Genomic DNA, 576716 nt, shown 5'->3' with positions numbered 1-576716 from the left:
TTTTGAAATTGCCAAACTGAACAGCAATAGCCTGCATAAGGAAAGAACTCAGCCTGGTTTCATTAAAGGGAACCATTGACAGGAACAGCCTGTTGTTTTTCGAGAAGATACAGCGCGTCCCCGGCCCAAACATTTTGGGAATAATCAAGAAGGAAATGGGCAGAGGCAAACATGTGATGCTAACCGACTGGGCAAGAAAGAATAGAAACCTCCTAGATGAAATTGGTAGCTCAGAAGAAGAGCTGGTACGCAACCCATTTAAAGTAAAGTTGAAACTAAAACAATGGGACTGGATCCAAACTATGGAAATGGCATCAAAGAACAAATTGACTGCGCACCTACCTATAAACACTCAGAAAGTCAACCAATTCAGGAAATATTTGGAAGAATTCCCGAACAGAATCCTGCGCTCCACTTTCTGTCATGCCCGGGCAGAGCAAACTCAAGAAACATCTATTTGAGCCATCATTTACAGGACGCGTTTACACACGAGGAGGAAACAGGCACCAAATCTCTCATCGGATCCACTTGAGACCGAAGCCCCCTCCCACCCTTCACAAATCTTAATTTCAAAGCAAGACACAATTATCTCAACTAACAAACCACAAGACAGGTGGGTGAAAAAAAACTCGCTTCACAGGAAAATCGAAGACTTGGGATTTTATCTTCACTTTGTAAAAATTGTTAAAGAAACAATTAAATGCAAATAAAAAAAACAAAGAAAATGAGGCCTAATGTGTTTTTTTTGCCCAGTGTTTTGTAAATGTTCAAAAGAACTGAAATGTATATAACTTCTGAAGGCGAGCGTCCCCCAGATAGCACGATCCTCCCCACAATGAGAGACAATAATGGACTCTCCCAGGATGGGAATAAGGCCAGGACAAAGTGCGGGTGAGCTTAAATGGGAGTTTATCAATCAGAATAGGGCATGCAAAGAACTCTGCAAACTCCGAGAGCGCTCTGTCTGACAATAGCAAAGACAGGCGTATATATTTACAGAATGCGTCATAAGAACCTACATGCTATAGGGGGCACAAGTTAGTGGGGATTGGGTGACGACGACTAACTATAGGTGTTGCTGCGATGTGGTTTGCCGTGGCTGGAAGACGTCACTGGTTACCCTCGTGGGTTGGGCTGGGCCTGGCAGGTCAGCTGGGCTCATCCGGACGGTGTTGTTGTGCCAGCCGTGACCAGTGTCAGTGATGAATGTCTTTCCTGGCTTTCTGCCCTAGGGCCACGCACACCGCAGTCATTCAACATTGCAATATTATCTTCCCTGGTAAATCTTCGAATAGGTTATTCTACAGGTTAATGCAACACAGGAGGAATGCACCTAGAGTGGGGTCTTTTGGCGATACATCAATACATGGTTACCATCGTCCTGTTGACCGGGTATCATAGGTCGCGAGGTTGGGTCTCAGGGCATGGGACAGGCGGTCCGCGTTATCATGTCTTGTTAGAAGTCATTATGGATGTGTTCCTGTAGTGTTGCCATAATATTGGGTGTCCTAATTTTACAGGGGCCATTAACCTAAGGTGAGCCGGTGGGTCGTGGAGCCTAAGAAAGGGCGCCTTTGGATCTGTGTTTTTAGGCTGGGGTTTACTGCTGGGTTGTAAATAATTCAGGTGGCAGGCCGCGGCCTTGGGCGCTGCGGGGGAATGTGAATGTTTGAAGCGGCTCCAGCCGAATTGGGGGAGGTGGAGCAGAGCAGCACAGGCCTCTGCTTTTTCGTCTGGCAGGCTTCACTGGGGGGGGAAGGGGGAATGGCCTTGCATGTGCTCACAAAGGTATTTTCCTCGTGTGTTGCAGATTTAGGTGGAAGAGACATAAACATTCACATAATATACAATACTCATTGAGTCTTTTCAAAGCTCACATTTTTGACATTGTTAGTGCCTTCCATATGGCCAATTCGAACACATTACTTATACGCTAAGTATTTAACAACCACAACATTTTGTTACATGTCTATACGTGTGCGGTAAGTGAGGTAGTAGTAAGGTTGGTGGAGCGCGCAGGAACAGCCCGCCAATAAGACTAACGGCAGTGACATATGGTGAGCTTGGACATACATATGGTGCATTTTCATGCACCCCTTATGTGAGCTCCCAATAGGGTTGCATTTGTCTTCCCTTGCACTCTAGCAGCATTAGTTCAGTTATGGCATGGGACCCTGGGGTGCAGGCTTCTTGGTAAAACACAAAACATAAAAAAACCGGGACGCTTTTACTGTTTGCGCATAGCTACAGGGATATGGGTGCTTCATCCCTAATGTCATATAAGCACACATTCTGCCATTTTTATGGAGGTTACAGGTTTTTAGTCAGAGAGGTCGTGGAGAGAAAAGTTTCATCACAGGTGGTTTGCTCATTAGTATTTGGGGACTCTGCTTTTGTCAGGGGATCATTTTACAGTTCTTTTCCACCCAGGCCCTGCTGGCCGGGTCATACTGGAAACAGCAATACACTGCGGAAGGTGAAATGTTACAGTGTTGGTATCTAACACTAGCTCATGTCCGTCTGTTCGTGGGAACGGGCTCTCAGCGGATCTGCCAGAGAGCTGCGGCCACAGGGATAATTGAAACTCTCCAAGGGTGGGGGCCGTGCTGCGGCACACAGGGCTCAAACCATCTTTATTTCACAAAATGGTTTCCAGGGCCTAGCTAAATTCAGCAGGTTTGGTCAATGTCTTCAGCCTGTGGCCCACCCACCACCTGGGCCCTGGTGGCAGGGGGGACCCCTGACGAGCCATGGACTTCACCGGGGGAGAGGATGCAGGGGAAGGGGGTCTCTTGGACCAATCCTCCCATACATTTCCCCCCTTTCGTTACTTAAGTAACGAATACTTTAAATCCTCTAACCTCCTGCACTCTTCCTCGTCAGCTATAGCGTCATCCCATGCAGGGGTGCCTTTTATGGGCATCCATGCCCTGCACACCCCTCGCAGGCTTTCTCCTCTCCTAGCATATTCATCTGGGGTTCAGGTCAGGTATATACAACCGCTCTCACCTTCTAAGTCCACCCACACCTCCTCATACCATTCGAGTATACGGGGCTCTTTAATTGTAGTGTGCCATAACTTATCTACTATATCCTTGTCGTGGTACATGGGCACCATCTGGAATCTTGACGTGTAATCTGTTCCTGTTTGTACCTGTACTTCCTGCATAGTTTGTATCGTACCGCGGGCGTTGCCCATTGTCACCATCATCATTGCACCATTCGGTACTGCGTTAGCACAACATGGAAGACCTACCTGGCACAGGCAAAAAATAAAAAGGAGGAACACTACAGCCGGCATCAAAAATTTAACAGTCTTTCCCAGCCACGATGGAACCCAGGAGAAGATATTGTCGAACCATGTGCTTTCTTCTGCTCCACCTTCCATTTTCATTCTTTCTCCTAGGTTATGTACTGCTTCGATCACATGGGAGATGGAACCGTTATCTGCGTCTTCGGAAGGTACGAAAGTGCAGCAGGCACTTCCAATTTTTCGGCAAACACCTCCGTCCATTGCTGTCAACAGGTCCAAGACATACCTATTATGTCTCTTCTATCCATTGCAGTTTCTCTGGTGCCACACCTCGCAGTGCTTCAGCCTTGCACATTATCTCTTTGTCTTTCCACTTATTTTCTGAAAAAAGTGTCCCTTGTATTATAAAAAATGGCTCCTCCAAACATACCACTTCTACTGCCTTCGGATAACAGGTCTTTTCATTCTGCAGCATTTTAAAAGTCACCTCATGTGCCTGGAAGGTGTTCTTAATTCTGCACAACGTGAGATGAAGGAGACACTGGGCATCGACAATAGGCAACTCTTTGGGTAACAATACTTTGGGTGTACCTGAAGCATGGGGAATAAGGGAGCAGACATAACAGCTCTCATTTGTTGTTTGCTTAGCCGTTGCACTCATGTCCGCATACCATTTATTTGTCTGGTGGGGGTGTCGTGGGTCTTCCATTTTGTCCAATCCCAACCCATAATATTCATCATATTTCCTCCTCCCCGCCTCCCTTTTCCGTCTGTTATTTCTTTTTCTAAGGTATTTCCCAGCTTCATGGGCGATGGACAGTGTGGGCCCCCTTTTCTCCCTCTCGCCCCCCTTTGCCCAGTCATCATATAACGCTTCATATCTCACTGTCATTTTTTCATTCTCTTTCTTCCTATTATCTAGCAGTGTGTTTTCTGTTGCGGGAGTGGGCGCGCTGGTGGGGGTGTTGTATAAACATGATATAACAGAGGGGTTGCGATCATTTAAACTATGGGCATTGTAATTAGATACTTTTGGCGGGGAAGTTGTGTTGTTTCGCATTTTTTCCTGCAAGCTTTCATTTGGCGAGATAGCAACATTGGGTGGTGTTGTGTAATACCCCCATACCAGTTTAGATCCGCCCCATACCAAAAAATCACCTTCTTTAGTATTTACAATTGCTGTTTCATTTGTCACATTAATCCCGTTAATCCCTCCCCCCTCGTTCATCTCGATAGAGATGAACGCTATAAACCAATACTAACCAGGCCAAACAGTATTGTAAAAAATAATGTAATACATATAGACAATCCACACTCATACGAATATCTACATCTCTCAGCTAAAAATTCTCTATATCTAATAAATCTATCCGTTGCAGGCTGCCCGTTAGTTGCCATGGTAGTTCCTGTTTGAGATATAAAAGTGCATTAAGTGCATGTATGTAAACATTTTTGTTGGCACTACCAGTGCCAAGAGGTCATGGAAGGGAGATGGGGTTGGGTAGGGGAGGGTGGTTGGGATGTACAGAGAAGGGAGCAGACAATATACATATTCTTCACATTGTTATTTACACTTAAATCGTTTTTATTATTTCTTTTAATCATTCATCTTTATTGATAACCTGTAATATAATGTTTCTCGTGAACAATTTTATCTGTCAGTTACACTCATGCATTCACATGTTCACGTTCACTCATCATTTTCATTAGTATTGTTTGCTGTTGTCTGTGCCTCCTCATCCACCTCTTCCTGTACACTATTATATGCCTTTCGCACATCCGTCAAATGTATCCAGTATTTGAGCCCCTTAACTTTTACAGCTGTAGGGGTACAAAATACCACTTCATATGGTCTGTGGAACCGTGGGGCATTCCACCGGCGCCCAAGCTCCGGACATAAATGAACTCTCCTGGCATTAATTGTCCCCGTACTTCATGTTCTACATGGGATCCTGTTGTGTTTCCTTCTTCCCTTGTGAACGGTGGAGAGAGCTGCTTTGAGATTGCGCGCGCTGCCCTAGTTAGCTTCTTCAGATATTCTGTGAACTCATCTCTCAATATCGTGGCGCTTCTGTGTGCGTCTGATTGTTGGCGTAGTGGGGAATGTGCAGTGTGCATCCGTCTCCCTGTCACGATTTTGTGCGGGGACAAATGGTGGTCCGTGCTTGGCTGATTCCTCAGCTCAAACAGCGCAAGGGGCAAACAGTAGATCCAGTTTTTCTTTAATGAAAAACACAATTTTGACAGTCTCCCTTTTAACAGTTCGTTCATCTTTTCTACAACGCCATTACTTTGAGGATGATAAATTGAGCACAGTTTATGTTTTATTCCCAATAATGTGTTCACTTCTTTGAAGAGCTCGTTCACAAAGTGAGTGCCGTTGTCTGAGCGAATTACGTCGCAAATTCCCCAACGCGGGAACACTTCCCTTACTAGGAACTTTGCAGCGCTTTTAGCATCAGGTCGTGCACATGGGCCTGCTTCCACCCACCTTGAAAACGGGCATACAACCACTATCATGTAGCGTGCCCCATTACACCTTTCCCCCATATCCGCGTAGTCAATGTGCAGTTCTCTGAAGGGCTCTATCGGTTTTGGAATTGTTCCCCTGAGTGTACGTAGCGTCATTCCAGAGTTATATATCTGGCACGTTGTGCACTCCATTGTCAATCTGGATATGTGCTCCTGGAGACAGGGCACGAACCAGTCTTCTTGTATCTCTGCTGCAATGTGTTGTTTGGTGTTGTGTGCTGGAAAGTGTAATTGCTGAAATGCTATCTCTAATAGGTTGACCGGCATTACTACTTTCCCTGGGTTATTTTGTCGCCATAGTAAGTCTGTTGCCGATTGGCTGCACCCTCGTTTTTCCCACATCATCTTTTCATCACTACTTGCCCCTTCCTGCAGTTCTAGTATTTGTGATATGGGCATGGCATTGTATCCTTCTGGGAGCTCTTTGCTTGTCTTGTGCTGTAACATGTACTCACCTGTTTCATGTTTTTCAAAGTACGAGGGTTCCTTGGCAGCAGCGTCCGCTGCCGCGTTCCCCAAAGACACAACGTCTGTGTTGGACGTATGTGCTTGGCACTTCACTATTGCTACCACTGTTGGATCTTTCAGGGCCTCAATCAACTCCTTCAGTAGTTCTGCATGTTGCACTGGGGTCCCATCTGCTCTTCGAAACCCTCTCCGCCCCCATCTTGCTAGACCTCCATGTACTGTTGTCGTCATGTAAACTGAATCTGTATATATTGTTACTGCACAACCTTTAGCTGCATGTAATGCTTCCATTAGGGCAATAGGTTCAGCTGCTTGTGCTGAGAAATGTGATGGAAGGCGATACTGTACTAGTATCTCATACTCACTTCTTCTAACCTCACCACTGCCAATCCCACATGTTTCTCTCCTGTGTCCATGTCAATTGATGCTGACCCATCCACAAAGTACACCTCTCCCTCGCTCAGGGCATTCTCGCACACCACCGTGTCCTCCCCTGTTTCCCCTGTGTAAGTTGCACAATTGTGTTCTTGCATGTCCTCTAGTGTGCATGGTTCTGTGATGAACGTTGCCGGGTTTACTGTCCTGCACCGTACCACATGGATATTGGCGCTGGACAATATTATTTCATAGGCAGTTGCTCGCTGTGTGGTCAGTGTACTTTTTGATCTTTCAAGTATCGCAAATAATGAGTTTTCCACGAACAACGTGACAGGGCACCACATTACTATTGTGGTACTTTTCTCAATGGCGAACGCGGCGGCAGCGAGAGATTGCTTGCACTCGAAATGTCCTTGCATCACCGCATCCAATGTGCCACTATAGTAAGCCAATGGTTTGTGTCCTAGGGAAGTCTTTTGTGTCAGTACAGCTGTCATAAGGGTTCCCTTACAGTGTGAGAACAGGTAAAATTTGCGTTCATAATCAGGATTGGCGAGTACTGGAGCACTCGAAATCAACTCTTTTAGTGACTTAAATGAGTCGCTCATCTCTTCTGACCATTCTATTTTCCTGTTCTCTTGTTGGGCCTCCTTGAGTGCTTGCAGTAATGGTCTGGTGTAGGCTGCGTAATCTAATATCCATGCTCTACAGTAGTTACACATTCCCAAGAATGTCTGCATCTCCTTCACTGTTGTGGGTTCTCTCACTGACCTTATTGCTTCCACTCTGTCAGGGATGATTCTTTTTCTGTCCTTTGATATCAGTTGCCCCAGGTACAGTACCTCTTTCTGACAGTATTGTAGCTTTTCCTTGTCCACTTTGTACCCTTTATTCGCCAGCAGCGTCAGGAGTGTTACTGAGTCTTTTCTGCACGTTTCTTCATTCTGCGCGCAGACGAGCAAATCGTCTACGTACTGAATGATTGTGCTTTCAACTGATAGATTACCCAGGTCTTTGTGTAGTATGCGGTTGAATATGCTTGGGCTTTCACAGTATCCCTGTGGTAATCTGCAATGTTCGTATCTCTTTCCCCCTAATGTGAATGCTGTCAAGTATCTGCTTTCTTCTGCCAAGGGGATGGAGAAGAATGCATTTTTCAAATCGACCACTGTGAAATGTGATGCCGTTTTTGGGATGCTGCATAATATTGAAGCAGAGTTCGGGACCAGAGGGAACTCTTTCTGTATGACGTCATTTAGGGGGCGTAAATCCTGGATCATCCTCCATGCCCCTCCCTTTGCTTTTTTGATCGGGTAAATACATGTGTTACATGGGGAGTTTGAAGGCACTATTATCCCCTGGGCTAATCATGCACTTATTGTCTCTTTTATCCCTTCCTCAGCCTCACGGGACAATGGATATTGCTTCACTCGGGGCAGGATTGCCCCTTGTTTGAGATTTATTATCACTGGTGCTACTCCATGCAACAACCCTACATCATGGGGGCCTGTTGTCCACAAATTGGTTGGCACCAGTCGCATGTCATCGCCAAAAAACGACGGTGGCGTTCCCACCACTGCCATCAACTGGACGGGAATTTGTCTAGTCTGAATCAAAATGTCCCAGGGCATTGCTATTTCCATTATTATTTCACCATCATTTTCTGAATCAGAAAAGAGATCCTCATCAGATAAGTCCCGTAGGGCAATATTGGCATTGATGCATAGTACAGTGCGCCATTCACATCCATCTATGTCCATCCCAATTACTGCAATCCTTTTTGCTGATACCTGTACAGCATGCAAGTCTAAGGATACCACTGACCCTGGTGCTATGTCTGGGCGCACTATTGGGCGGAAGGCAAACTCTGCGGGTATTCTCCACTCTAACTTTTTTAGTTCAGGAACTACTTGGGCCAGTGTTTTTAATCCTTCAATGAACATTCTTTCGTCCACTGGCAGGCCACGTATTTCTGGTGCAGTTGTCCGAGCCTGTACTACCAGCATTACGCGTAATGGGCATATTCCTGGTGTCGAACACACTATTCCTCTTTCTGTGAATAATATGGTCATGTTAAGCTTGCTAAGAAGGTCCCTTCCGAGCAGGTTTATTGGCGATTGTTCATAATATAGTAAGGGTCTCTTTACCGTTTTACCCCCCACTGTCACATCCAAAGCTTCTGTGTAAGGAACTTCAATTACAGCCCCAGAGAACCCCTGCGTCTCTAACTTCCGGTTAGATAACGAAAACCGGCCCTCCCTAATACATGATTTCTCCGCTCCCGAATCCACCATGAATATGAACTGCTTGTCTCCTATCTGCGACCCTACCAATGGTTCCTCTGCTGCATCGTAGGTTGTAGATAGAACAGGACACGCAAGCGTTCTCTGTGGGCTGTCCTATGCTGGGTGTCTCATTGCTCCCCCCTGGTTGAACACACTCCCTGAAACTACTGATACACCACTATAGGGGGCTGGTGCTGGGGCTCCATTTGCTGTCGTTGCGAAAGGGTTGCCTGGGGTGTAGTGCATAGTGTCGTTGTTTTGTGGGTGATTCTGTGTTCTGTAGTGATGTCCCTGCCTTTGCTCTATGTACCCCTGCTCTGGTTCCCTTTGTTGTTGTCCCATTGGGAGACCATATGGGCTCCCCGGGTGAGGGTGGCCATAGTGTTCTACCTCTGGAAACCCGTTGTTTGTTCTACTCCTGCACTCTCTGGAAAAGTGCCCCCACCTCCCACAGTTCCAACAATTTCCCTTCGCACCTCTGGGACCTTGCCATCCGTTTCCTCCCATTCCCCGTACCCTTGTCCACCCCCTCTTTGACCCCTGTACCAACCTCGTCCCCCTCGAGGGGCCCACTCTTGCCACTGCGGACTTCCACTCTGCTCCTGTTCATTCCACTGCCGTTGCCCTGCTCCTGCCCAACTCGTTGCCATCCTTCCTTGTATTGCTACCAGCCCCTCCTCCTCCTCGTCTCCCTCCCTGCTGTGTGGGAGCGCGGCTACTGCTGCAGCGACCTTCACCAGCTTCGTTTGTACTAATTTTGCCTCGTCTGCCAATCTTTTCTGTGCTATCTCCTTTTCCCTCTCTTTTATTCGTTTACAGTGGTGAACTATTATGCTCTGTATTTCGGGCCATCCTTTTGCTTCAATACCTGCTATTTTGTCAAGTGCTTTTTGCACGTCTTTTGGGAGGCCCCTCTTTATTATGAAGTAGAATAATGATGTTGATTGGTACCAGGGCGTGCCTGTTTCTGCTCTCCACATCTCTTTGACCCAAAAAATGTAATCCATAGCATCTTCCCCGTCATTCATAGTACATTGCATTACTGACTGCAAATCTGGGGTATCTGGAAACGTCTCTCGTAAGGCGTCCCATACCCTGGCACGTACTGTGTTGAAAGAGGCGCCATCATGGCGATCGCAGTCTAAAGTTACTCCCGGGAAGCCAGCCTTTACCCATACTCTGTCAGCTTGATCCCCAACTGCTGATACTAGCAGACTCTTCACATCGCCTATTGCTAGAGGTACCCTGGCTGTGTGTTTCTCGAATGCATATATCCACTTGCTTGCCCCTCCTGATAGCGGGGGCAATAACCTTAACAAATTGGCCTTATCCATCTGAGCCCAGGGTATGTAATTCGGCCTCCCTCCTCCCCTGTGTATTAGTGGGAGTTGTAACCTCCCCTTTGTCGTTGTATCTGCACTCATCTTCATTCCGTTTTTTCCCAGTGGTGCCATTTTCCCCAACCTATTCCTTAGTCGTCCTGTCCACTCTTCGTCCATGGTTCTCCCTGAAGATGTGCCATCCAACCCCTCGCTTCCCCCTCCCATTGCCATGCTTAGCCTTTCACTTTCCTCTAAATCTTCTCCTATATCACACAGTAGCTCCTCTCTACCTCCTGTAGTCCTTATCTCATCATCAGTGCACCCCTCTCTTCCCTCTAGTTCAATTATTCGGATCGGTTCTTCTTGTATCCTAAACAATATCTCTCCTTTTTTCCACCCTTCTTCAATTGTTTTATTCTCACTCTGCGCTCTCTATGTGGGCTCTGACCTAGCAGTATTGATTGCAGTCCGTTCACATATGCTTTTTATTCTCGAGAGCTCATCTTTTGCTATAGAGAGCCTGGATTCCAGGTCTCCTGTTAATTTCTCTATGTTCACTATTGGTGTACTTACCTGGTCTCGCTCTCTATGACTCTCGTATGGTGGGGGTGCTGTTGGCCCTTGAGTGGTAGTGGTTGTTGTTGGGGGTACATATGTTGGGTCACTGTATCCCTCTGCGGGCACTGGCTTATTTAGTATTGGGTACAACCTAGTTATCTCTACCGGCGGCTCCCCTTCTGGCAACACCTTGTCATCTTTTGGTATCAGTAATGGATTGTCCGTGGTAGATGGCAGATCAGTACCTAATTCCCTTTTCTTAAGCGGGGGTATTTCTTCAAATAACCTCCATAGGTCTAATATTTCTCTCCTATTATGTAGCTGCTTCCCCTTGTATTTCAAACGAATGCATGTGGCTACCATATCTAGGACACTTTTGTCAAACGATCCCCCTTCGGGGCATATCTGAGGTAATCCTTCTCCCTTCAGCTCTGTGATCCACTGATCATGATATTTCTTAATACGTTCAGCGTACCCAGGTAGAATCTTATGCCCCCATACGCCGTGGTTACTCGATACCGACGTATGTCTGTATATATCTTAATAAAGATGTATCACCATATGAGTCTACGTATTTGTGTCTTACTGAGCGTGGGGACCTGCGTGTTTTTCCGCCACCTGTACAGTATGAGAATGGCTGCGCACAGCCTCTATTCTATACACGTTAGGGGGCGCATACAAGAGCAAACCATCAATAACTTCAGCAATTTTACCCAACAAATCAAAGAAATAAACACTCACTTTACCACATTACACTCTTCTTTGTGATATTTCTTCTGGTCACACTTACCATAACCATACCATAATTATGCATTTCTGACCACCTTTACACACTCATTATAACAAATATGTTCTGACACATACGATGCTTACACACCCATAGGCAACACTTTGTTCATAGCCCAGTTTGTCCTCCCTTTCCTCCCTTGCCAGCTGTCCCTTTCCGTCTTACTCTGATATGTATTTGTCTCCTAGTTTTGATATAAACTCGCCTTTCTACTTTGATTGTCTCTTTGTTCGTACTAACCCTGTTTATTTTCCCGTAAACCCAGAGAGAAGAATAGAAAAAATAGCAGTCACTAATGTATTCTCCGTGTCTTCCTTTACCAGACACCTTTATCTCATTTTCCACTTCTTCATATATTCCCAGTACTAGTCAAGATAGCACTATGCGGCGCCGCCTTCCACCCCCTCGCGGAGCTAGGTTCCCGTCTCTTTATCTCTTTTCACCTCTTAATCCTAATGGCCATATGCAAAGAAAAAAGCAAAGAAAGTTTAGAGTGGTCCTTAGTAGACCCAAAGTGTCCCCTTTCAACCAGCCTCGTTCCCTGTTCTATATTTCCTCCCCTACTCCCTTTATGGTCGCTCGCACTCAATACTCACGTGCCCGTCTTGAACCGAGAGTCTCAGAAACTGGCTCCGTCCAGGCAGTGTTGCCGTACGCTCAACGGTCAGCCCCGGCTCCGGCGAGCGGTACTCAAAGGGGATTTTTCAACCGGGATCCCGTACCCTCTCTCTGTTGAGTGCGCACTTCTGAGCGTACCGGTCGCCATTGGTGGGCAGCCTTCCGGAGCCGGCGCACTGTGCGTATCCCTTTTCGACCGGAGATTTTCGTGCCAAAGGGGACGGTGGGGATATATATATGTTAGCAGGAAAAATAATAATCACGCTTTCGGGGTCACCACTGAAGGCGAGCGTCCGCCAGATAGCACGATCCTCCCCACAATGAGAGACAATAATGGACTCTCCCAGGATGGGAATAAGGCCAGGACAAAGTGCGGGTGAGCTTAAATGGGAGTTTATCAATCAGAATAGGGCATGCAAAGAACTCTGCAAACTCCGAGAGCGCTCTGCCTGACAATAGCAAAGACAGGCGTATATATTTACAGAATGCGTCATAAGAACCTACATGCTATAGGGGGCACAAGTTAGTGGGGATTGGGTGACGACGACTAACTATAGGTGTTGCTGCGATGTGGTTTGCCGTGGCTGGAAGACGTCACTGGTTACCCTCGTGGGTTGGGCTGGGCCTGGCAGGTCAGCTGGGCTCATCCGGACGGTGTTGTTGTGCCAGCCGTGACCAGTGTCAGTGATGAATGTCTTTCCTGGCTTTCTGCCCTAGGGCCACGCACACCGCAGTCATTCAACATTGCAATATTATCTTCCCTGGTAAATCTTCCAATAGGTTATTCTACAGGTTAATGCAACACAGGAGGAATGCACCTAGAGTGGGGTCTTTTGGCGATACATCAATACATGGTTACCATCGTCCTGTTGACCGGGTATCATAGGTCGCGAGGTTGAGTCTCAGGGCATGGGACAGGCGGTCCGCCTTATCATGTCTTGTTAGAAGTCATTATGGATGTGTTCCTGTAGTGTTGCCATAATATTGGGTGTCCTAATTTTACAGGGGCAATTAACCTAAGGTGAGCCGGTGGGTCGTGGAGCCTAAGAAAGGGCGCCTTTGGATCTGTGTTTTTAGGCTGGGGTTTACTGCTGGGTTGTAAATAATTCAAGTGGCAGGCCGCGGCCTTGGGCGCTGCGGGGCAATGTGAATGTTTGAAGCGGCTCCAGCTGAATTGGGGGAGGTGGAGCAGAGCAGCACAGGCCTCTGCTTTTTCGTCTGGCAGGCTTCACTGGCGGGGGGGGGGATGGCCTTGCATGTGCTCACAAAGGTATTTTCCTCGTGTGTTGCAGATTTAGGTGGAAGAGACATAAACATTCACATAATATACAATACTCATTGAGTCTTTTCAAAGCTCACGTTTTTGACATTGTTAGTGCCTTCCATATGGCCAATTCGAACACATTACTTATACGCTAAGTATTTAACAACCACAACATTTTGTTACATGTCTATACATGTGCAGTAAGTGAGGTAGTAGTAAGGTTGGTGGAGCGCGCAGGAACAGCCCACCAATAAGACTGACGGCAGTGACATATGGTGAGCTTGGACATACATATGGTGCATTTTCATGCACCCCTTACGTGAGCTCCCAATAGGGTTGCATTTGTCTTCCCTTGCACTCTAGCAGCATTAGTTTAGTTATGGCATGGGACCTTGGGGTGCAGGCTTCTTGGTAAAACACAAAACATGAAAAAAAAACGGGACGCTTTTACTGTTTGCGCATAGCTACAGGGATGTGGGTGCTTCATCCCTAATGTCATATAAGGACACATTCTGCCATTTTTATGGAGATGGAGGTTACAGGTTTTTAGTCAGAGAGGTCGTGGAGAGAAAAGTTTCATCACAGGTGGTTTGCTCATTAGTATTTGGGGACTCTGCTTTTGTCAGGGGACCATTTTACAGTTCTTTTCCACCCAGGCCCTGCTGGCCGGGTCATACTGGAAACAGCGATACACTGCGGAAGGTGAAATGTTACAGTGTTGGTATCTAACACTAGCTCATGTCCGTCTGTTCGTGGGAACGGGCTCTCAGCGGATCTGCCAGAGAGCTGCAGCCACAGGGATAATTGAAACTCTCCAAGGGTGGGGGCCATGCTGCGGCGCACAGGGCTCAAACCATCTTTATTTCACAAAATGGTTTCCAGGGCCTAGCTAAATTCAGCAGGTTTGGTCAATGTCTTCAGTCTGTGGCCCACCCACCACCTGGGCCCTGGTGGCAGGGGGGACCCCTGACGAGCCATGGACTTCACCAGGGGAGAGGATGCAGGGGAGGGGGGTCTCTTGGACCAATCCTCCCATACACTTCCACAAAAAGATGTCTCTCAAGGCTAGGTATCTTTGCTCCAGAGGGATCTTCCTTTGCCCTGGGTTCTTCATTGCTTTCTTGGGTTCCAAATAATAGTTCTTGACGTTCCTTAGGTCAACAACAAAAGTTATATGTATGCAACTTCTCAAATATCTTGACTTTAAAGGATGGTTTTCTTTCCCCTGGGTTTCCATCACCATTAAGGGGACAACAACTTTGATTATATTCGAAAGGAATTTCTATTTTCAATAAATAGAAGTTCTTTAGAGGGTTTGATGCCAAAGGGTAGTTGATTCCCCCCTTCCCAAATCTTTGTTCTTCTTCACTTATATAATGCAGCCTCTGACTAGTTGATGTCACCTTCTCAAGACTTCCTTTCACTGTTCTTCACCTACCACCACAGATGCCTTTTAACTTTCATACAGTTACTATATCTAATATGTTCTTCTGTCAGAGATTGGGGCTCTTCATTCTTTTAAATCAATACAGCCTACTGACTATTTCTTGTATCTTATTAATTTCCAATTTGCCTGGTGTATTTCCCTACCAGGACTTCCTTTACACATTTGCAACTGCCTGGTGTACTCTCCTGCCAGGGATTTTTGAAAACACACACTTGTATTTGCCCGGTAAAATCTCCTGCAAGGGCTTTTTGTAAATTTGTACTTGGAACTGCCTGGTATACTCTCCTGCCAGGGAGTCTCCCAAATGCACAAACCTATAGGTGACTGGTGTACTCTCCTTTCAGGCCTTTTCATGTGTGAGCTCTTGCTCACTCTTCCACCTTTGATGGATATGCCCCTTAGCCTTCTTGGCTAATATACTTGTTTTCTTATATATGGGTTCTTTAGCGTCTCTCTCATATACTTACAATGTACATTGATAAACTTCAAAATCTCTCCTCTTAGAAAACTGCTCTTTCAGTCGTTCTTTCTCCAGTTTCATAAACTGTCCTTTATATTTATTTATTTGTTTTTTTTTAATAAAAGGTTTACTACCCGAGTTTGGTTTCTAAGCTCAGATTGAACCTCTGTTGCTCTGCGTGGTCTTGCTTCCAAGACCAGCCCATGCCCCTGTGCTATCCTCTGTTCAAATATATTAGCCTTCTTGGCTAATATATTCGGTTTCTTATATATAGATTCTTTAATGTCTCTCTCATATACTTACAACATACACTGACAAACATGAAAGTCTGTTTATTTATTTATGTATTTCACTCATAAAGCACACAAATAACCCGCTGGCATCCAGGCGCTGTTACAGATATACACATTTTGTTTATTCATTCAAGTTGCTATATTATGCATGAAATGCAGGTACACATGCCAGGAGAAAGGAGGAACAAGGAAAGAATGGAAGACAGTTTAGTCAAATAGCTGGGTTTGTAGTGCTCTACGGAATACCCAGTATGATTGTTCTGCTCTCAGCGAGGGGCGGGGGGGGGGGTTCCACTGTTTGACTGGTAGGTAGGGGAAGCTAGAGCTTCTATCTGTAGCTCATCTGACTTCAGGTAAAGGTAGGCGGTGAGCAGAGGAGGTCCTGGTTGGTCAGGTTGAATAGGTTTTAGAAATGTTCTGAGAGAGGTAGGGGGGCTGTATTGGAGAGGCACTAATGGGTGATGGACAAGGTTTTGAAGATTATGCATTCACAGATGGGCAGCCAGTGAGCAGCTCTTCTGGGTGTTGAGATTTGTTCTTTTTTAGGGATGTTGAGTAGTGCTCGGATGCATTATTTTGAATGACTTGTAGTTTGTGAAGGTATTCTAAAAGAGATGCCTGCGAAGAGGACATTACAGTAGTCGAGCCTCGAGCCAATGACTGCTTCAGCGATAGTTAGACAGCTGTCTTTGGATAGGAAAGGTCTTGAGGCGTATAGAAGGTTGGTAGTGTAGGCTGCCGAGGACTCAATAGCATTCACTTGGTGAGACATTGAGATGGTGGCGTCAAGGTAGACCGCAAGGGTCTTTACAGATGATGAGACGGGGACCCTGATGTTATCAATATGGAAGGCTGCGTATTGGTTGTTGAGGGTTTTTAGGACTGCTGGTGGTCCCGCTAGCAGGATTTCAGTTTTGTACCAGTTTAGGAACAGGTGGTTTGCCGTCATCCATGACTGAATCGTGGAATACGTGTTGTTGAGGGTATTGAAGTCAATTTCATAGTTGCCTGTGAGTGGGAGTACAATTTGGGTGTCGTCAGCATAGTTGGTGAGTCTAAGATATTGAAAAGGGGCCTAGTGAAGATCTTATATAGGATCAGTCATATGCATGAGCCCTGAGGTACCCCACGTGGATTGGGGATGGTGAGGCACTGGCATTCCCTGCAAATGCTCTCATGACTCTTCCTTCAAGAAAGGAAGCAATCCAGCAGTGACCTTAGGGGAGAAGTTTGCCGTGGTGATGAGGTTGTGACATAGGTTTTTGTGATCGACCAGGTCGAATGCAGCAAACAGATCTAGGACGAGGAGAAGTGCTGGCTTTCCCTTGTCCCTGATCTCGTCCAGCTGTTTTTTTTAAGTCCAGCAAGGCAGATTCCGTGCCATGGCCAGGGGGCGGAAGCTGGACTGCCGCATTCCAAGGATGTGGTAGGTTTCCAAGAACTACTGGACTTGCAGATAGGCTGCCCTATCTAGGATTTTTAACAGGAAGGGGATGGTTGTGATGGGTGTAAGAAACCTGAAGGTGTCTCACCCGCTAGTCCCCAGGGATCTGTCATCCAGGTGGCTAGGACACGGCCATCACTATTGGTTCCAGTTCCTCAGTTCCTGGGGGTGGACCAGGGCTGGAGGATCACCTGGATGGGGGGTACTTTGGGGAGTGGAAGTGGGACACAGAAGGGCGAGACGCGGTATCCCCTTCCTTATAACACCCTTTCCCCATCCTACCAGGTAGGATACCTGGAAACAAAATTCCCCCCCACGCCCCTTTGCAACACAAACACCTTCTCACAGGCAGGTCATTGTGAGCAACAACGGACTTACACCAGAGACGTATACCTGACATGACCCAACACAAGGGTCAGGCAGAGTCGGGCAATTACTGAAAATTACACACACCTGACTTCCATCACACTTCCCCAAACGGATAAAAGGTGGAGCACAAAAGCACACTCTGAGCAAGGTCAAACACACAAGGAAGCAGCTATTCCGCAACAGCAGTTTAAACTGAAGAGAAAGGCGGCAAGCACAGAGAGGATGACAAGGAGGGAATTGCCCATGCCCTTTTCAATCCAGAACCGCGACTTTCAAGAAGCCTCAAGGAAAAGAAACATAAGACCGGGAATTGTAGCTGACGAATGGTGTAGCGTGTGTCAAAGATACATAGTGCCCTCCTGCACTGATAGCCAGGGCAGGCAGAATCGATTGCCACTGTGGTACCATCCTTGACTCCAACAGCAAAACGCCAACGAGATCAGCACAGCCGGTGAGTTGGAAATACTGATAGCAGACCGGACTGTGTTGTGCTAAAGTTTGCAAGGGGCAACATTGTATGAAGAAAGAGAACTGCTATGCAATTGTCCTTTGTGAAGCCAGAAATAGCTACCAGATACAGAGTAGTCTGGCGCCACATGGGTGCTCATTTGAAGGGCTCTGTTTGGTGCCCCCTCCCCGAACGGGGAGGAATTATTGAACTTGGAAATTGAAGAGGTCCTGCAGTGGGTTACATTGAATCCCATTCACATTTGAAAGTCTTCGAGTGTTGTAAACTGAAATTGATCTGAGCCCGAAGAGGGAAGCCAGGGTGAACAACACCAAAGAAGATTGTTGTGGCAAATGTGAACCCGACTGAGGGATGCCTGTTAACTAGGGTGCACCGTAGCACACCTGAGAAGATTGTTGTGGCAAGTGTGAACCTGACTGAGGGATGCTTGCAAATTGAAGATTGGTCTGAATAGGACTGAGGGAGGCTAATGGTGAAAGAAGGATTGGAGCCCGGCTAAGTGGGATCCTGGGTGAAGAGTAAATCGCCCAACATGAATATTGAAAGGAACTTTTCTTGTTTATGAGACATCAGGTCTTCTAAGTCAAGAGACTTTGCACTAAAGAGACTTGGGCACAGAAGACCCTGTTGTTGGTGAAAGGAACTGTGACCTTATGCCGGAGAAGCCCAGGAGTGTGCTGTGCTCAAGAGACCCGCCGTGTCCCGTGCTAAAGACGTGCTGAAGGGAGGCCACATCTTGCACATCCTGATTTATCATTTTGTGAACACTTCTTTCTTTTCCTGAACATTATCCCACATTATTTTGTAGCATAGCGGTAAGGATTGGCAATAGGTTTTTTAGTCCTTTTTATTTGACTAGACTCCACTAGGACTGTATTATTATTATTTGATGGTCGTAGCTTGCTCCCGTCGTAGATTTAGGGTTAGATAGGTATTTTGCACACCCCTGATAAAAGTTCAATAAACACCCTTGTACTGTGATCACTTGTGTCTGTCTTACTTTGATACAATGCCTTCCTTACATGGGCCTGTAGTTGGTTGGAATGGTGGGGCCTAAGGATTTCTTTTTTTAGGAGGGGCTGTACCCTGGCTTCCTTGAGGCTGACCGGCATTGTGCTAATCGAGAAGGAGGTGTTTCTAAATAAGGTGATGACCAGTGTGAGCATTTCTGCGCAGTCCTTGAGAATGGATGCAGGACAAACATCTCCTTAACACCCAGAGGGCTTTAGACTTTTCATGATGGCTAGGACTTCTAGATCAGAGATTCCTTTGAAGTGAAACTGGGGGGTCAATAGGTTGGGGCAGTCTGGGGAGGTGGTGATGGCTGGCGCTGGGGTGTGTGGGTGTGTGGCAGTTAGCTTGATCACTTAGGATTTTTTTGTTCAAGGTGTCAATTTTATTGAGCATTACCATTTGAATGTTGGTGCACCAGGCTTTATCTTTGGTGAGGGTGGGGCTGGGGGAACGGAGGTCTCAATTGCCCTAAAGATGGCGAATATCTCTCTGGTGTCTGACTTAGCATTGGAAATTCTGGCATTGAAGGATGTGGATTCTGTTGCGATAATCGCTACCTCGTATAGCTTGGAGAAGTTCTGCCTGGCATTTCTTGTTGCACAATTCTAAGAGGTCAGGGGTAAACCAAGAGTTCGAGTGTCTGACAGGTTTGGATTTTCGCAGAGCTAATGGAGCAATGGTGTTCAATGCTGTTGAGAGGGTTGCAGCATATATGTCTCCTAGTGAGTTAGGGTCAATTGAGAATGGAGGCTTAAGGCTAGGCGTGTCCAGCCAAGGCAGGATGCTTTCTTTGGCAAGCTTCCAAGAACTGCGTGTGAGTGCTGGTGGTAGTGAAACGGCAGAGAGTTTGGGTCTCCTAGGGTGAGCGATGGAGAAATTGATGATGTGGTAGTTGGACCATGGGCAAGGATTGGTGGATCTAATCAAGACCGTGCAGTTAAGGTCGGTGATCCAGTCCAATGTGCGCCCCTTAGAGTGGGTAGGGTGATTGATACATTGCCTAAAGCCTAAGGTTTCAAGGACGTTTGTGAGTGAGGAGGCATGAAGGTCTTCTGGGTCATTGAGGCCCAGATTTAGGTCTACTAGGAGAATGATTTTGGAGGAGGCTTTGATGTTGTCTTGCAGGATATGGAGGAGGTTCTCCTCGAAGCTAAGTGTAGGGCCTGGAGGGTGGTTAATGACATGGCTAGATATTGTTTAGGTAGGCATAGGCTACAGCTTAAAGGAGAGAAAGTCTACGTTCTCTTCAAGGTTGGTGTTAACGTGTCTAATGGGAAGGGAGTCTTTGGCCACGAGGGCGACAGCACCTCCTATGGAGGTGAGCCTGTCATTCCGGTAGATAGTGTAGCCAGTGGGGATGGCTAGGGAAAGGGCTGATCCTGATGCTTCATGAAGCCAGGTTTCAGAGATGGCCAAGGAATCCAGGTTGTGAGTAGTGATGAGGTCATTGATCTCCAGGGTGTGAGGTGAAACGGATTGTGCGTTGATAAGGGCACAGAATAAGTATGACTCCTTAGTTAGAGAGCTGGTGTCTGACTCCTTGTGATTGGGCAGTTGTGTGGTGGCTGGTGGATCCCTGGTCAGAGGGAATGGTTGGTGATCTTGGAGAGATGCAGGAGGGAAGCTCAAGTTAGTCAGAGGATGGTGTGCTCCATGGATCAGAGCCAATGCTCAGGGAGACCTTGCTGTGTCTGAAAAGACCATTGCAGAGGCTTACATTTGCAGGAGCGTTTAGGTGGGTTCAAATGTTCAAGGGTGTGGTGTGAGGAATAGCAAGTGTGGGACCGTTGGCATTTATCTTAGCTGGTATGAAGTTACCTGGTAGTAAGGCATTGGCTGACCATTCAGTACTGACAGGCTTGCCACATCTAAGGTTTATTTTCATAGGTGAGGTACATAGGGCAGTGGAAGTGGGGCTGTGTACCTTTTGGGTGGATGTCATTTTAGCAGGTGGCTTAGTTGGCTTTGTGTGCATATGTGCTTGCAAGAGCTTAGTTGCAATGAGGGAGGTAACATCAGCATTGGGGGGGTCAACATCATCAACAACATCAGCAGTGGGGGGGTAAACATCACCAACAAGATTAGCAGGCGATTCAGCGTGCATACAAGTTTGCAAGAGCTTAGTTGGAATGAGGGGGGTAACATTAGCAGTGGGGGGTGAACATCATCAATATCAGCAGTGGCGGGCAACATCATCAACATCAGCAGTGGGGGGTCAACATCAACAACATCAACAGTAGGGGGTCAACATCACCAACAAGATTAGCATGCGATTCACCGTGCTGTAAGGAATTCATGGTGGCAACAGTAAAGACAAACACAAATGATCACAGTTCAAGGGTGTTTATTAAACTGTATAATGGGTAGGAAAAATGCCTAATCTAAACCTAAATCTAAGATGGGAGCAAGCTATGACCATCAAATAATAATAAGGCAGTCCTAGTGGCGTCTGGTCAAATAAAAAGGGCCTATTCTAAAGAAAAAGAAAACATTGCCAATCCTTTCAACTAAATTACAAATAGTGTGGAACAATGTTCTCCAAAAAGAAAGAAGTGTTCACCAAATGGTAAATCAGGATGGTATGACTGGGTCTCCCATCCCCACGTTTTTAGCATGGGACAAGGCAGGACATTTGAGCACAGCACACTCCTGGGCCTCGCCAGCACGAGGTTACAGTTCCTTTCAACGATGCCAGGAGACCTTCTGGGGTCAAGTCTCTTTTCTACAAAGTCTCTCGCCTTAGAAGGCCTGCTGGACCATAAACAATAAACAAACAAAAGTTCCTTCTGTAATCTTTCACGTTGGGCGATGGCTCTTCGTCCCTTGGATCCCCCTCAGCCGGGCTTTCATCCTTCTTGTAACGTTAGCTTTCTTCAATCGGGTTCACTACAGCCTTTCACTCAAAACGTATAATTCAAAAGTTTCAATGTCTTTTTAAACAATTATTCAATGTGGACATCCCTCAGCCGGGTTTACACTTGTCGCCACAATGTTCACGGGTATAGCACTGTCTACCCTCAATTCGTAGGCATCCCTCCGTCGGGTTCATATTTGCCAGTTTCACAAATCACTGCGTTCTTTCACTTTGAGTGTACAAGGGGTTTTGCTTGACCCTCGTAGGACCACTTTGACACTTCACGTCAGCCTCTCCTAAGTCCTCTCGATTCTCATAGTTTCAAAAAACACAAATCAACCCAAAAAGGCTCCAGTTAGAGTCCTTCGAATGAGCGCCTCGTGGCACCGGACCACTCTGCTTCTGGACCTTTTCTAGGGTTTCTTTAAAGTTCGAACATACAAGTTCTTTGTTTAACAATGTTGCCGTCTGCAACCTTTGGCCCAGGACAGTTTGGTTCACTATCAGTCTTCTCTGACTCACTATCTGTGCTGAACTGTTGGAGTTTCTTGTCTCAGGAGTCAAGGACGGAACCACAGCGGTAATCGCTTCTCCGGCCTTTGGCTATCAGCGTGGGAGGGCCCTGTGTGCCGTTGACACCTGTCACACCACCCGGCAGCTGGAATTCCCGGTCTTATGATTTCCCTCTCTGAGGCTTTGCAGGTCTGAGTTGAAAAGGGTAAAGGCAACTCCCTCCTCGCCGTCCCTCCAGGTCTCACAGCCTTTCTCCTCTGTTTAAACTGATAGTGCAGAATGACTGCTTCCTCGTGCGTTCAGCCTTTCTCAAAGTGTGCTCTCGTGCGCCGCCTTTTATCCATGTGGGGAAGGGAAAGGGCCGTTGGGTGTGTGTAGTTATTGTCAATTGCCTGTGTCACGGATGGCACTCTGTTAAGAGTGGCACAGGACACCCAGGAAGGGTTTGGGGTGGTTGTGCCGAAGTAAGGTGGACAGATAAGTACACACACAGCTGAAAGTAAGGAGAACGAAGAGTAGGCAAGTGTAGCAAGGAAATAAGGTACAACAGAATGGATTCCCTCTTGGGGTGTATGCAGATATAGGAAAAGAGCATTCCACGGACCTTAGGAAAAACTCTAGCCTTCTGCACAGTTTGCTATAACAGAGGCCCACGCTGTTTGCTCATGGCTTGGAACAACAGCTATGGGTGTCTGTAACGCAGAAACGAGACAAGGGAAGGGGCAGAGGTTGCCTGACGGAAACCAAACAGACAAGCTCTGTACAAAGGGGTCTACAAACAGAACAAGAGAAGACACTAACAGACAAATCCAGGAAAAAAGGAAGTCGATAAGCAAACTAGCAGAAGGAAATGAAGGGAACGCCGTATAACAGGATTGGATAGGGATAAGGAACAGAAGGTTGAAAACAAGGAAGACAGCAAGGGAGCAGCAGTCAGGAAACAGGGGGACTGCAATAACGGAAAGTAAATAATGTAGGTAAACTGTTGTGGATATCAGAGGACGGTAGGGTACAAGGTTGAAAGCTCAGAGGAGCAGGAAAGCAATGAGCAAGCCCAAAGGAGCAGGGCTGTAAGGAAGGGAGCCCAGAGGGAAAGGGCTTAGGGCAGCGGAGTAAAGCAGACTGCACGGCAAGGAGCCCAGAAGGGCCGGGCAGCAAGGAGTGAGCCCAGGGGAGCAGGGCCGCTGACTGTAGAAGGCTGCAGAGGACTGTAGAGGGCTGCTGAGCTGAGAACCCAGCGGACAAAGGCTGTAGGTAGCAAGCAGCGGAGCGTGATCGGCTGCAAGGTAGGAAGCCCCGAGGACAAGGGCTGTTGGCAGCGGAGAGAAGCAGGCTGCGCGGCAAGGAGCCAGAAGGACCGGGCAGCAAGGAGTAAGCCCAGAGGAGCAGGACCGCTGACTGTAGAAGGGTGCAAAGGACTGTAGAGGGCTGCTAGGCTGAGAACCCAACGGACAAAGGCTGTAGGTAGCAAGCAGCGGAGCGTGATTGGCTGCAAGGTAGAAAGCCCCGAACAAGGGCTATTGACAGCGGAGAGTGATCGGCTGCAAGGCAGAAGCCTGGAAGGGCAAAGGCGGAGGCTGGGAAGCAGCAGAGCGTGATCGGCTGCAAGGCAGGAGCCTGGAAGACAATGGAGGAAGGTAGCAGCGGAGCGTGATCGGCTGCAAGGCAGAAGCCCGGAAGGGCAAAGGCGGAGGCTGGGAAGCAGCAGAGCGTGATCGGCTGCAAAGCAGAGAGCCCGGCAGGGCACTGGATCCAAAGCAGGAGTAAGGAGGAACCGCATACAAAGATCCGTAGCTCGAAGCAAAAAGGTGCTGGAAGGACTCTTAATGCAAGAGACTGAGCTCCTGCAGGCAGCAGCTTTTATACCGCCCAGCCCAGCACAGAGGCAGGCTAATTGGTAGCACCTGGATCAGCACACCTGCATACAATCTGCCTCCTCTCTCTCTGTTCCTGAGCTGGTGGAAGCAGAGCTGATCCCTAGGGCTTCTGGGGATTGTAGTTCCGATGATGATGAATAGGAATGGCCAGGAAAAGATAGTTATAGCCAAGTGCATTGTGGTAAGTGTAGTTTGTTGGGAAAAATAGAAAAGCACAAAAGTCTCGCAAATGGGAAACAAGGTCCAAAAAGTGAACAACGGTTGATCCAAGAGTTCTCCGCAGAAAAATGAATAACAATTAGTCCATATTGATCGCCAATGTATGCGCCCATGGCGCAGGCATGACAGCCTGATTATGTCTGACCCTTACGTTGGGACATGTCAGGTAAACGGCTCTGGTGTAAATCCGTTGTCTGTCACAGTGTTGGAAAGTGTTCGTGTTGGAAAGGGGGGGTAGAGCTTCTGAATATCCTATGGGGTAGGATGGAGGAAAAGGTATTATAGGGAAGGGGGCAATCAAGTCTCACCTGTCGGTATCCCATTTCCACTCCCTGAGTACCCCCATCCAGTTGATCCTCCCACACTGGTCCACCCCCAGGATTTGGATCCAATAGTGATGGCCGTGCCCTGGCCACCTGGATGACAGATCCCCTGGGGCTAGCAAGTGAGACACCATCAGGTTTCTCACATACCCTTCCCCTGTGCGAGGTGGATATGTCTGTTCTTTGTCCAGGTTCCCCCTTGTTAAGGCATGGAAGAGAACAGGGACGAGAAATATTCCACTGATTGGGTTTGATCAGTGTAGGTAGAGGTGGAGTGGTATTACCGGTCTCTCTACAATAACCTATGAATTGGGTTTTAAGGGCTGTTTTGGATTTCATGGGCTCAGAGCTTTCCAAGTCCCATATTAAAGAGTTTTGGGAGTAGTAGTTCGCCTGCTAGGATGTCTGTGGTAGAAAATCTCAGAAGGAAGGTGGAGATTCCTATAAGAGAGTAGAGAAGATGGGGAAATCCCGCCCCAGAATAACTTCTTCAGGGAGCCCGGGAATTATGGCTGACGATATTTCACAGGATTGACCGCAGATTTCAATGTATACTGGTATTTTAGGGTATACTTCATTGTCTCCATGTACACATGTCACTCTAACTAGGGCCTTATTGTCTAGGTCTTTTGTTGTAACTAAATCGGCCCGTATAGTGGTTTGCTTACTACCTGAGTTGATCAAGGCCCATACTTGCCTGCCATTCACCCACGCCTTTTCATATGCCTCCAACCTCAGCTTCTGGGCCCAGAATTACCTCCACGTCCCTCTTCCTTGTCCCAGAGTTTATGGATGAGGCTCTTTGCCTCATAGGTAAGTACTGGGATGAGGAAAAGTGGGACTAGGAGTAATGATGATTACAGGTAGCTAAGTCAGGCATTACCTCCATGTACCTCTACCTCATCCCAGTACTTGTGTATAAGGCACTCTGCCTCTTACACAAGTGCTGTCTCATACACACTGGGATGAGGAAGAATAGGGCTAGGAGGAATGAGTAATCAAGGCATTAAAGACAAGTATTGGTGCAACACCATTGAGTTGACTGGGATTCAGCACTCCCTCCCCCCTCCCCCTGAAATTTTGGGCTATGATGACTCAACCTGGTCGACCTTCACAGCAGTTGCCAGACAGAACAGGACACAGTTAAATGGCACCTGGGTTTTGCTGTTAAAAAGAGCCCGGCAATTACTAACATAAAGCATTTCACTGTTAGTACCTGCATTCAAATGCCACATTTTTTAGGCAATTGAAATCGTGATGTGGGTTTAATACTTGCATGCCAGCGGAGTGATTGGAAGGGTAGGAAGGCAGCAGGACACCGCTCATTCTCACAGCAGTCCATAAGTGGGTGCTTTCAAACTTAAAGGAGAGAGTTAACTGCTTTTAACATTGAAGCTGCACTAGAATAGTCTCATTAAAATGCGTAAATAAATGAGATGCCTCAAACAAATTAAGTTTGCCCCTCGTCACCGCCCACGAAGTCAGCGCCTCTCCCAATATTTGAAGGGTTAGCCCCTCGAAATGTAGATTTGTTGAGCCCCTGAACGCAAGCACACACACCATTCACCATATGCACACACGCTCACCCAGCCATCCATATATTTAAGTGTGCATTCTTTCACCATACAGGGACACCCAAGCAGCTATCTATACATTTAAGTGTGCACCCTTTTACCATACAAGCACACCCAGGCAGCCACCCGTACATTAAAGTGTGCACCCTTTCACCATACACTCACACAGGCAGCCACCTATACATTTAATTGTGCAGCCTTTCACCATACACTCACACACACACACACGTCATGGGGTTGAGGGGAGCCCTAATACTTCCCGAAAAATTGGGCCTCATTACAACTATGCCGGTCTGGAAACAACGGTGCCGGTAATTTTACCGGCACCGTTGTTTCCAGACCGGCATATTACAGCTCTGCGGGCGGTTGCTATCCCACCCGGCAGGTTAGACCAGACCTGCCAGGCTGAACGACACCCACCCACAGAGTTTTCACGGAAGCACCGGCACCATAATTAACGGTGCCGGTGCTCCCGTGGACCCCATTCCCATAGAGTCCAATGGTTGCCGGCACCTGACCTCCCGGACCGACGGGCTTGTAATCTCCCTGTGTTCCCGGGAAGTCGGGCACCAGTAAATCATTACGGGTCTGGCGGCAACCTGCCGGTAGCACCGGCATGGTTACCACCAAACCCATAATGAGACCCATTGTTTCTTTTTGAAGTCACTCTGACTTCAAAAAGAAATTATTTCCGTTAAGGTCCGAACCATAACGGCAGTAATTTCTTTGGGAAGGCAGAGTGACTTCAAAAATAAACTATTTATTTTTTAAGTCACAGGGCTCCCCCGACCCCATGACATGGAGGCCTCCAGCCTAGGGTCAGCCATGCCATGGGGCGGGGGCGGAGCCCTCGGACTTCAAAAAGAACATTTCTTTTTGTAGTTACTGCCTTCATAAAGAAATGATTTCTGTTACAGAAATCATTTCTTTATGAATGCAGAGTAAATTGAAAAAGAAAAAAAAAAAAGAATTTGAAAAAAAAATATTTTTCTTTTTTTTTCTCCAGGGGGCCCCCTCACACAACATGTGCTGGCGGGGAACCCCGCACCGCGGGGGTTGCGGGGGCCCCCTGTTACGCCAGTGTCCTTTTTGACCGATCAAACTCAACAAGTCAAACTGGGGGCGTTCAGTTCTGACCCGCTACCAGTGAAATGTGGAGTGCCTCAGGGTTCTTCCCTCTCTCCACTGTTATTTAATATCTATATATGTCTCCTATTGGACATCTTTTCAGAGTTTAATCTGCATTATCACTCATATGCTGTTGATATGCAGATTTACGTCCGCTTAACAGAACCAGTGGAAGCTGTGGATAGAGTGGTAGCCTGTCCAAGTAAAATTGAAAATTGGATGTTGACTAACAAACTCCAACTTAATCCAGCAAAAACAGAGAATATCATCTTTGGCTCTAAATCAAAACATAGTAAAATCTCTTAGCATATGTCCTGTCCTGCACTTTTGGGGGTTCCCGCAACATTTGCATCTAAGGTAAAGAACCTTGGGTGCATCTGGCAAGAGAATCTTTGTAGTAATTTGCAGAAAAATGAAAAGGTAAAATCTGTGTATTATCACCTCAGATTGCTGAAACCCCTGCTGCCTCTTGTCTCAGAGAAAGATCGACCTTTGATTGTTGGCGCATTAGTAAACTCTAGACTAGACTATTGGAATGGTCTGTTAATTGGAATTCCAAAAGGCCAAATCCAGCGTCTGCAGGTTGCTCAAAATGCAGCCATCAGGCTGATCTATTCTTTACCCACACGCACACAGATTTCTCAGTTTCAGAGAAATCTTCACTGGTTACCAGTAAAGCAGAGAGAACTTTTTAAGGTCCTTTGTTTGGTCTTTAAGTGCCTGCGAGGAACTGCCCCCTCATATCTCTCATCAAAGATCACTGCTTACCATCCTGACCGTTGTTTACAGTCATCAGCGCAACATTTGTTGTTAGATCTACCATCCAGGTTAGTGTTCTGAGACAACGGACGCTTTTCATGTGTAGGACCTCACACCTGGAATTCCCTGCCATATGAACTGCGAAAAATTGAAACACTCAGGGAGTTTGGAAAAAAACTGAAAACCTTCCTTTTTGTATAACTGTCTATGATGGTTCTGGCTTCTCATCTCTTGTTTCTGCACTATTATATCACCTGCGTGCAGATGCGTTTTTTTTGCTTGGTTCCCTATGGTTATGTGCGCTATAAATATAGAAATCAAAGCAAATCAAATCAGATCAAGTTCCAGTGGGACCTGTTACACTTGTGGAGCCAGTGACAGCCAGGGGGAACCCACGTGTAAGGGTAAGACCTTGGAGGTCCACTCTGCAAGTCTGGCCTTCCCTCAGTATGAGGAAGAGGAGTTTACAGTGGTGTCTTCCCTTTAGATTGCTTCCCCTCAGGTGAAGAATTTGAAGATAGACTAGATTCTGTGAAATATAGTAGTGCTGGAGCTTCTGCTCCCATCCCAGAACTGTCCCTTAGTCATCTATTATCTGAGGATAGTGTTCAGGTAGAAGGTATAAGTACCTCTTCTTTTAGGACCACTGGGCCCAGTCTAACTGAAGTAGCTTCCTCCATGGTAAACTCACAGAGCCTTGCCAGAGGTCCTGTGGGGGATACTCAGTTGGCTGATCGGCCCTCTCTCAATGTTTCAGTAGAGCTGTGACTAGTGAACTGGTCAGGGCATCTGTCAATGTTAGGAGAGCTGTTCCTAGAAGATTTCTGGGTGAGATTAGTCTTCAAGACCTAGGTCCTGATAGACACTCACCAGACCCTTCAAGCACTTGGTCTCAGAATCAGGCTGCCTAAAGGGGAAACCCATGGCCAGAGGAGTAACAAAAAGAGGCAGATGGAAAGAGAATATTCCCCCTGTCGTACCCACAACATCTGTTGAGGTAGTTGGTAGAATCTGTATTCCTGTTTTGGAAGAAAGACTACCAGACAATCTTGTGTCCTATAGGGCTCCTGAACTACCTAGCATGCTGGTAGATGAGATCCCTAGGAGAGAGGTTAGTATGGGCCAACACAAAAAGAAACCATCCTTAATGGGCCTATGGAGACAGGCCTAATTCCAGTGGGAGGATTCCCCTCCAGTGAAGCAAAGGATACAAAAGGAAAGTGGGTTACTCGAAAGTAAGCCCACAGAGCCCACCAGAGAAAACCTTGAGAGGTTGGAGGTTTCTCAGGAGGTGAGGCCCTTCCTCCTACAGGTGGGGTGTGACATTCCCCTAGTGGTTCATCCTAGTATCAGGATACCACTAGAGAGGCGTAACACACTTTCTTGCAGGCCCATGATGGGGGTCCCAGAAGAAACCCACTGCAGGAGTTTTCCTCTCTGTCATCAGGTTGACAGAAGAGAGACATGTATTCAGATACTCCAGAGTTCACTTTTAGGAGTGGACTCCTTTGTACCAGAGGAAAGGCCTACTTTGTTTAGCCCTTTGACCCTGGAGACCTCAGGCAGTAAATTGAAAATGGTGGTTGCTGATCCAAACACCATATGCCTTAATGCCAACCCACAGAGGATGACTGCCAAGTCAGTTGTTAATGCCATACTGAATGGCAGGCCCAGAGGTAGCTCCTCTGCTTTGCTCAGTAGTGGTCAGACCCAGTGGAGGGAGAGTGAAGTGTCCTGTCAAGTGTCACTTAGCTGTCATCCACAGGAAGGTTGTCTGAGAGACAGATCTGTCAGATCTCTCATATGTTTGATGGCAGCCCTCAGTGAGCCCCAGACAATGAGGTGGGACCTTCTCCTGTCAAACATATTTAAATCCCTGAACACCTGTGAGTGGTCTGGGCCTTGCCATGTTTCACAACTTGGCAAGGGAAACTATTCAGAAGGCCTTGGTAGACCTGTCCAGGTTACCATAATGTTTCCTATGAATAGTGTGGAGAATATTATCTTGAGATATAGCATGGGAGCCCTGATTATGGCTATAGAGAGGGAGCCAGAGACATCTGTGTGTCTCCTTGCCCTGTGCCAAAGCAGCCCTTCGTATGGCTTCAGTGAGGATGACCTAGTGCCCCCTCAGCTGACCCCACATCAGCAAGGTGAGCTGGAGATTTTGCTGAGGCAACCTCCCCCCTTGTTGTCACTTCAACCCTCTATAACAGTTTGGTGTAAACCAGGGGTGTTGCTAGGTCCGGAAAGCTCAGGGGCTAAGCTATTTGTTGGGACTGGCAGGACTCAGGGCTAGCTTGCATTCTGGTTGTAGCACCTAAACTTCTATCCGGGGCTACAACCAAAAGACCCGGGGCTATAGCCCCCTCAACCCCCCCTTAGCAATGCCTCTGGTGTAAACCAGACTGTATTCTGAGAGTTGGTGGACCCATCAAGATTGGGTGTTGTGGTGGTTTCAGATCAAACAAGAAGTTCTGACAGTTGGTGGGAGATCCACCCTGTGTTGGAACAAGGAGTGTTTGAGAACTTAAGCTGTCCAGAGTCCAGTTCTGAAGATCTCGAGGGACATACAGGTAAAGCCAGTTTGGGATTCTGTATGGACACTAGAGCTTTGTATTCTGTCCCCAAGACAGAGACACACCCTTCACCAAGAGGCAACAACTTAGTGGACCAGCTCTGTACTGAAAAGTATAGTTGCGTCTATGATCTCTCTGCAGGGTATGGCAACGTATCCCTTGCAGTCTATGCTGAGGAGGAGACAGCAGTTTCGGCCTTTTCAGATCCTTACTTCAGTGTATGGACTTCTGGATTGGTAGCTGCAACTGACACCTGTCAAATGAGCTTAGCCCATGTTCTGAATGGGAAAATGGGTCTCAGCAATGCACGTCTGAATGACATAGCAGATTTAACCCCCACTTGCAAGGAACTGGGGATAACTCAAGAGACTGGGTGTCAGGACCTTCATCAGGCAAACTTGTTGAGAAAGACAACCAAGTGTCAAACTGAACAGGCGCCATAGGCCTTCCTCCAGCATGACGTTGGTGTATGTGGGGACAAGATGCAACCTCTTGTCAGTGGAGTACTTCATGTACAGAACTGGGAAACCCCCACTACGCGAGCCGAAGTGAGGACTTTCCTGGCACTCACTGGGAAACACAGGAGTAAAGTGGCAGGCTATAGCAGTATAGCTGCCCCTCTGACTGCGCTCAATGCTCATAGGGGACCTAAAGAGTTGTTATGGACCCTTGAGTGTGAGAAGGCCTTCACAGGCCTGAAAGAAACCTTAGGTCAGGCCCCTGGTTTACAGGCACCTGATTGGAAGAGACCTTTCTTTGTGCAGACGGATGGCTATGACACTGGGATAGTTGGAAACCTTTCACAGCTTGATAACAAAGGTGAGGAACAACCTATATGTCACATCAGCTACCAGTTTAGGTCTGGAGAACTCAGGTGGCACAAAGTGGAGAAAAGATGTTTATTCATTATATGGTGCCTTAGGAATTTGAGGTCCTACCACCAAGAGACTTACTGCACTCTGCATGCTCACCCTACGCCTTTGACGTGGTTGGTGGATATTAAGGGAGAGAATCCAAAGTGGCTCAGGTGGTTCATGTGTGGTTCATGCATCTGCAGGACTTGAACTTCACTATTGGGCATAGGCCAGATCCCAAATTTAGGAATGCTGATGGGCTGTCCAACATGGATAATTGACTGGAACAGAGGACCATCAAGGGGTGGATTAGTTCCCCCTGTCCCTTAATCCGGTTGGGGCATGCGTTAGGAAAGATTTCTCCTTACTGCACCTTTCCTTCCATCTTTATGGACCCCCAAACATGTTGCTTTTATTTTTTATGCTGACCTGCTCTTTTTGCAGTGTAGTGAAGCCTTAAGCTTCACTGCACTGGCTTTTGCTCATATGTTATGGGGAAGCTGACATGTCTTCATTGTTTCCCTTAGTGGATTTACTGTGTTGCTACTTGTGGTTACCTTTGTATCACTTGTGGTAACCTTTGTATCATTGTCCAATGCAGATTACACTACAGGGCAGTGAAGTATACTTTTTGTTTTGCCCTAGACTAACACTCAAAGGATTTTTGGTTATTCTACGTTTGCTAAATGGACAAGCTGGTGGCAGCAGGGACTTTTTCCAATTTTTTGGGACTTTTCGTTTTAGCCTTACCACATTTACTGCGGTTGGCTACTAACTGTGGACAGTGTCCAAACATGGCCGTGCCACATGGTTTTTCGCTTGTCCTTCGGCCATCTTGTTTGTTGCATTCTTCCTGGCCGGTGAGGCCAGGAAAATCATTATAAGGACTTCCAGTGCCCGGGAAAGCAGAAGCTTTTGGCAGGCTACTTGAGGACTGTGTGTGTTTGATGGTCAGTTGTTGGGTGGGGCTGTCTGGTCCCAAAACACAAACTGTTGTCAGTATGTCTGACTCATATGCATGAGCGTTAATGCCAGTGGTCCTGATTGGACCACTGCTGGGGTGTGTGTGTGGGCTAGTGCTACAATTGGCTAGTGGTAATTTCAGCTCTTACTTGGCTTTTAGGATAACAAAAGGACCCCTGCACCCATTCTTCAAACCTGAAGGAGCCAAGACTTCTATCCAGCTGTAAGACCTGCAAAGAAACCGGAGACCCGTCGGAAGGAGGCCTGTCTACCAACACCTGCTGCTGTCCTGGAGGAGCCCTGTCTTGCTGAAAATCTTTAGAAGTCCTGCGAAGGAGCTGCGACCCTTGGAGTGGAGGGAACATCCATTCCAGATGGCTGCACAGTGCCCTGCGAAGAAGAGCCATCGGAAGTGTCCCTGGGCCAACCAGTGGCTGACCAGCTCCTAGTTTGGGCTACCACACTGCAGACAATCGAGGCCTGGAATTGTGGGGATCCCCAGCTTGCCCTACAAGACTTAACTCTATGGAATCTCAGCATTCTAGCATCCAAGTCTGACCGCTGCAGTTGAGTCCCTTTGCATCGCCGTGCTGCGGTGGCCACCATCCGAAATTGCTTACCTGCATAGAGGCTAGTCCTGAGAGGGTTGCTGCATCATTTTCTACCAAGTTCTTCACTCAGGAGTACTTGCACCAGCCAAAGACACCAACCAAAGAGCTGCTAGAACCTGCAACCCGTGCGAATTGAGGGCTGAGGCGGATGGCGGGAAAAGCGAGTTGGGACCTTCTTCTATCGACCTACGAAGTCTTGGGAAGAATCAGAGTACAGGGGGTAAGTTACATTGGTTCTTATCTGCTCTGAGAAACCTGAAGATGTCTTACCTTCTAGTCCCTGGGCATCTGTCATCCAGATGGCCAGGACGCAGCCATTACTATTGGATCCAGTTTCTGGGGGTGGACCAGTGCGGGAGGATAACTTGGATGGGGGGGTCCTCGGGGAGTGGAAGTGGGACACTGATGTATGAGATGTGGTACCCTGTTCCCTATAACACCTTTTGCCTATTCTACCCCGTAGGATATTCAGAAGCTCTACCCCCCTTTTCCAACACAAACACTTTCCTACACCGTGACAGACAACGGACTAACACCAGAGCCGTTTACCTGACATGTCCCAACGCAAGGGTCAGGCAGAGCCAGGCAATTGACAATAACTACGCACACCTGACAGCCCTTTACCTTCTCCACAGGGATAAAAGGCTGTGCACGAGAGCACACTATGAGCAATGCCGAACGCACGTGCAAGAAGCCATTCTGGACCAGCAGTTTAAATGGAGGAGAAAGGCGACGAGATCTGGAGGGACGATGAGGCGGGAGTTGCCCTTGCCATTTTCAACTCAGACCTGCAAAGCCTTTGAGAGGGAAATCATAAGACCGGGAAGTCCAGCTGGCATGTGGTGTGACAGGTGTCAATGGCACACAGGGCCCTCCCGTGCTGACAGCCAAAACAGGGAGAAGTACTTACCAATGTGGTGCCGTCCTTGACTCCCGAGACAAGAAACTCCAAACGTTCAGCACAGCTGGTGTGTCGGAGAAGACTGATAGTGAACCGAACTGTGCTGGGCCCAAGTTTGCAGGACGCAACATAGTTAAACAAAGAACTTGTATGTTCGAACTTCAAAGAAACCCTAGAAAAGGTCCAGAAGCAGAGTGGTCCGGCGTCAAGGGGCGCTCATTCGAAGGACTCTGACTCGAGACTTTTTGGGTTGATTTGTATTTTGAAACTACAAGAATCGAGCGGCCTTTAGAGACTGACATTAGGTGTCAAAGTGGTCCTATGAGGGTCAAGCAAAACCCCTTCTACTGTCACAACCCCCATTCCTGGACCGCTGATGAGCAGTTCTGTTCCTCTGGAAACTCCAGTTCGGCGTTTGCAATGCTCCTGGCGGTTGCCATGGTGTTTGCATCTACGCTACAGCCTCAGGCGACATTCCGTTCCCTGTCAGCCATGCTTCTCTGTTGTTGCCATGGTAGCACGACGCTCAGCAAACCCTGCTCGCATTCGTCTACGTCATCTCCAGGTGCCCGATACTGCAGCATAAAGGAGTCCGAAATTATTCACGAGCGTTTCTGATTAGAGTAAGTTCTGCGCTACTATTCGTATAGTTGCTTCCTCCTTTGATCCTTGCCTTGCTAACAACCTCTCCCTGGAATCCTGACTTGCCTTTTGGATTACAACTGTATTACCTTGTTGCTGACCTCTGCCTGAAACCTTACCTTGCTTTTGGATCACAGTATTTTTGCTTGCTGCTTCCTACTTGTTTTGTCTAACATTTCGTGGGATTGATATATGATATGATATGATATGGCATTTATAACGTGCCTATACACAAGTGTTTTACCTCTGCAATCATTTCGCATTACAACATTGCTGGAGAACACCTTGGAATAATACCTCCCTATCTCCCTAACACAGAGCATTGAACTGTGGACGTCTTGCTGCGTCCATTGCTCCTACTAACCATATTAACCCCTCTCTCCTTTTCCCTTGCCTGCTCCCTAACACCAGTTTCCTGTTCTACTACTCCAATCCAGGAGATCCATCGAACATCAATCCTAAAGAGGTTTTTTGCCAGCTTTCCTGCATCTTCTATAAAGCTCAATTCCCAGTCTGTTCAGGTCAGTGTCAGTGTTAGTGTTTGTTTCCTCATTTTCTATGGTTTTTCATATTACGTTTTCAAATTCTAAAGCCTTCCTTCCTTTTTTGCAGCCTGGTGAATACCTAGTGGTATTTTTCCCTTCCATGTAAACCTCTGTCCTGGTGCAGCCACCTCTGCTCCTGCTTATCCTATACCACAACAGAACCCGGTCCCTGTCCTAATGTACACTCAGTTTCTGCTACCCCCCACCTGACAAATTTCAAGGGGAGCCAAAGACTTATCATACTTTTATTAATCAGTGCAAACTGTATTTTCTTTGTCGTTCTGCCTCATTTCCAGACTCTACCACCAAAGCAGCCTTTGTCCTTTGTTGCCTAGGTGGTAATGCTGCGGCCTGGCCTAACCCTTTGCTGGAATCCAACAGTTACATGTTATATGACTGTGATGCACTCATAAATGACATAAATCGTGTCTTTGATACACGTTGTAAAAATCAGGTCACCGATTTAGAGATTTTGGAGTTAAAACAAGGCACTGTGCCCTTACTCACCTATCTGGCGAAATCGAATCAGTTAGCTGCAGAAACAGGTTGGCCAGAAGAGAAGAATGCAGCTGTCTTCTACAAGGGGGTGTCAGATGAGTTAAAAGACGTAATCGCCACAGTTCCGGTGGTACCTTTATGTTTCCCAGAGCGCCTCAATCTGGTACTGCAGATGAATGCACGTAGGGTTGAGTGCAAAGGCGAAAAGAAATCTCCTCATGTTTCTCCTATGGCACCGGAATCTCCAAGCACTGCCTCCCTAGACAGTGAACCTATGCAAACCGGTGCTGTGCGTGGTGCATTGCAGGCGCAGAGAGGGAACAAAGACATTCTGCCAATCTGTGCATGTACTGTGGCTCTACCAAGCATTTTTTGCGTAACTGCCTAAAAAAGCCTCCACAGAAACCCGTTGTTTGCTCCCTCTCCCATTCCCATTCAGCTCTATAGGGGCTGAAATGGGAATGGGGAAGGTCCGGGTCCGGGTTCCCAGAGGGAGGAATTACCGGGCCCTCCGAACTCGGAATGGCCCGGTAATTCCTCATTCTGGGAACCCGGACCCGATTTTGGCAGCAGCCATGCCGCCAATAGCGGCATGGCTACCGCCAAAATCATAATGAGGCCCAAGGTCCTGAAAGATTATCTGGAGACCACCCTGGCTAATGGGTTTATTCGCCCTTCTAAGTATACTGCTGCCTCTCCATTATTCTTCGTCCCCAAGAAGGAAGTTGACCTGTATAGATTATAGAACCTTAAATGCCACCACAGTGAAGAACCTGCCACTGATTTCGGTCTTGTTGGATCAGTTAGGTTCCTCCACCATATTTACAAAATTAGACTTGAGGGGCGCCTATAATCTGGTACGGATAAAGAAGGGTGACAAGTGGAAGACCGCATTCAAGACCCGGTATGGGTTATACAAATACATTGTCATGCCCTTCGGTCTATGTAACACACCTGCCAATTTTCAGTTCATTATGAACAACGTATTTCAAGACATGATGGACAAGTACGTGGTTATCTATCAAGATGATATCCTGATTTATTTGAGTCCCATTGTATGACATGTTGAACATGTTTGTTCGGTACTACAGAGGCTGAGGGATCATCATTTGTACACCAAGTTTGGAAAAATGCGTATTCCATGCTACGGAAGTTGAGTTCTTGGGTTATAATATCGCTGATAAGGGAGTCAAGAGGAGCCAATCTAAAGTTAAGGCAGTTCTGGAGTAGCCTGTTCCTAGTTCGTTGAAAAACTTACTGTCCTTTCTTGACTTCGTGAACTTTTATAGAAGGTTCATTAATTCTTTCTCTGTGATCGTTACGCCCTTGACCAGTCTGACGAGTCCCAAGAATCCTTTTTGATGGAACCCTGCAGGCCAAGAAGTGTTTGAACTCCTTAAAACAGCATTTATCTCTGCCCCCGTCTTGCAGCACCCCAACCCTATGTTGCTGTTTATAGTAGTTGCGGTTGGTGCTGTTTCCTCCCAAACCTGTCCTGGTACCGGTAGGACACATCCAGTGGCTTTCTATTCACGTAAATTAACGGTTCCTGGACAGAATTATACTGTCACAGAATGCAAACTTCTGGCTGTTAAGGATGCGTTCTCTTGAGTGGTGACATCATCTGTTGGGAGCACGTCATAGAGTGACTTTTTTCACAGACCACAGGAATTTGGTTGCCTTGAAATCGGTGAGGTGTTCAACTGCTAGACAAGCACGGTGGCACTGTTTTTTCTCCCTATTCGATTTTGTGATCACATATAGCCCTGATGTTCTTCACGCCAAGGCTGATGCGCTTTCTCACCTTGGTGTGCAGGATTCTGCTCCGGGTTTCACATGCCCACTCTTACTTCCCCATCAAGTGGCTTGTGACTGTACCCCTCGTCTATTACTCAGGGAATTGATTCAATCCTGGGTTCTTGCTAACCCCAGAGCAGTGAACGACATCAACGCACACATCGTCAATGGACTGCCATATATTCAGGCCAAAATATACATCCCTGACGATAAAACACGTCTGGGTGCTATGCATTGGTGTCATGATTCGCTCATAGCAGTCCACCCCGGGAAGACTAAGATGCTGGAGCTATTGCGTAGATGGTCCTGGTGGCCTACCATGTCTTGTGATGTTGTCAACTACATTGCAACTTGTTCTGTCTGTGCTCAGTGTAAAAATCAGATGCACAAACCTATGGGTCTCCTACGCACGATGCCCATACCTCACAGGCCTTGGTACATGGTCTCTGTGGACTTCATTGTTGAGTTACCACCCGACCGAGGCCATGATATCATTTGGGTCGTAATCAATTGCTTCTCTAAAATGGCTATTTCCGTACCTTGAATTGGGGTGCCTTCAGCTCCTATGTTGGCAGATCTCTATTTGCGACAGGTTTTCCGTTTCTTTGGGCTAACTTCCATCATCATCTCTGATAGGGGTATGCAATTTATGTCACATTTCTGGTGGGCATTGACTTAATCCTTTGGCATCGAGGATCGGTATTCCAGTGCCTACGATGCACAAACGTATGAACAAACAGAGAGACTTAATGCGACCTTGGAGCAATATCTGCATTGCCTCTGTCTGCAGTACCAGGAAACCTGGTTGGATGTCCTTCCTATGGCTGACTTTGCCTATAACAACTCTCTCTATTCCTCTACTGGTTACTTTCCTTTCCACACTGTGGGCATCATTACGAGGCAGGCGCTCCCGTAATGAAGGGTGCCGGTACGGGACCGGCACCGTTCATTACGGGACGCCCTATTGCGAGGTTCCCTTGCGGGACCGGGTAAGGACGCCTGGTAAAACCAGGCATCCTTAGCGGGTCCCGCAAGGGAACCAAGGAGATAATAACGGGCCCGTTATTAATGGGCCCGTTATTAGCTCCATCCCCATTCCCATTGAGCCCTATGGGGGCTCTAATGGGAATGGGGATTGGTTTTGTGGATGAGGAACTACCGGGTCCTCCAAGGTTGGAATGACCTGGTAATTCCTCATTCACAGAACCTGGTACTGGAACCCGGTATGGAGGCAGCCATGCCCTTATTAAGGGCATGGCCACCTCCATACTCGTAATGAGGCCCTCTGTATGCTCAACATCCCTGTTCCATTCCTCTGGGTGGTTTTGTACCCTCTGATAACCCTGATGCTCGAGCCTCTGTTAGGGATATCGTAGCCATGCACGGTTCCGTCAAAGATCACCTGGACCAAGCTCAACACCGATCTAAGAGATACGCAGATCAACATCGTTCCCCTGCTCCCATCTGTCAAGCTGGTATGAAAGTCTGGTTATGGCCCAAAAACCTAAAAATCTGTGGTAAATGTAACCTCTCCTCTCAATACGTCGGTCCCTACGACATACTTCAGGTCATCAATCCCGTTGCACTACGCCTGCGACTTCCGGATGCTTGGCGAGTGCATCCTGTATTCCACGTTTCCTTTCTCAATCCATGCCTGCCCTCCACTCGCTTGCCCACTCACCCGCTTGCCCACTCACCCGCTTCCAATTATGGTAGACGGGGATGCTGAATACAAAGTCAAGACTATCTTGGGCATGAAGACATGGAGGGGTAAACGATATAATCTAGTGGATTGGAAAGGTTATGGCCCTCAGGAGCGGTCCTGGGAACAAAGTGAGAACATTCATGCTCCTGGTTTAATAGCTCATTTTCACGCTGCTAGAGGGGTGTCCTCTCCTTTGGGGGGAGGATACTGTCACAACCCCCGTTCCCAGACTGCTGATTAGCAATTCTGTTCCTCTGGAAACTCCAGTTCGGCATTGGCGGTTACCATGGTATTTGAATCAACGCTACGGCCTCAGTCAACGTTCCGTTCCCTGTCGGCCGTGCTTCTCTGTTGTTGCCATGGTAGCATGATGCTCAGCTAACGCTGCATGCACATGTCTACATCATATCCCCGGGCACCCGATACCACATCATAAAGGAGTTGGAAATCATTTGGTGAGTGCTTCTGATTAAAGTAAGTTCATTGCTACTATTCCTATAGTTGCTTCCTCCTTTGATCCTTGCCTTGCTTGCAACCTCTGCCTGGAATCCTGACTTGCCTTTTGGATTACGACTTTATTACCTTGTTGCCGACCTTCTGCCTGAAACCTTACTTTGCTTTTGGATCACAGTATTTCTGCTTGCTGCTTCCTACTTGTTTTGTCTAACGACATTTTGTGGGATTACTGTCTGTTTTCTCTTGCTGGTTTACCTCTGCAATCATTTTGCATTACAACATTGCTCAAGAACACCTTGGAATAATACCTCCCTACCTCCCTAACAGAGAGCATTCAACTGTGGACGCCTTGCTGTTTCCATTGCTCCTCTGTTTTCCCTTAGAGCACCCTCATTCCTGTTAAGGTGGGAGTCACGTGAAAGTTGCGTACCTGAATATCTGGTTGATCTCGACGGGGCAGCCAGACTGACAAGAAGAATTGGTGACACAAGAAACCAGCCTCTCCTCCACCCAGAATGGGTACTGGGTAAAAGATGGACCAATTCCCAACGTCACAAGCTGCTCTCTCCTGATTTCCGTGACGTCGGGACTGTGCAAGCACAGGCAGGAGAGGTTGAAGGAACAAGTCTTTGAAGTGATGAAGCTCCAGAGTCCAAGGATGGGAGAGGCGATTCCAAGAGATGACGCTAAAGCTGAAGTGCTCGAGAGTCCAAAGAAGACAAAGGCGTACTCCAGGAGAAGGCACTGGATGCTGTGGAGCTCAGGGGTCCGAAAAATGGACGGATATTCACCAGGGAGATGCTGAGTGCAGAGGAGCTCAAGAGTCCAAGGATGGCAGAGGCAAATACCAGGAGAAGGCGCTGGAAGAATGACCACAGAGCTCAGGCTGGCGCAAGGTTGGAAAAAAGGGGAAACAATCTAGGCAGGGAAACCTAGCCTGGCAAAGGGGAGAGGGAACCTGGGAGAATGGGAGAACTAACAAGGACCTGGCTGGGAGAGGAGAACAGGAAGGCAGGGAACCCCAGTGAAACTAAAGGGAACCAAGGGAAAATCCAGGGAAACCCGAGGGGAAACAGGAGGCAGGCTGGAGAGGACAAGGGAAGGAAATACCCCAGACTGCTGAGTAGAACAAAGCTGGCGCAGGAACAAAGGGGAGAGCGAGTAACACGATCAGGAACAGAACGCATTGAGACGCGATCTGCTCCCGATCCTCACTCTCCCTTTATGGGCCGCCGGCGCCCGCGAGGCCTGGAACGCAAGCTTGATTGTAGCCGGGCGCCGGCGGACCCAGAGCGAGGCTTAGGCAGCAAGCCGCTCCGATCCCGGGTGACCAATCCACGGCGCATGCGCGGAACCGTGACCGCGGTCTCCCGCGCATGCGCCGAGGAGCTGCAGTCCTGGTCCCCGAAGCTCTCCCTCCGGCGCCTCCCCAAGCACGAAAGCGCGAATAGAGGCGCCAGGAAGAGAAAGCGCGTGTGGCGAACCCCGGTCTCCCGGTAAGCGTGACACTATGCCCCCTCCCAGGAAGGCCCGGAGCCCCAGGTTTCCAAGGAAACCGACGATAGAATTCACGCACAAGACGTGGGGCGTGCACATGCCGGAAAGGTTCCCAAGTGCGATCACAGGCCGGGTACCCCTTCCAATCCACCAAAAAATGGAGCACCCCCCTGCGATAGCGGGCATCACATATCTCCTGAACCTCAAATTCGGGGACCCCCTGTACTAGAACAGGAGCCGGGCGAGTACTGGCACGACCATAGGGGTCAACAACATAGGGCTTCAAAAGGGAGACATGAAAAACAGGATGAATATGCCACGAACGGGGCAGCTGGAGACGAAAAGCCACAGAGGACAGGCGTTTGGTGATCCTAAATGGGCCAAAATACCGGGGAGCCAATTTAACGGGTAAGTTGCGAAGTGGCAGATTTCTAGAGGACAACCAAACCCTATCCCCAACCCGGAAATCAGGTTCCACTCTCCTCCTCCGGTCAGCCTGAGACTTCATATGGTTTTGGGCAGCCTCCAATGACTTGCGTGCCAACTCGTGCTGCTGTTGGATAGCCGAAATCAAGGCATCAGCGGAAGGAACCGTGCTGGACGGCACAGGATGGAAAGGTATCAATTTCGGATGCTGACCTGTCGAGCAATAGAAAGGACTGGTTCTGATGGAAGAATGGGTGGAATTGTTGTAGGACACCTCGGCCAGGTCCAGATATACCATCCAATTGGTCTGTGTGGCATTTGCAAAACTACGGAGGTATGCTTCCAGCGTCTGATTCGTTCTCTCCGTGAGACCATTGGACTGTGGATGATAACCAGAGCTCAGGGCTCTGCGGATACCAAGATGGCCACACACCTTGCTCCAGAAAGAAGAGAGGAACTGAGCACCACGATCAGAAATGATCTTCTCAGGAAGGCCATGTAACCGATAAACTTCATGCAAAAAGGCCGTAGCCATCTGGGCAGCAGTAGGTATCTTCTTGATAGGAATGAAATGGGCGTACTTTGTAAAACCGTCCACAACGACCATTATACAAGTGTACCCCTCCGAGGGAGGCAGATCAACAATGAAGTCAGTGGTGATGGTGTGCCAAGGATATGGCGGCAACTCCGTAGGTAAAAGTAACCCTAAAGGACGTTGTCTGGGAACCTTGGATTGAGCACAAACCGGACAGGTCTCCACATACTTTCGGACCTCACCAGCCCAGCCAGGCCACCAAAATTGTCGAGATAGCAGTTCTTGTGTTGCTCGAATCCCTCGATGGCCTCCAATGGGGGAATCATGGACGCCGTGCAATATGCCATCACAAATCTCCCCCTCAGGAATGTACAGTCTTCTCCGGAAGAATAGAAGGCCATGATGTTCGGATATTGAAGGCTGTTGAAGTAGAGTTGACCTCCTAGAATCTATCCGGGTGGCATCTGATATCGACTGCAAGAGTGGTGATAAGGTCGATAAAAAATGATGAAAAGAGATCAGTGGTTGAGCCAGACTGGAGTGACCCTCTTCCTTCTCCATCTCCAAAGACCGAGACAAGGCATCAGCCTTTAGGTTCGAAGATCCGGGGATATAAGTGATATGAAACACAAACGGAGAAAAGAAGAAGGCCCACCGGGCCTGTCGTGGTGTTCGACATTGCAAGGAACGCAAGTACTGCAGATTGCGGTGATCAGTACGGACCTCAATAGAGAAGCGGGCTCCCAGCAGGTGATGTCTCCATTCCTCAAACACGGTCTTAATAGCCAATAGTTCCTTCTCTATAACAGCATAGTTCTTCTCACTAGGGCTCAGCTTAAGAGAGAAGTAGGCCACTGGATGTTCAACCGAAGTAGCGGGATCCTTCTGCAAAAGAACAGCCCCTACAGCAAAGTCCAAAGCGTCCGCCTCGACAATGAATGGCAGTTCGTCCTGAGGATGACGTAGAATCGGAGCGGCCATAAAGGCTGACTTCAAGGTGTCAAATGCTTGCGTGGCATGAGAGTCCCACAGGTAAGCAATCTTGCTGCTAGTCAGTCTAGTGAGAGGTGCCGTGATCTGAGAGAAAAGAGGAATAAATTGCCTGTAAAAGTTGGCGAATCCCAAAAAGCGTTGTAAGGACCTTACATCATGAGGCTGTTTCCACTCTTGAATAGCCTGGACCTTCTTGGGATCCATCTCGATACCAGCTTGACTAATCACAAATCCCAGGAATTCTATCCTCGATTGATGAAAGGAACACTTCTCTGCCTTGGCGAACAGATGATTGAGAGATAAACGATGGAGGACCTCTCGTACATGGCTTATGTGTTCCTCCCTAGATCTGGAGAAGACTAGTATATCATCCAGATAGATCCAGACAGAGATTCCAATCAGGTCTCCGAAGATGTGATCCATGAGCCGTTGGAAAACCACAGGGGCATTGCACAGACCAAAAGGCATCACCCTGTATTCAAAGTGCCCAAAAGGTGTCTTGAATGTAGTCTTCCATTCATCGCCACTCTTGATGCGAACCAGATGATAGGCCCCTCGTAAGTCAAGCTTAGTAAAGATCCGGGCCCAGTGCAGGGTTTCTAGTATACTACGAATCAAAGGTAGTGGGTACAGGTCCTTAGTAGTAATATCGTTCAATTGCCGGTAATCAACACAAGGTCTCAAAGTGCCTTCCTTCTTCTTTTACGAAAAATAGGGGGAATCCTGCGGGTGATTTGGATGGTGTGATGTATCCCTTACTCAAACAGTCTGACAAGTAATCCTGTAGCACTCGTTTCTCTTCCTGAGTTAAAGCATACAGTCTACCATGGGGAATCTCAACACCAGGTGACAATTCTATGGCACAATCGAACGACCGATGAGGTGGCAGGGGTATGTTTCCTGGTTCAGCAAAGACCTGTTCAAAGTCGGCATATTGAGGAGGAATCTGAAAAGTAGAACAAAGACTGACCCCCTTGCCACGAAATTCCAGGGCCGTCGAAGAAACCTGAGTCTGGACTGGCAGGCTGCATTTCTGGGTGCAAGATGTGGAAGTGAAGGTCAAGGTGTGAGTCCTCCAATTGATGACTGGACTGTGATGCTGGAGCCAAGGTAACCCCAAGACTAACTTGTAGGTGGGAGACTTGATAACATCCAGAGCAAGCTCTTCCACATGATCAGCGATCCGAAGGGTTAACCCTACAGTGTGCAGACGAACCGGTCCTGAAGATAAAGGAGTACCGACGGTAACTTCCACAGGAAGGGCAGAGTGTCTGGGTAGAAGGGGAATCTTATTGATGTTTGCGAATGTTTCATCGATGTAATTGCCAGACGCCCCCTAAACAAACCAACAGCCCAAAAACCTCTAGAGTCCGACCAGGCAATTGGATATGGACCTTCAGAGTTAGTAAGATAGCTGGTTGCATGGGAAGAAGAATTGAACAAGAAGTGGAAAGGTCTGAAAAAGGGATGAGACCTGTCGTTGCCTCTCCTCCACACGACAGGTCCTCTAGTTTCCCGTCTTCTTCTTCTGAGGTCGTAAAGGACACGTTCCCAGGTAGTGCCCAGCAGCACCGCAGTAAAGACACAGGCGTAAAGTTCTTCTTTGCCTCCTTTCTTCATCAGATAAAGGCCCCCTCACAGCTCCCAACTGCATAGGTTCGGGTCCAGATTCCGCTGAACCAAGAGCTCCGGCGGGAAGGCTGGCCATTCTAGGACTGACTCTCTCAAACCGACGTCTCTCAGCCTTTCGTTCAGCTAATCTTTGATCAATTCGGAGCACCTGATTGATTAAGAGTTGGAGGGTCTCAGGTTCGGGGATGTGGAGCAACTCATCCTTGTATTCTTCCCTCAACCCCCGGCGGAACAGGGTCGTCTGCGTGATTTCAGGCCATTGTGAGTCTGTAGCCAGTAGGCGGAAGCGACTGATGTACGTTATTATGTCGGAACTTCCCTGCTTGATGTCCATCAACTGATTTTGCGCAGCGGCGGCCAGATTGGGTGTCTGAAAGACCTCCAGGAATGTCTTTTCAAAAGCAGCAAAATCATTCAATATGGGACTGTTAGTAGCCACAAAAGGTGTTGCCCAGGCGAGGGCATTCCCAGTTAAATTTCCCAAAATGTATCCGATCTTGGCTTTATCGTTATTGAAATAGGTCGACCTGAAGAGAAAATGGATTCGGCAGTGATTGCAAAATTCCGCCACTCGACGTGGGTCTCCATCAAACTTGATTGGGGCAGTATGAGCCAAAGAACTCTCAGCCTGCGGAGCACTCCCTGCCCCTTGAGTTACCATTTGACGTAAGACTTGGTTTTCCTGGTGTAAGGCAGTCATCTCTGCTCTGAGGGTTTGTAACTCATTCCGCAGGTCCTGTGTGTCTTCCATCTCCAAATCGGAAGGTAGGTGTCTCAATCTGTTAAGGTGGGAGTCACGTGAAAGTTGCGTACCTGAATATCTGGTTGATCTCCACGGGGCAGCCAGACTGACAAGAAGAATTGGTGACACAAGAAACCAGCCTCTCCTCCACCCAGAATGGGTACTGGGTAAAAGATGGACCAATTCCCAACGTCACAAGCTGCTCTCTCCTGATTTCCGTGACGTCGGGACTGTGCAAGCACAGGCAGGAGAGGTTGAAGGAACAAGTCTTTGAAGTGATGAAGCTCCAGAGTCCAAGGATGGGAGAGGCGATTCCAAGAGATGACGCTGAAGCTGAAGTGCTCGAGAGTCCAAAGAAGACAAAGGCGTACTCCAGGAGAAGGCACTGGATGCTGTGGAGCTCAGGGGTCCGAAAAATGGACGGATATTCACCAGGGAGATGCTGAGTGCAGAGGAGCTCAAGAGTACAAGGATGGCAGAGGCAAATACCAGGAGAAGGCGCTGGAAGAATGACCACAGAGCTCAGGCTGGCGCAAGGTTGGAAAAAAGGGGAAAAAATCTAGGCAGGGAAACCTAGCCTGGCAAAGGGGAGAGGGAACCTGGGAGAATGGGAGAACTAACAAGGACCTGGCTGGGAGAGGAGAACAGGAAGGCAGGGAACCCCAGTGAAACTAAAGGGAACCAAGGGAAAATCCAGGGAAACCCAAGGGGAAACAGGAGGCAGGCTGGAGAGGACAAGGGAAGGAAATACCCCAGACTGCTGAGTAGAACAAGGCTGGCGCAGGAACAAAGGGGAGAGCGAGTAACACGATCAGGAACAGAACGCGTTGAGACGCGATCTGCTCCCGATCCTCACTCTCCCTTTATGGGCCGCCGGCGCCCGCGAGGCCTGGAACGCAAGCTTGATTGTAGCCGGGCGCCGGCGGACCCAGAGCGAGGCTTGGGCAGCAAGCCGCTCCGATCCCGGGTGACCAATCCACGGCGCATGCGCGGAACCGTGACTGCGGTCTCCCGCGCATGTGCCGAGGAGCTGCAGTCCTGGTCCCCGAAGCTCTCCCTCCAGCGCCTCCCCAAGCACGAAAGCGCGAATAGAGGCGCCAGGAAGAGAAAGCGCGTGTGGCGAACCCCGGTCTCCCGGTAAGCGTGACAATTCCTTTCGGGTCTACAGTTCCCTACTAACCATATTAACCCCTCTCTCCTTTTCCCTTACCTGCGCCCTAACACCAGTTTCCTGTTCTACTACTCCAATCCAGGAAATCCATCGAACAACATCAATCCCAAAGAAGTTTTTTGCCACCGTTCCTGCATCTTCATTAAAGCTCAAGTCTGTTCAGGTCCGTGTTAGTTCTTCTTTCCTCATTTTACTTATGGTTTTTCACATAAAGTTTCGAATTCTAAAGCCTTCCCTCCTTTTTTGCAGCCTGGTGAATACCTGGTGGTATTTTTCCCTTCCATGTAAACCTCTGTCCTGCCCTTCTATTATTATAACGGATAGGCTGGTAGTTCACAGGGAAGGTCACCCTCTGAGAGGAGGCCCAAATTGGGCTAATCAATGGGCAACGTTTAAAAATCTTCACGCTTTCCCAAGATCTCCACTGCATTCCTGTTTTTATTTGTGAGTATCGGCCTCTGCAATATTTCGGGCTCACATGAGAATTCACAGCCGAGGAGATAGATCTGCCTCCTACTCTCTACTTGGAGAAGTGTCTGACCCTCAGAGAGTTGGAGGTGAATGAGCGGAGAGCTCGAGAAGGAATATGTTTTGGAAGAGAAATTTGGAGGTAGAGCGAACCCAGGCCCCAGAAAGCATTGTGGGCAATGCAGAGTGTCTTGAAGTAGATCATTGCAGCCATGGTGAGCCAATGAAGAGATTTCAGAGCTGGAGAGATACGATCCCTGGGCTTGAAGCTAAGGACAAGTCTCGTAGTCCTGTTCTGGATACGTTGGAAAGGTCGAAGAGTAGAGACAGGAATATAAGATAACATCCCTCTTCAGTTTTTAATTCAGTGGTATTCAAACTGTGGGTCGCTGCCCCGCAGGGGGCCGCAGCCGCATCCCTCGGGGGCCTTGAGAGGCAAGCATGAAATCTAAAAAAAAAAAGATTTTTAATGTTTTTTTTTTTAGATTGGAAGAAAAGTCAGGGGCGGCTCACATGGTCGGGCAGAAGCATGAAACTGTTTCATGCACTAATGAAAGTGGCCCTCAGTTGTAAATGGATATTCATTCCTTTAGTCACAGACTGTTTGAATAGTACCCAAGGGGGTGATTTGTGTTAAAGTGTACGTAAATTGTGATATTTAAAGAATATTTATTTGGCAACAATGGTCAAAATTACTAACTGCTCAATCGTCAAAATCTAACTGCATAGTGAAGTAACTCATCAAACTGGCCCACATTGGTCAAAAAGGTGGCCCATTTTAAATGGCCCACTTTAAATGGCCCACACTAGCAGTTTGTATTTTTGATACATGCATTGCCCTATTGCTCTATAGGCCAGTCCGAGCCTGGCGGATCATCCATAATGGCGAGGGGGCGCCCACCCACTGGCCCCCTCACCCATTATGGTGAAGCTAAGGTAAAATGAAACAATGAGCACTCCCTCAGCTGCTTTTTCCAGCTGAGGGAGTGCTCCTGGGCTGGCTGAACTGTCAAAGGGAAACACTGTTTCCCTTTAACAGTTCAGTTCACTGCCCCAGCCGCACATGCTCACTGAGCCATGCAAGGCTGGGACGTTTTGCTTCGCCAGCACTGCATAGCTCATTGGAAATGCTGGCTGGGGCACTGCATGTCTGTATGTGCGAGGGGGAGCTCCTGCGCCTCCTCGCACATATGGACAGAGCAGCCTGCAGCAGGACGTTTCAGCACCCACATGCAGGCCAATGCAGAAGGTACATTTATGTTCATTTTTTAACATTGAAAATTGGTGCAGAAAGTAGCGACGCAGGGGGCAAGAGGTGCCATGTAGTGGTTGAAGAGCCAGGGAGAGAGGTTAGACCCCTGGGGAACACCACAAGTAGAGAGAAAGATAGAAGAGGGGAAAGACCCCTGTTGGACCTGAGAGCGTCGGTCGGTGAGAAAGGAGGTGAGCCAGGCCAGTGCCTGATCAGTAATACCAAGGTTGCCCTGGAGACGATTGAGCAGGATGGCATGGTTGACTGTGTCAAAAGCAGAGGATAGATCAAGGAGAATGAGGACAGAAGGGAGATTAGAGTCAAGATTGGAGAGCAAGTCTTCACAGGTGTTCAGTAGAGCAGTTTCTGTGCTTCTGGCAGCTCTGAAGCCAGTCTGGTGGTCATGGAGGCAACCAACAGATTCGGTATGTGGATTAAGCTTGGAGATGGGCAGCTTTTCCAAGAGTTTGCCCAGGAAAGGAGTGATGGAGATTGGGCGATAGTTAGCTGGAGGTGAAGGATCGGCCGAGGGCTTCTTTAGAAGGGGTTGCACAAGAGAGTGCTTAAGGGGGAGGGTTAAGTTCCAGTGGCAAAGGAGTGATTGCAGAAATAAGCCAAGACTGGAACAAGGGTGTGAATGTGGTCCTTGAATGTTCTGGATGAGCAGGGGAGAACCTGCTTTGATGAGACTTTCATAGATCGGACTTGTCTAGAAACATTATCAAGGGTGAACAGGGGAAAGGAGGAGAAAGGAGGAGGAAAGACGACCTCAGACAGGCCAGGAGTGCTAGAGGAGGAGGAAGAGGAGGTAGAGGAAGAGAAGGAGGACAGGATGTCCTGAGTTTTAGTAGTAAAATCAGAGGCCAAAGTTCCATTACTTTAATCCTTGGCCATAGAGAGTCTTGGTTAGGGTTTAGTGAGTGGTCGAGCCAATCGATAGGATCGCCCTTACACTAATCCATGCAGGGGCAGCCAGACCTCTGCACCCAGAAGCGCTCTCATTTTGTGTCACTGTGTCAGTATTGGTCGCAATAGGGGGTGCAAGCTAATGTTTCTGGGTAGTTTCTTCAGCGGGACTGCTAAGATCTCCGATGGAGAGTACAGTGCCATCTTGGTGTGTCCATTGTATCAAGCCAGAGTTTGGCCCAGCATATTTGGGCCGATTGCTAGTAGGTGTGGCAGGCCTGCACAGACAGTCTGCTGTCACCATTCATAGCCTGAAGGACTTCCAATCGAAGCCGTGCTTTTTTGCCCCTACATAAAAATCTGGCTAGGCATGCGTCTAGGTCTTTATACATCTGGCGTGTTGGTGCACATGGGAGCATCATAGCCAAATAGATAAGTTTGGGAAGGGACATAATTTTGAACGCATTAATGTGGCCCATGAGTGATAGCGGTTGTGTATTCCATCTAGATAGATCAGATTTAATCTTTAGGAGGGCCGGGGGATAGTTTAATTCTGAGATTTTATCTAGAGAGGGGCTGATTAGTATCCCAAGATATTTAAGCTGGGTCCCATGGTATATCTGTTCTAGCGGCAGAATTTCTGACTTCGACCAGTTTACCCTATAGCCTGTCATGGGGCCGAAGTTGTGTAGTAGTTGTTGTAGCCGTGGGAGTGACATCTGACACCTGCTGACGTATACCAGGAGGTTGTCCGCATATAGCAATACACAGTGTTCTTCTCCCCCCAGTAGTATTCCCATCCATTCCGGATCAATGCAAAGCTTTTCTGCTAGAGGTTCAATTGAGAGTGCATACAAGAGTGGGGAGAGGGGGCAACCTTGCCTCGTACCGGAATATAGTTCAAATGGATCAGAGGTGATGCCATTGCTGGTCACTGAGGCTGTGGGGTTTGTGTAAAGTAGTTTGACTAGTCTTAGAAACACTGGAGGGAAGTCATACACTGCTAGAGCTCGGAGCATAAAGTCCCACCTGACTTTGTCGAATGCTTTCTCGGCACTGATCGTTAGGATTATGTCGCCTGGGTCTTTTTGTCCAGCTATGATGTGTAGCAAGCAGCCATCTGACATTATAGCCAGTTGTAGCAGCCGTCTGACATTATCTGTTGAGCGTCGGCCATGAATAAACCCAGTTTGATCTTTCTGAATGAGCTGTGGGAGGATCTTTTCTATACTGCGCTAGACATTTGGCCAGAATCTTGGCATCTGCGTTGATCAGAGAGATTGGGCGATACGATCTGCAGTCTTATGTTAGCCGTAGGCATTGATCATGGTAGATGACCATTATTATGGGCTTCTGTGAATACCGCCTCGAGAAGTGGGGCTAGTCGGTCGGACATTGCCTTGCAGAGGTCTACAGGAAGGCCATCCAGGCCGGATGCCTTGCCTCTCGATAGGGAGCCAATAGCCCAGGTTATTTCTGCAGCCGTGAGCGGGCTCCAGTTCAGCTATTTGGGTGAGATCAATTTTGTGTAGTCCGAGGCCTGCCAGGAAGGTATCAATCTGACTAGGAGATATCGGTTCCAGGTTAGTTTACAGTTCACCATATTATTCAGCAAACCATCTCTTTATGTCGGTCTCTATTGTGAGGAGGGTCCCGTGGTGATCCCGGATTCTGTGTATGCTCTGGGAGGCCTGTCTGGTACAGATCGCGAGGACCAACAGGTGGAGGGAGCGGTCCCATCTCGATAGTAGGCCTAAAACCAGCTGGAGACCAATTATTGAGCCCGTTGGGTGGGGATACGTTTGAGTTCCGCCCCGGAAATGAACAAGCTTTGTGTGTATAAGGGAACTATGTGTGTGCTTATGTATTGTCTCATTTCGTGCAATTTCGTTGCTAATCTGAGTTTCCTGTTCTCACTATTTCTTTAGCTTGTGGGCCCACCTGGATATACATTGCCCCCTAAGAAAGGGCTTAAAAGCATCCCAGCAAGTGTTAGCGAGATATCCCAGGGTCAAGTTGGTCTGCGCTTAAATTTAGTCACCACATTGGTCTTTTTTGTGGCGTTCACGGTAGTCCGATACAGAGAAGTGCAGGTGCGTGGTCGGATACTATCATAGGCAGTATTGTGTATTGTCGTACCAATGAGTGAACAGTCATGGGGCCCAACCATTAGTCAAGTCTGGAGTAGGACCCATGGTGATTTGAGTAAAAGGTGTATTCGTGGGTGTAGAGCATGCCATACATCCTCAAGTTTGAGGTCAGATATGAGGGTCTGTAAGGAGGTTCTTTTGCGTGAGGTTCATTGTTGCATCAGAGGCGCGCCCTGTCGATCCAACACTGGGTCGAGTTCTGTGTTCCAGTCGCCCCCTATGATGTTAAGGATCCCTTGAAGGTGTGCACATTTTACAAATGTATGCGTTAAAAAAGTAGGATGTATCCGTTGTGGGCGCATATATGTTTAGAAGTGTTATTGGTCGGCGATGTATAAGACCATGTAGAAGGACATATCTTCCCTCAGTGTCAGTAATCGTTTGAAGCGTATGAAATGGGATGTGTTTGTGTATCAAGATAGACATCCCTCATTTTCCACTGTGTGGAGAGTGTGCGGCTACTCCGATCCATCCACGGTAGAGTTTCCCCGATTCAAGCGTGTCGAGATGCATTTCTTGCAGGAATGCAATGTCACTCTGTAAGTCCCGCAGATGGTTAAGTACTCGACGTCCCTTGATAGTATGGCCAATCCCCTGAGCAGTAAGGGTCACCAGGGTAGTTCAATCACCATACCATTATCCAGGGGAGGCAAATGAGTAGGTCTTGGTACTTGATAGCGATATAGTAGTATAGCCTGCTTTATTGATCTTATATGACATACATATCCGTGTAACGAGTTCCCAAAAAATCAAACAGAACAAATAAACCTGGAACAGTGATGTAAAGATTGGAAAAACAAATCTTATCCGCATACAGTGTTGAGCAAGCCTATGCAGGTGGGGGTGTGGGAGGCAGGGAGGCCAGGCAGCGACCCTGTGAGGGGCTGTCGGCAGTTCGAACAAACAAGCAAACAAACAAATGGGGGCCTATGATGGCCCAGGGTGGCGAGCAATTCAGTGAAGTATCACCTGCATGGGTAGGTGCTGAAGCTGCCAGTGGCACATGTCTGTGATGTGGCATATTGATTAGTATGCCGGAGCTCTCAGCCTATATCAATGGAGGTCAAGATTGTCATTGTAGGAGCCATTATGGAGCAGAAGTCGTTAGTGAGGAAGCACAACAGGCTTGTGGGCTTCAAGTCGGAGGTTTCACATTTTTGCCACCAAGGACCCTCCGGTTGTCTCCCAGAGCGCTGTCTTTTTCCTTTCGGTCGCTGTTGTTGCCATTGCGTGGCTGGCTTGACCTGCGGTAGGAAAAGTTTGCATGCAGTACCCTCTGTGACCACTACACACAACTATGACTATGAGGTTACACAGAGGTCTTACAATTACAAGTATTAAAATAGACACTTACACTCAAGGTTTCTTGGTAAAACACTTATTCATTTATTACACAGTCAGTTAGAAAACATTCACTAAAAGGAGGCAATCCATATCACACAACAATATCCTACAATACCTCACACTAACCGGTTATGAAACATTTAAACTACTTTGAAGGAGGAGCAAAATGGCATTCAGAGTATTTGAAGTAGGAGCACAAAGGTTTGCTGTTCCTGAGCCTCAGTCGTGGGGACAAGAGGAAGACGTCGGGGGACTCCTGCACTGCATGGGGACTGGTCACAAAGCTGGCAAACTGGAAATTCTTTGGTTACGGTAGCTGTCTTCAAGCACAGAAACTGGTGTCCTTCTCCCTGGCTATTCGGTTTCCTGCAGCACTCTGAGGAAAATACAACCAGCTCTGAGAATGGTATCCAGGTCGCTTACGAGTTGGTTGGCCCCACCAACTCAAAGGAAGAAGTCATCCTTGAAGGGCTTCTCTATCGAGATGAACTTGGCAATTCGGACTTTCAGCAGGGTTTCACCGGGCAAACCAATGGTCCAGGAGTTGCAGCAGCAGTCCTCTTCCAACTCGTCTTCAGTTCTTTCGTTCCAGTGGTCGACTCTGCCTGCCACGCCAAGAGACTCGCCTTTTAAACAGTTTTCCCCCATTAATTCCAGCCTAGCTGCCACTCACCCAGCAGGGTGGCTGTCCTTGCCGGACAGTCAGCCAGCCAATCACGCCAGAGTGCATTTGGGTCTCCTAGCAGACTAAGCACAGGGAGTTTCGGGCACCTCCCTCACTTCCTGCCCACCCCAGACACTCAGGCGCCAGAGGCGGTCTTCAGTCCTGAAGCTCACCAAAGGTGTAGGAACAAAGGGACCAAACCTAGTTTGGCGCACAGAGACAAACTCTAGAAGGACCTTTCCAAAAAGAAATGGCGAAAAAAGAAGACCGGGACCTGTTTAAACAAAGGAGGCCTAGACGCCACCTTGAAAAACATGGCTCCCGCAATTTAACGCTACCGTTGTTCGCAGTCGGGAAAAATCATGGTAGTTCGTTATAAAACCACTGCCACCAGCCATTTCGATAAGAAAGGGTAGCATTTGACTGCTAAATGAGTTTCTAAACAGAAGGGATACTAGGTAACCCCTCCAGCACTCTATTGTAAGATAGTGTGTGCTGGGTCTAGGAATTTAAAAAGACTAGTAACTGGCCACCAGGGGGCACAGAGATTAACATGGTCTCTGTGTGAGCTCTGCCTTTGCGGCCCCAACAAGTGAACTGAGCCCCCACTTGGGACCCCCCCACGGACAGAAATCAGGTGGCAGAAGGGTAAAGGCCCCCCACACCCCACGAGAGAAAATCCGAAAGAAAATGGACCGGGGATCGATTAGAAAACATATCATAAAGATATGGCCCAACGGAATACGGAAGTGCGTCTGAACTCACGCACTCAGACCAGCAGGAGAGCAGCCCGCCCCTTAGGACCCGGAGCATTCAAATGGCCCAAAAAAAATAGAATCCTCGAGCACCTCTGCTGAACGCTGGATCTGGGAGCGAGGTGTTACCCCCCCTGCAGGACACCCAACTCGCGGACGCCAGAGCCCCGTGCGGGACTTCAGAGGAGCTGGCAAGGGACCCGGTCTTCCCAGGCGCGAACCAGAACCCGCCCCACACACCACAGGGGCGAACGGTAAGAGGTGCCTGAGGACTCCCCTCCCACCAGCTGAGGACTGGGCCCGGCATCCGACACCCCCATATGAAAGAGTATTGAGCGGAGCACGCTCGCGTAACACACGCAGTGCTCCGCTCGCAGGAGGAACTCAAGCGGCCATAAGTGAATAAAGCCTCCACTACCCGCATCGCTCCAGAGCCCCTCAAATCCACAGGGCTCCCACTTGAACAACCCCTGCGCCTACACCCAGATTAAGGCACAAGTAATAGTATAGAAGCGCTTCACCTGCAAAACTCCTCCGGCGGGGGACCAGCAGAAGGATTGTGACCATGTGCACCCAGGAGTAGCCCAGGACTTGCACGAGACTCCCAGGCAAAACTGTAACACTTCCCTCCCATCACAGCCTCCCGCCCCACCGCAGAGGAAACCCAGTGTGCCCTAGCAGAGCACCCCAAGCACAAGCCTATCCGAGGCAGATACTGCCCTGCAGACCTCCCTCGATTGGACTAGAACAACAGCAGGTACCCAAACAACGAATCGCCCCGACACTCCTGAGGGCACATAACAGACCACAGACATTCTCAAAAGACCACGGACACCATCAGAGTGGACCCAGAGAAACCCTAATGCCGCACCCCAGATCCTGAAATCATCCTTTCACGAATCCAAACAAAGCAAAGTAATAGCCTTGTGCCCGAAACTCCGCAGAGCAAACAACTCCAAGAACTCTCACAAAAACCCCAATGCTCTACCAAGACCAGCACACAGAGATTACATGAGCGTGAAACAGAAACTGGCCTTATTTGCATATGCATCCATACCTATACAAACAGACAGCCCCGACATGGAGACTGGGAACACCACAGGAAATGACCAAGCGGCCACAAAAAGCAACATCGCAGCCCTACTATGTGAAATCAAAAATATGGGGGCGAGCATAGGAAACAAGATAGACAAAATTACTCAAAGGCTGGATAATATGGAAGAAAGGTTAGAGGGTGTTGAGAACAATCAAGCATCCATAGACACTCTAGAAGCACAACTCGATCAAAGGATGACTGAACTAGAACAACAGAAGGAAGATTTCAAACTCAAGTTGGATGATTACGAAATACAGAAAGACGGAACAACATCCTCAGCTTTGGAATTCCAGAACGGGAGGGAGAATCCGAAGCCGACCTGAGGAAAATACTCCATGACATCATCAAACTCTTGGTCGCAGACGACGCCATTGAAGAACCCAAAACAGAACGAATTCAAAGGGCTGGCGGCCCGCCTGGCGGCCCAAGATCTGGCCTTGCCCGATTTCATCATTTCCAAGACAAAGCCAGGGTACTCGAGAAAGCAAGAAGGAGTGAGTCCATTGCTTTAGGAGGCGCTCGTATTTCAATATACCAAGATATCTCCTCCCTGACGCTTGCCCTCAGGCAGATGTGCGGACCCATCACAAAAAGACTGAAGGAAAAGGATATCCGATACAGGTGGGGCTACCCCTTCTCCCTCTCCTTTGAGTATGAAGGGACTAGGATCAGACTAATATCCGAAAAAGAAATCAAGACCTGCATTAACGACATATTTAGCCCACGAGAAGGAGAAGAAAACAACCAGGACGAAATAAGATGGGAAGAACGAGAATGGCGCATCCAAGGTCCAAGAAGAAAACGTGCAAAAGGCTCAAGGAAGTACCGGAGAGGGAACCTCTCCCCAGAGGGATACAACTGAACATTCACAAACTGGGTAAAAAGGAACTCAATCCTGTGTAGTTAGTGTTTTGAAAAGTGGGACTCTAACCTGAGACACCACTATGACCCTGATATAATCATTTGAGAGGGGGGGACACTGAGAGGGCTCAATCTAGACTGAGATGTTACATCAGATCAAGGGGCTGGAAAGAATGGCCCCCAAAGGTGGTTCGATGCAGACCTAGTGCATTCAACTGGGCCCAATCGAACACCATCAGTTGGGAAGGGAGGTCGGGTGGGGAGGGAGGGAGAGCAGGGCAAAAGAAGGGGTCGAAGCAGCAACATTAGTGATCCAAAACGTACAACGCAGTGTGGAACCTAGGGCAAAAATACAACAGCGGTCATGGCACAAAAGCCATTTCCTCATAAAATCAAAAAATGACACCGACAACTGAATCAAGAGGAAGGGATTCCCTGAGGTTGGTGACACATAATGTAAAGGAATTTAACTCTCCCACCAAAAGGTTGCTTGTCGCCAGAGAATTCCATAGATCCGAATTAGGCATCCTCTTACTTCAAGAGACAAAATACACCAAGGGGGAGGAAAGGCAAATCCTTGGGAAACGCAAGGGGAAGGAATTCTGGGGATCAGGGCCTCTCATAAGAGGAGGGGTTGGTATCCTCATCAGGAAGGGTATAGATTTCGTGGAAACCAAAACTTGGTCTGACATAGATGGACGAGCCCTGCTAGTAACAGGAAACATAGGCAAGTTGAACGTAACAATAGCAACGTTATACTCACCCAACACGGGACAAACAAGGTTCCTCACCAAAACCATCTCAAAGATACTATTAGAAGCTTCAGGCCACACCATTCTGGGAGGGGATTTCAACCAATGGTCTGACCCGGTGAAAGACAGAAAATCAGGTAACCCCAACATAAGTAATCAAGTCAGGGGAGACAGCACGAGCCTTGAGGAAGTGATGGAAACATATCAACTGGTAGATGTGTGGAGGGCCACGCACCCAAATGACCAGGGCTACACCTTCTTTTCTTCCCGCACAATACATATACCCGAATCGACTACATATACATATCCAAAGACCTAGCCAACACCAGGACATAACTCCAATCACATGGTCCGATCACGACATGGTGATAACAGATATACAGTGGGACAACCTACTGACGGGGAGGGGGGGATGGCGATGTAATGAAAGCCTGTGGAAAGACACAGTCTTCAAAACAGAGATGGAGACTGAAATCAATGAATTCCTCAAAATAAATAACACTGGGGAAGTACCAAAACAAATAGTCTGGGAGGCGGGGAAAGCCACATGGAGAGGGATCCTGATAAGGGAGGGATCGACCAAGAAGAGGGAACGCAAAATCATAGAACATAGACTACGAACTGAACTTTGCCAGCTTGAGGAAGACAGCAGAAGGGGTACGGGGTGTGACCAGATTAAGATCGGCAAAGTTAAAATGAAAAGGGAGGAACTGAAACTGCTGGAACACGAGCAGGTAGTGTGCAAACCTAGACTCCTGAAGCAAAAATTCTACGAAAAGGGAGACAAGGACGATGCACTACTTGCCGCCAGACTCCGAGAACAGAGAGCTGAACGAAAAAGTACCAGAGATCGTAGAAGACACCCCTCCCAAAACCAAGACTCCCACAACCAAACACTCCCCCTACTATCCCAGAAAGCTTCGAGAAATTTATCAGACCCTCTATACCTCAGAAACGAACCCTGACCAATCTGAGAGAGAGACTTACTTGTCCTCGATTAACATGCCCAAGATATCAAACCAGGACTCTGACCTTCTCGAATCCCCCATAACTGAACAAGAGGTCCAAGATGCAATAAAGAGGCTAACAATAGGCAAATCCCCAGGTGAAGATGGCTATACACCTGGATTCTACAAATCCTTTAGTACTCAACTGACACCTTTCATGGCTAAACTTTTTTATGAAATACTAGAGACAGGGAAAGCCCCAGCCTCCTTCACTCGTACGCTGATCACTGTAATTCCCAAAGAGGGGAGGGACCCTAAAAAATGTGGATCATATCGCCCCATCTCCCTACTCAATCATGATGCAAAGATCTGCACGAGAATCCTAGCCGCCAGTCCGGAGACGTTAATGCCACAAATTATACATCCCGATCAGGTCGAATTTATACTGGGAAGGCAAGGAGCAGACACAATGCGCAAAATACTTCACCTCATACACACATCCCATACAATGTCCAATGATCCAGCCCTCCTTTCGATAGATGTAGAAAAAGCTTTTGACGGTAGAATGGGGATTCCTGATGGCAATACTACGTAAAATAGGCATAGGCCCCAGGTTTAGAAAGGGAATACTTGCAGTATACACGACTCCCGAAGCATCCATATTCGTGAACGGTGAATATTCCAGATGGTTCACGCTAGAATGGGGGACCCGACAAGGATGCCCCCTCTCTGCAATTCTCTTTGTGCTCTCCCTCAAACCCCTAGCATTGACACTGAGGGCAGACCCCATGGTAGAAGGAATTTGCCTGGGAGCAATGGAATATAAGATGGCCCTCTATGCGGATGATGTACTCCTACACATCACCAACCCTATGACATCTATCCCTTGGCCCTTACCTTGCTATAAAAATATGGTCGATTCTCGGGATTCGAAATAAATTAAAAAAAGTCCACACTCTTCCCCCTACAGGGACAGACGGAAGAAAATGAAACCAAGTTTTCCCCACTAGGGCTTAGGATCGAGCACTCCAAATTGAAATACCTTGGCATACAGATTACCAAAGACTTAGCTGACTTTTCCAAAGCCAATTTCCCCCTACTCCTTCAATGTTTCCGTAATGACCTAACTAGATGGAACAAGTTAACGATATCCTGGCTCGGAATACTCAACGCTATAAAAATGGTCTGCCTCCCCCGATTCCTGTACCCCTTCCAAATGTTACCAATCAAGATACCAAACAGTTTCTTCTCCGAGACCAAGAACACCATTGTGAAATTTCTCTGACAGGGGAAGAAGGCAAGAATTTCCTATGACACCCTAACACTCCCCAAAGATAAGGGTGGGGTGGGTCTACCTGACCTCAAAAAATACTACAAAGCGGCCCAGCTGCGAGTCCTGATTCCCCACCTACGAACTACAAAGACCTGCAATGGGTCCACATGGACAACCACTATCTGTCCCCGGCTATGATCTCGGAGTGGCTTTGGGCCCCTAGAAAAAGGCTCTTGAACAGACTCAAAGACCATCCAATATTGAGCACCATATGGGATATCTGGAGGGAGGGCAAAGATATGCACAAAATCACCACATGGCCATCACCACTGAGTCACCTGTGGTCCCCCTTTATCAATAATCACATTCCCAACGTAGAAAGATACCAAACATGGTATGAAGCTGGACTAGAAAAGGTGGGGCAACTACGGAAAAAAGATTATTTTATCCCTCTCCCTGAACTCTGGGAGGCCCTGGGAATAGGCCCTGTCCACCTTCCAATACATACAAATAAAAGGCATCCTAACGAAAACAGTGTGGAAGGCAAAGCAGAACAGGGACCTCACCCCCTTCGAAAAGATACTTGACACTAAGACAGAAACAAAGGGACTGATATCAACGATGTACAAGGAACTAATTGCGACAGGGAAGGGGACAACAGAGCCCTTGCGAGTTAGATGGGAGAGAGATCTGGGGGAGCAGATTAGTCCGGATCTATGGGCAACGATATGCGCAGCCGCAACACAAATATCCATTTCCAACCAGTATAAGCTCCACCCAATTAAACTCTTACACAGGTGGCAATACAACCCCCTAAGGCTCTCCAAAATGTTCTAAACGGCGAACCCAAAATGTTGGAGGGAATGTGGGGAAAATGCTGACTATTGGCATATGTGGTGGGGTGCACCCGAGTGAGGATGTTCTGGGACGAAGTCCTGGGATGGATTAAAGACATAGATGGCATCTCCAGAGTGGCAGACCCCTACCTCACGCTGTTTGGCCTCGAGAATGAAGATGATGATTGGAACAGAGTCAGGGGCTTGGTATCTCAACTTTTATTGGCAGCCCGCGCAATACTAGTGATCAAATGGAAATCCAAATCACTCCCCAGCAAAAGCGAATGGATCAATGTTGCCACTAACATATGTGTAATGGAGCAAATAACGGCGACACTGCATAACAGATCAGCACAATAGGAAGCTTTATGGATGGACTTCACAAATAAGCACCTCTCAAGTGAACCACAGTCCCGAACAGACTAACCGCCCAAGAGCGCATAGAAAACAAATTGCCCCCATGATCATCATAACAAGATCAGAATTCATACACCCCTTTGGTAATCCCTATACTCAATACTACCCGAAAGCAATAACTCCCTATTGACACACGCTGCGATGACTCAGTAAATACCTGCTTGACCCATGGAGGGAGGGGGGAGGGAAGAAAGGAAGTCATATTGTAATACAGCACGGCAAGGCCAGAAACAAGTGCAAGATGTACGCAAAGGACATTACCTCAACTCCTGCCTCGTGCTCTATTTCAAAGTTTGTATTGTTTCTTATGTAATGTGAGTTACAATGAACAAAACTTAATAAAGTCAAATTTACAAAAAAATTAAAAGACTAGTAAAGTCAATTTAACTTTACTTTCTCTGGGAAACAGTAGTTTATCGCAGAGAAGGTATTTAAACCTTGGGACTGCCTAAAAGACTTCCCTGTGTCACTGCACGGAGGGTGCTGTGTGACACATGAAAAGATGATGCCCATGGAGTTGTCTAAAACTCCATAATCAAAAGAAACAAACATAGAAAACAAACAGAATTAAAAGTACAAAGTCCCAAAGGTCAGCAAAAGAGCTGGGGGTCTCTAAGGTAGAGAGGAATTAGCACATTTATGAGAATTCTTCCTAACAACCTTCATTTTCCATCTCAGTGGGGAAGTCGGTGGAGACTATGCTATGATGTTGAAGGAGGTTCCATGCCCCTTCTGGGTCTTCAAAGGGGTGCCATTGTGTGTCTAGTTGGATGCACCAGATGTCTGGGAATTTGTGGTCCGAGCCTTTCAGTGCCTCAAATAGGGGTTTGAACCTCCTTCATCGGGGAAACCACCACCAAGTAGTCGTTGAATATGCGGATGTCAGCCCGCTCTGCATGAATTGTGCCTGCAACCCGATAGGCTCGTAGAATGCCCACTTTATGTTGGAAATTGAAGAGGCACATAGTAATGGGGCATGGACGTTCTCCTGTGGCTGGTCTTGGGATGGGTTTTCCTGATCCTTGACTTTGGAGCCAATGCATTACACCTCCCTTATAAGTCCATCTAGTTCTGTAGAGGTCGCCTCGTTATTGTCCTCAAGCGCACTGATGCGTTGCTCATTCTCTGTAGTGCGGTCCGCTTGGGCATTTAGGCATGTTTGAACATCCTGTAGATCTCTTTTAATCTCTTTGACAGTACTATTTGTCTCTATGTTCTTCGGCCTATTACTCTAATTTCCATCAGATCGTTTGGAGTTAGGACTGGACCTCCATTTGGGGTTGACGACGTGCTGAGCTGCGCAGTGCTTCTTCTGTCGGGTACATATCTGTGTCCCCGTCAGTATTGCCCACCAATGCAGATTTTGCCTTCCCCAGCCGGTGAGGGATCGGTAGAGGTTTTGATGTGTAGTCCACATTGAGGGACTGCACTCTACAGAGCCCTATCTATTTCCATTTGATAGGGCTGGAAGACCTTTTACAAGGTATGTGCCACTCTGTAGGTTGCACAGTCAGTGTGGTGCATAAAGAATGTGGTGTTGATCCTTGTAGTGTCAGGTATGGGCACTTGCTCCGCTATTTGGGCTGACTAGGTGTTGGCTAAGCGCCTGTGTATCCAGGCATGGCAAGGCCCCTCTCCGGGTCTGGTCAGGGCCTTCTTCTTGAGTTCTTCCTCTTTACCCCTGGATATAGGTTGGGGCACTCATGCTGCACATCAGTGTCTGTGTACAGTGATGTAGTGCAGAACTGGGCTATTGATTGCGAAGGGTATGCCATCAGCAAGGCATAGTCTTAACGGCTCAAGTACGTTTTCCCTTAGAGGCCCGGTCTGGGAGTTGTAGCGTGTGGTACATATCGTTATGGCGGTATATGTATGTAAATTCGGATTCGCCCCTTACCTCTGGGCTGGATATGTTGTGGGCTCCGTTGTCAGCCAACGCGTGATGTCCTTTTTATTTTTTTTGACTGCGCCCCCCCCCCCCAGCAGGTTGGTCACGTCAGGTAGAGGTAGGCTTGAGTGTTTCGTGTTGGGGGACGCTGCAGAGTGGCCATCGCCTCCACTGGGTTCTTTGTGTGGCCTGACCCCGGGGCATGTGATTCACTCCTAGTAGGTGTGTTTCCGGTTTGGAACTGCACTGCGGTTCACGTGGGCGCCCCCCCGACCCCCAATCGGCTTTCTTACAGAGAGCATCAGGAACACGCCTATGAGCAGAGCAGAGCAGCCGTGAGCCGCAGGTGCAGGGTAAGTCTCCCATTCCTATGAAGCACCCAGTCTGCAGACATAGATCATGTCCGGCGCCATACTGTGATCGGGTGGTTCAGTCGGCTTCTCAGTGCGGAGCAACTCCTCTTCATAGTCGGGCCATCCAGCTCGTTAGTGCTTGATATTCAAGGTGGGTGAGCCGGTTATAGGGACACCACATCACTATGATAATGTAGATTGCCGCAGATTTCCAATCCATGCAGGTTGTGGTCTTTTTTTCATTAATTTGCTCGTCTTCACTGGAGCTCGATCACATAGCAGCCATCTTTTTCGGGCTCTCGAGTGCCCCGCCCCTGCAGTCCAATTTATAAAAGGGTTATGCAGAAATAACCAGGGAAACCCTAAATGATGGGATAATGGGCAGCTTTAATAAGATCAAACCAAGCCTCCTCTTTATGAGAGGCTAGGAATATCAGCAGGGGTGTGGTTTATTCCTTGATAGGGCCTGATGAAACGGTGGTACCATCCACAGGAATGATAGTAGTTCTGGTTCTGCAGGGAATAGAATGTTTTTATGTCCATTGATCGTCTAGAAATAAACCAGCTGCACCGCAATCTATTAAGGCTGAAATGTTTTCGGGAATGGACCTGGGTAAATGTAGGGTTACTCGGACCACAACCATTAATGATGTGTTGTGGGAACATAATGCACTTCCCAGACCCTTGTTCCGCTACAACCGGGAAGGAGCATTTCCCAAACATCGAGGAGGAGCTATGGGACAATCCTTCACTAAATGGTCTTTGGCTGCACAATACATACATAATTTTTGGTTAAGTTGTTGCGTCCGTTCTTCAGTGGTGAGAGGTCCTTTGATAGCTCCAACTTTCATGGGTTCATCTTCACTGTAATGTTTCGGGTTGCTACGGGGGGGCTCTCTGTGATGTTCTGGGGCGCTCTAACCTTCCTTTTCTCGGCTTTCTATCATTTCGGCTAGGTTGCCTGGGTGTGGCATGCAGAAAACCTCATCCTTAATGTCTTCATTAAGTCCACAAAGAAAGAGGGATATTAAGCCATCATCAGGCCACGCTGTATCATGGGCCATCTGTTTAAATTGCGTGATGTATGTTAAAGTGTACATGTTTCCTTGTTTGAAGTCCAACAAGTGTTCTTGGGTGGCGATGGTAATCTCCTGTCTACCAAACATAGCCTGTAGATTATTAGTTACCCAGGGAGTAGCCCAAACCAGAGCTCCTCCTGTGAGATTTGAAATCATGTGTCCGACCTTCTCTATATCAGAAGGGAAGTAAGCAGGTGTAAAGGCGAACTGGACTATATATGAATCCAAGAATTCTTTGCATTTCCTGGGATTACCATTATATTTGCCTCTCGGAAGAGTACCTAGGGGTTTCTCTACGGGGGTCTGGGGATGAGTAATCTTTTGTTCTAAGACTATGTTCTCAGCCTTTAAGGTTTGGACTTTGACAGTCAGGTGTTGCATGCCAGCAAGTAACTGCTGGATCAGCTGTTCCATTGTAAAAAATAGGCGTTGCTTTCTGTAATGACAACAAGCTTATCATCCCAGAATTACAATGAACTCTTACCTGAATAGCTGTCTTGGTCACGGATGCAGTTGGGGAGCCTTCCACACCCCACACCGATCTCTGGTGATCAAAAAACACAGAGCTGAGGAGGCCACCAGGGGACGCAGGCAAGATGGCTGCCTAAACTACATGCTCCCCACATGGCCCCGGGTAACTAGCGGAGACATGTGCACTAATGGACTGTGACCCCCGTCTAATAGTGAAATTCTCAAGGGGGACCCTTTGAAGAGTCTGGGGGCATTGGAGTGGCCTCCGGAGGTGCCCCTGTTTTTTTGTGCGAGCAGTCTGTGAGTCTCGGCCCTTCCCCTCCCCCAGGCGGCACTGTAGAGGACGCAGACCGAGGACCGCGGCGCGGCTGGCCGCTTTGGAGGGGGAGGAGCCAGGCGTTCCATCTGTGCGACACCCGCGCACATCAGAGGGGGCCCCCGACACATGGCGGTGGATCCGAGCCCCCCCCCCCCGGGGGTCTGCCAACGCTCTCCCCGCCCCCGCCTCTGGAGTGAAGCAGTGACTCAAGACCACAACGGGGGAGGCGGCTGGAGGAAGACTCGGCGCGGCCTGTTGTACGCCTCCGGTCCTGCATACGGGGAGCGCTGAGGGCAGTGTCCCTCTTGCTCCCCCACCCTCACCAGCACAGACACACGCCGGCCCGGGCCGAGACAGGAGTGCGCCCGGGCCCCCTCCCTGCATGCTGCATCTCCGCAACAACACTCTGGCAGCAGGGGCTCACTCCAGGCAACCCGCAGAGGAGTGACAGCTGAGGCTGAAGGTCTGTGGCTACATTGCAGTCTCTGGAGAGACCACCCTCCCCCCAGCGGTCCCATCAGCAAGCCCGGGCCGACGTGGGAGCTCACCCGGGCCTCTCACCTCTCCTCTCACCTGGACACCAGAGCGGGGCCCACGCAGGGGAATCCGCCCCATAAACGGGGTGACAGAAGATCTTCTACCCCAAGGCACAAAGCCACACCAGGCCCCCGAAACAAGGAGCCTTAACCACGTCACCCCGCTATACATCTGGAGAGCGGCCCTGACTGACCTCCCCTACAGCCTACTCCAGGTGAGCACACAGGGCACCGCTGGCTTAGCGGGCCCCCGCCTGAACTTGCGTACCCACCGGTACCTCACTGTAAGCAGCGACCAGCTTGTGGGGCAGCACAGGAGGCCCTACGGAAACATTGCCCCTCCTCACCACACTGAGGGGGCACAGGGTGGGAATACGGACCGGGCCGAACCAAGGAGGGGAATCTTCACTATCAAACTCTCTGGCACTAGCAAGGAACCACCCAGGCCCCTGAGTGGGGTACCAAAGAGGACACTAAAATACCCCCAGAGCGCCGACCCACAATCAGCACACTAGTGGGGGTGGACTTGGGTAGACCAGAGAGGTAGCTCGCAGAACGGAGCCAAAGCATTAACACACACCCCGAACACTGGAAGAAAACCCCAAAGATCTGCCCCACACAACGGCATAGACGTCCCAGGGCCCTGGAAGGACACCAGAGGGCACACCGTAAAGCCACAGCAACCCAGGACGACTGGAGTCTCATGAGTTGGAAAGAGACCCTGGCGAGATATCAGTTCACACCAGGGCACTTGAAGATGGAAACCGGTCCCCCCTCCACGCCAGCCCCAGACATGAATACTATCCAATGCAACATCCAGACGATCCTCAATGAAATCAGAGGTATGAGGACAGATGTGGGCGCCAAGCTGGCTGAACTCATGGCCCAGGTCTCCACACTAGAGGACCGGATGGAAGGGGTGGAGAACAACCAGACATCAACGGACCTCCTTGAAACACAGATGGAAGCAAGATTTAAGGAGCTGCAGCGCCGTGAATAGGATCTCCGGCTCAAGGTCGACGATATGGAAAATCGTGAAAGGAGAAATAACTTGAGGATTTTTGGCCTGGCGGAGACAGAGGGGGAGACCCAAATAGACCTGGAGGGTAAAGTTCAAGACATTATTAGGATCGTTCTAGGGTCGGACTCCAGAGAGACACTCCTGCTCGACAGGGTTCATCGGGCGGGCGGGGGCGGAAGGGGCCCACATTCAGTGCTGGCAAGATTCCACTACTACAGAGACAAAGCCAGGCTTTTGGAAAGGGCGAGGACCTTGAGAGACATTCAATATGGGAACTCCAGGGTGACAATTTATCAGGACCTCTCGGCCCTCACACTCCAGATGAGGAAAAAATGCGGATCCTTCACCAGATGGCTACTGGAGAAAGGGGTCTGCTATCGCTGGGGGCATCCATTCTACCTGGCTTTTGAATGGCAGGGTCAGAGATACCAGCTAGTCATGGAGGAGGACATTCAGAGAGCCACAGACGACTTGACAGGACACCATGCGGGAACATCCAGAGACCAGAACGGAGGCGACAGGGATCACAGCCGTGCCCCCCAGGGCCCGGATCTCACCAAGGGAAGCTTAAAGTGAAGGGCTCTCGGAAGTTCCAGAAAACCAGACATCCCCCAGTGGACCACGGGGGCCCCACGTGATCACACGGGAAGTGTTAAAGGTTTAAGCATCATACTGAGGTTCAGCATACAACCTTCAGGGGGTATTACTGACCAGTGGAATGCGTTTGTTATCTTATGTTTTTAGTGCAGTTGGCAGGTTTCTGTTCAAATGATATGAGTTAAAGTTGCAGTGTTGCCTGGCGAGAGGCCTTTTAGTGCTGTGTTGAATGGTTTTCAGTGCTTCGCCCTCGAGAAAAGGCAGGTGCTTGTGGTCCCACGCCGAGAGGCATTCGATATGGGGCCTCACGGCCATGTGGAGTGGATCATATATTATGGACACGGGGAGGGATATGGGGCAGAGGGACCTTTATTGGGACCCCGAGGCTGGCGGAGAGGGGGAAACACTCCTTAGTGCAGGGGTTGAAGGAACATCCTATACTATAGATTTTCCCAGGGCCAGGGTAGCAACCCGGGTGGTTCGTTGATTGTTCCATCCCCACCTGGGGTGACGGCAACGAATGCCTTGCAAAATGTGTAAGGGAGACAGAGGGGGCAGGGGTAGGGTAGTTTTTGATGGGGTTAAGGGAAAAGGGGAAAGCCAGTTCGAGCCATGGTTTTTTTGTTCCACAACGGGTTCTACATAGGAATTACACAAAGGGGTTTAAAGAGCACAGGACGAAAAATGACAATGATTGAGGGGAGAATAGGCACACTGAATGTTAAGGGCTTAAACTCCCAGAACAAGAGATCTCTTACAAGCAACATGTTTCCGCAAACAACAATTAATGGTCCTTTTCTTACAGGAAACACATTACAAACAGGGGAAGGAAGCGATGATAAAGGGGAAGGAAATTGGTAGTAACTATTGGGCCTCCCACAGAAGTACCAAAAAGGAGGGGGTGGGTATCCTTCTGGGCAAGGCGCTTCGCCTCACAGAAATAGAAACCTAGAGGGGTTTTGGGGGACGGTTCCTGGGCGTAAAGGGTACCTGCGAGGGGGAACACATCACTGTTATGCTCACCTGGCTCCCACAGGGGCGTCGATCGGACCCGGACAGCTGCGACCTCCTCCAACGTGAAGCGTAGTGCAGAGATGACAGACTGGACTGGACCGCCTAATCTCGTCTGCTTGACCCGTAGAAGTATTCTCCTGCAAGTGGAGAAAGGGATTTAGCCACCCGTGGATTCTAGTAATGGCACCCCACTGTTCTCCCCACTATCACCACCGATATTCACTTTCAATAAGCTCACCTTATGTTTTTAAATGATGAGCTCTCCATCCTGCGTGGAATGCAGGGGCGCGTAGATACCAGTTACTTCACTGGTTTGAAGGCGTTGGAAGAGTTCCGGATGAATATTGACTCCGAGGTTCCAGGCGAGAACCCGCAAGTATAAAGTTCAAAGAGTTCAATATGTCCGATGTTCACTCTTGTACATTCCTTTCTTGTGTTGCAGCTGGATCCAAGGGAAGATTGTCTTGTGGCAGCTGATGGTGTTCAGGTAAGAGTCTGTATTACCCAACACTGTCCGGTAAAAGATGCGTGTATTTAAATTGCTGGTTTCTCTCTCCTTACAGGTGCGGCGTAAGAAGTTGCGGTTTGTCACAGAATAATGCCTCCGGTTGTTAATCAGGTAAGTCTATGCTGGAGAGGTTGTATTTGTTGTCTCTCTCGGCTCACCTTATGTTTCTTTGTCCCCTAGATGGTGGAATTCGGCGAAGAAAATGATGGAGGCTGCGCCGGATCGAAAAATGCTGCGAGGACTGGTGAGTATGGCGCGGCGCTGCAGCTGGTGATGCGACGCGTGTAGAATAATGTCCTTTTCAAGTTCAAAGACGTGATGGATCCGGAATTCAGATAAGGATTGAAATAATATCTGTGTTCTAACCTTTCCTTCTTCTTTCTTCTATTGCTAGGAGCTCTGGATTCGAGACGGGCGTGGCTGAAGACTGGATGCTGACTGCAGGCACGGTGAGCGTTACGCTGCTGGATGCAGATAACGCGAAGCATGTGCTGCTGTTCGAGCGTGGTTTAAATAGCCTCCAAAGTAGTTCCAGGTAAGAAGTCCCTAGAACCACACCCGAGTAAAAAATAGTCCCTGTAGTAAAATAGTCCCATCCAGGCCTCACGTTGGCTTGGATTCATTTGCAGCATGGTCTGCATGAGGTAAGTAAAGTTTATGAGCCTGGTGCCTAAGGCCGGGGCTTCTGGGGTTTTATTAAATATCTGGATGCCTGCTCCCGGGGCTGATGGGCTTGATCCGGATGCCCGGGGGTAGGCATCATGACAATCACCGTAGCCACCCTATATGCACCTAACTCGGGCCAGCTACGATTCCTTACTCAAATCTTTAAGGTAATGGACGAATGGGCAGAGGGGGCCACGATACTTGGTGGGGATTTCAACCTCATAATGGATCCCCGCCTGGACTGGTGGTCGGCAAAGGGGGGAGCGCCCAAGGGAACCTCCAAGGACAACTTAGCCCTGCAGACCCTTCTGAGGGAACACTGCTGGGTGGACGTATGGCGCAGAGCATGCCCAGGCCAGGGTGGATATACCTTCTTCTCACCCCCACACTACACCTAAACAAGAATTGATCTCCTGTTATTTTCTGAGGAAGGGAGAGGGGAGGTTGAACAACCGAGGCAATAACGTGGTGGGCGCATGAATTACTGATAGCAAACTGGTCACTGCCCGTCTCCCCGAGATCATCGCGATGGCGGTGTAACGACACGCTCCTTAGAGACCCAATATTTCGGGAATTCATGAAGAAAGAAATGATAGCCTACTTCGAGACAAACTATAATGAGGAGATGGATATGGCCGTGGTGTAGGAGGCTGCGAAGGCCACCTTTACGGGCCTCCTGATAGCCGAAGGCTCAAGGCGTAAGCGCGAAAGGGGTCTAATTGAAAACAAGATCCGAACAGAACTGGGTGCCCTGCGAGCTAGGCTGGGTTTACCCGGGGAGGATCGAGAGACTCTCCTAGTCGAGATGCAGGGTAAAAGACAGGCGCTACACACGGTCCTCAAAGGGGAAGTCATCAAGAAAGTGAGATACACCAAACAAAGGTACTACGAACGGGGCGACAGGGGTGGGCCTTCTCAGAGACAAGGATGGTAGGTTCCGCAAAAGTCAAGAGGAAATAGCAGAGGGCTTCGCCGATTTTTGCAGCAAACTCTACTACAGACAGGAGGGGGAGTCAGTGGACGACATCCGGACCTACCTGGCCGAATAGCCCCTTCCCCGATTGACTGACTCTGAGCATGAGGTGGAAGGCGCCATTAAGAGGCTAAAGGCTGGGAAGGCCCCAGGGGGAGATGGCTACACGGCGGACTTCCACAAACAATGCCAATCTATTTTGGTGAAGCCGCTGGCCAAATTATTCAACCAAATCAGAAACAGGGACTCGATCCCACCGATGTTCCTACAGGCTCTAATCACCGTAATACCCAAAACAGGCAAGGACCAGGCAGAGTGCGGGTCGTATAGACCCATCTCACTCTTGAACTTAGATGCCAAGATCTTCGCCAGAATCCTGGCGACCAGATTAGAGGGTTGCCTCCACCGCTTAATACACCCCCACCAGGCGGGATTAATCCTAAATAGACAGGGCTCTGATAAAATGCGAAAAACCCTTCATGTGCTCAGCTCCAGTTCGGTTCGGGAGGAGGGTGCGCTCTTACTGGCCCTCGACGCAGAGAAGGCCTTCGACAGGGTCAGTTGGGCCTTCATGGTGGAGGTTTTCTCAGCTCTCGGGATGGGGCCGAGGTGGCTAGGTTGGATGTCGGCAGTATATTCCTCTCCCTTGGCTAGGGTGGTTGCAAATGGGACGGAATCGAGGATGTTCCCCTTGGAGCGAGGTACGCAGCAGGGATGCCCACTGTCCCCCTTAATATATGCACTGGTAATGGAACCTTGGGCAATCTCTGTTCGTAATGATGAGGCTATCAGAGGGGTACAAATAGGAGATACAAATGGCAAGATCTGCCTATTCGCGGATGATTCTCTACTCTACATTACAAGGCCATCCCAGACAGTCCCTAGGATCCTCCAGGGCCTGATGCGCTACAGGGAACTATTGTCATGATGCCTACCTCCAAGGAGCCAGGTCCGACCCAGCAACCCCAGAGGCAGGCATCATTTCCCCCAGGGGAGTGCCAGCGGGCCCAAGCTGGGGCCCTTTGGACGCAGTCCTGGCACCTTAGGCGCCAGGCTCATGTTGGACCTCTGTCCTGGCGCCTTAGGTGCCAGGCTCATAAAGCTAGACATGTGTTCAAGTGTTTTAATGTGCACTTACCTGATGCAGACCATGCTGCCACATCCAGGCCCTCTTGAGGCCTGAATAGGAACTACTTTTCCTGTGGGACTACTTTCCACCCGGGTGTGGTCGGGGAAGGATACATACCTGATCGGAGGAAGGATACACACTTGGAACTTCTTCCAAAGCTATTTAAACCACACCCGATCAGCAACTCACGCTTCGCGTTGTTCTGCTCCTCGCAGCTGGATGCTCACCGTGTCAGCTCCTGCATCTGGACTTCAGCCACGCCTGTCAGCATCCTGGGTCACCTGCAAAGGGAGACAAGAGACCTACCAGCTAATCTGCACCACGGAGACATCACCGACGATCCTGAAAGGGAAGACATCATTTTTAAAAGCATTTTGTTACGATCGCTGCAGCGCTGCATTTCACTCACCTTTCCTGGGTTCCTCCATCTTCAGCAGCGATCATCCGGATACACAGCCACTTCCCAGAGCCTAGAGAAAAAGACAAGAATAAGAGGTGAGAGAAGGAAGGGAATAGGAAAAGCTCAGTTTCCTTCTAAGACTTACCTGTTGGGTCATTCCCATTTCATTTCGGGTCTTGCTGCTTCCAAGCAGGACCCCGGCCCCTATGGGGAAAAAAGACAAAGACATTAGATGAGCGAATGCAAAAACATTACCTGAGCGCTCATCTAGGACTTACCAGATCTTTACTGGAACTGCACGTTTCACTTCGGGTCGGCGCCATATCTCCGGCATTCCGAACCCCGGCCCCTATGGGGAAAAGACATCAACATCAGCGCTTTGTTGCAAGAAGTCTCCAAAGGAATCTTCATTCATCACGTGAAAAAAGACAATGAACATTATTATTTAAAGCTTGAACTTTTGAACTTGCAACAGAACTTTTACAGCGCCTTACCAGTATAATCAAGCTTACCTGAACTCCCATCTAACCTCAATCCAGTGAAGTAACTGGGTTCAACGCGCCCCTGCGTCAGAAGCAGGATGGAGAGCTCGTCCTTTCAGACCCTAAGGTGAGACTTCACGGGGAATCGTGGAAGGGTATCGTGGAGGGTTGGAAGAGAGTGGGAGGCTTGAGCATAACTCAGTCAGTAGGTAATACTCCCTTTTCACGCACAGGGGAATATTCCTGCGAGCCGGAGAAGCCAGAGTAGAGGGCCCTTCCTGTCCATCTTCAGAGTCCTGCGCTTCACCATTGAAGAAGCATCAGCACTCGAAGCCAGACCTGCGCCTCTGTGGGAATCAGGTGAGCGTTACAACTATCAGGGTACAAGGTCAACCTCGGGAAGTCGGTAGCATTCATAGGGGGAGAGCTGGCAGACCCAGAGACAAATTATGTGAGAGGGCTCCCCTTCAGACTACAGGAGGACGGGTTCCGATACCTAGGGGTTCAAGTGACACGCGATCCTGATGGCCTATTCCCGGCTAACTTCCCCCCGCTTTGGTCTGAAATTAAAAAGGACATAGAGAGATGGGCAAGATCGGGTCTCTCCTGGATGGCGCGCCTCAACCTAGTAAAAATGGTGATTCTCCCCAAGTTTTTATTCCTCTTCCTAATGCTTCCCGTACAGGTCCCCAAGACATTCTTTACAGAAACAAAACGCGTCCTCCTGAACTTTCTCTGGTCCGGCAAAAAACACAGGATCTCCTATGAGGTACTAACCAGGCCAAAGGAAGACGGTGGGGTGGGATACCCGGACTTGGAGACATACTATAGGACCTCGCAGTTGAGGGTGCTGATTGACCACTTCACCCCAGGTACGGAAAAGCAATGGGTGGCCATGGACAACAAGGTCCTCGCACCTGTCACAGTAGAGGAATGGCTCTGGGTCCCAAGAAAGAACATCCCCAGAAGGGTCCTGAACCACCCAGTCCTGAAAGTGCTATGGTCCCTATGGAGGGAGGGAGGCTATTATCCTTGGCTCACAACCTGGCCCTCCCCACTGAGCTGCATCTGGACCCCCCCTTCATAGACAAGATAGCAGAGCCAACCGCGTTTCAAAAGTGGTTTGAAGCCGGTCTAAGCAGAACCGGCCACCTTTGGGTGGAGGGTCTCATTTCAACCCCTGAGAGACTTAGAGGAAGCTTTGGGAATAGGCAACCTGTCCCCATTCCGATACCTCCAGCTTAAGGGGGTCCTTACCGAACCATTGTGGGGGGACACCATCAGGAGAGACCTAACCGACTTTGAGAAACTCCTTATTTCCACCCGGGGCTCCAAGGGGGTGATATCTCGCCTCTACAAACTCTTTCTACTCTCTGCCCCGAGGGACCCGCCACCAGCACGCACACAATGGGGGAGGGACCTAGGGGAGGAGATAGATGACGAGAGGTGGTCTAAAATGTGCAGGCGGACCAATCGCTCCACGGCCTCGCTGCAATTTCGACACCAGGCTCTTAAGGTAATACATAGATAGCACTACGCCACACCCCGCAGAAGATTGCTAGAATGAGGGTGGGATACGACCCGCACTGCTGGAAGTGTAGGAAGGTAAGAGGGGACTACATCCATATGTGGTGGAGGTGCCCGGTGGTCCAAACATATTGGGGAGAGGTACTATCCTGGATCAAAGGGGTGGATGGAGTCGAAAGGTCCCTGTGCCCCTGGCTCTTCCTCTTTGGAATTGACATAGGGGATGATCACGAGGGAAATCAGAGTCACATGTTGCAGGTCATGCTGGTGGCGGCCAGGTGTTGTCTGGCACAGAAATGGAAAAGTCCTGGTATGCCGGGAGAAAAGATATGGGTCACGAAAGTACGGGCCATTTACGATATGGAGTTCCTCACTAATCAGATCGATGAGTCCAAATCAAATATCGAAGAACTATGGCGCCCCTTTTTTGAAAAATATGGACGCCTGGCCTAATGGGACAGAATTACACCGGGGGCTCCCCCTGCCCCCCAGACGGGAAAGGCTGCTGTCAACGGGACTAATTGAAAGTTTCCTAATGTTTGGCCCAAAACTCCAGTGTGCAAAGAGACAATTTGTATAAACACAGCTACGCTCTCCAGGAACTCGCTAGGTTGACTATGTATGAGAGCTCAAACTGGGGGTGGGTGGGGGTATGGACAGCAGGGATGTGTTATAATTGGTTCATGGAGATTCATGTTTAAATATGCTATGCAATGTTATAACGCAAAATATTAATAAAATATGATTAACAAAAAAAAAGAACACAGAGGTTGGCGTGGAATCTGAGAAACCCTCCTGGGGAAGAAAACCCAATGGGGAACCAGGTTCTGAACTTGCAAGTTGTCACCAATGTTGTAGGTAGGAGGTTGACAACTCAGTTTGGAAATATGGGTGTTAGACACAAAGGGGTAAGATCAGTGGTGTGCAAATAATCCCAGAAGAGAAGGCACAGTGAACAGGAATAAGTAATCTCAAATACGGTATAATGTCAACAAGGGCTGAAATAAACTCTCCGCCCTAAAGGCAGGAAACCCGGGTACACAAAGGGCATGATAGCAAAGGAGGTAGACACCTCAAGTGAGCTGAATATGGAATGCAAGTCCTGGGAGTAAAAGGGATTTGCACAGAAGAGCCTGGGGCAAAACAAACACAGCGCAAGCATTTATAAATGAAAACAAACGTTGCATGCGTGTTAAATTAAATGAAACACTGTGCGAGGCAAAGAATACTGAGCAAGTGTAAAAGACAAACAAACGCTGTGGAGGCGATCCTTATTGGGAGACGGAGCGAACAACAGGATTAAGTAGCACACAAGTCCATGAAATGGAAAGGCAGTAACTATAGGTCTTAGGAACGTGTTGCTCAAGAAGTAGAAATTCAGGCAAATGGTGTCCAGAATTCCCACGAAGAAGAGTCTCAAGAAGTAGGAAAGAATGAGGCAAGGGATGAAAGTCAATAATAGTGAGTAGTGCAGGGAAAACTCACAAAGGCAAGGAGTCAAGGTTGAAGCAATGCTCCAGACTGGTTCTTATCCAGCAGCTAATGGTACCGTGCAGATGGCTGCAAGCCATCTTAGAAACAACTAGACAGTTGCACCTATTTGAAAACATAAGAGCAATTTGGTGCCATTTTGGAGTGGAGATATCTAACTGCCAAGACTTTCCAGTTGTGCCAAAGTGACCGGGGTAGTGGCTCATGACACAGTTCCTGAAAACAGTATATGAATGTTTGCAATGGGTTTCAAAGGCAAACTAGGTTCGAAAGAAGAATATGTGGGATTGGGATAAGTGCCTTTCACAATTTTACATGGCTGGTTAGATTCTGAGAGTTGGCTTTTGGAATGTAACAACAGATTCTTACTATTCTCCATGGATGGAAGTGGGGAGATATTACAGTAGGCTATTCTGGCATGGGGAGTCTGAGATGTATCTTCAGAAAGGAAAGGGGAACCATGTCTCACACGATGATACTACCACCCTCTCCAAGAGGTAGTCTCCACCATGGGATCCTCCCCCATATAACTGGCCTAGGGTCAGGATCAGGTAGCGGCTGCCATCCCCTGGCCACATGGGAGGCGCTCGCCCGCCACGAAAGAAGTGATGAAACGCAAAGCGCTGGTGAGTGTCAGAGGACATGGGAAGATCAGAGCGCTCTCAGGACTGCTGGCAAGTGACAGTTACCAAACGGAATTAAAACTGCTAATTGAGAATATTGACTACTGAACTGAATGGAAAGTGCTATTTAAATAAGATTGCAGCATATTGAGCACTGAACATTTGGAGTTAAACAGACATACTAAATGTCAGACTGTATGTAAGCAACACTGTGGGCAAAACGAAAACATATGGAATATTGAACAATCAAGTATTCTTTTTTTTAATATATTTTTATTTTGAACAAGGCAGGATGGTAGCAATACAGAATTTTATTGCATCTTAATAACAACATATTTTATTACTCTCCCTCCCTCCCTGTGGTTGTCAGGCCGCCCAAGGCCGCTCCACCTACTCCTGTTCCTACAGGGCCCCTCCATCGTCCAGGATCCTCCGGGCCAGCTGGGGTTTATAAGTCAGAGCTGAGAAGTCTCGATCAAAGTCAAGGATTGGGCCCCAAATGTTCCGAAAGCGATGAAGAAGACCCGCCCTGGCTGCCATCACCTTTTCTGCAATTAGTACATCCCATATTTTTACCCACCAGAGGGGTAGGAGAGGACCCTCCACAGACAATCAAGTATTCTAACAATTAGTGTGAGAAAGGCCCATAAGCCTATGGCAAAACAAAAGACTAATGCAGAAGAGTGTTACATTAACAGAAGAGTGTTACAATAACCAAAGTGCATACAAGTATGAGAAGTCAGAAGCCTGAGTGTCATGATGCCTGCTCCCGGGGAGCCTGTTCAAGCCCGGCATCCCCGAAAGCGGACATCCAGTCCCCAAGGAAGGACCCAGCAACCCCATATAGGGGCCCTTTGGACAGTGTCCTGGCGCCTATGGCGCCAGGCTCATAAAAGACATCAGTCCTGGCGCCATAGGCGCCAGGCTCATTATGGGAATGCTTGGGTGCACTTACCTGATGCAGACCATGCTGCAGGATCCCGGCCTCCTTGAGGTCTGAAAGGAACTACTTTACCTGTGGGACTAATTTACCATCCGGGCGTGGTCGGGGAAGGATACATACCTGATTGGAGGAAGGATACATACCTGGAACTTCTTCCAAGGCTATTTTAACCCCACCCGAACAGCCACACGTGCTTCACGTTGTTCTGCATCTAGCAGCTGGACGCTCACTGTGTCTGCTCCTGCATCCTGACTTCTGCCACGCCTGCCAGCATCCTGGATCACCTGCAAAGGAAGAGAAGAAGAGAACAGAAGAAGGAAAAGTCCTTACCTGCTAATTCTGCATCCCGGAGACATCTCGCCGACAATCCTGAAAAGGAAGACTTTAATTTAAAAGCTCATCACATCGATCGCTGCAGCGCCGCATTCCACTCACCTTCACAGGGCGCCTCCATGTTCAGCAGCGATCATACGGATTCGCAGTCACGCCCCAGCGCCTAGGGAGAAAGACACCAGAACAAAAGGTGAGAGAGAGAAGGGAATAAGGAAAGCTAAATCACCATGTTAAGACTTACCTGTTGATTCATTCCCTCTTCATTTAGGGTCCGCGCCGCATCCTGGCATTTCCGGACCCCGGCCCCTAAGGGGAAAAAGAGACATCAGCGTTAATGAGCGAATGAAAAGACATTACCAAAAAACGCTCATTAAAGACTTACCTGATTTCTACAAGGATTTCACCTCTCATCGCGGGTCGGTGCCTGTTCTCCGGCATTCCGTACCCCGGCCCCTATGGGGAAAAAGGCACTAGCATTAGTACATTAATGCATGGACACAAGGGGAACCTCTTATCAAAAAACTTACCTGGAAGCCAAGCAAGTTTGGTTCTCACCAATCCGAAAATCCAGTGAAGTAACTGGATACCAACACGCCCCTGCATCAGAAGCAGGATGGGGAGCTCGTCCTTCCAGACCCTAAGGTGAGACGCTACGAGAAATCACAGAAGGGTTTCAAGGAGGGTGAGAGAGGAAAGTGGGAGGCCGATTGCATTACCCCGCAGACAGTTAATCCCCTATTTTCGCCTACAGAAGGATACTTCTGCGAGCCAGACAAGCCAGATTTGGGGGCCCGGTCGAGTCCGTCTTCCGAACCCTGCGCATCACCTTAGAAGAGGTCAAAGCAGCGCGAACCAGGCCAGCGCCTCCGTGGGAGTCAGGTGGGCATACCACTGAGACAGAAGAGCCTGATAAGGGGGCCAAACAAGGTTAAGAGAACTCATGGTTGCGTGACCTGTAATGGGTGGACTGTGTGGTCTGACAATTGAGGCTAAACCAGGGAGATCCCCACTGTGAAGATCACAGACATCACAGATCAAGTCAAGGAGAAGCTGAGAGTTCCTGGTTGTGTGGACCGTGTGGTCTGACAACTGCACCTAGACCAGAGAGCCCTAAATGATAACTAGTAAAGGACTTAGGAAATTATTCAAGAAGAACTGTGAAACAATTGGTAAAGCAAGTCAGAAAGCAGGTCAAGTAGACCTACTGTTTTCTTGTATTGAACATTAAGTGGATGAAAGCAATATAAGTGCTGCAGTGAAATCTTGGGGAAGGGGACCTCAAGACCTCCTTTTAATGTAAACTATACTGTATTGAACTTGGGGAAGGGAACCTCAAGATTTCACGGAACATTGTGAAGACAAGCAGCCATCGGAGTAATGTTGAACATGGGACAGGGAACATAAGAAGAACTCTGAGCTAAGAACAGCTGAAACTTTATTTTGTAACACAATTTTGTTGGCTAAAACCCCAGATCACGTTTTCTCTAGATGTGAGGCTAAGCATAGGTGTTTGACACAAACAGACCTTTGAATTGGACTTATAGACACAGACTTCCCTTAGTTTTATTTAGAGAGGAGACATCCATACCTTAGTTATGGGGCAAGTTAGGCCTTACACCATCCTGATATTGAAATAAAATATTCTTTGAAACTTGAAATCTGTTGTCTGTGTCATCTCTTGATACCATGCCTGTCTCACCTATGGTATTAGGAGTGGATGTAGCTCAACAGATGCAGATTGGGGGACCCTGAAATATGAAAGGCTAAGTGACAAAGCAGCATGTCCCACGGTAGCCCCAAAGGGCTCCATCAGATTTTATATTTGTGGTTGTAGGAAAGTAACCATTCTTCCCGGGCCAAGAAAGCTAATACCTACTGGCTTTGTGTTTATACCACCCCAGGAACCTATGTTCGACTAGCACTCAAGTCAGGACTCCCCTGGAGGTTTGGGATAGATGTCCTGGCTGGCGTCATTGACCCAGACTATCACGGAGACATAAAAGTATTATTGCAGAATTATGGGAAATATGCTTTTCAGGTCCAACAAGGGGGTACAGTTGCCCAAGGGATACTTGAGAGGTTAAGGTTTCCCAAAATTCAGGAAACAACTGAGAAAGAAGAGACTGATAGGGGTACTTTGGGTTTCAGAGAGATGGATGAAAAACCCACCCTAAAGCTAATGAGGAAAAACCTGACACCCTGCCTGATTTAGCCTTTGCCCAACAAGCCCCTATTAGTCGAAGCCTTTTTATAGATAAAACCTGAATCCGAGGATCGGGAAAAGACATACCTTTTTTCCTGAAAAATTGGTTGTTATATAGAGGTGACACGAACGCTGAAGGCTTGATATAAACACAATTGGTGGTCCCCAGAAGCCACAAGCAAGTGGTTCTTGAAATAGCCCACTCTTACCTAACAGGAGGACCTTTAGGACAAACCAAAACCCAGGCACACATAAGCAATAGATTCTACTGGCCAGGGAAAACCTTTGTCCAGGCCTCTGAGATCTGCCAGCGAGCTACTACTCACATACCACCACCAGCTCCATTAAACCCCTTACCCATTATTGAAATAACTTTTTCAAGCATTGGGATGGATATAATTGGTCCTCTTGAGACTTCTAAAATGGCTAATATAAAGAACCCATGGTGGCAACAGTAAAGACAGACACAAGTGATCACAGTTCAAGGGTGTTTATGCAGGTTGGAAAAACGCCTAATCTAAACCTAAATCTAAGATGGGAGCAAGCGTCGAATAAAAAGGGCCTGTACTAATAAACCTATTCCCAAAACTTACAGCTAATACAAAAAGGGTGTGGGATGGTTTTCAAGAAAAGAAAAAGTGTTCACAAATAATATGTCTGGATGCGTTAGCTTGGATCTCCCTTCCCCACGTTTTGAGTACAGGGTAAGATGGGATCTTGGAGCACAGTACACACTCGAGCTTTCCTAGCACAAGTCAACATTTCCACTTGCAGCTATCAGGACTGTTGATGGCCATGTCTCGTTTCTCTTGAAAGTCTCTTGCCTTCAAGGGCCTGACGTATTCAACAACAAAACAAAAGTTCCTTCAACAAAATGAAAGTTTGTTTCCTGATTTTTCTTTGGGTGAGGATTTTTCACCCCTGGGCTTCCCTCTTCCGGGTGCTGACCCCTCTTTACTTTTAGCCTCCCTCCCTGGTTCACTATGGCTTTTCCTTCACTCACAAATCTTAATGTCTTTTTAAACAATTCCAGAGGACATCCCTCGGCTGGGTTCACCTTTGTCAACACACTGTTTCTTGGGCCTTTAGGCTTTGCCCCTTGTCGACAGCATCCCTCTTCCGGGTTCACACTTCCCAACTTCACCTTCACATTCACTTTCAATGTTTACGGCATTCACTTCCGTTGCTTTCTCATGTGGCAGGATTCACTTCCCTTGCTTTCTTTACAGTTCGTAGATCAAAGGCTTTCGACTGTATAGGGATTTTGCTGGACCTCCTGTATGAGCACTTTGACCTATCTCTGTGGCTCTCCAACGGCCTTCTGGTTTCTGTAGCTTTACTCAGATGGGAATCGACCAGAGTTTCTCGGAGCAGCACCCACGTGGTACCGGTCCCCTTCTGCAGCAGGTCTCCCCTTTACAATTTTACAGTTCTTTGAACTTTCTCACTTTGCCATTTAGCGACTTTCATCCACCACACCCCGGTTCTTGTCGGCTCTCCCCCTGACTCACCAGCTGTGATGAACCACTTGGCTTTCCTCTTTACTGGAGTCAAGGCCGGTACCACGGAAGAAGGATTTTCCCTTGCTCCTGCTTATCGACATCGATACGCTCTGTGTACTGTCGACATCTGCTGCAGCACACTTGGGCTATTGTCCTAGGTCTTCCGTTTCTTTCAGTGAAGGGTTCACAGGGTTTTGTCAAAAAGGTGGTGTCTCTCCTTGTCAGCCTCTCGATATTTGCTGCCTTTCTCCTCCTCTTGAACTGCCGGATCTGGATAGCTGTCTCGTTGTGCGGTCTACCTTGCTCATACTGTGCTCTCTTGCTCCAACTTTTTATCCCTGTGGGGAACGAAAAGGGCCATCAGGTGTGTGTGATTCTGATCAATGCCCTGACTTTGCCTGACCCTTGTATTGGGACATGTCGGGTAAACAGCTCTGGTGTTAGTCTGTTCTCTGGTGTGTTGTGCGAAAGTGCTCATGTCGGAAAAGGGTGGGGCAGTGGTTTTGAATGTCCTAGGTGGTAGGATGGGGAAAAGGTGTTGAAAGAAGGGGGATACCGTGTCTCGCCCGTCGGTGTCCCACTCCCTGAGGACCCCCTTCCAGGTGATTCTCCCTCACTGGTACATTCCCAGGAACTGAATCCAATAGCGATGGCCGTGTCCTGGCCACCTGGATGACAGATCCCCGGGGACTAGATAGGGAGACACCTTCAGATTTCTCACAATAACAAATACGTTCTAGTAATAGATGACTATGGCACCCGGCACCCTGTGGCTTTTCTACTAAGAACTAATACAACACAGCAAATTTTAAAACATCTGCTTCCCTTCTTCTTCTGGGTTGATTTTCCAAGAGACATACTAACAGACCAAGGCTCTAATTTCATGAGTAAATGTATGGGAGAAGTTAAGGAATTATTGCATATAACCACATTGCGCAACTCTGTGTATCACTCCCAAACAGATGGTCTAGCAGAACTGTTTAATAAGACCCTTAAAACCATTATATGGAAACTAGTAGACCAGGATGGGAAGAATTGGGACCAAATGATTCTGTGGGCTCTATTAGCCGGTCAAGTGGCACAGCGAGTAGAGCGCTCGCTTTGACATCAGTGCAGAGCCTGCGAATGCAGGTTCGAATCTCGGCAGCGCCAAACTCAGCGTTTCATCCTTCCGAGGTCGATAAATGAGCACCACACACCGTGGGTAATAATAAGCAGCGCTCAGATACCTGAGGGTTCGTAGCGCTATATAAATGCCAAATTATTATTATTATTATTATTATTTGCAATTAGGAAAATACCTCAGGCCTCTACTGGATTTTCTCCATTTGCACTGCTTTATCAGAGGGAAGCTCGGGACGTCTTAGACATGCTGAGAGAAACCTGGGATGAAAGGGAAGAGGCTCCAATATCACTCTCAGAAATGGTGACCTGACTTAAAGAACACATGGCCACCGTCAGATCCTTGGTGCAGACTGATATGATTAAAGCCCAAGAGCAACAGAAAACCTCCTATAACTAAAAAGTTACATTGAGATTCTTTTCTATCAGGCAAAAGGTCTTAGTACGTTTACCTACGTCCAATAATACGTTGGTTTCTAAATGGCACGGGCCATATGAGGTAGTAGAGTAGAGAAGATGGGACCCTGTAATTCCAAAATCTCCCAACCTTACCGCGGCCTAAAAACATGTTTATCATATAAATTTAGTCAAAGAGTGGAAGGAAAACCCCTCTGAGGCCAATGCTACGATATTGTCCTGTTTAGTGCCGGAAGAAGTAGAGAATACTACCTTAATTCCTTCTGACCTCAGAAATAATCAGAAACAAGACCTTATTGACCTAGTGAGCTAATTTCAGGATTTACTTTGTGAAGAGCGGGGACGAGTGAAAGGTATATACCACCACATTCGCACTCATTCACGCAAGGTAGTACATTTAAAACAATATTGACTACCCGAGTCTCGAAAAGATATTATTAAAGAGATCGAAGAAATGCTCCAAGCTAATATCATAGAGCCTTCAAACAGTCCTTGGTCCTCCACCATTGTTTTGGTGGGAAAACCTGATGGTAGCTGGAGATTCTGCATAGATTTTAGGAGAGCGAATACGATCTCAGCATTTGACACTTACCCAATGCCAAATATTGACAATCTTATAGATAGATTGGGTAATGCTGTCTACTTGTCAACCCTAGTTCGCACCAAAGGGTATTGGCAGGTTCCACTATTTGTACCTAACAAAGAGAAAACTACCTTTTCCTCCCCCATAGGATGATTCCACTTTAAAGTCCTGCCCTTTGGATTACATGGTGCTTCTTTAATATTCCAGAGATTGATGGACCGAATTTTACAACCCTATCCAGACTTTTGTGGAGCATACATTGATGACATCGTAATCCACAATAGAACATTGGAAGACCACTTATACATCTATTTGAAGTCATAAGAGCTCTAAGGAAAGCCGGATTGACTGCCAACCAAAGGAGTGTAAACAAGCCCAGTCTGCTGTTAAATAGCTAAGGTTTTTTGTGGGTAATGGTAGCGTACAACCACAACAAGAAAAAGTAAGTGCTGTCCTTGAAACCCCTAAAGCAAAAACAAAAAAGGATTTACAAGCTTTTCTGGGGCTAATAGGATATTAACACAGGTTTATCCCAACATTTTCTGACAAGACCTCTAGGCTAACTGTCACGCCCCCATCCACGCTCCCCTCTGACACACCCCGAAACCCGACCCCCACCACCACAAAAACACGGCAGGCACATAAGGCACACCAGGTCCCCACACATGTCAGGACACGCTCTCACCTGCAGGCCTGCCGGCAAGGGGTTGGCCAGAAACGTCAACGCCGGCTTCTGCCTCGTTTCCTGTTCCGGCGTTGGCAGTTGCCGTGGAGACGCGCCACAGGCATCCTGCAACGTCTCCGTTGCCGACGCCTGGGGAGCCCTTCTCAGCCCGTTCGATCACGTGACGGGTGACGGGAATCACGGTCACGTGATCGCGGTTCAGCATTCGAAAGCGACGCGCTGACTGCCATTCAGCGCTTCACAGCTGATTCCTGTTTGGCGTTCTACGGACCACGGACTACGGACTAAACTTGCTACCTCGACCTCGGATTGATTTTGGATACTGATCTGGTTCTTCCCTTCATTATACTTTTGCCTGGAACTTTCTACCTCCTGAAATACGACCTCGGCTCCTCTCTCGGATTGGTTTGGATTCCCCTTTTGTACCTTTGCTGGAACTTGCTTTCTCCTGGATACGACCTCGGTTTTCCCATCGGACTGCTGTTGAATTTCCCCTTTGTTACAGCCTTTGACTCTGTTCTTTGGATCACATACCATTCAGGACTCCTCTACCTGATTGGCTCACATTTCAAGTTTCCTGCATCAGGTGGTGCCTACACCTTCTCAAGTGCCTTGCCAGGCTGCCACCCTGTCGTCAACCTCTGCCGGCTGCCTCAGACAACATTCCCCACACCAACATTGGGTTCCGACCAACTACTCAGGGTAAGCCCCCTTGTAGATTCATTAAGTATTCAGGTCTGGGTTTCTGTTTATTATCAAACCCACTTGTTTGCCTTACAGTGGTCGGAGGGGCATCTTCCGGCATTCCTGGTTCCGGCTGACGACATTCACCACCTGTGGCCTCAAGGATCGCTCGGGCAGTAACTCACTGTTTGCTCGAGTGGTACTTGGGGACGGAGGTATCATCGTCTACACGACCATCAAGTCTTGACACTTAAAGATAAATAAATAGCGCAGAGCCCCAAAGAGTCAAATGGGATGAGGAAGATGAAATCTGCTATAATACATTCAAACAAACCCTGTGTCAAAGCTAGGAGTAATACACACTTCCTATTACAAACACCACTCTAGTACTGCGATGAATAAGAGGGATCTGAAGACCTCCAATACTCAGGGTCAGTGATGTCCCATTGATTGGACTAAGTATGGTCAGGCAAGACAAGCCAACAACTCACACCTCAGGCCCCTTAATAGGGCTCAGGTGTATAAAAGGGGAAAGCCCAAACATGCAAGAGGAGAAGGAGAACAAGAACCGCTTTGTTGGGAAGAGACCGAGGAGTCTGAATGCTGGCATCGATCCTGGAGGAACTGCAGCTGGTGGCTGCAGGACCGTGCGCCTTTGAACTGGAAGGCGGGCAGCTGGGCTGCCAAACTGAAGAGCGAAGGAAAGAGAGACGGTGTCCATGCTGAGATCTCGAAGGCAGCAGGAGCTGCAAAGGCAACCAGGAGCAGGGAAGATGCGGTCTGCATCTATTGTGAAGTAAGAAGCTGAGAAGTGCAGTCGGGACGTGCCCAACGAATGTGACGGTCTGCTTCGCTGCTATGGAGAAGGTGAGCAAGAGCAACAGGAGCAGCCGCTGTGAAAATGCGAAGCGCCGGTGAGTGTCAAAGGACGCTGGGAGACTAGAGCACTCTCGGGACCGCAGGCAAGTGACGGTCCAAGTGAATGTGAACTTTATTGAATACCGAACTGAATGGAAAGTTCTATTTAAATAAGATCATAGTATTTTGAACACCAACTGAACATTTTGAATTAAACAGACATACTGAATGTCAGATTATATGTAAGCAACACTGTGGGCAAAATGAAAACACATGGAATATGAACAATCATTTAAATATTCTAACAATCAGTGTGAGAAAGGCCCATGAGTCTATGGCAAAACAAAAGACTGATGCAGAAGAGTGTTACATTAACAGAAAAGTGTTACAATAACCAAAGTGCATACAAGTGTTAGAAGTCAGAAGCCTGATGCAGAAAAGCCTAATGGGGGGCTAAGAGAACTCATGGTTGCGCGACCTGTAATGGATGGACCGTGTGGCCTGACAACGGCTCCTAGATCAGAGAGCCCTAAATGATAACCAACAAAGGACATTGGAAATGATTCATGAATAACTGTGAAACAATTGGTAAAGCAAGTCAGAAGGTGGGTCAAGTAGACCTACTGTTTTCTTGTATTGAACATTGAGCAGATGAAAGCAGTATAAGTGCTGCAGTGAAATCTTGGGGAAGGGAACCTCAAGACCTCTTTTTTGTATAAACTGTATTGCACTGGACTTGGGGAAGGAAACCTCAAGATTTGATGGAACATTGTGAAGACAAGCAGCCATCGGAGCAGTGTTGAACTTGGGACAGGGAATCCATGAAGAACTCTGAGCTAAGAACTGCTCAGACTTTGGGCCTCATCACGAGTTGGGCGGTAACGCCGGTGCTGTTAGCGCCGGCGTTAATAGCCCTACCGCCAAACCCCCCGGCTCTAATAGCGCAGGATCACGGGTTTGGCGGAACGGGTATTTCCCATTCCCCACTGAGCCCATTCGGGAATTCCCCATTTCCCATTGGGTTCAATGGGGAATTTTCGCGCTCTTACCGCAGGCGGATTTCCCGCCGGCGGTAATAGCGCGAAATTTCGGCGGATTTCCCCCCAGTTTAGAGCTGGGGAGAAATCGGCCAAACCCGTGATTTGGCAGACCCTTAAATCCGGCGGTAATAGTGCTACCGCCGGATATAAGGGTTACAGCCAAACTCGTGATGAGGCCCTTTATATTTTAGCAAACTGAAGAGCAGAGAACCTCCTGCACTCTGAATTGGGGAATTATAAAACAGTTTTTTCTGAAAGGAAAACCCAGAGGACATCATTTACAAAAATTATAAAAATTATTTATTTTTTAGAAGACACAAAACATTTTATTGACTTAATCATGAACAAATCATTGTACAGTTAATTCAATGCGGGCAAATGATAAAATTATAACTCATTCTCACATCTGGGCTGGGCAATATGCCCTAGTCCCAACACTCATATCCACATGCATTATTCACACTCATACATAACAACAATCACAATTACATAATAACAACTACAATTATAAAACATCACAATAACATAGACAATATTTACAAAGTGTTTGTTTGACTCTCTCCTAGAATGCATATGATTTCATTTATTGTAAAAAGGATGATCGCATTTCCAGGTGCTCAACCAGGACCGACCAGTTTCAAAGCAATAGGCACAATTAGACCACGTCTTCATCAGGCAACATATAGTATTCCTACAAGGGTTACACATACAAAATATTTCATTGACCCACATAAACATATCTTTCAAAAGACCACTTTTTCACATGGGTGTCATTTAACAACCTTTTAATTTAACATGTGCACAAGAACATATGGTGGATCCCAATAGTCCCTGGAAAACCTTTGTTCCACAAACACCAAACCATGAGTGACCCCACAACACCCGGGGACCCGACACCATACCGCTGTGTTGTTATAAAAATTGTTATACCATTATTTTGGCATCAGCCAAATTACCTAACATTGTGTATTGCCTAACCTATGTTCTTTAATATGGACAGGGAGACAATTATCACCTAAATGGATGATAAGGAAGAAGCATCACTACTAGCCCTTTCCAATATAATGCTATCCAACCAACCAAACAGTTTCTTTTTTTAAAAAAAAACCTGTCTTTATTAGCTTGACAACACAGAGAAGAAGCAACAACAGATCATGACATTACAGTGAAATGCACAAATGAAAGGGCTGAGACATTGGCCCGCATATACAATTAAATGACACCAACGGAAGGCCTCCAGGGCAGTCATGGGCCGGGAATAACACATCAACTTGGGCAGACAGGATAGGAGACGGGGGAGCGGAGGGAGCATCCTCTGGATTTGCATACATGGCATCCATGTAGGATTGAAACAAAGACCACACATTCCTGGGTCTAGAGTGCTGCGGCAGCTGACTTGACCAAGCCTCCTCAGTATCTGAGGCCCATGTTACAGATCTGAGCCATTGTGCGTGTGAGGGCGCCCCGGGGCGGAGCCAGCATAGCAGGATACATCGTGTAGCGAGTCTCTTGGAGTCACGCCCCAGATCAGGAAAGTTGTGAAACAGGCACTGTTGTGGTGAAGGGGTGACAGCGTGGTCTAGGATAACAGACATAGTCGAACAAACCGGTTGCCAGACATTTGGTCGAAAAAATTTGGTCGACTGGACAAATGGTCGAACCAATTTGGTCGAAAACCAAATGGTTGAATTTTTTACATTTTTTTTATTTTCACCCCTTTTTTTTTTTTGGGGGGGGGTCCCCCCCAACCCCCTTTTTTTCTAAAAAACCCTTTTTTTCCCTAAACGAAAACCAAAAAAATACATATATAAATAAAATAAAAAATTCTACCATTTGGTTTTCGACCAAATTACGTCGACCATTTGTCTTTCGACCAATTTACAGTCGACCACTTGTCTGGACAGCGAACAAACCGACTCCCAAAACTGAGTCAAGTGAGTGCAGGACCAGATCATATGTAAGTATGTGGCATCGTCAACACCGCATCTAGGGCAGTTGGAGGGATACAGTGGAGACATTCGGTGCAATCTAATCGGAGTATATTGGAACCTGTGTAGGATTTTGAATTGGATTCACTTAAATCGCGAGTTGAAGGATACCATACAGGTACGTGTACACATGTGCTTCCACAATTGGTCCGTCATTTCCACCCCCAGATCTTCTGCCCATCGGGTTTTCAGTTTATCAAATGAGGGAGTGGATTTATTTTGCAGCAGTGTATACAATCTGGAGACCTTCCCCTTAGAGGAGTCAGCGTCACATAGCTCGGCCATGATGGGATCATCAGGGGGTATTGTGGGAAACTCGGGGTATCTGTGTTTGAGAAGACGGTGGACACAGCTGTATTGTAGCCATGGAGCCAGCTCCCGCCGTAGAATCAATGGGAAATCTGGCCATTCAAGGAAATTACCTTGGGTGAAGGCATCCTGAATCGCCCCGCAGCCCGCTTCAGCCCAGCGACTCACCATGGGTGAGGGAATGTGCGGGAACCCCGGGAAAAAATCCAAAGGGGAAGATGACCATGAAAGGGATAAGGGGTATTAACCAGTTTCCAGATCTTGGCTATGGCGAGCGATGTGCTGTGCAAGAGATCGTGAGATTTACTCCCAGGGCGAAGAGGTGCTAGTATTAGGGATCGGACATCTTGTCGCCCTGCTCCCAGCTGTTCCAGTCTAATGTGTTGGGGCGGGGGGTTTGAGGCATCAAAGCAGTATGAAGCAAATTGGGCCTGGGCAACGATCCAGTATTTGGAAAAGTCAGGAGCAGCAAACCCACCACAGTCAATAGGAGCGGTCAATGTCCGAAGCTTAAGTCGGACCGCACCAGAGTGCCATAGGAATGAGTTTACAGTGCAGGTCAATGCCTGAAAGAAACCCTCTCCGGGCCACATGGGTATATTAGTAAACCGATACAATAACTGGGGGAGCACAACCATTTTCAGGATTCCAGTCCTGCCTGCTAGGGAGATTGGGAGTCTCGCCCAGCCCAAAGCCTTTTCTGCAAGCGAAGCTAAATAGTTTACACAATTTTCTCCATACAGGGTATCGTAGTTGCGCGCCACCACATCGCCCAAGTAGGTGAACCTCGATGGGGACCAGGCAAAACCCATTAAATCAGGAGGGGAAAGTGTAACTTCGGTCAAGGGGAACAAGGTGGATTTGGAGCAGTTCACCTTAAGGCCAGAGATATGACCAAAATATTGGACATCCGTAAGTATTGGCGCGAGGTTGGAAGCAGGGGAACGGATAAAGAGTAGGGCGTCGTCGGCATACAGAGAAACGATGTCTGATTGACCCACCGTGCGTACCAACCAAACAGTTTCTAAACCAACATACCAGTTGTGTTCCCTCTACTCACCAGAGACTTCCTACTGTTTGCCAGATTCTGCTGTACATAGCAGGTACATAGATTGCATCACTTTCACTACGACCGCGTGTAGCCAATCATAATTGGGCTCCAGAAGCACATCTTCTGTCAGTAAAAAATGAATGAAAAGCAATCAATAAACGTAAGTGTGCAGGTATGTGTTTAAGAAAAACGACCGTGTGAAACACCATGCATGTACCCGCAGCCCACGTGGTGTTAACAGTACTCTAAACATTTTTATTCAATCAGATCGGTCTACTGTGTCCAAACGGACATAGCCGTCAATGGTAAATGGGCCATATTTAGCAGGACATATTGTATTACCAGGCACTGCTTGGCAATTGGATATTTCAGCATTCCATTAACTTACCTGTTTTGATGTGTTTTGCTACATTTCAATGCATCCAGCATCTCCTAACAGCATGTACAGTGGCATCCACTATTATATCCTGCATTCAGGCTATTGGTTCTTTTATGCGCCTTGCAATCACATAATCTGAGTCGTACTATGTCATTTCGCCCCATACTCAAATTCATGGAAAGAGACCATGGAAAACTACTCATAGGTCCCAGGACACCCATAAGCATACAAAGCGAACCTTCACCTCAGTGTTGACAGTTTATAAGGGTGATTGGTAGTGTACTGCACAAGGAAGCCCTTATTTCAAATTTTAAACTGTATATATATATATATATATGTATGTCACTATTGGAGGGTCTCACCTGGGCTTCGACGTCGCTGGAGGATGCGTCAGATTCTGAAATATCTGCAGTGGTTTCTTCAAGAGTACCCTTCTTTTTCAAGAGATAGGGTCTGTTCTGTGAATTCACCACCTTTGTTGGACTAAGAAACAGTAGCAACAAGAATGTGTCCTCTCTGCGCAGCCCAGGAAGGGGAAAAAGCCCAAAGGCACAAAAAACCCTAGTCGGTTTTCCGGAGTGATGGGCGACTCCACGAGGTGATGAGATGGTCCTGGGTAAATCACGAGTTGACAAGAAGGAGAGAAGTCCAGGGCAGTAGAGTGTTTGCAAAGAGAATCCTTCTTCACAAAAGGTGGAGAAAAGATCAGTCTTGATGTCTTCAGGAGAAAACAGATGTGGCAAAATAGTGCGTCAAAAACTATTAGCAGGAATCTGTACCAAACTGGAGGAGAGAATGCTGGCGGTGGAGGAATGCGAGGAAGGACTCGCGGCCGGCAAGGCAAAAGTAACAGCAGACCAACAAATGGAATAACTGAGGAGCAACGAATACAAGGAATGACAATCAAGGAAGTGTCGGCCGAGACCGGCATGGGAGATAATAAGAGGCACAAGGCAAAAAGTAGTGTCAGGATTGCCTTGATTCTTGTCCACAGTGTGTAGACGAAGAATTCTACCCAACAATATAACCCTGTGCATGGATAGAAACCATATACCAAGGGATCTGTTATTTAGAAGAATGGATCCAAACGCGTGCAGCAGACCTCCTAGAACCGGAAAGGAAAAGGCACATTACAACACACTTTTCTTAGTCAATAACAAAGGAGTACACCCAAATGACACCAACCTGAACTGTGGTACAACGTAGCAATGGATAACACCACACTGGCTGGCAATACAGGATAGAAACAACAGGTGTAAAAGGAGATCTGAAGCATCAGTAGAATGACAAGGAATATATATGCAAGATGAGCTAATGTTGAGAAGGATCAAAAGAGTGAGAAAAGGAAGGTCCTGGAATCCTTACCGTGTATTGAGATGATACAGCATTTAAATAGAGGCAGCAAGGTTGAAACGCTACAAGTAAGGTCCGGAAGCATTAACAAAATGATAGGACTGTTCCCAACGAAACGCGAATGCCTAGAGGCCAGGAAGTTCCTTGTGGAACCCGACGAAACGAGAACGCTCCTAAATCACCCCTCAAGGTGCATAGGAAGTCTCTAGTCCGTACGTGGATGATAGAGAGTAAATAAGCTTCCGGATTTACGGGGTAGCGTGTGCAGCAGGTAAAGATTCAAATGAACTAGCAGTCCGTTGAACAATCCGAGTCGGCAACAGGAGAGGCAGTTCAATATCCCAACAACGAGACGCGAGAGCAGTCCATATTGAACTCCGGGTTGGCAATGGCAGTTTTCGTGGAATCCAGATTCAGAGAGAGTTCAGGAATACCAAGGCAGCAAGAGTAATTCTGAACAAGCAAGGAGTAGGATGACACAAAGTCCAAAAACAGCCAAAAGTCAGGAAACCAAGAAACACAGTAGCTCGAAAACACAGAATGTAAGACACTTCAGCCAAAATCAGAAGCGCACCCACCCCAGCTGATTCCACCAGCCTAGTCATATCGTCCTGGAGACCAAAACACTTTCTGTACCTCTGCCAGGCCTGAAACCAGACTGAGCGGGATCCTAAAGGTGTGAAGATTCAAGAAAGGTAGAGAGTAGAGGTGACACCAGGGATCAAGAAGCTTCATAAGAAAGGCGAGGAGCAAAATAGGGCGAAAGTTAGACAGAACAGAGGGCTCCAGTGATGGCTTTTTCAGGAGAGGAATAACTCTTGCAGCTTTAAGCTCCAGCGGCTCCAGTCCTGACTGGCAATAATCATTAATAGCTGCTGTGATCTCCGTAAGACTATCAGGGGAGATCTTTTCGATGATAATCAAAGGGACTATGTGTTACGCTCACCTGGTATCCACAGGGGCGCCACCCAGCCGGGTTACTCGCTGGTTTGCTTCTCAGCTTTGCACTGATGTGGTCTGCGGGGAAGGTTCTGCCTGAAAATACAGGAGGACTGTGTTCAAGACTGACCGACTGGGGTAAGTATCCTCCCTCCACCCCGTATGATTTCAGTCCCTCTGGCGCCCTCTCCTCACCTTGTGGTAGAATTAGGCGTGCTCTCCGTCCTGCCTTCATTGCAGGGGCACGTTGTATTTCATGGGCGAGTGCGACTCAGTTACTTCACTGACGCCGGCCCGTTTGATATTGTTCAGGTAGGTTTTATTGCTGTTCTTTAGTTTTGTTGCTATCCTGCATGCCTTTCTTTGTTTAAAATGTCTTTTTTCTCCGTTAGGTATGCAGAGCTTCAGCGCGGCGGACTGGCTTGGTTGAGCCCCGCTGGTAAATGATGGCGCATTAAGAGCGCTATGATGCGGTAAGTAAGCACTATGCGCAGCGCTGCAAAGTCTTGCCTTTGCTAACCTGTGTTTTCCTTCCTTGTAGGTCGTGGTGTTCTTCAGCACGAGTGGAATGTCCAGAGTGGTGCCAGCTGAGAGGCGACCAGCCAGGTAAGCCTTTTGAGCAGTTCGAAATTTGTAAATGTCTCTACTGCTTTCTTTAATGTTGCCTCTATCTTCCTCTTTCAGGTCGTTCTGTCCGGGAGGCGTGCAGATTTGAGGAAGCTGTTCTCAGTAGCTGCGAGTGTTTAAAGATGAAGACTGCAGGTAAGATGCTGCTGCTAATGATGTTCCTTTTGTCTCCTTGCAGGTTCTGCTTCTCCGAGGTTCGAGGGAATAGCTGGACACGGTGAGCGTCACGTTGCAAGCTGCAAAGTAACGCGAGGCGTTTTGTCTTGCTCGGGTGTGGTTTAAATAGCCCCAACAAAATAGTCCAGGTAAAGTAGTCCCTAGGCTACCACACCCAAAACACTAGATTGCATAGCTTGGTTCTTAGGAACCAAGCTATGTGGATACCTCCATGTTGGCTGACAAGGTTGCCAGTCATTTCGTCGAAAAAAATTTGTCGACAGGACATTTGGTCGAAACCATTTGGTCGAAAACCAAATGGTCGAATTTTTTATTTTTTTTATTTTCACTTTATTTTTTTTATTTTTTGGGGGGGTCCCCCCCAACCCCTTTTTTTCTAAAAAACCCTTTTTTCCCTAAACTACAACCTAAAAATATATATATATAAATAAAATAAAAAATTCGACCATTTGGTTTTCGACCAAATTACGTCGACCAAATGTCTTTCGACGAAATGTCCGGACACCGGCTGACAATACAAGAAAGTAGTTCCCAAGCACATTGTTTTTTCATGGTGTATGAGCCTGGCGCCATAGGCGCCAGGACTGGCCCCATGAGGGCTTTTGAAGAGAATGCCAGGCTCTAGACGCCCGAGTCCTGACTCCACCTGGCCAATGGGTTTGCCAGAGGGGGTTTTGGGCGAGGGTAGTGACAGCACTCCCCCCTAAGGCCCTGTCATGATGCCTACCCCCGGGCGTCCGTATCAAGCCCATCAGCCCCGGGAGCAGGCATCCAGACATTTACAAAAACCCCAGCAGCCCAAGCTAGGGGCTGTCTGGGTTCAGTCCTGGCGCAGTAGGCACCAGGCTCATAATAAAAATCAGACCTGGCGCCATAGGCGCCAGGCTGATAGACATTACTTACCTCATGCAGACCATGCTGCAAATAAATCCAAGCCAACGTGAGGCCTGGATGGGACTATTTTACTACAGAGACTATTTTCTACTCGGGTGTGGTCCTGGGGAACTTCTTTCCTGGGACTACTTTGGAGGCTATTTAAACCACGCCCGAACAGCAGCACATGCTTCGTGTTATTCTGCATCCAGCAGCGTGACTCTCACCGTGCCTGCAGCCAGCATCCAGTCTTCTGCCACGCCCGCGTGCCTGCAGCCAGCATCCAGTCATCTGCCACGCCCACCTCGAATCGGAGCTCCTAGAATAAAGAGAAAGAAAAGGACAAGGTTAGAAAACAAACTTATTTCAAATTCCTCACCTGATTCCGGATCCATTTCATCTCCCGACCTGGAAAGTACATCAGTCCTGCATGCGTCGCTTCACCAGCTCCAGCACGGCGCCATACTCACCAGTTCTCACAGCATCTTTCGATCCGGCACTGTCTCCATCATTTCTTCGCCGTACTCCAGCACCTAGGGGCCCAAGAATAACAAGGTGAGCCAAGGGAATCAACAAATACCTCTTACCACCATAGACTTACCTGATTTACCACCGGCGGTATTATTCTCCATATCTTCATATGCCGCAGCTGTAAAGAGGGAGAAAAACAACACGTTAACGCATGCAATAGTTACCGGACAGCGTTGGGTAACACAGACTCTTACCTGAACGCCAGCAGCAGCTACGAGACCTTCTTCTCATGAACTCAGTTGCAACTTGGAAGGAAGGGGACAAGAGTGAACATCGGGCACATTGAACTCTTTGAACTTGATACTTACCAATCCCGCCTGGGACTTCAGAGTCAATGCTTACCGGAACTCTCCCAACGCCTTCAAACCAGTGAAGTAACTGGTATCTACGCGCCCCTGCAAGACACGCAGGATGGAGAGCTCATCTTTTACAAACACAAGGTGAGGTTACTAAGGGGATATCGGAGGTGATTAGTGGGGGAGAGCGAGAACAGTTGGGAGGCCATCACTAAAACCCACAGGTGGCTAATCCCTGTCTCCACTTGCAGGAAAATACTTCTTCGGGTCCAGCAGACAAGACTAGGCGGGCCAGTCCAGACAGTCATCTCTGCACTACGCATCACGTTGACGGAGACAGCAGCTGTCTGGGTCCGATCGACACCCCTGTGGGGTCCAGGTGAGCGTAACAGGCCCCTCCCATGGTGTTCCTTCTGTCTGGCCTAGGTTTGGTTGGGAAGTTCCGATGGAATTTCCTGATTAGATGTGGTGCGTGGATATTCTCACTGGGCTCCCAGGATCTATCTTGTGGTCCAAATCCTTTCCAATCGACGAGATAATATAGCTTGGTCCTAGAGTATTTAGAGTCCAAGATATCTTTGACTTCGAATTCTGGTTCTCCGTCAACAAGTATGGGCTTAGGTGGTGTCCCAATCCATGTGCCGGGTTGCATTGGTTTCAGGAGGGACACATGGAATACCGGTTGGATGTGTAGATTAGGTGGTAAATCCAGTTTCACGGCTGCTGGGTTGATAATTGCCTTAATGGTATAGGGTCCTAAGAATCTGGGATGAAAGGTCCGGGTTCCCTTGATGGGTACGAATTTAGCGGCTAACCAAACTTTGTCTCCTACTTGATAATCAGGGGCCTTTTTCCGGTGTTGGTCGGCGAATCTCTTTTGTTTTTCTTTGGCATGAATAAGGTGTTCCTTTGCCCTTTTGAAAGCTTGAGTAATGGTTGTTGTAGAGTCTTTACCGCTGACATTTCCAAGCTGGCTGGAAGGTCTAGTTCAGAGGTACGTGGATGTCTGCCATAAAGGGTATATAAGGGCGTTTGTCCCGTGCTTGAATGCAAAGAATTGTTATATGCATATTCGGCTATCCATAGTAGGTCTTTCCAATTCCTTTGTTCGTGGTGCAGCATGCACCGTAAATATTGCTCGAGTGTCGGATTGGTTCTCTCGGTTTGGCCGTCCGTTTGGGGATGGTGACTGGTAGATAGCCGAACGTCGATCTGCGCCATTGCACAACATTTTTTCCAGAAGTTTGAAACAAACTGGCTGCCTCGATCAGAGACCAGAACCGAAGGGAAGCCATGTAGCTTAACCAAGCTCTCCAGGAACACTTTTGCTAAAGTGGCTGCATGTGGGAGGCCCTTGAGAGGAATAAAATGGGCCATCTTCGAGAATAAGTCCACAACTACAAGGATGGTGTTGAACCATTGGCTTGGAGGTAGATCAGTGATGAAGTCAAGGGAAAGAGTGTGCCATGGAACTGGTGGAATGTCCAATGGTTGTAGGAGACCAGATGGTTTTCGTTTCTGTGATTTATTTTGTGCGCAGACACCGCAGGACTGAATATACTGAATGATGTCCTTACGCCAGGTAGGCCACCAAAAGTTCTCTTTCACCTTAGCTAGGGTTTTGGCGATCCCAGGATGCCCTTCGATCAGTGAATCGTGATAGTTTGAAATAATATGCTGTTGTAATTCCTTCTTGGGTACATGTATGCGATCCCTAAAAAAGGGTAGATGGTCCTTGATGGTATATTGTTCTCCTTGAGTTTGCCATGCGAGGTAGGCATCAGGATTCATTGTCCGTTGGATTTCTTTTTGTAGTTCTGCTTGTGTTAAGGCTGTCGTGATACCCAAGAGTTTGTCTTCAGGTATAATAGGTACTGGGTCTGGAGTTGTATATACTATTTCATCTATGCCCATGTGAGATAAGGCATCCGCCTTTCCGTTTCTGACTCCTGGTCGAAATGTGATTACATAATCATATTCGGCGAAGGAAAGGGCCCACCGTAATTGGCGCGAGGACTGGGCCTTGGCTGTTTTGAGATATTGCAGGTTTAGGTGGTCTGTGATGACTGTAGTGGTGTGTCTGGCCCCCAGAAGGTAGTGCCTCCAGGATTTAAAGGTGGATTTGATAGCCAGGAGTTCCTTGTCCGTGACGGCATAATTAATCTCTGGAGGTGAGAACTTTTTCGACCAGAAGGCCACAGGATGTAGCTGGCCGGTTTCCGGGTCTCTCTGTCAAAGGGCAGCCCCCATTGCGAGACTGGACGCATCAGTTTCAACGACATAAGGGAGGTCTGGACGAGGATGTCGCATGATTGGAGTGGAGGTTAACCTTTGTTTAAGTTCCTGAAAGGCTTTTTCTGCTTCTTTGGTCCAAGCAAACTTTTTATTGTTTTTTCATAATAGTACTGTGATTGGGTGCACAACCTGAGAGAAGTCTGGGATGAACCGGCGGTAGAAGTTCGCAAAGCCCAGCATGCTTTGTACCCCTTTCAGAGACGTCAGTGAAGGCCATTTCAGAATGGCATCTACCTTGTGCACGTCCATTCTGATGCCTCCTGGAGTAAGGATAAAACCAAGAAATTCTACTTCGGTGACGTGAAAAAAGCATTTTTCAAGCTTTGCAAACAAGCGATGTTGACGGAGCTTGGTGAGGACTGAACGAACGTGCCTGACATGATCTTGTTCCGAGGCTGAGTATACTAAGATGTCGTCTATGTATACTAAGGCGCACACATCAATTAACTCCCTTAAGACGTCATTCATTAAATACTGGAATGCCGCAGGAGCATTGCATAACCCGAAGGGCATGACTTGATATTCAAACAAGCCGTACTTAGTACGGAAGGCGGTTTCACATTCATCTCCTTTTCTGACTCGGACCAGTTGGTATGCTCCTCGAAGGTCCAATTTGGTATAAATCTGGGCATCTTTAACTTGGTCTAGCATCTCAGGGATAAGTGGCAATGGGTAGCGGTTCTTCACGGTGATCTGGTTCAATGCGCGGTAGTCAATACAGGTTCTCAAGTCTCCTTCCTTTTTCGGTACGAAGAACAAAGGACTGGCTGCGGGGGACTTTGAAGGACGGATACATCCATTTGCAAGGTACTAGTCCAAATAGGATTTCAAATGAAGGTTTTCTGGTTCTGTGAGAGCGTAGATCCTGCCGCAAGGGATTTGTGCACCAGGAACAAAGTCGATCTGACAATCATAGGGCTTGTGTGGCGGCAATGTATTGGCTTGGTCCTTTCGGAAAACATCCTTGAAATCATGGTATTCACTTGGCAAGGTATTAGTTGCTCCCAGGGTTGATACTGTTGCTCCGGTAGTCATAGGGATACAGACGTCGGGGTTCTTCTCTTGGTAATAGCAGGCAGGGGAGCAGTCACTGGGGAAGGTTAATTTTGTCCCCGCCAGTCTATCAAAGGGTTGTGAGCAACCAACCCTGGCATCCCTAGTATTAGCCTGAACTGAGGTGCCTTGATGAGATCGAATGAAATAGACTCCCGATGTCCGTCCTGGCACAGCAAGGTTACCCTGGCTGTGCACTGGGTTACTGGTCCGGAAGCGATTTCTGTCCCATCCACGGTGGTTACCTTGTCCATATTTGGCTTAGAACACAAAGGAAGCCCCTTCTCTGCTGCCAGTTCTTGATCAATATAATTTCCAACTGCTCCGCTATCGATGTATGCTTCAACGGCATGCATTCTTGACGACTTGGTGGTTAATTAAGATCACTGGTATTGCAAAGTACAAGGTCAGCAACTCTTTCTTCTCACTCGGCAAACTGACCTCTACGTTTCTCGAACTTGGTAGTTTTCCGATTCCTTAGCTTCATCCTTCTCTGTGGCCCCGACTGTTCTTCTTGGGGGTTTTACTGGACAGTCCTTCAGGAAATGTCCTGGTTTCCCACAATACAAACAAAGCTGTTCTTGTCTTCTTTTGTCCCGCTCTTGTTTTGTTAATGGAGGCCGTATCCCTCCAATCTGCATGGGTTCTATAGCATTTTCAGGTACACAGGGTGTGTTTTCCCTTGGTCGAACATACACGGTCCGAGGGTCCATCTTAGACCGGTCTGCCTTTCGGTCCTGCAACCGATGGTCTAGCTGCATGACCAGATTTATGAATTCGGCACAGTCTCTGGGTGGATCAACCACCTGGGCTAAAACGTCCTTTAATTCGCCTCGTAAGCCTCGATGGAATAACGTGGTTCTTTTGTTTTCTGGCCACCTAGCTTCGGCAACCAGTCTGTTGAAGGTAGCAATGTATGTTAACAAGTCCTGATTCCCCTGTCGGAGGGACAAGAGTTCATTGTCTACTGCTTGTTCCTGGGTATGGCAAGCAAAAAGTTTTTTACATTTCTTTCTGGAACCCCACAAAGTCATGTAATAGAGGAGTGTCATGGGTTACCAACGGCACCGACCAATCTGCTGCACTACCACTCAGGTATGATAAGACAAAAGCTACCCGAGCTTGGTCGTTTGGAAATGCTCCATGCCTACAAAGAAAATGAAGGCAGCACTGATTGATGAATGCCGCATACTTCCGTGGGTCGCCTGAGAACCTTTCTGGTGGTGCCAGGGGCACTGTTCCAGGTAACGTGATCTGTACCGGAGTGGGTGGTATGGCGAGGTGTTGCATTGTTGGTTTGCTTCCAGGTAGAGGCGTCTGTCCTGCCTGTGATTGCAAGTATTGCCTGCTAATCTCTGCAGTGCATTCTTTGGTCACTATTAGGTCTCTCCGGAGGGCATTAGTCTCTTGTAGGGGTGTCACGTTATTGATTTATTGACGGTATGATAACCTTCCAATGAAAATTCGGTATACCGTGCTTATCGCAGTATAGCACACACATGCTTAAACATTTACTTACATTTTATATTGCTAGAAAAAGTCATCCAAATGTAGTTTGGTAGTCCAGTTTAACTGTCATATAAAATACAACCTTTGCAGAAGTTTATATACCTATTACAGGAGGACGAGGCTCTGCAGAACAATGCAGCGTGCACTAGTACCCATTACTGATGCACTTTCGTTGTGTGTGCCCTGTTCAGTGCTTGTTCAGTGATTTGCTGTGCTCCTTCAACAAAGGTTAACATATAATAAATGGCATATTTTCTCACAATGCTGTGCAGTGAGAGCACTCAATGGGATTACAGTACCTGTCTTATTTAGCCATTGTTAAGGGAGCTGATATGACTTAACCGACCCATCTTTAAATGTTTTTTGGGAGCCACAGTTTTGACATGCTCTCAAGGGTGTGTCAGTAAATTACAAGCAGCTTTTTTTCGTACTACATTCTTCCATACAGCTCTGACTGACACCCTATTGGTCTGAATCCACCAAGCTTAAAGTTGCAAAAATAAAGTTATCAGATAAACGCTATCCCACATCTTTTGCTAAGGCTGCCTTCATTTATTTGCGCATGTGTAAACTGTGCAGTACCCCGCTCTCACAGACCTGTACTCTTCTTATCAACCACCAATGCAACAAAAGTACTCTCTCTGCGAGGTTAAGTTCTGGCGTTTGGCAATGAGGCGTGTAATTCAATTTCAGACACTGGTGATAGCACTCTGAATCGGAGCTTTCTTCCTGGCAATCGCTCTATTATCTCGAAGTGGGTCAGTGTAGTGCACATGCAGAACCAGATCCATTGGTGCCAAATTTTGATTTTCACTATGGGAGCAGTAATCCCCCTGTCCTAAATACAAGCAAGAAAGCCAACAAATTGAGGTAGCCTGACCCCTACCCAGTGGTGTCACTAGGGTTAGTGTCATCCCCCCAGGGGTCACACCATGAGTTAATGCAATCTAGTGATGCCACTGAAGGTACTTGTTATATTATAAACAACTAAACCTGCAGGTTCTGCCTGGTTGTTTCCCTTCATCCCACATTTGCTTTTTATTTCATAGCATTTTCATGTTGCTTCTAAAACTATTGTATGCGTGCCAATGCATCTCATTTGTGTGTATTTTAAAACATCTTTTATTTCAACTGTTTAATTACTTGAAGACAAAATGAGCTCGTTCTTATTGTTATGCAGGCATAGCCGTTCGTGTGTATGTGTTTGTGTGAGCGACAGAATATTTATGCACTGTGCACTGTAAATGTGTGTCTGTGCTCAGTGTTAGGCACCATCGGAGAACAGCTGTAGGAGATTGGGCACTGGGCAGTGGGATTCTTTCTTCCAACCACCCCCCGGGGACCCGCGTCCCTACGCTGTGTCACTCTAGAATACATTTTCCTGGAAAGATAGCTCAGTGAATTGCATGCCCACTGCAGAGGCGCAATTGTAACATGGTCCCAAGAGTTTTGAATCCTATCAGTGCAGAATCTGCCTTTTTGTTCTTCAGTGGTCGTTGAAATGAGGACCCTTGAGTTAGGTTAGCCAAAGTGAAACAAAACACGTGTTTTAGCACCAAATTACTAGTTTGTGGCGTGTGACTAAATGTCCAATATTATAATCTGGCCCAAAAAAGCCCAGCGCTCCTCTGTAGAGCTGTAATGTATTGCTTTGGGGAACCCCTTCAGCACCGCAGCTCTGCGCATAGCAGCGATCATTCTCGGTTTCTCCCAGCACTCTTAACACGAAAGCCTTACATGGTCGAACAACAGAGAGGCCAAGCCATTTGCACAGGATCACACAATGTCGTTCAAGTGGGGAAGGCAGGATTAGGACCCGGATCTCATGGATCCACATTTGGTAACAATAACATAACCGCTAAAGCACACCTCTTCCTTATCACCTCTTGCATTATGCATATTTCAATTTAATAAAGACTTGCACCCAGTCAGTAAAGAAGGCTCTGGGGGCTATTCCATCTACCCCTGACACCAGCGTGAAAACGGAAAGAAAGAAAAAGATAGAGTTACTATATTTTAAGTGTGCTGGATAATAGTAACGCCTGTTATTTACAGCGCTACAAAGCCACAGTCTACTGTATAGGTGCTATGTGAAATACAAGGTATTATTGTAAATAAGGCAAACTTCGACCAAGATGAAATGGTCATAATAAAATAAGTGAGATTTTTAATATGAACAATGCTGCTTTATTTTCGATAAGCAACCACCTTGTTGAATTCATATATGAATTAAATGTTTTCAGTGGACTTTGTACACTTACTTGGAATAGGATTGGGGTATCTTTTCCTTCCACCTTTTAGTTGTCAAGTTTAAAATATAGTCCTTCTCGGGTCCTGAGCCTTCGGATCTGCCTGCTCAGGGATGCTGTTGTACTTCAGAACCGTCCTGCAGGAATCCCAGCCCACTTTCTCCAGGCAGCTTTCACTGGTGAATGGGGGCTGCTGGAAAAACTAACCCTTCAATGGGGGTCAAAGCGTTTGTGGGCTGCTGAAAGTGGAGTAGAAGCACACAAGGCTTTCGTCTTTGTGTTTAGATTTTTGTCCAAGCACTTTTTGCATCCGGTTTCAGCGTGCGCTTTGGTTTGTGCCATTTGTCATGCGAGCTGCTAGTGTTATCCCCAGCCTGTGTTGTGAATAACTAGTCTGTGGCTACTACCACCAGTCGTACTGCTGCAGTCCATTTTTCTCCCTCCCAGCCTGGCCAGGTGGGGGTGATCTTTCGAGTGCATAGTGCTAGAAAGTCTAGCTTTCATTGCCCTACCAGTCTGGAAAGTTGGAAACCTACAACAAGATGGCATTGGGGAATGGATGCAAGTACAGGGTGCTGCTTTACGTTGCTCCTGGAATTGGGCAGTTTCTTCCCTTTGTGTCAAAAAGGCAGTCTGAATAAAGATGCTTTTCTTTCAATTGAAGCCCCTAGAATCGGTTGCGATGGAGGTATTTTCGTTTATTTGGAAATTCTGGGTAGTGTTGGTCGGTGCTACCTACAACTAGGCTGGTTCAACCATGATGTGGCGCTTAATTTACCTGTACCTATTGCCCCTGGAATTGTTTATAAACCGCATGCACAAGGTGTCATGGCGTTAAATGGTGACTGGACATAGTGTGGTAAAGTGTTAATAAGGGTGAGCCAGCATGCACCCTTTTCTCATGAGCGGAACACGTGATGTGCAAAAAACCTGATAAGTGAGCAATGCTTAAAATGAGAAATACAGAAAAGGATTGGAAAATAAACCACATATTCATGCATGGTGTATTTAAATCAATCTTACTGGCTTATTCTGCAGCGTTGCCCTTTCCTTCTCTGTTCGTGAAGCTGCGCAGCCATGAAAGGAAACTTAGCAGCAGGGCTTGGCGCCGGTGAAGTGAAGATAAGAAGCCAGCAATAAAGCCATGGGGAAGTTAACTCTATGATTGAAATAGGAGATCACTTCCCCCATGGCTTATTGTTGCTTCTTCACTTCACCCCTTCGGCGCCAGCCCGGAACGATTTAGCAGCTCCTGCAAGTGTCAGTGCCAGGGTCACGGTGCAGGCAGCAGGGATGTTTATCCATTACCATCTAAATTGCACACGTCCTGCCCAGGGGCCAGGGGGGAGATAGGCAAACAGAGTGTGCTACAAAGATCAGAGCACTCCCCTGCTAGTTTTCCAAGTGAGCATTTTTTCCTTCAGTATTTTACACGCCGCACGTTGTTAGGAGACCTCAGGCACTTTTCAAACTGCCCATTGCATGCATGCTCTGCTCAGTGAGCCTCTCATGTTGCTGGCTGGTGGTCCGGACCTGCAGCTGTTATCTCGGACAGTTGGCGAAGTGTTAAACAGCAGCAACATTGGCTGTTTGTGTGAATTCCAATGCAGAGCCACTGCTTGCCACCACCTCCGTCTTCAGCGCAAGTCGTGCTACTGAAGCTGCCCAGGCACACAGCCTCCCAGCTTGGGTGCCATAAATCCCACTGAACGTGTTAAAGACTTTACTCTGTGCGCAGCCAATTGTGAACACAACTGCAAAATCAGGGGAAGGCTTCACAGCAGGCCCCACGGTAAACCGGTGTAGATCAGATAACGGTTATTAGTTGTAAATGAAATTTTTCACGGTATTTATACCGGTATACCGGTGTACCGTTACAACCCTAGTCTCTTGTCGGGCAGAATGAACCTCAGCACGAACCTCTCCTAGTAATTTGGCCAATTGGACCATTTCTGATGTCTCCATGGCGCCCAGGTGGATTTGTTATGGTAGGCTTCGCGTTCTGTTACACTCACCTGGTATCCACAGGGATGCCACCCAGCCGGGTTACTCGCTGGTATGCTTCTCAGCTTTGCCCTGATGTGGTCTGCGGGGAAGGTTCTGCCTGAAAATACAGGAGGACTGTTCAAGACTGACCAACTGGGGTAAGTATCCTCCCTCCACCCTGTATGATTTCAGTCCCTCTGGCACCCTCTCCTCACCTTGTGGTATAATTAGACGTGCTCTCCGTCCTGCCTTCTTTGCAGGGGCGCGTTGTCTTTCATGGGCGAGTGCAACCCAGTTACTTCACTGACGCCGGCCCGTTTGATATTGTTCATGTAGGTCTTATTGCTGTTCTTTAGTTTTGTTGCTATCCTGCATGCCTTTCTTTGTTTAAAATGTCTCTTTTTTCTCCGTTAGGTATGCAGAGGTTGAGCACGGCGAACCGGCTTGGGTGTGCCCTGCTGGTAAATGATAGCATTAAGAGCGCTATGATGCGTTAAGTAAGCGCTATGCGCAGCGCTGCGAAGTCTTGCCTTTGCTAACCTGTGTTTTCCTTCCTTGTAGGTCGCAGTGTTCTTCAGCGCGAGTGGAATGTCCAGAGTGGTGCCAGCCGAGAGGCGACCAGCCAGGTAAGCCTTTTCAGCAGTTCGTAATTTGTAAATGTCTCTACTGCTTTCTTTAATGTTGCCTCTATCTTCCTCTTTCAGGTCGTTCTGTACGTGAGGCATGCAGATTCGAGGAAGCTGTTCTCAGTAGCTGCGAGTGTTTAAAGATGAAGACTGCAGGTAAGATGCTGCTGCTAATGATGTTCCTTTTGTCTCCTTGCAGGTTCTGCTTCTCCGAGGTTCAAGGGAATAGCTGGACACGGTGAGCGTCACGTTGCAAGCTGCAAAGAAACGCGAAGCGTGTTGTCTTGCTCGGGTGTGGTTTAAATAGCCCCAACAAAATAGTCCAGGTAAAGTAGTCCCTAGGCTACCACACCCAAAACACTAGACCGCATAGCTTGGTTCTTAGGAACCAAGCTATGTGGATGCCTCCATGTTGGCTGGCAATACAAGAAAGTAGTTCCCAAGCACATTGTTTTTTCATTGTGTATGAGCCTGGCGCCATAGGTGCCAGGACTGGCCCCATGAGGGCTTTTGAAGAGGATGCCAGGCTCTAGAGGCCCGAGTCCTGACTCCACCTGGCCAATGGGTTTGCCAGAGGGGGTTTCGGGCGAGGGTCGTGGCACTACGTCTGACGGGGAGCACAACTTAATCTTTTGAATGGCAGCCAACACCCTCTCTTCTGAGAACCTCGGAAAAGACGACCATCTCACAGGATCAACAGGGTCCACAGATTGAGGAGAATTGTTCTCACTAATAGGAAGAGTGTTCACCAGAGTGGATATATTAGTGTGAATGGTCTCGATCTTGGCAACAACATATTGCGACAGGGCATCACACAATTCCTGAGTAGGAATGATATTAGGAGTAACTTTGGCAGATGAAGAAATGGATTTAACTGCAGAAAAAAGAGCCTTGGGTTGACATAAAGAAGATTCGATCTTCTTGGTTAAATACAGAGTTTTGGCCGCTTTAATGGCTAATGCATATGCTGCTGAGCAGACTTTATACTGTCCCTTAAGGGTAGGGTCATAGGCCTTGCGCCATTTGCGCTCGGCCTGTCTCAGCTTGAGTCTTGTGGTTAGAGTTCGGGAGAGGTAAGCAATAGGTTGTTCCAAGCCTCATGTTCCTGTTCAGTACTGCTCCTATTGCTCCAGCTGATACATCTGTCTCAACAGTAAAGGCCAGTTGTTGGTCTGGTTGTTGGAGGATGGGAGCCGAACAGAAGGCCGTCTTTAAGCCCTGGAAGGCGTCTTCGGCCCGGGTATTCCAAATAAACAGAGCATCCTTCTTGAGCAATGCGGTTATTGGGAGGACCTGGTCTGAGAAGTTGGCAATGAACTTCCTGTAAATTTTGCTAGCCCAAGAGAGGCTTGAATCTCCTTGACTGATGTAGGTGCGGGCCACTCCATGATGGAATATACCTTCTTGGGGTCCATGTCTACCCCATGGGAAGATAGTATAAAACCTAGATACGGTACTGAGGTGACTGCTATAAGGCATTTTTCTGGTTTGGCGAAAAAGGTTATGATGTCTCAATCATTCCAAGACTTCTGTGAGGTGTTAAAGGTGAAGGCTGTGGTGGTTGGTGAATACCAATATGTCATCCAGGTAAACTATGACATTCACAAACAGCAGATCAGCGAATAGACGGTCCATAAACCACTGAAACATGGCAGGCGCGTTTACCAGACCAAATGGCATCTTGCAATATTCAAACTGTCCGAAAGGTGCACATTCTACTACTACTACTACTACTACTGCCTTGAGAATGTCCTTAATCAGGGGCATGGGGTATCTGTCCCTCACTGTGACCTTGTTAAAACCACGGAAATCAATACATGGTCTGAGTTCCTGTGTACTATTTTGCTATAAAGAACAAAGATGCTCCAGCGGGGGATTTGGAAGGACGGATGAGACCGTTTTGGAGATTTTAGTCCAAGTATTCCCGTAGATCTCCTCGTTCCAGAATTGTCAATGAGAACATACGTCCAAAGGGAACAATTGCATTGGGTAAGATCTCTATTACACAATCTTCTGGACGGTGAGGTGGTAATTCTTTTGGAATACGGTCTTCAAAAACATCAGCATAGGTTTGAAAAATGGAGGTCAGACTGTTAACCCCAGGAGAAGTCTGTGAAGAATAGGACACCTTGCCACAGTCCACCAAGGATGCATGGATACGGTGTCTTTTACAGTATTCTGAACAGAATCGGAGAGTGTCGAGTGTCCAGTTAATGAGAGGATTGTGCTTACGCAGCCAAGGTGTTCCCAGTTCATAGGGAAATGTGCTGCTCGAATGACATCGAATACGATCGTCTCTTGATGATTATGAATGGAGACTTGTATAGAAGTAGTGTCTGGACGATGACACCAGATTACAGGGGGCAGCAGTCCACTCCTTTGATCTTCTGTTCTTCCTCTTTATAAATGAGACTGATACCCTCCTGCTTGGCCCAGTTGACATCAACAAAGTACCCCGCTGCGCCGCTATCGACTAAGGCAAGAACCGTTCTCTCTGGCTGTTTTTTCCACTGGAGTGTAATGCTTAACACCATCAAACGGGAGTCATCCTCTGTCCTTGTGGTACATTGGGAACCTTCATCCGGCTTCTCTTCCTTTCTGATCTTCTTTCAGAAATTCTGAAGTCGATTTGAAGAGCCAGGGAACACAAGCCGTCTAATGTAGAAAGTCGTAGTATGTGAGCCAACTCGTCTTTAAGCTCATCGTAGACTCCCCTCCGGAATACCGTGAACTGAACCGAATCTTGCCAAACCTACCTCGCTATCTAGCCGTTTAAAGGCTGAGATGTAAGTCAACAGGTCCATTGAGCCCTGTTTGATATCCAGTAGTGCTTCTCCGGCAGAGAAGCCAATCTCTTGTCTTTCAAAGGTTTGTCGGAAGAGAGTTATAAAAGCATTGTAATCCTGAAGTATGGGATTATCTGATGTAACTAATGGTGTAGCCCAGGCCAGTGCGTTTCCAACCATGTTGGAAATAAGAAACCCCACCTTGGTGCGGTCCGAGGCATAGGTGGGGGCCTGAATGTAAAATACATTAAACAGGCATCAATTAACTCTTTTACCCTCTTTGGGGATCCATCGAACTTCCCGGCTGCCAATTCTAAAGGGGGTAGATCAGACTGAAGGGCTTTTCGAGCAGTCACCATCTGTCGCAGAACTGTGTTTTCTGCCTCGAGCCCTTGCAACTCCATCGAAAGTCCTTGGATGGCATTGACCAGCTCTTGCACCTGTTCTGCGGTAGCCATATCTGGGCATTGCAATCTGTCACTATTGGAGATTCTCACCTGGGCTTCAACATCACAGTCGCTGGAGGATGCATCAGATTCTGAAATATCTGCAGTGGTTTCTTCAGGAGTACCCTTCTTTTTGAAGAGATAGGGTCTGTTCCGGGAAATCGCCACCTTTGTTGGACTGAGAAACAGTACCAACAAGAATGGCGTCTTCCCTGCGCAGCCCAGGAAGGGGAAAAAGTCCAAAGGCACAAAAAAACCCTAGCCGATATTCCAGAGTGAAGGGCCATCAAGAGGTGATGAAATGGTCCGGGGTAAATGACAAGTTGACAAGAAGGAGAGAAGTCCAGGGCAGTAGAGTGTTCTCAAAGAGAATCCTTCTCCACAAAAGGTGGAGAAAGGATCAGTCTTGATGTCTTCAGGAGAAAGCAGATGAGGCAAAATAGTGGAGAAAAAAATATTAGCAGGAATCTGTACCAAACTGGAGAAGGAGACAGGGAAGCATCGAAAGTGACCAAGGGAGAGTCCTGTGAGCAGAAGATAAGGGGGAGCCAGGGAAATCACCAGTCTTCAGTAAAGGTAAGAAAGCAAATGCAAAGTCAAGGGCAAGGAAAAGGGTAGCTGATAGAAGGATAGGAGCAGAAAAAGCAATCCGGCACAGTACACAATGAAACAGCCAGCACGGAGCGGTACTGGATGGAAGTACCCGCAGATAGCTGAAGCGCGTGCGGAATGAAAAAAGCAAACCAAGGTAGTACCCAACCACCCAAAAGAAAAGGAAAGAGAGAGAGTAAGTCGAGGCTGTGCGGGGATTTGGCTCAAGCCAAATTGAGAAAGAAATGAAAGAAGCACCAAACAATGGCAGGTAAGAAGAGAGTGCCAGAGGTGGAGGAACGCGAGGCGGGACTCGCGGCCGGCAAAGCGAAAGTAACAACAGCAGATCAACGAATACAAGGAATGACAGTCAAGGAAGTGTTGTTTCAACACTATGATCACTCGAGCCATAGACATCATTGCCCCACTCACCCACAGAAAAGCTAAACGCTCCAAACACGCCAATGCCTGGTTCACTCCTGACCTCCTCAAACTTCGATCCAAAAAAAGGGAAGCACTCTCTATTTGGAAAGCTAACCCCTGTGATTCCACTAAAAGAGTATTGATGATAGGTTATTTATAACATGCTTAATACCCAGAGATTTTCTCCATATTCAGGGAGTTAGAATCACCCACTCCTCCTCCCCAACTCATCGAAAAAGATCAAGCCTGGTGCAACATTATCAAAGATGCCATGTACAAAAAACTTGACCTACTACATAGCAAAATCCAAACTAGCCAGCAGGCACTTAACCATCAAGCACCCCTCTGAAAACCCTAACTCACCTCTATTCTCCTTCAGAGAAGTCACTGAGAATGAAGTCCTAGCACTTATGAAATCCATCAAACCATGTAATTGCAAAGGTGACACGTGTCCAGCCCCACTCATCAAAGAATGCACCTCCACCCTTACACCCTTCCTCACCGCCTTCATCAACGCCTCATTTTCTACCGGCATAGTCCCAGCATGTTTCAAGGAAGCATGAGTCCGCCCACTTCTAAAGAAAACCTCACTGACCCGTTCACACCAGGTAACAGCAGGCCAATCACCACGGTCCTCTTCCTCCTCAAGATAATTGACAAAGCAGCCTACCTGCAAGTCCAGCAATTCCTGGAAGCTAATAACCTACTCGGTCTCCGGCAATCAGGTTTCCGCACTGGTCACGGAACCAAAATAGCCCTACTTGACCTAAAAAAACAAATAGATGACATGAGAGACTCTGGTAAACCAGCCCTGTTACTCCTCCGGGACCTTTTGGTGGCTTTCGATCTCGCTGACCATGAAACCCTCTGCCAACACCTGTCAACCTCTGCACATTTCTCACCCAATGAGACATCATGGATCACCTAATTTCTCAAAGGCAAAATTATGAGAGTCTTTTCTGGCTTAGCCTCCACTCACCCCAGCACCATTCACTGTGGAGTTCCCCAGGGATCATCCATATCACCTACCCTCTACAACATTCTCACCAGGTCCTTATTCCGCATCCTTGACTCCCTAGACATCACGTATACTAACTAGGCTGATGATACACAGGTCCTCCTAAAACTTACAGGCAACTACGAAGCAGACTCCAAAACACTTAATGGCGTCTACACAGCCATCCAAACCTGGCTATGTCTCAATAGAGACAAAACAGAACTACTTATACTTGGTTCCATAGAAATTCAAAAAAAAACTGGACAACGAATACACTAACTTCACCATTGACAACATACCAAACCCAGTCTGCCAGTCCATTAAAACCTTGGCTGTTTACCTGGATTGAAACCTCTCCATGACTAAACAAGTCAACTCCATTGCCTCATCCTGTGCCTACTACTCCAAACTTATAACCGCCTCTAGGCCCTACCTAACTAGGGACAACTGCTTGACGATAGCCAGAGCTATAATAGGTTCCTGTCTAGACTATTGTAACGCCTTCCTGGCTAGTACTTCTAAAAGGAATATTGACAAACTACAAACTGTGCAAGACAATGCACTCCGTGCAGTGTTCAATATCCCCAGAAGAGACCACATCTCAGCCGCTCAGAAACAAGCACACTGGCTACCTGTAAAAGAACATGTTCTCTTTAAAATACTTTCCCTCACTCACATGTGCTACCACCATGCAGCACCCCAATACCTTTCTCAGAGAATTACTAGACCAACCACTGAAGGACCTATGAGAAACCCATACACTAACCTTCTTGTAGTACCCAAAGTCAATAGAGCAAGGGTATGAGGCTCAAGCTTCCCCTTCATAGAAGCATCCCAATGGAACACCCTTCCTCCCATGCTAAGAAATATCTCTTCACACATAGCCTTCTGGAAGGAAATCAAAACACACTTGTTTATCTGAAACCCCTAATACTTACTCACTCACTTCGTTCTCCAGGACTGTACTACGTACACGAACACTGAATGTTTATGTAGCATTATGTACCTTTGTCTCATCTCTAAATGTAACCTCATGTAACTCTCACAACATGGCTACGGCTAATGTAACCAGTAAGCAATGATGTGTTCATGTAACTAGGTTTTCCCTGATGTAACAGCGCCTCGATGCCTATGGGCTGCAAGTGTGCTATATACATTTAAATAATAATAAAATAAAATAAATAAATAAATGTATACACGATAAAGACTTTATTTTTTAACACTAATTTGTTGGCTAAAACCCTGCACCACATTTTCTCTAGATGTGAGGATACGCATCAGTTTTTGACACAGACAGACTTTTGATTTCAACGTATGGACACAGCCTTCCCTTAGTTTTCTTTAGACAGGAGAAATCCCTACCTTGGTTATAGGCAAGTTAGGCCTTACATCAGCATGACATTGAAATAGAATATCCTTATAAACTTAAAATCTGTTGTCTGTGTCACCCCTTCCCCTTTCTTTCCCTAATGTAACTAGCCCCTAGATACCTGAGGGTTTAGCACACTGCTACAAATGCAGAAATAATAAATAAAATAAAATAAGTCTCTTGATACTATGCCTGTCTCCCATATGGTATTAGAAGTGGGATACAGCTCAACCGGTACAGATTGGGGAAACCTGAAATATGAAAGACTAAGTGACAGAGCAGCAAGTCCCACGGTAGCCACAAACGGCTCCATCGGATTTTATATTTCTAGTAGTAGGAAAGAAACCATTCCTCCCGGGGAAAGAAGGCTGATGCCAAATGGCTTTGTGTTTATACCACCCCCAGGAACCTATGTACGACTGGCACGCAAGTCAGGACTCACTTGGAGGTTTAGGATAGATGTCCTGGCTTGTGTCATTAACCCAGACTATCAGGGAGACATAAAAGTATTATTGCAGAATCACGGGAAAGATGCTTTACATGTCTATCAATGGGATCAAATCGCCCAAGGGATACTTGAGAGGGTAAGATTTCCCAAAATTGAGGAAGCAACTGAGAAAGAAGAGACCGATAGGGGTACTTTGGGTTTCAGAGAGATGAATGAAAAACCCACCATTTCCCTACCCTTTAAATCTAATGAGGAAGAACCTGACACCCTTCCTGATTAAGCCGTTGCCCAGAGAAATGACCCTCTATTAGCCAAAGCCTTTTTACAGGTAAAACCTGAATCCGAGGCTTGGGAAAAGGCAGACCTTTTCTTCCTGAAACATGGGTTGTTATATAGAGGGGACACATGTGCTGAAGGCTTGATAAAAACACAATTGGCTGTCCCCAGGAACCACTAGCAAGTGGCTCTTGAAAGTGCCCAATCTCACCGAACTGGAGGATATTTAGGACAAACCAAATCCCAGGCACACATAAGCAAGACATTGTAGTGGCCAGGGATCCATGCAGACATTCAAACCTTTGTCCAGACCTGTGAGATATGCCAGCAAACTAGTACTCACATACCACCACCAGCTTCATTAAAACCCTCACCCATTATTGAAATTCCTTTTTCAAGGATCGGGATGGATATAATTGTTCCCCTCGAGCCTTCTAAAATGGGTAACAAATACGTTCTAGTAATAGTGGATTATGCCACCCGGTACTCTGAGGCTTTTCCCCTGAGAACGAATACAACGCAGCACATTTTAAAACATCTGCTTCCCTTCTTCTCCCGGGTTGATTTTCCAAGAGAAATACTAACAGACCAAGGCTCTAATTTCATAAGTAAACTTATGGGAGAAGTTAAGGAATTATAGCATATAACTACATTGCGCACCTCTGTGTACCACCCCCAAACAGATGGTTTCATAGGACGGTTTAATAAGACCCTTAAAACCATTCTATGGAAACTAGTAGACCAGGATGGGAGGAATTGGGACCAAATGATTCCTTGGGCTCTATTTGCAATTAGGAAAATAACTCAGGCCTCCATTGGGTTTTCTCCATTTGAACTGCTTTATGGGTGGGAACCTGGGGCATCTTAGAGATGTTGAGAGAAACCTGGGAGGAAAGAGAAGGGGCTCCAATACCACTCTCACAAACGGCGAACCAACTTAAAGAACACATGGCCACCGTTAGATCATTGGTGCAGACTCATATGATTAAAGCCTTAGAGCAACAGAAAACCTCCTATAACCAAAAAGTTCCATTGAAATCCTTTTCTATCGAGCAAAAGGTCTTAGTACTTTTACATGCATCTGATAATAAGTTGACTTCTAGGCTGAGGTGGCACTAGAGAACCCTACCATTATGGTGGCTCTTCCTTGAGCTCCCTGTTGGGCTCCCAAATCCTTCTAAAAATTGCATCTGAGGTGGTAAAGAAGATGTTTAACGGTGCCAGAGGTCTTCAGCACAGCCCTCAACACCAGCGTGGGAGAGAAAATGTTTGTGAGGCCTCCCAGGTACTGTAAGAACAGCTACGGTTCCGGGGCCAGCGGGCAGAGGTGTATCCAGTGAGGAAGCAACAGGCAGCGCAAGAGCGGTGGCCGAACCAGTGTATCAACGAGGAAGCCGGAGAGGCGGTCGTGAATCCCCAAAGCGTTGCAGAGCTGGGTGGACTGGGTTCTGGCCCCCGCATGACACGGAAAGTGGAATTACAGGCTTGGAAGCGTACACGATGAGCCAGTGGGTGCAGCAGCGGAGACGCCACCAAGGAGGCATGCCCCGTCGTGACACAGTAGAGGGCCCGAGGTGCATGGCAGGCCATTCTCAGGCCGGCACGAGGCGACTCCAGCAGCGTTAGGGAGCTTGCTCGGCAACTGGTGAGTGCAATATTAAAAAATTACAAATCATCCAAAATAATGCAATCAGAGCGGCTCTCAACATTCCTAGGAACCTTCACATTTCTGACTCTAGACGGAGTCTTCGTTGGCTCTCAGTCTCCCAAAGAGTCTCTCTTAAAGCACTTGCGCTCACACACAAAAGCTGCACCAACCAAGCCCCTAGTTACCTAGCCAGCAGATTTACAATACAGGCGGCTGCGAGACCACTCAGAAGTGCCCAAACCAATTGCCTTGACATCCCACGCTTCAACCTCCAAAGATCTGGTGGACGCAGCTTCCCAGTCCTAGCAGCCAAGCTATGGAACTCGTTACCTAATCCTCTTAGAGCTGAATCCTCCTTCCCAGCTTTCAATCGCAAAGCTAAAGCTTGGTTTTCTGCCCATGTCTCTGCCTTTTGTTATAACCTGCTATTGTACATTTGTATATTTCCTATATAACTTGTGTATTTCTGTATATTCAATTCAAATGTCTTGCCTGTACCATGCCTGAAACTAAGTGATGCGCCCGGATGCCGTTGGGCCTGGTGCGCTATATAAATAAAATAAATACAAAAATACAAATACACACTGCGAGACCTCCGAGAGAGGCCATTATAACAGACCAGAGTGGCCACCACCTCGGACCGCCACCATATGAGCTATCGAGCCGGTGAAGAGAGGGAGGCGGACAATGCGCAAAGAGGGGAACCTAGTGCCCCCTCGTAGCAAAGCAGACCTGGGACCTCCAACATAGAGAAAGGCTCCCTCCTGGAGACAGTGCGACACAGAGTGGCAGCAGTGAGGAGCCCACTCCATGCCCCCGACCTGTGGCGCCAGACATAGACAATTCACACAAAGAAGCAGACCAGCAGAGATAGAGGAACGTCATGGCCGATAGCACACACTGACCCAAAACCGACAACCTTGATCGCTCGTCGTGCTGCTGGACATGCCGAGTGATTGCAACATAGTGGGGGAAGGGCGCGGACCACCTCCCCATTGCAGCACCGGGCCGCCTTCCTGTCCAGACTGAAGTAAAGGCCCCGGGGCGTGTAACAGCAATGCCGAAACCCAGGGTCTGCATATGGATACCAGGTCCGAAAAATCAACAGAGAGAGTGAAGCCTTCGTCCCACATGTCCATCAACCCACGGGAAGACCCACCTGGTCACACCAATGGATCAAAGCCACCTTCCACCTCTTCAGTACCAGGCCTGGGGGCTGGAGGTAACTCAGAGCCCGGCCCCAGTATCCATCAAGGTACGGGCCATAAGTCTTCTGATACTACCAGCGGGTTTGTGATTAATGGAAAAACCTGCATGTTAATACACCACCTTAATATATCCTAGCAAAGAGGGTGTAGCCAGATTAGACACTGATCTAGGATGGTGTTACAACTGTAGAACCAGGGATCTGACACACTGCTCATTAGCCTGATGCGTGGCTGGGGAATGAAGGCAGTCAGGAGCCCCTCCAATAGACGTTAAAGGACCATGCATCCAGCCGTGATATCAAATATTCTTTGAAACCTAAAATCTGTTGTCTGTGTCAACCCTTCCCCTTTCCCTAATGTAACTAGCCCCTAGATACCCGAGGGTTTAGAGTGCTATTTCAAATACAAAAATAAATAATAAATAAAATAAATCTCTTGCTACCATGCCTGTCTCACATGTGGTGTTAGAAGTGGGATACAGCTCAACCGGCACAGATTGGGGGACCCTGAAATATGAAAGGCTAAGTGACAGAGCAGCAAGTCCCCCGGTAGCCACAAACAGCTCCATCGGATTTGATATTTCTAGTAGTAGGAAAGAAACCATTCCTCCCGGGGAAAGAAGGCTAATACCTAATGACTTTGTGTTTATATCACCCCTAGGCACATGTGTACGACTGGCACCCAAGTCAGGACTCACTTGGAGGTTTGGGATAGATATCCTGGCTGGCATCATTAACCCAGACTATCAGGGAGACATAAAAGTAGTATTGCAGAATCACGGTAAAGATGCTTTTCAGGTCCATCAATGGGATCAAATCGCCCAAGGATACTTGAGAGGGTAAGATTTCCCAAAATTGAGGAAGCAACTGAGAAAGAAGAGATCGATAGGGTACTTTGGGTTTCGGAGAGATGGATGAAAAACCCACCATTGCCCTACCCTTTAATCTAATGAGGAAGAACCTGACACCCTTCCTGATTTATCCTTTGCCCAGAGAAAAGACCCTCTATTAGCCAAAGCCTTTTTACAGGCAAAACCTGAATCCGAGGGTTGGGAAAGGGCAGACCCTTTTGATAAAAACACAATTGGTTGTCCCCAGGATCCCTAAGCAAGTGGCTCTTGAAATTGCCCACTCTCACCTAACTGGAAGACCTTTCGAACAAACCAAATCCCAGGCACACATAAACAATACATTGTAGTGGCCAGGGATCCATGCAGACATTCAAAACTTTGTCCAGGCCTGTGAGATCTGCCAGTGAACTAGTACTCACATACCACCACCAGCTTCATTAAAACCCTCACCCATTATTGAAATTCCTTTTTCAAGGATCGGGATGAATATAATTGGTCCCCTAGAGCCTTCTAAAATGGGTAACAAATATGTTCTAGTAATAGTGGAATATGCCACCCGGTATCCTGAGGCTTTTCCCCTGAGAACTAATACAACGCAGCACATTTTAAAACATCTGCTACCCTTCTTCTCCCGGGTTGATTTCGCAAGAGAAATACTAACAGACCAAGGCTTTGATTTCATAAGTAAACTTATGGCAGATGTTAATTATTGCATATAACTACATTGCGCACCTCTGTGTACCACCCACAAACAGATGATCTCATAGAACGGTTTAATAAGACTCTCCTTGGCCTCTATTTGCAATTATGAAAATACATCAGGCATCCACTGGGTTTTCTCCATTTGAACTGCTTTATGGGTGGGAACCTGGGGCGTCTTAGAGGTGCTGAGAGAAACCTGGGTGGAACGGGAAGGGGCTCCAATACCACTCTCACAAACGGCGAGCCGACTTAAAGAACACATGGCCACCTTTAGATCCTTGGTGCAGACTCATATGATTAAAGCCCAAGAGCAACAGAAAACCTCCTATAACCAAAAAGTTACATTGAGATCCTTTTCTATCGAGCAAAAGGTCTTAGTACTTTTACCTACGTCTGATAATAAGTTGATTTCTAGGCTGAGGTGGCACTAGAGAGCCCGAATGAGATGGCGGCTCTTCCTTGAACTCCGTGTAGAGCTCTCAAAATCCTCTAAAAATTTTGTCTGAGGCGGTGAAGAAGACGTTTTCTGGACAGCCCCCGACACCAGCATGGGAGAGAAACTGTTTGTTAGGTTCCCCAGGCACTGTAAGAACAGCTACGGTCCCAGGGCCAGCGGGCAGAGGTGTATCCAGTGAGGAAGCAACAGGCAGAGTGAAGCCTTCGCCCCACACATCCATCAACCCACGGGCTGGAGGCAACTCGGAGCCCGGCCCCAGTATCCATCAAGGTACGGGCCATAATTCTTCTGATACTACCGGCGGGTGTGTGATTAATGGAAAAACCTGCATGTTAATACACCACCTTAATATATCCTAGCAAAGAGGGTGTAACCAAAATCAGACACTGATCTAGGATGGTGTTACAACTGTAGAACCAGGGATCTGACACACTGCGCATTAGCCTGACGCGTGGCTGAGGAACGAAGGCAGTCAGGAGCCGCCCCCCCCAATAGATGTTAAAGCGCCACACATCCGGCCATGATCACAATTGGCGAAGGAGAGTTCAGCGAGACTGCCTGGACATCAAACACAGCAGGCCAACACACTGCAAAGCAACACGCAAAGGGAGCACCTGCTGTGCAGCTACAGCAGCACCGTATCAGCAGTTCCGGCCGACAGACACACACATCTGCTAACTCATCATACAGTTGAAGCCGGGAACCAGCTGGATCGCGCCCCCTGCCCCTAATGAGCATTAGGGTACAGGCCGTCGGGCACTCAGCACTGCAGCCAAGAGTGCGACTTATGGGGAATCTCAGTTGCCAATGTTATATTCCAGCACATTTTGAAAAAGCGAGTGGGCGGCTGCCAAGCTGAGCCCAAAAAGAAGCACCACCTGCCAAACATCCTCACTAACAGAGTACTTTAGGGGACTGGCAAAACGAAAGGACAGATATGAGCTTAGCACTCACAGTGGCAAGTATCGGCCTAGACAGCCTCCAGACGCTGTGTCACGGCGGAGAATGCCTCCAGAATTCCATCTTCCTAAGTGGGAAACCGGACACCACAACAGACTTCCCTCGTTGAGGGCTGACACCTTCCAGCCAGCAAAACCGACTACCACGTTCATAGCTGTGCATGTCTGCCCTCCACTGAGACAGCAGAGCCGTAAATGCTTGTTTGCACTATAAGAGAGGATAGGCCTCTCTGGCTTTTGTAGTCACCCCTGGTTAGATAATACTAGTGTTATGTTATATCTCCTCTCGATATTCTGAGGGTATTTTTTAGGATGGAAATCACTCCAATGTGCAACAAATAGGCAATAAGGGTACGTGTCACTGACCTTGTCTTCGGAATCTGCTTGAAGAAATAGAGAAGTTCACCTGATACACTCTCTCTATGCCAACTAGAGTAGCAACAAGAGAATGCGCCAGGGAAACCCTCCTGGGGTAAAAAACCCTGCGACGTTGGGGAGCGTAGATAATGTAGGCTGGAATAGTAGCTAGCGAGCGTGGTCTGATCCCTGATGGAGCTTGGAGTATCGAGCTATGTAGTCATCAAACCCACGGTGATGGTTCTAAAATTATATATACGAGAGGGGTTAGTATAAGAAAATATGGAAAGATCCCTTTTTCCCGTGGGTCAGAAACATACCTCTCCTTCTGATGACTGTGGTCAGGTTAAGGAGATAGGAGGCTGGCCTTTGATGAAGTGGTGATAGGTAAGTAGAGTAAAGGAAATAGAAACAGAGATTAAACAGGATGGCATAAGCTAAGGGAAAGTTTGTGGAAAAATCAGAATATTCACGTACCAGGTAAGATAGTCTTCAAAGACCTATCGAATGCGGGAGTTTCCGCGAAGGAATCAAAAGGACTGCTGGTTAATGAAGTCTGAAGTGCGTTCGTAACGCTTTCTTCCTGAAAAGGATATTTAGGATATTTAGTCTTGTTATTTCTAATGGCTAAACAGTTGACGTTAGGTAAACAAAGAGGAAAAGACGTACGTGAGTAGAATCCCGATCTGCTAATGCTCCGAAATTAGAGTCCGTTACAGAGCGTGCAAACGTGTCAGGCTGAAAGAGGAATTCTCTGAATGGAATAGAGAGACAGGCAAGCCTATTAGAAGGGGGTTTGAGTTGGAGTCAAGAAAGTTAAATAATTCTTAGACAAAGCGGTAACTTACGAAGTGCGGCCACTAAGCACAGTAGCAGCGCTTCCGGGTGTAGGGGAGGAGCTTCACACTTCTCAATCTGCCGAACTAGACCGACACCAGTAACGGGGGACGCCATCTTGAGAGAAGGTAAATGAACCGATGACAAATGCCGCCACCGGTGCCACAGGGACCATCTACGTAGACGCCTCGTAACAACTAGACTTGAGAGCGCTGACCGCTGATCATGGGGAAATCAAATAAAGCACAGCAGAAACTCAACTTTGAAAGTGGACCCTCCGCCAGAAAACCCAGATCACAGCCACAGGCGGAGTTCACCGAATCAATGGGAGAGGCTGGAGAGAGTGCTGCCCAAGCTCCAGAGTTAGACATCTGAGAGATCCTGTTAGACCTCAAGACAGGCATCAGAGGCATCGACTCTAAATTAGACTCATTGGGCCTCATTACGAGTATGGATGTTTTCGGTTTAGCGGTATGGCTACCCCCATACTGGGTACCGGGTCCAGGTTCCAGGAATGAGGAATTACCAGGCCATTCCGACCTTGGAGGGCCCGGTAATTCCCTTTCCCGGGACCCGGATCCGGTACTTCCCCATTCCCATTTGAGCCCACATAGGGCTCAATGGGAATGGGGAGGATGCTAACAACGGGCCCGTTAATGACGGGCCCGTTGTTAGTATCCTGGTCTGCTAGCGGGTCCCGCTAAGGACGCCTGGTTTTACCAGACGTCCTTTGCGGGGCCCGCAAGCAGACCTTGTAATGAGGCGGTATAGGGTTAACGGCACCGGCAGCTCTACCGGCGCTGTTAACCCTATACCACCTTCCTCGTAATGAGGCCCATTGTCCTCTAAAGTGGACCTGCTACAACGCCGGCTCGACAAACAATGCGACCGCCTACATGCAGTAGAGCAGAGAGTCTCTGACTTGAAGACAGGAATACTTCAATTGTTGCCAGGGTGTCATCACTCGAAGTTCAGATTAAAGCGGTCGCGGCTAAAAATGAAGATTTGGGGGGGAGAGCTTGCCGCAACAATGTTCTTCTAGTCGGCGTTAGAGAGCGACCAGGTCTTCCCAAAATGGAAGAATTCGTGGAGAGCATGTGCAAAGACCTGTTCGGAGGACCACACTATCTTCACTGTTTGTCGTTGAGAGAGCCCACCGCATAGCTGCATCCCGCCCGATACCAGGAGCAGCCCCCCTCCTGACCATTTCACAGCTCCTAAATTACAAAGACCGCAATAAGATCCTCCGACTGGCCGGAGAAAAGGGGGAAATTCAATATGATGGCGACAAAATTCAGATATACCCAGATTTCTCGATGGTGGTGCAAGGGTCGCAAAGGACTTTCGCAGGAGTGAAAAGACGCCTGAGAGACTGCAACATCCCATACTCCATGATATATCCAGCGAAGCTCCGGATACAACACTATGGGAGAACACTGATCTGCGGGTGTCCCCCCCAAGATGCCCAGAGACCCCCTAGAGATGACCGTGACCAGAGAGACCTGAACTGAGGTTGTATAACCTGGTATATAAGGGGAAGCAATGTTGCAAATGCTAATTAGACCATCCACACCTCAACCAAGCGTCTTAAACACCCCAGGCGCACAACTAAATCAGTCAATAAGGGAGCTTGCGGACTCGGCCGGGCACCAGCGCCCCGAGCTCTGCACTGTACAAAGGACATGGGTTAAGGGGGAGGGAATTGTTAACGGGAGGGTTGGGGGTTGCCCGTGGGGGAGGGAGGACAGGGGGAGCACAGGGAGGAGAGGGTGGGAAACAGAGGGTAGTAGAGGGGGAGTTTAGAGATAGTTATAGTAGTTGGGAGTCATCCGGTCCTCACCAGTTCAATCAACTGACTTATTCTATAAAACAAGCAGCACCCATCCACATAAAGAAAGTAAAGGTTGTGAAGATCAGGCTCGCACCAGCTAGTCATACTGAGGACTGATGGGGTTCAACGTAGCAACATGGAATATAAGAGGGGGGGAATAATCCCACTAAGATTCGGAGAATCTCTCAGCACCTTAAGAGACACCACATTGACGTGGCTCTAATCCAGGAAACACATCTCACTGCTTCCTCCGAGGGTAGGAGGGGCGCTAGTTGGGGATGTCATAGATACTTTTCCTCCTACTCCTCCTATGCCAGAGTAGTAGCAATTCTGATAAGCAAAGGGTGAAACTCCGGCTAATATCAGTGGCCAGAGATGACATTGGGAGGTGACTACTGGTGCACGGAAGAACTTGAGGGGTCGCAGGTAGTCCTGGTGAACTCATACGGCCCAAACACAGACAGCACAAATGCATTCGACTGGGTTATGACGCAACTAGCAAGGTTCCAAACAGCCACGATCATATGGGAGGGGATCTAAATACCACTCTGGACCCCCTGTGGGATAGGTTGGGAGCAACCCCAAGCGGGATGACCAAAGTAGACTACAAATATTGGAAATCTGCACAACATACAATCTCGTTGATGCATGGAAACAACGTCACTTAAAGGTCTGAGATCTTACATACCACTCCTGGGTCCACGGCTCAAGCTCCAGATTAGACTACCTATTAGTGTCCCGGGAAGGGGGTCTCCACTGGGGGAACTGTCGCATTCTCCCTAGAACGCTTTCCGATCATTCCCCAGTGCTGCTAATATGTTCACCAGAGTCGGGCAGGAGGGCGGTTACTCTTGGAGATTCAAGTCAGGTGCACTCCAGGACCTGGTATTCACCCAACAACAGCAGGAAGAAATCCAGTCTTTTCTCCTATACAACATGGGATCAGTTTCCTCGGGCAGAGTTTTATGGGAGACCCTCAAGTGCTGTCAGAGGGGTCTGCATGTCCAAAGAAAATGGCATCCTACGTGTCATTAGAAGGGAACTCAGTGACGGGTTAACCCAGATTAAAGCGTTAGAGGAGGAATATGCAGAAAAACACGAATATCAGACATTGGCTCGTCTTTGTGAGGAACTTGATAAATTCAGAAAGAACGCTGATCTAGAAATCCTTTTTTGTTGCCCGTGGGCATCAGGTGCGACAGTATGGTGAAGGCCAGAAACCAGGAGCGCTCCTGGCACGGCTGATATCCGCTGATAGACGCCCACCCTTTGTAGAATGTATACAGAACCCACAGGAGAAACTGGTTCACTCCAAAGAAGACATTGCAGAAGTATTCAGAGCCTTCTATCAGCTGTACAGCTCCAAATGCCCGAGAGACTCAGAGGCCCTACATGGCTACCTTGAGGAAACTTACGAGAATCTCTTAATAAACCGATCCCCCTTGACGAAATACTATCAACAGTCAAGGAAATCCCGGGGTCCAAATCACCAGGTCCTGACAGACTAACAGGGGAATTTTACAAGGCATTCGCCCCAGCTCTAGCACCACTACTCCTCCGCGTGTACAAGGAGGCGATTGAAAAGGGAGCTCTTCCACCAACGATGTGTGAAGCTAATGTGATATTACTACACAACCCTGGAAAACCTCCCGAGTATTGTGCCTCTCATATGCCAATTTCCTTAATAAAAGTCGACAATTGATTGATATTTTATTTTTTATTTATTTAATAAATATGTATTTATTTATTCTTTATTTATTTAGACAATAAGATCTTTGCCAAAATCCTGGCCAGAAGGTTACTCCCACTGATGCCCAGGCTGGTACTGGCGGATCAGGCAGGTTTCATGCCCGGACAGAACACCTTGTTTGGTCTCTGCCGTTTCTTTGGAATCATTGAGGCTCTGACCCCCTCGTCCCAGGCGGTCGCAGTCCTTTTAGGCACAGACAAGGCCTTCGACTCCGTCGAATGGCCATACCTCTATGCAGTACTATGAAAACTAGGGCTCGGAGCCTACTTTACCAAGCTGGATTATCTTCTGTACAAGAACCCTTCAGCAATAATTATAATAGGGAGGGTGCGATCAACACCATTAGTTATGAAAAGGGGGACCAGGCAGGGGTGTCCGTTGTCTGCAGTACTGTTCTTTCTCGCAATGTAACCGCTCGCTGCGGGTTTAAGAGAACGACAAATTGGGAGAGGTCTTAGCCTGGGTCCACACAAACTAATCATATCACTGCCGATGATGTGGCTCTCTTCATCAGCGATCCAGAAATTAACTTGTACCCAGTGATGCGAGAGGTTCTTAGGTTTGGAGTCTTCTTAGGCCTTAAAATTAAACACAGCAAGTCACGGCAGAAACCAGGGAATACAGAGACGAATTTAATCTTAGGTGAGAGTCCTCCGGCGTACGGTACCTAGGGGTGATCCTATCCCGATACCGCGATGAACTGTTTCGCGATAACTGTGGCAGGGCCATCGAAATGCTCCACGAAAAGATAGCAAGGTGACGACACCTTCCACTCGCGCTCCTAGTGTGCATATCTATTGTCAAAATGATCACATTACCCAAACCTCTGTATTTATTTGTTAACGTCCCCTTGTTGTTGACAGGAGGCTTCTTTCAGCGCTTGGGAGGCCTGATCTTAGACCTACTGTGGGCCGGGAAACCAGCAAGAGTTGCTTATACGTCGCTTGTACAACCAACAACAAAGGGCGGCTTAGCCTTACCAGATCTGGAACACTACTATTGGGCAGCACACGCCCAATTCTTAGGACATTGGTATGCCGTTAACTTTATACGACCACATGTCCAAATCGAACAAACCTTGATGACCCCCAGCTTGCTATGAGCAGTAATTTTCGGAGATCTCTGAGTCCCACTGCAAATGCTAAATGTAGTCCTGATCACATACAAGATATGGAGGAAGATGGCTGCGAAGGCTGGCATTACCAGCCAATACTCACCCTTACTACCAGCAAAATAAATCCCTGGGCTACCCATAACAAGTGAGCAGGTGTACATCTAATGGTCAGATAAGCTTAGAATAGAGACCTTGGGTGACTTGTTTGTAAACAGGGAGTTCATTACAATTCAACTAGCAAAAGAGCAAAGAGCTGATTCTGCCCTTGATATATTCCTGTATTTTCGGCTCCAAAACTGGTTTAAGTCCCTCATTCCCAGCACAAACACTAGTATGGCAGCTACCACATGGGGTGATTCAGACGCAAGGGTACGACCGGTTGATCTCACCGATCTATAACAATCTGATGAGGGATGGGACGGGAGGGATGGAAAACCTGAGGATAAGGTGGGAAATAACCTTAGGATAGCCCATAGCAGAAGAGGACTGCACCTACATACTAACGCAGACCCAGAACGTTTCCCTCAACTCTAGGTATAAACGTATCCATTTTAACTTTGTATAACTGGTATACCACACTCCAGCTAGACTACACAGGCACTTCCAGTCCATTCCAGAGGCATGCATTAGATGTGGCTACACCCCGGCAGGTTTCCTCCATTTAGCATGGGAGTGCCCAAGAGTCAGTCAAGTCTGGTTGGAGGTGCCGTCCAAAATCTCACAGATCATTGGGGAATCACTGGGGTTGAACCCGCTTATAGCACTAGTGGGATGTACAAAGCATCTACAGGCCGCCACAAGGCTACTTGCAGGACTGCTGCTAGTTCTGGCGCGCAGGAGGGTAGCTATGTCATGTGGGAGGGACTGTCCTCCCAATGCTCAATTATGGCTTCAAGATGTTGCTTACTGCCAAGACATGGAAACAGCATTCATCAGGACTCTCGTCTTTATTGTGCACCCTCCAGAGGTCTGGGGCCCTTATATTCCTTACATGGTGACTGTGGCAGACTGATAAAATGTTACGAAGCGGAGAATGTTAACCAATTCCTTACATGCTCGAGGCAGTGATACATATGTGCTGCTTGGAACTATGTATTTCTTTGGGGAAACAGGGTGTGGGAGGGACCGGACTCCATATTCTGTTGTATGTTGATGTCGACAAATTAAAAAATGAAGTATTAAAAAAAAATAAGTTGGTTTCTAAATGTCATGGGCCATTTCATGTAGTAGAACAGATGGGACCCTGTAATTCCAAGACCTCCCAACCTGACTGCTGCCTAAAAACACAAGTTTATCATATAAACTTACTCAAAAAGTGGAAGGAAACCCCATCTGAGGCCAATGCTACGATACTGTCCTGTTTAGTGCCGGAAGAAGTAGAGAATACAACCTTAATTCCTTCTAACCTCAGAAATGATCAGAAACAAGACCTTATTGACCTATTGAGCCAATTTCAGGATGTATTTGTGAGGAGCCGGGACGAGTGCAAGGTAAGTACCACGACATTCGCACTTCCCCAGGCAAGGTAGTATATTTAAAACCATATCGACTACCCAAGTCTCGAAAAGATATCGTGGGTCATTCCGACCCTGGCGGTAAGGGGTTAACGGCGCCGGTAAAGGTGCCAGAGCCGTCAACCCCTTACCGCCTCATTACTAGTTCTGCTCACGGGACCCGCTAAGGATGCCTGGTTTTACCAGGCGGCCTTAGCGGGTCCCGCGAGCAGCCCAGCATGCTAACAACGGGCCGTTGTTAGCATGCTCCCAATTCCCATTGAGCCCTATGGTGGCTCGAATGGGAATGGGGATGTACCGGGTCCTGGTTCCTTGAATGAGGATTATCGGGCCCTCCAAGGTCAGACTGGCCCGGTAATTCAACATTCAAGGAACCCGGACCCGGTAAGGGGTAGCCTTGCCGCTAATAGCGGCATGGTTACCTCCTACCTCGTAATGACCCCCATCATCATTAAAGAGATAGAACAAGCGCTCTTAACTAATATCATAGAGCCTTCAAGCAGTCCTTGGTCATCTCCCATTGTTTTGGTGGCAAAACCCGATGCTAGCTGGAGATTATGCATGGATTTTAGGAGGGTGAATATGATCTTAGCATTTGACGCTTACACAATACCACGTATTGACGATCTTATAGATATGTTGGGTAATGCTCTCTACATGTCAACCCTAGATCTCACCAAAGGGTATTGGCAGGTTCCACTACTTGGACCTGACAAAGAAAAAACTTCATTTTCCACCCCTATATGATTATTCCATTTTAAAGTCCTGCCCTTTGGATTACATGTTCTCCTGCAACATTCCAGAGACTGATGGACCACATTTTACAACCCTATTCATACTTTTGGGGAGAATACATTGATGACATCGTAATCCACAGTAGAACACTGGAAGACAACTTATACCATCTATATACAGTCATAAGAGCTCTAAGGAAAGCCAGATTGACTGCCAACCCAAATGTCATGATCTCTGCTTCCAAAAGGTCAGGGTTTTCCCAACTCCCTTGGAAGCAGATCCATAACCCAGGTTCCGAGTGCCAACCAGTCCCAATTGGGACCTTTTGGACCCAGTCCTGGCGCCAGTGGCACCAGGCTCAAAAATTTGCCCAGTCCCAGCGCTGGAAGCGCCGGGCTCATAATGCTTGGGTGGACTTACCTTCAGCAGACCATGCTGCTTACTTGCCTGCCAGTTGAGCCTCTGATCCTCTTCTGTTTGGAACTACTTTTCCTGTTGGGTGGGGCTGGAGCCACTCCCTAGATTCAGAACACTGGAACTCTTCTGGAAGGCAGGAACTCTTTTCTTACCAGGAACTCTTTTCTTACTTAGGCGTGGCTGTGGAAGGAGACACCTAAGCACTACAGGAGGCTATTTAAACCACACCCGGTGGATGAATCTTGCTTTGCGTTATTCTGCAACCTCTGCAGCAGAACGCTCATCGTGTCATCTGCATCCGGTCCTGGGCCTAAGGAAAAAGGCTTACCATCCTGAATCCAGTCTTCAGCAACACCTATAAAGACAAGAAAGAACAGGTTAGCATTCCGGCATCTGAAAGGCAAAGGCTTACCATCCTGAATCCAGTCTTCAGCAACACCTATAAAGACAAGAAAGAACAGGTTAGCATTCCGGCATCTGAAAGGCAAAGGCTTACCTACTCTTCGTGCGCTCCGGAGGTCTTCACACTGCATTCCGGCATCTGAAAGACAAAAGTTTACCAACTCTTCGCACGCTCCGGAGGCCTTCGGCGCTGCATCCCGCATCTGAAAGACAAAACAAGGTGCGTTTAAAGACATTGGGGAACTTTAATACTCACGTGCCATTACTCCTTTCCACATCTAATCCAGTGGGTATTCGGGCACCCTGCAGCCGCTCCGAACTCGTACCTGCAAAATAAAAAGACAGTTAGAGCGCATAGTGAAGCAGGCAACAAGCGCTTGCTTACGTGCTTCCAGGCGCTTCTATTCATCACACGGGCTCCATCTTCAACTCACTTCAGCCCGTCATCCGCCATCGCCGGAACCCTGCAAAACAAGAGACATCATTACTAAAGACTTTAAAGACATTTGAATGACTCGAAACTTACCGTTCGTGCAGTAAACGACGGACAGCAGTCCTCTGAAGTCAAGAGGCCTGCGCTACCTATCCAGTGAAGAAACTGGTTACAGCATCCTGCCCCGAGGCAGATGGAGAGCTCGGCATTCACTTACCTAAGGTGAGAGCGTTAACCTTTGGGGGTCTACAGGAGAGGAGAAGAGGAAAGAGATAGGGACACCCCAATAACCCCAGTTCATTAACCCCATATTTTCTATCTGCAGACATCTTACTCTACACGTCAGGCATACAGTGCACAGAGGTCCAGCCCAAAGAGCCAACCGGGTGCTACACATCACCTTTGAAGATACGGTAGTCGCCCAGTCAAGACCGGCGCCTCTGCGAGAATCAGGTGAGCGTTACAGAACGCAAAGCCTACCGCAAAACTCTCGCCCAGGCGCTATGGAAACCTCGGATACTGACCCCCTAGCCCGGTTACTTGGGGAACTAAGGGCAGAAGTGCATGCAGCTCGTCAGGAAACGAATGCTCTAAGAAGGGAACTAATTATTTCCAAGGAGAGAACAGACAATCTTGCTAGACAAGTGCTACAGTCACAAGCCGGACAGACCCCGTTACCCGCATCAGGGGCAAATCTTCCTTCAACATCCTCTATGAATCCAGTGCAGATCAACCTACCTGGGAATGTACCTCTGGCTCCGCCCGAACGATTTTCTGGTGACCCAAAGAGGTTTGCAGTATTTATCAATCAGTGCCGGTTGCACTTCTTATGCCGGCCAGCAGCCTTTCCAACTGATCAAGCAAAAGTAGCTTTTGTACTTTCGTACCTTAGTGGCAATGCGGCAGACTGGTCGATCCCTCTAGTTAATCAAGATGATCCGGTTCTCCATGATTTTCAAGCCTTTCAGCTTAGTATGGAAAAACTGTTCGCAAGACATTCACAGGGGCAGGCCTTGGACAATGAGCTTCTTTCGTTGCGACAGGGTAATCAAGACCTTTTGGCTTATATTGCATCTTTCAATAGACTAATAGTGGAAACTCAATGGCCTGAGGACAAAAGGATTACGCTGTTTTATAGAGGTCTACATGGAGAGCTCAAAGACGTTTTAGCCCAAGTAGTGAATCCCCCACAAGACTGTTCGGATTATATAGACTTGGTCGTTCAAATAGATCACAGGCTGCAGAACAGGAAGGCCGATCGTTCCAAGTTTGATGCTCGAGTATTTTCCAAACCGCCAACTCCTTCCAAAGGAGTAGACTCCGGGGAACCCATGCAAATAGGGGGTCTGAAAGGTCCTCTAACACAAAGGGAGCGGGAAAGGAGGAAACAGTTGCAATTATGCCTATATTGCGGAAACTCAGGGCACTTTCTTCGAGACTGTCCGGTGAAACCTGCCAAGAAGGCAGTAGGAGCTGCAGTTACCAAAGTTACAAACTCTGAGCAGGGAAACGACCTCGCCCGACAAGAATAGAGGTCCTCTTGCCGAGCGTGAAAACCAGTTCCGTGACCTCGCATTTCGTGATACCTATGGTCCTCATTAGCCCTGATAATCCGGATCGATTACATGCAATTGAAGCTTACGTCGACAGCGGTGCCATCGGCAATTATGTGGATCATGAAATGGTTTTGAGGATGAATCTAACTCTTTGTCCCAAGGCTGTAAAGGACGTCATTACTACGGTGGATGGTACGGAGATAGCCTCCGGGCCAGTAACGCATACCACTCAAGAGGTGACGCTAGTAAGTCAAGATGGACACCATGAGAAGATCGTGTTCGATGTGATCAAGGCCCCTCAGTTTCAGATTATTCTAGGAATACCTTGGTTAGAGAAACACAATCCTCTGATCGATTGGCGAGCAAGAACGGTCCAGTTTCCAGAATGTGTCTCTACTTGTCACCCTCCACCTGGTGTTGCACTGGCCGCAATTTCTTCAGAGACTCCCCAGTTACCTCCCGAATACCTAGAATACCAAGATGTTTTCCAGAAGGATCAGGCTAACTCTCTACCTCCTCATAGGTCTTATGACTGCCAGATAGACCTGATACCTGGATCTACTCCTCCTTGTAGTAGAATTTATGCCCTCACCGAGCCTGAGAACCTTCACCTTCGACAATACCTGGATCAATACCTGGCAAATGGGTTTATTCGTCCTTCCAAGTCCCCTGCTTCTTCAGCTTTGTTCTTCGTTCCAAAAAAGGAAGGAGACATTAGAACTTGTATCGATTATCGCTCCCTGAACCAGATCACCGTTAAGAATAGATATCCGTTACCTTTGATCCCTGAACTCCTGGACCAAGTCAGAAAAGCATGCATATATACAAAGCTGGATCTTAGAGGAGCTTACCACTTGGTACGAGTAAAAGAGGGCGATGAATGGAAGACGGCCTTCCGCACCAAGTATGGGCTATTTGAATATCAGGTCATGCCCTTCGGACTTTGCAATGCCCCGGCCGCCTTTCAATATTTTATGAACGATGTCCTCAGAGAGCTCATAGATGTATGTGTTGTTGTTTACATTGACGACATCCTCGTTTATTCTTCATCGGAATCCGAACATCGGAAACACGTGAAAATGGTCCTCGAAAGATTGCGTCAACACAAACTTTTCGCTAAGTTGGAAAAATGTGTTTTCAACGTGACTGAAGTTGAATTCTTGGGATTCATATTATCACCTGGCGGAGTGCGTATGGATTCAAAGAAGGTCGATGCAGTTCTCAAATGGCCATCACCATTCCCCGTAAAAGGTGTGCAAAGCATGTTAGGCTTCGCTAACTTTTACCGCAGGTTTATCCCCGAATTCTCTCGAATAGTCCAGCCCATCACTGCCTTGTTAAAGAAAAACAAACGTTTTGAATGGTCTACCGAGGCGGAACAAGCTTTCCAGGATTTGAAGACTAAATTTATCTCTGCACCAATCTTAAAACACCCTCGCCCCGAACTCCCCTACATCGTGGAAACTGATGCTTCAAGCCTTGCCATGGGGGCAGTTCTATCACAAAAGGACCCGGTAACCAATCAGTTGCATCCCGTGGCATTTTGGTCCCGCAAATTCTCGCCTCCTGAAATCAATTACACGATTACTGACAAGGAACTTCTGGCTATCAAGTCTGCCTTTAAGGCTTGGCGGCATTATCTGCTGGGGGCCCGACACACCGTTACTGTGATTACGGATCACCGAAACCTGCAATATTTGAAGACCGCAAAAGCCCAATACTCTAGACAACTCCGTTGGGCATTATTCTTTGCTGAGTTTGACTTCATAATTACCTATCGACCTGGTACAAAGAACGGTAAAGCCGATGCCCTTTCTCGGATGGGAGTGGAAGAACACTTGGTCAACCCTAAACCTGTACCAATCATTCCCGAACAAAGAATTCTGGGTGTAATCGCCACAGAATCCATAGAGGAAGTTAAGGATAAAGCCAGGCAACTTGTAACTCCAGCAGACATACAGAATTGGCATCTGCAGGGAAAGGACTTTGCAGTAAAGGACAACTTATTGTATTTCCAAGAACGATTATACCTACCCAGCACAGATTTACAGAAAAAAGTTATCTCTTGTTATCACGACTCTTTAATGGAAGGTCATCCCGGTATAGCCAAGACCTCAGAAAAGATCAAGCGCTACTTCTGGTGGCCGTCTTGGAAAAAAGATATCAGAGACTTTATAATGTCCTGTGGAGTATGCGCCCAAAACAAGAGTCAAAAGGAAAGACCAGCAGGCCTCTTACGCCCTATTGACATCCCACCTCGCCCTTGGCATACGCTTTCTATGGACTTCATCACCGATCTACCTCCATGCTCTGGATACAATACGATTCTAGTAATCGTGGACTTATTCTCCAAGATGGCGCATTTCATTCCGCTCAAAGGCTTGCCAACAGCAGCAACTCTGGCCCGAGACTTTCTCGAAAACATCGTCCGACTGCACGGTTTTCCTTCGGTTCTAATTTCGGATCGAGGTAGTCAATTTATTTCTCATTTTTGGCGAAGTTGCTGTCGGTCGGCTCAAATTGATGTGAGACTATCGACCAGTCACCACCCTCAGACCGACGGACAAACCGAGAGGACCAATCAAACTCTGGAACAGTATTTACGCTGCATGCTGCAACAAACTGAAAAAACTTGGAAAGATATCCTTTGGATAGCCGAGTATGCCTACAATAACTCTGTCCATTCGGGAACTGGGAAAACTCTGTTTTTTCTTTTGTACGACAGTCACCCTCGAACCTCGGAATTGGATCCCCTCCAAGATCTTGAAACACCAGCAGTAGACTACCTGCATTCTACAATCACCCAAGCCTTTAAGGAAGCTGTTTCTCACCTTCAAAGGGCTAAAGAACAATACAAGAAAGGAGCAGATCAACATCGGAAGGAAGCCCCTCACTATCAAGTAGGGGATCAAGTCTGGTTATCCACCAAATATCTATCTCTAAAAGGGCCACGCACATTCAACCCAAGATACCTTGGTCCCTATTCCATCACTACCATAGTAAACCCAGTAGCGGTCAAGTTGGACTTGCCCCCGCACATGAAGATACATCCGGTCTTCCACGTCTCTCTATTAAAACCCGTGCAACCTCAAACCCGACTAACCAAATCTCCAAAACCTATCCTAGTGGATGGAGAACTCGAGTTTGAAGTCAAAAGCATTCTGGACTCCAAGATCTCCAAATCTAAACTATTCTACCTAATTGACTGGAAAGGCTACGGCCCCCAAGAGAGATCCTGGGAACCTGCTGAATATGTCTCCGCTCCTCGCCTAATCAAAAGATTTCACCGAACATTTCCTGACAAGCCAAAACCCCCGGAGAAGCCCGGTTTGGGAGGGGCCTTGAGGGGGGGTACTGTCATGATCTCTGCTTCCAAAAGGTCAGGGTTTTCCCAACTCCCTTGGAAGCAGATCCATAACCCAGGTTCCGAGTGCCAACCAGTCCCAATTGGGACCTTTTGGACCCAGTCCTGGCGCCAGTGGCACCAGGCTCATAAATATGCCCAGTCCCAGCGCTGGAAGCGCCGGGCTCATAATGCTTGGGTGGACCTACCTTCAGCAGACCATGCTGCTTACTTGCCTGCCAGTTGAGCCTCTGATCCTCTTCTGTTTGGAACTACTTTTCCTGTTGGGTGGGGCTGGAGCCACTCCCTAGATTCAGAACACTGGAACTCTTCTGGAAGGCAGGAACTCTTTTCTTACCAGGAACTCTTTTCTTACTTAGGCGTGGCTGTGGAAGGAGACACCTAAGCACTACAGGAGGCTATTTAAACCACACCCGGTGGATGAATCTTGCTTTGCGTTATTCTGCAACCTCTGCAGCAGAACGCTCATCGTGTCTTCTGCATCCGGTCCTGGGCCTAAGGAAAAAGGCTTACCATCCTGAATCCAGTCTTCAGCAACACCTATAAAGACAAGAAAGAACAGGTTAGCATTCCGGCATCTGAAAGGCAAAGGCTTACCATCCTGAATCCAGTCTTCAGCAACACCTATAAAGACAAGAAAGAACAGGTTAGCATTCCGGCATCTGAAAGGCAAAGGCTTACCTACTCTTCGTGCGCTCCGGAGGTCTTCACACTGCATTCCGGCATCTGAAAGACAAAAGTTTACCAACTCTTCGCACGCTCCGGAGGCCTTCGGCGCTGCATCCCGCATCTGAAAGACAAAACAAGGTGCGTTTAAAGACATTGGGGAACTTTAATACTCACGTGCCATTACTCCTTTCCACATCTAATCCAGTGGGTATTCCGGCACCCTGCAGCCGCTCCGAACTCGTACCTGCAAAATAAAAAGACAGTTAGAGCGCATAGTGAAGCAGGCAACAAGCGCTTGCTTACGTGCTTCCAGGCGCTTCTATTCATCACACGGGCTCCATCTTCAACTCACTTCAGCCCGTCATCCGCCATCGCCGGAACCCTGCAAAACAAGAGACATCATTACTAAAGACTTTAAAGACATTTGAATGACTCAAAACTTACCGTTCGTGCAGTAAACGACGGACAGCAGTCCTCTGAAGTCAAGAGGCCTGCGCTACCTATCCAGTGAAGAAACTGGTTACAGCACCCTGCCCCGAGGCAGATGGAGAGCTCGGCATTCACTTACCTAAGGTGAGAGCGTTAACCTTTGGGGGTCTACAGGAGAGGAGAAGAGGAAAGAGATAGGGACACCCCAATAACCCCAGTTCATTAACCCCATATTTTCTATCTGCAGACATCTTACTCTACACGTCAGGCATACAGTGCACAGAGGTCCAGCCCAAAGGGCCAACCGGGTGCTACACATCACCTTTGAAGATACGGTAGTCGCCCAGTCAAGACCGGCGCCTCTGCGAGAATCAGGTGAGCGTTACACCAAATAAGTATAAACTAGTCCAGTCTGCTGTTAAATATCTCAGGGTTTTTGTGGGTAATGGTAGCATACAACCAGAAGAAGAAAAAGTAAAAGCTGTCCTTGAAAGCCCTACACCAAAAACAAAAAGGGATTTACAAGATTTTCTGGGGCTAATAGGATATTACTGCAGGTTTATCCCAACATTGTCTGACGAGACCACTAGACTTACAGATAAACTAAAAAGCACAGAGCCCCAAGGAGTCAAATGGGATGAGGAAGATGAATTCTGCTATAATACATTCAAACAAATCCTGTGTCAAAGCCCGATTTTCCAAAGAGTTCATTTTACAAATGGACGATTCCCTAACAGGACTAAGGGCCTTCTTACCACAAAATCATGATGGCCTGGAACATCTGATTCTGTCCATCAGTCGGATATTGTTCTCCAGGGAGTAAAATTACTCGGTTATCGAACTGGGAGCATTAGCCATAAAATGGGCAATATTACATCTTACGTACTACTTACTGGGGGGAAATTCAGACTTATTACAGACTACTCACCATTAGTCTGGATTAGCCAGAGAAAGGAGTCAAACCCTAGGGTTATGGGATGGTTTCTGGACCTACAACCATACTTCTTCTAAATTTGTCTTACCTCTAGAGATAATCTGTGTCTGCCACTCTAACGATGCGCAAGTGCGTTGAGTTTGGCTTTAGATATTCTGATGCGTTGCTATGGTTACTGTATTGTGTTGGTAGTTGGTTGCTCGTGGGGGCAGTCATCTTGGAATGGTCAGTAAGTGTATTAATTCATGATGATATACACAGAATAACAGTTATTGAAACAGTGTAGTTCCACTGTTAATGATTTCCTAGTTGGTCATTAGGATTTAAAAAGCTGCGTTAAAATTCCAGGATTCCGACCATTTATATCAGCAGTCTAATGTGGAGCACTTGTCAACTTACATGGAACCCATAATTATAGTGTTTATTCAAACCGAATTGGCAATGTGATGTTCACAGATGGGCACATGTGATAGGTATATCCTGCACAGTATTTTCTTGATCACCGTGATGATAATGTATATGCCGTATAGTCTGTCCTTTAAAGTGGAATAAATAATGTCACTTAAATCGCTACTCTGCTGGTTGATATTAATGATATACTGCTCATACCGGACCTCTTTGACAATACTACAATTGGGGAAACTACTGAGATGTTTTGAAAGTTCTTAGGCTAGGATACACATTGGTTGTGTCTGATATCTCATATTGATACAAGGTTCCATGTGAACCCTGTCTGTCCTGTGGACTAATATGACTGTATCGTATACTGTGTCAGTGTGGAAAATCATGTACCCCTGTATGCGGTTGTAGTTCACAGCTAAAATATCTTGTGCAAATGCTGTTGAAGTGATGGTCATACAGAATGTCTAAACAAACTGTCTTAATGTCACTAAACAATCAATTTAGTATTCACATTAAATTCATAGTTCCAAAAATCTCCATGGTTCGTATTCAATGTACATCTAATGATAATTCAATTAGGACAAACTGCTATGGTGTTCAAATGCATTTGTGACTTGAATACATCTAGGTGATGTTAAGTGTCTCCTTTTCTACTCAAAATTCCATGTTAGAAGAACGGTCTGTCGTGCAGACTGATCTGGCTGCATCAAGGGATGTATTTTCAAGAGAGACACTGTAACACTGTACAATAAACACAGGAAGTCAGTACACTGAGAGATCTCGATATCTCTTGTCCACTATTGATGTGATGGTGATGTTATAAAAAACAGCTTAGATCGAATTCTTCATTGATTCCACCTGGTGAGAGGGCATCCAGTCTTTCTATCCAGACGTCCTCTTTTTGAGCTCTGATTTTCTTAATGTCTGTGTTGTAGCCTCTACTTTGTACAGTATCAAGTACTAAAAATTATAATTGTGACGCTGCATATTATTTTTCTGTGAAATGTCTAGCCAACACTGATGTGAGATTTCTATTTCTAATACAAGATTTGTGTTCGTTAATCCATGATCTTATTGTCCTCAATGTTTCACCAACATAATAGATCCCACATGGACATCTGATCCCATATACGACATTTTCAGATAGACACGTGGCATGATGTTTGAGTTGTATTTTCTCACCAGTTCTTGGGTGTGAGACTGTTGTGTCCTTGATAATATTATTGCAGTTCCTGCAGTTTAGGCACGGAAAGGTCCCTGGGTACTTGTCTGCTTTCTTGTATGTTGTTCTGTCTCTAGTGGTAATTAACATGTTATGAAGGTCATTGCTTTTTTGGTTAGAAAATAATGGTGGACAGGAAAACAGATCCTTTGTTCTGCTGTCGCTGGTCAGAATGCTCCATCGATTAAGAATGCTTTGTTTGATTTACCGACTTTGGATCGAGTATGTGGTTACAAAAACCAAATCAGGGCTCTCTCGTTTTGGTGTATTCAGTAGCAGATTGTCACGTCTTTTGGTGCTAGTTTTGGATAGGGCTGTGTTGAGGTAATTTTCTGGATAACCCCTTTTGCGCAGTTTCTCTTGTAGTTTGGTTAGCTGTATCTCGCATTCTTCAGCATCACTTACGATTCTCTTTACTCTTAGCATTTGTCTGTAAGGTAAATTGCATAAGATGTTAGGGGGATGAAAACTCATTCAATGCAAAAGACTGTTCCTATCTGTTTCTTTTGTGTACAAGGTCGTGGTGATTTTTGGTCCTTTGATTACTGTTTGCACATCCAGATAGTGAACATGTGTGTCTCCAATGTCCATAGGGAATTGGATAAGGTTATCTATGCTGTTCAAATAACTCAGAAATTCTTCCAATTCTTTTCAACTACCACTCCACACTGCAAAAATGTCATCTATGTAACTGACCCATTTTTTTATGAGTTTGTTCCATCGTTGGTTCCCCAGTATATGTGTCATCTCAAATCGATACATGAAACTGTTGGTATACGTCGGTGCCATAGTGGCACCCATGGCTGTTCCGGACGTCTGTAAGTAGTATGTTAGATCATATTCGAAACATGAATTCAGAAAAATAAAATTAAGAAGTATCATCAGGAATTCTTTGCTGGCTCCAATTTCGTCTTCTTGTAACAACAACAATTCGACTGATTCCTGCCCAAGGTTGTGAGGAATACTCGTGTATAAGCTATTGACATCAACTGTGAAAAGAATGTCATCTTCTGCTAGCTCTATTTCATTAAGAATCTCGAGAAAATGTGTGGTATCTTTCACGTAGGTTGAGGTTTTCCGTAGAAGGGGTTGTAGGAAGTAGTGTATTTAAGTGACGAGTGGTTGTAATATACTTTCTGTTGCAGCAACAATGGGTCTGCCCGGTGGGTCATTTAGCCTTTCATGGATTAGGGATAACATATAAAGGTGTGGCCTCTTGGGATACGGTGCGAACAGGTAAGATTTGGTCTTCAAAGTGATCCGATCCATTTCTAATGCTGTGTTCAAGATGGTTTCTAGATCTTGTTTGATCTCCATAGTTGGGTCCTTTGGTAACTTGATATACGTGTTTTCGTCAGATAATTGGTGCATACATTCCCGATGGTAATCTGTATCCTAATAGCACCTCCCTTGGCAGCAGGTCTAATTGTTATAGTGTTATCTATAAACAATACTTTGATCTGCGAAAGCTCTCCTCGATTCAGGTTATACGTTTTGGGGTTCTTGAATTGTATGCTTTTTAAGTCATTAAGGACCATTTTATGAAAAATTTCAATAGATGGAACCTTTATCGGTGCTTTGAAGGTGCTTTTGGGCTTAAATTCTATGTATTCTTCAGGAACCTCATTTGATTCCATAGGTGTGAGTAACTCTGCAAAAAAGACTTTCAATTTAAATTTTCTTATCAGTTTGTAAACTTCCACTTTGGTGTTAAATCTGTTGCTACTGTAGGTCGGTACACATTTGAGCCCCTTTAGCCCTCATGAGTGACCAACTACCAACACAATACAGTAACCATAGCAATGCATCGGAGTATCTAAAGCCAAATCCAACGTGCTTGCGTGGCGTTCGAGTGGCAGACACAGATTATCTCTAGAGGTAAGACAAACGGCAGACCCACCTCCCATCCGCAAGTTTACCTTAATCTAATAGATGGCACAAAAGATTAATTCGATCAATTTTGCACTTCTAACAGAGATTTACAACGAGAGACAGCGGCTGTCCTAAGAAACAGAACGCTACGTTTTTAGCGCAATTTCTCTAACCGCATCGCAAATAGGTAAGCAACCACTGCATTAGGCAGAAATCTTTTGACACAGTTGGAGTTGTGCTGAAGAAGGACGTGACGTCCGAAATGCATAGACCCCAGTATTTATATGCATCTGTAGATTACCGATGACATTATCCTGTGAAACTAATTACAAATTAAAGTATTACACTTGTATTTCATTTAAAGCAACTTGAAACGTTATTACATACCACTTCACCTGAGGCCCCTTAATCCCTTAAATGCTAAGTACAAGGTATTTCGTCCTCAGCACTATGTTTGCGGTGCTGTGGACGAGATAGCTTGTCCTCAGCGTTGCTTACCTTTGGGGGGACAGATTGCATGGGGGTCGGGGAGTGGCCGGTATTTTGTGCTGCTTGGGCTTTTTCTTCCCAGTTTGCATGGGGGAGGGCCCATTGGAAAGGAAAGGGGACACTCTCCCCTTTCCAACAAGCCCTCCCACAAGCAGATTGCTAGTTGAGGATCATTCGATCCTCGACCAGCAATCCCCACTAGACCACCAGGACATTGATTTTGGGGGTAGGGATTCCCTCCACCAGGCCAAACAGCCCCACACCCCCACCAACAAAAAAAAAGGACACAATGGGCCTCATTACGAGAAGTGCGCTAAAAACGGGGTCATTACCGGCATGGAGGAAGTAGCGGGGTCCGTGCTCGTTTGACGCCGCTAATAGCGGCTGATTATGAGTGCGCAAGCACGTGCAAACCCCCATGCCGGTAATGGCCATACCGCCACGCAGCTAAAGGCTCTCCAACCCCCCGATAGCGGCATCACGGGACCCGCCGATACCGCCTCTGCCCAGGAGGAACCCCTTAATACCGACCCGGTAATAACACCATGTAAATACCGGGCTCGCAATACCGGACCCGGAAGTAACATCAATGCGTCGGAACGGGAAATGCGCCGGCGGCCATCTTCAAAAACACAATCCATTGCAATCCTCCCAAACCACCAGTGTTGCATAGGAGAGACCAGGGCCATTGAGAACAACATGTTTAAGGCAACCCAAAAAACCAACCCCCGCCTGCGCAAGAAGCGTTTCTCTGATGAGGAATTGAACATGTTGGCAGACACCCTTGCTGCCCATGCTGATGAGATCCACACCCATAACTCCAAAAGGGAGGCGCTGCAGAGGAAGAAGGAGCTATGGGAGGAGGTAGCCCGCAAGGCAGTCAGCCTGCCCACAGACAGTGAAAGACTGCAAAAAAAGGTGGGATGACCTCCGTCTCAGGGTAGGCAACATCCTGGCCAGCAATCGTCAGGAGGACATGGCCCGAGGCGGGGGTGCCCACTCCCCGGTCAAACTCTTGCGCTGGGAGGAGACATGCAGCGCTACCATCCAGATGGAGTCCATCGAGGGCTTCGGGGAGATGGAGACGGGTGCCGCAACATCTGGAGATGGAGGTGAGTGACCCCGAAAACCCCAGTAGAGCAAACCATGACGTAGCACAAGTGATGTGGAATAGAGCCTAGGCAAGGCAATCCATGTCCCATTACACACACATTAACATATCCATGTCGAAATGGAGGCCAGAACCCTGCCACACTGAAATGCATGCTGAGTGCTAATCCCATTACCAACATACAGCCAACACACAGGGACTATTCCCATGTCATACATCATACAAACCCCAATACAACGGCATGCCACCTGGCATGCAGCATTGCCGAATTGAGACGTCACAGCTAATGCCAAAATGCCCCCCCTTCAAACTACCCTATGTGACACACCTATAAGATATAAATGCATGAGAAATGAAAAAATCCACAGCACCATCTCATGCATCTTGCATGTAACACCATCACTGATGCCCTGCATCTCTTCTTCCCCCCGAGGCACCGATGGTGAAGATGGCAGTCAAGACCCAGCCACAAGGCCATCCACGTCCCGGGCCAAACCACCTGGCACTGACAAAACCACCTCCGGGGCAGCATCGCGGCCCACAGCACAAGCCAGGGTGAGTGCACAGGCCTTGCCAGCACATGAGGGCCCCACAGCTGCGGATGAGACTGCAAGCACAGAGCTGTCAACAACAGTGGAAAGGGAGGCCAGTGGCACCCATTCTGCTGCAACTAGTTCAGTGGGTGAGGCAGCAGCCACAGCCCCACTGAGTGATGTTGACATCGGAGCGGAGGAGTACATGGACCAAGAAGGCGCAATCCATGTGGCATGTCCACACACCCCAAGCCCCCCGTCCGCCCCCCAACACGCCACTCAGGCCTCACTCTCCAGCCCCAAGCTGGAATCTGCAGTTCTGCTGCACAGCCCCGAACTGAGTACCACCTCAGAGGCCAGCCCTGCAATGCCACGCCCTGCCGCAGCACCATCAACCTCTGCTGCTCCCACTGACTTGGAGGCACGGCTGTCCAGGGTGGAGGCAAGGCAGGAGAGCATGATAGACATAGTGTGCCAATATGTGGCTGACGGGGAGGAGACAAGGCGGGAGATCCATCAGGCCATTGCAGGGAACACTGCCGCAATCAATGCCTGTGCTGCAATGATCCGTGACAGTTTGGGGGAAGTCACGCAGGTCCTGACTGGCATATTGCAACACATGCAGCAACAACAACCTGCGCCAGCCATGCCAATCCCTTCGGCATCCACTCACATCCTCTGCACCCTCCAGCCCTGTGCGACTGACAAGGCGGAGTGCGAGGCAGTCCGAAATGCTTCCCCCGGACACAAAGAAGTCATGCATATAGTGTGGGACAACAATGGGAGTGAGGGAGGTGGTGTTGGTGGTGTATAGGGGAATAAGGGGGTGTTCATTAGGGGAATGGGGAGTTCATTGGGGGGAATGGGGAGTTCATTGGGGGGAATGGGGAGTTTTGGTGTGTTGGGGGAGGCATGAGGGGGGAGGGCATGTAAGTGGTGGAGGGATGAGGCACTTTTCTATAGTTTTCATTAATACTTCCGTTGTGTAAAAAATCATTTAATGCCTGGACATTGTTCATTTCATGGGTATTCATTTTATTCATGACAGTGCACAGTGCCCAACTCGCCACATACCCTGTGTGCATGTCCACATGGACCCAGTGCTCAGTGTAGCACTGACACATATCCATCAACGTCCCTGTGGTTCAGAGATATTCATCAATCAGTGATTGGCGTACAGCACGGCCATCTTGTGCATCACGTAATGGCAGGGGTGCTGCTTCTCCTCCATCTTCATCCTCATCATCCTCACCCGGCGCATGCATGTCAATGTCAGGTGGCAGTGGTACATTTCTCCGGATGCACATGTTGTGCAGCATGACACAGGCCATGGTGATCTTTGCCACCTTCTCAGGCCTATAAAGGAGTGCTCCACCAGACCTGCTTAGGCAGCAGAACCGCACCTTCAACAGGCCAAAGGTCTGCTCAATCACGACATGGGTACGGGTATGAACCCGATTGTACTCCTCTTCATGCCTATTACGCAGGTTCCGCACAGGGGTAAGTAGCCACAGCTTCACAGGATATCCTCCATCACCTGCATGGGACTACAAAGAGGTTTGTGAGAGTCATTCTGAGCTGCCACCTTCAGGATTCACAGCCATGGCTGCAGCTATTTGCTGTTGACATGCACATGTCCCTGTACGTATACACAAAGATTGTTTGGATGCATTGTGTACCGCAATATGGTCTGCTAGTCTGGATGGCGTTGTACAGATGATGCAGGGTGTTAACTTGCATGCTGATGCGGATTTACTGTGGATGCGGAACAATGTCTTACCTCCCATAACTGCAGTGTATGCTACTCTGTGCCTAATCACACTGGCGACATTGGCACTGTTGTAATCATGTTTAGTCATGCATCGCTTGACATACCCATGGTGGCCTGGTTGTGCGTCTTACATGTTGTCATTGATGTACGGCATTGGTCCAATGTGTGGCAGGGATGTGTCATGTTCGGGTTGGGAGGTTCAGGTCAGAAGTGTTTAGCTCTGAGTGCATTGTCCACTCACCCCCCATTCCCACCCAGGTGGAGTATGCATCCCCCCCATTCCCACCCAGGTGGAGTATGCATCCCCCCACATCACAACCCCGATGCACTGCCATGGGCCAGTCAGGCAACTCACCAAGAAGCCAGGCACGTCGTCCAGTATGTCGCTCTATGTGACGGGGTAGTGTGGAGTTACGCAGCACCATGGCATCATGTTTCGATCCGGGATATCGGGCACAACAATGTGTGATGATCTTGCTGGAGTCACATACCATCTGCACATTGATGGAGTGGTTTTGCTTGCGATTGCGGTACACCACCTCTATGGCATGAGGGACTACCAATTCGACATGGGTGCAGTCGAGGGCACCGACGCAATTGGGCATACCTGCCAGTGCATGGAAGCCTACTTTGGTGTCGGCAATCTCCTGGGCAGTCTGTGGTAGGGATATGTGGGTGCTAGCGTGCTTCAGGGGGGCATCTAGCACTTGGGTCAGCATGCGTGAAAAGAGTGGTTGTGATATACCATGCAGCTAACCCACTGTGTGCTGGTAGGTGCCTGGGGCCAGGAAGTAGAGCACAGACACCACCTTTAGTAGCGGGGGGATGGCAGTGCGTATTTCAATGAGGCTGATGATGTCGTCATGTATCATGTCCACCCTGGTGATGGTGGTGTCCCGGTTCAACCGGTTCAGGGTGTGGATCTGTTCAGGGGTTAGATTGAATGGACTGGGTCTGATGCGGGGGATTGGTGGCTGCCTACGAGGTACTACTGGCTGCACTGGTGGTAATTGCTGGGCCTGTCTCACCCTCCTTCTCCTCCTGCGTATCCTCTTTGCTGCCTGTTGTTGTGGCTGTAGTTGTTGTTGTAGTTGCTGTTGTTGCTGTAGTTGTAGCAGTACAGGCATCTCCTCCAGCCCCATGATTGCAACAGCTAGTGGTATCATTTTGGTGTGGGAAGGGGTGTGGTGTGTGGGTGTACTCCTTTTATACTGGGACAGCCTCCATTGACTCCACCTGTGGTGATTGTGTGCACCTGTAGCAGTTGCCCTCACTGCAGGTTGCTATTTACGGGTCGTCCGCGATGCCTGTATGGCCGCCGTCATGCAAGCCCTATTTCACACCTTCGGGATGCTGGTAAGTGCATGCCCGCATAACTTGTGATGTCCTCCTATAACCGGCATCCCAGTATTTCCTCCGCGAAGGGGCGCGTGTATGCGCACAATCCGGTATGAAGGGGCACGGTTCGGGCGGTGGCAGTATTGGCGGGTTGTCTGGTCGTAATGGCCCGGACCCATTAACAATGCCAGTAATACCATTCCGCCTTCCTATTTTCATTACCTCCATTCTCGTAATGAGGCCCAATGTTTTCCCTTCTTTGGGGGCAGACATGTGCTGTTTTGTACCCATTTGCCCCCAATGAAGGCAAAAAAAAAAGAAATTGCCACAAAGGCACACTTGGGGGGTGCCGGAAGGGGGACCACTAGGCCACCAGAGGTATGATCTTGGGGTGGGGGTGGGAGGCAGGCCAATCAGCCCCCACCCCAGAAAATGCTAACCAGATGTCATAATGATGTTTTGCCTTTTATGGGGGCAAATTGGTGCAGTTGTGCACCGATTTGCCTCCAAGGAAGGCAAAAAAACATTATACTCCACATATAGTGGAATGCATGAGGGTATCAGGGGGCTGGCCCCATGTCTGTGGCCTCCTTTAGGATTCCCCCCCCCCCCCAAGGATGAGCAAACCCTTACTGTTTCCCCTGTGGGCAAAATTGCATTCTGGCCCCATTTTGCAGTTCCTGGGAAGCAGCAAGGAACACTGGGCCACCAGCGATATGATCTTGTGGGGTGGGTTCCCCGGGGCCCCTCCAGGTCAATCTGCCCCCCCACCCTCACCCCCTAAAAATGCCAACAAGATTGCATAATATTATTTTGCCTTCTTTGGGGGCAAATTTGTGGTGTTTTGCACCAATTTGCCCCCAAGAAAGGCAAAACAATGTAGGGCAATTTTGCCAGACGAACACTTGGGGGCATCAGGGGGCTGGCCCTATAACTATGGGGCCGGCCTCCTCAGGAATCCCTCAATGGAGGGGCAAGTCCTTTCTGCTTCCCTGAGGGGGCACAATTGAGGGTGTGGTCCCATTTTGCCAACCCTGGGAAGCGGTAAGGAGCATTAAGCCACCGGGGCAACGATTTTGGGGTTAGGGGGATGTTTCACCCGTTGCCCGTCGCAGTACCCCCGGCCGTCCATGAACTCTGGCAGGCCCACATTAGAGTTTTTCCCTCCAAAGAGGGATGGGGACCCTGCGGGGCTCCCTGGGACCACCACTCGGCTGGGGAGCTGTCGACTCACATGCAAGGCAGTGTCATGCAGGGCGTCCCAGTTGCACTGCGTACCTGCTTTCATTTGTTGCTGCAGAGATGAAGCCAGTATGCCATGAGGTGATGTCGGAGAATCAGAAGACAATGTGAGGTGGGAATCCAACCCAATGGCACCCCAATGCACAAGGGCATGTTGGATCAGCTCCCCACGCCACAGGACAGAACTTCCCTGATTTTTTTAGCATAAGGACAGCGCAAGCACTGACAGGGAAGACAACACAGAGAACAGAGTCCAGGATGTGTACCAGCAGACAGGATGATGAAGGATCCAACTGGCAGCAATGCAGAGATGGAAGAGATGAAGACTGCGGTGACAAGGCGAAGGAGCAACCAGGCTGGCTACTGGAGGTGCAGGTCCAAGGCACAAGAAGCAGGACAAGGCAGGACAGGAGGGGGAGACCCCAAGCAATGAGGGCTGAGAGAACAAGGGAGAGAACAGGACAAGAGAAGGAGACAAAAGGGAGTACTGGAATCAAGGTAGCTCGAGCTGAAGGAAGGCAAGCTAGAATAGATTCCAGGACACAGACAAAAATTCTGCATTGAGACGCGCAGAGAAGTGTCTTCCTACTGCTAAAATAGGCAGGCAATGAGCTGAGAGCTGGGAGATGCTGGCAACTGAAGAGCATTGTGAAATGCGCATGCGCGAAGTGCCGAACACGATGTCTCGCACATGCACACAGCAGCCAAAATGGCAGCGCCCATCACCACCGCCGGCCGCATCGAGGACACCCAAGGCCATCTCCAGCATGGGTAGAGCCCACAGGAAGGCACCGGGGATTCTGTGACACGGCACCTGGTAAGTGGCATGACAGGCAGACGCACAAGGCCGGGGACAGCAGCCCCGGCCATCCTAGAGCTCTGGCTGGGCTGCATTTCAGCTTTTCCCTACCGGGAGAGATGGGGACCTTGCCGGGGCTCCCTGGAACCACCGCTGGGATTTGTGAAGGTCAACCCACATGCTAGTGTGAGAAACCAAAGGGTGACTCACTTGCTAGTCCCCAGGGATCTCTCTCTCTCAGGTGTTCATGGCACGCCCACCGCCTTTGGATCCAGACCCTGGGAGTGGACCAGTGCGGGAGGATCACCTGGGTGAGGGGTCTTCTGGGAGTGGGAGTGAGGCGCCGGATGGTGAGACGCGCTATCCCCTTCCCTGTAACACATTTACCCCATCCTGCCAGGTAAACAAGTTACTTACCCCTGGTAACGTTCTTTTGACTCGATATTCCTCGATATTCCTCCCATGTATTCCTCATCTTTGACACTTGTTGTCCAGCTTCAGCTGCTGTGGAAAAATAAATTTGGCAGAGGGCGCTGTGCATCGATGGCGTCGAGTCGATGTCCCTCAAAGGCCTCCATTGAGGATGATGTCATCAAAGGTATATATAGCAGTGCAGCGCCCGTTGGCCTCAGTTCTGTTTTTTTTCCTCTTCCAGCAGAGATACCCATAAACACAGGAGTGACCGTACTCAACCTTGATGGAACTGAAGCTGTAATAACACTGGAAATTCTACTAAGGGGGTAGGATGATCGGGTGATGAGGAATACGTGGAAGGAACAGCCAGTCGAAAGAACGTTACCAGGGGTAAGTAACTTGTTCTACGAATGGTTTGTGTCCTCCCACTTATTCCTCATCTTTGACAGACTCCCAAAGCAGTATTTGGTTTGGTGGAGGGAGTAGAATTATAATTCATGAATTTTCATGGACAGAGTGAAGGACTGTCTTGCCAAAAGTACCATCCTGACCAAGTGAACGTGTGGATGGAAGACCACGTTGCCGCTTAACAAATGTTTCTAATTGGTACGCCCCGTTGAAGGGCTGTAGATGTAGCCATGCACCTGGTGGAAGGAGCTCTTAAACCTTTAGGAGGGTCTTTTCCTGCCAGCCTGTAACATTCTGATATTGCTAAAATTATCCATCTCGATAAGGTCTGTTTGGTAACAGCATGACCCAGCTTGTGTCCTGTATAACCGAGGAAGAGTTGGTCATCAATTCGCAACTTCTTGAAATGTAAAAGCTTAACGCTCTCCTATGGCCTAGCCTATGTAGTCTTTCCTCCTCCTTACCAGGATGAGGTGGGGGATAGAAAGAAGCTAGAATCATTTTCTGACCTAAATGAAAATCAGAAATGATTTTGGGCAAAAAAGAGGTTTTGACCCTTAAAACAACCGTATCCTTGTGGAAGATGGTAAAGGGTGGCTTGGATGAAAGTGCCTGCAACTCGCTCACTCTACGGGCTAATGTCAGAACTAACAATAGGATGGTTTTGAAGGTTAATAACCTTGAAAGAAAAGTGTGCAGAGGTTCAAAGGGTGCACACATTAGGAATTTTAAAACCAGATTAAGGTCCCAAACCGGAACCTGGAAAGGTAATGGAGGGAACACATTAGTGAGCCCCTTTAGAAACTGAGTCACCAGTGGAATTTTAGAATAGGAACATTACTCCGATGAGCGCTTGGAAATGGACAGCGCCGCCAAGTAGCCTTTATTGGTACCAATCTGGAGCCCCAGATTAGCTGAGTATAGAAGTAAAGATAAAACATCCAGTGTTTTACATAGAAAGGGATCTACATTCTTTTACTTGCACCAGTTGCAGAATTTATTCCAACGGCAACGGTACAAACAGTTTTTTGCTAGCCTTTGGCCGAAAGCAACACCTCTATTACGTCATCCGGGAGGTCCCAATCCTTATATCTCAGCCTTTCAGAAACCAAGCGTGAAGGCTGAGAGTCTTGACCTCTGGATGGAGAACCCGACCCTCCTCTCGCAAGAGAAGGTCCTCTCTTTGTGGAAGACGCATAGGAGGATAGATGGACATGTCCAGAAGGTCCGGGTACAACGTCCTCCTAGCCAAATCTGGAGCAATTAGGATCATGTGTTTCCCGAACCTTCTCAACCTCCTGATTACATGAGGAATGACGGGGACTGGAGGAAACGCGTACAGGAGTGGAAACTTCCAGTCCACTACGAACGTGTCTCCTAGAGCTCCTTTTGGGGGAAATTCCCTGGAGCAATATATTTCGCACTTCTGGTTGACCTCGGTCACAAACAGATCTACCTGAGGGGTTCCCCAAAGGGTGAATATCTCTTGAAGAAGTTCCTGAGCTAGTTCCCACTCGTGGGAGACTGTGCTCTGGCTGCTCAGAGCGTCCGCCGCTGTGTTCTCCACTCCAGCTAGGTGAACTGCTGATAGGGAGATTCCTTCTTGAATTGCCCAATACCAGAGCTGCATTGCCTCTCTACACAGTGGTAGTGACTCTACACCTCCTCTCTTGTTGAGGTAGTACATGGCCACTGTGCTGTCCGTCATTATCAGGACATTATTTCCCCGTAAAGAGGACAGAAAGACCTTCAGCGCAAGTCTGATTGCCCTCATCTCCAAAAGATTGATATGTAGTTTGGACTCCGATGGAGACCAACGACCACTGACTGTCAGATCGTTGGCATGGGCTCCCCACCCCGTGAGTGAGGCATCCGTCACTACTGTAATCTACGGCCATGGCTGCCAAAAGGGTTCAGAAAATTGTCCTTGCAGGCCCACCACAGCTCGTGTGAGACCCTGGTTGAAATTTGAAGTCGGTTCAACATCTTTCCTGAGAACTGGGACAATTGCGTTCTTAGAGCCATTGAAGGCATCTCATTGTCAGGCAAGCCTCTGGCACCAGAAAAATGCAGGATTCCATGAGGCCGAGCAACCTCAGAAAATCGAGGGCTGGTAGAGTGTGGGCATTCTGAAATTTGGTCACCATCTAAAGAATATCTTGAGCACTCAACTCGGGTGGCAAGCTCTTTCCCAAGGATGCATCTAGCACAGCTCTGATGTAATGGAGCTTTTGGGAAGGTGTCATATGGGACTTCTTGTAACTGAGGGAGAAGCCCAGTCTGTGAAGCGAGTGGCAGGTGACGTTGAGATGATCCCAGGGTTGTTCGGGAGAACGCTCCCTGATCAGCCAATCATCCAGGTAGCGGTAGACGTGAATCCACCCTCTCCTGAGACTTGGTGCCACCACCGCCATCAGTTTGGTGAAAACCCCCGGGTGGAGGTCAGCCCGAATGGCAGAACTCGAAATTGATAATGAGAACCGCCAACTGCGAACCTTAGGTATTTTCTATGCTTGAGATGGATTGGCACATGAAAATAAGCATCCTGAAGGTCCAATGACACCAACCAATCCTGGAGCTGGAGGGCCTGAAGGATCTGAGAAAGTGTGACCATCTTGTACTTGTCCTTCCTGAGGAACTTGTTCAAGTATCTTAAGTACAAGATGGGTCTTAGCTCTCCATCCTTCTTGGATATCAAAAAATATGGGAAGTACCATCCCTTGTTCCTCTCCGCTACAGGCATTGGTTCTATGGCACCTTTCCCTTGCAGGGTTATAATTTCCTGCACAAGGAGCAGATCTGGAATCCTCAATGAACGGTTCCCCGGTGGATTGTTATGAGGTCTCTTTATAAAAGGACGGCAGTAACTGTGGGCTACGGTTTCCAGAGCCCAAGCATCCGAAGTAATGTCTCGCCATTGTTCCAGATGCTGAGACAGTCTGCCCCCCACTGGTGAACTTTGACTAAAGACCTCAGAGTGGTTTTGCAGTGGCTGATGCAGAGGCTGATGGTAAGGAGGCTGCTGCTTGAGCTGACTTTGCACCTCTAGCTCGTCCACCACAAGGACCTTATCTCTGGCCTCTTTGACTGGCCATTTCTCTTGCTCTTCCAACTGAGGAGTAGTAGCGAAAAGATCTACCCCTCCAAGGTTGCCGACTAGGACGAAAAGGCTAAGTTTGCCTAATAGCGGCGCCTAAAGATTTGGCTGCCGCCTTTGAGGTATGCAACTCCTCAAGGTTCTCGTCAGCCTTGGTGAGACCCATCAAAGGGCATGTTGAGAAGTCTAGATTGCACATCAGGTGCAAAACCTGACTTTCTCAACAACGCAAATCTGCGCATAACGGCACTTGTAGCCATGGTTCTGCTGATGCTATCCGCAGAATCCAAACCTGATTGAAGAGACTCGCACATGGCCTCCTTGCTGTCTCTAACAATAGCTGAGAAGCCGTCTCTTTCATCCCCTTCGGGAACGTGCTCTGCCGCCATAGAAATACAATCCCATAGAGTATACGAAAACTTTGCCAGGGCACAAGTGAAGTTGGCAGATTTTAGTGCCATGCTCCCTGCAGAAAATACCTTCCTCGGCCATCCATTTATGTATTTGTCATCCCTATCAGGAGGGATGGTAGGGTACGCTGCTTGTTTGGAAGTAGCAGTAGCTGCTGCCTGCACCACCAGACTGTCCGCAGTGGGGTGTTTTGACAGGTGGTCTGGGTCACTACTGGAAGGGCTGGGTCACTACTGGAAGGGCGGTATTTTTTGTCAAGTTCTTATCAACTGCCGGATTGGACTCCAGAGTCTCCCAGTTCCTAGCCACCCTTTTCTACAATGTCATATGGAAAGGCAAAATAGGATCATATTGTGGACCCTTGTCCAAAATGTCAGTGAGGTCGTCCTGCTCATAAAGCAATGGAGGCCTACTCCAACCCATGTATTCCACCACTTTCGGCATGAGCTGCCTGTAGGATGCATCTGCATGCTCCCTAGCCTCTGGCTTTCCAAATTCAAGTTCGGCCGAGGTATCTACCCCACTTGCTGTCTGCAAGTTGTCATACAGGTCCTCCATTCTGGACTCTTCAGAAAATAAACTCTCTGGTACATTGGGAGTACCATACTGTAAGCCAAATGGAGCTTCATCATCCTCAGACCACTCCTCTTCTTCAAAAATTGAAGTAAGAGATTTAAAGAAATCCTTTTTAGGTAGTGGAGCATATATTTTGTCTGGTTTTGTAATAATTGGCTTCGACGTCATCAAAGTCGTCAATGATTTCTTTATCAGCACTGATTTAGGAGGGGTGCTTGGCACTGACGGTACAGCTAGCAAATATGGTGCGGCTGGTGTCGAAGGCTTTGGTGTCGATGTCTCCAAACATCTGGTACTACCATGGGAGCAACCATGGCACCGTCCTACGCAAATGCTTTTTTGTATCAATTTGAAATCACCCATATTTTACAGACAGCACAGTGGAAGGATAAGCTAAAATTGTGGGTACGGTATATCGATGCCATTTTTGGTATATGGCAGGACACAAGAGAATGAATGAAGAGATGAATTTCTTTAATATATCAATAGTATTGACCATCGTATACAATTCACCTCTGAAATAGGAAACCCTGGGATACACTATCTCGACATTAACGTCAAAGTGCATAACCAACAGATAACAACATCCTTGTTTACCAAATCTACAGACAGAAATAACTTGCTACATTGGATGAGTTTTCATCTGCAAAACACTCTATGCAATTTACCTTATGGACAAATGCTCCGCCTTAAAAGGATTATTAGCGACCAGAGCGAATTCGAACAAGAGCTAGTCAAATTGAGCAAGAAATTGGAAGAACGAGGATATCCAGAGGAAGAAATAAAAACGGCAACAGAAAAAGTAGCAACCAAAACAAGAATCAGCACCCTCGCCCCCAAAGATAAGTCAACATCAACATCCCTGGTATATGTGTCTACATTTTCAACACAGAGCATGCAAATCAAGGGGTGCATTAACAGACACTGGCAAATCCTCACCAAAGATGAGAGAACTAAAGATCTGTTCACCGACCCACCAATATTTGCTTACCAAAGATCCAACAACCTGAGAGACCTGCTTGTGAACACACGTGATAACAAACCAAGAAGAAGCATCTCAACAAAGAGAACTGGCACTTATCCCTGGCTAAATTGCAGTAATTGCAATAACATAATAAAAGGAGGTATTGTGTTACATCCTTACACAGGAGAGAAAATCACAATAAGATGCCACGCCACCTGCAATACAGAGAACTGTGTATACTGTATACGCTGCCCTTGTGGGGTGTATTATGTGGGAGAAACAGGCCAGAAGCTGCAAATTCGTATTAATGAACATAAATCGTGTATACGAAATAAAAACACAAATTCAGCAGTGGCCAAGCACATTAATAAAAAAAAGCATAATATTTCACAAATCAAATTCCAGGTGCTAGAAGTCATTGAGAACACCACTACGGACACTAAGAAAAAAAGATAACAGCGAGAATCTTATTGGATTGACAGACTGGAAGCATTATCACTGCGAGGAATGAATGATGAGTTCGACCTTAACTGCTTTTTATAACACACCAGATTATCATTTTCTGTGTTATTTTTGAGTGTTAATGAACCCACAATGTACTGTTTGATTTTCTGGTTACTTTGTGCTATTTGTTGATTACTCCGTGTTATTTGCGGATTACTTCATTATGAAAAAGTTTTTCTTTCACACATACATGCATTATGCCTTGAGAATATTATCAGCCATGAGATGCCCATGTTTGATTCTTGTAAACATATAACACCCACTATGACACCACTTGGCAATAAGACACACACTGTTTTGTTTCATTTTTTATAATTTATCTATAATGTTATATTCCCGCAACATGTTCCAACTAACATGCCGCTCTTCTTCGAACATGAAGCATATAGCAATACAGCATTCCTCTAAATATGCAATTTGTGTTTAGGGTCTAGTTTTTCTTTTAGACTTCTACCATCATCAGAGGTTCATGAATAAGTATTCTTCATAATTTGCCCCCTTGTCAACATTGGAACTTTATTGTTCCACACACATATACATATGCGTGGCACTCACACGCAATCACTACACATATCATTTTACAGTTGAATTAAAAGTATCATCTTTAACAAGCAACACATCAATCTCACCCGCAATAAACCCATTTACTTCAATCTATCTTTAAGGAACCGTAATTAGATTGCTTTTAGCACAACCATCGGTACCTGCCCATACCAATATGGCTGGTACGCGACCAGGCAAATGGCCATTTTATGTATCAACGTTGCCACGGCAACACCTAACATGCACACAGCGACAGGAACTCAGTGTTAAGCCATCCGCCACTGGAGCATAAACCACATCAGCGCGGGATGCGCTCGAAAGGTAAGCGGTGAGAGCAGGCTAACTAAGTAATCACTCGTTTGTACACAGACAAGCGACCAGCAGATCAGTCTATCCGCGGCCATTGGAGATGCAGATTAACAAGCGTCATAATGTTTTTTCTTGCAGCGTTCTGTGAACGCACGCCGATTCAGAATGTTCACGCTGTACCTGAGCAGTGAAACCATCTGCCTCAGGTAAGTGTCACGACAGGGTGAAGGAGGGTGACTCACCAGGCACTATCTCACAAACTACAGATAGCACTAAGCACCTTCATCAACACAGTATTATACTACTTTGTATAACAAGGACTTGTCACACACACTAGCCATGGTATAACCAAAGGGAACTCACAATACTGATGTTTTAAAATCATGATATTTTGTTTAACAATAGCAAACCAATATGGAAAACGTGCAGCCTCTTTTGCAAAAGTCACTTACAGTCTGATATGTGTTCTCTCCTCTCTGTGTTATGTGTATGTCTGTCACCTGTGGGTACCGTGTTTTGCTAATTTTGTAACATATATGTACATACATTATGTTTAATGAATGCTCTAACAGTGAGATTATTCAGCAGTGAAACCTGGCTCTGAAGAAGGAAACATTTCCGAAATGCATTAGCCATAGGGTTTTCCATTTGCCAACACATCAGCATGAAACAATTTGGTGATGTTTAACCAGTTGTCATTATAAGCAACAGGAAAATCTTCATGAATAAATATATTTATGAGAAACAACTTTGAAACTAGACTTTATTGTTTCCAAAGACATAAGACAAGTGATTTAACCCCTAGTGGGAATTTTAGGTGTGCGGGCCACACCGTTGGCTAACAAGCCTAGGTCCTTTCTTTTTCATTTCATAACGTGTGCCCAGCACGGAGGCACTGTATAGTGGGCTGCACACTACTAAGCATCACTACACTAAAGTGAACATTAAGAAAAACCAATCCCATAAAGATAAGCGAAATGAGCTGTGCACCCTCTCCCATTCTTCAATTTTAGTAAATTGTATACTGTCATCGATACTATTGAGGTGACCACTAAACAGTTTGAATTTTCCTTTAGTTCCCTTCCATGGACCAAAGATATCTTCATTGTATCTGCCCCAGTAGCTGATGTAATTTTGCCAGATGGGGTGTCTCAGGATATGCTCCGTTTCAAATTTGTACATGAATGTGTTAGCATAACTTGGTGCCATGGTCACCCCCATAGATGTCCCTGAGACTTGTATGTAGTGCTGTAGTGCTGGGTCTTAAATCTCATGAAGTCGTCTGACTTCAAGAGTGCCCATTCAACCGCTTCCTGGCCCAAGTTGTAGGGTATTGAGGAATAATAGATATTGTAAGAAACTCATGGTGGCAACAGTAAAGACAGACACAAGTGATCACAGTTCAAGGGTGTTTATTAAACTGTATAAATGGGTGAGAAAAACGCCTAATCTAAACCTAAATCTAAGATGGGAGAAAGCTACGACCATCAAATAATAATAAAAAGGCAGTCCTAGTGGGGTCTTGTCAAATAAAAAGGGCCTATACTAAAATAAATACTATTGCCAATCCTTACTGCTAAGTTACAAAATAGTGTGGGATACTATTCACCAGAAAAGAAAGAAGTGTTCACAAAATGATGAGTTAGGATGGTATAACTGGGGTCTCCGTTCCCCATGTTTTTAGCATGGGGCAAGGCGAGATTCTCGAGCACAGCACAATCCTGGGCTTCTCCAGCACAAGCTTCCAGTTCATTTCCAAAATATCAGGGCGTTCTGTGGCCAAGTCTCTTTTACACAAAGTCTCTTGCCTCAGAGGACCTGATGTACTATAAACAACAACACAAAAGTTCCTTTCAGTTTTTCTTCATGTCAGGTGATTTTCCTTCACCCTTGGATCCTCCTCAACTGGGCACAGATCCTTTTGCAATGTTGGCCTCCCTCAGTAGGGTTCACTACGGCCTTTTGTTCCCAATATAATTACCTGTAGTATTCAAGACTCTCAATATCCTTTCAAATCAAATAACTGTTCACTGTGAACATCCCTCAGACGGGTTCACTGTCACACCTCGACCCCTTTCTACACAGCAGCCCCATTCTCCTTACTTCCAGGGAAGACGGTCGAAAGTGACATCTGGCATAACCATTGCTCTCTGCTGTGGTGTTCGGCATTCTACAGCGCTGTTTCTGTCACAGAGGCGACTGCCATGGAGGCTGGCTACTGCAGCACCATTCAGAACGGCCTCAGCCTACATTTCCCATAAAGCCTGAGTGATTCTGTAGTCCTTCACTCAATCATTTGAGCCTCGCGTCACTTGGCTCCACCTCTTCATTGATTTAAGCCACTGCAGCTTGAAGGGCGCTGCTTCTGTTTGAATTTATAGCCAGCTTTTGTAAGTTCAGTCTTCATCGCCATTTCCCTGAAGCTACTGTGTTTCAGATTCCAGTTCGTTCAACGTATCTGTGCTCATTCCTCAATTCGGTTTTATTCTGTGTACCAAACCTTCGCTGGAAAACGGACTGCCTGCCTGCTGATTTTGTTATATTCTTGCCCGCCCGTGTATCGACCTGATTACCTGTTCAACAGACTGCCTTGTTACTTTAGTTGTATCCTACGCACTTTCGTATGCATTTCCCAGTGTGTCAAACCACCTCCGGCTCGGTCGGAACACTGTATTACGGATTGACAGATTTCCCAACCATCAGGCGGACCGCTGCCTCTGAACACGTTCTACCATAGTAAAGGATTACAGCTCTTGGTAAGTCCTTCTCTATAAGTGTTCCAACGCTTTCTTGTTGCTTCTGAATTGAAACATACTGTTTATCATCCACTATTGGGACCTTCCTTCTTGGGTATTTTGTATTGGACCCTAAATCCTTTCTCATTTGGAAACCTTCCCTTGACTCCTCTAGTGCACGCAAGGACGCTTTGCTGTTTAGGGTCTCTAACTGGTATCTCCCTATACAAGTGCACATAAGAACGCTTTGCAGTAGTGCACCTACCCGTAACTAGTGCGTCCCTCGTGCCGCCCGAGTCTAGCCTCCTGACTAACATTCCCGTTTGTTATTTTGTACTGTCATGTTAAAATCCTGGAGTATAAGCTAACGTTAACCTCCTAGGGGTAAGACATTTATTGCGTCTCTGATTTATTAATCTATAGGGCCTCATTACACGGTAGGCGGAGAACCATGGCGCAATTAGCGCCATGGTTCATGCCGGTAAAATACCGGCACCGCCTTGGTGGAAAGGGGAATTACCGCCCCATTCCAAGGTTGGCGGGGCGGTAATTCCGCCTTCCACCATTGCCCTTCCCCATTCCCATTTTTGCCCCATAGGGCATAATGGGAAAGGGGAAGGTGCTAATTACGGCACCGCAAATTGCGGTACCGTAAATAGCTCCCTGGGTCCCTTTGCGGGTTGGTTTTTAACGCCTGCAAAAAGCAGGTGTTAAATTCCCCAACCCGCAAAGGGACCTCGTAGTAAGGCGGTAAGGATTTACCGGTACCGGTAAAATACCGGTAAACCCTTACCGCCTACCGTGTAATGAGGCCCATAGTCAGGATAAGTTCTAACTCCTTTTCTGCAATTGCAGGAAGATTCCAGTACGTGGTTGTTAATCAGGGGACTGAGTTGTTCAGGTACGTTCCTTGCTTGTTGTTAACTATTGGCAATGTTAATAGTGTCAACTGGTTAACCGTGTGTTTTTTCTTGCAGCTGCATTTTCGCTCATAGAGAGGAGGCTCGGTGGAGGCTCCAACCCGAGTTCTTCAATCAACCATCCAGTCACACTGTCCAGGTCTACTGTCTTGACTACTCCCGTCCGGTGAGTAACATTCACACTTATCAACACAATGTTTACGGGGTGTTATATTTTGCTCTCATTCGTGGGCATCCCTCAGCCGGGTTCACATTTGCCAGTTTAACACAGTTCACTTAGTTGTAATACCTTGCAGGTTTCACTTCCCTAAGCTTTTTCCAGCCCCCAGTCAGGCTTTCTCTTAAACCCTCAGTCAGGCTTCCTTTTAAGCCCCAGTCAGGCTTTCTCTTAGCATCCTTCCATCAGGTTCATCCTTGCCTTAGTTCGCAATTTCCCAGTTCATCAGAAAGTGGGGCTCCCTTCCCCAAGCTTTCTCTTGACTATGTGTCAAAGACTTTCAATCGTATAAGGGGTTTACACAACCCTTGTATGACCACTTTGACCTCTTGCGTCGGGCTCTCATAGGGCTTCCTGGTATCTGTAGTTTCAACAAAAAGGGAAACAGCCAGCAGAGTCTTTCAAATGAACACCTGTTTGTTTGTTTGTTTGTTTGTTTATTTGATATAGCGCAAAAACCAAACCCGAATGGGTAGCTGGGCGCAAACAGTACAAGATTGCTTAAGAACTTGGTTACAGGAGGAAAACACATTATACAGTTCACAGTTAAATCAAGAGAAGTATGGTTTATACAGTTCACGTTGGGTCAACGGTAGGTAAAGTGAGAGAGCAAGGGAAAGAGAGGAAAAAGGAAATAAGAAAAATAAAGAGGTGCGGAACTGCGGTTCAGTCAAGTTGGTCAGATGTCATTCATCTGGTTGCAGGCATCTAGTGTCTATGTGGGGAGGTCGAGTTAAGTGTCATTGGCACGGATCCAAGTGAGGACTTTACGTCTAAAGCTAGAGTAGGGTTGGTCCATTCTGAGATCCAAGGGGAGTTTGTTCCAGGTTTGCGCAGCTATGATAGGGAAACTAGAGCCGCCTGCTGTACTCTTTTTGAATCTAGGTATCATTAAGGTGGAGGCGTTGGTCATTCTAGTAGGGCGGTTAGAGGTTCTCTTGTGGATTCTGTTGGCCAGATAGGGGGGGGCAATGTTGTTGAGGCATTTGGATGTGAGGGAGAGTATTTTGAGGGTGATCCTGTCTTTGATTTTTAGCCAATGGATATTTTTCCTAAAGGTGGAGATGTGGGCTCTGTTAGGAATATTTAAAGCTGCTCTAATAGCGTTATTTTGGAGAGTTTGTAGTTTGTCAAGGATATACTTGTTGGAACCTGCATAAAGGGCATTACAGTAGTCCAACTTGGATATGATGAGAGCATTGGCTAATGTGATGCAGCTGGTCTCAGTTAGAAAAGGTCTACATGCTCGGATCAATTTGCAAGTATATGCCGTGGAGGATGCTAGCGAGTTCGTTTGCTTTTTGAAGGTGAGCGCTGAGTCAAGATAGACCCCGAGGGTTTTGACTGCAGGCATCACTTTAATGACGTTATTGTCAATGTTGAATGAGGCATAGTTAGGGTCAAGTTTTTTGATAGCCAACGCTGAGCCAATGATCAGTAGCTCCGTCTTGTCGTCGTTCAGGCAGAGGCCATGGGATGCCATCCAAGCCTGAATGAGGAGATATATCTTATTTACTAAGTCCGTGTCTTCCAAGAAGTTACCCGAAAGGGGGATTAGAATCTGAGTGTCATCTGCGTAATTAGTGTAGACAATACCCAGTCTGTCCAACTTGTCAAACAGGGGCTTAGTAAAGATGTTATACATCGTCGGAGAAACACATGATCCTTGGGGAACACCGCATGAAACTTGTATGGGGTCAGCGGCTGCTAAGGGTGAGAAGACTCTCATTGTCCGGTTTGCAAGGAAGGATTGTATCCACATTATGGCATCACTTGAGAAATGAGCGGCCGAACTTAGGTGATTGCATAAGACTGCATGATCTACCAAGTCGAAGGCCGCGGATAGGTCAAGGAGGAGTAGCATTGCAGTTTTACCATTGTCCTTCAGCTCGTCAATTTGGGTCTTGAGGTCAATCAAGGCTGTTTCAGTGCCGTGAAGGGGGCGGAAGCCAGATTGCCGTGATCCTAGTAAATTGTTAGTTTCTAAGTGGGCCTGGATTTGCAGGTATGCTGCTGTGTCTATGATTTTAAGTAAGAAAGGGACAGTAGTGATGGGTCTGTAGTTAGTTGGTATAGCAGGGTCAAGTGTTTGTTTTTTTAGCAAGGGAAGCACCCAGGATTGTTTGAGGTTGTTCGGTACTAGGTTAGACTTAAAGGATGCATTAATGATTTTTGAAATGAAGGGTGCAAGGTCTCGAGCTGCATCTTTTATAATTTGGGCCGGGCAGTTGTCACCTTTACAGTTGGAAGGTTTTAGAGATAGTATGATTTTTTCTGTCTCCAATATGGATATCTTTCTGAAGCTAAATAGGTGGGGGGTGTTAGATAGGTTTGGGAGGAGCTGAGGTTGCAAAATGGGTTCAGTTGGCAGGAGCAAGGAAGCTTTTTTGTTAGCAATTTTAGATTGGAGCGAGCTAATTTTGTCCGCCAGGGCATTTTGTATATTAGTGCACCAGGACTTGTTTTTAGGAGTGTTATCAGGTGAGGTTATGGGTGATTCCATATCACGGAGGATGGAAAATAGCTCCTTGGAGTCTGATTTAGCTTTAGAGATTCTGTCATTGAAGGTATTTCTTTTAGTGTGTATAATTTCCTTTTTGTATTGCTTGGCAAGGGTGGCTAATTTGGTTTTGTTCTCCTCGGTGGGTGAGTGTTGCCAGATAGACTGCAACTTTCTTTTTTGGATTCTAAGGTCTTTCAGGTGTGGCGTAAACCAATTGTTAAGGTGACAGAGTTGTTTGCTTTTGCGCAACTTGATAGGGGCGATTGAGTCTAGTACCTTGATCATGGAGCTGTTGTAAGCTTCTACAAGCGACGTAGGGTCTATAATGTTGTCTAAGTTATTAAGAGTAGGGAGAAGGTGGGGTAGGATTTGTTCTGATGTGATATCTTTTTTACTTCTGGTGGGAAGTGGCGGGGCCATGAGTATAGGTTTAGGTCGGATAAGGTCTAGTGTGGCATTGAATACAATTAAGTAGTGGTCAGTCCAGGATTGTGGTATTATGTTGGTAATATTAATGTTACAGTTCCGATCAGCAACCCAGTCAAGGGTTCTACCTTTGATATGGGTAGGGGAGGAGACTTTTTGAGATAGGGCGTAGTCATTCAGGAGTGAGGCGACAGATAGGGCATGTTTGTCATTGCTGTCATTAAAGCCCAGGTTAAAGTCTCCCAATAGTAGTATTTGGGCGTGGTCTTTAGTATTGTTGGTTATAATGCTGGTTATGTCGTCTTCAAAGGTTCCCAGTGGTCCAGGTGGTCTGTAGATAACATGCAGGGTGAGAGTCCGGTTACAAGAGAGGTGCAATTTGGCAGTAAGGAGTTCACAAGATGAGAATGTCAGGGTAGACGCAAGTTTGATGGGTAAGGTAGCTTTGTGAATGATGGCTAGGCCGCCTCCTTTAGTGTTGGGTCTATCGACTCTTAGTAGTTGGTAGCCATCAGGTATAGCTAGCATGATGGCGGGGCCAGCTGCATCATGGAGCCAAGTTTCGGTTATGACTAATAGGTCTAAGTTTTCATTGGTTAAGGTGTCCGAGATCTCGGTAGCATGGGCGACCAAGGATCTTGCATTAATGAGAGATCCAATTATTGATAGGGTACTATTAGGTTGAGTTGAGGAGGGTTGTTTTTTTTTGGTAGGGGCATCTCTTTGTATTGATGGCTGGTTAGTAGTTGTAGGAGCAGGGCGAGAGGTGGTGGGTTTGGGGTATTGCGAGCGTTTGTTTAATGGATTGATATAGCCTCTGTGGTTGTGGTAGGAAGATGGTTCATGAAGACAGGACAGTCTTGCCCTCAGTCTCATGTTTCTGTCCTTAGCAGGGTGTGAATCCGCGATTGCAAATGCCATGGTGGTAAGGAGGCTCAGAGCAATGTGTAAGGATTGGTGATAGGTGAATTTCATACTGGAAGTGGGCAGAGATGAGGGGTAGGCAAGTTCGGTTCGAGCTATGGATGTGGACTGGGTTACGTGCAAAGGCGTGTAGTTAGTGGAATGGTGCCAAAGAGGTCTAAGCGGTCTGTAAAGGGACCTGTATATTGGCTGTTTAAGTGAACTAGGCGAGAACCAGGCTAGGTTCTGTGTGGTCGAAACTGTGGCAAACTAGGCGAGTGTAGAAGACTGGCTAGGTAGTGTGTCTTCTAGGTATGTCAGGGCAGCTAGTAGCACAATGAGGTATATAGAGTGGCTGGGGCAGTGTTATACCTGATGACAGCCATGGGGCAGGGGCACAGGTCAGGGCGCAAATCTAGTGACAAAAATAAGGCACAGGTCAAATGTAGTCGATTGGCGACCATAAGGCACAGCACAAATTAGGCACGAATTAGGTAAAGTCTAGTGGCAGCCATAGGGCACAGTACTTAGAAGGCACAGGTCAAATGTGGTCGATTGGCGACCATAAGGCACAGCACAAATTAGGCACGAATTAGGTAAAGTCTAGTGGCAGCCATAGGGCACAGTACTTAAAAGGCACAGGTCAAATGTGGTCGATTGGCGACCATAAGGCACAGCACAAATTAGGCACGAATTAGGTAAAGTCTAGTGGCAGCCATAGGGCACAGTACTTAAAAGGCACAGGTCAAATGTGGTCGATTGGCGACCATAAGGCACAACACAAAATAAGGCGCAAATTGGGTAGAGACCTACGTCGTGCCGGACCACTATGAAACTGGTCTTTCCCTGCGCTTTCTTAAAAGTTCAGTAACATACAAGTTCTTTGTTCACAAGTTATTTCAACTCATATCATGTTGCTGTTTGCAAGCTTCGCTCAACACAGGTTTACTATCTGTTCTCCCCCCGACTCACCGGCTGTGCTGAACTCGTTGGCATATCTTGTCTCTGGAGTCAAGGACAGTACCACGGTAGCAAGCGCATCTCCCTTCCTTGGTTATCTGAGTGGGAGGGCCCCGTGCACCGTTGACATCTGTTATACCACACGTCAGCTGTAGTTGACGGTCTTATAATTCCTTTCACGGAGGATTCGCTGGTCTGGGTTGAAAAGGGCAAGGGCACTTCTCTCCTTATCATCGTTTCAGATTTCGCCACCTTTCTCCTCTGTTTGAACTGCCGTCCTGGAATAGCTGCTTCCTTGTGAGTTTTGCCTTTCTCAAAGTGTGCTCTCGGGCTCTGATTTTTATCCCTGTGGGGAAGAGAAAGGGCCGTCAGGTGTGTGTAGTTATTGCCCATTGCCTGATTCTGCCTGACCCTCATGTCTAGACATGTTAGGTAAACAGCTCTGGTGTTAGTCCATTGTCTTTCACGGTGTAAAAAAGTGTTTGTGTCAGAAAGGGGGGGGGGGGTTAGAGTTTCTACGTATCCTGCTAAGCAGGATGGGGTAAAGGTGTCATAAGAAATGATATCCCTCATCCTAGGGGTTTTGTAAGCTTGGAAGGGTGAGTTTGGTACGGTTTGTGAAATGAATGGGGGGGGGATTGTGGGGACGGTAGTGTTTTGTTAAAGTAGACTGGGAGTTCAGGAAATAATCAGAGGGACGTAGAGAAGAATGACTAGGAGTACTTGGGTAGGCAACAGGAAGACAGGGATTCTGGAAGATGTAGCTTACAGGGTTTGAGTTCCTAATAGGTTTACCAGATACAGAGGGATTGTTGGATTTGGGTAAGGGAGATTGGTTGGGTGGAAGGGAGGTAGATTAGGAGCCACCTACAAAAGCTTCAAGGACTTCATCCTCCTTGCCTTCTTCCCTGGTATGATACCGCGTCTCGCCTGTGGAATTACCCTGAGCATAACCCCAGGCTCCCCTACCCAGGTGATACTCCCTCGCTCGTCTATCCCCAGGGTTGGGATCTGAGAGCACCAGCCCTTCCCTGGCTACCTAAATAAGGGATTCTTGAGGTCTACTTGGTAGAATACCCTCAGGTTTTCACACTACGTGCGTCTGCAGTAAAGAGAATGCCTTAACTGTTAACATGAAGGCCATGCAATATATTGAGGAAGTGTGTGATGTCTCTGATGTATGTATCAGTGTTTTGTATGAGTGGTTGTATAAAGCAATCCAAGTATGTGCCGAGTAGCTGCAAGATGCCGTTGGTGTCTGAAACTATGGGTCGTCCGGGTGGATGGAGGGGACCTTGATGAATTTTGGGCAGAGAGTAAAATATCAGGGTTCTGGGGTGTACTGCAGACAGAGAATTTTGTGTTTTGTCAGATATCCATCCTCTTTCTCTCTGCCATGGTGAGAAGCTGAGAGGAAGCTGAGGACTATGGGGAGGGGGACAACCCCCCTGAGGATTGTGAAACCTTGTCAAACTTTTATTATTTATTTATTTGTGTACCTTTTGAGCTATGTGTTGGAACATTGGAATGCCAAGTGAAAAACGTTAACCCTTTGCATATTTTCTTTTTGTTTAACTTGTAAGGGTCAGAATAATATTTTGGACTCAGGACAGAGAACTCTGTATTTTTTGGAAATTCCGACACAGACATCCTTTAGTTTCATTGAGGCATGGAAAACACTCATAATGATAGGGTGAGATAGGTATTTTTCCAACCCTACTTTACTTTAATAGAAATCTATAGCAATCATCACAATGGCCCTCATTACAAGGTCGGCGGTAACCCGCCGGTGTTACCGGTAGCTTGCAGCTGACCATGTAACACTGCGCCCGTAGTACCGGCCTTGACTCCAGAGACGCCGAAAGCTGAGCTGTTCATCAAAGCCAGTGAGTCGAGGGGAGAATCGATAAGCACTGGGCTGTATTGCGTGAGAATGGCAAAGTGGCAAGTTTTGAACAAAGCTAATGAACTTTAAAGGAACTGTTGAAAGTGTGAGGGGGAGACCAGCTGCAGAGGGAAAATGGCACCATGTGAATCCTAACTCAAGAGACTCTGGTGGAGCCCCAGATTGAGAAACTACAGAAAACAGAAGGCCATACAAAGATTGCCAAAGGAATGCAAAGTGGTCATACATGAGGGTCGAGCAAAAGCCCTGTACATTCGAAAGACTTTGATTTGTGAATTGGCATGAAAGCAAGAGAAGTAAATCCCGAAACCTTTGAACTATATAAAAGTGAACATTAAAAGTAAAGAGGGGTCAGCCCAGAAGAGGGGGACCCAGGGGTGAAGCCATCACCCTATCTGAACAAGGGATTGTAATTGATGGGGGTCTGCCCAGAAGAGGGGGGCCCAGGGGTGAAGTTGTTACCCACTTTGAACTTTGAAATACAATTGAGAAGTGTCAGCCCAGAAGAGGGGGACCCAGGGGTGAACCCATCACCCAATGAATATTGGGAGCGAACTTTCATTTGTTGAAGGAACTTTTGTTTTGTTGGTTATCTGAACACACCAGGCCCCTAAGGCAAGAGAATCTGTCTGCCATTGGAACTGTTGTCTCATGCCAGAGAAACCCGAGACTATACTGTGCTCCACCAGCTCACATCCTACCCCGTGCTAAAGCATGGGGAAGAGAGACCCAAGCCACCGCATCCTGGCTTATTATTTGAGAACACTTCTTTCTTTTCTTGAAACTTAACCCCCACACCCTTTGTATTTAGTGTAAGGAATTGGCAATAGGACTTCTTAGCATAGGCCCTTTTATTTGACTTGACACCACTAGGACTGCCTTATTTTCATTTCATGATTGACACCTGTCCCCATCTTAGATATAGGCTTAGATTAGGCATTTTCCCAACCCGCATACAATTTTTTCATTGTTCAATTAACACCCTTGAACTGTGATCACTTGTATCTGTCTTGTGGCACCATGAGTTTCTCACATATGGTGTCAGCTGTGGGATCCAGCTCAATTGAAACAAATTGGGGAACCTTATAATTTCAAAAACGTAGCCGCCTCCAACCCTTCCATTGCCACCAAGAAATCAATAGCATTTGATATCTGTAGCAGTAGGGAAGCTACCATTCCCCTTGGGAAAAGAGGAATGATTCCTACAGATTTAGTTTTGATTTCCCCTCTGGGATGTTACATACGATTAGCCCTGAAATCTGGCTTAGCATGGAAGTTCGGGATAGACGTCTTAGCAGGCGTTATTGATCCTGACTTCCGAGGGGATGTGAAGGTTCTATTACGGAATCATGGCAAAGTCTTTTTTGAGGTACGTCGGGAGACCAAATCGCCCAGGGAATTTTGGAGAGAGCTCTTTTCCCTCAACTACAAGAAAGACAACCAGATGACACAGACAGAGGTAACTTAGGCTTTGGAGAAGCTGATAAATCCCTTACCATCAAAGAAAGGAAAGTAGAGGAACACCCATCTATCCCGACCTAGCCTTTGCACAGCGAAATGATCCAGCCCTCGCTGAAACTTTTCTACAAGCAATCCCAGAAGAAGAAGGCCTAGAGAAAGGAAGTCCCTTTTTCTTCATAAAACTAGGGTTACTTTACAGGAAGGAAACTTCCCCTGAGGGATTATATAAACTCAAGTAGTAATACCTAAAGGTCATTGAAAGGTTGTGCTAGAGATCGAACCTACCCATCTCACGGGAGGACCTTTGGGATGAACTAAAACACAGGTGCATATTAGTGGAACGTTTTATTGGCCGGGCATTCATGCTGACATCAAAACTTTCATACAAACTTGTGAGATATGTCAAAAGACAAACCCACACATTCCATTACCTGCCCCTTTGAACCCACCGGCAATTATAGAAGTCCCCTTCTCACTAATTGTCATGGATGTAATAGCACCACTGGAAACATCTAAATTGGCGAACAAGTATGTCCCGGTGATCGTGGATCATGCGACCCGATATCCCGAGGCATTCCCAATGCAAAATAATACACCACAGCAAATCTTAAAGCATCTTCTACCATATTTCTCCCGGGTTGGTTTTCCTAAGGAAATACTAACTCATCGGGTACAGTTTTATGAGTAACCTTATGGCCGAAGTCAAAGATCTACTCCACATTACCACCTTGCAAACTTCTATGTACCATCCCCAAACTGACGGTCTGGTAGAAAGATTTAATAAGACCTTAAAACTAATTCTATGGAAACTGGTAGATAAAGACGGGAAGGACTGGGACCGAAAGATCCCATGGGCCCTATTTGCAGTGAGGAAAGCCCCCCAAGCGTCCACCGGTTTCTCTCCCTTTGAGCTACTTTATGGAAATGAACTGGGAGATGTCCTAGACATGCTCTGGGAAACTTGGGAACAATGCAAGGAGGCCCCCCATTCCAAAATCTCAAACCGCCACTAGAATGCGAGAACATATGAAATTACTCCAGGACTTAGTTTGTACTCACTTGGGCAAGGCCCAAAACCAGCAAAAGGCCAGTTGACAAAAAGGTAAATTTAAGATCTTTTTCTATCGGACAGAAAGTACTAGTCCTTTTACTCACCTCAGAGAACAAACTGGTCTCCAAGTGGCGAAGACCCTATAAGATAAAATAAAGAAAGGGAACGTGCACATAAAAAGTAGTCCAACAAGACCGAAAAAAGAAAGTCCACACTTATATCATGTTAACTGTCTGAAAGGGAGGAAAGAAAACCCTTCACCCACCCATGCTAAAGTTTTAGCTTACCTGGTTCCCAAAGATATAGATACCTTTGACTTAATTCCACCCGAGTTATCTAGCCAACAATGAGAAGATCTGAAGGACGTAATAGTTTCCTTCCCTAATGTATTTTCAGAAAAACCAGGAAGAGTAAAAGGTACCTATCATTATATTTGAACACCTAAAGGAAAAGTAGTTCACCTAAAACCTTATTGTTTAGCAGAGGGATAAAAACAGATAGTGATTGAGGAAGTAAACAAAATGTTGAAGGCTAATATCATTGAATCTTCCTCAAGCCCATGGTCCTCTCCTATCGTGTTGGTCACTAAACCTGACCGGTCCTGGAGATTCTGCATTGACTTCCGTCAAGTCAATACCATATTGGACTTCGATGAATAGCCCATGCTAAGCATCGATGACCTAATTGATAAACTAGGGACAGCCACCTATCAACCCTAGATTTAACAAACAGATACTGGCAGGTTCCTGTATATGGGCCAGCTAAGGAAAAAAACTGCATTTTCAACACCCCTAGGGTTATTCCAGTTTAAAGTCCTCCCTTTCGGCCTACACAGTGCGCGAGCTACTTCCAACGTCTTATGGACAACATTCTACAACCCTGTTCTGACTTTTGCTGGGCTTACATTGATGAGTAAGACCTGGGAAGATCATCTTTTCCATCTTTATACCATCATGAAAGTCATTAGAAATGCTGGTCTAACTGCAAATTCAGCTAAATGCAGACTAGCCCAATCCGCTATAAAATATCTTGGCTTCTTCGCTGGGAATGGAACGGGACAGCCCCAACATGAAAAAGTGAAAGCCGTCTTGGACACTCCAACTCCCAAGACCAAAAGAGAGCTCAGAGCTTTCCTTGGGTTAATAGGCTATTACCATAGGTTTATCCCCAAATATTCTGAGAAAACAGCATGGTTAACAGATAAACTTAAAAATGCTGAACCCCAGAAACTTCAGTGGAGCGAGGATGACGAGGTATGCTATAACGTCTTGAAACAAACACTATGTCAAAACACAATCCTAAAGGTAGTCGACTTCTAAAGCAGTTTTTGTTACAGATGGATGCTTCGTTTACAGTGTTAGGAGCAGTTCTGTCCCAAGTCTGTGATGGATTAGAACACCCCATACTGTTAACCAGTCGCATGTTATCCCCAGTCAGTTGAAAAAAATTACTCTGTGGTAGAACTAGAGGCCCTAGCCATCAAGTGGGCCATTATCCATCTCTGGTACTATTTATTAGGAAGAAAGTTTACTTTAGTTATCGACCACTCACCCTTAGTTTCGATTAGCCAATGAAAAGAGTCCAACCCTCGGGTGATGCAATGGTTTCTAGACCTACAACCCTATTGTTTCACGGTGGAACACCAGGAAAGGAAAAGACCAGGAAAATGTGGATTTTCTTTCCCAGTTCCCCTGTGAAACAAATGTGGCTACAACGCATAGAGGAAGGGTATGTAAGAAACCTGAAGGTGTCTCTCTAGCTAGTCCCCCGGGATCTGTAATCCTGGTGGCCAGAACAGGACCATCGCTATTGGATCCAGTTCCTGGGGGTGGACCAGTGAGGGAGGATCACATGGATGGGGGGTCCTCGGGGACTGGGACACTGACGGGTGAGACGCGGTATCTTCCTTCCTTTGACACCTTTGCCCCAGTACCAATACCAGGGTCAGGCCGAGTCAGGAAATTGACTCCAATCATGCACACCTGATGGCCCTTTCCCTTCCCCACAGGGATACAAAGTGGAGCCTACGAGCACACAATGAGCAAGGCGAGAAAGGCAAATATGAAAGACTGTACGAGTTGGCTAAATGAAGGTGGCAGTTCCGACAAAGGAAAAAGGCAGCAGGAAGCAAGGAGAGAAAGAACCTTGCTCTTTTCATCGCAGACCTGCAGAACCTTTGTCGAAGGGAATCTAAGACCGCGGACAATAGCCCAAGTGTCATGGTGCAGGTGTGGACGGTACACAGGGCCAGCCTATGTTGATACGGTGGAGCAGAGGAAACGCCTGCGCATGTGGTACCGACCTTGACTCCAGAGAAGCCAAAAGCCCAGCGGTTTATCACAGCTGGAGAGTCAAGGGTAGAATCGATAAGCACTGGGCTGTGTTGCGTGACAATCACAAAGTAGCACCTTTTGAACAAAGCTAATGAACTTTAAAGGAACTGTTGAAAGTGTGAGGGGGAGACCAGCTGCAGAAGGAAAACAGTACTGTGTGAATGCTAACTCGAGAGACTCTGGTCGAGCCCCATATTGAGAAACTACAGAAACCAGAAGGCCATAGAAAGGCCGCCAAAGGAATGCAAAGTGGTCATAGGTGAGGGTCTAGCAAAAGCCCCATACAATCGAAAGACTTTGATTCTTGAATTGGCGTGAAAGCAAGGAAAGTAAATCCCGAAACCGTTGAACTCCTTCGGCTTCAAAGGCTCTGTCCTCTCCTGGCTCTACTCTTAACTCTCCAATCGATCCTTCACTGTCTCCTGGGGCGGCCGCACCTCCTCCAACTTCCCCCTGAACTACGGGGTCCCCCAGGGATCCGTACTTGGACCGTTTCTTTTCTCTCTCCATACCTCCCTTCTTGCCCCATCATCTCTTCTTTCGGCATCTCCCACCACTTTTACGCTGATGACACACAACTATTTCTCTCCTTCTCTTCCTTCACATCCGACATCCACCACACTCTTTCTTCCTGCCTTTCGGCCATAAAAAACTGGATGTCATCCCATTTTCTTTCCCTCTGTAACGCTCACCTGATTCCCACGGAGGCGCTGGTCTTGGCAGGAAGGTGTCTGTGACCCGAAAGGTGATGTGCAGGACTCGATTTGCTTCTGGGGCCGAACCTCTTCGCACTGTGTGTCGAACTCGAAGAGTGAGATTTCTGCAGGTGAAAGAATATGGGGGTTAATGATCTGGGTTGTTGAATGTCCCTCTCTCTCTCACTCTCTCTCTTCTTAGCTTCTCCGTAGAGCCCCCAGGTCAACGTGCTCACCTTAGATAGGTGAATGCTGGACTCTCCATCTGCGTCTGGTGCAGGGTGCCGTTGCCAGTTCCTTCACTGGTGAAACATAGGCCTCTTGACATCAGAGGATCGCTACCGTCGTTAACTGCACGAGCGGTGAGTTTCTGGACACCTTTTTAGTCCTTTTAGTCTTTAGGTGCGTGGGCACGTTAATATAGAACAGGACTCTGTATAATGCTTTTTCCTATTTGTCTTGCAGGGCTCTTGAGATAGGAGATGGTGTGAAGAGAGCCGAAGTTGGAGTCAGAGCCTTGGAATGAAGCGCTTGGAAATGCGTAAGTAAATGCAAGCGCTCTAACTGTCTCTTTTCCCTTGCAGCGTGAGTTCGTGCTGAAGAGATGCTGGAAAACGCCGGAGTATTTGCAGGCGTTCTACTGTGGCGAGCGCGATGGACGTGGGTAAATACCTGTCTAATGTCTCTTTGTTTGTCTTTCAGATGCTGGGTTGCAGCGTTGAAGAAATCCGGAATTCGCGGAGTGCCGGTAAGTAATAACAATGCTTTTGTCTTCACAGGCGGAGGTGCGGCGTGAAGAAATGTTCGCTGCCGATGGATCAGGTGAGGAAAGCGCTGCGTGTAAAGGTTGCAGTGCTAACCTGTTGTTTCTTGTCTTTGCAGGTGCTGCTGAATACTGGATACAGGAGTGGTAAGTATTGTTCTTGCAGGTTCAGGATCGGAAGGAAGAAAGGCTGGAACAGACTCGGTGAGCGTTCTGCTGCAGATGCAGAATAACGCGAAGCACGTTTGTTCAATCGGGTGTGGTTTAAATAGCCTTGGAGTGATGAGGCGTCTTCCTCCACGGCCCCGCCTAGGTAAGAAAAGAGTTCCAGTTCCAGAAGAGTTCCCGTGTTGTATCCAGGGAGTGGAGCTTGCCCCACCCAGGTAAGAAAGTAGTTCCTGTTCACAGAGGATTCCTATGTGGCTGGTAAGTAAGCAGCATGGTCTGCTGCAGGTAAGTCCACCCAAGCATCTTCATACATATTATGAGCCCGGCACTTCCAGTGCCGGGACAGATGGCTTTGATGAGCCTGGTGCCACCGGCGCCAGGACAAGGTCCAAAAGGTCCTAGTGGGGACCGGCTGGTGCCTAAGATAACGGTTAGGGGCCTGCTTCCAAGGACGTTGGGCTGTTCCTGACTCCTTGGAAGCAGTGATCATGACACCCTCAATACGGACAAGACCGAATTGCTTTTCTTCCCTCCTAACACTCTCTCCCCTTCCCCTCCTCCTTTGATCCACATTCCCCCTTCCAATCTCCCCATCTCGACCCATGCCCGCAATCTTGGCCTCCACATTGACTCCTCTCTCTCCTTCTCCAACCACATCTCTCTAACCTCTTGTGCCTGTCGGCACCACCTCTTTAACATCCGCAAGATCCGCTCCTCTCTCACCTTCCATGCTTCTAAACTCCTAATCTCCTCCCTTATTTTCTCCCGCCTCTTCTACTGCTCCTCTCTCCTCTTTGGACTCCCTATCTCTCACCTGACTCCCCTAAAATCCATCTACAATTCCTCTATCCGTACTCTATGTTTTCTTGGCCCTCGAGACTCTATTTCTACCTCACTCTCTCAACTCAGCTGGCTTCCCTTCGTCTCACAACTCAAATTTCAATTCCTCTGTCTTGTCTACAAATCTCTCCATGACCTCGCCCCCGCCTCTCTTTCTTCCCTCCTCTCATTTTACTCTCCCTCCTGCTCTCTCAGCTCAGCTGATCTCTACCTTCTCACTGTACCTCCAGCCCCATGTGCCTCCTCACGCATCCGCTCCGTACAACTCTTGGCCCCCCTCCACTGGAACTCCCTACCTCTCCCTATCTGCTCCACCCCTACCTACTCATCCTTCCGCTCCTCCCTGAAAGCCCTTCTTCTCCACTCCCCCCTGACTCGCCTTCCCTACCTCTCTCCCTCCTCATACCTCCTGTCCCCCCCCCTGCTGAACTCAAATTGTACACTGAAACCACCAGGGGACGTAGGAGGTCACCAGGGGGCTCCTCCTCTCCCCCCACTCCCGCCGACCTCAAATCAGACATTGTAACCCCCATCACCTACCTCCTATCCCCCCTGTCCCCCTCCTTTTAAGTAAATTGTTCTACATACTGTATCACTGGTTTGTTTCATGTTTGTAAACATGCTTCTTTCATTATTGTACCTTGTTGTTACACTGTAAAGCATAAACTGTATAAAAGTGAACATTAAAAGTACATTAAAAGTAAAGAGGGGTCAGCCCAGAAGAGAAGGACCCAGGGGTGAAGCCATCACCCTATCTGAACAAGGGATTATAATTGACGAGGGTCAGCCCAGAAGAGGGGAGACCCAGGGGTGAAGTTGTCACCCACTTTGAACTTTGAAATACAATTTAGAGGGGTCATCTCAGAAGAGGGGGACCCAGGGGTGAACCCATCACCCAATGAATATTGGTAACAAACTTTCATTTGTTGAAGGAACCTTTGTTTTGATGGTAATCTGAATACATCAGGCCCCGAAGGCAAGAGACTTTCTAAGGAGATGAGACTTGGCCATTGACAGACCTGAGACCTACCGTTTGACTTGTCGTCTCATGCCAGAGAAGCCCGAGACTGTCTGCCATTGGAACTGTCATCTTGTGCCAGAGAAACCTGAGACTGTACTGTGCTCCACCAGCTCCCATCCTAACCTGTGCTAAAACGTGGGGAAGAGAGACCCAAGCCACCATATCCTGACTCACTCTTTGAGAACACTTCTTTCTTTTCTTGAAACTTAACCCTCACACACTTTGTATTTAGTGTAAGGAATTGGCAATATGTTGTCTTAGCATAGGCCATTTCATTTGATGCGACACCACTAGGACTGCCTTTTTTCATTTGATGGTCGACACCTGTCCCTGTTTTAGGTATAGGCTTAGATTTTATAGTTTTTCTAACCTGTATACTATTTTTACATTTTTCAAAAAAGACCCTTGAACTGTGATCGCTTGTGTCTGTCTTACTTGTGTCACCATGAGTTTCTCACACTGCCCATTTCCGCAATGCCAGACCTACCACGCTCCAGATGCCTCGTTCTTCCCCCACCACCTTTCTTGACACTCCATGCTTTCAAGAGTCAAAGGCTTCCATTTGTAACCCAGGTGTAAATGCAGAATTTTGGAAGCTCTGGGTGAGGGTAAGGTGCTGAGGTATACCTCTCAACCTTTTTAATCTCCTGGGCGGGTGAAAAGAGACAAGTTTGTTTTGGGAGAGTGAGAGCCCGTTGAATAAATGGACGTGTAAGGAGCTTGGCGATGAGAGAACGGATTCCAGGGCGAGTGAGACCCGCCAAAACCATGTGAGTTGAGAGGCATGCGTAAGGTTAAATCTAGGAACCACCTTATTCCATGTCTTGAGGGTATAATTAGTGACAGGATTGATTCATAAGGAGTGTACTCTCTCGTTTATCCCTAGCCATGGTTGTGAACAGATCATAGTTTCCGAAATTGCTTATTCGGTGAGGAGCCATTGCCGCTCAGATTTCTCTCTCATCCATTCAACAATTATTACAAGTTGAGCTACCACATAGTATTTGTAGATATCTGCATAGCCCACCTCTCCTTGGATTCCAGATTGCATAAGCGCCTGCCTGTTCACTCTGGGCTTTGTCCCTTTCCAAATCAAGTGAAAAATACTGCTTTTTGTATGCCTCAATTAGTATTTGAATTGGTAAAGCATGAAATAAAGACGGCGAGGTACGACATTAATTTTAATGATAGCGGCGCCTTGAAACACCATTTGTTGTATAGGCGCCCTACACATATGCAACAGATAAATAAAAACCCAGCCTGGTAAGGACCTATCCCTTTCATTTATTTAGATCTGATGGCCTACTGCCCATCAGCTTGGGTTAATTTACTTTATATAAAGATATGTATTTGGGAATGCACTGCTTTTTGATTGAGACATGTTCTTCTATGCACCTTTAAAGCAACAATTTGGGTAATTCTAACTATGGAGCTTTTTAAGCCTAGTATAGGCAATGCTTATTTATTTTGTATGTATTATAGCATTTATAGGAATACCCAAGACCCTCAGGTTTCACGGCAACAGTTTCATTAAGTGCAAAATGAACATGTTATAAAGTGAAAGGCAACGCATAATAGTTACAACATGTGGAAGGGAATCGAAAGCATACTTTGGCAGAGCCACGCCTCATCGTACGGGGGATACTGCAGGAGTACAGGTAAGCATGTTACAGACAGGTAAGATAACAAATACAGTATGGGGCTGTGTGATTCAAAATTTGCAATAACTGGTAGGTTGACGAACCCAGCGCAAGGCTGATGGTGTCAAATCCAGTGGTTACAGGTAGGTTAAATGCTTTATAGTATAGGGATGAGAAAATGTAAAAGCAAGTGTAGATTAGATGCAAACACTGTGCAGGGCTGGAAAATCAAGAAGCAGCATTGGAATGGGTGCACAAATTGGGAAAGCTTCACCACATGGTGCACAAATTGGTAAAGCCTCACCTCATGGTGTGGAGGGCTACATCAAGTATGCAGGTATAAGTAGGTAAAATGCAACATTGGAATGCCTCACCTCATGGTGCAGGGGGCTACAACAAGTATGCAGTTATAAGTAGGTAAAAGGCAACGTTGGAAAGCATCCCCTTATGGTGCGGGTGACTACATAGAGAATGCAAGTACAAGTGGGTAAAATGCAACATTGGAATGCCTCACCTCAAGGTACAGGGGTTAAATCAAGTAAGCAGGTACAAGTAGGTAAGATGCAACATTGGAGCGGGTGCACAAATTGGGAAAGCCTCACCTCAAGTTGCAGGGGGGCTACATCAAGTATGCAGGTACAATGCAACATTGGAACGCCTCTCCACATGGTGAGGGGGCTACATCAAGTAGGCAGGTACAAGTAGGTAAAATGCAACATTGGAATGTCTCATGTGAGAAACCTACTGGACCTTGGGAAACCCTTATTTAGGTGGCCAGGTCAGGGCTAGAGCTCTCAAATCCCAGCCCTGGGGGTGGACGAGCAAGGGAGGATCACCTGGATGGGGGAACCAGGGGTTATGCTTGGGAGATTGCGCCAAGTGAGATGCGGTATTACATCAGAGAAACTGATGAGGAAGACGAAATCCCCAAAGCTTTTAGGGGGTGTATCAACTCGACCTCCCTTCTGTCCGATAAACTTCCTTTTCAAGATTCCATCATCCCCTCCGCCTCTGAGGAATCCATTACTCACCCCGCTGCATTCAGAAACCATCTTTCTCAGAATCCTCGCCTTTCTGTTCCCCATCAGAATACTCCCAGTCATTCTTCTTCCCGTTGCTCTGATTATTATTTTTCGCACTCCCAACCTGTTCAGATAGAATACAACCATTCCTACAAACCCCCTTGGTTATTTCCCGATCCCAACTATTCCTGTTTGTCCCGCAATCCCTACCAATCTCGTCTCTTTGAGTGTCACTTCCGTAATGCCCAATCGAAAGTGACCAACAATTACAGTTCCCAGAAACTCTCCAAAACCTGCCCTTCTGAAATCACCTACCCCCCTACAACGAAGATTATAATTACCTAGAACATCTCTTCCCCATCACGTCCCATAGGATAGTCTAGCACTTCAACCCTTTTCTTTTTAAATACAAACACTGTCTTTCCTCATGAAAGACTGTAGACTGATAAAACTGTTTATCTGACATGTCTCAACCCCAGTGTCAGGCAAAGTCAGGGAACTAACCTGAACCACACACACCTGACAGCCCTTTCCTTTCCCCCGAGAGATAAAAGGTGGAGTAAAAGAGCACATTACGAGCGATGTGAGCACCGCAGACAGCATGACGAGACGTCTAACCCGACACAGCAGTTCAAGTGAAGGAGAAAGGCGTCAGGAATTGAGAGTGTGGCGAGGAGAGAAGTGACCTTGTCCTTTTCATCCCAGGCCCGCAGAACCTTTGAGGAAGAAAGCCTAAAACCGCAAACAATAGTACGTGTGTCTTGCAGCAGATGTCAACAGTACACGGCAAGCCTATGGAGGAGCGAGGGATGCTCTCGTGCCCATGTACCGGCCATGAATCCAGAAAAGCCAAAAGGCCAAGCAGTTCATCAAAGCTGGTGAGTCAAGGGGAGAATCAATAAGAACTGGACTGTGTCGAGTGGGAGAATCGCAAAGTGGCAAGTTTAGACCAAGTTCAAAGGAACTGTGAATGAGCTGTAAACGTGTTAAGGGGAGACCAGCTTCAGAGGGAAATAGGCACCACATGAGTGCTAACTCAAGAGACTCTGGTTGATCCTCATCTGAGTGAAACTACAATTACCAGAAGGCCATAGAAGGGCCAGCGAAATAGGTCAAAGTGGTAACACAGAAGGTTGAGCTAAATCTCTGTACAATCGAAAGACTTTGATCTACAAGCACTGTGAAAGAAAGGGAAGTGAATCCCGCAAACATTCAACTGCTTAAAAAGAGAACATTGAAAGTAAAGAGGGGTCAGCGCCAAGAAGGAGGGGATCCAGGGGTGAGACACTATCACCCGGATCAAGAGCCACAGTAAACCCGGTGAAGGGAGGCTAAGATTCGGGAGTGGTCAGAGCCCGGAAGAGGGGGTGCAAGGGTGAAAAGTTGTCACCCCAAGATTGAGAAAAGTGAAAGCAAAGTTAAAAGACGGCAAGAGTGTACCCGAAGGAGGGATGCCAGAGAAGAAGGGTCCAAGCCTGGTAGAGGGAGATCCAGGGGTGAAGCTATCACCCGAGTACTAGCAGTCAAGAGTAGTCTGAGCCTGGCAGAGGGAGATGCAGGGGTGAAGCCATCACCCGAGTACCGCCAATCAAGAGGGGTCCGAGCCCAACGGAGGGAGATGCAGGGGTGAAGCTATCATCCAAACTTCAAGTAAGAAAATAACTGATATATAAATTGAGGAATACGATACGTAAAGGGTCAGCTCCCAGAAGAGGGGGACCCAGGGGTGAACCAACACCCTATCTGAACGGTGGATTACAATTGAGAAGGGTCAGCGCCCAGAAGAGGGGGGCCCAGGGGATAATCATTATAACCCAGTTAAACAAACTTTTGTTTTTGCTATTTGAACACGTCAGGCCCCGAAGGCAAGAGACTTTCAAAGGAATTGAGACTTGGCCATCGACGGTCCCGAGAACTGCCATTGAACTGTCGTCTTGTGCTGGAGAAGCCTGAGACAGTTTGTGCTCCAAACGTGGGGAAGGGAGGCCCAGGCTACCACATCTTGACATATTATTTGAGAACACTTCTTTCTTTTCTTGAAGCTATCCCACACCCTTTTTTGTAGTATTTGTTAGGCTTGGCAATAGGTTTCTTAGTATAGGTCCTTTTTATTTGACACAAAGCTAATAGGACTGCCTTAATTTTAATTTGATGGTCGACGCTTGCTCCCATCTTAGATTTAGGTTTAGAATAGGCATTGTTTCAACCTGCATACAGAATTCATTGTTCAATAAACACCCTTCAACTGTGAACACTTGTGTCTCTCTTACTTGTGCCACCATGAGTTCCTTACACTCACCTCATGATTCTGGGGGATACATTAAGTATGCATGTATAAGTAAGTAAGATGCAAGATAGGAGCAGGTGCACAAATTGGGAAAGCCTCACCACATGATGCGGGGGGGGGGTTACATTGGTTAGTCAAAACATTTGCTCACTTTACATTTAGTAGCCACACTATGGGAAATCCACACCCAGTGGGGCTGGGGGCTACTTCAGCTATGCAGAGGTTACAATTATAACAAAGGAGCGATGAGGGGAATAAAGCAGTTCCACGGGCATATCAGCTTGCAAAGTTAGGGTTACTGTGGTTGGGAGCAGGTTGGCAGAGTAGACAGTGTCACGTTGTGAACATCCAATACATCCATGTCTTTATGTAAAGGCAGGGCTAGGGTTGGGAACAGGGGGCGGTAAGTAACATAGGGAGGCTGGAAGCCTCGGGAGTTAGTTAAATAATGTTTATGTTGGGTACAAGTAACAGCTGTGTGAGCCTCTGTGTTTTGCATGCGCATGTAATTGATTGAGCCCTGCGGCACCCCGAGCGGCCTGACATTGGCGACGAAGAGTCTGAGCCCTACATCTCAGCGGGCCCATGAGCTGCCTGTGATATCCTCCTGTGCTCGCTGCAGGGGCCCCGAGGCAGTGAATCAAGGCCAATGGCTCTTTTCACCAAGGTGGTGGCGTTGAAAGGTGAGGAGCTGTAATTGGATAAAGTGAGGTATAAGCCCACCTACACCCCGGGCTGTGGCAGTGAGCAGCTGGAACTTCTGAATGATCGTGTGGCCACCCAGTGCATAACGGGTGCATGTCAGGCATGAGGTGCCATATAGAGCAGAGTTGGCTGTTTTCTGCCTGGACTCCCAAGCACACGTGTGTCTAGAGAGGCAGCCAGCAGGCCAGAAGAACGTCAGTGGTGCTACTGTACAGAGCTGTTGAAGAGTGTGTGCTACCAGGTTTAATGAGGTGAAGAAGGGGACACCACACTGCATAGAAGGATCCAAAGCATCGGCATTTCACAAAGGTATTCCTGGACAGTCAGTTTGCAGACCAGCCCTCGCCACAGGCATACATTTCAGAGTGGCAGCACCCTGTAGGAGAGTCACTGCATCCTGTAGAGACATTTCAGTGGGACGGTAGACAAGACCGCAGCGCTGCCAATATGTCAGATGGTGACATACCAGCCACAGTGCCTGCCCGCCGGCGGATGTGTTTCAGGTTGCGCAAGGGGATGCTTCTCCTTGTCAACTGCCTACCACGTTTGACCTCACAGATACCTGCAACCTCGGCTCACGATGGTTCTGCTGGGTGAAAGACTTCAAAGTATATGTTGGGGCGATGGGCCCCATGGACGATGAGCGCAAGAAGAATATATTGACCCTGGCGGTAGGGGCGTCGGTGGGAGACATTCTGTATGAACTGGTGGATTACGAGAAGGCCACTTTTCAGGAAATCCAAGCTGCACTCGCTACATGCTTCGCCCCCCACACCAATAAGGACTATGAGAGGAATATTTTCCATACCACCACGCAGGACAATTTTGTTATGCAACTGCGCATCAAACACTAAGCGCTACACTGCTATTCGAATGAGGAAGCTCTGTGCTCTCAAGTCACAGTGGGATGTGAATCTCCCGAATTAAAAAAGAAATTGCTCCAGAAACAATGAGATCCTGGCCATGGCATGGACTGACGCTGCCATTTCACAGAGGGTTGTCAGCTTGGGGAGAGGAAACAAACAGCAGTCTCTCAAGACTACACCAAGAGCAGCAACAAAACATGCTTTCAGTGCCGGTATGAGTTCCCACATGAGGGCACGTGCCCTGGATCAAAAGTGCACTGCCTGCGGAGTCGATGATCGCTTCAGGGCCATGTGTAGAAACGTACCCACACCAGCACCACAAGGCATCTCGCCTAGGAACAGCAGGGGCAATACAAAATATCGCCTCGATGACAGGAAGCCCGGTCGTGAGTACCGGAAATATCGCCCGGTTGAAGGAGAAGGTGACAGGCAGCAACCGCGACGATAGAAGAGGAACCGACAGAACGAGGCGGAATGTAAGATATGTAGCAGTAAGATCCCATTGAGGAAGTGAGTCCTCCTCCTCTCCGGATGATCAGCGGAAGAGGGGCTATTTGTGGACACTGGGCAACGAGATTGCTAAGGAACACAGCCCCACATTGTTTCTCCAAGTAAAGGACACCCCGAATGAATTCCTGATTGACACGGGCACAACAGCGAATATTGAGTGATGAAGCTTACAACCGGCTGCCGCACCTGCCAAGGGTAAGACCATCCACGGTGGACATATTCCCATACGGCTCCAACGCACCATTGCCGAGCAAAGGGATGTTCACAATAGTTTGCGCTCACAAATTTCACACTGCATGCATCCAGTTGCACATGCTCTCCACCGAACCCAACAGTGGGTGCATCTTGAGTTTCTGAACAGCCATTGACATGGGCCTTGTCCACATCTTGTACCGTATGATGGCCAACAAATAGCTGGCCCCAGATGGGGATGTTATGAAGGCATTCCCCAACCTTTTCAAAGGCCTTGGTAAATTACGAAACTGCAAAGTCTGACTCCACATCAACCCAACAGTCAAACCTGTCGCACAGCCGTATTGTGGCATTCCTATAAACACCCAGAAACAGGTGGATGTGGAAATCAGGTGCTTACTGGATCCCAACATCATTGAATCGGCGGTGGGGCCCACTCCTTGGGTCTCACCAATTTTGCCTGTCCTGAAGAAATCAACCGAAGGGTTCTTTCGCCTCTGTGTAAACATGCGCCGACCAAATGTAGCCATTCTGAGAGAACGCCACCAGGCCCCCAGAATCACAGACAGCCTCCTCAATGGGGCAAACTGTGTTTTCCCAAATGGACCTCAACAATGACTACAACCAGCTGGACCTTGCTCCAGAGTCACGTTACATTTCCACCTTTGTGACTCATATGGGGCTATGTCGCTACAAACGGCTAAGCTTCAGGATATCCTCGGCAGCAGAAATTTTCCAAGAGGAGATCCACCAAGTCATCAAACATATCCAGAGCTGCCTTAATTATAGCGACGACATATTGGTGTTTGGCAAGACCCCCCAGGAACATGATGACACACTGCACCGGGTTTGCATAGCGCTGGAAGCTGCCCAGGTGACCCTCAACAAGGATAAGTGTGAGTTTAGGAAACATACTTTACAATTCAAGATATGCGCTCAGGATCCAGACAAGGTGGCAGCCCTGAAGGGGGCCCCACGTCCAACAATGTATTGGGCCTGAGATCATGCTTAGGTCTTGTGAGTTATTGTTCCTGCTATCTGGAGAACTATGCCACTGTGGGTGCTCCACTCTGCAAGCTGACCAGAGACAACCAGGATTTCATCTGGTCCCCCGAGTGTGAAGCCAGCTTTGAGACCATTTGAACAAACATTGCTTCTGCCACCAACATAGCATATTTCAGTTCATCCAAAGAAACGTAAGTGACTGTCGACGCCAGCCCGGGGGGCCTGGGTGCAGTGTTGGCCCAATATGACCCTAAGAACGTGCACGTCAAAAAGGGTTGTGTCCTACGCCAGCCGCTACCCAATGACCACGGTACAGAAATACTTACAGGCTAAGGAGAGCCAGGCAGCATTTTCCTCTTTGGGAAGGGTTTCACAGTCGCCACGGACCATCAGGCCCTTCTTACTATCTATGGGAACTGTAGGGGAGACATGGTATCACAAGTATGACACAGACACAATACATGCAATTTGTAAAAACCTTTATTGAAGTTTCTGGGGCTGGAAAACTCATATTCTGCCCTACAATTACGATGGAAGTAGTATCGACCATCAAACGATAAACAAAACAGTCCTAGTAGAATCTGTGAAATCAAAATGGCCTATGCTAACAAAACCTAATGCCTGCCCTATCTCTTGTACAAAAAAAGTGCATAAAGGGGAAATGTATGCAAAGGAAAACTAATTGTTCAAATTAATAAAGGTAGCTGAATCAGCTCACCTCCCCACGTTAGACCTCAGGGAGTAAAGTGGTCCTTGTAGACAGGATGACACACTCTGGCTTAGGTTCCCAGTACAACAAACAGTACCAAAATATGGACAGAGGTACGCCTGCCCTTCCAAGTTTAAGTCTCTCTTTCCACTTCCAAATAATGTTTCAACAAAAAAGGTTCACGTAGGTCCCCCTGTCAGGCTTAGACCTCTTCAAAACACAGTTCACATTGGCCCCACTCTTCCGGGCTCAGACCTCGGCCGGTCCCCTTCTGTCGGGATCAGAACTTTCACAACAAAGTTCAACAATACTTGCAAGGGGGCTCCCTTTCCCACGCTTATTACGCTTCGGGTCTCTCTCAATCGGGCTCAGACCGCCTTTGGATTTATTTATTTAAATGTTTTATTCGTTTTAAAAGAAAATAGGAAAAAAAAAAAAATTCTATTTACAAAAACCTTTAACATTATTACATCCACGTAAAAACTAAAAACGTTGACATTGTTACATCCACTTAAGAACAAAGAAGAAGAAACAATAAAATAATAAAACATCCACTGTCTTTCCAAAGGCCAAAATAATCGACAAACCCAAACATTTTGGAGGATTAAAGATTATCCTCTTATCCCTCCATTTAGTTCTGTCTTCGTCCTTAAGACTCTATCAATGAATTTCAGAATTGCAATTATTAAACCAGTCTTTTCACCCATGATTTCTTTTTAAACGTATTTTATTGGCATTTGTATTGGATGCATACAAATACAAGAAAATTAACTAAAACAATAAACATAAACAACAACAGCCTTCATGCGAAACAGTTCCTCTTACTTAGGTGGGCATGGCTGCAAATAGGGGTTCCGATATCACGGGAAGTGGGAGGGATCTCGGTCAAGAAGATCACCATATCCAGGCGAGTGCGAGGTATCAGTTATGGCAAAGTAGTGGGGTTTATCAAGGGGGTTTATGGTCTGCACTGAAGTGTATATCTCTCAGGAGGGCCTTCCAAGAGTCTAGAGTGCCACTCGCAATGTCTCCGCTAGAGATGATTCCATCTTGCCAGGCTCTGGTTTCGGCTGCAGTCCATCTCTCTAGCTCTTTCATCCAGCGTTCATGTCTAGGGCCCCCTGGTGTCTTCCAGGCCATGGCTATAGTTCTTTTTGCAAGGATACATGCAATGTCCATCTACTTAACAACATGTTTGTATTTGCTTGGTCTGGGGTAGACCCCTAATAAGCATTCCCCGGGTGTCCATTCATATCTGCTTATCCCGGCATCAGTGCAGGTCAGGTCTGTTTAACTTTGGACCACAGCGCCATTGTCCTGGTGCAAGTCCAGAACATGTGGATCAGATCAGCTTTGTCGTTCCCACACCATGGGCAAGCTGGGGAGGCTTGTTTGTTGAAGGAGGCCACCCTGTGTGGGGTCATATACGTCCGATATAGGACTGTAACAGCCAGACTGCATCAGAGGCCATGGGATGCCATGCAAACACCAAATACCCAGAGGGGCCCGCGGGAAGCAGTGAGGCGGACACTGGAAAAACAAAACTCGAACCTGAAGGAACAAGCCGAAAGGACGAGGAGGAAGACACTGAAGGAAGCAGTCAATTGTGGTTAGAGGCAGACCTGGGTGCCATCCGCAAATTGTGTTATCTGAATATGGATAGCGGAAACCCTTACGCACGGCTGGTAGCGGGGTTGAGAAATGGCGAGGAACCTACGGGTAAGGAACGCGGTAACCACGACACAGGCGATAAGACGGATCAAGGGTCTGCCGGAGTGTGCCGCGTGTTCCGCAGTACGAACGACCAACGGGGAGAGGTTGTTGGGCCAAAACGGCACAAACGGGGAACGGAACAAAGAGAAGCAAAAGAACCGTATAACCTCACACTCGTAAAACAGAGACACGAGAACAAAAAGAAGGATATTAGAAAGTCTTTATCCTTACCAAAGCCAGGGTCTTCTGACTATAAAAATCCCAATCTTCACCTCGGGGCACATGACGGAGAGACATCATGGCGACTGGGAGCACGGAAGGAAGGGGGCGGGGCTTGGGAGGGTTTTTATATTCTCGGACAGAAGGAGAGTCCTGATTGGGGCAAGAGTGGCCAGCCCCTATATAAAGCAAAGAGAGACAAAGGACTAATGGGGAGTTCTCTTTCTCATTTCAGAATCGATTTGGAAGCGAGGAGTCCACAAGTCCATACCAGTGGGCTTACGATGACTAAACAGAGATTTCAGCTTTACACTCACAGAAACCCGATCAGAGTTATCTCGACTGGAAAGAGAACTGAGACTTGAATTAATATTTTTTCCTTTTCATTTTCTTAAATTAGTCAATAAAGACTGATTTTTGTTAAACTTATCTACCTGGTCTGAGTGGTCTGTCACAAGGACGTTTAGTTGTATCTGACCGAATCTGGAGTTTCTCAACACCTTCTTGGGGTATAGTAACGTTCTTTCCCATTCCTTGTCTGTAAGTGTAGTTTCGAGGTCCGTTTCCCATTTCGCCTTCAGTGTCGCACTTTTGGGGTTGGGTTTGTCGGTGAGCCTCTTATAGAGTCGAGAGACCGGTTTCCAGCCATCCGTAAGGTCGTGCATCTCCTGTAACAGTGGGTCTGGGGTGGGTTCCTCCGGCCAGCTGCACCAGATCTTCTTGGTGGTTTGTTTGAGCCGGTGATACCAGAGAAACTGGCCGCTTGATAGCCCTTCATTAGCCTGCAGTGACTCAAAATCCTTGAATTCGCCCTCCTCAAACATATCCCCCCATGTGTAAATTCCGGAGCCCTCCCACCTCCTAGCTGTGGAGAGATACGATTCTGTTCTGCACACGTCAACCAGAATGGGGTTGTCTGGAGAGTAAGGGTGTTTCACCTGCCTGATGTAGCAGGTTCTGGTCCAAATCTGCCTACCAAGTTCGATGATCAGGGGGGCAACTGGGGATTGTTGTAGAGGGTTCCAAAGCGTTTCCTTGGGGAATATTCTGGAGGGAGATTGTCGCAATAGTCCCAGCTCGGCTGATGGATCGTCCGAGAGCCACTTCGTCACGTGGCTAAGCTGTGCCGCAAGATAATACAACTGGAGGTCTGGGAGTTGTATTCCCCCTTCCTTGTATGGGAGGGATAGGGTAGCCAAAGTCAATTTATGCCTGGTAGGTCCCCATAGGAAGTCCTTGATAAGTGCCTCCAATTTCTTAAAGAAGGGCGGTCTGACGTAGTGGCATATGTTGACGAAGAAATACAGAAATCGGGGGAGGACTATCATCTTAACGATTTCTGCTCTGCCTACCATTGCAAGTGGGAGTCTAGACCAAAATTTCATGGATCTGCGAAGGCTGGTTATTGCTACTTCCGTGTTGTGCTCGTGTGTGAGCATCGGGGTGTGGCTCACATTAATTCCTAGGTACCGAAACGTGTCGAGTTGCCACTTTATCCCAATGTCCGGGAGATCAGTTTCTTCTAGGCCTCTCAGGCTAGCTAAGGGAAAGGCAGAGGATTTCAGTCTACTGAATTTGATCCCAGAGTATTTCGCATAGTTGTCTAGTACATCCAATGTGATTGGTGCGTTGATCTGGGGATCTTTCAAGTATAAAAGGACATCGTCCGCATATAGGGATATTATGTTATGTTCGTTGCCCACTTTGATGCCAGCGTCCAATAACTGTTTCCTAAAATATATGGCAATCGGCTCCCGGCCCAATATGTATAGCATGGGCGACAGTGGGCACCCTTGTCTGGTGCCCCTTTGTATTTTCCAGGATTCAGACACTGTTCTGCCGGTTTTAACTCTTGCCACAGGAGAATTATAGAGTACTGTGATCCATCTGACAAAGCCCTCGCCAAACCCGAACCCTCTCAGCACCTCGACGAGCCACTCCCAGAAGATAGAATCAAAGGCCTTGATGGCATTGAGTGATAGTACTGCTAGGTCTTCTTCATTCTCATAGGTTTCGGCCATAATGTGTTGAAGCCTTCTCAGGTTGGCTGTGGTATTACGTCCTGGAACAAAACCATTCTGGTCTTCGTGGATTAGGGACCCTACCACCCTAGCGAGTCTGCTGGCCAGTATAGTGGTGAGAATCTTGCTGTCATAATTTAACATGGCCAGAGGGCGATAAGAGTCACAGTCAGTGGGTGGTTTGTTTGGTTTGAGCATGGGAATAATTATTGTCTCTTTCATAGTGTTAGGTAAGACCCCGTTTTCGTAGGCCTCTAGGTAGACCTCGTGGAGGATTGGGGTGAGGGTGGATTTGTATGTTTTGTAAAATTCAGGCGGGAGGCTGTCACTTCCAGGAGCCTTACAGGTGGCCAGCGATCTGATTGCTCGTGTCACATCTTCTGCAGTGATTTCCATCACCAGTGCATCTCTCTGTTCGCTGGATATTTTGGGGAGGCCTATCTCATCCAGTGTTTCTTTAATTTCATCTCTGTCTATTTGTGCGTCATGGGAGTACAATCTGGAGTAGAATTTGGCAAACGCTTTATTAATTCCTAGTTGTGTCTTGTGACGTATCCCGTTTTCTTCCATTATCTCCGTTGGGAGGTGCCTGGGGCGTTCACGCTTACACAGCCAGGCCAGCAGTCTGCCGGGTTTGTCGGACTCCTTGTGAGACCTGGTAGTGTATGTTGCGAAGTCAAACTTCTCTAATCTGTCCCAGGAAGATTGGCATTTCTCGCGGGCTTCCTTCAACTTCATTTCGACCTCTGGAGTAATGGCTGAGGTGGATTCTAGACGGGAGATCTCTTCCTCTTGTGCTTCGAGTTCAGTCCTCAATTGCCTGCGAGTGCCTCCAGCTTTTGATATTATTTCTTCTCTAGCCACCACCTTCATGGCTTCCCACAATGTGCTCCAGGTAGATACTGAGCCTTTATTAATGTCAATGTATTCTTCTAGTTTTTCAGCGAGGTCCTCTCTGAACTCAGGGTTGGTGAGGGCCGCAGTAGGCATCCTCCACATGGGGATTGGCGGTCTAGGCCCCGTTAATTGCCATTGCATGATCAGTGGGGAGTGGTCTGAGATTGATCTTCCTAAATATGCTGTGGTTTCTGCCAATGGTATTTGTTCTCTGTCGATGAACAGATAATCGATTCTCGTGTGGATCTTGTGCGGGGCTGAATAGTAAGAATAGATCTTTTCAACAGGATGCTGTTCCCTCCAAATATCCACCAAGTCGAGTTGTTGCAGCGTATTGTCAGAGCGCATGTTGCGGGGTTACTTGGATGGGGGGGTTGTGCTGACCTATCCATAGAGCCATCAATGACACAGTTGAAGTCCCCCCCCCCATATAAAGGTCCTATTTCGGTGGTGTGCCATCCGTGAGCATATTGCTCTAAGGCAGTGGTCTTCAAACTTTTTTGGCTCGGGCACCCCCTGAGCCAAGTTTGGGCAGGCCGGGCCCCCCTAAAAGTGCCGGATGGACAGTATGTAGAAATCGCTAGGAACTTTTGCGTGCCGTCACCACACCCTACTCCCAGTACAGACCCTGGGCTCTCCCCCCACCATACTCCCACCACTATCCCAGTTCTGCTGCCCATCCTGCTCCCACCACAGTCCCATAACACAAGCATACACACATCCATACACATTTAAATAAAAAATAAATCGCCATAAACTTACCTTCTGCAGGGGCCTGCGCATGGTTGCTAAAATGCCCCGCTCCAGGTTGCTCTGCCCATATGTGCGAGGAGGCGCAGGAGCACCCCCTCGCACATACATACATGGAGTGCCCCAGCCAGCATTTCCAATGAGCTATGCAAGGCTGGCGAAGCAAAACACCCCCAACGTTGCATGGCTCAGTGATCATGTGCGGCTGGGGAAATGAACTGTCAAAGGCAAACAGTGTTTCCCTTTGACAGTTCAGCCAGCCCAGGAGCACTCCCTCAGCTGGAAAAAGCAGCCGAGGGAGTGCTCAGTGTTTCACTGGGCTGGCTCCTCGGTTCCTCCATAATGGGTGAGGTGGCCAGTGGGTGAACGCCCCCTCACCCATTAGGGATGAGTCGGCAGGCTTGGACTGGCCTATAGGGCAATAGGGCGATGACTGTACCAAAAATGCAAAATGCTAGTGTAGGTCAATCAAAATGGGCCACTTTTTTGGCCAGTGTGGGCCAGTTTGAAGAGTTGCTTCACTATGCAGCTAGTAGTTTTGACCATTGTTGCTGAATAAATATTCTTTAAATATCACAATTTGTTTACATTTGAATAAAAAACAACCCCTTGGGTACCATTCAAACAGTCTGTAACTAAAGGACTGAATATCTGTTTGCAACTGATGGCCATGTTTTCATTGGTGCCTAAGACCGTTTTATGGTCCAGTCTGACCATGTGAGCTGCCCCCTCCCATTTCCTCCAATCTAAAAAAAAAAAAAAATAATATTTTATATATATATATTTTTTTAAACATTTCATGCTGGGCTCTGGCGCCCCCTCCTAGGAGGCGGCCGCGCCCCCCCTGGGGGGTGCGCCCCACAGTTTGAAGACCTCTGCTCTAAGGTGTGATGGTATTCCATGTTGCGGGAAGTACGAATTGACTAAGCAAATTGGAGTTTGCTCGATAGTGCCCCACATTATTACATACCTTCCTTCTTTATCGGACTCGAATCCTTGCAATTGGAAAGGCACATTCGGGTTCACCCATGTGAACACCCCCTTGAGTATTTAGAGTAGGGGGATCCTCTCCCAGTCCCAGCCCATCGATCTGTTAATTTGGACATGGTGTCTTCCGTAAGATGCGTCTCTTGCAACATCGCAATCGAAACCTTTTTCCTGCGGAGATAGGACTGTATAGGGTTTCGTCTCAGGTATGAGATCATCCCTCTCACATTCCACGTCATCACTTTGAGTTGTGACGCCATCGGATCAATATCTCGAGCCCGGCTGGCAGCTCCTCCTCTGGAGCCTGTAGTAATGCCAATCAGAGGTTATGAGACTGTTGACGGGAGGAATCGGGTTCTTCGCCCCCCGATTTGTAGCATGCACCCATCCTGTGCTTCTTCAGCGGTAGTGGTATGAAGACTGTATAACTAACAAAACTGTTAACAAAACTCGAACTGGTGCGCCCAGCGACTACATCTTCATTGTGGTGCTCGGGTGCTCTCGAGCCGTCTAGACCCATCCGGGTATCGGGCGTGAGCTGGGTCGGGCAGGTGGCTAGCCCGACCCGGATTGTCTGTGGGGGATAGGGCTGGTGTCTGGCGGAGAGGCCGAACGAGGGCCGTTTCTATGTAGCTAACTGTTTGTTGGATTACCTTCTGTGGTCCGGTTGCTTGTGCTTGTTGTGGCCATTTATGGCAGCGTGTCATATGCCGACGGTCTGAGAGCCTCAATCTTCCATCTGGGGAGCATCTTTACCATCTGCAAGGTTGTTATCTTCCAGCCACATGTTGGCGGCCGTTGGGTTTTCTAGGAATATGGCACGCCCGTTGAAGATGACTTTCAAGCGTGATGGGTAGAGCAGCCTGTATTTCAGGTTTAGTTGTCAAAGTCTTGCTTTTACTGGGACGAAAGAGTTCCTCTCCCTCTGCACTTTCTAAGTGTAATCAGGGTAAATGGTTATTTTAGAGTCGCCACATTCGATGGGGCCTTCTTGCCTGGAGTGCCATAAGATAATTTCCCTATCCTGAAAGTTTAGAATTTTAGCAATTATTGGTCGTGGAAATGAGCCAGGTGGGGGCCGCTTCGGGAGGGACCTGTGGGCCCTTTCGACTGCGAAACCCTGCAACAGTTTCCCAGCCCCAATCTCCTGTTGTAGCAAGGATTCTACGTAGGCTGTAGTGTTTGGGCCTTCGTTTCCTTCTGGTACTCCTAGGATCCTAATGTTGCCCCGTCTAGCCCGACCTTCGGCCTCCTCGGACCTCTCCTCCAGGATAGCCACTTTCTTCTCTAGGTCTGCAACATTGGACTTCAAGGCTGCTGTGGCCCCAGCCGTTTCTTCTATTAAAGTGTCGGTGTTTGTCACCCTCTCAGTTAATTAGCGGGCGTCCTGACGCATGAGTTGAATGTCCATTTTAAATACGTCGATCTTAGAGTCTATGTGTGTCCTCAATGAAGCAATAGCCTCCAGTATTTGGGAGTGGTTATCTGTGGTTTCCCCCTCTTTCGTGTGGGTAATCTCTGGGGTACAAGAGCGAGCCTGTGTAGGGGTTTTTGACTTGGCGGATACAAATGAGTCCATGGTGGCTGCTTTCGCTTTGTTCCTGGCGGCCATATTGGAGTCTCAGTGATGCTGCCCCTGGGACACTTAAGACGAGTTACTGGTGGGGGTATCAGCAGTCTCCCCGTGTGTAGAGTAATGAATGATGTTCCCAAGGTGTCAAAAGTCAATGAATCCGAATCTGCAGGGGGTTAGGGGTGCCGCCGCTATATCTGTGATGTCGCCGTCGCTGCCCTTACCTCTGAACGTCCGACTCGCCGGGGCGGGGAGATCTGGGGGCGCCTTAGTCGCGCTCTTGCTGCTGGTTCTCGCTGTCCTGCGCCCCGGGGCAACGCTGGGGAGGAACCTCCGGTGGTCGTGTGCACCCTCAGCGAGCCGTCCTCAGCGACGGCTGAGCCCGCGTAGTGTACTACGGGAGCGGTGTACAGGTGCCGCTGTGGCGGGCCTCGCCCAGCGGTGAGAAGCAGGGTGAGGGCTCTCCCTTCCGATGTCCTGCATGCGATTGTGCTCCGTCGTGTTGTCTCTGCTCGATCTGGCCGCCTTAATCCCCGGATGCCGGCTTCCTTCTCGGAGTTTCCGCTAAGTGGCGCGGGTCGCCATCTTGGATGCGTATGGAAGCGTGGGAGGGAGTATGATTCGCGGACAATTTCGCCGACCAGAGGGTCCGATTTCCAGGCTGGTCAAGCAGATTGTGTCGGGGTCAGCTTCTCCCGCCTCTGCATCAGCTTTCCGTGGTCGTAGGCACTTCTTATGCCGGCAAAAAGGATCGAGAAACGGCGCCTCGGCCGGAGCTCGGCTATTCAGCCTCTGTACGCCATCGCCTCCAGCGTCTTTTCTCCCATGATAACCCAAGCCCACCACTCATTCAGGCTCAAAGTACTTTCACTCATGACATACTCTGCTAGATATAGTTGTCTAATATCTTTCAGTACATCACAGGCAATAACCCAATGGCATAAAGTCTCAACCACATCCTTCTCCTTACAGAAGCTACAGGAAATGTCTTCAATACCTGGCATCTTCCGTGCCGACAAGACTTCTCCAGTCACTACTCTATTAAGTCTGCATCTGAGAAGCATATCACGATAGTGCTGCGATGGAAATTTCTGTAGGTAGCTTGGGAGGGAATTTAGGACTTTTCTTTCTACCATTCTTAAACAACTCAATTTCATTTGACCACAATGCTCTAACGTGCTTATCCAGTCCTCGTCTTGCAATCTACGCTTGACTTTAGTAGGATTTACTGCCAGAACATTCAAGTTAATATCTTTGTGTTGTAAAATTCTTTTGATTTTTGTTTTCGACCGGATAATATACTTGTCATGTCCATTTTTAGTTGGATCAACGATGGCAAAAGGAATAATATCTGTTTCAGATCTGCACTTCCTATATAAAGCCAACGATTTCCATAGAACCATGGATTCCAGGGATTGCAGCTTTAATTCTTGCCTAATAACACATGTGGGCACAGCATTTGGAAGTAGCAGAATTGTAGGTCAAAACTGACCCTCTAATATTTCCCATATTTCCCAAGGTAGGTGTAATATAGTCTCGCAACCATAGGTTAGTACCTGTGCGATTTTCTGTTTATAAAAAGACAGAATGGGATCATTGTAAATCTCCCAAACTTCCTATGGAATATTCTTCAATTTGGATTTCAAATGAATTAAGTGTCTCTGATCACTGATACTTCTGTTTATAACAATTCCCAAATAGGTCATTGATTCTACCACTTCCAGGGCCTCAGCCTCCACTCTCCAGGTGAATTTCTCTACCTTCTTTTTGTGTGCAGATTTCATTACCAGGATCTTGGATTTTGTCACATTCATCTTCATGCCATTCTCCCTTAAATAAGTATTGAATGCATGAATTCTGCGTTGTAGACCAATAGCTGTTAAGTCTAAAAAGACTAGGTCATCCGCAAAAAGTATCCAAGGCACTGGTATGCCATTTATCTTCAGAGGGAAGGCGATCACCCCTCTCTGTGCATCCGCTAGATCAGCAATGTACAAACAAAATAAAAACTGAGCCAGGGCGCAACCTTGCTTCAAGCCTCGGTGGGTGAAGATTTTTTTAGACAGTTGTCCTTTGTCTGAAAGTCGAATCCTCATAGAGACTTAATTTGGCCCAAAGCTTCTCCCTTATGACTCCATCGAACACCTGTTCGAGATCAACAAATGCTAAATATAAGCTTGTGTCGGTTTCCAGGGCTCTATCTTTCAAAATGTTAATCATAAAAAGATTTAGAGTGGTACCCACCCTTTTGACAAAACCTGTTTGTCTCGGGTACAGGATACCACTTTTCTCAGCCCATTGTCTCAGATCCCTCAACAGGACAGTTGCGAATAGTTTCCCTATTGAGTCTAGGAGGGTGATAGCGCTGTAGTTTTTTGGAACCGCCCCATCTGCTTTTTTGTAAAATTGCCACTATATTTGCTTCCCTCCATGATGTTGGAATCTTTTTGTTTGTCATGATCTGTGCAAAGAGTACTGGCAGGAATTTGCTCCATTGTTTACCATTTTTCTTGAGCTCCCTGTTGGACAGGACATCCGGACCCTCAGCTCGGGATGAACTCAACTTTTGATCAATATTTCTACGTCTAGCTCATCAAATGCAAAAGCCCAATTCTGAGGCTATGGCTCTTCCACCTTACTTCCTGTCCAACCAGAATCTGTGAACAAAATTGTATAATGAGCTATCCAATCAGACTCAGGCACCATGCCAATGGTTGTGCTCAGCTTAAGGGAGCCATTGTTGGTAATTAGTTCCCATAGATTTCTAGTGCTCTTTGCAAACTACCCTTAGTCATTTTGGGCTCTCCTACTCCTGGTCCCAATGCTCTTTTGCACAAACTACCCTTAGTCATTTTGAGCTCTCATACTCCTGGTCCCAATGCACCAATTTCTATACTGCAGTTTTTTCTAGCCTGATTTTCTCTTTATATTGTGACTTATCACCTTCTTTGTTTAATTTCCGAACGGAATTCTGCAGCAATTTCCTCCTCTTTACCAGGGAGTGGTCGTACCAATGTTTCGGAACCACTTTTTTTTTAGTGGACTTCCCCCATCCCTGAGTATCAAATTCTTGAATGATCCCCTGATATTTCACACTGTTGGAGTCAGCTTGTGCAGAGTCCCTGTATCGACTTGCTAACAGCATCACATTGTACTGTTTTAATCTAAGGCAGTTTCCTCCCCTTTCTAATTCCACTTCACCCATTTTTAGCCTTTGTTCTTCCCCCACACCATTTCTAATGGAAATCGCCAACAAGTCGTGGTCACTTAATTACTGTGGCATAATTTGAAACATCTCCACATTCTCTCTAAGATTTTCCGAAGACGAAACAAAAGTCGATGCATGATCTCTGCTTGCCTCTTTTCCAAGTGCTCTTCCCAGGTATATCCCCCGCAGTTTGTCCATTTAGCATAAACATATTTCTTGCTATCATAGCATTCATCCACTCCTTTTCCCTTACATTCCATTCAGTTCTACACAGTGTATGACCCGTCTTACTTAATAATTTGATGTTTAAGTCACCACATAAGGATTTTTACATTTTCCCTCTACTCCATAATTTCATCCATTGCCTCACCAATATCTTCCACTAACTTGATTTCCTTACTCATATTCACTTGCCAGTATATGGTAATCATGAGTATCGGGCTAAGCCAGGTCTTTTGCTTCTGTTCTTATAACATGATCTGCACATAGGGATTAGGGCTTTTGATATTGATGATAATCCAACCAGAGTCGACTTTGACAAGCGTCTGGAGACCTGAATATGGTCGGCCAGTTGGCCCCTTAGGAGCAGGGTTTAAGAAGGCAGTATACCCATCACAGACCGGCACAGTCCTCAGCCAGGTTTCCTGGAAACATAATATATTAAACTTTTCCAATTCCAAAGATCTTTCCGTAAACAGGGACCGAAATCTATTTGTATTCCAGGATTCTATCCTTAGTGGTTCTTCCACCACCCTCAGTTGGATCTAATCTTCCTGACCACCATTCAGAGTATTGGCTATCCATCTCCACAAGTCTTTTTCCACCATTAGCCACTCTTTCTCAGATATTTCCAGGTCTCCCTTGTTTTTCTGATTGTCAATTGTGCATTTCCAGGATTTCTGATTTTCCTTTACGGGCAGGACAGTTGTCTCTCCTACCATACTTTGATTCTTTTGAGCAGATTCTACTTTAGTCTTCTTGAGATTCCCTCTGCATCCTTGCATCCCTCCAATTCTCTCTTATTCGCTCCTGTTAGTCACTGACTTCATAGCCCAGAGGGAGAAACGTGTCCTACAAGGACATAATTAAGTCCTTCTTGGCTTGTGCTACCAGGTGGAGGATGATCCAATCCGTTCTTTTGTCAAGAACAAATTCCAAGATGCTAATATCTCTCATTGTTATCTGATGATTTCCTCATCCACCTCAACTTCTACCAGCTTCTCTGACTTTTCAACCTACTCATCTTCCACAATCACCAGTTCTTTTCTAGGTCTTTTAGGGTCAGGGTTGTTATCACTTGCTGTGGAGAGCGCAAGTTTCGTAGAAAAGCTCTTGACCCATTTGATTTTCTCTTCGCGGAAGCTGGCCTATTCTTGGTTTTCTTCTTGTTTTGAATATTTTTCTTAGAGGTAGCGTGCGTATTCACTTTGCTGGATTTTCCTTCCATTACTTTGGGGGCCTTAACAGAGAGACGATATTACCTTCCTTTGGTAGCAACGGTGTCCTATGTTTTCCTAGTATCACCTGAGTTGGAACTTTTGGATCTGGTATCGCTTGCTCTACTCTTAGAGTATCTATTTCCATACTTTTCGATCTCTGTAGTGCTTTGATTTGGGCCCTCATCCATTCCCCATCAAGCAATAAAGCGTCCATCAAGGATGATTTATCCGTCGACTCTCTCCGAGCCAGATCACACAAGTGATTTTGCCAGTTATTAGAGGTTTCAGCCTCTTTATCCATCCTCACCTCCATCTTATTTGCCAGTACTTCCAAGCACACAAATTTAGTCGAAATTCCCTGAAAAAGAACAGATTGATGCTGGAGGTTAGTTGTTATATCCTCATAGAGTTTAGTAAAAGGCAAAAGTGATGTAGTGAGGGAAGCCATCATAAATTGTTGAAGACGTGCCCATTCCTCCGATTTCAAGGGGGGGTTTCTCTCCTCTTTTTTTTCCCTTACGCAATCACAACATTTGTGGGATACTCCTGATGATGATATGGATAAGTCTTGTGATGTTGGGATGTTATCTTCTTCAAAAACGGAATCTTTATCCAGCGCACCCTGGGAGCTATAGTTTCGGCCCCTTTCCTCTGCAGGAGCCTCTTCGAGATCCATTTCAGATGGCTTTATTGAGATCTGTAGCTGGTCTTTCTCGGGCTGACACATATTTCCAACCTTCTTATTATTTACCTAGAGGGTAGTATGTTTTTGATCAGTTCTACATTTCAGTTTTCCTTCATTCAAGCTTTGACTTCTCCTCTCTCTCCAACCTCCAATTCCGCCCTCAAATCCGCCAACTTCAATGATTCATCCAAAAAGCGCACTTGTTCAGTTATGCTGGTAAGACTCATGCATTTTTGATGCGCAATTTTGTGAGTGAGATCAGCAAGTTCATTTATCAAGTGCGCCGCCAGGCCTGCATTATGCCCCCTCACAACTGGACCTGACTCTTTGATTTAATTACCTGTAATATCATCTGGTGGTAATGTACCCTGATTCATCATCTTTATTACACCAGCTTTTAATTTCTTTCCCAAAATTATCACTTCCCCTTTTTCCCCAGGGTTTGCTCTTAAATTTGCCCCCATATTGGGAGTGGAGATTAACCATATCTCCCTCCACCATCGGGGCCTGAGGGCAGTTCTTTTCATTCATGAGAGGTACACTATCCATATTGTTTCCTTGCAGGGTTTGCAACACACCCATTTTTCCATTTCCCCCCAACGCCCGCTCACTTATAACCATATTTTTGGCAGGATTTTCTCTTTCATTGGAGTCATTGATATTGTTCCTTTCATTATTTTCCTCACTGTTTGCTGCATTAAGGTACGAGGCATCAACATCATTTATCTCTATACTGTTTCCCTGTGTATCATTTGAAAAATCGTATGTCGGGTTATCGGCCTCATTGGCTTTCCGTATCCCGCCTCCCAGCCTTACCTGTTGTTACACCATCCACTGGTCACCTTACCCGTGCAGCCACTAAGCCCTCCATCTCCGGTCCTGATCTGCCTTCACCTTCTAACCTCATGTCCTCACTCCCTCAAGCAGCACAGCAGCGGCTCTACAACAAGAACACACGAGGGCATCCAACGCGCTATGGTCATACTCACCCATTGCAACGTTGGCAGCTTCCCTGGCGTCTTGGAGATAGTCGACTGAGATGTCGGCCCTTTTCTTTGCTTCATCACGCCCCCAGGAAGACCCGGCAATGTTTTGAAAACTTGGGTCATGTGACAAGGAAACGTGCTACATCATCAGTCACGTGATGGGATCATGTGACACTCCTAGTCCCCTTCAAAACCGGAGAGGGAACGCTCATTCAGTGCTTCACATCTGACCCAATCAGGCACGTTTCGGCGTCTTCCTGTCTCCACATCTTGATTCTGGACTACGGACTGTTCTTCTTGGATTCCTCTGTCAAGCCCTTGGATACTGGTTTGCTCTGCTGTTTCAGGACCTTTGAATTGTGGGATTACCCCTTGTTTCGAGGAACTTGGCTGGCTTTTGACCTTGGAACTCTTAACGGACTGTTTTCGGATTTCCTCTTCTGTTACCTTTTGGAGTACCCTCTCCATACAGGTCTTGCAGTGCCAATTTCTACAGCAATCTACGCCTACCCGCTGCCGCTTGCTACACTCTGCAGCCACACGGAACACCTCCATTCTCATCTGTGCTCTTCCCGTCCCCAGACCCTAACTTGGTAAGCCCCTTGATATTTGTTACCTCGCTATTCAGTGTATTGTTTGCCATTGTACTGACCCATTGCTTGCTTTACAGCGGTTGAGGGGTCACCGGTGTTCCTGGTTCCTGGCGTTCTTCGGCACTCAAAAAACCTGTGGCCTCAAGGATCGCTCAGGAAGTTATTTGTATCTTTCTGAGTGGAACTTGTGGACAGAGGCCCCATAATCTTCACGACCATCAAGTCATAACAGACTGTGAAGCCGACAGGTCGTTCAGATTATGGAGGCATCGGCTGGGGACCCTGTGGCCGCTCTACTGCAAGCAGTTACTACCTTGAGGGCCGATATGGCCGCAGCCACCACGGCGTTACACCACTGCCTTGACTCCCTTCAGAGTGCTCGCCATCCCCTACCTCCTGATTCCGAATTTGGGGACCCCACACCTCCAACCCCTGGTCCTTCTGCCACCCCTTCCATCATCACACCAGTAATTGCTCCCACTCCTTTTCCTGTAGCACCCCCTGAGAGATTCCAGGGAGACCCCAGGAAATTCCATACATTTCTGAATCAATGTAAATTACATTTCCTTTGTAGACCTTCAGCGTCCCTGATGCACTTGCCAAGGCTGCGTTTTTGCTTTCCTATTTGTCTGGCGTCGCCGCCACATGGGCCAACCCATTACTTGAAAACGATCATCTAGCCCTTTATGACTTTGACCTGCTAGTGACTGAAATGTCTAAGGTTTTTGACACCAGACACAAAGCTCAATCCAGAGATTTGGAATTACTAGATCTCTCTCAGGGGAAAAGCACCCTTATAGAATACATAACACGATTCAACCAGTTAGCGGCAGAAACATACTGGCCCGAAAACAAGAAGACTGTAGTGTTTTACAGAGGTCTAAGTGGCTCCATTAAGGACGCTTTGGCAGTGGTGCCGTCGCTTCCGACTCAGTACTCTGATCTGGTTGACCTAACACTCCAGTTAGATGCTCGACGCACTGTACACAAGGCAGAAGTCAGATTCTCAGGTACACAGTTGTCGGTTCCTCCTGATGTAGCCAGCGAACCCATGCAAGTGGGTGGAATACGTAGCCCTATAACTATGACGGAACGAGAAAGGCGGAGAACCGACAACGCTTGCTTTTATTGTGGACTTAATGGACATTACGTCAAGAATTGTCCACGCCGCCCAAAGCAAAAGAATCCGGGTTTTCCGACTGCTCGTCCCTGAATATGAGGGCCAGGACGAGTTCTCCACAGTCCCCCTCGTTTTCTCCTCTGGCATTTGGGCCTATTAGACCAGTCACAGTCCACGCCTTATTAAAGCCTACTCCTGACACAATGCACCCCGTTCAGATTATCATTGATTCCGGGGCCACTGGCTGCTTTATCAACATACAAATGGCTTATGCCTTGAACCTTCCACTAGTTACCAAGGAGTTTCCCGAGCCTGTACAGGCTGTGGATGGGACTTCCCTTGCTTCTGGACCTATTCGACAACAGACTGCTCCCATGGAAGTAGTCATCCAGGAAACACATAGGGAAACACTTGCCTTTGACCTCATAACCACCCCTCAGTTTGGTATCATTCTCGGCATCCCTTGGTTAAAGAAATATAACCCGCTAATCAATTGGGGTACTAGCCAGGTCTGTTTTGAATCCGAAGTTTGTCAACATTTTTGTCTTATCGAGAGAGAGGAGGTAATCGATACACCTGCTGCAGCGTTGGGTGCAGTAGCACATCTCACCCTATCCGAGACTGATGAACACCACTCTTCCACTTCGCACATGGTTGGTGCTGTCTTTTCCAACATACCTCCAGCTTATCACTAGTTTTTGTCAGTCTTCGACAAGGGCACCACAGAGAGTTTACCTCCACACAGACCCTATGATTGCCCCATAGATCTGGTCCCTGACGCTCAGATCCCCAAGGGCCGAATCTATTCTTTATCACCAGTAGACGATAAAGCCTTGAAAGAATACTTGCAGGAGGCATTACGTTTCGGCCACATTCGGCCCTCCTCCTCGCCTGCTGCATGCCCTATCTTCTTCGTTCCAAAGAAAGAGGGGGATCTTCGCCCCTTTGTAGACTACAGACGTTTGAACGCCATCACTATCAAAGATAGATACCCCATACCTCTCATCTCACCACTCTTGGATAGATTAACACACGCCTCCATCTACACCAAATTAGATCTCCGGGGAGCATACAACTTGATACGTGTCCGCAAAGAGGATGAGTGGAAGACGGCGTTTTGCACCCGACAGGGTTTATTTGAATACATGGTGATTCCCTTCGGTTTGTGCAACGCCCCTGCCACCTTCCAGCGATTTATGAATGAGGTTTTTGGGGACATTCTGGACAATTATGTGGTGGTCTATTTGGACGACATTCTGATCTTTTCCTCCTCTTTAGACAAACACATCCTTCATGTCCAAGAAGTCCTATCCCGTTTGCGCAAGAATGCGCTATTTGCCAAGCCTGAGAAGTGCCAGTTTCATACCAAAGAAGTCGAATTTCTGGGTTTCCACCGGGTGGATTGACTATGAATCAGTCTAAAGTACGAACCGTTTTGGAATGGCCGGTCCCGGTAAACTTGAAGTCTTTACAGTCTTTCCTGGGCTTTGCCAATTTTTATCGGCGATTTATCCCTGGTTTTTCTACTAAAGTGGCACCATTAACTAAATTGACCAGTCCACGTGCCCCATTTATCTGGACCCCCGAACATCAGACCGCTTTTGAGTCCTTGAAATCTGCGTTTACCTCAGCTCCGGTCCTACAACACCCAGATCCGGAGTTGCCATTCGTTGTCGAGGCAGACGCATCATCCTTTGCTTTGGGAGCGGTATTGTCACAACCCTGCCCAACCTCTGGTCATTTACACCCTGTAGCATACCATTCACGCAAGTTTACATCTACTGAGTCCCATTATACAGTTACCGAAAAGGAACTCTTGGCGATTAAAGATCGGTATGGAGGCACCATTTCATGGGGGCCAAACACCAAGTCACGGTTTTCACTGATCATAGGAATTTGCAAGATCTTGCATCCCTGAAATGCGTCAACAGTCGTCAGGTGCGCTGGCACTTATTCTTCGCAGCCTATGACTTTGTTGTGAAACATCGTCCTGGTCTGTCTCATGGTAAAGCAGACGCTCTATCCCGCTCTCCTGGAGTGGTCGAGGGGTCACCGGTGTTCCTGGTTCCTGCCGTTCTTCGGCACTCAAAAAACCTGTGGCCTCAAGGATCGCTCAGGAAGTTATTTGTATCTTTCTGAGTGGAACTTGTGGACAGAGGCCCCATAATCTTCACGACCATCAAGTCATAACACCTGTAGACGTGTCTGTGTTCTGGTGAGACTTGGGACTTTCAGCATTTTCTCCCATGCTCTTCCCGCAAACTCCTGCAAACTCCACCCTGGCTCCAACTTTGCTCCGCTTCGCTTCCTGCAAGGATTTTATGAGCAAGAAGCGGGTCACCACAGCGGGCGAAGTGGAGAGCAGCAGGTCCTTAAAGTGGCAGCAGCAAATTATTTAGCACTAATTTCTCGGCTTCAAAGTAAAACCACAGAATCAGCAGAAGTAGTAAAGGGTGTAGCTCTTGCAAACTCCACCTTGGCTCCAATTTCAGGTCTCTCTCAATCGGGCTCAGACCGCCTTTGGATTTCGAAGACTTTCGAATGTGCGTGGGTTTCTTTATAGACCTCAGCAAGACCAATTCGACTCAACGTTCACTTTTCAGCTTCTTACTCTTCCTGTCTCTCTGGGTTAATTTTCCTTATTTTGCTTTTGCAGTTCATTCGCTTTTATTGCTACAAACAATGTACCTTAACAGAGACTTTCGAACGGGTTACTTCCTTTCGCCGGACCACTCTGTTACTCAGTATTGCTGAGTTCACAGTAGTCCTTACTTCAAATGTTCATTCACAGGTCTGCCTTTCTTTGCGTCTCGTCCCCACGTGTGCAGCCTTCACTTGCGATACAATGTTGCCACTTCAAACTTTCTTTAACACACATCGGTCTCTCAGGTCACTTGGTAACTCACCGGCTGTGTACGTTTCTCTCTGTCTTACGATTTCCCATTCACAAGTCAAGGTTAGTACCACAGGCTTGGCCTCCTCTCTCCAACTCTGCCGCTCACCCGGGAGGGTCACTGACGTCCTGAAACACAATGCAGTCTTTAATTGCGGGATCTGGCCTCCTCCACGTGTCTTTCGAGGCCTGTCGGAGGCAATGACCTCCAGTATGGAACTCTTGGGGTTTTCAACCCGCTGCTCTCGTCCCTTGGTCCATTGCTCTGCCCCAGTAGGTTAGCCTTTGCCCCGGAAGTCTGCACATACTCATATCCCGCCTTGCTCCTAGTATGTCTTTAGGTGTTGCCTTTTATCTGTGTGAAGAGAGCTAATTGGTATCAGGTGTATGCACTTGAGGTTAAGTGCCTGACTTCACCTGACCCAATTAATGGGACATGTCCAGTACGATGTATGAGAGTTAGTCTTGTTAATCTCAGTCACCCTCTTCATCGGCCCAGTGTTTGTGTAAAAAGGGGGGGGAATTGGGACCTTGGAATATCCTACAAAATAGGTCAGGGTTGATGAACAAAAAAGGGGGGAATAACGTGCCTCACCATCAGCTGCCTCACCCCCACTCCCTGAAGATTCCTCACCCAGGTGATCCTCCCGCACTGGTCAACCCCCAGGGTCTGGATCTAAAGACGATGACCGTGCCCTGGCCACCTGAGAGAGAGATCCCTGGGGATTAGTGGGTGAGACACCCTCTGGTTTCTCACAGAACCCAAAAGCCTGTATGCCACCATGCATTTCAAGATGGGGCCTCCGACTCCAGGACTAAAAATTCACCATCTGCCACAGACCGGTGAAAGACAAGAACCCGGCTGACTATCTTTCACGCCATTCTGCTGGGAGCCAATAACCCTAACACTCCATTGCAGACACCTATCTGCATTATGTCATTCACCAAATTAAGCCGTTCCCTGTGGCGTTGTCATGCGCCTGCAAGACTAGCGCGTGTGGAATTGGTGGAGATAGCCATTGATTTGGCACATCACGTTTTCCTGCACACCGCCTTCAGCGTTTGCCTTAGCCAGCCAGCACCTGGCGGCCGTTGCGCATTGCAACACATTCGGATCCCTCCTCTTTGGGCGAGACACTGTTTTCCGCTTTCGGAGATCCTACGAGCCCTGCACCTCCTGTTACTTTTTCTCTGCTCAACTTGAGCATTTTTGCATTGCTGTTCTCCGCGGCTCCCCCTGAAGTCCCCCTTGACTCTTGCTTGCTTCTGCTTCTGTGCTTCTCTTACCTTCCTCTTTTCTCCTGCACATTTCTGCCGTACGTGTCTTCTCTTTTCCATGCCCTCCTCTCCTGGCTCTCTCGGACTCGCTCTCTTCAAGCTCTAGCTATAATGCTATAATGTGAAGTTTTCTCACTCCGACACGCTCCCCGTGTCATTCCTCAACCGGCTCTCCCAAAAGCCCTGCACACTCGTTCACCTACCTGGATCTCTGTTTCTCGGACCACCTCGCAGTGACCATACCTGATCCTCACACCTGGAATCCCGGTTGGATACCTACTTTTGTGGACCCTGCAGCTACTGGAGAACTCGCCACACCGACCTTCTGCAATCTGCTGGACAAGAGTTTTTTTCTGCTAGCACTGGCTTTTTCCTTTTGCGGTTTCCTCAGGGAAGGGGCCACTAGCCCGCCCTTTGTCTCAAGGCAGACATAGTGGCTTCCCACCGGGGAAGACTATATCTCTTCCAAAAAAAGCAAAGCTTCAGAAGAGGGCGAGGCAAGAACCAACAAACAAGCTCCAGTGATACAGGTGAGGACGAGGGGGAGTTGACTGAATTGAGTGACAAACCATATGAACCTACCAATAGTGACAGTTTGCAACGCCAACAAGAAGTGCCAATGGCCACTGCGGAACAAATCCAAGAGCTAATCACTGCTGTGCAAGGACTCTCTCACGAAGTGCAAAACTTGAAAACGGAAAACACTGTGTTGCGACAACTTGTAACTGCTAGAGACCAACACGCAGCAGAACTACCCCTTATGGCTCTGGCTTCTGGGAAATTCGATGGCTCCACCAAGAGGCTAAAGGAATTTGTGGAGGCCTGTATGGCTCATTTTACTTTCAGGGCTCATACTTACTACTCTGACCATGCCCGAATTGGCTATATGGTCTCTAACATGACCGGCAATGCCTTGGCCTGGGCTACCCCAATAGTCACCGGTGCTAACCCGGTTCCGCAAGACTTTGGAGTGTTCCTGAATCTCCTCAAACAGACGTTCGAAATACTAGAGACCACATACGTCGCCTGCAAAGAGCTTTTGGATGTAAGGCAAGGTACCTCTGACCTGCTGACGTATATCACACACTTCCAAGAAACTGGCTTCAGACACTGGCTATCCTGAAGCAGCTCAGTATACCATATTTCGATGTGGACAAAGGGAAGACATAAAGGACGAGCTTGCCAGAACCACACAGCCTGCCTCGTTCTCAGATCTTCTATCAGCGGGTCTGCAGGGTAGAGGCCTGTCCTTGGTTACAGACCTGCCTACATCCTCCCCTTCACCTGTGCAATCAGGCAATAAGGAACCCATGCAGACAGGGGCGGCTCTGACCCAGTTGATCACTGAAGAACGCAAACGACGTAGAGACAACGGTCTTTGCGTGTACTGCGGATCAGACGTACATCTTCTCTGAGATTGTCCAGAGGTGCCTCCCCGCCGTCTTGGAAACGGATGACCTCGGAGCTAGGTGGGACGAGTTTTCGAGGTGCTGTGCCCAGTCTCTATGTTACGATGGCAGTCTCATCACCTACCACTACTGAAGACAATCGATTGATGGTTGTTGCCATCCAACTATCAATCCAGCTACGAACCATTGACTCTTTAGTCCCGATCGACTGCCGAGCGGGCGGAAATTTTGTGGATACCATCTCGGCCGAGAAGATGGGTCTTCAACGAGTTGAAAAAGAAGGTCAAAAGGTGGAAGGGGTCAATGGAAAGGCCCTCAGTTCCGGTCCTATAACCCACACCACAGAAGACCTTTCAGTTTCTATCCTCCAGCACAAGGAAACAATCAGTTTTGATATCATCCATGCTGCACATTTTACCGTCATTTTAGGAATCTCCTGGTTGCGCAGACACAACCCTTCCATAGACTGGACCAAGAACCAACTAGAGGTCACCTCTGCTCACTGTCGCCGTTCTTGCCTGCCAGAAGTCACCTACGAAGCCATCAAGGCAGTTACCACGTGTCTTCCTGATTCCCAGGGTATACATTGTGTGTCCACAGAGCTATCCCAATTCCAGGAAGTCTTTCAAGATAAAAATCCCCAAGACCTGCCACCACATAGACCGGAAGACTGCGGCATCGATCTCCTTCCAGAGGCACTCATACCGTTTGGAAGAATGTATTGTCATTGAAGGAGAAGAAGGCGCTACGGGAGTACTTGGACTTCAACCTCCAAAACGGTCTAATCCAACCATCTCGTCCATCAGCCGGGGCATTGTTGTTTTTTATACCCAAACGGGATTCCTCCGAGCTCAGGCCTTACATCGACTATCGGTGTCTCAACTGAGTCACCACACGAGACCAATATCCGATGCCTTTAATCAAGGATATATTAGAAGCTGTGCAGGGAGCGGTAATTTTTTCCAAACTCGACCTCAGGCGCGCCTACCACCTCATAGGAATTCGAGCAGGGGATGAATGGAAGACCGCATTTCAGACCATGTTTGGTCATTTTTCAACAGTTTATGGACTGTTTGTTTTGAGATCTACCATTCTATATACCACAATTGTCTACCTGGACGATATCCTGGTTTTCTCTTCAACTTCACCATAAACACCTTCAGGATGTGCTTCAACGACTTCAAGATCACTGCCTACTTGTCAAACCTGAGAAATGTCAGCTCCAAGTCACTTTGGTGCCTTATTTGGGTTTTATCCTATCATAACAGGGAGTGAAGACGGACCCAGCTATGGTGACAGCCATTCTGAAGTGGCCCTCTCCTGCATCAGTGAAAGACATCCAAAGATTTTTGGGATTAGCAAACTTTCCCTTCCATTTATTGTGGAATCGGACGCTTCTTCTACAGCCATCAGGGCAGCCTTGCTACAAGAAGTTGAAGAATATCCGGCAGCCTACCTCTCAAAAACACTCACACCCAGTGAAGCCAACTACTCTGTTATAGAGAAGGAGTTGTTAGCCATGAAAATAGCCTGTGAAGAATGGCAAAATGTACTCCTAGGTGGTAGTCACCCATTTCTGCTTTGCACCGACCATAAGAACCTGAAAGTCCTCCAACAAATGGAGAGTGTCAATTTACGGCAATCCAGATGGGCGCATTTTTTTGCACAAGATCACAATATGACTTTACCATCACATACCTACCTGGCAGCAAGAACATTCTGGCAGATGCCTTATCTCGCATTCCCATCCCTGGTCTCTGCTCTGAACACTGTCCCGAATACTTCTTTCCACGCAACCAATTTGTATTCCAGATTTCCACCTTTGCCCAAAAGGTCAGAGAAGCCACCAATTCGGAGGTCATTCTGCCAAGGATATCATCCAAAGACCAGGTGCTCAACAAGGAAGGATTAGTCTTTGTCAACCAATGGTTATTCTTTCCCAATGAGGAGTCTCGTCACCAGGCGTTGTCCTGGTGCCACAATAGTACCCTTGCAGGACGTTGAGGGGTGTCCAATATATTAGACCTCATTCGCAGGAGCTTCTGGTGGCCAGGTCTCGCTACTGAGGTCAAGAAGTACACTATAGCTTGCCCTACCTGTAACCGGAGCAAATACAGTACACACAGACCAGTGTGTCTGTTGGAACACGAACCTGTGCTTTCCTGTCCCTGGAGCCATATCACCACGGATTATGTTGTGGATCTCCCCCCTTCCAAAGGTTGTAGCTGTATCATGGTCACAGTAGACGATTCCCGAAGGTGGCTCACTTCTCTCCCCTGACAGGGGTGCCTTCGGCAGCTGGTATGGCGACTGTCTTCGCTAGAGACATCTTTCCCTGCCCGGGCTGCCCGTGAAGATAATTTCCGATTGAGATAGTCAATACACCTTCAGGTTCTGGAAAGCGTTCTGTGAGCGGCTTGGCATTGAGAGAGCCCTTTCGTCTGGTTTCCATCCCCAGACCAGCGGGCAGACGGAACTCAACGCCACCCTTGAACAGTACCTCCACTGCTTCACCAATTTCCAGCAGGACAACTGGGTATCTCTCCAGCCCACAGCAGAGGATTCCTACAACAATGCATCACACTCCGCAAAGGGCATCAGTCAGTTTTTCTGCAATTAAGGCCAACATCCACTCACCTTTTTTCCCAGGCATCTCTGCGCACGGACATACCTAGCTAACTCGGTTCTAGCAAACATAGCAGAGGCATATAAATTGGCTCACCAGAGCCTACAAGAAAGCAAGGTCTGTTGACAAGTACAAGCCGATAAACATCATCGGAAAACACTGGATTGGAAAGAGGGCTCCCAAGTCTGGTTGGCTACCAAGTACCTGCCCTGATGGGTATGCCCCTCTAAACTGTCACTACGGTATTTGGGCCCTTTTTCCATCATAGAAAGGATCAACCCTGTCACTTTCAAACTACGATTACCCCACAGTCTGCATCAAATCCATCAATTGTTCCATGCCTCTCTCCTCTGGGAGTATGTGGAAGACCCCTACAAACGTTCTTCACGGTCCCCATCGTGGAGATACCTGAAGATAAGAGACTTACGCTATCAAAGAGGACAAGTGGAATATTTGGTCCACTGGAAAGGCTATTGGACCTGTGAGGAAAGTGCAATTGCCAAATGGAAGGTAGGGGTGTGCCAGCCGCAGGAAATAATCATTGTGACGTCCCAGTTAGTTTGTGCGCGCATGCGCGAGCCCCGTTTTGGGCCCGCGCATGCGCAGGTTAAAATAAACTGCGTACCACGGTAGTTGCCGCCGGGACGCGTAACGAGCAAAAGCGCGTCCCGTGTCTCCTTCCATGTGTGTGTGTGCATGCCTGCTGTGAGTGCGTGTGGGCCACCCGAGGCACGGGTGGCCTCCCTCAACACAACAACTGGCGATGAGGTGGGATACCGCCGTAGCGCTCGCCTCATATACACGGCAGTGAAATAAATCAGCGACGCTACGTTGGATGGAAGCACGGACCCGGCGCGAACATTCCGGTAATGTCGAAAGGCAAGCACACAGCAGTAGCGGCCTGAAAGGGTGCTCGAGCGCTGCTGTTTAAGTGCAACCAAGCAATTTTTGGAACTTTTGGTCGCCCCAGAGCCCTGAGGACGACTTTTTTTTCAACACAGACACTCTGTTGAGGAGTGCTGTAAGACACGACAAGGTGGTGGATTAGCAAGCAGCAATCTGAGGTACGTGTGAAATCAAGCCCAGTCAGTTTTGCGGCCTCTGAGACATTAAGAGGTGCCTGTGCGACCTGTGAACATGGCAGAAAGTGATGACGAAGGAGGAACTGCGGCAGTAGTGACGAGAGCACAACAGGGGTCGTTGCTACCAATGCAAGAATTTGATGTATCAGGTCCCCCGTCGAAATTAGGTCCAAAGTGGTTGCTATGGATCAAGAAACTTGATATGTATTTCACAGCAACGGGGATAACTGACGATGATGCAAAAAGGGCAACCCTGTTGTATTCCGCAGGTCTGGACGCAATTCGCATATATGAATCTCTTAACCTGCAAGTAGTCACATATGATGCCGTCAAGGCTGCATTGGAGAATCACTTCATACCACTTTCCAATGTTGATTTCGAAAGATTCCTGTTCTGCTGGGAAAAACAGAAGGAAGAGGAATCCCTGGATCGATTTTGTGCTAGACTGCGGCTGATGGCCACCACGTGTCGATGGGACAATGAGGAGTTGATGATACATAATCAGGTTATCCAAGGGTGTAGATCTGGGAAACTACGGAGATAAATACTGAGAGAGCCAGGGTGGACTCTACAACAAATACTAGACAGTGGCAGAACGTATGAGCTGGCGGAAGCGAGAGGTGCCAAGATGGACGCCGCAGTGCGACCGGGCGCATCTGAGGATGCGTTTGCCATCGGCAAGCGAGCCGGATCGAAAGACAAGTGGGGCCAGAGAAGGGAAGGGACTCAAACACCACATGGGTCTAACTTGATTTGTCAAGACTGTGGGTATGATTTGCCTCATTCGGAGGAGTGTCCGGCAAAATCAAGATTGTGTGGCAGGTGCAATGGCCCGGGACACTATGCGAGAATGTGTCGTGCCCCTGCTCCCGTCTCTGTACAGAGAGGCCCGGCTAGAGTTCGGGGGTGCGGGTCAAGACGACAACGGAGCATCGCGGCCCTGGAGCAGGAAATGCAAAGACTACAGTTGGCCGAGGAGGAAGAGGAAGATGAGGACGAAGTGTTCTTCATTTCAAACATTGCCTCTGGAGTCAAGAGAAAGAGACAGCCCAAGTGTGTAGTGGACATACAAGGAGTACCGACACAAGTGCTGGCGGAAGAACACTATCAGAAAATTCCAGGCCCTCCCACACTGGACAGGTCAGCGGCAAAAATATTCACATTCAGCGGGGAAACTCTGCTGCCAATCAAGGGCGTGTTCATAACTCCTGTATCCAAGGGAGGAAAAACGATTAAGGCAAGATTTTTTGTCACGGATGTGAGTCCCCATTCGTTACTTAGCTGTGCAGCATCTGAAGCACTGAACCTGGTTCATTTCGCATATGAGGTTTATTTGACGGACATTGAATCACTGCTTGTCAAGTCTGGGGGCATTTTCGAAAGGGTCGGAAAGTTGAAGGCGCCCCCTGTGCGTCTGCACATTGACGATTCAATTAGGCCAACAGCCCTGAAGCATAGGCAGATCCCATTCCATCTAAGGGAGAAGGTGGAGGAGGAGCTGCGGTCGCTTGTCAACATGGACATCATTGAGAGGGTGGAAGGGCCTACGCCCTGGGTGTCACCAATAGTGGTCGCGCCCAAGCCGAAACAGCCTGGCGCGGTGAGAATCTGCGTAGATATGCGCCTCCCTAATGCCGCAACCAAAAGGGAAAGACACCTGACGCCAACCCTGGATGACATCGTAGCGGAGCTACAGGGGGCGAAAGTGTTCTCTAAGTTGGATCTGCGGGCTGGCTATCACCAGCTCGAGCTACACCCGGACTCGAGTTTCATCACCACATTTACGACGCACGAGGGTCTCTACCAGTTCAAACGCCCGAGTTTTGGCATTTCGTCGGCCGCCGAGGTGTTCCAAAACACCATCAGGGGAGCTTTTGCAGGCCTAAAAGGCGTGTTGAACATGAGTGACGATATTTTGGTGTTCGCCAACTCTGAAGCTGAACACATGAAAAGGCTCGAGGACACACTAAAGAGACTGCACGATCTGGGTCTCACTCTACTCCGTCAAAAGTGTGAATTCTTTAAAGACCGAATTGGATTCTCCGGATTCATCTTTCACGCCGCCGGCGTGTCGCCTGACCCGGCAAAGATTAGAGACATTCGGGAAGCCGCCGCACCACAGTCTCCCACGGAGGTAAGGAGTTTCCTGGGTATGGTGACGTTCTGCGGGCGCTTCATTAAGAGTTTGGCCTCGCTGGCGGAACCACTCAGGGCACTGACGCGAAATGATGCTGTATGGAAGTGGGAAGCCCGAGAACAGGAGGCATTTCAAGCTCTCAAAAATGCCCTGTCCGATGAAGACACGATGGCGTACTTCAATCCATCGGTGGAGTCTGAGATTGTAGTGGATGCCAGCCCTGTAGGGGTGGGGGCGGTGTTGCTAAAGCCTGACAAAAGGGGGGACATGCGGCCAATTGCAAACGCGAGTAAAGCCCTTTCCAGTACCGAGATGAGGCACTCGCAAATTGAGAGGGAGGCCCTGGCCATCCTGTGGGGCTGTCGCCACTTCCACCTCTACATCTTGGGCAAGCCTGTCGTGGTGGTGACAGACCACAAACCGCTATTGCCCATATTGGCGGGAGTTTCGTCAAAACCGCCACCAAGAATTGAGAGGTGGATGTTGGCCCTCATGGAATACGGTGTGCGGCTAATATACAGACTGGGAACCAACAACCCAGCGGACTATCTGTCGCGCCATCCCAACAAGGAGAATGCTGAATTGGAGAGCGGTGAAGAGGATTGCCAAGGTTTGCTCTGTCAGGTAGTGGAAGGAGCACTGCCAATGGCTCTCTCGAGACTGGCCATGGCGACGGAATCCTCCAACGATGAGGTCTTTGGCATTATCAAAGCCGCGGTGAAGAGCGGAGATTGGAGGGAAGTGCTGCGCAATAACTCACGGCGCCACGAGGAGGCACGGAGGGACCTGCAAGCGCTCTGGCGAGTTAGAGACGAGCTATCCGTCTCTGATGTTGGACTCCTCCTCAGAGGGCGACAAATTGTCATACCACAGGCGCTAAGGAAAAGGGTGTTGGAACTGGCGCACATTGGTCATCAAGGGGTCGTCAAGACCAAGGCGAGGTTGAGGCCCAAGGTCTGGTTTCCAGAGTTGGAGGGCGAGGTTGAAAATTTCGTGAGAAGATGCCTGTCCTGCCAAGCGGCAACCCCAGGAGACAAGGCCCCACCAATATGCTCGATGGAGCGCAGCACAAAGCCATGGGGGACTGTTCATGTGGACTTTGGCTCGACGGGTCGAGGCATGTACTTCCTGGTGGCCGTCGACCAGTGGTCGAGATACCCTGAGGTAGAGGTGGTGGAGTCGACTGCAACGGAGTTCACCACCAGAGCGTTGGACAAAATATTTGCAACGCATGGCTTCCCGGACATACTGTGTTCAGACAATGGACCCCCATTCACTGGCAGCCAGTTTGCCCAATTCCTCCGAGAAAGGGGGATACATCATCGCCGGGTGTTTCCACTATGGCCACGAGCTAATGGAGAGGCCGAAATAATGATGCGGACGCTCAACAAGGTACTGAGGATTTCAGCCAGTGGGGGTGAAGACCTGCTGACGAAGCTCGTGGAATTCCTGCGAGAATATCGAGCAACGCCCCACCAGTCCACTGGGGTTGCTCCCGCAGTGGCGCTGTTTGGGCGGTGCCCGAGGGGAATGCTACCGGAAGTGGAGGGCCGAGGGCCCGGGGTCATTGATGACAGGAAAGTTCAGGAGGAAAGGGAGTTGCGCAACAAGAAGGAAAGTGAGAGGAGGGGTTTGCGAGAAACGGAAATGCAGGTTGGAGATTCGGTGCTGGTTCGGAATCGGCACCCGGAAGGCAAACTGTCTCTACCTTTTGAACATCGCCCCTGGAAGGTAACGCATGTGAAAGGGACAATGGTGACGGCAGCGTGCGAGCGTGGCACCGCCACCCGCAACCGGTCCTTGTTCAAGAAAGTGGACACGCCGGATGAAGCCCAGACCCCGGGTGAGACTTTAAGTCCGGAAAGGAGCCCCAGAGCGCACGAGGACGTGCCAGCGAGCGAGTGCACTCCCGCTGGAGACTGTGACCGCCCCCCTGCCGACGGTCACGCCCCGGTATCCCGTCCGCCGGGATCGCAAGCCACCGGTTCGTCTCAAGGACTACGTCCTGGACTCAGGGGACTGAGCCCATCGCAAGAGAGGCCGTTCCAGTTTGGTGAGACAACGTATTCATGTTTACAAGTTCAGGGGAGCCTGCGCACCCCGAGTGTTATACTGTTTGTCGTTAAGGAAAAAAAGGGATGTGACGTCCCAGTTAGTTTGTGCGCACATGCGCGAGCCTCGTTTTGGGCCCGCGCATGCGCAGGTTAAAATAAACTGCGTACCATGGCAGTTGCCGCCGGGACGCGTAACGAGCAACAGCGCGTCCCGTGTCTCCTTCCATGTGTGTGTGTGCATGCCTGCTGTGAGTGCGTGTGGGCCACCCGAGGCACGGGTGGCCTCCCTCAACACAACAATCATCAGTGTACACAGGTCACGGACATACCTTAGAGCTTAGAGGGGGGGCCTTCCAGCCCAGACAGTCTTATTTTTCAAAGGACATTACTTACTTTCCTTCTAGGAATAAATACATTAGTATATGACAGATAAATATATATGCAGGTGACAATTGAAGATGGTACAGGTACATCTCTGAAGGTTCTTTAAAATAGGGTAACGCTGGCTCCTTAATACCATCTCTTTTAAAAGCATTGCCAAGTCCTAATCTGTAATGACTTACGGCTGGATTGAGTGGTTTTATTGGCTGGAGAAGGGTATCACCATTTTGCAACAACATTCCTTGTGTACATGCGCCCATGTATCTACGGTTTACTTAAATTGCTAACCTAAACCACGTTCAGGACCGGCACCAAACGTTTCCCCGCTGGCTTCCATGAGTATGTCATCCCCAAGACAGAGGCCATAGCTCTCAACTCACTTACTTTTGGCGGGTGTCACCCGCAAAAAGCATCCAGATACCTGCCAGCTCATCTGTTTCACTTGCCTCTTGGAGCCACAGACTCTGTTGCATATCACACAGGCTCAGTCTTACTAAATGAGCCAGCGCAACGCTCTGTGGGTACAGAAGAACGCCAAACGGAAATGTAGACAACAGCCACAGAGACTCAAGTTTACTGAGTCAGCACTGACAAGTTTCCACTTTCTATGTTGTGTTTATTTAGCCTCACGTGAGACAGTATGTTTTAGTTTATAAATACAATACGACATTAATTTTAACAAAAATGTCACCCTCCTTACAATCCCATACGCCCATTCACTTCAATGGGCTATCACCTCAACCCAAAATAAATCGGGCGTTTTCACCCGCCTTGATGTGAAAAAAGGTTGAGAGCTATGACAGAGGCTAGTGAACTCCTGACCTTGTTGAACGCTGAATCTGTTTAATGTGTTGAAAGCTGAGAGTGGACCCGCACAAGGATGACCTCATTGACAGTCACTAGTCCTCGGAAAAGTTTCCGACTGTACCCATTTCAACTCGGCGACAAGATGTATTTGCATTTGAAACTCACTGGGTGTTCTATATTATTACACCTGCCTTTTCTGTAAATATATATATATACTTGTGTAATATATATACAGGTTATAGTGCGCGAGATGACGAACGAAATAACATGTTTTTATAAACGGTGGAGATGGACACAGCAAAGCTCTGTAAAGATAGGGTTACGTTGACCCTCACCCTGACGCTCAAAGTGACTTCACAGGGCGCTGCAATAGCTGGGCTGTTACGCATGCGCAGAACGGGTGCGATGGCGCCGGCGGAAACACAAGAGCTACATTCGAGGGTAGGGGCGGGCAGCGCGTGCACCGCATAAGACTCCGCCTCACCCGGTGCGCGCGCAGTTAAGGAAATACTGACCGAATCCCCTCTCCCATTCAATGGCGTCTGCATTGGCACGCATCGCTTTTTATCCCTCGCTTCTCTATAATGTGCTGTTGGACAAGGTAACATGGCGGAAGTGGTACGACAGGATCGACCAGACCGTGTTATTGGGGGCGCTGCCCTTCCGGGGCATGAGTCGCCAGGTGAGGGCGATAAGCCAAATACGGAAGTTGTTGCCATAGGTTCCTGACAGCGGATGTAGGGGGTCAGAGGTTAAGGAGACCGGAAGTGAGTGCTTTTTAAAATGACAATACAAACTATGCTCAGGGATGAGAAAAATGGATTTCCTCACAACATAGAAGAGGAATAAAGGTAAAGTCTTGATTTTCCCGGAGGTTTTGTCGCCAACCACAAACCCCTGCAGGGCCCACACATACCCATTCTAGAAAATAAAGCATAGTGAAATTTGTAAAGTAACAGTAACATGTTAAAAACATAATACTTTTTGGCTAGGCTATTACATACTTTCCAACCCTACCGATTTAGTTGGTAGGATACCGCTGTTTAAGCAGTCCTACTGCCTACTGATTTATTGGCAAGAAATACCGATTTTGAAAAAAAACATTTTTTTCCTTATTTTCCCTTTTCACTAGCTCGGGGAGTCTTTCACGGGCTCCCCGGAGCTGGCGTTTCGGGAGAAGGTGCAGCATGCAGGCTTTTGATGTAAAAGGCACCCACGGTGGCGGGCTAAATGTAGCCCTGCGCCGCAGGTGCATTTGACAAAAGGCACCATTAGCCCCCCACTATGCCAGCTCGGGGGAGTCTTTCAAATGCTCCCAAGAGCTGGTGTAGCAGGAGAAGGCGTGGCATGCAGGCTTTTGATGTAAAAGGCACCCACGGCTGCGGGCTAAATGTGCCCCTCCGCCGCGGGTGCCTTTGACAAAAGGCACCATTATCCCCCCACCATGCCAGCTCGGGGGAGTCTTTCAAGGGCTCCCCCGAGTTGGCGTGGTGGCGCCTCATTCAATGACAATGGGCTGCTGACACGCCCTATTCCTATCATTACCTCCTCGCAATCCTATAGATTTTTGGTCACAGAATGTTGGCATGTATGCTATTACATGGCTGTCGGCTTTCTTTCACCCTAGCTTTTATTACATTTTGGAATATACTTTTGTGCTATTATAAATGATAATGGGGGGGCAGGGGATCCAATGGCTGTTTTATGTATGCCACTGATTTGGTTTTAATCGTGAGAACACCAGTGTGCCTCCAAAGATCCCTGTATGCCCTGCAAGCGTATTCTGCAGAAAACAATTTGGTCAATGCAGGCAAATCAAACATAATGGTTATAACTGTTAGCGTTCACTAATGCGCAAAAGAACTAGGAGTATAAATGGTATGTTGCAGATAAAATCCTCTCTAAAGTAGATATATACCGTTATCTGGCTTTAACTTCAACACTGATCCAAAAGATAATAAACATATTGTATCTCTCAGATTATTTGTGGTGTCTGAAGCCTCAGGGCTTGCTTATTTTGTGGACATTTTGAAAATGTACCATTTTGCCAGTGTACCATATTTTTTTAATGTAAAAGTTGTACCAATAGTAACTTACAGATCAGATATTTTTATGGCAAATGCCAATTTATATATAAATAAATAAACATTACCATACCAATTGGAACATTCTGAAAGGTCTTTATTGGAAAAAAGTATTGGGCATCCTGAAGAGTGCCCTGATTGAACTAATTCGATATGAATTGGGATTACTATCTTTGAAAGCAATGGTTTATTGGAAATGATTAGTGTCTCTTAGAAAGGTCTTGATGGCAGATCACTCCTCCATTTTTGTTATTCTAGGGAAGGCCTTGAGAATGGGTACAGACAAGATTTTATTGGAGTGGAAAAATGAATCCCTTCAGTTAATTACTGGAGACTCTTATTGTGAATCCACAGGAGTTGAAAATAAGGCTTTGGAGAAAAACCTGGAGAAAAACTAGAACAATGTATGGTATACAAAGCCTTTGCAAATTTTAGTAATTAAAGCAAGGGCTTTAATCAATTACCGACCTACCTATTAACATTTCTAGATCTGACACTAATGAGAGTTATGTTAACAATACATCTAAACCTTTTGCCTACGCGTGAGGTACAGGGATCGAGAGCTAAATAGAATACACAATTAAGATGCTGACGGTTTTGTAATAACTTGACCAAACTGGAAACAAGACATATTTTACTTGTTTGCAAGTCGTCTGAGAGAAGGGCCTTGGTATTTGATGGATTTTCTTTTTAAATCCATTACACAACGCTGACGCTTGAGACGTGGTTGGCGATGTTGTTTAGAGGGCAATATCGTCCCCTTTCAATAGCAGTGGCAACATTTCTGCAAAATATTTAAACTCCTGATTAATTGGGTTTTGTATAGTTTTTCTGAATTCTATAGAAATTATATATTTTTGATAATTTGATTTGAAAGATGGTTCTATACAATTGTTTTAGAAAGTGATTATTGAATTGTGTATTCATTAATTGTATAAACAACTATTGTGATATATAGCTAAACGTTTGCTTTGCAAGCTAAATAGCAATGAAATATGATTGGGGTTGAAATGTAAATATATTGTATGTATATATTTGAATAATGTATTTTATATATTTTGTATTAGGAACTTGTTTATATTGTGTGAAGTTTATATTTAACCCACTTTCACATGTTTAAAAAAGAGAAAGAAATGCACATTTTATTCACAGGGTCCGAGACCGGTCAGAGAGATGTCAAAATACAAACGCATGCAAAAATGTATACTTTCCTGCCTATTCATTTTTACAACACTTCCAGCATTGGCCTTAATGTGCTGTCCTATGTTTGGTTTGACTTGTTAACGAAGAAGCTTGAGGATGTGGTGATCTAAGGTGAAAAGAGTCAGTAAATGATGAGGATCCATGCAAATGAGATTATGGGGTGGAACATGAAATTCATTTAAATTCCCCAAAAATACTCAACAGCCTGAATGTGACAGTTTTTAATAAACATTCATCTAGCCACCAAAAAAACTGTTGCTCCCTGAATAGAAAACCGTATGTTTCTGTAGTCACGCAGTTCTTAGAAGTAGTTGTGATTCCGATAAAACCCACCAATCTATGTCGAGAGATATTTTAAAATTGAACTCGGGTTACTGCGCCTGCTTAAATCCTTGGGGTAAGATTCTGTTGGCTACTGTTTTAAAAATTACATGAACCATGGTCATGAAGGGTTAGATTAGTTATTTTAATCTTGATTACAGTAATCAAGATTAACATAACTAATCTAACCCTTCATGATCATTGTTCCTGTAATTTTTACAACAGTAGCCAACAGAATCTTACCAGCATTGGATAATCGTGCTGAGCGTGATCAGCTTCGCACCAAGTTGCCTTAATATGGAATAAATAGTGTTCCCTCAAGCTAACATACCAGTGGTATTAGCCTGGTGCGGCTACACCTCTTCAGGAGTTTGCTGGATCGATCTTGCTGGAGGAAATGTGGGGCTCAAGGGACATATCTACATATGTGGTGGGAGTGCCCCTTTGCTCGAACCTTTTGGGAGAAACCTGGTTCAGACTACTGATGGAGCCCGAGGCAACCTTATTGGGGGTCCCAGTTCCGGGGATGTACTTAAGGTCTGGGGTGACGGCCAAACTAATTACCGAGCTCCTCTTAGCTACAAGGATCACGATTGCCCGGGCTTGGAAATCTCCTAAAAGTCTGATGTTAATTCTGTGTTGGGTCAAAATCTGGGACCTACTGGTGGCAGATAAGGTCACAGTGGCCAAAGAAGGGGTGCTACACTGGTTCACAGACATTAGGTCCCCGATCCTGGAGTATGACCTGAACTTGCAGGTGCACAAGCCACATCTTGCAAGGGTATTCCTGTGCCTCGGTGGTCCTGGCAGGGCTCGGGAGGGGACAGGGATGGGGCTGGATATTGTGGGGTGGGTAGGGTGGGAATGGCCAAAGAATGTGCTGTATCGGGCATTAACCTATTTCGGAGTCCTATTGTTGGAATTTGCTGTGTGATTGCAACCAATTTTAAATAAAGTTGGTTAAAAAAAGTAGTTGTGATTGTCTCTTCTAACACTGTTTTTGACTTGACTTTAAACTGTAGATATGCATGTGTTTTCCCCAAAATACTTGCTTTAAAAGTAACAAGTAACTGCATCTGTGTACGATTGTACACTGCTGGCCTTGACTATATTGCTCTGTTTTTACAATTGGCTGATCATGTCACCCAAATTATAATCGAATAAGAGCAAGTTTTTAATAGATGGTTGATTTGTAACTTTGTGCTTGGATATCAAGTGATGCATTTGTCACATGGGGCAGGGGCAGGCTGTTTTCGTGGCTTGCAGCACCATCAGAGGGTCTGAGCCAGGGTTTTTTCTCAAAAAGCTTTCCAGTGTCAGAGGACAGATGAGATCAAGAACCCATGATGACCATGTGAAATTTATTTTACTCGTAGGGCAACAGAGCATACTTGGCCCTTGAACATGCAACTGAACGCTCATGCAAACAGCTGTTCTCTCTGTTGTACTCCAATGTTCCTGAACATTCAAATGAACGCACATGCGTGGGCTGATTGAAATGGAAGTCCTTTGTGTTGAGTGGCCAACTTTACAAAATGGTTTTCTGGGGTACTTTAAAGAGGCGCATCAGAAGCCGCCTGCAATGCATGCATTGTCATCTGTGCCCCTATTTATCCCATATCCACTTTTATGGTAATATTAGTGGCAAATGGCATTTCAAACACATACAAGACAAAATAATCTATGACCATTGCGCATATAAGCTGCTGACCTGTTTGTTTTCACCCCAAGGCTGATCTTGGGATTTCTGAGGCCCTGTACAGCAAAAGGCATGCAAATATCTGCATTTGCATAAGTATCGACAGATGTCACTGAAAAAGACATTACGAGGAGTGTTGGTCAGTCTTTGACACTCAATGGCATCATTGGAAGTTGGCATTACATGATGTTGTCACTAGAAAGCCAAGAGACTAATAAACTTGTGGTATGCGATATGTTACAACAATTGGGTAAAAGTAGAGAAGAGGAGGGCTCGCCCCTGGCTCCCCCTGATCCATCGGTAGAGCCTGGTTTGGCGCAAATAACCTGCCAGCCACCAGGAATGGAAGCACTCGGACCCGAGTCAAGAGGATGGGAGAGACCTGGGCCTACTGTCGCTGAATTCTGTGACTGAGGTATTGATGGTTAATTGGACAGGGTCGGAGGTAAGACTAGCAAGTCCTCTAGTCTTAACTCAGATCCCGTTCAATCAACCATCAATACCTCAGAGTTCATATGCTCATAGAATCTCCCGCTGGGTCCAGAAAGGAGCTATTAACCTCAGGGAATAACTCCACCATGGGAAACCCAGAGCCTTGATCGCTCCGCCTGGTACAGAAGGCCTTCTCGGAGGATGAGGAGGAGGAAAGGTCCTCCAGGGAGGACATAGAACAACCTAAGGCAGTTCTGCTTTAACAATAGCCTGAAGAAGAGGACCTGGGTGAAAGTGAAGACCAGAAAGAAAATGTGGGAAGTGGGGGCCTATTGAAGATCTATCCCCAATCTCCAGTCACCAGAAGTCGGACTGTCCCCCCATAGGAAAATCATACCCCAGAAGAAGGGTACGGGAAGAACTGCCAAAGGACACTCCCACCATCGACCACTAAATGCTTGCAGCGATCTAACGAAAAAGATCTTTCGAGTGCCATCTATATCCAGGGATATGTGGTCTGGGCCTCTTTGGACTCAGGCAGCACTCATAACACCATTCATCCTAACCATTATCCATGCATAGCTCTCGGGCAGGAAATCCCATAGCCACCTGTTGCATCCATGGGGACTGGTTAAACCCACAATATGACAAGGGCCCACATTTAAGTGGGTAGAAGATCTGGATTACCAAGGTCCTTGTAAACCCGAACCCCCCGCCCCCCCAAGAGAATCTGGTGTTGGGGTGTAAATTAGCTGGATTTAAGAGATGGATGTAATCCTTATGCCATCATAAACTAGATTAGGATATCATTTATACATCTCTGGTTGAAGCAAATGACTAAATGCCGTACAGGGTTCAAAATTGAGGGGAGCTGGGAGCTATTTAGCTTCTACTTGGTGCCTTGTAGAGCCTGGTTAGCATGCCACCAACAGCCACCAGGCGCTACTTTTGGCTCCACAGACCAACTGATGTTGAACAAACACACCTGTGTGAATTTAATTCTGTATGTTCGTGACTACTATATGACTTTTAAAGCTTTAAGGATAATACATAATGGACACAATTATATATGTGCATCTTATGTGGAAGTTAGATTTGGGTAATGCTTTAAACTGGCTCCTCCTTCCCCAGTGGTAGCTTCTGGTCACTGTTTAATGAAGGATACACAGGAACCACTTTTAACTCTTGCTTATCCAATGTTAGCTTCAAACTCGTATGCACATGGGGCCAAGGAACATATTTCTTATTAATGACCCAAAAGTTCCTCTCGGGCAGTTCCACAGGGTAGTCTGGAGCAGAAAAGTCTGGAGGGAGAGAAGGTCCCAAATAGCAACTGGGGAAACCTAAATGGCTTTCAGGTGGAGTGGGGAGGTGGACTCAGGGGACTCTTAAGAAAGGGTAGAGGTGTGTGACAGAGTGTAAACAATAGGCCAAACCCTCAATTTTTTGTTATGGGGGGGTCTGTGATGTAATAGGGCAACAACAATATTATGTATAGGAATAACTTACACCCAAAAACCATAAACCCATGACCCTGGTGTTTTTGTACCAACAAAAACGTTAACTTTTCTATTCAGTATATAGACACCTCCTTTGTGGAGGGTATTCTTTTCCTAAAAGCACATATTGCATAAAACATTTCTTTATAAAGTGCATCATCACATTTTGTCAATCACGGGTTAGTGTCAGGTACCCTCCTTTCTCTTGTACCAAAGGCTTTTTTTGTTAACCAAAACATTTATCACAGATATTCAGTTGATTCATGAACGTCTAGTATCAGAGAAACCATATACAGAAAAAGAAACCAATCCCAATGATTTTTTTTCTTCCCTCACCACCTAAGACCGTGTACTTCTATACTATCAATCTACTGATGTAGGTTCTTGTTAAGACAGAACCCTGTACTTTCTTCTTCAGCCTCTTAATCTCTGTGGGATTCTTAATGTCAACTATCCCTATGCCCTTTTAACTAAAGGATGTAAAAAATGATGATATGTCAACACTTTGCATTGTTTCGGCCCAGTACTTCGGGAATACCCCCATCCCGGGTTAGGTTTCCTCAAAACATTTCCATGCATCCTTCATCAGGACAAGAGTTTAATTCTTTCTCTGATCTTCAATGTTCTAACCCAAATGTCGCCCATCTTATCGAAAATAATAAACAAATAAAAAAGACCACAGGTTTAGAACCTAATCTAGTGTCCATTGACACTCTCTGTTTAACATCAAGCTAATCTGTCTTACTACTGACCTTATTCAGTAGGCTAAGAGAAAAGGAATTTCACTTGTTGGCCACTTTCATATTCAGCCTTCTCTTCCTACAATAAATCACAAAGGTAGTCAGTTGGGTTGATTCCCACCCATTGTGGTGAATGCATATATGTATAAGTGGTTCCTTCAGGATATGCTTAATTATTAACATGTTACAAATTATACCTCTGTCTTCTATGCGCTGTGCTCGCATATCTGATCACACTCTGGCGCTACCACATGATATCCCACAAAGTGTAAACTTGTAAAATTAAACGTGGCAATAGCTAAATTGCTAATCATGGGCTGCATGTACAGTAACTATACAGACTTGGTGTATTAGTTCCTATCATGCATTACAAATCAAAAATGAAAAGGAGTATAGCATTCTGCCTGTGCCCCGCCATCGTTCGTATGACGGAAACTTCAAATGCCTCGAGAGCGCAATCGTTTCACAGTTGTGCTGTATATTATGCTGCTGAGTGACAATTACGGCCGCAATAGACTTTCTTGCTTGCCGCATTATACGAGATGTCTAATGATATAAGGCCTGTTTGTCGTGCTACAGATGAAGAAATCCTTAGTCTCACTAGTCTACGGGTCCCATTCTGTGAACCCCTGTTCATGTCCGCTCGTTTCTTTTACCTAAATCGGTCCTTCGTGGTGCGTTATGCACGTATGGTGAACATAAACAAGGGACTAGTTCTACTTTACATCGGATCAATGTCTCAACGAGTGGCCATTGCTAGACCAGTCAATGTATTTGAAGCAACATGCTCAATCTGATTATTTTACTCATTCTGTATCTTCTTGTTGTTCTCCCCATACGTTATGGCCATTACTAGATCAGTCAGTAGCATTTAGTGCATTATGCTCAACGCCGTTGTCTTACTCACTGTACAATTATTTATGCGCCCTCCGTCTCGTACTACTTACCACACTTCTCATGGAGCAAATACTTATATATGACACCAACGTCATTCTTTCTAGACCACGGGTTAGTGTATATTGGTGCACAGGGACAATAATGAACACTGGAGTTTCTCATTTAATACCTATTTTAAGTCAAAAGTCTTCTTGTGTGATCTTGTGTATTGCACAATAGGGTGTTTCATTCAATTTTCTTTACATTGGTTTAACATGTGTGCTTCTCATCCTGTTCAAGGTTACACGATCAATGTTCTACGGTCAGTATTTCATTAGGAATCTCCCTTCCTCTTTCTAATGGTGGTTTATGTGCGCTGATGAATCATCATAGGCTAAGCTTCCGTTTTCACAGTAACATATTCCTTTTATCGCACGTATCATCTTGTGCTCATTCTTAAGGGGACACTTTTGAATGACCACATCTATGAAAATATTCATTTTACACAGCTACACGTGGCAGAAGGCAAAATAAAGGGTATGGTCAAAAATGTGGACAAAATGTGGAGGCTCTAGAACAAGGTTTAACCTTTTCCGATACCTCATATACTACAAGTTTAAGTGAGTCAGAACAGACCAGAGCCGATAATCCATCAACGTCAGGTTTACAGAACGAACCACCACAATGTTTTTTTCAGGGGGGCAAAGACACAGGAACAGGTGACCGAGACCCCAGGCGGAATACAGAGACTGCACACGTCAGTGGAGCGACCGACAAGAAGAGAATTGGTAGCCCCGATCTTCGATTTGACACAATATACCCTCACAGAAGTTGAGGTAAAGGTACTCTAAAGGGTTGAGCTATGTACCCATGAAAGAAGCTGATGATTTTTCAAAAAGAAGTTGAGCTGAGACGGTTTTTCAGGGTATTAAAACTAAAGTATTTCTTTCGTAACCAAGAAGAAAACACCAGAGATACCAATAGAAGTGTCACAGGACTTAAACCACCATCCACTTTTATGCCTCCCCCCCATCCTCCATCAGCCCAGAGATGAGTGTATTTGAGAATAACGTACTGAATGAAGTAAAGAACACATTAAGGGATCACAATTACACCAGAGAAAATTTAGGCAAAGAAGAGAGGGCAGCAATAAAACATCTAGACAAACATTCTGACTTCTTGATCAAACCACCGGATAAGGGAGGAGGAATAGTCCTTTCGGGAAAATCAGACTACCGGCGGGAAGCATTTTACTAGAAAATCGTGACCATTATAGACTCCTGGATATAGTTCCTACACCCATACTACAGGAAGGAATAAGTAACCTTACAGCACAAGCAGCAAGATAGGGATGGATTGACGAGGATGGGAAGAGGTTCCTGAACAAATCGCACCCTACTACTTCTGTGTTTTATATTCTTCCAAAGGTCCACAAAAATAGTGTGACCCCACACCCAGGGAGACCAATTGTTTCTGTGATAGGATCTGTCCTTGAACCACTATCTAAATATGCAGATTTCTTCCTACGCCATTTCATCATTGAAATGAAATCTTACATACAAGACACCACCAAAATGATCAACCTTCTGGCTGAGATGGAAATAACAGAAAACGATAACTTTGTGAGCTTCGACGTAGAAGCACTTTATACAAGCATACCCCAGGGAGCTAGTATAAACGTGATGAAAGAATATCTGGATAAAAGATCAGACCCAGAAGGGAGAGTACCAACACCTTTCATTCTCAAATGCATCCGTTTGGCCCTCACTGAAAATGGCTTCATTTTTTAAAACCAAATGGTCCAACAGATCCATGTGACAAATATGGGTGCCACTTTCGCACCAGACATTGCAAATGTGTACATGGACAGTTTTGAAACATGCTTCATATTCAATGAGACCAACCAATTTAAAAGGCTTCTAAGAAATTGGCATTGGTACATCGATGATGGACTGGAACCTTCGAACAACTGGAGCTGTTTAAAATTTGGCTCAACAATCAAGATCCATACATTAAATTCACAATGGTACATAATAGGAATGCTCTACCTTTCTTTGACATAACCATAAGAAAGAATACAGCAGGCAAATTAGAAACAACATTGTTCCGAAAACCGACAGACAAATACTTTGCTCCATTTTGAGAGCTACCATCCAGTTGATTTAAAAATCAACTTACTGTATGGGCAATTTGTACATATAAGGCGGAACTGTTCCACGTTAAAACAATATGAAGAACATGCAGAAGATCTTACTGAACGCCTGAAAGGGGCTACCCATGAAGGGCGGTCAAGAATGCAGGCAAAAGAGCGAGGAACACACCACGGGAGGTATGTCTTAAGAAACAAACCAAATCAACTCAGGATAGGTTAACTTGTGTAACGATATATAGTTCCATTAGTAACGCCATAAAGAAGAGCATCCTAAAGACTTGGCCCCTGGTGAATACACCAGATTTTAATCCTATTAAACCAAGGTTTGCTTTCAAGAAAACTAAGCATCTCAAACAAATGTTAGTTCATACTTTTGAATAACGCGCTCATAACAACGAGAAACAGACTAATCTATGGGGTCTACCACCAGTCGTGGGACATTACAAATGTGGAAAGTGGTCAGTATACGCGTTTGTTTGTTTGTTTTACTTATTTGTATAGCGCTCCAAACCCAGAGGTAGAAGGGCGCTTAAAGAAGACGGTTACATAGTGTGATATATACAATTACAATATACAACAATTTACAGAATTCACAAACATAATTAAGAGAAGGAGGTGTACACACATCTGGGGGGGGGTACGTGTTACTCTTTGTTCAGGAGCCAGCCGATAACATGTTTCCTGAAGATCTGGAAGGTCTAAATAGTTTTAATGTTGAGTGGTAAGGTGTTCCAGAGTTGGGAGGCAAGTACTGTAAAACTGGCCCCTCCAGCTCTTTTTAAGGAGAATCTAGGCACTGTCAAGCATTAAGTGTTGGAGGATCTAGTGGTTCTGGTGGCGGGTTTCAAAGTACATTTATCAGTGAGATATGGTGGGGCTAGGTGGTTTAATGCCTTGTAAGTGAGGCAAATGGTTTTCAAATCAATTTCTTTGTCGTATGGAGAGCCATTGGCACGATTTCCTAGCCGAGGAGATATGTTCTTGCCTGGGGATGTTAAGTGCTGCACATAGTGCGTTGTTTTGAAGTACCTGTAATTTGTTAATTATAGATTGGTTAGCACCTAGGTACAGGCTATTGCAGTAGTCCAATTTGGACTGTATGAGGGCTCTAGCAAGAGTGAGGCAACTATTAAATGATAGGAATGGTCTACTGGCCTTAATTGGCTTGGCGGAGGCAGAGGCGATCATGTTAGTTTGTTTGGTGAGGTTAGAGTTGGCAACAAGGTAAAAGCAGAGAGCTTTCACGCTTTTAGCAATAGGAATGGTGTGACCATCGATAATAATGTTGTTGTAATTAGGATTAAGTTTAGACAGGTTACTGGGAGAGGCGACTTAATAACAACATAAAAAATCGCCATCAAAAACATCAAGTGGGAGATCAAAGAATTCACGAATTTTAAGAGCCCATTACGTCTCCTGTAAAGGGAATTTCGAAGGAGGATATGTGAGCACAGGTACTGTCTGAAAAATAAAGTGGCAGATAAACCCCTGGTAGATCATTATATCATCAAAAAGCACAGCTAAACAGATCTTCAGTGGTTGGTGATAAAGACAGTAAAAGCCAGGAAAAGAGGGGGGCGACCGAGAAATGGCGTTAAGGAAGTTAGAGCAGAAATGGATACAGAAATTGGACAGTGTAAGAGACAGCCTCAATACCAGCATAGAATGGGGATTATTAATTTGAATAAACAAGAGGAAGCGAGAAACTGGGATGATGTATACAATTAGATATATCATTTAAACTGGCGACCCGGGTTGAAATTTGGGGAGATGCACGGGCCATGTTTTAGCCTGCTCCCTCTGTATTTCCCTCACCCGTAACAGTATAATTATAGATCAGGGTGCCCAACTATCACAGTCCACAGGGGTCCACCATTACAACTTTTGTTCACTCTTAAAAGTACACCAAAATTCAACATATAAATGTTAAACAAACATGTGGGGGATAGGTATATGTTCGGGTGCTCCTGTTGTTGTCATTGCCTTCTGCCACATGCAGCTGCGTAAAATAAATATTTTCTTAGATATGGTCATCCAAAAGTGTCACCTTAAGAATGAGCATGAGATGATACGTGTGATTAAAGGAATATGTTACTGTGAAAACGGAAGCTTAGCCTGTGATAAATGTCTGATGCTTCATCACCGCACATAAACCACCATCAGAAAGAGGAAGGGAGATTCCTAATGAAATAATACCGATCGTGTAACCTTGAACAGGATGAGAAGCACACAACGTAAAAGCAATGTAAAGGAAATTGAATGGAACACCCTATTGTGCAATACACAAGATAACATGAGAAGACTTTTGACCTAAAAATGGGTATTAAATGAGACACAAACTCCAGTGTTTATTATTGTCCCTGTGCGCCAATATACACTAGGTCTAGAAAGAATGACGTTGGTGTCATAAGTAGTCACTCCATGATAAGTGTGGTAGGTAGTACGAGACGTAGAACACGTAAATAATTATATAGTAGGTAAGACCGCAGCATTGAGTATAATGGACTAAATGCTACTGACTAATCTAGTAATGGCCATAACAGACAGGGAGAACAACAAGATAGAGAATGAGTAAGATAATCAGATTGAGCTTGTTGCTTCAAATGCAATTGACTGGTCTAGCAATGGCCCCTCATTGAGACATTGATTCGATGTAAAGTAGAACTAGTCACTTTTCTATGTTCACTCCCTCTTTCCCCACAGGCCATCCCCACCCTGTCTGGTCCCCCTGTGATGTTCCCTTGTGCCCTTCTCCCTTCTCGCACACAGGTGTTGCCTGTTTTGCTTGATTCTTCTACCCTGCTCCTCCTCGCACCCCCCAGCCTACTTCTGCAGGAGTCTGTCCTGATACATTCTGGTTTCACCGTCTTGTGGCAAATGCTGGATTTGACTTTTATGGACTTCATTGATTCACGGTGCTCATTCACGGTGCGTGAGCATGACAACTTTCTCAGCTCTCATGTTGGACTTCTTTGCATCGTGTACTCATGGTGGCCCTGAATCATGCTGTTCCCATCTTCATCTTGTATTCTGGCTTGCAACATTGTGTTACTACTGACTTCTGCAATTGTATTCACTCTCCCCTCTTGCTTCTCCACTCTTTTTGACTGCTTACACTCTGTTCTCTCCTGCTCCTCCCTTTCTTCCTTTTCCTGTCTCCTCACCTTACTTTGTTCTATGCACTTACTCTATCAGAATTGTCCCTGGACCTAGTATAATGGCAACCTTGTCTGTCACCCCCCACCCCAGCACTATCTGAAATGTTGTCAGGCCTAGTACAGTAAACACCGGTCTGTTTCCATTTCCTTCCCACTCTGCCCTCCCTTCATTCCTTATCTATGTTTTTGCTCTTGCACTATCTGAAATGTCGTCAGGCCGAGTACAATAGTTAATTTCACATCCTTACTGTTCATGGCCTGTAAGAATGTAATTGTATTTTCCCTTGTTCCCTCCCTTGCCTTGAAGCACTTTGAAACACATTGTGTATAGGCGCTATATAAATAGACTATCATATCATATCATAACGCATGACGAAGGACTGATTTATGTAAAAGAAACGAGTGGACATGGACACACCACCCGCGACAGGGGTAAACTGACCCGTAGACTAGTGAGACAGTAAGGATTTCTTCATCTGTAGCGTGACATAAAGTCCTTGTATCATTAGATATCTCGTATAATGCGGGGAGCAAGAAAGTCTATTGCGGTCGTAATTGTCACTCAGCGCTATAATATACAGCACACACTGTGAAATGAGTGCGCTCTCGAGGCAACCGATAAAAAATGCCAGCTCCGGTCCAGTTATTCATTCTAATTCCAAAGTTATTCATTCTAATTCCAAAGGAAGACATACCGCTTCTCTGCAACGGCAGCAGCCCCGGAGCCCCCACCAGAAAGACTGTCACAAGCATTACGTGTGAAAAGGCGGCAGGTCTAGACAGGGCAGTTAGTTTCCCGCTGCTAGGAAGGGCATGGAAAAGATGGACACAGGTAGTCTGGTATAAAAACCTTCAAGGAACAGAAGGAGCTAGAAGAGCTCAGGTGAGATCAAGTGGAGCGGAGGCAGACCGTGAAACCAGGCGGATTAAGGAGCATAATGTTGAAGAGATTGTTGTAGGTGTTGTGAATGAGTGAATGATTGCTGGAATGTGTGAGTGGTGTTGGAGGCAGAGTATAAGCGAGTTAGAGGAGTAACTGAGGTGGTGTAAGAGGTGAATAAAAGTGGGAGAAGAGTGGAGAGTGGAGTGGGAGGAGACGGGAAGACAGGAGATTTCATGACCATCGGAGGAACAGAAGGAGGGCGTAGAGAAGGGTAATGGAGGGAGTAGAGCGAGAAAGAGAGTGAGGAGAAGGAAACATCAGGGAAAGGGACACGAGCATAAACCCAGAATGAGAGGAACCTGGGATTGGAGAGGCACTAGATCATAAAGAACGTCTTGAACATTGTCCCGGAGACTTGGTAGGATAGGTTACCACCTAGAAGAACCCCAGAGGGAGTAAGATGGAAAAGGCTAAGAGCTCTGGGCCATCGTCATCATAGATGGTACTTTAGATGGGTGTTACTGATCTCTAGTGGACAACCTAGGATATAGGGCAGTGTAGGCTAGGGATATAGAAATCCTAGGGGAAATGAGAGGGGGCGTCCTTTACTGTGCCACTCAACTCTCTGTCAGTCCTTTACAGTCTAATACTGAATCATTGCAATATACAAAATAAAAACCCTTGAACCACGCTTTGAAGTTTGGGTACTTTCAAGGCCCTCTGTGATAACATATCCAAAATATGTGATTGATTCATGGCTAGATGTTCAATCATGATATTGTTATCATTTAATCTATCTCTGCATTCTTTGAGGTGCACATTGCTTCCCTTCAAAATAACAAAGTGTCATCTATGTGTCCCTTCCATAGCAGCACATTAGATTCCAACATCGACTCGTCGGGGGCCATTGCATGTTTGACCTCCTATTCTCCCATGAACAAATTCCCTAAATATGTTGCACAACAAGCAGCTGTGGAAAAACCTTTTGGTTAAAGTGAAACCTGTTGTTTTCAATTGCAAATTCCAGAAACTCTTCTATCATCTTGAAGTGTGAGTAAAAGGCTACTGATTAATTCCTAACCAAGTATTGGATCTGTATTCATGCTAGATTGTGTTTTGAAGTGTGTACAGCTGCTATGTCATATGTAAGTAGTGAATAGCCTTTCTGCCACGCTAATGTTTAAGATGATTAATTTTATCCATGAAATCCGTGATATAGGAGTGCATTTTGTAAACATATGGCCTCACTTGCATACTCTGTATACTAGACTTGATAGGTCTGACCTCAGGTCGTTCTCTCTATTACTTATGAATCTTTGGAAGAAACCATATGGTTGTGATTGTCAGATGTTTGACTGTCAGAAAACCCTTCTTAACTTTAAGTGGGCCTTAGTTGTACCATTTGTTAATTAAAATGTCTGCTTTCTTGGTCCCAACTGGTGGCATTGAAGAAGGTATAAAGGCCCATTACTCCTGGTGTGGCCCAAGCACGAGATCTATAAAGCTTTTATAACCTGCATCGAGGAGTCTCTCTTCATATGTCAAACCAAAAGTCAATGTAAATATTCTTTACTATAAAGGCAAATCACTTTATTATCGTATCATATTTCTTCTTCATGAGCAACGCCGTTTTGCCAGGATGGTTATATAACAGTTCATCAAAACGGATTAGTGGAATTGTCACTTCCTTTCCACCACAACCTTCTACAGCTTTGCAATACTTTAAATCACCTTCGTCCTGGTCCACTCGCTTGCCAGAACTAACACTAATTGTCCCTTTGCTGCTGTACTCGCCTGCCAGGACAAAAACTCCAACCACTACTATTTGTACTCTGTGGCAAGGCTTTTTCAAAACTTTACACACTTAAATCCTCAGTGGGGAAAGAGAAATCAACTACTGCTTCTTGATTCAATCTCTTGACTTTCAACACAATTGGTTCACAACTTATTTTACATATATATTGTACAAAAGGACAATGCCTATCTTATGGATCTGATTGCCTTAGGCAATGCAGATTATACTTCTATCTCCTGTGATCCTTTCTACAAAGAGGGCCTTTATCCTGCAATTTATGATTTCTTTTTATACCACCTCTTGACTGTTGGCAATCTAGGTAATAATATCCCCTTGTTGGATATCCCTCTTTAGACAAGTGCTATCCTTTTGCTCTTTTATTGTGTACTTTTGCCTTTGGTAATGTGGGTTACAGTATTCTCTTGTTCGACATCTCCCTTTTGGAAAGTTACATTTGCTTTGCTTGGCTATTGCCCCCTCTTGGCTTTGGCAATGTGGGTTACAATATTCTGCTGTTCACTTAGTTTAAAGGTTTGGTATTCAAAAGATGCACTTGTGCCCAGCTGTCTACTTTGGAGCGCACCAGAGTTGCCTCTAATAAGTCAACTCACCAGTAAATACTGGCGATTCCTTCGGACTCGCTGCTTCTGCTTCACCTGTCGTTTGACAGCTCTGGGTCACCTTCCTCTGCTCTTGCTGTTGGTCAATGGAACATCTGCTGCTCCACAGGCGCTTTGGTAAAAACATTTCATCGAAGCAAGATGCAGGACATGGAGAGCCTCTCTCCCCTTTGGGACAGCCTGCTTCCACAATGTTTCCCGCTGCATGCCCTCTGCATCTGCCTGTATCTCTGACCTTCACCACTTTCTCTGCATGGCATCCCGCTAATAGCAATGCGTCAGATCCAGCCTCTACTTCCTATTGCTGCTGCTCCGCTCCTGCTGTTCTCTACTGACCTGCACATGAAGGGCCTTTAAATGTTCAAAGGTCCTGCACAGGTGTCGGTTGTTACAACAGCTAGACAGCTCGTTACGGTTTAGCAACTCTGGATCACTCTACCTCGTCTCAGTACTAAGAACATTATGGGACTGGAAGTCCATAATGTTCTTAGTTTTTTTAAGATCATTTAATCTACTTTGTTTAAATGGTTTACATGATCTATTTTTAAGCGGAGGTTTTAAAGGAGGTTTTGTTTTTATAAAATCATAACTACTAAAAGTAGTTGCATTATCTCCCTGTCCTCTATGTACATCGTCCTTCTGTTTACAAAAAGGAATCTCATACTTTGACTTTGTACCTTGTGTAAGTCTGAGAGAGGAAGCCTTACTATGACAACATGCCATCAGATATTCATTAGGGAAACCTCGCGCTCAGAAGAGGATGAATACTGCGCCTCTCCTGACAGAGTCCTTACATTTCCTTGATGGCCTTCTCCTCCTATGTGATCCACACAGCTAATAGCACTCCCAGGGTTATGATCAGGTAGCGGTTGCCTCCCCCTGGCATTGGAGGAGACTTAAGGCTGGGATTCTGTGGTGCTTCTGCAGGATTCATCACAGTATGTAAAATTCACATGGTTGGTCTCAGGGAATTGGCTGTGGGTACTCCACGCTGCTTGTGGCTTTGGAATGTAGCATTCAAAACAGTCTACAACCCACACCAGTTTCTTTAGCCTGCAGATTGTCCAAGAAGAATGTTCTCTCAGCATTCCAAGGTTTATAATGCAATATGGCAATTTAAATATATTCTTCCTGTCCATTATCACTATATTGCTGTCCTTGCGGCTTGTTTGACATTTCAAGTTAGTAGGTGATATGAAGCCCTAATCAACCCCAAATTGATCTAATAGAGTGGTGTCCTCTGTTACTCTCTCATCTTCTAATGACTGTAATAGATGTATTCTTCAGGACATGCATAGTTGGTGCAAATGGTATATATGCATGATTTACTTCAATGTCATTGTGTCTTTGTCCCAAATGTATGTTTGAGCATCAGATTTCTAACAAACGGATATGTGTCAATGTAGGTGTTGCAGCATTGCACTCTTTGACGGGTCCAAATGTTTTTAGCACATTAAGTTCTGTAGGGTTCAATCTGTATTTTGATAGATTTAATACCAAATTCAGGTTTACATTCTCTTTAGGTCCTGTTGCTGGACCTTGTTGTGATACTGTATTCTTTTTCACTTGCTTCTTCCGTTACTTAATTTCCTTCTCTTCCCTCTTGATCTGAAGTTTCTTGTCTACTGTATACGGGCCCTAAAGAGTGACATTCTTGGCCATGACACCCTTGTTGCATTGTTTTTTCACTTGCCTACTTTCTGCTAAAGAAAAGTGTCCTCGCGGTTTTAGATGTTGTGGCATTTCCCTCTTCTGTTACTCATGTACCCTCCGACAGAGGATGATGGTGCTGTGCATTCTCTGGTGGGCTGTGTGATTGGGCAGGATTCCTTTTTCCTACTCTCCCAGTGTTTCACTTTTCCCACTATTAGTATTTACAGGTGTTCAGGCTTTTCCTCTTCCTTTTGTTTCTAGTAATCTCTTGATTGTTGTAATGCAGTCCAAGGGCTTAAAGACCCATCTTCCATTTTGGGGGTCAGCAGAACTGTCCTGGTGTCTGCACGGCCCCAAAGTCAAAGTCTGGCCCCTATCTGTAGCGCGACTGATAATTTTCTTTATCTTCAGGGAACTAGGCTTCGCAGGTTACCATGCCCCCTTTACCCTGAAACCATGATTAGCTTATCTCTAGTAATGCGAAAGACAAGGGTTGGCTCGCTGGTTGCTCGCATCACAGCTTGCATGAAATGAACAGTTAACCTTCCCTGCTGTCAACGTGATCCATAAACTACCAGCAGAGCTGAGAAATGGCATTGCTTGGTTCTGGCTGTTCGGAGGAAAATGTGGAAATGTCCCTGTCCCCCCTGTTGAAAACAAGCGCCAATTTGATTGGAACCTCTGGGTTTGCTTGGTCCGGTGGGGCTGATTTGTGGAAAGAACCTTTACCCTCATTCCAACGCAGGTTCTTCTGTCATATGAGATTAGGGAATCTACTTATAGCCTTCCCCGATCTACCAGCTCATGTTGGCTGTTTGCATTGCTTACATGTGTCCCTTGCTCCCAGTCCACCTGTTCCCCGCACTTGTCTGGCCACATGTGACTTTGTCTCAGAGATTAATCACTTTTTAGGATACAGTTGTTACGACGGAGAGTTTCACAGAAGTCGTTATGTGTTCCAAGGAAAGCAGTTTGAGTTCAGAATGCAGGGTTTTATAGGTCTTTTAGAACTTTAGAACTTTAGAAAATCTGAATTCTTTCCTACAGTACAAAATCAAATATAAAGTCAGCTGTCAAACTGTACAGAGATTGCATAAGATGTGGTTGAGCTTAGCTTGAACCCAATGCTTTTCTTTGAGCCAATGTTGTTCAATTCAACAAAGAAAATCAACTCATGTCTTAGTGAAAAAGAGCTGTCAAATCTGTGGTCCAGCTGTGAAAGTTTGGTGTGTGCAACGGCGTCCCCGGCAAAGGAAGACGATGCCACAAGGACCTTTGATTACTTTGTTGTAGCAAATAAGGAAGAACCTGATGCTGATCATCAGCGTAGCTGAACTTAGAGCCTTGATGGGCAAAGTGATAAAGGCATAGATTCAGCTGTTCAGAAGCTGGTAAGATGTATCTTGGACAGTCTTATATCTTGGACACTTTCTACTGCTAATGCATTGCAGGAGAATCGGGGTCACAAACACTAGGTGAGCTGTGCAGCATTACCAATTGCTATTCAATGGAATGCAGAGTTTTGAAAGTGAGTAACTTGACTGTGCCTATCGAGTCAACGGACAGGAGCAGCAAAGTGGTTCCCTCTAATCCTAGAGTGAGCTCTGGAGTGAACAGGTCCCAAAGTTACTTCCTGTCAAGAGAAGAAGCGTCTTCCATGTTTCTCTTCCAGCTGCTTTTTTTTACCATTCAAAAATTTGGCACCAACCCAACCAGGGATGGTCACCACAGTTGAGCCTTTGTGGGCTTCTTTCTGGGCAAACTTGTACCATGTGGATTCAGCAATGAATCCCAGATACCCATTCATACATCTTGCCAGATTGGGCCGTGGTTGCTCCGACAAAGCAACATTGGCTAGAACAGCTGTACGCTATGTAACGTGATCCCTGAAAGTGGAGAATGGCAGACCCCCAATGTCTAACCCCTCTGCCAAATCTTGGGTGTGTCTAGAGGTGTTAGCACGTCACAGCCCAGCATACCCCTGTTAACACTGGCATGTTATACTTGTGTGAACAAGCAAGCCATTCACCTCTGGCCTCCAAGCTGCTAGATCAGGGCAAGGATTCTGGCAGACCCAAAAGGTGGGGAGTTGAGACCCACTGGGCTGGAGAAGGAAGACCTACAAGGCTGCAGATAGGAAGGTCCAGAAACTAGGGGAGAAACACAGAATAGTGGTGGTTATGCGAAAAGTGCCCACAGGGGTGAAGAAGTTGGGAGAGTTGAACAAGACTAAGTGGTGTGAGGGAGGGGCCCAAAGCACAGAAGGAGAGGAGAATAAACAGCTATTGCAAGAAACTATTGATGAGGGATGGATAAGGAAAGAACAACCGATGAAGGAAAGTGAAGCAGTGTTGGTGGATGAATTATTGAAGGAGTGGAGAAACCTCGAGAAGGCAGGTGACAAATAAGTAAAGAGGGAACTTTGGGTATTGTGGCGGGTCAGAAGAAGGACGCAGACACTTTGATGACATTTCCAGAAAGGTTTATTAAATAAGAAGAAAAAAGGCCCATCCCTATCGCTGTGGGTACTCCCTGCCTATTTAAATAACTAACTGACCCTACCACTATTTAAATTAAGGTCAAGAGAATGACTCCCTTCCCCTGATGAGGCAGTGTTCTGCTTTTATTTGTTTCTCTTAATATACAATTTTGTCTATGGTAACTTCTTTCTAATGTCTTTGGGTTCACCCTTATCTTTAGAGATTGCTCTCCAAGTGTCTTTTCGTGAACTTTGTTTGATCTAGGCTCTGTGGTCTTACATTTATTCTGGGCTATCTTTTCCTAGACTGGGTACTGTTTTTGGGTGACTACTGTTCCCTCCTTTTACCCTTGGCCTTTCCTGTTTGTCTTTTATTGTCATCTTCTCATGACGGTACTTCATAGTGCTCTCTCTCTCTCTAACCGGCTCCCCTTGGAACCTCTTGGACACTAGGTATTTCTTCCCCCGTTTTGGGGTATAGTTAAGTGAGTTTTATTGATTCTTTTCTCACGGTTTCTTGTGACGGTCTTTCTCTGTTTATGACAGTTCATATCCCTCAGTTTATAATTTATGGTTTCATCCCCTTAAATTAGATGAGTCCCCTTCAGTTTGTAGCATTCTCTCTCCAATTTACTCCCTTTTGTAATCTAGAACGATGGAATATTCTCTCCTCTTCCCAGTACAGTCGTATCCACTTTTTATTAATCTCTTTCTTAGGTTTAGTTATAGTGTTCGTTTCAGTATCCTTACAGTTCAAGTTCATTAACTTTGCATTTCACATTTTTGTCAATTTCATTGGGACAAGTTTCTCCGATTTACATAACGAGTCCTACTTGTTATCCATGTTACCTCTTTTATCACCACTGTATCTCTGTGGCCACGCCACCAACAGGTCTCTCTCTCTCTGTCTCTCTGTCCCTCTCTCTCTTCCCCCCCCCAATTATTCTGGATTTATTGCTGTTATGCATCTCTTTTTAAAAAAAATAGGTTTTTAAAAAACATTTTTTAACCAACTTTATTTTCATTTTTATCGAAACAATAACTGGGCATTGGTTACAGCTTACATTATGAACATTACTACCCTCGTAACACCCTTGTTCCTTATCTTTAAGCCTTTGTATTATCTACAATGATTGTCTTCTTGAACTTACCCTTGTTACATTTTCTTTACGACCCACCCCCTTGTTATTTTTACCAAAAAAAAACAAAACCTCTCTTGGTTCGTGACCATATCCGTCCGTGAGCCAAGTTATCTGCTGTAATCCCGTCGGTCTCCCGTCTGATGTGAATGTTTCTGAGGATCCGTGGTTTGAAATAATGAGCCTCTCTTTCTCCCACATAGTCCTGGAGGGGTTCCCATATAGCCAAGAATTTCAAATAGCTCCCTGCCTTTGTGACGCAGATGTTTTCTATTGCCATGACTCCCCACACTTTAATCCACCACCACGGTGCTGTGGGGCCCTCCACTGTCTTCCACCGTTGGGCCACCTTCATTCTTGCTGCTGTCAAAAGGTGGGTTATGAGGACAGCTCTGTTTCCTGAGGCCGCATATTTCCCTTCCGCTACTGCACCTAGCAGCATTACTTTTGGCGACCATGGTAGGTCAGTGCCCGTTATGTCTCTGATGTGGCCCAGGATTTCTTGCCAATACACTTTCATCTTTGGGCATGACCACCACATGTGAAACATGTCTCCTCTTTCCCCACACTGTCGCCAACATTCCGGGGGATACGCGGGGATCATTTTGTGTAGCCTGTACGGGGGCATGTACCAGCGATAACAGAGTTTATATGCAGATTCTTTGATTGCTGTGGATTTGGATAGCTTATGTGCCGTACTCCAAATTTGACTCCATTCTTCCTCCGTGATCTCTTCCCCTGTGTCCCGCTCCCAGTCCTTCATGTATTGTAGGGTATCCTCTACTTGCGCCCTGTCGAGGAGTTTATATAGTCTGGTTATCCCTTTTGTGGGTATCCCCTCCCGTATTGTTAATTCAAGGCCCACTGGAGTTCTTAGCCCTGCCTTTTTAACCGCTGGATGTGAGATCCAATGGCGCAGTTGCATATATTTGAATCTGTGGTTTTCGCTGATACCGAATCTTTGTTTGCAATCTTCGAATGATAATGGGGCCCCGTCCTGGTACATGTCTTGTAAAGACAGTGTGGCTGCCTCATTCCATCCTACCCAGAATGTTTTATGGAGACCGGGTGAGAACTCTGTGTTATGTACTAAGGGGGATAGAGTACCCAGACCCTGTCTGACCTTGCTGCATCGGAGTGCTCTATCCCAGTTATGTAGGGTCGTCTTTGTGACCTCCAGTAGGGTGCCCCCCTTTTCTCGGGCGCTTGGTTTTAGGAATTGTGGCACTTTTAGTGGGATGTCTGTCGCTGTTTGTTCTATTTTCCCCCATCCTGGAAAAGGATCCTGGCCCGCCCATTTCAACATTGGTGTCAGTTGGGCAGCTAGTACATACCTCCTCACGTCTGGAACTCCCAGCCCTCCAAGAAGCATTGGTCGCATCAGGATCTTTCTTTGAATCCTCGGTTTCCTACTTCCCCATATGAATTTGAACACTGCCCTCTGAAGTTCTTTAATTAGCTTTGGGGGAATCTCCACCGGGATAGAGCTTACTACATACAGCAACCTGGGAAGCAAGGTCATTTTTGTCACCGCTATTCTTGCAAACCATGATAGTTCCTGAACATCCCACCTTTGCAAGTCCTCCTGGAGGCTCTTCCATAGGGATGTGATGTTGGCCTTGAATAAGTTCTTTACTTCTTTGGTGATTTGAATCCCTAGATACTCCAAGGACTGATTTTTCCAACTTTAGGGGGAAGCGTTCTTCAATGAGAGCCATGTCCTCCCTTTTTTCCGTGATGTTCAGCGCTTTGGATATTGAGTTTATTGTAAATCCTGATGTCTTTGCGAACCTCTGTAGTTCGTTGATAATTCTGGGTAGGGTGTGTATGGTATCGCCCATGTACAGCATGACATCATCTGCATAGAGCGCTATCTTATTTTGGGAGTCCCCGTTACATACTCATTTTAATACTTGGATCTTCCCTTATTCTAGTTGCAAATGGTTCCATTGCCATGGCAAATATGAGCGGGGATAGAGGGCATCCCTGTCGAGTACCTCTCCTAATGCTGATTCTTTCTGAGGTGTAGCCATTCACTATAAGTTGTGTGGAGGGGTGTTGGTAGTTTGCTAAAACCATCTTAATAAATGTTGGACCACAGCCAAACCCTTCCAGAACCAGTCTTGGGTACCCCCAATCTATGCTATCGAAAGCTCGCCTAGCATCTAACGCTGCGATCGAGAATTTTTGGTTTCATCTCGCCCTTCAATCGATGATGTCAATTACTCGCCTGACCTTATCCTGTGTGTGCCTCCCCCTCACAAAGCCTGCTTGATCCTCGTGTATTATTTCTGGCAGCACTGTCGCCAAACGATTTGCTAGTAATTTTGCATACAATTTTGCATCTGTGTTAAGGAGTGCTATGGGGCGGTAGCTAGTGCATTCTACTGGGTCTTTTCCTGGTTTTAAGGGTAATATCGTGGCCGAGTGTCCCATGTCCTTTGAGATTGACCCCTTGTCCCTGATAACATTGAAAATCCGGGTGAGGGGGGCAGGCAACTGTGTGTGGAATGTTTTGTAGTACCCGTTTCCTAACCCATCTGGGCCCGGTGCCTTCCCTCTGGGTAGGGCTGCTATCGCATCGCTCACCTCCTGCGCTGTGATTTGTTCTCCTAACATTGTTCTGTGTTCCGCGATCTGTGGCAATTGTATTGCAGACATATAGGATGTCTGTTCTGCTATGTTTAGATTATCATCAGTCTGCTGGTTCTTGTGAAAATGGACCATCTTTTCTAATTTCTCCACATCCCCTGTTTGCAATTCCCCCCTGCTATTTCTGAGCCGGGTGATGTTGTTGCGTGCCTTCTGTTTACGCAGTTTTGCTGCTAGAAATTTGTTTGCCTTCCCCCAAGTATATAGTATGATTGTTTAGTGTTCAGTAGTGCTTGCGCGGTTCTATCTGTAGTGTGATTTTCTAATTTGGCTCTAGCCTTCTTGAGTTCCCGCCAGGTTCTGGGTATCTGACGAGACTTATGGAGTTTTTCAGCCTCACCCACTTCTACCTCCAGTTTACGTGTTCTAAGGGATTTTCCTCTGTAATATTGCGTTGCTTGTGCAATAAATTCCCCTCTGACTACTGCTTTCCCAGCATCCCACACCACCCTCCAGTCAACTTCACCGTGATCATTTTCCCGGAAATAATTTTGGATGACTCCCTCCATGTTTGCCCTGAGTGTGATATCCCTTAAGATGGTTTCATTTAGCCTCCATTGTGGTTTGGGTCTGTTGGTGGTTCCCTCCAGTTCTATCTGGATCAAGACTGGAGCATGATCGGAGAGGTATTGGACTCCAATTTCTATCTTCTTGACGTAGGGGATTAATGTGGAGGAGACTAGTATCCTGTCTATATCCCCTATGTACTGCTGAGTACTGTGTGTATTCTCGGTTCTCCCCTTGAAAGAACCGCCACGTTTCTACCACTCCCAAGTCTCTGGGCCTGTCTGTTCCTCTGATCCGCTGCAGTCGGGGGGAGTGTTTTATCTAATATTGGGTCCATCACACAGTTTAAGTCCCCACTTATAATCACCTGGCCCTCACACCACCCTCCCACCTTCTGAAGCAATTTGGGGATGTACTGGTCTTGTTTCTCTTTGGGGACATAGACGGCTATAATTGTGTATATTTGGCCTTTAATTGTGCCCTTTATTGCCACATATCTACCATCTTCATCCTTTATCATTTGTTTATGGAAGCCCAGGTCTCTGCTGCATAGTATTGCCACCCCTTTCGTTTTGGTCCCACTAGAGGCAAAATATTGGAGAGGGTATGTTCTGCTTTGCATCCTTTTTTCATCTTTCTGAAGGAGGTGCGTCTCCTGTAGGATTGCCAGTGTCTCATGCATCGCCTCCAATCTACCCAGAATCGCCCTTCTTTTAGCTGGGGAGTTCAGCCCCTGTACATTAATTGAGACAATGTTCACTTCCTCCATTGCGCCCTGGGTTAATGTTGATTACAGTTCTCGCCCCTCGCTCCGTTTGCTGTGACTTTCGTCGGTCTGGTTTTGTTTCCATTTTACACCCTTGAGGTATTGGCTCTACTATCTTTGTGGTTTTTTGGTGCTTCACTCTCCCTTTTCTCGTTTCATTCCCACCCTCTTCCCATCCCCTCCCCCTCTCCATTTCTTGGCGTACATGAGGCCTGGGCTCTTGGAGAGCCCCCTGCTGATCGGAAACCGGCTTCGGGCCACTATATTTCCCCCCCAGTTCGCAAACAGTCAGGAATTACTCTTTACCTGACTCTGCTTCCAAGATGTGTGACCTCCTACCTCCGTGCAGACGCTTTCACACGTGTTGTGTGGTCTATTCCGGTGCGACTGGCCCATCAAGCATTGTCCTTGTTGTGGGCCTTGTTCGGCGGTGTAGTAATGCTAGTCCTTCAGCACAGTTCCCTATTCTCTTCTGTTTTCCTTCCCATGTGAATGATAGGCCAAACGGGTGTGTCCATCTGTATTGAATTTGCTGTGTTTGGAGGGCTTTCGTGACTGCCCGCATTTGCATTCTTTTGTGGAGAGTGACCAGCGCCAGGTCTTGATATAGCTGTATACGGGTGCCGTTAACCGTAAGGTCACTGTATGTTCTAGCTGCTCGTAGTATGTCTTCTTTCAGACAATATGATGACATTGCTATCAGGACATCCGTAGGTCTCGACCCTGGTTCGTTTCGTTTTGGGCCCACTCGATGTATTCTGTCGAATACAATTACCTCCGGTTGTGTGTCATTTAGCAGGTTGCTGAAGCAAAGTTGCATGGTGGCTTTTAAATCCTTGTCCAGCACCGATTCTACCAGACCTTTGACCCGAATATTGGATCTTCTTGAGCGATTTTCGAGATCCTCCGCCTGGAGTTCCAGATTGTTTGTCGCGTTTGCTAGCTGCTCCAGCAGCACACTGTGTTGATTGGTTTCCTCCGCAACGTTCGAGAGTCCGCCTTCGACTATGTCCACTCTTTCTCCTATCTCTGCCATATCTTTGTTGACCTCCTGGAGGGAGGATTTCAGTTCCTCCTTCAGTTGATCCATTTGGCTGTGGAAAGCCTGTGTCAGTCTGGCCTCCATTCCCTTTAAGCAATTCAAGAGTTCTTCATCTGATGCCATTGTGCTCGATGGTAGGTCTTCTGTTCGGGTGATCAGAATAGGTGGGGGGGGAGGTGATTCGACGTGTGTTTGGTGTCTCTGCCTCCAACACTTCTCTATTTGCCCTTCCTTTGCTCTTGCTGAGGTTCTTGCTCTTGATGGGCCAGATTTGGATTTAGTGCCTGGCATCTGGGTCGCTCTGGCCACTGTCGGCAAGTGTTGTTCTGTGGTGTAAGGTGTATGCAGCTATTGTTGCCAACCTACCTTTGCTTTGGTTTGAATGATCCGGCTGTCAGATGCCTGTTGTGGTTTCCGGGTCTGGTCCACTATTCTGGGGTGGTTTTCTTTACTTCTCGGGTCTGTTTGGGATGTAGGGCTTCATGTGCCTCTTTGAGTTGGAACTGGGTGTCCGGCGGCAGGACTGGTGATGTTTACGGTCTTGGGCGACCCCTTCAAACAGCTCGTGTGTTCCACGCTGTGTGGGCTCCAGAAATCGGCCGCTCTCCTAACTGGCTCTATGCTCCCGAGCCCCAGTTTTCAAGATGCAGGGAGGGGGGGATATCCCCTGTAGTGTCTGCTAATGCCCCCAGATCCGCGTTCCTTTCGTTGGAGGCCCCTGCTGGTTGTCTCAGGCCTGTGTTGTTTCTTGATTTCTCAAAGGGCTCCCTGCTGCCTCCCCTATCTTCCTCCAACCGGCTTTATAGCCTGCTCTGTCCTGCTCTTACCGTGCTGTTTCGTGAGCGCGGGGGGGGGGGCGGGTTCTGCAGTTCCTGTATCTCAGCCTCCGCGCTTTGCCGGATTCTGGCAGGGACAGTCCCGGATCCTTTCTCCAAAGGAGATCGTCTGTCCGTCGGGCTCTCCCGGCTGCCGCGGTGCAGGCCTCTTCTCACCTCTCCTTTTCTTCGGGGAGTCTCACCTTTGCGTTCCACCCGTGATGTGCTTCTCTGCCTCCGCCGTCGCTGGGGACTCTTCCTCCTTCAGAAACTCCACCTCACTGCATAGGTGCCGCAGGTGTATCGTCCTCGATTGCTGCTGGTGCTGTGGCTCTCCGTTTCCAGGACTAAGTGCACTCCCAGGCCTGGTGCGCCGCTCCCATGGCTAGTGAGAGGGCCCCGATCCTGGGCTGTCCTCTTCTCGCAGCCGGGCTCCTTCTCTAGTTCCTGGGATCCACGCCAATCGTCTCCGCTGTGTCGTGCAGAAGTGGCACCTCGCGATTGTGTGGTGCCCCTTGGGTAAGCCTGGGACCTCCATTCTTCCACCTCGCGGTCTCCAGTAGGGCCTATTCTCACTCTCCTTCAGATGCGCGCCAGATTTCCACAGGGGGCCCTGGGCTCTGCTGTACGTCAGAGACTTGCCTCATCTAGGAAACATCGGGCACCTGCATTCCGGAGCCCGGCGTGTCTCCAAATCGCTCGATTCCTCCAGCGCCGGTTCCCAGCTCGCCAAGGGGGGTCCCGGACTGCCGCGGTGCTACGTCTCCCTGCCTCTTCCACTTCTCTGCCTGTTCGCCCCGGTCCTCTCCCTCGGCACTGTCTCTACCTCAGCCTGGTGTCGCTGAGGACTCTATCTCCCTCCGACACTCTGCCTCGCTTGCAGCCACAGCTACCTTGTTCACGGCCGGCGCTGGTGCCTTGGCCCTCTGTTGCCTGGTTCACGCGAGTTCCCCTCTGGCCCGTCGTGCTGCTCCGACGGGTGTTAAGACGGATTTCTGAACTCTGTCCTGGTGGCACAGAAGTTCAGAAGGCCAACCTAATTACTTGGAACAGGGTAACCTCTGGACAAGCCAGACCAATCAAGGTAGCGATCGCGGCGGTCAAGACTAGGTCTCAAGAGGGGTGAGGGTGACTGAAAGCCCGCAATGAGCACACAAAGCAAGAGCGCTAACAAACTACTCCAAACAGTTGTTATATCAAAAATAGATACACATTTATTTTAAGGCCTTTAAAATAATGACCGTAGCGAGAAAATCACAATATCACAATATTAAACCAACACATACCATATCAACACAATATATATACAATTACACAGTCGCAAGCGTTTAAAGCACGAAATATGTAGTCCACCTGCCAGGGAAGGAAAACGGGCAGTGCGATAATGCTTTCGACTCAGTTCGCCTTCATAGGCACCTAACTAGATGGAAGTCCGAGCCCTGCGAAGAGTGGAGCCTTGTGCTCAAAGTACCTGCCACGCCGGTGCCGACGGGCACAAGGGGAAGCTCTTCGGAGGAAGTCAGGCGGTTCACGTTAGTGCACAGCAGAAGAAGAACAGGTTCCGCAACTCAAGCGCAGCCTCCACAGCGAGCAGAAGCAGAGCGCGAGCGCGGCAAAAGGGTGCTGTTTTTACACAGCAGGGAAAAGCAATGGGATACTGCAGGAGGGCGACCAGATCCTAGATATACTACTCACCGGTCCCCGAAGCAAGCAGACCCAGGCTTCTCCACGATAGTTTCAGCAGCTGGCAGGTTCAGAAGAGCAGGGAACGCTTTGTAGTTGTGTAGAGCAAAAAGACGTCCCAATCGACGAAACCGGCACAGTTTTGTTGCCGCACAGGACAACGGAGCGGCCGTGTGTATTCGAGCCAAATGAACCCTCCTCCCTTCAGACCTGGGGACGCCAAGCGTACGAAGCGTGGGAGAGGGACAAGGACTCGCAATACAACACAACCTGGCGGCGGTTGCAGGGCCAAACTCCTTTGTAAGCTGGTCAGTCAACTGGATGGCCCAGAGACGCTTCCGAAGGCTTACTTGGCAGGAGATGGTTGAAGATGCCGGGAATAGCTGTTCCTGCTATTCCAAAGGTCGAAGCACCAGTACAGGCCTTCTGGTTCGATCAAAGGAGGACAGGGGCTCTCCGGACGACAGCAGTGCAAAGGAGGATTCCTTCAGCGGGTCACCAGCGATTCCTCGGTCCAGCCTCGTAGTTGCAGGATACTTGGCTCCTGTATTCCTTCGTTCGTGAGAACTCAGGAGATCGACATGGTAGTGGTGTTTCCAGCCCCCTCTTATCCACGGTTCCCTTCGCGCCAAAACGGAGGGGAGCCAATGGGAGATCCGCTCATCAAAACACATACCATACGTGGACCAATCACGGACCACGGTGGTCCCAGGCATTCACACCACCCTAGACTCTCTGGCACCCAGGATGTGTATTGGGACCAGACATCCCAGCCCACACCCTGGAGGCACACAAACGACATGTAGAAGCCCGCGAAAGCAACCACGTTTCGCGGGAAAGTACATGCCCAAATAAGGAAGGGCCCGGGTCGCCGGACCTGGGGAAGGTGAAGGGAGCAAGACGGTCAGTGGACAAGACAAAGGAGCCTCGCGGCCTGGCCATTTTGGGAGCCAGGCCACCATTTTGGGTTCAGTGCAAAAACGTGCTCAGAACGCCAAAAGGAGCTCAAAATAAACAAAACGATCGCTGCCACCATTCCAGTCCCTGAATGACTTGCACCGATCAAATACCATCCTAAAAGAGGATCTAGGGCCTGTAGAAGGCTAGAGACCCAAGAGAGCTGTAACTTAGCTTACAGTGCCCTCTTGTGTCGTGTTGCACTAAAGCTGCGACACGATAAAAGAAACTACGGGAAACCACGTTCCCCGGTACTGACTGTCTTAAGGGCATGTCAGTTTCCCCGTAAGAAAGGAGCGAAAGCCCAGAGAAGTGCGGCAGAAGGCTGTACTTCTCTGGCAAAGTCAAGAACAAGGTTAAAAACAATAGCAAAAAGTTTAGGGGTTGCCACATGGAAGGAAAATTCCCTACAATTACGAAATCTTTCCTAACAACGGGCGAGAGGTCCTCAAGCGTGGGCTGTCTTCTTCCCACAGGCCGAGTTCTACCATTGGCGCCTGGGTCCCGCGCCGATCGCTGTGGCCGTGTCCTGGGGGGGGGTGGGACGGCACCTCCCGACTGTGTGTTGCCAATTGTTGGTTGTCTCTGCTCCGGAGCGCCGCACCTTCACTCTGCGGCCTCCAGCCAGGTAGGTCCACTCCCTCCGTCAAGCGCACGCTCGGTCTCCACGGGGACCCAGGGTTCCACTATACGCGGGACTACTCCATCAGTCCCAAAAAACCTCTGATATGCTTGATCCGGAACTTGCTGTGCTTTCAGACAGCTTGTTTTCGCGTGGCTGTGAGCTTGTAAGAGCTCCAATTTTCCCCTTTAATTGTTGCCTGCACGGAGGACCCGAGGTGCACGTCCTCACGGTCTGGCGGCCATCTTGGAATCGTTATGCATCTCTTATTGTCTCATGTATGCCACCGTGGGGAATGGCTTAGGGAATTCCTCAGAGTCTCTCCTGGCGAGGTCCCACTTGCTTCGACCCCTAGGGAGGTTATTGTGGAGCGGGCTCACCTCCCTAGCCTGAGCAAGTGAGGGGGGGGCTACTAAACGTTTAAGAGAGGGGGATACTGGAGCAAAACGGGGCGTCGAAAATTAAGATCCAGGAATTGGGCCATCTGCACGGTGGGGGTGCGCCCGTTTAGGCTTTTTTGACATTTTATGAAATAGAATGATGGTAGATCATCCTCCAGAAAATGTGTTGGGCTAATCCACACACATTTTCCTATGCTCACAGGACGAAAAACATACACCCATGTTCTATCGGTGGACAGAGCCTACAAGCGCAGCTCGCCCTATCATATTTAGTTTGGATATGACAGCAGGAGTACACAATGCCTCTCCAGAAGTGGGGAGGACCCAACCTTCCCCCTTCCATGGCCCGTCTGATTAACTAACAAAGGCTCAGTGGATCCGTGCTGCTCTTTTGTTGGTCTCTGCAGCTGGTGGCAGCGATTATCATACGTATACAGTGTATTTCAAATAGGTGCTCATGAGGCGTGATTGCACTGGCTAACAAAGGAGACAGGAAACCCCAACAACCTTTCATATGCAACCGTGTCAACCTGAAGCCAGCTCCTTAAACCTTGCACTTGCAAATTGCTGCTGCACTACCACTGTTTGTTGCCTTTATTATTTATTTATTCATTTATTTATTATTTATCTGTTTCTCCTCTGCTTCGCACTTTCCACTTCTCCCCCTTACATGCACTTTTCCCCTCCCCCTCGCACTTGCGCGTTCTCATTGTCACTGGGCCTAGTAAGATTGCTGTTTTGTTCTCCCCTGTTCCCCTCCCTTGCCTTGTCGCGCTCTGAAGCCATTGTGTACGAGCGCGATAGAAATAAAATATCAATATCAATTGTCCTGTCTGGGACTGCGTGTTTACAGTAGTCCACCCCGCAGGGGGACCCCATTCATAAGGTGCGAGAATGTGTTTTGCAGGAGCCAGAGAGTCTGGTCTTGCAGCAGCTTCAAGGGAGACCTGCCGCTTTAATCAATCGGGAACCACAGAGAGCTCCATTAACCAGAGAGACCCTTGATCCACAACAGACAGGAAGATGGGTAGGATTTAGTATCACATGTGTTCACCCCCTTTACCTTTTCTGTTGCAACGCACTCTGGTTATGACCTCATGCATACAGGAGATTGTCGGTGGGGACCCAGGATTGGCTCATTAAGGTAGGCTTAGCCTAAACTATTCCCTGTGGTCAGTCTAGCTTTAAATGAGGGCTAAGCACCTCTTTTGGCAGATCATTTGAAGCCTTCACCAGAAGCAGAGGGAGGAACTCCTCATTGGACCCTGGCTTAAAGTACAGTCCGTTTTATATCTTCTGGCCGTGAGGGAAGGCCAGGACCTCCAAAGAGATCCCTCCCCTAAACATCTCCCAGGGAACAGGGGGAGATACCGAATCCAGTAGACCCTCCAGCAGCTCCAGAACTGGTACGCAGTCAGCACACAGCGTGCGCTGCTAGGCTCTGCAGCAGGCTTCCTATTTGGGAAGTGCCAGAAGGCCGAAACCAAGAACAAGGCAGCTGCCTAACACAGTCCTCAGCTTAGGGCTGTCCGCCTTAAAGGACGACACACGCCCCATGAAGAAGCTGGGAGAAGTGCCTCAACAAGCATATCTATTGACGTCTGCCTTAAAGGACATTTCTGAGCCTGTCGAGTTCCTCGAGCTGCAACCAACTGCAACGCTGACCAGTGTTTCGCTGCAGTCGCTTAAAGACATCCGAGACGTCTCGAACAGTGCTTCAGAACCACCAACCAACATGAAGACAATGATTCCTGAGCTGCTGTGTAGGCCAGCCTGCAACTGTTCATCCAGTGTCACGTACCGAACTGTCTTGCCGCCTGATAACCGCAGCTGACTCCCATCTTGAACTGTATTACGGAAGCCTGCAAAGAGCACTGAAGCCGACTCTACCCTGTTGAGCACCAAGAACACCTACATCACAGTGTACACTGTGGTTCTGTACCTCTGGTCCTTCTCAGAAGCCCCCAAGAGACATTTTAAGACCCATTGCTCCCTTTGTGCTGAAGCCAAGTAACCGTGAACTTTTGCAGTTGTCTACCTTCCCGACCACCCTCCTGTCAGTATCCAGAGTGCATTCCTTTTTCCCTTTTTGAAACGGTCTGTCCTCTGCATTCCTTTACCAGGGGGTTAGGGGGGTTGTATTTCATAGTGTTGCTAGAACTGTCTGTTGTGGTATAAATAAAGTAGATATTTTTGATACAACCTTGACTGTACAGTCCCTTTTATCATTGGGCAATATTTGTATTTTTGCTGCGTTGTAACTAACCAACGATTCACAACTTTTCGGAGATAAGCCTGCTGTTCCATCCACGTTGCCAAAATTGGACAAGGATGTTAATAATTTGCTTGTGTTTCCAATCTGTTCAGATCTCTTCTGGTGTACTTGAGGTGTGGAGCTGATTGATGGTTTAGAAACCAATATTCACCCCTGGACCATTGGTGCCCCGGAAGTTGATTTGTCACAGTCCCTAAGATAAAGCGAGCATCCCAGTAGATGCATAATAAAGGGCAAGGATTTGTGGGGGTGAGGATGGGGAGGAGAGTGAGAGAGAGATTGTAGCCAAACCCTGACCGGAGCGGGAGGAAGTAGTGTAAACCCAGTCCCACTCAACGGCCTCACTACAGAATCCTTATGCAGTTTGAATTAAGGAGCTAACACCTGGGACTGAGAGCTAAGAAGAAAACCAAAAGAACTGTGAAAAATAGGGTGCGGAAGCCCCTTAAAACCCAGGACTGGGAGCTCACAAACAATGTGTAGATTTGCTGAGGGACATCCAGCCCCTGGTCTTGCAAAGTACTGTCCAAACCTTTGTTGGAACACTTTACTTTCACGACAGATGTTTTCTTTGGATATGCTTTCCCAGAGCACTACCTCTCTTTAAGGAAGTCATGGTATCAAAAGTATGACAAGAATCCAATTTTTGTATTGCCTAGCGCACACCTGGATTAAAGATATTTACAAAATTTGTAGAAAATTAGCAGGGTGCCGGGGAGAATAACAACCTTGACACTGGGTTGTTTTAACCTATGTAAAACCAACAGATTGTCCACAAGCTTGTGGAACTCTCCCGTCCCCTGCACACCCTTTTAAACTGTATAGACAGTCGACATTTTTACACAATGGTAGTAGTAAGTTTCTTTAAGAAAAGAGAAATTTGTGAGAAAAAACAATTTTCGACACTGTTAGTGTAAAACAGAGTGATGCAGACCATCGATTTTAATTTAGTTTTAAATATCTGTTATAGATATGAATTTCAATTCATTCATCATCCGGTCTTAGTGAACATGATAACATAAACTTATTCATTTTGAAGTCACATTCAATAATATAATTCAAGGGCATACAATGTGTTTATCACACTTTCTACAAAATTAACTTTTCACATGTAATATCCATAGGAAGTGATAATAAATGTTTTCTCGACGCGTTTCGGGGTGTCCCCGTCTTCAGGATTTGTTAGCCCTCTTCTTTACCGTTAATCTTTGGTTCGCCTACAATATATGATACAGTAATCAGATTTTTAGGTTCTCACTTATAACTGTCATTTAACTCTTGAGAAAAAAAACGTAAGTATACTCTTAAACCTCTCGGAATTCTTTGTGCACGGTAGTACTGTGCTAGTGTAGTGGCATGTAGCTTTTGCGCTATCTCCCTTCTGATGACCCTCTCCAATTGTGTAATGAGTTTCTCTGCACTAGTTGTTGTTGGTGTGATTGTTTCGATTTCCTTCAAAAGACTAAAATTCATGTGGCTTCCTCTTCATTAAATGCCAAGGTTGTGGCGTGTTTTTCTGTGATTGCATTAATCTTTGAGAAAGACATCCCTTAGGACAGGGAGGTGAGTTTTGATATTTCAATTGGGTGCTGCTATGGCTGTTGTGTCACTCCCTAAGAATTTTTAGGGGCAAAGAACAAGAATCCAATTTTTGTATTGCCTAGCGCACACCTGGATTGCCATTTTCTCACATAGCACATGTATGTGTTTTTACAGACACAAGCGGAGGATTCTCCCATTGCTGCATTATCTCCATCCCCGAAGACTCACACTTCGTACTACATCGACTTGTTCCAATGAAGAAGTAGCTTTTTACAAAAATACCGAAAGGTAATATTTTTACTCTCAGATAGACATGACTAGATTTTCCTTCACGAATTCAGATCTCTCTTTTAACTGAGCTTTTTCTACTGTTTTTCTATCACATCTACAGGTTGTATAGCAACTGAGATATTCAACAACTATTGGGTTGACATTACTGTTAATAATAAATCCAGTCAGGATATTCCACATTGGACATCCAGGTGATTATTGTAAAAAGTTTTTTTTCTCAAGAATTAAATGACAGTTATAAGTGAGAACCTAAAAATCTGATTACTGTATCATATATTGTAGGCGAACCAAAGATTAACGGTAAAGAAGAGGGCTAACAAATCCTGAAGAAGGGGACACCCCGAAACGCGTCGAGAAAACATTTATTATCATTTCCTATGGATATTACATGTGAAAAGTTAATTTTGTAGAAAGTGTGATAAACACATTGTATGCCCTTGAATTATATTATTGAATGTGACTTCAAAATGAATACGTTTATGTTATCATGTTCACTAAGACCGGATGATGAATGAATTGAAATTCATATCTATAACAGATATTTAAAACTAAATTAAAATCGATGGTCTCCATCACTCTGTTTTACACTAACAGTGTCAAATTGGTTTTTCTCACAAATTTCTCTTTTCTTAAAGAAACTTACTGCTACCATTGTGTAAAAATTTTGACTATCTATACAGTTTAAAAGGGTGTTCAGGGGACGGGAGAGTTCCACAAGCTTGTGGACAATCTATCAAAAGTACGACAGACACAATAAACTATATTTCAAGGGTGTTTATTGAACTTTGCATGGTTTGGAAAAAAACGCCTACCTAATTCTAACGATGGGAGCAAGCCACGACTATCAAATAAAAGAAAACGCTGTCCTAGTCAAGTCCAGTTAAATCAAAAATGGCCTATACTAAGAAACCTATTGCCAAACCCTACTCTAAAGAACAAAAGAGGTGTGGGATGTTGCAATGTGTAAAAAAATAGTGTGCAATAAACAAAAAGGTCCAGGTAAGGTGGTAGTTCGGGACTGCTGAACTGTAACTCTCCCTTCCCCATGTTTCAGCACGGGACACGGTGGAACAATTTAGCAGGTGGAGCACACTCTGACTTCTTTGTCACGAGAAGGCAGTCTTTAAGGCACACCAGCACCTTTCAGCATAGTGTCCTTTTTGTATCCTATAAACCTCTCTTTGTTGAAATGCCTTAGTTCAAATATAACAATTTAAACCATTTTACATTCTCTACCCTTGGTCTCCCTCAGCCGGGCTCAGACTTCTTTATCATTCTCTACCCTTGGTCTCCCTCAGCCGGGCTCAGACTTCTTTATCTTTCTTCTTCTCAATGGAATCCCCCTCTGCCGGGCTCAGACCATGTGTTTCAAAGAATGCTTCACACAACTTCATAAGGACAGACTCCCCTCGATCGGGCGCAAGCCTGCGTTCCTTTTTTGCCATGGTTATAAGTTCAAAGTGGGGTCGGGGGTAAGGTTCCCAGATAGCATATGGAATGGAAAGGAGTAATAGAAAAATAGGGAAGGGGACACCGCATCTCTCCATTGGGTGCCCCACTCCCCTGGTACCCCCTCATCCAGGTGATCCTCCAGCCCTGGTCCACCCCCAGGAACTGGATCCAAAAGCGATGGCCGCGTCCGGGCCACCTAGATGGCAGATCCCAATGGACTAGTCCGTGAGACACCCTATGGTTTCTCACACTCTGCCAGGACAAGAACCACCTTGACAGCTTTTAGTTTAATTAAGGCACTGCTTTTGACTAATTCTGTACATGTTCAGTAATAAAACCCTTTGTTAACCAGATTCCCTGGTCTGGTCTGTTTGCTGATCAATGCCCGATTGTGTGACAAAATATCGCAGAACACATGGGACGCATGCAAGGCCCTCGGCACTAGTCTTAGAAAGGAAGAAGTGTTTTCCACTAATTTGGAGCAGTCTCCGGTACCCGCCAACTTTCGTTCTCTGCTTATTCAAACAGAAACCCTTAACCTGCAAAGACAGAACCAGCATGTGGGGCTGGGCGCCACCAGGCATACTTTCGCCTCACTACTAGATGGGGGACCCGGGTTTTAAAGACTTTCCGCATTTGGAAACAATGGTGATGCACCTGAATCACAACCAATACTGTGACACCCAGGCAATGGCAATAATGCACATAAACTCCACTGCATTATTAGACAATATAAATAATGTGACATGGCCAATAGCCTGGCTGTGTGAAGAGAGGATGAGGACCTCTCTGTTGAGGGACCGGGGGGGCGGGGGCAGGTGGGTGTCCTAACAGGGAGCAATCCAGAGCCAGTCCTTCCCTTGAGGAGGATGGTGGCAGTTTATAGAGGGACCCAGATCCTATCCACCCCCACATTGTGGCAGCTTGCTGCTATGCAGTACACATTTGTCTCACACCATGCCACATATACTAAGTGCTGACCAGAATCTTTCTGTCTCCTGCCAAAACCACAAACCTACCATGAGCCAAGGAACCAACAGGGACTTTGCAATGGGGCCTCAACTCCTCATACGAACTGTACTTACCAGGGGGCAACCTGGAACCAAGCTCTCTAGCATGAACATGGACCCTGAATGTCTCAGTCTGCCATGAGTATTCTGTGATGGGCCTGCCTGGAGACAAAGGGCAGGGCTTATCCTGCCATTGAACATGTCTGCTGATTGTCACGCCCTGCATGGGAAATATTGGGATAGATTGTTTAAGTTAAGTAAACTGGTGGCAGGAGGGGGAACATAAAAAGGACAGGAAGCAGTTTTTGGTTGTTTGGGTGATGTCAGAATAGATGGAGGTGGTAGACCAGCGGGAGGAAGATGGGAGGAGCAGTGTGTGGAGCAATTTCTGAAGGTTAGTGAGCATAAGTGGTACTGCTTTGTGAGTGTGTGTGGTGTGAGAAACCAGAGTGTGTCTCATCCGCTAGTCCCAAGGGATCTCTCTCTGGTCGCCAGGGCACAGCCATCACCTTTAAATCCAGATGTTGGGGGTGGACCAGTGTGGGTGGATCACCTGGGGCAGCGTTCTTTGGGCCATGGGGGTGAGGCAGCCGATGGTGAGACGCAGTATTCCCCCTTTTTTTGTTCATCTACCCATCCTATTTTGTAGGATATTCTGAGGTCCCAACTCCTGCCCCCCCCCCTTTTTACATAAGCACTGGGCCGAGGAAGAGGGTGACTGAGAGTAACGAGACTAACTCTTATACATCGTACTGGATATTCCTGTTAATCTGGTCAGGAGAAGTCGGGCACCTGACTTCAAGTGCATACACCTGATACCAATTAGCTTTCCTCACACGGATTAAAAGGCACCACCTGAAGACACATTCTGATCAAGGTGAAACACAAGTACGAGCAGGATTCAGGGGCAAAGGAAAACCTACTGGAGCAGAGCGACAGACCAAGGGACGAGAGTAGCGTGTTGAAAACCCCAAGAGTTCCCTACTGGAAGTCGTTGCCTCTGACAGGCCGCGAAAGACACGTGGAGAAGGCCAAATCCAGCAAGTGAAGACTGCATTGTGTTTCAAGGATGCCAGCGACCCTCCCGGGTGAATGGCTGAATTGGGGAGGCGAGGCCAACCCTGTGGTACTAACCTTGACTCGTGACTGTGAACACGTAAATCCAAGAGAGAAACGCACACAGCCAATGATTGGCAATCGACCTAAGAGACCAATGTGTGTTAAAGAAGGTTTGAGGTGGCAACATTGTATCATAAGTGAAGGCTTCATGCGTATGGCTGAGACGCGAAGGAAAGCAGACCTGTGAATGAACTTTTGATGTAAGGACAGCTGTGAAATCAGCGATACCAAGTAACAGAGTGGTCCGGCGAAACGAAGTAGCCCATTCGAAAGTCCTTGTTTGTAGCGATAAATGGGAATGGACTGCAAAAGTGGAATAAGTGAAATTAACCCTGAGAGACTGGGAGAATAAACCGCTTAAAAGTGAACTTTGAGTCTAAGTGGTCCTGTGGAGGCCTGTAAAAGAAAGCCACGCACATTTGAAAGTCTTCGATACCCAAAAGCAGTCTGAGCCTGATTTGAGAGAGACCCGAAGTGTAATGAGCGTGGGGAAGAAAGCCCCTTGCAAGTTTTGTTGAACTTTGTTGTGAAAGGTCTGATCCCGACAGAGGGTGACCTGGGTGAGGTCTGAGCCCAACAGGGGAACACACACTAGAACTGTGTTTGTGAAGGGGTCTGAGCCCGACAGAGGGGGGCCTACATGAACCTTTCTTGATAAAGCATTATTTGGAACCGGAAAGGGAGATTTAAACATGGAAGGCTAGGCGGGCCTCGATCCACTTTTTGGAACTGTTTATTGTACTGAGGACCCGAGCCAGAGTGTGTCATCCTGTCTACAAGGACCGTGTTGTTTAACGTGGGGGCGGGGGGAGCTGATTCAGCTACCTTTTTTATTCATTTGAACTCTGATTTTTTTCCATTGCATACATTTTCCCTTTGTACACTTTTTTGTACAAGAGATAGGGGTTTTGTTAGCATAAGCCATTTTGATTTGACGGACACTACTAGGACTGTTTTGTTTATCGTTTGATGGTCGAGACTACTCCCATCTTATTTATAGGGCATAATAGGAGTTTTCTTACCCCAAAAACTTCAATAAAGGTTTTTACAAATTGTACCCATTGTGTCCGTGTCATACTTGTGATGCCATACCTCCCCTACAGTGGTGAGTGATGGGTGAAATAGTTTAAGGTGTGAATATGAAGTGTGGGGGACTGAGTGAGAGGAGGGTGTCTGAATAGAAAGCGGATGGAGTGGAGTAGTAGTGACAAGGAAGGAGCAGTAGTGTTCAGGAGGGAGCAAGAGTGCAGAGCAGGGAGTAGTAGCAAAGAAGAGTGTGGAGTTACATCAATGGGTGGAGACAAGGGCTAGAAGAAACGAGACATCGGAGGGACAGAAGTGTAGAGGGAGGAGGCGAGTGGAGTTTGAGAAGGAGAGGAGCCGGAGGTCACGAGAGGGAGATGCGAAACTGTGCGTGGTAGAATGACTTAATTAAATGGGTTGTCTGTAGGGGCTAATTCCTTACCCCTATACAACCCTAACTGCTGGGTAGTTTAGGGCCAATTTTCCCTGAGGGGGAGTCTTGTTAGAGAAGGCAACCTGCCTTTAAGGCCTCATATCTAGATTGTAGACAGTAGGGGTCAATATTCAGTATCTACTAACCTTGGGTCAGGGATGTCTGGGTTAGGGAGGAGGTGGTGTTTTGCAAGACCAACGAGGGAGAGACGGCCATAGGGCCCATTACAATTTCAGTAAAAACCCTTGAACACTCTTTGAGGCTTTGAGTAATTCATTTGCCATCTGTGATAATAATGAACATAGATATAAAAGGAGGCAGGAAGAAACTGCAGTTGAGGAATTTGATTTGGTGGTCTAAAGAGAAGGTGCCTTTGAGGAATTTGGGATGGTGGTCCAAAGAGAAGGTGCACAATGGGAGGGATGGATGTAAGTGGATACAGAGTACTGAGGGCTTTAACTCAGTTCCTGACCCAGGACATATCGCAAGGGGATTAAGCTACAACAAGTCTGCTGGCTGCTATATCCCAGAAGTTGGCAATGCCCAGAACACAAATAATGAAAGCAGAGTCTGCAAAGAGCTTTTTCCACAGTTTCCGTGAGGAGCAAGAGGCCACAAAGGTGAAGCTGGAGCCTGTTGAAGGCTTGAGGCCAGGACGGCGACCTTTGACTGGTGGTTGATAATCATTTAGTCTGACAAGGACCAGGACGAAGGGGAGTGGGGGACATCCTTGTTGGTAAGAGCAACATAAACACCAATGCTGGATGTGAAACGGGCTCTGGTAAAGTGTCCTTTAAAGCAAGAGTGGGGGGGGGAATTATTCTTGGCAAGGTTTTTTTTCTTCAGTGAAGGTTTGTCACAATCCTGGAGAGCTAAAACTGGAACTAAGATGAAAAACCAAGAAACTTGTTGGGTGCTATATCTCTGTACTGTGGGCAAGAAAAGAAGCATACAGAGTACCATCACTTTGGAACTATTTAGATCATATTAGTGTAACATGGACTCTTTAGATACTGTGTAGAATAGTGCATATATTTGTGTTCATCCTTAAACTATTTTCCCAAGCTATTTCTCCGTATATGGCACATGCTTGTTTCTGTGTTTACCAGGTGAAGGCACACCCCTGAATGCTCGCGCCAGAAAAAATACAACCCGCTAGGGAATAAAGGCCAAGAGATTTCTTGCAGGGATAACAAGTTTTTAATAGCACAAAAAATAAGTATGCCAGCAAAGAACTCTGCTACTTGAGAACATTCTGCCGAAAAATAGTACAAGCAGAAGGTTATAAGGCAACACATCGTCATTATGTCATACATACAGTAGATATCCGCGTGGCTGGTTGGTGAGACCCTATAAATGGGCCTGCTACATAGGGGATGCCAGACTGCAATTGGTCCAAGCCCCGTCCGTCTGTCTTCCATCATGTGGGGTCAGCTGGGCTCATCTCTCAAGGGACTGAAGGTCACGTTCCTCAATAGTTACTATTGCAAAACATTGCTACTCTAATATTATGGCGTGCACCTGGGAAACTCTGGGACTGGCACAGGGGGACTCTCAAAATCATGCTGACCCACACATTCTTTACTCAGTTCATATCTCACTGTCCGCACCCAAGGTTTCCACCCTCGCTTTGGACCATAATTGATTCCTCCCCGTTCCTGGTATTACAAAGTGTGTCATCATGAAATAAGGTGAAATTATTGTGTTCTTTCACATCTTTTAAGACCATTGGATTTATGGTTGGTGGTCTGAGGTCCCCTACTATCGTGGAATTCAGCAGTCTTGGACTGGGTCAGTTGTGGGTCTCCTAATGTTTTGTGGGTTGGATGGTGGTTAGAGGTCTGATTGTGGCCTGGCTGTGCTGGATGCCTGGTGCTGTCTCGCGGCGTTGCAGGGCGCATTCCTTTTTGGGATAATAAGTATTCGCAACAGTTAAGGAACAAAGAGAGGTTTCTATGGGAATTAGCAGCGCAGGTCTGTCTACCATCAGGGCTTGGGCCTGTTCTGGTTTCTTCACCGGGCTGTGTTTACCACACAGCCGTGCAGGGCCGAATGTCTCTACCATAACTACGAAAATGGCATCTCCTTATATGTGCGCACTGCATCTATGCATTTATATTTAATATTGTATCCGTGCAGAGTTTCTTAGCACGGCCCCCTGCCTCCTGGTACATCGCACAGTGTTTCTATGGGCCTCTCCTCACTCTAAAGCGCTGAGGGGGGTGGGAAAGGTTAATTTCCTTCCCAACATTCTCCCCTTTCGTTACCTCTGCAGTAACAAATTCCTTTGCATACTTGAGGGTGTTCCTTTTATTGGCATCTATACCCTACATACATCCCACAGGGTTTACGCTGCTCGCACATATTCTTAGGGAGTGCACGTCATGCAGATGCACCCCGCACCCCTGCTAAATCTACCCATACTTAGTTCTAATTTTCAGGGGGAGGAACAATAATTGTGTGGTATAGCCCGTCTACTTCATCTCCATCGGGTATGGGGACCATGCAGGGGATAGGGTGGTTAGTTTGTATTTCTATCTCTTTTGTATTATGAGGTACTTTTGAAACGCCAATTGAAACCATCATCATTGCGCTATTAGGCACTGCTTTGGCACAACATCTCAGTCCCATTTGGCATGTGCAGAAAAGAACCAGGATGAACAAGATGACGGGCACCAGCAAGCTTGATCATTATGACGTTGAACCCATGTTTGGTGTCGTTTGCCAACTGGACCAGTTGCTAGCATACAATCTGCATTAGTTCTTGCCTGTACGCCGGGCCGCAAGAGCGAGGCAATATTTTTTTCAGCAGAGCTAAACAATCGGTATTCTTCAGGTATCTCCCAACGCAGTGCTGTTGAGTCTTTTGATAGATAGTTTGATGCTCTCTTCTCCCTATGCAGCTTATCATATTGGCTCTTTCCGGGTAAGATACAAACTTCTGGCAGTGGCATTGGGTTCTGTTCTTGGAATGCCGGGGAAACTGTTGGTGCTTTGTCAGGCATTTGCCCCCTTTCAAGTGTTTTTCTGGGACTAATACTAGCGCTGAATGCAGCGTGGCCAGTGACCAGGAGCCCCTCCCATGATGGTGGGTGGTGCTTGTTGGCTACAGACCAGCAAAAGTCCATCACTGCAGCCGTGCCCCTTTTCGGGTCTAGAATCAACAATGTCCTGTTGCATCATTCGTTTGTGCCGCCAAAGACAGTTCCTTCGCCGTGGAAGCACAGCTCGTTGCTCTCTTCTCGGTGCACTTTCATTGGCTTCTCCATTGCCGCAATCCATGATAATTTTGTGATATGCTCTGTCCATATTTGTGCACATGTCTTTCCCACGAACGCCACTACTTCTTCGTAACCCAGGAGGCCTTCGGCTAGGCAGCTGAGCGTAGCTTCCTGCCACTTGATGTTTCTGTACTTCACAGCTTCAGTCACTAAATATGTTTGTTGTGAGCAGTTGATGTTTTCTGGGTTGTTTTTGCATTGCACAGCGTCTGGATCGATAAGCTCTAGTCGCACGCTGTGTGCCTGGAAGGTGCTTTTCTTTTCTTCTACATAGCGCAAGATGAACCAGGCGTTGTGCCTCTATAATTGTGACTTCCTGTGGTACTAAAACCGTAGGTGCCCCGATGCGTGCGGTATCATTGAGCATACATAACAGCTAGCATTTGTCGCTGTTTTCCTACCGCACTCATATCAGCATACCGGCTATTTGAATGCTTGCGATGTCTGATATCTTCAATAGCATCCAGGTCTAGGCCATGGTATGCATTGTATTTGGGCCTGCACGCTTGCCTTTTCATTCTGTCATGGCGCAATACATATCTCTTTGTTAATATACAACTGCTAACGTTGTTGTTATTACTAATATCTGTGCTACAAAAGAGATTTTTAATTGTGGGAAATCAAATGTCTAAGATTTTGCTCATGCACACACTTATTTAGCAAGAAATATTTGCTTGCGTGTTGGCACTGTTGACACTTCTACTGTCATGGTGCAGGCTCCCAAAACCCTGAAACTGGTGAACCCATCCCGGACTTCGGCTTCCTTGGGGACTTCCCAGGCCCCAGTTAGGCTCACCTGGACTCGGTCATGGTAGGTGCTAAATACATGGGCCTTATACTTGGCTCTGAGAGGCTGAGCCATTCAGTACAGGGTGTGGCCTGGGACTACTTTACTTGGAGGCAGGATACGGTTAAGGGGGGACTATTTTCCTGGGACTACTTGCAAGGCTATTTAAACCGCACCCTGCAAACTGAACACGCTTCGCGTTATTCTGCACTCCTGCAGCGTAACGCTCACCATGTCAACTCAGCTCTTGCCTCCCTTCTGCCACGCCCGTCCAGAGTCTTCTTTCCATCGGCACCGGAGAAAAGAGAAGAACAGGAGTTATAAACGCATTGAAGGCCTTACCTGCAGAACTGTTAGGAAGAAACCTGTGCAGTTCCCTTTGGGAACACTGCAAAAGATTTAGGACTACAGGTGTTAGCAGTAAACCCACTTGGTAGCAGTCTGTACCACCTAGATTTACCTGGTAGCTGTGGCTGAGCAGTCAGACTTCCCTCAAGAAGAGTTAGGCAGTATGCAAAGTATACACAATAGGCACTCGGGTACAATAATACAAGCAAACACTGACCAGAGCTTTGGTATCAACGTATATAATTATTTATTTAAAAACACACTGTTTGAAACACTCCAGCACTCTTATTGTAAAACACTCCAATAACAGTTACTATTATAATATATACAACCCTTATTCCTTATCAGATAAGTTTTAGTTAACACCACTTATTTTCATACAGAGGTGAGCGCTTAACTATAGATGGCACTCCAATAAGTTTATGAAGAAGGGAGGGAAAAAGACAGAATATGGAGAGATACACCACTCTAAGATTTAGGAACACTATAAGCAAGGCAGAAGAGCAAAAGTCACTTGTGAGCCAAAGTCCATAGGCTGGGCCCACTCTTAGAGAGAGCAGAGCACAAATTCGCCCAAGATCACACAGGTACACTAGGCTTAGAAAGTCTTGCAGAGAGTTCGAAAAGAGTTTAGAGAGGCTCAGAAAAGTTTAGCCAGGTTGTCCCAGGCTAACCCAGGTTCGAAAGCCGGGGGCTAAATCTACCCCTTACAGTCGGTGGCAAGGGAAGCCAGGTGGGACACGGTACCTTAAGTGGGAAGGATCCTCCAGCGGTGGCAGTTGTTCCTGGCAGCGGTTGCAAGTCTCGTCATCCAGGGGAAGAGAAGACTCGACTGGGAGGAAAGATGAAGGTCGTTGCACTGCCAGGGAAGAAACCAGCCGCAGAGTTTTCCGGTTAAAGGTACTACCGTTTATTTTGCGGTCGTGGTAAAACGTGGTATTCCGGTTGCCGGGGTGCTTGGCACAGGCAAGGCGGCCACGAGATGCGTCGGGAAAAGACGGTGAAACTTGTTATCCCCACCAGTCAAAGGAAGAAGACTCTCCGGCGGGAGATCTCCTCTGTCGTTGGGGAAAAGTGGTGAGACGGTCCAGCAGGGCTCCACCGGTGGTGTCGTCATGGCAGGTCGGCTCCGCTTCTCCCTCGTCGGATTCTTGGGTCCTGTGGTGACTTCTGAAGTTCCAGTCCCCAAAGCCCTGCTCTTATGCAGAAAACCCCCATTCACTCAGCCTAGCTGTCACTCAAACATGCTAAGTGGTGAGCCGACCGTGCCAATCAGGACGGAGTGCGACTTGAGTTGCCTAGGCAACTCAGTCCAGGGGGCCTAAATCCCCCTCCACCCCTCCTAAGTACCCCAGACAGAGTGGCACCACTTTGGAGGGCTTCTGTGGAGAAGCCCGCCAAAAAGTGGAACAAAGGGCTCGACTTGGGTTGGAGTTACAGAAGAGAACACAAATGCCATTTTAGAACCGAGTTTTGGCAAAAAATACCAACCGGAGAATTAATATTAAATAAATAAACCGGCGGTATGTTCGAGGCTATCGTAATTAAATAAATATAGTAGCCTCGAACAATGGGAAAATCCCATAGAGAAATATTTGCGGTTGAATATAAAAAGTAGTATCCACTGCCACCAGCCAAAACTCGATCAGGGGGGACGGAGATGTGCCCCCTCGACTAACAGACTCCGGGGCAATCGAATTGTCCCAGCCAGTACGTCCACAATATGATGGTTTGTACTGGTTCTGTTCAGAATTCAAGACTAGTAAAGTCAATGGTGACTTTACATGCCCTGGGAGACAGTAGTCAGTCCCAGGGTATGGAGTCTATACTGGGGGGTCACTATGACACCCCTGTGTTACTACACATCACAAAAACACATGAAGCCCTATGGAGTAAAAGACCCCATAGCCCATTAAAACACATCTAGAGTCAAAGAAACACACTCAAATCATGCCCAAGAGTGAGGGTAAAGGAGTCTCACTCTTGGCAGGAGAAAAAAATAAACCCCAAAAATCCAGCAAAGCTGCTGGGGGACTCACTAGGTTAGGAAATTCAGCCTAAGCAGAGAATTCTCCCTAACAAGAACCTCCTGATCTCGCCTTCTGCTTACCCACAGACCGCAGCATCTGTAGAAGAGCAGAACTGAAGGTACCCTCTCGGGTAGCTACTCCCCTGAATTCGGCTACCTCGAGGAACTCCATCGAGCAGTTTTTCATCATTCCAGCATCGCGACGCAACTCAACCCGGCAAGCGGCTCTTCATCTTCTTCCTGGAACTGTGCCGCACCTGCCGAACAAACAGACAAAGCAGGTTAGTCGCACACAGCAAGGAAAGCTAAATACAGCCCAGTGCTATACTTACCAGCTGGAATCCTGCTCATCATTGTCGGAAGAGTCATCCATCATCCGAAAGCCGCTTAAATCCGCACCTGAAAGACAAGAACAAACATTAGATATCTCAAGCAGAAAGACTTAAGGCAGCTATTTCAAGGAGTTATTGGAATAGAGACTTACCTGCTTACTCCGGACTTTCCACTTCAGCAATCCATCGGATCAGTGAAGTAACTAGATCCTGGAAAGACTGTGAAACCGCGCCCCTGCCAGAGAGTGCAGGCCGGAGAGCTCGCCCATTAAAAAACCAAGGTGAGCCAGAGGAAGAGAAGTGAAAATCGGAAGGAACGGAAAACCAAACCCAGCTCCATTCAATTGGCTAATATCTTGTTTCAACTTGCAGATGAACATCTCCTGAGGCAAGAACGAAGGGAAGACGCGAGCTAGCACCCTCAGTTAAGCAAAGCGACACCAGTGCAGACATCATCCTTCGAACACGAGCACGCCCCCGTGGAGACCAGGTGAACGTGACGGCTACTACTTGTTTGGGAAGTATTATACATATGTACATTCGCATTTGACAGTGCAGTTGCGTTTGGTAGTGAACTTCCACTCATTTTCTTCCCTCCCCCCAAACATTAATAGGGTACATAGGATGGTAGTGAAGTGTAGGCCACAAATGTAGGAATATAACCATTTAGAATTAACAGTATATCTTTCTTTTGAATATAAATGATTTATTCGATGTTGAGCGCTCCATGCCGTACACTCCTCTAGAGGAACAAAACTGGGCAGGGAGGGGGAGAAAGAGAGAGATATTCTTTTACTTAAAAGTGCTTATCCTTTTAGCAGAAATGCATGTCTATTTTCTGGGACATGCAGTTGCATTATTAATTTTGAGGTAGTTATTGCAAGGTAGATTGGTTGTTTCTTTTGGATATTGGGGAGCAATTTGGGGGTGCCCTACAAACATCTGAGAGGTGAATCCAATATCCAAGCCCTTTCACTTCTACTGCGAGAGGGGTGGAAAACACCACTTCATAAGGACCATGAAATCTAGGGTTGTTCCATTTGTGCACAAAGCTCTTGACATAGGTCACCAGGCAGCAATGGCTGGGCAGGGGTGGTATCTGTGGCAAGTTGCTCTGCAGTACCCTGTGCATTGTCAAGGCGAGGAGGTGCGATCTGTCGACATATATTTTATCGCACGTGTAGGGTTTGTTAAGTACTCTTTTGATTCCTCACCCAGAACTGCTGCAGCTCTATGGGCATCTGATGCCCTCCTAACTGGGGAGACGGATGTGTGCATGCCTCTACCAGTTACTATTTCGTGTAGTGAAAGATGATGGTCTTTACTTGGCTGAGAGCGCAAACTGAACAGGGCGAGGGGCAAACCATGCACTCAGTTTTTTTTTAAAGTGGTGCAGACCTTGGAGAGCTTGCTTTTAAGAAGGCTGTTGATTCCTTCCACAGTGCCTTTTGCTTGGGGGGTGTTAAATTGAGCACGTCCAGTGTTTAATGCCAAGTAGTGCTGTGATTTCCTTAAAGAGCTCATTGAAAAAGTGGGTGCTGTTGTCGGATTCAAATGTATCGCACACACCCCATCGAGGGGAAAACCTTGCGCACCAAACATTTTGCAGCGCATCTGGCATCTGGATGTGCACAAGGTCCAACTTCAACCCATTGTGGAAAAGGGCACACTACAACTATTGGGTGCTGTCATGATGCCTACTCCCGGAGAAACCAGTCCGGGACCAGCGTCCCCGGAAGCAGACCTCATGTTCCCGGGGAAAAGGCCAACAACCCCTAGTAGGGGCTCTTTGGACACTGTCCTGGTGCCTTTGGCGCCAGGCTCATTCTGGACCTCAGTCCTGGCGTCATAGGCGCCAGGCTCATATAGGGAGTGTTTATGTGAACTTACCTGATGCAGACCGTGCTGCCAGATCCAGACCGCTTTGAGGCCTGAAGGGACTATTTTACCTGTGGGACTATTTTGCCACTCGGGCGTGGCCGGGGAAGAATACGTACCTGGAACTACTTTGGGGGCTATTTAAGCCACGCCCAGACAGCAGCTCACGCTTCGGGTTGTTCTGCACCTAGCAGCTGGACGCTCACCGTGTCTGCTCCTGCATCCTGACTCCAGCCACGCCCGCCTCCATCCTGGAACACCTGAAAGGAAAGAAGAGAAGGGAAAAGGTGAACAGAAGAACATTACCTGCTTCTACCCGGAGTCCGGAGTCATCACGCCGGCAATCCTAAGGGAAGACATTTATTTTAAAAACGCATCGCGTTGCTCGCTGCAGCGCCGCGTTCCACTCACCTGTTCACGAGGCATCTCCGTGCTCCTTAGCGACCATCTGCACGATCCGCGCATACCTGCGCCTAAGGGGGAAGAGAAGAACAAAAGGTGAGCAAAAGGAACATATTGGGGAAAGCCAGATTTTCGCCATAAGACTTACCTGATTATTGTTGGGAGAATCTTTCCTCATCTCGGGTCGGCACCGCTTCTTCGGCAGTACCGTACCACGGCCCCTATGGGAAAAAAGACACACGCATTAGTGGGTGAATATAAGGACATTAAAGGAACCACCCATCATAAACTCACCTGAGTTTACCTTTGGCGAATTGTTTCCTCTACGCGAAATCTTCACTCAGCACCTGTGATAAAAGGGATAAGAGACAGACTATTGAATATAAAGGCAAATAGAAAAGGAGGCCAACTCTTGAACTTTTACAACAGTATACTTACGGCACCTTGCCAGGAAAGTCAAGTAAGCTTGGATCCTCACCAATCCGAACACCAGTGAAGTAACTGGATATAATCGCACCCCTGCACCAGAAGCAGGATGGAGAGCTCGTCCTTTCAAACCTTAAGGTGAGAGTTAACGGGGAATTTCGGAGGTGGTCTGAGGAGAGTGAAAGAGGGAAGTGGGAGGCCGACGCGCTACTCCGCAGGTAGTTAATCCCCTTTCTCCAGCTGCCGAAGGATTCTCCTGCGAGTCAGACAAGCGAGATTTGGGGGTCCTGTCCAGTCGGTCTTCCGAGTTCTGCGCATCAACTTAGAAGAGGCCGCAGCAGTCCAGACCTGGTCAGCATCTCCGTGGGAGTCAGGTGAGCGTTACAGGTATCGTGAACCATTGCATCTCTCTCCCATATCTGCATAATCAATGTGTAACTCCCAGAACTGCCCAATAGTGTGAGGCATTGTGCCTCGTATTGTCCGGAGCATCATGCCAGTGTTGACAGTTTGACAGGGGGTGCAGTGTATAATCATATTCGTGAGGTGCTCCTGAAGGTTTGGTATAAACCAATCTAACTGTATGTCTGCCGCAATATGCTGTTTTGGAGCTGTGAGATGCATTCTTGTCTCCAGAGTAGGTCCGTGGGGGACTGTTTACACCCTCTCTTGGACCATAGTTCTTTTTCCTCGTTTGATGCTCTTCCCTGTAGTTCAATCAATTGGGCAATGGGTAGCGCTGTGTATGATGTTGGTTGTGGATCATGTAATGGTGTAGTTCTAATGTATTCCGAATTTACTATGACCGGAAGGTAGGCCACCATTTTGGCCGCAACATCCACCGTGGTGTTTCCTAAGGCTATTTTGTCAGTGTTACTAGTGTGTGCGGCGCACTTGACCACCAGCACCACAAAAGGTGTTTACATTTTTTTTTTAAACATCTTTATTGCCTTTTTCCTTTCTTGAATGATCGGCATTAGCTTTTGCTACAACAGAGTATTTTGTTATGCAGATCAGTGATGCATTCGTTTACAAAAAGAGTTAAAAAAAAACAGATTAAAGCAAACCAGAACTAAAGGGTATGGAGCAGAATTGACCGTACTTAACTCATATAACTTTCGTCCTTTCCCATCCCTCCCATCCCTCCTTCAGAGTCCCAACTGTGTTGCCTATGCTTTTTATACTGTTGAACAGTGTGTGGTTCTTTGAGTGCCTGCAAGCTAGTTCGTGTGGGTGTTGGCATAGACGGGCTTGCTGGTGTGGAGTCCGGGGGCAAATAAGGTGTGCACTAGTGCGGTCCATGATGTAATGTCGTCATTGTTATCAGACAGCGCTGTGCATGCCGCGCAGTGCCATACTGATTCGGCCAGGGCCCATTTATATAGGTCATGCCACCAGTCTTCTATTTTGTGGTCCGATCCAGGACATGGCAATTCTGCATTTTGCCAGAATGAATTCCAGGTCCTTCATCTATGTAACAAGAATATTTTGGTCTAGGGAAATTACCCAATAGGCCAGCTGCTGAAGATATGACATCTAGTGTTAGTCTTCCTTGGTTCATTTTAGTTGCAAATCCCTTCCCAGTACCCTCGTATATTTGGGCAGGACCAAAACATATGCAGCATGCCCGCATCTGTGGCTCTCCATCTGGGACAGCACTTTTCGGGAGCTCTGGGAAATCCTGAAGTGTTCAGGGCTGTCATATATGCCCTGTGTGTTTTTTTATATATATATATATATATATATATATATATATATATATATATATATATATATATAATTTTTTTTTTATTTACTTGTTTTTCAGCCTATTAAAGCTTTTACAAGAATGAAGTGGCGAATAAAAGAAAACTTTGAAGTTTTAATGTCTTATACCATACGTCTAAAACGTAGAAGCGAGGGTGGTCTGAAAGATCTGAGTGTTTGTGTCTAATTTCCATTAGAAATTAAAGATCTGCGATTTTGTCTATCAGCAGTTTTAGATTGTTGCCGCTGCGATCGTCCATTTAGTATTATCACCAGACAGAAGGCGTGTCCACCAAAGGTCCTCCTCCCGGAGGTCACTGTCCAAAAACAATGATCGAAGGTGGGTCTTTCTGAGGGTTTGCATAGCAGGGCATTTCATCATTAGATGGTAGATGGTTTCCGGCTGGTCACTGTCCTGACAGTCTGCATACATTTGTTGCCCCTTGGGATCGGATTTTCAAACTTTCCCCAGTGGGTAAGAGGTTAAATCGTGCTCTGAGGAATGTTCCTCTCAAGGTCTTGTTAGGGAATATTTTTATATATTCCGCTACCTCTTTCCTTTTAAGCACTATTCGAGGTAGATGAGACAATCATCTGTTTGGTGACGCCTGATCTAGGGTTTTGATCCAGTCTAGATCCTCCATCTTAGTTTTATCCTCAGCGGGTTGACCATCAGCTCCTCTTCTGTGCAAGCTATTGAGTCTAATGGGGCTATGTTCTTTTCGCGCCAGCCAGACAGTTGGGGACATGTCCCATTGCGGCTTCCTCTTTAATCTTGAGATAAATAGTCGGACTATCCAGAAGCAGGAATTTTGTAAATAGGTGGATTCTGCTGTTTTTTTTTATTGCCGCCAATAAAGAAAGCAGGCCAGGTTCACGTCTAATCATTTCCATAGATGTCGACTTTGGGATATGCAAGACTGAACGCCAAAAGAAGCCCTCCAATTTTGGCGAGATAGTCTCTGGCATTGGCAGGTAAGCGTCCATGCCATAGACCATTGCCGCAATGACTTTAGTTTTGTAAAATTGGATGGCGGGCAAAAAAGAAAACCTTCCATACTTCTTGTCGAGCGTTCTTGTTTGAGCAGCGAGGTTGCGAATCTTGGACCAAAGCACTCGCTGCATTTGTGCTTCGGTTTTGGAGCAGTCAAAGGTGACACCCAAGTATTTAAAATGGTCGACTGACTCCAACTTTGATCCTTCCAGGAACCATACTGATTTATTTATTTATTTTTTTGCGGCGCTTTTTCCGGATTTTTGTTTTGTTCTTGTTAATCTCCAAGTTCTTAAGCGATAAGTAGGACACCAGATGGTCAAGCTTTCGCTGGAGACCGATCGGTGTTTGATCGATCAGGATCACATCGTCTGCGTACAATAGGTACGGGACCTCCGAGGAGCCAATTCTTGGTGGAAAGGCCCGAACTTGAAGTCCGAGTCTTTATAGTCCCCAAGGAAGGCGATTAAAAAGTGCGGGAGCCAGAGGACAACCCTGTTTGACCCCTCTAAACGATGGAATCCCTGAAGACATCAAGCCATTTTGGCTTAGGCGGACTTGCATACTGGTTCCCGTGTGGAGAGCTCTGATGGGTGCCGAGATGGAAGAAGGGCAATTCCAGGCCGCTTATTTCCCCAATAACTTGTTTCGATCATTCCGGCCGAATGCTTGAGTTAAGTCCACAAAGGCAAGGTACACTCGAGGAGCACCAGCACAAACCTTGCTTTTCAGGATGTTAAGAATCATGATGTTAGCCGATGTATTGGCGTTTCTCAAAAAGCTGGTTTGGAGCGGATCTGCACAAGGCGACGATTTAGCCCAATGTTGGAATTTTTCAAGCAGTAACGAGGCAAAAATCTTGCCGATGATATCCAAGAGCGATATCGGCCGATAGTTGGACGGGTCCTCTCTAGGGCCCTTTTTAAAAATGGGCACCACCACCGCCGTAGTCCAAGATGGAGAGATGGTTTTGTATTCAGTGCAGCGTGAGAAAATTTGACTGATCAAGGGCGCCCATTCTTCCGGGTACTGCTTTAGGTCAGAGTTGGTGAGGCCGTGCGGGCCCGGTGATCTGGAGACTTAACTTCTGGATCTTTCTAAGGATATCCTCCTTGTCTGTGATGTCTACCCAAGGAGCTGAAATGGGGTCTTTGGTCCATATCGGGTCATCTGCAGTTTGGGCGAAGAGGTTCTTAAAGTGAAGTACCCATTTCTCTTTGCTTATAGGATTCGTTAAAATCTCATTGAGTTGAAGGACCGAGGGCCTAACTAATGACCAAAATTCCTTTTTTTTTTTTTTTTTTTTTTTTGGGCCACTTCTGGAGCATTTGTCCGGCATCTTGTTGTATAAGATGATCCTGTGGGATCTGAGCTAAGTGCTGTAACTCTTGCGTTCAGTCAGAAATTGAGACAAAGCTTCAGATGTGTTTAATTTAAGAGTTAGTCTTTTAAGCTGTCTTAGCTTACGATGGCGTTCAACAAGGGTTGTATTGTAGACGTGAGGGCCTTTTTATTTAGTTGGGAAACGATGTTTCAAAAGTAGAGGTTAATAGTCCACTATTAGTACTTTTCCTTTGTCAGTATTAGCTTCAGACTGCTACTTATATTTTTCGCCAATTCAATGATGTTAGATGATGATGGCTTAAGCCTCGTTTGTTGCCGGTTTGGTTTGATGTTGACGTTCCATGAAGGCTTATGTGTTATATACAATTGAATGAGTTGCAATTTTGTATTCCTTGACACTTTTTTGTGATAACGGAGTACTTCTGCCCAACCCGAGTCCGTGAAGGGGGCTCCAAAGTCTGTCTCCCATTTAACTGCCAGTCATGAAGAGAGGCCCACCTTTAGCAGTAAATCGTATATTTTGGATAGCATGTGCCCTCCAACCGCTACCTCATACATATGGTCTATAAGCGAGCTTGTATCGCCTACTTCGCTGAAGGTTGGCCATCTACTTACTATGGTCCTTGTGATCACATGATGCTGTAGGTACTGCCCCTGATGCAAGCTCGTATTGGTGTTAAGTTCCTGGAAGGGTATACAGGAGTTTATTTAATAATTTTATTTTAAGTCGGCTGCGTCTGTGGAGACAATGCATAAGAACAAAGCATATACAACACCATAAGTCAAAGGTTGATTGTGGCTGTGTGTTCCCTATCTGGCTCCCCTTCTCTCCTCATTTTCTCATCTCCTCCCTTCACCCCACCAGTTTACATCTACTCCTGGCCCAGGAGTTGGGGATCATTTGCTTCCAGTTCAATGTTGTCCTGTAGGGCCAGTTGAGCAAACCGTGGCTTACAAGTCTGTGCCGGAAAGTTCCGGTCATACTCTAATTGGTGCCCAAATATCGGTAAACCTGTGCAGGAAGCCCATTTAAGCTGTCGTGACCTTCTCTGCCACCAAAATGTCCCAGAGTTTGATCCACCATAAAGTTATTGAGGGGCCCTCCGCTGTTTTCCAGGTGCGAGCAATCGTGATCCTCCCTGCTAATAATAATTGTGTGAGGAGCTTGGCGGTTTTCCCTGTCTTTGGGTATGCTCCTGGCACCGATGCACCTAATAGAATTACTTCCGGCTCCCTGGGAATTGTCACTTGAGTGATGCGTTCTATGGCGGAGATGCAGTGGTTCCAGAAGGTTTGCACTGGGGGGCAGGTCCACCACATATGAAAGTATGAACCGAGCTGTCCGCATTTGCGCCAGCATTGGGGTGGGAAGGAGTTTTGAAACTGATGCAGGCGTACTGGAGGGTAATACCAACGAAGAAGCAGTTTGTGGGCACATTCTCGGTTTATGATACAAAATGAGGAGGAGTGGGTTCTAGACCATATATCCACCCAGGTGTGGTTCTCAAGTGGGTGCCTTAGGTCCGATTCCCAATGTGTCATATATGGAGGCCTAAGGGCGAGCACTTCCTCTTGTAACAGTTTATAGAGGCTGGCTATCCTCCCTCTCGCTGGAGTCCCCTGCAGAGTGAGTTTGAGGGGGCTGAGATTTCGTGTGGCACACTGTCTGACTAGTGGGTGAGTACCCCAATGCCGAAGTTGAGAGTAAGAGAACCAGTCATTTTCGGCCAATTGAAGGGTTGCTTTAAAGTTTTCAAAGGTGCAGGGTTGACCATTCTCAAAGAGTTGTCCCAAGGATTCTAGGCCACCCTTAGCCCAGTTTTTAAAGTTCGAGGGGTGAATTCCTGGGGAAAAGGCTGGGTTATGGAAGATTGGGGTGTTTGGACCCAGGCCCTGTGCGATTCCCTTGGATTTTAGCACATATATATTGAAGGTGTTTTTGGTGGAAGCGAGGATCCCTGACCATGTTTCCCGCACCAGGGATGGAACGTATGGGAGAAAGCGGAGAGGGAGCAAGAGTTGAGAATGCTCCAATTCCACCCATTTCGGGGGCCCTGTCGACATGCAACAAGACTGAAAGTGCACCAACTGTGATGCTGCTTAGTATTTACGCAGGTTAGGGACCACCAGCCCCCCTCCCGACAGGAATTGCCCATCATTACTCTTTGAGCTATTCTTGCTTTCTTTCCTCGCCATATAAACGGAGCATTTTCCTCTGTAACTGCGGGAGGGGGGTTAGTGGAATTGCAGTGGGCAAGGAAGAGCAAAAGTAAAGGAACGGGGGGCGAAGATTCATATTACAAGTTGTGATCCGCCCTATGAGATCTACTGGGAGGACCACTGTTCGAGATCTTTCTCCAATTTATTAAAGAGAGGGGGGAGTTAATGGAGTAGATGTCCTTTGGACGGGCTGGAATCTGGACCCCCAAGTAAGGTATTAAGGTATTGATTTACCATTCCAATGAATGGGGCATAGGGGCTTGAGGGCCTCCAGTTCCATGGGTCTCGGGCCAACTCCCAGGGCCGCAGACTTCTCAAAGTTAATGGCGAACCCTGCTGCTTCTCCAAACCTGCGCAGCTCTTGAAGGGAAGACGCTAGTGAGGAGTGGATGTCCATTATGGATAACATAACCTCGTCCGCGTAGAGCGAGACTTTATGTTGGGAGGCACCAACTGGCAAACCTTTGATACTGGGGTCCCTACAAACCCGCTGGGTGAAGGACTGCATTATCAGGGCAAACGGGAGAGGGGAAGGGGGCATCCCTGTCTCGTCCCACAGGTCAGGGGAATGGGTTCTGATATGTTCTGGTTCACTCGTAACAAGGCTTTTCAGGGACTGGTAATTGGCCAAGACCATCTTGCGAAAGCCTTCGCCGGAAGGCCTCTGAGGTGAGCTGGAGGAAAGACCAATCCACTTTATCAAAGGCCTTGCATGCATCCAAAGCCAACAATGCCAATTTGTGTGATTCTTGGGTTGATTTGTCTATTAAGTTTAGAGTTCTCTGAATATTATCCCCAGTTGACCGATTAGTCATAAAGCCTGTTTGGTCAGCGTCGACTAGTTTTGAGAGGATGGCTGCTAGGCGGTTTGCCAACAGTTTAGAATAGATATTGCCATTGATGTTAAATAGGGAAATGGGTCTGTATGAGGTATTATCTGTGGGGTCTTTACCGGGTTTGCGGATGGAGGATGGTTACAGATTCCTGCATGGATGGAGTAATAGAGCTCAACAGGCCAACAGAGTTAAAAAGAGCAGTAAGCAGGGCTATCGGCTGGGGGCAAAACAACTTGCAAAACCTTGTTATGAATCCATCTGGGCCTGGGGCTCTGAGTTTCAGAGTGTTGATGACTGTCTCTACCTCCTCACCTGTAATCAGGGCCTCCAGTCCCTCTCTGATGGACTTGTTGAGATGTGAAAGGGCAGCGCTTTGCAGGTAGCTTACTTGTTCTGCTTTATTGCGGGGGACTGCTGACATCGTCTTGGAAAGGTGGGCCATTTCCAACTGTAGTTTAGCCTGTTCAGAATAGTGGGTCTTGCCCTGCGGGTCTTGTAGGCCCACTATGGTATTCCTTCTCCTTGCCTTGGGCAATTTATCCACCAGGAGTTTATTTGCTTTGTTGTTTTTAGCATAGTACTTTGTTTGGATTTAGCTGGTAGCTGGGCCGTTTCTTCTGCATAATGGACCTCCAGCTTCTTCTGGGCTAGTTGTAGGGAGCGGTGGATCGGCGGCAACCAGCTTTTTTTGTGTATGCCCTCGGCTTTCTGGACCTCTTCTTCCAGCTGTGTGCGGGTTTGCCGTTTATGCCTACAGTAAGCCACTCCGTGAGTGATCAGTTCCCCCCCTGACTATGGCTTTCATGGCATCCCAGGTATTGGATGGGGTCGTGTCCTCCACCGGTTCTCTTGAAAGTAGTACCGAATCACTCTGGCTATGGCATCCCGTAGTGTTATGACGTTTAGGTTCGGGTAGTAAAGATTCCAGTGTGGTCAGAGGGCGGTTCCGGTTTGTGGGCTTGGAGAGTCAACTTTGTCCGAGCATTGTCGTCCCTATGGCCACCTCGTCAGTGAAGGTGAGAATTTGTGGGGAGGTCAGTAGGTGGTCTATCCTGGAGGACGTTCGCTGCACGTGTGAAAAAAGGAGTAGTCCTTTTCACCTTGATGTAGCACCCTCCATGAGTCCACCACCCTGAGCGTTCGAAAGAGATGGAAAAGTCCAGAGACTATCTTGTAGTCCCTGGGGGCTGGTGGATGCGATCTGTCCCAGAGAGGATCCAGGACCCCATTGAAATCCCCTCCAATGATTATTTGGACTTCAATGAAAGGAAAGAGTTTAGCCCCCAGTGCCTCGAAGAATGCCTCTTGTCCTTCGTTGGGGGCATAAACTGAAATGAGGGAGAAGAGCTGTCCATATATATATTTTTTAAACCTTTATTTTCAGCTTGACCATACCAGAAAAGAAGCAGATAACATCAGCAAATGGCACATTCATAGAACTGGAACATTCTGTTGAGGCCTAGAAGCCGCAGCTCACGAGGTGGTCTCAGGAGGAGGGGTGGGGATGGGGGATTCAGAGTCTGAATCGGCGTATGTGGAAGACATGTAGGAGCGGAACCTCAGCCAAATGTCTCTGGGCCTCGAGTGTGTTGGTTGCTGGTTAGCACAGGAGTCTTCATTGTCCGCAGCCCATGTGGCCGCTTTGAGCCATTGTGCGTGTGTAGGTGCTGCGGGACGGAGCCAGTGCATTAGGATGCAGCGAACCGCAAGAAGCATGCAGAGGCCAGCCAGTTTTCTAGAGTCAGTCACGACCCAGTTTGGGGAGTTAATGGAAAAGACACTGTGTTGGAGACGGGTCGATGGTGTATTCTAGCATAGCAGACATAGTAAGACATACATCGGCCCAGAATTACGACAAGCGAGGGCAGGACCAGATCATGTGGATATATGTAGTGCTGTCGGAGCCACACCTGGGGCATCTTGGGGAGAGGTCCTTGAACATATGGTGCAGTCTGCTCGGGGTGTGGTGATATCTGTGCAATACTTTGAACTGTATTAACTTGAAACAGGAGTTGAAGGATACAGTATGGGTATGTGCACACATACGGGCCCAGCGCTCGTCAGTCAATTCCACCCCCAGGTCCTCTTCCCGCTTGTGTTTCAACCTAGTGAACGAGGGGGATGTTCTGGCTTGCAATTGAGCGTATAGTCTAGTCACCTTCCCTTTCGAAGAGTCAAAGGCACACAGCTCAGCTATAACCGGGTCATCGGGCGGTATCGTAGGGAAATTAGGGTATTTAGCTTTAAGAGTTTTCCGAAGGGATGAGTATTGGAGCCACACAGAAGGTTTCCGTCTCAGGGAAGGCGGGAGATCCGACCATTCAAGGAAGTTTCCTTGAACAAATATGTCCCGGCGCGATGTGTACCCCGCCTCGGCCCACCGGGAGACAATAGGCTGTGGCACTCGTGGGACCTCTGGGAGGTAGTTCCACAGCAGCAAGCCCCCATGAAAGGGATGGGGTGCATCTAGTAGTTTCCAAATTTTAGAGAGGGCCAGAGATGTACTAGCCACAGGGTCAGCTGATTCTAGGACAGTTGGCGCAGGTTTTAGGATAAGAGAATGGATATCCTGATCGCTGACAGCCAGTCTCTCCAGTCGAACATGAGGAGGGGGTTTGGGGTGTTGAACCAGTGTGAAGTGAATTGGGACTGTACCACTAAACAGTACCTGAGGAAGTCGGGGGCGCCAAATCCACCGCTCTCCATGGGAGTGGTCAGTGTCCACAATTTGAGACGGACTGCGCCGGAGTGCCATAAGAAGGTGTTGATAGTGCGGGTTAATGCTTGAAAGAAGTTATCGCCCGGCCACAAGGGAAGGTTGGTGAATCTATATAGGAGTTGGGATAATATAACCATCTTCAGTATCCCCACCCAGCCTGCCAAAAAGATTGGGAGTTTTACCCAGCCCAGGGTCTTCGTGTCTAGGTGTGTGAGATGGTTCTGGAAATTCTCCTCTAGTAGTACTTCAAAGCTACGTGCAACTTCCACCCCAATTTAGGTGAAATTGGATTGGGTCCATGTGAACCTCATGAGGTCTGGTGGGGGGGCGCGTGCAGTCTGCAGTCTGTGAGCGGAAACAGGGTGGATTTAGAGTAGTTCACCTGCAGTCCCAAAATACGCCCAAAGCGGACTAAGTCTTCCAATATCGGGGCCAAGTTGGTTGCGGGGGAGCGAATATACAACAGGGCGTCGTCAGCGTATAGAGAGAGCTTTTCGCAACCCCCTGTGTGAGTGGGACTGCCGCATCATGTCGGCAAAAGGTTCCATGGCAATGGAAAAGATTAATGGTGAAAAAAGGCAGCCCTGTCTGGTCCCTCTGGATATTTGGAAAAGGGGTGAGAATCTATCCTCAGTACTGACCCTAGCCACTGGTCCGTAATAGAGGAGCTTAACCCAGGAGCGAAAATTGGGTCAGAATTTGCATTTTTCCAGGACTCACCATAGGTACTTCCATGATACAGAATCGAATGCTTTTTGCATGTCCAGACTGGCGGCCACTGCCTGCACGTCCGGGCTAATTCTACTAATTACATTGAATAGGCGTCATAGGTTCAGGGAGGTGGAGCGACCAGGGATGAATCTAGCTTGATCTGGGTGGATGATGTATGGCATAAAGGAGGCTAGGCATTGGGATAATAGTTTGGCGTATATTTTGACGTCACAGTTTATTAATGAAAGGGGTCGGTACGCGCCGCATTGGGTGGGGGGGGCTTGCCGGGTTTAAAGAGGACAGTTATCATGGCCTCACAGAGAGATGGTGGGAGTCTACCAACTCCACATGCCTCCTCCCACAGGGCCATCAAGTAAGGGATCAGGAGGGATTTGTAATGTTTGTAAAATTTGACTGGCAGGCCGTCCGAACCTGGGCACCTGTCAGATGATAATGAATCGATGGCCTCAGAGAATTCCTCGGGGGTGAACGGATTCTCCAGAAAGGAGCTGGCTTCAGTGGAAAGAACAGAGAGAGGTAGGTTCTCTAAATAGGAATCGATCTCTGCCGAAGGAACGCTCTCAGGTCTCGAATAAAGGGTTTGGTAGGAAGCCAAGAATTCAGAATTGATGTCTGGCGGCGATGTGGCAAGGGTGCCATCAGGCCTTACTGTCGCTGGTATGTTGGGGGCCCCAAGCTCACGGTAAAAAAGCAATCTGGCTAATACTCGGCCTGGTCGCTCTCCCTCCCCATACTTTCTAGTTAGGCTAGGGTTACCTAGGAACTTCACCTGGTGCTCTGCCAAAGAGCGAAACGTGTCCAGCTCCGTTCCTAGTGATGCCAGGGTCTGGGGGGATTGAAGTATAGCGTACTGGGTTCAAGGGTAGCAAGTGTCGATGCACTTTTCGTGATATCTACCCAGATTGCTTTCAGGATGCCATTTTCTTTGGAAATAGCGATACCCCTGGTGTAGACTTTAAAAGCTTCCCAAAGGGTGGCCTGTGATGTGACCGAATTGGTATTGAATTCAAAGAAGTCCTCAATGGAGGACTCAAGTTCGGAGCAGAAGACTGCATCTAGGAGGGTGTGAGGTTTCATCCTCAAATGTCTGAATCCATTATGATCTTGACCCCACGATAAAGAGATGATCATGGGTGAATGGTCGGATAGAGTTCTAGGGGGAATTGATAGGTGAGATGTTTCTTATGAGTATGTACCTGTCGATTATAGAGTGTGAATCGTGTGCCGATGAGTAAAGGGAGTATGTTCGGGAATCTGGGTACATGAGTCTCCATGCGTCTATAATCGCTAGTCGGGGAATTACAGTCAGAATGGAGTAGGCTGCTCTGGATAGTTGGTGTGGTCTCGAACCTGATCTATCTAGGTTAACGTCTAATATTGTATTGAAATCGCCCCCCCCCCAAAGGATTGGGATCAGGGGGAAGCTTTCCAGAAGGGAGGCTAGGTGTAGGTAGAAATCAAGGTCATCAACATTGGGGCCATAGATGTTTAGTACAATCACCTCCTTATTCTGCAAGATGCTGCGCAGCAGCACATATCATCTACCCTGCGGGTCAACTCGTGAGGAGTTACAGGTGAATTTAAGGCTTCTATCAATAAGATTCATCACCCCCCGACTTTGAGTAGAGTAGTTCGTATAGTACCTCTGGGGACCCCATTGTTTAGAAAACTTTTCGCATTGTTCGGAGCGAGCGTGTGTCTCCTGTAAGCACAGGATCTTAATGCCATGACGCTCAACATGAAGTTGTAGCTGCCTTGTTTTCTTGTAATTACCCAGTCCCTGTATATTCCAGCTCATGACCGTGAGGCTATTATCACCCATCAGTATGTAGGTAAAGCATGAGTTTTATCCACCAAAGGGGTGGTATCCTGTGAAAAAGAGTGTGATGAGGCCGAATATCTCGGCAAGGACGCGTCTGCCTCAGCACCATTTGATGTTCTACCTCTTTCGTGGACGCCAAACATTTTTTTGTTTAACTCCCGACCCCTCCCTCTCCCACCCGCATCCCTCCCCCAACCAGAGGGACGATAACCCAAAACCCCAATATCAACAACATAACCAATGGCATCGAGGCCTGGGGGCCTGAGCGTTGATGCTCCCGGCTGGGAAGTTTAAGGATTATTGTGATGCCTGTGAAAGGAACAAATACAGCATATGTAGACATTTATTGAGTGAAGGTTAACACGTCGCTAAACCAGGTTGAACCATTTGTGGATTTATAACACACATAGACCTTCTATTCGTTTGGGCGAGGAGGCCTCTCAGTTAGAAAGGATTCAGGTAAAGAGCCAGCACATTGCGCTGAGAGGCATTGAAGGGGAGAGTCACCCGGGGAAATGATCATCCATGAATCTAGAGACCTCCTCCGGAATTGTGAAGAACACCTAATTGGAGTGTTCAATCTTCAGTTTAGCATGATATAGCATGGAGTTTTTGACCCCCAGATCGCGCAGCCTCTTTTTGGCGGCCAGGAAGCTTTTGCGCTCCTGCTGTACTGCTACAGAGAAATCCAGATACAGGTGGATGCTGGCGAACCCCAAGAATAGTTAATCTTTGGCTTTAGCCGCCCTAAGGAGGGCATCTCGATCGCAGCGGTTTAAGATCCTAGCTATGATGGGACATGGAGGCGTGCCAGGTCTAGGTCTTGCTGTTGGGGATCGATGAGCTCGTTCCACTGCGAACTGCGGCGAGAGCCTCGGGGAGTCAAGCAGTGTTAGCAGTGTGCGCTTGTCAAAGTCTTCCATGGGTTCCTTGATGTCGTCCTCGGGTACCCCAATTATGCAGAGGTTGCTCCGTCTCAAACGTGTTTCGAGGTCCTCATTTTTTTTTCTCCACTTCCTGTACCTGATTAGATAGTGAAGAGACTTCAGCTCGTAAGGAACCCAGATTGTCTCGATCTCGGCCACCCGGCTGTCGGTTTTCTCGATATGGGCTTTAATGGAGGATATAGTGCCATTCATGTTATCCAGTTTGGTGTGAAGCGTAGTAAACCCTTTACATATGTATTCCAGCATCTTTTGTGAGTCCTCAACGGCCGGAGGAGCCGACGCGACGGAGTCAGGCTCCGATGCCTCCCCAGCCGGTTTAGCGGGGGTCTTTGCGAACATATTGATAGAACTGTTTTTCCCGCACGCTCCCTTACTCGTGGAGTCTGGCAGAGGAGATCCCAGAGGTTGTAGTTGGAAGAGGGGGGGGGGGTGAAGTGCACTGGACAGCCGGCAGGCTGCAGCCAGCAGTAGTATGAATGGGTGAAAGTAGGCCTGGTACTCCTCAGATCGCCAGTGGGTCTATCCGGGTGGGTTGTGGCCTCCCACGTAGCCTCAGGCTCCAGGGTGTAGTTTAGAGATAACAGGGCTTTATGGGGTGCACCCGCAACTACGCCCTATCTGTGTGCAGTACAGGCCAGTTAGATTGTAACTACGATGGTCAGATGTTGGCGTGTCCCCCAGGGGCCCCACTCAGGATTCTAATGAGCCAAATGGGTGTGTCACAGGGCCAGCAGCATACAACCCCAACCGGGGGTAATCCAGAGCGCCCCCACAGCGGAGCCCCATACGGAAAGTCCCATGCGCCATCAGCCGTCCAGATGGAAACTGGAATAATGTCAATGGGAGCCAGCATGTGGCACTGGCCAGATTCCAGACAGTAGGGTGGTTACTCCCAGGTTTCTGCTAATTCCGGGTGGTGGGAGTATGGTGAGCAGTGACTCTGGCCGCCCGGGCAGCTGCGCACAGTGCGCTCCCCGCGGGTTGCCACGGGCGTTGCGTCTTGGAGCGTAGTAGTAGAAGTGGGGATTAGGGAGCTCCCAGGGCGGCCGATGGCATATGAGGGTGCAACCGTACGGGCACAGTTCGCAAGAAAAAGCGCAATTCAGGGCCCCCCGGACTCCCCGTGGGTCCTATGTTGTGTAATGCTGCAGAGAATCCCGAGGGCAGTATTGGGAGTGGGGGCCACAGAGACCGAAGGCACAGCAGGTCTTCAGCCCCCCAGCAGTCCGATGTCCCTCAGCAGGAGACGACACACACAAGTCTGGCACGATGCACCAGCCGGGAGGCGCCACCCAAGGTCCCACGTTACTTCGGGCCAGGGCCTCCGGCCCGATGGGAGAATAGATCTCTGGAGAAGCAGGTGTGCGTGTCGTGCTGCGTGGCTGAGACCAGCGGGCCAGATGGTCTAAAGGTCCGCGCTGCAGCCCCGGCTCCGCAAGTCTCACCGGATCTTGACAACGACCCCAGGCAGGAACACAGGGCCCGTGGCGCCCCGTCTCACAGCTGCCTGACGAGCCGCACCGCTTGGAGACGCAGCACGGGGAGGACCCGCAATGTCACTGCAGCAATCCTCTCACAGTCGGTACTCACAGGTGCCCAGCGCTGCAAGTCGGCTGCGGTATGTGGATGAGTCCTGGTGGTCCCTCGCTGCAGTATGGAAGGAGTTTGTAGCACCTCAGCGGCAAAATGTGTACAAGAATATTTCCCCGCACGGAGCTCTGCACTCAGGTGGCCATGTTCATTGAGCGCAACAGCGCCCCCCGAGCTGTCCGTATATAAAGCCTTTGATTGCTATGTATCTCCCTTCTGGGCAGCGTAGAGTTTCCAGTTCCCTAAATTGGATTTCCTTGGCTAGGAGTATAGCTGGTACCCCTTTCTTGGTTCCATTGCAGGCCATGTATTGAAGAGGGAACTGCCTGTTTCGAAGGCGTTTAAAGTCAAGTGGCAACAGGTGAGTTTTGTGAAGGAAGATTACTGAGCCCTCCATGTCCTGGAGCCGTTGTAATGTCGCTTTTTGTTTGGGGTGGGAGTTCAGGCCCTTCACGTTTAATGAGATGAAATACAGTTTGACGTGGGACGGCAGGTCCTCCGAGGCATTCGAATTTGGTGGGTGCAAGGGGGGTGAGGGGATGGGCTCCACTCAGCTGCCATTGAGGCTGTCTGTTTTCATGGCTCCAAAGCGCAACCAGGGTTTTAACTTAAGCTTCCAACTTGAACCTGTAACAACGAACAGGAGGAATACCAACAATTTCCTGTCAGCGGTTTCCTCAACGAAATGGAACCAAACAACTGCCTGCAGCTCACTCCGAGGGTTCTTCGGTGCCATCCACCTTGGAGTCAGGCATGGACCGTGTGAAGACCACTATGATGGTATCGTGTTCCCTATTACCTTCATTTCCATTGGGCTAAATATCTGGGTCAATGCAGTGTCATGTACTTGGCCTTTCGGTCGGGCTACGAGGATCCTTCATCTTGCCTTTCGCCCTTTCTGGATCTTTGTCCAGTCCGTCTGCCTCGGTTTGGGAAGGTCGTCGTCAACGCCTTCCGGAGAGTTGAGGGGGGGAGCCATCTCGTTTATCTGGAGGAGTGGGGTGCATGATCATTTCTGCGGCTTCCAGATGAGCGATCGTTCGGGAGACCCATTTGTAAGGGAATTAAACTGCAGTGGGGAACGACCAGCAATACCTGACTTTTTGGTCTCAAAGGAATGTTAATGGTCTCTGTATGGTCGCTGCGGCCGGGTCCTGGAAAATTTGCACTGGGGACCCTTGAAACAATAGCTCATCTTGGGAGCGACCTATCGCTACTGTCGCCTCTTTGGTCACGTAAAAGTGTACCTAGGTGATCACATCTGGGAGGGAGTCAGACTCCATTCTTCTTCGAGGGCGCAATCTGTGGGTGCGATCCAATATGAGTTGGGACTTCTCAAGATGTGGCAAGAGAGACTGGAACAGGTCGCCCACATATTCTGCTAGATTCTGGTCTGGGATCAAGGACGGGACTCCCCTTATTCGCAGGTTGTTTCGCCAGGCCCTGTTCTCCAAATCCTCCTGCTTGTATTCCAGGATCTCATTCCATTCTTCCAGAACCTGGATCTTGCGTTGCACTTCGAGGAGTGTTACCACATGCTCCTGTGTTCGGTCCTCCATCTCTCCCACTCTGTTCCACCTCCAACACCCTCTGGTCATTGCTCTCCAGTTTAGTGATGAGCTCTGACATACAGGAATGGAACTCCGATTTAATGTCCATCATAAAGGCCTGGATGTCTTCCTTGGTGGCCAGCTGTCCAGTGCCCCCGGGAGAGGCCAAAGGCGCAGATTTAGGTATCTCTGATTTCTTTCCTTTCTCCGCCGGGAGCAACATGGTGGAGATATCCGTGGTCATGGGAGTCTTGAGGGGTTTTGACATGGAAGGGGCCTGGTGTGTTCTGCCGGGTCCGCCCCACTATGTGGGACGCGGGGGCTGTCGGGGGGTCCCTCCGAGGCAGATGGTGTTCGCCCCACCCTGTTTATATGTCCTGTAGGTCTTGAGCGTAGTTTGGTCGAAGTATGGTTAATATAACTATAGGGTCCAGCCCCAAGTTAGCTACGTGAAGAGGTGGTTTTGTCACTCCGGCTTGATCCGGGCCCACGATATAAGAGGGGGGGGGGTACTCTTATCCCCTTGTTAGCTGAAAGCTGATAACTGTCCCCCTTATCCCTGTTCACTGCTCCCTCCAGGTCCCCTCATTAAGGTAGATGTGCTCTTCTCAGCTGGGGCCCAGGGCCGCCTTACTTTCCCACATCATCTACTGCGGGTGCCCGTGATCAGCGTTCCGTTGTGCTGCCTTCACACACTGCGGGTGCCTTTGATGTATGCCGTGGCAGCCTGCGGTGATTCTATGCGAGTAGGTGCTCAGTCCCTTCATCTAGGTGAATCGGCCGCTAGGCGGGACACCAGACTTCCGGCCTGCTGGGGTAGTGATTGCCTCCACTACGCATCCCAAGTGCTGGGATCCACGCCTTGATCAAGCACAGGAGAGCAAGGGTCTGCTTCAAGCGCTCATCCCATCGGGTGGCACTCTGCCGATTTTGCGGCTGGGTAGCAGTTGTGCTCACGCTTTGTGGCTTCGGCTGTGCTCCGGCAGGCACTGGTGATGGACTGCCACCCGGGTTCCCACCTCTCTGTTCACTCAAATCCTCACGAGCTGTGCCTCCTCCTCTCTCCGCGCCGACCCTGCTGTCCGCCATCTTGGTTTCCAGATTTTGGTATGTTTTATATGGAATGCTTACAAAATAGTGCAGTGATCTAGGGAGGATAACCATTTTTAGCAATGCAGCTCTACCCATTACTGAGAGAGGTCATTTTGACCAGAACTTCGAGTTATGTGTATTTCCAACGGCCTTCAGCGCGTTAGCTTTGTATTCGGCCTTTGGGTCATGATATATATTCATTCCTAGGTATCTGAATGGGTCTAAATTCCATTGTAGTACTTGGATCGGTAGTCTGTCGTGATGTATTTCAGGTAGTTTAGCTAGTGGAAACGGGCATGATTTTTCGATGCTAACCACGATACCCGACAGTGCTGCAAACTGATTTAGGACATCTAATATGGGCTGGAGGTTATCTTCAGGGTTTTGTATGTACAGTAGTGTATTGTCTGCATACATAGATATTAGGTGACATGACTCCTCTATGTTAATACCAGCGTCCTTGTATTCATGTCTCAAGTACACTGCTATGGGTTCTACGGCTAGGATATAGAGTAGCGGAGAGAGCAGGCAGCCTTGTCTAGTGTTCTCTAATTCCCAAGTTCCCAAAAAGTGTCTGCCTGTTTTGAGTCTGGTGACCGGTTTTTGTATAAATGAACTGCACCCATCTGATATAGTTCAGACCAATACCGTAATGCTGCAGCCTGGCATAGAGCCAATCCTATCTAATGAAATTGAATGCTTTGATGGAGTCTAAGTCAGCGATTGCGTATCCAGAGATTTAGTGCAGTCTACAACATGGTGTAGACGCCTTAGGTTCCCGGATACATTTCTCCCTGGTAGGTAGCCAGTCTGGTCAGGGTGTATTAAGGTGTTAATTACCCTTTTGAGCCTATTGGCTAGAAGGGCTGTAAGGATCTTACTATCCTGATTTATAATGGATAGTGGTCTATAGGATCCACAGTCCATTGGTACTTTGTTCGGTTTAAGAAGAGGTATGATTGTTGATTCTCTCAAGCTAGGGGGGGGTAAAACCCCTGACTCAAATGCCTCGTGTACATGGCCAGCAGGGGGGAGCTGGGCCCTCTGTGAATTCCTTGTAGAACTCGCTCGGCAGGCCATCCGAGCCTGGTGTCTGCCCAGTAGGCAACAGTCAAATGGTCTTTTGTAGCTCTTCCAAGGTAAGGGGGGCCTCCAGACTCTCTGAAGCTGCAATGTGTAGCCTAGGGAGGTTCATTTGGTCGAGGGCTTTGGTTATTTCCGCCTGCGGAGTATGGGTGTCGGCTTGGTACAAGGAGCAGTAGAATTTGTAAAATGCTGTATTAATCTCTGCTTGTGTATTGTGTGTGGTGCCAAAAGCGTTATGAATAGAGTATATTGGCTTGTGCTTAGCTTCTCTTTTGTAAAGTCAGGCTAAAAGCCTGCCAGGTTTATCCCCCCTCTGCGCATTGTCTTTCCACATATCTGGAGTAATTGTGCTCCCCCAATCTGTCCCAGCAATCTAGACATTTCCGTTTCAGCTCGGTGCTCTTACTAAAGAGTTCTTGTTGGGTTGAGGAGTTTTGCTCTATGTCCTCTAGTTTTTCCTCGGCTACTGCAAGTTCTTTGTTTTCTTTGTTGATTGTCGCCTGAATGCCTCTTGATTTGGCTATCGATTCCCCTCGAATGACCACCTTGAAGGCCTCCTATATTGTTCCAGTCTCGGGTACGCTTCCTGCGTTCAGGGTATAAGTATGTAGTGATGCTCTCCCTAATGTGATCTTTAAATGTATTGTCTTGTAATGCATCACTTCTTAATTTCCATGTTGGGATTGGGGTCTGGGGGGTGTATATTGCCTGGTGAGGAGAAGCGCGGCATGGTCTGAGAGGACCCTTCCTTTGTAGTCTGTCTCAATTGTGTCATTATTCATTTATTTCCCGTTTAAAGAAGTCTAGACGAGTCTGGGTTGCTTGCGGTGCAAATCTAGGAGTGCTTGCAGGGCCCTACCTGGAGGCGCAGGTCTTGTGAGTTTGTTATCCTATCTGTCTAATAGGGGATTCAGTGTACAGTTGAAATCGCCTCCCCAGATCAGGGTGCCATTTCTGAAGGGGCTAAGTCTGCGGTAGAGTGTTTGGAAGAATGATAATGCGTTATGGTTAGGAGCATATGTGTTGGCCATGCAAATAACGATGTTTTCTAAAAACCCATATACGAGTGCCATCCTGCCCTCATTATCAGTTTTAGTTAGGGTTATTCTGAGGGGCACTGAGGGCCCAATCCAGGTCAGAACTTCTCTAGCTTAAGCTGAGTATGTGGAGCTTCCCATTTGTCCACCCTATTTTTTGGTGATCGTGTCCTGTTTGGCTGCTGTGAGGTGCGTTTCTTGTAGTAATGCTAGATCTATTTTGTTTCTCCGCAGGTATGTATACACTCTATTTCTCTTAACGTAATTATTAAGCCCCTGAACGTTCCAGGTAAGGAATTTTAGTCTGTCCCCCATGAGCTTAATTATGGTACTGTAGAGCGGTGGCTATGCCACCCCAAGGTGGCGATCTTGCCAGGCCTTAGCAATGGCCTTCTGTGCCCATAAGGCCCTCTGCTGTTGACACTCACCCGAGGAACCTTGTCCATCTTTGAGCAATCGCATGCATGTAAGGAATTTAACATAGGCAAACTCTGGTCCTTAAACATCCCCCCAACTTCCCCAACTTGCAACAATCGGCCAGTAAAATGGTCCATGCTTGGGTGTGTCCGCCTCTTATGTCCTCCCCTGGTCATGGGACCGAGGGAAGGGTGCGCAGTGGGTGGGTTCGTGAACTAGAACCCGAAGAAAGAAAGAAGAGGTTGGGGTGCCAGCGGACTGGTGGCGACCACCCTATACTGGGTGTTGTAGGTTGATGTGCGAATTCCGTCCCGCCGTAAGGCCCGTCTGTAAGTGTTCCTAGAAGTTGGCCAATCAAGTAGTCCATGAACTGCACATGTGAGCTGAACGGGTCACTCCGGTGCTGTGAAGTTGGGTTAATTCCTCCTTGGGCTTTGTGGCTGTGCTGGATAAATGTTGCTGGCTTAACTTTAATGTTAGTAGAGCAGTACGAGCATTCATTCCGTGGGCGGACCTATTCTTTCCATGTCCATCCACGTGCGCGCATCTTCCGGAAGCTCAAAGAATAGTGTTTTTTATACAGGATCTTGAGGCGAGCTGGGTATATAAGCATGTACTTCAGGCCTGCTTTCCTGAGTCTGTCTTTAGTGGACAAAAACTGTGCTCTGCGTCCCTGCACCTGTATGGTGTAGTCCGGATAAACTGCCAGGCACGCTGATGCCCTTTGTAAAGTTCTGCCAGACCTCAAGAAGGATAAGATTTTCTCCCCGTCCTTGTAATTTAGAACTTTCGCTATTATCGGTCTACGCAGAGCTCCTGGAGGTGGTTTCTTGCTTAAGGCTCTATGTGCCCTGTATTGTGAAGCCTTGAGTGAGGTTGCCTGATCCTATTTCCTATAAAAACAAGTTTTCCACATGTTGCAGGGTCTGTTCCTTCTCCTTCCGGTAGGCCCAGGAGTTGGATGTTGTTCCTGCGGGCGCACCCTTCCGCCTCCTCTGCTCTGTTTTCTAGTATATGGACTTTCTGCTGAAGTATGTGGACGTCCAAATGTGTTTCCCGGATCTCTGTGGTGTTTTTGTTGAGCTGTGTCTCGATGTTTGTAGTTCTCTCGGCCAGTGTTCTGACATACTGGTGTAGGAGCCCGACGTCCACCATAACAGTGTCCATCTTGGACTCCAGGGAAGTTTTCAATTCGGCAATGGTCAAGAGGATTTGACTCTCTGTGCTCACATGGTTCCTGTCCATATATTGCGACTGCTCGTCTTTGTGTTCCAAGATTACTTGTGGTGAATTCTTTGTGTAATTGTCCATGGTGGTCTGGTTGCCCTGCATTTTGGCTAGCTTGGGAGGCATCTAAATATGCAGGCCACTTGGTTCCTGTTTGGGGTGTTACAGCGCTTGGGGCTAGGTAGGTGCAGCTCTTGCATGCAGCACAATTCCTCAACTGAGACTCTTGGGTATTCCCCCACTATGAATGTGTGGTCTTTTGAGCTTTATGCGACAGGGTTAATGTGAAGCTTTGCCTTGCTTGCTTCCGTGTGACTTTAATTGTCATTCCACCCACCGCCACTGCGTGCCTCTGACGGACAACATCTGTTATTGAATGGGTGTCATGTGAACACTGAGGGAGTGCAGCTGGTTGGGGGCCTTCTGAGGTATACAGTTAATGGTGACATACTGCTGCGGAGGGGGGCTCGTCAAAGCTGACACCAGTCGGTCTGGTCCCTCAGAGAGTGGTTGGGGGGCACGAGTTGGAGGGACTGCAGGCCTCTGTCAGGGCGTAGAGAGTTGTTGTAGTGTTAGGTGGGGAACATGGATCCGGCTTCCGCGATTGCTTGTGCGCAAAGACACAAGCCCTGTTGCCAATGTCTTTCTCAGTAGTCTCTATTGCTTGTATGGGGTTTATGTGCAATATGACAGTGTTCTACAGGGGCTGCCCCTCCTTCAATGCGTGAAACCGGGGGTCGTGTGTTCCAGCCCCATCTAGTAGGAGTAATCCAACTCCTATTGCACTACAGCTTCTTGGTCCCTGTTCCATCATGGGAGCCGAGTGAAGGGCATTCTACACCCACTTGTTACTTCTGTTGGGCCGTATATGGCTTTATAGAGCTTGTGATATATATGGGGGAGTGGAGTAGTATGTTCCGGTGTTAACAGTATGTGACTGGATTCGAGCGGGCTGTCCCCTGTATCTCCCTGATCAAGCACACTTTGAACCGACATGTAATGGTGTGTGGAGCTCAGTTGTTCTGGCGTCCTTCCGATGCTTGCCGGTGCTTGTTCTTACTTTGGGGCACACCGTCACCGCAAGGGGTCGGGTCTGCTTCGATCGCTCTGTTTAGGGCGTTAGCGCTGTGTCCCCACTGGGGCTGTGGGAGGGGAAACTGGGAATGCAGGGCTGGCTCCTCACCTTTCAGGCCCCTGCAGCCCGCAACTCGGGTGCTCGTTCCGCTTTGTGCTTCCTCCTAGCTGCTGCACAGTGCAAGAGTGACTCTTCCGTGGATAGGGGGCAGGACTGCTGATGCCAGTGTTCCCGTGCACCTCGTCTGTTGGTTTTGACTGCACTGTAGGGTCGCGTCTATACAGGTGCCATCTTGGTTTCCCCAAGGTATCTCCAATTTTGTTTTCGGTTCTCCGTTCCGTTGAGGCTGGAGGTTTCTGGAGCCTCTAAAGTCTCAGGCCAGATCCTGGAGCATCCGCAAAGCTTTGCTGACTTTATAGGAGATTCTTATCGGGCTGCTATAGCTTTCCGGAGCGAATCAATTTTGGATTTGGCGGGAGCTGCAGGGGATGCCGTACTACACCATAGCTTCTGGCCACGCCTTCCCTCCCGCCACAACAAAAGGTTATGACAGTGCGGAAATCAGTGTGTTTAATAATGCGGCGTGTTGTACTGGGGAACTGTCTGCCCTGCGGAACTCTCTGCTTTTCCATCGTGATAACCCAGCATGCACTGTTGTAGTGACATATGCCGAGTCTGAATAGATGGTCACAAGGCATCCTTGTGATGCACATAGTCCCTTGATGAGTGCCACCAGTTCTGCTTGATCCGAATAGTGCATGGGTAACCTCTTCATCACTAGTGTTTCATATCCCCCTCCTTCGAGGCGCACTACTGCTGCACCTGTATGTCTGTGCCCTGTGTCCTGGTCAATTGTTGCTGACCCGTCAACAAAATGTACTTCACCCTCCTTTAGTGTTCAGTCTTTTGCTTTTGGGATGTCATCCTCTTCACCTTCATATGGGGCACAGTTGTGTCATTGTAAATCTTCGTCAGTGCACACTTCCATTAGGAACGTGGCAGGATTTACTGTTTTCCATCATACTACATGGCTGTTTGGGCTTGAGATGATAATCTCAAATGCTGATGCTCTCTGGTTAGTTAGGGTGGACTTCGATCTCTGTGAAATCGCAAATTCTGAATGCCCCACGTACAGCGTTAATGAGAATCCCTTCACAATTGTGTGGTTTTTCTCAATGGCGAAGGCAGCTGCAGCGAGAGCTTGTTCGCATGCGTACTGCCCTTGCATAACAGAATCAAATCTACCTCTGTAGTAGGCTAATGTCTTGTGGCCCATTGTGCTCTTCTGTGTTAGCACAGCGGTCATGAGTGTGCCGTTTGAGTGTGAGAATATGTAGAATTCTTGTGTATAATCTGGGGTGGCGAGGACTGGGTCTGTGGAAATTATTTCCTTCAAATCATTACAATTTTGTTTAATTTCTGCTGTCCATTCTAGTGTATGGTTGCCTTTTTAGGCTTCCTTGAGACCCTGTAAGAGCGGTCTCGTGTATGCTGCATAGTCCAGAATCCATGCCCTGCAGTAATTAAATACCCCCAGGAACTTCTGCATGTCTTTTACGGTAATGGGTTTGGCCGTGGCTTGCACAGTGGCTGCTCTGTCTGGTATTATCCTTTTGCCATCTGCTGAGATGAGCTGTCCTAAGTAAAGCACCTCAAGCTGACAGTATTGGAGGTTGGCCTTGGGGCAAACGAGTGTGATCGTAGTGCTTTCCGCCATGTGTGAATGCTGCGAGATACTGTGAATTGGGGTGCAAGGGTTTTGAAAAGAAGGCGTTCTTTAAATCAACCACGGTGAAGTGTGCGATACTGCACAAAATGGTGGCAGGATTCGGAACTACAGGAAATTCTTTCTGCTCTGTCATTAAGTGCGCAGAGATCCTGGATCATTCTCCAATTGCCTCCCCCAGCGTTGATTTTTTTTTTAAAGTATATATGGCAGTATTGCAAGGTGAGGTAGAGGGTACTGTTATCCCTTGGTGTAGTAGAGCCTGTATTGTCTTTTATCTCCTTTACTGTTTTACTAGGGGTAATACTGTTCAATTTCATAGTGTGATCTGCACTGGGGTTACTTCCTTTAGTAGCCCTACATCATTAGGGTTGGTTGTCCACAATTGTGCTGGCACATACTCTAAGTCAGGCTGGATGAAGGGAGGTGGCGCGACAACAGCCATTAGGCAGCACTGCACTCTTCTGTACTGCACCATGATCTCACAGGGGATACATATCTCAAGTATTATCTCCCAGTCATTGTCATTGTTCTGTATCTGTCACTTTCTTGAGAGGTACGGTGGGGTCAATGCACAATACAGTACACCACCGACACCCTTTTCTGTCTGTTCCGAGAACTACTCTTTTTGCAGATACTAATAACCCTTGCAGGTCTAGGGATAGTATTGTGCCTGCTACCAATTCTGGGGACACTACAGGGCAGAAAATAAAATCCGTTGGCACTCTCCAGCAGGCTTTGGCAATTTGTGATACTGCTTCCACAAGCACAGTTGCCTTAGATGAACATGTCCGGGTCAACGGGTATGCCTCGCGCTACTACGTCACGTGTCACGGCGTGTGTTATGAGTATCGCTCTTATTGTGCCCATCCCTGGGGTGGCGCAGACCATACCGTTGTCGGCAAATGAGATTGTCATGTTCAACTTGCTAAGCAGATCCCTGCTGAGCAAGTTGACAGGTGAGCTCTCAGCGTGAACTACCCTTCCTCTCACCTTCACATCCAAACCTTTTGTGTATGCAAACAGTAGAAATAGTCCCAGAGAATCCCTGTGTTTCGAGGGTTTTACCAGATAACAGGAAGTCACCTACATTGATGCCTGATTTCTCAGCACCAGAATCGACCCTTAAAATGAATTGTTTGTTTCTTATCTCTGCCCCCAACAAGGGTTCCTCTTCTGGGTTGAGGATCATTGACCGGACCGGACACGCAAGTGCTCTCTGTGGGCTGTCCTAGTGAGGATAGGTATTTGTCCACGGGAATGAAAAGGGGTTCCCCCCACCACTGTGGCACCTTGGAACAGGGCCACTGTGCCATTGGGTGCATGGTTAAAGGGGCTTGCATTTCACACCTGTTGGAAGTTGTTGTGAGGCGGGTATTGTCACATCGCCTGCTGGGGGTGTCGCTGCAGAGGAGGGCCTGGTACCTGCAGGGGCTACTGGGTGTAAGCTTGGTGTATCTCATAGGGTATGGAGATCATTCTGGGAGTCGGCCCCTGAGGGGCCCCGTGGGGTGGAGGGCAGTAGTTCTGTGGCCATAACTATGTCCCATTCCTTGCCTGCCCCTACACTCCCTTGAGAAATGCCCCCACTTCCCACAGTTACAACATTGCCCCATACCTCCTCCTCTGGGTCCAATTCCTCCGAACCCTCCTCACCTTGATCCTCTGAACCCACCCATTCTTCTCTGTTGTCCTCCTTGCCACTGCCGCCCAGGGTATTGTGCGTTTCGGCCTCACTGTCCTTGATCTTCTTCAGACCACACCGCAGCTATTCTGGTGTTTATGAAATCAGCAGTGTATCGATACTGACTCCTCCACTGCTACTTTAGCTAATTTGTTTTGTACCAGTTTTGCTTCCTCTGCATGCCGCCTCTGAGTCGTTTCTTTCTTTCTCCCGCTCTTTTATTCTTCTACAATGGCAGACTATTATGCTTTGAATATCAGGCCACCCCTTCGCCTCAACAGCAACAATTTTGTGTAGGGTTTTTTGCACTTCTTTGGTTAGGCCTTGTTTGACAATAAAATAGAAAAAAGGTATTGATTGATTCTGCCCTCCACATCTCTTGGACCTTAAGAAGGAATTGGGCGGCATCCTCATCATCACCCATGGTGCACTGCATAATGCACTGCAAGTCGGTGTGCCTGGGAAAGCATGCTGCAGCGCATCCCACACATTCGCTCTATTCTTATTGCAGGATGCTCCATCATGTTCATCGTTTCTCAGGGTTACTCCTGGGTGCCCCGCCTTCACCCATACATCGGCAGCATGATCTACGATAGTGGCCACAATAAGCTTTTGATATCTCATATATCCATTTCCCTGCGCTCGCCGTAAGGGCCGGCAGCGCCTTTATTAAGTTGTTTTTGTCCATCTGTGCCCATAGCACATAGTGCGGTCTCCCATTACCCTTGTGTGTCATGGGCAGGTTGAGGTGCTTGCTCTGCCTCCTCATCCTCGTCGTCCTCGACCTCCTCAAACATGCTCCACCCATCTTCTTTTCCCCTACAGGAACCAACATTCTCATAAACCAAGCTATCCGTTTCGCTGTCATTTTCTACGTGTACAGTTCTTATGGGCGCGTTGTCTTGCCTAAATAAGAAGTCTCCTGATTTTCACTCATCCGCATCCTGCTGTGCTGATGTGTCTGCCTTAGTCACGTCATGTGCAGCCTGCAGTCTGGTGAGCTCTGAGTGCATTTATGCCAGTGCTATCTTTGGATCTCTTGGATTATCGCCTGCATGCGCTATAATCTTGGGAGGGGAGGCATATGGGGGATGGCTGGGCTGTCGCCGGGGTTGACACATAAGCTGGATTTGTGTACCCCACTGCGGGACAGGCTGCTACGGGATATATTCCCTTGTGTCCTGCTGACGTCTTCCCACCTTCATTTAGGTCTGAGCCTTTGCTATCGCTGCACGCCCCTCCTTCTCCCTTGCGCTCCTCTGTATCCTCAGACATCTTCCAGAGGTTCAATATTTCTCCAGCATTGGATCTTTCATGGATTCACATGCTTACAATATTCCCCGTCAAGTTATATAGACATTTTCCATAGGAAAAATTCCGACACTTTTGTGTCCTATCTACGTCGTTTTGGGCCGCGCACGCCGGCGCCACTAAGACGTAGGGGTATATATAGCTCCGCCCCCGCGGCTCCCTCGGAACTCGACCGTCTTCCAAAGTGGTGGGATTACCTCGCGTATCTGCTATTTTGTTAGGTTGTTCTTTCTACTTCTGCGACTGTTTGTTCTTCTTAAGAGAATGTCTGGAAAGGTGTTGTTTCGTCCGTGTGCTACGTGCGGCCTTAAGAAGGTGTACGAAGGGGATGGTCATATGGACTGCATTTACTGCCTTCATCCTCACCACACGGCGGACACTTGTGAAATCTGTCAGGGTTTCTCCCAAAAAACCCTCAAAGATCGAAAAAGACGCCTGGTTGATTGGCTCAATGACGGAGCGGGTGAGTACCCGGCATCGGAGGTGGGCTCCACGGCCTCAAAAAGTAAGTCGGAACCCCCGACGAAGAAGGCATGTGCTGCCAAAAAACAAACCTCGGAGTCGGCCGAAAAACGATCCTCGGAAAAACATTCGGAGAAACATTCGAAGGACTCCTCTTCACACAAGGTGTCGTCGTCTTCCTCCTCATCTAAAAAGGAGAGAAAAGAACCATCTAAATCCTCCTAAGGAGACTGTCATAAGTCTAGGTTGAGTCGAGAGGCCGCGGCCAGCAAGTCGGCCCCAAAAGCGGCGGGAACACCTCAAGGCCCTGCGCCACTGGCTTCGCCGACGACCCGCTCGTCGACGCCTGCGTCATCGGCGGCTCCTCCCACATGTCAAACTGAGGCGGTAGGAAACATATCGTCGACGGTGGTCCCGTCGAGGGGATGGCAACCAGAGGTTTTCGATTCCTGTCCCGCCCGAGGCCCTGCTTCAACCAGAAGCGACTTTCTCCATCTCGTCGGCGGACGAGGAACGCGACACGGTCGCGCGCCCAATCGATCTGGGTCTGCAGTCGACCAGCGCAATGTCGCTCTTGGGTGTGGGTTCCATCCCTACTACCTCTTCATTACTGAACCCCCAGGCGGTTCTGTCCTTGGAGGTGCTAAATACGCTACAAAAACTTTTACAGCGTTTGGACACACAAATACCCCATCCTGGGGCCCCAACACGGAGACAGTCTATGCCATTCGTCGATGAGCCGGGCCCGGCTCGTCGACCAGGATTATGGCCGCTTCCCACGCGCCGGAGGATTGCCCTACCCTGCAAGAAGAAGGAGAACTACAGGACTCTGACCGTGAGGAATCAGGTTCAGACATCTCACTATCCCCCTCAAGGGACCCAACTTGGGACTCTGAAGCGGAGATGGAAGCTCCGAGAAGCTCGGCACAGCCACCGCCACCTGACGACGTGGGTGCATTCCATGCCATGATGAGTAAGGCGTGTTCGGAGTTTGGCCTAGTCCCTGAAGAGGAGAAAAAGGATTGTTTTCTTTTTGATCATATGGGCAAGAGAAGGAAATCCATATTCGCCATCCCGATTTTGGATCATGTCTGGCAAGAGGGCCTGAAGACCATGCGGCACCCGTTCTCTGAACCGGCAGAGAAAGGTCGTTTGGAGAAGACGTTCAAGGCTCCGGAATCAACTCCCAAGTGCCTGACGTCCTAACCTTCGCCAGAGTCGGTGGTAGCGGCGGCGAGAAAGGCCAGGTCGCAACATAAATGCACGACCCCTTCAGCCAACGAGGCCAGGAGGTAGGACGCTTTCGGCAAGAAGTTGCTGTCCGTCGGCGCGACTACAGTTAAAGCAGCCAACTCCTTAGCGATTATGTCTAGGTATGACAGGGAAATGTGGCACCAACTGGCTCCTATCTTGGAGCATTTGCCCGAGGAACATAGAAAGTCTGCAATGTTGCTAGTGCGGGAAGGAGAGGAGGCCTCCAACCATGCCATAAACATTGCCGTCGACCTAGCCGAGTCCGGTTTTAAGCAAATCAATAATGGCGTAGTTCTACGTAGACAAGCCTGGCTCAAGTGCACTAAGTTCAGACCGGAGGTGCAATATAAAGTCTTGGATATGCCGTGTGAAGGGGAGCAACTGTTCGGTGAAAAAGATGATGAGGCCTTGAAGGGCATGAAAGAGGATACTGACACTGCACGGTCACTCGGAGCCCTCCAGAGTGGTAGGAATTTTCGTTCCTTTCGTCCTTTCAGAGGGGCCTCTGGTAACTCCCGGTTTGGGTCATCTAGAGACCAAGGTTTCACCAGACCCTCCTACTCGTCCCAAGGCTACAGGCGTGCAGCCCAATCTTCTCGTAGAGGCAGAGATTACCAAACCTCCAGACGGCAGGGGGCCTACCCTTCGTCGACGAAGGATAAACAAACCAAGAGCCAACAATGACATGCTTCAGGGCGTCCTGGGGAGCCGAGTGTCGCATCGACGAGTGGGAGCGCATAACAGACCGATGGGTTTTGGACAAGATTCATCTGGGACATTCTTTACAGTTCAAGGGCAAGCCACCACACATTCCACCAGTGTTCTCGGCCCAGCCCCACCTTCAAATACTACTACAGGAGGTGGCGCTTATGCTGCAGAAAGGGGCTATAGAACTGGTCCCGGTGGCAGAAAAAGGACAGGGAGCGTACTCCCGGTACTTTGTAGTCAAGAAACCAAATGGAAAATCTACGAGTGCTCAACAAACTGCTCAAGAATTTAAAATTCAAAATGCTGACGCTTCAGGAGGTGATCCGATCGATACAACCCGGAGATTATTTGTCGTCGCTAGACCTTCAGGACGCATACTTCCATATCCCGATGCGTCGACGGCACAGAAGATTTCTGCGGTTCGTCGTCAGACGAACCCACTATCATTTCGAAGTCCTCCCGTTCGGCCTAAAATCGTCCCCCAGGACGTTCACCAAATGTCTTGCTCCAATAGCAGCCTGGTTAAGAAAGGAAGGTCACCATGTGTACCCTTATTTGGACGATTGGCTAGTGAGGGGACTGACGCCAGAAAGGGCACAAGAAAGCCTGGATGCCACCCTGTCCCTCCTGCAACGTTTGGGCTTTGCAGTGAACTTCGACAAGTCCTCGTTAAAGCCTTCAAGGACCTTGGTCTTTTTGGGGGCGGAGTTCCACACACAGTCGGGACTGGTGAAGCCATCCCTCGAAAGGATTCACAGACTGCAACAAAAGGCATCGGAATGGGAGGTCGACCCCAGAGTGTCAGTGCGAAGGTACATGTCCCTACTGGGGACCATGTCGTCCTGCATACCCTTGATAGACAACTGTCGCCTCTTCATGAGGCCTCTTGAGGAATTCTTGGCGGATCGATGGGCACAGAGTCGAGGACGCTGGTCGGACAAGTTGACCATCAACGGCCAGCTCGTGCAGGCGCTTCAATGGTGGAGAATCTCCATACACCTAACGAAGGGAATGCCCTTACTGGAGCCTGCGTTCCAGAAGACAGTGGTCACGGATGCTTCTCTAACTGGGTGGGGAGCGCATCTGGACTCCTTACAGGTTCAGGGTCGTTGGTCATCGGAAGAGTCGTCCCTCCACATCAACCTGCTAGAGTTGAGGGCGGTGCGTTGGGCCCTAAAATCCTTTCTGCCACAGATAAAGGGCTCAGTGGTGAGAATCGTGACAGACAACACGACAACCATGTTTTATCTACAGAAGGAGGGAGGAACTCGCTCCAGGAGCTTGTCGACGGAGGCCCAGGAGATCTGGCATTGGGCTCTACAACACGACATACATCTGTTGGCGTTCCACTTACCAGGAGTGAAAAATGTGCAAGCAGACGCTCTCAGCAGAGAGATGAATTGTCTACACGAATGGGAACTGAACGATTAGCAACTGCACAGTGTCTTCGCGGAATGGGGGCATCCGGCCCTCAATCTCTTTGCGACGAGAGACAACAAGAAATGCTCCCAATACGCAAGCAGGTGGCCACAACAAGACTCGCTAGGGGACGCGTTCTCCTTCCCGTGGATGGGCAAGTTTCCGTATGCCTTCCCCCCCATTCCCTCTCATCCGGCGGACTCTGCAATGGATCCACAGATATCCTTGTCGGGTGATCCTAGTGGCCCGTATTGGGCCAGACAAGTGTGGTTCTCCGATCTACTTCACCTCTCAGTGGCAGAACCAATGAGGTTCCACAAGATCCCCAACCTTCTGTCTCAAGAGAAAGGGACCGTTTGGCATCACGACCCGGACAACCTCAGTCTGACGGCCTGGATCCTGATTTCACCGAGTTTGGCGCGTTAGCGATTCCAGCGGATTGCCGTCGTATCTTGCAAGCCACAAGGGCACCTTCCACGAACACTTCATACACATACAAATGGAAAAGGTTCTGCATATGGTACGCAGGTCAACAACTCCTACCATACTTGTTGCTCCTGGCAAATTACGGGTTATCTGTCTCATGCATAAAGGTGCATCTAGCTGCCATCTTGAGATTTACTCGGAAGAGACATTCCACTCCACTGTTCAGTGACCGCCTAGTTAAACACTTCCTTAAAGGGTTGTTTCGAACCTTTCCTCCCAAGAAGAAGTGTCCTCCGATCTGGAGTCTGAACCTGGTCCTGGCAGCCCTGATGAAACCCCCTTTTGAACCAACGTCATCGACCTCATTAAAATTTTTGTTTTGGAAATTGGCTTTCCTGGTGGCCATTACTTCTGCTCGTCGCCTGTCGGAAATACAAGCTCTAGTGATCGACCCTCCGTGTTTGAGGTTTTTCAGTAATAAAGTTGTGCTGGCCACTAACCCGCATTTCATACCTAAAGTACCTTCCATGTTCCATAAACACGCGGCTATAGTGTTGCCTACATTCTTTCCAACACCGTCTTCAGTGGCAGAGAAGACTCTCCATACTTTGGACGTGAAAAGAGCTTTGAAATTTTATCTCCATCGCACTCAAAGCTTCAGAGACACGAGACAACTCTTCGTAGCTTATGGTCCTGCGGCTAGGGGTAAAGCGATTTCAAAACGAGGACTATCCAGATGGGTGTCTTCGGCCATTTCTTATTGTCATTCCAAGGCCGGAAAGCCGCTAGAAAAGCGTCCAAGAGCCCATTCGACAAGATCTACATCATCGTCGATGGCTTTGTGGTCCGGAATTCCGCTGGGGGATATCTGCCAAGCGGCTTCCTGGTCGGTACCACATACGTTTACCCGACATTACTGTCTCGCACAGCAACATGCTGAAGATAGACAGATGGGGCGGGCAGTACTACGTCACCTGTTCCAATAAGGTAAGCCCCAAGTGGGGTTGCATCCTTCGGCAACTATGCTTTGAAGTGTCGTGTCTTTTTCAGTGAACATACTATAATGTAATGTGTGGCCATAGTAAGTGGGCACTGGGCTTGTACAGTGAACATGCTGTAATGTAATGTGTTGCCATAGCAAGGGGGCACTGTGCTTGTTGTGATGTTGGTTTGCATACACGCCTCCAGTGTTGGGGGATACTGCTATACAATCTATTCTAAGCATGTGAATCCATGAAAGATCCAATGCTGGTGAAGGGAATAGTTTCTTACCTGTAACTCCATTTCTCCAGCATTGGTATCTTTCATGGATTCACATGCGCCCTCCGGCATCCCCTGAGCATGCAAACCAGAGATCCCCCCCATTCTACTTTGGGGGCTGAAATCTGAGGGAGCCGCGGGGGCGGAGCTATATATACCCCTACGTCCTAGTGGCGCCGGTGTGCGCGGCCCAAAACGACGTAGATAGGACACAAAAGTGTCGGAATTTTTCCTATGGAAAATGTCTATATAATTTACCGAGGATTCCCAGCCTGACGACGGGGAATATTCTAAGCATGTGAATCCATGAAAGATACCAATGCTGGAGAAATGGAGTTACAGGTAAGAAACTATTCCCTTTCCTTCTATTCTGTAATTGTTTCTTTTTGTACTTCACTGTCAAAAAGATGGACATGTTTTCCAGAACACCTCTGTCATAAGAGCCCTGCTCTGGCCACGAGCAGGGCATCCCTCCTCCCCTTGTTTCAGTTACCCACTAGTTGTGATATTTCTTGATCCTGTTACAGTACAGCGGCAGGGCCTTGCACATGTATTTTATGGGCAATATTTCCATACTTCATATTGCAACATCAGAAGAGAGAATCATTGGTTACCCATCAAGGCTAGATTCATTTTTTAAATCTGTGTGTGACCCATAAATGTCTCGCTAAGAAAGCTCCCATCTACATCAACGGTGCAATAAGTAAAAAAAAAAATCCAATAGAACACTCAGATCAAGTAATGGCTCACTCTTGCGATCCTTCATTTCAAAAGCTCCAGAGCCGGCGGTAGTAGCTTCCAAGTTTGGCCCCTAAACACTGCAATGCCCTGCCTGTAAGCATCAAAAATGAAGAATCATTCCAGCACTTCAAAAAACGTTTAAAAACCTGGTTGTTCAATCAATTATAGGTAAGGAATTCCTTAATGATGTAAATAATATGCTTGATGTACACATCAACCAATGCTTGTACTACCAATGTTTATAATACTTATTATGCAACCGGATCTTGAAAATGACTATGTATGTAAGCCCTGAACAGTATACGCCGAAGATACGAGCAGAAAGGAGTAAATAAAACCTCAGAGGCCGGAGCAGACCCACAGGGAGGAACACAGTCCCAAAGAGGCACGAGTGAGCCGGGGCACTGAGCGGGGGCCCCGCAGCCAAAATGCAAATAGCACCATAATTGGTGCCTACCCCAAAGGCCCTGTAATATAAATGCCAGATGGAGCGAGCGTATATGTGAGCGTGGAAGAAACACAGGGGCCTGCAGGCACAAACGTATAAGCGGATCCCCCCAGCAACGGTGCGACCAGCTGAACCACAGATAACACTGGCTGCAGAATTATAAATACAGTCCCACCCTCCTAAATTGCCTGAACAGAAGGGAGACCCTATACCTATTCTGCAGAAAAAGACATACAGATCTCCCACCACAATACGTGTCACAAGGGGGGTGCCCCGCCACTTGCACCTGAAATTTAACCATATCAGATGCAAACCTGGGCCACACCATCTGAAATATACGGAAGGACTGGATCCACTAAAACATCCACATAACTGAAAAGACCATACGAGCAGCCCAGGACATGCCTAGGGGCAATAAAGGGAACAGGAAGGGCCCCATGGATGCATTTACCAGCACAAATATTGAAGGAGGAGCAGAGACCTTGCAGAGTGACCCCCCAAACACCTCAACACCAGCGGGCAGCGGCCCGACAGCTTTACAGGCCGGATTTGTGGCAGTAAATAGCAGACTTGATGACATTGTCAGCAACATATCTTCAGTCAAGACGGACCTGCAGAAGGCAAACACAAGGGTCTCCAAAGCTAAAGCGAGAATAGGGGTGCTGGAAGACGCATCTACCACACAAGGCAAAGATATCGAGGACATGAAGAAGAGCCTGAAGCAGGTCCAATCCAAGTGTGGTGATTTAGAGTCACGGTCACGCCGGAACAACATTAGAGTAGTGGGACTGGCAGAAAACCCCCTAAATGTGCCAATGGATGTCTTCCTAGAAGATGTGATACGCACCATGCTCCCGGATGCTCAGTTCTCCCAACAATTTCTCATAGACAGGGCTCACAGATCCCTCACCCCACCGCCAAAACCTAGAGCACCACCGCGCTCGATCATTGCACGGTTACTTAACTAGCGAGACAGAGACCTGATTCTTTGCCATTCCCGTGAAAAAGAAACGCTAACATACGACTCCACAAAGGTCCACAAATACCCCGATTTCTCCAGTGGGGTCTAGATGGCGCGCCGTACATTCGACCGAGTCAAAGGAGAGCTCAGGGTAAGATCAATACCATATGCCATGTTATTCCCGGCAAAGCTCTGCCTGCAAGACTCTGGAAGAGCACACTACTTTGAAACACCCGAAGAAGCGATGGGCTACATAGAGAGAAATATACCATTGCCCCCGAACAGAAATTACCCTCCGACACAACCCAACCTGTCACGAGACAAACCATGAAGCACCTAGATGGAGACAGCAAGTTGTATATTTCCTGATCTGCCAGAAGCTAGCACAGCAGCTCCCAAGAGCTGTCCGAGTGGAGGAGTGTGACGATACACATACAGCGCCACCCACAGTTGCAGAAATTGCAGTTCTAATATGGGGATACACTATCCATTTGGGGGGATGGTGATTAAGGGGTAAGCCAGTTGCCTTAAAGGGGAAGGTAAGAGGGAAAGATATGCAGCGTACAATACACGCACATATAAAGGTGATGAGAAGCAGGGATGTTGGGGGGGGAAATGTTGTTCAATCAAAAAGATTGACGGAGATATAGCAGATGAGAGTTCTGAGCTAAACCATAAGTAAAACACTATTATGGAAATAAGGCGCCGATGGAGACACCCAAGATGACACAGGGTATTCAACTTTTGACCTGGAACATGAGAGGTCTGGCAAACCCCATAAAAGCCAGAAAAATCTTGGTATACGCTAACAGGCATAAAATTGACATCCTCCTTATACAGGAAACTCACGCCATCAAGAGGGTGAGAGACACATTTGCCCGAAACTGGGGCCAGCTGCGAATAGCGACAGACTACTCCTTGCAAGCTAGAGGAGTACTAACAATAATACATCAACGCACAGGATTTCAAATGTCAAGAACACAGGTAGATGTAGAAGGTAGATATGTAATTGTATGGGGGTCAATACATAACCAAGAGATAATCTTTATTAACACATATGGACCTAACATAGATTCCCCCGAGTTCTATTTACAGATTATGTCATAGATTTCACTGGTATGGGAAGCAAGAATAATATGGGGAGGAGATCTGAACACAATCCTGGACCCAACGAAAGATAGGCCATTGAAGGGGCACAGGAACCACACTAAATCGGCGTCAACCATACTTCAAGCTATGGCCACAATACCACAAACGGATGCATGTAGAGAACTCCACCCAACCAACAGGAATATACATTCCATTTGTGCATACATGGATCCAGCTCCCGCATAGACTATTGGCTGTGCTCACTTGAATTCATCCTAATGGTAAGAGACTGTGTCATGATACCCTGCACACTTTCCGACCACTGCCCAGTGTTCCTGGAACTACAGCTGATAGACAACGATTAGACTGTACGCCAATGGCGGATGCCCCCTGCATTATTGAAAGATGAATCAATAATAGAGCCACTGAGAACGAATATCAATTACTTTTTCAACCGAAATATGGGATCAGTGGGATCCACAACCACGGTCTGGGAAAATTTTAAAGTCTGGCTGAGGGGACATTTACTATTGCGCTCACACGCAACCCTAAGAGAAATAAGGAGGGAACTGACGCAAGCAGAGCTTACACTAAAAAATCTAGAGAAATCACATGTACAAACACCTGGGCTGGACACACTGAAACCACTACAAGATCAGTTAACGAAATTTCAGTCACTAGCTGAACTCTAAGTTCTTTACACGACACAACCTATACATGCCAGAAGATATGGCAAAGGGAACAAAGCAAGTAGATTCCTGGCTAACCTTATCAAAGCCGAACAAGGGATAAGGCAGATCATGGGCATAACGGGCCCAGATGGCACGGTACACACAGAAGCCCGAGCAGTGAATGAGGTATTTTTTGGTTTTCTACACCAAACTATATGCAGACACCGATGTAGCTACGTTGGAAGAGCTCCAGGCGTACACGGAATCATTCCCATTGCCAACATTAGAACCAGTAGATGGGGGGGAAATGCTAGACCTCCCCCTGACTGCAGAGGAAATTGGGCAAGCCATTAAAGATTTACAAGCGGGTAAGACCCCGGCTCGGACGGTATCCCCTCAGATTTTTACAAAACCTTTAACATGGAACTCACTCCTAAGTTGCTGGAGGTGTGGGATGAGGCCTTAGGAAACAGGAAACTAACAGACTCCATGAGGTAGGCCATAATCGCGGTCCTTCTCAAGCCACATAAACCTCCACGTGAGCCTACATTGTACCGGCCCCTGTCCCTGATAAACGTAGACACCAACATATTTGCCAAAGCAATAGCCAACCGCTTATTGCCATACATTAATAAATTAGTTCACCCAGACCAATCAGGGTTTATCCCCACTATCTCCACAACTTTGAACCTCCATAGATTTTTGCCATCACCTCACAATTAAACCCAAAGGCCGAGACTGTGGCGGTAGCCTTAAATGCTAAGAAAGCATTCGACTCTGTATCATGGAGGTATATTTATGCTATTCGGCGCAAAATGGGATTTGGAACAGGCTTCCTGAACTACATACGACTATTATATAAAGACCCGACGGCCAAAATTCGAACCAACAAGACCATATCAACTGGGTTCAAATTACACAGAGGGGATGTCCTCTTTCCCTTCTCATTTTCGCAACAACAATAGAAGGCATGGCGGCAAGACTGAGACACAAACACGAATAGCAGGAAATCCGAATCAGGGGACCCCCGCAATTTATCTCGCTCTATGCAGACGACACCATGCTATATACGAGACCCAGAGACCAATCTACCCCCGGTGATGCATGAAATACAAGAATTCGCAAAATTTTCAGGATACAAGATCAAACAGACTAAATCAGAAATTATCCCCCTAACATAAGCCACAACACAATCACAAGCTACAGCCCAATTCCGATGGTCCCCGACCTCGGCACGATACCTAGGCATCATAATGGCAACGGATAAACGTACTCCTTATGAACCATCTCTAACACTGCTCGAGTGCAAGCTGAAGATCTGGCACAAACTCCCAATATCCGCATAAGACCAAATAGCTTTCTGAAAATGGTAGTGGTACCAAAGTTGATATATTCACTGGGCCAAAATTTGTAAGAGGTATAACACGGGTGGCATAGCAGCTCCATACTTCCTGCTCTACTATTACACTGCGCAGGCACACTTTGCTAAATACTGGATCAACTCGACAGAAAAATATGCCCACATTCAAGCAAAGACGTATACGGCTGCCCCTATAAACTTAAAGTCCATCATATTCTCCACAGCTAAAAAAAGATATGGACGAGTTGGACCCGTTGATGGTCACAGTACGAGCTTGGAGGAAAGTATTTAGTAGGGTGGGGTGGACGGAACCATACTGGCCCTATTCCCCGCTTTGGCACTATCTGTCTATCGAACCTACGCTAGATACGTCACGTTGGAGGAGGTGGGACCCGGAGAAAGAAATGCATCTGGGAGATCTCTACCCCAATGAGAGATTTGTGTCATTTGAAGAGGTTCAGGGGAAGGTGGCTGTGAACTTCACCACAACACTACAGTACCAGAGACTAAGAGCAACATGTAGAAACAAATGGCCATCATTCCCGAGAGCACTGACCGCACACCAGTTCCTGTCGGCAGTTGTGATGCAAGAGGGTTTTATAGGCAACATTTCCACACTGTACAAACCAGTACAACTCCATACCCCATCAAAAACATGATGAGGGCTAAGTGGGAACGAGACTTCGGCACAACGATAGAGGATCAACAATGGGAGAGTGTTAGGCAGAATTACATGCAGTACCCGTGGGGAACACTACACACAATTAAGACTACAGGTGTAAGCACAATCTCACCTTTTGTACAAGCCTGTACCACACAGTTATGTGGTAGCAGTGGCCGAGCAGCCAGACTTATCTCAAGAGGGATGTGTGCAGTACAAGATGTTAAACAAAGGACTTGCAATCATAGTAGTTCAAACAAACACTATTCAAGGTTTCTTGGTAAAAGTATATAGATTGATTTACACAGTCAGTTGGAAAACATTTCACTAGTAAAAAGCAGCTTAATATCACAATCTTAATACACTACAGTACACAACCAATACGTTTTTGAACAAGTTAGGCTCCCCTGAAGTGGGACCAAAATGGCACTTCAGTAACTTTCAAAAGGGGTAGAAAGACAAAGGTTAAAAGAATTAAAGCACAATTACTTCCATAGGCGGGGCAAATAGTTTCAGTTCACTACAACTGGCAATGCAATTCAATAGGCCTGGGCCAAAGTCAATGGTTCAGAGTCTTGGATAGGATAGCACAAGTGGAATCGGCTGAAAAAAAAGCCATGGGGTAAATAAAGTAATCAAAAGGGAAGTCAACGGTGGTGGCTGCGTTCAAACGGATGCTGTCCATGGTCTACTTAGAGTGAAGAAAGGTAAATAAAGTGGAAAATTCAACGGCGGCGGCTCCCCACAAAGGATATGTTCACCGTCAAGGTGAAGTAAATTAAATGGAATGTTAACGGCGTTGGCTCCGCTTATCGGCTGCTGCTTGCCTTGGGGAAGTGTGAGGGTCTGCAGCTTAGTGCAGAATAGCACAGTTCTGGTAGTAAACAGTTAAGTCTTTGCCAATGTTCGAGGAAGTAGTTTGCAAGAAAAAGAGTTGTATGTCGGATTAGGAACGAACAATACTCCAAAGTCAGGAAAGTTTCACAAACTTATACCGCGGCAGAAACGATTTCCACACCGCGTTTGCACAGTACCTTAGGTATGAAGAAAAGCTGTAGCTGAGGCAGTTGTTCCTGGCAGTTCCTGCAGATCTCGCTGTTGATGAGCTTCAGTCATGGGGACAAGAAGGAGGACGTCGGAAAGATTCCTGCACTGCCCAGGAAAGAGGCAACAAGCTTGGCTAAGCATCGGTTTAAGGTGCGAGTGCCTTTAAAGCCCACAAACTGGTATCCTCACTGGCTATCCGGTTTTCAACAGCACTCTGATGAAAATTTGATCAGTATGGAGACGGTGTCCAGGTGGCTTACGAGTTGGTTGTTCCCACCAGCTCAAGGGAAGAAGTCGTTCTTGTAGAAGCTTCTCTGTCAATGGAGTTTCAGGCAATTTGGACCTACAGCAGGGATTCACTGGGCAAACCAACGGTCCAGGAGTTGCAGCAGTCGTCTACCTTCAGCTCGCCTTCGGTTCTTTCGTTCCAGTGGTCGACTCTGCTTTCCAAGTCCCAGAGACCTGCTTTTAAACAGTTTTCTCCCATTCATTCCAGCCTAGCTGTCACTCACCCACCAGGGTGGCTGTCCTTGCCGGACAGTCAGCCAGCCAATCACGCCAGAGAGCATTAAGGTCTCCTAGAAGACTAAGCACAGGGAGTATCGGGCACCTCCCTCACATCCTGTCCACCCCAGACACTCAGGCCCCAGAGGAGGGCTTCAGCACTGAAACCCGCCAAAGGGCATCGAACAAAGGGACCAAACCTGGTTTGGCGCTTAGAGTTAAACACAAGAAGGACCTTTCCTAAAAGAATGGGCGAAATAACCTGAGTCTGTTTTTATAGAGAGGTCATGGGCGCCATATTGAAAAACATGGCTGACCCGATTTCTTTAGCTACCGGTGTTCGCGGTCAGGCAAAATCATGATAGTTCACTCTAAAACCACTGCCACCAGCCATTTCAAGAGGAAAGGGTAACATTTGACTGTTACATGAGTGTTTAGACAGGGGATGCTAGGCAACCCCTCCAGCACTCTATAAGAAGATAGTGTGTGCTGGGTCTATGAATTTAAAAATACTAGCACAGTCAATTTAACTTTACATGCTCTGGGAGATGGTAGTCTGTCCCAGAGAAGGTATATAGACCTTGAGGAGTCTGAAAGACACCCCTGTGCCACTGCACTGAAGGTGCTGTGTGACACACAAGAAAAAGATGATGCCTTTGGAGTTGTCTAAAACTCCATATCCAAAAGAACACAAAAGTAGAACGCATTGAAAATGAAAAGTTCAAAGTCCCAAAATATAGCAAAAGAGCTGGAGGGCTCTAGGGTAGAGGGAATTTAGCACTTGGGTGAGAATTCTCCCTAACAGCGAGCTAATGTTACTATACGAAGTCTATTTCCATGAGTTCCAACTTTAGATTAATCCAGTTCAAGGTACTGAATCATTTCCATATTACCCCCAACAAAGTATCCAAATTCGATGCCTCAAAGCAGTCCCTATGCCCAAAATGTAAAGTTCCAGCAGCAAATTCAATACATATGCACAGGGAATGCCCTCCTGTTAGACGCTACTGGGAAGAAATAGCCACAAATATAAGTGACATACGTATACTGGCCACTCCTCGAAAATATTTACTGGGAGACATAGGCAAGGTCTCCGTGGTCACCCATAGACTATTTGCCGTCGCAGAGGCCAAAAGGAAGATACTAAAAAGTTGGAAAAGGAAAATAGCCCCTACCTCGCAAGCATGGCTAAAAGACCTAATATTTGTGCAGGAATGTGAGGAGAACTATGTTAAAGGGGTGACAGCCACCTGCAGACCAAAAGACATATGGGGCCCTCTCAGGAGATACCTGGATGTCGACCAAGAAGAGTCAGACGAAGACACAACCTGTACCGACCGCTAAATTGGAAGTACTTGTAAATCCTTGTATGCCATAAATGTATGCCATACATTGTCATCAGTTTAACTGTATGCTTAAAAGAACTTTATATAATTTCATTTATATAATGTAACCATCAGCTGAAAATAAAGTTTAAAAGAAAATAAAGTTCAACAAATATATTATTTTCTTTCCCCAACCCCTTCTTTTCCTTTCAGTCTCCTTCTTTACGCAAACCACACTCTTCTCACACACCACAAATCACACAATGTCCCTCCTGGGCCTCCACCCTGCACAATAAAATACCCAAATAAAGCAAACTAAAATAACAAGCTAAAATAACAATCACTACTATTCCCGAGCCCTCTAATTAAACAGGGCTCCTATTTATTTACTCTTTTCTTCATTAAGAAATATCAGTGGCGCCACCATCTCCCCTCACTCGGGGGGGCTCCAAACACTTGGGTTTTTCTTTCCTCATTATTCTCCCTAAAAAGGTAATAAAAACAAAAAAAACAAGCCATATACATCTCACACTTCCAATTTAAATCTCACACTTTTCCATAAATCTGCCCTCTACTTGTTTTTGCTTGCAAGGCTGTAGTCACGTGCTCGCGTTAACCCAAACTCCTCCGTCATGGGGTTCCAACAACACCGGCTTGCACTTCTCCTTGGAGCCGCACCCCGCTCCAAAGAGCAGACAGTATTTTGCAAAGATGGCTCCTGCCACTCTCGGATACATTTTTTGGGGACTGGTCTTTCTAAAAGGCTGTCTGGACACCTCTGCAGGTACGGGGTTGGGGAGGGGGGTGCTGGGATCCCGTCAGGGTTACAAAATGAAGGCACGCCCCTAAATGCTCATGCCAGAAAAAACACAACCCGCTAGGGAATAAAGGCCAAGAGATTTCTTGCAAGGATAACAAGTTTTAATAGCACAAAAAATAAGTATGCCAGCATAGAACTCTGCTGCTCGAGAATGTTCTGCAAAAAATAGTACAAGCAGAAGGTTATAAGGCAACACATCATCATTACTATGTCATACAGACAGTAGAAACCTGTGTGGCTGGTTGTTGAGACCCTATACATGGACATGGGCCTGCTCCATAGGGGATGCCAGATTGCAATCGGTCCCAGCCCCGTCCGTCCGTCAGTCTGTCTTCCATCACATGGGGTCAGCTGGGTTCATCTCTCCAAGTACTGAAGGTTACGTTCCTTATTAGTTACTATTGCGAGACAATGCAATAGTTCTGTCTCTCGCCCACCTTGTACAGTGTGTACACTAAACCTCTCTTCTCAGCTTTGGACGCCATGGGTGTCATCTACACTAACTTTGCAGATGAAACCCAGATCCTCATACCGATCTCAGGTGATTATGTCCAGGACACAATGACCATCAACAAGATATATACGCAATAATACAAAAATGGATGGCTCTGAATAGCCTCTGCCTTAACGATGAGAAAACGGATGTTCCTCATTGTGGGCTCCCAATCTAAAATCAGCGCCCTTCATTCAGACTTCTCTTCTATCAACATTGATGGTTCTCTGATCGCAGTATCAAAACAGGTAAAAACCCTAGGAGTTTATCTAGATGCTAATCTAACAATGACCAGACATGTAAACGCACTTTCGGCGTTTACATCCTACACTTCAAAATTGATTGCACTGAGTCGCCTGTACCGCACGCCAACTAACTGTATCATTCTAGCCAGAGCGTTAATACTATCCAAGTTGGACTACTGTAACATACTCCTACTAGGGACCTTCCACTAAACATTAAAAATGAAGACTCCTTCCACTGCTTCAAAAAATTACTAACAACTTGGCTATTCAACCAACACGAGTCTGTTATGTTAAATGAATTTCCGAGCGTAAATGGCAAAAGAACTACGATCCTGATCTTAGAGAATCTTATAAAGCCTGTCTTTCCACCTACTTGGCAAACATTAAAACTGCCAAAGCTACTTTTGTCTCCCATAAGATCGAAACAGCACTCTGCCAACTTAAAATCTCTTTTCTGTTGTTAAATCTCTAACCTCCTCAGAAGCCCTTACCTCTAGGGTCAAACATACCCAAAAACTGTGCGACGACTTATCGCTATTCTTTATCAACAAAATATTATTTTTATTCGCACCAACATTGCTAAATCTTTAGCTACATCGGCTTCTGATGCCAGTAATGCACCTTTTTGTCTCGTCCTCTGATAATTCTGCCATCTGGTCGACTTTCCCTCTCTTCGCCGAGGCTGAAGTCCTATCGGCTATTCAAAGAATCAAATCCTCCTCTCCCGCGGACGCCATTCCTATGGAGTTTATGAAGAAGATCGCTCCTGACCTTCTGGTAGGCCTCACTTCAGTTGTAAATGATTCCTGCCAATCAGGCTTCGTCCCCCCTGAGCTGAAATTGGCTAGGGTTGTACCTCTTTTGAAGAAGCCCATGCTTGATCCCACGGTTCCTGCTAATTTCCGCCCTATTTCCTTGCTCCCTTTTCTATCTAAACTTTTGAAATCACTAATTGCTCCCTTATTATCTTCTTTTCTGGAATCCACTAATATCCTTAATCCTGCCCAAGCAGGCATCAGACCAGGCAGAGGCACTCGAGAGTGTGCTGGTGTCTGTGCAGGACGATATGTCCAGACTGGTTGACTCGGGGAGGGGGAGCAGCCCTGATTTTGCTAGATATTTCAGCAGCATTCGATACTGTAGACCACCCCATCCTGTTGTCTCGTCTGACCCAGATTGGAATATCTGGCCAGGTTCTTACCTGGTTCACCTCTTTTCTGTCAGACCGCACACAGACTCTTGCCATGCCTCTTTTCCTTTCCCTATCCTGCTCTCTCACATGTGGTGTCTCTCAGGGTTCATCTTTGTCCCCGATCTTGTTTAACATATACATCTGGGCTCTAGTGTGCCTCATCCGTGCCCACGGCCTCAACTGTTATCGCATGCCGACGACACTCAAATCCTGATCCGGTTAGATCAGGCGGCGGCATCAACGTGCCTTCGTGACTGTTTGAGGACCGTGGGTGACTGGATGGACCACAACTGGCTCAAGCTTAATGGGGATAAGAATGAGGTGCTGGTGGTGGTATGTCCCCCTGATCCCTCACTGTGGATTTCTGCCTTCTGGCCCTCTACTCTAGGTCCCCTTCCTTGCCCAGTCAGCAAGGTAAAAAATCTTGGGGTTATTCTTTCTGACTCTCTCTCCATGACTAATCAAGTAGCGGCTGTGTGTCTAGCAGGCCACTATCAACTTAATATCTTGAAGAAGGTCCTCCCTATGATACCTGAACCTCTTTGTCCTCCGGTAGTTGCAGCACTGGTCCTATCTCGCCTGGATTATTGTAACTCTTTGTACCTGGCCCAGCCAATCGGCCTGATACAACGGTTACAACGAATACAGAACCTGGCGGCTAGGCTGGCTACGGGCACCCCATATGAAGCTCATATTTCCCCGGTGCTCCGTTCACTTCACTGGCTGCCGGTAAACCAGCGTATCCGTTTTAAGGCTATGTGCATTGTCTATAGGGCTATTCACAGCCAAGGGGCTGAGTTTCTGCAGACTAAATTTCTTCGTTGCCACCCTGCACGGGATCTCCGCTCTTCTTCCGCTGACCTCTTGGTCTTCCCGAGGTTTTGGCGCACCAGGATAGGCGGTCAGGTCTTTTCCATAGTTGCGGCTAACCTATGGAACGGCCTGCCCTCTGTAATGAGGAAAATATCTAATCATCTAGCTTTTAGAAGAGCACTTAAAACGACCCTCTTCTAGGCCTTCCCATTGTTTCCTCAACATCGACTGCTCTGATTCTCCCCCCCCCCCCCTAGCGCCATGATGCCTTCGGGCGGCCACGCGCTGTATAAATGAATATAACATAACATAACATAAATTCACCATATATTTAATACTTCCAACCTTTACAGGCACTACAGACGCCTCCCTAGGATAGTCTGTTACCAGATTCTGTAAATAGTGCAAGTGACCATGTGTTCTTAACTTATGTAATTCTGTTCCAGTGTGTTATTGGCGTAATTGGAATATTGTTGAATTGTATTGTAACATGTCTGCAACAACGCTGTGATACCTGAGGGTTTGGGCTTTTAACAATATAAATAAATGCTACTCTATTATTATGACGTGGACCTGGGAAACTCTGGGACTGGCACAGGGAGATGCTCAAGATCATGCTGACCCACACATTCTTTACTCCGTTCATATCATACTCTCCGCACCCAAGGTTTCCACCATAGCTTTGGACTATAATTTATTCCTCCCAGTACCTCGTATTACAAAGTGTGTCATTATGAAATAAGGTGAAATGGTAGTGTTCTTTTAGATCTTTTATGACCACTGGGTTTCTGGTTGGTGGTCTGAGGTCACCTACTATCGTGTAATTCAGGGGTCTTGGACTGGGTCAGTTGTGGGTGTCATAACCTTTCGGTTGGGCGGGGGTTGGAGGTCTGCTTGTGGCCTGGCTGTGATGGAAGCGCACAGTGAGGCGCCTGGTGCTGTCTTGCTGCCTTGCAGGGCGCATTCATTTTTGGGATAACAATTATTTGCAACAGTTAAGGAACAAAGAGACGTTTCTATGGGAATTGGCAGCATGGATCTGTCTACCATCAGGGCTTGGCCTGTTCAGGTTTCTTCATCGGGCCTGTGTTTAACGCGCAGCCATGCAGGGCCGAATGCCACTACCATAACTACAAAAATGGCCTATCCTTATATCTGCGCACTACATTTACGCATTTATATTTAATATTTTGTTTCTTAGCATGACCCCCTAACTCTTGATACATCTCAAGTGTATCTGTGGGACTCGCCTCACTCTACAGCGCCTAGGGGTGTGGGAAGGTTCATTTCCTTCCCAACACAGGCAAGCCCAACATCATTGTGGAGTTTTACAGGACTTCCAAACTAAGATTGGCATTTCAATAGGGGCCTGAACGGGACGAGCGTTTGTTTAGTGATCACAACATTTCTAAAGCAGCATACAGCCTAACAAAGAGCTGCCACTGGCAATTGAGTTACGCAAGCAGCAGAGCATTCCGATCTGCTTGGGGAAAATGAGTACCTTAAGGATGCCAGGGCATGGACCCCTAAGACTCCCAAGACACATGCACTGAGTTACATCACCAGTGACACCCATGATGTGGACTCATTTGGGGGAAAATTAGGTGGTTGAAATGTGAGTGAAAAGCAAGAATGTTAGGGGACTTGCTGGGAGTCGCAAATTATAATTGTTGTCCTAACAATTATGTATACTGAGGAGGCTAAAAGGTCTTTCAAATGCAAGCTTTGACATCTGTAGGCCTTTGCAGCAGTTCAAATGGCACAGCAGCAGTGTACATACAAATCCAAGATTATGGGAGCCCTTCTACTGACAACAAAAACAGTTAAAAGTACCTGTTTTATGGGAGGGTTCCCACTCAGGAAGGTCTACGACGACATTTTAGCTTGCTGTACCTTTCACAGAGGAGTAATATCCATTTGCATATCAGTCTGGTCCCACCCACCAGGGCAGTATAGCACGGAAATGCCAGGCAATTGTCCTCTGAACAAGAGTACCAACAGCAACCCCCAGGCACATGTTTCGACCTGTTTGGGCCTCCTCAGTGAGGTGAAGCTGTGCCTCTCCAAGCATGCCTAGCATTTCAGTGCTGGACCGGACGAGACTGATATGCAAAAGGCTATTTCTCCTCTGTGAAAGGTACAGTGAGCTAAAACGCAGTTGTAGACCCTTCCGAGTGGGCATCTTCCGATAGAACAGGTTATTTGTCCGTGTTCATTCTTGGTAGAGGGGCTCGCAGTCTTTTTCTAAAAAAAACATTTTAATTGATTTTTACAACAAACAAACCATAACCAAACACACCCTACATTTTAGGTTTCCAGCTCCTTGGCATACATTTACATATCATTTGTTGCTGTCTTCCCTTCTCCCCCCACTTTAACTTGAGCTTCCCCCTCACTACCTAGGACTTCTTGTCTCTTGGGATTGTACCCTTCTGCCTTCCTCTGGCGTGTCGTCTTCGCTGGAATCGACATGGGAGATTCCCGACAATGTGGCTACCATTTGTCTCCATTCTATCAGAGGCCCCACCTCATTATCCTCTCCTCTGTTGGCTGCCTCATACCATACTACCGTCTCAGCATTTGCCCATTTCAGGTTGTTCCACCATGCCTCTAATCTGGGTCTCCGGGCTGCTTTACAGCTCATGGCGATTCTCCTTTTGGCCAGAATGTACGTCAGGTCTTTGAGTTTGCTCACGTGTTTCAGTTGGCATGGTCTGGCAAATCCCCCCGCCCCCCAATCATGCATGCCCACACGGATTCCACATCTAGCTTGATTCCCTTTTCGGATAGTCTTATCTTGATTTCCTCCCAGAATTTTCCCACCTCCGGGCACGCCCAGAACATGTGGGTCATCCCTGCATCCACCTCCCCGCACTTGGGGCATTTTTGTACTTCTGTATTCACAAATCTGGCTATCATTCGGGGGGGGGGGATCAAGTACGCCCTGTGGTTGACCCATAACTGAATCTGCTGCAGTCTAGCGTTCTTTGACACCTTTTTATGGTATCTCAGGGCTCTTTCCCACTGCCTGTCTTGCATGGGTGTTCCCGCTGCCTCCTCCCAGTCCCGTCTCAATTGGGGCGGCTCCTTACTTACTCTAGACATCAGCAGTTCGTAAATCCGAGATATTTCGTGCCCTCCCTCAGAGATATCATACATTGATTCTATGGCCGTGTCAGGTTGTTCTTCTAGCTCTATTTCAGGTCATGGTTCCTTCACCCGTTTAGTTATTCTATTGTATGTGATATATTGTCCCGTATGTATCCCAGTTTCGTCCACGATCGTTTGAAAGTCCAATGCCTCCCCATCTTGCCTTATATCTCCCAAGGTTGCTAGGCCTACCGGCTCCCAGTGTTTTCGGATCCCTTTTCTTAATTGCTCATCCACCTCGTTTAGCGCCACTATTGGCGCCTACGGGGAGCATGGGGCCTCGTTTGCCAATGCGAGGCACGCCCTGTGCCATATTTTCCAGAGCAGTTCCAGCAATTTCAGTCGCCCTTGCATCTCTGATTTGAGTAGCCATATCAATTCTTTCAGGAAGTAGGGGTCACATTTGCTCCTCAGCAATCTAGATTCCGCTGTCTCGTCTTCTGACAACCACCTAGCAACATATTGCAGCTGCCCTGCCAAGTGGTAAATCTCAAAGTTTGGTAAGTTTATGCCCCCTTTGTCATACGTGTTTTGTAACTTCCACAGGGCCACTCTGTTTCTGGAGTTATGCCACAGGAAACCTCTGCATATACTCTGGAGTCTGATAAAAAAGCACCTGGGCAACATGTGTGGGATGTTCGCAAAGAAATGTAGTAACCTAGGCAGGACCACCATCTTGAGCAAGGCCGCCCTCCCTACCATGGCTAGGGGGAGCTTCGCCCAAAACCCCATGCTGTTCTTAATTCCTTCTACCACCCTATCTGTGTTGTGTTTGTGCTCATCTGTGATCGTGTGGTAAATGTTAATTCCCAGGTATCTGAATGTTTTACTCTGCCAGGCAATCTGCAGGATAGGTAAGTTCTCCTGTGGGATTCCTCTGTACCTTCCCAGGGGGAACATGCACGATTTTTTCACTGCTATACCGGAGAGAATCGCATAGCGCTCCATCACCTCCAAAATGTATTGCAAGTTCTCCTCTGGGTACCGTAAGTATAGCAACATATCGTCCGCATAAAATGATATTCAGTGTGAACCCCCCCCCCGTGTAGACCCCTATTTCTTCGTACTGCTGTTTGAGGTAGATCGCTAGTGGTTCCAGAGCAAGGATGTACAGCATGGGGGAGCAGGGTCAACCTTGTCTTGTACCCCTGCTAAGTTGCCATTTATCCAAAATTATTGCTCCCGTTTTAACGCTAGCTATTGGGGAGCTATACACCATTCTCACCCACCTCAGGTACCCCGGCCCATCCCGTATTCCTTCAAGGCCGCCATCATCCAAGGCCATCTCACAGAATCGAAGGCTTTAATTGCGTCTAGTGTGGCTATTGCTATTTCACTTGGGTCACCCTCTGCCTGTTCTATGATGTGATGGAGCCGCCTATGGTTATCGGATATACTTCTGCCTGGAACATATCCGGTTTGGTCGGGGTGTATGAGTTTATTTATTACCCGTTTGAGTCTATTTGCCAACACAGACGTGAGGATCTTGCTGTCTTGGTTTAGCATTGATAGAGGTCTATATGACCCACAGTCTGTGCCGGGCTTGTCGGGTTTGAGGAGTGGGACTATAATTGCCTCTTTCAGGGATTCCGGCAGCCTCCTGTTCCCGAAGGCCTCGTTTAGCATGGCCAGTAGCGGGGGGAGCACGTCTTGCCTGTACGTTTTATAAAATTCGCTGGGGAGCCCGTCCGTCCCGGGGGCATTGCTAGTAGGCAAGTGTGTAACCACTGTCTCCAATTCCTCTATTGTGATGGGGCGTCCAGGCTCTCCCTATCTTCCTCGCTCAATTTAAGTAATCCTTTGTCTTGCAGTGTCTCCTGGATCTCATGCTCTGCTGTCTCTCCTGCATCTTCGTAGGGGTATTTATAGAATCTAAGGAAACCCTTGTTCACTCCCTCCTGGGTGTTCCAGACTTGACCCGACTCTCCCACTATCTCTCTGATTGCCGATCTTGGGGTCTCATTCTTGTATAACCATGCAAGCAGCCTTCCTGGTTTGTCTCTCCCTGCGTGTTGTCTTTCAATGTATTTTTTTTAATTCAGATTGCATAGCCTCTCCCGTAGCCCACCGCATGCCAGTTGTAGTTGGCTCGCCCGTTCGGCATCCTCCTGTGAAGTGCCCCCCTTATTCATAATTGCCTCCAGTTCCTTTTATGTCTCCTGTAACTCTCGCTCTATCCCCCCTTGGAGCCCTCTGGATTTAGAATGGCTGCCCCCCTCACTACCACATTAAAGGCCTCCCACAGGGTGCCCTCTGACTCCACGCTTCCAGTGTTATTTTCGAAGTACCCACTTTACTCCTACGTCCCGTCCCCTTTCCTCCATACTTATGTGACATCTCTCCGTCCTGTGGGACGGGACCGGATCACTTTGTAAAAAGCATCCACATTTTTTCCAAAAATGTGTCCTTCCTCTTTCTTGCGCGGGGCCCAGCACGCGGCCATAACCCCGCCCATCTTGGCTCCGCCCCACGCATCGCCCATCAGTCCTTTTCTCTGCTCGATCGGGGCCGGACGCACTTGCATCCTCTGAAGATTTTCTTCGCTTTTTTTCCTCTCTGGCTCTCGCTAGCGTACATTTATTAGTCTGTCTATGTCTTTCAAGTTGAACTTTCCAGATTGTTCATCGTGTCACTGTCGCTTCGCGAGGGCGGGTCCCCATCCTCTCTGTTTGAGTGTTTGGGTCCGGTACACCGTTGGGACTCCTGTTTTTACTGTGACTCCCTATCAGTCCGGGCACTTCAACGTCGGTTGGAGCGGTGGGAGGAGGTGTTCTGTCGAACTCCTTCGCATTTTCAGGCGTTCATCGATGAGAAGAAAAAACGCCTGATAAGTTCTTTACTTTTCAGAGCACCCCGGCTTAGGGATACCTTTCCGGGTTCCTCTCGGTCCGGGAGGGGCGTTGATCGCTCTGTCACCGGGGTTCACCCTGAGGTGCCCGTTGGGCCTAATAATTCTCTGAGGGTCTCCGTAAGGGGCTTGTGAACACCGGAGTACGCTCCGAGGCCCCTCCTGTGGGGGCTGTTTGTAGGCCCAGTTCTACTGAATCGTGGGGTACCGGAGCTCGCTCCGAGGCCTCTGTCGGCTTCCCTCAAAAATAAGTCCGGGGTGCGCCCCGAGGCCTTGAGTGGGCTTGCTGTTACCGAACGGATGTTCGAGGCTCGTGCAGATAAGGCTGTTAGTAGACCTGGGTCCGAGGTCCCTTGTTCAGAGGCTAAAGCTACCAACAGTTCTGAGAGGTCGGACAAGGCCTTGTCGGTGAAAGCGGTTGCTCACCGTTCCTGCTCTTGTGGTGACACCAGATCTGTTGAGGAGGCAAAGAAGCAAAGTTCTTCTTTTACCGTCAGTGCCGAGGTCCTTCCTCTCGAAGGCTAATTTGGCGGTTGGTATGTCTCAAAAACATTTCAGGCCTCATAGTACCGGCTCTGCCGAGGTTCCTTTATGTTAAGGCTAAGATTAAGACAGCTGATCCATCGACGGGGACCCCTGCCTCACTTCCTCACGTGCCGCAGTTCCCCTCAGATGAGGACAAAATGGCGCCCGTTCCTGCCACGACCAAGGCGGCCATTTTAGGTGCTACCTCTACCAACTATGCCATCGGCCTCTGGTGTAGGGCTCGGCCCCTTTGGTGAACCTAAGGTCCCTTGTGCGCATCCTTACCGGCCGGTTTATGAATGGAACGCCCGGATGCCTCTTCCGCACAATGTTTTGTTGCCCGCGGGGTTCCTCCACAGTGGTGGCTGTAGCCTCTTTGCAATCCAGGCCTGCAGCATCCTCTTCCACGACGGCTACTCAGGTCCTGGGTAAGGAGGACACGCTCATTGACTCCCTAGGGAGGAAAATCTTTGCCAACTCGGCCTTGCAGCTCAGGCAGGCCAATGCTGAGTTGATATTAGCGGGAGCTAACATGCGGATGTGGAAAGGTCTGTCGGAGTTTGAGGAGCACATCCCGGTCGAGAGGTTGGAAGACTTCAAGGGTGGACTATCCGACACCAGGATCTTGGCCCAGGATCTCGTGGAGGCTGCGGCTCATCACGTAGACACCTCGGCTCAGGGCCTTATGCGGGGGGTGGATACCTCACGGCAGGCGTGGCTGCATGCCACTAAGTTTTCAAAAGAAGTGCAGGACAAGGTGTTGGACCTTCCGTTCGATGGTAAGGAGCTCTTTCATTCTGCAACAGATGTAGAGCTCACCAAGACGAAGGATAGCACTCAGACAGCCAAGTCATTGTCTGTCCTGGTTAAGGCTCCTTTCAAAACCCATAGACCGTTGTCACAAAGCCGACCCTCCTCTGGCTTTAGGGGCTTCCTCGACTGCAAATCTCGCAGAGTGGATACCCCTGTGGGGAATAATCGCTGTAGGCAACAACCGACGCAGTTTTTCTCCCGCTCCTCAGCCTCCTCCTCAGGTTCAGGTGGCACCGCCACCGATAAACCTACTAAATGAGGGTTTTTCCGCGCTCGAACGAGACCCCGGTGGGAGGACGCATTGGGTCTCATTGGGAGGCGTGGTAGACCATCACAGAAGACAGATGGGTCTTGTCAGTCGCTCGAGCGTGCTTCCGCTTACCTCTACCCCGCAACCCCACCCCGCAACCCTCCTTTTCAGCTGTCGGCTCGTCCTCCCTCAAAGCAGAGGGTCAGAAACTTCTGGACCTCAGAGCTGTGGAACCCGTTCCCCTCGGGGAGCGAGTGGAGGACTTCTACTCTCCTATGTTTACGGTGCCCAAACCCAACCAGGCTGGCCTGCGCACCATCCTAGACCTTGCCCAGTTCAATCTTTTCCTACCCCAAGAGAAATTCAAGATGATTACGCCCAGCCAGATACGCTCCTCCTTGCAGGCGGACGACTGGCTCAGCGTTGTGGACCTTCAGGACGCGTACATACATATCCTGATTTGGAGCCGACACAGGAGATATCTCCGCTTCTCTTTGGGAGAGTAGCACTTCCAGTTTCGAGTGCTGCCTTACCTCGGCGCAGCGCGTCTTTACGAAGATGTCAGTGATGCGGCCTACCTTCGTCTCCAGGGTATCCATGTGTATCCGTATTTGGATGACTGGCTCTTACGCAGCCCTTGTCCGCTAGCAGCAGCGGGCAATCTCCAGTCTCTCCTTCAGCTCTTGCTCCATCTTGGGCTGTCGGTGAACTGGCGGAAATCTTCCATGACGGTCTCGCAGGACCTGATTTTCCTGGGTTTTCGCTGGAACACGATCGACTGCAGAGTGTACCTGACTGGGGACAGAATGGCGGATCTGTTAGCCACGTGTCAGATGTTTGCGCAGTTGGAGAGCATGTCGGGCTGGTGGTTCCAGAGGCTTCTGGGCCTCATGGCCTCGTGCGTGCTGGCTCTTCCTCTTGCTCGTCTCAAGATGAGACGGACCCAGATGGCTCTTCGGAGTTCCTGGCGTCAGGCTGTGGACCCGGATTCCAAGCGGATAATTATTCCAGATTCCATGAGAGTGGACCTGGACTGGTGGTCATCTCTCAGCAACGGTCGGTGGGCGGGGGGGTTTCAGGACCCGGCTCCCATGGTGACGATCACGACGGACTCCTCCCTTCTGGGGTGGGGTGCAACGTTAGATCTTCTTCAGGTCTCAGACCTCTGGTCGCCTCAGGACAAGCTCCTGCACATAAATCATTTGGAGCTTGTGGCGATTTTTCTGGTGCTCAAGGCGTTCAGACCGCTCATTGCCAACAAGGTGGTCCACATATGCACGGACAATGTGGTGTCAATGTATTACATCAACAAAAAAGGGGGAACAAAGTCTCCCCCCCCCCGCCCCCTTGTGGACCTGTCTATCCAGATATGGGAGTGGGTCGTGCTTCATGGTGTCTACACATCCCGGGCCAGCTGAATGTCACAGCGGATGCCCTCAGCCGGCGGACAGTGGTCAGCTACGAGTGGTAGTTAAAGGCGGAGGTCCTCTCATGGATTTTCTCGCGTTGGGGCACACCGGAGGTGGACCTCTTTGCGACGGCGGTAAACGTGACGCTTCCTCAGTATGCCTCCAGAGAGGGGCTGGGAGCCTCCTCTCTGGGGGATGCTCTCGAGATTCCATGGCACAACATGAGAGCTTATGCCTTCCCGCCTCTGCCTCTGGTTCACCGGGCAATTTGGAGGTTGAAGAATTCGGTGAACTGTTCCCTTCTGCTCATAGCCCCGTGGTGGCCGGCCAGGTTTTGGTTCTCAGAGCTTCATCACTTGTCGGTCTATCCGCCGATCAGGTGACCAGTAACTCCCGATCTTCACCAAGGGGAACAGCAGCTGTGGCACCCCTCCCCTCAATCGCTCAGCTTGGCGGCATGGTGCCTGAGTTCAAGTCTTTAGAGCATCTGAATTTGTCTACGGATAACATGCGTATTATCCAGGCAGCCAGGAAACCCTCGACCAGATCCCAATACAGGAGTAAATGGCTCAGGTTCTGTCATTGGTGGTTGGAGAAGAACTTGGATCCAAGGGTGGCCACGATTGACACGGTGCTGTCCTTCGTGTCCTCCCTAGCAGAGTCAGGGGTTCATGTTCTGTCATGTAAGACTTATCTCTCAGCGGTTTCCGCTTATCTTTCTACAGACCAGTGTTCTTATTCCCTGACTAACCCAGTGGTGAAGAGGCATTTTGCTGGCTTGACACGCCTCTACCCTCCGGTTCGTAATCCGTACCCGCCGTGGGACCTAAATGTGGTCCTGACGGCGCTGTGCCATAAACCTTTTGAACCAATGGCTACTGTGGACCTCAAGTACTTGTCCTGGAAAGTGTCCTTTTTGGTCGCAGTTAAGTCAGCAAGGAGAGTAAGTGAGCTCCAGGCATTGTCGGTGGAGCATCCTTTCTTGGTCTTTCACAAGGACAAGGTAGTCCTTCGGGCGAACCCGGCCTTTCTGCCGAAGGTTGTGACTGAATTCCATCTGAATCAGTCTATTTCCCTACCAGTATTTTTTCCGAACCCTGCCTCTGAGGCTGAAAGGGTTCTACACTGTCTTGATGTCCGAAGAGCTCTCAAGTTCTACCTGGACAGGACTTCCGAGTTTAGGAGTTCTTCTCAACTTTTTGTGACCTTCGGTAACCCTCAGGGCAAGCAGGCGTCTAAGGCAACTATTTCTCGGTGGATCGCCGCATGCATCACGGAGTCTTTCAACAGTCCAAGGGCTGAAACCTCCTAAGGGTATTCATGCACACCTGGTGCGGGGCAAGGCAGCCGCGGTTGCTTTTCAGAAATATGTCCTCTGGGAGTCCATCGCTAGGGCAGCTACTTGGGCCTCCCCATCTGCTTTCTGTAAGCATTATTGTCTCGACATGAGCTCAAGGGCTGACGCTCAGTTTGGTCAGGCTGTGCTGAAGAACCTGTTTCAGTGAGGGGTATTTCCATCCACCCGTAGTTCCTGTAAGGAGTGCTTGGGAATCTCCCCTAAGTATGGAGGAAAGGGGACAGGAGGTAGGAGTATTACCAGGTTACTCACCGTAGTGACCACCTTGCTCCTAGTCCATAGTCCCCTTTCCTCCATACGCCCACCCGCCGTACCCTCTAATAAGGTTCCTCTGTTATTGCTAATGGGTCTTTAACCTGGCGATAGAAAGGGACTGATGGGTGATGCGCGGGGCGGAGCCAAGAAGGGCGGGGTTACGGCCACGTGCCGGGCCCCACGCAAGAAAGAGAGGAAGGACACATATTTGGAAAAAATGTGGATGCTTTTTACAAAGTGCTCCGGTCCCGTCCTATAGGACGGAGAGATGTTCCATAAGTATGGAGGAAAGGGGACTATGGACTTAGGAGTAAGGTGGTCACTACGGTGAGTAACCTGATGAATCTCCTTCCTTGTATCTTCTCAGAATACTGTGTCCTTCAATGCCTCAGCTCTAAGCCTCCATGTTTGTATCCTGGCCCTGGGCGGCTGATGTCGCCATGCCAGGACCAGGGGGAGTGGTCCGATAATATTCTCGCCCTATAATCTGAGTCCGTTATCTCTCCAGCTAGTTCTGGGGTGACAAACATGTAGTCCAGTCTCGTGAATAGGTTGTGTGTGGTGGCATAGTGTGAGTAGTGCCTATCGTTTGGGTGTTGCTGTCTCCATATGTCTACGAGCCCGAAGTCTCTCAGCAGGACTTGTAGCATTTTTGCGGCGGGGGTGGGCTTCTCTAGTTTCATATCTGATCTGTCCATTTTGGGGTTCAGTGTACAGTTGAAGTCTCCCCCCCCCCCCCCGATATAACTGCGCCTCATATGTGGGGACTTATTTTGCTATATAATGTCTTGATGTAGGCGACTGTATTTTGGTTAGGTGCGTATGTGCTTATGATGCTCAGTTCTCTGTTCTCTAGCAACCCCCGAATCCCTGCCATCCTCCCATCTGACTCCACCGCGATCTGAAGCATCTGGAAGGGCACATGTGGTGCCACCCAAATGATTACTCCCCTAGCATATGCCGAGTACGTTGCTCCTATGGTGGTCCCTTTCCACTTTTTTTTTTTTTTTTTGTTTTTACTATCTCTTGTTTCTCTTTAGTGAGGTGGGTTTCTTGCAATAAAGCTATATCTACTTTCTACCTTCTCAGGTACATCATTATCTTATTTCTTTTCAGGTAGCTATTAAGTCCTCTGAGGTTCCAGGTTACTATAAGGTCTCCCATTGTCATCCATTACCCATCCCTTCGCCTTCCCTCTTTGTCCTTCACCCCAGGTGTATTTAGCTCGGATCAAGCGCAAAGGCGCATGGGTGCAAGCTTGTTCCCTCACAACTACCACTACAAACTTCCCAACTACCCCCTCCGCCCCCTCCCTTCCCATCCCCAACTGTTGCCCAGCTCCATCCCTGGATCTCAGACGAGCCCGCATTTGGTCCTATTCGGTTACACCGGTACTAGGTACCTAGCAGGGGGGTTACCTTACTACTGGTAACTCAACTAACCTATCTAGTGTGGTGTAAGGTCGGGTGCTCTGTGTCCCCCGATCGTGTGCAGCAACACCTTTTACAAGCTGTCCTCTTGCATCTAAATACTATAATCAAGTCCCAATATTACATTGTATACAGCACCTCTGCCTCCGGAGGCTCTGCGTGTCATGAATCGGCGATACCGACCCTTCTGGTCTGCCTGGTCCCTCAGTCAATAACCACCTACTCCGTTCACTTTCAACATGGCCAACGCTAGGATTCGGCGTGGTCTAGTCTTCCGTATTGATGCACATGTTTCCTTGAAAACAGACACGCTTCCGCGCTTCGCTTGCCTGCACCTCGCCAGGCAAGTTGTGTTCTAAGTTTTCAGCCATTTCCCTTCGTGAATCCTGGTGCCCAGCTTCCTTTCCTTCCCGGTCTCCCTTCCTCTCCCTTTCGCGTCCTCCATATTCGGAACCTCGTTACCTTGTTCCTTCCAGTCATGGTTCCGTCCCGGACCCTTCCAGGAACATTGAACCTCTTCCAAGCCCCGGAGCCGCTGCGACCGGGAGTCCGTGACCAGCGTGCTCACCGAAGCCCAGCAGACTAGATTCAGAGGATTCTAGACCTTAACTCTACAAGGCACGCTCGTCCAGGAAAAAAACTTGCGAACTCCAAGAAGAGATCCACAAGAAACTAACAGGTAAGTCACGAATCCGAAGACTCGGATTCTGACAGTTAGAGACGCCAGCAAACTACTACCGTTTCCACTATGGAGGCAGCCCTTCAAGACCTAATGAGAGGTATGCAGGAACTCGCTACTGAAGTACAGAACCTTAAGGCTGAAAATGCAGGCTTAAAACAGCTTTTTGTCCAGGGATTCGGCATATCAGGAGAGTCCATCTGTAGGAGGCATTGTGGATAAATATGATGGTAATCCAAATACCCTACGCCCCTTCCTGGATTCATGCTTGGTTCATTTCACCTTCAAACCATACTACTTCTCTACCCCCAGAGCTAAGGTGGGGTTCATGATTGCTCATCTCTCCGGCAATGCGCTGGCCTGGGCTACCCCTTTAGTGTCTGCTGGGGATCCGGTACTCGACAATTACGATGAATTTGTTTCTGCCCTCAAGGCCATGTTCGACCGCCCCGAACAGGTGTATTCCGCACAGGAAGAATTGCTGGAATTCCAGCAGGGAAACCAGGACATGCTGACATATGTTACCAGTTTCAAACAATTGGCTAAAGATGCTAACGGGACCCCAGAAGCCTGTTTTACCTTGTTCGCACGCGGATTAAGCAAAGAAGCCAAGGATGAATTAGAACTGTCCTTACAGATCGATTTCAGGATACAAAAGAGAAAGGTGGAGACGAATAAGACATGGAACCTGCCATCTAAATCTCCGCCTGGATATATCAGTCCCAGGGAACAGGAAACACTAACCCAAGGTCAGTCTGACCCAGAACCCATGCAGCTTGGATCCTTCAGAGGCCCCATCACTTCCCAGCAAAGGACTGAAAGGATCAATAGCGGCCTCTGCATGTACTGTGCTTCAGATAAACATTTAGTGCGTAATTGCCCGATTGCCCCTCCACGACGCTCGGGGAAACGCAAGCTCCCGATTCTGAATGGAGCCCAGTTTCGGAGAAAAAGAATCATGCTCCGACATTTCACTTACACAAGAGTGTTCTCTAAGCAATACCTTAGTGCTGCTCCAAGTGAACCTTTCAACACCCAACAAAGAGATACTTTCTATCCTGGCCTTGGTGGACTGCGGTGCCATGGGTCTTTTCCTTGATGACGAGTGGGCACAGAGACATCAAATTCCCAGAGGAAGCAGTGGAAGGAATAGACAGAAGACCCCTATCTTCCGGACCCATAACGCAACAAACTTCCGAGCTCATGCTCTCTATTAACAACCATCAAGAAATGTTGCGTTTTGACATAATCATGGCGGCTCACTACCCCATAGTGCTTGGCATGCCATGGTTGCGGAAACATAATCCATATATCAACTGGGCAGCTTGATCCTTGTTTTTGGGCTCTGAGTTTTATCTCACTCGTTGTCTATCAGGAGAACTTAAACAGTCCTCCGGAGTCAAGCTTCCTCATCCACAACACGTCACAGTCGCCGCCATCACACAGGTACCCGAGGTGTACCATCAATTTTCAGATGAATTTTCTTCTGCCATTGTTCAATCACTCCCTTCCATCGACCTGGAGATTGTGCTATTGACACAGAAGAGAATGCAGTCATTCCCTTTGGAAGGATGTTTATTCTGTCAGAACCTGAGAAAGCTGCCTTGCGCGAGTATCTAGACACCAACCTATCCAACGGAACAATTTGTCCATCTAAGTCGCCAGCCGGAGCATCTCTGTTTTTCGTACCTAAAAAGTATACTAAGGGACTCCGTCCATGCCTGGACTACTGCGGTTTGAACAAATGCACCTTGAAAGATAGATATCCCTTGCCACTCATTTCGGACATCCTGGAGGCTTTACGTGGAGCTGTGATCTTCACTAAGCTAGATTTGAGAGGAGCTTACCACCTGATTTGCATCAAGGAGGGCGATGAATGCAAGACGGCCTTTCAGACCCCCTTTGGTCACTATGACTATTTGGTAATGCCATTTGGCTTAGCAAACGCTCCTGCTGTATTCCAACATTTCAAAGACCGAGTTTTTTCTGACATGCTGTTTCTATTTGTTATCGTCTACCTAGATGACATATTGATTTACTCACAAGACTCGACCCTGCATCAGAAACACGTCTCTTTGGTCGTACAACGATTACGTGAACACAATCTGCTGGCCAAACCTGAGAAGTGTACTTTTCGTGTATCCACAGTCAAATACTCTTGGCTGGCCCCAACCACGGTGAAACAGGTGCAGTCATTCCTAGGGCTTGCTAATTTCTACAGGAAATTCATCCCTACGTTCTCAGCCATTGTACAACCCATTGTCCGTCTGCTAAAAAAAGATACTCCCCTTCAATGGACAGCTATCCAAGAAGCCGCCTTTCAGAAACTCTAAACATCTGTTTACCAGCGAACCCTTCCTGGTAGAAACTGATGCTTCCGAACACGCAATCGGGGCAGTCCTCAAACAAGAAGCTGAAGACGAACCGGAACACTCCATTGCCTATCTGTCATGAACATTACATCCTAGCGAAACTCATTACTCCGTCTTGGAGAAAGAACTACTCGCCATCAGACAAGCCTTCACAGATTGGCGTCATCTCCTTTTGGTCGCAAGATATCCGGTCGTAGTAAGGACTGATCATCAGAACCTCCAGGTTTTACATGCTATAGAATGCCGGAACAGTCGTCAAGCACAATCGGCCTATTCTTTTGCCCAATATCAGTTCAGCATTCAACCCGTTCCTGGTCCATCTAATGTAATAGCAGATGCTCTCTCCTGAAGATCAGATTACATGAAGGAGGAAACACCACTCCTTCCCAAGATGTTTCCTGATAAGGTGTTCATAGCCCAGACTAACTTGTTCTTAGAAATAATACGAGAAGAGACTGCAATTTCAGACATTTGGAAGGAGTATATTAAAGACAATCTCTGGGCTCTCTCTACCAAGGATGGATACCTCTTTAAGGACAAGAGTTTGGTTGTTCCTACTCAGAAAGTTCAGTCTAAGATTATGAGTCTCTGCCATGACACGTTTCATTCCGGGCACTGTGGAATCAAGGCCACTTATCAGACGATTAGAAGAAACCTCTGGTGGCCTAATATGCGCTCTGACATATGCGCCTATATACAAGCTTGCTCAGTTTGCAACCAAAACAAGACCGACAACAGGAAGCCAGTGGGTCTGCTTCATCAACCTGAATCACCATCTCGACCCTGGGAATTCATTGCCACAGATTTCATTGTGGACCTTCCTCCCTCCAGAGGATTTATCACCATAATGGTCACTATAGACCTCTTTTCCCACATGGCTCATTTTACCCCTCTAACTAAACTACCTTCAGCACCCGAGATGGCTGGGATCTTTGTTACTCACATATTCCGGTTGCATGGGCTGCCCTCCAAAATCATCTCTGATCGCGGACCACAATACATTTCCAGGTTCTGGAAGCACCTCTGCCAACAATTGGGTATTCAACGTGCCTTGTCATCGGGTTATCATCCACAAACAAATGGAATCACTGAGAGAGTAAACCAAACCCTTGAGCAGTATCTACGATGTTTCGCATCCAAGGTACAGGATGGTCACTCCTGATCCCTGTGGCTGAATTTGCCTACAACAATTCAGACCATTCCACGACAAAGATCAGTCCGTTTTTATGTAATCAAGGGTTCCACCCTTCACTATTACGCACATTCTTACCACAACCCACGTTAACTCCTTCAGTAGACGCTTGGATTGCACAACTAATCTGCACAAGCAAGTGAAGGAACACCTAGAAAAGGCCAGGATGGACATGAAAAGGTTTGCAGATACCAAAAGACGACCCAGGCCCTCCTATACTGTTGGAGATAAAGTTTGGCTCTCATCGCGATATCTACCCAGGCATCTGAGGCCCAACAAGCTGGCACCTCGTTTTTACGGACCCTTCACGATAATTGAGATTATCAATCCGGTCGCCTTTCGACTCCAATTACCAGCCACTTGGAAGAAGATCCACCCTGTTTTTCATACATCACTGCTGAAACCCTTCCACCAGTCAACCAAGTCAAGACCTCGACCTCCCCCACTTCTTGTCGATAACCAAATCGAATTTGAGGTTTCTAGGGTCTGCGATTCCAGATACAGAAGAGGTTGTCTCCAATATTTGGTGGAATGGAAGGGCTATCCACAAAGCGAACAGACTTGGGAACCAGTCTCCAATATGAATGAACCCCATCTATTGCGACGTTTTCATCGGACTCATCCAGGCAAGCCGGGTGGACTAGACTTTAGGAGGAGGCATGCTGTTATGAATCGGCAATATCGACCCTTCTGGTCTGCCTGGTCCCTCAGTCAATAACCACATACTCCATTCACTTTCAACATGGCCAACGGCAGGATTCGGCACGGTCTAGTCTTCCGTATTGATGCACATGATTCCTTGAAAACGCACATCCCGCGCTTCGGCGCGTCTCAACGCTTCGCTTGCCTGCACCTCGCCCGGCAAGTTGTGTTCTAAGTTTTTAGCCCTTTCCCTTTGTGAATCCTGTTGCCCAGCTTCCTTTCCTTCCCGGTCTCCCTTCCTCTCCCTTTCGCTTCCTCCATATTCAGAACCTCGTTACCTTTTTCCTTCCAGTTCTGGTTCCGTCCCAGACCCTTCCAGGAACATTGAACGTCTTCCTAGCCCCGGAGCCGCCGCAACCGGGAGTCAGTGACCAGCGCGCTCACCGAAGCCCAGCAGACTGGATTCAGAGGATTTTAGACCTTACCTCTGCAAAGCACGCTTGTCCAGGAAAAAGAAACTCGCAAACTCCAAGAAGAGATCCACAAGAAACAAACAGGTGAGTCACGAATCTGAAGACTCGGATTCTGACACTGCGTCATTTCTCCAAGCCTCTCTCCTTCTGGTCCTTTGTCCCTTCCGGGTAGTTTTGTGCATCCAACCACTCAGTTGCCTCTTCGGGGGTATCAAAAAAGAATGATTTGTTCCGGTGGAACACCTTTATCCTCGCCGGGTATATCAACATGTACTTATGGTTCGTTTCGCGAAGCCTCCTCTTTACTGTGCTGAAGTCGAGTCGCCGTCATTGCAGCTGAAGTGTGTATGCTGTGATTGACGCGGATGACCTTCAGATCGTGCCTCCCTTCCGGAAATATTCTAGTATCTTTTCCCTGTCACAGTAATTTCGTTTCTGATGTTTGTTAGTCTGCTTAGAATCACATGCTGTGCATAGTCCGACATCCGTTAGTCACTGCAGAGTATTGCATCTTGTTTTTCGAAAGTCGAAAAGGGACGTCGACCGAGGCGTGTCTGTAACACTATCCCTATAGTGACGTGCAGAGTACCCAAAATCCCTCACGCGTTGAGGTCCCTCAGATAATTTTTTTCCACCCAGAATCTGGTTGCCTTAAGAAGAGCTCGTAAGAGACATTGCCATTACTTGACCTTTGGTCAGTTTTTGTTAAAATCTGTCACGCGCCGTTTCTCATGGCACTTCTGGCCCGTTAGGCGATTGTACCGCCATTAGAATGTTCTGCCACGTATATTTCTTCCTATTGGGAGTGTGGGTCTAGTCTTTTTGTGCACTTTCTTTCTTTTGCTATTTAGCTCCTCCCCTTCCGCCCTAGCATTGCGTGCAACTCACTGCTTTCGTTTTGTGAGAACTAAAGCTAGTGCTTTCTTCCCCCTCTTACTCTGCTTTCTGTGTTACCTAGCACTCCTTTCATTTCCCGGTACGCACTTTCGTCGTTCCGACTGCCTTTTTTCTAGTTCCGCCTTGTTGTGCCAGATTCCTCCTTTCTGGCCCACTTCCCGCTCTGGGTTCAAACCTTTCTGTTTTGCTTACATTGTTTTCCGGGACTCCTCTCCCGTCTGTTTCTTCCCGCCTTACCCTTGTCTGGTTCCCGGAGCAGTCCTTATCATATGCCCTACCCTTCTCTAAGGGTGTGTTGTCCAAGTCAACTGTTCACTTCCCGTGCTACTCTGTTGTTGTGGAGGTGTATTTGCTACCGCCTTGGTACGTTCCATTTCACCCGAGTACATCATTGGCTATCTGGAAAACTAGCAAACTACTGCCTTCCACCTCTGTAGCTGCAAAGAACAATCCAAGAGGTTTTTTTCTGCCTTCAGGCTTTTTCCTCATCTGGACACCATAGGAAAGGAGCCCCTCCTGCTTGCCATCATTTGAAAGGCAGCAGGGTGGCTTCAAACCGAGGGCGGCCCTATCTCTACGAGAGAAAACACAAAGGCCCTCATTACGACCCTGGCGGAAAGTGACTGACCGGACCGCCACAGCGTAAATAGCGTTTCCGCCATTGCAAGAAGGAGCAAAGTGCGGCCCATTCCGACCCATCGGGCACGAGCACCACGACATGGCGGAAGTGCAAAGTCCGCGATGGCGGAAATGACCCCAAAACGGCCCACACCGCCGCCGTACGGCGCCCTAGGTGCAATACCGCCACCCATCACAGCGGACACCGCAGTGTGCGCCTACCGTAAAGTACGGTGACCGGAAATATACGGAAACGGAAGTTAAAACACGGGCCCGGAACGGGAAACAACCCGCCGTACACCTATAAAACCACTAAAACCACACAACCACTAAAATCACCACCCTGAGACACAACCCAACCCGTCATCCACCCTAGCGAAACCAAGAAAAATGGGAAAAGTAGCGAAGAAAGCGTGCGACCGCAAGCGGCAGGTCCACTTCTCCCGTGAGGAACTCACCGTGCTAACAGAGACCCTCCAGGAGAATGCTGCCGTCGTCTTCTCCACGCAAATGACCAGGACGGCACTCGCAAACAAGAAGGCCATATGGGCTCTGGTGGCACAGCGGGTAAGTGCGGTGGGGACCGCACCCCGCACCCCACAGCAATGCCGCAAGCGATGGGACGACCTGCGGATACGCGTCCGCAGCATACTCTCTGCCAACCGCAACATTGCCACAGCCACCGGGGGAGGGTCGGAATCACCAATCAAGCTGACCCCCTGGGAAGAAATCTGTGCCTCCACCATCGGAATGGAGAGCATAGAGGGAGTCGGAGGGATGGAGAAAGGAGTGCAGACATCCGAAGATTCAGGTAGGTGGGCCTAATGAAACAATGCTAAATCCACAAAGTCCATCCATTCGAAGCACCATGTGTCCCCATAGTGCAACAGAAACACATGTCCAGGAGAACGTCCACACACATTGGCCTGATAGCGCACGTTAAAACCCACAATAAATACATAAATAATTAAAAACCCCTAAAACACGCACTACACGTGCAGCAGGCACACCCTAACTGCAGGCTGCCAAACAACTGCACCCTCACTCCACACACAAATGGAAGCACCTCCAAGGCCCCGACCCAAATCACCCTCAGGTACCACCCCAATGCATGTGATACAATGCCATTCCAATTCCCACAGACCCACCAATAACCCTCGCCCTCCTTTACTCCACCACAGGGTCCGATCCAAACGACGAGCTGCAGGACACCCCTACCAGCACACCTGCAAAGAGGGCCAAGACCGACGGCCAAAGACCCTCCACCTCAGCTGCACGCATCAAGACACGGCAGCAGCACAAATCAGGTGGCAGCACACAGGAGGGAACATCAACAGGCACCCCAGCAGCCAGCATGGCCACAACACCACCACCACAGGTCCCCCCAACGGATGCCACAGAAGGCACTGCCTCCGGTGGCAGCAGCACCATAGGTGACACCCCATTGATGGCAGCATGCTCCGACACAGAAGACGGGGATGTCGAAGTCAGATCCATCCATGACCTGTCCCAATCCCCCTGTCTGTTCCATCCCGTACTACATGAGGATACCACGCAGGGGCACCCACAAGACGACGACTGGCCATCCCCCACAAGCCCTGTGGCAGGGCAACATGAGGACAACAGCCCCTCTGTGACACCCCCGCAAATGGCCATGGCCCAGCAGAGGCAACAGTCCCTCGACCAGTTAATCGTGCAACAGCAGCAACTGGCCACGCTCCTCAAGGACCATGCCGATGAATGTGGGGGCACTAAGGCAGACATAGAAACATCAACTGAGACACTTAGGGCACAAATGGAGAGAGGCACAGAGACACTAAGGGCACAAATGGAGAGTAGCACCGAGAGCCTGAGAGTCCAAATGGAGAGAAGCACCGAGAGCCTGAGGGGGGAACTGCATGCGACGTCCAAAGACGTATGTGGTGAACTTGCCGCAGTGCGCCGTGTGCTCACTGAGCTCTCGCAAACCCTTAGGGACATGCATGGACGTGAGCAGGCAGAGACATCATCCGTTGCAAGTTCCGTCCAGGGCAGCCCCCAACGTAGATCTGGGAGGAACCTGCGCTCCACAGGCAGGGGTGCCCTTGATACCCGCAGAGGGGGCTTGCAATAGCGACTGCCCACGGACGATGAGCATCTTTGGACACTGGTGTTCGGGGGGGAGGTGGGAGGGTGGAGGGGGTGTGTTGGGCTCACTTGGGTGGCGGGTCGATAGGGTGTACAACATGATATCACATATGCCATAAAAAGTGCACGATCAACCAATGAGATGTGTGGACATTGATCTTTGTGTACTAGGCCATTATAGGCGTACAGTCCATATTGTGCATGTACCAGACACACACAGTGCCACGCATCCCGTGTCCATGTATCAGCCACCAGGCGTGAGTGCTAGAAGCATGCATCAATGAGATGCTGACGAATGTCACGGGCCTCCGGTGCCTCGCAGACTCCTTGAGGTGCTGCCACATCCCCACCCTCATCATGACCATCATCAGGTGCTTGCAGTTCTGCGTCAGGGGGCATGGGCACATTTCTACGTACGCACATGTTGTGGAGCATGACACATGCCATCACCATCTTTGCAACCTTCTCATGGCGGTACAGGAGTGCCCCGCCAGACCTGCTGAGGCACCGGAAACGGGTCTTCAGTAGGCCGAATGCCTGTTCAATGACTACACGGGTACGTGAGTGGGCATGGTTGTAGTCCTCCTCATGCTGGTCCCGTGGGTTCCGGACTGGTGTGAGGAGCCATCTCTTCAGTGGATATCCAGCATCACCTGTATGTGGACGAGAAACGTATGATGTGGAATGCCATTGCTACGTACGCACCCCCCCCCCCCCCCTTCCTGCCAGGTCATTGCCGAATCACATACCCCACATTATCATGCATGTAATGAGACTCACCGAGTAGCCAGGATCTGTTCCCTGCGTGTCGCTCCATGTAGCGTGGTATTGTAGAGTTCCTCAAGACCATAGAATCATGGGTTGATCCAGGGAATCGGGCACAACAATGTGTAATGATCCTGTTGGAGTCACACACCATTTGTACATTCAGGGAATGAAATTGTTTTCGGTTGCGGTACTGGGCCTCCATGGCATGTGGGACGACCAATTCCACATGGGTGCAGTCGATGGCACCAATGCAACCCGGTATGCCGCCAAGTGCATGGAATCCCTCTTTTGTGTTGGTAATTTCCTGCTCCGAGCGTGGTAGAGAGATGTAGTCGTCTGCGTGCTGCAGGAGGGCATCGAGCACTTGCAATAGTGTCCGTGAGAACAGTGGCTGAGAAATGCCATGCAACTGTCCGACTGTGTGCTGGTAGGTGCCTGTGGCCAGGAAGTGGAGTACAGACACCACCTTCAGTAGGGGTGGGATGGCGGTTGGGCTATCTATCATGCTGACAAGGTCAGCCTGTGTCATGTCCACAATGGCGGTTATGGTGTCCCGGTCCAGACGGTAGAGGGTGTGGATCTGCTCATCAGTGAGGTTGAACAGATGTGCTCGGAGGCGTGGGATTGCGGGCTGCCTGCGTGGTGGTAGTGGCTGTGCTGGCGGCCCTTGCTGGCCCTGCCTTGGCCTCCTCCTCCTCCTGCGTCTCCTCCGTGCGGCCGGTTGTAGTTGGTGTTCGTCTTCTTCTTGGAGTTGGAGTACTTGCAGTGCTATCAGGTCCCCCAGGGCCAACATCGCGAGTCCTGCCGGTAGCATTTCGGAGTGGGTGTGGGAGGAGACTGGCTGTGCAATTTATGTGTTTCCAGGCTGAATGGCCTCCACCTGTGGTGATTCATTCCACCTGTGCAAACTGCTCTCCCCTTTGGCCGAGCACGTCCCGCGCACAACGCTGCAATTCGTGGAATGGCATCTTGCTATTGCAATCTTGTATTTGTACCCGATGGCCGTGTAACATTGGTTGATATGTTCATTCTGTTGTGGTCCCATTGTTTCACATACTATCTGTGCAGTCGCGAACAGAGTTGTGAAGGGTCAGTGGAACGTAGTACTCGAGTAACGGTGGGCCCTCATTCATCACTGTACCGAGTTGCAACGACGGGCGGGGCGTCCCATTCGTGGGTGAAGGCAGTTGCCATTTTCACACACAGCCGCACTCGATGGATTAATTAGTGTTTTCAAACGGCCACAGATGCCTCTTCGACGTGATGTTGCAAATGAGGAATTCGAAGGGCGGCGCTTTCGGTTTTCAGCTAGCGGCGAGGAGATGCCCACAGGTCTGACTGCAAATATAACGTTCTATTGTTCAATGTCCTTGGGACAGGGGCCATGGCGAGAATGCTATGATTGATATGAATAGTATGGGATGCGCAATTGCGTAGTGGACGATAAGGCAGGACGTTCCCAAATACATGTTACTTCACTTGACTGGAATTACGTGCTGGGGCACTGTGGATTTTGCAGGCTGCATAACGCACAGACTCAATGGATATTTCTAATGTTATGTGAGTAAATATTCAGGCGTTTTCATTACGGGATGAGGGAATGATGAATGGATGCATGGGCAGGTGATTTGATACAGTGTTTGCCATGTACAGGGCTTCTTGGGATCTGTCCGCCCCCCCTGCGCTATGTGATGCAGGGCTGCCATAGTGGGACCATCGTCTATCTGGCCTTGTTGAGCCCTCCCTGTCTCGACGCGCCTTCAGACACTTGTGTCCATGCACGTTACCAATCCCATCTGAAGGATTCTGTTTTCACAGGCGCATGCACAGGTACACTCGTTTGTGATGGTGTTTTCACCTCGATATAGGTAGTTATGATTCGCAAGTGGTTTTGGGGTGGTGATGATCCTTTGGAGTGGGCTTGCATGCATATGGCTGTGGATCTAGTGTGATCATTGAAGTGAGTTGTTCGAATGTAGTTCTGATGGCCATTCTATTCTGTTTCTTTTCTTTTGGTTGACAGGTATCTCCTCCCCTTTTGCCACTGCCATCTGTATGCCACTCCTGCAGATGGATTTTACTCCCGACACCTGCTGCTTCGTGTTAATCAGTGGAGCAGCATTACGATCTTATGGGACGATCGCCAATGGGCCACATGCCCTTACGCAGTACTGGTGGCTCGGAGCAACATTTCGGCCTTTCAGCTGGACTAGTGCCTCCCCATTGGGACGGCCCTGCGGTTCTGTGCGCTTCCATGTTGCCTTTTCGTACGTGTATGTGGCTCTGTGTACCATGAGGGAACAGGGCGTCACACGAGTAGTGGCTGGTCATTTCTTGCGGATGCAGCCCACAATGGTGAAATGTGTTTTGGAGTTCATGGCCTGATGGCTGTATGGGCTTGGTGATATTGATGTGCATTAAAATTCTATTCTGATATGGGCCGTGTAGCGTTCTTCTTTGCAAGTGATGTGGCATATTCCTATTTGGGGAGCGATGTATTGTGAGGGGATCTGCATTGGGTTCCAGCTTCGGAGTTTTGTTGCGTGGTCCTGTACTGGGCGCGTTTGCCTACGAAGCCCGTGAGGTCAGGGATGGGGGCTGCCAATATGACAGTTTGAATGTTGTCATGCTCAGGGGCGGGGGATTGGGTTTTGTGTGACAGATGCCGGTCAGCCAGGTGGACTGGTGGAATGTTGTGATTTTCTGAATATTGCTGGTCACAGGTGCCTGTGTTTGCGTGCGTTTCTTGGTGGGGGACTGTGGTCATGTCCATTGGGATGGCTTCTGTATTCGTGCCATCTGTGCCCTGCAGCTCCCGTTGGCCCCTCTTGAGGTCCATTTGTTCGTTGGCATGCATGGGTGACTTGTGCATTTCACTGGTTGCATTGTGGCTTCGTTGCACCTACGGGGAGTTGTACTTTGTGGGCAGGGAGCGGTGTACGGGCAGTCAGTGGGGCCGTTTACGGTTGATTCGCGATGCCGTACTTCTCACCATGGCGGAATGGTGCATTCCGCCATGCTTGATGGCGTTAGGTACATGTCCGCTGGGGTCGGAATTGGCGTACCGTTGCGCCATGGTGGTGTTTACGGTTTGGCATGGCGCGCGCGCGCGTGCTTGGTGCAGTTAGCGTTGGCGTTCACTACGGTGTCGCTAATGGCATCGTACTTTGCGGTGACGGGTCATAGTCGCACCGAGCGCTATTCGATGGCAGTATTGCATTTCCGCCATCGTTTTCCGAATTCCGCCAGGGTCGTAATGAGGGCCAAAGGCAAGAAGAAAAGTAAAAAAGGAACCAAGATCGCATCTACTGATACAGTTGAGGAGGAGGAAGGGGAGATTGTGCTCAGTGACGACCCAGAGATTTATGGATATCCCATTCTTAGTGACATAAGTGACAATATCGTTAACTATCATCACCTCCAGCCCTCTTTCGACAGCCATTCCACACCACCGAGACCAGATCTTCGATGGACGGTGGTTCGACGGATGGTGATCCTATCGGCGCTGCCGACCACGTGGCCTGGCCTCGCCGGCCTACACAGTAGCGAGAGTGGGGGTCGGAGTGGACATTTCTGTTTCTTCTAGAATGCCTTTCCTTTCCTCCTCCCTTTCCTTCCGGGTCGTTATCACTTACGGCCTCAGCTATGGAGAGGACTCCTTTTTAAATTTTGTCCAGTTTGTAAAGGCAAATTTCCGTGGAAGGACGAGCACAAGCGGTGCAACCGCTGCTTACCCCTTGACAACGAGGCTGGTTGCGCGGCCTGCAAGCTCCTTCGACCAAAAACTCTGAAGGAACGCAGGGTGAAAAGGTGGGCAGCCTACGGGATGTCGAAGGCTGATTCCTCGTCCACTGCCGCTGCTGCCGAGTGTGACAAGGGAGATGGTGATAACTCGACCTCTGTAACGGAGGTTGTTGATCCGCCCTCCCCCGCCCCCCATCGGAGCGCTCTCGCTCTATGGCGTCTGTCCCCAGCCCCGATAGGCACGGCTCCGGCCCTGCTTTTGGGGATGTACACTCCGGCGACGCTGACGGACACAAACAAGTCACTAAGCACACAACCCACACCCATTCATTGAGTAAATCGAGGAAGGCCTCAGCGCCAACGGAGACGCTGACACAGCCGGCGGTCTCCACCGACCGTAAAGGTCGGCAGCCCTCCCCGCAGCCGTATGCACGCCTAGTGACTGGGCCGTCTAGTACAAAGGGCGCTACCACTAAAACATCAGTCGAAACGCCTCAGAAGAAGGCGTCAGTCGACGGCAAAGTTCTGGCTCTGCCGAAAACTACTCACGACCAGCCCCCTACTGAAAGCATGGCCGTGGAAAGCATAGCAAGGATAGTCTCCCAGGACTCTCAGAAACGGCTGGTGATGGAGTCACCGAAACCCGCTCAGGTCAAGGAGATGCCGAAACCTAGCAAAGGTGCGCCGGGAACTCCGGAATCTCCCCCTAGGTCGAAGGAGAGATCCAGAGGTACTTCTCCACTGTTGGGCCCAGGGGAAGTCTTCTCTGAGGGCGACGTCTTCTCATAGGACGACAGGGGTATCTCCTCCACTTTATGGGGGAGATATCGACGCCTAGAGGCGGAGGAGCAAGCATTTCCGGCACTAGACCGTTCTGGGTCGTCCCACTGGACTAGGGAGGGATTTGAATCCTGTATGAACAGGCTGGATAGGTTTGTGTCCACCTCTGAACGCACTACACTTAAAAGGCCAAGGGAGGTATTCCCTCAAGACCCTATAGCCAAAGTCCCAAGACCTATTGACCCCCATGAGGAAGAAATAGACGCACATGACCTCACTGAAGAGGATCTCCACTTTCAGGAAGAGGATGAATTCATAAATACTGAGGATTTAGAAGAACCTGTAGTGGGCTTTGAAGAGGACCTCGACATGCGTGAGCCACAACCTTGGCAGTCCCCAGGGGTGTCAACAGAGCCTAATGCTTTGGATCTGGCCTCTCCACAGACTACACCTGTCAGAGATCGTTCACCTGTGGACGATCAACCCACATTTAATGGCATGCTACGCAAGGCGGCGGGACACTTTCAAATCGATACGTGGGAGACTACCCCAGAAGTTGATTTTGTTGAAAGAATAATCAAAGAAAAACCACCTGCTAGCCAAGCCAGACCTCTCCTCGCCTCCATCAAGAGACGCCTCATTCCCTCTTTATCTACACCAGCCTCAGTTAGAGGTGTGAACCCACGGATCGAGAAGCTTTTTAGCCCCTCACCATCAGATCCCTTATATATTAGGGGTCATTCCATACCAGATTCTCTGGTGGTGACCACCACGAGAAAAAGAGCGGGGGTTCCGCTGTCCACCAGTGAAGCACCTCCCGATAAAGAGGGGAAAAAGCTCTATGCTCTAGGGAAAAGGATTACATCCTCTGCAGCATTCGTCATGCATATTGCCAACAATACCACCCTGTTGACTAGTTACGCTGATGCCCAATGGGGCCTGTTGCACGAAGGTCTACAAGAAGTCCCCAAGCCTTTTCGTACCCACTTTCACACAAGGCACTCGAGTGAACCAAAGCATCATCAAGAATACTTTAGATGCTGCAGAAACGGCTGGCCGTTCCTTAGTCCAGGGCGTACTCCTTAAACAACATGCATGGCTTAGAAACTCAGGTTTCAAGCCAGAGACACAGGCGTCCCACAGTAACAAACCCCTTGAGGATTCCAACTTGTTTGATAAAGCGGTTGATGACGCACTGGAATAAGCTAAGAAGGAGCATGAAACATTAAAAACCCTGGACCAAATCACGAGACCCCCAAATAAGCGCGGATATGGCAATAGGCGCATTTTTCGTGGCCACCGACAAACTCAACAACAGTACACCTCAGCCAGCAACTGGTCCTCCCCTCAGGGAACAAGTGGTTACAACACGCAGTATGCTCAAAGAGGCCAACGTCGTGGCAAGGGAAGAGGTCGGGGCCTCACTCCTAGAGGCTCCCCGGCGCCCGACGCCAGATGACCCCAAAAATTCAGGTCCCCTCCCATGCATCCCCGGTCTGGGCCGGTTAACATCTTTTCTGCAGTAGATATGGTGATCTTCTCGACCGAGATCCCTCCCACTTCCCTTGATATCGGAACCTCCTATTTGCAGCCATGCCCACCTAAGTAAGAAGAACTGTTTCGCATGAAGACTGTTGTTGTTTGTTTATTGTTTTAGTTAATTTTCTTGTATTTGTATGCATCCAATACAAATGCCAATACATTTTTTTTTTTTAAAAACCTCTTTTCTGCAGGTATGGGAGGGGATTACCACAGACCGTTGGGTACTGTCAACAATAGCCCACGGTTACTGTATCGAGTTCAGCCGGTCCCCAACATTCAGACCTCCAAAGGGAAGATGTCTCGCACCAGAACACCTTCTCATCCTTCTTCAGGAAGTGTAATCGCCGCTGCAAAAAGGAGCCATAGAAGTCGTGCCTCTGTCACAGGTAAAGGAGGGTATTTATTCAGTGTACTTCCTTGTACCCAAAAAGGATCTAACCAAGCGCCCTGTATTAGATCTGCGCCCAGCGAACAAATTTGTGAAACCTCAAAAATTTCGTATGGTGACTTTGCAGGAGGTAATCCCCCTGCTAACACAGGAGGATTACATGGCAACACTGGACATGAAAGATGCATACTTTCATATTTCAATGTTGCCAGCGCACAGAAAATACCTCCGGTTCATGATAGAAGGCAAACACTATCAGTTCAAGGTGCTACCCTTCGGCATAGCTTCAGCACCAAGGGTATTCACGAAGGTACTGGCAGTGGCAGCAGCACATCTGCGCAGGTTATTAATTCCAGTTTATCCTTACCTCGACAACTGGCTCATAACGGGATTCTTACGAAACATGCCTCTCAAATACCCAAAAGACTATAGACCCCCTGATCCACCTGGGCTTCTCAATTAAGGAGAAGAAGTCCAGTCTAGATCCCAGCCAAATCAAACAATTCCTAGGGTATCTAATTCGAACAAGGGGACGGCCTTATCTTCCCCTCCAACGAGAGGGTCCAAAACATGCTGTTTCAGATCCCTCAATATGTAGTCGGTTGAGAGGTGACGGTACGCAAAGCCATGCGGTTGCTAGGAATGATGGCGTCCTGTATTTACTAGGTTCCTCACGCGCGCCTGCGCATGCGCCCTATGCAAGAGTGGCTCAACAGCCAGTGGTGTCAGGCCAGCGGACAATGGGACGATCTGGTGGTTGTCTCGCTGCGGTGGTGGTCGAGGGATTCCCTCGTGAAGGGGAACTCCTTCACCACCCCCGCAGTGGAAGCCACTCTAACCACAGACGCGTCCCTTCCAGGATGGGGGGGGCCCACCTATCCCATCAGACTGCAAACAGAGTTTGGTCGTCAAGTGTGGCGTCCAACCACATACATTTGCTGGAATTGTTGGCGGTCTTCAAAGCACTAAAAGCCTTCCAGACACATCTGCAAGGGAAGACAGTACTGATCCTCACGGACAGCACCACAGCCATGTACTACCTGAACAAGCAGGGGGGCCCTCATTCTCCAGGCCTGTCCAAGCTGTCCCAGAACATCTGGAAGTGGGCTCTCAAACACATGTTCCTGTTAGCACAACATGTACCAGGGGAACTCAATCTTCTGGCAGACAAACTCACCAGAGACTTCCCTCTACCCGCAGAGTACGAATGGCGCTTATACGGAGACATTGTCTCCAATGTGTTCGCACAATCGGGTTTGCCAGAAATCGACTTGTTCGCAACTCTGGAGAACGCCCAATGCCAAGATTACGCCTCCAGGTACCCCCAGAACCGCTCCAAAGGAAACAGTCTCTGTATAACATGGTCAGGGAAATTTGTTTACGCTTAAACTCCCCTTCTGAACAAAATAGTGCACAAGATGCACCAGGAACCAGTCACAATGATACTGGTAGCTCCCATGTGGGCCCGCCAACCCTGGTTCGCTCATCTGATGGAAATGTCACCATCTCCTCCGGTGAAACAGCCATGCCCATACAACATGTTATCACAAGACAAGGGCCTGACGTTGCACCCATGCCCGCAGACCCTAAATGTGGCAGCCTGGCTCCTGAGATCATAGAATTTGGACATTTACAGCTTCCTCAGTGATGCATGGACATTTTCAGAGAAGCGCGAAAACCTAACACTCGTTACTGCTACTCCATTTAGTGGAAACAGTTTGTCATCTGGTGTAACTCAAAGAGCATCAAACCTGTTGACTGCTCTCCCACTAATATTGTCCCATACTTGACTCATCTACTGGACTCGGGTCTAGTTTTTAATTCCATTCAAGTTCACCCAGCCGCGCACTCTGCCTACACTACGTCACAATATAAGGTGTCATGGTGGAAAGTTCCAGTTATTAAAGCTTTTATGGAGGGAGTGAAGAGGAATCAGCCTCCTATTTCAAACCCAGCTCCCGGGTGGGACCTGAACGTCGTGTTGACCAGGCTCATGTGCCCCCCCCTTCGAGCCCATTCATCGAGCAAGCCTTAAAGATCTCACTCTTAAGACTGCTTTTTTAATAGCTATCACCTACATCAGGAGAGTGAGTGAACTACAAGCGTTCTCTATCTTAGACACCTTTGTAACAGTTCACAAGGATAAGGTGGTTCTACGCACACACCCGAGGTTTGCACCGAAATTCATTTCAAAGTTTCATGTCAACCAATCTATAGAACTACCAACGTTCTTTCAAAACCCCTCAAACTCTGGGGAGAAGAGTGCCCAGGGCAGTCATGTTTTTATATGGAAAGAACTCGTCCACTAAGAAATACTAATCAGTTCTTTGTCCCAGTGGCGGCAGGAAAGAAGGAGATGCAGTTTCCAAATCCACTATATCTCGATGGATTGTCCAGTGCATCACTCTCTGTTTCTCTCTTGCTAAGAGAGAACTGGCCTTCAAGCCTAGAGCGGACTCTACTCGAGGCACTGGGACATCCATAGCATTCATTGCAAATGTTCCCCTTGGGTCCATTTGCAAGGCGGCAACCTGGAGTTCTGTATACACCTTTACAAAACACTATGGTCTAGATGCTCATTCTAGATCTAATTCCCAGGTGGGACAAGCAGTACTAAGTCATCTTTTCTCTACTGTTCCTTCTCACAACCCACCTCCAACTCCGGGTACTGCTTTTCCAATCTATGCACAGCATGTGATTCTAAGCAGATTAACAAACATCAGAAGATATGCATTGCTTACCGTAAAAGCATTTCTGATAGTCGTATCTGCTTAGATTCACATGCGTTCACCCTTCCTCCCCGCTCGGATGGAAGGAACATAGAAGTCCTATTACTTTCTCTCTTTTCTGTACTCACTCACGTTAGTCATAAGACTCCCTCATGGCAGAAAAAATACTATCAGAGGGACCTTGACGCGTGAGGGATTTTGGGTACTCTACACGTCACTATAGGGATAGTGTTACAGACACGCCTATGTCGACGTCCCTTTTCGACTTTCAGAAAACAAGATGCAATACTGGCCATAATTGGTTTTGGGGGTCTCCCAGTGGGGGCTTCCTTACCAGGGCTCTGTGCGCCCTCTCCACTGTGAACCCTCGAGTTCGTGCTCCCCCTTCAATTTCTTGCAGCAACATGGTTTCAATGTACTCAGTGGGGTTCGAGCCTTCCTCTCCTTCCGGAAGTCCCACAATCCGTATGTTGTTCCTCCATGCCCGTCCTTCAAGTTCCTCAGCTCTGTTCTCCAGATTGCTCACTTGTTGTCGTAAGGTATGGATCTCCGAGGTGTACGACGCGCAAGTGGCTGTGTTGGTCTTCACTTCTTTTTCCAGTTCGTCTGTGCGCTCCGCTATAGTCCTTACGTCCTGTCTCAGGAGGTTCATGTCTATTTGTACTGCATCTATTTTGAATTCCAGCGTCTCTTTGAGTTCAATCATGGCAGCCTCCAATTTCGTTTCCCACGCCGCTTTGAGGACGTCGATGGCTTCCACGATCTGCTGGTCACCCCGCCCTGGGGAGGCGTCCATCTGGGCACTTCTTTCTTTGCTCCTGGCTCCCTCCGATGGTTGCAGAGTTTTCGTGAAGTCCTCCATCGTGGACTGTTTCCCCTTCGTCTTGGTCTGTTTGGAAGCCATTCCGGTGTGTTCCAGAGTAGCAGTAGTGGTTGAGTGGGGCCCCGGCGTCTAGTTTGTCTGTGCGCTTCTGATTGGTGCCGGGCCAGCACGTGGGAACCGTCCTGTGTCGCGCCTGTGGGGGGAGTGGGGTTTCGTAGGTGGCCTTTTTAGCCTGTTGGATCTCGCTTGGGTGGTGCTTTGGCTTCTTTGTCCCTCTTCGACAATGTTGGGTGCCTCTCAGGCCCTTCCCTTTGAGGGTGGTATTCAGTTCTGTTTCCTATGGGTCATGCAGGCTCCCATCTCTATTCCTGTACCTCTGTATTTTGGTACGCAGCTGCTTCCAGCCCTTTGGTTTAGGTGCCCTCCATGCCGTTTCCGGGTGTTCTGGCTCTATTGTTATCCCACTCGGATGGTGGGCCCCTTTGGTCGCTGTCTGAGTGGTGCTACCGGGGTCCAGCTGACTTGTCTGTAGCTTGCACTATGAGTGGCCTTAGCTGGTATCACGCGTACCTGCACCTCTTCTTTGTGTTTTGGCCTGTTTCTTCTTCGGCGCGGCTCCGGTGGGGGCGCCTCACTGTGGGACAGTGTATGTCCCTCCTAATTGGATGGCAATGCACTTCCTAGGGTGCGCTACGTCTTGGCTGGCCATCCTCCTTGCGTGCCCTCCAGGGTGGGCTTATATCCGATGGTCCCCCTGGTTTGGCTGTTTGGGCAGTCTCTGTGTGTGCCGTGACTTGTGCCTCCGCCAGCAACCCTGTGATTGCCCAGATCAGCTTCACACACGGCCCAGCGCGAGTGTCGTGTGTGTTCCTGGGGTCTGGCTAGCCCCGGTGAGGAGTGGCGCTCACGTGTCACCGGCCAGTGCCCCTTTGTTGCTGTGCCATGTAGCCAGTGTGCCCTTATTCACAGGCCCTTGTCCTCTGGGGCAGCACACATTTATAGTGAATTGTCAGCGTAGTATTGTGGGATGTTGAGGTTTGCCTTCCGTGGGTACCTCTGCAGCTCTTTGGGTACACCAGGTTCATGCATCAAAGGGAGTCAGCTTTACACAGTCCCTTCTTACGTTCCGGCTGCAACCTTATTACAATTTGCGTTATGCGGGCTGACCACACTGGGAGCTGGTTGTGTGCTCGCTGCATCCCAGTGTTATTTCTTAAATGCTGTGTCCTCTTTCCCCCACGTTAGGATGCGCTGGGGGTGGGCCGCCGGGGGTGGGAGGGGTGTTTTGTACTGAAATGTGCCGTTCGCCCTGGGGCTTGCTATAATGCAGAGGCGTCTTGTTGCATTCGGCACCTCCGTGCAGGCGGATCTCAGTGGATCCGCTCGGCCCTCTTTGCCCGGGAGTGCCTCCCGATTTCTACACCATCCAGAGCCTCCACTCCCCGCACCGTCTGTCCAGGTGACACTGCCTGCGCTCCTCTGGCGCACCTCCAGGGCTCGATTCTGGCCGCTCCCCGCACCGATACCTGGGGGCCCCGCTCAGCCCTCCAGCGTGTGCCAGCCCCTATGTTTTGCGCTTGCAGCAGCTCTGCGCCGATCCTCTTACGTATGCGCAGCGGTGACTCTCTGGCCTGCAAGATGTGCTTTTCCTCCCATGCGCCTCCAGTCCCTCTAACAAGGTCTTCCCAGAGCCTGTTCTGCTGGTTCTCACCTCAGGGCCCCTCTTCCTCTCTGTCGCGGCATCCTGTCCCCAAGTCCTTTGTTCAGTGGGAAGGCGGCCATTTTAGTGAAGATCCTCTGGAGCGCAGCTTTCCTTTCGTTCAGTGTAACTTTTTCACTGTAAATCGGATTCAGCTCCGGTTTGCAGGTTGCACGCCGTATGTGTTCCCATACATATGCTTGCTTTTTTGGGTCAGGATGGTAGACAGCTGGTTTCGTCAGAATTGTTGTCGGATTCTCAGGAGCTCCAGATCAACCCAGCCTTGTACATGGCTGGTTAGCCACGCCCCGGGCTCCCAGACCTTTTTATTTATTTTTATTACATATCCCGCACCAGCCGCGTATGCAAGCTGGAAATGCAATGGACAAGTACCTGCAACCTATTGTTGATCAATAGACCAAACCGAGCCTGGTGTAAGGATTGAAGGAGATTTATTATTTCTTTAAACTGATCCCTGTGCAGTAACCAAGTAATTGCAGCACTTGGACAGAATTCCAAACTAATTACCCACTCCTGAACTTGTCTCAGGTCTGCCCTTTCTGTCCTCCCCAACAACCCTTCAATAAACAGATTCCTAATTCCCAATAACGAAAATTGTTTGTTCCTGGACCAGTCAGGGAGACTTTGTTCTGTTCAATCTGTTTTAATTTTCCCAAAAACATGACATTGGTACAGCCAACGTATTATCAGCAACCAGATTCGGGCAGTACAGTAACTAGTCCACAGTTGAGCGACATATCTTGGAAAAAAGGTAGCAGGTGCCCCTCTCAAAAGAACACGGCATGGTAACCTGTTCAGTGGTTATTAACCACTTTGAGAGTTTTTGCTATAATGGCACAATTATCTTCACTCAAGTAAGGTCTAATAGCTTTAAACAATCTGAGGTAGTAGGAACAATTTTTGTTAATATAATGAGCTTGAGTGTCAGCGCTCATGGAGGCTTCCAATATCATGCAGAGAGTTTTAACTTTACGCAGTACCTGGATGTGAGTATCCTTGATCAGGAAGGACTCCTAGTTTGATGAAAGTTTAGCCCTAGCTTGGTGCGATCCGAATACCATCAGTGCAGTATTCTTGCTATTTAAACACATCCAGTTAAGGTCCATCCGGGATTCGACTGTGTTGTATAAGGTTGTAACGATTTCACTGTTCTTCTTATAGTCACCGCTTAACTCCACCACCAGCTGAGTGTCGTCAGCATAGTTGGTGAAAAAGATGTTAATATGGTTGAGGACTAGGCACAGGAACCTCGGATATTGATTGAAAAGTAACGGTCAAAGGAGAATTTGTCACCCCAATGCACTCTTGATATGATAGTTTATTTATATATCGCCTATACAAAATGTGTTTCACATTGATTTCCTATTTCATAGAAAGGAGGTTATCCAGCCAATTGCCTCCTCAGATTAGTTGGCTGTTTTCGGTAAAGCCGTTTTTAGAGGTTTTTTATCAAGAAGATCAAATGCTGCGCTTAAGTCTAGAAGTACGAGGAGACCTGTGTTCCCCTTGTCCATTATGCTCAACATTTTTGTCTGAAGGTCGAGCATAGCGGTCTCTGTACTATGAGCAGCGCGAAAGCCTGATTGTTGATGGTGTAACAACTCAAAAGGCTTTATGTGCCTGTAGTTGCGACGTGGCTACTTTGTCCATAACTTTCAATATAAAATTGCAATTAGTTATAGGCCTAAGGTTAGTAGTGTCTCTTTGGTCAAGGTTGGGCTTTTTGATCAAAGGGGTAATGGTTACCTTTTTTATACCGCTAGGCGCAACTTGTTCATGAAAAGATGCGTTTATTATTTTCGGATAATAAAGCGGTGAAGTGGGCGGACAAGTGGTCCTCTGTGGTGTATGTGAGTCTTTCTACTGTGGAAACTATTTTCTGAAGGCGGAGCCCTGCAGCAGTGAACGGCGTTTCTTTGCTACAAAAAGTCACTTCCTGCGCGGAGCGCACGCGGAGAAGTGGGCAGACAAGTGGTCCTCTGTGGTCACCCCTGGGCCGCGGTGGGGCAGGAGACCCTACCCTCTCCAGGATTTATACCAGTGACTTTGGCCCAAGAGCGGTAAGGAAACATTTATTAACGCACTTACTGGGCCCTTTCAGTGTCGGACGGGAGACTGCGGAAGGTTTACCTTCTTTGATCCCTTCCAGACGCTTTCTCGCACTACCGGGAACTGCCTTCATCCATACTAGTGAGCCGGCATATTAGTTTCTTTTCTACACCAGAAGAAAAGGTCACGGTGTTGACCTAAACAAAATAACTAAAACTAAGCCTGTGAAATCCAGGTATGATTTGCGCAAAGGTAATTCCGAAAAAACGGCTATACAACCCCTCAAAGCTAAGAATGACACTACAAAAGGGGTGGGAGGTGTCCCGTACAAAGGCGCCATCCCGGCCATGTTTGGGAAAAACACCCCAAAGTGACTCCTCCTGTGGATAAATTAGCATCTGAAGATGGGAATCTTTCACACCAACACAATAATAGTGATGCCCTCGATTCCACCAACTTTAATGACATCGACAATAACTCACTTTTGGAACTGTGCCTGTCCATTCAAAAATCGATGGCAACATTAAATAGGCCCTCTACGCCAACCAACAAAAGCCCAATAGTGGTAGAAGCACAAGTTTTGAACGCTGCCCACAATGATCATCAGATGTCATGCGAGCCACATAGCCCCAAACAAACAGGCAATTCGACCGTAAACCCGTCAGGCATCCACCCTATTCACCCCACCCCTATTTCACCAGTGGTATCAACGGCGGGGCGATTATCTGCCTCTCCTAATCTCTATATTGATCCTGAAGAACTGGAGCACACGGATAGGGGAGAGAGTGGGGACAAGGATGGCTTAAACAGTGCAGCAATTGCTGAATTGCAGGCATCTATGGCATCTGTGCAATTTGCGCTAAACATTTTATTAAAACTGTGTGGGAGGATACATACCAACTCCAGAATCCAGCTAGGGCTGCATAACCCCAATGAGGACATGGAACAGGCGCTGCGAATATCGTCGGACCCAAAGGGGGACCGGGAATCCGAGGCCCCGTTGGAAAAGGGAAATTCGGAGGAACCTGAGGAGGCCGGTGCGAAAGCACCACTGACCAAAAAAAAGCACCGGCAACAGAGACGGGTGGCTGCCAAAAATGTGGTTGAAATTGCCTCCCCCTTAACGGCCTCTAATGTTCCGGCCACTCGATCAAAAAAAGCAAAAAAAAAAGGGGCCTGAAGACAAAGAAGCACACAAAAAAAGGGTTGGGGGACTCTAACAAGCTGGATTATTCCAGATCTAAAACAGGATGCTACAAGCACGGTCCTGGAAGATCCGGAATCCATGCTCTCGGCAAGCTCGATTGATGAATCTACCAACTGTCCAACTCCATGTGGGAATGGGAGAAATGAGGAAGAGGAGCTGCAAAAATCACTGGAGGCAACGGAAGTAGAAGACCTTAATGCAAGTAAAAGCTGCATTATTAAAAACTTAAATCTGAAGAAAAGGGACAAGTGGTTGACAAGATCTGAGGTCCTGACTAAATTGGATATGATTCCACAACTGCGTGTTATACGCATGGAAGACTTCTCTTTTGTGGAACCACTTGGAGTGTGTAATCCTAATGTCACAGCCCTACACTGTTGTGTTACGGCGTCGGCCCAATTGAACCTGACTCACAAGAAATGTCTTAAGCAGGTCGGTATAGAGGTCGACGCCTGTAAAGAGAAGGAAGATCCTTCCCTTCCAAGTGTTGAATATGTGGCGTCTAAGAACAAGGGCGGCAGACCCGCCCAACCATCGGTAAAGGAAGTCCAGCTGGTAGACATCCAGAACACTCTGAAATTGCTGGCTGACTCGTTACCTATGGTTTTAAAACAGCCATGAGATCATTCTTTGATAAGCTGGAACACTCATGGTCACCAGCATTTTCTTACGGACAAGGGCTCCCTCGCACTTATCAACAACTATCCTATCATTATGCTACAAGAAACTTGGCTGTTGCACCCCACGGCTATAGATGGTTATGTTATCCACCACACCCCGGCCAAGAAAGGAGTGCGGGGTCCTCCCTACGGGGGTTTATTCATAGGGGTTTCGAATAAGATCCGAAGTAAAATGATTCCATTGGGGAACAACTCTATATGTGCAGTTGTAGTGTCCCTTTGGATAAAAGTTGTTTGGGAAGAAATGCTGCTAATAAATATATATAACCCCCCGGGAGCTAAACACAGAGAAACACATTCAAGAAACCCTGCATGAACTCCTGAGTAATTGGAAGCTAAGCAATGAGAATTACCTTGTTGTTGTGGCTGGGGATTTAAATTGCCAGATTAATTGTGGGGGTGGCACCAGCAATAACCGGCACATATGTGATAACAGCTTATGGAAACATGCATCTACCGATAGTGAGGGGGATTGTTGGAGGGGCTTCTTTGAGTGCTGGGATCTTAAAAAAATTAATGGGCGAACAAGAAGTGATAGGCCCGGCAAGCATACTTGGAGTAATGGGATGACTGGGAGTACCCTCGATTATATTTTTACCAGTGCAGAGGTTGCAGCCATCGTCTTTGATATGGTGGTTAGGGAAAGTGAATGGAGTGATCACGATCCCCTGATAATAGTTTGGGGTCCACCGCCCCTAGGGTGGGTGTGGTCAACTTGGATGACCTTGTAATTAACCACTCACTAAATCGCATCTCTTGGTCGGTGGAAAATGTTCTCAAGGCCTCTAGGGCAACTGGTGATTGGGGGGGGTCGAACAGTATAATTTGTTTAACCAGATGTCATCCGAACAAATCGAGAGATGGATCAGTGACTTCTCTGGTTTGCACGGTTCCTGTAAAGCGCAGTTGATGGTGGGGAAGGTACCGCAAAAGGTCGTCTATGATCGTGCTATCAGAGATAGGAAGCGTAAGCTTAGAGGTGACATTCGATTTGTTAGACAGGGTTTCCACTCTAGGGAGGCCATTGCCATTAAAACGAAGAAGCTGAAGGCTATTTATCAATTATGGTTGAAAATACACAAAAGACAAAGGAAACTAGAGAGATGGCAGCACACGGTTAGAACTCTATGCAGCAAAAACACCTGTAAAATCTGGTCTGTTCTAGGAAAGGCAAAAGGGAATAAGACCTCATATACGGTGAACCCTATAGGTTGTGCAGAATGGACTGCCTATCTGGAAAACCGGAATGTGGGGATTAGCAATAAGTCCTACAGTCCCAGCTTTCCCAAATCTTTATTCCCCCCCCTTTGTTGTTTCCATCAAGGACCTTCAAGATAGAATTGAAGAATTAAGCACTTCACGAGCCCCAGGGCCTAACGGCCTCTCTAATGTGGTGATGAGAAATAACCCCCCTTTCTGGGCTAATCTCCTCAAAATCCTGTTTGGTAAAGTACTGGATGAGGGTCGTATTCCTACATCTTGGCAGGCGGCCATCATTATACCAGTTTTCAAAAAAGGTAACAGATCCGAACCGGAGAACTATCGGCTGTTATCGATGTTGGTCTGTTCTGGCAAGATGTTTGCTGCTCTCATACTTAATGAACTACAAAAATGGGTTGAGGGAGGGGGTATATTGGACCAATTCCAAAGTGGCTTTAGAATCGGCTATTCAACCTCCCACAATTTGTTTGTTATGAATGCACTGAGAAGTAAGGCCCTGGTTCATGCCAATCCGCCGCTATACGCACTTTATGTAGATTTCAGGGCAGCCTTTGACTCAGTAAATCGTTCCCTTTTGTGGAACAAACTGAGGATATTGGGCTGCCCTGAATCTTTGCTTTATTACCTTGAGCTTTTACATACCAACAATACTGTACAAGTACGGCTTGATAATCAAGGTGCCGTGACCAAACCCATCCCTCAAATGAGAGGGGTAAAGCAGGGGTGTGTGACGGCCCCCACCCCTTACAACCCGATGTGTCCGATGTACCAGAATGCCTTCAGGGGATCAACAACTGCCCCCCCCAAGATGGGTACCTGTCATTGCCCTATACTGGCGTATGCAGATGTTTAGTGATCTTAGATCACACTTTCAGTGGGATTCTAAGATCTGCAAACCAGTTATGGCGATATTCTGAGACCAATGAACTTGTCATTAACCACGGTAAAACCAACCTGCTATTATATTCTGCAGGCAGAGTAGCTAGACTTTGCATAATGGTGGGTCTGATTGAGATCAAATACACTCTTACGTACAAATATCTAGGCGTAGAGTTTGACCATAAAGGAAATTACCTTGCATGTATCCAGGAGCGCAGAACAAAAGCTGCCCAGTTTCAGCATTAATATATAAGTTCACGCATGAACAGTGTGGTTTTTTAATCTGGGCGGCACGCCAACTGTATATTCAATGTCTGGCTCCTATGGTCACATATAGTTTAGACCCCCTTGTCAACATGAATCTAGGATGGCTACAACTTGTGGAGGGTAAGTTCTGGAGGAAAATTCTCGGTCTTCCTCAAAGTATCCCTATGGCCTTGATCAGGCTGGAGTTGGGTATCTCCTCTCTTAAGGCTATTGTTCTAAGAAAAAGGATGGAATTTTATATTCGGCTTAACAACAAACCTACAAACGGGCTCCTCATGACCATTAAAGAGGATACAGTGGCCGGCAGACAGAAAAAACTTGAAACACAGATTAATACCTTACTCGATGAAATTAGGTGGTTACCTGAGTGGGGCAGGGAAAATGAGCATCTGTTTACCAGCATGCGCAGACGCTTAAACCTGTGGGATTGGCAGAGTAATTTCATCCACCTTGAAAGCCTGTAAAGTTACAGTTTCATTACGCATGTCCTTTACACTTTTATGAAGGCACAACCTTACATAAATCTCTGCCCATCGGACCAATTGAGGCGTTTTATTCTACTCTTACGCTTCAATCATCTACCCGTTTTAGCGGCTCGTGGTCCTGAGATGGGTTTAGATGTGGCAGAAAGGTATTGTAGGATATGTGAACTTCCCACTGAGCCGGAAACTGCATGTCATGTTCTAACGAAATGTCTCCGGATGAGAGTAAAGTGCATTAAACACCTTGGTGAGTTTGTTCATAACTCAGAATTTATAGAGCAGGCAGACTTTTGGAATCAGTGTGTCAACACTCTTAAACCCCAAATTGCATTTAGCACTTTTTCAGGTGTGGTGTGAGGCCTCTACTTGTTTGAAAATGAGCACAAGGTTGCCCCTCCCCCCCCGGTGTTCACAGGCTCTCTTCTTTAACAAATGGATGGGAAACTCATGGAATATGAATATGCAAATCTGAATTATGCTTATGGGTGCGCTTTTGCATGTAATGAAATGTATGACTATTTGCTTTATTAAGGATTTGATCTGATCTGTTTTGATTTGATGCGATGTGTTATGTTTATAATGGTTTTATATATATTTTGCATATCTTTTATATTTCCTATATTCTTTAATTGATTGGTGTAATTATGTGTAAAGTTGTATAGTTATTATTATTATTTTCGTTAGAATGGGCACAAAGAGGTTAGTATGCTCCGGAATTATCTTAGGAGGCAGGATGTTCTCTGCACACGAGGTGGGCTTCATTGCAGATAACACTTTCACCATGTCCACTGTGGATATCTCTTTAAAACTAAAGGATACTCCATTGTTGGCAATGGTCTCAATGGGTATGTCGTGGCTATTCTTGCTAGCTAGTGTGTTCCTTATTAACTCCCTGGCTTATTATTGGAGAAAGCAGACTGGGTGTTATCACACTCAACTTGGGAGGGCACGTATGGCGGCGCTAGAGAACTGGGTTTCTCAATAGTTTTCAATATGTCAAACAATTTGCTAGACACATAGGCAGTGGTCGAAATCTGCTCGTTAAAATGGTTTTTCTTTGCTTCTCTGATCCTGTTCCTTTAAGCTTTCTCACTTTTATTCCAATATTCCTTGTTGGATACCGAAGGGTTTTTTCTCCTTTTTCTCTTCTCCTTTTCCCTTCTCCTTTTCCCCTTCTTCAACCCAACAAGTTCATTGAACAACTTTTGGTGTTTTGCATTGGGTCTGATTAACTTAGGCAATAACGGTGCCTTTTGGTCGACTAACTTCTTGTCATGGTAGGTCAAGCATGCCATGAGGGTGTCATATGAATCCCTCGTCTTGTATTCGTTCTCAATTTTGTTCATACATTGCTCTGTGACGCCTTTCAATTTTTTTGTAGTTCCGACAGGGCATATACTTTGGCCCGTTTGCATCCTTTCCCTTGAGGTAAGGTAGCTTAACTGTAAAAGTTATTTTACTATGGTCGGACCAAATGCATGGTGTAGTTTTAATGTCTCTTGTTGCCAGATTTGGTGTAACCACCCAATCTAGTTGGTTGCCATTAATCATAGTGGCTCACAGTAGAACCCGACGCTTGAAGCATAAACCAGAATGTTGAGTGCGTGCAGCGCTTGTGAGTCTGATGGGACTCTTTCTGACAACACGACATCAGTGAGCTGTTTGTACTCCGACGATAGTTTATTAAACAATCTATGCCCAGATTTGAAAAAGGCACATGTAGGGTGCCGAAACACGTGTCATCCTTATGGGCGATCAAATAAATAAATATATGATGAACTAAGAGAAATTGGTGTTGGTTGATACCAAACTCCCTGTGGCGCAGTAATAGATGAGTGCAGGAACCACCTTTTTCACTTACTACAAACGGAGTAGGGGAACTCTGTCTTCGTTCTCTGCACGCATCAGTGCAACACTGTAATACTGTCATGTTGTATCAAGTCGCGGAGGTCTAAGAGTGACTATAAAAAAGTTCCCCAAGTCATATTAATCATAGTAGGTTTGGCATTCATAACCTGATAGTCAATGTTATTCAAAGATTTCTCAAGGCTGATTGCCTCTTTGTCCTTGGGATCTCCCCGCCACCGATTGAGGTCCCCCAATATCAGTGTTGCGTTGTTAGACCCTTTCAAAAGATTAGGTTGCTGGTTAAGTTCTTCATTAAAGTCAGATGTCAGAGAGTGTGGTCTATAGACCACAATCAAGTTGAGACAGGTGTTATCTGAGGGCGTGTACTTCATATGTAATATCTCGTATCCGATACATATGGTTTTTGCTCGGAACATATGGATGGTCTCTCTTGCAATTATTGCAACCCCTCCTCCCCCTTGGCCCATTTCTCTGTTGGTATAGTGGATAGAATACCACTGTGGGACCGCCATGTCACACGTTGGTCCTATGGGATCTTTCAACCATTTCTCAGTGATACATAGTATATCCAGCTTTTCATCCAGAATCATGTCGTGGATACAGAGTGCATGTTTGTTTAATGAACGTGTGTTCGGTAAACCAAGCTTTAGGTCTGTCTCGGACTCTCTTTCTTTGTTTTGGCCAATGAGAGCTTATGTGTTTAGGCCAATGTGTGGGGTGTGTTTTGGGGTGTCTTACCTTAGGTGTGAATTCACTAGTGTTAGAGTGCGTACAAATACTGCTATTCTCAACCACCTTAAGCACAAATTGTTTAGTGAGATCCATGCGCTGAGTGCCCTGGAGCTCTCAGACAAATGTTTCTAGTACCAAGAACCCCATTCTTACCGTATAGTCAGAAACTCAAAATCTGAGTGACAAGGGGCAGGGATTCGTGCCTTGTACGGCGAAGACCGTTTCAAGACCTGCTTGGCTAACGAAGCGCCGGCGCTGAAGTGCCTTACGTATCGTCAAATAGCTGCTAAGTGTTTCTGGGAGTTGAAGTCCCAATGCAAACAACCTCCGCACTCAAGGTAATGTAATGTCTCAGTGTTACCCAATCCGACAACTCTGAGCGTGGTAGCAATTGCACAGTTGCCTTGTTCAGTAATAGTGACTGTATGACACGCAGGCACCCCATTTCCTACCCGGAATGTGAGACCGATCGAGATGGAACACAAAGCTGCTTTATAAAATTCACAGCGCGTGCAGTGCGAGTCAGTTAAAGTAACAACGATTCAAACTGAAGTAGGTTTCAAGTAGATTACTGTGAAAGAGGAATCTAACGGTACAATCACACTATGCAAACAAATTACTCTTGTTCCAAACAACCCACAACTTCCTATGAGTCGGGTACATGGAGACGTGTTGCCTGCTAACGTTCCAAACAAACCTTTCAGTCCTCGACCTAGAATGTTAGAAACCAGTATGATCTGCAAGAAAGAGAAAAGCAAAGGAGCTGTGTGCCGAGGGGCTGCTGGTCTCCGAAAGGTCCAAGCTCTCAGAGTTTCTCTGCATGCGACCATGTAATAACCGTCAGGCAATGTAAAGTGCTCGCTGTGCCCCATGTTTGGAGTCTGAGAAGAGCGCATCCTCATACTAGGTATCTCCACTGTGGCTGAGGTCGTATACGTCCCCTCCCATTCCCCTTTCCACTCCCTACCACCATTCCCCTAGTAGGAAGACTTATTTGTGTACTCTGTTGGTAACCTAGTAAATTCCAGGACTTGTTTTATTTTCTCTCTCTCTCGTTCGGTCAACTTCTCTAGAGCCCTTTGATCGGTCTTGAATATCTCTTTCAATAATGGAAAGGACTCGCACCTTTGAAGGTCTCCTTGTAAGGTTCACCAGATTTCCGGGCTCTTGCCTGTCTGTAAGTCTTCATGGTTCTTTCGAGAATACTCTGGCCTCCTTTTTAGTTGGTGGCATACAACCACTTCCAATTCCTTGGCAGGCTCTGCAGAGTGACTGTTGCCTCTGCATCTGCATAAACAAGTGGAGTTTCTTCTATCAGAGTGAGTGAGGGAGAATTCTCAGAAATGTGCTAATTCCCTTCTACCTTGGAGACCCCCAGCTCTTTTGCTGGACTTTAGGACTTTAAATTTCTAACCTGGAGAGAGTGACCTTTTTCTCACTCTCTCGTGTATTTTATTTCTGTGATTTGGACTCTGTGTTTCTTTTGACTTTGGAGTCTGGCAAACTCCATAGGCATAATCTTTGCATTGTGACACACAGCACCTTCAGTGCAGTGGTACAGGGAAGTCTCTTAGATTTCCCAAAGGTTTAAATACCTTCTCTTGGTGAAACCACTGTTTCCAAGAGTAGTGAAGTGAAATTGATTTTACTTACATTTTGTGACTTTCCATACCCAGCACACACTATCTTAACATAGGGTGCTGGAGGGGTTACTTAGTATCCCCTTTGTCTAGTTTCTCATGTAACATTGTTATCCTTTCTACAATTAGTGGGTGTGGCAGTGGTCTACTTTTTTCTACCATTGTGTGTTTTTACCGCAGGCTGCGTTCGTTCGCAGCTGCAGTAAGGCACCAATGGGTGCCCATTTTGTCAGAATGGCGCTGGTCTTATTTTTTTGCCATTTCTTGCTGGAAAGGTCCTTCTTGAGATTTACTCTGCGCGCCAAACCAGGTTTGGTCCCTCTGTTCGTTTTGTCTTTGGCGAGATTCACAAGTGAAGCCCGCCTCTGGCTCCAGTATGTCTGGCAGGGGTGGGAAGTGAGGGAGGTGCCCGAAACTCTGTGTGTTTAATCCCCTTGGTTATAGGAATGCACCCAAAGGTGATTGGCCGGCTGGCTGTCCTGCAAGGAAAGCTACCCGTGTGATTGACAGCTTGGCCGGAATGAATGGGAGAAACCTGCATAAAAGGCGAGGCTTTTGGCTTGGAAGGCAGAGTCAACCACTGAACGAAGGAATCTGAAGAAGAACTTGAGAGACGCATGCTGGCAACTCGAGGACCGTTGGTTTGCCCTGGTGAAACCCTGCTGCTGTGCTGAAGCTTTGAATTTGTTTCGACTAGAGAAGCCCTGCAAAGCCGACTTCTCCCCTTGAGTTGGTGGGACCAATCCACTCCAAAATGAACTTGTGTGGACAACTTCTCGGGGCTGGCTGTACTTCTGCTGCCGCCGAAGTTCCAGGAAGAGGAACACCAAATCGAGTGGATCACTGTTAAGTCAGACCCGAGCCCCAGGAAGATCCTCTGGACTTCCCTGAAGCAGGACTGACCAAGCCTGAGCCACCTCAACAGAGTGCTGGACCCCAGATGCGAGGAAAGTCTGAAGTGGTATCAGAGTCTGAAGTGGTTTCCGAGAATTGCCATGTTGCTATTTGCTGTCAGACACGAGGAGCTGAAACATCGAAGTGCCGCTGAATGGAAGTTTGCCCATTGCTGCCGCTGACCTCCCCATTGCAGTGCAGGAGTCCCCAGACACCCTCCCTCTTGTCCCCACGACTGAGGCCCAAGAACAAAAGGATCTGCATAGCTGTACAGGAACAGAAGCCGGCTGGAACCATTTCTTCTAACTAAAGGTACTGTAAAGTCTGAGAGAACTTGCCTCTTGTTGTGTAGCCTTACTTGCTCTCAGTTGTGATCTGTCTTGGTTGCCCTTGAAGAGTTGCTTACAGCTTTGCCCCTCACAAGCCTCCCAGCTTGTGGCCCTTCAAGTGAATCTTATTTCTACAAACCTTTCTAATTTTTATTTTAAAATTTGTTTATTGGCATTTATCATTTTTTACGATTAAATGGCATCATATGCGCCTCAAATTCAAGGATGGTGAGCATTGCAAAACAACAACATTAACATTTACAACAATTTAACTTTAACTGTCTCCGAATATTTCTTAAAGTATAGCAGTTCAGTATCAGCTGCGGAATGTAGGTGATAGTCAACCAGACGGGGGGAGGTGGGGGCGCGTAGGGGGCCCACAACAACAGAATCCCTCGTGACCAGGACCATTCATTCCGGTAGTGCTGCAACTATGGGTTACTATCCGATGTCCATAGAATTTCCCTTGTTCACGGGGGCTTATCGTCCGAAGGGTGGAACATCAACCTTGTGAGTTCCTTCCAAGCTTCCAGAGTCATGCTCGAGGCATCTGTGGACTTGGCAACACTGTTTTCCCAAGCCCTCGTTTTGGCATGGACCCACCGTTCCAACTCCCTGTACCACAACTTGTGTTGTGGTCCGGCAGGTTTCTTCCAGGACATTGCAATTGTCCTTTTTGCCAAGATACACATAATGTCCATTAGTTTGGCCAGATGTTTAAGTTTGGCCGGCCTGGGGTATGTCCATAGAAGGCATTTGTCTGGGGTCCAATGGTATCTAGTCACCCCAGCCTTTTCGCTTGTTTGTCATATGACGGTCCAGAAGGACTGTGTTTTGGCACAGGTCCAAAACATGTGGATCAAGTCTGCCCCATCTGCACTGCACCAGATACAAGTAGATTGTATTGAGGTTTTAAACTTTGCCATCCTGAGCGGGGTTAAATATGTTCGATACAGCAAGTTCAGTTGTATTTGTCGAAACCTATGGTTTCTGGAGACTGATTTCGGAAATGTTAGGGCTCTTTCCCATTCTTCATCAGTTATTTCCCGGCCTACATCAGCTTCCCATTTACCTTTCAATTCCGCACTACGTGGGTTAGGGGTGTCACTCAGGTGACTATAAATCTGTGATACCGGCCTCCAGGTTATACAGCAACGTGGTAAGGGGGTTAGGTTCTGGTTCCTCTGGCCAGTTTTCCCATTTATTACGTGCTATAGTGCGTATTCTCTGGTACCATAGCAACTGCCCTGTGTGGATATCGGCCTCTTCTTGTAGCTTCTCAAATTCTTTAAAGGAGCCGTCCTCGTATAGGTCTCCCCAGGAGTACACTCCCCCACTTTTTTCCCAGTACCTAAGGTGTTGCAGGTCCGATTCATTTTTACACATGTCTTTTATCGGCGGCATATCGGGGAGTAAGGGTGCTTTGTGTAGATAAGGGCCTTTGTTCTGTCCCAGACCTTCCTCCCCAGGGTGGCCAAGAAGGGGGCACCATCCAAGAGCTGTTGGGGGGGCCCAAACAAGATCCTTCAAGTACAACGGGGAGATCCTGGGCTGCAGCAGAGGCGTCTCTGAGGTATACTCATCCGCTAACCACTTGGTCACAAAGCTAAGTTGTTCCGCCAGATAATATTTCTCCAGGTTTGGGAGTTGAATTCCACCCTGGTTGTATGGCAGGACTAGAGCGGTGAGCGCTATCTTATGTCTACCCTTCCCCCATAGGAAGTCTTTAATTATTCTTTCCAGTAGGCGAAAGAAAGGGGCCCCGATAAAGAAGTGGACATTCTAAAACCCATAGAGAAACCTGGGAAGGATAATCATTTTAGTTATTGAGGCTCTGCCCATCATGGAAAGGGGAAGTTTTGCCCAGAATCCCATGGTTTTTCGTAGAGCAGGGATCGCCGCCTTCATATTACTTTCATGCATGAGCTCGGGGGTGTGCATTATATTTATTCTGAGGTATTTGAACGAGGACACCTCCCACCGTATCCCCACTGAAGGAGGTTCTACTATATCTCTGCCCTTGAGTCCAGCCAGCGGAAAAAGGCAGGACTTTACCCTGCTGAATTGTATGCCAGAGACCTTAGCAAAATTATCCAGGACATCTAGCATTGTGGGCTTCTAATTATATGGGTCTCTGACGTACAGCAGCACGTCATCTGCGTAAAGTGAAATGACATGGTCTATACCCCCTATGCGAATCCCTGCATCAAAGAATTGCTTCCGAAAATAAATAGCGATGGGCTCTAATCCCAGTATGTAAAGCATGGGGGATAATTGGCATCCCTGCCTGGTGCCCCTGCATATGTCCCACGCTTCAGATATGTATCTACCGGTCTTTACTCGAGCTTTGGGCTTAGTATAGAGTATCTTGACCCATCTAACAAACCCAGGGCCAAAGTCGAAACCCACTAGGACCTCCACAAGCCATTCCCAGAAAATGGAATCAAACGCCTTACTGGCATCTAAGGATAGTAGCGCATATGACTCCGTACTTGCATTGGTGTGGCTAATGACATGTTGTAGCCTGCGTAAATTCATGGTGGTGTTTCGGCTCGGTACAAAGCCGCACTGGTCCATATGGACGATTTCACCTATTATTTTAGACAGTCTCTTTGCTAGGATCGTCAATAGTATTTTCACTTCATAATTGAGGATGGCTATTGGCCGGTAAGAATCACATTTATCTGTGGGTTTGTTGGGTTTAATAATCGGGATCAAGAGAGTCTCTCTCATGCTATCAGGCAGTATCCCTCTTTCGTACGCCTCCTGAAAGACCTCGTGCAACAGGGGTGTCAGGGAGGTCTCATATGCCTTGTAAAACTCAGTGGGCAGCCCGTCACTCCCAGGAGCTTTGCAGGTGGCTAGCGATTTGATAGCTTCAGTTATGTCGTCTGCAGAAATGTCTGCATCTAGGGACTCTGCTTGTTCAGGGGTTAGACTGGGCAGCCCTGTCTCATCTAAGGTTTCTAATATTTGTCTCTGGGGAACCAGATCCTCATGGGAATACAGGCGCTCGTAAAAACCCTTAAAGACAACGTTTATGTCCTGTTGTGTGCGGAAGTCCTTGCCTGCCATATCCTTTATGGTGGTAATTGTGTGCCTCGGATGTTCCTTCCTACATAACTAGGCTAGCAGTTTGCTCTGCCTATCCGCCTCTGTATGTGCTCTATTAGTTTTGGCAATATAATCAAAGTTAGCTAGTCTGTCCCATGCTGACTTGCATTTAACTTTGAGATCTTTGAGGTTGTCCTCTCTCTGGGAAGCGTTTACAGGGAGAGCCTCCAGCCTTTCAATCTCGTGTTCCCACTGTTCTAGTTCAACTCGCAGCTGCTTCCTGATGCCCCCTGCCTTCGTAATGATTTCCCCCTTGTTACTCCCTTTAGGGCTTCCCAAATTGTACTCCCATGTTCAACACTTCCCGTGTTCATCTCTATAAAGTGATCTATGAAGTCGTGCAGCTCCTCTCGAAATGCCAGATCTCCCAAGGCGTCAACCGGAATCCTCCAAGTAGGTATGGGGGGGTCTGGGTCCGGCGTGGCCCCACACTACCAGGAGTGGCGAGTGGTCTGAAATGGACCTCCCAGATGTTTTGCCTCCTCTATTTGCGATAGGTGTTCCTTATCTATGAAAACGTAGTCCAGTCTTGTGTATAGATCATGAGGGGACGAGAAATAAGAGTAGCCCCGAGTGTCGGGGTGTAGCTCCCGCCATGTGTCTGTAAGGTCCAACCTGTTTGTTAGCAAGGCCAGGGCTGACGTCGCTGCCGATGGGCCCCCCGGGAGGTGCTGGGGTTCTGTCTAGTTCCGGATTGTGCACGCAATTAAAGTCGCCGCCCCAAAGAAAAATACCATGTCTGTACGGTGCAATTTTAGCATACATTGCATTGAGGTGAAACGGAATGTTGTTATTGGGAAGATATGAGTTTACTATGCAAATATCTTCTTGCTCTAGCCGTCCCCACAGTATCACAAACCTTCCCTCCGGGTCTGTTTCGGATCTCATTAACTGAAACGGGAGCTGTGGGTGAATCCAGGTATATACTTCTCTGGCGTATTTGGAATAGGTGGTGCCAACTCCTTGCCCGCCCGAGTGTTCACATAGTTTAGCCAGAGAGTCCTTTGTGCAGTGTGTTTCTTGTAGCAGTGCTATTTGCACTCCCTTTCTAGTTAAGTAGGACTTAATTCTGTTTCGGCGTAAGTAGGTTCCCAGACCCCTCACGTTCCAGGTCATTATTTTTATTTTAAGGGCCATGTCGACCGAGGGGGATTCCCGTCGTTCCAGCCCAGCAGTCTTCCACTTTCTCCTCTCTCTCCTCGAGTTGCAGGCCCCTCCCCAGCATCCCCCCTTCCAGCCACTTTAATCTTCGGAGACCGCTTAACAAGTATAACTCTCATTTTTCTAAATGAGGGGGGAAAAACAACAAAACAACTTCGAACTGCCCCCAGCAGTTGCTTTTAACTTGCAGCGCTCAGGGGATTCCGAGCCCTCTAGGCCACTCCTGGCCATCCGGATCGGGTGTTGTGTAGGCAGGTCGCCTGCACGGCTTTCAGTGGGGTGGGTCGCTTTTCTGTTGCAAGTGTGTTCCATCGAGCTCCTGTCCGATGTGGCTAATTCGTTGGAAGGGTTCAAGTGTAGACTTATAGTCTGTTTGGCTTCATTGCCGTTGGGGGATCCAGTTCACTCTAGTATTGGCAGGCACGCGATCACCCCTTGTCTGATGTTGACGGTTCTTCGATGTTGTCAGCTAGGTTATTATGCTCAAGCCACATATCTGCTGCGGCTGGAGTGTCCAGAAAGATTGCTTTTCCTTTGTATAGTATCTTAAGGCGTGACGGGTAGAGCAGCATATATTTTAGGTTAAGCTTCCTTAGTCTGGCTTTTATAGCGATGAAGGAGTTTCTTGCCCGTTGCACTGTAGGGGTATAGTCTGGGTACATGACTATTGTAGAGTCCTTTTGCTTTATTACTCCTCCCTCTCGTGAGTATCGCAAGATTGTTTCTCGGTCTCGGAAGTTTAGTATTTTAGCTATATTTGGGCGTGGGTATGAACCCGGCGGAGGATGTTTCTGAAGGGATCTGTGGGCCCGCTCAACCGAGAACCCCTGGAAGAGATTCTCTGGGCCTATTTCCTGTTGCAGCATCGTTTCGACAAATTCCGTCGGATCAGGTCCCTCCAAGTCCTCCGGGACCCCCAAGATGCGGATGTTATTCCGGCGGGCTCGACCCTCCGCATCTTCCTAGCGTGCCTCCAATCTTGCCACTTTTTGTTCCAGATCTTGGACTTTTATCTTCAGTTCCTGGGTGTTCCCCACGGTATCCTGTAGGGTGGTTTCAGCCGTCTTCATGCTTTCAGTTAGGTTTCGGGCATCTTGACGCATGAGCTGCATGTCCGATTTTACCTCTTCCATCTTCCCCTCGATAGATGTACGGAGTGCTGCTATCGCTTGCATGACTTGTGTGTGCGCTTAAGGTCCTCTTCTTGTTGGGGGGGTTCTTCCATAGCTTCCTTTTCTTGTTGCGGTTGTCTCTGAGGTCTGGCGGTCGTAAATGAGTCCATCGTGACTAGTTTCGGTTTATTTTTGGGGGGTGACATCTCCCTTCCGCAGGCCAACAGGTTTCTATAATGAATCTGGCGGAGCGATTATACAGTCCTCACAAGAGGCCCCCTACTCGGGTTATGGCTCTGTAATCTCCGGGGTGGCTGCTTGCCCCAATTCCCAAATCTGCAGTTATCCGGCAGCAAGGCAGGTGCAACCAGTCCGAGCTTGCTCTTTCGGTGCCCAGGTCAAATGGCTGGGGCGGTGTCCAGGCAGTTCCTGCTCTCAGTTGCAGTTGATCACTGCTACCTGCGTATTTTCTACTCCAAGGGTCTCACCCCCATGTGGGTGTGCAACCGGGAGTATATGTCTGGAAGATCAGTTACCGGCTGCTCTGGTGTCGCCCCGCATACCTGGTGGATGCTGCTACTGCCTCGCTGATGATTTCTAGAGGCAGAGGTTTCTCCCTGACTGCGCTCGGACCCTTACCAACAGCGGAGCCGGTCCCAGCATTTGCCTCCATGCGAGCGGTCCTAGAAATGATTGTGCCCCCAGCCTTAGTGTGGGCAAACTGGGGCCCGCCACCCGTTGCAAAGCGTTCCTAATAATACAGATTACGCCGTTGGGAGCCTCTGCTCCGGTTCTCGTCTTCACAGGCCGCGGGGCCTGCCTGTTTTGTACGAGCTCAGTGGCTCTTCAGGGTCCGCCCCCAGCCCGTTCCGTTTTGTGCTACTTTTCGGGTCTGGGGAGCTTGATGGCTGTCCAGATGCTCCTATGGGGTGTCCTGCCGACTTGGTCACTTGAAGTATGGGGGGCCCCGACCCTCTCCTCTCCTCTCCTCGCCTCCGGCTCTTCAGTAAGCTCACTTCTTTTCCCTCAGCCCACAAGGTCGTCGCTGTTGCCTGCCCCCCGCTCTCCGTTCCAGTTTGGATGGCTGGTTAGCTTGCTTCCTTCGGCTCCTTCAGTCGTTCCTCTCCGATGGGCTCCTCTCCCAGCGCTGGCGCTGCTGGCCGCGGCTCACTGATCTCACAGCCGCCCAGCGCTTCAGCTTGAGCTGGGTTGTGGTCGGGGGAAGCGGCTCGCCTTATTCACTCCCCGATTTCCTGCTTTCCCAAGGTACGTGTTCGCCCCGTACCATTTACAGAGCGGGCGCTGCCATCTTGCGCGTCGCAGGGGCTCGACTTCGCCTCTCCCGTTTGTAGTCTTTCCAGCTCTGATTCACCGCGAGAGTGGGAGCGAGTGCCGGGGACCGGTTTCCCTTCGTGGAGGAACGATTTATATCAATATACAGACAATTTCAAAGCATTATTTCCATCTTTGTCAGGATCACGGACCGGAGCTCTACGGAAGCTCAACTTCACGGCATGCGTGCTTGGCCACGCCCCCATACAAACCTTTCTAAAAACATTGTGCAAGACTTTTACTTACCTGCAAAGAAGATCTCCAGCTCCCCTAGACTTTGTTCAACTAACATTGGCTGTCCTGGCTCCCTGAGAGACTCTTCTTATCTCTGACGCTGTGCCTTTACCTTTCCCTCAAAAAAAGGATACATTTATTTGACTTTAAAAGGCTTTAAAAGTACTTACCTGTTTATGAATTATTTGTTAACCTTTGTTTTATTCCCACTTCTAACCTTTGCACTAAACTCAGAATTGCTCTAAATGTACCAGTGATAAATCAGTATCCAGTGTCCTAGCTATTTGTCACCTGAGGGTGTAGGAAGTGTCTGTGTGCCATCCCCAATGGGTATCATCATTTTTTTTATTTTTATTATTTTCAAATACAAACTGAGAACCAGTAATCGTCCCCCCTCCCTTCTCCCTCTCGCCCCCGAAGATCTTCTGATTGTCTGTTGTTCCTGGGAATGACTGTGATCTGAATATGTCGGATATTCTAATATTGTGCGGGCACCATTGTTCCATGTAATCTGATTGCAGGTAGTCCAGAACCTCTCTCCATTCCTTTGTGAAGGTTTCTTTTGATCCCTGTATGGTGAGTGTGCACTTTTCCATTGTCAGTTGTGACCATACTTTTTGGAGCCATGTTTACATCAGTGGAGGTTCTTGTTTGTTCCAGTTTTGGGCTATTGTCGCCTGTGCAGCAATGAGTAGGCCCATGAAACTTCTCCATTGAGATTTCCTGAATTTCTTGGCGCCTGATCTTTCATTCCGCATAGCCAAACTCTTTCCCCTAGTTGTTCCACATCTGGAAAGATCTTGGTCATTTCCGTCTTTACTTTTGACCAGAAGCCTTTGATCTCCCCACAGTCCCACTAGATGTGTTTCCACGTGCCCACATCTGTGCAGCCTCTCCAGCAAGTGTTAGGTGTTCGGGGGTACATGGAGTGCAGCCTTTCCGGCGTATAATGCCATTGGGTTACGATTTTTAGCCACATTTCCCTTTTTTGGACTGATCTGGTCATTTTAGGAATGCTATTTCACAGATCCACCCACTGATGTTTATGGATATCCTCCCCCAATGTCTTTGTCCACTTGACCATGTAGGCCCATTTGACTTCTTCTTCTTGGGAGTTGATAAAGCTGTATAGTGAGGAGTTGGTTATTAGGTACTTTTCAAATGGCATGAGGTCTCTTGTGGCCGCCGTTTTGACGTCTGGGGTTGCCAGCCAGTGCCTGAGCTGTTAATATTTGTAGCTGTCTGCTTCTGTTAGCTTTAGTAGTGTTTTGCACTCTTGGAATGTTCTTATTTCTTCGTTTTGAAACATTTCCCCTATTTTTGTGTATCCCGCGGCCTCCCATTTTTCATAGGCGCCCCGTTCCATTCCCGGTGGGAATTGTGGGTTCCGGCAGATGGGTGTGAGGGACCTTCCACTGTGGTCATGATGCCCCTCCGTGTTTGTTCATCCCAGGCCTCCAGGGTGGTTTTCATGACCTCACTAATACAGAGATTAGGGTGCCTATGTAGTTTTGTTTTCCAAAGGGTTTCTTCCAAGGGGGATCTGACTACCGCCCGGTCTTGTGTCACCCATACAGTTTGTTGGTTGTCTCCCAGCCATTCCCTCAGAACCTATAGTTGTGCTGCCTGGTAGTATTTGCGGAAGTGTGGGAGGGACATTCCCCCCGCCCTGGTCGTAGCCGTTAGGGTCGCTCTGGCAATCTTTGAGGGTTTCCTGTTCCATAAATAGGACGAGACCGTTTTGGATAGTGCTTTAAAGAATGATTTGGGGACTTTGATTGGGAGACCCTTTAAAAAGTATAGCATTCTGGGGAGGATGTTCATTTTTACTGCTTGGATTCTGCCCCACCATGATACCATTAGGGGGGTCCAGCGCTCCAGGTCCCTCTTTACCAGTTCCAGGAGAGGGGGGGGGGGGGTAGTTCCCATTGTATAGTGCTTCTATCTTGTGTGTTAGAGTTATCCCCAGATACTTGATTCCTTTTTCGGCTATTTTTAGGTCTAGTGTTGCTGCTACTCTTCCCATTTCCGTTCTTTCTCCTGCCAGGAGTAATACCTCAGATTTTTTTCTTGTTTATTTTGAGGCCCGAGATTGCCCCGAATGACTCTAGCTCTCTAATTGCTATGGGTAATGCCCTCCCCGGGTTCACTAGGGCCAGCAGCATATCGTCTGCATACGCTATTACTTTGTTGTATGCCTGCCATTTCTATCCCTGTTATGCGGACTGACTCCCTGATTCTGATTAGGAGTGGTTCCAGGAATATGGCGTAGAGAAGGAGGGATAGTGGGCATCCCTGTTTGGTGCCCCTTCTTATTTCAATTTTGTCGGGTACCTCGCCATTTATGGCTATCCTGATTGTAGGGGAATTGTAATGAGCTTTTACCATGTTTATAAATTGATCCCCAAATCCCATATATTTTAGAGTTTTAAATAGTATTGACCACTCTACCCTGTCGAAAGCCTTTTCGGCGTCAAGTGAGAGCAGGGCTGCCGATGTGTGTGTGTAATCCCAGTTTTTTCCACTAGGTGTATTATTCTTCTCAGGTTATCGTGCGTTTGTCTCCCTGGGATAAATCCTGATTGGTCAGTGTTTATTAAGGAAGGGAGAAGTGGGGATAGCCTAGTTGCCAGGATTTTGGTGTATATCTTGGCGTCTAAGTTAATCAATGCAATGGGGCGGTAGGAGCTTGGGAGGGATGGGTCTTTCCTTGCTTTATGGAATACCAACACGTTTGCTTCATTCATTGACGGGGTCACATTTCCATTTTCTTTGAAGGAGTTTAAGAGTCTCGTCAAGACAGGGATGAGTAGATCTGCATATTTTTTGTAAAAAGGGGTGGTAAAGCCGTCTGGGCCAGGTGCCTTGTTATTTGGAAGTCCAGCTATTGCCTTCTTTACTTCCTCTTCGCTGATCGGGTTCTCTAATATTTTTCTGTCTTCTTCTGGGATTTTGGGAATGGGGAGAGATTATACGTGTCTTGGTCGGTTTCATTTGGGTATTCTGTCGCATATAGTATTTGGTAGAATTCTCGAAAGGCCTTCCCTATATTCTGGGTTCACGTTGGTGTTTCACCTTGTGAGTCTCGAATGCTCAGGATGGTCATTGTTTTTTGTTTTTCACGCAGCTGTTTTACTAAAAATCTATCTGCCTTATTGGCTTTTATATAGAGTTGTTGTTTAAGTTATTGGAGGGATTTCTCAGCCTCTTTGGTGCAGAGAATTTCCAATTGCCCCTGTACGTGTCTAAGGGCCTTCTTTAGGCTTCTGGAGGGATGGGACAGTAGCTTTTCTTGTGTGTCCATTACTCTTTTTTCAAGTTCTTTTTCCCAGCGGTGTCTCTGGTTTTCTTAGGTGGCCTTCAGTGCTATCATGTGTCTGCGGATTACCACTTTGAATGCCTCCCAGACTGTGCTTAATGGGACCGCCCCTGTGTCGTTCTGTGCAAAATATTCTGTTATCTTCTACCTTATCGCTTCCCTCAGTATCGGGTCTAGGAGAATATCCTGTGGGAGCATCCAGCGCCATAGCCCTCCCCCTTCGCTGGAGTCGTCCTGTCTAGCCATAGCGGGGCGTGGTCTGACAGTGATATCGAACCTGTTTCTATTCCTTGAATTTTGCCCATGAGGCCCACCGACACCCATAAATAATCTATTCTTGACATTGTATTATATACGTGCGAGAAGTATGTGTAACCTCTCTGTTGGCCCTTTAGTCTCCTCCATACATCACAAAGCACCAGTTGGTCCATTCTTTGCTTGAGATGTTTGGAAGGAGCTCCCTGGCTGATGGGACCCCCCCCGTACTCCGATCTGTTTGTGGGTGTCATGCCATGTTTAGGTCTTCTCCCATAATCACTTCACCATTTGCAAAGCCCTCGAGCTTCTCCAATGCGTCTCGAAGGAAGCCATCTTGACCCGTGTTGGGTGCTTATATCGAGGCCAGGGTTAGGCGGCATCCCTCAAGCTTAACGTTGATAAACGCGAGCCTCCCCTTCTTGTCCATTAGCCTGTCTGTTAAGACTACATCGCTCCCTCTTTTATTGCTATCAGCACCCCTGCCCTTTTATCTTTGACATTTGATTGCGCCCATATCTTCTATCCCCCGAGATGTACTTTCTGCTTGTCATAAGCTTTTATGTGGGTTTTCTGAAGTAGGAGAATGTTCACCTTTTCTCTCTTCAGCATGGTCTCTACCTTCTTCCTCTTCAGCGGGGAGTTCAGGCCCCTTATATTATATGTTAGAATTCTAAGTTTCCCCATTTTGTGTTAGGCCGTTGTGAATTTTAATGATTCCCTGTGAGTTGAGTTCCTTATTTCTTCCGGAGTTTTTCCCTCTCCCCCTGACCTCCAACTTCCCCCCAACTTTAAACTTTGAAACAAGTAACTTCCTGAGGAGGGCCCGGGTACCTAAGGATGCTAGGGCGTTGAGCCTATCGCTCCCAGCCCACAATGAACTTGGCGTAAACATCGCAGGGGTTCCTATACTCCGCATTTCCTCAGACCTCAGGTGCCCGTCCCCTCCGGCCCGCGTGTTATGGTAAGGTTTGCCTCCGTCTCCCAGCCGCATACGCGCACCCGCCATCTTGGTTTTCTCGGGCGGCGGTGGGTGCAGGGATTCGAACGGCCATTTCGGGCACGGTGCTCCTGCACTAGCCCTTCATCTTTGAACCGCTTGTCCCCCATCGGTTCCGATCTTCATAGCTGGTGTCGGGGTTCATTTGGGTTACGAGAACTGCATAAATTTAGCCACGGCAGCGGACAATCCACGGGCGGCTTTAGTGGAGTGACCACATCGAGTCGGCTCCAAGCCACGCCCCGCATCCATCCATTTTTACGCACGAGTGGCCCTGAGGGCCCCTCTCCTTTCCACTGCTAGTGCGAACTAGCGAACTATTCCCGAACTCTGGAACCTGCTCTGCCCTGTTGGGGAGACTCTCCACGAATAGTGGGAACTTATCCTGCATCACCTCACCCACCTTCCTGAACTGCTACAGTCCCTTCAAGAGACCCCGTTCTGCCCATCTGCATTACCAAGTGCGCCAGCATTGCAAGTACATTTGAGCAATAGGCTCCACTCTTCTTAGGGATTGGACTCCCTTTCAGTTAGGATTGTGTTTGATGCAGACGGGCCTAAACACTATTTGCACTACCTGCTTCCATCCCTTTTTAGGTTGAGGACCCATACTCCTACGTCCCATCCCCTTTCCTCCATACTTATGGGACATCTCTCCGTCCTGTGGGACGGGACCGGAGCACTTTGTAAAAAGCATCCACATTTTTTCCAAAAATGTGTCCCTCTTCTCTTTCCTGTGCGGGGCCCGGCACGCGGCCGTAACCCCGCCCACCTTGGCTCAGCCCCACGCATCGCCCACCAGTCCTTTTCTCCGCTCGATCGGGGCCGAACGCACTTGCATCCTCGGAAGATTTTCTTCCCGGGCTCTTCAACGTCGGTTGGAACGGTGGGAGGAGGTGTTCCGACGCACTCCTCCATCTCATTTTCAGGCATTCATCGACGAGAAGAAGAAACGCCCGGTAAGTTCTTTACTTTTCAGAGCACCCCGGCCGGGGGGTACCTTCCCGGGTTCCTCTCGAGCCGGGAGGGGCGTTGATCGCTCTGTCACCGGGGTTCGCCCTGAGGTGTCTGTCGGGCCTAATAATTCTACCGGAGTTTTCTCTGAGGGTCTCCGTAGGGGGCCTGTGTACACCGGAGTAACTTCCGAGGCCCCTCCTGTGGGGGCTGTGTGTAGACCCAGTTCTGCTGAGTCACAGGGTACCGGAGCTTGCTCTGAGGCCTCTCTTTCAGCTTCCCTCAAAAACATGACCGGGGTGCGCCCCGAGGCCTTGGCTGGGCTTGTGTTTACCGACCGGATGTTCGAGGCCCGTGCCGATAAGGCTATTAACGGGCCTAGGCCCGAGGTCCCTCGTACAGAGGCTAAGGCTTCCAACAGTTCTGAGAGGCCGGGCAGGGCCCTGTCGGTGAAAGCGGTTTCTCACCGTTCCCGCTCTTGTGGTGATACCAGATCTGTTGAGGGGGCAAAGAAGCAAGGTTCTTCTTTTACCAGCAGTGCCGAGGTCCTTCCTTCGAAGGCTCAGTTGGCAGTTGGTATGTCGCAGAAACATCCCAGGCCTCATAGTACCGGCTCTGCTGAGGTTCCTTATGTTAAGGCTAAAATTAAGACCCCTGAACCATCGACGGGGACCCCTGCCTCACCTCCTCACGTGCCGCAGTTCCCCCAGATGAAGACAAAATGGCGGCCGTTCCCGCCACGACCACGGCGGCCATTTTAGGTACTACCCCCTACAACTACGCCATCGGCCCCTGGTGTAGGGTTCGGTCCTTTGGGTGAACCTAAGGTCACTTGTGTGTATCCTTACTGGCCCGTTTATGATTGGAACGCCCGGATGCCTCTTCTGCACAATGTTTCGTTGCCTGCAGGGGCGGGCCCTTTGATTTATGTGGATACGTCGGCGGAGGGCCCGGTGTGTCCCCCCTTCTCCGTTACGTCCCTGGATTTGTCCACCTCACGAGAGGCCTCCTCAGGTTCCGAAGCAATCTCCTGAGGACGCTTTTTTCAGTAAATTTCAAGCGCTTATGCGCATCGACCCCATGAGGGAGTATTTCAAAGGGCTTTTTAAGGAAATTTGTCCCCCAGCACCCCAGGCTCCACCCGTTCCTCTCGTGGTTCCGCCGGCGCCTCCTTTGCCCGTGGTGCCTGCCCCTGCTCTTCCGCCTTTGCCACCGTTGTCCCCAGTGGACAAGGCACTGCCTGACACGGTTCAGCAGGATCCTGACCTGTCAGATGACCCTCAATGTGAGCAGGACAACGAGGACCTTCCCCGCTCTGTTAGAGCTTTTCATGACCGGGTACTGGACATGATGAATTTCTTAGATGTTCCGGTTCCCGAGGCACCTGCTCCACAGGAGGGCGTGCTTTCTGGGGCGTTCACCCTGTCTCCTTTGGAGCGTACCGGCCTTTTCCTGCAGAAGGATGTTCTGGCCGAGGTTCGAAGAGTTTGGGAAAAGCCACACTCGGGACTTTTTGTCAATAAAAAGATTGACGGAGGTACAGGCTGCATTTTTCGGAAGAAGTGGCCTTGTCGTCTTGTCCTCCTCCCTCCTCCACAGTGGTGGCTGCGGCTACGTTGCAATCCAGGCCTGAAGCATCCTCCTCTGCGACGGCTACTCAGGTCTTGGGGAAAGGAGGACAAGCTCCTGGACTCCCTAGGGAGGAACATCTTTGCCAATTCGGCCTTGCAGCTCAGGCAGGCCAATGCAGAATTGATTTTGGCGGGAGCTAACATGCGGATGTGGAGAGGGCTGTCTGAGTTTGAGGAGCACATTCCGGTCGAGAAGTTAGAGGATTTCAGAGGAGGCCTTTCCGATGCCAGGTCTTGGCCCAGGATCTCCTGGAGGCTGCGGCTCATCACGTAGACACCTCGGCTCGGGGTCTGATGCTTGGGGTTGATACCTCGCGGCAAGCGTGGCTACATGCCACTAAGTTCTCGAAGGAGGTGCAAGACAAGGTTCTGGACCTTCCATTTGATGGTAAGGAGCTGTTTCACTCTTCTACTGATGTAGAGCTCACCAAAACCAAAGATAGCACTCAGACGGCTAAATCATTGTCTGTTCTGGTTAAAGCTCCCTTCAAGTCTCAAAGGCCGTTGTCGCAAGGTCGACCTTCCTCTGGTTTTAGGGGCTTCCTCCACCGCAAATCTCGCAGAGTGGATACTCCTGCGGGGAATAACCGCCGTAGACAACAGCGTACGCGAGTTTTCTCCCGCTCCTCAGCCTCCTCATCAGGTTCAGGTGGCCCCGCACCGATAAGCCTGCCAAATGAGGGTTTTCCGCGCTCGCACGAGACCCCGGTGGGAGGACATATTACGTCTCATTGGGAGGCGTGGCAGGCCATCACAGAAGACAGATGGGTCTTGTCAGTCGCTCGAGCGGGTTTCCGCTTACCTTTACCCCCTACCCCACCCCTCAACCCTCTTTTTCTGCTGTCGGGCTCACCCTCCCTCAAGGCCGAGGTTCAGAAACTTCTGCACCCCAGAGCTGTGGAACCCGTTCCCCTTGGGGAGCGAGGGGAGGACTTCTACTCCTAGCTGTTTACGTTGCCCAAACCCAACCAGGCTGGCCTGCCCACCATCCTAGGCCTTTCCCAGTTCAATCTTTTCCTACCCCAAGAGAAATTCAAGATGATCACGCCCAGCCAGATACGCTTCTCCTTGCAGATGGGTGATTGGCTCAGCGTTGTGGATCTTCAGGACGCGTACATGCATATCCTGATTTGGAACCCACAAAGGAGATATCTCCGCTTCTCTTTGGGAGAGGAGCACTTCCAGTTTCGAGTGCTTCTTTTGGCTCAGCTCGGCGCCGTGTGTCTTCACGAAGATGATGTCGGTGATTGCGGCCTAACTTCGTCTCCAGGGTATCCATGAGTATCCGTATTTGCGGGAGTAAGGCTGTTACCGGACCTGGGTCTGAGGTCCCTCGTACAGAAGCTAAAGCTACCAACATTTCTGAGGGTCTTGCAAGACCTTATCGGTGAAGGTTGTTTCTCACCGTTCCTGCTCTTGCGGCGACACCAGATCTGTTGATGCTCTTATTCTCTGAGTAACCCAGTGGTTAAGAGGCATTTTGCAGGCTTGACACTCCTCTACCCTCCGGTTCGTAGTCCGCACCCGCCTTGGGACCTAAATGTAGTCCTGACGGCACTGTGCCATAAATCCTTTGAGCCAATGGCTACGGTTGACCTCAAGTACGTGTCCTGGAAAGTGTCCTTTCTGGTAGCCGTTATGTCAGCGAGGAGAGTGGGTGAGCTCCAGGCATTGTCGGTGGAGCACCCTTTCTTGGTCTTTCACAAGGACAAGGTAGTCCTTCGGACGAACCCAGCTTTCCTACCAAAGGTAGTGACCGAATTCCATCTGAATCAGTTGATTTCCCTTCCGGTCTTTTTTCCAAACCCTGCCTCGGAGGCGGAAAGGGTTCTACACTGCCTGGATGTCAGAAGAGCTCTTAGGTTCTACCTGGACAGGACTTCCGAGCTTCGGAGCTCTTCCCAACTGTTTGTGACCTTCGGTAAGCCTCAGGGCATGCCGGCATCTAAGGCATCTATTTCCAGATGGATTACCACCTGTATCACGGAATTTTTCACCGTCCAAAAGCTGAAACCTCCTAACGGTATCCATGCACACCAGGTGCGAGGCAAGGCAGCCGCGGTTGCTTTTCAGAAGTATGTTCCCTGGGAGTCCATCGCTAAAGCGGCTACTTGGGCCTCCCCATCTGCTTTCTGTAAGCATTACTGCCTCGATATGAGCTCTAGAGCTGACGCTCAGTTCGGCCAGGCTGTGCTGAAGAACCTGTTTCAGTAAGGGGTATTTCCATCCACCCCTAGTTCCTGTAAGGAGTGCTTGGGAATCTCCCATAAGTATGGAGGAAAGGGGACGGGACGTAGGAGTATTACCACCTTACTCCTAGTCCATAGTCCCGTTTCCTCCATACGCCCGCCCGCCGTCCCCTCTAATAAGGTTCCTCTGTTATTGCTAATGGGTCTTTGACCCTGCGGTAGAAAAGGACTGATGGGCGATGCGCGGGGTGTCGGAGCCAAGGTGGGCAGGGTTACGGCCACGTGCCGGGCCCCGCGCAGGAAAGAGAGGAGGGACACATTTTTGGCAAAAATTTGGATGCTTTTTACAAAGTGCTCCGGTCCCGTCCCACAGGACGGAGAGATGTCCCATAAGTATGGAGGAAAGAGGACTATGGACTAGGAGTAAGGTGGTCACTACGGTGAGTAACCTGGTAATTTTGTGCATTAATCTTTTATACCCCATTGGCCTTGTATATATGTATATTGATAGGATTGTGTTGGCTTAGAAGTATTACTGTGATTGTATTTGTGTGTTGAAACTCAAAGGCCTTGAAATAAATGTATTAGTATTTTTAATACATCTACACCTGACTGGGAGTGATTTGTAAGTGTTCTTTACTCTGTGTGTTCATTGAGGTCTTCCAGTCACCCTCAGCCCTCCTGAGACCTAGTCTTCACCGCCGTCAATGCTACCTTGATTGGTCTGGCTTATCCAGAAGGTTACCCTGTTCCAAGAAATTAGGCTGGCCTTCTGAACCTCTGCCCACCAGGTCAGAGTTCAAAAATCTGTCTTAACAGTACTGCACACAATCGTGCCTAACGGAGTGCCTGCTGGGTTGGCCTGTCCCAGTCACCAAAAAGGAGCTTAAGAGGGCCTTACCACCTCCCTTCTGACCACTACCCTCCTTGACACCACACCACAACCCACTTTTAATTTGAACCCCTTTTGTGTGGGTCTCACCTCTACCTGCTCTCTTAGGCAATGAATGCCCTCTTGTTTCTTTCTGCTCTTGCTAGCTGCCACTCTATTAGTGCTGGATGCTGCTTCCTGTTTTCCCAATCTTCTCCTGTTGCTTTGTCCTGCCACCCTCTGATTGCCTACTGTTGCCACCTCCTGTTGTTGTTTTGCTCCAATCATCTTCTATCTCCTTCCTGTCACCTCTTGTTTTTTTTCTTCTCACCCTCTTGTCTCTACTCCCCTGCGCTCTTTCCTGTTTCTCTCAAAACTCCACCCACTTCTTTCCTGAAATACCAATTTACCATGGCTTTCTCCAAACGCCCACAACCCCTTCTTCCTGGGACTTCACTTTCATATTCCATTGAGTCCTCCACTGGGCCGGGCTAGGTGTTGGGGGTGCAGTGAGGCGGGCTTTGTGGGTTTCTATGTCCATCTATGCTGCAATGTGGTTGGTTACTGGGGAACTGTTGTCTCTCCAAGGGTCTAGGGTATGTCTCATCGTATTATCCAAGCAGTGGCTGGACTGCAACCTTATGATGAAAGGTCTACCATCTCAAATGTTGTGTCTGTAAAGGTCTGTGCATTAACGTGGGTGTGCATAAGATGGCGGCAGAGCCACTTTTATTGTGTGCCTCCCTGTAAGCATTTCCAGTGTTTTTAAGATGATAATGATAGTTTCTGATTAGATCGGGGCCTACACCTTGTTGGGCCTGGCATGCAGAGTGGGTGCTATGCTCTGTGTAAAGATGTGCTTTCCTGATAAAGGCTGTTAAAGGACCAGTATCAATTGGGGGGCGCTGTTGCACGGCCTGTGAAATGCCCACTGCCTGAGAGTGCTCCGGCAGAGGCTCTGATATGAGGTTGAATGTCCTGCTCCCCAGTCTCGTTTCCGTCCTACTACAGCACGGTATACTGTGTCGGAATATCTGCTGTACAAGAAGATAACAGCACAGTCCCTAAGGACCACGTAGGTCCCGAGAATACAACGCTCTACAAGGTCTCGGCTCGGTGACCAGCCCATCCCCTACTAACGGCTGACTTTGCACCGGCTGCCGAGCCCCGCCAGGGAGAATCAGAGGAACTACGTCCTGGCACACACCACTTCTCCATCACCCTCCATCTGGGGAGAAACCTAATTGCAGCTTGGTGTCCAGATCCCCCACGGGGTGCGCACCGCCCGCCCCACCACCCCAGAGGTCCGACGAGGGCCCAAGAACACACTATTTTAATGGTTATACAATGATCACCAATGGGGTTATGTCACGCTAAATCTCTTTAATCACACGGAGTAATGATAGGAAAAATAATGCAGCAGAGAAATAATACTTTTGTGTGGGTTCAATCAAAATGCAAGTGATCACTCTTTCCCCCTGCACACTACTCAATCCCCCCAATATGCAGTATAAAGAGATGGAAGGAGAGAAAACAGGTTTCAGGAAAACACACTCAACAAATGCAGTATCAATCCCAAACCCCCCCCCACCCCCCCCATGCAAACAGAGAAAAACAGGAATGATTGCAACTTGTCAAAATGGTTTTGAATGTGCCTTTGAATGAATGGTGTAAACACGGAAAATGGATTTAATTCACTAAAATGGATTCAATACTAATGGGAGCTGCTTTGTATGGTTTCAGATGAACACTATCAGTGATTATTAAGTAACTAGCAGGTTGAAAACTTAATTCTGAGGTTGGATGCAATGCACAGCTATTTCACACGTGCTGGATTTGAGCCAAACGAAAATGTGTGGCAAACTTTTCCGCGCGCTGTAAGCGCGATTGCAGAAAAACTACATGGAGTTGGAATGCGGTTTTGGGTTCGTTGGAAAGCTGAGGATGTTTAGCTTCAATTGCACTTAAATTTCGTTTCTAGCATGCACGGTGAGGAAGATATGAAGGTTTATGTAGAGGTCGTTTTTTTCAGAAAGAGTCAATTTGTAAAACAAGGTTGCGCTTTTTAAAATTACAAACAAGGTTTCTTATACTAACGAGACTATTTATTTTATTTTTATTTATTTATTTGTTTATATAGCGCTAAAGCCCGCAGGCATCAGAGCGCTAACAAATAGACAAAGACAACAAGTAGTGATGACGGGACTAGACGGCAGAGGTCTGAATTAACTTAAAGTGGTGCTAGGTGTTTCTGGATTTTACTTAAAAAGAAAAGTTTTCAGTTTTTTCCTGAAGGTGAGGTAGTTGGGTTCGAGTTTAAGTAGGGTGGGTAGGTCGTTCCATTTCCCGATGGCTATAGTCGGGAAAGCCTTACCAAGGCCCTGTTGTTTTTTTGTGGTAATAGTTTGTAGTTTGCCTGTGTTTGATGATCTGAGGCTCCGGGATGGTTTATACCATTTGAAATGTTTCTTGAGGTACGCCGGGGCTGTGCCGTAGAGACAACGATGTACCATGGTGAGAGACTTGAAAGAGATTCTCTCCTCCATAGCCAGCCAGTGGAGGGCTTTCCTTTCTCCAGAGATGTGTTCTCTCCTTGTTGTTCCGGTGATCGTTCTAATGGCGTTGTTTTGAATGATTTGGTATCTTTTCAGGCACTTGCTATTAGCTCCTAAGAGTAGGGAGTTTCCGTAGTCTAGTCTAGATAGTATAGTGGCCCTAGCAATGATGGTGCTATTCTTTTGGTCTAGTAGTGGCCTGATCTTTTTAAGGAGAATTTGATGGTACTGGCAATTTTTTTTGAGGTAGCTTGTGTGTGCTTCAGCTCCAAGAGAGGCTTGAAGGTACACGCCTAGTGTCTTTACTTTTGCTGATACTGGGATCTGGATGTTTTTGATGGTGAATGAGTTAAAGGCAGGGCTCAATTTCTTTCTGGCTTGTGTGGATCCGAAGATCATGAGCTCGGTCTTAGAGCCGTTTAGACACATCCAGTTTTCTTTCATCCAGTGTTCGATGGTGTTGTAGAGGATGATAAGTCTGTCATTGTCTATTTGGTGGTTTCCACTGAGTTCGAATACCAGTTGGGTATCGTCGGCGAAGTTGGTGAAGAATATGCCCATCTGGGATAACATGGTGCAGAGGCATCGCATATATAGGTTAAAAAGTAATGGGGAGAAACTGGCTCCCTGAGGGACTCCGCAGTCGACTGGCTTAGCGCTAGATGCTTTGTCTCCCCAGACAATCTTAGATTGTCTGTTTTGTAGGAAAGAGGCGATCCATTCAATGGCTCCCGTTGAGCAATTGCCTGATTTGTCAAGGGCCTCGCGGAGTTTGGCATGATCTAGCAGGTCAAATGCCGCCGAAAGGTCCAATAGTATCAGCAGCCCCGCCTTGCCTCTGTCCAGGATGGAAAGCATTTCAGTTTGGAGATCCAATAGTGCTGACTCAGTGCTGTGGCTAGATCTAAACCCAGATTGTTGTGGATGAAGTAGGTTGTTTTCATCAATGTAGTTTTGAAGTTGGTCAGTGGCTATTTTATCCATAATTTTCAGCAGAAAATTACAGTTTGTGATGGGCCTGAGGTTGGCAGGGTCCTGTTGGTTAAGGTCTGGTTTTTTTGGTAAGGGAGTGACCGTAACTGTTTTGATGGTGTTTGGGACAGTATGGTCTCTGAATGAGGCATTTACCATTCTAGTAAGAAAGGGACTGAAGATATCGGGATTTTCAAGAATGAACTTAGGGGGAAGAACGTTTTCTGAACACGAGGTACACCTCATGGTGGATAGCGTTTTCTTCATTGTGTCGACTGTGATGGATCGAAAATGAAATTTAGGAACTTCTATCTCGATGTTATGTTCTATGGGGGGAGTCTTGACTGGAATATTTGTGGTCAGGCAGTTGATGATGGTTTCTCTGGCTTTGGTTATTTTATTTTGGAAGGCGCTTTGGACGTTCTCACAATCTGTTTCCGTTGGTTGGAACGGTGGTGTGAGTGTTGTGGGCTTGTCAATGGATTTAAGAATTTGGAAGAGTTTTCCAGTGGAATTTGCTGCGGTGCTTATGCTGTCGTTATAGTGGTTTTTCTTCAAATCCACTAGTTTTGATTTATATAGTTGGTCTGCTATCTTCCAGTTGTTTCTGTTAGTTTCGGAGGGATCTTTTAGCCATTTCCTTTCGAGAATTCTTTTGTCCTTTTTAAGCTTAGTGGCTTCTGCGGTGAACCATTTTTGGTGATTTGGGTTCGGCCTAACTTTTTTGTCTTTCAGGGGGGCGTGGGTGTCTAACAGTTTAAGCATGCCTTGGTTATAGATTTGAATTATATGTTTACTATGGTCATTGTCCTTGGTGGAGCTCATGATTTTCTGCATTTCCTCAGAGAGCATACTGCTCGTGATGACAGCACAGCCACCAGTCCAGCGACGCCTCTGGCTGGTTTTTGCCCGCCGAGACGCTTGTCTGTCTTCAGCAAATATATTAGCGCAAAGATGGTTTTAACACTACTATTAGCAAAGGACTATAGGGATGAGAGAAAGATTCAGGTAAAACCAAAGATTTTCTACAATGCAGTTCTGGATATAAGAGAGTGGGTTTGGATAGAGATGATTTATGGATAATACATATGCTAGAGACAATCCTATGCTATGGATACTCACTACCACTGTTTGGAATGAACCCGTCAGAGATACTTTCTGGACTGGAGTTCTGCTAGCACACCAGACTGGACTCAAGGCGCTCTGGTTCTGTACTCGGCACGGCACTCTGGACACTGCACGGCGAAATTGGACTGGATCTGACGGGTTGCTTCTGCTGTGCTGCTATCTGGTCACAGCTCAACTTTATTGGGTCAGATCTCTGGATTCTGGCAAGAATTCTTAGCAAGAAAGCAGCACAGCTCAGCCAGACTGTTCTTTATTTTTTTTTGTTCCCCTTGGAGGTCTGAGGTAAAATCTGGTTTCAGGATTTATTAAAGGCAAAGCTGAGAGTGGTTCAGATTTGGAAGTGGGCCTTTCTGCTTTCAAAGTTCTGGTGTCTGGAATATGGATTTCTCTTGCAAAGTGCTTCGCCAGCAATCAGATGGTGGGTGAATGTGTGTCTGTCTCTAGGTCCTAAGCTATCTCTATTTATGTATTTTCTAAAAGGGTGGGTAGGCTGAATTCTACTAGGCACACCCCCTGGTATTCTATTGGTTAGGGTCTTTCCTCTTCCCTGATTTGAGAGGAAAACATGGCGTCATCATGATGCTGTATTTTGTAATCCAGGGATTACCTCCCCTTTGTTTCTGCACACAAAATCTATTTTTCATACAAGACATATTTACAATTTTACAAACTTGCTAGCAATAGCATATTGATATCACAGATTTGGTGGAGCAATAATTCATCCCAGCCCCGTCTCGGTGAGAGCTTGGGTTCAGATTTGGCAATTTTTCACACTTTTGGTCCGGTACTCAATGTCAGATTTGTCCACATTTTTACACATATGTGCGCATGACATCTGGGCATAATCATGTGAAGTTTCATGTTTCTGGCATCACCACAATTGCTACAAAACCACAAATTCTGTAGTTCTGAGTAGTTTTAAAACGTGACCAGAATTTTCATGTTAACAATACTGTCATTTTACAAATGTTTACAATTTTGCACAGTCCTATGTCAGTCCTTTTCAAAAATATACTTTCCTGTGCTTTAAGAATACACATAACTGTCTGTCCTGCCTCCAAAGTTTTGGTGGGTCAAGAACAATCCTTGCCGCTTTCCTCTGGCAGGAGTTTCTATTGACACTTGAATTTGCATACCCTTTCAATCCAGGAAGCCTTTTGTCTCACTCCCAGGAGGAGCATTCAGTGCCCCTTACCTTTCAATCAACACCTGAATGTGAGCTCCTGTCCTTTTGGTGGGAAGCAGAATGGTGGTGTGTTTCCCAGTGGGGGAAGCTTCTTTGAGGTTTTGCTGAATCAGGTTACTTTAAAGTAAATTGTTACATTGTTCTTTGTTGAAATTAAAGTTACAATTTTTAAAACAGGCAAACAAATCTCTAATTCCAGTCTTTTTAAACATAGAAATTAAATAGTAGCAACCTATATTCCTCTTGATAGCAAGTCACTTCATTTCAACCATTTTATTTTACTGTACAAGTTTAAGCTTCCAGTGTAATTAAATGACAGCTTTCATACAGGCGGCCAGCGTTACTGCGCCCATATCTGACAGATTTTCCCAGGCAATGTAACGCTCACCTGATTCTCGCAGAGGCGCCGGTCTTGACTGGGCGACTACCGTATCTTCAAAGGTGATGTGTAGCACCCGGTTGGCTCTTTGGGCTGGACCTCTGTGCACTGTATGCCTGACCTGTAGAGTAAGATGTCTGCAGATAGAAAATATGGGGTTAATGAACTGGGGTTATTGGGGTGTCCCTATCTCTTTCCTCTTCTCCTCTCCTGTAGACCCCCAAAGGTTAACGCTCTCACCTTAGGTAAGTGAATGCCGAGCTCTCCATCTGCCTCGGGGCAGGGTGCTGTAACCAGTTTCTTCACTGGATAGGTAGCGCAGGCCTCTTGACTTCAGAGGACTGCTGTCCGTCGTTTACTGCACGAACAGTAAGTTTCGAGTCATTCATATGTCTTTAAAGTCTTTAGTAATGATGTCTCTTGTTTTGCAGGGTTCCGGCGATGGCGGATGACGGGCTGAAGTGAGTTGAAGATGGAGCCCGTGTGATGAATAGAAGCGCCTGGAAGCACGTAAGTAAGCGCTTGTTGCCTGCTTCACTATGCGCTCTAACTGTCTTTTTATTTTGCAGGTACGAGTTCGGAGCGGCTGCAGGGTGCCGGAATACCCACTGGATTAGATGTGGAAAGGAGTAATGGCACGTGAGTATTAAAGTTCCCCAATGTCTTTAAACGCACCTTGTTTTGTCTTTCAGATGCGGGATGCAGCGCCGAAGGCCTCCGGAGCGTGCAAAGAGTTGGTAAACTTTTGTCTTTCAGATGCCAGAATGCAGTGTGAAGACCTCCGGAGCGCACGAAGAGTAGGTAAGCCTTTGCCTTTCAGATGCCGGAATGCTAACCTGTTCTTTCTTGTCTTTATAGGTGTTGCTGAAGACTGGATTCAGGATGGTAAGCCTTTGCCTTTCAGATGCCGGAATGCTAACCTGTTCTTTCTTGTCTTTAGAGGTGTTGCTGAAGACTGGATTCAGGATGGTAAGCCTTTTTCCTTAGGCCCAGGACCGGATGCAGAAGACACGATGAGCGTTCTGCTGCAGAGGTTGCAGAATAACGCAAAGCAAGATTCATCCACCGGGTGTGGTTTAAATAGCCTCCTGTAGTGCTTAGGTGTCTCCTTCCACAGCCACGCCTAAGTAAGAAAAGAGTTCCTGGTAAGAAAAGAGTTCCTGCCTTCCAGAAGAGTTCCAGTGTTCTGAATCTAGGGAGTGGCTCCAGCCCCACCCAACAGGAAAAGTAGTTCCAAACAGAAGAGGATCAGAGGCTCAACTGGCAGGCAAGTAAGCAGCATGGTCTGCTGAAGGTAAGTCCACCCAAGCATTATGAGCCCGGCGCTTCCAGCTCTGGGACTGGGCATATTTATGAGCCTGGTGCCACTGGCGCCAGGACTGGGTCCAAAAGGTCCCAATTGGGACTGGTTGGCACTCGGAACCTGGGTTATGGATCTGCTTCCAAGGGAGTTGGGAAAACCCTGACCTTTTGGAAGCAGAGATCATGACAGGCAAGCACATTTTTTTAATGTAGATATTCTTGAGATGAAATCTGCTTCTCCTGACATAGTGTGCTTGTGTGGATTCTTTAAATAAGTAACGTCTAACACCCCGCAAGGATGTTGGATCTTTTCTGATGTTTGGGAACCATTATTTTGTAATTTCAGCAACCAACGAAAAATGGATTTCAGAGCACTTCTGGGTTTCCTTGCAATGAAGCACTGCCTTTCATGTAGTTTCCATTTTCACTCTGTGGGCAGCCCAATGACAGATTTCAGTAGTGTGGTCTCCTGTTCCACTACTGACACAGGCAAAGTAGATTGGCAGCCAACTTTCTGGTTTCACTGCGCAATTCTCAGAGCTATAGGGCTTTTTGCAGCCATTTTGCTGGTTCTGGTGCCACCAGCACACAGTGATGTTGCAGGGCAGAGCCTAGTGGGTCAATGCATCCCACACCCCACTACTATAAACAGTGCACCAGTTAGATCCTGACGGGCACATTCAGGACTCCATATGTGCTTGCCATCCCTTCCCTAGACCGCCCCCCTGCCATAAACATCATAGCCCTCATCGACGCTGCCTTATGAACCTGCAGAGGCATCCAGGGACCTCTGCTCAGGCGGTCCCCCGCTGCCCCCCGGGGCAATCGGCGGCAGACCCCGCCCCAATTCGGATGGGCCAAGAGCTCCGGGGGCACAACAAACAACTCGTCTTCGAGGAAACCCCGGAAATGGGGAATCAAAAGAGACAGTCAAAGATGGACCAATTTGCCAGAACAGACCCACCACAACAAGGAGATGACCCCAGTCCCTCCCAATTGGACATTTCAGCCCTCAACCAAACATTGCTAGCGCTAAAAAGCAGCACAGGCAATTTAGGGGCTAAAATGGATGCTCTTACATGCAAAGTGGACGTCTCCGTGAACCAAATTGATGAATTGTGCGGCAGGATGTCAGAAGCACAACACTGGATTGGGGACGGAGAAGAAAAAATAGCAAAACTCCAACGAGAAATAGCGTCCTCACAGTCAAAAATGTGGTGGCCAAGAATGACCACCTAGAATGGAGATCAAGAAGAAATTATTTAAGAATTACAGGGGTTGCTGAAGATAACAAGGGGGGGGTCCTGGAAGACTCTCTGCCAGACATGAGTCCTGTTTACAAGAGCCTTACCCAGAGTCTTTAGCTCACTATCTTCCACAGAGGAGAAATATCCTAAACATATCAGTCTTTGTCCTGCCCCGGGGCAGTCCAGCACTGAAATGCTAGGCAATTCTCCTCTGAACAAGAGTACCAACAGCAACCCCAGACACGTGTTTCGGTCTGGTTGAACCTCATCAGTAGGGTGTAGCTGTGCCTCTCTAAGAATAGTGAGCAAGGGGTCCATGTCTGGATTCCCCTAGTAACTGAGGGTGAGACCCAAAGTTACTTGAAATATGCAGATAACAAGGGGGGGGGTCCTGTGAGAATGAACTCCAATAGACAATATGGAACTATTTGTGGAAAAATTGCTCAGGGAGGTTCTAGACCACCTGCCACTCACGGACCTATTCATGGTAGAACGAGCCCATCAATCTCTGGCGGTCAGACCACCCCTTGAGAGAGCTATAATTGCTTGCATTTTCAACTATCGGGACTGTGACATGCTGCTCCGGGCGGCAGGAGAAAAAAAGACCCTGAGGTGGGGCTCAGCAACGACTGTTCCCGGGCTTTAGTCAGCAAGTACAAGATATGAGGAAACCCTTCCAAAAAGCGAAAAACATCTTGAAGAAGAAAGATATTTGTTACTCAATGATGTTCCCCGCTAAATTTAGGGTTGTTCATGAGGGGAAAACATTGTTCTTCACATCCCCAGAATCTGCGGAACATTATGCCCCAGAAATCCCGGACGCAGGGCCCCCCCCCGCCGCTCCCCCTAGTCTGGTCAGGTGCGGACTGAGTCCTTTTCACATGTACAGTTAATCTGCGGGGCTCCCTGGTACCACCTGGAGCCCCACACGGCAACTACTGGAATTATTACTAAGTATGGAAAAGTTGAGGAGAAAAACAAATGTGGCATTGACCCTCTTGCCAACAAGAAGCACAACGGCCGCCGGCTCCCCCCAGTGCCCAGCGGCAAAGTAATTAAGTTAGGGTACGATGTTTGGAGTTAAGTGGGAGGGGATGGACTGTTTTTGAGTTGCAGTTACACACAAATTGCAACACAAGGTTTAGAAGGGAGGGGCGGGGGGGAACTTTCTTCCCGGACTTCAAGGCCTTTTGCGCACACAGAATTTACAAAGCACCCAATATATTATAGGCTACTCAGAACACCTAAGGCATATTCTTCAGTCACCAACCTCAGTCTAGACTTAACGTGACGCATCCACAGGGGGTAGACACCCCCTCCAACACGAATATTACCCTGGTCACATGGAACATCCAGGGGGTTCACTAATGGGGAAAAAGATGCACCTTATTACAAACTACATTGGGAACCACCACGCGAGCGTCCTTTTGTATCCAGGAAACTCACCTAGGGAAGGAACGCAAGCTCCCCACACCACCTACTCCAGGGGTGTTGCAATATACATATACCGCTCATTGGAATTCAAGCTGCATAAATTGGTAATTGATGAGGAGGGTTGATTTGTCCTGGTAGCTGGGGAAATCGCGGTGTGGTCCGTTCTATTCATAAACATATATGGTCTCAACTATGACTGCTCAGAATTTTTACAGACCTGCCCTGAACACTTGCGTACATTCCCGGGATATGAGGTGGTATGGGTGGGGGATTTCAATATATTCCTATCGCTGGCACGGGATAGATCCTCATCCGTACAGATGACCCTCACCCGTGCTGCTACAAAAATAGTCATCCATTGCAGCATGCAGCAGATTATGCCCAGGTCGACATATGGCGTCTTCACCACCCCGACAGTAGGGAATTCACCTTTTATTTGAGCGTTCACGGGAGATCCTCCAGGCTAGACTACATCCATATGTCCCCAGAATTGGCCCGGGCGTCCAATAGAACGTCGATCTTACCCCAAACCCTTTCCGACCATTCCACGGTCCTGGTGCAGTTCACGGACCCGACCATCCCTCCTAAGCAACTCAGATGAAGATTCAGAACCTGAGTGCTACAGGACATTACATTTCGTGAGGATATCAGACAGGCCATTTCTGAATTCTTCCAACTAAATATAGACTCAGTCTCAGACCCTAGGGTGGTCTGGGAAACGTTTAAAGTCTACATTAGGGGCTTGTGTATTTCCTAGGAACAGGCGTCCTAAAGCGTATCCGTAGAGCCATCATGTCCAAGGAAAAAGATTTAAAAAGCATGGACATCCGTCTAGCCCGGAGTGATTCCCCCGAACTACAAGCCAGTGTGGAGGTTAAGAAACAAGAGATCTGCTCGCTGATGAGGGAAGATTCCTGGGAGACCCAATAGCGGCAGCTAGGTACGGGGAGGGGAACCGTCCGAGTAGGACTTTGGCATGGGCCATAAGGCAGGAGCGACACCTAGAACCCATAATAGAAGTAGAGACATCTGAGGAGAATCTACTAGGGACACCGGGAGGATAAACGACACGTTCTGACGATACTACAAGCAGCTGTATGCGATCCAGTGTACAGCAGGGCACAATGATATCGCACAATATCTAGATAGGATCGCCCTGGGGTGGCTGGACCCGGAGGCCGGATCCCCCCCACGCATGAGGAATTCCTTAAAGTAATCGTCTCCCTTCCCAATGGAAAGGCTCCAGGGACTGACGGCATTACTGCCGAACTATACAAAACCTTTCCGGCTCTACTCATCCCTCATCTATGCAGCATGTTTGAGGCGGTCAGCTCAGCGGGGTTGCTCCCCGAGTCCACTAGGAAAGCTCTAGTGACGGTACTGCTCAAACCAGACAAGGACCCAAGAAAATGCTCTTCCTATAGGCCCTTATTGTTGGTGAACACAGACAACAAGATCCTGGCGAAGCTTCTTGCCGACCCGCTTCTACACCACATGCCTGGCCTGGTCCTTCCAGACCAGGCAGGCTTCATACCAGGCCGCTCCACACAGAACAATCTGCAGAGATTGTTCAACCTGATGCACAATGTGAACCCGGAGGTCCCAATAGCAGTAGCAGCGCTGGATGCCGAAAAAGGATTTGACTCGAATAGCCGTTTCTGTTTTGAGGTCCCCCCGGCGTGCCGGCATGGGCACCTCGTTCCTACACTGGATCCGGCTGCTATACACAGCCCCGCAAGCATTGGTGTATACCAACAGTGATCAATCCGATACTATTTATCCGTCTAGAGGCACTAGACCGGGTTGCCCTTTCTCCCCCATCCTGTTTTCCTGGCCATCGAGCCAGTGGCATGTGCCTTGAGGGAATACCACTTCAACAGAGGGGTTACACTCCACACACACATCTATTGTCTCATTATACACAGACGATATGTTAATATAAATGTTAAATACCTGCAAATCAACCTGAACCAAGTGGTAGAAGAGATCACCAAATTTAGAGCTCTATCCGTCCTCCGCATCAACTGGACCAAATCCGAGGTACTCCCACTCACCGCAGGGGTTTCTCCACAAGACATTGGTAACGCTTTTGCTTGGTGTCCGCACAGAATCCGCTATCTAGGCTTCAGAGTGTACACCTGCCCAGCTAGGCTATATGAGGAGAATTATATGGCAGCTCTAAAATACTTGGAACACTTGGTGGACAAGGGGGCGTGCCTTACTATTTCCCAGGCAGCCCGAATCTCGCTCTCCAAGATGGTGGTCCTACCAAAATTATTATACGTCTTTAATTACGTCCCGATATGGCCCCCCGTGTCATTCGGAACTTATTAAAGAGCATGATGATCAAATTGATCTGGGCCAGAAAGCAACCTCGTATCTCACTAGATACACTGTCGTCCGTGCTCCCAGGGGGACCTCTTTTTATATTACTTGATTGCACAAGTTAAATATGCTGTCTGGTGGTGGTTCCTCACGGTCGACCTACCCCACTATCGCGTAATTGAGAACGCTATTACCAGACCTGATGACCCCAGGGGACTCCTGTGGGCTACACGGGAAAGGCACAGGAGGGCAGAAATACGACCTCTGGATATCACCCTCAGAGCTTGGATCATCTGGCGAAATGGGCTAGGCTGGGACAATGGTACACCCCCACCATGGCCATATACCACGTCCGAGGCATACCACTTACACATGAGGCTATTTTCATACAACATTTCACTAACCTACAGATCGACACATTAGGAGATATTACCCCTGAAGGCAAATTCATATTATGGGAAGACCTCAAATCCAAAGGTGAATGAACTCCCATCACGCAGCTTCTGATTTTCCAGCTGTGGGAGGTATTGAAAGCCAGATGGCTGGACTTCCCAAACGCCCCCCACACATCTCCGCTACTAGTGTAACTACTACGCCGATATCCACCAGGAAACTGATTTCGACTCTATATAGTATGGCCTGAGTGCTCAGACCCCCACCTCCAGTTCAATATAGGGGCAGATGGGAGGGTGACCTGGGGAAAACGCTGTCGGACGACCAGTGGAGCTCGATATGTATCCAGACCAAATCTATTTCCATTAACAATAGATTCCGTCTGATCCACTTTAAATTCCTACATCAGATGTATTACTACCCTCTTAGTCTGCAAAAATGTTTCCCACTTAGATCCCCAAATTGCAAGAGGTGTCACCAGACCCCGGCAGATTTTTACCATGTCGCCTGGCTCTACCCTCAGGTTCAGTCTTTATGGTTGGGCATAGCGGAAGCAATGTCGAGCATGATCGACAACCTCATCCCACTCACCCCTGAAATCTGGCTGCCGGCCCTAGTTGAGTCTGGGACCCGAAGCGAGAAATGCCTTGTTGGTATGGCCTCCGTGGTCGCTGGATCCCTAGTGGCACGTGCATGGTGGGCAAAAAGAGCACCTACGTTTCAACACTGGCTCAATCTTATGTCCAGTTGTGAACGAAGGGAGACACAGTACAACTTGACGCTTCCACCAAACAGCAAACCTAAGGATTACTGGGCAGCCTTTACGCGCTATATGTCCAGGAAAGCAGAGCATGAAACTGACCTTGATGTACATGTATCCCGGTGTACCCCTGATAGCTCCCCCTGGGTTGTACATCCACGTTTGAGGTGCCTCACAGTTTAAAGCAGTGACCAATATCAGTGGACAAGTGGCCACTTTTGGAGAGAGCCGAGAGCCTTACGGAAACTGTGGTAATTTGTGTGCAAGTCAAAATTGTTTGTAAACAATGGAAGCAGTAGGGGGGCGGAGGGAGGGGGCGCGCTGCCCTATGTTGTTATGATGATGTATTGTTTGATATGCAAAAAGTTAATTAAAAAACAGTTTTTCAAAGAAAGTGCCCAGTATCAATTTTCCACAATGTGTAACTGTCCTCTGCCCACTGGTGGGGGCTAAGTGGCTGTGGCCAGGGGATATTCCCCGTACCACCCTGTGTGGTCATCATCCACTAGTCCAGGAAGAAACCTGCGCCCTTAGTCGCCCCACTATTTATCCCCAGAATAAAGTATGGAACTTTGATGGCTAAAGGCGTTTTTAGTTTGGGCTATTAGGTGGTGCTTTGGCATCACCTACAAGCCGAAACGGTTGCATTAGAGTAAAGATAGGTTGAAATGGCATATGAGGAGGGACACAAAGCTTGTAGGTGCTGTTTGGTTATTTGCCCGCCCATTGACTGCCTATGGCCATGCTAATCCCTATGGCCATTCCCACACAGTTCCTGCCCCTCCCCACCCAAAACACCTTCTCCTGGGAAGACTTTGGGCTCACTCTAAAGCAGCCTCGCTATCAAATTTCACACTCCAAGTACTTGCTAATGTTTATTCAAAGCAGTGTTCTGAGAGTTAATGACTTAATTGGAGCTGTAAACGAACTACTGGTGTAATAAAGATTTCTTAACCAGGTCTGCCTTCAGCCACTCGATTTATAAGCACTATGTGTGTCCTTCACTGAAGTCCTGTTAAAAGCAAGCAGTTTTGGCTTGTGTATAGGTATCTACCATCATTGGCCAGTTAATACCACTACGGCAGTACCTGGCAAGCGCCTTTCTCATGCCTACACAAAAGCCCAAACTGTCGGCATTGCCAATGATCGGTCAACTTGTAAATAGTTACTAGCATGCCTTACATTCGAGCTTTCGTGTCCACAATCTCAAGGCGGTTCAGAGTTCCCGCTCTCACCTGGACCTCTCCAAACTGTGTTGTCCAAGGCCCAGATCGCTAAATGTCTCCACCATCCTCCTTTATGCCCATTTCAGTGATCCCCAGACAGCTTAGGGATTCCCTCTGGCCATTTCCTGGATGCACCACCTTCCCAAGCATCACTTTCCAGGCTTCCTAATTACCATCTCAATCACCTATGCCCTTCCTCCTGTTTAACAATGGCTCACTTCCTCCCCCTTATACCCTATCTTAGAGCTGGTAATGGGACGCCTCCTGTGTCTCCAAATGCTTAGTGACCTTTTCATCGTCTGGGCCATGCGCTTAAGTACCCCCAATCCCTGTGGCCCTCAGTCTGCGCCCTGATCTTGCAGCACTGCCTACTTGCGAATCATATCGTTTTGTTTACCCCTCCTATATGGGATGAGGTAGGCACATCTGCTTTTCTTCATGGGGCTTAAGATTTATTAATTTTTTATATATTTTCTTTGTCGCAACAAACTGCTGAACATCTGTTTCCATGTTAACTGCCCGCTTCCAGGACACTAGTAGACTGAGAATTCAGTGGTTGCTCTTTGAACTAGTCTGTGGTCACACAGTGAGGCAGTGAGTTAAAAGGCTCCTTCAGTGCTCTCTACTTCTTCACAAATGGAATGGTATGTGTAACTATCTTAGCTGTCTTGTTTTGACTGCTTTGTAGGGATTGGTCCTGCATTGCCATTAAATATCCAAGCACTTACACTATTCGCCAATTTTGCTTTCATACTCCAGGATGTACCATAGTCTGTCAGTTTTTTTTTTTAGCTGTGCTTTTGTACTCTCATCGTATAGTGACATTGCTATCATATACCGGGTAACTGGCATCTCTGAGCACTGCATAAAGTAAATGAGGTAGTGCGTAGGTTGGTGTTTTATTCTTTCTTAGAGGTTACTACGCAACTGGTAGCTCCAGCACACCTAAAAGAAATTCTATGGCTGCCACTGTGCTGCATGGGAAGCGCCCCCATAATCGTACTATTGGGAAGACGGGTGTGGAATAGAGCCACGGCACTATTAAGATACACACACCCCTACTCACCTGAGAACCCCGGTTGCTGCTGATGTTTTTAGAGATAGGGCGGATCTCACAGTGGTAAGGCATTGGAAAAGGTGGGGTCTCTACTCCTGCGGAGAACTTCATGAGGAGGGCACCTTTAAAGAGTTTAAATCGCTGCTGGTGAAGGACGGGCTACCTGGAGGACAGTTCCTCTGGTACCAAAGGGTTCCGCAAGAGGGAGATGGGAGAAATGGCCTGTGGAGCCGACAGCAATTCCCTTGATGACTCTGATGCACCATCTGAGCGATGGTTGGAAACCGGTATCCAGATTATATGGGCAAATGATACAGACCCAACCCCAAGAGAGCAACGCTAAAAATGAAGTGGGAAGTGGATCTGGGAATAGATATAACGGAGAAGGAATGGGAGAGGGTACTTGTATACCCCCGGGAGGTGTCCAGAAATTACTGCTGATTCAGCTAAATGTCTTATATCGCACCTATATGACACCACATATGATCTCTAAATTTAGCAGCAACATGCAACCACTGTGCCCCTGGTGTGGTATGAGGGAGGCAGGACTGATACATATGTTCTGGGGATGTGTACGCGTGCAGCAGTTTTGGGCGAGAATAGAGAAGGCCGGGGTAGTGCGGTATGATTGCACTCCAAAGGAGTGCCTACTAGGTGCATACCCCAGATTGAGCAAATTCAAACATGTGGTCAAATTTATGGACATGGGGTGCATATTGGCCAAGAGGGCTATTGCATTGCAATGGCATGGAAATCGACAAGGGGCCCGCAATATGTACGATGGTACAGAGATTTCTAACACTGGGCAGAAGCAAAACTACTGTGTGGGGTCAAGGGGTGTCCAGATCAGAAGAGGACGTGAGCACTACATACGAAACCTGGAAATCGTTGATTTTTTTGACATGTTTCATCCATCTGATGACAAACCCCCTTCAACACATGAAAGACTCACCAGAGGTAACTACCACAGCACTATCGAAATAACAAGACAGTGTTGGCCTGAATAGTCATCCACAAACAGAAGAGGAGTTTGATGTAAATTGTACCCATGTAAATTGTACCCCAAGGAACTAGGGTGGAAAGAGACTCTGGTAACGAACCACTGGCTAATAATGTGAAGACAGTTCACTGTTTGTTAAACTGTTCTTTGTTTTGTTGTTGTTGATTATAATCAGTCATTATATGCATGTATGGACAAAAGTGGCTATATGCGAAATGATGCACAAACGCATTTATTTTACAAATGCCAATAAAAACATTTAAAAATAAAAAAACATTTATATTCCAATTTCTTTAATGAGCAAACAAACAGAATATTCTAAACCAGTCCTCAAAATGTGCACTAGCCATTGGCGAGTGATAATTTAGATGCTTGTACCGCTGCTGTGTCTCTATGAAGATTCTTTTGGAGTTGGTCCTCCCAGGCGGGCTTTCCAATCATCTTTCTGTACCCCCATTTTTTCTCCTGTAGCTGTCCCGTGAGGACCATTCCCAGGGTTTAATTTGTTTGGTGGATCGACCATCCCCACTTTCTGATAAACCCATGGCTGTATCCTCATCGATTTGTAGGAGGGCAAAACCTGCTTCCCGGGAGGAGAAGCAGGTATTGCTATGTTATCCTATGTTGTCTTCCATCTATAGCAAAAGCTAATCCAAATGGGGGAAAGACCCTTTGTATTTAATCCCGCTTGATTGTAAGGTTGTAACCACAACTTGCATGTCTCTGCGCTTTTGGAGGGTTGTTTGCGAAAAGATCCTGATAAAGTTGAATTTACGTGCCGTTTTAAGACATTGAGGTCGACTTAACGCCATTCTGTGGATGTGCTCTTTCTGTGGATAAGATGCACAAGCTGCAAATACATCTTTAGGGTGAGCATCAGGTTCCGATCTCTTTGGGCCTGTCCTTTGAACCCGATCTAGCGTAATATTAAAGGAATAGTGCGCTCAAAAAGGTTATTGTCCTGAGCGTTCGGGCATGTGGTTTTAAGCAAACTGTGAACGATCATAAAAACATTTCCTAAGCACCTTACCTTGGTTTTCTGCACTTTTACACAAATGCGAAATCAGGCCGTGGGGTGCGGACATCTTGTTCTAAACCTATCCGTTGCCGCATCACCCTAAATTGAACTGCCCTCGCAGCACTAAATCATATCCCCTGCCCCTGAAGCTGACATCACTATTCCTAGCGATATTCTCCACCTATTTTTATGACATTAGTTGGCAGCGTAGCCAAATGCGCCCAGTCATCACCTACGTCTTAACGTTTGTTGACGCAGAACCCGGAATATGAACCCACACATCCTCTCACAGCACAGCACTCCCAAATCGGAATAGAAAACACAATTTGTAAAGGAAACTCTAATACTCTGCAATTTATAATGTGCTTTTATTTCACAATAAACGCTCCAAGAGCATCTGCCAATTTCCATATTGAAGCACATTTTTAATTTCTTTTCAAACATCATATCTTTATCATGAGGCACACAGTGTTCCTTTCGGTAGAAAAAGCACATTGGACGCACCTTAAATCGCAAGGCTTCGGCATCAGCTTCTTGCTAGACCACCGTAAACTGTCAGGTTGCTCCTTGTTGCTGGTACCGCGAAAGGGCATATCGGTCCGGGGCGATTCCACATCAGCGTAATTGTAAGCCAGCCATTTAGGTGTATCTGCCACTGCCTGCTGAAGAACCTGTCACTCGGTATCTGGAATCGATGACATTCACAGAAAGGAAGGATGTAGCTGTGTAGAAAACATAACAGAAATATATCTCAGTAGCCGTTCTTTATTCTAATTCATCCATTTACCCTTTAATTCTGCACCGGGTGAAACCTAATGATGAACACAAATCAGAAACAATGGAAACACAGAGAAAACATTGTGGAAAGTTGTCTACAATGTGCTTGAGAGGTTAGTGCTGTAGAGTATGGGATGCGGATGTGGAAGCTGACTCAAGAATTCAAACAACACATAGACAGCATTATAACGGAATATTAGCAACAAACTTGGCGTTGGTGGAACCCAGCTGTGGACTCCATGCATTTCGGTGCTGGACTGCCCATGTGCCCGGGACAAAGACAAATACATACAGGTTGTGTTTGCGTGTCATCACAATATGCCCCAACCAACAACACATTACAATGGAAGCCCGTAATACCGGTCAGAAAATGAAACCTTGACTCATTCGTCTATAAAATTGCCTACAGTAAAACTCACATTATGTTTGGTATTTCCATTCTCTTGGCGTAACGCAGAGTGTCCGCTCAGATCAACGGTTTTCATTAAAATGAAATTACACGTTCCTTTGTCCAGTTTTGAAATGGTGAACCTTATCATTTTTGCGGGTATTACACTCCTCCCGTCATTCAATCCATAGCTAATACTCCCTTTCTTCCAAGGATGAACAACAATTGAACCTGCTTAGGAGCGCGTATGCTAAGTTTCATTTTGGTGAAGGAAAGCCACATATCAAAAACATACTGTACAGGATGCGTCAGTGTGAACAGCCCACAAGCAACATCAAACGCAATGACCTTCACTCCCATGGGAACGATTAGCCCGGCCGGCCAACGTAGCATTTGAAATATGTTTGAAAAACAAACAAATTGTTTGCTGGCATCCACCAATGGCACGCAATCGTGAATATTTTTTTACTCTTCTATATTGATAGTGATTTAGTTATTTTATGACAACAGTTCCAGTTCGTGTCCTTCCCATTGTCACATCTGCGTGCACCCTGTTTTTGCAGAGGAATGTTCTCTGCGGATAACATGAGATTGTGCAAGTGCAGAGAGAAAGAAGGGACAGGGGAAGGGAGTAAGTGCTAGAGGATCCACAGAGGAGTGAAGTGCCATGGAGACAGTTGTAAGGCAACAGGTAAGTGCAAGTGCTGGTTGCGAGCACAACAGGTAAGTGCCAGGCAGTGAACACTAGATGGAAAAATCGGTTGCCAGCACATGCAATAAGTGCAGGCCTGTGTGGCAGCACAGGCCAAATTGTTCCCGAAGGCAAGTGCAGGGGGAGGACGGATGCTGCGGGTGATCGGACAGAAGGCCAGGACCCAGAAGGACACATAAGGGCCCAGGCCACCAATCTCAGCTACTGTGGGGTTTAGCACGGGAGGAAGAGAGGGAAGGAGGAGGAGAAGAAGAGTGTCTTGAAGTGTTTGTAGAACTTGAGGAGATCCGGCTGAAGACTGAGAGAAAGGGGGAAGCTGTTCCAGAGGAGGGAGCCAGCTGAGGAGAGGCAACGGCTGCCCGCTCTCTGCTTAGAGAAGCGCTTGACAAGCAGAGAGTTAGTCTGTGGATTGGAGGGATCTAGAAGGAGAGCATTTGGTGAGAGCAAGTTGCAGAGAGAGAGAGAAAAAAAAGAAGACTCCCAGGTTTCTGGTCTCAGAGGAAGGAGAGGGGGGAGAGCCCATCGAGGGAGGCCAGAGTGAGGGGAGAAAAGAGGCAACGGGAGTCCAGATAAGAACAATCTCAGTCTTGCTGGCATTGAGACAGAGGTTATTGGTGGAAAGCCAAGACTGGATAGCAGATAAGCAGTCAGGAATGACAGAGGAGGTCAGAAGAGATGCGGATGGTAATTTGAAGAAGAGTTAGGTGTTGTCTGCATAACACTGGAAGTGTGGTGCAAAGGTGGCGATAAGGTGAGCGAGATAGATGTGAAAGAGCCCTGGGGAACACTGCAGGTGCAGAGAGAGGTGGTAGAGGAGAAAGAACCCAGGATAACCTGGGAGGGACGATCAGTGAGGAAGGTCAGCCAGTCCAGTGCCCGCTCTGAGATACCAAGGATATCATGGAGCCGTTTTATGAGGATGGAGTGGTTAACTGTATGAAATGCAGAGGATAGATTGAGTAGAATGAGAACAGCAGGTGAGTTGGAGTCAAGAGATGTGAGCAATTCTTCACAGGTGTTCAGGAGAGCAGTTTGTGTGCCTCTGGTTGCTTGGAATCTAAATTGATGGTCGTGCAGGCAACGAACAAGCTCCGTATGCTGGTTCAGTTGGAGGGGGGAAGACCAGCTTCTCCAGGAGTTTCCCAAGGGAGGGAGTAAGAGAGATGGGGTGGTAGTTAGCCGAACAAGAGGGGTCGGCAGAGGGCTTTTTCAGAAGGGGGCGCACGAGAGTGTGCTTGAGGGAAGAGGAGAAAGACCCAGTGGCAAGAGAGTGATTGCAGAAATCTGCGAGTGCCGGGGGCAAGGGAGCCGATATTGTCCTCTTTAGTTCTGGAAGAACCGTGGAGACCTGTTTGGAGGAGACCTTCATAAAGCGGACATCTCTAATGACCTTGTCCAATGTGATGGGAGAAAAGGAAGAAAGAAGAGATGAGGGAGAAGGGGCCAAGGGCAGCAGAGGGATTGGGGGAGTCTAGGGGAAAGGGGAGGATGAGAGAGAACTCGGGATGTCCTGAGTTTTTTTTTTAATTATTTACATTTTTTATTTTAAGTCAGCAGTCACAAAAAGAACACGCAAAAAACAATGCATTTGCCAAGTAACATTGAGTGCATAATGCAGTACAAATAAAGAATAAATATGAGTTTGCTCATTACATAGTATATACATTTTATAGTTCCATTCAGACCTTAGCAAGGGTATGTTCTGAACTCCCCCCAAATGTCTTTAGGTCAGAACGTACGCGGAGAAAGTGGTATGTATAGTTCCTCACATTCATTCACCTAGGTTAAGTCCTTCAGCCATTCTTGTATGGATGGGGAGCAGCAAGCTTTCCATTTCATGAGTATACATCTTTTCGCTACTATGTTAGCAACATTTAAGAAAGATCTAGTCCTATTTTCCAACAGGTCTTACCATTGTCCATACAGTGCAGACATCTGAGTAGCATCCAGGTGCCTACCAATGACTTCAGACATTACAATTTATATTTGTTTCCAATATTGTAGTAAGTTCGGGCAGGACCAGAACATGTGTTGGCATCCCGCTTCCATTGCTCTGCACCTCAGACATAAGCTATTGTGATTGGGGAATGCTCTCTTTAGTTTTTATGGTGTATAATGCAGCATATGTAATTTATATTGAATGAATTTCAATCGGCCATTCATGGATACTGACGTAGTGAACCTACACATAGTCCCCCATTGTTCATCATGTATTTCCTTATTCAATTCCCTTTCTTACTTCTCCCACAAGGAGTTTTCTCGTGTCAGAGTCCTTTTTGTATCTCCATATTTAAGGTAACAAGCACATGTCTGCAGCCGCTAGAGTTGCAGATATAGGCGAGCAGCTTGTTTTCAGGGGGAGAGGGGGGATTTCAGCAGGGTATGAGTCCCATCTAGCCCAGATTGCTGCATGTAGTCGATAATATTGTAGTAACTCCAATTGAGTGTGTCCATGTTTTAATTTTAGACCGTCAAGAACTTCCCCCTCAGGAAACAAGTCCTGTATAAATGTATACCCCAGGGTTTCCCAGCGCCTACGGATTGTGGCATCTCGTGTAGGGGAAAGGTGTGGGAAGTCCCACAGCAGTAGCCAGTGGTAATATGGAGTTTTTCCATCTGTCCTGTGAAAGATACGCTTCCAGACGTTTAGTGTGGTGGAGACAGGGTCATATGGGCAGTTATCCCTGTATGTGTTATCCATTATTAGTGTAGAAATGTCCAGCCTCGCCGTCACTGATTTTTCTAGTCTAATATGTGGTGGAGTCTTCAAAGAACTGGCCAGATGGGTACATTTACAAACGTATATATTATTTTAGATACTAATATCATTTAAATTAGCGAGAGTTTGCCCGCTAATGAGGGGGTTCTGTGACCATGCAGACTTTTTTGTGTTTGTATATCATCAGGGCAGCATTGTTATCCGTTAACACGTTTTTAGACCTAGAGACCATTATTCCCAGGTATCTAAGCTTATCTGGCGTCCATTTTAATGGGTTTGTGTCTGAGACCAGGATGTGGCATCCCTGAGGGGAAACCTCTCAGACTTCCCATAATTCATTGTGGACCCAGAGTGTGCCCCAACTCGGCCAATATCTTCCATTATGGGACCTAAATTCTGTTGTGGGCCTCTGATATATTTAGTGAAGCGTCATCCACGTATAACAGGATTATCTCCGTGGTTCTAGCTTTTCGTATACCTTATTGGTGGGTCTGGCTCGGATTATGTCTGCCATGGGTTCTATTGCCATGGCAAAAAAGTAGTGGGGACAGTGCATAGCTTTGGCACGTCCCTCTGCCCTGTTCAAATGGAGCAGACTGTGTTGTATTTGTTAAGATGTTGGCTATGGGCTTTGTATACAGTATTATGATATAGCTTATAAAAACCTTGTCCAGCCCACATTTTTGAAGAACCATAAATAAAAATGGCAAAGACACCATACTGAATGCCTTTTGGGCATCTAAGGCTGCAGCAACTGTGTGGACCTCAGGGGGATATACGGGCTATGATATTGAACAAGTGTCTAAGGTTCAAGGGACGTAGCTCTCCCAGGAACAAAGCCGGCCACATCTTGGTGTATTAATGCTGCCATAAAGGGCAGCAGTCTATTAGCTAGTATTTTTGCGTAGATCTTAGTGTCTATGTTCAGTGACAACAGTGGTCTGTAGGAACTACACTCCTCGCATGGTTTATTTGGTTTGAGCATGACTGTTATGACCGCTTCTCGAAGAGATTGCAGGAGTTGTCCCTCCGCCTGGGGAGGCCTGGCTGCATCAGGCGGCTGGCCCAACACTCTCACTAGCTATCCCAAATGGTTACTCAATAATAAGGAAAGACAGAGAGAACAGCAAAGGAGGTGGAGTAGCCCTCATCGCCAAAACTTCCCTCGGCCTCAGAGCCTCCCCCAATGCCAGCCCCACCTCAGTGGAGCTACTCTGAGTCAAGTTCCTCTCTCAGCCACCCAAACCATACTCATCCATCTACCGACCCCCAGGTCACATCTCCACCTTTGAGGAAGACATATCCGACCTACTGATCAATAACACCAAACCTAGCTTACAAATAATCCTTGCTGACTTTAACTTGGGTCTCTCCGATCCTAACACCAATGCCTCATCTGTGGAAAACACCATTTCCCAACTTGGCTTTAACCATCGTGTTCCCTCCACATCTCACAATAAAGGTAGAACTCTGGATTGGTTGGGAGGCTTCAACTGCTCCACAACCATCCTCCAAAATGTTCCCACTGCATGGTCGGACCATCACTTCATCTTTATCATCCAAGCATATGCACTGACCTTCCCCCACCCCTCCCCACCGCCCCACAAGTCCTCACCAGGAACAACCGTAACCTAACACTTCAAAACCAACGTCCCCTGATCCAGAACATCCTCGACCCAATCATCTTCAAGGACCTGGATACAACTAAGTTAGTGGATCTCTATAACAACACTATTGAGACCGCTGTGAACAGCATTGCCCCATCAAACTAGCCAAAGCCAAACCTACTGCCCACCTCAACAAATGGTTTACGCCCGATCTAAAAAATAATTTGGAATGCCAAAAGAGCAGCAGAAACACTCTGGAGAAAATCACCCAACCCAACTAACAAGGCCCTCTTCACCGCAGCAGCCGCATCATACAAATCTGCCATCCTTGCCGCAAAAAAGGAAACCTATGATAACCGCATGCATAACACCAAATCCAAGACTAAAGAGCTCTTTAGTATTCTCAGGGAACTAGAGTCCCCAGCACCACCTTCGGAAACCTGCACCAAAGACGCAGTCTGGTGTGCTAACATTCAGAAAGCCCTTGCAGACAAAATTGAGCTGCTCCTATCCAAAATTGACCAAAAAAAGAGCACATGGCCAAGAACTCCACCACCCCCACTGCCATCCCATCAGTTAATACCCCAGATTGCCCTCCTTTTTCCTTTTCACCGGTTTTGGGTAGTAGAAAAGGTTATCAGAAGTCCCAAACCCTCCAAATGTCAGAGTGATCTCTGCCCAGCTGCAATCATTCAGGAAGGCGCAAAGGAGATAGCCCCCTTCATCTCAGCGCTAATCAACCTCTACTTTGAGACCAGCACGGTACCTAACAACCTCAAAGAAGCCTGGGTCATGCCCCTCTTAAAAAAATAAATTAAAAAAACTAGATCCCAATATTCGCACAAACTATAGGCCCATCACCACCGTCCCATACATCCTAAAGATCTTAGACAGAGTGGCCTATCTCCCAAATTTAGAAACACCTGGAGGATTACAACTTACTAGGCCTTAGACAATCTGGCTTCAGGCCCAGACATGGAACGAAACAGCCCTCCTGGATCTCAAAATCCAAATGGACGAGGCTGAGGACAACGGTAAGCTTGCCATGCTCCTGCTGTTAGACCTTTCGGCAGCTTTTTTTTTTTTTTTTTTATTGTTGCATGAATAGTTTACATAAAACCTTATACAACATAAAGTACATTCCAAAATAGCAAAATATATTTCATTTTATGAAGAAAAGAACATTTTTAACACATTTATCAGCTTTTAAAATCATTCCCAGCCGTAAAATCAATATTCCATATGTTTATATGCAAATTACATTTCATATATCATATATCATTTCATGTACCATTGGATCTATCTAGTCTCTACTCGTTGAATTCATTATTTTTAACTTCCAGTTCCTCCTGAATATTAAGAAGGAGTGAATTCAATGCGAGGATTAGGGAGATATTTGCACCCCACATGCAGCGACTCCAGAACAAATTCTTCGACATTTCCCAGTCCCCCTCAAATCTATCTGTCAGGTAGAGAGATCTTTTATTCCCAAAATGGGTGCATGTCAGAAGAAGGTGCCTAAGAGTTTCTGTCATGTCGGTCGCTCCACAAAATCGACATGCAAGATTTTTAAAATTATCCTTCGATCCTTTTTCTCTATGGTTCCAATGGTAAATTCTTTCTAGAGTGGGCATCTGATTTAGTCTGAAACGCATAAATGTATTTCTCGCCTTCTGGCAAGGAAATCTTTGAATATATAGAGGAATAGATTCCCTTGCATGAAAAAATTTAGCGTACTCTTTGTAGGTAACATGGGATTCAATATCATTTACTGTGTCTACCCAGTCTGACCTAAATAAAGATTTTTTGACTAGTCCCGGTCGTTGAATCAGATCGTCTAAGCAGAGTCCCAGCGATTCCAACAACAAGAGCATTCTATCGCTGAAACTCTTAATGGATAGTACCGTCCCTGTTTTGACAACCTTATTCAACAACTCATATAAAGTATTTATCAGAGGATCATATATTTTTCTAAAAGAGGAGAGTTGCCTCCACAAGTATCTGGCTTTAAGTGATATGAGACATAACTCGTGCCGAATAATGGAATTGGGGATAGCCCTAGAAAGGCCCATAGCTTCCTTCCACAATTTCCCCTGGATCACATTAAGGTGAGAGCTCAAGTCTTTTGTACAAATATCCAAACCATATAAAAGAACCGGTTCACATTTCGCAAGGTAGAATCGTCTAATAGGCAGAAGCGAAAATTTACAGACCTTTCCCCTCAGAAACTTCATCTGATTCTTTAGTTTAGCTGTTTTATTCCCAAGATTCAGTTTCCACATCTTTAAGCTAGATTGGTTGGAAAAATTATAACCTAGATAGGTTATGGCCTGAACCTGTTCCACCGAGTTATCTCCCATCTTCCAGATACAAGGTTTGGCAACTCTTTTCCTAGAAATTACAATCGTTTGGGATTTCGAAGCGTTGGGGGAGAGATTATTCGCCAGAGCATATTGATAAAAAATATCCATCTTTCTGCGAAGGCCTCTCTGGGTACGATCAAAGAGGATAAAGTCATCTGCGAAGGCCATCCACTCGATAGCCAAGCTACCCAACCTGACCGGAGTAATAGAAGGGCCCTGCCACAGGTCCTCCACATCGCTGACGTACAGGTTAAAGAGCGTGGGTGCAAGGGAGCAGCCCTGTTTGACCCCAACCTCAGTAGCAACTGCCTCGGAAAGGGAGCCTTCTTGAGATAAGCGTACCCTAACGGTGGTATTCCTGTGTAAGAGGGCCAAGATTTGGACAATCTTGCGTGGGACGTTCATAGCTAACATTTTTGTCCACAATCTAGCTCTAATGACCCCATCAAAGGCATTAGAGAGGTCCAGGGAAGCCATGTATACATCTCCCATTTTAGTTTGGTGGACTGTACCCCTTAAATGAGCCAAAATCATCCCATTTAGGTCGGTTCCCAAGCCCTCTCTGAAGCCCACCTGGAATTTACTATAGCAGGCCTTCCCTCTAATAACCTTATTAAGGTCCCTCAAGAGCAAAATGCCAAAGACTTTGCTCGCTGCATCTAACAGTGCAATAGGCCTGTAGTTCTGTGGATTTAGGACATCCCCTTTTTTGTAGATTGGAATTATAATGCTCTGCGACCAGGTTTTAGGGATAGTGTGATATGTAAATACATCATCAAATATGGGTTTGAGTAACTTAGCCCACATTTCTGGGGCCGCTTTTATAACAAAGGGGGGGAATACCATCGGGGCCCGGTGCTCTAGAAGGTTTGAGCTTGTTAATGGCCCATTTGATATCTTCTATATCCCACAAACACTCACTTACAACCGGAGGGCCCAAGTTCACATCCTGTTCCCTAGCGAGATTAGCGGGTAGAGCGAACTTTGCTTTATAAAAGAGAGTCCACACATCCGCTTGAATGGGGCAATCTAATTTGTCTTTAGAGGGCGTTAGTATGGAGTTGATGGTAGACCAAAATTTAACCTCTCTGCCCTTACATAGATTATACATCATCAGTTGATGTGTTTCTTGATAGTGATCCATTCTAAGAGACTTGATAAAGTTTTTATAGTTCTGAATTATTTTTTTCTTTTTCAGCCTAAATTCCTCGAGAGGAATAGATACTTTTTTCAAGGCTTTAATTTCCCTATATTTAGTATGCTTGGCTTTTTGAATTCTGGGATCAGCCACCCGCACCCTCCCAACTCAATGTCATCCCCCCTGATACTTTGAAGCTGCACCTGTGACAAATGTTCCAACACCATGGTATTAAATTTCTTAATTATTTTCTTATTCCAAATAACTCTTCTCCCATTGTTTCCCACCTCTAAACCTTGCAACATGGGATTGACAGAAATACTCCTGACGGGGATCAAGAGAGAAAAACATAAGGGAACGTGGTCGCTGAACTCGACCTCCATATGTGATAGTTTTCCACAAGCTTGCTTCCAGCCATTAGATACATAGAAGAAATCAATTCTAGAGCTCTTACTTCCTCTTTTCCAAGTATATTTAGGAAGATTCCAATCTAAGGCGTGGTCTAAAAGACCCAAATCCCAGTTATCTAAGTAGTTGTCCCACCTTATACCTCTTTTTGTCGTCGTACTAAGAAGTCTAGGTAATACCCCTCTTTCATTAAGCACCGAACCATCGGCACAAGCTGAGTTGAAATCTCCTCCCAAAATAATGTGATTTCCTAACCCTTTCTCAAACCAATTTCCCAAGATTATATCTAGAGAGTCCTCCACTTCCTCAATGTCTACTTTTAGCGGATTCCAGTAGAGGTTCAAAAGGAGAATCGGCTCTAGATTATTCTCCCTAGATAGCATAAGAGCCAGGAGCCAGTTACTCCTAAATATCACCTCACCTACGAACCCCAAATTGCGATCGATGGCAATAATCAGGCCTCCGCTGGGTCTGCCCAGCTGACCCCTGGTAGCTCCTGAAGAAAAAGTGTAGAAACCTTCTATGTGCATGTCTGAAAGCATCATAGTTTCCTGTAAGAAATAGATACGGGGGCGTACATAATTTTCCCTTTTGTTCAAAAACGTGTTGAGATTGATTCCCCCACAAGAGTTCCAAGAGATCACCTCAATCTCTATATAGTTAGGAACACCTCTTGTCTTGTCTAAATGTTTCCAGGGTTTTGAGTGCCGGTTGTAACCATGCCCAATCCTGATTATTATTCAGGAGGCTTGAAATCAATGCCAACCCTGGGCCCAAGTTTTCTAATTTATTATTATCAAGTTGAATAATTTGTTTGATTTGACTGTTATTCGGTTCCTGATATTCAAGAAAATTATTGGCCTCTTTCTTATCTGCTAATGAGAGTAGATCATAGCCCAAAGAATTAAGATTTTTTTCTTGGGCACGCACCATATCTGCCACCATTTCCGAATGAAAGCAATTTACCATTCTGTGGTTGTTGCAATTGGGAAGAGATATGGCATCTATATCATCTGTTGTTATAGCTCGTAACACAGGGATCTTTTTGAACAGATTTAAAAGATGAGTTCTGTTCAAGTTAACATGTGAGTCTGTTATATTATTGTTAATCCAACCCACTATTTTCCCTGTACAGAGCTTAGTAGGGGCCTGAATCACAGTGGATTGTTTCTTTGTATGATCTACTCTAAAAGGGCTCATAGCTTCATCTTCCGGATCTTGTGTTTTAGGGGGTTGTATATTTTGGGGATTTCTTTCCATAATATTAGCGGTAGAACCACTAGCCCCCCCACACGATTCGGTCAACCCCTCAACGGGATTGGCAGTAATATTTACAGCCGGCTGAGTTTCTTGGGAGACCGTGGGGAATTTGACCTGATGTGTGCCTAAAGATGTTCTGGCGTGTTTTGTGCTAATTATTGTGCCAAAAGCTGTCATCTTTGTTTGTTTGGTTTGAATAAGTTCAAATCCGCTTTTCGGCAAGTTATTCTTTTCCTTATTAGCATCTATAGTAGTTTCCCCACAAGCCACCGGGCCTTTATTTTTCTTGCCCTGGACTGAATTATCTTCCTTATGGGCATTCTTGGGACCCCCCCTCACTTCCGTCTCTTCCAGACTCACGATGTTTCTAATTCCTTTAAGGTTGGCATTTCTACCTTTAATTTTTGTATTGGGCATGTTTTTACTTTTTTTAAGTGTCCTCCCTTGCTTTTTAGATTTATTACGCTTACCCACTGGGGATTGGGGCACCTCATTTATATTGTAGTCAGAAATATTCACAGGCACTTTTCCATCCTTATTACTCTTTGCCTCTAATTCCATCTCTTGAGTTGGTGATTTATTATCTCTATATTTGGTCTTGTGTTTGCTTTTTAGCCCTTTAATTGGTGTAGTGTATTGAGGGGATCTTGTATCTTCACTACTGATGTTCAATAGTTCTATGTCATTGAGGGATACTCTCGTATGCATCCGTGTACTATGATTATCCAGCTCCTGATCTTCGGAGCCTCCTTCAGTTGCCATCATTATGACATCTATGAGGGTTGAAGGACTATCGGGAGAAACCATTTTCTTTCCGTAATTATTATTATTGTCCTCGTTATCTTTTTGGCCCTGGGAATCGCATTCCCCTAGCTCTCTCTTAGACGAAGTGGGGCGGTCTCCTGAAAGCATAACTTCCAACAGAGTGGTAATTTTTGCATCCATGGTAGTTAATCTTATGTCCTGTTCCTTTCTAAATTTGTCACATCGACTCTGTTCTTTAATGATGTGCTCCTTCATGGTCTTGCCCTCTACTATTCCCTCCAAAAATGCCAGACGAGACACCAGCTGATTGAAAGCCGCCTGTTGCCCTATCATAGAGCCCGCCATGGTCTCTTGAGACTCCCCCAGTGTTTTCAAGGCCAGATTGAGACTAATGTGTAGGTTCGATAGGAGTGGTAACAAATAATCTCCATTCTCCTTCCTACTTAAACCAGGTGTTTCTTGTTTGTTTTCCTCTACTACCTGGATTTCTCGTAGAAATTGCTGGGAATCCGTAGCTTTGTCTTCCATTTGCACTATAGTTTCCTCCCCTTTATCTGTTTGAGTAGAGGCTGTTTTGTTGTGTATAGACGAATTGACCCTTTCTAGGGGCAATTTAACCAAAGATTGTTGCGTACCCACTAGTTGATTCCCAGTTATGTAGTTGTTTTCATCACCTGGATTAGAATAAGAAGGTGCTCCCTCCGATAGGCTCCTTGTCCCCTTTCCATTATGCACAGATCTACCTGCTGGAATCTCTAAATCCACAATTTCTTTAAGCAAAACACCCGTAGCATCTGCCATAGTAAAGAAAGAGTCATCTAAGTCGCTTTCCCCAATAGGTTGATTCGGATTATACTTAGGCCGACTAGAGGTCCCTTTAGGATGCCCCCCCCCCTCATTTAGTTTAAGGGTTTCTATCCTTGGAGAATTTATGGGAGACTGCACATTATCGTTATTCTCCTTTCCAAAAATGAATGTAGCTGGCGAAATATGTGAAAATTGCATGAATCCGGATGGGTTTATACCCTTCCAGGGTAACGATTCTGAACTTTGTCCAGCTTGTGTTTTAATATTCAGAATCTTCCTCTGAAGGGGGGTAGAAGCGTGATAGCGGACTACCTTTTTAATACCAATAAAACTTTGTTGGAGGCATTCTTCATCTGTAAGTTCCTGTCTGAATTCTGGTTTGTCCCTATGGACCCCATTAAATTCGGAATCTACTGACTCCATAACCCCATTACTAGGGGCTACGTTATCGGACACTACGAGGTCGGTAGTAGAGGAGCTCCTTTGACCCCCTTCAATACTTAAAATAGACTTTTCTTTAGTCTTATCCACAATTAAAATAGGATTAGGCATATTTCCAGTGAGATTTGTGTGCACAGATGTGTCACTAAGCCTCCCTAAGCCGGGTTGAACCTCCATTGTAGGTGCTTGGTTCTCAACAGTTTCAAACCCACTTCTAAGTGCGGGCATGTTGAAAGTAGATGCACAGGTACTAAGTTACTTACAGAGGGGAGCACAGCTCGCAGCCTCTAGGTATTAAAAATGATCACTCTGAAAAGGCTCTGAGTAAAAGCAATAAAAACAGTAGCTGGGAACAAAAGATATGCGATTAAGAAAGCATATAATGCTTATCAAGTACTTTTAAAATCAATATCACAATCATATAAAAGCATCACCTTGGGAACGCCCGATGGCTTGAGGAGCAGCCAGAGTCCGTCTCTCCTCCCCAGTGTCCAGCTAAGAGGAACAGTTGACCCCTGTAGATTATTCTTAGTAGATGAGACCCAGCCGGGCTACCTGCGCCACCCAGAGGCAAACAGCAGCAAAACAGTACAGCTAAAGACAGACTGCAACGCCCTTTACTCCGCGGACGGGCTTAACGCCGCAAGGGCGGTTTGGGCTGGTCTATCAGGCTGCACAAAGTCACGTGATTGCCCACGTGATCGCCGGTTGGCTCCGCCTCCTCCCGGAAGCGAGCGTGCCTCAGCAAGAGCCCTCCGTGGCTCGCAGTGCCAAGGATACTGTTTCCAAGAGAACGTTCGTGCAGGTGTAGTAGCTCTCTCCTCACACGACAAAATACACCACAAGGGCGGTTTGGGCTGGTCTATCAGGCTGCACAAAGTCACGTGATTGCCCACGTGATCGCCGGTTGGCTCCGCCTCCTCCCGGAAGCGAGCGTGCCTCAGCAAGAGCCCTCCGTGGCTCGCAGTGCCAAGGATACTGTTTCCAAGAGAACGTTCGTGCAGGTGTAGTAGCTCTCTCCTCACACGACAAAATACCCCTCACACGACAAAATACCTTTCGGCAGCTTTTGATGTTGAACACCAGCCAATCCCCACTGATCACCTGTCTACAGCAGCCACCTTCTCCAGCAATACCTCAATCTGGATACAATAATTCCTCTCCAACCGCACCAACAGGGTCTTTGCACCCTCTGCCTCAACGGACCCGATTCCTATCCACTGCGGCATACCATAAGGCTTGTGCATTTCCCCAACGCTTTACAACATCTTCAAGCTCCTCTTTGACCATCCTGACAACCTGGGAGTCACATACACCAGCTATGCTGATGACACCCAGGTTCTCATCACCCTCTCGGGGAGCTATGACGATGATTATAAAAGAATCAGGATCACTGCCTATGCCTCAATGACGTAAGAACGGAGCTCTTGATTGTCGGCTCCCAAACCCGCCTGAACAAACTAGACCCCTGTTATGTTTCCATCAACATCAATGGAAGCCCAATCAAAGTTGCCAAAGAGATCAAAACTCTGGGAGTATACTTAGACTTCACACTGTCCCTCAAGAAGCAGGTGAACTCAACTGCATCTTCCATGGCCTACACCAGCAAATTAACGCCTGTAAGCAATTTCTTTCACCCAGTAGCTACATCACACTAGCCAGGGCTCTAGTTTTATCCAAGAGCCACTACTACAACACTCTCTACTTAGGCACTTCCCGAATGGAACCTCAACAAACTCCAAGTCCTTCAAAATAACGGCTCAAGAGCAGCTCTAAGTATAACTAGATCCATGCACATCACTAGTTTCAGGCAGGACGCCCACTGTCTCCCGATATGGGATAGAATCTCCCTCTGCACACTCGTCATCACCCACAAGTGTCTCTCAAACACTGCCCCCAAACACCTAGCAGATAAATTCAACATACACCAGCCCACCAGACCAACTAGGAGCTTCTATTTGCACTGTCTAGCCGTGCCAAGATTACTCCTAAAAAGTGCAGGGGGAGCAAGCTTCCCAGTTCTAGCTGCCAAACAGTGGAATGGCCTTCCCCTTAGCATCAGAACGGAACCCGCATTCTGGAACTCCAGAGCTAAAGTAAAGAGTTGGCTCTTTGGAAAGCTCCATGACTGCCCAGTCCCTGGCCCAGCAGGACTGATTCTACACCGCAACATCCCTGCCTGACACTATCATGTTTACTCCCCACCTCGACCACACTCTGCACTTATCTCTGTTGCTGTTTTCTGACTTTGTATATCCCGACGTCCAAAATTACCCGTATTTCCTGTAAAATTTACTGTATTACTGCTGATCTTCATGTTCAAAATTGTGTAACCTCTGTAAAAGGTTAAAGCGCCCAGTTACCTGAGGATTTGGTGCACGGTACAAATAAAGAAACTAAACTAAACTTGGCTCCTACAACAAAGAAGCGCCAGTGATGTCAGCACAGCCGGTGAGTTGTGGAGACTGATACCAGACCGGTCTGTGTTGAAGATAAGTTTGCAAGCAGCAACATTGTATAGTGAAAACCTGAAGAGAACAGTGTATGAAGCATATGTGGCAAGCGACTCAATTAAGCAGCAGATGAGTGATTGAACTTCGAAGCCAAGATACAATACCATAGACAGTGGTCTGGCACTACGTGGGTACTCATTCGAAAGTCTCTGTTAGGTTTCCAGAGTGATAAAGAATTGTGAAATCCAAGTGGTCCCTCAACAGGTCAAGCAAAATCCTGTACACATTCGAAAGTCTTCGATAGTTGATGAAAAACTTATATTGGAAATTGGAATTACTCCGAGCCCAGCGGAGGGAGACTAATGGAAGATTGTGTTAAAAGGGATCTGGGCCCCATTAAGGGGGATCCGAGATCTGAGCCTGGCTGAGAGGGTTCTGGGGTGAACCGTCAGTCATCCCAGAAAGAATATCCTACGAGAATTTGTATGCATAAATAACTTAAGAATATTGTTTTGAGAGGATCTGAGCCCAGCTGAGGGGGATCCGAGGTGAATAGTGAATCGCCTAAGAAATTGAGTACTTGTAAAAATCTGAAAGCGGAAAATAACTATTTGTTTATCGCATCAGGCCCTTCGAATGAAGAGACTTTGAAAGGCAACGAGACTTGGGCAGGGAAGGCACTGATGCTAATGATTGGACTGGATCTCGTGCTAGATAAGCCAGAGACTGTGCTACGCCCGAGTGTACCGCCTTGTCCCGTGCTGAAAACATAGGGGAAGGGAGGCCAACGGCCTGAACATCCTGACATATCATTTGGTGAGCACTTCTTTCTTTTTTTCGTAACATTGTTTCCCACCCTATTTGTATTTAGAGGTAAAGATAGGCAATAGGTATAGACCCTTTTATTTTGACAAGGCACCAATAGGACTTTACTATTTGATGGTCGTAGCTTGCTCCCATCTGTAGATTTAGGATTAGATCTGCGTTTTTCAAACCCTTTTTTAAGTTCAATAAACACGCTTGAACTGTGGTCACTTTTGTCCGTCTTACTGTTGATACCATGCCTTCCTTACAGGACAAAGGGAGCGGTGGCTCCGGCAGGGGCACTGAAAGAGAGGATGGAGAGGCTGGCTCTTCGGTATGCCTGGAGGGTATTAAGGGGGGCTGAAAAAGGGTATTTGTGCTATTCCCATGTCCATTGTACAATGCAACAAATCAACTATATTTGGGTGACCCCTGGGCGTATAGGGAGGGTTGTGGATATGGACTTGGGGCCAATATCGCTGTCCAATCCCACCCCATTGAACTTACATTAAGCACCCGAGGGGCCAGAAAGGCAGATCTGGGTGGTGGGGGTTTCCCAACAACATTCTGGTGGACCCAGGCTTAACGGAATGGGTTGGGACAAAGATAAACCAATATTTTGAGGAAAATGATACCCTAGACTTGAGCCGGGCGGCGATATGGGACTCCTTCAAGGCGGTTCTGACGGGGGAGCTCAGAGCAATAATAACCATGCAGGAAAAACAGTGGGGGCGGTTGGAGAGGGTGCTGGAGGACCGACTGAGTGTAATCAGACAGTCGCTGATGGGGAAACAGTCATGGGTACTGCGCAGGGAGTATTGTATACTCGGGCCAACTGGACCTGATCCAGAGCCGTAAAGCAGAGAAGTCCCTCCTAGCTGCAAGGCAGCGCTACTATGTAGGGGCGAATTGGGCTGACCAACTTCTAGCCTGACAGCTAAGGGGAAGGGTGGCGGGCCGGACTACCCCCCAGACTGATCTATTATTGCCTAGCCCTCTCAGTAACTATCCCGAAGAAGGCCATCCAGAAGCTGAAGTCAAGCATGCTAAAATACGTTTCGGAAGGAAAGAAACCACGAATACCAAGGCGAATTATGCTTCGGGGCTCGGTGGTGAGCGGCCTAGGGGTCCCGGACGTTGGCAGGTACTGCCTTGCGGCGCAGCTCTCGCAGGCCTTCGCATGGAAGTTTAGCACCAACCGACCCCTCTGGTGAAGGCTGGAAGAAGACTCTTGCCAGTGCCCGGTAGAATTGCTCACACACTTGAGAAGCCTCAGAACCCCAACCCCCCCACCCACCCCCGAACTCGGTCCCCCTACCAGCGACAAGAAATACAGTGGCGTGCTGGAAAAGGGCAGCCCGCCACTGGAACTGCAGGAGCGCAGTGGGCCCCCTCTCTTCTATATGGGATAACCTGAATTTCACACCAGGTATCATCCCAAACAACTTTGGCAAATGGAAAGGAGGGCTAAGGAACATCGCAGACTTCCTTGAAAACAGAGCCCCACTAAACTTCGAAGCCTGCAAAACCAAATTCCAGGTCCCAGAGACAGAGAGGTTCCGACTCAGACATTGGCTTTCCCACGAGGCTATAAAGAAAAATGGAGGCAGAAAATTAACAGCCTTAAAAAGAACACTCTCACATCCAACCCCCCTGGCGGGAAAATATCCACCCTATATACACTCCTAGACAGAACTGATCCAAGCAAGAAAGAGGCCTACATGCTGAAAGGGGAAAGGGATATAGGCAGAGTCGTTGAACCAGAGGAGTCGGGCTGCATCTGGACCGAAGCTCACAAAAGCTCCAAATGCTTAACCAACAAAGAAGGTGAAATTAAAGTTTGCTACAGATGGTATCGAACTCCGGAGTTACTCAAAAAAGGCAACCCACTATTCCCCTGCAATGCTAAAGAGGATGCCAGGACACAGGCACACTATTCCACCTCCTGTGGGCATGTCCCAAGGCTGCACAGTTCTGGAAAGCTGTCCTGGAGCAAATCATGTAGATCACGGCCTCACAATCCCATTGGACCCTGGAATTGTCTCACTGGGAGCAACCGGCGAAGGCCAATTTCCCCTGACCGGCCGGATAGCTCTGTGCTTGCATTTACTAACGGCTGTGAAGATCTCAATAGCAAGATTATGGAAAAACCCTGAAGGCCCAGCAATCCCAATGTGGTGGTCTAAGTGTTGGGAAATAGTGGCGGCAGAAAAGATTACAGCCTTCTGTTCTGGTAATAGGAACAAATTCTACCAGACCTGGGCCCCCTTCCTGGACTTTACTCTGCAGTTCTCTGCGAAAACCCCCAACCCTCCGATGGATGGAGAAACAGGACTAAAACGGCCAATCGGAGGGTAGAACGCATTAACTGTGAGTCTCCTCTGCCGAACTTTAGCTCGAGGGATGGTCCAGGCTCCTGTGCCCAAGATCACTCACAAACCTCTGCCACAAGAGCACAGCGACCGAGCACTCGGAGGCACTTCCTCTTCTTAAACAAACCAGAATGTGAAGTGCAGAGATTGGCAGTTCTGCAGCTTCTAACCCTACTTGTTTCAGCTTCAAAGTATAAAAAATAAGACTACCTGCAGGCTGTCTACTCTCTCTACTACCTCTCACCTGGCTCTCACCTGGGAGTAGAACCTTTAAAACCTCATTTTACCCGCAGAGTGGCATGGAGTGGCAGTCTTGCAGTCCTGCTGACCTGGTAAGCATTACACTTTACTATCCTCTGCTAATATTAATTAATTTCAAATCTTTACTGCATGAACTAATCCGTATGATGTCAGATGATACTCCGCTGCCCAGCCCCTCCCTTGCAGTCGTAGAATCCCAGCCATTTCACCAAATCTCTACCCTCACAAACGGTGATCCTCTGCTTCAACACCTTACATCTGCTTCTGAGGTGCCGCGCTCAGAAACAGTTGATCTCGACAATTCCCCCACAAAATTAGAATCGAGCCAGTCTCCAAACATGGCCTCAAATATGTGCCAAGACACATGCCGTTTGCCTGCTCAAATTGCAACTCTTTCAAGTTTGCCACGTCCAAACACACAAGTTGCACCACTAAATGTAGAGGTAAACATTGTGGCCACGACCGTCTTCAATGTTAATACACTACAAGCGGGCACACTTACTAAAGGCGTTGAGACTCCGCCACCAGCAAGTGAAATCAAACAGACTGACGCCTTACATGTAACACATGCAACAAACAATGGCGAAATCACGCCAAGCATACCATTCACAAAATCCAGCATAGACTTGCCCTCGAACTGCACCGTTGGAAGCCCGCGCACGGGTGACGGCAGCGAGGCCACCTAGGGCCGCGGGCCGCGACGCACTGGATGGGGCCTCGGTCACCTCTGCGCTGGAGGACGGATGGGGAGGAGCAGCGGGGATGGGCAGCGGGCGTGGCCCAAGCGGCACTGAGACAACACATGCTTACGAAGTTTAAGGGGGCATGTGTGAGTCCATGGGTGGTGGCGAGAAAACGCAACAGCCTGTCCCCAGGGAACCTTAAGCACACAAGTGCCAATAGAAGGCCGATGTTCGTTATACCAAGGCCTTGACCATGCTGCATGTTTGAAAGGCATTATGCATTGTGATCTCAGTCATCAATCGAGATTGGATTTCATTTAGATCAATGCAATATAGTACCAGGTGTTTCATTGTTTCTGTGGTGTCATCTTGGAGACACAATCTACTGTTTTGTTTCTCGGTAGCTCGCTTTGATAGTATTTCACCAGTGGGAAACAATTTCAACCTAAACCTCAAATATTGGTCTCGTAACAAGGCATTTGGAAAGATTTCCAAATAACGAGGAATAGTATGGAAATCTCTCCCTTCTGGGAAGGGTCTTCCATATAGCTTGTGCTTTTGCCTTTCATTTTGTGTGGTGATCCAGTCATTCCTGTAGAGCTTGGTCTTGATCTTGTCTGGATTCTCTATCAGAGTCTGGTCGGATTCATCTAGATCGCCTATTATCGCCTGGCAAATGCTCCTCCATTCTTGTAGAGTCTGGTTTAGGTTTTTCATGAGCGTGTCTTTTAATACTTCAAAGCCGGAGTTCTGTGGTGGTTCTAGGCATTTGCGATATAGCGCCAGTGATTTCCATGTTGTGATAGCCTTTAATAAGTACGTCCCAGTTCCATGCGCACAGCTTGTATCAGCGTACCAAGAGGCAGTCTCAGGACTTTTTTCCAGAAGAGGCCTTCGATCACATTCCAACTCTTGGATTTAAATGTAAAGACAGTTTCGGCTCCATAGCTGTGTATCGTGACCACTTTCAATTTGTAAAAGTCTAGCAGTGGAGTTATTGAGGACAATAGTGTTTCAGTAGGATTCTTCCTTGGTGTGCTAGGCTTATAGTTTTAGATTTAGTGTGTCTAGTGTTGATTTTTCAGTCTTGCTGTCATTTAGACAGACTCCAAGATAGATGAACACTGTTATTTGCAATATTTATTTGCCATTTATATGCCATACATTCACTCTTTTGCCTTTGAGCTGTTTTTTCCACTCACCAAACGCCAATACTGTGGATTTTGTTGGGTTGATTTTCAATCAATTCAGTTGAATGTAGGCTTGTAAATCGGTCGGTTGGCGTTGTAGTCCTACTGGTGTTTGGTCCAGTAGGACTACGTCGTCGGCATATATCAAACATGTTATTTGAGTCTCGCCAATTTTTGGTGGAAAGCTTCACGTGTTTACGAATGCTTGCTCAAAATCAGAGGTGAAGAGGTCCGCTGCTAAGGGTCAGCCCTGTTTAAGTCCTTTGTTAGTTACAACAGGTTTAGTAAGTAGGCCCTGGCGATCCAAGCGGATCTGTATTGAGGTGTTTGTAGACAGCTTTTGAATTACCCGGCGCATTGCATTCGGGCAGCCCCACTGTTTTAATTTTTGCCAAAGTTTAGATCTGTTGACTGAGTCAAATGCTTCGCTGAGATCGATAAAAGCAGTGAAGATTTTTTTTATATCCGTTGTTCAGTTTGTGACTTTAGAATGTTAATTATGAATAGGTTTAATGACATGCCGATACCTTTAACAAAGCCGCTTTGCCAGGGGTCGCGATGACCAGATTCTATACTCCATTTGCCTAGTTGTTTCACGGCAAAGGAGGCAAACATTTTGCCAATCACGTCGAGTAAGGCAAGTGGCCTATAGTTGGATGGTTTTGATCTTGAGCCTTTTTTAAAAAATGGTATTATAATTGCTGCTTTCCATGATGTTGGCACTTGTTGGTTTTTGATTATCTGTGCGAATAGCAGCATTATGATCTCGGCCCATTGATCTGGATGTTGTTTGAGATGGGCGTGTTTGAGGCCTTTGGGTCCCGGGGCTCCAGATCGGTTTAGTTTCTTTATTGCTTCTCTTACTGAGTCAATATGTATTTCAAATATGTCCCAACTTGATTGAGTTTCATTCTGGTCGAATACCTCGGTCAAATTGGCATCATAGAATTTTGAGAAGTGTTCAGTCCACTCTGTCGCTGTGATTGAGTGCGTTATTATGGCATCTTGAGGCGTGTCCAGGTTGTTAATCAGCTACCAAATTTCAGCAACGTTTTTAGTTTTAATGTGATGGAGCATTTGTTCAGCATCTCGTTGGACGGTCAATCTATGGTGAGATTTTCGCCAATTCCGATATCTTTGTTTTAGTTTCTTGGCCTGAATTTGCTGTGTGGCTGTTTTTTCAATGCGCAATTCTCTGTTCATTAGTTTTTTCGACACTGCCACTGCGGGATCAAAGCAATGGCGATGCGCCATTCTTACTTTTGCTGAGATACGATCTTTGGTTTCGAACAATTCGAGAAGCGCTCCAAAATATGTCAAAGTTTTTGGGTGTGTGCTGAGAAGTTGATTTGATTAGCAACTGGAGTCTAATGTGTAGTTGTCGTAGCTTTGGTGCAGTTGTTTGTAGACGATTACTTCCATGCATCACTTCAATCTATGCATTGTGTAGGTTAATTCTAGATTCTGATCGGCAGTGCCAGGTTAGCTCTAGTAGATTGTGGTCACTTTGCAGTTTTTCTATTATTTACATAGAAGTCAAGAATTTAGTTATATTTTCTGAACTACAAATATGGTCCAAGATTTGTTTGCTTTTTGCTCCCCTCCAAGTTTCTTCTCCTGGTTTGTTGCCCACTGTGTGGTCAGTTAGAATGCAGAAGTTTCATTGTGTCATCGCTCTTCTCCAATTAATGCCTCTCTGTCGGGCCGGGCTTATGTTTACTGGATCATCATCCGTTTCATAGCCTTCTGTGTTCCAGCAAATGCCGTTTAGATCACTGCATATGAAGATGTGTGGATTCTCAAATTGTTCGCCAAATTTGTCGAGGTATGATGTTATTTTGTCCAAAAAATTACTTCACTACTGGGTTCCAGTAAAGGTTTAGAATGATTAGAGTTAGTGGTTTGTCAGCTGAATTTGGCGGGATCGTTCCTATTAACCATTGAATGTGGGCATTTGGGTGATTTATTTCCAGTACCTCTAATTGTAGCGTGTTTTTAATAGCGATGAGCAGGCCCGATGTTGGTCTGCCTCGAGGCCCTTTCTCATCTGGATTTAGTTACTGAGTATCCGTCGATGGTTGGTGGGGTTTGAAGCCATGTTTCTTGGAGGCAGATTATATCTTGATTTAGGCCCACTGCACTGTCATTTGAAGTCAAGTGGGTAAAGCCTCTTGTATTCCAATTGGCAATTTTCAGGAAGGGAGTAATATTGACATGTGGATTCTATGCAATGGACATTTTAGCAGCAAACATACTTGCAAGCCATTTCCAGTTCTCGGTTGTGCCTTCTGCCAGTATTTGCAGCTCTATCTTAGCATCACGTGGTTTAGATGGTGGAAATCTTTGTTCTGATGTTTTTTGTAGTGATCATTTTGAACTGTGGCGATCTCTTGCCTCAGTATGATTCCACACGGCTTTGTGATGGTAATTTGAAGTGTGGTTCGGGTTTACTGCTGTGTTGATTGTTTGTAATTTGTCGTTTAGTTCCGTTAAGTCAAAGCCTAGTGGGTGTAATTTGTACGCCTCTCCTAGCAAAAGATGTTTGATTAGGATGTTTTGTAGATGTACAATCACTTTGGCGGTTCTGTTTTCTTCCGGAATTTCGATGGTTGTTAGATCCTGTGATGATAACAGCCTTAATGGTGGTAAATGGTGAAGCAGACTGATACATTGGCACGGTTTAGAGTTAGCCCATCATCCTTGAAGTTAATGCGTTCCAACATGATTCAGTTGGTTTGATCGGCTTGTTTTGCCGTGGTCGATGGCGTGCACTCCCCAGATGTAGGTGCATGTCGTGACTCTTTGTTGTATATTTTTTGTATTATTCGCAGGGGGGATATTACAAATGTATCCTCAATGGGCAGCTTCTGTGGGCATTCCATTGGCGCCATGTGTTGAATTTGGCGCTCACTGTGTCCAAGTGGTCGCATATCTTTTTGGTGTTCAGGCAGTTGTACTGGGACTGCTTCATCTTGTGTAATTGGCACCGAGTTCGTACAGGTTTCTCCTTTTGATGTGAAGGGCCCTTCTTGCCATATTGTTTTTGTTTGTAATACGCCGGAATTGAGACGTTCTGGGGCCTATCAGCGTCGGAATCCTTATGCGTTGTATCAGGCTTGGTGGTTTTGGATGCTAGAGTCAGAGATGAGACCACCATTGTTCTCCTGGTCTCAGTTGTTGGTCTTGTTTGTCTCTGGCGCATTAAACTCTTGGGGCCCATTGGCAGTTTGTTCCATCTTGGTTTATTGGATTCGCCATTATCCTCATCTGATTCTGAAGATGCTGGGGCACCTGATGAGTCTTCTACATCATTATGTTCCGATTCAGTGTTATCTGCTGACGTTATTGGGTATATCCAGAGGTCAGCAAGATCAATGATTGAAAAATCAGTTACTTGTGGTGGAGCGGACGCTGAATCAACTTTAATTTGTGCACATTGCTGTCTTTCGAGCATCGTGGCAGTGATAAACGGTTGTGAGACAGGCAAGACTGTTTTTAATACAAATCTTGCTTGCATTAGAGTTTAGTTTCTTGGTGAGTGGTAGATTTGTACGTTTTTTCGCTTGTGCTTTTGGTTCAGCGTTAATGGCTTTTTTCCTGCCAACATTTTTCTCATTTGGATTGCGAGCTGCTATCATGAGCCCCAAGGCCGATGGGTTTCCTTTGGTCGATTTCTCAAAGATCGGACATATTGTTTTCACTTTGGTGATAGGAAAGGTTGTTTTTTCATTAGTGGCTGTTTCCACCGTTGTGTTGGCCTTCGGGTGCAATGTTTGTGCTTGGCTGCACTCAGCTGAAACAGTCCTATAATGACAGCTCTGTATCTGTGCTGTCAGTAGGGATACTCCATGTTTTTGGTTTAATGCAATGAGTCTTTGGTTGTTATCAGCGGGTTTACTTATCTGTTCGACTTGAGTCTTATTGGGTGTCTTCACTGCCAATATCGCGTTGTCATTGTTTTCTACCTGGTCCTCTGATTTGTCAGGTAAATCGGTTTGTGCTGCCGTTGAGAGCATCTGTTTCTTGTGTACACCTGGTTGGATGATAAAATCTGATGTTTCAAATTATCGGGATTGCTGACGCAGTTGTTTTTGTTTTATAACAGGCTCCCAGAGGAAGGGGAGTAAAGTTGATACTTTTGCTTCTCCCAATTCCAAATGTTGTTGTACCACGGTTACAAAGCCTTCATCATATATCATTTTGGAGTGCAGCATAGCGAGTACTGTAGTCTGATCTTTTAATTGCTTTCTCATTTGCTCGTGTAGCTTCATGAAGGGTAGTAAGATTGCTGTTAATGTTGAAACCAGGTGAAAATCATGCAGGTTGGTGTTTGGTTTATTAGCATCATCCAAACTTGAAGCATCCGTTTGGGTTGTGTTGTTAATGTTTTTGGTCTTCTGATGGTTAAGTTCCGGTGAAAAATCCTTCACTGCTAGTTCAGCTTGCAGCAAAATGATTTGTTTATCCCGCGTGGATATGTGACTCACTTATTTTGGGGGCAGTTGACAATTCATTTTCAATCGTGGTCAGCCCTCCACTTTCAGTGGATTTTAAACTATTGCTACGCGGAATAGAATTGTTTAAATCCGCCAGGCAGATTTGTTCTGCATCCGTTTCCATCAGGGTTGAGGTTTCCAGTAAAAGTTTATCCGGGATTTCAATTTCTGCCGATTGAGTGTTTTTTGGTGCAACATTGGTTAGGTGTAAAGGCAGTTGTACGGTCGGCTTTGCCGTGGTGTTCAAGTGTAACCCTTTAACATTGGCATGATTCACTAATTGGGAGTTAAAGCACATAGTTTGTGGTCCGAGTGTCCTTGGTTTCCATATTGAGGGCATACTTGCTGTATAGGCTAGTTTTGCAAAGAACCTGGCCACCCTTTGCTCATGAAATGTTATGTCATGTTTTCTTTTGAGCATCGAGGGTGTGGGTGAGTTAGATGGTGTAAAATGTCCTTTGACTGTATGCATTTCCTTGCAAACTGTGTCTCCAAGATGACACCACAGAAACAATGAAACACCTGGTACTATATTGCATTGATCTAAATGAAATCCGATCTCGATTGATGACGGAGATCACAATGCCTTTCGAACAGCTGAAGATTGGTAGTTGGAGCTACTGAGAGGCCCATGACTGTGATTTACAATAGCCTTGGTCAAACTAATACTAGTAATTTGTAAGAGACTCAAGAACTTAACATCCAGCGAAAAACAATAATCAACATCTTGTGGACTTTCTAGGTGGAGCACAACAAATTGATTAACACCATCTTTAACTGTTTTTTATGATTCTCTTTATCGTTTAACTGCCATTCACATATCTCGTTACTCTTAACTGTTCTTTTGTTTTCTTTTTAAGAATATGTATGTTTCAAAGATCAAAGGCAAAAACGTTTGTCCTTTGTGGCCTTCTACGGGAGCCTGTATTATACAGACTTCCTTGAAGAGCCGGAACAGGACTCTTACTTGGAGACGATACCACTGCCTCAGCTCACTAACATAAGAGGGATTCCCTGGATGGGGGATATCCGGCTTGAGGTGGTGGAAGTAGCAATCAAGTGGCTCCCCCTAAACAAGGAGCCAGGCCCAGACGGGTATACAGCCCTGTTCTATAAAAAAATGTAAAGCGCAGTTAGCACCTAGGATGAGGTGTCTGTTTAACACCTTCAAAAGCTTGGGTGCAGTCACCAAGTCGATGGAGGAAGCCAAAATGCTGGTATTCCCCAAGCCAGGAAAGAACCCTACCTGCTGTGGGTCGTACAGACCCATAGCATTGATGAGCATCGATGCAGAAATCTACACCAAAATATTGACCACACGAATGGCCCAGCTGCTTCCCAGATGGATAGGCCCAGATCAGGCAGGAATGTGTACCAGAGAGACAGACCTTTGATAACATCCGGCGGGCCGGCCACCTTCTAGAAAATGTAGAGCTCATACAAATACCAGCGGTCGTAGTCCCACCTGGAATAAGGTACCCAGTGGAGCGGGGTGGGGTTCACCATTACGAACTCATTGGAACAACTGTACAGGGCGAACTACCCGGCCCTTCTAAGTAAAATGAAGGAGGATGTGGCCAGCTGGAACCCCCTGAATATTTCGTGGTTGGGTCGAATAGCCTCAGTAAAGATGGTGATGCTGCCTATATTATTTCCAGTCCCTCCCCATCCCCCTTCCCTGTTCTTTCTTCAGGACCCTCAATAGAATAATATCGGCATTCATATGGCGACAGGCGCCCAAGGGTAGCGTTCAGAACTCTGGTGGGGGGGGCGTGGGTCTGGGTGTACCCAACTTTAGGAAGTACTATGAAGTGGCCCATAAGGGTCATAAGGGAATGGTTGACTGGGGACGAGACAAAATGCGGGGCGCGGATGGACAGAGCGGTAGCGCAGATGCTGCTGCAAGGTGTCCTGTGGGTGGGCGGGCCACCTAACATGTGCATTAGCCGGATTATGGGGGCGTTGATGGATGTGTGGGACCCCCTGATGGATCGGGTGTTTCTTTAGACAATCCCTTCCCCCTTCACACCGTTATTTGAAAACCTGTGGTTCTCCCCTGGTTTAGATGTGGGGGCGTTTCAGGCACCCCACCTTTTTCCACTGCTGAAAGGGGGAGACGTGTTTCAGGGAGCGGGTATGACATTTGAGCAATGTAAACAGCACCTCGGGCTAAGTGATTGGGACAGTCACCAGTACTTTCAGGTGTGGCATTGGGTGGTCAGCCGGCGCACCAGGAGATGGCAACTAGGCCGCTGACACCCTTTGAGAAATGTTTAACCACCCACGATGGATCCAAAAGCTTAGTTTCTTCTCGCTATAGGCTTGTGATGGGAGGCCTGACTCCTCCTAGATGGCCCTACATGGCCAAGTGGGAAGTGACTCTAGGTAGGGAGATATTGGATAAAAACTGGGCTTGTATCTGGCATAACATACCATGACGCGCTCAATCCAGTTGCGAGAGGCATGATACAGAGTGATGCTGCAGTGGCATTATACACCCAAGGTATTGCACAAAATGTTTGCTAACACCACATCAATCTGCTGGCGAGGGTGCATGGATAAGGTATCGTGGGCTCACATTTGGTGGGACTGCCGGTGGCCCAGTCCTTCTGGCAGGAAGTCATTAAATAGATGATAGGGATTTTTGGGAGTGGTTTGGATGTGGGGCAGAGGGAGTGGTTGCTGCGTTTGGAGGGAGGCGCTTCGATGGCCTAGTCTCCAAAGAGCAGCCGAAGTCATTTGTGGTCTTGATTGCTGCCTGGTTTATGGTGGCCCAACTCTGGAAGCAAAGTAAGCTTCAGTCGAGCATCGATTGGCTGCAGAAAGTTTGGAGGTTCCTTGCGATGGAATGGGTCACTTATAGGAACAAGGGCGAGCAGGAGGCATTTAGGCGGGACTGGGGGGTTGGTCCTGGTGTAACTGCAGTGGGAGCTTAGGATCCAAGGGTGCCCGCAGAACCTAAGGATATTCAACTTTTTATGAATCATACTTGGGCCAGTTGCCAGACATATCAGCTGGGGGTACTCCTCATCCCAGAATGTGCATGGGCGGGGTGGAAGGGCCGAAGGGTGTGGGGGGTTGTTGTTTATCTGTTTTGTATGTGGAGATTCTCATTTTGAAAACTTTAAAAAAAATATATATATATTCAACTGTAAAACAGGGTTTTCTTGTGAGAAATACTACTTTCACATTAAAAGATACATTTGACCTCTTCTTTTCTTATAGTAATTTCTACCTGTAGTAGTACATGAACTACTGGTCCAAACACATCCATGGATCTGTTTGGGTGAAAGCCGGGGCACAAGCTCCTATATGTCCATTTCCCATATTTTATTGGGAGTATTTTTACTCCCTATTTTAATTTTTGGGAGTATTTGCTGATTAAAAGTGAACAATACACCCATTATCTATAGGGCTGCCTTACAGTGAAGTGCAGTTAGGATCCTTTGTATCATTATATCTTTTTATATAATTACCTTTTTGGTTACTTTTCATATGTGCCTACAAGCTGGTGTCAGCTGTGATGTTTTTACAGTTTTTGTGTTATTATATTTGTGCACTTCCAGACTGTCTAGTCCCAATCCACAAACTTTGATGTCATGACAAGTGGTTGTCAACGATTGTACAACCCCTGGCTGTTTGTAGATCCTTACCATTGGTAGGCATGTGTTTGCTCCCAGCCTGAATCTTGGATAAAAGGAGGATTCCTGCGACTGTTCGGCAGATCATCGTTGGAACGACTACTATGAAGAGCAGCCCGCTAACGACCCATGCAGCTGACCAGTATTGACCCAAACAGTGTTCTGCGTTAACCCCTGGACTGGTGGGAGCAAGCAGCCTCAATCCCCGGCTTGAGGATCCATGCCTTCTGAGCCTTCCAAAGTGTCCCTGGACCACCCGGTGGACTGAACAGCTCTGTCCTGGGCTACCTTGCTGCAGCTGTCGTTCTGAGTAGCGCCTTGGAACTTGGTAGATCGTTAGCTTGTGCCACAATTCGCCTGCTCCTGCATTTTCAGATGTCTCACCCCTCAAAGCAAACTGTGCTTTGGCTGCTCCTTTGTTTGCTGCTATGCCTGTCGCTGCCTGGCCTTTGTGACCTTCATTGGATCTTGTCTTCTTCGTGTCCCTAAGGTATCCCATGGCCGTCTCTCCCACAGACGTCTTCACTTGTCTTGGTTTGATTCTTCAACTGGAAGCTGTCCAGAACCGATTCCCGTTCACCGCGACCAACCAAAATTAAATCCCATGAAACAAAGTATCTCTTGTGTTTACATATCTTGAGGACCCTTGCATTGGAAACTGTAACAGATGAACAAACTTGGAACGAATTCTGGCACCCCAAGCTTTGGTGTCAGGGGAACTATGAGCCAGGGGTCCACTTTCTCACCATGTATCCTAATGAGGCGTCTAGGGCGTGCAGTCCTGACCCTAAACTCACTCTGATCTGACCCTTGGTGGTGGAACATGGGCTATTGATCCATTCCTAGGCCTATCCTAGTGTGTTGGATTAAGTCCAGTGCTTACCCAAACTGTTATCTAATTCTGAACTTTTTAATAAGCATCACCACTGACAACTGCACTCATTACATATAAATGTACCTGAAGAAGTCTATACTTTGGAACTGGTGACTTTTGGGGACAAGGCCCCAAAACATCTTAGGGTTGGACTTTATAAGAGTGAGGGAAGCTGTGAATTCTGTTTCTATTCAATGCATCTGACCACTTGCCTGTATTACATTGGTAACTGATTCATATGCAATTCTAATTCTCCTAATGGTGAATATTTTATAAGGATTTATGGGGCAATACTTGCCTGCGATTTTTTTCCATGCTTAGTGTATAAACTAAAGTCCTAATAAATAATTGTATTGACTGTCTAACTAGCCCTAGACCACTCTCACACATTTCCTGAGACTAAGTCTTGACAGCTCTGCTATCTTACCTTGATTGGGTTTTGGCTAACCTCTGTTCACCATAATAGGATGGTGTCCATAACCGGAGGGCATCCTCACGTTTTCTCCCTTTGGATAGTTTGCTCAGGTGGCCTGAGAAGGGTCATCGCTTTTGGATCCCGACACTGGGGGTGGGGTATCGGGGGCGGGTGGGGGGGGTTATACGGACAAGCGAGAGAGGATCACCTGAGTAGGGGCTCCTTTAGGAGTGGCTAGAGGATGCCTGAGGGTGAGACACGGCATTCCCCCTTCCCAATTTTTCATCACCCCACTCTCAATCAGCCTTTATGGGCTATTGTAAGTCCTATCCTGTTCCCTCCTCCCCGTTTCGAATATTTACTGAGAATAGGAAGAGGCATCCAAGAGTAAGAAAGATTACCAATGGGGAAAAGTCCTTTCTAGTATTTTGAGGAGGAAGATGATTGAAGAGGCCTACTACAACACACTATCAGCATGTCCCTTTAATGAGTTCAGGCAGAGTCGGGCACTTGATAACAACTATGCACACCTGCACTCTATTAAACACTACTCTAATACTGGGAAGGAAAAGAGGAGACCTATGAGTCAGGCATGTCACGAGAATTGGACTGACTGGGCAAGGGAATAAAAGGCAGAGCACCCAGCAGAGCAGAGGAAAGCAGTTAGGAGAGCAGAAGGGAGGCTGCATGGCTGAGTCCATCAGGGTATCCCTTCTTGTTCTTAAGCCAGTTTTTGCTACAGAAGAAGAGCGCGCTGTGGGAGCAGAACGAGCGTGGAAGCTGGACGCCAAGAAGCTGCAGCAAGGAGAAGACGAGGTATCCGGAGGTGAGCAGGACACCGAGATGCTGACCAAGTGTTTTGTGAGGGTTGCAGCGTGGCGAGGGAGCTGTGTCTCCAGGGAGCCGGACTGGGGCGTGCCGAGTCCTGTTGGCTGTGCCAGGCAGATGCTCATTCTCCTGGGAGGAATCCAGGACCCAGGGGTGTCTGAGGGGCAGGTGGTCAGACCCTGACCTCAGTGCTGAAGGCAGCGACCCCCCGAACCCTCCCCCCGGTAGCATTGCGCTAACCCGGGAGTTTCTGGAGTGTTGTGAAACCCGGTGCGCGTGTGAGGCAGAAGCTGGAGATTTGAAAGGAAAAGAAGTGTCCGAGCAGCACGAAAGAAAGGAAAGGACAGAAGTTAAAGCATGCAAGCAGCACAAATGGAAAGGACAGGAGTTGAAGCTTGCATGCAGCACGAAAGGAAAGAAGCTAAAGTCTGCAACCGGTCCGGAAGCAAAGGAAAGCCATGAAAAGAGTGCTAGTGGTACAGAAATCAACGGGTGAGAGAAAGAAAGTATGTAAAAAGCCTAAAGAGGAAAAGAAACAAGGAAATAAAGAGGGTGCCAGAAGCACGGGAAGAAAGAAAGGTCCTACGTGCTAGAGGCACAGCAGCAGCAATAGAGAAGCGGAGAAAGAATGCAAGTAGATGAAAGGAAGTATCAGAGTGGTTGCGCATGGGGGAAAGTAAAGCTATGCGTTCTCGAAAGTCTCTGCTACCAACCAAGTGTTAAAAGAAAGGCAAACAGCCCACTTGAGAGAAGCTGGAGCTACACTGAAGAGTGAAGTTTGGACCATAAACCCCAAAGTGTTGTGAAAGACTGTTTGAACCTAAGAGAAAGGATTGTATCTTGAAAAGTGAATCCTGAAAAGCTGAACGTTTGTGTGTTGTGAACTTTTTGTGAACCTTTGAGACCAAAGAGGCCTAAGCTTGGGGAAAAAACTCTGAGGCCTAAAGGAATGGGGAGATGAATCTTTGAAACCCTGAGAGGCCTAAAGAAACTGTGGGCTTCGAGAAGCTTGGGGAAGTGAGCTTGAAGAGAATTGGTGAACATTTGTAAATTATAGAACCATGGGGCTTAAGCTTGGGGAAGGGAACCATGAGAGGCCCACAATGAACTGTAAGCGTTAAAAAGCTTGGGGAAGGGACCCAAAAGAGAACCTAGGAACTTTTGTGAATGTCGTTTGGTCTGAAACAGAAGAGGGGGACCCAGGGGTGAAAAACCACCACCCCAACAACATGTGAATGCAACAGAGGAATCTTTTGAATACAAGCCAAAGTAAACCTGACAGAGGGAGGCTGACATTCAAGAGGGGTCTGAGCCCGGAAGAGGGGGACCCAGGGGTGAAGAATCGACACCAAAGTATAATCAGAAGGGAACTATTGTTTAGGATTTTGAACATACCAGGCCCTTGGAAGCAAGAGATCTAACCACCCAAGGTCCGGGTATCACTAAGAACCTTTTGTGGATCTGACCCGGGAGTCGGGCTCCAGGGGTGAAAGGTCATCACTCAACCTGCATACAGACAGGAACATTTTGGTTATTTTGTATACTTCACGTCCTCGGAGGCAAGAGACCTTTTGCAGAAAAGAGACTTAACCACCGAAGAACCTGATAGTGGAACTGTTGTCTCGTGCTGAGAAAGCTTGAGCGTGTGCTGTGCTCAGGAGTCCTGCCTTGCTCAAAATGTGGGAAATGGAGATCCCCGGCTACGCCACCTGACTTATCATTTGTAAACATATCTTTCTTTCTTGTGAACCCTATCCCACACTTTGTGTTTAGTTGTAAGGATTGGCAATTGTTTTTTTTTTTTTTTTTTTTTAGTATAGGCCCTTTTATTTGACAAGACGCCACTAGGACTACCTTATTATTTGATGGCCGTAGATTGCTCCCATCTTAGATTTAGGTTTAGATCAGGTGTTTTTCCAACCTACCTATACAGTGTAATAAGCACCCTTGAACTGTGATCACTTTTGTCTGTCTTTACTGTTGCCACCATGAGTTCATTACAACTGGCAAACATGTTTTTCAGTGAGGCTCACTGCTTATATTATTCTGCATTGCTTCAAGGATTTATTTGAAGAAAGGTGCCGGCTTGTGCCTGATAACATTGTAGGAGCCGAAGGAAAGTTATGCTGTCTTTCGCGCTCCCATGAAAGAGGGAAGTGTTTACCTCTTGAAGTTGCCATGGTTCATTCGGCTGAGGATCCATGGGAACTGGCAACAGGTGAACTTCGAAAGCCAGAAAGTTGTGGAAAATGCCATAACACATTTGTGTCATGTTTAAAACGACAAGCATCAAAACAGACAGAAAAAGCTTCAGGGAAAGTGTGGACGCATGACTTTCCATGCCCATTCGAGGGAGAATCTCTTGTGCCTGCCTGCTTTCGGAGCTTATTGGTGATTTTAGCTAAGATGAGGTGGTGTGCTGCAGTTACGTCAACAGTGAAGTATTTTTAAACCATTTACTAATCATTCATTTATTTTCTTTATTGCATTTATTTTGTTATCTATGCTGATTTATGAATAAACGGCTATAAATAGCCATTTTACATTTTAGCTGAGTGTGTTATGTGAATTATTGCCTTTCAGCGTGTAACGTTTTTCCTGTCATTGTGCATTGGGCCTGTGAAACAGATTACCGTGCACTAATGAGAAGCAAAACATATGGCGCTTTGAGCTTTTAGGGTTGGAGAAGCAGTTGAAACCACGTTTGTGTTGGCGCGTGGTCCGTGAAATTCACTCACATCTTGTCGATGTTGGTAAATGAAAGGTCAAGACACTTGATTGTGTATGTATTCTTGATTTAATCGGCACATAATTGCCAGTGGTTAACTGGGCACGTGTAGTGCTTGGTCACATGAGGAAAGTCAACACGAGTTTCGACCGTAGGTCTTTATCAAGGCTGTGCACATATGTGGTGAAGTGCAAGTGTTTAGTGTAATTTACGGTGAATTATCGTGACACATGTTGTAAATCATTAATGAATTGAAGATCATATACAAGATTCATATATACATTGTGATTAGTGCAGTGAGTGGTGTCGTGACAATTGTAACATATGCATGTTGGATTATAAACAAGTAAAAATCCATTTATATAAACCCAGTGGGTATGTTTTGTACAGCAGGTGAGTTTTTGCACCAAGGAAGAAAAAGGGAAAGGAAAAAAGGTTGGTTAGGTCGGGAGGACTGTGTTTGTGTGTTTCTGGTAAGAAATCTTACCAACTAATAATTAGAGTTTTAGATCGGTGCTGGTTAGTAAGGATGCTGGATATCTACTAAAGGAAAAGGAATTGGACCGAATTTAGGAGGGCATTTTAGCAAGGGGCGAGGTGAGGTCGTTGAACAAGTGCTACCTGGTGTGGGAGTCGAGAGGGGGGGGGAATTCCGAGGTGCCTTTGTGGATACAGTTATTGTGCGACTTTCCCCATCAAGTGGGCTTCTAAGGCCTGTCTGGCTATTCTAAGGTCTCTTGGAGTACGTCTGCTGCCTTTATTAATAATTCATTTTTGTTTCTCCTGCAGTGTTTCTTCTAGTTCATTGCAGATGAGCCACTGAGTCCTACTCCAAGATATTGTTTGACCTATCATGACCCCCCTAAATACTGCTTTCCCTGCTTCCCATATAGTGTGGATGTCCATACCCTATGTCATGTTTTTTTGGAAGTATTGGGTTATTGCGTCCTCTATTGCCGTTCTCACTACTGTGTCCCCAAGGATGTGTTTGAGTCTCTAGGGAGGGGGGGGGTTTTGCCATGGGTTCCCTAATTCCAGGCCAATTTCCAAAATCGCTGGGGAGTTGTCCGTAAGTGATTTCGGCAGGATTTCTATAGTGGTGACTAATGGTATGAGAGTAGGGGAGACAAGAAACATATCTAACCTGGAGAAGCCCCCATGTACTGCTGAAAAGAAATGGCATCTCTTTTCCCCTGGGTGAGCGAAGCTCCACACCTCAATTAGTGTTAGCTCCCTCAGTAATGTGGTCATGGCGTAAAAATGTGATTTGTCATTATTAGTCAGGGCCAGGGTTTTAGCTATCGTTAGATCCATCACACAATTGAAGTCTGCTACCAGTACTACTTCGCTCTCCCATGAAGCTCCCCACAGTCCCAGTAAGCCCCTCCAGGAACTCCCCCTGTTTTTCATTTGGTCCATAGATCGCCCCCAGTGTGACTTTCCGGTCTCCCACGTCTCCACTAACCAGCAGGTACCTCCCCTGCTTGTCTCTCAGCACATCCCGTGTTCGTAGCAGTAGCACCTTGCGGACAAATATAGCCACCACTGTTTCTTATGTCCACTTGTTGCAAAATATGCCTGTGTGTATCCCTTTCAGATAAAGCGTTTTTCATCCTCCTTTAATAAGTGGGTCTCTTGGAGGAATGCAATGTCCATCTCCATGGAGGTGAGCCGCTGAATTTTATATACTGGTGAGTTTAGACCTCTCACATTCAGGGTCAGGCATTTTATATTCGGGTTATCCATCATGTACTATGTCCTTTGTACTAGGCATACCCCAGTGTGGTGAGGGGCAAGTGTGCCAGCCAGTAGCGGTAAGTATAGAACCTCTGCTCAGGAATCGTATGTTGTGGGAAGTGCTGTGAACCAGAAACGATAACCGTGATAAAATGTAAACCAGAAGTTTATGTCCCCAGCAAAGCCCAAACCATATTTGTACCTGGTCTTTCCTCCTGTGCACCAACAGTCCTGTCATCTGTCAATTGAGATGACCGTTGATTGGACACCATTCTTTCATTATGACATCTCCTCCCCCCTGTGCCCAGTAGTCTCCGTCTTGTGGAGTATGTGCTCGCCCATTTGTCTTAAGCAGGAGTAACCTTTCATATCGAAGAGCTAGGATCCAAGCCTGTATGCTCTGCCACTCAACCAGTTTGTATTGAATATTTTGAATGGAGTGTGTCCTCCCACATATTCTTTATCTTTGATAAATCCACTTCCAGCTTGCTGGCCTCAGAAACATTTTTCACAGTAGAGGGCACTGCGCGTCGACGTCCCTCGAGTCGGGGTCCCTCGAAGGCCTCCGCATCAGTGCCGACGTCACCATAGGCATAAATAGTCTTGCGCAGCATCCGTTGCTCAGTTCCATTTTTCCACGATTCGTGAGCCTCGGAGACGCAACGCTCGGTTCTACACTATTCTTCGAAAAATCTTCAGAATTCTCAAAAATCTAAAATTTCTACGATTGCATTTTCGTCCGAACCATCGATGCCACGATCCAGCTTCGCGATTGTGGAAAGAAGATGTCACTAACAGATCCTCACAGGATCTGCTTGTGTGGGATTAGAGCAGCAGTGTTCGGAATGTGAGGACTGCATGTCTATGGTGGCGAAAGCCTTGAAGGAGCGTAAGGGGAAGTTAGAAAGAGGTAAGGCTGTTAAATCTTCTACCCCTTCAAAATTGTCCTCGGCTGAGTCGAGACATTCATCTCCTCACCGTCAAAATAAACATTCCCGATCGAGATCTCGAAGCGATTCCCATCACTCTTCGAGATCGAGAAACTCTAAGAAGAGGCGTCATAGATCTCCCTCTTTCAAATTCCCCAGAAAGGGTCTCCTGCCCCACTAAACACAGCTCTCCGACTAAGTGGGAATAATTTTGTAAAAAGATGCTTAGGGTCTTCGAGAAAGCGGCCTTGACCCCCTCAGAGATGCCTAGAGGTGAGACCCTGGGTGAAAGACCCGAAAGACAAAAATGCTGCTCCTCGTTGAACCCGGCGAGCAAAGATCCTCGAGAGCGTCATGAACCCTTGAGTAAAGGTAAAACATCATTGGATAAAGCTGCGTCATCAACGCCATCGTCGAAGGTACCTTCGACGCACAAATCTGTGTCATCGATGCTGTCTTCAACGCCCTCGTCAACCCCGATGAAGGATACGTCCTCGAGGCCTCAAACCTCTTCTACGCCTAAAGCATCAGAGGTGTCGAAGGTTCCGACCAAAGCGTCGAGAGTGGCGTTGACAACTTCGACAACACCGAGTAGGATTCCGGTCCTCTCGAGTACATTGAGGCCTTTTTCGACGCTTTTTGCGGTTTTGTCGAGGCCTGCATCATCTATGTCGACAACCACAACGTTTTCACAAGCAGTAACCACCAATTTGGCTCCTTCTTCTCTGGAAATGGGTTTTACCCCTTATCCAAGATCAGATTATTTCAGAGCTTTATCCTCTATATATGAGGGAGGGGAGAACTCTGACAATGAGAGACCTTTTGGGTTAAAAAGAACAGTACCAATTCCAGAGGAACTAATTTCAGAAGAAAATAGATTGAAAGATGTACAAGAGTCTTTACAAGATGCCAGTGGCATAGATACCTCTCCAGAGGCAGAATTTGCTCTACCAGAACCTGGAGAACATGCAGAAATACCTTACAGAGCCTTTATGGCTAGAATTATGCAATTTATGGGGTGGACTACACCTGCACCCTCTTTCCAGCAAGATGATCTTACTCATATCTTAGATAAAGGGCCCCAAGAGGATCCTATCGTCCCCTTTCATGCTGCATTGCAGAGGAAAATATCCTCAAATTGGGAGACACCTGAAGTTATCCCTGCAGTAAATAAAACTCTCTGCTAAATACAGAGTGTTCGCTTCAGACCCTGAATATCTAAGCAAGCACCCAACTCCAGAAAGTTTAGTAGTGCAGGCAGCGACGTTGTCAAGTAGTAAGTCGGCATACCCCACTATACCACAAAACAGAGATGACAAAAGATTTGATGCCATGTCAAAAAAAGTATTTTCGGCATGCAGTATGGCTCTTAAGTCTATCAACGCCACTTGCACGCTAGCGAGATTCAGCCACACCCTTTGGGAGTGTGCTTTATCAGCGGCTGACTGTCTCCCAGAAGTGGAGGAACGAGAAGCATTCTTGAACATCATCAAGGATGGGAAGGATGCGATGTGAGTCCCTCCAAAAAGGCATCGACTCTGCTGACAGCTTCAGCAGAGCCATGGCGGCGAGTATCACAATCCGCAGATTTGCGTGGTTGTCTGGTTTTGCTCCCGATGTGCAAGCCAGACTTTTGAATATGCCCTTTGACGGCACTTCTATATTTGGCAAAAAGGCTGATGACAACCTGGAGAAATTGCAGACATCAAAAGCAGCAGCAAAATCACTTGGGGCTGCGATCTGGCAAACTCCAAATCGCCCCACAGGTACATCCTGGAGGGAGAGGGGAAGTCCTTTCATTTTTACTCTGCATTTGGGAAAGGCAGAGGACAGCCAGCTCAGAGGGGCCAGAGACGATTCACCCATGGTGGACGGGTCAAAGGTACCAAACCTGCATTAGCAGGTGCTACTTTACCCACAGCATCTGCGTCAGCCGCTTCTAAACCCATCTGAGGTCTCCCCTCACAAGACACCAGTAGGAGGCAGGCTAACTCAACATCTGACAGAATGGCAGGCTATTACGTCAGATGCTTGGGCATTGGAGACAATTGCCCAAGGTTACTGCCTGCCTTTCCTACAAACTCCTCAGTCATCCACCAGGGAACAACTCTTTGAAGTTTCCAGACCCGCTTCTTATGCAGGAGATTTCAGACCTGCTAGAGAAAGGTGCCATAGAACCGGTACCTGTAGCGGAGAGAAACAAGGGTTGGTATTCCCCCTATTTTCTAATACCGAAGAAGGACGGAGGATTGAGACCCAACTTGGACTTGCGAGAGTTGAACAAATTCATCAGAAGACAAGTTCAAGATGGCAACCCTTTCTCAGATCCTTCAGGCCCTCCATTTTAAGGACTGGTTGGTTTCTCTAAACCTTCAGGATGCTTACTTCCATGTGCCAATCCATCTCGAGCACAGGGAGTACCTGAGGTTCGCAATTGCCAACTCTCATTATCAATTTCGAGTTCGGCCATTTGGGCTGACCTCCGCCCGAGGGTCTTTACCAAGCTAATGACGGTTATGGCTGCAAGTCTAAGGAGGGAAGGGATTCACATCTACCCCTACCTGGACGACTGGTTGATCAGAGCAGTGTCCCCGGAAAAAGCTCAGATTAATCTAGATTATGTTTGCCATTTCCTCCACAAGCTGGGCTTCTCTCTCAATTTAAAGAAGTCACAGATGATACCATCACAGAGACTCCAGTTCATTGAAGCAGTCCTGGACACACCCCTGGGAAAAGCCTCACCACCAGAGGTGAGGGCTCAAGATATTCTACATATGGTCACCAGGTTTCAAAATGCCAAACGTCTACCAGCCTTTGACTTTTTGAGGTTGCTTGGTCTCATGGCATCCTGCATTTTCCTAGTGCCAAAGGCTCGCCTGAGGATGAGATCTCTCCAGTGGGCATTAAGGACCCAGTGGTCACAATTCTCAGGAAAGATGTCAGATCTGTCACTAATCCCAGACAGAGTAGCTCAAGACCTTCAGTGGGGGGCCTGTCGGGAGAACATCTTGAAAGGAGAACAGTTTTAGCAACCATGGCCGGAGATAACAGTAGTCACGGATGCCTCACTCACGGGGTGGGGTGCCCATGCCAACGACTTGACCATCAGCGGTCGTTGGTCTCCATCGGAGTCCAGAATACACATCAACCTATTAGAGCTGAGAGCGATCAGAATAGCGCTGAAGGCTTTCCTTCCATCAGTACAGGGAAAGAATGTCCTGATAATGACTGACAACACAGTGGCCATGTACTACCTCAACAAAATAGGGGGCGTAGGGTCACTGCCACTGGGCAGAGAGGCAATGCAGCTCTGGTTTTGGGCAATTCAAGAAGGAATCTCTCTATCGGCAGTTCACCTAGCCGGAGAGAAGAACTTGACGGCAGACGCTCTGAGCAGGCAGAACACAGTATCCCACGAGTGGGAACTAGCTCAGGAAGTCCTACAAGAGATCTTCGCCCTTTGGGGAACTCCTCAAGTGGATCTGTTCGCCACCAGTATCAACTGGAAGTGCGATGTATATTGCTTAAGGGAATTTCCCCCAAGAGGAGCTCTAGGGGACGCGTCCGTAAGGGATTGGGAGTTTCCACTTCTGTACGCGTTTCCTCCGGTCCCCGTCATTCCTCAAATGATCAGGAGGTTGAGAAGATTCCGGAAACCCATGATCCTAATTGCCCCGGATTGGGCCAGGAGAACGTTGTATCCGGATCTTCTATGACCACAAAAGTGATGGGTGGAAGGTTTTGAATGAATCTGTACCACTGTCCTCCGATTCGTCTTCCGCAAAGAGGATATTCTCTCGCAGAAGGGAGGTTGGGTTCTCCATCCGGATATCGGGACCCTCAACCTTCACACCTGGTTTCTGAAAGGCTGAGATACAAGGATTGGGATCTGCCGGATGACGTAATGGAGGTGTTGCTTTCAGCCAGAAGGCCAGCAACAAAATCTTTATACCGCTGCCGTCGGAACAAATTTTGCAGCTGGTGTAGAGAAAAGAATATTGAACCCTTTTCATGTAGTACACCGATGGTGTTATCTTTTTTGCTATATTTGGCAAATTCAGGTCTTCAAGTTGGCACAATCAAGGGCTACCTCGCAGCACTGTCAATCTTCAAGCGCACTGCGGAGGAGGCTTCATACTTCAAATTAGTCATAGTGATAACATTTCTGAAAGGTTTAACTAATGTTTTCCCCCAACTCCTTTTCAAGTTCCAATGTGCAGGGCCGGTCTTTGTGTCAGGCAGCTCAGGCGGCTGCCTGGCGTCAGTCAGCCTCTAGGGGGCGCTGTGGTGCTCTGAGTCCTGATTTTGACATCCGTGGTGGATCCGGCCGTGTTATCTGTAGGAGCAGTGACAGCACTCTGCAGACTTTGCCCTCCTCAGGTCAGCAGCAGTAAAGAACAATAAAGCAATTAGCAACATTTGTTTGTTGCTTTTTGATGCCCCGGGCCCCGGTGGCGCTGGCGCCAGCCAAGCCCATGGGCGCACGTACAGCGTGCCCTCAGGCTATGTCTGCGCGCGCACTGAGGGCTGGCTGGCTGCCTGGCGTTGTTGTCAGTTCCGGGCCCCATTCTGGCGAAAACAGGACAGGAGCGAGTGTGGATGCATGCTGCATCACTATACTAGTATCAGGTAAGTGTGTGTGTACAGACAGTACACTGTACTGTGTTTGGGGGCTTGGGGCGACAGACTAATGCAACATTTTTTAGATGCAGGCAGGCTGCCTGCAGCACAAAAGGCGTCGGCGCCACCGCGCACCCCCCTTCCGATCCCGATCCCGCGATTCACCCCAGGCCACAGCTTCAATTGTCAGCACTGAGTGGCAGTGAGTGGCAGGCAGCACAGAGCCACGAAACACGGCCCCGGTGGCGGGTGCTGTGAGGTCCGGAACAACATACAGCATGCGTGAGAGTCTGACGGCCGATGGCCGCAATCGCATTCGCATATCACTTCAAGTGTAACACACTTGAAGTGATATGCGTGATTGCGGGCGGCCTTCACTCTCAGGCATGTTGTTCCATTAATGCAGCACCCGTGCCGTGTCTCGTGGCTTGGCCCGGGTGCTGCATAATGCCTGCATTAACGGAACAACAGAGTCTGACGGCCGCAATCACGCTTATTACTTCGTGTGTACAGTGAGTGTACACACACTCGCAATCACGCATATCACTTCAAGTGTAACACTTGAAGTGATATGCGTGATTGCGGCCGTCAGACAATGAGTGTCTTGTTCACTGCTGGGATGGCATCGCTGAACGCTATTGGGCACTTACAAAACAATTAACGGTTTTGGTTTTGATATATTTGTGATGGTTCTTTATTTTTACAAGTATTTTCTGATAGTACATACTTGAAGTGATATGCGTGATTGCGGCCGTCAGACTCTCGGGCAGACTCAGTCTCATGCCTGAGACTCTGACGGGCGCAATCACGCATATCACTTCCAGTGTACACTTGAAGTGAAATGCGTGGCATTTGGGGGGCCTAGCAACAGTATTTTAATCAAGAAGGGCTCAGCAACAATAAGTTTACTTGGGGGGGGGGGGGGCTCAGCATAAAAACCTTTGACTAGCACTGTGTTGGGTTATGAACACCTGTTGTTTACAATGCTCCTAAACAGCACATTCTTTAGAATCTCGGGCTATGTAAAAAACTGTGATGCTAATTTAATAATGGACAATAGAGTGACGGGGCAGAGTGGGGAGTCTGTCAAGGCGTTCGTTATTGGCCCTTAAGCCTGCAACTTGAGTGGGGCACACATATGCAGTGGGACTCGGCCAGGGTAGTCAGTATTGTCCATGAAGTCTGCCAACTAAAAGCCACTCCTAAAGCTTGTTACTGAATGGAGCGGATTGTCAAGGTGCAGAGAGCTCTGGTGGCAAAGTGCAAGGTTTTTTAATGTTTACCATGAATCAGAGAGCCCTATAAACCCAAAATAAACAGCTTTAGCAGCTGGATTTCCAGTTTGCTCAGTTGTGTGTATATAATGGACATGGGCAGTTGCATAAACAAGGGCCTACAACACATCAAGGGCAGAATTTCGCACTGCGGATCCAGAATGAGCCAACACTCTGGCAGGTTAACTTAAAGCGCGCCTTAGAATTAAGGAAAGAAAACATTCCCTGAAAACAATGGGCGGAGGGGTTACTCAGATTGGCAAGAAGAGGCATCTGAGAGACAGAATGCCTTCAACATTAGGGAACTAAACTATTCGAATGCCAAATTAAGGGGGCAAATAAGATAGGTAACAGGGGGGCAATTAGGGGAACGGATGGGGCAGTCACACATTTTACTGTGTCCTAAATTAGTAAAAGATATGCAGAATGGGTGGGTATTGATATTGATATTTTATTTATATTGCGCTCGTGCACAAGTGTTTCAGAGCACAACAAGGCAAGGGAGGGGAACAGGGGAGAACAAAAACAACCATTTTACTAGGCCCAGTGACATTCAGAACGTGCAAGTGCATGGGGGACAACACTTGTAACACATATTTTGGTTGTCATTTTTGTTGGGGTCGGGGCTGGGGGGGGCGCCATCGATGCTTCCCGCCTGGGGTGCAATTTGGTGTAAGACCGGCCCTGCCAATGTGGGACCTAAACCTAGTCTTGAAATTTCTAATGGGTTCTCCATTCGAACCCCTTCATTCCTGTTCATGAAAGTTTCTCACTCTTAAAACAGTATTTCCAGTGGCTTTAACTTCGGCCAGAAGAGTGAGCGAATTACAAGCTTTATCTTGCAAACCTCCACATACAATCTTTCACAAAGATAAGGTTGTTCTCCAAGTGAAGCTGAATTTTCTCCCAAAGGTGGTCTCAGAATTCCACATCACACAAAAGATAACCTTACCCTCGTTTTATCCTCCTCCTCATCTAGGGAAAGAGGAAGAGAGATTGCACAGGCTTTATCCAAGTCGTGCCTTGAGTTTTTACATTAGCAGACTAGGATTAGGCAAGCAGACCAATTGTTTGTGGGGTATGCAGGGCACAAATTAGGTTTACTTGTTACAAAACAAACCATCTCAAGATGGATTATATTAACCATTATAGAGTGCTATAAATTGGCAGGAAAAGAGCCCCCCTCAACATCTCAGGGCTCATTCAACCAGGGGTATCGTAGCCTCTTCAGCTTTCCAAAGAGGAGTTCCAATTAAGGACATGTGTGGCTTCCACATGGTCGTCCGCACACAATTTCACTAAATTCTACAGTCTTGATTCCTCCTCTAGCCAGGAGATGAAATTTGGAAAAGCCGTGTTGCACTCTGTGCATCTTTAAAGGGAAACATTTCACTTTACTCCCACCTCCTCTATATACTGCTGCTATGGGAGTCTATCAAAGATGAGGAATACGTGGTGGGACACAATCCATTCGAAGAACAAGTTACTTACCAACTGCAACGTTGTTTTGACTGGAGGTTCCTCCCACATATTCCTTATCACCCTTCCCATCTTTCCCCGCAGTAAAACTTCCCTTGTAGCTGCAGCCTACGCTCCTTCAAGGTTATTAACCATTTCATGCAAAGCAAAACAGCACCTCAAAACGGAACTGAGCAACGGACGCTGCGCGAGACTATTTAGGCCTATGGTGACGTCAGCGCCGATACGGAGGCCTTCGAGGGACACTGACTCGAGGGACGTCGACTAGCAGGGCCCTCTACTGTGAAAAAATGTTTCCGAGGCCAACAAGCTGGAAGTGGATTTATCAAAGATAAGGAATACGTGGGAGGAACATCCAGTCGAAAGAACGTTACAGTTTGTAAGTAACTTGTTCATTGTTTCTTGAGTACCATCATTCTTTGCCCATTTTGAGTGCCGACTCTGGGAACTTCCTCGGCCTTCTCATTTTATCTTTTAGTCCATTCCTGACTTTGAGGAAACTCTCCTTTAGCTGAACCCTCTTGTGTCCCATTCATCAATGCTGCTGCCTCTTCGTCAGTTCCGATTATGTATTTTTGGTTCTTAAAATCAAATAGTAGTTTGAAAGGGAACCCCCATTGGTATTTGATCTTCTGCATTCTGCAACCAGGCTGTCACGACATGCAACTTCCTCCTGTTTGCCAGGGTACGTGGTGCCAAGTCCTGGAATAACGCAATTTGCTTCCCTCAGAACTGTAACCGCTCTTTCTTCCAGCTGCTGCCATGATCCGTTCTTTTTGCTGGAAGAAGTGGACACAAAACAGGACGTCCGGTGGATTGTTGCAGTGCTGTTGCTGTGCAGTATAAACGCTGTGCGTTCTGTCTATTTCAATCGCTGTGGATTCTGGGAGTCCTAGTAGTGTCTGGAACAGCTCCTTCACATAGCCCCCCAGGTCCTGGTCTGGGACTTCCCTCGGTATTCCACAGATCCTGACATTGTTTCATCGGGAGCGGTTCTCAAGGTCCTCCTGCTTGGCCCACATCATTTTCAGTTGTTCCTCTAAGCCGATAACTCTATTGGAGTTCTGCCTGATCGTACCGTGTGTCCTCGACTTCATTTACCCTCGTTTCCAGCCCGATCATATGGGAATTTAGGTCTGCCACTGTTCTCTGCATGATTTCCTTAGTGTCCTCGATCTCTTTAGTGAGGTCTTGCTTCAGCAGGGAGAACATCTCTACCAGGTCTTCTTTTGTGAAGGATTCTGATGTCGAAATTCCAGATGGTGGTGGGTGGACCTTGGCCTGTGTTTCCTTGGAGTTCATTTCCTTTTCTCTTTCTTGGATTCCCAATAGCGTCTTGATGTCACCCGTACCCGTCTTGGGCCCGATCCTCCCTTTGACATTTTACTTGTTTAGGTGCTTGACAATGCATAGATGCTCGCTCTTTCACAGGCCAGGACTGCTGTGCGAGCTGGGCTGGTAAGGCTAAGCGCACCCTTCACTGTCTCCGTAAAACAGGCTGTATGACTCCATGAAGAGAAAGGGTCTGTATGTCAAGGAATCACTGGTCTGGAGGGGGGGCTCCAGGCCACGGCCACTTCTCAGGGCCACTCAAGCCCCTGTTCCACAGGTCATGGGCTGCTCTTTATTGGGTTCCCCCACCGTTTGGTATCCTAGGCTCATGTGCTTTGAAAAATGCTTAAAACATTCCTGCTCGAAGTTTGATGCTGCCCATGTGCTGGCTTCCCGTTTACTGTGGCGTATGCTTTTGTACGTATTTCACCCAGACTGCTTGCTTCTTCAATGAGGCAATTGCTGCCGTATACTTCATACGCCTTTCACCCAGGTTGCCCGCTTCATAAATGAGGTAATCACTGCCGCGGCCATGCTGTGTCTACCTCCGCTTCAGAGCTTGTCTCCGGCCGCCATCAGGACTAGGTGGGAGCAAGCCCTCGCTGTGTGCGCACACTCCAGTCCAGGCCGATGCCTGCACTGCATTGTTTGGGACCGCCGCTGTATTCTGGTCCTCCAGAGCACACCCCCTCTCCTTGCTTGTGAACGCCCGGATAAACTGGAGGGCACATCGGCGGCTTCCTCCACACTCCGTGGAGGCCCAGTTCGGCATCCGCCAGCGCCTGTCGACGATGGGGCTTCCAAGGTTCATGGCTTTTTTATCCAGGCTGCCTCCGGCTCTGATCCTCTCAAGCCCGCTGCTGCTCGTCATCCGGCACTCCTGCAGCCGCAATTAAGTCAGCTCTGAACAGGAGCACCAGCACTCTCTGCCATTAACTCTCTGGGGCATAGCGGCGCAGACAGATTAGGTGGGCATTTCTCTGCGCCCCTAGCAGTCTCCCCAAAAGGTTGACATTTTACCATTGCAGGGTTAAGGGGGTAAGGAAACACCAGCAGTACAGACAGGAGTGGAAATGAAAATTGGCAATTTGAAAAAACTGCAATATCAAGTGTTGATTGTCCTGATATCTGAGTCTGTGTTAGATTTAGCAAATCCCTTTTTCTCTGTGCCAATTGCCGAGGAGTGCCAGGAGCAGTTTTCATTTTCTTGGGGTGGGCGTCGGTACACCTTCACGAGATTGCCTATTGGGTACTTACATAACTCGACCCTCTGTCACCGGCTGGTGGCAGAACACCTAGATAAGATACCATGCAAACCTGTCATACAAATCTCGCATTACATTGATGATGTTCTGATCTAGGGCAAGGATGAGTGAAGTGTGCAAAATCAGTTGGAAGCAATCATTGAGGGATTGAAAAAGGAAGGCTTGGAAATTAACCCTAACAAAATTCAAGGGCCAGCTGAGACTGTAGTACTTTTGGGAATTCAGTGGCATAGTGGGCATCGAGAGATGGTGCTGAAAGCCAGACAAAAGATACTTGAATTTACCACTCCAGTACACGAGAAACCAGCTCAACAGTTTATGGGGCTTTTTGGATTTTGGAGACAGCATATACCACAGTTAGGGCACATTTTGACGCCACTTTACAGAGTGACGCGAAATAAATATGAGTTTGTGTGGGGTGAGGAGCAACAAAGAGCATTGATTTGGCAAAAGACACGGTGCAGCGTTTGCTCGATTTGTGGCCTCTGAAGTCAGGAGAAGTTGAGTTGAATGTATTTTAGTACAAAAAAAATATGCTAACTGGAGCCTATGGCAAAAGCAAGACAAAAAGCGAGTTCCTTTGGGATTTTGGAGTCGCAAATTACCCGAGGCTGGTGATAAGTACTCTCCATTTGAGAAACATTTGCTAGCATGTTATTGGGCTCTTATTGCAACTGAATAACTGACAGTCGGTCATGATGTATTGATCAGGTCCGAAATCCTGATTATGCAGTGGGTGTTGAGCTCTCCTAAGACACACAGGATAGGACATGCTCAAGAAGCCAGTATAATCAAATGGAAATGGTATATCCAAGACGGAGCAAAATCAAGAAAGGGTGTGGTTGCGAAACTACATAAGAAAAGTGGCTAATATACCACCCGTAGATTACATGCATGACATGAGTCTCCAGTGAAATCCAGAATACCAGTGGAGCAAAGAGAACATGCCTGGTTTACCGATGGCTCTGCTCGCTAGATAGGAAGTGAGCACTACTGCAAATCAGTGTCCTATAATCCCAAGACAAAAATGATCCTAACCACGTCAGGTAAAGGGAAGAGCAGTCAGTTTGCAGAACTTTATGCAGTATATCAAGCTTTGAAACAAGAAACAACTAGACAATGTCATTTGTACACAGATTCATAGTCCGTGGCTAATGGGCTAGCTGTGTGGCTGCCTACATGGCAAAAGCATCGGTGGACAATTAATTCCAAAGAGTTGTGGCAAAAGGAACTGTGGCAAGATATCTGGGAAATGCTATCACAAAGTGATGCGCACTGTACTACTGACTCACTAGACAGTTGGTTCAATTCTGTTGCAGACCAACACACCTAGTTTTCTTCTGTGGACACAGAGGCTCAGGAAGGCCATTGTGAGGGTTTGGCCAAGTGGGTTCACTAGAAATGTGGACACATGGGAGAGAAAGCTACTTACAAGTGGGCACAAGCTTGAGAGATTAGTATCCCTTTAGATGTAGTGAAAACAATCATTTTGAAATGTCCTGTGTGTCAGCATCAGCAGCATAGACCCATCCCTCCGATTGTCCAGGGCACTTAACGAAGCGTTAAATTACCAGGTCAAATCTGGCAAATCCATTACATATGGCCTATGCCAGTCAATAAAATTGTTAATTTGCATGTACCATTGTGGATTCCTTTTCGGGATATTTGGTACTGCAATGCAGAGGGCCACACAATTCAGCACTATTAAGCTGTTAGATCAGATCATATTGCATTACGGTGTGCCCTTGCAAATCCAGAGTGACACTGGCACCCATTTTAAAGGCAGATTGATTCAAGAGTTACTGACAGGAGAAAAATATGGAGTGGCTTTACCATGCACCATATCATCCACAAGCAGCGGATCGCATGAGTGGTTGTTGAAAGAACAATTGTGCAAATGAGGCAATGGCAGTCTGGTAGGCTGGCGTGATTGTGTGTTTGATGCTGTGCAGGTTTTGCATAATAGGCCATTGGCTGAGAATGAGACACCTTTGACGTGCCTTTTAACACCTGCAGTGCAGATGTAACCTAATTCAGCTGAAGAGACTATGATTTACTGGAAGGTTACGCCAGGTGCTTTAGCTCCATACCGCACAACTCCAGAATCTGCAGGAGTAAACTTGCATGCTCACCAAGAAATCTGATTAGAACCCAGAGGTATAATAATCATTAAAACTAGGATTGGAGTACAGATTCCACCAGAACACATGTAATTGATTGCCAATAGATCTGGATTGGCATTGAAGGGCATCCAAGTACTGGAGTGATAGATGATGATTACCAAGGAGAAATTAGTAATTTCAATGAACAGCAGAGACCAAATCCCTCCTATTCATGTAGGAGACGGTATAGCCCAATTAATTGTCAGACCTGTAAAATTGTCCATGTTTAGAAAAGGGGAGCTCCTTACAGTGTTAACTACTCATGGGGACCATGGTTTTGGCTCTTTAGACCGCATGGTACCAGGTGCAAAGGTGTGGTAGAAAAATCAAGTGGCCCACCTATACCTGCAGATGTCATAGCGTCAGGCAGGGACTAAGTAGTTTTAGTAATGGAGCCTGGCATGAAAAAGTGGAATTATGTACCTGCAACAAATGTTACTTAAGAGAGTGATTATCAACACTGATATGTTCTTTTTCCGGATTTGTTTTGTGGAGTCTGTGCCTGGCTGGTGTAATTGTAATATTAAATGGACTCCATTTGGAAGAGCCAAACGACACACTGCAACAAACACAAGATGTCCTATTTGCGCAGCCAACCAATGTGAGTCTGATGACGTTGAAAAATTATGTTTGGCAGTCACCTGATGCTGACATTCCGGCCCCAGCAGACACAAAGAATAGAATTCGAAAAAAGCGTTGAGGACACACCAAGTACCAGCTCAATAAACATTGCCGCTGGCTGTAGGAACAATGTCTTTAGCATGGCAAGGATATTCACAGATCAAGACCCAGATGGAGAACATTTGGGCATATCTCGCCTCGAAAGGTTTTGAATATTTCGTAATTTTGTTTAACGGATGTACACAACGCGATGGATCTGCTAACTACATGTCTAGTAGTGGTGCCAACACCTTCAATTTTGACACATTTTGGGAATTACACAATGATTCTTTAGTGGAGGATTCTGATGTCTGACAATTGTTTTCCATCAACGTGTTATTGAAACATAATTAAGGTTGTAACCTGTTTGAAGGAATGTAGTTTTAACTTGAGTGACCATTCCCAGTCTGTGCAAAACCACATCCAAAACATGAAGGATTTGACAAAACGAGTAACATTTTATCAAAATGGGAATTGGTGAGATTGGCTGTTTTCTTGGATTCCAGATGTTGGAGGGATTTTGCATTACGCCTTTGCTTGTATTTTTAGAATTGTTATAATTAAAAAAAATGTGTTGTGCTGTTGTATTCAATGTATTTTTAGTTTAGTTATATTTCGTCCGTTTCAGAAGCAGACTTTGGTGCCCCTGAGTTATGCAAGTCAAATATTCAAGAGTGGAATGTAATGCTTTTGAATTGTAATGTTTTTGACTAAAACATGGAATCTGCGTGAAATGCATTCTCGGTGCTCCCAGAGCAGCAATAGGCATGTTCTTCCTCATTGAGATCTGCACAGTAATAGTAATAGATATATTCTTATACTTTAGGCTGAGAGAATCATTAAAAGACTATTCTGACCTTCCCCAAAGAACCGGAAGCAGCCCTGATCCTAGACAAAATGCTTAGGGGGTCTCATAATGGTAAGGTGGTGTCTACCTTATACAGTATGTGTCTGAATTCTAGAAAGAAAGGGGGTGCCTCCTCGGAGGAAGTGGGAAAGATCATTGGGGTGTGCAGTGTCGGACGAAGCGTGGAACTACTCGTGTAGAGAGACGAGGAGAGTATTTCTCAACATCAAATATAAGTTGCTCCACTTTAAATACCTGCATCAGTTCTACTATACACAGGCCTTGTTACACAAATTCTTCCCAGGCACCTCGGAGAGCTAGCTATGCAAGATGTAGCGCTGCACCAGTAGACTGTCTACACTTGGCATGGGGTTGCTCGGCGAAACTACTCTTTTGGGAAAATGTCTTTGGAACAATGAGTGAAATTGTGGATGAGAGAGTAGGCCCTGACCCGATAACCACATTATTAGGCCACAATAGGCAAATACCGGGTAGAGAGAGGAAGTTTTCCCGGCTCCTTCTGCTTCTGGCCAGGAGGTGGGTGGCAATGATGTGGGGAGGTACCCGGTCCCCGAGCATGGAAATGTGGCGGGAAGATATCTTATATTGCAATGAAATGGAGACAGAATGCAGTAGATTGACACTCCCCTAGCGAGACCCAGAGATATTTGCGGACCATATGTAAATGTCCTCATCACTCAAGCCCAAACATTACAAGTTGTATAGTAACTACACCCCACAACCACATGTTTTTTTTCTTTATTTTTCTTCACAGGATACTGGGAAGAACTGAAGGAAGGGGGAAGGGAGTAGTAACCCATTACCAAGCTGGTCACCATGGGGCTCGAAGTACTGATTGCAGTGAATCACCAGATGTACTGTGTGGATAACTAATGTATACAGATGGGGAGAGAGCATTGAGCTACTGTGCTACCTGTGGGGTTGTATTTTTCTTATTGTAGGTTGACTGGTTAATGTTATTGCAAAATGCCAATAAACACAGTTTTATAATGAAACATCTGCAGAGCCAAAGGTTGAAGACCTCTGCACTAGAAACTTGCACACAAAAGGGTGCCAGCCTGTCGCTGTATAAGGGCTTATAATGGACAGTTGCCCCCCTGGAGGTTGGTTCTCAAATTAATATTTCCTTTAACTAGACTAGTCTGACATGCATCAGTTTTCAGCCTTACCACTAAGTTGATTCTCCCACAGTGAATGTATCTAAGCCACAAAATTAACTCAACGGGACATCCATGATCCCAACTTCTAACTGTGAGCCTTTCAGACCCCTTCAGGCCATGCATAAACTAATCATGAGCTAAAGCATAAACCTGCAAAGAAGCATTCTGCGTCCATTTGTGGACCTGTGAAGAAAGATGGAAAAACAAGGCGAACGTGATCCACACAGTTGAACAAGTATACCACAGTCGTTTACTTCCCGAGCCTAGGAGAACTCTGCGGAATGAGGAGCTGCAGCAAGAGCCAACTAGAGATGGCCGCAAGACTGTGGCACACGAATAACGCTGCAGAACTGCCAGGTGAGGCTGGTTTGACCATTAACCAATTTGGAGAGTGCATTGGCTTCTCCATTGAAAGGTCAATGAAGGGGAACATTTGGGGGAATCCCAATGCATAATACAACACCCTAACTGCCCTAGCTAGTCACAAAGGGTGGCTCTGGTCACATCACTGAAGCCCACCAGTGGCAGCCCCAGACCGTTGGCAGAACAATGTGTTGTTTGCTGATCCCTGCAGAGACTAGGTGCCCACTTGCTGAAGAAACTATTTGCTACCTGTACCCTAATGAAAGGGTGCGAGCCTAAGCCTGCAGATGTCTCGGAAATACTTGAATGCTAAGGAACCAAATCAAGGTCTGTGAGAGATCTACTCAATTGAATGATGGAGGAACCTATGCTGCTAAGGAATTCTTTAGAATAGGTTTTTGACCTATCTGTTGGTAGCTTCTTTGGACATTTCATTTGTAGAATAAGGCATCCTTGGATAGTCGAGGACTATTTAAGACTAGGTTATTCAATTTATGATTTGGAGAAGGCTTCACAGGGGGTGTTGGATAAACCCAGAATATCCCACTTTTTGTTGTCCCGACTCTGACAGTTTCATAAAGAACTTCCTTCTTATTTGTCAATTTTTCCCTCCCTAGTATAGGCGTTTGATCCAATCCCTTCCCTGACATACTACTAAATAAACACATTTTGCTAAGCCGCAGCTCTCTGCTGTCAAGGGCATCATTGCCCGACCTCCCTTAAGGCACTCTAGGTGACGGTCTACACTTCCTATAACTCTTCTCTCTTTTGTCCACATCATCCACCTTGCACATTGTCCAGACTGGGCTATGTCAATTCTGATGGCTGTCTGGGTAATCTCAGATTTTTCCATCTGGGTTCTGGCACCTAACCGGCCATCAATACTCTGTGCTTTATAGGGACGCTGGTGCACACCACAAGCCTGTCCTGCAACCAGTCACTGACTAATTTCAGTACTTCTTGAATGTACTGGGTACTGTCTACACACGTTATACGCCAGCTCTCAGATGGAGTAGGTCTCTGCAGCCCTCTCCCTCTTCTTGATGTAGCTCATGTCTCTTTCTAGTCTGCAGATCTCCCCCTTTCGCCCTCCAAGCCTTCTGACGAATTTAAGGGTCTGACTTCATCACACACTACAGGATTATTTTGCCCATAGGTGACCAACCTTTCAACAAAAAATAAAAAAGCATTACTTAACATGTCTGCATGGTCCTTCTATCGGGATGAGGTTGCATATTCCTATTCCTGGGCTTTGTCTGTCCAAGAGTCATTCTTCTACTCAGTGTGTCAGTTTGATGTTGCCCCTACCCCTCAATCGTTTCAAAAAGATCAAATACCTTACAGCTTAATTTCCCCATTTTCTGTACGGTGGAAGAGTAGTTGGTGAGAAAAAGGAAAGGAACGCTCTACTGGTAAACACATCTAGGTTTAGAGCAGGCAATAAAAAATAAACAATCCATGATTTTATCTACAAATACTGAAAATTCACAGACAAGTGGCTTTGTTAGATCGAGCGCATTGATCCGAATTGTAGGCTGGGTTGGACGCTGTGGGGATAGAGATTTTTCTTGCAACAGTACATGTCACACATGAGCAAACCTTTACAGCTGGTATTTTGCATTGCTATGCCAATTTATTACAGTCTGTTTGGCTGATTTTGTTGGGTACCATTCAGAGTGTGCCGGTATCTTGGTGGTAGAGCTGGCAGGAAACTGGCACCTGGTACTTAACCTTTTACCAGCACTCGGTCTGGCAGCATTGCCACCGGATTACGAGTGCCAGCGGTACAGTGTAAATCCCCATTCATGGAGTCCCATAGGACTCCACGAGGGGATTTTCTGTCATTACTGCCACCGGCTAGGCCGGTGGCAGTAACAAGGGCTTTTTTGGCTGGTAGGACGCCTGGCTTACCTCATCATTTAGCTGGAGGGTAACCCAGGTGCCCCACCGGCAATCCCATAGTTGAGCGGTCTGGTAAAGTGCTGGTATCCACGGATACCGGCATTTCTTTCACCGGACCGCCCGACTCGGAATGTCCCGTAATCAAACAATGAAGTTCATAATTCCCGCTTGTACACAGATAACATTGATATTATAGTGTATCTCCCAGAATGCTCCAAAGCTGCAAATAACTATTGTAATAAAATAAATCTGTCCCTTGACCTGTCTAAAACCAAGGTTGTATGCTTTGGGACGACGAAGTAGAGATTGTACCTCAATAAGAGTGAAATTCATGTTTGTTATGCATTATTCCCACTTGTGGTTGGAGGATCCTGGGTTCTACTTCATTGCTTGTGGCAATATTGTATGTAGGGTGACCTGCAACAATTATATTTTAAGCTTGGGGGACAGATTTCAAAACAATTTCTGGAAGTATATTGAGGTAAAGTGCTAAACAGTAGTATACAAAGTGAGATTTGGAAGCATGGTGATGGACCAAAACTCGATCCTGTACAGAACTCGTTTCTAAGGTCGATTATGGTTCCACACACTTGCGTACCTGGTAAATGGTTTAAGGCTTGACGTGGATGTTTTTACATTCAAGCCATTTATGGGCTTGGAACCAGTAAAGTATTGTTGCAAATGCAATTATTGTACATGTCATTAAGTAGATTAACAATGCACCAAACAATGACGGTGCCCCTCTGCTTTGTGTTAGAATGAGAGTCCCCAGGCTCTGTCAGGATTGGGGTGTCTGCTTCATGTGTCAGGGTGAGAATGGACATCTTTCCTGCCCTGTCGGGACAACAGTGGCTTTCTCACTGCTTCATTTGTCAGGATGTGGTTGAATGACCTGTTGCTTGATAGTTAGGTTTAACTACCAGATAAGTTACCCCATGAGTGCTTGACATTGACCTTTTTCATTTGTCTTTTTCCTCTGTGCAGTTGGTGGAATTTGAGAATGTTCGAGGTGTGATCACCATGAACGAGGAGTATGAGACACGCCTGTTCTGTAACACAGCTGAGGTGAGAAGGTCCTGTGAAAACGATGACTCGTGCATTGGTTCTTTGTTGGCCTACCTATCGCCAGCATGGGTCTGTGACGTGCAACGCCTCCACACTTGTGCCATCATGAAATTGTGAGCCTATGACTGTAGTTTTGTTGTATATAGCAAACCAAGTTTTAGTCTATTTGTGGAAACTCATGGCAGAAGAGGAGGCCATCTCGCCTTTCTGCTGACACATGCCATTGTCCCTTGCTGCCATAGAAGGGTGTCGGATGAGCATTCCACCTGCCCTTAATTCTTTTTTGTAGACACCAAGTTGTGATGAAGTTTCCATGAAGGTATGTGTTCTTTCCATGTATTGTAGCTATTTATGGTATGTAACAATTGTTATATTATGTCTGGAGTAACAAGTATTGTTCTGCCCGAATGTTTTATTTGTCGTCCCTAGAAGAGGTTTAAAACTAAAGCAAGCCATTATGAGCCAGATTGCATATACGAACCAGGCCTGTGCTTACACTGATGCAGTATATTCCTTGAAAATAAACTCCCAGGTTGTTGGCAGCATTCTTCAGGTATAATGGAATTGGCTTCCCTTCTTTCTGCTGTCAGAATAATTGCCGTATTCGAAGGGATTGTGTCCTCCGACGTATTCCTTATCTTTGATAATTCGTCTCCAGCTTGCTGGCCTCGGAAAAAATGTTTCTCAGTAGAGGGCGCTGCGCATTGACGTCCGTCGAGTTGGTGTCCCTCGACAGCCACCGTATCGGCGCCGACGTCACCATGCCCATAAATAGCCACGCGCAGCGTCCGTTGCTCAGTTCCGTTTTTCCGCGCTTCGTGGTGCGTCGGAATATCGTTGCTCAGTTCTTCAGTCAAATATTCTTCATTATTCCTCGAGAATACCGACTCGTACTCGATGGCTTCCTCATCCGAACCGACCACTCCACAGACCGGCTTAAAAAAATGTCGAGACTGTGGAAAGAAAATGTCGTTGACGGATCCTCACAGGATCTGTTTGTGGTGCTCGACTCCCAAGCACCATTGTTCGGAGATCGAGGACTGCATGTCCATGACGGCAAAAGCCTTGAAGGAGCGTAAGGGGAAGCTCGAGAGAGGTAAGGCAGTTAAAACTTCTTCGAAAGTTTCCTCGGTGGAGTCGAGCCATTCGTCTCCTCGCCATCACAGAAGACATTCTCATTTTAGGTCTCGAAGCAGTTCCCATCACTCTTCGAGATCTAAGCATTCAAGAAAGAGACGTTGAAGATCCCCTTCCTCGTCTTTTTCTTCCGCTTCCCTGAAAAGGGTCTCCTGCCCCACAAAACATAGCTCTCAGGCTGAGTGGGAGGAATTCAGGAAAAAGATGCTTAGCGTCTTCGAGAAAGCGGCCTCGACCCCCTCGAAGACTGCTGAGGGTGATACCCTGGGTGAAAGACCCGAAAAAACAAAACGCCGCAAGTCGCAGCACCCGGCGAAAGAAGCTACTCGAGAGCGCCACGAACCCTCGAGTAAAGGCAAAGTCGCGTCTTCGGCGCCATCGTCGAAAGTCCCTTCGACGCATAGATCTGCGTCTTCGACGCCATTATCGAAGGATTCTTCGACGCACAGGTCAGTCGATTTGACACCGTCTTCGACGCCGAGAAAGAACAAACCCACGGCCATCTCACAGCCAGTGGCCATACCCAAAGCCTCGATCACGAGAATGTCGTCGACAACCTTGAGTATAGTTCCGATACTCTCGAGTTCCTCGAGGCCTCTACCAACTTTCTCGACGCCTTTTTCGATGACTTTGAAGCCTTTAACGTCCGCGTCGATGACGTTGACGTTTTCTCAGCCAATTATGACGAATTTGGCCCCTTCTGCTATGGAAATGGGATTTATACCATTTCCAAGATCTGATCATTCCAGAGCCTTATCTATTTATGAAGAAGGGGGAATTCGGATCAGGAAAGACCTTTTGAGTTGCAGGGATCTGCAACTCCTGTACCAGAGGAATTTACCTCCGAGGAAGGTGGTTTAAAGGACCTCCAAGAATCCTTACATGAAGCAAGTGGGTTGGACACATCCCCAAAAGTGGAATTTGCCAAACCAGACCCAGGGGTACATGCTGAAACCCCTTATAGAACCTTGATGGCAAGGATAATAGAGTTTAAGGGGTGGTCTACACCCTCACCTGCTTTTCAGCAAGACGACCTCACAGACATTTTGGTTAAAGGTCCACAGGAGGATCCTCTGGTGCCATTTCATGCGGCATTACAAAGGAAAATATTGGCAAACTGGCAAACCCCTGAGGTTATCCCGGCGGTTAACAAAAAATTATCAGCCAAATATAGGGTGTCTACTGCTGACCCTGAATATTTATCCAGACACCCAACTCTGGAGAGTCTGGTTGTTCAGGCAGCAACTTCATCAGGTAGTAAATCGGCTTACCCTACTGTTCCACAGGACAGGGATGACAAGAGATTTGACTCTATGACCAAAAAAGTATTTTCTGCATGTAGCATGGCATTGAAATCCATCAATGCTACTTGTACGCTCGCAAGGTTCAGCCACACACTTTGGGAGTTTGCTTCATCAGCGGCTGACTGCCTCCCAGAGGGAGAAGAAAGGGAAGCGTTTCTAAACATCATTAAGGATGGAAAGACGCAATGTGTGAATCCCTTCAAACTGGCATCGATTCTGCTGACGGCATCAGCAGGGCCATGCGACAAGTACAACAACCCAGAGATTTGCTTGGTTGCGAAAGTCTGGTTTTGGTCCAGATGTGCAAAGCAGACTCTTGAATATGCCCTTTGACGGCTCTTCTTTGTTTGGTAAGAAGGCGGATGACAGTTTAGAAAAGCTACAAACATCAAAGGCAGCAGCAAAATCCCTGGGAGCTGCAATCCGTCAGACACCATATCGCCCCTCAGGAACCTCTTGGAGAGGTAAGTCCTTTTGCTTCTATTCCGCATTCAGAAGAGGCAGAGGACAGCCGGTTCAAAGGGGTCAGAAAAGATTCACCCGAGGTGGACGGGTTAAAAATACATAAACTGCAGCAGCAGCAGGTGCCTCTTTACCCTCGGCATCTGCATCAGCCGCCTCCAAACCGCTCTGAGGACTCTCCTCACAAGACACCAGTAGGGGGCAGGTTAACTCAACATCTGACGGAATGGCAGGCTATTACGTCAGATGCTTGGGCATTGGAGACAGTTGCCCAAGGTTACTGCCTGCCTTTTCTACGCATCCCTCAGAGTCATCCACCGGGGAACAGCTCTCTGAAAGTTCCAGATCCGCTCCTTTTGCAGGAAATTGTAGACCTGCTAGAGAAAGGTGCCATAGAACCGGTACCTGTAGCGGAGAGGAACAAGGGCTGGTACTCCCCCTACTTTCTCATACCGAAGAAAGACGGAGGACTGAGACCTATCTTGGACTTACGAGAATTGAACAAGTTTCTCAGGAAGGACAAGTTCAAGATGGTAACACTCTCTCAGATCCTTCAGGCCCTCCAGCTCCAGGACTGGCTGGTATCTCTGGACCTCCAGGATGCCTATTTCCATGTGCCAATCCATCTCAAACACAGGAAATACCTGAGGTTCGCAATTGGCGGCTCTCATTATCAATTTCGAGTTCTGCCATTTGAGCTGACCTCTGCCCCGAGGGTCTTCACCAAGTTAATGTCGGTAGTGGCTGCAAGTCTAAGGAGGGGAGGGATTCACGTCTACCCCTACCTGGACGATTGGCTGATCAGGGCTGTATCTTCGGAACAAGCTCAGATCCAGCTAGATTATGTCTGCCACTTCCTTCACAAACTGGGCTTCTCCCTCAATTTAAAGAAGTCACAGATGATACCATCACAGAGACTCCAGTTCATCGGAGAGGTCCTGGACACTTCTCTGGGAAAAGCCTCGCCACCAGAGGTGAGGGCTCAAGATATTCTGCAGATGATCACCAAGTTTCAAAATGCCCAACATCTCCCAGCCTTCGACTTTTTGAGGTTGCTAGGCCTCATGGCATCCTGCACCTTCCTTGTGCCAGAGACTCGCCTGAGAATGAGATCTCTCCAGTGGGCACTAAGAACCCAGTAGTCGCAGTTCTCAGGAAAAATGACAGATCTCCTTCGGATTCCGGACAACGTAGCCCGAGACCTTCAATGGTGGGCTTATCGAGAGAACATTTTGAAAGAACTGTTTTGGCAACCATGGCCGGAGATAACAGTAATCACGGACGCCTCACTCACGGGGTGGGGCTGCCCATGCCAACGACTTGACCATCAGCGGTCGTTGGTCTCCATCGGAGTCCAGACTACACATTAACCTATTGGAGCTGAGAGCGATCAGACTAGCACTGAAAGCTTTCCTGCCATCAGTACAGGGAAAAAATGTCCTGATAATGACGGACAACACAGTGGCCATGCACTACCTCAACAAAAGAGGAGGCGTGGGATCACTGCCACTGTGCAGAGAGGCAATGCAGCTCTGGTTTTGGGCAATTCAAGAAGGAATCTATCGGCAGTTCACCTAGCCGGAGAGAAGAACTTGACGGCGGACGCTCTGAGCAGGCAGGGCACAGTCTCCAACGAGTGGGAACTAGCTCAGGAAGTCCTTCAGGAGATCTTCACCCTTTGGGGAACCCCTCAAGTGGATCTGTTCGCCACTAGTACCAACAGGAAGTGCGATCTGTTTTGTTCAAGGGAATTTCCCCCGAGAGGAGCTCTGGGGGACGTGTTCGTAGTGGACTGGGAGTTTCCACTCCTGTACGTGTTTCCACCAGTCCCTGTCATTCCTCAAATGATCAGGAGGTTGAGAACATTCCGGAGTACCATGATCCTAATTGCCCCATACTGGGCCGGGAGAACGTGGTACCCGGACCTTCTGGACATGTCCATCTGCCCTCCAATTCGCCTTCCACTCAAGGAGAATCTTCTCTCACAGAAGGGAGGTCAGGTTCTCCATCCAGACATCCGAACCCTCAACCTTCACGCTTGGCTTCTGAAAGGTTGAGATACAAGGATTGGGACCTCCCTGATGACATCATGGAGGTGTTGCTTTCGGCCAGAAAGCCAGCAACAAAGTCTTTATACCGCTGCCGTTGGAACAAATTTGGCAGCTGGTGTAGAGAAGAGAATATCAACCCCTTTTCATGTGGTACACCAACAGTGTTATCCTTCCTACTCTATTTGGCAAATTCAGGCCTTCAAGTTGGCACTATCAAGGGCTATTTTGCAGCGCTATCGACCTTCAAGCGCACTGCAGAGGAGCCATCGTATTTCAAATTACCCTTAGTAAAACAATTTCTAAAGGGGTTAACTAATGTCTATCCTCCAAGACCATTCCAAGTTCCCTTATTGGACTTAAATTTAGTCTTAAATTTCTTGTTGGTTACTCCTTTTGAACCACTCCACTCTTGTTTGCTAAGATTTCTCACCCTTAAAACTGTCTTATTAGTGGCACTAACATCTGCTAGAAGGGTGATCGAATTACAAGCTCTATCTTGTAAACCCCCTCATACAATTTTTCATAAAGACAAAGTTGTCCTACAGGTGAAGCCTAATTTCCTCCCAAAGGTGGTTTCTGAATTCCACATCACTCAGAAAATTACCTTACCTTCATTCTATCCTCCTCCCCATCCGGGGAAAGATGAAGAAAGGCTACATAGGCTGGACCCAAGGTGGGCTTTAAGCTTTTACATCAGCAGACTTGCTAGGATTAGTCAAGCAGACCAACTATTCGTAGGTTACTCAGGGCACAAATTGGGACTACTGATAACAGACCATTTCCAGATGGATTATTTTGGCCATTCTGGAATGTTACAAACTAGCAGGGAAAGAGCCTCCTCAAAATTTTAGGGCTCATTCACCCAGGGTTATCGCAGCCTCTTCGGCCCTCCAAAGAGGGGTTCCGGTTCGAGACATATGTGCGGCTGCCACATGGTCGTCCGCACATACCTTCACAAGATTTTACAACCTCGATTCCTCCTCTAGTCAAGAGACTAGGTTTGGCAAAGCCATATTACATTCTGTTCATCCCTAAAGGGAAACATGGCGTTTTTACTCCCACCTCCAATTACACACCACTGCTATGGGAGACTATCAAAGATAAGGAATACGTCGGAGGACACAATCCCCTTCGAAGAACAAGTTACTTCTTACCTGGTAACGTTCTTTCGATGGGATGTTCATCCGACGTATTCCTTATCGCCCCTCCCATCCATCCCCGCAGTAATACTTCCCTTGTGGTTGCAGTTTACGCTCCTTCAAGGTCAATAACCAATTCATGCAGGACTTATCTTATGCTACAAAACGGAACTGAGCAACGGACGCTGCACATGGCTATTTATGGGCATGGTGACATCGGTGCCGATACGGTGGCTGTCGAGGGACACCAACTCGACGGACGTCGATGCGCAGCGCCCTCTACTGAGAACATTTTTTCCGAGGCCAGCAAGCTGGAGACGAATTATCAAAGACGAGGAATACGTCGGAGGAACATCCCATCGAAAGAACGTTACCAGGTAAGAAGTAACTTGTTGTTCTGTTTTTCTGACAGCTGGAAAATCATATTTACAGTATATAGACAAAATGTGCGTGTGAAGATGAATTTCTAAAATCTGGGCAGATTTTAGGAGGCCACCCTCGATATAGTGGGAGTTTAGCCACACCCAATCAAGGTAAGCGTGGAGAATGGCCAAGGCTAAGTCTCAGGAGAGGCAAGTGGGGTCCACAATGAGTTTACACAGCGAAATACATAATTGGCCTCATTACGAGTTTGACGGTAAAAAGTCAACAATACCGGCATGCCGGTGCTACCGTGTCCGTGTAGCACTGCTGCTGGAATCTATGGTAGATGCACCGGCATGCTGCTAATGGCCCTCAAACCCTCGATACCGGTATTCACGATGCCAGTATTACCGCTATGCAGATGCCGGTAATATCGGCACCGGAAGCAACGTCATCGTGCCGGAACGGGAAATGCACTGGTGGCCATCTTTTTAAAAACGCAATCCTCAGTCCATAGCAGTTGAACAGGAGAACAGAGTGGGCAGGAAGAAACCTAAGTAACATGACAACCAAGCAAGGCACCGCCTGTCGCCTTAAACCCAGATTCAATGACATTGCGCTGAACATGTTGGCAGACGCACTTGTCCAACATGCAGATGTTGTGTTGTGTTCTGACTTGAGGCGGTCAGCCCAACTACATAAGAAAGCCGTGTGGTTGGAGGTGGCCTGCAAGGTCTCAGTGGTGGGGACAACAGCCTGCAGCGTCCGCGATTGCCGCAAGCGGTGGGACGACCTCCGCCTGCAAGTCTTCACCCTCCTGTCTGCCGAACGCAGCCAGGGGATGGCCACAGGAGGCAGACCGCCATCCCCCTTCAAGCTTGCCACATGGGAGGACACCTGCAGCACCGTCATGAACATGGAGGGCATCGAGGGTGTTGGACATGCGGAAACGGGAGCTGGAACAACGGATGATGGCGAATCTCCCTTACTGTAATTCCAAAGTCACACCACGCACCTTCCTCCCCAACCCCAATGGAGAAGTCCAAATGCCAAGTAGGTGGCACCGAATTCCTACTGCATTAGCACCCACCTAAATCCACCTCCCACCCAACTACAATGTACCTGCCACAAACACTCCCAACAAACCCCACTGACACACCACACATGACCCCTAAATTGCCAACAAAAGCACCATCTGCCTGTGCACACATACATACACATCACTGTACAGCTGCAGCCCTCACCACTGTGCCACCTCATGGCAAGATGCACACATCACCTCCACCAGTTGCACACCTGACACACCCACCATGTACATACACGCAGTGTAAACATCAATGCATCAATGTACAGAATGGGTGCACGTCAGTTCCTCCATCAAACACCACATGGCATACAGCCCCTGTGGCATGGCCACAACACGCAAACCACTGCACACCTGTAGGCCACCCAACAGACACCATGCACAACATGTCCGCACCAGAAGGATGCTCCGACACTTCATCCCCCCTCCAGTCCTGGGGGCACCATGCCAGGCCCTCCAACATGTCAATGAGAATGCGCATGACTCTGAATGTACTAGCATCAATGTATGTCAGATGTATGCACACCTATGACTAATGCCCTGCCTCACTGTCCTCCACAGGCACAGGAACAGACAGCGAGGGTGAACACGCCCCAAAACCATTGAGAGCCGTTGCACGTCTGCGCCGCGGCAAAGACAATGCCTGCAACCAGGAGCCGTCCACCACCTCGGTGAGACCGAAGCGTGCCACGTCTTCCACGCACAGCCTCACCCCCCCCCCCCCCGCCTAGAGGACACACAGGATGTCCAGCAGCCAGAACAGCCGCAATCTACCTCTAGCAAGGCCCCCCATCAAACATCGACTCCTGGCAGCAAAGCCCTGTGGCCTACATCCACTCCTGGCAGCAAGGCCCCCAAACCAATATCTACTCCTGCCACAAAGGCCCCCCGGCAAACATCCACATCAGGGGCACAGGAGCCACTTCAAGGGGAGGAGCCGGAATCCCCGTGGCCAGTGAGCATGAGGAGGCACATTTAGCGGTTCAGAGGGGAGCAGGGTGAGGCGGCTCAATCCGCACTTCACAATGGAAGCAGACTCACCAAACCGCAGCTAGCAAGGGGAGGGTAAATCAACACCACGCAGGCAGGGAAGCCCACCTAGGGCACCTGCACATGGCCCAGGTGCGCACTGCGCATTGGAGGACATTGCCCCTGACACCTACAACGACGAAGTTGTCTTCAACTCTGCAAGCCCTCACAGCCCACCTCCCCTGCCAGCACATGGTCCACAGCAGATCCGGGACATTGAGGGGAGACTTACATGCATGGAAGGCCGGCAGCAGGCTATGCAGGCCCTGGTGACAGTTTGTGTCGGACGCTGAAGAAACACGGCAGGCCATGCAGGAAGGCCTGCAGGAGAATGCAAGGATGGTCATCAGGGCTGTGTACCGCGTGGCCAGGCGCATCCGTGAAGGCAACGTAGCAATGAATGCCCTGGCGCAGTCCATCACATAATTAGCAACTGCCATTGCCGAGCAGCGTAATGTAACCACAACCCTCCAGCCCCGTCCATTGTCGTGCAGCACACCGGCCAGTTCGACGCAAGCCAGCCCTGTGCGTCGCTCACAACGACTTGTGCACTACGCAAAAGCTCACCCACCCTCAGAAAAAGGGGGCGTGAATAGGGGAACTCAGAACTGCATGTTGGGTTGCAGTAGTTGTGAAGTTGTTGTGTTGGTATTGGGGAGGGGGGTATTGGTGTATTGGGTGTGGGGGTAGTGGGTGTTGGGGTATTGGGTGTGGGGGGTGTTGAGGTATTGGGTGTGGGGGAGGGGGTATTGGGTGTGGGGTAGTGGGAGAGGGGGTGTTGAGGTCAGTTCATGGGGATAGCACTGGTAGTTTTGCAATGGCAAATTTACATAGTTATTCAATTATCAATACAGCAGTTATGAGAAAGAAAAGCACATGACTGGACATTGCTTCTTGAGTGTGTCTCAATTTAATTATGCCCAGTGGGACCCATCCCCAGTGCCCTTGTCTTCTCCAGTCTATCAGAAGTAGTGGTCAGTCCATCAGAAGTAGTGGCCAATCACATCTTGCCGTGTCGCACGTCCCTCATTCACATTGTGCCGATGAGGAATTCCACCATCTCCCCCATCATCATCATCCTCATCCTCAGGTGGCACCATGACTATGTCAGGGGGCAGGGGTAAGGTGCGCCGGATGCACATGTTGTGTAGCATGGCATATACTAACACAATTTTCCCCACCTTCTCTGGCCCATAAATGAGTGCCCCCCTCCCTTCCCCCTGACCTGCTGAGGCAGCAAAACCGGGCCTTCAACTGCCCAATTGTCTGTTCAATGGTGACACGAGTGCTTGCATGTGAACGGATGTAGTCCTCTTCGTGCCTGTTGACTGGTTGCCTGATGGGGGTCAGGAGCCATGGCTTCAGGGGATACCCGGCATCACCTGCATGGGAGCAATGGGAAGGGTACTTGTGATTCATATGTGAATTTCATGTTGCCACTGGCTGTACAGTGTTCATGATTACATGCAACTAAGGATTCATTACTGCACATGACTTCTTGACCCAGGGAAGTATACTTGGATATCTTCTAATGTTCTGGGGGTGGGGGGGCTGTTGACATCCCAAGGACCATTCAGTGTGTACCTGCATTCTCGCAAATCAAGTCCTAACGTCCATGATGTCCTCGGGTTTCATTGATGTGCCACTGATGGGAATGGCATGTGCATGTACAGTGCATAATCACGCATCTGCCTAATGTGCATCATGTAACACAGTGGTGTCCACTGTATGCAATCTACTTATACATGTCAGCATGTACATGTCCATCGTCACCTTCACCTATATGAATTGGACAGATTCACATTGGTGGTATGGGCCACGGGTGAAGGGTTACGTTTCTGGGATGCGGCTGGGTGGAGGGTGGCATGGTGGTAGTAAGGTACTTTGGAAGGGACCTGCTCCTCTCAATTATTTCTTGGTGGTACTACATTTCTTTGGATTTTATTCATTTCCATGCTTGACCCATTGTACTTGGAGGTGTCCCTTAAAGTGACATGACTGCCATACTGATCTGCGTTGTACCTGTGGACTGAGTGCAGTGACTGAGATTTTGCTGTATGGCCGACGGATTTAGCTCTGCAGGGCATCATGACTCATGATTTCCTTTGCTGAGATCATGTATTTCATGCAATGTGGTACCTGTGGTTAATGTTTTCTGATGTTCCGGGTGCATGTGCTGGTGTGCGCACTGTGTCTGTTGATTGCATGTACACACAGCTGTGTGGGCCTGGCACATATACAGGCATTGCCTGTGTTGCACATTCTGTTGCATTTACTAAGGCCACAGATTTAGCCACCTAGGACGCTGTGTGTGCTCTGGTTCCATTCTGTATCTGTGTGATTTGATGTTGTGCAGGTTGGAGATGTAGAGGTTGGTAGGTCTGATTCCTCATCCAACTTTGACTTCTATTGCCCAGACAAGTGTCTCTGCACTCCATTGCATGCCTGTTGATGCTTACGGCTGTTTGCTGGAGTGACGTTGGAATCATGCCTGTGGCGTCCACTTGTGCTCCTCATGCATGCAATCTTGTGCTATGTTCCAAGCCTCCTCATGGGCCAGCCAGCAGGCACGTTGTCTATGCTTGTGACCCCCCCTACCCCCAAACAACCCTTCACATGGGCCAGCCAGCAGGCACGTTGTCTATGCTTGTGATTCTCCCCACCCAATCAACAGCCCTCATGGGCCTGTGGATACACTCACCCAGCAGCCAGGTACATTGTGCAGCGTGTCGTGCCATGTAGCGGGGAAGCGTGGAGTTGTGCAGCACTATGGCGTATGTGTGGAGCCAGGGAATTTTGCACAGCAATGCGTGATGATTTGCGTGCCTCGTACACCATCTGTACATTCAGAGAAGGGTGCAGCTTCCTATTCTGGTACACTACCTCCACAGTATGCCGCACAACCAGCTCCACATGGGTACAGTCGAGGGCACCAATTATATTAGGCATGCCTGCCACTGCATGGAATGCTATTTTGGTTGCATTCACCTCCTCCGCAGTTCGTGGTAACTTGATGTGGTTGCCTGCGTGTTTCAGGAGTGCATCTAGCACCTGGTTGAGCACACGGGAGAAACAGGGTTGTGAGATTCCATGCAGCTGCCCCACTGTTTTCCTGATAAGTGCCTGTGGCAAATAAGTGTAGCACAGACACTACCTTCAGCAAGGTGGGGGGGGGGGGTAGATGTCCGGATATTGATCAGGCTCACCAGGTCATCATGGATGAGGTCCACTATTGTGGTGATGGTGTCCCTGTCCAGGCGGTACAGGGTGTGAATCTGTGCAGGGGTTAGGGTGAATGGGCTGGCCCTTAGGCGAGGGATTGGTGGCTGCCTGTGGGGTACAACTGTCTGCACAATGGGTATGTGCTGGCCCAAGCTCGCCCTCCTTCTCGTCCTGCGCCTTTGCTGCATTGCTGCATTCTCATTCTCTGCCTCCTCAAGTAGTAGCAGTGCAAGCATGTCCTCCTGCTCCAGTAGTCCAAGTGCTATTGGTAACATTGTGGATTTCGGTGGGGTGTGGTTTGTGGTGTGTGGGAGTGCTCCTTCTGGGCTGTGCCAGACTCCATTGCTTCCACCTGTGCCGATTGTGTGCACCTGTGGCAGACTTCTACACAGCAGATTACTATTGACGCCTGCGCCGGGATGCCGGTGTTAACGGCATCATAGTAACCATTATTACCTGCATGTCTATGCCGGTGATTGCATGTCCGTGTACCTCCTAATTTGCACTTAACTGCGGCATGCCGGTGTCACTGGCACGGCAGCCGAGTGTCGCCATTCATACCGGCAACAGTGAGGCCGGTCAAGACGGGTCCCTGCCGGTGACACCGGCATCGCGGCTCGTAATACTCCGGTCCAGTAAACGATGTCAGTACAGTTATATCAGCATTGCTTTAACTGGACCGGCAACTTTGTAATGAGGGCCAATGATTACACTTGGACACTAAGTTCAAAAATACTCTTATTATTGGCCAAAAAACACTGTAAAAATGAATCAAGCAGGTAATATTACACAACACTCGAAATATAAATCATTTATACAGAGACAGTTAATGCAACGCATACAATTCGATATATTCCTGAAAGGAAAGTTAAGTAGTTAGGCAATTGTATTAACATTCCACTGGAATAGAAGCCCTAACTTTATAAATCCAACGCTAAGTTGAATGGGGCCGTGTGCTCAGAAGTTCCCAACGTACCTTTGAAGTTGGGACAAAGTTAGGAAATGTTCCTGTGGGTGTCAAGATTGTTCCAGAAGTTGTTCAAATGGATTACACTTGAGTAAATGACTTTTCCTAGCTTCTAGACCAGCGTTTTCATCAAATGTTTTTAAAAAGCAATGGAATGGAATAATAAATCAAAGTTATTCACAAATGTTATAATGGAGGGACCAGTAAGTATTGCGACTACTCACCACCCGTATTCCGATTTTTCAAAAGGACTTCACAGGTCAAATGGGTGTCACTGGGGGCAGGTTTTCCCGTCGTTGGATCTAGTCGAAGAAGCTCAGGAGCTCTTGGTGCAAGAAAGGTTCTGGTCGGATCCAAAAGCGGAGTGCAACCCTATTCAGTGGAGAAATGCAGCAAGCACTGATGCAGGATTCTTCAAGACACTCTACCAGACGAAGAAAGGCTGGTTCCAGCAACAGTCAACGCACACAGACAGCAGGTGTCTCAGTAGTTGCAAAGAAAGGAAACCTTCCAGAACAGGACCCGTGGATGCTGGCACACTGAAATCTGTTAGGAAGGCGATTTGTAGGACTAGTTGGGGACCACTGAAGTTCTCGGCAAAAATACGGAACAGCGACACTTCTAACACAGTAGCCCAAAACTGAGTTGTTCAGTCCACTGGGTGGTCCAGGGACACTTTCTAAGGCGGCAGGATTGCGAGAAGGTGTTGATTGGCTGGTCCCACCAGTCCGAAGGGCCTAAGCACCAGCAAGTGTCTTCTGAGATTTAGTAGTCCAGCAGGGCTTCACCAGGACAGCAGCAAGAATGGTTTGCCGGCCTCTTCAGGATTTTTCCTCGGGTCTTCTGTCATCTGCACAGCTACACAGGATGCTTTTTTAAAAAAAACTTTCTTTATTGGTTTTACATAGCAGTAAGTGAACACCACATTACCTATTAAACAGTAACACCCCCGAATCCCACTGTGAGCATGCCAGTACAGTGTATAGAATACACTGTATGACATACAATCATTAGGAGTGACATAGCATGTCAGAGTCTGTCCCAGTAATGTTCCATTAAGGTGGCTCAGCATACAGAAGCTCTTGTTTCACTTGGTCCTATATTGTCCAAAGTTTGTTTCTCGCATACATGGGGTCATGTGTTCTCATTGAGGGTGAGGTCCCAGTGCTGCGAGGTTCCCCTCAGAGGCTGGTGAGTTCTGCGTTTGTTGGGCAAAGTAGTGTCTGAAAGGGTCCCAGTGATCAAACGGTCTACTGCCATTCGGCAGTGTTATTGCAGATCTTGTTTCTCTTTTCTCACACACATTCATAAGGTTCAGCCAGCCCTGGAAACATGGTGCATTACGTTTCCCCCTAGGATTTTGCAACTAGGTACCTGGCAGTTACTGATGCCATCCCTAGCAATTTCCTTTCTGTTCGGGAGCCCCCCCTTAGTTATTGGCAACAGCCATAGCACAGGGGAATAGTGCCTCGGGGACGGTAACATTAGGGACATGGCGTCCTCAATTTTTCCCCAGAAGGGTCTGATATGTGGGCAGGACCACACCACGTGACAGAAATCAGCAGAGTCACAGTCACATGTTTTACAAAAAGGGGAACTTTCAAGGAACATCCGATAGAGGCGGGCAGGTGAGTAATAGACCTGATGTAGAAATTTAAAATCGATCAACCCGAACCGGCTATTCAGGGACAGATTGCGGGTACAAACAATTTTCCACTGCTCTTCATTTATCTTTGTCCCCAGCACCAGCTCCCATCTGACTCTAAAGTTCGGATCCTTCACCATTTTCTGTGTTCTGATCATCTTGTAGATGGTAGATACCAATTTCCTGGAGTACAGCGGGATAATTACATACTGAAGTATTGGAGAGGGGGCAGGGGGTTGCAGGATGCCCAGCCATTTAGATTTGATTACCTCCTTGAGACGAAAATAGAGCAGCATAGTCACTGCAGTCCATTCGCCCTTAGTTTTCAATGTGTCCCATGTTATAAACTGCCAGTCGTGTACCAAATCCCCTAGAGTCAGGATCCCCAGCCTCTCGAAGTGCGTCTGGAATACCCCTTTGTGTGTAACCGGGACCCCGCTTACTTTGAATATGGGAAGGTTCAGAGAGTAGCGGGTCTCCTCGCCCACCACTCGGCACATTTGACCCCAGGCTTTACATGGGTTTTTCCCTGGCTGGATCTCGGATCGTCCACCTTCCCCCAGTTACCCCATAGCAGTCCCTTTAGGTTGTTTCGATAAGTGATTGCTTTCGCTAGATGTGTGTATGTGGGAGTGCAGCCGTGGGGGACCACCACCACACAGAATACTGGATCTGTGCCGTCAAGAAGTATGTATACAAGTCTGGATAATCCACCCCGCCTTGTTCGTAGGGAAGGACGAGGGTGTCATAAGACACTCTTGCCTGTTTACCCGGCCAGGCTTTTCGCACCATCTGGCTTTTAAGGCGGGACCAGAAGTTCCGAGGGGGTAGGTTGGTACGTTGTTAAAATATATAGGAGCTTCGGAAGAAGCACCATTTTGGCCAGGGAGATGCAAGCAGCTTGGGAAATGGGCAGGAGGATCCATGATCCCACTCTGTGCGCCAGTGTTTCGAGTGCCTTTGCATAGTTTTCCCTGTATAAATCTCCCACGGATGGAGTCACTAGGATAGCCAGGTACCGAATGCCCTGTGGGCACCACCTGAAGTCCTTCCCCATGTCAGAGTGTTGACACATGTAGTTAGAGGTAATACTTGCGACTTAGTCCAGTTTATTCTCACCCCAGTGAGGTCCCCGAACTTGATTATTTCCTGCACCAATGGCCAGAGGTTCTGCCCGGGGTGTTTCATATATTATAATATAACGTTCGCATACAGGGAAATAATGGAGAGGTGTGATTGAATATTTATACCTGGGTGGGCGTGATATTCTCGTATGTAGCAGCCGAGTGGCTCAACAGCAAGGGCGAACACGATTGGTGACAATGGGCATCCCTGGCACGTCCCTCGTGGTGGATGAAAGTATTCAGAGGTCATTCCATAAGTATACACTGCAGCCCTTGGTGCAGTGTACAGCAAGCGGACCCACCATGTGAATGTGAGGCCGAACCTAGAGCGCCAGGGGATCACGAACAGGAAGGGCCATTCTACAGAGTCAAAGGCCTTCTCTACATCCAATGCAGCCACGGCAATTGGGATTTCCTTATTAATATTATGCATAAGCGTGAATAGTCGCCGCCAGGTTGCTCTGGGTAGACCGTCCGGCTATGAAACCCACCTGGTCTGGGAGTATCAGTGCCTGCATACAAGGTAGAAGCTGTTAGCAAGTATTTTTGCTAGAATCTTATTATCCGTGTTAATTAGGGACAGTGGTCTGTACGAAGCGCATTTAAGGGGATCTTTGTCCGGTTTAAGCAGTTGTGTTACAAGGGTGGTTCTGGTAGACTCAGGAAGGACACCTGTGGATAGTGCTATCTCGTACATTTCCTGCAGGTGTGCCACCAGGAGGTCAACGTAGAATTCGGCCGTTATTCCATCCAGGCCTGGAACCTTTCCGTTAGGGAGAGAGAGGACTGTGTTGCGAATTTCCTCGTCTGTGAGAGGTGCATTCAGGTTTTCGCCCCAAGTAGGGTCCAACCATCCCAGAGCTATTTTGTCTAAATATTACGCTATGCTGTCATGCCAGACGTCCAGTTGGGATGTGTATAGACAGTTCTAGAATTCACAAAAGACACTGTTTATCCCTTCATTGTCTCTACTAGGGGTCCCTTCTGGGGTCCTATATTTCTATAATGGGCTTGAGTTAGCGTTCATGCTTAAAAGCCCAGGAGAGTGTCCCACTAGGTCGATAGCCCTCAATGTACCTTACCGCCGCGACTGGGTCTCCTAGATACCTTTCCTCGCTGGCTGCCAGTAGGCTCGACTCTCCCCTTTTTTTCCCCCTGAGCATGTTGCGTATCCAGAGAATCGTGGGATCCCTGTTGTACCTCCAGGGCTTTGATATTGTTCTCTAGCGTGTGCATGGACCTGCGTAGAGCTTTCAGGACCCCACCTTCTTTTGAAATATAACATCCCCTAATATACACCTTAAAGGCTTCCCAGATCACCCCCCGGTTCGGGGACTGGGCCCACATTAGTTTGGAAGTACATTTGTATGTCTTGCCCCATGTCTTCGCGGAACACTGTGTCATTCAGTGCATGTGCCTAAATCGCCAGTGTAACCGTTTTGGGGGTTTAGTCGGCCCTGTGATGTGAATTAATACCGGAGAATAATCTGAGAGGGTCCGGGGAAGCATGTCGGTGCTGATAATGTTCCTAGCTAAGGGTACTGTTACTCTAACGTAGTCTATCCTGGACGAGCTGCCATGCACATTGAAGTAAAAGGAGTATTCCATGTCAGTGGGGTGTATCCTGCGCCAGTCATCGTATAGTCCATGATAGTCTGCTATGGAAGACCATGTTTGGGCTGCTTGTGGCAGGGGGAGTTGCACTGTTGATGACCTATCCAGGCCTAAAGTGGTGGCCATGTTAAAATCATCCACCCACACAATATCATAGTCCGGGAATCTGTGAATGTGGTTAGCGCAACATTGAGTTCTGGCGAGTCTGTTCAGGGCATGTATGTTCATCAGAAGGAGCTTTTGGCCAGATATCTCCACAGCTAGTTGGATATACCGACCATCTTCGTCCCCAATCTGTTCATGGAGTCGAAATTCTAAGGAACAGTGTATGTACATGGCAACCCCCCGAGAATGTGAGTTGTAGGAGGAGCAGTACCTGTGTATTCCCCATCCCCCTATGTTGGGGAGTGCCCTTTCTCGTGTCAAGTGTGTTTCCTGCAGACATACCACATTTACATTAGGGTTCTTGATGTAATTAGTTATCGGAGAGACTTTTTTTGATTGGTGAACCTTTGTATATTCCATGACATTGCATTGTCCAATTTACCCTCAGCTTTAGGCATTCCCACATTGTGGATAAGAAAGGATTTTCAATACCTATGGTACTCTCCTGATTCAGCTGTGGTCAATTCGAGAACTGAAACAATATCATACCATGAAGTGAACACTGTTTTACTCTTCCTTACGCTGCGCTCATGTCTCGCCTCCAACCCCAGTTATAAACCCTGTTACAAAAGAGCGAACTGTACCAAACCCCAATGAAGGCCACCGGCTCCAGAAACATAAACCTACCGGCACCCATATACCCTCTGAACCCCAACTTCCCACATTAACTAATACCAGATAGTGCCATCAGTAGCTGCGGATATCGGGGACCCGTGGGTTTCGGTGTGCTGAATTGAGGGCTCGCCACAAGCCGCTGCTTTGGCTCGTCGCCGCCCTTGCCTTCAGATATGTGAACGGTGAATTTCAAAGAAATTGGATTCTCTAGAGCAGGATATTATTGTAGGATTTCTCACCCTTGCCAGAGCTGCTGAGGCTGCACCCATTTCCTAGCTGCGCAACAGCGCCTCCTGTTAGCTACACAGGCTACTTGACTCCTCTTCTGATCTGCCGGAATGGCTCCAAGACTCCTCCTATCACTAAATTCAGGTCCGTGATCAGACTCAGCCCTCCAATAGTAAGGATCTGCACCACTCATGCACATCAGCAGTGGTCAAACGCGGGACCACTTTGGGGCTGACTTATGCATGCACACTCGACATACTGGTACCAGTATGTGGATTAGGACCAGACAGTCCCAACCAACATCTGAGCCCAGTCACACTAGCCCTCAAAAACAGCAGCTTTCCTGGGCAAATGAATGACCATAAAAGGGAATTCTTGACCTGAGAAGGCAGGAAGGCGGCCAAAGAACAAAATGGCCAAGAAGAAGAGAAAAATCTCATGGCACGGTAGTCTTAGGACACAAGCCCCCGTAAGTAGCCAAACACAGTAAACGCCAATGAGCTAAATAAAAATATAGCAAACGTGGTACAAAATCTAACTTCTGCCAACAGCTTGTCTTTAGGTACATTTAAAAGTAACCAAAAATCCCTTGGGTGTGTGTCTAAGTCTAGGGTGATACTAAAGTATCCCCATTGCACTGCATTGAAAGATGCTTTGTGCAATGTGAAAATGTTACCCAAACATGTAACTAGTAAAAAGACAAAAAGGACCCATAGTTTCCCAGTACTGACAGTCTTAAGGACTAATCAGTTTCCCCATAACAAATGAGCAAAAGGCCAGTGAAGTAAAGCGGAAGGCTTCACTTCTCTGTAGAAAGTCAGGACAAGGTGTAAAACAAAAGCAAACCGCTTGGGTTTATAAAGCGTGAACCTAGCTAGGAAGCAATGAGGTAGGTTTTAGTGACGCACGATTATCAGAAAGGTTCTTGTGTGTGAGGGAGTGTGAAGGTTGTCCAGGGCTATGTTGCACAAGGTGGGATTAGGAGGCGGTGCAGGGGGTGGGGGAGGTGACTACTATCTTCTTCAAATGCTTAGAAATGTTTTATGTTTATAGCATGGTTGCCTCCATACCTTGTCTCAAGGAGGGGGTAATAACCTGTCTCGGGAGGATGGCTCAAAGGCAACGTCCTCGCCTTGGAAGCAAGACGACACAGAGCAACATAGGTTTGATCCCTGGGTCCGCGCTTAGAAACCTCTGGGTATTAAGCGCGTTATAAATAACCTATCATATCATATCATATAACTAGTAGAAGGGACAGAATAACAATGGGAAATGATTTTGTTAGTGTGAAAAGTTGCACTATCTCTGATTAATCATGGGGTTCGTACATTGACAATAGCTGAAGAGTTATGTAACAACTGAAAGAATTGGGATATAGTCTTTGCTGTATCAAGTTACAATGGGAAAGCTTGTTTATTGAGGAACAGAATGTTAAAATAATTGTGAAATCTGTATTTTATATTGCACTCATTTGAGGTCTTCGTTTTATTGGATCTTCTTAACTTATATCTTTTGTTTGAATTTTTGTACCAACAGTGCATGGTAATTGCATAATGTTGAGTGTATGCCTCTAATACAAATACATTTGTGCATTTACATTTTTTAGGTTCTAAACACCATTGAGATTTATTCATGTTGTTTTTTTATCCAGTATGTGTCTTTTATGGCTTAAAGAAGCCAAAACAAAGGTATTTTGATTGAATGTAATGATTGTATGTGGGGGAAGTCTTAATAGCATTTGTTCAGAACTAACGACTTTATTAATTCATTCAAAAAGCTTAACAAGAATGTTCACAGATTATGAATAAGCGTAACACAAGCACAATGTTCTTTGGAAATTCCATGTGAGAAACATTTCAAAACCAGATCAAAGGATACTAACAGGAAACAGGCACTTTTTATTGTAACTAATCCGCGCCCAAGTTATTTCAGATGTGCTTAGACTATTTGTTCATCTCTTGAATGGTCTTTGCATTGTTTCTGAATCCTACTGTTGTCAATGAAGGGAGAATGACTCCTCATACAGGAGTCTTCCAATTAGTTTGCATTTCTTCATTGGTTTTCTTTCACTGGTTGTGTTCTACAGGAATGGCAGGCTCTGGGCGTGGAACAGTTGCGTCTCAGCACCGTGGACCTGACTGGTGTCCCCACCCAGGAGTACTTGCAGAAGGGAGTGAAGTTTGCTTTGAAACATCAGAAGCTAGGGAACTCTGTTTACGTTCACTGCAAGGCAGGGCGCTCACGCAGTGCCACCATGGTCGCAGCATATTTAATACAGGTAAGAAGACACTGTCTGAAATAAAGATCATGGAATATGTATTGTTCATAAACACTGATTATATCAACATCTGGAGCACTGTTTTATAATAAAGATACAAGGATCTTAATACAAAAGATAAATAATTGTACGTGTCTGGTTCGGTATCCAATATCGAAGTAAACCGTTGGGGAAAATTATTTTTACATCCGCTATGCTGCACTTTCTCCACATATTCTAGGACTGCACTTTGTTTATATAACTATAACAGTCCTAGAGTATGCTAAGATTGCTGATAAGTAGGATTACAAAAATATATACTTGGTCCCAACAGTGTTTTTCTGGTTCATACCTGAACACAGAGCCGAGATCAGCGTGAGGTGCACTGGATGGAGCTGCTGGTGAACAGGCTACTCTGTGCTCGCTCCAACCATTGACATTTTGCTCCCACCGGGCTGGCGACTGCTGGTGTAGCGCTATGGGCAGTGCTCTGCAGCCTTGCACAGGACAATATTGCCCTTTTATTCTGTATCACATAAGTGGTGGCCGTAGTGAGAAACCAGAAGGTGTCTCACCCGCTAGTACCCGGGGATCTCTCTCTCTCAGTTGGCCAGGACACAGCCATTGCCTTTGGATCACCTGGGCGAGGGATCTTCGGGGAGTGGGAGTGGGAGTGGGACATTGAATGGTGATATGCGGTATCACTCCCCCTGTAACAACTTTACTCCATCCTACCAGGTACCTGACATGTCCAGTTACTATGTTCAAGCAATTAATGACAATCACTCACACCTGACTTCCATTAAACTTCCCCACACGGATAAATGGCAGAGCACAAGAGCACACTCTGAGCGAGGCAAAGCACACGACAGAACAGCATTTCGAGTCGGCAGCTGAACGAGGTGAAAAAGATGGGAAACCAAGAAGGGTTTGCAAGGAGGGAAATACCCTTGACCTTTCCGGCAAGAAACTGTTACTTTCCAGAAACCTTCGAAGCGGAAAGCATAAGGCCTGGAAACGTGATTGAATACTCTTGCATTGTGTGTCTGAGATACCGAAGGCCGTCCCTTATAACCAACCAATGTGCGGAGGAGCGGCAGCCGCCGGGTTATCGTCCTTGGCTCCAAGAACAAAGAAGCATTAAGAGAGATCAACACAGCCGGTGAGTTGGGGAGACCGATGCAAGACTGTTCTGTGTTGAAGTCAAGGTTGCAAGCAGCAACATTGTATAATGAGCGCTGGAACAAATATTGTTAAAACTCGTGTGAGAATTGCAGAATTTTAACACAGTGGTACTTAACCAACGGTATCCAGTTACTATCTCGGAAAAAAAAATTTGGAATGACAAAAATGGGGAAAAAAATGATACCGAATTTTTTTTTTGTTCTAATGTATTATTTCTTTATTTACATGTTTTTTTGGGGTTTTGCGAGTAAAAAAAAAAAGGGTTAAAAAAAATCACTATAAACCTTAATCAACACTTGGCCAAAATGTACCCGGGCATCACCCCCTACTGCTGGGGAGGATGTGCACAGATCAGTACCTACTGGCACTAATGGTGGGAATGCCCTTACATACAGTCTTACTGGAACAAAATCCTGGGGTGGATCCACCAGATAGAGGGTATTCACAGGGAACTCTCCCTGTCATGGTTCTCTTTGGGGTCGAACAGATAGAGGAGCAATACCTGGTTCTCCTGCACATGTCCAGAAACCTGCTACTGGCGACACGCGTATGCGTAACAAGCAAATGGAAAGCGAACTTACTCCCCGCCAAAACAGATTGGCTGCATAAAGCGAAAGAGATCTATGAAATGGAAAGTCTCACAGCACTGCTCATGAAATCTCACACACACATTGACGCACACATTGACACACAATGGCTCCACTTCCTGGATTTTTTAGAGAAGCAAATACCAAGCCCTAACACTCTTGCTACCTTTGAGCGTCACAACGTGCTGAACACTGTGGGTTCGTGCATAAGGAGTTGTAGTCACCCCTGTGCTTGCCAGATCGCGTTCTATCTCTACCAGCTCTAAAATCTGCTCTTTCTTTTCTCACTTCGCTTTGTGGTTAAGATCGTCATCCTCATGGTCTATACTAAGTGGATAGGCAAAGTAAGCTCCTACCTTTTGTTAGATCGTCCTGCCACTCGGACTAAATGGACCTAGTGGGCTGTGGGGTGGGCAAACGGGGTTTGTGGGGGAGGGGTTCTATTGTTTCGGAAAATGTTAAAACCTTAACTTGTTGATCACGTACAGAGTTGGTAATACCTAAAAAATGGCAATGTAACTTTTATGCTTTTGTTTATCACAATAAACATATATATTTTTTAAAAGTGTGCGAGGTAAGACGTGAGTAAAGCTAAAGTGCTGATGAATGTTTGAACGTGAGAAGGAAAGATACAATATCATTAACAAAATGGTCTGGCACCGTGAGTGTGCTCAATCGAAGGTCTCTGTACGGTATCCCGCCAAGAGAAATGAAAGCCAAAATATGAGGGAGTCCAAGAGTAAACATTGTGGTACAAAGGGGTTCCAAGTCTAAAGGAGGGAGACCCATAAAAAATACTGGAAGCGAGAACTTGTGCATGTGACGATCCTTATAGAAATGCAACTTTGATATTTGTTTCTTACTGCAGAGGGCCTGTCATAATAGACTGTTATTGGAAAAGAGACTTTGGCAGAAAGCCCTGACATCTATGCTTTAAACTGTGTCCTTGTGGCAGAGAAGCCAGAGTGTGCCAAGCTCGAACGTGCCGCCTTGCCCCGTGCGGAAAAAGTGGGGAAGGGAAGCCAACTGCTTAACCGTCCTGACATATTTCTGAAACACTTTTCTTTGTTTTTATTTTTTTTTTTATTTGTGTATGGTTATAAAAACCTTTACAAATTTTATCCCAATCATATTAACATACCAAATCAACAACAAAAAAGAAACCAATAATTTCAATTCAAACAATTCATACACTGAAATCTCAGAATCCATTCCCGCTCAGTAAAATCCCAGATATCCATTACCTCTGACAACCCCCTGTCTTCTTGTTGCACCTAGTGACTTTATATCTGCCTCCAACGTATTTGTCATTCGTTTTGTTCTACCGTTCTGACAAAATCCGCCCCCTATCCCCTCCATTGGGCTTAAGTAAGGAAGTTCAAGGCCTTCAGTATTTCAACCACTGCTGCTGTTAACTGTACTTCTTGGCCTGAGATCATTCTGTTCGAAATATGTTCTGATAGAATGCTATCCTCTCTATGGACCAGACTTCGAAACTTGGCTAACCTCAAAGGCCAGGTTCCTTCGCACTCAATTAACAGGTGACAGAGCGACTGGTTTGATAGCGTGGCGCAGATGTTACACAGCTTGATTGCTTGGTCCCCTTTCTTGCGTATATCCAGTATTTCCCCAGTGGGAAGAAGATTTAGTCTTATCCTCAAAAAATTACTCCTCATCCTTTGATTGGGGTATTTTACCAAATATCGGGGCAGATGTCCTTGCTTTTTGTTTCCACTGCCAAGAATGCATTGGATTGAATCGAGCTTCGTACCTTGGCTATAGTCTCTATCCAATCCAGATTTTCTAGGTCACGCTTTACCTTCAGGGGATTGGTTATCAGAGTTTCTATATCAAATATTGTCTTTGCTATAATGGATTTTACCTTTTCTTCTAGCCCTGCCAGTATGCGGGATTTCGTGTTGGATACATTTTCTTTTACATCCTCAAACAGAGAGCCTGGCCTCAGACTTAGCATCTCTCCATACAATGTTACCAATTTCCACTCGGCCATACACCTTAAAGATTTTAAGCCCAATTCAAACCACACATTCCACCCCGGGTTACTAATCGGCAGATTTAGGGATTCCTTCCAAATTCTGCCTTCTATTTTTGACCAATTTGTATTCCACAGATGTGTTTTGGCCTCTAGACCATATAGGATGACTGGTACTATTTTGGCTTGGTAGTATTTTATCATGGGCACGATGGAGAATTTAGAGTACCTACTCATAATTTTCTTCATATGGGGTATCAAAGTCTGTACTTTGTTTAGAGTATCAGACTCCAACTTGGTCGCTGCCAGGCTTGTGTAGATTATATATCCCAAATATGTCAGTTCATCCACTCGTGGAATGATTTGACCATTCAAAGACTATTTTCCAAAATTGATTTTTTTATTAGAGCTCTTGCTCTTAAACTCTAAGATCTTTGATTTTAAGGGATTTACCTCAATCCCATTGGAAGTGGCATAGTTTCCGAGTCTTGTCAGTAGTCTTTGTAGACCTATAGCGGGCTTGTCTAGCAAGACAGTATCATCCGCATATGCCAGCCAGAAGATCTTTTTACCATTTAGAAGCGGGCTGGCCAATGCAGATTATTCCAGTTCCTCCCCCAAGTCAGAAAGAAACAGATTGAAAAATAATGGCGCTCCAAGGCACCCCTACCTTACCCCCCTCTCTACTTCCACTGATTGGGACAGGTTTCCTTTATCATCTAGTCGCACCCTCACTGAGGTGCCTGTATGTAGCTCCATTAGTATGGCTAGCAGATGTTCTGGAACACCCTTTGCCCTGAGCTTCGCCCATAATTTGAATCTATCAATCTGGTGGAAGGCTTTAGTAAGGTCAATCCAAGTACCGTACAACGGCTGACCTCCCTTCGTCATGGATGATTCACTCACCCGGTTCTGTAGCAACCCATTTAGTGTAGTTGACAACCCGCGCCTAAAACCTGTCTGGAAGCAAGACATAGCTCCAACCTGATCCACCCAAGATGTAAGTTCTTTATCAGCTTCATAAAGGTTCCATGTGTTAATATGCCCGCAAAAATATTGCGATTAAAAAATATCGTCTTATTTTTCTGGCGATATTGACCCATGGACCCTGCGGGGGACACCCCCGCAACCCCTGCATTATTTTAAAAATGTGCAGGGGACACCCCTGCAACCCCCACTCCCACAAATTATCCCCCCCAAAAATATCACCTATGGCGAGACAAACAGCCATAGGTACGGTGATATTATTGGTGAGGATATTTTGTAGGGATACCTTCATAAAGATCTTGCTCTCTATGTCCAAAGGGGTGATAGGACTGATCCAGTAAATTATCTTCCTATCGCCCCCCCTTAAAGAATGGAATTACCAAGCCTGATTTTCAGGATGGAGGGAATTGTTTTGCCCTTAAAATCTCCTCAAAGAGTTGCGACAAAATCCTTGCCCAAAATTCTGGTTAATTTTTGAGAACCTGGTAAGTTAGGCCACTAGGGCTGGCAGCCTTAGAAGATGAAGACTTACGAATGATATCTACAATTTCTCCAGCATTGGATCTTTCATGGATTCACATGCTTAAAATATTCCCCGTCGACAGACTGGGAACCCTCGGTAAGCTTATAAAGCCTTTTCCCGTAGGAAAACGTTCGACACTTTTGTGTCCTATCTACGTCGTTTTGTGCCGCGCACGCACGCCCCACTAGGACGTAGTGGTATAAATGCCCCGCCCCCGCGGCTCCCTTCAGATTTCAACCGTCTCCAAAGTGGGAACACCTTGTGTATTTTCTACTTGGTTAGGTTGTGCTGTTGCGGTTTTTTCTCCTAATGTCGGGGAAAGCACTGTTCCGCCCGTGCGCTACGTGCGGACTAAAGAAGGTCTACTAGGGGGACGGACATATGGACCGCATTTACTGTCTGCACCCTCATCACTCGGCTGACAAGTGCGACATATGTAAGGGCTTCTCCCAGAAGACTCTTAAGGATCGAAGTCGCAGACTTGTCACATGGTTGAACGACGGAGCGGGGGCATACCCGCCTTCGGAAGTGGGCCCACTCGCAGCGCGGCCTCAGTGTCAAAATCTTCAGGGGCCCTGCGCCGCTTGTCATCGGAACCACTGGTAAAGAAGTCGTGACCGGTGGATAAGGAATCGTCAGTAGGCCATTCCAGAGACTCTTCTTCGAAGAAGGCCTCTTCGTCCTCATCTTCAGCGAGGAAAGACAAAGAAAAATCGAAATCCTCCTCGGGCGATCGTCATAGATCGACCCTGAGTCGAGAGACCGAGAAACGCAGGTCGAGTTCGGAAAAGGCAGGAGCAACGCATAAGCCTGCGCGACCACCACCATCGTCGACGGTTGGGAAGTCACCATCTACTTCTTTGCCGCCGTCGCAGTTAACATCAACCGGTCCTGGATTGCAGGCGACGTCGACGACGGGGCCAACTATTGCTTCGTCGACGGACACCCCTCAAGAGGCCTGGCGTCCAGAGGTCTACAACCCAATTTTGCTGGACACTCTTCTACAGCAGGAGACTTTGTCGGTATCCTCGGGAGACGAGGGTGAAAGGATAGCTGCCCCTGCAGACCTGGGGTTATAACCTACCACACCTTTCCCCGGGAGCATTCCGGGTTCTACCCCCCTGCTCAATCCGCCGTCGTTTTTGTCATTGGAGGTTTTGTCCACGCTGCAAACGCTGCTGAAGACACTAGATGACAGACTGCCCCGAACAACTACGGCCAGGTCGGTCGTCAACGACCCGGGCCCGTCTCGCCGCCCTCCACCTTCAACCCCTGCGGCAGAGCCTTCGGTGGCAAATCTCTCGGCCCCACGTCGCGAGGAAGGGGAACTGTTGGATTCGGAATGGGGCAGCAGAGCGTCGTCGGTGGTATCCCTTTCCCCCTCCAGGGATCCGACTTGGGAGTCCGATGCGGAATTGGAAACCCAGAGGAGCCCGGCTCAGCCGTCTCCCCCCAGAAGATATTGGGTCATTCCAGAACATGATGGCCAGGGCTTGCACGGAATTTGGCCTGGCCGAAGAGGAAGAAAAGAAGGACTGTTTTCTTTTCGACCACATGGGTAAAAGGAGGAGGTTGGTGTTTTCAGTGCCCATCCTAGATCATATGTGGAAGGAAGGTCTTCAGACCATGCGTCGCCCTTTCTCAGAGCCACCGATGAAGGGTCGCCTAGAGAAAAAATTCAAAGCCCCGGACTCTACTCCCAAGTGCCTTTCCTCTCAACCAACACCTGACTCTGTGGTATCGGCGTCGAGAAAGGCAAGGGCTCAACACAAATGTACGACCCCTCCGGAAAGTGATGCTAGACGCCAGGATGCGTTCGGCAAAAAAGTCCTGTCGGTAGGTGCTACCAAAGTGAAGGCGGCCATTTCGCTCGCCATAGTTGCTAGATACGACAGGGAGATGTGGCATCGGCTGGCGCCCATACTCGAACACCTTCCAGATGAACATCGAAAAGCAGCTCTGTTGCTGGTCAGGGAAGGTGAGGAGGCTTCGAATCACGCCATTAACATCGCGGTGGACCTTGTGGAGTCGGGGTTTAAGCAAGTGAACAATGGCGTAGTTCTCCGACGACGGGCATGGCTAAAATGCACCAACTTCCGACCGGAGGTGCAGTACAAGGTACTGGATATGCCGTTTGAAGGAGACCTCCTCTTCGGCGAGAAGGTCGACGAAGCCCTGAAGGGCATGAAGGAGGACTCGGACACGGCGCGTTCCTTGGGGGCCCTCCAGAGTGGTCGGAGTTTCCAGAGTTTTTGTCCCTTCAGAGGAGCATCGGGGAATTCCAGATTTTCATCGAGGGACCGATCCTTCGGTAGGCCAGCATATTCCTCTCAGGGATACAGGCGAGCTTCGCAAGCGGCTAAACGTCGCCGGGACTACCAGGCCCCCAAGAAGAGAGCAAGTTACTCATCGACGAGGGATAAACAGAGTAAGGACCAGCAATGACGGGCATCAGAACGTTCTGGGGGGCAGAGTATCATGTTACATCAACGAATGGGAGCTGATAACAACAGATCAATGAGTGTTGGACACTGTAAAATATGGTCATTCCCTGCAATTCAAGAGCAACCCTCTGCATATTCCACTGGCGTGTGTAGCTCAATCCCATCTGAGCGTGTTGCTGCAGGAAGTAGCACTTATGCTACAAAAAGGGGCTATAGAACTGGTCCCGTCGTCACAAAGGGGTCAAGGGGTTTATTCCCGATACTTTGTGGTGAAAAAGCCAAATGGAAAGTGGCGTCCCAACCTAGACCTGCGCGAACTAAACAAGTTGCTGAAAAACACAAAGTTCAAGATGCTCACGCTCCAGGAGGTGATCAGGTCAGTTCAAGAAGGGGATTTTCTGGCGTCTTTGGACCTGCAGGACGCGTACTTCCACATACCGATGTGTCGGCGACACAAGAAGTACCTAAGGTTTGTGGTAGGGCGGACTCACTACCAGTTCACAGTTCTTCCCTTTGGACTGAAATCTTCCCCCAGAACGTTCACAAAATGCCTGGCTCTGTTGGCAGACTGGCTGAGAAGGCAAGGCCACCATGTATACCCGTAGCTCGACGACTGGTTGGTGAGGGGGTCCTCCCTGGCGTCGACGCACAGGAGTCTACAGGACACCATGAGCCTCTTGCAACAATTGGGGTTTGCAATAAACTTTGAAAAATCCTCGTTAACGCTGTCCAAAACCTTGGTGTTTCTGGGTGCACAGTTCGAGACCCAGTTGGGGTTAGTCAGACCATCCCTCGACAGGATCACCAGGCTCAGTCGATTGGCAAGTCAGTTGAAAATCAATTCCAGGCTGTTGGTGAGAAAATATACATCATGGGAGCTATGGGGTCCTGCATTCCTCTGGTGCCCAACTGGCGTCTTTTCATGAGGCCAGTGCAACAGTTTTTGGTGGACTGTTGGACGCAGGCTCATGGCCTCTGGTCAGACAGGCTGACCGTCGACGACGAGCTCCTATCAACTCTTTGGTGGTGGAAGAAGGTTCAGAATATTTCCAAAGGGGTACCCCTACAGGAACCGGAGTTCCGATTCACCGTGGTGACGGACGCGTCCCTAACTGGCTGGGGAGCGCACATGGGCACTCTGCAGACACAAGGCCGTTGGTCTCAGAAGGAATCTCTCCTGCACATCAACGTTCTGGAATTGAGAGCAGTCCGCTGGGCCCTGAGGGCGTTCCTGCCTCACATCAAGGGATCCACATTGAGAGTTCTGACGGACAACACCACGGCAATGTTTTACTTAAGGAAACAAGGCGGCACGCGATCCAGGACCTTCTCCATCGAGGCTCAGAAAGTGTGGCACTGGGCTCTAAAACACGATATATCCATCGTAGCTCATCACCGGCCCGGAATGAGGAATGAGCAGGCGGACTCGCTCAGCAGAAATATGGACCAGATTCACGAGTGGGAAATGGACACCGATCAATTGTCGATGGTCTTCGAAAAATGGGGACAACCTCAACTGGATCTCTTCGCCACGAAGGCGAACAGGAAGTGCGAGATGTACGCCAGCAGGTGGCCACAGGAAGATTCGGTGGAGAAGCGTTTTCCTTTCCGTGGACGGGCAAGTTCCTCTACGCCTTCCCTCCGTTCACTCTGATACGGAGAACTCTGCAGTGGATACGCAGGTACAGGTGCCGAGTCATCTTGATAGCGCCGTGTTGGCCGAGGCAACCATGGTTTTCCAACCTGCTTCATCTGTCAGCGGATCGCCCGATAGCGTTCCAAAAGGTGCCCAATCACAACCCGAGCAGCCTCAACCGCACAGCTTGGCTCCTGACTTTTCAGAATTTGGTGCCCTGAACATTCCCTCGGACTGTCGGAAGATATTACAGGCTGCGCGGGCCCCGTCCACCAACAAGTCTTACAGGTGTAAGTGGAGGAGATCCTGTACGTGTTGCCAAGCACAAGCAGGAGTGGAACCTCTGAGGGTTACTCCTGAACAGATTCTCCCGTATCTACTACATTTGGCGAAGAGTGGTTTGTCTTTTTCATCACTAAAGGTTATCTGGCGGCCATCTCCAGGTTCACAAGAGGGAGGAAATCAACGCCTTTGTTTAGTGACAGGTTAGTGAAACACTTCATGAGAGGTTTATTCCGGACGTTTCCCCCGGTTAAGCGGTTTCCACTGACACGGAGCCTTAACATGGTACTTGCAGGGTTAATGAAACCACCCTTTGAGCCGATGGCTACGTCGTCGATTAAGTTTTTATCATGGAAAGTGGCTTTTCTAATAGCCATAACATCGGCTAGACAGATCTCAGAGTTACAGGCATTGGTCATAGACCCTCCATATCTGATTTTTCAAAGACAAAGTGGTCTTGTCAACGAGTCCTCGTTTCATCCCGAAAGTTCCTACGACTTATCATAAACTCCCTCATCAGCTGCGGAAAAGGTCTTGCATACCCTGGATGTCAAGAGAGCGCTAAAATGTTTCCTTCATCGAACTCAACAACTTCGATCTACGCAGCAACTCTTCGTTGCATATGGGCCTTTGACAAAGGGGAAGGCAATTTCAAAACAAGGACTGGCCCGATGGGTCTCGTCGACGATTGCCTTCTGTCACTCAAAAGCGGGGAAACCGCTACAAGGACGTCCGAGAGCTCATTCGACTAGGGCGACTTATGGTTAAGTTGGTGTTTCCATAGGAAGAGCACTTTTTGGGTGGCTTATAACTTCGCTCCCTCTGGACGAATCCTCACCAAACTTTGCAAAGAAAGTATATGGCCCACTCTCAAAGTTTGGAGAGGTTTGGTCCAGGGGGGGCAAAGTTATAGGGGGGTCCCAAAACTTTTGTTTTTTCCCATAGACATAATGGGAAAAAACTTTGCGCACGGCTACAGCCCGAACCGCTGGACGGATTTACACCAAATTTGCGGCAGGAGCGGCGGCTTCGTCCAGAAAGCGTGCTTTTGCAAATTTGGTGTAAACCCGTCCAGTAGTTTTTTTAAAAATGACCAAAATGTTAGGCAAAAAAATTAGTGATATCTGTGTTCGCTTCGCGGACGGACTTCCCTGTTCGCTCCGCGGACAGCACCCCGATTGGCCCATGGGCTTGCGTCATGTCCGCGGACATGCGACGTGTTCACTGATTGGGCGGTGTGGTGCGTGATGCGCGTCAGATTTTCTGTTGCGCCCGCCATCTTGCATTCACCGCCTACCTCGGACAGTGCAGTGAAACTTGAATTAAATTTGTATTTAGTGGCGTGTGTTGGTGTGTAAGAGTGTTTGGGGAGGGTGGGGGAGTATGAGATAGGTTCAATGTTGTATTTTTTTTAATGTGCTAGACGCTTTTGTTGTGTTCGATTTGTCTGCGGACAACAATGCTGTTCTGGAATGTTCGTAAATAAACAGAATGGATTCGGTGTGAAATTGAAAGTGTTCTAAGAACACTTGTGGGGTCTTGGAATGTTAGCAGGGGGTTTCCTGGAGATGTTGTGTGTATTGTTCATTGGCAAGCTGAAAGTGTTCTAAGAACACCCGCGGTGTCCTGAAATGTTCGTACACAAAGAAAATGGGGGTGTCTTGAGGACGCTGTCGGTATTGTCCTCTGGCAAGTTGAATGTGTTCTAGGACCTTCCTTGTGTCCGAGGACATTAGTTGCAATGCTTGAATCTATGGGTGTGATATGCTGCAGTGGTTGTGGCCAGGGTATAGAATGTTGGGTGCATGGCCATTTGGCCATGTACCCAACACTCTATGGCCTGGCCACAACCACCGCTGCATATCAGTCATATGCCATGCACCCAAGAGTCTATGCCCTGGCTATAAGTATCGTAGCATATCACAGTCATATGTCATGCACCCAAGAGTCTATGCCCTGGCCACAAGTATAGCAGCATATCACACTCATAGTGGCTAAGAACACTTGTGGGGTGTTGGAATGTTCGCAGGGGGTGTCCTGGAGACGTTGTCTGTATTGTTCGTTGGCAAGCTGAAAGTGTTCTAAGAACAGTCGCGGTGTCCTGAAATGTTCGTACACAAAGAAAATGGGGGTTTCTTGAGGAAGCTGTCCGTATTGTCCTCTGGCAAGTTGAATGTGTTCTAGGACCTTCCTTGTGTCCGCGGACATTAAAATGGTTGCAATGCTTGAATCTATGGGTGTGACATAGTCATATGCCATGCACCTAAGAATCTATGCCCTGGCCAGAAGCAACGCAGCATATCACACTGAGTGGCTTATAACTTTGGGTCAAAAACAAATTTTTAAGGAACAATGTTATAAGCCAGTATTTGGTTTAGTAACAGGAGTCCATGTTTTTCTTGTTCATTTCTGTGATAAAATAAAATAGCATGTTAGTATTAGATCAAGAGTTATTACATTGTACAATCAACATTTTTTTCTTTTTTTTTTAACCCTCATATTTAGTCGATGACAAACGAGAGTACTTTGCAATTTGCTCAGTTTCTGTGTTTGTTGCTAAAATCATTGGTTCTGTGGGAGAAAAAAAATCCATGTTGGATTAAAAAAAAAAAAAAAACCTTTTCTGTTATGCTACAATTTGTTTTGTTTGTTTTCAGTGTTTACTTGTTGTTTCTGGCTAATGCTTTATACATTGGATTGTTCCAGTTTTTGGGAGCAGTAAGATATTAGGTATTTGTTTGGATATTGTACAGTTTTGGAGCAGTTAGATACCAGTAGGCGTATTCTAACTGTTTATTTTTTTATATAATTTTGTGGTATTGATTTATCTGTTCGAATATTTCTAAATTTTTGGACAGTTGGATACCAATTGGCGCATTCTAACTGTCTATTTTTTGATTTATTTGAGTAGTCCTAATTTATCTGTTTAGTTGTAGCATCTTTGGGCAGTTAGATAGCTTTTGGAATATTGTGACAGTTTATATTTTTTTACTACAAGTGTAGTTAAGGTTTAAGTACAGTTTAGTTATCAAATTTTGGTTTTAAGAACATTAAATAAGCGTTTGTAAGATTTGCTGGTAATCTCTGCTTTAGAGTAATGGTACTATCATTACATTCAAACCATCCACATTTCTTTTTTATATATGCAGTGTAGTGTCCTGAGTTGGTTGTGGCTCCTGCGTGGTAGATGATACCTATTGTTGTGAAGGTTTCCCTACCAAGTGATATTTGACTATGTGTGAATCCAGTCAGCTTGCAGTTGTTTTTGGTACTATCTGCATTGTAACGTAGAAGCATTAGTATTACGTATTTGCTATGTGTTTGTATTACTAACGTGGAGCGATTATCTGAATTGCAGGTGGAATATAATCTACCGTGGTTTGCATTTTGTACAAGTTGCTGAAATGGAACGGATTCACAATTAGGTATTGATATATACACAAAGCGCTCATTGGGGATTTGTTCTTGTGTCACATTGTTGCAGAGAGTGCATGTATGTTTCCACATGTATGAAATCTGGAAGATTTCATTTATAGGTATGTTTTTGTTTTCCAGTACTTGTAGTAAGTACATTAGAAATTCTTGTGGATCTTCCTGTGAGTTTATAGTCAATTTCACCATTCCAGCACAGTAGTCCAATTGTTGTCTTATTCCATAAACACTATGTGTTGTCAGGATTGTTTGCTGCATTTCTGTGAAGTACTAACATTTGCAAACACAGTGGGTCTGCACTGTGTAAGTAAATGTTCTCAACAATTGGTGGTAATTGAAATGGAATATTCATTGCTACATTTGCGTAGCAACTTACACCAACTATATTTGAGAGTTTAAATGGACCATGTAGTTCTGTATCTGACTGCTTTTTTTGGAGTCTGTCTTCCTTCTTTGAAGAAGTACCTGGTTTACTTTCCCTAATTGATTCTTTTTTGATTGTGGTACTTGAAGTTTTAGTTTCTTTTACTCTTTTTGGAGGATTTGCAGTGACATCCTGTTGCAATTCTGTTTGATTTAGTTTTCTTTTAAAACATTTTCCTTTTTGTGGAACAGGATATGTTTGTAAATAGGGGGTGTATAGTGAACAAAGTCTCTTGTATAAGACCTTGTGATTTATGAATGGTGACTGCGTATGCAAGAGTTAGAGAAAATTGTTCTCTGCGTACATACATGTCTTTGAAGAGAAGGAATCGAGCTGTTGAGCATCCTATTCTAACTTCTGAAAGTTTGTCAAAGAGAATATTGACAAACTGAATTTTGTTGTCACGTGGGTATGTTTGAAAGCCAACAACTGTACCCAGTGCTCCATTAACTAGTCCTTGGTCTACGTCAAGGTTACTTTTCAGCATTACTCTGCAGTTTAAGGATAATTTTAATATCTTTTCCAAGCCTGCTGTGTTTGAGATAGATTTTTCTAAACTGTTTAGTCTTGCTGTGGCTTGGTCACACATGGGTAGTGTCATTCCATGTACATCTAGTTTGTCTGTGGCGCTAACTTCCATTATTGGTTGCATTTCTTTACTTAACATGATTTAATTGAATTTGAAACAGCTTGCAAGAGTTGGCATTAAGGCCATACAATTGACATTTTTGTGGGCTAATTGTTCCATAACATCTGTAGCACATGTATTATCACCATAAAGTGCATGAATGTGCCGGGTTTTCAATATTGCTTCTGCTTCTCTAGAAAGTATACCAACTCTGATACTTTTTAAGATGTTGGCATAAGTGAGATCTGCAGATTGGCGCATGTTTTGTGTTAATTCTCTGTATTGGAAATGTTGCCAAAGGTTGACATTTCCAATGCTGCCAACAGCTTTACGACAGAGTTTGTGTCCTAATGTTTTAAAAATAGGCTCACCTTTTACAGGTGTCAATTGAAGATCTCCGAAATCAATAATGTGTTTTCCTGCAAAGAGCTCTTCATAGTTTGTTTTGAGTACTTCCTGTAATCTGAGGTGAATCAAAGCCAACATTAGGTTGGACACCATGCTCACTTCATCTATTAGTAGCATTTTCATTTGTTTTAATACTCTGCGTAGTTCCATTGCAGATTCTGCAGAAAGTTTGTAATAATCTAATTTGTTTTGGTGTTCTACTGGCAGGAGTAGTAATCGGTGTAAAGTGACACCACCTATGTTGTAGGCAGCTAAACCTGTGGGGGCAGTGACAATAGCTGACAGTTTGTTGTTTGTGAATTGTTGAAGGAACTTACTGATGATTTTGATTAGGAATGTTTTGCCAGAACCAGCTTCACCACTGACATAAAATAGTATAGGTTTGTAATTTTGACAGGTGCATTCTTTGTTTTCATGTTGTACACCATGTGCAATTTCTTTTGTTACTTCTTGAAAAATGCTACGTTGCGCATTGTTTAGCTTTGATTCTAGTATAGTTAAAGGATAGTTCCGGGACTATTTTTTTATTGTCCCTACGGTTCGGCCATGTGTTTTTAAGCATAAATCGGTAGATCGTAGAAAACTTTCCTATGGACCTTACCCGACTTTTCGTCCATTAACGCACTCTAAATCAGCCGCCATTTTATGATAATCCTATCATTTCCCCCCATCGCCCTGGCTCACCTGCTTTTGCGGCACTAAATCAAATCCCCCGCCCCTGAAACAGACTTTATCAAAACATTCATATTCCCCGCCTCTATCCGTGACGTGACTGTGCTGCGTAGGCAAACGCGCCCAGGCGTCTTCTACGCGACTCTACACAGAACCCGGAAATCAACACAGATTAGCTCACAACACAGCGCGCCACAATTCGGAATATGAAACTGTACTTTTAAATCAAACCGCAAGATTGTAAATTTGGTAAAGTACATTTATTTGACATCAAATGTTTAGAGAATATTCAGCGATTTGCATTTTTATTTGCTCACGTTCCAAAAAGTTCGTTTTGAGGCACGCGATGTTCCTTTGCTGTACACAGGGTCTTAGATCATCTCACAATACAGCGCCACAATTCGGAATATGAAACTTTGGTTTAAAAGCAAACTGCAAGATTGTACATTTGGCAAAGTACATTTATTGGACATAAAATTTTTAGAGAATATTCAGCGATTTGCATTTTTCTTTGCTCTCGATCCAAAATAGTTCGTCTTGAGGCAAGCGATGTTCGTGTGCAGTACACAGGGTGTTGGTTTACGATAAAATAAGCTCTTCGGTCGCACTGATAATCGCATGGCTGTTCCAACAACGAGGCACTAGGCCACCACAACGGTCTGTATGTTGCATCTAGCCGTTAGTACCGCGTAAGGGCATACTTGTACTTGGCGATCGTCCCACAAAATGGTCAGGGTGCTAACGTTGTTCACGCGGATAAGCAATTGGCGATTATAGAAGCCATCCGCCGGTGTCTGGTACTCGTGACACAGACAGTAATGGATGAAGTACCTGTTTGAAAAACATAAAAAATGAAATTAGTCTCACCATCAGATCTTTATTAAAATTATTCATTTTATATATTAGGTCGGGAAATTATTTCATAGCTAGGACAGTGCAACTGGGTTTTATACGTCAAGGGGGGGCTGTAGGATACTGAGACAGTCCCCCAGTGCAGGGGTTGACAGGGAGTGCAGGTGGAGAGTGGAAGGGCCCAGGACCGAGATCGCAGACAGTGGACCAGTTGTAGCAGGGGAGAGGGGGAGAGAAAGCAGAAGCAAAGAGGTAGGTTTTGAGGTGCTTCCGTAAAAGGAGACGGTTCTAGTGCGCGGTAAGCTACTGTATAGTAATTAAATTGCGGTATAAACTCATCTAAAGAGTTACTTACATTATATTTGCATTTTCCATTGTGTCTGTGCGTAGGGCAGCCCCGAAATACCACTCCGTCTATGCCGACGTTATTTCTTCTAATGAACGAACATGAAATGGCTTTCGTTTCTGAAATTATATTCATTATCGTTTCTTACGTGGTCCCGGCCTGTCAAGGTCAAATAACAATAGAACCTTATACTGAGTCGTGGGCCATTCTGGCACCCGAGAAAAAATCAAAGCAGCTGACCTTCACTTTGAACGAGCAGACATTCCTAGTTAGCTACATTCAGTTTAAGGCCATCTCACAGGACTTGAAATTTACACTCCATCTTTGCATTTTGTCTGCGTGCTTTGCAGCCCAACAGAACCATAAATACGGAGACATTCTATATTTTTTGAAAAATGATTTATATTACTGTTTGGTTTAATTTAATGCGCAAATGAACAAGGTTGGAGAGACACATTGCATGTACACTGAGCAATCACTTTTATTTACACAATACATAGCTACACATATTCAATGGGCCTGCGACATGAGGAGACTCCAGAGCAAAGTCACAGGTGACACCCGGGTGGTTCGCACAACTGCACAGTGAAGGGAGGGGCAACGGTGGAGAGACACATTGCATGTACACTGAGCAATCACTTTTATTTACACAATACATAGATACACATATTCAATGGTCCTGCAACATGAGGAGACTCGAGAGAACAGACAATCAAATTACAATCATTTAAACCGTGATGTGTATTTCTCAATGAGCTCTTCTTTAGGTGGACATGGAACACAGGCAATGTTGGGTGGCAATGCAGTTGTCCCCTGCACAGGTTCGTTCACAACTCCATTTATGTGCCTATCTAGGACGTCAACAATAAGTCTTTCAATAAACTCGTATTGCATATCCTCAAACACTGGTTTGATCACCCATTGTTTACTTCTTTTAGTGAAGGCCTTATTGTAGCGAAGCGTCCCTAAAGTTCCGGTCGTCCTACTTTGTTGACGGCCAACATTATGGTTATGTGTCAAGACCGCTAGAAGAGTCCGATTTATCATGCCCTCCATGCCAAAATGCAATCGTTTTGGCCTGTACTTTAGGCACATATTGTGGAACACCTCCAAATCTCCTGTGTGGCAGAATTCCGTGAGTCCCCTCAAAGCTTTTGTTATAGTTTTATCAAATACAATCTTTTCAATGGCTTTGTGAGTGGGTGATGAAGGAATCAACCACTTCTTCTTCCGTGCCTCCTCTGTGGACAAATGGCCATGTTCACAATTGTGGAAATGTTGGTTCGTGTTCCATCAGTGAACGTTTGTACAGTGTGGCATTACTGACCGCCATTTTTCCAGTAGGATTTCCAACTACCCTCCACATGTTTTTGAGCTCCACCAAAGATGGTTGCTGATTGACTTGGACCACTGTGAAATACCTTGCGTTTCTTTTTTTTTACCTGCAGCCGACAATTTTTTATTGATTGTTTTTGCAAGATGCCAAACGTCAAATTGGTGATTTATATTTTTGTACTGTTCTCTCATTGTCTTGGCAATTGAAACGTGTCTGTCCGTGGCTATCAGGTCGATCACCATTCCCCGCGATTGTAGTTCTTGCAATGATGCTACAAAGCCAACTTTCTCCATGGCCACTGAGGATGTACTTTGTGACACCTGCACGACCACCGAACTCACAATTTTCTTACTTTCCATGTCCTGAAAGTGGTAGGTGCAGTACTTGGCTGAAAATCCTGGGCTGTCGCACTGTCCATCACCGGCTAGCCTGAACCGTTTGCCGGCGAATGTACTATCAATAGACATTTTTTCCATTCTCCAAGCTTCGCTAATGGCTGGAAATAGATAATCGGTTTGGTATTTGTAGAACTGAGTTTTCGCAATGAAATGGATTCCCACAAACTGAAAGAAAGACTCTAATTTTTTAAAACTTGAACCACTAAAAAGTGCAGCCGCTGCACAAAGTAGATTGCCTGCTACCAGTTGTCCCAGCATAGGTTGTGCAGACCATGAGAAAGGATGATATTTTGTACAGGTGGCATGTATTTTAAGGTTAGTGCCTCGAATTGCACGAGTCACATTAATCAATGACTCCCCACATACTTCCCCACCAACCGAATGCCCACATTTCATCCGAATAATAATATCAATCAAACAACTATCGAATACAATGAATTTGGCCTCTTTCCTTATACTGTCACTCTGCATCCCAGCTGGTTCGGCCTGTAACGTTGAGGACATGTCACTCACATGAAAGGTAGAATCTCTGATATCGTCTTCCGCTATGTTCAGTGATATTGATGGTGTTTCATTGTCATCCACTTCATTCTCTTCCATTGCAACATCTGTTCCTTCTCCGGCGATGGGTGAATAAAACAATTTCTTCAACTTTCTCGCGGTCTTAGTTTTCGCGGGTGTGGATTCTGTGAATTGATCTCCGACTGCATCCGAACTACCAGGAGGACATTCACTATCAATGGCTGGTGGTGGTATAGCTCCATTGTCAATCACTTCATATTCTTCCCATTGGCACGATGCATCTCCAGTCTCAAGTCCCTGCCAAAAGGTTTGACAAGCAACATCTCTCGTTCGCTTCACTGTCTGTGTAGATCTAGTTCGTACAACCACTCGCAACTAGAGGACAGATTGGAAAAGGGATGTTCAGTTTAAACACAACTTACAGTATTGAACTATTAACAGTGAAAAACAACATAATATAGTGACCAGGACACTAACCTTCTTTTGCTTTCTTTTCTTTGAAACTTTCTTGCCTCGAACTTCAACATCAGGACGCTGTTGCTCCGACTCGTGTGTGCATGTCTCCACTTCCTCTTGCGCTGCAACGACTATATTTTCTTGATAAGCACATCCATCACGCACTGACGCTCCATCGACTCCCCGAAACATAGAACTTTCATTAGTATGTATAATAATATCGAAAACACAAAATGTACTTGGGGACCAATACCCACGTACATGTCAATAGCAAAACACGAATGAACGCTTTGTGTAGAACATTCAAACGACAATTATTCACGCATTGTTGATCTAGTTAGATGGAACTGTCAAGATCCATACCTCGGGCTCCTCATAAACTTCCATTGATGATATTATTGAAGATGACGCTTCAGTGACTCCCTGAAACACAGTAATTGCATTAGTATGGTTTTCTATTTTGATAAAAAGAACAGAAACTTTGTGCAGGCGTGAACGGCTCATCTAAATAGACCTGCACAAACGATCAGTTGTCTAAAATAAAGAATGGATATGTAAATATGATTCGATTTGCTCGATCGTTGGAAGTGTCACCACCCAGAGATCTGCATCAACTACTAGGGGTGATGTTCTTGTAGAAGAAGCTCCGTCATCTCCCTGAAACATAGTACTTGCGTTAATAAAGAAGGAAGTATAGCGGATGTAATCACGTCATATGATTTCGCTTGATCGAACTGTCAGTATCCATACCTCGAAATGCATAAGAACATCAAGGGACGATGTAACTGCGGTGCACACTTCTGCAAGCTGTTGCGCCGACCCGTAACTGCACGCTCCCCCATATTCTTCTTGGACTAATGCTCCATCGACTCCCTGAAACATAGGACTTTCATTAGTAATGAACACAATATTGAAAAAAGAAGACACATAGGAGGGCGACGACAGAAGGACATATCAATGGCTAAAAACGAAAGAAACATTGTGTGTAACAATCGCGCTACAAGAATGCAAGATCTGATGATCTCCATCGATGGAACTGTCCTGAAACGTACCTCGAGCATCTGAGTGACATCAACGGTAGTCGTCAATACGTTGGACTCCTCAGCATCTCCCTGAAAGACAGTACTTGCATTATTTTGGATAACAATAGTTATAACTGAAAACAAAGACTAGAGGACGAGTACAAGGGTGTACCATTAGGTAAAATAATTACACGATAAATTAAAACTATTGATTTACATGCCTAAAACAAGTCAGTGGCAGAATAGCCAAGTAAGATTACCCGATAGGCGCTTGAAGTGGCTGATGACTGCAATAACGACACGGATGGAGAATCTTCCGCCTTCATATTGAGTGGATACATAAATGGGGAAATTATTGTTAGCTAATGCTACACACTACCGCAAGGCCGAGAGATAAATACATAAACTTGACTCACCAGTGGAGGGATGTGGACGAATAGAGTGGGAATAGCGGTTGAGAGCAATTTTCGCCTCGCTCGCGGTGTGTTCTTCTTTATTAGCAATGATGTGGAGTACATGTCTGAGCTAAAGTGCCTGCTGCAGATGCGGTATCGATCACCCCTCTTGTCCGCAAAGACTTCTAGGACTCTACTTTCAAGCTCAGACGGTGGATATCCGCAATATCGGACCCATTCTCTTATCTGATCTATTGTCTTAGGGAAAACATGCATTATAATACCTTCAGATTTATTATGGGTCTTCGAAGGGCAACCGCCAATGGAACAGGCAGGCATTGTGGAAAGTTCTGAAAAGTAAAGATCAACAATTCTCTATGAATACCAATGTGTTAAAAAATTAAATGACACATAAAAGGTTCAATGCAAGGTTCGTTTTGGTTCTTGGAACTATACACGTTATTCACATGCGGATAAGTATTTGAATAACTTTAAAAAAATAGAAAAATAATTTGACTAAACTCAGAACATGTGACTAGTTACTTGCATGTACTGTCTTGAACGAAAAGAAATTGCACGCAAAATGATTATGGTACATGGCCTTACCTTGACGAACAAACAGTTAGATGCAGGGATCAGAGTAGTTTCTTGTCGTAGAACAGGGAGCAGTTCACAGGTTGCAAACTGACGAGTTTCCTCGAAGTGGTCACGGAAGTTCACAGAGACGAAGAGCAGATAACCAGCACCTTCACGGGTTGACTAGCAAAGCGCAAAGTAGTTCTCATTAGAAATATGAAGTGGGTTATAAAGAATTCGAAACAGGGGTGTGTTTGTGAATGAATGACGTGTATATGTCGTGGCATTATGCGGTATGCAGGGGGCCGTCCAGCGTGAGGGGGGATGCTTGGCAGGAGACACGGGGTCTGGAGGTAGACATGGGAACAACAACCCATGCTCTATAGACCACTTTGAAGTGTACATGGTCTTTGGCACCTCTTGGCCTTTATCGCTCCCTGACAGCTCCACTTGCCAGCGCAAGTACCCCGGTGCGAACTGCCTTTGATAGGGCGGGGGGGGGTGGATTGGGGCGGTGGTCGTGCAGACAAGACACAGGAAGACTCGTGAATGGAGACACACTTATGTGGATTGCAGGGGGCCGTCCAGCGTGAGGGGGGATGCTTGGCAGGAGACACGGGGTCTGGAGGTAGACATGGGAACAACAACCCATGCTCTATAGACCACTTTGAAGTGTACATGGTCTTTGGCACCTCTTGGCCTTTATCGCTCCCTGACAGCTCCACTTGCCAGCGCAAGTACCCCGGTGCGAACTGCCTTTGATAGGGCGGGGGGGGTGGATTGGGGCGGTGGTCGTGCAGACAAGACACAGGAAGACTCGTGAATGGAGACACACTTATGTGGATTGCAGGGGGCCGTCCAGCGTGAGGGGGGATGCTTGGCAGGAGACACGGGGTCTGGAGGTAGACATGGGAACAACAACCCATGCTCTATAGACCACTTTGAAGTATACATGGTCTTTGGCACCTCTTGGCCTTTATCGCTCCCTGACAGCTCCACTTGCCAGCGCAAGTACCCCGGTGCGAACTGCCTTTGATAGGGCGGGGGGGTGGATTGGGGTGGTGGTCGTGCAGACAAGACACAGGAAGACTCGTGAATGGAGACACACTTATGTGGATTGCAGGGGGCCGTCCAGCGTGAGGGGGGATGCTTGGCAGGAGACACGGGGTCTGGAGGTAGACATGGGAACAACAACCCATGCTCTATAGACCACTTTGAAGTGTACATGGTCTTTGGCACCTCTTGGCCTTTATCGCTCCCTGACAGCTCCACTTGCCAGCGCAAGTACCCCGGTGCGAACTGCCTTTGATAGGGCGGGGGGGTGGATTGGGGCGGTGGTCGTGCAGACAAGACTCGTTTGCCGCAGGGCCTCACCAAGGAGAGGCCATCTAACTGCATGTAAGAGGCAGGCTGCAGGATGCTGGCCGGAGACATGTGGTGTGACAAGACAAGGCACAGGAAGACTATTCAATGGAGACACACTAGATTCATTTAAAAAATCCAAACAACCATTGTTAAAATATATGTTGGGTTTTATTTTAGATCTTAATTTCAATTGAACATAAATAATAAACATTACACATTGTAAAGTTCCGGTTGCAGCACATCCAGGGAAAATCCGCGGTATTGTCCACTGTCGCTGGGGAAATGTTGTCTAATGGCAAGTACCGCACAGGCAGGTATTACTCTCCGAACGCGGTGTCCGAGCCTCCCGTGAAGCCACCAAGTGAAGCAACGATAGGCCACCATCCTGTACCACCTGTGAAAATGAAAGATGCAAACTGTATTAAAATGACAAAACTTTCTTATCACTGTCGATTCAGGTAAAAAATGTCATTCTGCTTTGAAAAAAATTCTATCTAGAAAATGCACAATATGGAACCAGTTTACATGCATTCGAATGATATGTAGATGTAATTTTATATGTGGGAGACGACCATGACATAGTAGTGGCATCACTGACATCAAAACCAGAGTATACTTACTCGTTACTCGGATTACGCGGACGAACAGTGCCGCGAAGTTCGTGCATAAGCACCATCATCATCCTCAACACGATCCGTGAGAGGCAGGCTTCCCTGAACTCTGGCAGCTCGGTGATGCATTGCGGACTTGGCTCGCCTTCTGAAATGTAGGCCAAGCACCCGGAATTTTCACGGCAGCAGCAGTTCTCCTCCTCAGTTGGCATTAGCTCGCACCGATTGCACGTGCACCAGGTGGAGACGCCGTCCATGCGACATGGTCCAGGCTCTTCATCCGTTGACTGGTCCTCCCAACTGCCGTCCGAATCCCCATCGTTTTCGCGTGCTTGCCTTTCCAGTAGTTCTTCCTCGGTGTACTCGGGCTCGTACATATACGGCATTATTGTAGCCATTGTGTGGTAAAGAAAGTAAAATAATTTACAGAGATGGTACAGGTGTTCACAAGGCCTAGAAGCGGCGAAGGTAGCTGACCAGAGCACAGAAACGAGTCACAGAATACTCAAAGTAACACAGAGAGAGGAATGGAATCGAAAAATCTGCTGCTGTGTGTTGTGAAACGGTGTGTTTATACTTATTGAGGAAAGAGGCGTCCTGCCATTTCCATGGCGACACTTCATTAGCTGAGGCGCAGCGATTGTTGACACGAAACGTGCTTTGGCGTTGGGAAATGGACGGTACGCGTCTGCTGATGTCAGGCTCAGGGGCGGGGGATTTACTTTAGTGCCGCAAAAGCAGGTGAGCCAGGTCGATGGGGGGAAATGATAGGATTATCAGAAAATGGCGGCTGATTTCGAGTGCGTTAATGGACGAAAAGTCGGGTAAGGTCCATAGGAAAGCGTTCTACGATCTACTGAGTTATGCTTAAAAACACATGGCCGAACCGTAGGGACAATAAAAAAAAAGTCCCGGAACTCTCCTTTAAGTCTTCTTTATCTTCATACTGACACATGGTGTTTTGTACTTCTATCATAGCTAATTCTGCCTCATTTGTTATTAGTGGGTCTCCCAGTGGTTCTTGGCTTCCTGTGACAGATGGTTGACTACTGTCAGGAGTGTCCTTATCTAGTTGTGCCTGGAGTTCTTCTTCATGTTGCTGTTCATTGTGCAACATTGTTTTGTACTGTGCAAAGTTTACATCAGTTATACTGCTTTCATTTGCTTTGAAAGCGTCTTCATATGAGTCATAGTTATCTAGTATTTCTTCTTCTTTTCTCCATGGTTTACATTGCATACTATATTTGCAGATTTACCATACAATGCAGTACCAGTTAATCGATCAGCTGCTTCATAGGATCCACATTTTCTATGGGACAGCATTTTTATGCCGAAGCTGTATAATTTCTGAGACACTATTTTATCTGATGACGGGTCATTCCAGAGGTCTTGGAACTCTGTCTTTTCTGATTTGGTTAAGTATGCTGTGACATATCGTGCAACTGCAGTAGAATTGTCTGCAATGTACTGCACGTCTGTTTGCATTCCATAAGTAGGCAATGCTTGCATTGTAATCATTGATATATTTTTCTTCTTCTTTTCTTTTTATGCAATATGTATTTTTAGGTGACTTACCTTTAACACTATGTCTAACTGAAGACATGAGGTTGTTCACTTGACCTGTATTTGTGACTGGTCTAGGGAAACCAAATCGGCATTTGGTGTAGTATTTCCCTTTGTTTTTGTATTTGACGACAATATTTGCCACATTTGTGTCTTTGGAATTGTAAAATGTTTGCATGACGATCACTATTTGTGGATTCTGATGGAATTTCACAATTGACATATTTTTCAATAAACTGTAAAACAGTGGCATCTATATCTTGACCAAATTTAGGAGCATCTTTAATCCATAAAAGCATGTGGATATGTGGTGCTCCTCTGGCTTGGTATTCTTTTCTCCAAAAGAAGTGTTGCACTTCTCCAAGGGGAGGAACAGTTTTGTTACAAATCAAATGTAGCATAGCAACGAAGCGATGGTGAAAATATCGTGAAACATTAACAGGATCCTGTGAACAAAGTTCTCCAGGTGTTAGTATATCTGTTTGTTTTGTTTTTGTTTGATATGCATAGGAAAGCATGTAAATCTTCCCATGCATATTCTGCGCAACTTAATGTAACAAACCAAGTGGGTGGGCCAAGGTTTCTGATCATACAACGTACATCTCCATGATGTCAAAACCAGTACTCTTTAGTGCCACGCATATTTGCTAATAGATTTGTAAGATTTGCTTGTAAAACCTCATCTTTTTGTTGAACTTTTTGTAATAATTGTGTAGCTGATATATTTTGAAAGTTTGATCCTGATTTTAATATGTGTGCAACTCCGTAACAAAGTTGCTAGTTCACTTTCAAAGAGTAGGTGGAATATGTATTCCACATTTTGTCGAAATCTGGGATCTTCAGAATACATTCGTAATGAGCGATATTCTGATGCTGATATTTGAATAGGTCTATCATCGTATCTTCCTCCTTTGCCAGTAGGAAAGAGTAGAGGAAAAGCACGTGCTTCTATACTTTTTTCCCATATGCTGATTGGTGATCCTTTTGTTTGACGCATTTGGTACGTTTCCAGTGCATCTTCTATGGTGTCATTAGAGTGCAATGGATGAATTGTATAATGGTCTAAAGTGTTTGATATTGTAGCAGGATCTAGGAGCTCAAATTGACTAGCTTCCTGTGTCTGTTCAATTATTTCACTTGTATCTTGCAAGTTTTCGTCAATATTAACTTCTTTGTAATATTCACTGTTCTCTTTAAGATATTGTAGGGCTTCTCTAACTTTATGTAAATCTACCAGTTGTTGCCAAATTTTTTTGTCTTTTGTAGGTACTCCATTTACCAAGATAATTAAAGATTGCTGCATTGGACGTTGCACTCCGAGAGTGTGCACATTTTCTTTTAGATCTAATGGTAAATACACTACTTTTCCAAGAATACCTTTCACTAATTCAGAGGGAGGTAATTTTGCAGTTTTTGGTTGAAGTCGTATTATCGCTTGAAATGGGTGCACTGTTTGAATTATGATGCTCTCATATAAACTAAGTTGTTGAAGGGGTTTTGGTAGTGGATACAATTCCAAGTTATTTGTGATAGCATGTGAAGGAGTTTGGTTGTCAAGTTTTGTAGTGCAGTAACTGCAAAGTATTATGGGGTCAGTTATTTCGTATTTGTTTTCTGCTATAAGGTAGAGAGCTAATTCAAACCATTTAGAATCTTCATTGTCTTCTATTTTGTATGATAGGTCTATAGTTTTTGTGCTACTTTTTATATAAAGTTCTGCAGCAACATACACGCACGTGGTTTGGTACTTCAAAGTACTTTCAAATTTTAGTATTTCTTTTTTGCATGTCTGTAGTGAAAGGTTGCCATGTGCAGAATTGTTACAAAGTTGGTTGACAGCTAATTCATCTTGTAAGTGGCTTTCACTTCCAAAATATTTTGTCTGGATATAGTCGATTTCTTCTAGGAGGTCTTTTGCTGTACCATGTAGAAGAATGTTATTTAAATTGGCTAGTAGTAAAGCAGGACTTTTAGCATAGTACAGTTTATAAACTAGATTTCTTATACTTGCATGATGTGTTGATATCCTTTTGATATCATGGAAGGGTGTTTTGCAAGTAGGTCATGTAATGCAGGCCAAGGAATGTCCTTGTAGTCCTGTGTACTTGTGTATTGGACAATCATCCATATTTTGCAGTAGTTTAATTTTGATTTTGTCTTTGCTTTTCACATATTGATTGAGGAATTGGCGTAAAGACTTGAACATTTTTTTGGGAATGTTACACATTGACGTGCATGGCCATTTGTACACTAGATGTTCTGATTCAGTTGAATGGAGGGGTAAATCTATGTTTTCAGGGCATATTTTTGTAAGGAGTTCTTCTTGTTCCATTATGGTATTAACTTTTTCATAACCTCGACCACTGCTATGTATGGCAATTGTATTTGTTTGCTTTTGTTTGTAGGCGTCTTCATTAAAGTATGGTTCTGTGGTTGTAGTGTGACTCCATTCACCTCCACAGATATTTAAGAAGTTATTTCTGTTGACATTTCGTTTGAGAAGTCTTTTTTGTAATTTAGTTATTAGTTTTGTTAGTGGTTTCATTCTGTTTAACACTCAAATAAATAACTTTGTTTTGAGACGAAGTGCACTGTCTATCAACGCTTCTAAGATTACTTTCCTACGATAGGTTTGAAGTCTTGAACCTGGTTTCTCTCCTGTTTTCATAAGATTTTGAAGGACTTTGTGACGGAACATTTTGGCTAAAATACTTTTCTTGGTATGCTTCTTTGTACTATATCAAGATTTATAGAAGAAGTTTTATTTGTAGTGATAGTTGATTTTCTGTTAATTGTTTTTTGGGTTGTTTTACTTTTTGATAGAGGAGGGAAAGTTTTTGTACTAGAAACGTCTTGTGTTTCACTGCATGACTGTATTAGCTGTTGTGTTTCAAACTTTTTTCAAATTCTGCTATAGATGGATGTTTATGTTGGAGACTTTTCTTTTCATTTGCTCTACTTCTGCGTCCCTTTCTACGGAGTTGCTTTTTGGTAGGCATTCTTTAGGATCTGTTGAAAAAAATACAGAAGGTATGGGTAGGGATGTTCTGGAATGCATGTGTGGTGTGTGCATGAGTGTCTGAGTATGATGGTAAAGATGTATGTAATGGTGTGTGATTGTGCATTGGGAAGTACAACTAGTAGGGATGGCCATTCTTGAATTAATGTGTTACTAAACTGGGGTTCAGATGACAGAAAAAAGTAAGCTAGTGGTGTGGAGAAGTATAAATAGTATATCTAAAGCTATACAATTAAAACAGTTGTTTTTTCTACAACATCTAAATTCTAGCGGCTGAGTTGGGTAATTTGTGTGTCGAAAAATAGGAATTTGTGGGCCATTCTGCCAGTAAATCACTGTTTAAGACGGGGGGATTTTTGGTCAGAATGGTGCAGAATCTCTATTTTTAGGCACAGAAATAGCATGAATTAAGCTTACAGTGTGAGTAATAATTCAAATATTATGGTAACATTCTACTTACTTTTTTTTCTAAAATGAGCAGTTTGCTTCTTAGTTGTTCTTTTGTAGTTCCAATTCGGCTGCTTCTTTTCAGGAGAATGGTCTTCACTGCAATTGTAAAAGAAAAAAATTAGTAATTTGGTTTGTATATAGCACTCTTTTTAATTTAGACATAGATTCTTTTAATTGAAATGCTCAGCGCCTTCTTTAAAACCATTAAAACTATTTTATGACTAACTGTAGGAAAGAAAATATCTTCACTATGGCTTGTTAAATTCATAATGTACCACTGTATACCACTATTCCTGCAACTAAGCTTTTCCACGTAATAGTGAGTCCATGTCATAGCCTGCTTTTCCACGTAATAGTGAGTGAATGTCATAGCCTGCTTGTCCTATATAAATGTAAGTAATTATATAAACTAAAAAAAGTAAAACCAAATATGTGTTTGTACAAATATTATTCTTTGAGATTTGATCATAGAGTGTGCATGTAATTTTGTTTGATTATATGTAGTCTATATATTTTATTTGAAAAAGATTAGTTTAACATTATTTGCGTGTGTGTGTGTGTACGAAGAAACTAAACGGTATAAAGGTTTGTAAGTCACAGTTCATTTTAGGATAATGAAAAAATGATTGTAGATTCATTTTACAGATTATACAAGGTAAAAGTCGGTTAGAAAATGTGTTAATGTACTGTATAGAAAATATGCATACCTGTAGTTTGTGTTCATGCATATGGATATAGACGAAGCTGCAAGTAGAAATCTTGGAGATTTGTCTAGTATTTCTCGTAGATCGTGCTTGCCAATGGTATGAGACTTGTAGTCCGAGAGATTCACTGTACATTTGCAGTGCTGATCTATGATGATGCAGTTACATGTAGAGGTCGTGGATTTGATTGGTGGATGGTCATGTGATTTCTTAGCTACATCCAATGAGGGAATGGCACAGAGAGTGAAGTGGAAATGGTAGAAGGGCTGTCCATGTTACGATACGTTCGCGGACATGGCGGTAGTTCCAGGACACTGCGTATTACATCCGGGGAATTTGGGGTGGGGAGGCATGCAAATGAGATTGAATGTAGCAAGGGATTGGTCAGTAAAGTTTAGTGAGTGTGTTGTGCTAGGAGAGGTTTTCTCTGATATTCTTTTTGGTGAGAGAACAGATAGCTATGGCTGAGTGTTTCAAAAAACAGATTGTGTGGATTTTGGGAGACTCGTGGATACATTGGTTGAAGGTGCATGCAGAAAGCTGTGGAGTATCTATAGATCTTGGATTCCCACATGTGGAAGTGCACTGGCATGGAGTGCGTGGAATGAAGCGGCTGGACTTGCTACCTCTCTGTGCAACTTTGAAGATAGAGGAACATCCAGACATAATTGTAATTCATTGTGGAGGGAACAGTTTAGGACATGTGTCTGGAATTTCTTTGCAATTTGCAATGAAAGAAGGACTTCAGAAGATCATGGATATGTTTCCAAACTCCAAAGTAATTTTTTCACGGATTGCGCAGAGACAAATGTGGCTTCGTTCTTTCTCATGTGGTCCACAAATGGAGAAAGCAAGGCGTAATGTCAATAATGCTGTTTGTGCTTTCCTAAGAGATTTTGGCATGTTCTCTTTTCACAATGAAAATATGTTTCGTAGTACATACATTTTTCGCAGAGATGGAGTCCATCTTACTTATGCTGGCAATCAGATTTTTCTGAGAAATGTACAAAATGCATTGCAACCTTTTTTTAGAAATGCAGCATCTATTTTGAAGTAGGTGTTAAGTATTTATAATTTTTGACATACAAACACCTCCTAAAGGCTCTTTTCAGAGCCACCACTTCCTCCCAGAGAAAATGGCAATGGTTACAATAGGGCAGCACCCCAATTCAATTTTTTAACTGTGATATAAGGCTCTGAAAAGAGCCTTATTTTTTTTGATTATTGTTATTTTGTATTTTTCTGTTTTTTTTACACACGACACACAAGGAGAGGAGGGGAAAGGAGGGTAAAGGGGGGGACACCAACCACAGGGATAAGAAAGGGCGAGCTGAGAGAGGAAGATGTAGAGTGGGTTTTATTTGGGTAGTGAGCAGGTCTTCTCGTGCTCTGAGACGATAGTCTCAAAAGCACTCCGAAGTCGCTCCCCCTACAGAGTACTGTGTCACAGTACATACATACAACTGTGACCCTCGAAAGGTAAGGGTCATCAGAATTCTGTATGGCCTGTGAGGCAGCTTGAGGAAGACGCTGTCCCACAGAGGTGTTCCTTGTGGTGACAGGATCAGAAACGGAGGATGAAGTAGAGGCAATCAACCTACTACGCTCTTCGCAAGGTACAACCTTGCGAATGGCCCCAGTGTGGAATGAGTTCAGGTGTCGCTTCATGGTCGTAGTCCCAAAGCTATACGAACCATGACTCCCGCGACCGAGTACCATTTTGCACTCGTTGCAGGTGACGCAGTTCGCACGAGCCTTCGGACCATGCCCATGAACGGTAAACAACCGCCACACCCAAGAATCACGCCGCGGGCGGCTAGTAGGGATTTCCTCTACCTTATTCTCGTCATCCTCTTCTTCCTCCTCTGTATCCTCACTCCTGTTCCCCTCTTCAGGCCCTTGGGGAAATGGTGGTAGTGGAGGGGGTGGGGTGGTGCCGAGGCAGATGTAGCACCATGTGGTAATAGTCGAGCCATGGATGTCATAGGCTTGGAGATGGAAATCTCAAAATCTGCAAAGTATGCAGCAAAATGGAGTGTGCTCTGTGGAATAGTCAGAAACACAATGAGAATGCGCTCAAGGGCGTGGTCTTATATAGGGGTGCTTGTGCGCGGGTCGCGGACATGCGCACCGTCCGCAAGACAGATCGAACATCAAAAAAGTTTCCAAAAGTCACAAAAACTATGTGGAAAGTTAGGATTAGTATGTGGGATTTGTGGTATGGTGATTTTTTTTAATGAGAAATATTGTGGATTACTTGGAAATGTACTTTTAAACTGTTCGGGGACACGTCAATGACATTTGTGATGTCATCTTTGATGTCCTGGGTGTTAGTGTTAGCAGTGCACGGTGGTGCGAGTTATGGTTGCTTATCTTACCATAACTGCCGAATTTCAGGGGTTTTTCGGTTTTACTTTGAACCATAACGTCCCTTTAACAACGTTTTTTTACTGAATTTCATAGGTCTTTCGTAGTGCAACTTAACCATAACGTCCCTTTAACAAAGTTTTTTCACTGAATATATATATATATATATAGATATGTAGAGAAAAGGACTGGAAACCAATCCGGATTACATCGGCACTCCGGCTGTGATCGAAGCGAAAGGCTGGATGTCTATAATAAATCCACACACAGACTTGTATTCCGTGCAGTCAAAGTGTCCTTTATTATTTAAGATACATGGACAAAGGAGGCAGCAACGGTCTTAGGTGCAAGAAGGAACGACGCGTTTCACCCTACTCGGGCTTCGTCAGGTAAGTGACATAGAGAGAGGACTGTGGTATTATATAGACAAATGTATGAGTCCTTTTTCAATGTTTTGCACTAAGATAAGCTAACAAGTGGTAGGCAAAAATGCAGCTATGTTGAAACCTGCATAACAACACAGTTCAGTGCATTTAAAAGAGACACGGCATTTTCATAGACAGTGTAACGGTTTGAAACATGTTTGTTTAATCAAACCAAATGTCCCAAGTGGCTAAGGGATAGACAGAAAGCCTGAGATTGCTGATATTGAATCACTGATATTAAATCATGTGGTTTCATCTTGGTATTTGCCAATGTCAATAAAATTAGGTAAGACAATCGTACACCGTTTTCTATTGTGCTGGGTATGTTGAATTCGGCCCAAGTGGGCTGACACATTGTCTCAACATGGATTGAAGTGTGCTCTCAAAAAATTGTTTTACAACATATATGTTGCAGATATCAAAATTGAGATATGCAGGTGTTTTATAGGTAATAAAGTGCTGCATGCTTTGTAAACATTGAAAAACGGTTGTTTGATAAAGTGCATATTGCAAAATCGCAAGTGATTGGGAATTAAATCTAGAGGCGGTACTTAACCCTTGCGGGTGCCTCTAATATGTATTCTATCCCACTCAGATCTCTGTATATCATAAGTTTCAAAAATGTTGATATCAATGGGCAGTGTGTTACCCTCGCGGGCGCCCAGATGCTGTGACATGAGGCTGTGTATAACCCTTGCGGGTGCCTCACATATTGGTCGATTCCACTATGCATAACTATACATTAGAAGAGACATACAATCCATGATATATATTATGAATGTTCATAATGAAACATATAGGTGGTCTAATATGTACACATGGGCAGTGTGTTACCATTGCGGGCGCCTATATGTTGTGACTGTACCAACCTATATATTTAGCAAGGTGGTAAAAAGTAATTAATGCAAATGCAAGAATAAATATTGCCTTCTAAAATTGTTGTACGACATATTTAAAAAAAAGTTTTGAAACATTTTTTTTAGAAAAGAGTTAAGTTGCTTAATGTTATATGTTAAAATTACTCCTTATAATTCAAGTGCAAACGATTTAAGGTGCATAGTGCTAGATGTCACATTCATGTGTTGGTGTTTTATGCTAGAAAGTTTTTATAGTGGATATGGGGCATGAGGCATAATATTTTTAACATTTAAATTATTGCCTTCTCCCATACTTCAAATCCATCGATTACATTTAAAACAATTCTGCAATTAATGCACATTGTTTTGAGGGAACTTGCAATACATTTGACAACTAAATGATAAATGCACTTTACATATTGATAAAAACAGCACTAAATAGAACTAACGATAAAACATCCTCTCCCTGAACTAAGTTGCTAATTTAAAATGATTGGTGATATAAAACAACACACAATCAAAGTGAAAAAACTGCTTGCATGAAAAACCGTGTAGGGATGCATAGGCGTCCAAATTGGACTCAATTTCCAAAAACCTTATTTCATTGTACATATCCACCAAATAGACAAGATATACAAAAAATGCAAATAATATATATAGAATTTTCAGAAATGCAAAAACATTGGAAAAATTGGAAAAATTCGGAAGGGCTCAGGTCTATAAATGATTGAGATTTGAAGTCTTTAAATGTTTAGGATCCCAAAAATGCATATAGTTCTTCGTCACGATTGTGACCTCCTGGATACTTGGTGTTAAAATCTACTATATATCTGGATTCCATTTGTCTGAGTGTTCGTAGTCTGTCCCCTCCTCTTGGGTGAATTGTGGCTGAGTTAATAATGAAATACTTGAAAGAACTGGTGTCATTTTGATGTACTTCTTTAAAATGTTTAGCAAGTGGGTAAGACATATCATGATTTTTGATTGCACGTAGATGTTGCAATATTCTTAGCCTAGCTTCTAGTTTGGTGCTACCTACATACCATAAATGTCATGATCTCTGCTTCCAAAAGGTCAGGGTTTTCCCAACTCCCTTGGAAGCAGATCCATAACCCAGGTTCCGAGTGCCAACCAGTCCCAATTGGGACCTTTTGGACCCAGTCCTGGCGCCAGTGGCACCAGGCTCATAAATATGCCCAGTCCCAGCGCTGGAAGCGCCGGGCTCATAATGCTTGGGTGGACTTACCTGCAGCAGACCATGCTGCTTACTTGCCTGCCAGTTGAGCCTCTGATCCTCTTCTGTTTGGAACTACTTTTCCTGTTGGGTGGGGCTGGAGCCACTCCCTAGATTTAGAACACTGGAACTCTTCTGGAAGGCAGGAACTCTTTTCTTACCAGGAACTCTTTTCTTACTTAGGCGTGGCTGTGGAAGGAGACACCTAAGCACTACAGGAGGCTATTTAAACCACACCCGGTGGATGAATCTTGCTTTGCGTTATTCTGCACCCTCTGCAGCAGGACGCTCATCGTGTCTTCTGCATCCAGTCCTAAGGAAAAAGGCTTACCATCCTGAATCCAGTCTTCAGCAACACCTATAAAGACAAGAAAGAACAGGTTAGCATTCCGGCATCGGAAAGGCAAAGGCTTACCTACTCTTCGTGCGCTCCGGAGGTCTTCATACTGCATTCCGGCATCTGAAAGACAAAAGCTTACCAACTCTTCGCACGCTCCGGAGGCCTTCGGCGCTGCATCCGCATCTGAAAGACAAAACAAGGTGCGTTTAAAGACATTGGGGAACTTTAATACTCACGTGCCATTACTCCTTTCCACATCTAATCCAGTGGGTATTCCGGCACCCTGCAGCCGCACCGAACTCGTACCTGCAAAATAAAAAGACAGTTAGAGCGCATCGTGAAGCAGGCAACAAGCGCTTACTCATGTGCTTCCAGGCGCTTCTATTCATCACACGGGCTCCATCTTCAACTCACTTCAGCCCGTCATCCGCCATCGCCGGAACCCTGCAAAACAAGAGACATCATTACTAAAGACTTTAAAAAGACATTTGAATGACTCGAAACTTACCGTTCGTGCAGTAAACGACGGACAGCAGTCCTCTGAAGTCAAGAGGCCTGCGCTACCTATCCAGTGAAGAAACTGGCTACAGCACCCTGCCCCGAGGCAGATGGAGAGCTCGGCATTCACTTACCTAAGGTGAGAGCATTAACCTTTGGGGTCTACAGGAGAGGAGAAGAGGAAAGAGATAGGGACACCCCAATAACCCCAGTTCATTAACCCCATATTTTCTATCTGCAGACATCTTACTCTACACGTCAGGCATACAGTGCACAGAGGTCCAGCCCAAAGAGCCAACCGGGTGCTACACATCACCTTTGAAGATACGGTAGTCGCCCAGTCAAGACCGGCGCCTCTGCGAGAATCAGGTGAGCGTTACAATAAATTGCAGGAACAAATAATCACACAGATGGCAAATTGTGTAAAACATCTCAGATCTTGTTTGATTTTAACTTCTTTCTTGGTCCGAGGATGTAGGAATATTTTCATGTTTATTCCATAACGACATGCTTTACATTTAGCACAAGTAAAAAAACCCGATATTTCGGTGGGTAGCCAGGTGTTAGTACTTTGTTTGGGCGATCAGAACATACTCGGTGATAGTTTACTTTGTATCGAAGGTGGTTTTCTGTAGGTCATAGTGGCATGTGTTGGCAAGTATGGAGTAATGTCCTGGTCTCTTTTCAAGAGATGCCAGTGTTTCTTTAAGATTTGTTTGATTTCTTTTGCTCCAGAATTGAAAGTGGTAATGAATCTGAGTGCGCAATCTTCATGTGATAGATCCTTTATTGAATTTTTGATTGTATTTCTTTTGGCTAGAATCATCTCTCGGGTTTTCTTGCAGGTTTGATCGTAGGCTTTGTTAATAACTGTTTTCTTATAGCCCCGATTTAAGAATCTAGCCGAAGTTTTTTTGGCATTTTTTTCCCATGTTTCATTCTCACTACAGTTTCTTTTTACCCGTAAGAACTCTCCGTATGGAATACTGTTTTTGAGACTTTGTGGATGCGCACTGGTTGCATGTAATAGTGTATTAGTACTTGTTTCTTTTCTTTGCAGTTCTGTACTTATGCTGTTTCCAACAATTTTCACTTTAATATCTAAATAGACTATTTCTGTTTTACTATGTTCTGTAAATTGTAGATTCTGCTGATTTTGATTCAGAGTATGAAAGAAAGTTATCCATTCAGTGTTCGTCCCGCTCCAAATAATAAAAAGATCATCAATGTATCTTTGCCACATGATTACTTTATCTGTATGTTCTTTATAGTTGTCATTATGGAAAAGGTCTTCTTCCCATGCACCCATGTATAGATTAGCAAAGGTAGGAGCCACTGCTGTACCCATTGCCGTGCCACAGATTTGTTTGTAATATTTGGAATCAAACATAAAGGTGTTGTGTGTTAAAATGAAAGAAAGCATATCCAAGAGCATAATCGAGTGTTCTCGATAACTTAACGATCTGGTTGACAGGAATCTTTTAACTGCTTGCAAACCTTTTGAATGAGTGATGCATGTGTAAAGGGAAACAACATCTAATGTGACCAAAAGATAGTTGGATTGCCAAGGAATATGTGCAATTTGGTTCAGAAATGCTGTGGTATCCTTTGTATATGAAGGTAACGTTTCCACAAAGGGAAACAAAAAGTTGTCAACAAATTTGGAGGTATTTTCAAATAAGGAGTCTATTGATGCCACAATGGGTCTTCCAGGTGGTCTAATCAGAGATTTGTGAATTTTCGGTATAAAGTGTATGATTGGTGTTTTGGGATGGTCTTTGGTTAGATATTGTTTCTCTTTAGTAGTGATGAGTTCCAAACCATGCCATTGGTCCAACATAATATCATATTGTACTTTGTACTCTGGATAGGGGTTACAGGGCAGTTTGACATAATTACTGGTGTCATTTAACTGCCGAGCTGCTTCTGCTTGGTAGTCTTTGGTGTTAAGGACTACCACATTTCCACCTTTGTCCGAAGATCTAATGATGATCGATGTATCCGTTTGTAAATTTTCCATAGCTGTATGCTGCAATCTCGTCAAATTCTGAACTGTGCTTGGTCTGATCGTCACTTTTTTGAGGCCATTTATAACAAGATCTTCAAATAGATCTATCGTAGGACAAAATAGATTGGAGGGATTAAATTTGGACTTATTTTTCATACCACTGGGAGCTGCCATACCGGTATCTATTTCTGTTGGTAATTCGATTTGCCACTCATCTTGTACTGCATGTTGAGAAGTCTTAGTAGTCATATTCTCTCCCAGGTTTGCAAGGTCTCTTAAGGCTGGTATATCACTGATGTTTAAATGTGAGGGAGTTATATTGGGTTCAGGCTTTGATACGTTGTTCAGATTGGCATGAAATTTAGTCAGTCTTAGTTTGCGGATAAAGCAATATAAATCAATTCTTGCTTGGGAGTAATCAAAGTTGGCTGTAGGGCAAAAAGTCAGACCCTTTCCTAGTACTTCCTGTTCGTGTTGTGTTAAGGGTCTGTCCGATAAATTGATTACTTGCATTGTATCCTTTACTAAATATTCTTGGTTTTGCCAGAGCGTGTCAGACGGCCTGTCGGTTGCTCCCCTTTTCTTCCTCTTTCCCCGGCGCCCCCTTGTTGGCCTCCTTTTGCTGATGTTGATTTTTGAAATTGCTTGTTTTTGTTTGTATTTCGCACTTGTGTTGTTTTTCCCACCTGATGTAAAAGTCTCATTTCCTCTAAAAAATTTAACCTAATGGGAGTGTCCTCACTGCTTGAGTTTGAGACATCTGTGGAAGTGCTGGCATCTTCTTCAATTTCTGATTCTATCAGACTCGTGTTTTCATCTCTGACCTCTGCTTTTTTTTTAATAATTTTGCGAACGTTGTCATATTTTCTTGCAAATGTATAGATACGACCTGTGGCATAGTCTTCTTTGTCTCTTAAAAACTTCCTTTGTTTGCGCTCCTTTATTTCTTCTTCATATTTGCCTACATTGGTTTGCATTTGGGTCTTTATTTTTAGTGCTGCTTCAGCATCTGGACCATTGTATATGTCCTGCTCCAGTGTTTCAATCTCCTTGAGCGCTTTGGTTCTATCACTTTTAGCATATTTAACTAATATGGTCAACATTTTAAAAGAGCATTCACTGGTGGCTTCACCCCATTCATTTAGCATTGCCGGGTCTGGGTCTTCATATGTTGGTATAGTGAAAATTCTAAGGCCTCTGGGTATTCTCCGATTATCCAAATAATTTTGTAAGGACTTGATTTCCCACCATTTATTTGTTTCCTTTTTATGCAGTTTTTCCAATTGAAACATCTTCTGTTGTATCGTTTTCATTTGTGGAGGCATTGCTTTCTCAGTCTGTTTGGGTAGTAATTGCAAGGTTTCATTAAATAAAATGGAAGCCTCTGCATCTCTGCTGCCTTCCTTGTCTGCCATTGTAGTGTGGTAGTGCGTTTGATTTAATAAACAAACAAACACATGCACATTGCTGCTGTGGATGGAGTTAAACGCCTTTCTTCCTTATTACATTGAGATTGAACTAAAACATAGATAGTTTTTTTATTTATTTAGTATCCCATAATGTAAAAGGAGTGTTGCCACGTGTGTTTTTAATCTCTGAAAATACGGCGTGTTAATGCCGATCTGTGTTTTTAAATGGAGAAAGTGCAAATAATCAATGTTTTAAACATTGATAACAATGTCAGGAAAACAGCTGCCTCACCTGTGTTGTGCGGGTCCTCCGACTCGAGCAGCACAGAAGGCTGCTGACCTCTGACCACAGTGGTAATCCTTCGCACAGAAGCTTTCAGAGTCAAAGCTGCATTTGCGAGCAGGGCTGCGTTCACTTGAAGTTTGCAACTTCCAAAAGGGTGTCTGGCTGGATCGTGTCGCGCTCCTGCTGCAGCTTGTAGATTCAGTTGATAAAGTCCACACGGGTGCTCAATGATAGATGCGGCCAGACCGCGTTGAAAATATGTAGAGAAAAGGACTGGAAACCAATCCGGATTACATCGGCACTCCGGCTGTGATCGAAGCGAAAGGCTGGATGTCTTCAATAAATCCACACACAGACTTGTATTCCGTGCAGTCAAAGTGTCCTTTATTATTTAAGATACATGGACAAAGGAGGCAGCAACGGTCTTAGGTGCAAGAAGGAACGACGCGTTTCACCCTACTCGGGCTTCGTCAGGTAAGTGACATAGAGAGAGGACTGTGGTATTATATAGACAAATGTATGAGTCCTTTTTCAATGTTTTGCACTAAGATAAGCTAACAAGTGGTAGGCAAAAATGCAGCCATGTTGAAACCTGCATAACAACACAGTTCAGTGCATTTAAAAGAGACACGGCATTTTCATAGACAGTGTAACGGTTTGAAACATGTTGGTTTAATCAAACCAAATGTCCCAAGTGGCTAAGGGATAGACAGAAAGCCTGAGATTGCTGATATTGAATCACTGATATTAAATCATGTGGTTTCATCTTGGTATTTGCCAATGTCAATAAAATTAGGTAAGACAATCGTACACCGTTTTCTATTGTGCTGGGTATGTTGAAATATAGATATATGTACGAATATACGCATGGAGGTAAACGCGTGTGTTTTATGTATGCTTTTTGGCTTATATAAATGTTACTTGTGCAGTAGTGTGGCATATTGTTAGTTTCGAATCCTATTTCATTATGATTTGCCTCTTGCAGGATGTGGTGGGTGCTGGATTGCATTTACCCCTCCTCCATTGTTTCAAGTTCACTGCTGTGCATTCTATTCTAAGCATGTGAATCCATGAAAGATCCAATGCTGGAGAAGGAAAAGTTTCTTACCTGTAACTCCATTTCTCCATCATTGGTATCTTTCATGGATTCACATGCGCCCTCCGGCCTCCCCAAAATGCAATCATCTTGTAATTTTTGTTTCACCCCAGTCCACTTTGGAGGGGTCGAAATCTGAAAGGAGCCGCGGGGGCGGGGCATTTATACCACTACGTCCTAGTGGGGCGTGCACGGCCCAAAACGATGTAGATAGGACACAAAAGTGTCGAACGTTTTCCTACGGGAAAAGGCTTTATAAGCTTACCGAGGGTTCCCAGTCTGTTGACGGAGAATATTCTAAGCATGTGAATCCATGAAAGATACCAATGCTGGAGAAATGGAGTTACAGGTAAGAAACTATTCCCTTCTTCTTGGTTCAGGGCTACCTTCCACTCGCTAACTGATGGCATAATTATCTCACCCGGTCGGGATTCCTAAAAATGCGGGAAAGATGTTCTACCCATTTGTGTTCCGGTACTAGGTTACATAAAGAGCGATCTAAGTGCGCATCAAGCTGGCTCATGACTGACCAAAAATTTCTCGAGTTTGTTTCTGCTAGAAGTTTTAACATCAGCTCCCCGTCTGTTTGCAGGCGTGCCATCCTATGATTTCTCGACCAATACCTATAGATGTTTTTTTCCATTTTTGGCATCTTTTAGGTATATATCTAGATTCAAGGGAAGTGATTTTAGCCTCCGAAGTTCTCTTCTTACTGCTCGCTTTTAAAAATTTGATTCTTCGTCAAACACATGCAAGTGCTTTTGCCTAATTCCCATGGATGGCGTTACAGGAGGAACGGTTGACCAAATAAAATTGACATAGTTATCTGGTCAACACTGTTCTGCTAAAGTGGAACCTGGCACTTCATTTAACGCTCTGTTTAACTTCAACCCTCCATGCCCATACTTTACTAGCCAGATTCTTCCCTTTTTTTCCATTAACTCCTGCTGGGTGGCTGGCAAAAGGTCTGGAAATTACAGCTGCAGCCGGGAGTGATTGCTACCCCCTCCTGTATAACCTCTAAATTGGATTTTAAGGAAAAGAAGCCTAAACTAATAAAAATATAGTTCAAAATCGATGAATGACCTCGTCTCGATGTTACAGTGGGCCCCACATCCCCTTCCGAGGTGCCATTTAGCATTCTTAAGTCCCATGAGCTCAGTCCAGCCATTTTTGATCTCTTATTGCCAGCTGCCTTGACCCAGTTTTCTTTTTTCCCTTTGCTCTCTGTACACAGTCTGAGTTAAAATCCCCCGCCACCATTATGTTGGCCCTACCCATTTCATTTTTTACTGTTGTCAATAGTGTATTCATGATTGCCAAAAATGCATCAAGCGAGGAGGTGTTGGGGTTCCAGTAGATGTCTATTAGTACCACTATTGGGTTAACAAAATCAAGTTTAAGATGGATTTTACATGCCATAATAGCCAACTCATTTTTGAGTAAAGGAGTAACTGCCTTAATTGAGCTGTGTTTAAGTGCTATTAAAAGGCCTCCAGCCGTTCTTCCTAAAGCTTTCTGGCTTGCTGGTAAACAGTGAACTGTAAAACCCTCGATCTCTATCGTGTTAACCTGCCAAGTCTCCTGAAAAACCAGAATGTCCATCTTTCCCAATGAGTAGTCTCATTTCTTTTGATCTGAATGTACTTGAGCCCTGTGTATTCCAGCTCACCACATCTAGACCATTTTGTTTAAAGTCGCTGCGATCCCAACCCTATTTTTGTCAAAACTTGTGTTGGGATTTCTGGTATAACAGCTGTCGTTTTTTCTTCCACTGAACTTTCTCCCAATTTCAACTGGCCCTCTTTCTGCGGCCCAGAAGGACTCCTTTCTTGACTGTAGAAACTATTTTTGCCAAGATCCTGCTGCTGACTAGGGGCAGCTAGAGATTGCCCAAAGGGTTCCTTGGCCAATAAGAGTCCTTGTTGTTCCAGAGCACCAGTGGCTTTTAAGATTGCTTGCTGGGCTTTTATTGTACTAAGCCCTAGCTCCACCACAAGTCCCTTATTACAGTCTGGGAATTTCACATATTCCAAATCTGTGGATGCAAATAAGAAGAGGCTTCTGGCTTTCTTAAAGATAAAATCACAGATCTGCTAAGGGACTTGTAAGGGCTGTTCTTTTTTGTTGCTTTCAGCTAAAGTCTTGGAACTTCGAAAGCAGTGATCTCTTCCTCTTTGCCCTGCTCCCTCATCTGAGGTCTCTCTTGAGAGAGGATGGTCTGGTCCTGAGTAGGCGCTAGCGCCTTCGATTTCCCAATTCCATTCCAAATACCCTGGATGGTCTGATGTTTCTCGTCACCCAGTTCCATGGACGGTACAGTGACTGTGTTTGACTGGGATGCCAGTGTACAATTGTTAGCGCTCTTGCCGGTTATCTGCAAAATTGGTGCTAATTTTAATTTTGGTCCTTCAGAGTCATTAATCACTTGCTTCACCACTATGCTGGTATTTGGATGTTGTTTGTTCTGAAATATTGGTGCCAATTTCAGATTCTTTTCAGTCTGGCCTATTGTTTTCTGGTGAATAATCGTAGCCTTCGCCTGCTGATCTTGACCGATAGCTTCCTCATCTTTTATCTTTGAGTTACCAGTACTACTTTCAGCTTCTTGACAGGCTTTTTTGCAGGTCTGTCTGTAGGCCAAAACTCACACTTATGATTTTTGGCCAGTTCTGCAGCGTTTTCCGATGGGTTTGCTTCTTTCTTTCCTGAGTTTGCCCATTCCCTGCAATATCATTTCCATTTTGGATCAATGTCCGTTAAAGACTCCAAGGGCTCCTTACCGGTTTTACTTGCCCTTGTGGTTTCTGGTTGCTCATGTGATATTGGAAATGAGATCTTGGTCACAAAAGTTAGTATTCCTGTCTTTTAAATTTTTTGGGTTTTTTGACATTTTCCCTGGGTTCTTTTTCGTGTGTTGCCGAGTAGTATTCCAGATCGTTTTCCCACGTTCTTTCTTTTTCATTTTTCTCCTTCTGTGATATTCTTCACTTGCCGCGATCCATACTGATTCCTCCATGGCCCCATTCTCCGGACCCACTGTGGGGGTTTCCTTGATTGTAATTTCTACCTCCCCAAGTACTTCTACTTGTCCTTAGATCACATGGGCCAGCCTCCTGAATTCTTCCAGGGTAGATTCCGATAATGGGGTATCATCAAAAATCCCTGAGTTCTCTGGTGTGTCAATTATCTTTTTTTCCTGAGGCAGGGGGACTGCTCGCCAGAATCGTGACAACTCTCGCAACTGGCTTTTTAAGGAGTCCTCTCCATTTTTGTTCTCTGACAATGCCCTTTGTATAGAGGAAATGTCCAATCCCTGTTTTGCCTCTTCAGTTCGAATGTCATTTAGTTCTGGGGTAATGGAGGAGGTGATTACGTTCTTGAGGCCCACCAATGATGATTCGCTTCTGGCCACTTCATTTGTAAGCTCCAGAAGAATTCCGGCTTTGGACTGCACTTAGTTTTTTAGCAGCTCAAAAACTGACACTAAAGAGTTCAGGACGAAGTTTAGTGCTTTTAAGGTGGTATCATGTGGCTGATGGTTTTTTACTGCTTTCCAACTTCTTTTCTAGCAGTAAGCCATCCTCCTCTTAGTCCTCTCTGGCCCTCCGCCTCCCTCCCCAGGACTCTGATTCGGCGGTTTCACATTGTTGTCTCCTGGGCTATTGGCAGATTGTTTTGATCTCGACTTGATCTTGATGCCTGGGGGCCCTCTTCCTCTGATCTCGAGGTTTGCTGTCCCCAGTTTGTCACTGCTGCTTCATCCCCATCGTTCAGGCTTTTATGCTGCTTCTTCCCGAAGTGCTCCTTAATTTTTTTTTTGTATCTTCTTTGTGCTGACCCTGTATTCTAGGCCACATTTCCATTGATTAACAAGTTCCAAATGGTTAGTTGTTTCTCCTTGTCCTTTATCATGCTGATCCAGGGAGCCGTGAACATGAGCCACTGTTTCCCCAGACGGGATTATTTGTATGGGCCCTACCTCGCCTACAGATGGCGTCCCCAGCACTGTTGAATGCACCATAGGCACCAGATAGGAGCCCTCCCATTCCGGTGCTCTTGAAAATTCCAATGCCGCTGTACTGCAGAGCTTCATTTTTGGAGACTTGAGTATAACCCCTTTGTTAAGAACCTACAAACTAGGGGCAATAGAATGGGACCTCAAGGTTTCCAGCTGGAATGGGTCTCCCTGAATGACTAATTCCACAAATGGCTCAAATGGAATGATATTCTACCCTGGGCTACCTTAACCCAGAGTGTTCTCTTATAAGTGTGGGGTGTCCAATGGCCGGGACTACCCAATGAGACTTTGCTTTCTTCCTTGCGACTGGGGGCAGGGTCTAAGATTAACTCCCACGATCTCCCGCTCACCTTATCAGCAGACACCAGAAACCAGATGCCTTCTTCACGCTTAGCCCTTTATAACATTCTATACATAGTGCTTACCGGGGCTGCGCTCGCGCCTGTCCGATCTCCGGCTCTCTGGTGCGTCCAGTTACTGATTCCGCTATGCTGGATCTTATTGTGCTCGGGTTGACTGATGATCCGGGACCGGGGTACTGCACTATGGTGATCCTTAGCTTAAAGGTTCTGTTCTCCAACTTCAAAACCTTGGTGCCAATAGAATTACTCTTTTCCCTTGTCCTTTTCTCAAGCTTCTCACAATGTTCACAACACCAGGAGGAAGGAGTCCCTTCCCCTGGCCTTTCTCAGGCTTCTCAAAATGTTCACAACACCAGGGGGAATGACTCCCTTCCACGGCCCTTTCTCTGGCTTCTCACAATGTTCACACCACCAGGGGGAATGACTTCTTTCCCCTGCCTTTCTCAGGCTTTTCACAATGTTCCCAACATCAGGGGGAATGTCTTCCTTGTACAGGCTCTTCTTCGATTTTCTTTACAGTTCACAATGTAGATTTTGCGTAACAGACTTGGTACTCTAACCTGCCAGGTACTGGGACAGAGAAGGTTATTTATCTCCTTCGTCTTTGGTGGTAGGTCCCAGACCCTTCTCTGTACCTTACAGTTTGCAGCTGATGTACCCAGTTCACTGCCCTGCCAGGTATCCCCTTGGCTCCATTTACTTGAGGCCTGGTTCTTGGGCTTCCCGTGCCCCTTTGGCTTCCCCCCAACAACCCTGGTACCTCCAGGTCTGTTGCTGAGTCTTCTCTGCCCGCACGGAGCACTCCTGCTGCTCTGTTCAGTCTCCGATGTTCTCTCTTGTGCAGGTTCCTCACTGGCTGCAGCAGCTCAGCAGCGAGGACTGGTTCCCCCAACAACTTTGGTACCTTTGGGTTTGTTGCTGAGTCTTCTCTGTCTGTATAGAACGCTCCTGCTGATCTGTTCGGTCTCCTGCGTTATCTCCCTTTTGTGGGTTCCTCACTGGCGGCGGCGGCGGCTCTGCAGGGGGAGGAAGGCTGTGTGGCTGGAGGCTCTCCCCACATCCGTGTGATACAGTGGCTTGCTTCCACCCGGTCCCCGTTTCTCCAGCTCTCTGGTCTGTCGGCTGACTGCAGACCGAAAAGGGACAACTCTTAAGTGGCTCTCCCGTTCAGCTCAGTGTTCTCTTCTCTGAGCCAAGCCAGACGTTCTCCATGTTCTTGGATCCTCCTGGGAGGGTCTGACCATCATGTCAGTCCCTCTTCCCTTTTTATTATCGGGTGGTCTTACTTGTTCCATGTTGTCTAGGTTGCTCATTTTGTTTCCACAGGGCACTCTGCATTGCTCCGCGCCTCTTCCCCATCTGAGGGTCTTTAGTTAAGACTTCCTGTATGTCATCCCAGCTCTTCCTCGTCTCAGTACTTGTTACAGGAATGGCTGCGTAACAACACATGTGGCTAAAAGGGATGGGGATTGTGAAGGTATAGGAGAGGTGCGAGTATGTTGGGAATACCATGTTCTCCCTGGGTAGTCGTCCCTACTCCCATGGGGGGGGATCCCTCCCAATGAGATCCACCCACTGAGTACCAACCCTAGGAGGACTATCCAATGGCGACCTGGCCTCATGGGAAGGGGCTCCCCCTAGGGGAGAAGGGACGACATGATAGGATTCTTCGCATAGTACAGACACTCCTCCCAAAGGCACTCCTCCTGCAAACCACCCAAAGCTTAAGAGACGACCCGAAGGACACAAATGTAATTTCTTTTTCTTTAGTCGTGGTTGAAGAAGCTTCTCTAGGACAGGATACCTTGATGCTGGGACCCTGAATTTCACAGGAAAGGTGACCTGTGCCACACGCTGGAGAACACCAAAGTTCTGGGTGCAACTGCGGAACGGTGACTCTTTTGGTGATGTAGCACATGAGAGAGTTGGTCAGTCCACCGGGTGGTCCAGGGAACATTCCAATGGCTCAGGATGGCTGGATCCTCGAAGGCGGCAAGACTAGTTGGCCCCACTAGTCTGGGGGCTGAAGCAGCGCTTAGAGTCTTCAGCGATTAGGTAGTCCAACAGGACTTCACTGGACCAGACGGAGGAAGGGAGGCCAGGCCAGGCCTCTTCAGGAGTCTTCTTCGGATCTTCAGTCAGCTGCTCATCTATGAGGGATTCTTGGCTCCATCGCTGATCTGCAAAAATGGCTGCAGGACTCCTCTTCTTATCCAAAATCAAGTCTGGCTGCAAGTCAACGCACACCAGTGGTAAGGATCTGCACCATTCAAACAGCCAGGAATTGTCCTATCAGGGACAACTACTGCTTTCACTCATGCCCCACACCTAAACTCTCTGGCTCCAAGGATGTGGACTGTGACCAGACAGTCCCACCCCCTTCCTTGGTCACAAGTGTAAAAGGTTGGAGTGATATAAAAATATCCCCATTGCACTGTAAGATGCAGTGTGAAATGTTGAAAAGTTCCATAAATATAAAGGGTAAAAGGCAAAACATAGTTCCCCAGTACTGAAGGACTGATCAGTTTCCCCATAACAAATTAGCAAAAGGTAAGTGAAGCTGAAGGCTTTACTTCCCTTCAAAAAGTCAGAACAGGTTAAAAAACAAAACGCCAAGATTGTGGGTCCATAGAACCTATGGAGGGAAAGTTGCCAAGAGAGGAAAAAAAAGGTGAGTGTAAAAATACGTAAAAGTTACACTTTAACATTTGAGGTACACCATCAACATTGCGTCTTGCTGCTGACTTTTAAAAAAGAATAAAATAAAGACTGCAGAAATAATTATATTTAATCAAAGTAAGACAATAAATGTGTTCAACCCATGTGCATCATGTAGAAAATCAAGTGCTCCTATTCAAGACAAACCTGAACGAAACCACTCCAGGGCGGTCGGTTGGTTGATGTAACTGACATGACATTATTGATTGCACTTCTCAAGATTTCTTTATGCCACTTAATAGATATGAAATAAAGGCCAACGCCTAGGAGAAAAGACTCTTAATTAGCTACAGGGTGTTAAGATGGATTTCTAAACTCTGACCTGATGGGCAGAGGTTTAGGAGGCCATCCTAGTTTAGTCGAACAGGGGAACCTTCTGGACAAGCAAGACCAATCTAGGCAGCTTGGCAGGTGGCCAAGACTAAGTCTCTGGAGGGGTGAAAGTGATCAGAAGCCCACAATGAGCACACCCAGTAACGAACCACACAGTATATATCAAAAATGTCTATACATTCACAATTCCTATACTAGATAATATATATACATTACGTTTTCTAATGCGACAAAGGAGTCAAACACAGCCACAACCTGTAAGGAGAAGGGTGGGTTAACACACTGGGAGCATTAGACAATTCTGAGTCGTTCCCTAACTTTCGCAGTCCAGCCCTAAGAAGTGGGGAGTGATGTGCTGAACAGTACAGTTGTGGGTAAAAACACATGATTGCGCAAGTAGAACAAAAAGCTTGTCTTTTTCAGAGGGCTGTAGTGGGTCAGGAAGGGACTTGAGATGATGAAGAATTGGTTCCCTTTATTTGAGTAGGGTCTGCCCTTGGCGGTAGAGCAGTTTCCTAAAGGTGGGAATAGCTAGGGAGCGCAGGCTAACCCAGCCAAAAGCAAATAACTTTTCAAGGATATTCGTGTGTAAAATAGATTGGTTGTGCCAGAGGGCCACCGGTAAGTGATGCAAGTACTCACCGACCCTCTGCACAGTCCGGACCAAACTTTGCCAGTTTAGTTGAGGTCGCTAGTAGGTTCGAGTCCTGTAGTTTCGCTGCACTCCGGCTCTCAGGGGCTGCAGGATAGAACGATTGTCCGTGACGGGGCAGTTGCCTTTTCTCAGCTTACAAAGTAGATACAAAGAAAATTCTGGCGCAGTAGGCTTCAGGGCACAGGAGAGCAGGCCAGCAAGGCACCTACAGTGACCGTCACCAAAAGGTAGTGACGTGGGAATCAGATGTGTGCAGTGTTAAACACTCTTCTAATTCGCAACCCAGAGGAGCTAGGCCTATAAAATTTGGCAGGAGATGGCGCGGGACCAACAGCAAGCGATGTCCCAAGTCTTGTGTTTCAACTCGAGACGGCAGCAATTGTGTGGGATACCCTGAGGTAGAGCTGGACAGCTCACTGGATAGCTCAAGAACACTTACGAAAGGGCTTCTTCGGTGAGTAAGCAGGGGGTGCTGAGAGTAGTTGTTCCCACTACTCCAAAGGGGCGAAGCACCCTAATAGGCCTTCTTGTTCGATGAAGAAAACAGGAATCCGACAGGGCAGCAGAGGGCGAAGGGTATCAAACGTTCCAATGCGTCTCTTGCGGTTTCACAAGTCTGTTTCTTCGTTGCAGGATACTTGGCTCCTTCTGTAGTTTGGAGAGAACTCGGGTGATCGACCTGGAATGGATGCCAAGCCCCTTCTCTTATCCAAGATTAGCTTTGCCCCAAAATCGAGGACTTCCCATCAAAGATCTGCATTCATGCAGGCATCCCAGTCGTGGACCAATCACGGCCCACAGTGGTCCCAGTCATTCAGGCATTCCAGACATCCTGGCACCAGTAGTGTGGATTGGGACCAGACAGTCCCAACCCGCTTCCTGGGCATACACATGTGACATGCATATGCCTGTGAAAGAGACTGGTTTTCACAGGAGGCTGCATGCCCAAGTAAGGAAAACGCGGGTCACTCAACCTGGGGGAAGGCACGGGCCAAAATGGCCATGGGACAGAACAAAAGACTTTGTGGCTCAGCTATTTTCAGACCTGGCCACAATCTTGAACCAAAAGCAGTAAACGCAATGTGATCCAGTAAAAATAAGAAACACTTATAAAAAGTAACTGCTACTACCAGTTCGTCCCAAGCACACTTGTACAATCACCAAAAAATCCTTCGAGGGTGTCTAGGGCCATAAATCAAAAAGGACCCCAGCGCACGGTACTGCAAGGTACATTGTGCACTGTTAAAAAGTTACCAAGAAATGGCAACATAGTCGAAGACTAAGGAAAACATAGTTTACCAGTACTGACAGTCTGAAGGAAGTGTCAGTTTCCCCATAAGAGAGCAAAAGCCCAGGCGAGCGCAGCTGATGGCTCTGCTCTAATGGCAAAAGTCAGGATAGGATAGCCAAACAAAAGCAAAAGGTTTGGTGGGGGGTCCACAAATGGAGGCAAAATTACACATTGATGAAATCTTTCCTAATACTGGGTATAACCCCTAACTTGTATGGAAGAAAATGTCACTCTGGTCCGTAGGTGGCATCTTCATTCGCCTAGATGAAATCCATAAGTGGACACCAAATGTTGACATGTTTATCAAATTTTAGAGAATAAGTTGCCCGCTAAGGGGGAGGATGAAGGAAAGATTCTGTTTAATTCATGAAGGAACCATGTACCGAGGCAGAACATTCATAGTGATTCTCCTTTTACCTGAATGCATTTAGACGATGTGGCTTCCAAATATGTGCTCCTGTCCTGTCTGGAATCTGTACCCTCAATTCTTTCTCCCATTTAGACTTTAGGCTGGTCTATCGCCAATACAGTGTCGAACCAGTGCCTTCCATGCTCAGGTCCCTGAGTGAGTCTAAGTAATCTGCAAATCTAAAGGATTTGCCTCATGAATGAGCTGACCCAGATAAGATAAACCCCCCCCTGCCCCCACGCTTCACTTTGTAAAAGAGTACTTTGATACACAGGGAATAATACATTATTTCCAAAGACTTGGTCAGAGGTGAGAATGGAGTGGGGATGTTGTCCCATGTGGTGGCTTTTCTTCAGTAGGGTAATGTTACAGACGCTGATGGAATTATGCACAAGGGATTCTCTCATTACTTTATTTCGTTCCAAAGCAAAGTGCAGCCTAATCAAATGTAAGTCTAATTCTCGAGAGATTTCTCGCACCAAAAGATAACATAGCTTATCTGGGGAAGTTCCAACCCAATCCAAGACTGTTACAAGCTGTGCTGCAAAGGCATACCTCTGAATGTTGGGGGCCTCCAATATCTCCTGCTTCTTTTCACCGTCGGAGAATGTTAAGCGAGATTCTCTACGATTGATCCTTCCAGAGAAACTTATCTACTCTACCCTAAATGTGTTTTATATCGGAACCTGGTATCTCGACTGGGAGGGCATGTAAAAGAAATAACAGATGGAGTATACAATTAATTGTACTGCTTGCAGTTCTACGCATCCGAGATCTATCCATCTGCGTCCACTTGTGGAGGCCATGATGGGGCATATCTAGCTTTTGTAAGATTTTGTTTGTACAGAAGGCTATATTCCAGAGGCCTAATACAAAATTAAGGTTCCACCTGCAAACCCTGCTGAAGGTACCCCACCACCATTATTGTCCTCCAAGTGTATTCTGTACCACAGACTCCCAGGCCATCCTGGGCCACCACACATGCATAATGTTTATGATGATCATGCTGCTGTAGGTGCATGATGTGTGATCTGTACTAGGTAAAAGATGTATGTTTTTAAATAAAATCTTACACTGAGGATAGAAACAGGGGTGGGGTGGCACCTGGCCCCCTACTCTAGTATTCTAACCCTCAGCATGTATGGCCAGTAACACCTTTATGCGCTGGTAGCTTTTGGTGCCAGGGGGACGGACCTCTCCTGAGGGGGCACTGGAATTTTAAATGATTCAAGGTCAGTGGTGGCAGGTGATTATCTTTGGCGCTGGGGCATTAACATCTCCCACAAATTAACACACACGTCCAAGTATAGCAAGAGAGTTCTAGGTAATGTCGGTGGTATCTTGTGGTTCTCCTTGAGATTATTTTAAAAATCTTTTGCAGTGACACATTTTACTGTACAATTCCTTAAGATAAATGGGTTAATAGCCTTCCATTTTACAATTGGTTCTCTTGGGCAATGCATGAAAGATCCTGCAGATGCCATGTCACCAACAGTACACAGGAGAATGGATAACATTTTCATGATGCCTCTGTCCACAGCATATGCCAACATTGCCATTATAAGTCATTTGTATGCAGCTGCTCCAGTGCCATGATCATATCCTGAAAATGAGTCTATAATATATTGCTGCATTTTTTCCAGTGTAAAGCTTTTATTTTGTGGCACAATCGGTGCCATTATGGTCACTGTAAACTTATTTTATGAAACTGCATTCTGTGAGGAACCTGAGGGCGTCCTTGCTTCATTCTTCCCAACATCCTCTGCTCAGGTGGCCAGGGAAGGGCCATTGCTCTTGGATCCCGACCCTGGGGGTGGATATATGAGGGAGGATCACCTGCATAGGTTAGACTTGAGGAATGGTAAGGGGATGTGCCTGGGTGAGATGCAGTATCCCCCCATTTCCCTTCCATGATGAACCCTCAGTCCCAGCCGCCTTTATGGGATATTGTTACCCTTTTTCCAGGATAACCCTAGAAAGTACCACCGATATAGGGATGCTAGGAAAAGGGTCAAGAAGAGGATGTCTGCTGGCGAGCCATGGTATCCCCCTTTTCCTTGTGAGAATCAACCTTACCCTCACCCTACCTCTAAAGGCTGTTGCCAATCACTTCCCTTAATTTCCCCTCATTCATACCACTATAGTACTGGTACAAGTAAGAGACAACTAGTAGTGCTATACACTAACATGTCATTTCACACTCTGGTACTGAGACGAGGAAGAGGCCTGAGGACTGTTGTGAGGGTCAGGCATGTCCAGAGAATATCAATAACTATAGTCAGGCAATTGAGATTGAGGACTCACACCTACAGTCTGTCAAATGGTTGCAGGTGCATAAAAGGTGGAGCCGACTATCAGAAGGGGGAGACCAGCAGGACAGAAGCCGGGCCAAGCATTTTGGACCTGTGAGGAGGCAAAGCCTGTTGAGAAGGAGTCTGCCTAGAAGAAACCTGCCGGGATGCCCTGCCTGGATGCCTGGACGGCGGCAATAGTACGGCGCTGAGACTGAGCAGGGCGCAAGAGGTGTAACGCTCACCTGATTCCCGTAGAGGCGCCGGTCTTGACTGGGCGTATACCGTATCTTCAAAGGTGATGTGTAACACACGGCTGGCTCTTTGGGCTGGACCTCTGTGCACTGTATGTCTGACTCGAAGGGTAAGATGTCTGCATATAGAAAATATGGCATTAAGGAACTGGGTTATTGAATGTCTCTCTCTTCTTCCCTTTCTCTTCTCCTGTAGAACCCCAAAGGTTAACGCTCTCACCTTAGGTAAGTGAACACTGTGCTCTCCATCTGCCTCGGGGCAGGGTGCTGTAACCAGTTTCTTCACTGGATAAGGGGAGCAGGCCTCTTGACTTCAGAGGACTGCTGTCCGTCGTTTACTGCACGAACGGTAAGTTTCGAGTAATTCTAATGTCTTTAAAGTCTTTAGTAATGATGTCTCTTGTTTTGCAGGGTTCCGGCGATGGCGGATGACGGGCTGAAGTGAGTTGAAGATGGAGCCCGTGTGATGAATAGAAGCGCCTGGAAGCACGTAAGTAAGCGCTTGTTGCCTGCTTCACGATGCGCTCCAACTGTCTTTTTATTTTGCAGGTACAAGTTCGGAGCGGCTGCAGGGTGCCGGAATACCCACTGGGTTAGATGTGGAAAGGAGTAATGGCACGTGAGTATTAAAGTTCCCCAATGTCTTTAAACGCACCTTGTTTTGTCTTTCAGATGCGGGATGCAGCGCCGAAGGCCTCCGGAGCGTGCGAAGAATTGGTAAGCTTTTGTCTTTCAGATGCCGGAATGCAGTGTGAAGACCTCCGGAGCGCACGAAGAGTAGGTAAGCCTTTGTCTTTCAGATGCCGGAATGCAGCGGGAGGCGTTGGTGACAGCCGATGGACCAGGTAAGTGAAGAGCTGTCACTGAAGACCGTAATGCTAACCTGTTCTTTCTTGTCTTTATAGGTGTTGCTGAAGACTGGATTCAGGATGGTAAGCCTTTTTCCTTAGGCCCAGGATCAGATGCAGAAGACACGATGAGCGTTCTGCTGCAGAGGATGCAGAATAACGCAAAGCAAGATTCATCCATCGGGTGTGGTTTAAATAGCCTCCTGTAGTGCTTAGGTGTCTCCTTCCACAGCCACGCCTAGGTAAGAAAAGAGTTCCTGCTTTCCAGAAGAGTTCCAGTGTTCTGAATCTAGGGAGTGGCTCCTGCCCCACCCAACAGGAAAAGTAGTTCCAAACAGAAGAGGATCATAGGCTCAACTGGCAGGCAAGTAAGCAGCATGGTCTGCTGCAGGTAAGTCCACCCAAGCATTATGAGCCCGGCGCTTCCAGCGCTGGGACTGGGCATATTTATGAGCCTGGTGCCACTGGCGCCAGGACTGGGTCCAAAAGGTCCCAATTGGGACTGGTTGGCACTCGGAACCTGGGTTATGGATCTGCTTCCAAGGGAGTTGGGAAAACCCTCACCTTTTGGAAGCAGAAATCATGACAAGAGGGTTGCAGTGGTTGTAGCCTCCCTGGTCGGGTTCCCACAGCAGGAGATCCCATTGCTGCAAGCTACCGGCAGCATCCGCGAGAGGAGCTGCCTCTAACCCACAGAGAGAATACTGGAGTGCGAGGACGGCTCACAATAGTACAGAGACGTGTGTGCGGAGCAGAGGCAGAGGGAAGAAGCTGCCTGGAGGAGCTGCCAGGGTCTGGTGAGTGAAAAAAATGTAACACTCATACCAGAGCGCTCCTGGGGGCTCTTACAGGGCAAAAGTAATTGCCGAATGAATGAAATAAGATGTGCAAGCTAAAGTAGACCCAAAGTGAAGGGTTATAGTGTACAGTATGAACAAGATGAATTGTAAGTGAAAGTGATACGAAGTTATAACCTTTGAATACTGGACTAAAGGAAGGCTTTGATAACCCTGTGAATGGAAGGCAAGATTGCGTGAAGCACATGCGATATATATTGAAAAGCAAAGAACGAATCTTATGAAATGCATTGAAAAGCAAGTAATGAATGTTACAAAAGAGTGTGACAGTAATGTGGTGAGGGGAAAAATGTAATGGATGGACTGTGTGGTCCGACAACTACGCGTAGACCGGGGATACCCTATCTGTGAAAGTCCAGAAAACATACAGATAACAAATGCGCATGTGGGAAGAAATTGCTGAAGTGACACAGAAGAAGGCAATCTGTATAAGCTCTCAAGAAACCAGAAGGGGTGTAAAGTTGACCTGGAACTGGTCTTTGAATATGAATAGAATGAAACTAAATGGGAGTTAGCAAGCTGGATAAGCTGATGTCCTGGAGAAGGAAAATCCAAGACCTTGTAAGTTTTGGTGCCGCGTTTGGAAAAGAGAATCCTGAGGCCTTTACAGAAGAACGTTGTCATCTTGTCCCGGGAGGATAGCTCAGCGACAACGTGCTCGCCTTGGAAGCAAGACGACACGAAGCAACACAGGTTCGATCCCCGGGTCCGCGCTTAAAAAGCTCTGGATATTTAAGCGCGTTATAAATACGCAACTAAGAAAAAAAATATTCCTGTAACAGTGCCTCGATGCCCACGGGCTGTTTGAGCGCTTTAAAAATGCAAAATCATTTTTAAAAAAATTGGGGAAAGGAACCCTGAGGCCGCCTTTCAAATTCTGTTCTCTCCTTGGGGAAGACAACCCCAAGAATATATTGAGATTCCTAGACCTGTGTCGTCACCTTAGGGAAGGGAACCCTGCGGCCATTTTGGAACTGTGTATCCTTCTTGGGGAAGGGAACCCCCAAGACTTTGTGGTGTTGTCTTGAACTTGGGGAAGGGGAGATTGAAAGCAAGCCGATAGCTGGACGAAGCTCAGAACTTTATTTTTGGAACACTACTTGAGTTGTTGTTGACATCCCTATGCGCCGTTTAGCTTTAGTTGTGAGGGCAAGTATAGGTTATGGACACAGACAGACATTTAAATTGAACTTACTGATTCAGACTATCCTTAGTTTCTTTAGGTGGGGAAATCCTGCCTTAGCATAGGGCAAGGTAGGCCTTCAACCAATCTGACATTTAAGTTAATAAAAGTATTTTTATTTGCACTTTCAATCTGTTGTCTGTGTCTTTCTTCATGATGCCTTCACAATACATAATCCATTCTAGTATGGTCACTGCAAATCCCTTTCATGAAGCTGTGGCCACAATCTTTGCTAGTATGGTCACTTGTAAATCACATCCATGAGGTTGCAGCCCCAATCTGTAACAGCATTTCCAATGTAGCATATTGTATGATGTTTTGAAAAGACATTAAGCTAGCATTGCCACTATCAATAACTTCCATTATGTAGCCCCATGCTGCCAAACGTATGGATGAATTGTGCAAAACTACCCATCACTGCCACTACATGCTTATTATGACTACAGTTCATTTGACCTTTATTTGGTCAACATTGTAGCTAAAACTAAATATTTATTTTAAATGTGGGTTCCTACCCATGTTACCCACCCTTATCCTCGTCCACAGGATAGGTCCCATACATTCACCCACCCTTTTACAAACGCGCGGGGGCATGTATATGTGTGTACATATATTTCCGAGGTTTGTGGATCTACTTAAAATCACATGCCTTGCATAGGCTAACACACATCTAGTGGTTGGTGTGGTCTAGTACATGATTTATTTTCGAATTCCAAAAGGGACTTCGACTGGAGCGTGTTTGTAATGCTATCCCTACTGTGACATGTACTGGACCCATGATCCTTCACTTGTCAAAGTCCTCAGATAGTTTTTTCCTTCATTGTGTTGGTCGTATTTCACAGAGTTGGTAACTTTTCCGAGTTACTGCTCATTACCGAGCACATAGAGATAAATATTTATCTAGCCTATAATATAAAATCATAAGTGACGATTTTGTGTAACGATTTTTGTAACGCTTGAAATCGGGGTCATTGTATAACCTACTGACATGGGTCTGGTGTCATTCCTTCCACATTTCGCCCACTTAAATGGTGTACTGTCCAAACTGCAATTCCTAAGGCGTTTGAAGTCAATTCGCTGGAGTTCATTGACTGATGAAGTTGTGTATAAGTGACAATTTTGTGTAACATTTCATATGAGTCTGGTGGCATTCTGTTCCACATACATCCAACTTTGATGGTATACTGTCCAAATCTACAATTCCTAAGGCGTTTCAAGTTCATTAACTGACATTAACTGATGAAGTTGTGTGGTGAACTTGTGTAACTGATAAGTGACTGTACCGTAACGCTTCGAATTGGGTTCATTGTATGCTCTAAAGATAGGGGTCTACTGTCATTCCATCCCACATTTCACCAACTTTGCTGGTATACTGTCTAACTTTCCAATTTCCCAAAGGGGGGGTGCGAACGAAGCAAGCCCTTGATGGAGTATCCCTGCTAGTGACGAAGCCGCTGAGTTCAATGCGCAGCACTTGCCAGGGGTCAGGGGGTTGGACGTCAAAGGCACCAGGGGACGGAGCCCCCTAGTTTATATATAATAATAGTCTTTACATTCCAGTCTTCGGTGACCACACTCTATGCTCCTGTTAGATGCCTCCTGTGAACCTTGACAGTGTCATCAAAATGCCTGGGGTTCCGGTGCCTCGTTGGCAGCCTACAACTCTTCAGGCTTTGGCCTACATAGTAGGCAGAAAACATTTAGTACATTTTTAGAGAATGTCTCTACTTTTTTCCCTCCATAATACGCTTTGTCTCACTGTCTGCCGGCGCTTACAATGGAGAAAACTCCTTTTAAATTCTGCCCATCTTGCAGTAGGAAATTTCCCTGGAAAGGGGCACAACAACGTGTGCAACCATTGTCATCTGAGAGACCACTAGGAGACCAAATGTCGAGCGTGTAAGCTCTTCAAACTGAAGATGGTAAAACATCCATGCTCTGGGCAGCTAAAACATCCATGCTCTGGGCAGCCTACACGATGCAAGCTGAGGCATTGTTGGAATACACTGAGGGTGATGAGGAGTCCGAGGTGGAGCATTACACTCCCGGCTTCATTAGTGATGCCAAGGAGACATCAGATCCGGATTTAGAGGCTTCTTGGGTGGCAGTCCCCATCTCCGAATGGCAGGTGTCTCACACTGCTATAGAAGCTTCCCCTGATGACAAGGGAAGACAAATAAAACGCACACAGTGAGCGATGCTGACGCATGGTGAGCCAACGCTAAAGAAGCATCCACTCGGACATAAACAAAAATGCACCTTGCCTACGCCACACAATTACGATGCATTCATCGAAAACATCAACAGCGGTAGCAGAACTCGTCTTCTCATCTGGCGGCTCTGCACATAGTAAAACCTCTACACCCACTGATCCGCTCTTGGTGCATGTTTAAAAGACTAAACAAACTTAGAGTAAAACTATTTCCGCACCTAAAATATCACCACAACCACTGAAACATCAGACACAGTGGCCAAAATATACTGTTTCGGTGCCGCTTCAAAAACACCAAGATCAGAATACGCAGGGGCCACCTGACCTTTTAGTGGATGCACGCAAAAAAGACTCCAAATACAGTGTAGTGTGGCGGGTCGGAAGGAGGATGCGGAAACGTTGTGGACCTGGTTCAGGAGGTTTTTATTAAAGTAAGATAGAGCCTAACTTTCCCTGTCTCTGTGGGAGGTCCCTACCCATGTTTCTAACTATGGTGCTCATCCGTCAGTCGTGAATGTTCAAAAGGAAAAGTCCACTGTCCAAAAACGACCCCAACTTATTTTACCACTATGAAAACTAACTTATACACGGAGAAAGGCTCCCTCCCTTCTCCTTAAGGTACTTCTAGTACCAATCTGTAGGATTCCTCACTAATAGGTAATCCTCACATAGGTGCTTGTGATGTCTTGAATCAGTCTCTGTATCTCTTCAAGTGCGATTTGGAGTTTTCCCTACTCCTTAGGAGTCCCTTTTGCAGCTCTTATGTAGGCTATACATTCTTGGTTGCTGTCTCCAGCATATCTGGGGAAGATATTCCGGTTTTAGCAGTATTTCTCTCTGTTAGTTGTTCCTCAGCTTACTTTGGCTTGCTTGATTCTTGACTGGTTTCACCTGCCTAGTTTGGTATCCACCAATAGTTTCTTCATCCCAGTTATATATGATAGGTTATTTATAACATGCTAAACCCTTTAAGTGCCATGGGTTTTTCTCCCCAGTGCCAAGGCCTTTTTTGGTGATTTCGGTATGTTGCCATTCAATGTCTTAACTTTTTTGTTACATGAGATATCTCGGCCAAATTTGGCCCCTTTTTCCCCCCCATGAATCCTAGGTTGCGGTAGGGGGGTGAGAGAAAATAACCAAAAATGGCGAAAATGTTGTTTTTTCAAAAAATGCCAATAAAATGATGTACAAAGAAGCCTGTGGTTTTTTCCTTGTAAGAGCTAGGAACAAATGGGTTGCTGTGCTGAATTCCCCAATTTCCTGGCTTTCAAGAACAGGTTGAGTGGAATCAGAAACAAATTATTTTGATGTGGTTATCAACCGTTTTGTGATAGGTAGGCGATTTTGGCCATTTTTGCCAATTGGACTTGCGTGGCCGGAATAGAACAAAAGGGTAGGAAAGCCGAATTGGAGGATAGAAAGGCATACATTTCTGAAAAGTAGACAACATTCCAAGTTTAGGAAGGGGTGATTTGCGCAAGTCGGGCAACAAATAGGTATGGGAAAATGCCATCGTTTTGGGGAAAAAGCGGGAAAATGACCAGAAAAAAAGGTATGTGGTGGACATGGTTGGGTTGGTACGGCAATGGCTTCTATGAATTTTGAGAAAAACAATGCTCCGCTACATTCTGCCAACTCTTTCAGTTAGTAAATCACACATTTTTTGTAGTGTTTCACAAAACAAGCATTACCACAAGCCAAACACTGAGCCATGGTACACATGAGTTTTATGCTTACGGCCTGAACAGACGTACTAAGCATGTGTAAATCAGGAAAACCAATGTGGTGAGGAACGGCAAGCATACATTTTTTGAAAGCACAGGCAGACCTTTTCAAGGGTAGGTGACTTGTGCAGGTTACAAAAGTGTATGGTGCCTAAAGCAGCGACTAAATGTAGGGCACATTTGGGAAATGAAAGGGTTGTGACAAAGGGCACCAGCAAATGGGTCGAAAGGTTATGAAAACCACACAAGCACAACAAATGTCATACCTTCCTGCGTTACCACAGGTGTCGCGATGAAAGCGGTACCTCACATGTGTGGGTGCACCTACCTGGGCGCCAAGGGGAAAGCCTAAAACACCCCTAACCCCAAGTCTTTTCCGACAGCTGAATTTCACGACGGGCACAACATACAGATATGGGCCTAGGGTGTCCAAGCCACCAAGGAAAACAGGGAACCCCATGCATTTACGAAAAGAGGGCATCTGTGGGAATCCACAGAGGTCTGACATGTGCAAATCTGGCCAGAATTTATTACCCAGAAACCCTGGCAAAGTCCGAAATGTGTCGAAAAAACCCAATTTTCCTCACATGTCACTCGTCTCAATCACCGCAACACGCCGCCAACCAGACATGGCCTACCTTCCCGCGTTCCCACACGTGTCCCGATGAAAACAGTACCTCACATGTGTGGGTGCACCTACCTGGGCGCCAAGTGAAAAGCCTAAAACACCCCTAACCCCAAGTATTTTCCGACAGCTGAATTTCATGATTTTTGCAGATGGTCACACCATACAGATATGGGCCTCGGGTGGTTGCCCCCAGGTTACTTAGGGTGACCAACCCCAAGTTCTTTCCACATTTGTGAAGGCTACAGTGAGCAAAAGGCAGATGGCTGCAAACTCTCAACGTGGTTACAAACCCCTGAACAGGTTATCATGCCGTGTTCTTTCGAGAGAGATGCGGCTGCTATCTTTTTTGTATTTTTGGAAGGAACTTGGGGTTGGTCACCCTAAGGTACCTGGGGGCAACCAGACGTGGACTCCCTGCTCACTGTGCTCAGAGAGGTACAGCTCCACCTCACTGATGAGACCCAATAAGGCTGGAACAGGTCTATGGGGTTGTTGTTGGTACTCTTGTTCAGAAGGGAATTGCCATAGTATTTCGGTGCTGGACTGCCCATGTCTGGTGGGACATAGGCTGATATGCAAATGGATATTTCCCATCTGTGAAAGGTACATTGAGCAAAAAGCAAATGGCTGAGAACTCTCAAAGTTGTTGGAAACTACTGAACAGGTTATCATGCCGTGTTCTTTCGAGAGAGGGGCGGCTGCTACCTTTTTTGTACTTTATTATAGATTCCCATAAAAAAGTAAAATATGAGGTTATGTCACAGTAAGTGACTATACTGACTCTACCAAAATGCTATTCTAGCCACATAACACATATGCTGAAGAAAAGGAAAGTGTGCACATAAGCCCCCTACATGTGGATGTCAAAGTACACATAATGTGGTTATACGTTGACTTGCCTCTGTGGGGAGGGGGCTGATGTGAGCATTTGATTTTGCTGAGGAAGATGGCCGATGGAAGTCTTGAATGCAGCAGTATCTAATGCCATTCCATCGAAATCTTTCCATCTAAAAAATGTCCATCAAATGGATATTTTTGGGGGGTAAAGGGTTAATTTTTGTTTAGGTGCATTACAAAGGGTCAAAAATGGGGGTTTGGGGAGGGGACTCCCCAAGCCCCCCACCTCCCCCAAAGAAAAAGAAATGCATTTGATGCAAATTCTTTAGATGGAACAAATTCGATGCAAATGTATGTTGATGCAAGGCATTCGATGCAATGACCATAAAAGAAGGTGCAACAACTAATGCGATAAAGATTGAAGTTGGTGTGAAGCAAGGATGCAACCTTGCGGCCACTCTCTTCAATCTTTACCTATGTGGCATCAGTGATATTTGGGACAGCCAAATTTCCTATCCGGCAAGGCTTGGCCACTTAAAAATCCAATGGCTAGCTTTTGCTGATGATAGTTATTTTTGATCACACTCCAAAAGGCCTGCAAGTTAAACTTACCCTTTTTGCTTCTTACTGTCAGAGTCACAATTTAAAATGCAATGTAGAAAAATCCCACATTGTGGTCTTTAGGAACCTGAAGAGAAAATGCCACATTCAAAAATGGTCAATTGAAAACTTTCCCATAACCATAGTTCCTGCCATTCGTTATCTCGGTTGTACAATAACTGATTCCAAATCCTTGGCAATGTGGAAAGAGGTGTTGAACAAGAAAGCGGGTCCGCTCGTCACTCAAATGCGGATGGTTTACATTAAGTTTTGTAAATATTCACTACTGCCATTACTGCAATTTTACATATTGAAAGTGGAATCTGTGCTTCTTTTTGCTTTGGACATGTGCCTTGTGAACATTAATAGCTTTCTCGACCAACTGCAAGGTCGACTATGGAAGGGGGCGTTGCGTTTAGCCAAATCTACTCGAAACATGGTGGTAAGGCAGGAATTTGGTTTGACTGCTTTATCTGCGCGCTACAAATGGTGTCTTTTGTCTAACTTTGCCAGAATGCTATACCCTCCTGCCAATTGTTTATACAAAGATCTTGGTCAACTAATGATTGCATCTGAACCGTCCTCCATCACAAGATACTGTGCACTAATGGTCCATCTACTTGACGAAATTGCACTTGAACCAACAGGAAATTAGACCAATTTATGTTAAATTACATATCTTTGAATACGATTGGTGCAAAACGTTAAGTGGAATAGACAAACTCAAACATTACAAAGAAGCTGCAAAATTCAGTACTGCAAGGCGTCCTCATAAACCCTATGTAATGCAATTTCCCTGTAATAAAGCAAGGGAGACATACTTTCGATTTAAATTGAATCAATCTTTAACTCTCGAAAGAATTAGTTGTTGGAACCCTCTCCTGAAAACTGAAAGAGATTTGGTATGTAGGTTTTGTAATGATGGAGCTACTATAGAATCTCTGAAACATATAGTTATTCTTTGTCCCCACTTTAAGGCAATTTGGCTACTAACATTTGACACAGATGGTGAAGGCTTGGATAACAACAAAAGGGAATGGCTTTGGATAGCCTGCATGTGGGGCAACAGAACACGTCTTGTATTGTCCCCGTGTAAATTTCTAAAAATCATAAATCAAGAACTAGAGTCTCTATATCAAAATCTGAAGAGGTGAATTAGTAGATTGGAGTGACTACTACTATCTAAACTCCTTGTTATACAGCATGTGGCAATTGCCGATTGATGTACTTATCACATGGTCCCTTTTTTTTTTCTTTTTTTTTTATTTTTAAAACTTACTAAAGGTCATTCAAATGACATATTGAAATTCCAACAAAGACGGCTTAGACTATCCTTGCTTCGAATACATGTATATATGCAGATTAATAACTTGCTTTATGATGTACAGCTGATGAAAGAGTTTTAGTTGTTACATTTTAAAATTTCGATGAAATTGTTTAAAATATGTAAAGAGAATAGAGAACATAATTGAAAAACAATGAATTGAAGTATTTCAAAAATTTGAAGTGTATAAATAAGAAATCTTGATGTAAATAAGTTGTAAAAGTTTGTTGATCGAACTAAAAAAAACAACGGTTTGAATAAACCAGCTTCAAAGTTTCTCTGTGTTTGTGCAAGTACGTTTTTCTGATTCTGCACAAGTACAGTAATACTTTAATGTTGCCAGTTTCAGGAAAGGCTTCCCTCCTAACCTGTCTACCAATAGCAAGTGCGCACTTCTGCCTTTTCCAGGGGTGCATCTAGCTTTACAATTCAGGGGTGAGAGGGCAAACCCTTCAAATGTTGGTGTAGGCGCTAACTTCAGAGAATGTGGAGGCGGGGCAAACATACTTGTGTGGGGGCATCTAACTTTACACATTCCAATGAGACTACTCTGGAGAAGCTTCAGTGTCAAAAGAAGCATAATCTGCCTGTTACCTCTGGAAGCACCCTCTTCAGGACTGCTGTGAGAATGAGTGGTCCCCTGTCTCCTCTCTACCCTTCCAAACACTACCTTGGCATGCAAGTGCTAACCCCACATCACAATTTCGATTGCCGAAAAATGTACATATGAATGCAGGTGCCGACAGTGAAATGCCTTAGGTTAGTAATTGCCGGGCCGTTGTTAACAGTGAAGCCCAGGCGCCATTTAATGTCTGTTTTCTGTTCTGTCTTGCCTCAGCTCTGTAGGTCAGCCAGCTTGAGACAACATAGCCCAACATTTCGGGTGGGGGGTGGGCTACAGCCCGATCATCTCACTGGTGTTGCTCCACTGGTCACAGAGCGCCCCCTTAATCTGTAAACTGTATATCAAACAGTGGCTCAGGAGTATATTTTCTCTGGGTTTATACTCGTCACCCATGCTTTGCACAAAGACCAGACTGCATATGAACGCATCAGGAATGCATGTGAAAATTGAGGTCCATTTTGCAACTATAGTCGCTGCTAGAGTCACTCATCCAACAACAAATCGGGGCCACAAACAAACTCTGTAAAAAGGTTGTAGATCGAAATGCAAGGATTGTGTCCATTCAGGCACACATCCGTAGATAGACAGGTACATTGCAGAAATTCTATCATCCTGAAAAAGGTATGTACGATAGGGAAATGTGGCACTGGCAGGGACACACAGCCTGTTATGAGGCCATCTTAGTCACAAGGCTTATTTTAGGCTTATGTTGGTCCACAAAGGACTATGGCAGTGCTAGGCCATTGTAACGCTCACCTGATTCCCGTAGAGGCGCCGGTCTTGACTGGGCGTATACCGTATCTTCAAAGGTGATGTGTAACACACGGCTGGCTCTTTGGGCTGGACCTCTGTGCGCTGTATGTCTGACTCGAAGGGTAAGATGTCTGCAGATAGAAAATATGGGATTAAGGAACTGGGTTATTGAATGTCTCTCTCTTCTTCCCTTTCTCTTCTCCTGTAGAACCCCAAAGGTTAACGCTCTCACCTTAGGTAAGTGTACGCTGTGCTCTCCATCTGCCTCGGGGCAGGGTGCTGTAACCAGTTTCTTCACTGGATAAGGGGAGCAGGCCTCTTGACTTCAGAGGACTGCTGTCCATCGTTTACTGCACGAACGGTAAGTTTCGAGTAATTCTAATGTCTTTAAAGTCTTTAGTAATGATGTCTCTTGTTTTGCAGGGTTCCGGCGATGGCGGATGACGGGCTGAAGTGAGTTGAAGATGGAGCCCGTGTGATGAATAGAAGCGCCTGGAAGCACGTAAGTAAGCGCTTGTTGCCTGCTTCACGATGCGCTCTAACTGTCTTTTTATTTTGCAGGTACAAGTTCGGAGCGGCTGCAGGGTGCCGGAATACCCACTGGGTTAGATGTGGAAAGGAGTAATGGCACGTGAGTATTAAAGTTCCCCAATGTCGGGGGCGCTGTTGGGCGCCGAGCAAGATGGCCGCCTGATACGTGTTCTCCGAGGCGGGCGGACCTCCAAATCCTGATTTAGGAGGTTTCCACGGATTACAGCCGGGCGCGGAGCACACGACTTTTCCCCCGCTGCTTCTGGGATCCTGGGGATCTGATCCCGCTTTGAATCGGAGCCGGGAAGTGCATCCCCGACTCCACGCTGCCCATCCCCCTTCCTGCGGCGCTCCTCCGCGCCTGAAATCCAGCCCCGGCGGAGGGTGGTCGTTCCTGCCGGGGGCCTGCTGCGCTCCTCCTCGCGCTCCTCCTCGCATTTGCCGGGCATCGGTGGGAGCTGGCGCGCCTCGACCTTCCTGGCGACGGGGTCGTCGGAGTCCTGGGACCGTGACCCGCTGGCCAGGCCGCTGGTCCTGCTGAGTCGCTGCTCCCGGGTCCCTGGAGGGACGTCGGCCCAGCGGTGCGTCCACCCTGCCTGCATCCGCTGCCTGCCTGCACTACATCGGGGCCTCCCTGCCGCCCCCGCGGCTCCGCAGCCCGTGGTGAAGACCCAGGGCCCCCTCTTCCCCCCGACAGCACACGCCGCGCTGCTGGAGCGGCGCGGCTCTCAGGTACGTGCTGCTGGGGAACTTCGCTCTTTGCTGGCCGCTCCTCCTTCCTGTGGCGACCCCGCGGAAGGCGCACAAACTCTCCCTGCATCTGTGCTCGGCTGGGGGGGCCGTGCTTTTATTCTCGCTGTTCCTGGCCTGCCTCTCCCCCCCCAGCCTGGTGAATCGCCGTGGGATCTCCTTTCTTCTCCTGTGGAATCCGGCGGGGGGGTTGTGGAGACCCTTCCCCCCCAGCTTGCACGCGCCTCGCTGCCGGAGCGCTGCGGCCTCCTGGGGCGCGCAGGGGGGGCTTCGTGGACTGTTGGGCCTGGATACCTGCCTCCCTGCCTTGTGACTCCGGGGTCGCCCCTCTCTGGTGGGACGTCCCTGCGGCGTTGTTGGAGGCCCACGGTCGGTGACGTCTGGATCCGCCTGGGGGGCCCCGACTCTCGTGGCTCCTTGTCTTGTGGCCCGGCGGCCCTCTCCCCCCGCTGGGAAGCCACTGGGCCCTCACTGCCCTCGCACGTCTGGAATCCCACGCCCTGAGCGACCCTACCGTTCACTGGGGGCTTGTCTCTCCTCGCCTCGCCGCCTTGAAGCTGCTGTCCCTACACCCGGATTGTTACTTGGCGAAAGGGTGCCGCTAACATCGCTGCTTCCTACCCTCCATCTTTAGGCACCCCCGCCCTCAAGGCCCCCTGCCGCCGCTTTCAGCGCCCTCCCAGTCGGGCTGTAGCCTTGCGGCCTACACTTCGGGACCGCTCCCCGCTCCCCTTTCGCTTACGCACCCTACCTGGAGTATCGGCTCTCGCGGCCTGGGATCTCCCCGTCTCCTACTAGGGGCTGCTAGCGATCCCCCCCTTCTTTACCCCACACTACCATCACCCTTGTCAAAATGACTAAGGGAGGCGCGAGGAAGCAAAGCTCCATTAACATGTTTGCGAGGGCGGCTGTGAGAGCTCCGGAGGACCCTACTGAGCAGCCACCTGTTGCGTCATCGTCCGCGGTGACACCTGAACCCCAAAACATGATGGACTTCATCAGGGAGGGCTTCACCGCCCTACACTCAAAACTGGATGACATGAACGGTACAATATCCTCGATCAAGGCCCACATGGAGAGGACTGATGGTCGCGTGTCTGAGGTCGAGACACGGGTCGGCTCTGCCGAGGAGGCATTGGGAGCACTGCGCTCTGAGTTTGTCGCTCTCTCCGGCCGAGTCCTCGAGGTGGAGAAGAAGAACGAAGACTTGGAATCCCGCTCGAGGCGCAATAACCTGCGTATAATTGGGGTCCCTGAGGACGAAGTCCATGAGCCAATGGAGGACTTTGTTGAGCACACGTTAATGACGCTTCTGGACTCACCCAAGCTCTCACCTCATTTTGCTATCGAGCGTGCACACCGTGCCCTTTCCGCCAAACCCAAGCCTGGGGCTACACCCCGCCCCATCATCGCTCGAGTCCTGAACTACCGGGACCGGGACACCCTACTCAGAGCCGCGAGGGTCAAGGGCGAGCTGCTACTGGGGGGAGCGAGAATTCATCTTTACCCCGACTACTCGACTACCGTCCAACGGGAACGTAAGACTTTCCAAGCTGTGAAGCGCAGGCTACGAGATCATTCCATCAAATATGCCATGCTCTACCCAGCTAAACTGCGCATAGAACATGCTAACCAGGTGTTCTTTTTCACGATCCCGGAGGAGGCTTCCAAATTTATGGATGAACACTTCCCAGGTTGACTTCCCCCTCCTATCTACAGTCTTGCAGCTTCCCCCTCTGGGCCGTTGGGGGGGCGGCCGGGCCCGGCCTTCCCCCTGTACTGATGCCACATTGATCCTCTTTCCCGGATTCGACTTGTTCAAGATTCTCCTCTTATCTCAACTATGTGCTATACTGCTAAATGCAAAATGCCTTTCCTAAGTTGTATAAGTTATTGCAGTTGCACCTCGAGCTATACTGGTTCCGCTGCAGCCCGGAGCGCTGCGGTCAGCACGGCCTGCAGGCCCCCAGGCGATGATGCCGCTAGTTTGGTTTTGGCTGAAGGGGTTTGGGATTGTCATTCCTCTGTTTGGGAGGGGGATGTGGGTGGGGGTGGGACATGTTAGGGGTGTTATTGTTAGAAAATTGGCACTGGCAGCGAAGGCGGACCGTGGCGCAGCACACACCCACTGGTCCTGGTCACCTTTTTCGACTCTACCACTACCACATCTATGGCTGAGGGGGACTTAACCTTTATGAGTTGGAATGTACGGGGGTTGGGGAATTATAGAAAGATGAGACAACTCCAGCTGCAGGCCGAGCGCCATGGGTCCAAGATCCTCTTTTTGCAGGAGACACACGCTAGATCAGCCCAATGCGTCCGATTTGCTCTCATAGATTCTTCACCGACTACTCGACTCAAAGTCGTGGGGTCATGACTCTCATTCATAAGAGTCTCCGGTTCACTCTCTTCTCCTCACACATTGACCCCCTGGGCAGGTATGTTCTGTTACACGCTACGCTTCAAGGGAGGGAGGTGGTCTTGTTGAATATTTATGGCCCCAATCTCGATGACCCGGAGTTCTACAGACAGATCACGTCTCTCCTAGATGGCTTCCCCCTTGTACCAATTCTCTGGGGGGGTGACTTCAATACTATCTTCGATGTAGCCCTTGATAGATCTGGGTCCAAGCCCCGTCATCTTTCCAGGGCAGCCTATGCTGCATTATCATCCCTGCCCCGGTTGGCCATGGTGGATGCATGGAGATTCTTCTACCCCGATTCCCGCATCTACTCATTCTATTCCTCAGTCCACGACTCATACTCCCGCATTGACCGCTGGGTGATCTCCAATGTCTTGGTCAAGGACGTGAAACAACTAATGATTTTACCCAGAACCTTGTCCGACCACTCTCCAGTGACCATCACCGTGAGTTGGGCCCCTGATCCTGGCCGGTCCCGCTGCTGGAGATTGAAACCCCTAGCCCTGCTCGATCCAGAGTTCCACTCCGAGCTCGAGGACTCAATCGTGGAGTTCTTTGAGCTGAACACGGGCTCGGTATCATTGCTTGCCACACTGTGGGAATCTTTTAAGGCCTATGTCAGGGGGATTGCACTCTCCAAGGAAAACGGGGTTCTTAAGTCAATTCGGAGAGATATAGCCTTGAGTGAAGCTAGGTTGTCGTCACTGGAGGCTGCATGTTCACTCGATTCTTCCACGGGTAACCTAGCTGCCATCGGGGAGGAGCTGGACACGTTTCGCTCCCTAGCCGACCGTGAACAGAAGTTTCTGGATAACCCAGGCATCGCACGGAAATACGGTGAGGGCGAACGCCCTGGCCGCTTCCTCGCGAGGTTGATCCGACACGAGACAGGTTCCCCACACATTCCCGGGATTGAGAGACCGGACGGCTCTTTGGCTGTCTCCTCCCGGGACGTCAACACAGAATTTTTCAACTTTTACGGGTCCCTATACTCCAACTCAGACGAGGTGTCAGTGGAGAAGATTGACTCTTTTCTCGACTCCCTTCCGTTGGCAACATTATCCCCTGAGGCCTCGGGCTCTCTCGACTCTCCGCTTACACAGGAGGAGCTCTCCGACGCCATTGACTCCCTATCCTCCGGGAAGGCTCCCGGGTCGGACGGTATCCCAGTTGAATTTTATAAGTCCTATAAGGCACTTCTCCTTCCCCACTTGTTGGCAGTGTGGGAGGAGTCGGTGGAGACAGGTGTGTTCCCCCCCTCACTGCGTGAGGCCACGATCACTGTATTGTTAAAGGCTGGTAAACCCCCTTCACGTTGTGGTTCGTACCGCCCACTCTCCCTCATAAATTGCGACGCCAAAATATACGCAAAAGCCCTGGCCCTAAGGTTAGCTCCCATCCTTCCATCCATCATTCACCCCGATCAAGCGGGCTTTGTTCCGGGGCGGTCTACCTCCTTGAACCTGAGGCGTATATTCAACATAATTGACAGAATTAGCCCGGAGACTTCGGCTGTGGCGGCCACGTTGGATATGCAAAAGGCCTTCGATTCGGTATCATGGCAATTCCTCTGGCGGGTTCTCGAGAACTGTAAATTTGGTCCCTCCTTTCTCTCTTGGGTCAGGCTACTCTATTCGCTTCCTGTGGCTAGAGTCCGCACGGGCGACCACTGTTCTCCTCTCTTTGGGATCGCCAGGGGAACAAGGCAGGGGTGTCCATTTTCTCCCTTGGTTTTTGCGGTTGCCATGGAGCCGTTTGCGGACATGCTTCGTCACCACCATGCTCACAGAGGCCTCCGTTCTGCCGGGAAGGCAGACATAGTTTCCCTATACGCGGACGACGCGTTGCTGTTCATCCGCTCCCCATCTCTTAACTTGTCTCCGGTCCTTGAGGATATCATCTACTTTGGTCGGGTCTCGGGCCTCAGGGTGAACTGCTCGAAATCCACCCTCTTCCCACTCACGGAGTGCACTCTTCCCCCTCCTGACACTCTGGGATTCACATGGGCTCAATCTGCATTCACCTACCTGGGAGTAGAGGTGACGCGTCAACAGACACTGACCCTCGAAGAGAACTTTCGGAAGTACCTTTCACATCTGTCCGTTAAGGTTGCAGCCTGGGACAAGCTCCCGATTTCTCTTGCGGGCAGAATGGGTCTACTGAAAATGGTGGTGCTACCTCAGTTGCTCTACAGGTTTGCCAACGTACCCTTGTGGCCAGGCGCAGACTTTTTCCGAGACTTGACTCGCACAATTACCTCCTTCCTCTGGCACTCGGGGGCGGTTCGACTTAAATATGAGACCTTGTCCACCTCCATGGCTAGGGGGGGCTTCGGGGCTCCGGATTTTCTCAGATATTGGTTGGTATCTCAAATTCAATATGTCTCTTATTGGTTCGACACAACTGACCCCCCCCCCTCATGTCCGGCTCGAGAAGTTGGCGGTCTGTGACCGCGAAATCCGCTCCTTACTTATTCAACCCGCTCCTCAGGTACTGGACTCACAGAGTCCGGTCGTCTGCACATCCCTGGCATTGGCCAAAACATGGAAACAGCTCGGGATAACCCAGGCTTTCCACGGCAACCTTCCCCTCTGGAACTTCCTCCCGGGGGTTCCTCAGGTTGCACCATCTACCGTTCGTCGCTGGGCCGAGGCAGGCTACGAGCTGTTGCGGGACGTGTTTGACCAGGGCACATTCATTGAGTGGGCTGATCTCCCCCTACCCCTGAGAAGTGACCGGAGCGTCTGGCTTCAATACGCGTCTCTCCGAAGGACCCTTAAGCGCAACTATCAAACATTCCCTGCGTTACCACCAGACGACCCGGCCATTGAGGAGCTCACTTCCCCTTCACCCATGAAAGGCAAAATCTCCAGGTTGTACTCCATGCTACAGTCCAGATCCTTTCCAGGATTTGCTAAATTTAGGGGGTCTTGGGAGGAAGACTTAGGGGTAGAGATATCGGACGATCGCTGGGCACATTTATGCGACCGCACTCACCGGGTGTCCTTTAACTCCCGATTTAAACTCATTCAGTTTAAAGTGTTGCACAGGTTCCACTACACCCCGGCCAGACTGCATCGCATGTCCAGCGGGCGTTCGTCTAGCTGCCCCCGCTGCGGGCATGTTGATGCGGACTACATCCACATGATCTGGTCCTGCCCCCGCCTCTCACAGTTTTGGGGTATGGTTTGTTCAACGGTTTCCGCTGTGCTCGATCACCCCATCGATCCTTCCCCTGCATTGTGCCTTTTTCACGACCTCCCGGGCCTTCCTCGAAACTCCAGGAAGCTGGCCGGCCTCTGCATGCTCTTAGCGGTTCGGTCCATCTTGCTCTGCTGGCTTCGCCCCTCTCCCCCCACGCATGCCCAATGGCTGAGGGCGGTCACTTGGGCCTCTGACACCGAGGAAACTTGGGCACACATGCAACCCACTCACTCCAGGCCTAGGGACGTCTGGCTTAGGTTCCGTTCCTACATGTCCGACTTCGTCACCTCTCCGGTGGCTTCCCCGCCTGCTCCTTCTCACTAGTCTGGCATATTCCCGGTGGATCCCCCACCACCCCCCCCTTCTCACTGGTCTGAGAGCTCCTCCCGTATCGTTTGGTTTAACTACTTTCCCTCATATGTGGATTGAATCTCTGTGCCCGTATCATATTGTATGTAATCTTTATGTGACCATATCATGAACTGTAATGCTAATCTATATTTGCTGGGCGCTGTTCGCCTGTTGTTATGCTGCCATGCTGCCTAATAATAAAAAGAAGTTTAAAAAAAAAAAAAAAAGTTCCCCAATGTCTTTAAACGCACCTTGTTTTGTCTTTCAGATGCGGGATGCAGCGCCGAAGGCCTCCGGAGCGTGCGAAGAGTTGGTAAGCTTTTGTCTTTCAGATGCCGGAATGCAGTGTGAAGACCTCCGGAGCGCACGAAGAGTAGGTAAGCCTTTGTCTTTCAGATGCCGGAATGCAGCGCGAGGCGTTGGTGACAGCCGATGGACCAGGTAAGTGAAGAGCTGTCACTGAAGACCGTAATGCTAACCTGTTCTTTCTTGTCTTTATAGGTGTTGCTGAAGACTGGATTCAGGATGGTAAGCCTTTTTCCTTAGGCCCAGGATCAGATGCAGAAGACACGATGAGCGTTCTGCTGCAGAGGATGCAGAATAACGCAAAGCAAGATTCATCCATCGGGTGTGGTTTAAATAGCCTCCTGTAGTGCTTAGGTGTCTCCTTCCGCAGCCACGCCTAGGTAAGAAAAGAGTTCCTGCTTTCCAGAAGAGTTCCAGTGTTCTGAATCTAGGGAGTGGCTCCTGCCCCACCCAACAAGAAAAGTAGTTCCAAACAGAAGAGGATCAGAGGCTCAACTGGCAGGCAAGTAAGCAGCATGGTCTGCTGCAGGTAAGTCCACCCAAGCATTATGAGCCCGGCGCTTCCAGCGCTGGGACTGGGCATATTTATGAGCCTGGTGCCACTGGCGCCAGGACTGGGTCCAAAAGGTCCCAATTGGGACTGGTTGGCACTCGGAACCTGGGTTATGGATCTGCTTCCAAGGGAGTTGGGAAAACCCTGACCTTTTGGAAGCAGAGATCATGACAGCCATACTGCAGTGCATGCAAGGCACCATGTTGTACATGCAGAACAATCCTCATTAGGTGGTCATAGGACATTGTTGAGCTCAGTTATGTATATATTTGCTCAGTTGTCCGGTGTTTTTCAAGTGAACGTGTGCCGCACGGCTAAGCCTACATTTAATTGCATAATCTAATTATGTCATTTCTGGGCGGCCTGATTGTCACTGGTCACTTGAATCGATCTTCTTTCTCCACGTTCTGAGCTAGACGAGACTGGCATCAGTCCATCTGCATCCCTGACTAACAAGTCTGATGACCTACGCACAGAAGGCAGAGTAGGAGGGGCACGTGCAGTGCTTGCTCTGTAAGGCGCAGGTGCCAGCGCTTTCTCTCTGCCACGGGCCTCGGCCGCGCCCACGCCCATGATGCCACTCGCGAGCAGCATGACGCAAGCCTGATGCCCAACCTTCACAGCGCAGCGCTGCCTGGTCTCTCTGCTGCTGGCACCAGCCGGCTGCACGCTGCAGACAGTATACGGGGCTAAGGGACAGGGCTTATGCTATCACAGGCAAGGCAAGGCACTCAGCATTTTGCCGCTCTTACATTTTACACATATAGGCAAGCGCCTAACCTTGCCTAGTGATAGCACCGGCTCTGACTTCACCCCCTTCCCCGAATTTCAGCAAACGTGAAAATGTGGATGCGAGTTTGTGGCTTCTTGTATATTCCCTATACAATTCCACACTGTTTCACCAATCTGCACCAAATTTTGCAGTCGCTTGTTAGGACCCTCTGGACATTACTGGCTGCATGACATCTGGACACCCCACCCAGTTCCCTGGATTTCAACACAAGCCAAATTGTGTTTGTGGCTTAGCGTAGCATTGTTCATTACAATGCCGTAAACCATGTTTAATGTGAAGGGAAACAAAAATGTTTGCCGCTTCAAGTGAAATTACTTTTCCAGAGGTTTTTTGCAAGATGGTGTCTGCTGACAAAGCCATAAACCATGTTCATCGGGAAGGGAAACAAAAAATGTTTTCTCTCAACCTGTCCCGACATGAGGAACAAAACTCGAGGTCCCCATAGGACCTCGAAAACCACGTTTTAAGGCCCCAGGATGCACGGTTTCCGCGTTATTTGCACACAGTGCACTGCAATGAACTACACCACGCCAGGGTGAGACGGAACAGCAACCTACCAGATCATTCATTTTCAACAATTGATGAGTGTTATCATGTCTATCTACAGAACCCGTTCGGAGAACGGGTACTTCTCCTAGTAATACACATTTCCCAACCTGTGTTTCTGTTTTTTGATCTAACCTTACAATGGGGGTGGGGGCATGAACAGCCCTATCTCTGTTAGCTTTTTGCCCTGGGGAGTGCTTAACACCTTTTCTTTGAAATGTTATGTTGTACTGCACTTCTTATTGAACTTTTTTGTTTAATAAAAATGAGTTGGCACCCCACCATGTTGTCCTGATAAACACATGACCTCTTACCCCTAATTATCTTTCTTTGTTCACAGACTTGTGTGCTTGCAAACGTTGAAAGTTTCAACTATTTTCGGATTTAACACCAGATGTGAATGTTGGTCCATGTAGTTGAGCTTTCTCAAAACCTTTGATTGGCCCCTTGCCTTGGTAAGAGTCTTCTAGTGTTGGAGGGTGTGGAAGGATGCACAATGTTCAGGGGTCATCTGATGTTGAGGGAGGCGTCCAAGTTGTCGCTCTCAACATTAACCGTCCAGTTTATGACATTGTCAAGTCTTGGTGTACAAGTTCTGATGTTGCTTCATGCCAGGCTTGAAATTTGTTAGACCATGGAGCTGTCAGCCATGATGCTAGCAGGCAATTATGTTAATGGGATAACGACAGTCAGGCCTTGATGTGCTCAGGCCATGATGCACTTGGCCCATGACCTTGCTCAGTTAAAAGCGTGACCTGGTTATGATATGGTATTTATAACGCGCCTATACACAAGTGTTTCAAGGCGCGGCGAGGCGGGGGTTGGGGGACAAAGGGATGACAGACAACGATCCTATTAGGCCAGGTATCATTCAGATCGCGCAAGCGCATGGGAAGGGGAAAGGGACAGTGCAGTACAAGGTAATAGATAACAATAGGTAAAAGTAACGGCCAGAGGTGGCAAGTGCAGACATCAGGTGTCAAGTGCTGGTAGGGGGACTGTAGGGATACAGAAAACAGTCCCTAAGTGTGGGGTTGCTAGGCAGGCAGTGGAGGTGTGTGAGACTGGCGGGTGAGGGACCTGGGCCCGAGATCAGAGGGTGTCCAGATAAACCAATGCAGTTCCGGTTACAGCAAGGCGGTCAGCAGGGGAGAGGAGGAGAAAAAGCAGAAGCAAAGAGAGAGGTTTTAAGGTGCTTCCGGAACCGGAGATGGTTCTCCTCAAGTGTAAGGGAGGCAGGGAGGCTATTCCAAAGAGAGGCCCCAGCCGAGGAAAGAGATCTACCACCAACTCTTTGCTTGGGGAAGCGACTGACCCTGAGGGAGTTGGAGGCGGATGAGCAGACAGCACGAGAAGGAAGATATTTAGGAAGAGAGAGTTGAAGGTATTGAGGCCCCGTGCCCCAGAAGGCCTTGTGGACAATGCATAGGGTTTTGAACTTAATCCTTGCAGCCACTGGGAGCCAGTGCTGAGATTTCAGTCCAGGAGAGATACGATCCCTGGGCTTGAGGCCTAGGACAAGTCTTGCAGTCCTGTTTTGGATGAGTTGCAGAGGGCGGAGAGTAGAGGCAGGCAGATTTAGAAAGAGGCTGTTGCAATAATCCAGCCTGGAGAGAACCAGAGCTCTGGAGACAGTGAGCTTCTGGCGGAAGGAGAGGAAAGGAAGAATACCTCTGAGGAGGTGCAGCTGGTAGTGAGACTTCAGAGATGTGAGGAGAGAAGGAGAGTGTGGAGTCAAAGATGACCTGAGGTTTTTAGCCTTGCAGGTGGTACCAGGAAGAGGGCCAAGAGAGGTCGGCCAGAGAGCGACAGGAAAGGAGGGAGCGGGTGTGCCTATGAGGAGAATCTCAGTCTTACTGGCATTAAGGCAGAGGTAATTGGCGGCGCACCACTCCTGGATAGCAGACACAGTCAGAGATGAGGGAGAAGAGTGGCCGAAGGTAGCCTGAAAATGAGCTGGGTGTCATCCGCATAGCACTGGAAGTTTGGGCAGAGAGCGGCAATGCAGTGGGCAAGGAGTGCCAGGTATTGGTTGAACAGCCAGGGAGAGAGGGTAGACCCCTGGGGGACACCACAGGTAGAGAAAAAGATAGCAGAGAGGAAGGACCCAAGTTGGACCTGGAGAGGGTTGGTCAGAGAGGGTGTCAGCCAGCCACGCCAGGGCCTGACCAGTGATACCCAGGTTGTCACAGAGACGGTTGAGCAGGATGGCACGGTTGACGGTGTCAGAGCCAGAAAAGAGATCAAGCAGGATGAGGACACAGGGGGTGTTAGAGTCAGGGTTGGATAGCAGGTCTTCACGGATGTTCAGGAGAGGAGTTTCCATGCTTCTGGTAGTTCTGAAGCCAGACTGATGGTTTTGAAGACAACCAACATATTCAGTGTGGAGATTAAGCTGGGAGAATGCTAGTTTCCCCAGGAGCTTGCCCAGGAAGTGAGTGATGGAAATTGCGCGATAGTTAGCCGGGCTGGAGGGGTCGGCAGAGGGTTTCTTAAGAAGAGGGTTCACAAGGGAGTGCTTCGGGGGGATGGGAGGACTGCAGTGGCGAACGAGTGGTTGCAGAAGTCAGCCAGGGCAGGAGCCAGGGAGTCGATGTGGTCCTTGATGGTTTTGGAGGAACAGGGATGCACCTGTTGTGACTAGACTTTCATAGAGCAGACTTGTCTAGAGACATTGTCTGGGGTGAACAGGGGAAAGGGGTTGCCAGACATTTCGTCGAAAAAAATTGGTCGACCAGACAAATGGTCGAAAACCAAATGGTCGAATTTTTTTTATTTTTTATTTTAACCCTTTTTTTTTTTTTTGGGGGGGGGTCCCCCCCAACCCCCTTTTTTTCTCTAAAAACCCCTTTTTTAACTAAACGAAAACCCGCAAAATAAATATATAAATAAAAAAAAATTCGACCATTTGGTTTTCGACCAAATTGCGTCGACCAGTTTTTTTTCGACGAGTTGACTGGACACCGGGGAAAGGTAGAGAAGGAGGGAGGAGAGGTGGCTGCAGAAGGGCCAGAGAAAGAGCAGGGTGTAGAGGGGTGGAGGCGAGGGGAGAGGAGGAGAGTGAGGACAGGATGTCCTGAGTTTTAGAGATGAAGTGGGAGGCCAGTGCAATGCAGAGGGCCTGGGAAGGGGCAGGAGAGGTAGAGACTGCAGCAGGATTGGTCAGTTCCTTGCAGATTTGAAAGAGTTCAGCCGAGTTGTTAGATGCCGCAGAGACGCGGGCTTGGATATGAGCTCTCTCCTTGGTGAGGACAGAGAGCCGGTATTGCCTTTGGAGCAGGCGGCAGGCCAGTTTGTCAGAGGATGCACATGAAGCACGCCATTTCCTCTCGGCCATCCTGCACTTGCGTTTGAGAGTGACGAGGTCAGAGTTGTACCAGGAGTTGCTGTTGGCTATGGGCTTCAGGCAGATTCTCATGACAGGGGCAAGGATATCAAGAGTATCAGATATAGCAGAGTGGAGAGGGCTGTGTCAGGGTGTGAGTCAGCCGAAGGAGGGTGGGGGGGTTGAGAAGGTGGCGGAGAAAGCCTCAACTGACACGCGCTTCATGGGTTGGATGACCGAGAAGGTGGGTGGCAGTGATGGAAGTGGCTCGGCCTGAGGGGTAGGGAGGGTGAGATGGGAGGAGAGGAGAAAGTGGTCACTCCAGGAGAGAGGAGTGGACAGAGGGACAGAAAGGGGAAGGTCTGAGGAGAGCAGAACATCCAGAGTGTGCCCTGCAGTGTGAGTTGGGCCAGAGGAGAGAATAGTGAGTGAGAGAGTCGCACAGGTCGCAAAAGAGTCCAGAGCGAGGACAAGAGGCATACACATGGATGTTGAAGTCTCCAAGAAGGAGGAGTTGAGTGGTCGAGGCCAGGAATGAGGAGGAGAGGTCCGCCCGTTCAGAGGAACCAGGTGGCCAATAGATAGTAGCCAAAGTAAGGGAATGACTAGATACTAGATCGGGTGGCGTACAATCAGATCTCTTTATTTCTGGAACAGAACCAAATTTTACATACTTATCAATCTGGGTTCCGTGCCAATCATGGCACGGAAACGGCGCTCCTCGCACTTAAATCCCATCTTATTCAGGGTATGGATAAGGGTCAGATTGCATTATTGATGATTCTGGACCTGTCAGCAGCCTTTGACCTGGTGGACAATTCGATGCTGTCCACCAGGTTTAAAGAAAATGCATTTTTTTCTGAAGAGGCCATCCAATGGGTATCACCCTTCCTAAAGGATAGGCAAATCAGATTTGCTAGTGAAGTAGCAGAAGCCGATCCCGTGCTCCTATTATATGGAGTTCCACAGGGAGCATGCGTGTCTCTGTGTTTCTATAACATATTCATGATCCCCTTCTTCCAGATGCTGGAAGAGGAAGGGATAGAGTTTGCAAAATACGCGGATGACACGCAATGCATCCTTCCTCTCTCAGGAATACATCAAAAGGACGAAGCCTCCATTAATGGAATCTATGCGAAGATCCAAAATTGGATGGTAGCTAACAGGTTGGTCCTGAATAGTGCCAAAACGGAGCTCCTTCTGGTAGGCTCGCCAAGCAAATTGGACAAATTAGGAGAGGAATATAAGAATATCAACCTGGACAATTGTGTTATTAATACAATGTCCAAGGTTAAGACGCTGGGCGTTTGTCTGGATAGACACTTACACATGAAGGCGCAGGTGAACAGTCTCGTCAGCCTCCTATTTTCTTAAACTTTTCCGCCATCTTCGCCCATTTATTTCTGAAAAAAATTCAGAAACCCTCGCTAGAGCCATTATTGGCTCTAAATTAGACTATGGTTGTAGTCTCTTGGTGGGCATCCCGCAGTCGGAGATTCATCGCCTTCAGGTAATCCAAAATGGGGCAGTAAGAGTAGTAAAGGGCCTGAGAAAAAGAGATCACGTCTCTGAGGCCAGAAAGAGCCTCCATTGGTTACCAGTTGGAGCAAGAATTCAGTTCAGGCTACTTCTGATAACTCAAAAATGCATTGTAGGTCCAATGCCATCGTATCTGAAGGAAGTTATAATCGTGAAAGACAAGGGAAGGTCACTGAGATCAGACAACTCGAATATACTTGTTGTTCCTCGGCACAAGACCAATAAGACAAGACAAAGGATCCTTTGAAGTTGCGGCTCCTACCGCCTGGAATGCCCTCCCTGCTCCCATAAGAACCCTGGTTTCAACCAAACCTTTTAAAAAAAAAAGCTGAAAACACTGCTCTTCGCTTAGAGCCGTGTCATTATTAACCATCGACAGCTTTTAGCTCTGATGTATATGTAGTTTCTTTTTTGTTTGTTAGTCTGCGCCCATCAGCCTTTGGGTACCAGGTGCGCATTACAAATTACATAACATAACTAGGGGAGAGAGAGAGTCTGCAGACGAGGCATTCAAAAGATGGGTAGGCCTGCCTGGGAATGGCAGAGGCAGGAATCCACTCGGGGAATATCAGGGCTATACCCCCTCCGGAGCGATTGGACCTGGGAGAGGATCTTGTAACCGTCAGGGAGGAGCGTGTCAAAGCTTGTGACAGAGCTGGCTGTGAACCATGTCTCGGTGAGACGGAGGACATCGAGGTCAAGTTCTTCCAGAAGGATGGCAGATGTCGGAGGAGTGTTTGACAGCTGAGCGAGAGTTGAGTGTGGCAATGTGGAGAAGGTTGCTGCCCTTGAAGGACTTCCGGGGAGGGGTACAGATCAGAGATATGTCCTGCAGAGGTGTAGAAGGAGCCCGAGAAGGGGCAGAGGGGGAAGAAGGCAAGGTAGCCGAGGAGGAGGCAGCAGGGGGAGGCGAGGAAGTCACAGAGGTGGGAGACATTATCAGGCCATGACACTGCAATTCAGTGAAATTGATGCAGCCTTAACTGTGTGACATGCCTCCCTGGTGGGGCTGGTGGGAGCATCTGATGTTTTTAGTCGGAAATCGGTATCGTATGCAGTTCTATTAAGAAAAACGGAAGCCGGGCTGAATTATTCTGACCTTTAATGTGATAGTTCACATGAGCCTAGGAAACTGTCCAGGGATGTCGATGAATTGGCCAGAGTAGGAGTGATATTCGCCAATTTGGGATTATTCTTCGCTAGCCTGGCACATTGTTGACATGAAAACATAATCACTTTTGTAAATAGAATTACTCTGTAATATGTATTGGTTGGATATTAGCTTGTCAATTCACCTCCTACAGGATCATAAGTATAGAATCTTGCATCCTGTACACACTTAAAGCGGATTACCATCTGTGTATTTGTGCATAATGCCTCTTTGATGCTGCTAGGGAGATTTACAATTTTTATGTTTTATCCCCTCTCCTAGTGAGACCCCCAGCACTTTTTGCTGGACTTCTGGGCCCTTTTTTCTTTACATCCTGAATGAGTGGAGCCATTTTCCACTCATTCATTCTTTTTTTTTTTAAACCTTTTTATTTACATTTTCAACACAAAACAAACAGATAACAACTTTAACAACAACACACATCACATTTCTGCTGGCACTTTCGCTTGGAGTTACAATCTTCTTATTTGCTCGAAGCACTGCAAGGCCTCCTCCTCCTCAGTCCATAATGCTCGTCTATTACTCTGTATGTTCTATCGGGTGCGGATCGGTCGAACCTCCCTTCCCCCAGAGACCTTTCGCATCCTGTTGTTGGGCCCCCTGCGTCGTCTGTTTAATCCTCGTCCGAGCCTCTGGGTTCACCTGTACTGTCTTTCTTCTCTTCCGAACAGGTCTCGCACAAAGGTATTCCACACCGGTACCTTGGCCCCACTGTCACTTTCCCCCCCTTTGCGTCACCCTTGTCCACACTGATGTTTCGGCTATCGCCCATTTTTGCAAGTCCTCCCACCACCTATCCGTGGAGGGTCCTGTACTTCTGTTCCACGCCATTGCTATACGACATTTTGCCAATATCCTCATCGGGTCTTTCATTTTTGCAAGGTGTGTTCTCTGCTTACCCCATCTCGGAAACAGTCCCAGCAGATAAGACTCTGGTGTCCATGCTTGCATTTGGATTCCTCCTTTCGATGCTTTTTCCTTGATATTGTCCCAAAAGTGCTTTATCCTCGGGCATGACCAGAACATATGCAACATGTCCACCTGCTCTGTCACGCAGCGCGTGCATCTGCGTGTCTGCCTGCTCCCCATGTTCAACTTTCTTTTAGGCGTCAAATATGCTCTGTTTATGAGGTAGAGCTGCATCTTCCTGACTTTTGCGTTCCTAGAGACTTTCTTGGCATACTGGAGGCCTCTGCTCCATTCCTCATCCGAAAAGGGTTTCTGAAGTTCTTCCTCACATTTAACTCGTGCTTGCAGGACTCTTGTGTTGGTGGCGCCTAGTAGTTGTTCATAGAGTCTGGACACAGTGTGCCCCCTCCGAGACATCATACCATACATCTAGTGTCCCTCCTGCGTCTTCCGCCTCCAGTATGGTCTCCCATCTTTTCCGTATTGTTTGGACCATGTTGTTGTACAATATGAATTGGCCATTATGTATGGCCTGCTCTTCTACCAGGGTTTGAAAGTCCACCCACTGTCCGCCTTGCACAGGTCACCTATTTGGGCTACTCCTTTGTCTTCCCACTGCGTTCTATACGTTGCCAGATTAGTGATGCAGGCATCGACTATTCCCGCCAAAGGGGTTTGTCTAGAGCAGGGGTATTTTGTTCCTTGGATTCTCCACGCCCTTTTCCATAGGTCCATGCCCAGGTTAACCATGTTCTGGAGTGTTTTTGCTGAGGCTTAGTCTAGCCACAGGACCTCTCTCAGGTAGTACGGCTGCACCGCCGGTTGAAAGAGTATTGAGTCTATAGATGCATCTTCTCCCAGCCACTGTACTACGAACTGGAGTTGGCCCGCCAAATAGTATCGTTCGAAGTCCAGGAGCCTAATGCCCCCCATTCATAGTCCCTCTGCAGTGTGTTCAGTGCCACCCTGTTTCTCCCTCCTCCCCACAGGAACTCCCATGCCTTGGCGTGGAGTTGTGTGAAGAATGACCCCGGAATGTTGTAAGGGATGTTAGTGAAATAATATAGGAGGCGGGTTAGCACCGTCATCTTCAGTAAGGCCGCCCTCCCTATCATCCCTAATGGTCGCGTACTCCAAAACCGCATGGCCCTCTGTGTTGTCTAGGTCTGCATGTGTATTTGCCTTGTGCGTTTCTCTGGTGTCATGGTGAATGTTCACTCCTAGATATCTGAAAGTGTGTGGGTCCACGGAGGCCAAGGTCCGGTAGCTGGGTTGGGGTCATTCCTCTCAGGTCCGCTAAGGGGAACAGCAAGGATTTTCCCTTGTTAATAGTAATTCCCGAAAGCCTGCTGAATGCTCCTATGGCTTCGAGCAGTTCTGGCAGATACGTTTGGGGGCTCTGGACATAGAGCAACAGGTCATCTGCGTAAATTGATATTTGGTGTACTTCCCCACCTATCTCTATTCCAGTGTCCCTGTACTCTGCCCTTAGGAAAGCAGCAAATGATTCTAGGGCTAAAATATACAACATCGGGGACAATGGGTAGCCCTGCTTTGAACCCCGTGCAATGCTCCATTCCTCCGATACGTACCTCCCCATCTTCTCCCTGGCCCTTGGATCCCTATATAGGAGCTTAATCCAACGTAGGAACCCTTCCCCTATCCCGAAGTGGGCGAGGATCCCAGGAGCCAGCCCCAGTTCACCAAATCAAACGCCTTGATGGCATCCAGTGATGCCACTGCACATTCCCCCTTTCTCAGAGTCGTACTGTCTATGACATGGTGGAGTCTGCGTAGATTCCATGTTGTATACCTTCCCGGTACGCATCACGTTTGGTCTTGGTGTACCAGCGTTAGTATGACCCTTGTGAGCCGGTTACCCAGAGCCGCTGTCAGGATTTTGGAATCTTGATTTATCAGGGAGATTGGTCTGTAAGACCCACACTCTAGGGGCGGTTTCCCTGGTTTTAGTATTGGTACGATTATGGACTCTGACATATTTCTTGGGAGCCGTCCCCTCTCGTACGCCTCCCCTAGCGTTTCCAACAGTCTCGGGGCTAGGCTGTCCTTGTATTTCTTGTAGAATTCCCCAGGAAGCCCGTCGGGCCTTGGGGACTTGTCTGTCGGAAGCCCAGTTATGACCGCCGACAATTCTTCCACTGTGAAGGGCGCATCTAGCATTTGGCTTTGCTCCTCTGTCAATTGGGGAAGGGTGATTTCTGCCAGGGCCTCCGCTATGTCTGGCTCCTGGACAGTTTCTCATAGAATCTCGAGAAAACCATGTTGATAACTTCTTGGGTCCTGATCTCCTCCCCTTGCTCGTCTTTAATTGCATTTATCGGTTCACGCTTACCCTCTTGTCTGGTCATCCAGGCTAGTAGCCTGCTGGGCTGATCCCCCTCTGCGTGTAGCCACTGTATATATTTACGATAATCCAGCTTTCCCAGTCCCTCTGAAATCGCAGTGCACTTCTGCCTCAAGGTCGTGAGATCCCTGCTTCTTCACCCATCTTACCCGCTCTTGCTTCCGCCCGTGCTACCTCCTTTTCTACTTCGTCCAGTTCGTCTAATACTTCACCCCTGAGGCCTCCAGTTTTTCCCATTGCCGCCCCTCTGACTACCACCTTAAGGGCTTCCCAAACCGTTCCTGTGATCTCCACACTCCCCGCATTATGATCCAAATAGTCACCTATCGTACTCTGCATGTACTCCTGGAATTCCCCATCCATCAATGCCTCAGCCCTCATTCGCCAAGTGGGCATAGGGGCTCTTCTGTATGTGTGTGTCCAAGACCCCGCTAACGGGGCATGGTCGGATAGCGTTTGTGCGTAAATGTGTGCCCCAGTGAATTCCCCCAGTGTCTCCTTGCCCATAAATAGGTAGTCAATTCAGGTGAGTGTCTCGTGCGGGGCACTATGTGTGTATGCCCTAGTACCCCCGTGTACCTTCCTCCAGACGTTGTCCAACTCCAGCTGATCCAATATCTTCCACAACGCTGTGGCCGGCGGCGCTAGTTTCTTGTGCTTTGTATCCGATCTGTCCTGCTGAGGGTCGAGTGTGCAGTTGAAATCCCCAGCCCAGATGATCAATGCTGTCCTATAGGGGGCGAGCCAGGGTGTGAGTGTCCTGAAGAACTCTGTGGCTTTGTGGTTGGGGGCATACATATTCACCAGGCACGCCGCCCGGTTCTCCAGAATTCCCTGGATGATCAATATCTTGCCTTCTGCATCCCTTTCTTGTTTTATGAGTTAGAATGAGATCCCTGGGGCGATCCACATCAGCACTCCCCTCGCGTAGTTAGAGTATGTGGAACTATACATTTGGCCTCCCCACTTCTTGGATGCTTTGGTCTGTGTCTCGGCTGTAAAATGTGTCTCTTGCAGCATTGCGATGTGAACCTTTGCCCTATTGAGCCAGGCGTATACCCTTAGCCTCTTGACATAGGCATTTAGTCCCCTGACATTCCATGAGACTACATTCACCACTTCTTGGCCCATTTGCTCACTGAGTCCATAGCCCGCTCTTTCCCATGGGCTTGTAGGTCATCGTTCTTCTGATGCTTCGTGTATCTGGGCCAGCTCCTGCTTTCCTACACCCGTTAGGGTGGTTTTGGCCCCTCCACACCTTGTCCGTCTTCTCCTGTATCTGATCTTTGCTGGCCCCCCTCCCTGGTGCACCCCTTTGATTCACTGTGTTCGGACGTGGCTCTGATTGCTCTCCAGCTTTGCCTCTGCCGTGCCTTTGTTGTTTGCTATGTCCTCCTCCACTCGTTCCTTCCCCTAATAACCCTAACCACACAACTACTACAACTATAAACAATTGCCCAGCCACCCTCCCCCTGCTCGGGCTCCACCGCTTCCCATGATGCCTTGAAACTGTCTTTCCTAGGGTCCCGTCTGTGGGTCTCGGCGGCCTGCTCCCCGAAACTGTGAGCTCCTGCTTCCTACTACTGGTTCAAGTCTCTGTGATATTGCTCTGCTGTTTGTTTTGCTTCTTCATGTTACCTCGGGTGTGTCACCCAGTTCCACTCCTCTGGTAAGTACTTGTAATATCTGCGGCTGCTCAAATGTTGTGGAAGCTCCCGCCTGTCGGGCTACTGGCCCGAGTCTCTGCAAAGTATATTGTTTGTCCTTTCTCGCTACGTGCTTCATTGAGGTGCATTCCTGTTTCTCCCGTTTCCCTCCCTCAGTTGTGGGATCCCTTGTTGGTCCATCCACTCCTGGGCGTCAGCTGTAGTCTCGAATATGTGTGACCTCTTATTGTGCAACATTTTTAGTTTGGCTGGGTATAATAGCATGAATCTCACACCCGCCGCCCGAAGGCGCTCCTTGGTCGGCCAAAACTGCGCCTGTTGTCTTTGCACTAGCGCTGTGTAGTCTGGGTAGATAGTTACTCTGGCGCCATTTCTTGTTATCACCCCGCCCTCCCTCGAGAATGTCAAAATCTTCTCCCTGTCTTCGAAGTTCATGATCTTTGCGATCATAGGTTTTGGGGGGTGCCACCGGATGGGGTCTCCTGGTTAGGGCTCTGTGCGCCCTCTCCACTGCAAATCCTTGGGATAAATTCCCTGCTCCTACCTCCTGCAGCAGTAGGCTCTCTATGTAGTTTGTGGGGTCTCTGCCTTCCTCCCACTCCGGCAGCCCCACTATGCGCACGTTGTTGCGTCAAGCTCTCCCTTCTGCATCTTCAGCTCTGCGTTCCAGCGTACGGATCCTATCCAGCACCTCTGACATTTGGGATCGGGAGGTGGTCGCGTTCGCCATGTTACTTTGCACCTGTTGCTCCACCGTCGCCACTCTCTCCGCTATATTCCATGTGTCCTGTCTAAGGAGCTCCACATCTAGGATCACTGCATCTAGCTTGCCCTCTATCGATGCTTTAAGTGCTTCTATGGCCTCCAGATTGCTGCCTTCCACTTGCCTGATCTCTACTTGCGTGGGGTTTGACGTGGTCGAGATCGTGGCCGCTTCTGTTTCCACAGGCTGCGTGTCCTCGTTCTTGCAGGCAAATGACTCCATACTGGTTTGCCTCCTTTCTGTTTGTCTTGCATGTTTATGTCCTCGGCCTGAGTCTTATGTCTGAGCCTCCTCTTCTCCAGTGTTAGGTGTGGGTAGTATGTCTCTGGACTGCCTCCCTCGCAATCAGCGCGCTCTCTTCTCTCGCTGAAGGGCCTTTGCTGTCCCAGTTCTATCCACCTCGAGGCCCTGTATTCCTGTTGCATGTGGGTATCTTCTTGGGTCCTGTGTTTGTGAGTCTCTCTAGTGACGTTTACTTTGTAACCAATCAATGGGTTGTGGCCTCCCACGTATATTGTCATCCGTGATAAATGCGTTCTACCTCTTTTATTTGCCCTATACCCAGTTGGTGGCGTCTGCGCTGATGTGGTCCTGCTATTGGCACGGTATGCGCATGGGGGCGTCCTCTTATGTTTTAGTTTGCGCCTTTTGCGTTGCGCCGTGCCTCAGTTAGTGGTGCCCCTTATGTTGAAGTATAGAGTTCCCTGGGCTTATCCCACGTGACTCCTGGCAGTCTAATTGTGCCCCTATTGGTTCCTTTAATAGTCTACTTCATTGCAGGGGGGTCAGGCACAGCTCACCCGCTTGGGCCTCCGGGTCCTCTGTGCTCCGGCGGCGACCTCATGCGGGTGGCCGTGTTGCTGGGGGCTCCAGACTCGTCCCGCCCGTGTTAGCGGTCCAGGTTCAGTTAGTGTGATCGCCTCCCCGTACCACACTATGTTCTTCTCATGTCCGTCACCTTGCGTTCGCCCAGGCGAGGCCTGCCCATTAAGTTCCAAGCACTCTCTGTACCGTCGCAGTTGGGGCTCAGCGTTCCCCACATGATCTGCCCGGGGGGTCCCTCTGCCGCCTGTTGCTCTCCCTCTGTGCCGCCGTCCCGGTGTGTTGTCACGGCTCGAGCCGAGGCTTCCTTGTTGCATGGTCTACCTATGCCTTTGTTGGGAGTGTTTGCCCCCCTGCTCCTTGCGTCGTGAGTCGGGTATCCTTCCCGCCTCCTCCTCTGTGTGAACCCCGGGTGGGCCTCAGTATGTCCTCACTCAGCCCGGCGTACCTGCAGCCGGGCTGTCTAGCTTCAGTGCCAAGCCTGGGTGGTGGTTTTGCTCCCCATCCTCTCTTCGTTCTTCCGCTTTGGATTGAAGCCAACTCTCATCCACTGCGGGGGAAGAGCCTCACTTCACCGTCTCCTGTTACTGCCGGGCTCTCTTCCGGACCCGTGGCACCTCCGACTGTGGAGAGCCGCATTCTCGGTTTGCCGCCCGTACAGGCTCAGTCACCCCGCTGGCTGGTTTGCCCCTCCCCTTGCAGGGTGTGGTCCCCCTCAGTCGCTCCGCTATGAGATGGGCAATCCTCACTCTGGCCGCGTTGTCTCTGCCTCCCCTCTCGTGCACGCTGTCTTTGATGTTCCATCTGCGCCTCCGTCTCGGTGGGGAGTCCCGTCCTCATTGACGTAGTGCGCCTGCCATTTTGTGCCTGGCGCCGTGGCTGCTCTGGCCCTCCTACTGTCGTCGGCTCTCTCCGATTCAGTTCGCTCTTCAGGCTGTGTGCTCCGCAGGTCTTCCAACAGCCGTCCTGCATTTTTCCTTGTGAAATTCATTGGTTTTACACCAGTTTGGCGGATCTATTAGTCGGATCTCTCGGGAGCTATAGAGATTCGCTCACCCACACATGGCCGCCAAGCCACGCCCCTCCCCTCCACTCATTCATTCTTATGGGGTCTGTCCTTTGGAACTCTGTTCTCTGTGTTTTACATTTACTATGGAGTCTACTTTCCTCCAAAGTTCTTTTAAGGAATTTGTGTTTTACTTCTGTAGCACACCGTTCCTTATGAGCAGTATTGCTGGAAATCCTTTTATTTCTCCTTTGAGATTCTTTATTTATCCTTACTACTGTTCTGAAGGATAGAGGGATACTTTGTATCCCTCCTAAAACATTATACTCTGAGAGATTGGCACACACCGCCTTATGTGGAGTGCCAAAGGAATACCTAGGATCCCCCTTCTCTCTGCTCCTGTGACGTTTTTGTTACATAGACAACCCTATAGTTATGGCTGGTGGCAGTGGACGTTTTCTACCAACTATAGGGCTATTTTCTAACGAAGACTGTATTCGGTCACAATAAGGTTACCAATGTGGTAACATGGTGGCTCTTTTCTTTTTTTGCCGTTTCTCTTGTGGTTGTTCTTTGTTGGCCCTTCTACCATTCTGGAAGGGGCTGGAGGAGGTCTGTGTGTGTGTGTGTGTTTTGCCTTTGGCAGGAACCCTTGGGGGGGGTCCCCGCCTACGCTCCAGTGTGTCTGGACAGGCAGGAAGTGGGGGAGGAGTTATTCACTCCTGTGCCCTATGCCTGCCTGAGTGCGTGTATGCAACCCGTTTCCAGTGGAGGGAAGGCTGTCCTGATTGGACAGCCACCCGCCCCTTTCTGTAAACCGCTGAGAGAGATTGCAGAGGAGTGTGTGCTGAAACTGAATAAAAGGTGAGGTTCCTGAGGTGAAAGGCAAGTTAACCACTGGAAACTGAAGTAATCAAAGAAGACGACCAGAGACGCCTGTAGACCTTTTGCAACATGGTGAAGCGACCACTGCTATCCTCACCCTGTTTTCTATGCGACAGGGGAGCTCCGAAGAGGACCACTCCTTCCCTTTGGGTGGTGGGACCAACTAGCCCGGAGACTAACTACAATCTGAGCCATCTTCCGAGGTGCTGTACCTCTCCAGAGTTGCAGACTGCAAATACCAGGAGACCTCTGACCCATTTGTAGTGCAACGCCTTGACGAGGCCAAATCAGCCCAAGTCTTTGCTGAGCTCTAGGTGAACCTCCAGAGACGCAATCCGACCCATCCAGGTCCCCTCACCAGACTGCAGGACTCCAGGAATCGTAGGAGATAACCAGGAATCGTAGGAGTTTGACCAGGCGAATTGTGTCCTTTGGTCAGTTTGGCGCCTTTTCTGCAGTAGCAACAGAGAAGCTGAAAAAAATCTGTGCCACAGGTGGGTTTTTTTTTCTTGCTCTCTCTCTCCTCTCGCTCTCCTCCCCTTCCCTCCCCTTTCGTCCAAGGAATCCGGAGACCGAGTTAATTGCAGATGCACAGAGGAGAATCCAGTCATACGTTTCTTACAAACCTAAGGTACTGTGGGGTGAAAAGGTATTGCTTACCTTAAACCAAGAAGCCACTTCAGAGGAGTGTTGGAGTGCACGAAGAGGTATCCAGGGTGTTCACTCTTACCTCAGACCCAAGCTGTCTACTTGTGTCCCTTTTGCAAGTCCTTTAGCAGGGTCTCCAACATTGTGTTAATTCTACTATAGTCCTTAACAGAAGACTGAAAGAATCGACTGGAACATTTGCTGTTCTGCTGCTTCCTAAGACTTTGAGCCCTCTGCACACTGACTTTTGCATCGAGTTAGGGATCAGACTTTAAAGTGTTAGTTTGCCGAAAAACACCTCTAGAACCTCAAGTTCTGCTACTGTTTGACTAACCAACCCTTTTCCTTCCTAAAAGACTTGATCTTATGTGGTTTTGATAACTAAATACAATTACTGTATTCCTTTGTCTGTGTGCGAGTGCGCGGTCGTACCAATAATACGGTAGAACTGTCATTAGTGTCAAACTCTGTAATTATTGTACCGCTAGCAACTACCAACTAAGCAGTGGCCTTTGAAAAGTATTTATAAGTATTCCTATGTGTGTTGGTTAGGTGATAGAAGTATTTTAAGACATTACTTGTGTAAATTATAAATATATATTTTAATATAAATTAATTGGTGTCAGTGTTTCTTTGGACTACTGTACTAACTGGGTTCAGTGTACTTACTACAGCTCACATCTTCCTCTTATGATAATCCTGACTGTTCTGCCATTCTACCAAGGTTCCATGAGTAGTACAGGTCGATACTAAGAATGGGGGACCTGTATACCATTGGGATAGTTTTATGAAGTCTTACCTCAAGTGGACTGTAGGAAAACTCCCCTAACAGATGCAGCTCATGATCTCATAAAATCATGAAGACGCAAACCCACCTTTGGTGAAGGTTTGAAGGTTACCCTTTCAAACAATCTTGGGAGGACAGGGGGGCTTGTACACAGCTTCTGTATTAGGGCAAGGGTCCTTGTACACGGGTGAAACATGCACACCCATTGTTCATTGGCTTTTGTAGTACTTCCTGCTGCACTTGCAGTATTTATTTGGGCACTGAATATGTGCATGGATTGACACCGCTCTGCGTGTGCTTTGTCCCTCTGTACACTGGGAATCTAAATTGGCAATTACTGTTCTCTGCTGTGGCTCTGTATAGGCCCTATCTAGTTAGAGTTCCGGAAATAGAGCTGCCAAAGGCTGCAACAAGATCTGTGGACTCTGCCATGTTCTGTATTGGGTTTTAAAGAAAGAATGATCTTGGAGAACAGCTGATGCTGTATATGAAAGAAGGGAGTATGTATGGAATGATCCACTATCATGTACAGGAACAGAATGGGGGATAATCTCTCGCTCATTTGCCACAGGCAGTGACCTGTTGGCTACTTTCTCAAGAGCAGAAATGATTCATATAGTGAAGTGGAGTTCCAAATAGCTAGTGATGAGAACACGGGTCTTCTGGTAGTTTCCTCCTTGAATTCTAGTTTCAACATCTTTCTTTGACCACCACAGGGCTTTGCTTGCAAAGGCATAATCACACATGCCTCCCACGGGATAACGCAAGAATGAAGTGTAATATATCCAGGCTTCCCTAGTATCACTCTGATGATTCGAAGTTCATTCATCCCCAGTTATTTTTCACTGCGTTTTTAGCTGACAATTTGTGCCAGAAAAGTCATTGAATCATTGAATTATTTATTTCGGGGGGGAGGGGTGGAGGATCCCACCAAGGCCCCCTACCAGATAATGTATTCACTATTCCCCAAACCACCCTTATATGTCCTTAACCTCCAACCCCATATTTTTTTATAAAACCCTTTGGCAAAAATGCAGCAGAAAGAAATTGGCGATGAATGAACGTCCTACCACGCTTGATAGCTCCAAGTTCCTTCGTAAGGTCTGACAACTCAATTGAAATTATGCTTCCACTGCAGTTCCTCCGCCCAGTTGTCCCACATATTAAATCTGTCTCTGCAATTCCTTAACAGTACATTCACTGCAGTCCATCTCTATAGGACACCTCAGCAATAACTCCACTACCCGCCATGAGCAAGTCCAATGTAGTCCATCTCAGCAACAGTTCTACTGTAGACCCTCCCAGTGGTGCCTTCCCTGTAGTCCAATCATCTCATCAGTGTCTAACCTGCAGTCCTACTCATCCAAATCTCTACTAGAATACTTCACAGTGATGTCCCTACTCTGCAAATCTTCTTTAACTGTATATTTAATTCCTTCCCTCTCAGCTGTACCTTCATTGCAGACCAGCAGTATTACCCTAAGTCCATTGTCTCTGTGCAATACCTCTTTACAGCACCTGTAGTATGTTCCCTCTGTGTTGTTCCGGAGTTCCAGAGCAGGTCTTCTCTGGAGTACACTGCTGTGCAACCTGTCTCTGCTTTATCGTTGCTGTTCAGGAATGCACCAATGGCACTGCTCTCTTAATCATGTCTCAGTTGTGGTTTTAATAGTAGCCCTTCATAGTTCAAGGTATAACCTTTGGTGTCTAGCCTCGTCACCATATTCTGTCTATAGTGCAAACCACGCTGCCTACCTTGACTCATGCTCTGTAGTCCTAATTATTTTGCTCTTCTCCTAAACTGCACAGTGATTTTTCCCACTTGAACACTTCCTATATTCATTCTTCCTTCTATATTGCTGTTTCTTTTTTTTTCATTCCTGCCTCTTCTAATTGGGAATTGTTTTACTTCAGGTTCACAAATGGAGCCCTCAGGAGGCCAAAGAACACATAAAGAAAATCCGTCCTCAGATTCTTATACGTCGAGGCCAGTTTGAAGCCCTGGAACAGTTTCACTCCTGGGTTTGCAGGGAGAGCCCTGTAGAGGGTGGAGGATGAGAAGACCTCAATGATGGAGTTTTCAAACAAAGAACAGCAAGAAGCACCTCGACAGACATCGATCCCTTCAGTCCCTTCCCAAAAAACTCTTAATCTCATAAAATACACGTGTGTAATGATTGATTTTCTCTTCTTTCTGATGAAGCCTGAGCACCCTGGCAAGTATTCTTGCCATCGTAAATAAAGGATGTTAAAGTTTGGGTCAGGCTGTACAGTCAGGGTTTCCTGAGCTACATGAATTGCCTTATGTGCCTAATGTGTACTTCAGACAATAAGATAAGTAAAGGCAAAGTGATGTGGGTGATTTAAGTGTGATTTGCAATAATCTCGCTGAAAAACATCCATGATGCCTCCAGTACGAGATTTTAACTACCCCCCCCTCTTGTTTATTAAAATGTTTTATCCTTCTGTTGCCTTACAAAATCCTAAATCGAGTGAAAAACATATCCTACATGCTTGCACATTTTTTTGGGATCTTCTATTTTTGAGAATAAATAAATGTTCCATGGAGTCTATTAAGTTGAACAGGCTGCCAGGCCCCTTTCTCCCTGGCCTCCCTCCTTCCATGGTCCCATCTTTGGTGACGATAACATCTTTACTCTGAATAAGGGGGATGAGGTGGACAGGGCATTTTCAAATATAAATCAATTTACTTTGAACTAGTATTATCACCAAAACGTGTCTAGTCCCATACATTTAGTTACTTCTGTTTTACCCATTGCACACCATAGTGTTTATGTTAAAGATTGTGGTTATAAAACGGATTACAGTGAAGACTAGTCGGGTCACTGGCGAGCTATTTCCAAATCTCACAATCACATTCGTCTCTGAGCATAAAAAATGTTCTTTTGTACCTGGCTAATCACATTACATTTACTTAAAACGTCGAGCAAATGCCCTTCTTTTTTAAAAAATGTTTTTAAAATAATATCTACAAAGTTTGCCTGTTCATCATGGGATCTTCATTTGCACTGAAATATGGACGTACCTGCCCATGTGCAGATTCTCCGAACACCTTAAGAAATAGATTATAAACTCTCATTTAAACCAATTAACACATGGTTGCCATTTGGCTGTTCTGTTTTTTCACTTTTAACAATTTCCTCTCCGAAAAGTGCACCAGATCTGCATTTAATCAATTTCTTTCTCAGGACTGTGAAAGACTGTAGCGGCTGGTGACATTTTTGAGAAGTCTGTAAGTATTTCCCAGGCGTTTGTACGAGCCCAAACCAACCTAATGTCGTTTAGAGGGAGAGGAAGATGCCCCTCCCACAAAATAGACATTTTAAAATGTAGAAATGGTGCAATTTTATAGCACTTTATTTTGTTAAACGAATTGGGTAAAGCATCATGAAATTGTAGGATAAACGCATACAACACTTGAATAGCTGCCAGGTCACCAACAGTGCATAGGACCATGATGCACATTTTAAAGATGGCTCTTCCCACAAAATATGCCAGCACTACCACTGTAAAGCACGTGTTTTGATGCCTTTGTCCACACTGTGTGATCATTGCCACTGCAAATCACTTTCATGATGCTGGTGCTAACCATAAAAAAATCACCATTGCCATTTTAAGTTACTTTCATGATATCGGTGTCCACAAATAAATAAATTGTCCCTGCCCCGCTTCTGCCCCACTCCCTGTATCAGGCACATAGACTTATGAGCATACACTCCACATAAATGCATGCTTGCAAAGTTTTAAAACATATCTGACAATCGGCTGAATGCCTGGGCTTCTCCGTCGCGCTGAGCGCTATTCCCGGAACAGGTCAAGTTTCAAGCCCTGGATATTCAGAAATTGTGCATGTCTGGACTATGAAACCTCAATCCCAAAGTGTTTTCAATTCTGCCACCATGACAGCAGGGTTCTCGGGAGCACCTCCTCACTGTACTGACCCATCCAGCATGCCCGAGGCACCATACATGGCAAGGAGAGCTGTATACCCCCGCCAGGTATGGCCCATTGTGTCTACACTAATTCTTGGGATCTGGCAGGGAGCTAGCACTCCTTAACCCTGCTTGTTCTGCTTTTGCCCACTCCTCTATAACAGTTCTTTGGGTAGCAGGTGGTCACCAAGATCGTCCGTAATGGACGAGTTGCTCCTGGTGAAAGCAGGGGAAAAGAAATTAAGAAAACGGGCATGCATATGAACATACTCAACATGACACTCTTTGGTATTGTCAAGTTACAAAATGTAGAATATTATCAGCTAAAGGTGTTTTTTTTTCCTGCCATGTGAGCTAATTATCTCAACACAATTTGCTGCTATTCACACAGTAAAGCTAGTGCTGTTTCTGAATTTTCTATTTTCATCCAATGACTGTCTCTGACTTCTGGCTTGGCAAAGTTTTTTCATGGCATTAAGGTGTATTTCCACACAGCTTGTTTTCCTCTCCGTTTTAAGTATGGGTAGCGTTAGGGAGAATTCTCATAAATGATTGATTTCCCTTACCTAGTGAGTCCCCCAGCAGCTTTGCTGGATCTCTGGGATTAATTTCTTTCACCTGGGAAGAGTGTGAGCCTTTTTCCCCACTCTTACATGTGTTTTGCTATGTGTATTTCTACTTTCTGTGTGATCTTGGGCACTGGAGCCTCACCTACTCCATGTGCACCACTTTTTGTGGGTGTTACACAGCACCTTCAGTGCAGTGACACAGGGTTGTCTTTCAGACTTCCCACTGACTCCATTTTTCTGGGGCTGACTACTGTCCCCCAGAAACATGTAAAGTTGCCATTAACTTTTTATAGTCACTGTAAACCACAGACCCAGTACACCCCATCTTACATGGTGTATTGGAAAGGGTTAACTCATCCCTTTTTGTCTGTGCCTCTTGGCGCCTTGTTTCGCTCCCTTAACATTAAAACTTGGCTGGTGGCAGTGGTATCTACCCTAACTTTTCTACCGCGATTATCTTCTATAAACGTGGTAATGTTTTAGGCTATTATATTAGCCTCGAACATAAACCCGCTTGACCAAATAGATTTTATTTTGGTTCTAGCTGGGTTTATTTGCCATTTCTTTTTGTCAGTCTTTCTCGTGTTTTTCTCTGCGTGCCAAACCAGGGATGATTCCTTTATTCACTGTCTTTTTGCGGGCTTCTGCACAGAAGCCTCCTTAAAGTGCCTGATAGTCTGGGTGGGCAGGATGTGAGGGAGGGATCTTCGGACCTCTGCCATGGGTTCCCTTGGCAACCCAAGTTGCACTCTTGTCTGATTGGCTAAGGGGACTGGCCTTGCCAGGCCAGCCACCCTTCTGTGTGATTGACAGCCAGGCTATATGAATGGGGGAAAACTGCATAAAAAGCAGGTCTCTGGGACTGGAAAGGCAGAGTCGCCACTGGAACAAAAGAACCAACGAGGAACTGGAAGAAGAGGACTCCTACAACGACTGAACTGCCCGGTGAAGCCCTGATGCACGTCCGAATCTCCGAATCGGACGACATAGAAGATCCTCCAGGAAACTTCTTCCCTTGAGCTGGTGGGACCAACCAGTTCACCCAAACTACAAGCCAGGACCCCTCCTCTGGTTGAATTCGCTGTACAGAGCTACAGTGGGCCGGATAGCCAGGAAGTTCAGACCCTGCTTGGGTTTTAATGAGCGCACCTTTTATACGTTGTTTGGCGGTGCTGCTGGTTTCTTCCCTGGGTAGTGCAGGACCCTCAAGTCTTCCTACTTCTGATCAGTCCGACAGTCGCTTCAGGAACCGTGAGCCTGCAGGAACTACCAGGAATGTCTGCCTCAGTTACAGCCCCCTCTCCGTTTTAAGGTACTGTGCAAATCCGGTTGTGCGTTTCGCTCAGCCGTGGTGAAAGTGTTTGAAATATTTCTCCAATCCGAGGGCTTGTCCTTCTCTTCGAACTAGCTTTTCTACCAACCAACCTCGTCTGGAATCTGTGCCACGAACTTTATCGCAAACTACCCTGAACTGCGTAGTTTTCATGGTTTTAAAGTGTTTTTCCACACAGCTTGTTTTCCTCTCTGTTTTAAGTATGGGTAGAAAGAGCTTTAGCCAGCAGTCTTGCAAGTTCATTGTGAAGGGGCTAATACGTTAAATCTGCTTCTTTGTGATGCTGAAAGTGTCACTCATTGGCCCATGCTAAAGCATTCAGTTCTTGTCCTTTTATGGCAACCTTATGGCATGATATGGTTGCTTTTCGTTGCTTTCGCTGACTTGTTAGAAAAGCACTGTTCTCCCTAACCCAGGCATCTATTCTCCCCAGGTTAGTACATACAGCAGATTTCACCCTACTGTCTAGCTTCTTGCTTGGCTTAGGCATGGAGATCTGAAGGTGAATGCCTTCTCTAGCTGACCTCCTTCGGGGACTTCCTAAACTCTCCATACTTTATTTGGAGCTCAGTGATCTAAAGGGGTTACTGGGATGTGCCTTATTGGTACTTACCCGATTTAGTGTCCTTTCTTTAACGCCCACTTAATCCTCCCACTCCCTGCAGGTCTTCCTTACTCTGTTTACTGTCTTCGTCCTCTGTTCCTCTGATGTGTCTCACTCCTTATAAGCCTTGCTTCCACCATTTGAGACCGCCGCATTGCCATCCATGTTACTACTACAATTCTTTTTTTTCCAAAGTTGTCTTTTTATTGAAATCTCGATAAACATAGCATAATGTCACTGCCACAACAATGCAATAAAATTAAGGAACATCGAAATCGAATTTGCACTACTAGTCCCTCTTCTGGGCTACAGTCCCACCCCCTAATCGAACATCTCCCTTTCACTGACACTTCTGTTTGCTTCCTCACCTGTTATACTCTCTCACACACGTGGAATGTAGTACCATTTGCACTCCCTACCCAGCAATCTCCTCCACAGTCTGCTTCTCCTTCCTTCCTCCTGCTGGTCTCTTGGACTGCCATCCCCTCCTCGTCTGAGTGCTAGGGGGCATGGTGCAGCTTTTTTGCCACCACTTGGCCGATGAAATGCTGTGTCTTAGGTGAACAGATGAGGGATGATGGAGGTTTGCTCTCACTAAGTTGGGTCCAGATCTCTGGAGTCTTGTTTGACGCTGGTTGATCTGCCTATGTTTGTCCTTGCTCACATCATGCATGTTGACTCTGGAATAAATGAAAACTGTGAGCATCTTCATTTGGAGGCCTAGTGTGAGATAAAGGGAAAAGAGGAAAATTGTCCGGAAATCGAAGAGAATTGCAAAGAAAATTAACACCAAAGAAGCATGGGAGCAATGGAAAAAAGAAATAAAATGCTACAAACACTGGCTAAAACATCATAAACTCCAATTGTACCAGCAAGACGCCGAGCAAATGATGAGAGCCCTCAACACAAAAAAGTCAAACGATTTCTGGGCACTAATTAAAACAATGAACTCTACAGGTTGACAGAAATTGCAAACTCAGTGTCAGAGGAAAAATGGGCCTCGTATCTAGCGGCCCAATTTGACCTCCCGCAAGAGCGAGCACCGGAGGGTGAAGAAGATGCCACAACAGAGTGGGTAGACGTATCGAACGTAGCTGAAATTGAAAACGCCATTCTTAAATTAAAAACCTCTAGAGCCCCCGGTCCGGATGGATTAACCAACGTAGATTTGAAAAAAATCACCAAAAGCGTGGGCGGGCGTGCTCAGCAAAACTTTCACCCACTGCAGGAACACTAATATGATCCCCGAAACTTGGCTGAAGGCGGTAATCGTCCCCATTTACAAGAAAGGTGGTAGAGATGACCCAGAAAGCTATAGGCCTATAGCTTTGCTGGACATCGTGGGGGAAGATATTTGCATCACAGCTACTAGACCACCTTCGAATCTGGGCCACAACCGCTTGATGCAACGATACCTTCCAAACAGGTTTCCAGAAAAACAGGAGCACTTGTATAAATCTTACTAAAGGCCAAAGTGAGAGAAGGAGCCCCAAGAGTGTATCTTGCATTTGTAGATCTGTCGAAAGCCTTCGACAAAATAGATCGGACAAAACTGTGGGCTAAGCTAAAATTCTGGGATTGTCCACCGGCAATTTTGAACCCGATCAAAGCACTGCATGCTGACACGAAAATCAGTGTGAAATTGAATAAACAAGGGGTACTGTCAAAGGAGATCCCGGTAAAGCGAGGCGTCAAACAAGGATGCCCCTTAGCTCCGGCCTTGTTTATTGCTTTTCTAGGGGATTACCAAACTGATGAGGAACAAATCAGAGCCTTTCCCCCAAAAATTGGAAAAGCACAAATATCGCGACTACTGTATGCTGATGATGCAATCATCGATCAAACTCAAATCGGACTCCAACGAGATTATGGAGAAAAATCTTGATGACAGATACATTACCAATCTACAATATCATCGCAGAAGAACTCAAGAGTGGTTCATGTAAGGCTTTCAATAACTGGGCGGCAAGCCTGCAACTTATTTTGACCGAAATAGCCTGTACAGAAGAAGACCCGATATCCAACCCAGACCGGGTAAAACTGAAAATGGAATGGATGGACTGGATCAAAACAACTGAAAAAGCCAGTGCCAACAAACTGTTGGCCCACCTTCCACCAACATTTAACAAAGTGAAAAAACCGCAAAATTATTGCCTGAAATTTCCAAACAAAGGTATGCGAGGCACGATTTTGAAGGCTAGACTAAATTTACTGCAGACACATGAAATTCTAGCAATTCGCAACCGAGCAATGGACAACAGCTGTCGTTTATGTAAGAATATTGACCAGGTGGAAACCTTGAAACATTTGACGCTTCAGTGCCCGAAGACCAAACAAAGCAGAGACACATATCTTCAATCTCGTCTGCAAGGGGCAACAATGCTAGACGAAGAGGTCCTGTGGTACTGGCTAATCTCAGGAGAGACACCATGTTGGTCCCTGACAATGGTGAAGCTAATAGAAGCAGCCTTTCGAATGATAAACCAGCTAGGCTCCACCGAGAGGGCTACTTAAAACCAGAGAAAAGCCTGATCTGAATCCGACTGCCGAAGAGGGAGACGTCTGTAGCATGTAAAACCAAACAAGAAAATAGACTGGGATGAAAGGACTCCGGACTCAAAAGCACACACCCTCAAGTCGTGAAAAACCCTTGTAAAAATTGAAAATGTATTTTTTTTAATTAAAATTCAAGTAAAATATTTAAATAAATAAAGGGTTACTGTAAAATTACAGGCTTGCACAAGGACAGGAATTGGGACCATCTCAACGTCTACCTTCATCTTCAGGGGTAGGACCTTCTCTGAATTTCTCCCAGGTAGACCTCCCACCACCGGCTGAGAGGTGTTCCTATTCCCTCTTGACAGGGCCAGGGGTACTAGTCTTGTCACAGTGGTATTATGCCCTTGCTTTCATCTTTCCTTGACCTACATTTGTCAACCCCGTTACCTCCTCAACAGCCTTGGAGCATAGCTGCTTTGTCTCCCAACACCCGCACAAGTGATGCAGGTACCAGATCTGCTATGAATTTTCGATTCAGAACTAACATGACTGCGCCATTGCTTGTCCCTTTGTTTTATGGTCTTAAATCGAAGATGTGCAGGCGACACTATTGGCATACTTTTTGTTTTCATTGGTGTTAGAAAGATTTTCCCTTGACCCTATATGTAGGGTGCAGTCAATCGACACAAATATACTAGGGCTTCTCTGTATATTCCTGATTCTTACAGGGGTAGACGTAGCAGAGAAGTGAAGGCTATACTTTCAAGAGGGAAGCAGGGCTCAATAAAAGTAGAGTAGCATGTCACACTGCTCAATAAGGGTGTGGCCAAAAAGTATTTGTATTTGAATATATTCCTTATAAAGCTTTTGCAGAAACTGTATTTCAGTAGGTTACAGGTGTGTAGATTTATAAGATGGTGTCTTAGAGGGTAAGTACCGTGTAAAGTACTGCTTTGCCGCGGCATCCTGGAGTTCTACTGCCAGTCACTATGAGGAGCCTTCCTGGACTTTGCTGCCGTGATTTGATTTGGTGAAAAAGGTGTCTTTACTGGCGTATTTCTTACGTGACTTTCAAGAGTGGATTTGTTTCTAAGAAACGCTGTGTTGACGCCTATTGACGCCGTGCTTTTTCTCCCCCAAGTGATTGATTGGGATTGCTAGTCCCGCCTTGGATCTTCAGGGATTGGCCCCTGTTCAACTGCAGTACTTCCCCATAAATTGTGCATGCGAGCAAGTACCGTGTAAAGTACCGCTTTGTCGCTTCGCCGAGGCGGCAAGGACTAGAGCCCCTGAGGCTCCACCCAGGCTTCTCTTGCAAAGGAAATACACTGCCTACATTAGGGACTTAGGCTTGTTCATGGTGAGCGAGCGAGCGAGTGAGAAGAGCTGTGTCTAGAAAATGATAATACAAACACTTAAAACTGGCATGCCGGTAAGAAGCCCTTTATGTAAGGGGAAGGAGTCGGCCCCAAGTAAACGTAGGCTTCTGTCCCTTGCATGCTCCATGCCCAGACAAGGTGATTGCGTTCAGGGGCGTTGGGAAATGGAGACATCTGACAATTCTGTAGCGGATCTTTGTCAGCGTTTAGAGCCAAGACAATGGGGGTCATTCCGAGGTTGGAGGTAAGGGATTACCGGCGCCTGTAAGGGCACCGATGGCGGTAATCCCTTACCTCTGTATTCCGAGTTCCCTTTGCGGGTCCCTCTTTACCTCCCGCTTTTAGCAGGAGTAAATTACGGGACCCGCAAAGTGACCTTGGAGTAAATTACGGCACCGTAATTTACGGTGCCGTAATTACCTCCTTCCCCATTCCCACTGAGCCCTATGGGGGCAGAAATGGGGATGGGGAAGGGCTATGGTGAATGGGGAATTACCGGTCCATCCAACCTTGGAATGGACCGGTAATTACTCCATTCACCATGCCGGTATTCCATGGAGTAAATAACTCCATGGTTGTCAACCATGGAGCTATTTACTCCATGGTGTAGTCCTAACTCGGAATGAGGGCCAATAACATCAATACAGGATATGTCGGATGTGAGGCTGGTAAGAAAGGAAATTCCAGCCCCTATACAAAGCGGCTCCCGGTTTGATAACCATGCTGGTGGTAGTGAGAAATCTGTTGAGGATTGGGGTAGAAGAAAAACAGGGGAGGCCCCCCTGCCCCCCACTGATGTAACAATCCTCGAGTCAATGCCGGCTTCCGGTATTGTAAGTCATTTGCCTGATCTACCACAGAGGGCATGTTCGGATGCAGTGGTCATTGACTTAGAAGCCAACTATTGAGCGTTTACAAATAATTTGCTGCCAGAGAACTTATCAGGTTCCCCGGTGATGTTCTCTGAAAGTACCCGGAGTGTAGGGGAGTGTCTGGACAATGTTGACGCCTTGTCCCCAATTAAACTCATGGTCTGTAATCACGGTACTAATACGTCATTTATTGTACATCACCATGAGAATATTCTGGGCAGTACTTTACAAACAATGAATATGTCAATCCAATTACTTTTAAAGACGTTACAAATATGTCAACAGAAATTGATTACTCAGGTAGTGAGTTTGCAAAAATTCTTTTTATGGCAATCATTGAGGCCGTCCCAGCGGTATGTGTGCCTGTGGAAAAGTCCCTAAATGAACCCGCTAAAAGTGATATACCTTCTGACAAACCTCAAATCGAACACAACTATTAGTAATCCCCCTGTCCTAAAAGGTGGCCGAACAAAAGTAGCTAAAGAAATAAGTTCCCTTGTACCATGTATCAAAGAAATTATCTATGCCGAGGGTTTAAGTGGAGAAACTGCATTAGGCCCAGAAAATATTACATCGAAACGGCTTACAGATAATCTATGTGAGAGGAATCCTCAGGGAAAAATATTTACGATATTCACACCTGGAATGATAGCAGAAAAAAGAGAAAATAGTCAAGAAAAAACTTCCAAAAAACCAACAAACTCCGAAAAATATAGGTAAAGCACCTGTGAAACAATTCTTTAAAGCGATTACCTTACCAAAGCGGAATACTATAATGGCATCTCAGGGGATTGAACAAAAATATCTACCTTACGCATTAGCTCGAAGAGTCCAAACCTCTAAGGCTCAATCAGTCCAAGTCACTGAATATGCCCCATTAGACGAGTTAGTAGCGGTATTAAGTACCAAGAACTTAGAGAGGGAGAAAATACCAATTAAAGAAACAGAAAGAGTTCAGGGGGTCCAAAAACAAAAAAACTATGATAAAGGGGTAGAGGACGATGGATTGAGTACTCGGAGATCTGAAATCAGGAAAGCAGTTGGCCCATATATGGTTGGTATTATACCTCAAAGGTTGATCCCTCGTGCGTCTTTTGCCTTGAATTCTAATGAAAGTATTGAGCAGCCACAGTCTAACACAAGAAACATAGAAATCACTGAGAAGAAGACAGAGACTCAAAGTAATAGAAGAGAGGTGAGAGAAAGCACGATAAAAACTGTGGATGAATCATTAAAGAAACATCTGGTACTGACCCCTCCAGTCCCCATTGAATCAACACAAGGGCCTGGGAAAAGTAGAAAAATTGGGGAGGGTGATGATCAGATGCATATGTCAAATACCATTCTATCATTAATTGAGGGGGCTCTAAGTAAAGCAATTAAGTCAAGTGGTTCCCATAGTGAAAAATCAACAGAAGGGGCCAGGAAATGGAAAGATACCTGTCAGGAAAGCACCTGCACCTTACTCTTTGGTTCTAGCATGCCCACCCCCACCGGCCACCCAATATGATCTAAATAGAAGAACGATGATGGCAATATTATTGGAGATCCCACTGCTAGGATATTGTGTCAGGTGACCAGGCTCTAGTTGAATTTACTACCAAGGGCTCCTAAAAACTCGGTAAGACTTTGGATAACTTCTAGGGTAGTGCCGAACCTAATATGGCATGCTAAAGAGAATCTGTCCAAATTGGGGTTTGCCCTGATGATTGAGCCAAAAACCAGCCCGGTGAACCCCCGCTAATTGATGAAAGGAATATTCTGCCTAAAAAGTTGGGAGTAATTAATATCATAAAGAAATATCAGCAGATCAAAACTCCTAGCATTTGCAGTTGCGCACAGAATCAGAATTAACTAGCTGGTTGGGGGCAGGAGTGCCACGTTTCGCTCCTAAATTGAAACACAAGGGGCTTCAAACACCTTATAAACAACGGCCAAAGTCAGCTAAGTAATTGGGACATAATTCTCCTTCAAGAGACCTGGTTGTCGCCTCTACCGATCTGGGAAGACCATGAAATTCATCTAAATGCTGCTTACAAACCTCTGTTTGGTCAACCCAGTTCGGGTCTTTTGACGGCGGTAATAATGGGGAGGGGGTTGACCGCTCAGGTGTGGGCCGCCCAAATATGTATATGCTCCTTGTTAAAGTCATGTCAGCAAATGAAGGTTTTGCGATTGTGAATATTTACTGGAACCCGATTGCCATGTTAGGTGATAAATTCTTTAAGGATCTAAATGACATCTTGGATCTAGTAATCGAAGATCCAAAGGTGAGTGCGCTGGTAATAGCGGGAGATTTAAACCTAAATTGTCTGGGAGAAAAGAGACAACAGAAATAAAATGAGACTTATAAGATGGAATTCTTTAATTAAAGAAAGAGGTCTGCGTATGCTCAATGGGGCATTCACGTCTGACATTCCACCGGTAGAGACATGGCAACAAGGCGAAAGTAAATCAATAATTGACTACATATATGTAAATCCAACACTATGCCCAGCTATGCTGAATTTTCTGTGATCAAAACAAAGGCAAGCGATCACAAAATTCTATTGGCAGAATGGGGAGTGAGATCGATGCCTGAGGGTAGCAAAGAGAAATATTTACAAAATTCTTGTGTGGTAAATGCCAGAGGAACGCGGCTGTGATGGTCGGAAAAAGAGTAGTCCATTTGATAGACTGTTAACCTTGAATAAAGGGGAAAAGTCAGATCAGTTGGGAAAGAGGGGCCATGTATATTCTGACGTAATCCAAGTACTCCTACAGCAAAGTGTCAAAGGGAAGCCCCATCAGAAATATCTCAATTTTTATGATGAAGTGGTGAGAGACAAGAAAGCTCGACTGCGGGCAGACCTGAGACACTTGAGAAACAAAACTTTTGCTCTGATAACCCACTTAAGAGGTTGAGAACGAAATATAGAAACTGGATAAAGGGGCAACATGCAGAAATGCACCAACATGATGGTTCCAATATGTTAAAAATATTAGCCAGTCAAGATATATCAAAAATGTGGACGGCTATTAATTATTCAGTAGCTGCTCCACAAGTAGTTATGCAATCTGCTGCTGTGGACACGTATGCCTGGGTTATGCACTTTAAACAACTGTATGCTCCAGTAAAAAATACGGATAGCGTGGAGCAATTGGGGATTTCGACCACCTTTCATCTAGACTTTGAACAACAAGATATATTGGAACTAATTCGAACTGCGAGTAATTCTAAAGCATATGGGCCAGACGGTCTCTCTAACTATCATCTAAAACAATATCCAGAAAAATGGGCATTCATTTTACACAAGATATTCCCAACAGTGAATATACTTCAAACCTGACCTGAGACCTGGACCCAAGCAATTACAGTCCCAAAATATAAAAAAGGGGATAGGCAAGGCCCAGGTAGTTATAGACCTATCTCGCTGTTGGATGTACCGGGCAAATTATTCTGTAGGCTAATCCTGAAGCAGTTACATGGATGGGTAAAAAGTAAAAATCTAATTGACCCTCTACAAGCAGGGTTTGTAAGGGGTCTGGGGACTATCCCAAATATTATATTCCTGAACATGATACAAGCTCAACAAGCAGAGCGTAGGCCACCCCTGTATGTGGGGTTTATCGACTTTAGAACAGCTTTCGACTCTGACGATAGGATTTTGCTATTTAAGAAATTAAAGCAATATGATTACCCAGAATCACTTCTGTCGCTAGTAATGTTGTTCTACACAAATACATCTATGCGAGTACATATGACAATGGATGGGAAGCTTTCGCCCCATATTCAGACACATCGTGGTCTAAAACACTTTAGCAGTCTTTTTGTTTAACCTCTTTATATTGGACCTAGGAGATGTTTTCGGTGATTGCATGGGGGATCCAACGAGTCTTTGTATTCAGAAAATACCGTACCTGCTGTATGCAGACGACCTTGTGGTGTTATCACAAACACCACAAGGCCTCCAACGAATGCTTGTACAGTTGGGGAGGTATGTGCAAATAAATAAATCTTGACATCAATACTGCAAAATCCCAAACGTTGAGGTGTGGAAGTGAAAGGATTGGAAAGACCTCAAGGTATATATGGAATTTACAAGATGTGCATTTATTAAATGTGATCCACTATAAATATCTGGGCATAACCATCAATAAGGTGGTAAATAAGAAGGTTGAGGGACTTGCGGCAAGGAATAAACTCCAGCACCTTGTCTCACAATCACGCGTCCTAATAAATAAATATGAGAAATTCTCTTTAAAACATATAGTATTGTTTTATAAAATGAAGGTGATCCCAATTTTGTTATGTGGGGTGGAAGGATTCATACCAAAAAAAGGACCTATGGGGATGTGCTAGAGGCGACCTATTGGAAACAGATATTGCGCCTCCCAAATAGTGTACCTGTGGCTATTTTACGCCATGAGCTTTGTCTCCCATCCATGTATTCACATGTAGTATGGAAGCAGTGTGCATTCCTTCGCAAATGTCTTCTAGGTCTAAAAAGTAACACCATTTTAGAGGTAATATCCTATCAGTTGATTAAATCTAGAGGTCTTTTTGCGATGGAGTGGAGAAATCATGTATTGGACAAATTGGCAGATGCAGATGTTACTATAGACATGTTGATATCGAATCCGGATAAAGCTAAAACCAAAATCTATAGGCTAGATTGATCTAACAACTTGAAGAAGTTTGCCCAATATAAAGACTTCAATATATTCCTATTTGGAATGAAAAAGTATGGAGTCATGGCGAGCTATTTGTTGAAAAGCCCCTCACATAGAGTGCGTTCTGATTACCTAAGGTTTAGATTAAACCTATGGAAAACACATGAGGTACTCTGCAAAAGAAAAATATTGTCTCATGATCAAGGCTTCTGCAGAAATTCGAGCAAGATGTTTTGATCGAGTTATAACCTTTCAGAGTTGCACGACGAGCGATCGGAGGTGGCAAATTTTGTTCTCAAGTATGTGCTGTAGAGTCCAGGTAGCAATTGTCCAATATCTACAGACAGTGATACCTGACTGTAAATATAAGTAAAAGGAAAACATCCTGTATTCTCATCAAAGCTTATGATTTTAAGGGGCATTTTGGCTCCTTTATAATTAATCATTTTTTTAAACAATTTTTATTAGTTTATTCAAACAAATAATACAAACCAAACTTGCAGTATATTAATAACATTTCCATAATATATTGATTAATTATATTCACTGCTCCCCTTATTCCTCCCCCCCGTTCCGAGCCTACTACTTCTCATATTCTGTTCTCACATCCTATAGTAGGGTCTTCCCCTCTACGGGTTCCGATGGATCCTGTATTGTCCCAAACAACTCTGCTATTAGTAATTTCCAGGCCATCATGGTCACTGCCTCCTCCTCCTCCCCTCCGGCACTACTCGCTTCTAGCCATACCATGGTTTCTGCCTCTGCCCATTTCTGCAAATCTTTCCACCACACCTGTAATTGTGGCCTGTGGCATGTCTTCTACCCCATAGAAATTCTTCTCTTTGCGAGCGCATATGCCAGGTCCTTTAGTTTGCTCACATGTTGAAGTTTCCATGATCTAGGGAATCCCCCCAACAAACAGGCCCACACTGTATCCACCACAATCTTGACCCCCTCTTTCCACTAGCTTTTGTGCCACTTCGCTCCAGAAGCGCTCAATAACTGGGCATGACCAAAACATGTGCACCATGCCCGCATTCTCTTCATCACACTTATGGCATGCTTGGCGTCCTACATTTTTGAACCTCGATATCTTCTGGGGTGTCATATACGCCCTATGCGTGATATACAATTGTATCTGCTTTAATCTCACATTCCTCAAGACCTTGTGATACCCTTGGGCTCATTCCCACAACCCATCATCCATCGGGGTTCCCACTTCCGCCTCCCAGTCTAGTCTCAATTGTACTACTTCCTTACCAACCTTAGACATCACCATCTCATATATTCTGGATATCTCATGTCCCCCCTCCACTATATCATATATCGTGTCTATGGTAGCATCATGTTCTTCCATCAGTACCACCTCAGGCCATGTACTCTTAATTCTTTGCACCATTCTATGGTACGTGATATACTGGCCCGTGTGTAACTCAGTTTCCTCTCCCAGCGCCTCAAAATCGATGATAGTCCCCTCTTGCCAAATGTCACCCATTGTTGCTAACCCAACCGGTTCCCAGTGGTTTCTGATTATCATCCTCAGTTGCTTATCTCCCCCTGCCAGTACCACTAGTGGCACTTGCGGGAGCATGGGGATGGATTCTCCATCATCTGGCATGCCCTACGCCACATCCTCCCCCAAGTATCATCAACTTGGGCCGCCCTTCCATTTTTGTCTTGGGCAACCACATCATCTCTCTCAAGTAAAATGGGGCACAATCTTGTCCAAACAGCCTGGACTCAGAGGTCACTTCATCTGAGAGCCATTTAGCAACATATTGCAGTTGGCTCGCTACATAGTAAACTTCATAATTGGGCAATTGTATACCCCCTTTCTCATGGAAATTCTGGAGTTTCCAGAGGGGCACTCTATTCCGCGTGCCATGCCACAGGAAATCCCTGCACATACTGTCTAGTCTAGTGAAGAATTTCTTTGGTAACCAGTGCGGGATGTTCCCAAAGTAGTGCAGGAGCCTAGGCAGAACCACCATCTTCAGCATCGCCCCACACCCCATCATTGCTAAAGGCAGCTTTACCCAGAACCTCATGCAATTTTCGATTTTCTTGATAGCTATCTCTGTGTTGAACCTATGCTCCTCTTCCACCGTGTGGTATATGTCTATCCCTAGATAGCGAAACGTGCCTACCACCCATGGGATCTGTAGCACAGGCAGTTGTTCCAAGGGGGTCTCTTTGTATCCGCCTAATGGAAACATGCTGGACTTCTGAGGGTTCACCGCTATCCCAGACATCTCTGCATATCTCTCCATTACTTCCAGTATATATTGGAGGTTTTCCTCCGGGTGTCGTATATACAACAGCACATCAGCTGCATATAAGGATATCGGATGTCGTTTGCCCCCGACAGCGATGCCTATCGTATCATATTGTTGTCTCAAATAGATTGCCAAGGATTCCAGAGCCAGTATATAAAGCATGGGGGACCATGGGCAACCTTGTCTGGTGCCCCTACAAAGTTGCCACCTTTCTGATATCACTGCTCCAGTTTTAACTCTAGCCAGCGGTTTGCTATATAGCATCTTGGCCCACTGCAAATATCCAGGCCCCATCCCATAGCCGGCCAGGGCCGCCAGCAGCCATGGCCATTTCACTGAATCAAAGGCCTTTATTGCGTCCAATGACACAATTGCTAGTTCACCTTCATTCTCATTTCCGTATTCAATGACTCTGTGGAGCCTTCTAAGGTTATTGGTTATGTTTCTATTGGGGACATAGCCTGTCTGATCAGGATGTATTAATTTGCCAATGACCCTCAATCTATTTGCCAAGACCGCCGTCAGTATTTTACTGTCTTGGTTCAACATTGATAGGGGTCTGTATGAACCGCAGCTGTGCCCGGGCTTATTTGGTTTAGGTAGCAGTATTATAACCGCTTCTCTGAGTGACTCGGGCAGCCTGCCCCGCTCATATGCCTCGTTCAGCATATCCAACAGTGGGGGAAGCACCTCTGCCTTGAATGTTTTGTAGAATTCACTTGGGAGTCCGTCAGCCCCCGGAGTCTTACTAGTGGGCAACTGTCTCACCACCTCCTCTAGCTCCTCCAAAGTGATCGGTTCATCTAATTCCCCTTTCTCCTCAGCACTAATCTGTGGCAATCCTATGTCCTCCAATGTTTCCACTATCATTGCGCGATTATCCTCCCCAACGTCTCCATATAGCCGCCCGTAGTAATCTACGAACTCCTGGTTGACTCCCTCCTGGTTGTCAACCACCCTCCCGTCTTCTCTTATTATCGTCCTGATCATGGGTCTAGGGGTTTCACTCTTATATAGATATGCCAAGATCCTCCCAGGTTTATCCCCTCCTGCATGCTGTCTCTCTATATATTTTTTATAGTTGAGGTTACACAGTCTCTCCCAGTGCCCAGCACACTTCTGCTGCAGCCCGAGTATCCCTTCAGCGTTTTCTTTAGTATTATTTCCTCCCTTCTGTGCCCTTTCCAGTTCACTCTCCACTTCCCGCAGGTCTGCCAGGATCCCTCATTGCAGTCCTTTGGATTTTGATATAGCTACTCCTCTCATCACTACCTTAAAGGCCTCCCACAGTGTGCCCGCCGAATCCACGCTGCCAGTATTTGTCTCAAAGTAATTAACCATCTCCTCTCTCATATCCTCCCTAGAAAGGGGGTCCCTTAGCGCTTCCGCTCTGAGGCGCCATGTCGGTATCCTCGCCCTCGGGGGACGATATTACCATCCAAGGATCAGAGGCGAGTGGTCCGAGAGGACCCTCGCTCTGTATTCAACGTGCGTGGTCTCTGCCACTATCTCAGGTGTGACAAAAACATAATCTAGCCTTGTATGTAATTGCTGCGAGGCAGAATAATGCGAATAATGCCTCTCTCAGGGGTGTTGAGCCCTCCATACATCTTCAAACCCAAAGTCATTTAGTAGTGTTTGCAGCGCTTTAGCCGCTGGGGCAGGTCTATCTATTTCCCCGTCTGATCTGTCCACTTTAGGGTTTAGAACACAGTTAAAGTACCCCCCAGATCACTGCACTTCCCGCACACATGCTGAGGTTATTGCACAATGTTTTAAAATATGCCGCTGTGTTCTGGTTCGGGGCATACGTATTTACAACACTTATCTCCCTATTTTCCACCAACCCCCTCATTATGACCATCCTCCCAGCCGCTTCAACCAGCGTCTGTAACAGTTGAAATGGGACATGTGACGCCACCCAGATAATCACTCCCCTGGCAAATGCCCAGTATGACGACCTCACCACAGTCCCTTTTCCATTTCTTCCCAACCATCTCCAACTTGTCTCTCGTCAGATGAGTCTCTTGAAGTAGGGCTATATCTATCTTTTGCCTACGTAGGTATAGCATGACCTTATTCCTCTTCAGGTAACTATTGAGCCCCCTGAAGTTACAGGTAACCACTTTAAGATCCCCCATGGCATAGCAGAATCCCTCTCCACCTTCTCTTGTCTGGTCCAAATCCACTTGCTTGACTTGTCTGTATAGGCTTGTATCCCAACTTAAACTCCCCACTAAAAACACAACAAACCCCCCAACCACCCACCTCCCTGTCCCATCCCAACAACACCCTCCCCAACTGTTGCCCAGCTCCATCCCTGGATCTCAGGAACCCCTGCATCTAGCCCTTTCTGGCAATAGCCCATACTCTCGGCTCAGCAGGGTCAAGCCGCACTAGTGGCTGTCTTACTACTAACTCCTGGTGGGTAGATTGCCTCCATTCTACTGCTCCTGTTTATTACCGCTAGTACTTCCCAGTCAACTTATGCTTATTGTTATCTATATTCTAGTCCAACAGGATTGATAAGTCCGAGAGTGACATAATACAGTTCAAATGTTCAAACATAACTCAATGGGGCTCCCCTCTGCTTAACACCCCAGTGATCTTACTGCATCCTCCTCACTTACCGTGCTTCCCGTGATCTTGTTCCTCATCTCGATCCGGGCAGCCCTGCAGGTCCAGCCACGCCACTGTATCCTCTGGGGTCTCAAAAAAGAACGCTTTACTTTTGTGAAAGACTTTTAACCTCACAGGGTACAAAATCATGTATTTGATCCCAGCTGCGCGCAGTCTCCTCTTGACTGCCACATAGCTGTATCTCTGCCTTTGCACCAACATTGTGTAATCAGAATACGCCGTGATGTTAGTAGATGCCCTTTCTATCGTCCCACCTTTACGAAAATATTCCAAGATTACTCCTACGTCCCGTCCCCTTTCCACCATACTTATGGGACATCTCTCCGTCCTGTGGGACGGGACCAGAGCACTTTGTAAAAAGCAGATTTGTCCAAAAATGTGTCCTTCCTCTCTTTCTGGCACGGGGCCGGCACGCGGCCGAAACCCCTCCCATCTTGGCTCCACCCCATGCATCGCCCATCAGTCCTTTTCTCCGCTCGATCGGGGCCGGGCACACTTGCATCCTCAGAGGTTTTTCTTCCCTTTTTTCCTCTCTGGCTCTCGCTAGCGTTCGTTTACTGGTCTGTCTATGTCCTTCAAGCTAGACTTTCCTGATTGTTCATCGTGTCACCGTGGCTTCGTGAGGGCGGATCCCCATCCTCTTTGTTTAGAGTGTTTGGGTCCGGATCACCGTTGGGACTCCTGTTTTTACTGGGACTCCCTTTCGGTCCGGGCACTTCAGCGTCAGTTGGAGCAGTGGGAGGAGGTGTTCCGACGAACTCCTCCTTCACATTTTCAGGCGTTCATTGACGAGAAGAAGAAACGCCCGGTAAGTTCTTTACTTTTCAGACCCCGGCCGGGAGGGGCGTTGATCGCTCTGTCACCGGGGTGCGCCCTTAGGTGCCCTTCGGGCCTAATAATTCTACTAGAGTTTTCTCCGAGGGTCTCCGTAAGGGGCCTGTGATTACCGGAGTACGCTCCGAGGCCCCGCCTGTGGGGGCTGTTTGTATACCCAGTTCTACTGAGTCGTGGGGTACCGGAGCTCACTTTGAGGCCTCTCTGTCGGCTTCCCTCAAAGATAAGACCGGGGTTTGCCCTGAGGCCTTGGCTGAGCTTGTTGTTACGGAACGGATGTTCGAGGCCCATGCAGATAAGGCTTTTACCGGGCCTGGGTCCGAGGTCCCTCGTTCAGAGGCTAAAGCTACCAACAGTTCTGAGAGGCCGGTCAAGGCTTTGTCGGTGAAAGCTGTTGCTCACCGTTCCCGCTCTTGTGGTGACACCAGACCTGTTGAGGGGGCAAAGAAGCAAAGTTCTTATTTTACCGGCAGTGCCGAGGTCCTTCCTTCGAAGGCTCAGTTAGCGGTTGGTATGTCACAAAAACATTCCAGGCCTCATAGTACCGGCTCTGCCAAGGTTCCCTATGTTAAGGCTAAGATTAAGACCCCTGATCCATCGACGGGGACCCCAGCCTCACTACCTAATGTGCCGCAGTTCCCCTCAGATGAGGACAAAAGGGCGCCCGTTCCCGCCACGACAGCGGCGGCCATTTTAGGTGCTACCCCTACAACTACACCATCGGCCTCTGGTGTAGGTCTTGGTCCCTTGGGTGAACCTAAGGTCCCTTGTGCGCATCCTTACCGGCCGGTTTATGATTGGAACGCCCGGATGCCTGTTCCGCACAATGTTTCGTTGCCTGTGGGGGCGGCACCTTTGATTTATGTGGATACGTCGGTGGAGGGGCCGGTGTGGCACCTTTCCCGGCTACGTCCTTGGATTTGTCCACCTCATGAGAGGCCTCCTCAGGTTCCGAAACAGTCTCCGGAGGATGCCTTTTTCGGTAAATTTCAACCGACCCCATGAGGGAATATTTCAAAGGGCTTTTCAGGGAGATATGTCCACCTATGCCTTCGGCTCCACCCGTTCCTCCGGTGGTTCCGCCGGGGCCTCCCTTGCCCGTAGTGCCTCCCCCGGTTCTTCTGCCTTTGCCTCCATTGTCCCCAGTGGACAAGGCAGTGCCTGACACGGCACAGCAGGATCCTGACCTGTCAGATGACCCTCAAGGCGATCAGGACAATGAGGACCTTACCCGTTCTATCAGAGCTTTTCATGACCTGGTACTGGACATGATGAGTTTCTTAGATGTTCCGGTGCCCGAGGCACCCGCTCCGCAGGAGGGCGTGCTTTCTGGGGCGTTCACCCTATCTCCCTTGGAATTGTACCGGCCTGTTCCTGCAGAAGGATGTTCTGGCCGAGGTCCGAAGAGTCTGGGAAAAGCCACACTTGGGACTTTTTGTCAATAAGAAGATTGACGCGAAGTACAGGCTACATTCTTCGGAAGAGGTGGCCCTGTCGTCTTGTCTGCCTCCCTCCTCCACAGTGGTGGCTGTGGCCACCTTGCAATCCAGACCTGCAGCATTCTCTTCCACGATGGCTACTCAGGTCCTCGGTAAGGAGGACAAGCTCATTGACTCCCTAGGGAGGAAAATCTTTGCCAACTCGGCCTTGCAGCTCAGGCAGGCCAATGCTGAGTTGATATTAGCAGTGGCTAATATGCAGATGTGGAAAGGTCTGTCGGAGTTTGAGGAGCACAGTGGGAGGACGCATTGCGTCTCATTGGGAGGCGTGGCAGGCCATCACAGAAGACAGATGGGTCTTGTCAGTCGCTCGAGCGGGCTTCCGCTTACCTCTACCCCTACCCCACCCCGCAACCCTCCTTTCCAGCTGTCGGGCTCGCCCTCCCTCAAAGCCGAGGTTCAGAAACCTCTGGACCTCAGAGCTGTGGAATCCGTTCCCCTCGGGGAGGGAGGGGAGGGCTTCTACTCCCGGCTGTTTACGGTGCCCAACCCCAACCAGGCTCGCCTGCGCACCATCCTAGACCTTTCCCAGTTCAATCTTTTCCTACCCCATGAGAAATTCAAGATGATTACGCCCAGCCAGATACGCTCCTCCTTGCAGCCGGGCAACTGGCTCAGCGTTGGGGATCTTCAGGACGCGTACATGCATATCCTGATTTGGAACCCACACAGGAGATATCTCTGCTTCTCTTTGGGAGAGGAGCACTTCCGGTTTCGAGTGCTTCCTTTTGGCCTCAGCTCGGCGCCACGTGTCTTTACGAAGATGATGTCAGTGATTGCGGCCTATCTTCGTCTCCAGGTTATCCATGTGTATCTGTATTTGGACGACTGGCTCTTACGCAGCCCTTGTCCGCTAGCAGCAGCGGGCAATCTCCAGTCTCTCCTTCAGCTCCTGTTCCATCTTGGGCTGTCGGTGAACTGGCGGAAATCTTCCATGACGGTCTTGCAGGACCTGATTTTCCTGGGTTTTCGCTGGAACACGATCGACTGCAGAATGTACCTGACCGGAGACAGAATGGCGGATCTGTTAGCCATGTGTCAGATGTTTGCGCAGTTGGAGAGCATGTCGGCCTGGTGGTTCCAGAGGATTGTGGGCCTCATGGCCTCGTGTGTGCTGGCTCTTCCTCTTGCTCGTCTCAAGATGAGACGGACCCAGATGGCTCTTAGGAGTTCCTGGCGTCAGGCTGTGGACCCGGATTCCAAGCGGATGATGATTCCGGATTCCATGAGCGTGGACCTGGATTGGTGGTCATCTCTCAGCAACCTGTCGGTGGGTGCGGGGTTTCAGGACCCAGCCCCCATGGTGACGATCACAACGGACTCCTCCCTTCTGGGGTGGGGTGCGACGTTAGATCTTCTTCAGGTCTCTGACCTCTGGTCGCCTCAGGACAAACTCCTGCACATGAATCATTTGGACCTTCTGGCGATCTTTCTGGCGCTGAAGGCATTCAGACCGCTCATTGCCAACAAGGTGGTCCGCATACGCACGGACAATGTGGTGTCAATGTATTACATCAACAAGCAAGGGGGAACAAAGTCTCCCCCCCTTGTGGACCTGTCCATCCAGATATGGGAGTGGGCCATGCTTCATGGTGTCTGGCTGCTTGCAGTACACATCCCGGGCCAGCTGAATGTCACAGCGGATGCCCTCAGCCGATGGAGAGTGGTCGGCTATGAGTGGGAGTTGAAGGCGGAGGTCCTCATGGATTTTCTCGCGTTGGGGCACACCGGAGGTGGACCTCTTCGCTACGGTGGTAAACAAGAAGCTTCCTCAGTATGCCTCCAGAGGGGGGCTGGGAGCCTCCTCTCTGGGGGATGCTCTCGAGATTCCCTGGCACAACATGAGAGCTTACGCCTTCCCGCCTCTAGTTCACCGGGCAATTTGGAAGTTGAAGAATTCGGTGAACTGTTCCCTTCTACTCATAGCCCCGTGGTGGCCGGCCAGGTTTTGATTCTCAGAGCTTCAACACCTGTCGGTGTATCCACGATCAGGTTACCAGTAACTCCCGAGCTTCTTCACCAAGGGGAACAGCAGGCGGCATGGTGCCTGAGTTCGAGCATCTGAATTTGTCTGCGGATAACATGCGTATTATCCAGGCAGCCAGGAAACCCTCGACCAGATCTCAGTACAAGAGTAAATGGCTCAGGTTCTCTCATTGATGTTTGGAGAAGAAATTGGATCCAAGGGTGACCACGGTTGACACAGTGCTGTCCTTCGTGTCCTCCCTAGCAGAGTCAGGGGTTCATGTTCTGTCATGCAGGACTTATCTCTCAGCGGTTTCCGCTTATCTCTCTACAGACCAGTGTTCTTATTCCCTGACTAACCCAGTGGTGAAGCGGCATTTTGCTGGCTTGACACGCCTCTACCCTCCAGTTCGTAATCCGCACCCGCCGTGGGACCTAAATGTGGTCCTGACGGCTCTGTGCCATTGTTAGGCAGAAACCTGTGCAGTTCCCTTAGGGACCACTGCAAAAAGTTTAAGACTAC

General features: G+C 47.3%; 1 protein-coding gene and 1 long non-coding RNA gene across 2 annotated transcripts; both read left to right on the top strand.

Moving 5' to 3' along the window:
* Nucleotides 1-151862: 151862 nt before the first annotated feature.
* On the top strand, nucleotides 151863-553583 carry PTPMT1 (protein tyrosine phosphatase mitochondrial 1). The gene is made up of 6 exons (XM_069623099.1): nucleotides 151863-151877; nucleotides 155262-155307; nucleotides 155384-155492; nucleotides 442027-442107; nucleotides 462343-462534; nucleotides 553032-553583. Exons 4-6 carry the CDS (start codon nucleotides 442063-442065, stop codon nucleotides 553173-553175), a joined length of 381 nt encoding a protein of 126 aa, XP_069479200.1. The 5' UTR covers nucleotides 151863-151877; nucleotides 155262-155307; nucleotides 155384-155492; nucleotides 442027-442062; the 3' UTR covers nucleotides 553176-553583.
* On the top strand, nucleotides 211118-247244 carry LOC138503418 (uncharacterized). Its single transcript, XR_011279633.1, has 4 exons — nucleotides 211118-211134; nucleotides 246537-246650; nucleotides 246754-246844; nucleotides 246936-247244. It is a non-coding gene; the product is annotated as an uncharacterized lncRNA (long non-coding RNA).
* Nucleotides 553584-576716: the final 23133 nt, after the last annotated feature.

Source organism: Ambystoma mexicanum, chromosome 11, assembly GCF_040938575.1.
Source record: "Ambystoma mexicanum isolate Mex_15411 chromosome 11, UKY_AmexF1_1, whole genome shotgun sequence".
In the NCBI taxonomy this organism is placed as follows: domain Eukaryota; kingdom Metazoa; phylum Chordata; class Amphibia; order Caudata; family Ambystomatidae; genus Ambystoma; species Ambystoma mexicanum.
This window is presented reverse-complemented; position numbering and strand designations above follow the sequence as displayed.

Excerpts from the sequence above, each read along its gene's own strand:
- PTPMT1 (XM_069623099.1), top strand. The coding sequence starts at position 442,063 with ATGAACGAGGAGTATGAGACACGCCTGTTCTGTAACACAGCTGAG. Across the intron at positions 442,108-462,342 it reads TGTTCTGTAACACAGCTGAG|GAATGGCAGGCTCTGGGCGT; the intron begins GTGAGAAGGTCC and ends TGTGTTCTACAG. Across the intron at positions 462,535-553,031 it reads TCGCAGCATATTTAATACAG|GTTCACAAATGGAGCCCTCA; the intron begins GTAAGAAGACAC and ends GTTTTACTTCAG.